At 47.6% G+C, this 564,620-nt stretch overlaps 18 protein-coding genes, 3 long non-coding RNA genes and 2 other non-coding genes across 72 annotated transcripts in view; 14 read left to right on the top strand and 9 right to left on the bottom strand.

Moving 5' to 3' along the window:
- Positions 1-22,122, bottom strand: part of RBM28 (RNA binding motif protein 28) — a 31,183-nt gene extending 9,061 nt beyond the window's left edge. Inside the window, exons 1-14 of one of the 2 annotated variants that reach the window (XM_058724382.1) lie at positions 21,885-22,122; positions 17,471-17,629; positions 17,064-17,158; positions 16,566-16,641; positions 15,985-16,077; positions 14,809-14,880; positions 13,829-13,979; positions 13,524-13,687; positions 11,499-11,571; positions 8,250-8,359; positions 5,582-5,655; positions 4,524-4,659; positions 3,431-3,495; positions 1,232-1,390 (exon numbers count right to left, since the gene is read on the bottom strand). In XM_058724382.1, the coding sequence (XP_058580365.1) occupies positions 1,232-1,390; positions 3,431-3,495; positions 4,524-4,659; positions 5,582-5,655; positions 8,250-8,359; positions 11,499-11,571; positions 13,524-13,687; positions 13,829-13,979; positions 14,809-14,880; positions 15,985-16,077; positions 16,566-16,641; positions 17,064-17,158; positions 17,471-17,629; positions 21,885-22,002 (1,545 nt within the window). In that variant the 5' untranslated portion in view covers positions 22,003-22,122. The remainder of the gene's footprint in view (positions 1-1,231; positions 1,391-3,430; positions 3,496-4,523; positions 4,660-5,581; positions 5,656-8,249; positions 8,360-11,498; positions 11,572-13,523; positions 13,688-13,828; positions 13,980-14,808; positions 14,881-15,984; positions 16,078-16,565; positions 16,642-17,063; positions 17,159-17,470; positions 17,630-21,884) is intronic. The other variant, XM_058724383.1, reaches the window with a different exon arrangement.
- Positions 22,123-27,768: 5,646 nt separating this feature from the next.
- PRRT4 (proline rich transmembrane protein 4) lies at positions 27,769-37,961 on the bottom strand. Of its 3 annotated transcripts, XM_058724379.1 has the most exons (5): positions 37,641-37,956; positions 35,651-36,372; positions 35,461-35,565; positions 34,994-35,113; positions 27,769-30,139 (listed from the first exon to the last, which is right to left on the bottom strand). In XM_058724379.1, the coding sequence occupies exons 2-5, from the start codon at positions 36,294-36,296 to the stop codon at positions 28,314-28,316; spliced, it is 2,697 nt and encodes an 898-aa protein (XP_058580362.1). In that variant the 5' UTR covers positions 36,297-36,372; positions 37,641-37,956; the 3' UTR covers positions 27,769-28,313. The 3 variants fall into 3 exon arrangements, with proteins under 3 accessions (XP_058580362.1, XP_058580363.1, XP_058580364.1); XM_058724380.1 differs by lacking the exon at positions 37,641-37,956 and having other exon boundaries at positions 35,651-37,608; XM_058724381.1 differs by lacking the exons at positions 34,994-35,113; positions 35,461-35,565 and having other exon boundaries at positions 37,641-37,961.
- Positions 37,962-54,098: 16,137 nt separating this feature from the next.
- On the bottom strand, positions 54,099-70,388 carry IMPDH1 (inosine monophosphate dehydrogenase 1). 4 transcript variants are annotated; one of them, XM_058724384.1, is made up of 16 exons: positions 70,134-70,388; positions 65,854-65,955; positions 63,713-63,761; positions 61,392-61,493; positions 61,189-61,263; positions 60,707-60,913; positions 60,472-60,559; positions 59,475-59,674; positions 58,743-58,833; positions 58,399-58,494; positions 57,000-57,143; positions 56,749-56,893; positions 56,263-56,406; positions 56,049-56,132; positions 55,464-55,480; positions 54,099-54,848 (listed from the first exon to the last, which is right to left on the bottom strand). In XM_058724384.1, exons 1-16 carry the CDS (start codon positions 70,301-70,303, stop codon positions 54,748-54,750), a joined length of 1,815 nt encoding a protein of 604 aa, XP_058580367.1. In that variant the 5' UTR covers positions 70,304-70,388; the 3' UTR covers positions 54,099-54,747. The 4 variants fall into 4 exon arrangements, with proteins under 4 accessions (XP_058580367.1, XP_058580368.1, XP_058580369.1 ...); XM_058724385.1 differs by having other exon boundaries at positions 65,854-65,952; XM_058724386.1 differs by lacking the exon at positions 55,464-55,480 and having other exon boundaries at positions 70,134-70,387.
- Positions 70,389-100,320: 29,932 nt separating this feature from the next.
- Positions 100,321-106,795, bottom strand: LOC131509021 (uncharacterized). Of its 3 annotated transcripts, none has more exons than XR_009260262.1 (4): positions 105,719-106,795; positions 102,693-102,789; positions 102,484-102,589; positions 100,321-101,175 (listed from the first exon to the last, which is right to left on the bottom strand). It is a non-coding gene; the product is annotated as an uncharacterized LOC131509021 (long non-coding RNA). The 3 variants fall into 3 exon arrangements; XR_009260264.1 differs by having other exon boundaries at positions 100,321-100,966; XR_009260263.1 differs by lacking the exon at positions 102,693-102,789.
- Positions 106,796-106,860: 65 nt separating this feature from the next.
- HILPDA (hypoxia inducible lipid droplet associated) lies at positions 106,861-108,511 on the top strand. The gene is given in 3 exon segments (XM_058724377.1): positions 106,861-107,140; positions 108,251-108,477; positions 108,480-108,511. Coding segments are annotated over 3 exon segments (459 nt in total). The 5' UTR covers positions 106,861-106,940.
- On the top strand, positions 107,029-134,463 carry GARIN1A (golgi associated RAB2 interactor 1A). Of its 4 annotated transcripts, XM_058724375.1 has the most exons (6): positions 121,031-121,121; positions 122,089-122,391; positions 123,999-124,183; positions 125,008-125,257; positions 128,708-128,826; positions 134,099-134,463. In XM_058724375.1, exons 3-6 carry the CDS (start codon positions 124,020-124,022, stop codon positions 134,292-134,294), a joined length of 729 nt encoding a protein of 242 aa, XP_058580358.1. In that variant the 5' UTR covers positions 121,031-121,121; positions 122,089-122,391; positions 123,999-124,019; the 3' UTR covers positions 134,295-134,463. The 4 variants fall into 4 exon arrangements, with proteins under 4 accessions (XP_058580359.1, XP_058580356.1, XP_058580357.1 ...); XM_058724376.1 differs by lacking the exons at positions 121,031-121,121; positions 122,089-122,391 and adding an exon at positions 107,029-107,140; XM_058724373.1 differs by lacking the exons at positions 121,031-121,121; positions 122,089-122,391 and adding an exon at positions 108,338-108,874.
- Positions 134,464-143,870: 9,407 nt separating this feature from the next.
- GARIN1B (golgi associated RAB2 interactor 1B) lies at positions 143,871-164,281 on the top strand. 5 transcript variants are annotated; one of them, XM_058724371.1, is made up of 9 exons: positions 143,871-143,991; positions 148,196-148,413; positions 148,858-148,977; positions 150,353-150,537; positions 151,641-151,893; positions 156,192-156,313; positions 159,371-159,414; positions 162,751-162,918; positions 163,675-164,281. In XM_058724371.1, exons 3-9 carry the CDS (start codon positions 148,876-148,878, stop codon positions 163,686-163,688), a joined length of 888 nt encoding a protein of 295 aa, XP_058580354.1. In that variant the 5' UTR covers positions 143,871-143,991; positions 148,196-148,413; positions 148,858-148,875; the 3' UTR covers positions 163,689-164,281. The 5 variants fall into 5 exon arrangements, with proteins under 5 accessions (XP_058580354.1, XP_058580352.1, XP_058580351.1 ...); XM_058724369.1 differs by having other exon boundaries at positions 143,979-144,067; XM_058724368.1 differs by lacking the exons at positions 143,871-143,991; positions 148,196-148,413 and having other exon boundaries at positions 148,865-149,250; positions 159,377-159,414.
- A 6,125-nt stretch (positions 164,282-170,406) lies between these two features.
- Positions 170,407-201,431, top strand: CALU (calumenin). Of its 2 annotated transcripts, none has more exons than XM_058724366.1 (7): positions 170,407-170,522; positions 180,894-181,125; positions 186,798-186,991; positions 190,421-190,587; positions 191,916-191,976; positions 197,338-197,537; positions 199,028-201,431. In XM_058724366.1, the coding sequence occupies exons 2-7, from the start codon at positions 180,905-180,907 to the stop codon at positions 199,130-199,132; spliced, it is 948 nt and encodes a 315-aa protein (XP_058580349.1). In that variant the 5' UTR covers positions 170,407-170,522; positions 180,894-180,904; the 3' UTR covers positions 199,133-201,431. The 2 variants fall into 2 exon arrangements, with proteins under 2 accessions (XP_058580349.1, XP_058580348.1); XM_058724365.1 differs by lacking the exon at positions 186,798-186,991 and adding an exon at positions 186,531-186,724.
- Positions 186,087-186,191, top strand: LOC131511226 (U6 spliceosomal RNA). The gene has a single exon (XR_009261426.1). It is a non-coding gene; the product is annotated as a U6 spliceosomal RNA (small nuclear RNA).
- Positions 199,468-205,731, bottom strand: OPN1SW (opsin 1, short wave sensitive). Its single transcript, XM_058724364.1, has 5 exons — positions 205,345-205,731; positions 204,858-205,026; positions 204,347-204,512; positions 203,570-203,809; positions 199,468-202,631 (listed from the first exon to the last, which is right to left on the bottom strand). Exons 1-5 carry the CDS (start codon positions 205,697-205,699, stop codon positions 202,512-202,514), a joined length of 1,050 nt encoding a protein of 349 aa, XP_058580347.1. The 5' UTR covers positions 205,700-205,731; the 3' UTR covers positions 199,468-202,511.
- A 6,354-nt stretch (positions 205,732-212,085) lies between these two features.
- On the top strand, positions 212,086-212,157 carry TRNAP-AGG (transfer RNA proline (anticodon AGG)). Its single transcript has one exon. It is a non-coding gene; the product is annotated as a tRNA-Pro (tRNA).
- A 6,427-nt stretch (positions 212,158-218,584) lies between these two features.
- On the top strand, positions 218,585-246,401 carry CCDC136 (coiled-coil domain containing 136). Of its 8 annotated transcripts, XM_058724356.1 has the most exons (19): positions 218,585-218,724; positions 219,514-219,621; positions 221,463-221,717; positions 221,795-221,869; positions 226,221-226,544; positions 229,389-229,500; positions 230,057-230,225; positions 230,468-230,608; positions 230,955-231,113; positions 231,377-231,547; positions 232,167-232,352; positions 234,001-234,195; positions 234,686-234,913; positions 236,362-236,874; positions 237,212-237,433; positions 238,503-238,781; positions 239,484-239,783; positions 241,629-241,735; positions 246,081-246,194. In XM_058724356.1, exons 1-18 carry the CDS (start codon positions 218,649-218,651, stop codon positions 241,728-241,730), a joined length of 3,615 nt encoding a protein of 1,204 aa, XP_058580339.1. In that variant the 5' UTR covers positions 218,585-218,648; the 3' UTR covers positions 241,731-241,735; positions 246,081-246,194. The 8 variants fall into 8 exon arrangements, with proteins under 8 accessions (XP_058580339.1, XP_058580341.1, XP_058580338.1 ...); XM_058724355.1 differs by lacking the exon at positions 241,629-241,735 and having other exon boundaries at positions 218,586-218,724; positions 246,081-246,401; XM_058724358.1 differs by lacking the exons at positions 236,362-236,874; positions 237,212-237,433; positions 238,503-238,781; positions 239,484-239,783.
- Positions 246,402-252,039: 5,638 nt separating this feature from the next.
- On the top strand, positions 252,040-279,358 carry FLNC (filamin C). 6 transcript variants are annotated; one of them, XM_058724336.1, is made up of 49 exons: positions 252,040-252,729; positions 257,082-257,330; positions 258,883-258,980; positions 259,129-259,279; positions 259,373-259,491; positions 259,700-259,777; positions 259,974-260,136; positions 260,313-260,513; positions 260,873-260,935; positions 261,721-261,858; positions 262,239-262,365; positions 262,509-262,645; positions 262,855-263,048; positions 263,142-263,255; positions 263,862-264,005; positions 264,225-264,348; positions 264,484-264,644; positions 264,851-264,941; positions 265,031-265,200; positions 265,421-265,538; positions 265,628-265,890; positions 266,275-266,872; positions 267,561-267,734; positions 267,842-268,004; positions 268,285-268,445; positions 269,099-269,266; positions 269,346-269,469; positions 269,937-270,093; positions 270,169-270,358; positions 270,543-270,566; positions 270,689-270,936; positions 271,383-271,463; positions 271,765-271,864; positions 272,114-272,254; positions 272,523-272,651; positions 272,744-272,917; positions 273,529-273,690; positions 273,804-274,007; positions 274,426-274,578; positions 274,663-274,785; positions 274,899-275,141; positions 275,333-275,602; positions 275,703-275,840; positions 276,068-276,183; positions 276,748-276,880; positions 276,975-277,151; positions 277,302-277,520; positions 278,134-278,343; positions 278,468-279,358. In XM_058724336.1, the coding sequence occupies exons 1-49, from the start codon at positions 252,375-252,377 to the stop codon at positions 278,653-278,655; spliced, it is 8,226 nt and encodes a 2,741-aa protein (XP_058580319.1). In that variant the 5' UTR covers positions 252,040-252,374; the 3' UTR covers positions 278,656-279,358. The 6 variants fall into 6 exon arrangements, with proteins under 6 accessions (XP_058580319.1, XP_058580323.1, XP_058580321.1 ...); XM_058724338.1 differs by lacking the exon at positions 260,873-260,935 and having other exon boundaries at positions 252,041-252,729; XM_058724339.1 differs by lacking the exon at positions 271,383-271,463 and having other exon boundaries at positions 252,041-252,729.
- Positions 257,325-283,378, bottom strand: LOC131509013 (uncharacterized). Of its 9 annotated transcripts, none has more exons than XR_009260253.1 (7): positions 283,239-283,377; positions 276,957-277,809; positions 273,488-276,490; positions 270,508-273,074; positions 268,248-269,137; positions 260,991-261,265; positions 257,325-257,688 (listed from the first exon to the last, which is right to left on the bottom strand). It is a non-coding gene; the product is annotated as an uncharacterized LOC131509013 (long non-coding RNA). The 9 variants fall into 9 exon arrangements; XR_009260260.1 differs by lacking the exon at positions 257,325-257,688 and having other exon boundaries at positions 260,585-261,265; positions 273,488-276,272; positions 276,422-276,490; positions 277,641-277,809; positions 283,239-283,378; XR_009260257.1 differs by lacking the exon at positions 257,325-257,688 and having other exon boundaries at positions 260,585-261,265; positions 273,488-274,356; positions 274,876-276,490.
- Positions 283,379-283,500: 122 nt separating this feature from the next.
- ATP6V1F (ATPase H+ transporting V1 subunit F) lies at positions 283,501-286,688 on the top strand. Its single transcript, XM_058724353.1, has 2 exons — positions 283,501-283,758; positions 286,216-286,688. Exons 1-2 carry the CDS (start codon positions 283,601-283,603, stop codon positions 286,415-286,417), a joined length of 360 nt encoding a protein of 119 aa, XP_058580336.1. The 5' UTR covers positions 283,501-283,600; the 3' UTR covers positions 286,418-286,688.
- On the top strand, positions 283,765-284,537 carry LOC131509014 (uncharacterized). The gene is made up of 2 exons (XR_009260261.1): positions 283,765-284,193; positions 284,444-284,537. It is a non-coding gene; the product is annotated as an uncharacterized LOC131509014 (long non-coding RNA).
- Positions 286,689-286,815: 127 nt separating the features above from the next.
- SPMIP1 (sperm microtubule inner protein 1) lies at positions 286,816-289,429 on the top strand. The gene is made up of 2 exons (XM_058724352.1): positions 286,816-287,668; positions 289,257-289,429. Exons 1-2 carry the CDS (start codon positions 287,101-287,103, stop codon positions 289,364-289,366), a joined length of 678 nt encoding a protein of 225 aa, XP_058580335.1. The 5' UTR covers positions 286,816-287,100; the 3' UTR covers positions 289,367-289,429.
- Positions 289,430-290,065: 636 nt separating this feature from the next.
- Positions 290,066-296,816, bottom strand: LOC131508529 (nuclear receptor coactivator 6-like; the record flags this gene model as incomplete). Its single annotated transcript, XM_058723546.1, has 8 exons — positions 295,964-296,816; positions 295,309-295,395; positions 295,071-295,232; positions 293,839-293,906; positions 293,421-293,524; positions 291,783-291,844; positions 290,324-291,472; positions 290,066-290,209 (listed from the first exon to the last, which is right to left on the bottom strand). Coding segments are annotated over exons 1-8 (1,878 nt in total), but the record flags the coding sequence as incomplete, so codon positions are not given.
- Positions 296,817-297,277: 461 nt separating this feature from the next.
- Positions 297,278-336,708, bottom strand: KCP (kielin cysteine rich BMP regulator). 8 transcript variants are annotated; one of them, XM_058724346.1, is made up of 44 exons: positions 336,585-336,708; positions 328,134-328,250; positions 323,382-325,958; positions 320,654-320,820; positions 319,598-319,787; positions 319,432-319,508; positions 318,662-318,746; positions 316,975-317,042; positions 316,681-316,777; positions 316,456-316,538; positions 316,134-316,227; positions 315,188-315,270; positions 312,339-312,432; positions 312,166-312,245; positions 311,995-312,088; positions 311,574-311,659; positions 311,418-311,499; positions 311,030-311,182; positions 310,834-310,940; positions 310,663-310,756; positions 309,823-309,996; positions 309,597-309,679; positions 309,351-309,444; positions 309,063-309,251; positions 308,591-308,761; positions 306,405-306,581; positions 305,701-305,786; positions 305,350-305,440; positions 305,135-305,217; positions 304,939-305,032; positions 303,797-303,970; positions 303,525-303,607; positions 302,819-302,939; positions 301,797-301,876; positions 301,487-301,586; positions 300,901-300,989; positions 300,455-300,557; positions 300,224-300,366; positions 299,902-300,074; positions 299,709-299,820; positions 299,521-299,622; positions 298,580-298,744; positions 297,845-298,151; positions 297,278-297,692 (listed from the first exon to the last, which is right to left on the bottom strand). In XM_058724346.1, exons 3-44 carry the CDS (start codon positions 323,458-323,460, stop codon positions 297,442-297,444), a joined length of 5,058 nt encoding a protein of 1,685 aa, XP_058580329.1. In that variant the 5' UTR covers positions 323,461-325,958; positions 328,134-328,250; positions 336,585-336,708; the 3' UTR covers positions 297,278-297,441. The 8 variants fall into 8 exon arrangements, with proteins under 8 accessions (XP_058580329.1, XP_058580326.1, XP_058580328.1 ...); XM_058724343.1 differs by lacking the exons at positions 323,382-325,958; positions 328,134-328,250; positions 336,585-336,708 and adding exons at positions 301,130-301,174; positions 320,956-321,521; XM_058724345.1 differs by lacking the exons at positions 298,580-298,744; positions 323,382-325,958; positions 328,134-328,250; positions 336,585-336,708 and adding exons at positions 301,130-301,174; positions 320,956-321,523.
- A 4,569-nt stretch (positions 336,709-341,277) lies between these two features.
- Positions 341,278-351,476, top strand: IRF5 (interferon regulatory factor 5). 3 transcript variants are annotated; one of them, XM_058724333.1, is made up of 9 exons: positions 341,278-341,566; positions 345,614-345,819; positions 347,852-348,041; positions 348,459-348,523; positions 349,022-349,055; positions 349,223-349,492; positions 349,773-350,165; positions 350,251-350,369; positions 350,642-351,476. In XM_058724333.1, exons 2-9 carry the CDS (start codon positions 345,625-345,627, stop codon positions 350,888-350,890), a joined length of 1,515 nt encoding a protein of 504 aa, XP_058580316.1. In that variant the 5' UTR covers positions 341,278-341,566; positions 345,614-345,624; the 3' UTR covers positions 350,891-351,476. The 3 variants fall into 3 exon arrangements, with proteins under 3 accessions (XP_058580316.1, XP_058580317.1, XP_058580318.1); XM_058724334.1 differs by lacking the exon at positions 341,278-341,566 and adding an exon at positions 342,355-344,306; XM_058724335.1 differs by lacking the exons at positions 341,278-341,566; positions 345,614-345,819; positions 348,459-348,523.
- Positions 351,477-352,377: 901 nt separating this feature from the next.
- TNPO3 (transportin 3) lies at positions 352,378-432,257 on the bottom strand. Of its 3 annotated transcripts, XM_058724331.1 has the most exons (24): positions 431,779-431,903; positions 420,002-420,162; positions 402,665-402,865; positions 401,624-401,697; positions 399,984-400,140; positions 394,686-394,829; positions 392,089-392,264; positions 391,489-391,627; positions 389,417-389,563; positions 386,902-387,009; positions 385,079-385,170; positions 383,006-383,145; positions 379,357-379,548; positions 376,829-376,920; positions 376,036-376,112; positions 374,231-374,291; positions 373,279-373,419; positions 370,015-370,131; positions 368,572-368,666; positions 366,614-366,770; positions 365,448-365,615; positions 361,671-361,783; positions 355,192-355,283; positions 352,378-353,558 (listed from the first exon to the last, which is right to left on the bottom strand). In XM_058724331.1, exons 3-23 carry the CDS (start codon positions 402,785-402,787, stop codon positions 355,223-355,225), a joined length of 2,574 nt encoding a protein of 857 aa, XP_058580314.1. In that variant the 5' UTR covers positions 402,788-402,865; positions 420,002-420,162; positions 431,779-431,903; the 3' UTR covers positions 352,378-353,558; positions 355,192-355,222. The 3 variants fall into 3 exon arrangements, with proteins under 3 accessions (XP_058580314.1, XP_058580313.1, XP_058580315.1); XM_058724330.1 differs by lacking the exon at positions 420,002-420,162 and having other exon boundaries at positions 431,779-432,257; XM_058724332.1 differs by lacking the exons at positions 402,665-402,865; positions 420,002-420,162; positions 431,779-431,903 and adding an exon at positions 402,080-402,169.
- Positions 432,258-505,869: 73,612 nt separating this feature from the next.
- TSPAN33 (tetraspanin 33) lies at positions 505,870-525,960 on the top strand. Of its 3 annotated transcripts, none has more exons than XM_058724327.1 (8): positions 505,877-506,159; positions 520,003-520,060; positions 520,709-520,833; positions 521,168-521,242; positions 522,289-522,384; positions 523,944-524,072; positions 524,475-524,636; positions 524,847-525,960. In XM_058724327.1, exons 1-8 carry the CDS (start codon positions 506,058-506,060, stop codon positions 524,946-524,948), a joined length of 849 nt encoding a protein of 282 aa, XP_058580310.1. In that variant the 5' UTR covers positions 505,877-506,057; the 3' UTR covers positions 524,949-525,960. The 3 variants fall into 3 exon arrangements, with proteins under 3 accessions (XP_058580312.1, XP_058580310.1, XP_058580309.1); XM_058724326.1 differs by having other exon boundaries at positions 505,880-506,159; positions 520,706-520,833; XM_058724329.1 differs by lacking the exon at positions 522,289-522,384 and having other exon boundaries at positions 505,870-506,159; positions 520,706-520,833.
- Positions 525,961-540,313: 14,353 nt separating this feature from the next.
- Positions 540,314-563,242, top strand: SMO (smoothened, frizzled class receptor). The gene is made up of 12 exons (XM_058724325.1): positions 540,314-541,187; positions 555,049-555,254; positions 556,001-556,210; positions 556,460-556,632; positions 556,965-557,184; positions 557,296-557,419; positions 558,570-558,662; positions 559,138-559,246; positions 560,068-560,253; positions 560,713-560,861; positions 561,326-561,460; positions 561,699-563,242. The coding sequence occupies exons 1-12, from the start codon at positions 540,851-540,853 to the stop codon at positions 562,145-562,147; spliced, it is 2,391 nt and encodes a 796-aa protein (XP_058580308.1). The 5' UTR covers positions 540,314-540,850; the 3' UTR covers positions 562,148-563,242.
- The last annotated feature ends 1,378 nt before the right edge of the window (positions 563,243-564,620 follow it).

The following is a 564,620-nucleotide window of genomic DNA, read 5'->3' as shown; positions in this document are numbered from 1 at the left end:
TAAACTCCTAAATTTTCCTAACTGATGATATACAGGCACTTACTAAGTATTGTGGATGCTGATATGAGACATTTCACAAGTGACCCCTACACCAGTAACACTTTGAACAGTTTTACTAAGAGCAGTGTCAGATATGTGCTGATATGTCCACATTCTCTCATGTAATTCCCCAAATACCAATGCCATACGTTTTAAGAGATTTTCCAGGATTAGGAAAACAGCTTATAGTCACCAATCAGAGCAAAGCAGATTTATAATACTGGCTACGTTACTTATTCAATAGGTACTGATGAGAGATGACTATGTTCCAGGTACTCTGCCAAGGACTAGGAACAGTGGGATACCTACTCTCCAAGAGCTCAGGGTGGTCGGGAGAAATGACTGGCAGACAATTACAGGACAGTGTAATAGTAAGTGCTATGACAAAGGTTTACAGAGGGTGCTGTGGGGGCAGGGGAACAGTGTCTGCACTCACTGTGTAATCAAGTCTTGGTCTGAATCCAGTGTTTGTCTAATACAACTGTTGAAGACCCGTGTGGCTCTCTGTGCTTACCACATACCACTGAGGACTCTTTTTATACAGTACTGGCCTAAATGGCAGTAAAATGTTCTTCTAAAGACCAAACTACACAGATTATTTTCTCTGCAAAAAAATTAACATTACAGCACCTGCTATGATGCTAAGCACATAGCAAGCATGCAAATTAATTCATGAGGCAGACACTTCCTCGCATTCTGCTGCAACTTGGACAGTGTGTGTGAAAGGCCGTTCTTTTTTTTTTAAGACTGTCATTTAAAGTTTTTCTTTATTTTGAGAGAGAGAGAGAGAGAGAGAGAGAGAGAGAAGGGGCATGAGGGAGGGGCAGACAGAGAGAGAGAGAGGGAGAGAGAGAGGGAGAAGGCACATGGGGGTGGGGTGGGGGGCGAGAATCCCAACCAGGCTCTGCGCTGTCAGCACAGAACCTGACTCAGGGCTCAATCCCATGAACTGTGAGATCATGACCTGAGCCAAAATCAAGAGTCAGATGCTTAACCAACAGAGCCACCCAGGTGCCTCTGAAAGGCAGTTCTAAGAAGAGAAAATAAACAAGCAAACGTGAAAACTACCTTAACTGTTGACAACGTGTCCAAAAAAAATGCTGTCAATCTGCTAGCACCACAGTCTGAAATAAATGCTCAAAACGACCCATGATGAGTACTGAAGTTGTGGGTGGGCAGGGCCAACTCTCACCTCCTTGAGGCGCACCCCTTTTTCCCCTCGTGTGGCATTCAGCAGCAGCTTTCTGAGCTCTTTGTCATCCACAGCCTTTGGGAGGTTGTGCAGGCAGAGTCTGGTCTGGGAGACAAAGATATTCTGGTCCTTGAGTTTCTGATGTTTCAGCAGCTCAAACTGAAAGAACAATAAACTGTTAACAATACAATCTACCTTTTAAAAATGCAGGTTCCTAATTCTCCAAAAGGAACAAACTGTGACCACCCCCCCCCCCCAAATCCAATAACCACGCATATAGAAAAAAGAAATTGCCCACCCGCAGCCTTATGATGTGTAGCCTAGGGAAAGACAGGTTCAAAGAGGCCAGATGGTGGGTATGTGGTAAGATCATGGGCTCTGGATTCAGACTAAATTAGAAATCCATCCTAACTGGAGAAGTTACATGAAATTTTTTAAGCCTCAGTTTTTCCCCCTACAAAGTGGAACTTTAGATCCAAATACCAATCTCTCAGCACTGATGTAAGGCTGAAATGAAGTAATACACAAAAAATCCCAAACTCAAAAGCTGGCCTAAAGCAAACAATACATAATCCTGCGGTTAACGTCTATGCCCAGTCCTTATCTGTCCACCAACTCAAACTAATTTTCTAGTTTTTCCAAAAGGATGTGGAATTTATTTACAGAATACTTGCTAGAACGTTGTCTCGACTCTGCCACCTTGAGGCAGAAGACTGTCTATGATCACAGAGATGAATTCTGCTTCTAGAGCACTGGCCTCAAGGATGTTGCACCAGTCCCAGGGGTCCACTCTCCAAAGTGAGAGGATAACATTCTTTTCCTGCTTTGGTTTTAAAATTAGGTTAGTAGATGGAGGCGCCTGGTTGACTCAGTCGGTTAAGCGTCCAACTTGGGCTCAGGTCATAATCTCACTGTTTGTAGGTTTGAGCCCCGTATCAGGCTCTGTGCTGACAGCTCAGAGCCTGGAGCCTGCTTCAGATTCTGTGTCTCCCTCTCTCTCTGCCCCTCCCTAGCTCCTGATCTCTTTCTTTTTCTCTCTGTCAAAAATAAATAACATTAAAATTTTGTTTTTAATTAGATTAGTAGAAAAAAAGTTTTAAATTAAATTTTTTCTTTAATCAAGTCTCATTTCTGCTGTTCCTTATTTGGTAAAGGTCCTAACAAATTACAAAATGATCAGATTCTCTGAAAATGAATATTAAAGGGTTATTCGAAGTGGCTCTCATGCCTACATTTGACAGTCTTAAAAGAAACAACTGTGAATTATGATGCATATAATACAGTGAGTTTTTTGCTAGAAAAATTCATTCTAAGGGAAAATTAAATGTGTCACTATCACATTGTGATAGGCAATGTGATAAAGGGCATATAATGCCCCCCAAACACCATGGTTTCCAGATGTTCACTACTAAAAAAGTTGTAAACGTGAGTCTAGAAACTGTACACCGAAAAAACACACTGCCTCTTGGTGTCATTATATTCTCATCTCTGTTCTCCATCTCTGTACCTTCAGGCTCCAAAGCTAATTGTCTTTTTTTTTTTTTTAACATTTATTTATTTTTGAGACAGCAGATACAATGTGATTGGGGGAGGGGCAGAGAGAGGGACACACAGAATCCGAAGCCGGCTCCAGGCTCTGAGCTGTCAGCACAGAGCCCGACACAGGGCTCGAACTCACAGACAGGGAGATCATGACCTGAGCTGAAGCCAAGAGTTGGCCACCTAACCAATGAGGCACCAGACACCCCCTAATATGATTTTTCTAATCTGAACATAACCTCCTATCAAAAAAGGACATCTTAACTCTTCCAAGAACCCCATCTACCTCTTTCCCTACTAACTCCAGCCTATTCTCATCTTCCTTTCTTACGTCATTCTGTATTTACACTGACACCTAATTGTACACAGCCTTGGCCTCCATGCTGTAGAAAGCATACTATATGGCCAACACTTACTGCTGGGCATCGGGAAATTACACAATAAGACCCAGTCCTTATAATGGCATACAATGCTCATGTATTGTGTTCAGTGTTGGCTTCTTTGCTGTTTCACCTGTATGTTTTCCTCTAACAAGAGCATAAGCAGGGTCTGTGACTGATGCTTAGCTCTCTGATCAGCACCTCCAGCATTCAACAGTTATTATTTACTGATTTGTACAAAGTCATGCAGACCCCGTAGGCTGGCGCCTAATCTACCCACCCGTTCTCTTTTGGCCATATCAGCGGCACTCACACCCTCAGCAGCCTTAGTCCCAGCACGAATCACTGCAGAAAGAGGGAAAAAGGCCAAGACATCAGCAAGGGAATTTTCACTGAGCAACAAGAGGAATGTGATTTGAATGATGCAAGCTCTTTCTACAGGCCCAGAGGACTATGCTGGCCAGGACACAGTGGCATTTGGGTAGGTCCAGAAATAGGCTACAGGGCTAAGTTCTCAGCTCTGAGTTGCTCTCAAGGACTAAAAACTGAACATTTTGTGAATTTGTTCCTTTTCTCCTTCCCTCCCCTCAAAAACTTCATGTGCATGCCCGAAGTCTAACGGAAAGGCCTAGAGGAAGGCCTGAAAGGAAGTACATTTTAGATATTTGGAATACAAAACCGCTCTACTTGTAACCTGCCCTTGGAATTTTACTGTCCCTCATGTACTAAGTACTGTACTTAGTACTGCCAGTAGAAAGCAGTGAGTTAAGCCAACCCGAAAACAGCAATATGGCCATAAGAGGCCTAGAACTGAAGGCTAACAGCCTTACATCACCAGTCCAGGCTGTGCAGCTGTGCAGCAGGTGGGCTGACAAATACTGCATGACCTAGAGGAAGGGATTTTTTTTTTTAATTGAAGCTAATTTCTGATTATCTTTCTGACATTAAAGGAAAGGTACTGAACACACAATTTATATTCATAATCCAAAAAAGCAATAATTTTAGTGATAATTTTCAACTCCTTCAGGAAAATTATCAGAACTCATGACAAGAAGCAAAGGCAATTTGATTTTTTCCTCCCTCTTTGCCCTGCTAATCCTCTGATCTAAAGGTCTAAAAGCTAGCAGGCAGACAAGAGATGGGTGAAGTCTTCCTAACAGAAAGCTACATCTGCTAAAGTGGAATAATATAATGCTGTTATATTATAAGCTATAGTGTTATATTATAAGCTAAAGTGGAATAATATAATGCTGGTAAGGAGGACATGTGGGTTTTCAATTTGAAACATGCCCCCAAACATCCTACTGCTGCTCACTGCCACTGCACAGGGCCAGCTACTCAAGCCTGGTTCACAGCTCCCTCCCACTACTCACAGCCTTCTCTGGCCAGGTAAAGGTTCCGGGTTCCAGTTGGCTTCTTCACCTTCTTTGTCTGGAGCTTTGCAGCCTCGTCACGCGTCACGGCCAAGTCGATTCTGAGCAGTCGGCCATCCAGTTTAAGCCCACCACCCTGTAACAGACCGCAACTCTCTCTCTTAAAATTCATAATGGGTAGAAATTAAGCACCTAACAAGGAATGCCAAGGAAAGGGAAAACAGCAAACCCCAATTATGCTGTGGAACCCAACCCCTAGGATGTTTTAGCCCAGGCAGGGGCAGGTGGACCACTGAGTCTAATACTTAGTATAGCTGTGCAAAAGGCCACGTGTAGGGGTGCCTGGCTGGCATGGTCGGTAGAACATGCGACTCTTGATTGCAGGGCTGTGAGTTCAAGCCCCATGGTGGGTGTGGAGCCTACTTAATTAAAAAAAAAAAAAAAAAAAGCCACGTGTACACTTAGGGCAGTTAGCAGTAATTTATTTTATAGGAGTTGATTAGTACCAAAGTAGGCCCGAATTAAAGAAAATGATCTTTAAATTCTAAAGAAAGCTAACAAAATGGTAGTGTTAACTCTACTTAAGAGAATTTAAGAGATAATGGCAATACAGGATAATTTATCTCAGAACAATTTATACTTGGCTATAGAACACACAGAAAAATTCTCCATCACCCATACATTTTCTCTCATTTACTCCACTTCATAGATGACCTTAATCCCTTCTTGTCCCAACCTTTCATGTCATCAGCCTAGGATAGAGGCTGACGTACAGACAGTAATCAATAAACATTAGATACATTTTTAACCTGTTTCCTTACTTATAAAATAGGTATAATAATTTTACTTACGTTACATACGCCTGTAGAAGGGATATAAGGATTAAATAAGGTAATACATATAAAGCTCAGTGTCTAACACACACTAAGTTCTCAGTAAGTGTTGGCCTCATCTTATTACATATTGACAGTAATCATCAAGCTGTATGTGAACAGCAGACTCTGGCCTTTGGAGCCATTATCCCCTAAATTATGGAGTAAAAGAAATGTCCTCCTTACCTCAGTCTCTGGAGAAGCAGCTTCAAGGCATTTCTGCGCTGCTTCTTGAGTCATGAACTGGGCAAAGGCACAACCTGCACAGAGACAAAATTAAGTGACATGCCAAACTCCCCTGGCCCACCAGGGTGCCAAAGATAACACTACACATGGCGGCAGCCTGAGACAAAATGGGCAAGACTCCCATCTTGTTAGGGTGCTACGAGACAGGCACCGTGTCGGGCACTGAAGGTTCAAAGGCAGACAAAATAGGACAGGTGCTTATCATGAAATTTTACTATTACTTCATCATCTTTTCCAATGCTTCTTAGAACTTCGGTCTCACCATCGCTCTCCTTGGTAAGAAAAAGCCACAAGATATGGTAGAGAAATTCCACTCGATTCAGCATCACTTACTGCTTGCCTTTTAGAGGAGTAAAAAATGAGGCAGGAACCACTTAACCTGAAATTAATTACATATCTCACTGTCATCAAAGCTACGTGGGAGACATCAGATATGGGCAGACTGACCTCTTGGAGTCAAAGTCCCTGGCCTCTATCGCATGAATACAGCAGTGAACCAGAAAGCCATAAGCTCAATTCCTGACTCATACTCTAGAATTTGCAAAGGCACACCTCTGACTGGTTAGATGCAGGGCCAATCAACCCATCCTAATTTCTGCTACTGATAAAAAGCAGTTTTTATAAGCAAAGAAAAAAAGTTCACCTTATAGTAGACTCCAAAAAAGAAATACAAGTCTCATAATATTTTGCTAGTATTCCTTTATACAAATTTAAATATTCCCTCGTATATGAAAAAAATGTCAAACTTCCTAGAGCTACTGGGGCACTGATTGATCTTTTGTCCCCTACAAGAATGAATGGCAGCAGACTGACACAACACATGTGGCAGGCTGACCCAAAAGTCACCATCTAGGTGAGGTCTTCCCTGCCTCTTCCAGGCAGAGCCAAGTACCCCCCGCCCTCGTCCCCCTCAGTCCTCCAATCACATCTCTCTATTACAGCACTGGTCAGGTGGCATTATCCCAAACAGAACGAGTGTCTCAGGAGTAAGGCCCATGTTTCTTGGCTGTTTCTATATTGCTAGCACCTATCATAGTGTCTGGCATTAACAGACACTCAATAGAAGAAATGAACGATACAGAAAGAAAGAAAGAAAGAAAGGAAGATGGAGGAAAATGTTTCTAATAGGCAGAATAGCTTATTCATCCAATTTGAAGAAAATGTGTACTTCTCTCTGAATGGGTAAGAATTTTATTACTGGAATTCCCAGGGTCAGTATTGGGTTTAGACTTAACACTTTCCTAAAGTCTAAATTTTTAGCTCTCCTAGACAGCAAAATGGCATGCTGACAGAGATAAATGGTAGGAGGAGGCCAAGGCTGTGTGAGTAGGCAAAAAAATTTAGTATGAGCTAGAAAAAGACAACACGTTAAAAAAATAATGAAAACTATGCTTACTAAGATTATTAACTCTGAGCTAATATTAATAGACCAAGAAAGAGACTGAGCAAGTTAAGTATTGACTACATTCTGAAAATACCCACCCAATACACTACTGCGCTCAAAAAGAAACAAAAGATATCATCAAAGTAAAGCAATATCCTACAGTACTTGGAACATTCTATGCAATTCTAGTCATCTGTTTTTAGAAAAACATACTGGAAATGGAGAAGGTCCAAGAAGTATAGTTGAATATTAAGAGTTGAAAGCACCTTAAGTGATTACTCTAGTTGAACCCATTCATTTTACAGATAAGAAAATGAAGCCCGCAGTGGTTAAACAATTTGCCAAAAATCACCCAGCTGGTCTATGGCTCAGCTACAATTAGATCCCTAATCTCCAGGAAGCAGTTCAGTTTTCTTTCCATCATACTGCCCTATTTATATCTTTTTGGCTAAGCAAAAACCAAAAACAATCAGGTTTCATCAATTTGGAAAGTAAGGTTTAGAAAAGAGGTTCCGTGAATCCTTGAGCAGATTCCAGAGAGCCCACAAACCCTCAGAAGCGGCATTTTTCTGGAGAGAGGGTTCATAGCTTTTGCTAGATCTCAAAGGAATCAAGAATCAGAATAAATTAAGAACCACTGCTTTAGGAGAATGATTGCAGTTGATGAAATCAAAGATCATGAACAGGCTGTAAAGATGCTGCTTACCTAACAACAGTATACTAAAAGGAATTGTGGCCAATCCTTAAAGTTCAAAAGAAATAGCTTTAGGAAAAAAATCTAAGGCAGCAGTCCTGCTATACACAGTTTTCCTTCTGACTATTGCTGCTGCAACAAAATTTCTGTTAGCTTCCATCTCTAACAAAAGCAACTGAAAAAGATCCCAGTAATTTCAAGCAATGTGGAATGATTAATACCCATGAGATGCTATCACATTTGAAATTCAAAGGAGAACAACAAATGGAATTCATTACCCTAAAGTAAATAAGCAAGGGCTTAAAAAGCTTAGACAAAATTGTGGCTGGCAGCACCATTAAAGATGCTGAGTGTGATATCTTAGAAGACAACCTCAGAATGTCCTTGGTGCTTCTATGGGCCACAGAAACCCGGGCTGGGTGGACCGTAGACCCCTCAGAATGGCACACGTTGTGCTCTCATGTAACCTAGTCAGTGCCCATGGCAGCAGTCTCAACCTTTTTAGGACCTGCCAAGCTGACAGCAAATACCTTTAGAATGCTCTGTGTCTGGATGTAAGACGACACGGACGTATTTGAGATCTCCAAATTGCTGGAGGAGCTCCCCGAGTTCTTCTTCCTCTGAGTCAAAAGACAGGTTTCTATGGAAGACAGGTCACAAGAAAAGCCAATTACAAAAGTGAGATCCTGTGTTCTAGTACAAGGTAAGACACCAACTGAAGTGGAAGGAACTCTTGCTCACGGCCACCCTCTCTTGTTCGGGAATAGCACCGATGCACAGGGGCGGCCTCCACCAGCTTAGCCTCTGCTGTGTGACTCTGTCCCTCAGCCATTATTGGCTGGCCTTTCTGCGTCTATCAGATTCTCTCCCCCAGGAATTTAAAACTTGAACAGGCATATAAAAAGACCAGAAGCGAAGATGTAGATTCATTTCAAAATAGCAGTACTCAACCCAAAGGAAACTCCTGGGAAGCTGAAATCTGAAAATATTCTATAGATTGATCTGGGTGGTGGTTACATGGACATATATGTATGAAAAATGTCACTGCACTGTACGCCTAGATTAATGCACTTTACAGAATATATGTTATACCTTAAGAAGGAATAAAAAAAAAAGGCAGTGTCCCCAGAGAAAAAACCCCCAGCCTCCTACAACTAGGGCCCCAAACATCCCAGATTTTCATCTCCTTAAGGTTTGTTTTTTTGACACCTTTGATTCTGTGAGCCACCCATGTTCATCCAACGAACAGACTTTTTCACTTAAATTGACCAAAATTAGTTTCTCTTACTACAACCAAAAGAGCAGGCTAATAAGAAAAGTCAAGATACACGTGTGTGTATCTAGCTCTCTCAATTATTCACTTCCCCCCCTGCATTGCTGTGAAAACTAGGTTTCAGTTAAAACTATATAAAAGTCAGAAAATCCTAAAAACAAAAAACAACAAACAAAATCCTTCAAATAATAACTCAAAAGCAAAACAAGGAAAAGTTTACTAGCTACATGCAAAACAAGAAAAGAATAAGTATTTCTCTCGACGTAATTAAAAAATGTTGGAAGATTTTGTTCTACTAAATTTCAATACATTCTAAAGATCCTTCATTTTCCCAGCTATGAACATCCATCCAGGGTAAAAACAAACAAACAGTCCCAAATAAATATCTATAATTTTACTTCTCTTAGACTCAGTTAACAACCCCATAAACAATTCCATCTTGGGGCGCCTGGGTGGCGCAGTCGGTTAAGCGTCCGACTTCAGCCAGGTCACGATCTCGCGGTCCGTGAGTTCGAGCCCCGCGTCAGGCTCTGGGCTGATGGCTCGGAGCCTGGAGCCTATTTCCGATTCTGTGTGTCTCCCTCTCTCTCTGCCCCTCCCCCGTTCATGCTCTGTCTCTCTCTGTCCCAAAAAAAAAATAAAAAAATAAATAAATAAATAAAAAAATAAAATAAAAAAATAAAATAAAAAACGTTGAAACAAACAAACAAACAAACAATTCCATCTTATGAAGTAATCGAGACAAAAAAATGATGTTCTGCAATAAGACATATCCTAGCCACGTAATTTTTTCTAATTTGCATTATGGGGAGTTTTCTCTCTCCCACCTCTTAACTTTCCTCAGTTTTGTGTTTTTTTAAAAAAAAAATTTTTTTTTAACGTGTTATTTATTTTTGAGACAGGGAGAGACAGAGCATGAACAGGGGAGGATCAGAGAGAGGGAGACACAGAATCTGAAACAGGCTCCAGGCTCTGAGCTGTCAGCACAGAGCCCGACGCGGGGCTCGAACTCACGGACCGCGAGATCATGACCTGAGCCGAAGCTGGCCGCTTAACCGACTGAGCCACCCAGGCGCCCCCCTCAGTTTTTTATTAATTAAAAGATGTAGGAATGTTAAGAAATGGTATCCTTGGGATTGAGGTCACAGGCTCTTAAGTGTGACAGTTTGTCCTTCCTATCAGACAGAATCCTCTACAAACACAAAATTATTTATATGGCCAATTTCAAACAGTAAAAACAACTATGGAGAGACACTGTGTTAAGGCAGAAAATGGGCTACAGCACGGCTTGTATAGGTTAAACCCACCTTTATAATAGCTATGATGTGGGCATGTGTGTGGGTGTTCTCTGAGTAATAATTAAGGTTAATATTTTTGTGTGTGTTTTTGCTCACTTATTTCCTCAATTTCCCACAATAAGCACAAATTACTTGTGTATAAAAACAATCTTAAAAGACTACAGGAAGGGGCTCCTGGGTGGCTCAGTTGGGTATGCGTCCAACTTCGGCTCAGGTCACGATCTCATGAGCCCCACATCGGGCTCTGTGCTGACAGTGAGGAGCCTGCTTGGGATTCTCACTCTCTCTCCCTCTCTTTGCCCCTCCCCCGCACACAACACACTCTATCTCAAAATAAATAAAACTTAAAAAAAAAAAAAAAAAAAAAAAAGACTTTACAGGCAGAAAGAATACACATCTTTAAAACAAGACCCAAACAGCCCTAGTACATTGGCACTTAAGAAAAGACAAGAAGGCATGCCTGAGGTATACTGAAGACAGCCTGACTCTGTGAAAAGGCCAATCTACCACAGACTAAAACGGCAATGACAACATAAAATAAAACCTATTTCCACCTGACTCCCTCCTTAAGTTTCCCTGGAAACAGACGAGATGCCTTATTCTATTCTGGATAAAGGTGAGTTGGCAAGAAGACAGAAATTACTGGAGACAAGTGATGTCACCTCTCCCCAGTACTTCCCCTAAAACAAAGGCCAGAAGCAAAATGTTTCTAACAGTTGAAGAATTGATTTGTTCCAAATGATGCTACCCAAATTACAAAGAATGAAATGTAAATGAGGATAAAATATGAAGATCCCTGCTATTTATCTATTTATCTTCTGTATATAGTTCTGGTTCTCATAAATTCTCACTGTTGGCTATATTCCTAGGGCCCGATATATTAACGGTCTTAGAGGCATCTGATTTTCTGGCTTACCTAGAAGAACTAGTACAAAAAAAAAAAAGAAAAAAGAAAAAAAGAGTGGGGCACCTGGCTGGCTCAGTTGGTAGACCATGCAACCCTTGATCTCAGGGTTGTGCGTTCAAGCCCCACGGTGCGTGTAGAGATTACTCAAAAATAAAATCTTTAAAAAAAATGGAGAGAGAGAGAGAGAGAGAGAGAGAGAGAAAGAAAGAAAGAAAGAAAGAAAGAAAGAAAGAAAGAAAGAAAGAAAGAAAGAATCTGTGCAGACAACATAAACAGCAGTTCTCAAGGTACAAAAGCATACCTGATAAAGACAGTCTTCCCTTCATTCACATCAGAGGGTAACTTCCTCTTCTTTTTCTTTGAGACTTGTACATCTAAAGTTAAAAAAAAAAAAAAACACAACAAACTGAAAAAGACTTAGTGCCACCCACATGACAAGGGGTTACTCCACAGATATATAAAAATCTTGCATAAACGAATAAGAAAAAATCTAGTTAAAAGTGAACAAAGAATATACAACAAAACACTTGAAAAGATGCTCAAACTTACTCTCATAGCACAAGAAATAAGATGCTATTTTTCATTCCAACAGATTAGCAGAAACCAAAAAAACTAATGAAATCCAATGTGGTAAGGGTGTGGGGAAAAAGACATTCATACATACTATCGTGACTGTATAAACATTTAGAATATTTGAAGAGAAAAAAATACACATTCACATACACAAGGATACACTATATTGGATGTGCGTGCTCACACACATTTTTCCTTACAAAGGTATTAAATAGATACACAAGAAACATTTAATATTGGGTGTCTCCAGAGAGGGGCCCTAAGTGGCTGGGTACCAGGGAGACTCACTGATTTTGAAAATAGACATATATGCTTACATATACATAGAAAACTTCTGAAACAGTGTGAAAGAGACAACAGCGGTTACTCTGAGGGACTCTTGGGGGATTGGTGAGAAACTTTTTTTTCAATTTGAGAGAGAGAGCATATGCATGAGTGGAGGAGGGACAGAGGGAGGAAGAGAGGGACAAGGGGACAGGGAGAGGGAGAGAGGGGGAGACGGGTTGAGGGAGAAGGAGAGGAGAGAGGGGGAGAGGGAGAGAGAAAAAGAGGGAAAGGGAGGAGAGGAGGAGAGGGAGAGAGGGGGAGAGAGGGGGAGAGAGGGGGGGGAGAGAGGGGGGGAGAGAGGGAGAGAGGGGGACAGGGAGAGAGAGAACTTCAAGCAGGCTGCACACTCAACATAGAGCCCAATGTGGGGCTCAATCCCACGACCCTGGGATGATGACTCGAGCTGAAATCAAGAGTCGGATGCTCACCCAACTGAGCCACCCAGGTGTCCCAAGAACATTTTACTTTCTATATTACACTCTTCTGCACTTTCTTTTTTAATTTTCTGCATTATGTACTGGCCCAGTTAGTTTTTCAAGGTAAAGAATGGTACGAGATAGATGAACGTGGCTGTTGAATGCGAGGTCTCATAGTCCCCTCAGTATACAAGCTTCTTTGATTCTAAGGTGTCTACCATTCTCTCCTCATGGAAAAAGCTTATTTCCTCAATTTTTTACATGGCCAAACCAACATGCCAGACTTAACCTAAGGAGCCAGTTATTGGCCATTCCTCATTCCGTAATGACCTGTCCTCCTTCAATAAACAAGTTGAGTTTCACCCAACATTCTTTATAAAGGTAGCCACAGGGTTTGACAGCAGTTTTACGAAATGCCTCAAGGGGCCCTTTATCCCCATCTTAACTCCTGAAAGTTGTCTACAATCCACCACGGTGTTAGGACACAATATCCTGCTGATTCAGTTATTCACTCACCTTGGATAAGCAAGAGAGGTAGTACCTCAGCATTAAGCCAGCTTTTAAGTTCCCCGGGAATCTCCACCCTCAAACATCGTGCCAAACGTATTTAAAAATCAAAACAAGAACCTCTAGAAGGATTATCAGGTATCGTTTTTAGCACATCTGACAGAACATAAATCAGGATCCTATTTAAAAAGAGGCCTGCGCTGAACTGCTGCACATTTCTCGGTGACCGATTCCACTTTATTAAAAAAAAATTTTGTGTAATGTTTATTTTTGAGAGAGAGTGAGAGACAAAGCGTGAGGCAGGGGCAGAGAGAGGAGGACAGAATCCAAAGCAGGCTCCAGGCCCCTGAGCTGTCGGCACGGAGCCTGACGCGGGGCTTGAACTCAAGGACCATGGGATCGTGACCCGAGCCCAAGTCGGACACTCAACCAATTGAGCCACCCAGGCGCCCCTCGGTAACTGATTTTCAGTGCAAAGTTGTCTACAAAGATCCCAGGCAAACCTTCATCCCCTTGCTGTTCACTGTCGGTGTCACTCTCAGCCAGTTCGTCTCCATCATCAACGCTACCGCTTTCCTCCAGGTCGCTGTCCTCGTCAGAATGATCCTCCTCGCTGCTCTCTACAGTTGGGGCCTTCCTGATGGCTCTGCAATGGCACAGTTCAGAACTGACAGGGTTAGGATCTAATCCCATCCAACTGCATGACCCGCGTCACCCCTGCGGTGACGGGGGCAGGGAAGACATCATGCTCCTCCCAGAGACAATCCTAAATCTTCCTCCATTATCTCCAATGAGCCGAGCTGCTTACTTCTTTGGAATTTGTGCAGGCTTGGTCACCCTTGCTTCTTTATTGTCCTCCCCCTCCTCCTCCTCATCTTCTTCCTCTTCTGTACCATCCTCTTCCTCCCTGCCATTCTCTTTACTTAAGTCCTGATGTTTAGGTCCAAGCCTCTTCTCACCTACACACGGAAGTAAAGAAAGTTAGGAATTCACTTAGTATCCAAAACAAGGTTATCTGGACAAGAGTAACTAACACCCCAAGTTCCTAGTTCCTCGGGACTAGGGCTAGGACCTTAAGTGCCGTTTTCCCCCAGTATTTTTCTTACTGTATATGAGAGAAAGCACGAGGGAAAAAAGCTAAAACAACAACAAGAACCCCTCACCACAAAGACTGCCGGGAAGCCTGTCCCATTCATCAGAAGCTTGAGGGAAAATCAGACTCAGAAGGAGAAAAGCAGCCACCGAGACTCCACAAACAGCCCGCCATCGTGCACCACAGCCGGCAGGGTGCTCACCGTGGAGCCCAGGCATCAACCTTAATCTCGGTGAGTTCTGTTCTCTGAGCTCCTGGTGGCTTAAAAGCCAACTGTTTTCTAAGTAAAACTTAAGTTGTAAATCTCCCTATTCATCATATTCCATCACCCTCTATTATGAGAAGTTGGTAAAAGAGAGCCAGCAGAGGGGAAAATGAACTCAGGCCCCACTCCTCACTCACGTTCACACCCAGGGGTGGGCTTAGATTCAAATGATCCTATGTTTTGAGACTAGATCACCAGATGGCACAACACGAATCAATAAACAGCTCTACGCTCATTTCTGAGCCTGCAGAATTCAGAGTTTTTCTTAATCCTCAGTCTCATTCTTTCCGTTAATCTTGTGCTTTTGGTATCTTTCACCCAAAATTCTGACAGACTAGCAGGTTCCCTTATAATTTTACTGTAGGTAGAGTTGTTTCCATACTCACCTCAGGACATACAATCCCTCCTGCCCACCACCACTCCATCTTACCTGGTGCAGAGGCAGACTGTGTATTTTTATATTTATCCTTTGCCACGGCCCAATCCACAGCCACTGTCCGCCCTGTCAGACAGAAAAGTAGCGTCAGAAAGGTCTTCCTCTTTTTAACATCTCTTATAAATGACTTCCTATTCATCAAAGACATCACCAAAGATGGCCCAAGTCCTGCCAACCAGTCAGAAAGATGGAACCAAAACAAAGAAACTGCCGATTCAGAGAATGTTCGTACTAAAATAAAGCTCAGAGTAGCCTATCCTTTTTAAACCTTAAGCTTTTATTTTCTGTGTGTGATGTTTGTTTATTTTTGAGAAAAAGAAACATAGAGTACAAGCAGGGGAGGACCAGAGAGAGAGGGAGACACAGAATCCGAAGCAGGCTGCAGGCTCTGAGCTGTCAGCACAGAGCCCAATGCGGGGCTCAAACTCAAGAACTATGCGATGATGACCTGAGCTGAAGTCAGACATTTAACTGACTGAGCCACCCAGGTGCCCCTAAACTTTAAGCTTTTTATCAATAAGCAGTTATTTCACCTTTCTATACAACCACCGCACCTGGGATGAGAGACTAAAAAAGTAAAGAAAGAAAGAATGGGAACAGTGTTTACAGTTAGACAAGTTTCCAGTTAGACGAAGCAAGAGGCAAAACAAATATCTGGAATAATCTGTAATCTACACAGAAGTTACCAAGTCTGTCAGAATTTTGGGTGAAAGATACCCAAAGCACAAGCTTAACAGAAAGTTACCAAGTCTCTAAGCCAAGCACTTCTTTAGTACCTGGTAAATGAACACCCCGAGTGGCCTCACAGTCCGTTTAACAGCCCACAGGTGCTGAATAGTGATCATGACACAGAGGGAGAAATCTGCAAATCCCACATCCCCTAGACAGCAACCAGCATCTATCAGTGATTATTTCAGGGACATTTTTTCCATTAAGGATTTAAATGCACACTCATAACCAAATAAAGACAAGTGAATAATGTCATGGGTTCTTTCAAGTTGAACCCTAAGATCAAGCACTAGGAATATTTCACCAAAACAGCTTCTATATTAGCAGTAAGACTCTCAACAAATCAAACACCTTTTGACAATGTAGAAAGTGGGTTACTGTGCTAATTCCACCCAAACACCAGAAATATCTGGGTGAACGGTATGGGTATAAAAAACTTACCTTTTATCTCTTTCATGTTCATGCTTTTGAGAGCTTTTCCTGCTTCTAGGAGGTTTTTGAACTGGACAAAAGCAAAACCACGCATCTTTCCATCTGTGTGCAGATGTACAAAGAAGTTAGAGGCAGCAGGTGAGGAGCCAACAAACACCAGGAAGGACACTACAGCAACCAGGGCTGGAAAGATGGCCCAAGTCCTGCCAACCAGTCAGCCCCGAAGCAATAGCTAATGTCCTCCTGCTGAGTATACCCTGGCTCAAGCTTGGGGAGAGCCATGCATTTCCCTAAACTATAACCTGTCTTCTAAAGCCAGTTCTAATCTAACTAAAAATGCCATCCAGGAAACAAGCACTATTTTTGAGTTTTTGCTGTGTCAAGCACGGTGCCTGATACTATATATATATATATATATATATATATATATATGTATATATATATCTCCTATCATCTGGGGCCCACAGAGAGTATGACGTGAACCTTGTATTTGTATTTCAAATAGTGGTTAGTTCAAAGGTGAAATGGAAAAAGACCATTACGTTACATCATCTTAATCTAACTCACAACAAATGATGGCGTGCTAGTACCTGGCTTCCTGGGGATGCTTACTTCCAGGACAGCTCCATATTGAGCAAACACCGTTCTCAGGTCATCTTCTGAACACTGACACCAAAAGTGAAGAAAAAGAGATATTATCACAGAAAATAAACATGAAACCTCAACCATTAAATTAGTCCATGACAAAGAGCTTGAATATTTTTACTCTTTTACTTTTGAGACTAGGACATAAAACATCTCTGAACAGAAACCATCTTGCTTTGTACCTAATAGACAAAGAGGGCAGATATCAAAGAGCTCTTCCTCCCTCCTCCCTATCTCAGCAGTAGTGTCCCAAAAGGAAGGCATCTTCACACTTACTATCCTTAATTAGTCCTTATTTATACAGGCCCATTTTCTGTATTCAACAAGGCTACGATTCATTCCCAGAAGGAATTATGTCCAATTAGACCATCCTGGTGAAGAGTTCAACCAATGAGCACCAACAGCCTTCAGAACAGGAAGTGTTAGTTTTCTCTGTCACTCACCTTAAAGCTTAGGTTCCGAATAATTAACCTGGCTTTCTTATCAGCTACTTTGGGGTTTTTTGGCTTCAGCTCCTTCTTTGGGGACTCTGAATTTTCTAAAAAATAAGAGGCAACAGAATAAGTCTGTGATCCCAAACCACTCATCTCGAGGCCCAGAACATCACAAGAAAGAAGCTATTAGCAAAAGATGACATTTCCCACAGGACTAAGTATGGCAACACCCAGGACCACCAGATTTCCAAAGTTAGAGTTAAATAAAAGACAAAAATGAGCAATAAAATATATGAGATGATTTTGGACATCAAAGGGAAATTTAGGAAGCTTTCAAAGCAGAAGCTATCCCCCCAACCACCCACCTCTTCTTCCTCACCCTAAGGGAAAATTCCTTTAAGTTACTAGAAACTCACCATTTTCCCCCTTTTCCTTGGACTTCTTCCTCAGTTTCTTCTTGGCAACAGTCACATTGATCTTACAGCCTTCAAAGGTGGTAATCTCCTTGAGGGCCCTCTGAACATCTTCCAGCATAGAAAAAGTGACATAGCCAAAGCCTCGACATGCCTTACTTCCTGAACAGTAGGGGAAAGGGATAGAACTGTAAGCCAAGAGCCCTAAACCATTAAATTGGCAATGCCCTAAACTAGCAGATACTGTCAGGCCATCCCATTTATTAGTTTGCCAAAATTCTCAGGAGGGACAAAAATGAGATTGGCATCCGTGGCCCCTTCCCCACTTTGCTCAGAAATTGTCAGGCTTCCTCTTCTAATTTGGTGCCTTCACTGTTAGCTTCTCTTCTTCTTCCTTTTCTGATCATCTTGAGAATATGGAGGGCCCATGATATCTATTACATCCCCAGTGAAGAACTCAACCTCAAATAGAATGGAACATCACCAGAGAAGGTGGGAAAGGGAAGTATGGCAGCTTTGAAAACTACAATATAATTATGCAGATCAGAAATTAATGCCTGAGGCCCTGACAAAAGAACCTCAATAAACAATAAGCATTGCTTTGGGAGCCTGAAGATACTATTACCATTATTACCAAGCCTTAGCAATCAATATCAGATCTAACCTTTTTCAAACTAGCTGTAAATCTCTTAACTCATTTTTATCTTCAGAACCACACTAAGGTAGGTAAAGTGAATACTATCATCCCTTCTTTCCAAATAAATAACTTAAGATGGAGGAAAAGTAAGTGAACTGGCTAACGCACCAGGGTGTTAGTAGCTGAATGAATTCCTCATGACTAGCCCCATGTTCTTTCCATGGGACTCCACCAATATCAAGGCCACAGAGAAGAATATTAGGACCAACCAGATGAATAGTTGCAAATAAAAACTGTAACCCACCTTTGCCCTTTCTGGTTTGCTTTTTCTTGATAACATTTTTATGTATTAAAATGTTAAGTCATTTACTGCATCAAAAAGGAAAAAGACAGACCAAGTAGTCCGCCTATGACCCAAAGAAGAAATACATGCTCTGCTTCTTTTTGAACTACACTCGAACCTACTTCAAGGTAGAAGCCCTCAAACACAGGATGTTGATCCACATATACTGGTTAAAGCTGACACTTTGCATTAGGAAAGCATACTGTGATTTGGAGATTGGTGTCTTTTTTGTTGGGACTCCTTCTCACAAAAGCCTGCCCACTCAAAGTCAGAAAATTAGAACAAGAAAAATCAGGGCTCTTCCTGATCAAAGACAAAGCGCTGAAATGTAAAGCAGTTCAGTACCAAAATAAAAGTATGTGCTCACAACATATTTGCACAAAGCATCATATTTTACAACCATCCTGTAAAATTATTCCCATCTTAAAGAGGTGAAGTCACCTCTACTAAGACCTCATCCCACCCACCCCCAACCCCCACTCCTTGTTCCCATCCCATTAAGTACAACACTCTTTCCAACACATCTTGCCTATCTGGACAGAAAAATACATACTATTTTAAACAGGGAATAAAGCTTTGTATTTCTTTTTTTTTTTTTTTTAATTTTTTTTTTCAACGTTTTTTATTTTATTTTTGGGACAGAGAGAGACAGAGCATGAACGGGGGAGGGGCAGAGAGAGAGGGAGACACAGAATCGGAAACAGGCTCCAGGCTCCGAGCCGTCAGCCCAGAGCCTGACGCGGGGCTCGAACTCACGGACCGCGAGATCGTGACCTGGCTGAAGTCGGACGCTTAACCGACTGCGCCACCCAGGCGCCCCTTTTTTTTTAATTTTTTTTTTTTAATTTTTTTTTTCAACGTTTTTTATTTTATTTTTGGGACAGAGAGAGACAGAGCATGAACGGGGGAGGGGCAGAGAGAGAGGGAGAAAGCTTTGTATTTCTTAAGATTTAGACCACATACACAGAATACAAGGTAAGGTTATACTCTGTCTAAATTCTGAGGACACAAAAGAGAATTCCCATTCAATGGCCTGTTCTTCCCTGGGACAGAACCACCAAGCACTGGACAGTTTCACAACCACAGTAATGAATGTAACTTATAGTAGAACCCAGTACACATATGCCTTTTTTATATAAAACCAAAGGGATGCCTGGCTAGGTCAGCTGGTGGAGCATGTGACTCTTGATCTTGGGGTTGTTAAGTTGGAGCCCCACACTGGGTGTAGAGATTACTTAAAAATAAAATCCTAAAAACAAAAACAAAAAAGTTTTATGAATACTAACCCTTTACCACGTATAGATAGATACACTCTATTTAAAAAAATTATTGACCCACTCAAGCCCCACTAATGAGGAATGATCTGCAGTTGAAGAAACACTGCTGTTGAGCCCTCTCATCTCTCACTCACCCATATCTATGCTTAAAATGACAAAGAACCAGGCAGGTGTCATTGCTTGTAGAGCAATCAGAGCCATGTCGACAATCCTAACTCTTACCTCTGTTACTAACAAAACAGAAGTTAATGATGGAGGGTTATTAGCACACAAGTTAGCCTGTCTACTCACATACTCAGATACCACGGGGGGGAAACAGGGATCCTCAAGACGCCAGTTTCCACCAGTTGTTCTGCTGCAAGGCAAAGAAGCAGCCACTTACAGAGACTGACTGATGACTTAGAAGGGAGTGAAATTTAACGTCAGGTGCCTATCAAGTGTCCCCTGAAGTCTAGGTTAAGAAGAAGGAATGCTTCTACAATTAAAACCCTTACAATTCTTCCTCCTTCCAATACATGCCAACCCTTTCTCCTAGTGATGCGATGAGCAGCACACAGAGTATAAGCCATGTAGCAGTATTCCACAAATAAGCAAATATCCCCAGTGGCTCAAGCCAAAAATCTTGGGAGTCAGACTTAACTCCTCTTTTTCTCATACCCCACATCTCATCCATCGGCAAATCCTCTCGGTTCTACCTTTGAAAATATCCATGTTCCAATCACTTTTTGCCACTTCCACTGCTACCATCCTGGTCCAACACACCGTATTTCTTACCTGGACTGCAAGAGGCTAATGTTTGGTCTCCCTGCTTTTGTCCTTTTCTCCAATGGCGGCCTCAGAGGATCTTTCAAAATGTAAGCCAGATCATACTTACCGCTCCCTATCCAAAACTAGTAGTTTCTGGTATCAGAGTAAAAGCCAAAGTCCTCCAAAATCTTTGCAATAGGTCCTACATGATCTGGTACCCTAGAATCTCATCTCCTAATTCTCTTACCTTCACTCACTTATTCTGTCATCCTGCTCTTGCTGCTATTTCTTCAATATACCAGGAGTAGTCCTCTTTAGTATCCTTGAGCTTAGTGTTTCCTCTGCCTAGACTCCTCCTCCCGGACAGACACATGTTCACTCCTTCATCTCAGGCAGGCCTTCCCTGGCTACTCTATCTATAGATAACTGTCATTTCTCACCCCCCAACCCTCCCCCCCCCCACACACACACGCTCACCAACACAGAGACTCCTTATCGTTATTTTTCTCCTTCGTATTTACCACCATTATCACTATATATATATATATATATATTTTTTTTTATGTTTATTTATTTTTGAGAGAGACAGCACAAGCAGACGCAGAGAGAGAGGGAGACAGAATCCAAAGCAGGCTCCAAGCTGCCAAGCACAGAGCCCAACTCGGGGCTCGAACACTCAAACAGTGAGATCATGACCTGAACCAAAGTCAAACGCTTAACCGACTGAGCCACCCAGGCGCCTGTATCACTATACGTTTTGCCTATTTGTTTATACCTGTCTTCTCCATCTTGAAGACTTAAGAGCAAGTTTTTTGGCTTGGTTTGGGGCACTGCTGTATCCTAATGACCTACAACAGTGCCTAGTACACAGCAGACATTCGAAAAATATTTACTGAATAAATGAGTAAATGAATAACATACTAGTTAGGAGCTTCGGGTCTCGTGATCAAATTCTGGATCCGTTACTTACAAGCTGTATGACCTTAAACTAAAGTTACCAAATTTCCCCAAGCCCCAGACTCCTGTCTGTAAAATGAGGTTAAGACTGTCCACCCAAGATTGTTGAGAAAATTAAACGAGATTAACACGAGTGGAATTCAGCACCGTGCCTGGCACTCAGCTGACTCTCAACAAGGTTCATTAAAAGTTAACTATTACATTGTTACCAAATGAGACAGCATGTGTGAGCGCGCATAATAAACGGAAAGCGCTTTGTAAACCTAAGGCAATGCCTTGACTTTCAGAATCGGGCCTCCATGGACTCTTCCAGAGCCGAGTCAGTTTAAAAAAGCAGCTCAATCCCCCTTCCCTTCTCATTGGGGCGGGTCAAGAATTCTACGGCTCGCTGATGTCCTCGCCGGGATCCCGCTCCCAGGAACCCCAGCCCTAGCCTCAGCAGCCCCGCCCCCTTACCTTTCTCAGTCACCACGAAGCACTGCTTCACCGGCCCCACTTGACTGAACAGCTCCTCCAGCTGCTCACTGCGGGCCGAGGGCGGCAGGCGGCCTACAAATAGGGTCAGCCCCGCCATGAGGCTGGGAAACGAAGGCGCGCGAGACCACAAGCAAACCAGGCCCGCGCACGCGAGTCAAGGAGCCGGCTTTACCAGGCCGACCACGCCAACCTGCCCGGAGATCCGGAAGTGCTCGTCATTCAAAAGAGTCCGGAGGAAAACATGGTGGGAAGGGAGAAAAAACGTTCCGGAATGAAGAAAAAAAAAAAAAAAAAAAAAAAAGGTGCCGCCCAGGAGCGGAGCTTCTTGAGCGGGTCTCCACCCCCAGTCCCAGTACTTTCGCCCCGTCCCCTACACCCTGGGCTACTGTAGGGAACAGGAATCGCTAGCTCCTACCCAGTTTATTTATTTTGTTGTTGTTGTTGTTGTTGTTGTTGTTGTTGTTGTTGTTGTTGTTGTTTTTTAAGAGAGAGACAGAGTGTGAGCATGGGAGGGCAGAGAGAGAGGAGACACAGAATAGGAAGCAGGCTCCAGGCTCTGAGCTGTCAGCACAGAGCCCTACACGGGGCTCGAACTCACAAACCATGAGATCATGACCTGAGCTGAAGTCTGACTCTCAACCGACTGAGCGACCCAGGCGTCCCTCTCCTACCCAGTTTAAAATCTCACTTCCAGGATTATGGATCCCAAAGTACCACGGCAGGCAGAGGAAGTCGTTTTTTTGCTCGAGGCCTTACATATATTGGCTATTTAATAAATACTTTCTTTAGGGGCACCTGGGTGGCTCAGTCGGTTGAGCATCCGACTTCAGCTCAGGTCATGATCTCTCATGTTTGTGAGTTTGAGCCCCGCTTCGGGCTCTGTGCTGACAGCTCAGAGCCTGGAGCCTGCTTTGGATTCTGTGTCCCGCCCCTCACCTGCTTGTGCTCTCTCTCTCCCTCAAAAATAAATAAACATTAAAAATTTAAAAATAAATAAATGCTGGGGCGCCTGGGTGGCGCAGTCGGTTGAGCGTCCGACTTCAGCCAGGTCACGATCTCGCGGTCCGTGAGTTCGAGCCCCGCGTCAGGCTCTGGGCTGACGGCTCGGAGCCTGGAGCCTGTTTCCGATTCTGTGTCTCCCTCTCTCTCTGCCCCTCCCCCGTTCATGCTCTGTCTCTCTCTGTCCCAAAAATAAATTAAAAACGTTGAAAAATAAATAAATAAATAAATAAATGCTTTCTTTCGTGCCACCACAGACTCCCAGATTATGTGTAAAACATGCAACCAGAATGCACATAGATGCACACATCAAACACATTATTTGAACAATTCTCATTCTCAGAGAATATGAGACATCTGTCACACTATAACAGATAACTATACCTGTGCCAATGATAAACAAAATATAGCTGCCAAAGCGCACACACACACAGATCACACACAATCATTCTTTCAATAAATATTTACTGAGCTCCTACTATGTGCCAGGCACTAAGGATAAAATTGGTGAGCTAAAAAAAAAAAAAAGAGAGAGAGAGAGTCCCTGCTCTCATGGAGAATCGAGCCTAGTAGGGGTAGACAGACATTCATTTAAAAACTTTACAAATAAATCATAGCATGCACTCTACAAGATAACATGGGAACATACCCAAAGCAAACATAACACATACACATAGACCCAGAAGGCAGGTCCTCCCAGAGATAGGAGAAGACCTTCCCTCAGGTCAGCTTATGGGTCAGACCCAAGGCTGAGGGATCTTACTGACCAGTGGGAGATCTGGGTGCCCCTAGAACCTGGAAGGCAGAGACTATTTGCCATTTCACTGGGTTCAGGAACCAACCTGTGTGCAAGACTGCAGTACCCTGCAGGACATCCAGCTGAGAAAATGCACTTTTTCAATAATGATTTTTATTTTATTTTATTTTTTTAATGTTTATTTATTTTTGAGAGGGGGGGGAGGGGCAGACAGAGAGGGGAGACAGAGGATCCAAAGTGGGCTCCGCGCTGACAGCAGAAAGCCTGATGCGGGGCTGGAACCCATGAACTGGGAGATCATGACCTGAGCCAAATTCGAACGCTTAGCTTAACCCGCAGAGCCACCCAGGCACCCCTCGGCAATTACTTTTAAGTGGTATAATCTGAACATACGGTAGGTAGAAAATTCAAAAAGTACAGTGAAAAGTAAGTTTCCCTTTCTCTTCAAACCCCATTTGCTTTCAATACATTTTGGATAGATGGGATGACTGATTGATGGTAATGGCAGGGTGGGGGGAGGGGAGAACACTTAACTTTAGATTTATGAAGCTATGGGGCGCCTGGCTGGCTCAGTCGGTTGGGCGTCCGACTTCAGCTCAGGTCATGATTTCACAGTTCCTGAGTCCAAGCCCCACACTGGGCTCTGTGCTGACAGCTCAGAGCCTGGAGCCCGCTTCGGATTCTGTGTCTCCCTCTGTCTCTCTACCCCTCTCCCGCTCATGCTCTGTCTCTGTGTCAAAAATAAATAAACATTAAAAAAAATTAAAAAAAAAAGATTTATGGAGCCCCAGCTCCAAGTAAATAGTGTATGCTCAAAAGAAAACACCAGTTATTTTTAAACACGTAACTCAAGAGACGAAGTACTCAAATACAAAACAGATTTTTAAGGCTGTGGGGTTCATCCTATCCAGGATGAACAGAAACAAACAGACAAAAGAAATAAGGTGGGTCATTGAAATAAAGTTGGTTTGGGATTCCACATTCCTCCCTCTTCTTTTCTCCTCCTCTTCTGCCCACTCACCACTTTAGAAATCAAAATTCTATCCCCAAAAACTAAACTGCAAGCTTCAGGGCTCTAGCTATAGGAAAGCCTTCCCAGTGCTGGCTGCAGTATACACAGGGTAAAGAACCCTTAGAGGGCTGTTCCATCATCCCTTTGGGCTACCCCTACAGTGCTGTTTTATTATTTTATTTTTATTTTTTTTAAGTTTATTTATTTTTGAGAGACAGAGAAGAGAGAAACACAGAATCCAAAGCAGGCTCCAAGCTGTCAGCACAGAGCTCAACGCGGGGCTCGAACCCACAAACCACCGCAGGATCATGACTCAAGCCGAAGCGGGCACCCAACCGACTGAGCCACCCAGGGCACCCAACCAACTGAGCCACCCAGGCGCCCCCCCCTACAGTGCTGTTTTAAATGAGTGTTGTCTCACTCAGACCATCCTTAGAGAACAAAACAAAACTGTGTGCCTGTGCCCAACAGGGGGCAGCAGCCACTCACAATGCGGAGGACTTCTCTGTCCCCAAAGGAGGACATCGATTTCAGATACCCAGTTTCCGACCTGCCCCCCCACCCCCATCTCGGGCTTCCAGCCTCAACCTCAGCCCCTCCCCTCCTACCCATTCACATCTGGGAGGCCACGTGGTGCTTCAGTCAGGAATATTTGCTCATCCATCTACCCAGGACACACGCAGGGTTCTTTATTAAATAGCAGGAATTGTGGTGCCCTGCACCACATCAGCAATGTGGCTTCCAGGGGAAATAAATTGTTGGCTTCTCTCTCATCCATCACTGTGCAGGAGCCCGGAAAGGAAGGAAGAAAGGACTGGGCTGTGCTCTCTCCCAGTCAGCCTCTCCCAGGCCCCATCCCTCTGGTTCCCTTCCCCCTTGCAAGCCAAACCTTCATATAATACCACTTACTTCTTGTTCTTAGCACCTCTCACAGCTGTAGTTAGTGCTATTGTAATTATTTATATGGTTGCCTCTTTTATTTAATACTTTATTTTTAAGTAATCTCTACACCCAACGTGGGGCTTGAACTTAAAATCTCAAGATCAAGAGTCACATGCCCTACCGACTGAGCCACCCAGGTGCCCTTACGATTAGTTCTTCAATGTCTGCCTTCCCCCAAAGGCCTCCAGGTTCGTAAGTTCAGGGCTGGTGTCCACCTCGTTCACCTCTGTCTCTTCAGCCCTAGCACGTTGTAAGCATTCAATAAAATGTTTTAAAGACATTGAGTAAACAAGGGTGAGTCTGTCTCTCAGTCCCCTGCACTGCTGAGAACTGAAGCTGAGGGGTGTACGCATTAGGATCTACCTGGGCTCCTCTGGGAAACCTGCTTTGGGTAAGGGCTGAGGCATGGGACAAAAGGGAAGGGTTGTCTCACCAAAGTATTGGCCTCTATACAAAGTCGAAGGGCTGAGGTCATTCTTGCTGAGGAAAAGCAAAGAAGTTGGAGCTCGTGAACACTGAGCTATATCCCTCCTCCTTGTCTCACCAGCCCCATTCAGAGCCTCCAGACAGAAAAGGAGTGGGTGTATGGAGGGGGGAGAGACAGACAGACAGGCCAACAGACTGACTGGGGGTATGTGGGCTAGGACTGCTCTATCAGAGCGCGTGTGCATGAACTCCGGGGTCCCCCGGTGGGTAAGAGTGAATGAGCAGGCTGGCAAGCGTTAGGGCGAGGAAGAGGTGGCCGAGAGTTGAGTGTGAGCAGAGGCAGATGGGAGCATAAGTGGGGAAGAAAGGCAGCAATTTATCCGAGCAGCAAGCACTCCTTGCATGAGACAAAGCAGCTCCGATGCTGGGTCCGCTACGGCGGCTACGACAGCAGTGAGAAATGCCTGTAATTAGGAGGCTGGCAGTTCTCTGGGCCTCAGCCCAGAGTGACTATGCAGCAAGAATTTCTGAGCCAAGTTGAGCCAGGTGATGGAGGAGACACGGTCAACACCACTCTAGGTGTTCCATCCCCCACGGTGCCTGCCCCACCCTCTTCTCATTGTCTTCCCTACTATGACCCTCACTCTCCCCAAACATCACTGACTCTTCCTTCCTCTGAGGTTCCAGACCCTGGACACGCCCCTCAGGCAAGACAGATCTTCATGCGCAAGGAGAGCAGTGCATTAATTCTTCCACTAGTGCGTGGACCTGGTCTGGTGAGGGCTCACCCCTCCGGACCTCCCTGTTTTCCTTCTGGGTTCCCCCCCCCCCCCGCCTTCCTTCTCGGATTCCCAAGAGTTGATGGGCAGACTTGGAAGAAAAAACACTCCCATTCCTGTTTTTCCACTTCAAGCCTGATATGTCATGCCCCTCTAGGTTTCCGTGTGATGTGCGAGACGTCTGGCAGAGCACTGGCAGATTTTCACTTTCAAACCTAATCTTACGACCCTGTTTTGGCGCCACTCCGAACTTCCTGCATTTTAGCCAAATGACAAATGCACTCTGCAGAGCGCAGAGCCAAATGCTCTGAACAAGGGAGGGGTTACAGAGTGCCTGGTGGCCAGGGTCTCTGCACGGTGAGTTCTGCTTTGGTGAGTAAGACGGGGCAGGGGTTTGGGAAAGGCAGGCTTTCTTCAGGGAGGATCTGCACCTGTGGGAGATGAGTGCCAGGGAAGAGGGTTTGTGAGTCCGGCCTTGAGGAGGCCCTATTGGTAGGTGGAGCAGGTAGTTTCCTCTGTGAATCCAGAAATCGTCTGTAACATGGCAGGGAGATGGCTGGGGATCCCAGATCAAAGTGATCCAGCCCTTGACATATCATTTCCGTGAAGGACTTTACCACCAACTGGTCCCTAGCCAGCTGTCCACCACAACCTGCAGCCAGGCTCCTAGGAATGCAGACATTTCCACCAATGACCGTGGAGTTCCCGCCTCACCTCTCAAGGCCGGTTTCATCTCTGACAAGCCACTTCCCAGAGAGTCAGACGGCCTTCCAGGGGTCACTCCCAGGACCCTCACTCATTCCAGCTACAGGACAATACTTGCAGTCAGGAAGGAGGGTCACTGGGGTCTGAGATGAACTCACCCCACCCCAACACCGCTTCTCTTCCCGAACTGATGGAACCGCTGCTGCTGTTGCCTCATCTAAGCTTTTCCAAGAAGATCAGACCTTTCTCTGAAAATATTTTATTGATAAATTAACTCTGAAAGCGTTCACCTCCCACCCAACTGCTGTAGAGTCTCCTAGATGAGCTATGGACCCTTCTATGGGGAAGGATCACATGGAGGACAGGGAGGCTCGCTCATACAGGAATGGGATTCCTGGGTATGGCAGAGGTGGGTTTGGGGACTGAAGCCGGTCTCGAGGTCCTCTGAGGACAGCCCCTCTCACTCAGCACCAGAGTGGGGAGTGGTGGTCAGGAGTGGAGCACCTTGGGGCTTTATTGCTGGTGAATGCCAAGGAAAGTGGGACCCCTGCCAGCCTAGAATTGCAGCAGAGGGCATCAGAGCCCAGGGCTCCAGAGGAGGTGGCACTAATTCCCAATCAACAGAGCCTGGCTGCTGACCCACCCACCCAGGGACCCCTGGATGGAGAAGGAAGCGGGGAGAGGTATCTGAGCCAGGCAGGATTGAGGAAGGGTTACAGTGTGCAGGTCTCGGGCAGAGCAGGCACCAGGAGGGGGCGAAGGCTGGTGCACCTAGGGGGGGCGCCTCTTCACAGGTCTATGGTGTCGCTGCCCATGCTCAGCTCGTCGATCTGTCGGCAGGCGTCCAGGAATTGCTCCTGCAGCAAAGCTTCTGCGGCCTGCAGCTCAAGAGTAGGCTCTGGGGAGTCGCGGGAGGGTGGGGACAGGGCCTGGTAAGAGCCTGAGCCCGGGAGGCTAGGGCTGCTTCCCGAGGGCCGCGGGGGACTGAGGACGCAGACCAGCGGACAGCGTGGAGGCCTGTCGGGGCTGGAGCATAGCAGCATGGACGAGCTGTCCCTCGAAAGTCCGCACAGTGAGCCGGAAGAGGCGCTGCTGCCCGCGGGCCAGGCCCCGGGAGAGGGGAGCTCCTGCGGTGCGGGAGAGCCAAGGGCCTCCTCAGACCTCTCATTGGGTCCGGCCCCGGTCTTCGCCCCCAACGAGGCGGTGCGGTAGAGGCCCAGCCCAGGCAAGGCTTCCCCGTAGGCAGGGCCCTGGAAAAGGCCGGGAGTGAGCAGGGCCTCGCTGCAGAGGGCCTCCTCAATGCTGCGCCGCAGGTTGATTGGGGAGGGCGGGCGGAAATCCACGGTGTAATCGCTGCAGGGGGAGGAGGCCGGAGAAGGGGCCGGGTTGGCCGCCGCGCCTTCGAAGCCCCGGCAGCCGCCTCCCTGGAGTAGGAGGTCGGGGCCCGGCCCGGCCAGGGCGCACAGCTGCAGCAGCTCCGCGTCGCCACGCGCGATGGCGCCACCCAGGGGCTCCTTGTCGGGGGGCCCGGTGACCCAGCCCCCGGGCAGCAGCGGGGCCGCGTGGCCCGGGGACAGGCGGAAGAGCTTGGCCCAGCAGCGCGGCGGCACACGGGGGCTGCAGAGCGCCGGGTAGAGGCCCAGCAGCGCCAACGGGAGCGCGACGCCCACCTCGCCCAAGCGCAGGCCTAGCTGGAAGGCCCACCAGGGCCAGGGTCCCTCCAGGCCAGGTTGGCCGCCATAGCCCAGGGCGTGCAGCACTTCGTAGCCCTGCAGGGCTCCGCTCAGCAGCCCGAAGGTGCCCGCCACCGGGGCTGTGCGGGCCGCGCGCCGCCAGGACTCGCGCGGGGCGAAGGGGCTGCGCGCCTGCGGCAGAGGGGTGGCGCCCTTGAAACCAGACCCTCCCAGGGGCGCTCCGGCCCGCCGCCGCCTTCCCCCCCAGCAGGAGAGCGCCAGCAGGAGCCCAGAAAGGAGGGCGGCGAGGAAGGCGTGCAGTCCGCGGGAGGCGAGCCGCAGGGGCCGCAGCGGGCGGTGGGCCGCGCTCCCGAGGGCGGCGGCGGCCGCCAGCCCCAGCCCCAGGAGCAGGAGCGCGGCCAGCCCGGCGGGACACCGCGGCGGGCGCGGCCGGGCCAGCAGCAGGCAGGCCAGGCCCAGGCCGGCGGCCAGGCAGGGCAGCGGAAGGTCCTGCAGCAGCAGCCAGGCGAGCGGGGGCAGCCGGTCGCGGTGCCCATAGGCGTCGTAGAAGAGCGGGAAGGCCCGCGTGGTCCCGGCCGACAGCAGGAGCAGGTCCAGCAGCGCCAGGCAGGGGGCGCCTGGCGGGCAGCGCCAGGGCAAAAGGGCTAGGGCCAGCAGCGCCAGCAGGGCCACTAGGCCGAAGAGCGTGCCTACCCCGTACACGTGGGCCTCCCAGGCCAGCCCCCAGCGAGCTCTGGCCTCTGCCCAGTCGGCCTCCAGGGTCAGGAAGAAGAGGGCCCTCGGGGCCACAGGAGGCTGCCCCTCGCGTTCAGGCAATTCTCCCACGATGCAGGACCCTGGCCCACACTCTGGCTGCGCGGAAGGCTTCCCAAGGCTGGCAGGAGAGGGGTCATCGGGGCCAGAGGTGGGCCTGGTGGGGTCTGTGGGCAAACAACGTTTGTCTGAAACAATTATGCAGCCCTCCTCCTCCCCTCCCCACAGCCGGTGACCTGTATACCAGTCAGAGTCTCACAGCATCTAGGACACCCTTGTCTGAAATACAAGGCTCACCCTCTCAGCTGCTCGCCTTCCCCTCCCCATCAAACTCCTCACACAACACTTTCAGCTCTCATCCCTTCCCCCCATCCCTAACCCACCCCCCCCACCCCGCCCCCTGCTTTGTTCGTTTCCCTTCATCACTCTGTGATTCTACTGAAAAGAGTTTTTAAGAAGCCACAGAACTTTACTACTGGAAGGACCTGGAGAAGCCCCCTCTAGTTCAATCCTCTGATGAGAAAGAAAGCTTGATGAGAACAAAGATTTTTGTTTGCTTTGCTCACATCTGAATCTCCATGCCTAAAATGGTACCTGGCCCAGAGTTGGCACTGAGCAGATATTCCCTGAATAAATGAATCCTCTTTTTGCCCCATGAAAACACCGAGGCTCTACAGAGAAGCAAAGTGACTTGTCCAAGGTCACAAATCGGCAGAGCTACCACTAGAATCCAGATTGAAGCACCAGTCTGAGCCTCTTCTCGTGATTCCAGAGCTTTTTCATGACACTGATTTGCTTATCTCTTATTCTGTGCCCCTGACTCCCAACTCCCACCTTGGTGCTAAGAGAAGCTTCCCTTGCCCCTTTTCAACTGCCTCCCCCTTTCTGTCTCTTCAGGAATAGCCCCTACACACATATGCATGCAGGCAGCAGGGGGAGAGGTAAGACATTCCCGTCCCCAGCACCTGAGGAAAACACAATCTTTCCCATCCACTGGCCTTCCTGTCTGCCACACCCCCAACCCTTGGCTTACTCATGGCCATCGTCCCCATCCTGACTCAATCACAAAGCCATTGGTCTAAGACTCTTAATATATAAGCCACTTCAGTTCTCCATTTTATAGGTGACATTGAGATGGACTCCCCGGGGGGTCTCAAGGCTACCCTTGAACTCCCAGGAAGGAACCACTGGGAAGATCATAGTGGGATAAGGTGCCATCTTCGTGAGTGAGTCCCTCAGGTGCCCTAGGGTTTGCTAACTTAGGCCCCTAGCCCCACTCTGTGCACCAACACCTTCCCTACCCTCCCTGGGGAAAGGGAAGTCAAGAAAAAGAGGGTGAGGAGCAAGATCCCTAATTTACTTTCCTGGAGCAAGAGAAGAGTTGGAAAGAGATCCAAGGATTCTTCCCACGGCCAAGCAGCAAAAGAAGATGCTTCGGGCTGAACCTCTCCCTACTCCACCTAGCAAGCTCAGCAGAACGGCAGCTGCAAACACTATGGAGGGAGAAACATGGTGGTGAAGGATGGAGACACCCTGGTGAGGAGGGGAAGGTGCACAGGAGGCAGATGCAGAATGAGGGAGGGCGGGTCTTCTGACAGCCGGACCCCTGCCCCAGCAGCCTGGCCGTGCTCCAGCCTTGCCCCAGCTGTACAATATAGGAAGACCCCAGGTGCACTTCCACTCCCAGGCACTGCCAGCTCAGGCTGGGAACATGCAAAACACAGCAATCCTGAGGACAAGGAAAAGGAGTGAGGGGGGCAGAAAGCAGCTCTGGAGAGAGAGGAGGGGAAGATAGAATCAGACAACTGGGGAGGGCAGAGAGGGAGCAGCCAAAAATTAAATACACACAGCTTGCTGCCTACTGCAAATGGCGGTATGTGCCCTGGTTCCTGTTCCATCACATTCCTCAAGTCTGAATTGGGGAAGAGCACCTATTGCATAAGGCTGTTAGGAGGATAAATGGACGACGTGTCCAAAGCTCCTCCGAGTGCCTGGTGCATAATAAGCATTCGAGATGTGATCGTTGTTGGTATCACCGTTATCAGCTAATGTTTATCACCGATCAGTCATCGGTTTGTGTCCACGGGAGTATGACTATTTGTGGCCTCAAACTAGTTCTTGATTTAACTAACGAAAGGCTGCTGTCTCTCAGCACGTCCTAAACTTGCTTAGGAAGACCACCGTTAGTCAAATGAGCAAACATCAACACATCGTTTCACTGTGCGAACCCTATCTAAAGAACACCATTTGGATGGACTGACCACCCCTGAGTGCCTAATGCAGACACAGACAGGAATTAAAAGGGGAACCATTCAGCTGGGATGGCTTGCTCATCAGGGGTAGGCATCAGTCCCACATGAACAGGATCAAATACTTGCACCTCCTCCTTCAACCCCCTTCCTTCGTCCTCTCGGATGCTCTTGCCCAACCACTTCTGGAAAGTGGATGAGTTCGCTTGGCGTTTCCTTGGCTTTAGCAGGCTCTGCAGAAAGGCAGTGAGACTGTGCCCGGGAGCCCCACAGCCTGAGCCAGCCTGGCACCCCTCACGGCCTCCTCTTTGCTCACTGTGCAGACAAGTACAGCTCTCAGAGGTCTGTCCTACCTCACCTTTCTCTAGGCTCCACTTCTTACCCAGGGGCCAAAAGAAACCCCATCTCTCACCTCTGTCCCCAAGCACTGTGGCAAGGAGAGCAAGTATTGAACATTACTGAGAAGCCAGGAAAAAATCAAAAGCAGAAAACAGGCAAAGTGTAGGCGTAGCTCAGGTGTCAGAGGAGGGAGTTCTGAACTAGGAGCATTGCTTCCTTGGGAGACTGGGCATACCCTGTGTACCCGGGGTTGGGCCATGTTGTAGGCAGGGACAGGCAGAGAATACCCAGCTTCTGTCTTTGGAGAGTCCATTTGAGCTCATCCCCTGTTTTCCCACTTGAGGCTTGCCCAGAAAGAGCCCTCAGTCTCCCCCAGAGGAGTCCAGAAGATAGTGACTTCCTAGATCCCTCTCTGGAGGAGCCCTCTCTTACAAGGTAGTCCCACTCTGGCCCTGTGGCCCCTCTTGACCTCAGGGGCAAGAAAGGAGATAGGATGTCAATGTGAGTAATTGGTAAGGTCACAGCTGGCTGGGATGGAGTCAGGGAGAGGGGCCTGCTCGATTTATGGAAAAGTCAGGCCTGATTATCTACCAGCTGCCCAGATCAAAGGGCTGGGGAATCTCTCTCTCCCAATAGAAGCTGTGGTCCATTCAGCGGCCTGGCCCCATCCCTCTCCCCACCCCCACCTCTCGGATCATAGAAGATTGATCCTCTTTGTAAGGGTCACTGGCATTTGAAATACTGGACAACTGTAAAGGGTACAGATGGCAGCCAATCAGAATAGATGTCGGCCAGGGTGTCCGGGGAGTGGAGGGGAGCGAGTGCTCAGGGGGCTAAGGCCAGTGTGTACTTATCAACTGGTAGGAAAGTCTTGCGATATGTTAATGACCTGCACAACTTCTTCCAGCTGCCTGCTGGTTCTGTCCAAGGTGAAGGGGACCCAATTCAAAACAGAGGTCCTAGAGTCAAAGGTTAACCACACCTAGGTTAGAAAGATCCCAGAGGAGACAGACACTCCCCTTGTCCCCTAATACACTGTTGGCAGGAGCAAGGCCCCTTAGCCTTCTCTTCAAGAGGCCTGTCGCCCTCCTGGGTTTATCTGAGAGAACTAGCCAGGAAGAGGCTGAGTTCCTGCAGCCGTCAGTAAGGAGGGGGGAGGGGGTGGGGCAGCGAGCTGCGCTTCCTCTGATACTGTCCAGACTCATTAAACCTGCCTGGCCAGCACTGTCACCGAGGCTGACAGACCGCCAGCCAGCATCCTTCCCCCGGGGCCACAGAGCCTGCCCCCCACCCCACAGCAGATCTCTGGATGGGGAGGGGACAGCAGCCTCCTCGCCCACATGCAGTGACTGCTCCGGAGTGAGCTACAGTCAGGTGCTGTGTTAAGTCCGGAACTGGAAGAAGCTGGGGGACCAGTGCTTTCCACTGCGGAGCTGGTTCCTACTGTGAAGGGCTGAGCGGATTCACAGCTACAGTAAATGCTTTGCAGAACAAGGCTGGGCCTAGGGGTCCCTCTTCATGGCTCCCTTGGCCTCACCTACCGGAGCCTGAGAGTGCTCTCTGCCCTGTGGGTCATGGTGGCCATCACATCTTGGCGCCAAGGTTGCGGGGTCAGAGAGGTAGGCTCTGGAAGTGCATCTGGGATGCAGTAAAGGCAGAACCAAGGTTAACAGCTACTATTTAAGAAACTTCAACTTCATGCCCAGCCTCATGCCAGGAGCTTACATGCTCTGGAAGCTTCACAATAAGAAGATAGGTACTATTATTAAGCCCTAGATACTCGAGCAAATTTAGGCTCAGGAAGAGTAAATAACTTTCCCGAGGTCACCCAGCCAGTTGGTCAGTGAACTGGGATTCTGAGCCAAGTCTCAAGATTCCAGAGCCCCTAGTCTTTCCTCTGCACCACCAGCTTGTCTGGGTGCATGTTCTGAAAGACTCCTTTAAATAAGGGTGCCGTCCGTCTGCTTAAGGTCTTCTCTTCACTGTCTTCCCAATGAGGGGCCCAGTTCTGCCCATATCTGACAACATGTCATGTCAGATCAGACGGCAAAGGAGAGAGCCCCAAGGTTGGGGAGGTGGGGGGGGGGGTGGAGAGGCAGGCCAGGCAGACTGGAGTGAAGGGTGGAGTTGGTATTGAGGCTGTGGGAAATCATGAAGGAGTCCCTGTGTCTGTCTGCCTCTGATACATTTGTCTACATCCTGCGCTGCCTGTGGTTGCAAAACTCCCGGAGGACCATTACTTAACTCTGTGTGGGACCGTCCCCAGCAACACTTGTTCTCAGACCATTAATATGTATCGCCATGGTGACGATGAAGAGAATGCTGATTATGATTATGATGACAACGAAATAAAAGAGCCCCAGAACGCCAACGAGTGGCTAGCATGTAGTAACTGCTAAATAAATGTCACGTGCAAGTGAACTGGACACTTACCTAGTGATGCTGTTGCAACCGTGACAGACCTTAGGGAAGCAGCTGGGTCCAAAGGGCCTGAGCTTGGGAGCTTTCTCTCCAGGGGGGTTGGGGGTGGGGACACAGTGGTGCCAAAGAACCCTGCAAAAGGAGCACGTGGGGTTCAAGCACTATCCTGCCAGCCAGTCTTGGCAGTTGGGGCTTTGGAGAAAATCCTGTCCTTCCCCAGATCTTGCCCTAAGGGAGCCAATGTATACCGAACAGGAATTGTAGCCACATGTACGCTGGGAGCTAAGCTACAAGGACCAAATCAGACTCAGTATGGCAAAGAGGGCATTTCCCCATAGGAGCAGTGGCCCGTGTACCAGGCCCGGGGGAAAAGCAACACAGAGTCAAAGAAGACAGGGAGGTCTGATTAGGCCCCTAGCACAGTGGCTGGCACGTAGAGGTGTGCCCTAAGTGTTTGTTGCAACAAAATAAACACTCACCTGGAGAATCTGAAACTCTAGAGGCAGAGCTTGGGGATCGAGTGGGGCCTAGAGGGCTTGGGCTTGAGAAGTTCCGCAGTGGGGACAGAGTAGTGCCGAAGAACCCTGCAAAAGGAGCCCGGGCTGAAGCTTCCTCCTACCTGCCAGGCTGCCCAGCAGGGGCTCTTCTTCAGATGGGGTAGGTACTCACCAAAGGGTCCCAGGCGCCCAGCAATCTCTGCCAGGCTGGCCCGCAGGCTGGGCAGCAGGGGCAGCGTTCGATGCCCGAGCGTGGGGGCTGCGCCTGCTCTCAGTGCCATGTCAAACTTCAGCTCCAGCTCGCTCTGGCGGAGCCTGGGAGGACTGGATGGAGGTGCCATAGCTGTCAGAGCCGTGTCCCAGGTGACAGTGCCCATCCCGGGCTGATAGGGAGCAGTGGGCCGGTCAGTGGGCCCAGAGAGGGGGAATGTGGACTCTGGAGACTGGGAGGAGGCCCAGGGCGTAGAGCTGCCTTCAGCAGAGCCCCACTCCGGGGGGGAGTTCCCAAGGGAGCCCACCAGCAGTTCCCAAATGGGGTCGGTCCTCAGCCCCCTGGCCACCTCTTCCTCCGGCTCCCGGCTGGGCCCAGGAGAGAGCGGCTGGGTCTCTGTGACAGAGAGCCCCCAGGCAGCAGCAGGTCCCCGAAGGTGGAATTTGAAGTTAAGTCCCAGGTTGAGAGACAGCATAGAGGCCTCACTCTGAGGTGGTGGGGTCAAAGTGGTGAGAGGGACACCCGAGACGGAGGAGACAGGCTGGGGCCCCACAGGAACAGCAAGCAGGACCCAGCAGAACAGCCCCAGACAGCCATGCCCTGCCATGGCCCCACCTGGCCTTGGGTGGTGGCCTCAGTGGGCAGGGGGCTCAGTTCTTCAGCACCTTTTGAGCTTGAAGATCCTGGAGAGAGGAGAGGCGCTATGAGCGCTCGCTGCCTGGGATCAGATGCCCCAGAGAGAGGTTGCTGATCACAGAGAAGCAGGTGGTGGGGACAGGACGCAAAGGGCTCTGCCCAAGGAGAGTTGCCAGCTCCTCCCTCCATTCAGGCCCAGAGCAGATCTCTTCCCTGCGGTTCCCCTTCTCTTCTAGCTAAAGCCCCTCTCCCAAAACCCCTGCTCCCCAACCTGCTCAATCTGGGGGCTGGGGCCTAAAGGCAATCAGCTGCCCTCATCCTCCCTGATAGCTGAGGGGGGGCACTCAGACTTCCCGACTCAGATCCTTTCCCTCCCTCTCTTCTGTCTCGCCTCCTGTCCTCCCTCAGATATTTATTGAGGCCTACTACGTGCCAAGCACCCTTCTGCTAGTACAACTGTGAACAAGCAACACTCATGGAGAAGCCTCACGCTGCTCCCACCCCCCACCCTGGGCTCCAACCTGAGATGTTGGCACTCTCTCTCACTCAGACCCCAAGGAACACAGGGCCCTGGGAGGGGCAAAGCGCAGAGCCCAGCGATCAGGCTGAGGTGGAGAAGGCAGCCGGGCTCCCGCCAGAGAGGCAGGGTGCCCTGGTCTGGCAGAAGCTGTCCCTTCGGCCTTTCTCCTCTTTCTTGGGGCTTGGCCTGCTCCCTTCCCCTTAACCCTAGAAGTATTTGGGGGGAGGGGCAGCTTGGCCAGCTCCGGCTTCCCGGGGAAGATGGCCAGGCAGGCAAGCCCCGCAAGGGGCTGCTGCAGCCGTGTCCTACCTCCTCCCTGAATACCCCCTCCATGAACACACATCTGGTGGGGGAGGGGGAGGGTGAGCCAGGGATACACGTGCACCCGGCCCCCTTACATCACACACAGCCACACCTAGCACCCGTGACACACTCACCCTTCACACACCCCTGCACACACACGTGTGCACACACCCACATCCGATTCTGCCAAGCCCCCTCCCTCTTACACGGGTTCAGACCCAAGCTCTGTGAGCTCCCAGCCTCCTCTCTCTCTCTCTCCCTCTCTCTCTCACACACACACACACGCGCGCACACACACGCCTCTCACAGACACGCACAGTGTATACAGTCACACAGAGAGGCACACACACCCCTACACACACATTCACACACTCCGTGCAGACACATCGCACACCTTCGTCCCCCTACACACCCACCACCCCTCGAAGGCTCGCTCGCTCTCTCGCTTACGCTGCTCTCGCCCTCTCTCTCCCCCTGCCCGGACCCGCCGACCTGTTCCTCTCGCTCCCTCCCGCAGGCGGGTCTCCTCTGCCAAGTCCCCCGAGAACCGGAGGTCGCGGCGGCCCAGGCGCCCAGCTGGACAACGCTCCGCCGAGTCTCGCCCCTTCTCTCGGTCGCGCCCGACGCCCCCTCGGCGAGTCCCGGCGACCGCGGCTACGCCGCCACACTGCCCCCGGGCCGGCTTTGCCCTGCCGGCGACCCGCAGCGCGGTCCCCCGCGGCCGGCCCGGTCCGGCCCTGCGCCCCGCGCTCCCTCCCCGCGGCGCCGCCTCCTGGCTGCGAGCCCCCCGCTCCCCGGCAGAGCCGCCCGCGCCGGGCTCCGCGGCAGCCGCGCTCTGACCGCCCTCCCTCCCTCCGCCAGCTTCCCTCGGTCCCGCCCCTCCCTCCCTCTCCCCTTCCCCTCCCCCTCCCCCTCCCACCCGCGGCCCGCCCCCTACCCCGGCCGGCAGGCGGGCGCGCACCGCAGCGCCCAGCGCCGCCGCCTCTGTGCCCGACGCCCCGACGCGCGCTCATTCACCCGGCGCCGCCAATCGGCCGCGGCGAGCGCGGGAGCCTCGCTCTCGGCCCGGCGCCGGCCGCCGCACACTCCCTGGGCGGCCCAGCACACACATCCGCACGCCCTCCTTCCCCGGGAAACACAGCCTTGGGCCGAAGCCCCGCGCGCGCACACGCGTGCACACACACACACACACACACACACACACAGACACGTACGCGCGCGCGCGCGCGTACGCGGCAGCCTGCCCCAGGACGGCACCCCGGGCCGGAAGAACCACGGCGTTTGTTAAGCCGTGAGTAGAAGTGTAATATCTCATTAGTCCTCACCACAATCCTCTGGGTGTCCCCATTTCACAGATCGGTAAATTAAGGCTCAGAAAAGTACCGAATTTGCCCAAGATTACACAGCTTGTCAGGGACCCAGTCTCTCTGCCGCCCTCTCTACAACCTGGTGGCTTTCGACAGTTGTACCGCTACACGGGAGTGCCGGCAACACTTCACAGGTGAACTGCAGGATGTCAATCAGTGTGTACCCTTTTTTTTTTTAAACTCCTCTCCCCCCAATACTCAAGAGTTTCAGAAATGTATGCCAGCAAGAATGCTGAGCCTAAACTGCATGTGAGCCGTGGATTATAACTTTTTTCCAGTAAGAGATGAAAGGAGAACAGTGAAGTCAGAGTGTGCAGCTTCAGGAATGTGAAAGCCCAGGCCAAGGCTAACCCAGTGTTGAAGATGACAAATGAGCAGAGTGGTCACTGTGGATACTTTATGGACCCTATTATACTGTCCCAGCGACTGATTTAAGTAGTTCCAGCTCTTCTGTTTGTATTATCTTGGGTCTCTAAATCCCTCCAAGTGTTCCTCCAAAAATGCTAGTATTTAGGGGCGCCCGCTGGCTCTGCCGGTAGAGCATGCGGCTCTTGCTCTCGGGGTTGTGAGTTTGAGCCCCACGTTGGGTGTAGAGATGACTTAAAAATAAAATATTTTAAAAATGCTGAAACAAAATAAAAATAAATACTAGTATTTAAAAGTATCAAGAGAACATGAAACAGGAGGCTCCTTGCAACCCATAAAGCTGTCCTTCAAAATCCAGACACCCCGTTGTGTTCCAAGCATTTGTGCTGGATGTTTTTAAATTTTTTTTCAACGTTTTTTATTTATTTTTGGGACAGAGAGAGACAGAGCATGAACGGGGGAGGGGCAGAGAGAGAGGGAGACACAGAATCGGAAACAGCCTCCAGGCTCCGAGCCATCAGCCCAGAGCCTGACGCGGGGCTCGAACTCACGGACCGCGAGATCGTGACCTGGCTGAAGTCGGACGCTTAACTGACTGCGCCACCCAGGCGCCCCTGTGCTGGATGTTTTAAGAATATCCTCACTTAGGGGCACCTGGGTGGCTCAGTCGGTTAAGTGTCCGACTTCAGCTCAGGTCATGCATGATCTCACAGTTCGTGAGTTCGAGCCCCGCGTCGGGCTCTGTGCTGACAGCTCAGAGCCTGGAGCCTGCTTCGGATTCTGTGTCTCCCTCTCTCTCTGCCCCTCCCCTGCTCATCCTCTGTCTCTCTCTGTCTCAAAAATAAATAAAAACATTTAAAAAATTAAAAAAAAAGAATATCCTCACTTATTCCTTATCACAAGCCAGAGAGAGAGAAATTATTGTCACTGTGCTATGGCCTTGGATGTGACCCTGACCCCTTTTCCATCTCCCCCTCCCCTGCTGCACTGTAAGGTTGGGGAGGGGCTGCTGAAAGAGTTACCTAGGGCAGGTTCTGTCTCAGTCGCAGAGATCTCACATAGAGAGCTCACATAGTCATAAAGAGCTCACATAGAGAGATGCCCGGGTTAGGTGCTCAATGAATGTTAGATGAGTAAATAACAAACAAATGAATAATTCTGGGGTCCTTTGGACCATGGGTTGTGTTTCAGAAAGGCATCTAGGGCTCCCCTTCTCATCACAGAATCCCTTCAATTGGTGTAAGAGAAAATCAGACAACCCACTGATCCCTTTTCCAGGGGATGCCTACGATGAAGGCTGGTATTTCTTCTGGGTCGCTAAACATAACATTGCGAAGGGCATTCCCTGGATGCATCCTCTGGGATCGCTATGGGATCCCTGTTTTAGTAGGGATCCTCCCCCCAAGCCCTTTAGGGGCTGCCTGAAGGCTGCATACTGGGATCCAGCCTCCAGTTTTCTCTCATATACTTAATAAAAGTTATCCTGCTAGAGACACTTCCCTTGAATCCTCCTCATAGAAGGGCTCATTTCCTGCTAATCGTGTTCACTTAAAGACTTCTAAATGGAAAGACGGAAATAAACACACCCCAGAACATTAAAACAGCAATCTTCCATGACCAAGTAGGGTTATTCCCAGGAATTATATTTTAAAAAATAAATTGAAAAGGGAAGTTAGGGTTTTGGGTTAAGATGGTGATTAAATGCATATATCTAATTTCACTCCCTCCCAAAACCCCACTAAAATTTCAATAAAGAAATTTTTAACTCAGGAGATAAACCCTGAAGGATGGAGAGAACAGGAAAACAGACAACAGCCACAGAATTTTTGAAGCAGAATGGCAGACAGCCATGCGGTTACTGACTTATCAGCCCTGAGGAAAAAGACATCTCAACTGGCAGTGGGGAAAATGGAGCCAACTTGATTTACATTGCAAGGTTCTCAGAAGGCACGCAAACTGCCAACCAAGGTCCCTCTGGAACTGTGGAAGAGGTTGCTAAAATAAAGGCCATGATGAAAAGCAGTTAAATCCCTAGATTTCTTCCCTAACTCCAAGCCAGGGGACTACAAGTCCCTCCCCATCCCAGCCATGGTCTGGAAGATTTTCCTCTGAGGATGGTAAGATAGAGAGGGTAATTGGGGGCGCCTAAGTGGCTCAGTCAGTTAAGCGTCCGCCTTCAGTTCATGTCACGATCTCACAGTTCATGAGTTCGAGCCCCGCATTGGGCTCTCTGCTGTCAGCACAGAGCCTGCTTCAGATCCTCTGTCTCCCTCTCACTCTGCCCCTCTGCCGCTCTCTCTCTCTCTCTCCCAAAAATAAACATTAAAAAAAAAATCTGGATTGGAGAAGCTTCAAATGCAGTTGTGAACAGAGATACCATACTGAAAATACTAAAAACAAGGGGATTAAGTGACCATGTCATATGGCACAGAACCATAGCCTTCTACTGTTGGGGTCCCAAAGTGCTCAGAGTAGGACCTTTGCTGCTTAGGCAGGAAACTGGAAGATTCTACTCTGGGGTATTTCACCAGCCCTAGAGGGAAGACCTAAAGATACTAACATAGAGGTTTCCCCCAAAACAACCCAGCTGTGTCACCCTACAGTGGCAAATCCAGCCTGTGAGTTGGCTCAGAGTTTTTGACTAGCCCTCTAGCCCTCCACAACCTTAATCATGGCCAAACATTCCCAGACATGCAGGAAATTTTCTAATGCAAAGAGAGAGACAAAACAAACAATAAGAGAAGTAACTTGCAGGAAACAGGTTATACAGAGAGAAGAAAGGGTCCAAAAAGCCCATTTTTAATATTCCTAGAGAGATAAGACAAGGTAGTACATCTATGAAACAAGAACAATATGCTATACAAAGGAGCACCCAGAATATAGCAAGAGCAACAATTGTGTCTCAAAAAATAAAATCATGACAGCAGAAACAAAACATCAGTAGAAAGATAGGAACATAAAGTTGACTAAATCTCCCTAGAAACCAAGCAAGCATACTAAGAAAATAAAGAAGACAAGGGGCGCCTGGGTGGCTCAGTCGGTTGAGCGTCCGACTTCGGCTCAGGTCACAATCTCACGGTCCGTGAGTTCAAGCCCCGCGTCAGGCTCTGGGCTGATGGCTCAGAGCCTGGAGCCTGCTTCCGATTCTGTGTCTCCCTCTCTCTCTGACCCTCCCCCGTTCATGCTCTGTCTCTGTCTCAAAAATAAATAAACGTTAAAAAAAAATAAAATAAAATAAAGAAGACAAAAGAGTAAAACATTACAGGACAATTGCAGGAGTTCAACATCAAAATAACAGAAGCTCCAATAAGAAAAAAGAAAGGTGAGGGGGTGGTGCCTGGATGGCTCAGTCATTTAAACATCTGACTCTTGATTTTGGCTGGGGTCATGATCTCGCAGTTCTTGAGTTCAAGCCCTGCGGAGGGCTCTGCTCTGTGAAGCCTGCTTGGGATTCTCTCTCCCTCTCTCTGCCCCTCCCCCCACTTGCACTGTCTCTGTCTCTGTCAAAAATAAATAAACCTTTTTTTAAAAAAGGGAAAAACAAGGGGCGCCTGGGTGGCTTGGTCGGTTAAGCGTCCGACTTTGGCCCAGGTCATGATCTCACGGTCCGTGAGTTTGAGCCCCGTGTCAGGCTCTGTGCTGACAGCTCAGAGCCTGGAGCCCGTTTCAGATTCTGTGTCTCCCTCTCTCTCTGCCCCTCCCCTGTTCATGCTCTGTCTCTCTCTGTCTCAAAAATAAATAAAGGTTAAAAAAATTAAAAAAAAAAAAAGGAAAAAACAACCCAGGAAAATGGAAGAGAAGATATTCCTCAATGAACTAATTTGAGGAAATTTTCCAGAACAGAAGGGCGTGAGTTGCCAGGTCATTAAAGATGTGTCCACTAAGACCCAACACTTTAGATGGAAATAAACTCCCACCAAGGCAAATTAAAGAGAAGCATCTAGAAACTTCCAAAACAAAGTAACATACAAAGGATTAGATACCGGAAAGGCTTTGGATTTCTCAACGGCAATGCTAGAACTTAGGGTGACCTTGCCCACTGACATTTCCAGAAAAGGTTCTGGTAAACTCTCAGAGAAGCCAAAGCCACACCAAGAACCAGAGGCTCTGCTCGACATCCCTCTTCCTGGAAGTCTCCACTTAGTACAAAACCATCCTTTCCTTTACCAGTTAGATCATTCTTGCTTCTCGGCATTTTTTTTAGGAATACGCACAAATGTGGTGAAGGCATAAACGAAAGCTGTGTGGGGCAGCCCTCCCCTAGGAGGTCGGAGCTTCTTCCCGGGCTTCCAGAAGGCCAGTGCCTGCAGGTGACTGCCGGCTCTCTCCAGGAGACACGAAGAATGTAGAAGTGAATGGAAGGAGCAGCGGTGAAGGGAAGGAGGCCTGAGGAACAGAGATGGGGACCAAGGAGTCCTACCCTGCTCTGGTCCCCATCCTTCTTTCCTCCTGCCGCCAGCTCCTAGGCTAGGGGAGCTGAGGCAGGCTGGCAGAGGGTCCCTCCAGTGAGTTCCTGCATTTCATCTCTTTGTGTCTTTAGCTCTTGGGGATTAGGGTGGATAGGGCAGGGGTCAGGGAGGTCTGCTGCACACATTATGTTGTAATTTAAAAAAAGAAAAAAAAAAAAGAAAGAAAGAGAGGACCGGTGCTTTAATCTTTTGACAAGGACAGCTGCTCCCAGGAGTCTGCTTGGTGGGTCTCTATCTCCTTGTTTCTGCAGCCCTTAGACTTAACTCAACCTTACTGTGCTCCAGTGTATCCGATTCTTCATTTGTAAAATGGGGATAATAGTAGTCCTTCCCTCACAGGGTCACTGAGACCACTAAGTGAGTTAGTATCTATGAAGTGCTTTGAACACAGATGTACCGTAGAAGCGTTTGCTACCGTGTTACTATGGTGTTAGGGTTCCAGGAGTGACAAATAAAGCCCGTGGGCAAGGGCCGGGGGGTGGGGGGGAGGGGATGGAGGCAGAGAAGTTTGGGGGCAGGGGACCGAAGAGATCGCGGGGTGATGGGGAAACAGGGGCAGTGGGGACAAGGGGGAGATGAAGGTGTCTGGGGGAGGAGGATTCCTACCAGGGGATGGGCCACAAGGGCCGCACTAGCCAGCAGGTAGAGGTAAAGAGGCTGAAGCTTGATCTGTTTAAGTTTTATAGGGCAGAGTAGGCCCCAGGGAAAAGTGTCCTGATTCTCACATCCCTGTGAAAAAGCACACGCCCTGCTTAGAGCAGAGGTCCCCTACTCTGGACCACCCAGGCGCAGGATGGGGGGTGGTGCTGAGCGGACAGGTCCATGGCCGAGCTGGGGGCTCAGCGGCAAGCCCTTCCTCCCACACAAATGTAGGGGGGGGGGGGGCAGACTCAGCCGGGCTTTGGTGTTGGACAGCCTGAAGGCTTCCCACAACTGCCAGGGGGACTCAGCTGTTTCCCCGCAGCAGGGGGAGCGGCCACCCTGAGCCCCTGCTGCCCGTGACCCTCCCCCTTCCCTGGTTGTGTCCCCATCCTTCACGGGCTCGGAGGACAGAGAGGAACAGCCGAGGGGCCTGTGGGGTGGGGGTGGAGGGCGCTGGAGGCCACACCAGAGCCGCTACGTTGGCACCCACGTGAGGCCTGGTGAGGGTGCCGCGGGAGGGGGGCACCCCCTTCCAGCAGAAGAGAAGCCAGCAGCCCCAGCACAGGCCCCATGCGCTAGCTCTCCTCAGCGGGCTTCCCTCACCCCTGCCGCCGAGGGCTGGGAAGGAACCTTAAAGCAATCTCTCTGTTCCTCATCTCAGCCCTCCTCCCTGCTTCCTGAGACGTGATGCCTTGGTTACGTAAATGGCAGGATGACCAAATGGCAAAGTTGATGCTGGGGACACTCAAAAATCTACCTCGCCTCCCAGAGGGCCTGGGCTGGGCAGGGAATGAGGGAGGGGACGTTCTCTGTGTCTGGGCTGCTGGGAGGGAAGAAAGGAACCCTTCTGGACACCTTCCGGTCCTTTCACTCCCTCACCCGCCCCTCCTATCCTCTCTCCTGGGCAGGGAGTGGGGAGTTCGCTACCAGGGTGCAGGCTGTGGGTACAGAGGCTTGTGTTCTACCTGTGTTTGCCCTCTGCGCCCTGCCCCCCCCCCCCCACGGGCATAGCCCCCGATCAGCTGCCTGCGGGAACTCCTTGGTAGAACCTTTCCAGGAAGAAGGGCACAGGTGAAGGGGACAAAACGGAAACACTATTGCTTCGGGCTATTGGAGCAGATTGCTTAAAACACACTTCTCATTTTACAAGGTGAAAGCAGCCATTCCTCGAACTCTATCCTCAATTCTGACACCCTAACGATGTGTCTGAATCAGTCTCACTCGGCAACCAGAAGACCCGTGTTCCAGTCCTGTCTTGGGCAGAGCTGTGAAGAATGTTCCATGGCTTCTCTCAGGACTGGGCCACTGCTGATAGGAGGGTGAGGTCATGTGTGCAAAGGGCGATGACAGGAAGAGCTTGGAGGTCGGGGCCACTGGGAGGCCTGGAAGGTGATAAGGGGACCCAGAGGTGAGGAGGGCCTGCTTCATTCATCCTGGTCCCCCTGAGGAAGGTTGCACTCCTCCCCGAAGGACCAGACTGCTAAGAGTAAGGAAGCGTCCTCACAGCCATTGTGTGCGTAGGAGGCAGGGTGGGGGGTGACATGGGAGGGACAATGATATATTCTAAGAACTCAGAAGCATTGAATCATTGAAAGGATGCAGGGGAGAAGGGGATAAAGATGGCTCCTCTAGAGCCATGCTATTCAGGGTGCTCCATTGACCAGCCCCTCTTCCCAGCACGTCCTCACAGCCTCCCCCCACCACTCCCCTGCCGCCGTGGCCCCTGGTGCGAGTGAACTCTGGTAACAGTCTGGTTCAGAGAAGGAAGCCCAGGAAAGGGGGCTGGGGGCAGACCTTAGAGCAGGATTTCTTGATCCTTAGAAATTGAGCCCCTTCTGAGAATCTAGTGGAAATTCTGCTCCCTCTGCCCAGAAAAATGAACAGACAGACACACAATCTTGGCACACACAGCAGGGGGGTCATAGGTCGTCCGGAGGCCATCCCTGAACCCCAGTCCACAAATCCGATCTTTCCTTCTGTCTCAGCATTGCCCAGGTACTTATTCCTCTGCGCCCCACGCCAGGGCCCCAAGGGCAGAGACAACCCCTGCCTCAGGGAGCTTGCAGGCCAGATCAGGATGCAAACCCCAGGGACTTGGAGCCCAAGCAGAGGGCTTCCTGGAGGAGGCGCTTGTTTCCAGGCTGAGGAGACAGCCTTGGGATCACAGCAAACCCACAGGCTCTGGAGTTAGTCAGGCCCTTCATCTATAGAGTGGGGACCTACGCCCACCTCACAGGGATGGTGAGAGATAATATTGATGGTGTTTAGCATGGGGTAGAACGAGGCTCATCATAAACGTGCTGTAAATACTCCCTCAGCTGTGGAGGAAGTGAGCATCCTGGCTAGGTTTGGAAAGTTGAATAACAGCCCTCCAAAGATGTCCACGTCCTAATCTCTAGGATCTGTGAATATGTCACCTTACATGGCAAAAGGGACTTTGCAGGCGTGACTATGTTAAGGGTTGGAGGTGGGAGATTATCCTGGATTATCCTAGTGGGCCCAATGTAATCATAAGAATCCTTATAAGAGGGAAACAGGAGGGTCAGAGTCAGTGCAGATGTGAAAATGGAAGCAAAGTTCAGACAATGAGCTGCTGCTTTGAAGCTGGAGGAAGTTGCCACGAGCCAAAGAATTCAGGCAGCCTCTAGAAGCCAGAGAAGACAAGATAAAGGGTTGTCCTCTCAAGCCCCTAGAAGGAGCACTGCCTGGAGGATCTATTTTCGATTTCCAACCTCCACAAATATAAGATAATAAATCTGTGTTGTTTTGAGCTAAGTTTGTGGTAATTTGTTACAGCAGCAACAGTAAACTAATACGCTAAGCCTCGCCAGAAGAGGCCAGAGCCCGCTGGGGGGAAGTTACGGGACAAAGGGAGTTCGGAGGGGAGTTTCTGTAGCTGGGCAGGGCGAGGAGTAAGCCTGTGATGGGAGGGGAGGGCCGGGCATGGAGTGCTCAGCCTGTGATCTCACCCTTGGCCAGCCACAGCTGCCCTGGCATCCGGACGCCTGTCAGCCTGGGGTTACATGCCTCACTGGGCCAGAAAGGGATCCCTGTGTAGCCAGGCCCCAGGCAAGGGTGGGGGTGTGGCAGAGAAGGCTGGTGCCAGGGGAGGGAGCCCAATCAGCCCTGGGGCTGCAGAGGCCACACGAGTGGAGGGAGGAGGCCAGCAGGGGCTGGCGAGGTGCCCTGTCACCCAGGGCCCCACCAGCTCGGTCCTGCTCTGCTTCTCTCCTGAGGGGCATGAGCGTTCCCTTCCTCTCTTCTTTGTCCTCCTTCATCCCTGGGGTCTCCTGGGCTCCCCCCGGGGAGAGAGGGAGGGGTAGGGAATTTGGGGCTAGGCAGCAAATGGTTGGGTCACAACTGGCTCAGTGGCGGACTAGCTGGGCGACCTTGGGCAAATCACTTGGCCTCTCTGAGCCTCCTTTCTCCTCCAGAAATGAGGATGAAAATAATACATTAATTATTTTTGTATTAAATGACCCCATGCATGAAAACACAGTCCCCAGCATAGAGCAAACCCTATCTTTGCCTCCTCTGCTTGCTGGCCTCAGTGACGTATGTTAGGTGAGGAATGTTTTACAGTTTCATTCATTCTATTCAACAAGTATTGATGAGCAACACCGTTTTTGATGAGGAAGACATACAAGGGAAAACAGACTATCTGCACATAAGCGGAGAGCGTCTGATGTGTTATGGAAAACAACGAAGCAGGAAAAGGAAGTGCCAGGGATTGAGGTAGGGGAGTGGTTTGCAATTTTGTGCAGGGGCCAGGGAAGGTCTGTCTAACCAGGGGCTGCTGGAGCAGAGACCTGAGGGCAGTGGAGGAGTGAGCCGCGTGGGCATCTGGGGGAAGCAGAGGGAACAGGCCTGGTGGGAGCACTGGAGGACAGCAAGGAGGCCAGTGTGGTTAGGACAGAGCTGGCGAAGGGAAACAGATAGACAACAAGGTCTGACGTAGTGGGGCTAGGTGGTGAAGGGCCTTGTAGGCCACAGTAAAGACTGGATTTTACCCCAGGGAAGCCACTGGAGGGTTTGGAGCAGAAAATGACATGCTTCGGCTTACGTTTTAGTTATTTTTTAAAAAGAGTTTTGTTATTTATTTGTTTATATTTGGAGAAAGTGAGAGCAGGGGAGAGGCAGAGAGAGAGAGGGAAAGAGAGAATCCCAAGCAGGCTCTGCACCAGCAGCCTGGAGCCTGACGTGGGGCCCAACCCCCCGAAACCGTCAGATAGTGACTTGAGACGAAACCAAGAGGGGGACCCTCAACCGAGCCCCCCCAGGCGCCCCTGCTCCGGCTAACATGTTACACCCTGGTTGTGCTGTGAGAAGGTTCTAGTAGGGAAGCAACCCGGGGGCGGAGGGGTAAGAAAGCCCGAGCTCCTTGCAGTAACCGATGCAAGAGATGATCGTGGCCCAGACCAACCGTTGCTGGGGGACAGACTGGAAGAAGCAACCAGACTGACGACATATTGATGGAGTCTCGCCGACGGGATTTGCTGATGGATTTAACACAAAATGTGAGAGAAAGGGGAGTCGAGGGTGGGTCCGGGATTTTTTTGTTTTCGTTTTATCTGAGCAACGAGAAGGACGGAACTGATATTTTTTGACACGGGGTAGCTTTAAGGGGGACCAGGTCTGGGACGATGGTGGGGAAGTGTGATGGTTAATTTTACGGGCCAACCTCACTGGGCCACAGGGTGCCCAGAGAGTTGGCCACACACTATTCCGGGTGTGTCTGTGAGGGTGTTTCTGGGTGAGATTGACTTTTGAATCGGTAGACTGAGTAAAGCACATTTTCCTCCCCAGTGTGAGTGGGCCTCATCCAATCTATTGAAGGTCTGAATAGAACAAAAAGGCTGAGTAAGAGAGAATTTGCTCTCTCTGCCTGCCTGACTGTCTTCGAGCTGGGACACTGGTCTTCTCCGGCTTTGGGATGTAGACTCGGGCTGGGTTGCTCTCCTGGCTGTCAGGTAGAAGTAAATGTTTATGGTTATGTTCCGCGTGAGATCCTACTTAATATCTCGTGGAGACGTGGAGCAAGCGGGTAAGTGAGATCGTGAGGGAGTGAGAGTAGATTAGATCTTTGGACTGGATTTGAATCCTCCAAATCTGTCCCTTGACCCAGTTCAAGCCGGCCTTCTCTACACAACTGCTGAAACGGAATCCTTTCCTGCACTGTCCGGGGCCCCAGCCGCATCCTTGGAGAGCACTCCTGCCCTTGGTTTCTCTAGAAAGTTCGCATAAGCTCCAGAATTCCTAACCCCCCTCCCCTCCAACTCTGTGGTCCTCCAACAGAGGGGAGCCTCACTGCAAGGTCAGGGGTGAGCGGAGGGGGTGCCCCACCCAGGCCGGGCAAAGCGGGGTCGCACTGCAAGGGGCAGATCCATCTTTCGTTCTCTTCATCCACGCCTAGTGCTCCTGGTCCCCCAGCAGGCCTCACCCCCAAGCCCCTCACCCCAGCTTCCCTTAGGGGCTTGGACACCACACCCACCAGGAGGGGGGGCGGTGGAATGGATGGCAGGATGCCCAGGCAGGCCCAGCTTCCTAACTGAGCTCACCTCTTATTATTTGGTGACTTGGGAAGTCACTGTCTCTCGGAGCCTCATTTTCCCCGTCCACAATAAAGGACTATGTGCTGCTCCTGCCTTATGGGATTGCTGAGAATAAGATGCACCTACCACAGTGACTGGTGCTTGGTAATAAAGCGCCATGGAAAGCAGGTCTTTTAGACTCTGTTACCCACTCCCAGCCGGCTTCTCTCCTTTCGGAGAGATTATTTTACTCCTGTGTTCCTCCTGTCCTTCAGAAGCCAAATTTTACCGTGGACATGGGCAACCAGGGAATGGTTGCCAAGGGCAGGGCTTTGGGAAAGGCTGCCTGTTGCCTGGGAAACTGCCCCACTCCAGGGTCCCTGGGGTTCCCCAGGTCGATGGGTACTGGCGCCACCTGCTGGATTCAGTGCCACACTGCTCTTAAAGCACCCGACCGAGGGATTCCCTTCTCCCGCAAGCAGGGAAGCCGCTCTGCCCCTGCTCTCCTCCCCCCAGTATCTCCACCATGAAAAGTCCGTCCCTCCTTTGCGTCCCTGGATATTCCCAGAGACCAGAGGCGCAGAAAGGAGTTAGAAGCACCGTGGACCACGGGAGGGGTGGAAGCAGCATCCTTCCCCACAGAGAAGGACCGAGGGCTGATTCCCGGTAGTGTTGGATCCAAATGAAGTTCCTCCCCTTAATTGATTTCCTGGAGCCTGGAACATATTTCGCTCCCCACTAGCCTTTCCACAGGGAAAGAGCAGCAGGGAGGGAGAGGTTAAAGTTGGGGGTGGGAAAGTGACGTGCAGGGTCATGGCAAGGTCTCTACACAACAGCTTCTGGCTCCCTCTTCCTTCCCAGCCGCTCTACGCCTGGTGACCTTCATCCTGATTTCCCTTTTCTTCCCTTTTCTGGAGAACCTTCCCACCCACCATGCCACCTTGTCAGAGGAGACCCCTGTGGCTTCAGACCGAGCCCAGGGGGCAGAAGAGAAGCAGAAACCTGCTCTGAGAGACCAAGTCTGCTGAGTTGGATGCAGGCAGCCCCTGATGCACATTTGCCCTGATGTGCGGGGTCAAAACACAGGAGGCTGTTGGCTGGGGTGGGGGTGGGGGGGAGTCTTCCATCACGAGTAGAGAAACTAAGGCACCCAGAGAGGGAAAGGCTGATCTCTACCTGTGCCAGGCTAGTACTGGGCCCTGTTACCATACCATTCCTCCTCCCCGACACTAGCTGGGATGCGGGGTACAGCTCACTTGGGAGCCAGACACCCTGGCTCTCAGCCCAGAGACTACTGTTGCCAATGGGCTTAAGAGGGGGTGGGGCAGGAGGTTGGGACCAAGGGTCTTGGGTCCCCAACCCCATCTTCCCTGCATATCTGAGCTGGAAGTAAGGGAAAGGAGGCTCGTGAAGGGGACCCCGACACCCTGCAGGTGAGGGGCCCTGTCCTGAGGACAACAGGTACAGGAAGCGGGGTTTTGGGGCTGGGACCTGGTAGGTGTTGTCCGGGGTTGCATGCTTTGACCCTGGCCCTGCCTCTGACCAGACACCCTGCCCAGCTGGAGGTGGAGGGTCGCTGGGGGAAGGGCATGAGGTGGAAAGAACTGGCCCCCTGGCCCCAATAAGGGAGGGGTCTATGTGAAAAGTGGGAGGGGACACAGATCTGGAGAGGTTGGGGTCAGAGTCTGGCTCTTACAAGCTAGGAGGAGTCCTGACGGAACAAAAAGCTTTAGTGTGAGGGTGGAAGGAGGAGCTGCCTCTCCCCCCATGGCTCATCCCTCTTCCTCTCTAGACCCCACTCCTGATGTGAGGAGATGGGACGGAGGGGGAATTGAGGGTAGCTGGGTCGTGCACAGCTGGGGTGCTGACCCCTCTCCAGATTGGCTGCCTACCCACTTCCTGATTGGCACTAGAACCACAGAAGCTCAAAGAACCCTCAGAGGGCTAGCCTGGCCCCTCCCGAGCTGCCAGGTCAAGCCATCTTAGCGCCCTTGCTCTCAGCCTGCAGATGTGGGGCGGAGGGGGAGGGGGGTGGTGGAGGGGAAGGTGGGGCCAGAGTCGAGGGCCACTGGCCACCTCTCCATCTGTCCTCCAGGGTGGGCCAACCATGGCTGCACTGCTACCCACCAACTCTCTGACTCCATTCCCCTCTAGTGCAAGCCGTGCCTCCCAGGGTCCCCCGGGCTTCTGCCAACTGTGTCTGCTCCTGCCCTGGCTAGACCAAGTACCTGCAGCTCTCCCTGGCCCGTGGCTTTGATGTGCTGGCCACGGAGAGTGTGCCGAGCCACCTCCTGTGGGTAGTGGGGCAGGCTGCCTGGGAGCTGGCGTTGTTGGGGGGGACTGGGACGCTGGCCGGCTGCCTGCCGGTGGTGCACGCCCTCTCCCTGCGTGGCTAAACCCCCGTGCAGATGCTGCGACCCGCAAGCCAGGACCTGGGGTGCCGGAGCAGCGTGGCCTGGTGCCTGCGTGACCACATCTTCCATAGCCTGGTGGCAGCCAGCCTGGACTGCATGGATAGGCGAGTGTGCCTGGGTGAGGGTGAGGGGGTGCCTGGGCCACCCGCACCAGGCGGGACCAAGTGGACACGTTCTGCTGACCCTGGGGTCTATGACCTGCATCTGTCCCAAATGTGGCTCTGGACTGCCTCTGAATGTCCATCTGATGTGGCCTTCCTACCCAGAGCGACTGTCCTCTTGTCCCAGCCGGGGGGCCTCCCCTACTGTGGCCGAATTATACAACCCAGAGCGAGCGTGTTGTCTGGGGCCAGCCCAGCGCGCGTTCGTCTCCAGCCTCCATTCCTTTGGGGAGCGTGAGGGCAAGTAGGACGCGGGAAGCCGGATTTACTGAGCACCGCAACCTTCCATGCACTTCTCGCATCATCCCTGCAGCGCGGGCATGAGGTAGACGCTCTGCTGTGTCATCTGAAACTCTTCTTACGGCACATGCTTTGGCAAGTCTCAGAAATCGCGTAATTGGATTCCCAGATTTCCTCAACAGTGATTCGCTGACTTGGGTCTTGTCAGAATCACCGGGGCCCAGAGGCCCAGAACGCATCCTGCTTCAGTGAGCCTGGGCTCGTTTTATTTTTAGTTCCCCGGGGGATTCTGACACACACCGAATTTAAGGACCATTGTGCTTGAACTTCCTCTAGAAGAGCCAAATTAGGGCTAACACACCTCAAGTAATGCGAAGGTCATTATTACAAGGTAACCCATTGTATTGGTCAGCTCTAATGGACCCCTTAGGTCTGGCTCAAAAGGAAAATTCTCCCTTTGAACCACTCACACCCTTGATGCTGAGCGGCTCTGTATTTCTCTAAAAACCCTTAGATCTTATCCATCTCCGTTGCCGGTCAAGCTGATTCTTGTACGGTTTTTGTAAAGCAATGTGCGAGACGAGCTATGAAACATGGCCTCGTTGTGGTCCATCCCTTCTCGGTTTTTACCGTCCCCTGGTATCCGTGCATCCTTCTCCCACCGAGCTGTGTCACCTCGGACTCTGAGGTGCTCACTGAGGCCACAGACGCCAGGGTGCAAGGCCTCCAGGGACGCTGAATGACCCAGTCACTTTGCAACAGACTCTGGAGCAGTCACTGAACTAGCTCTGAGCCTACCCAATGGTCCTGCCCTCCAGGTCTTTCCTTCTCATCCCTGAAGATGCCACAAAACTGGAAAGTGCCACAGTGGAAGGCTGGCCCCAGCCCAAGGGGCTCTTTCAGGAAGGGCCTGGGAGAGGGTAGGTACTGGCATGGCATGCCAAGAGTAGCCTGAGGCAAGCCCCCCACCCCCCAGCAGTCACAGGGATGTTTCTGGCTGTTCTCCACCCACAAACTAGCGCCTCCTACAGCCTCTGCTCATTCCTGCCACTGGAGCATTCAGGCCATCTTCTTTGCTCCTGCTCCTGAGTGATGTCTGCACCTTGGTGGCACAGCTGTGTGCCCAATGACCAGCCATAACAACAGAGGCAGAGGAAGGCAATGTGACTGTCCCAGGACCCCCAACCCTAGGGATATTCAGCAGCCCGTGTGTCCCTGCTGTCCCCATCAGGAGGGGTTGGAGGCTGGGACACGGGTCCTGAGCAGCAGACGAACAGTGGGAGCTAACCCCCTCTACCTGGTACCCACATGTGTGTCTCAGCTGGTGACACCGCAGGCCCTGGGCTCAGCGGTCAGGGCCACGGCCGTGCTCTACTTCTGCCCGTGTCCAGGCTGCGCCGTCCGGCATCACCAGGCTGTAGCGGGTACTTTCGGGCAGCCCCAGCGAGGCTCCTGATGCCCGTCTTCTACAACCACGACCACCCCTCTGCCACGCTGCCTGCGTGAGCTGCTGTCCACGGGTAGCAGTGAGCGTGCCGGTGTAGGCACAGGCCGGGGAGACCTCCCGTCACGCGGCCCACCTGCGCCAGTACCCCCTGGAGCCCCGCAACGCCCTCCTCGCCTTCCTGGGGACGCTGGGCCTGGTGCCCCTGCACCCCCCCCCCCCGGCCCAGCTCTGATGGGGGCTCTGGGCTGCAGCTCACCACCAGGATAGGGGCCAACTGCCCAGTGGACGAGGGGCAGAAACAGGATGGCAGAGGTATCGAGACCTCTTGATTTATTCAGGTTATTTAATATACAATGACGCAACCGTGACCCCAAAGTGTGCAAAGTTAAAGCCTCCGACTGCAGCTGAGAGGAGAGGGCAGGAACGGTACACCTGGGGATGGCGGGGAGCCAGGAATGACGGGCAGCCTCCTCCCCAGGGCCAGGAACAGGGGGAGTGGCCTGAGGAGCAGGGCCTGGGGAGCCTAGGGCCAGGGGAAGGGGGCAGAGACCTCCCTCTGGCCTAGGTCAGGAGCCCAGAAGTGCCACATGGCTGAGCGGGCAGCAGCCCAGGAAGGGGCCAGAGGCAGGGCCAGGAGAGCACCATTTCTGGGGTGGGGATTGGGGAGGGAGGTGCCCTACAGAAGCCAGGAGGGGCCACCTGCCCCAGGGGTGGGAGCCAGGCCGGAGCAGGCTGCAGCGAGAAAGACCTGAGGCAGGCACAGGGCCTGAGAGCCCAGGCTGGCTAGGCTCAGGGGGACTGGAGGAGGGGGGGCCCGGGGGGGGGCTCCCAGGGCATCCGAGCCCCAGGAACAGTCCTGACTCTGCAGGGGAGGGCCAGGAGGGGCCGCAGACCCTCAGGGGCTCCCCTCCTCTCTCCCTGGAAAGGAGCTGGGGAATCCGTAGTGCAAATCTATGGACCACTCAGTTATGGAGGGAGGCTGTGCTCAAAGGGGCACCCTGGGGTGCACCCCCTCCACTGCCCCGGCTTCCACCACCGTCCTCAGTACAGCCGCTTCTCGTAACTGTGGGGACAAGGCAAGAGGGGAGCCAAGAGTGGGTGTCTGGACCCTGCCCTCTTCCCAGATTCCCTTGCCATTAGGCCTTGGGCTGCCAGGGTGGCCCCACATGGGGGGCCGGAGGGGGAAAGAGCAGGCCCTGTGCCTCTGTCTTCCCCAGGCCAAGGCTCCTCAAAGAACCATGCCAGGTCCAGAGACAGTCATGCTCCTTCTGGCCACAGCTACAGCTGAGTAGACTGTCCTCAATGCTGGGGGTGGAGACAGAGCTCAAGAAGGCACAGCCCAGTCTCCTGGAGCAAGCTCAGAGCAAGCCGAACCTCTGCTGCCCGTGTCTCTGCCCCACCCCTGCACACACCGTGGCCTAGGCCCCTTGCGGCCATTGGGTCCAATCCAAGATGGGGAAGCCTCAGGCCTGCGGTCAGGGACATCTCTCTGCACCTCCGCCGGAGGAGGGGCTACTGTCGGCTGCCCCCAGCACGGTGCTAGCCCTAGGGTCCCTGCCCCACGATTACACCCCAGTGCCCCCCTCAACCCAGTGCCCCCCACCCCCCACTGCCCAGGTCCCACCCACACTGCCCCTGCTCTACTCTACACTTGGCCCCGGGCAGCGCGGTTACTTACACGGCAGAAAGGTATAGCTACGGGAGGATGGGGCAGAAAGAGACACAGGTTAGATGCCCGCCTATGCCTGGGGGGCCAGGCCCTCTCGACCAGGGCAGGGATGCATGCCTGCAACTAATGCTGCCAACTAGCACTGCTCCCGCCCACGGTGGCCCCGGCACCGGCCCTGGCATCTGTCTCTCTGCCCTTCCCGCCAGAGGGCTCGTGCCCCCAGCCTCCACCAGCCTGCTCGATGCTGCCACCAGCAAGAGCCCAGCACCACCAGCCCCTGCCACCAGCCACCAAGCTTCTGAGCAAGCAAGGGACTGGGAGCCCGGGAGGGGCTAGCAGCCGCGTCTCCCATGCCCTGCTCGGGGAGATGCCCGAGGGGAGGGGAGGGGCCTTGTCTGCATAGGGGCTAAAGGACAGGGTTCAAGGGTGGGCTAGGCCCTGCAGGACAGGGTGATGGGGTCATCCTGCAGCAGCATCCATCCCTGGAGCAGATGGCCCACGGGATCCCTGAAACCTCAGCTTGGCCTCTGAACCACGGCCCCACCTGCCCGACCCAGTGCCAGCCAGATGGGGCAAGGAGGCCACCACACTTACGAGTGCAGGCCATGGACACCACCCTCGATCTGAGCCGACATGGTCCGCTTCTCAAACTTGAGCTCCCCTGAATACATCATGGACCTGAGGGCGGGTAGGTGGAGCAGGTCAGGGACACCACAGGAAGAAAGAGAGAGGAAGCGGGGAGGAGCCAGGAGCCTCCCAGGTATCCCCCCACCAGTGCCCCGTCCCGCCCACTCCAAGTCCCACTCACCGCAGGACTGACAGGCTACGGGCACCGATATCCTGGCAGCCGTGCTGGATACCTGCTATGAGGTAGGGCACGAACTTCTGAATGGAGCCTTTGTCCTGGATGGAGCCTGAGACCCCCTGTGCGATCTTCACCTTGTCCCCCTCGCTGCATGGAGGGCAAAGAGACTGAGCCAAGCCGCCCATGATTCAGGGGAGCCCACCCCCCCTCTCGAGGGTACCAACAGAGGGGATGCCACCCAGCAGAAGCCCCCCCCCCCCCCCCCACCGACCCCGAAAGTAGCCACTCCCCGGCTGCTGTGGAAAAAAGCCTGCGTTCTGAGTCAGATGGCCCAGGGGCAACCCCACGTCCGCTGCCTGTACCCTGTGCCTCGGTTTCCAGAACTATAATAGGGGGGACTGGGCACCATCTTGGGAAGTCAAAGACGGTGGTGGAGGCTGAAGGGTTACGGGCCAATCTGCCTGGGGGCAGGGTTCAGAAGCAGGGCACCTGAAGTATCGTTTCTGGCTGCTGCTGCTCTTCTCCATGGCATCCAACGAGCCCATGCCCCGGTATTTCTTGAGCCTCACCCCATCCGAGAAGAAGTACTCGCCAGGGGCCTCCGTGGTGGCGGCGAGCAGGGAGCCCATCATCACTGTGGTGGTCGAGGGTTAGTGCCTCTGGCCCCATAGATCTCCTACTGCCCTCGCCCGGCTCCCAGCCCCCCACCAGCCCGCCCAATCCCCAGCAGACCCCCTCACCTGTGGAGGCTCCAAGGGCCAGGGCTTTGACCACATGACCCACGGTCTGGATGCCACCATCAGCGATGACCGGCACCCCAAAGCGCCGGGCATACTCGGCCACCTTGTACACAGCAGTGCCCTGGGGCCGACCGCAGGCCATCACTGCGGGAGGGTACACAAGTCAGAGGTGCCAGCGGCAACACAGGAGCCAGGGGTGGGCCCCTTTTTCCTTGTGCCTGACCTCTGGGAAAAGGGACAGGGCTGGATGGTATGTCTGAGGCACAAGACGGGTGGCAGCAAATAACACAGGGTGACTGTCACTCCAGGGACCCCTCCACCCATCACAGCACTGTGCGGGATTCTGAGGGGGGTGTGCCAGTACTGGCCTTCCGAGTATAGCGCCCCCACCCCAGACTGGTGCGTCCCCAGCATCAACCTCTCTCATTTGCAAAGCCTGATACCGGGGTTGGGTGCTCACAGCCTCCTTGGGGATACTGGGTTGCATTTCTTTGAGTTTAGTTGTCCAAAGCCTTCAAGTACAAGGTTTTGCGTGGGAATTCTAAGGAACTAGGATTTATTGAGGGCTGGAGATAGAAAAGAGGCCTTCTCTCCAAGTACCCGTTGTTTGTCTTGACCCTGTTGCATCCCAAGATTTAGAACAGTGCCTGACACATAGTAGGTGCTCAATTAATACTTAAGTTACTGAGGAATGGCTCATGTTTTACCACGGCGGTCAGCTAAGGTGAAGGGTAGAAGCTTAAAAGCAGAGGCCCTAAAGACCAAATGGGTCACTCAGTGTTCTAGAGAAATGACTCTCACTACAGGGGCCGGATACATCCCCTCAGGTCAAGCCAGGACCCACAAGTCAGACACCAGGCTCCAGGGAGCACCCCTCAACCACACAGGGACACGCGTCAGGGTCTCACCTGCCCCACTTCATGTTCAGGAACGCACCCCGCAAAAGGGCTTTGTGACTGAATGGATCCCCCTCTTCCACTGTTGCCACGTGGCCATAAGGGCGTGTATGTCTTTTCACAGGCAGGGACGTGCTGTCTCCATGCCTTAAGCATCTGCCCGTCACAAAGCTGGTCCAAACTCTGAGCTGGCTTCCAACAAGCACCTCAGAGAAGTATTCACACCAGCCTCGGACCTCCAGACTGGGCCTTCCTGACCAGAATCTGAGAAGCAGGCCGGCACACACCCGAAACTCGTGGCAACCTTATCTTCCACCAGCCTCCCCCGAGTCAGTGGGCCAGACGGGCAGAGTCCGAGCCCAGGTCAGTCCCAAACCCACCATCCTGGGAAGGGGCCTGGCACAGCAGGCATTTACCACGCATCTGTGCAACGAGAGGGGGGCCCCAGCGCCCGTGGAGGGCCAGTGGGGTGTTCTGATTGGCATCACTCTCCTGACACCTACCTTCTTGGGTGATGCAGATGGAGCCACAGCCCATCCCCACACGCAGCCCGTCCACACCAGCATCGATCAAGTTCTTGGCCTGAGCTGCTGTCACCACTGGGGGTGGAGGGGACGGTTTGGAGGAGCGGGGAAAAGAGGAACAGTGTGAGGATGGGATGCCCCTGGCTTGCCCTGGGGCTGCCTGGGACCCCAGTCTAGCCCCCCAACCCAGAGTGACCAAGCCCATTCATTCAGCCCCCTGTGCCCGTGCAGGAGCGATGCTGTCACCTAGGGATGCTGAAGGACAGAGAAGTTACACAGCGAGGGGGCAAGGGCTGGGGGCTGACAGGGGACCCTGCACTCACCATTCCCCCCAATCACCTGGAGCTGGGGGTACTTCTGCTTGATGTAGTGTACCATGGCGATCTGATACACAGAGTTCCCTTGGGAGGAGTCCTGTGAGAAGGGGGACGGGAAAGCTTAGGCTTCGATGGCTAATAGTCCTCACGGGGGGAGGCGGGGATCACGAATGAAAAACTCCTGAAATTGTATGAAAAATGTCATGAGAAAGCTCTTCCCCTGCCCCCACCGGGGAAAACACTTGACGACTCTCAGCAGACTGAGTCTCAAAGAGGCCTGCCTTCCCCAAAAGGTTGAGCACCACTGGTTCATAGTCTCAGAGCAAGGCCCCATCGTACCCACTGTGTGGACTGGTCCTCACAGCAAGGAGATGTTGCCTGGGGCTACATCCCGTTCCCACCACTCACTACCAGGCGAAATTACTGAATTTCTTCAACCCTGGCTTCTTCGTCTGACAACGAGACCTGGTATGGTACCTCAGGGAGCAGTTGTAAGGTTAAATGAGTTCATCTACATAAAGGTCTTGCAGGATCTGGCAAGCGGGAGGCTCTCGAAGAACGTGAGCTAGAAGTATTAGCTTACGAGTGCAGGGGGCCCTCAGAGGGGACTAACAGTTTGTTCTGAGCCGTCGGAGTACCAGTGACCCTCCTAATTCCGATTCCAAGCTGAGAGGCAAACCTGAGTCTTCATAAGCTTCTACTCTACGAAACCACCCTGCTCCAGGGCAGTGCCCGTACCAGCACAATGACATCGGCGCCTGCCTGGGTGAGCAGGTCCAAGCGGTACTTGTCATCCTCACGGGTGCCCACGGCCGCCCCGCACAGCAGCTGCTTGTGGGAATCCTTGGAAGCCAGAGGGTAATCCCTGTTCTTCTTCAGGTCAGTGCGGGCAATGATGGCCACGAGCTCATCACGATCATTGACAATGGGCAGCTTCCCTGGTGAGGAATGCAGAGGTTAGGTGAAGGAGCAGGCCTCTCAGGGCGGGGGTGGGAGTAGGGGACAGTGAGGTCAAAACAGACCAGGCTAGAGATCCCACTGAAGTATCCAAACCAGCCACTAGGGGACAGCACCCGCCCAGGAAATGCTCCTAGGGACCTGGACCTCTTCCCAAGGAACAGGAAGCAAAGAAACCTCGCAGCCAAGTAGGTGCCAGAGCTCTTCCTGCCCTGTGGCCTAACCAGGCTGGGTGGGTGGCCCCTGAGCACTGGCAGCCTTTCACCTGCTAGGCCACAGGCCACAGTGGTCGAAAACTCCTAACCAGGGCACAAATGTGAGGCTGTCCTGCAAGGAGGAACATGTGCCCTCCCCAATACCGCCCCTAAGAAACAATCCAGTATGAGCCACAGAAGCATTTCCCAGTGTCTCCCACGGGGACCTGATGAATATTATGTCAGCAGCCCCAATGTCAAATAAATTTAATTACAGGACTTCTCAGGGCCCTCAATAAGCTGACACACAATTTCTTATGGAATAAGGGGGTTAGAAAGCAGCATGTTTCAGACTTTTTTTGTGTGCGTGATGAGCATTTCACAGGACTGGCTATTTGGGGAGACATACTGTGGAGATGCTGAATAAGGACCTCAGGATTCATGCTCCAGGCTGGGATTGTCTGAACCTTCCCAAGGCCCAGCCTGGTTGCCGGGACAACCTGCAAAGCTCTAAGGAGACAGGGGGCCTGGAGTACAGGGAGCAAGTCTGGGGGTTCTTGAGCTTTCCGCTTACTCCCAGGTACCTTTCTTGCTGCGTTGCAGGATCTCATTTGCCTCTTTCAATGTCACACCCGCCGGAGCCACCACCAGCTCATTCCGCGTAGTCATCACCTGTGGAGCCAGGAACATTTGCCTGCAGGTTGGCAGGTGAGAGAGAAGGGAGCCAGGCCTCCCTCTGGTCCCTGGTCACAGGAACCAGCATGAGGCCCCAAGATGTCAGCCATGCCCCAGCCACACTCCTCCCTGCCCTGGAGGTACCTCGCTAAGGAGGGTGGTGTGGTCCTTCTCGGCAAGAAAGTCAATGTCTCGGGAGGTTACGATGCCCACCAGCTTGCTGCCCATGGTGCCTGTCTCAGTGATAGGGATGCCCGAAAAGCCATGCCGGATCTTGGCCTCCAACACGTCGCCCACAGTGTGTGAGGGGCTTAGCACTACAGGGTCTGTGATGAATCCCTGTTCAAATTTCTGTGGGTAAAGACAGGGGAAGGAAAAGGCTAGAAGTCGTCGAGGTGGTATACAGCCACACCACCGAGAAGCCAGGGCCCTTAATGGGGAGACAGGGTGGTGGGAAGATGAGGGCTGGGCCCCGTGTCCCCACCGTGGAGACGAGCAGACAAGACCCCACGGCCGTCGGCCAGGGGATGCACCAGCCTGCAGGGCTGGCGTGGGAGGGTAAGAGGATCTCTACGGAGGCGGCGGCCGGGTCGCATCTTCTTTCTGGGAACAGGCCTGGTACTTGCCTTGACCTTCCGCACTTCATTGGCCTGGAACTCCGGGGTGCAGTTGTGGTGAATGAAACCAATACCGCCCATCAGCTGGGGGTGGAAGGGAAGCAAGATCAGAGCCAGGGGCCCACACTCTCACGCTGCAAACCTCCTTTCTGAATCCAGCCCACCCTGTTCGGTTCCCCAACTCTGGGTCCCCACCCAGGTGTCTGACTCACAGCCATCGCAATGGCCATGTCAGCTTCTGTCACAGTGTCCATTGGGGAGGAGATCAGCGGTGTCTTCAGGGTGATCTTCCGAGTCAGGGCTGAAGTCAGGTCCTGAGAATAGAGGCAGGGTCTAGGTGAAGAGTTTTACCACTCACTCAACAAACATTTATTGAGCCCCTATGGGTACCCAGCACCAGGACAGGCCTGCAGCTACAGAACGGAACAAGGCAGGTGAGGTCCCTGCTCTCCCTCCTGGAGGTTACATTCTACTTGGAAAGAAAGGTGACAAACACGAAAAACACATAGGAGATTATTTCAGTCAGGATAAAGGCTCCAAAGAAAGACAACAAAGAAAAGTGGCCACCGGAAGAAGGATGTGGTGGTCAAAGCCTCTTTCTTGGGATGTGAAAGTGAGAACCAATCAAGCCAAAGTCTGAGGGGCTGTCGTTGCAGGCAGAGGGAGCTGTGTGTGACACCTGCCTCTGGTTCCAAGTCTTTCTGAGGCGTATTTAAGAAAGAAAAAGGCTAGTGCGGTAGGGAGAAAAGGGAGGGGCGGGAGCTAAGGGGTGAGGATGTGTCGCCTTGAAGGCCACAGAGTGGAGCTTAGATTTGACTCTGAGATGGGAAGCCACTGGGGGGGCGGTTAGGGTCTCAGGCAGAAGAGAGACATGATCTGATTTATGTTTTAAAGAGGTCACTTAAGGCTCCAACGTGGAGAATGGACTCTACGTGATGAGGCCTGAGGCAGGGAGGCCACTGAGAAGGCCGCTGGACAGGGCCAGGTGGGGCCAGGACAGGGCCAGGAGGAGAAGGCACGGGAAGTCTATCAGGCATCCAGGAAAGTAAGTGACTAAGGGTTTGCCACTCGGAGAGAGGTCAGGGCTGCAAATACACATTTGGGAAGAATCTGCCTCTGAGATTCAGGCCAACAGCTTGTGGATCCTAGCCCCCAATGCACTCACAGACTTTGGCATATAATTTTTGGAGACCCATAGGCCCTTGAAGCCCATCTACAGATCCTGGTTCAGAACCATGGCCCTGCAGTCTAGAAAACTCCCCCATCCCCTCCTTCCCCCACTGTACCACAGGGCAAGAGCCACAGCCTTCCTGACACAGGCTGTAGGATGGGGACATCCTGAATGGCCAGTGGGGGGACTTTTCCATCCCTTTCTTCCTCGCACCCCACTCAGGTCTGGCACAAAGCCAGAGAGCTTGGTAAACTTTGTTAAACTGAACAGCTGAACCAAGACTTCCTGGATGCTGTCAAAAAAGACATATCCTCGGGGTGCCTGGGTGGCTCGGTCGGTTAAGCGTCCGACTTCGGCTCAGGTCACGATCTCACGGTCCGTGAGTTCGAGCCCCGCGTCGGGCTCTGTGCTGACAGCTCAGAGCCTGGAGCCTGTTTCAGATTCTGTGTCTCCCTCTCTCTCTGCCCCTCCCCTGTTCATGCTCTGTCTCTCTCTGTCTCAAAAATAAATAAACGTTTAAAAAAAAAAAAAAAGACATATCCAGAATAGCCCGAATTTCCCCCTAAAAATCTGTCTGCTTCAGCCCTGGCAAGCAGGCTGGACATGAGTTTCCCCAACATAAAAGTGATCCAGGTACACTCAGGCCCTTTGGTCTTTCATGAGAATCAGACCTAAATAAATATCGATAACAGCAACAAAGGAAACTATTTTCTCAATGTGCACAAGTTCGTCATAGAATAAGCTAACTTTTCCATGAAATGACTTCTACTCATCAGCACTTAACCCTTGGCTTCTGTGATTTTGTCACATATTAACTGTGTAAAGGACATTGTTCATTCACTTGGCTCATCACTCATCACTTGGCCCCTCCAATAAAGCGAGGCACTGTGTTTTCTTGTATTTGTCCAAAATCTAATTCTTTCTAATCCTCTCGCCAATTCCTGTGCATTATGGATCCACAAACAAGTCTGTCCGCCTCATCCAAAGTCGCCATAATTTTACTGGCTTCTGTCATGTCCTTGCTCAGCATTTCAGACAAAATCCAATCCTTTCTGTCTAAGGTAATAAGGCCGCCACACCCACGCCCATCTTCTTTTGGGCCTTTTGGAACCTCACCGCGGGCGCTGTCAGGGACAGCCCTCCTGCTCTGTGCCTGGCCCACCACTCAGCGTACCCCTGAATCCCCACAGCTGCCTCTGCCCCATTAGACATAACCCACTGCACTGTGCCAGTTTCTCTGGCAGAAATAAAGGCTACATTCCCAAGAAAAGTCTCCCCCACACCCCGCCCCTGAGCATGAAATCAGCCTCTTCTGCCACACACATAGTCCCTCTCCCCCAGGTCAGCAGAAGAGACACTCACCACCTCATCAGCTATAAAGTCTATGAATCCTGGGAGAATCAGGAAGTCGCTGTGAAGACAGAAGAGTGAGTGTTATTGGGTGGGGAGGGGTACCCGAAAGGGCCAGGGCCTGCCATGCCAGGGGAGGCAGCATGGAGGTGGGAAGAGGGGCAGAGACTGGAGCCCTCCGATCCCTGCTGTTCCCTGGTCAGGGCTGAAGCACCTCATGCCCGCCCCCCCCCCCCCCACTAGCATCTTGCTGACTCCGGCCCAGAGACCCAGAGCCAAAGCCAGCAGAACGTCTGTGGACCTGGGGTGCCACCAAGGCAGTTGGCCCCAAATGTCTATTGCCCTCAGGGCTAAGAGTTCATCGAGGGGCACAGAAGTTCCTGTAACGACACACGTAGCAGATACAGGGCCTGCCCTTGAAAACTTCTCAATCTTCATAGGGGGAGACAGTAAGTAAACATAGAATGAACCCAAAAACAATTTACTGGTGCAGCATGGCATGGACACCACAGAGCACGGGACACGCTGCACAGCCCGGTGCCAGGGCTGCTGAGTCACACAGGGTTCAGAACAGTGTGGAGGGACCCCAAGGGGCTGAGCGTGAGGCAGGTTCTGACAGAGCAGGCACTCCACGCCAGTTGAACTGGAGCGACCTACACACACGGCCAGGGATGCGGAAGGGAAGGAGGGGGCTTACAGTTGTTAGGACCAGGATGCTGGGGCCCTTGCCAAAGTATGACAGCTGCCAACCCTAGGGTGGGCCACAGTCACAGCAAACCCCAGAAGGGGAACGCAGGCCTGCACGGGTATGGTAAGGTGCCGTGCCATAGGCCCTATGGGCTCAGTCGGCCTGAAATCACAAGGGCCTTCACGGACTCACCCAAAAGCAAATGCTCCACACTTTAGGAACGCTCCTAACTGGACTAAGCAAAGAAACGGCACCCCAAATGCAGGAACGAAAAGCTAGAGGGTGGACGGGAGGGGTGGGGTCTTTAACCTGCCCCAGACAATTTCTCTAGGGAGTCTTCCTAGAAGACTCCAGTGAATGATATAGCAAAGAGATACTTTCTCCTCCTTCATCAAAGACCACCAAACGAATAAAAACCCCTAACTGCCCCTGCCCTTGGCAGCCTTTCTGTCGAGTGAAGAGGCCTCTGTGGCTCATTGAGAGGCAGGACAAGAAACGCGGGAGTCAAGGCCCCTTGACATTTTCTAAGTATTATACCCATCCCTCACCTGGCCCATGCCTTAGCCCAGGCAAGAGGAGCCACTGAGGAGTGACTGGGAATCCTGGTGTCTAGGGAAACGGCCTGTCAAGCAGGAACACTTATAGGCAAAGGCAGGGACTGGCAGGAGACAGGGCAGAGATGCTTTCGGGTCGCCAGCATCCCTCCTCCTCCTGGTCCCAGGTTCTGATGCTCTTTCCTGGCATGGACACAGTCCTGCAGCCAGGAGGAGAGCTAGTGCCAGGCCCGCAGCCCGCAGGACAACTGGCCCAGAGCCCACGGAAAAGCAAACTAAGCCAGGGGCAAACAGATAGGTCGCACCCTCCTCCAAAATCCCATATGGGGTGGGCTTGGGGTGGTAGTCACATAATACTAATGTCCCCGGGGGCACTAGTGCTAACCTGTGGGCAAGCAGGGGCACAAGTGGAAGGCTGGATGGGTCCCTGGGAACAAGGAGCCATCCCAACTGCCCAGCTGGGCCTCTCCTGGAGGCAACACCCAAGCAGCTGCCTTAACTGCACTCCAGGGTCCCTTCTGCTCTCATGTGACGCTGGGAGCCAGAGGGTGTCCTGGACCAAGGTCTGGAAAAAGTCTCTCTGTAACTCCCACATCTCCAGTTCCTGCACACCCCAAGTCCCCTCCACGGGGCCAAGATGCCCAAGAGAGGAGGAAGGGGGCAAGCCGGACCCGGATCTGGCCATAAACGGGGCAAAGCACCGAGGGCCCGTGATGTCGCTGTGCCACGTCCGTCTGCTCTCAGCGCGGGCCTCCTTCCTTCCCTTGCCCAGCCCCCTCACCCCCCCCCCCCTCCAGTCACTCGAATCGGGCGTCACCGAGGGGGGAACCGTGCACGTGTGGCGCCAGGGCCGGGGGATCGCGGCGCGTTGGTGAGTGCACCGATGTGGGGCCGAGGCCCCCGGGGCTTACTTGTAGGTGAGGCCGTCGGCGTTGGCGAAGAGCTGCTGCGCGGTGAGTCCATCCTCGGGCACGTAGCCGGTGCCGCCGCTGATCAGGTAGTCCGCCATGCTGCTGGGAGACACCGCGACCCGACATAAACACCCGCGCGGGCCGCCCCGCTGCTGTGGCTGCTTTCGCTGCTGTCGCCGCCGCCGCCGCCGCCGCCGCCGCCGCCGCCGCCGCCGCCGCCGCCGCCGCCGCCGCCGCCGCTGCTGACGCCGCGCCGCGGCCACGCTGCCGCCGCGGGCCAGGCGGGCCGGGGGCGGGGGCTGCGGCAGCGGCAAGGCGGGCCCGGGGCGCCGCCCTCTCCTCCCGCCCCTCCCCCCGGGAGACCGCCGCCTCCGCCCCGCACCGCACAAAGGCCCGGCGGAGCCCGGCCCAGACGCCGCCGCCGCCCGCAGTGGCACAGCGGCCCCGCGTACCGGGCGGGGGAGGGAGTGTGGATCCAGCGGGGGAGGGGACTGAACCAGGCCGGGACACGCCCCCTCCACCAGTTTTCGTCCCGCCTCCTAGGCCCCCCGCAGCGCCCCCTTTGCCCCCCCCCCCCATTCGCTCCCTACCTGGGTGGCCGATACCTGGCGCCCTCCCCCCCACCCCCACCCCGAGCCTTCTGGCCCCCGCAGACCTGAGTCTCTCCTGGTCCTACTCCCCACCCCCAGGGTACCTCTAACACGGTTTGCCTTTACCTAATACTAAGGGCCAGACTCTGATCAGGGCTTGGACCCCTGAGAAACTGGTTTGGGCTCACAGCTCCCCAACACACAGGAGTTTGTGGTTGTGCCCTCCCAGCAGTGTGGGTTCCCATCTCCCCCAGCATCATTCCTAGGGGGCGGGTATTCTTAACAATGACACTCCCTGACCTTTAGGAGGCCTTGAAGCCCTCTGCCGTTTATAAGGCATTTTTCATAAATGATCACATTTACTCTACAATCCATTAACTGACAATTATTAGGTATTCCCACTTTACAGATGCAAAACCTTCAGTTCAGAAAGCAAGGAAGGATGAGTACTGCCTCTGATTCCTGATCCAATGTCTCCGTCTGCCATCCCTATCCCCAGCTCAGAAAGTGGTGTGTATATCAGGGTTTTAAGCCCATAGAAGAAAGTTTGTTTTTATTTGGGAGCGTAGTGTGATGGGATGGCGAGGGAGGATCATAGGCCTGGCTTAGGCAAGTATGCACACAAATTAGGACAGAGGCTATGGAGGTTTTGAGGATTTCCCAAAGCAGAAGTTTGGTGGCCCTGTGGGCCCAGCAAGACCCAGATTTCTACATGGGGGCACTAAGATTTGGTAGCAAATTGATTCACATGGGGAGAGGTGGGGTGGCAGGGGGGCAGACCCTTCCCTCTGTGTGACCGGAACTGCTCACACTACTCCCTGACTAAAAGCTAGAGAGCAGACCCCCAACCCAAATTCCAGGGTACCCTCCCTCCTCCTCCTGTGGTCCCCACAGCTTACTTCTAGGTAAGGGAAGAGAAAGGCAGGGCAGGGACACAGTCCTCCCCCTGGCAAGGTGGCTGTCTGTGGTGCTCCCTCCCTCTCTCCCCAGCCCTGGGAGGCTGGATTTGTTTACCTCTCCGCAGTTTGGTGGCAGCCGGGCCCAGGGGAGGCTCCCTAGGACGCCCAGCCTCCCCCAGTGACACCCCGGGACCCTGCCAGGAAAATACAGACTGTTCCATCTGTATGCAGAGGGGAGGGGGACCTTCCCACAGAGCTAGGGCGATGAGGCCCATGAGGCTAGTGCTGGAGGAGACACACAGATTCCAGTGTCCTCTTTCCTCTTACTGTGAGGGATGAAAACATCACAGACCCCCCTCCCCCAAGCTTCCCTGCCCACCAGTGGAGCCCTGAGGAGGGCTCCTGATGGGGATTTCTGAAGGCGCTCCGGCACTGGAAGGGAGGGAGTGGGCCTGTCAGAGTTCTCTGCTGAGTAGGGGTTGGGGCCAGCTTGCCTCTTCTGGCTTCTCAGCACTCATGGACTCAGCCTGAGGGCCCATGCCCTATGGGGGCACCTGAGGGGCACAGCACTAGGACCTCTCATTGGCCATCTGGAGGCAGAGCAGTGAGACAAGCCAGAGAAAGGACCCTAGCCATTCAAAGCTCCTCTGGGGCATTTTTCTAGCTGCAGAAAGGCCATTGCAAGCACAGAACACAGCTTCTCCTGTGGTCTCTCTAGATCTCTAAGGGACCTGCTCTGGGGCACTATGCTCTACAGCAAGGATCAGGAATGGATACGGTACTATTCAGGATTCCACCAGAGCTGGGGCCCAGGACAGCAGGTGGATTCTGCCATCTCAGATGACCTTAATGTGACATCGGCCCCAGCCCAGAACTTGGACCCAGGGGAGGAGGCTGCCAGGCTGAGTTATGGGGAGGGTCATTTTCCCAGTGATGACAGACCTTATGGTTCTACTCCCCTTCTGCTGCCTCACACCCCCTCCTGCTTTGACCTGTGTCAGGGCTCCTCATTACTCTAAGCTGCTGGGCTCAGCCCTGGGTTAGGCTGTCCTTTTCCAGAGACTGTTAATCCATCCCCGTGGCTTTCCTCCTCCCTCTTCCTGATCTTCCCCAGCTGCTTCCTCCATGGGGAGGAGACACCGAGGCAACCAGTGGGCCTTGTCAGCCTGAGGAAGGGCTTTTGGTCCCCGGAGGCTCCCCACCTAGCAGCTGTGAGGCCAGGAGGGCAGAGGAGCAGGCCTAAGCCCCTTCTTCGGGGCAGTGGGGAAACAGTGCCCAGGCTGGGAGCCTGGAGATCTCTGTCTAGGGCTGTTTGAAGGGACAAGAATTCAAAACAATTTTGAGGGAAGGGTGGAGATGAGGAGAAGAGGTAACAACAACAATGTTACAGCACTGTTGAGCTGGGACAGGGGACATGGCTTGGCCAAGTTCAAGCCAGGGAACAGTACCACTGGCCTCAAACTCAGGACCCAGGATTTCTTATCCAACCCTGTCCTCTTCCCACAGCTCTAAGCTAGTGATAGCAGATGGAGGTCTAGGCAGCAGGTTTGGAATCTCATTACACCACCTGGCTGGGGCTCAGGTTTTACACAGGTTCTTCGGAGACTGGTGGGGGTGGGGGGTGGGGGATGGCCTCTTTGTGCACAAGTACAATCTGGAGAAGGAATGCTACTTCGTGGCCCCAGTCTGAGCTCTGAAATGATACTTTTGCAATACCTGTTCTAACCAAGGCACTGCCTCCATCAAGTGCCCAAGTGCCCCAGCCTGTTCCCTCAACCTTGTCTGGCCTCTCCCTATCTATCACCCTGGACCCTGCACCCTAGAAGCTGGATTTCCTGGATGCGAGGAAGGATAAGGCTGCCTGAACCTGAGTCAACTCTAGAGAGGCAGCCTGTGAGGGCAGGAGGGGCCAGGCTTCACCCAGCAGCCCCTTAAGCCTTTAAAAGTTCTTACATAAGCTGCTAGCCCCTGTGCGGAGCTGCAGGGCTAATTCCCCCAGACCACCCCCCCCCCCTCCCAAACCGAGCTTCCAGGTCACCTCCCCAAGCTGCTGAGCACCAACAGATGGGGCAGAGAAAGAAGTCCAAATCCTCTGGACCGGAAGGACAGTGGGATTGCCTTTCAAGCTGTGATACAATCCAGAGATTAACCACTGTCTCCTTTTCTGCCCGTCTCCCCGGGGCCCAGCTCAACACCCCCACTCTTCCTCCAGTGACTCTTACAGACCCCAGCAGGCTAAGGGCAGGAGGGGGTCCTGAATCTTAGAAGAAACCCTGAGGTGAGCTGCACTGGCAGCCTCGTCAGACCTCAGCGAATGGTGAGGAGGGGACAGTGTCCTCACCCGGCTCTGAGGATGCATCCATCTGGACACCTACACCTGCCAGTAAGACTCGAGATAGCTCTGGGAGGAAACCAAAGGAGGAGTAAACAGTTTTGGACAGGGACTCCAACAAGCACTGTTTGAACCCCAGGAGTTGGAGCCACTTGGACCAGGTATCGTCGGGTGGTGTAGTGGAGGTCCGATACAGAGCTGAGATTTTTTACGGAGCGCTTTCCTGACCTGCTCCCATATGCAGCGCGGCACCGAACCCTTTGCCCTGCGCCTGCCCTCATCCCCCAACCAAAGCCAGGTGCGTGGCGTAGGAACCCGGTTTCAGGAAGTTAGGGGTTGAGGAGGTTAGAGGGCAAGGGTGCTGGGGCCTGCCCTTCCCCTCCCCGGCAGCGTCGCCCGGTTCCCGGAGCCGCCGCGCCCGCCCCGGACGCGCCCCGCGCGCTCTGCCCTGGGCGTCACCTCTCGGGCTCGTAGCCGGCCTCCAGCAGACGGGCGCTGTACCGCTGCGCCGCCGTCTCATGTCCGGGGTGTTGCCGGGCTCCGGGCTCCGGAACAGCGGCGGCTCCCCCTCCCTGCAGCGGCAGCGGGAGTAGCCCCGACCCCGCTAGAGGAGCCAGCGGCCCCTCCATGCGGAGGCCGCTGCTCCGGGCGGGCGGGAGCCTCTCCGCCTGGAGGCTCCCCGGGCCCCCGCTGGGGAGTGAGCGCCGCCCAGGCGGGTGCCGGGGAGGGGACTGGGCCTCAGGGGGTGGGGCCTGAGAGTCGGGGGCGGTGCTTGAGTGCCGGGGGTGGGGCATCTAGGGAGAGGGAGGTGCGGCCCTGGCAAGGTGTTCGGACTCAGCCTGTCTCTCCCGTCCTGGGATCAGTGAGGGGATACCGGGAGATGACCGTGGAACTGCAAAGGAACCCGCCCCCACTATCACTTTTCCCGCCGTCTGGACCGTCAAGGTTCTCCCGGCTCCTTCTAAGAGAAACCAGAAGAGGAAAGGAGCCGAGCGTCTCCAAGGACCAATGGAATGATCCTTTGGGGCGCCTCCTACCGGCCATCCGCAGACCTACCTCAGCTAGGACAAGATAAATGGGGGAGATTATCCAGCTCCGTTTGCCTACTGCCCCCTTTACCTATTCAACAGACTCCCTAACACTGGAAGAAAATAGGTTTTCCTCAACTCTTAACTGCCACTGCCGGAGGAAGGAACAGATGAGGCTTCAATCTCCTTAAGGAAAAGGGCCTTGTCTGCCCTCGTTTGGGGTATCCCATAACCAGGGAGTGGGGCTGACCACACAGGTGTTCAAATTTGTTCATTTCCTGACTAGAAAACATAACTTTTCCTCTTTCACCATTGTTATTATTCTTGTCGACAGTGATCAAGCATCTAGCAAAGACGGCAAAGAGCCCTTGCCCTCAGGCAATTTCTTTGAGGAGACAGAGTAGATAGAAAATAAACACTTGACAATTCTTATACCATATACTTTAAAAAAAATCTGACAATCCGAGGGAGCAAATGGTAAATACTGAATGACTGGGGGTGTTTAAAATGTATTTCAAAAAGGCAGAGTTATGGATCAGGCTTTTCAGCAACTATTTCACAAAGGAAATTGAATTTACGCTGTGGTAGGATATTTCATTTTATCCTGCCTGGTATCTTTTCCTATACATGTACACAGATCGACTCCCCAGATTTAGGATTAAAACACAGTTTCTCTGATGCTTGGCCACACACGAAATCCTGTTACCATAAATGCCATTACAGACAATATTTTTGCTATTGACTGTTTGTGTCCCCTCACAAGTCCTATCTTGAAACCTAATCCCCATTGTGATGGTATTTGGAGCTGGTACCTTTGGGAGGTGATTAGATCACAGGATTAATGCCTTTGTAAAAGAGACCCCCAGGGGTGCCTGGGTGGCTCAGTCCCTTAAGCGCCCAACTTCAGCCAGGTCATGATCTCCCGGTTCATGGGTTTGAGCCCCACGTAGGACTCTGTGCTGGCAGCTCAGAGCCTGGAGCCTGCTTCAGATTCCGTGTCTCCCTCGCTCTCTGCCCCTCCCCCCCTCTCTCTCATAAAATGAATAAAGGTTAAAAAAAATTTTTTTAAATAACATAAAATAAAATAAAAGAGACCCCAGAAAGCTCCCCCACCCCTTCTGCCCTGAGAGGACACAGCATCTATGAACCAAGAAACAAGCTCTCACCAGACATCAAATCTACCATTGCCTTGATCTTGGACTTCCCAGCTTCCAGACTGTGAGAAATAAGCATTTGTTGTTTAATAATATGCAGGAACAATGGTTAGTGTAAACTAAGCTGTGGCTAAGTTCTGAACTCTTGACTCACAGCTCAATGCAATATATTATAATTTGTATTGCATATTCATTCAACAAATGTTTACTGGGCACTTCCCCTGTACCAAATCACATGGTCATTGTCTCCGCTCTTGTGAGCCTTAGAGGCCGCTGGGACAGACAGACAAACGGGCAAGGAGACTAATGTTGTGAGAGGGGCTCTGACAGGGAGGAGACCCTTCTACACAGCCAGACTTCTGGCAGCACACAGAACATAGCCAGTTGTTCTGAGAAGGAAATGAGTCAGGCTTCACTTCAAAGGCCACTGGAAGTAGGCAGTATGATAAATAAATGACACGCATATACAGAATAAGTAGCCCGGAGCAGTGATCGAGATCTGGCCTCTCACTACAGGGTAGTTCTGTCTTTTCTCCAGAGCTGCTGGCTACAATGAGATTTTCTAGCAAACTATTCATTAAAACAATCACTTTTGATAGGATAACCCGAGGGCATCAGCATTTCATATGAAGGGGTTTTACCTGCAGTAATGTCTAGACCAGTGGTTCTCACTGAGATGTTTGGCAATGTGTAGGGACATTTTGGATTGTTATGACTAAGGGAGAAAAGGGTGTATTGCTGGCATCTAGAGGGTAGAGGCCAGAGATGCCGTGAAACATCCTGCAGTGCACAGGACAGAGTTATCAAGTCCCAAGGTCAATAGTGCCGTTATTGAGAGAAACACTGGTCTAGAGGAACTGTTTGAAGAAGCCGGAACTAAAGCAAAACTACTTAATCTTCCTAAGCCAGCAGGACAATGGATGTTTCAGTCATTTGTCTATGAAAGATCTATGTATCCTCATTGGGCCTGTTTCCTCATCTGAGAAATGAGAGTGTTGTCGGATTAGATCTTGTAGAAAGCCCTCTCCAGCTTGCAACAAAGTATATGAGCCAAATACTTAAAGGATTAAGAGGCAACTAACATGGGGCTGTAAGATTAAGGGGTGATGGTCAGTCCAGGTGCTAGTCTGTCTGTCTGTACTCCCTCATCTTCCAGACTTCCTGAAGTTAGGTGCACCATCTATTCGTCAAAAATGTATGGGGCGCCTGGGTGGCTCAGTCGGTTAAGCGGCTGACTTCGGCTCAGGTCATGATCTCGCGGTCCGTGAGTTCAAGCCCCGCGTCGGGCTCTGTGCTGACAGCTCAGAGCCTGGAGCCTGTTTTGGATTCTGTGTCTCCCTCTCTCTCTGACCCTCCCCCGTTCATGCTCTGTCTCTCTCTGTCTCCAAAATAAGTAAACGTTAAAAAAAAATTTTTTTTAAAATGTATGGAGTACTCCTATGGGCAAGGTGCTGTGTGCTTAGGTGTTAGAAGGGTACACAGAAGAATTAGATACATCTCTTGTCCTTGAGTTACCCACACTGTAGGAAGGTGGAAAAGGCAAGGATAACTGCAATATGAGAGGGAAACTAATGGCGAGTTTATACTTAGTTTACACTAAGTATATACGCATCAGACACCAGGCTGGGCAATTTGCTTATCCTTTTCTCAGCAAACCTGCTTCTCATGACTTATGTCTATTTCTCAGGCGAGGAAACTGAGGCTCAGGAAGGTTAAGCAGTTTGTCCACCGTCAGAAAGTAGTGATTGGTGGAGCCCCACGGCTTGTTTACTCCAACACCTGAGCCCTCAAATGTCGTCCTAGTAACTCTCATCTGCTCTATCCTGTACAGAACTGGACACCTTCGGCAGAGAATCTAATACGAGGTACGGCCTCTCGCAATGAACTTCAAAGGATGGTTCAGATTCTTTTGTGATTCAGATTTTGATCTGAACAAGTTTTTCTTGAAAGAAGTGGAGTTTAGCTCGGAAATATTTTCGTTATGGGACAGCTGGGTGGTTCAGCCAGTGAAGTGTCCAACTCTTGATTTCAGCTCAGGTCATGATCTCATGGGTTCAGGTTCGTGTGATCAGGGCCTGCATGAGGCTCCGGCGCTGATAGCTGATAGCACGGAGCCTGCTTGGGATTTTCTCTCTGCCCTTCCCACCCCACCCCCGCCAAGTCCCCACTTGCCCGCCTTTCTCAAAGTAAATAAACTTAAAAAAAAAAAAAAAAAAAAAGAGGGGCGCCTGGGTGGCTCAATTAAACCTCTCACTTCACCTCAGGTCATAATCTCGAACTGTGAGTTTCAGCCCCGCCTAGGGCTCTGTGCTGACAGCTCAGAGCCTGGAGCCTGCTTCAGATTCTGGGTCTCCCTCTCTCTCTGCCCCTGCCCCACTTGCGCTCTGTCTGTCTCTCTCTCTCAAAAATAAACATTTAAAATTTTTCTGTAAGGAAGTATTTTCTTTATGGGTCCCACTTATTGTAAAATTTCGTAGCAGACAAAGTTCCTTGTTAACAATTGTTCCCCCGATTGTGGGAAGAAAGTGGACTGGCTTTTTAGGGACAAACGTGAACATCTCTACCCCACAAAAGTGTACTTAGGCCTAAAGGAAGTTGTAATGATCACTTCCACCTGCACTTCTTACAATTGAAAAAGCGTGTTTGATTTGTTCAACAGATAATTATGGAACACATGACGGGTATAACAGTGTGCGAGGCACGTTAGGATATATAAAGGAATCTAGCTGGGAAAATGAAATATCAAAAGCTAAATAACAATATAAGGTAATGGCTCTCAGCTGGGGGCGATTTTGCCTCCCAGGGTGCATTTGGCAATGACTGGAGGCATATTTGGTGGTCACATCTGGAGGGGCGCTGCTGGCCTACACTGGGTGGGGGCCAGGGATGCTGCTGAACGTCTTAAAATGCACAGGATAATCCCTCACAACAAACGATTATCCAATTCAAAATGTCAATAGACCTGAAGTGGGGAATCCCTGATATGGAGCACGCGCGTGCTCATTGGTAGTGCAAACTAAGCGTGTAGAAATTGTAAGAGGAGACCCAATGCTATCAGCTGGAGTAATAAGAAAAGATTTCACTGAAGGAAAAGGACGAATCTGGGTTTTGGAAGAAGTTACTTTTTTTCCTTTTTTTTAATGTGTATTTTAAAAAAAAATTTTTTTTTAAACATTTATTTATTTTTGAGACAGAGAGAGACAGAGCATGAACAGGGGAGGGTCAGAGAGAGGGAGACACAGAATCTGAAACAGGCTCCAGGCTCTGAGCTGTCAGCACAGAGCCTGACGCGGGGCTCGAACTCACAGCCCTCACGGACCGCGAGATCATGACCTGAGCTGAAGTCGGCCGCTTAACCGACTGAGCCACCCAGGCGCCCCTTAATGTGTGTTTTTGAGAGAAAGAGAGAGAGAGAGAGAGAGAGAACGAGCAGGTGAGGGGCAGAGAGAGAGAGAGAGACAGCAGATCTGAAGTGGGCTCCGTGCTGATAGCAATGAGCAAGATCGGACTCTCGACTGACTAAGCCACCCAGGCCCCGCCCGAAGAAGTTATGATTTAGGAAAAGAGGGGAACTGGGGGGGGACATTCCAAGGCAGGGAATATAGCACGGGCAGAACTGCTGAGGTAGAGTGAGGTAGGGGGTTTCTGGGACAGTGAGCAGGCTATCCTGGAGGGAGCACTCTCTCCACTCCACAGACTGAGGGTAGCATCAGGCAGGTGTTGACCTGTGAGGAAGCCAAAGCACAGAAAGCTTAAGTAGAGGACCCTGTGATGGTCTCTGAGCTGGGGTGAGAAGCCAGTCCTCCTGTCCCCTGGGCCCTGGGCTTTCCCCACTCTAGTCCAGCTCACCCGAGCCACCGCCCCACCTTGTACTGATGTCTTTTACCAGGAGCCAAAAGGAATTTGGTGGGGGGGGGGGGCGGGCATCACCCAAACCAAAGCTTCCCTCTGTCCTGAATCCAGCTCGTCTACTCTGGAACATTAGCATCTCTCTACCTGAAATGACATCCTATAGAAACCCCAACACACACACGCTCATACGCTTATCAAATGAGAAAAGGAGGCTGGTGGAAAGAGCACCAAACACACAATTAATAGTCAACAGACTAACTGAGGGAAGAGAAGCCAGCAGATCAATAGAAACAGAATAGCTTCTGGCTGGCTGTGGCGCGAACGAAGAAGCCAGTAGGCACGGGACGGGGTGGCGGGGGGAGAAGGAGGAGTCCTGGATGGGCAGGTCCTCAGGGTTGTCAGAGCTGGTGAAATGGGGGGGAAATCTCACCTGGTGGAGGGGAAGGGAGAGCGGGAGTTTCCCACTTAGACAATCAGAGGAGGCACCGGGCAAAGGTGCCAGACGGGGCAGAGGCTGTCCTGACTGGTTAGTGACTCTCTCCTCTCCAGTTTACATGTAGGGGACAGTGGAGGCGAGGCATCCAGGAGCAGGGTCAGAACAGGGTGGAAAGGAGAACAAAGGGCAGGTGCTTTAGGTCAGAGGAGAGGATGCGGAGCCTGGGATTTGGGGGGAAGCACCGAGTGGATGGCCAGGCGCTGTCCGCAGGCTCCTCAAAGAGTCATCCACCTGTGCCCCCAGACACTGAGGACATGGATGAGGTTAGGTGAGAAGGAGCCGCCCAGGGAGAATAGCAATTGGGGGTGCTACAGGAGGTGGAGCCCCACCCCTGCCAGCCAGCCAGCCCTAGCCAAGTGATGGGGGTAGATGGGAGGAAGCAGGCCCCAGGTGCTGGCCTCAGGACTCTTCTCCCATACCCTTCCTTGTCCTAGTCCTGGCCTCCCGGGCGTAAACAGCCTGACAACTTGGCCCCATATCACTCAGGCCCCAAAAACATGATGAAAATCATGTTTTTCATCTCCAGTGGGGATGAGGTTGGAGTCCGGCAGGGTTGGTACAGGGATGAGAGTGGAGAGGGGTGGTGGGTGGAGGTCACCAGTCCAGGAAAAGAGCTATGCCAAGACCACAGCAACTCCTTGTGCCCATTCCCACAGCACCCTCCACCTTGGGTCCCCACCGAGACGCCCTTCCCTTCACTCCCAAGGGTGCAGGTGGCACACGAGCCTGTCTTTGAAGGCAGTCTGCCCACCCTCTCTTGCTTCTGTTTCCAATCATTTCTCAGCCTTGCCTCATGAGAAGAATGTAAGCAATGTGCAAAGCACACTTTTCTCTTGCCTGGGAGGCCCTGACATTATCACAGCCACAACAAACCGCGGCCTTCACCCCAACCCACTCCTGCTTCTTGCCCAAGGCTGGAAAGCAGAGGGATGTAGGGTGATGGTGGGGCCAGTGTGGGCCCAAGGCACCAGGGCGGGCCCCCACCCTGGTCGCTGCATCCGCTGGCCTGGGGAGGGGCTACTGTGGGTGCTTTGGGTTCCCAGGGTGCCGTGAGGACAGGAAGGTCAAGATGTTCCCATCCAGGTCGGGAGGGCAATTAGGCCCTAAGTTCCGGAAGAGCCACACCCTCTTTCCTTGTCTGCCTAAGCCTCGTGCCAGGTCACAGTGGACAAGCAGGACAGAGGGCAGAGGGGAGAGTGGTGAATGGGGGCCTCTGCCTTGGGGTGAAGGCCGGGCTGTTAGGGGGAAAGAGGGCAGCCTCAGGACCACCTCATCCCCCCAAGTCTCCCTCCACCCCCAGCCATTTCCTCCCACTCCCCTAATCCGGCCAAGGGTACATCTGGGAGTGTTACCTCTCCACCCTGCTCCCTGGGGGCTCGCACACTCTGTTCTCTCTCCTGCCCCATCTGCTCACTCCCCTGCCACGCTCAGAGGAATTACCTGTTTTCCTGTTTCCACCCCCTCCCCCAAGTACTCCAGCTCAGCCCCCAGCTCAGCCCTCAGGATGGGTGTGAGGGCTGCCCCCGGGGGTTTCCTGCTGGAGACTTGGGCCTCTTGGCGGATCCCCAGGGCCCCAAGCAGGCCTCCAGCCGCACCTGGTTACCTACAGGCAGGTCCTGTATCCACAGCACCGCCTTCCCCTCCCTTAGGTGTATCTGCGCCTCGGCCCAGAGCCGCTGGGGAAGGCTAGGGCACCAAATTATCAGAAAGGGCAATCTTGGGGGCAAGACTGAGGAGGCAATACCTCTACCCCCTCAAAGGTACAGAGGTGGGCCTGATGACCCCAGGTCAGAGGGAGATCTCGTTGGGATACTGCGTACCCTTCTTTCTCCTTGTCACCCTCATTATAGTCCTATACTGTCTCACTATCCCCTACCAGAGCTGTGGAACCCTTGACACAATCCTACCCACTTTCCAGGCAGGCCTGCCAGTGAGTGTGAGTGTGTGTGTGGTGGTGGTGGGGGGGGGGGGGTTGGAGAGAGAGAGAGAGAGAGAGAAGAGCATGACCTGGGGCTCCTTCTCTCTACATACACTGCAGAAAGGAAAAAGGGCATCTTATCTGCCTGTAGTCCCCAAACGCTGCGAGATGCTGTCCTGTTTCTAGCCAATGAAACCAAGAACTCTCTCGAGACTGAGAACAGATTTAGGAAGCGGTTTGGAAAGTTTACATCAACGCCAGCGACCCGTCCCAGCGTGGGTTTCTGTGGTCCCTGGAAACCCGAGCCTCCGGGGGTAGGGTTCTGGTGTGGGGCATTCCTGACAAGCCCCCTTGAGTGCTCTGGCCCCAGGATGGGGGGCGGCAGCAGGAGGTGGGCAGGGGAAGAGGCGTGAGACCCTGGCACTCGGCACCCTTCCCCCCCCCCACCCCCCCCCCACCCCCCGGCCTGTGCTCATAACAGCGTGAGTAGGTAGGGGCTTCCGCAGCCACTTTGAAGCAGGTGGCCCAAGTACGCGTCCACTCCTGGCCAGCACGAAGTCTCTGCTTCCTGCGGTCCACCCTTGGTTCTTCTGAGGCCTGATTGTCATTGCGAGGGAGTACGTTACATGCTAGGGGAGGTGACAAATGCGGTAAGTTCCGTGAAAGTGCCTTGAGACGTGTTGAGCACTGTACGGACACAAATTCTTGTTCTCAGTGGTTTCATCAAACAAGGAGCCCGGTAGAGGGTCCTCGCCCCACAGGGGCAGGGGTGGAGTGGGGGTTGGAGGTGAGGTTCACCTAATCCAGCTCTTTTCATTTTGCAAATGGGAAATGTGAGACTTGGTGAAGCGAACTGGGTCTCCCAGGGCAGGACGGAGTGGTTAAGCCAGAACTGGAGTCCTGGAAAGCAGCTGTCATGGAGCATCCAAGGTGGGACACTGCTGTGTGACCCCCAAAATGGGGCCCTTTGCGTACATCAAACCCATGCCACACACCAGCCTGTCAAGTAGGAATATTAATTTTATAGATGAGGAAACTGGTTGCGAAAATTTTTTTTTTTTAAAGTTTATTTATTTTTGAGACAGAAAGAGACAGAGCATGAACAGGGGAGGGGCAGAGAGAGAGGGAGACACAGAATCGGAAACAGGCTCCAGGCTCCGAGCCGTCAGCCCAGAGCCCGACGCGGGGCTCGAACTCACGGACCGCGAGATCGTGACCTGAGCAGAAGTCGGACGCTTAACCGACCGAGCCACCCAGGCGCCCCAGAAAAAGTTCTTTTTTAAAAAATTTTTTTAAACGTTTATTTAGTTTCGAGAGACAGAGTGCAAGCGGGGGAGGGGCAGAGAGAGAGGGAGACCCAGAATCTGAAGCAGGCTCCAGGCTCTGAGCTGTCAGCACAGAGCCTGAGGCCGGACTCAAACCCATCAACCGTGAGATCGCGTGACCTGAGCCGTTGTCCAACTGAGCCATCCAGGCACTCTAGCGAGAAAGGTTCTTTTTTTTTTTTTTAAATTTTTTTTTTTTTCAACATTTATTTATTTTTGGGACAGAGAGAGACAGAGCATGAACGGGGGAGGGGCAGAGAGAGAGGGAGACACAGAATCGGAAACAGGCTCCAGGCTCTGAGCCATCAGCCCAGAGCCTGACGCGGGGCTCGAACTCACGGACTGCGAGATCGTGACCTGGCTGAAGTCGGACGCCCAACCGACTGCGCCACCCAGGCGCCCCGAGAAAGGTTCTTTTTAGTTCACTCTTCCAAACTGAGATATAATTCACATAGCGTAAAACTCATTTAAAAATGTACAGTTCCGTGTTTTTAGTGTATTCGCAAGATTCTGCAACTCTTACCACACTGTCTAATTTCAGACCAGTTTTGTCACCCCAAAGAGGACACACCCCCCACCTTTTTGCGGTCACTCCCCATTCTCCCCCCATCCCTCCCCAGCCCCTGGCAACCACAAAATTACTTTCTGTCTCTATAAATGTGCCTATTCTAAACTTTTCATATAAACAGAATTAGACAATAATATGTGGCCTTTTATATCTGGCTTTTCACTCACTTGAAAATTTCATTTACCTACGGTAAAATTCACTCTTTTTGATTTGCAGTTCTGAGTTTTGACAATGTATGGGGTCATGGAACCACCAACGGGATCCAGATGCGAAACAGTTCCCATCACTTCATGCGCACCTTTGGAGCCAGCTGTCCCCCTCCCCACCGCCACGCCTAGTCCCTTGCATCCCCAAATCTGTCGTCTGTCCCTATCCTTTTGCCTTTCCTGGAGTGCCCTGTAAGTAGAATCCTAGCTCTCCAAGTCTGACTTCTTTCACTTAGCACGATGCATTTGAGAGTCACCCACATTGTTGCCTATGTCGGTGGTCTCCTCTTTTTTATTGCTCAGTGGCATTCCATTGTGTGGCTGTGCCACGGGTAGTCACCCACCCACAACTGAACACCATTTGGCAATTATGAACGAAGCCTCTGTAAACATTCACACACAGGCTTTTGTGTGAACATTGGTTTCATTTCTCTTGGGTACCACGGGACTGGGAGTGGCAGGACATAGAGTAAATGTGTAGGTAACCTCATAAGAAACTGCTAAATCAACTTCCAAATGGCTGTTCCATTTTGCGTCCTCAGTTCTTGCCGGCATTTGGTAGGGTCAGGGTTTTGTTTGTCTTTTTTGCCATTCTAATGAGTATGTATGAAAAAGGTTTTTAAAAAAAAATTTTTTTTAACGTTTATTTATTTTTGAGACAGAGAGAGACAGAGCATGAACGGGGGAGGGTCAGAGAGAGAGAGGGAGACACAGAATCTGAAACAGGCTCCAGGCTCTGAGCTGTCAGCACAGAGCCCAACGCGGGGCTTGAACTCACGAACCGCAAGATCATGACCTGAGCCAAAGTCGGACGCTTAACCGACTGAGCCACCGAGGCGCCCCGAAAAAGTTTTTAAATTTGCCTCAAATTATACATACAGTGAGTGGCAGAGCTGATATTTAACTGTAATCTATGCGTCTCCTAAATCCATTCCCTTTCTTCTACGCATACACATCCTTGAACACTTCATTTACCCCACCTTGACTCAGCGTGCAGTGATGGGGGGCCGGCGAATACCCTCTACCAGCCAGAATAACCTAGGTTATGTTGCAGTAAGAACAGCAACAACGAGGGGTGGCTAGGTGGCTCAGTTGGTTAAGCGTCCGACTCTTGGTTTCAGCTCAGGTCATGGTCTCGCCATGGGTGAGTCTGAGCCCCACGTCGGGCTCCTAGCCAACAGTGCAGAGCCTGCTTTGGATTCTCTCTCTCGCTCCCTCTCTCTTCCCCACCCCCACTCACTTTCTCTGTCTCTCTCTCAAAGCAAATAAACCTAAAAATTAAAAGAAAAAAAAAAAAAAGAACAGCAACAACTCCTCATTCCAAACTCAGGCTGATGGAGTATTATCCTCTTGCTGTGGCAGAGAAGAGAGCTCTGAAGGGCTTAAAAAGGCATTTAAGGACTAGAGCCTGAAAGCAATACCATTATTTCCACTTATATCTTATTGGCCATAACCGGTCTGTGGCCACACCCGTCAGCAGGGACCAGGGACCCAGCAGTGCAATCCTACCGTGGGCCAGAAAGCCGAGAGGAGGAAACATTGGGTGAGTGGCTTTAATATATACCATATATTTTATAGATAATTGTTGATTACTTAGAAGGTGCAGGTAACACTAAATGAAAGGGGTTCTTGTAAAACATTGCATTATTTTAAAGATCAGTCCCATCCAGGATTTTCAACACCCTCTTCACAGTTGTCACAGAAAGCCTAGACAACAGACAGGCAGCCCTTTTTTCCTGGATTCAGGAAGAGCCCGCATGGCTTACAAACATATGTTCCATTAAGGTTTGGCAATGGACTGAAAATCCAACCCTCCTGTCCCTTATTCCATTCCCCAGGTTCATATTGCTGTTCTAGCCATGCCCTAATTCCCTTTGATTTGTGATTGCAGGCAAGGCTCTTTCTTCAGGGGGCGAGGTACCAGGCACCCTCTGAGCCTCAGGGTCTTAAAGCTATAGGGCAGCTCATGCTAGATAGACCAGGGAGATGTAGGCAAAGACACCTTCTCTACACAGTCCTGCCTGAGACCTTGGACTAGATGTGGGAAAGTCTCCAGGCCAAAGCTACATCGACTAGAACAGCTGGGTTCTAGTGAGTTCATGAGCTTGGCCAATAGAGGGCCTCCCTCAGTTGTCCTCATATCAGCTGTGTGACTGTGGCCAGAAATTCTCAGTGTTGTTTCTTCATCTGGAAAATGAGGATGATCATGACCTCTGTTAAGCTATGAGAAGTAGCAGTTTATAAAGGAAGCACCTGGCACATAGCGGTTGCTTAATAAACAATAGCTATTATTATCATGACACCTGGAGCTAAATGGAAGCCCTGTGCATTTTCTTTTTCTTTTTTTTAATGTTTATTTATTTTGAGAGAGAGAGAGAAAGAGAGAGAGGGAAAGTACACACATGTGGGCGGTGGGGGGTAGAGAGACGGAGAGAGAGAATCCCAAGCAGGCTCCACACTGCCAGCACAGAGACCCACGCGGGGTTCGATCTCACGAACCGTGAGATCATGACCTGAGCCAAAATCAAGAGTCTGACCCTTAACTGACTGAGCCACCCGGGCGCCCAGCCAGCCCTGTGTATTTTCATACACAGAGAGAAAAAAATCTGCAGAGGGTGAGTTCTGAGGTGTGATTTTTCCCTTGACCTTGGGAATGAAGGCGTTGTTGTTAATTGGTTAAAACTAGTCCTTTGTCTCCTGACTATTGAAATAACTCTTCCATTGTTATTGTTTTCATTAGATTGGCACACCTATTTTGCGTGGCTGACATATATGCCCAGTGTGAATAAGATGTAATTATTAAAACTCCAAATGGCGTTTAAAAAGAAATCTAGAGAAACTTCTTGCGAAGGTCTACTGCCAGAGAGCCTTAAGCAAGGAAAAAATAGCTTTCTTTTCTTTTACAGTTTTTACATTTTGTTCTTGTTTTAATTCTTGAGTTTGTAATTACTTTATGTATTATTGTACAATGGCTAATAAAGAGAAATAAACTCTAGAAGTTTAAACTTTTAAACTTTTATTCACTTAAACTTTTTCAAAACAAATTGGTTTGGATGGCCATACTCAAACCCAAGTCTCGGTCCGAGACAAGGGTGCCCCCTTCTGGTACTTTTCACTACCGCAGTGACTCCATAAACTGGTTAGGCTGTTGGCCTCACGCAGCTGAGAAGGGGTCCTGGTGAACCTCACCTTCTGTTTCATTCTTCTCAGCTGTGGGTCTGCGGGTCTCTGCATGGTGCACAGACCGGCAGAGGGCAGTGGCCCTCAAGTGTTGTGGGGTTTTACTCTTTGGGATCATATCTTCTAGTTCCCAATAATGCCCCTCCATCAGTATAGCACCAGCCACACAGTCTAAAGAGCAGCTCATGAAAACCCTATGATTTAAGCTCATGAAAACCCTATGATTTAAGACTGAACACAGTTATTATTCTCACTTTAACGGAAGAATAGAGGTTAAAGAAACAGCAAGTGATTGCCCAAGACCACACAGCCCCTGAATGGGAAGAAAGTTCTCGAACCCAGGCCTTCACATACCTAGCTATGTATTTTCTCTGCCTGACAACATTACTTTTATTTTTAAAATAGCCTACTCACTGTGTACTAGGTCAATGAATCTCAGCCCTGGCCACACATGAAAATCTCTTGGGGTACCTTAAAAAAGTATTTCCTATGCCTGTGCCTCACCCCAGCCAATTACATCAGAATCTGTGGGTAGGGTTCCTAGCATCCATGAGTTTTATTAACCTTTCCAGGTGATTCTAACGTAAAGCATCAAGGGCCATTGTATAGGTGCTTTACAAACACTTCGGTTCAACCTTATCACAAACCCCTCAGCTACGTATTATTATCCACATGTTACAGGTGAGGAAAACAAAGCACAGAAAAAAAAAAAGCAAACTGCCCAACTGATCCTGGATAGTCCCTAATGCCCTAAGGTTCTCCACATTGCCGTAGGGGGGTTTTCAGGAGGGGGTAACACCTATGTCTGTCAACACCCATGTGAACTAATTAGCTCAATGCAGTTCACCATTTCTACAATAGGCGGCGCTAAATTCCTTTCAATGACCTATTTTGGCAAAACTGAAAATTTCTCCCGGTAGTCAGCGGGTGGTGTTCAATCTGATTCTAAGGTTTGGGAAGTAACACAACACCCAACAGTCACAATATCCCATTAGTAACTGTGGTCATTTAAGAATTAATCAAAATATTTTTTCTTTGAATTTATGTGTACTATGTTTTCAAATGGTTATGTTGTTAGGATATATATATTTGCTAAGTGGTTTGGTCTTGACTAGTTAATAAAGGGAAATTTATGGCATTAAAAAAAAAAAGGCACTGATGCACTAAGGTCTCCACCCTAATGCCAAGGCCACCCAGTAAACATGCAGAGGGAGGATTTCAATGCATTCAATCTGACCCCAGAGCCTGAAAACCTACCCTTCCTTCTTAATTGGCCTCAAGAAGTACTTCACTTCTCTGTCCTGTCCTACATGCCAAACCATTGGGTTAGGAGTCAACCCGGAAAAGATGGAGCAGACATAAATTGAACATTACTATTAAGGCCACAAATCATTTCGATGTCCTCTGGCAAGCTACCTAACGTCCATGAGTCTCAGGTTCCTCATCTGCAAAATGGGGATGGTGAAATCTACGCTAGAGAGTTACAGGCTGAAACAATGTTAAAATCATGAGGTGCCTGGGTGGCTCAGTAGGCTGAGCGTTCAGCTCAGGTCATGATCTCACCGTGTGTGGGTTTAAGTGGGCTCACTACTGTCAGTGCAAAGCCCACTTCAGATCCCCTGCCCCTCCCCTGCTCGTGCACACTCTCAAAAATAAACATTAAAAAAAATTTTAAAGGTAAAAATCGTAAAGTATCCGGTATAGGACAGGTACTCAATGTACTCAATAAATGGGGTTTTTTGTTGTTGTTGTTGTTTTTACCTCTCTTCCCTCCTCACTTCCATGACTGAACTGAAGGCATAGGGATACACCATGTCCACAGAGGTATGAAGCACACACACGCACACACACACACACACACACACACACACTCTAAACCATCTGTTTATGCCCAATCCTCAACCTCAAGCACATTATTTATACATACATACATACATGTAATCACAGCATCTCAGCTGATGAAATCAACACACAAAAAAAAAAAACCCTGAGAGAATGAGGAAGCAGAGAAGTTTTTGAACTAACTCTCCTTTTCCCACATAACCTTCATGGATGGCCCCTGCTATATAGAGACCCTCTGCCAGCCCCGCAGTATTGTGCAGACTCTAGAGATCCAAACCCTCTCCCTTTCCGGTTGCCCACCACATCACTGTACATAACCCCACTGGCCCAAGGGGATGCTCAGGACCCAAAAGTGTCCTCCACTTCGTCTCCACACACAAAAACACTCCCACCATTGGTTCTTAGCAGCATCTGTCGCAGATTGGATGACCACCTCTCCCAGGTGTTATTTGCAGGAGGAACCCTCTACACAAGAGGGTACCTGAGCTTTCAACTTTAGATATCGTTTCTCTGGGCTTAAAGTCTTTTATAGGTAGACCTCTGTGAGAGGCAAATCTTATGTCTCACCTGGCAGGTGGTTCAACTTCGGGTCAGCTTCTAGGGAGGAAGTGGATGAAGAAACAGTGTGCTTAATACATTCATCTCATAAATATCTAGTGAGTATTTACTATGTGCTAGGCACAGGGGCATGGACATGAATAAGATGTAATCACCGACCTCAAGGCTTATGGTCTAATAAAGGGCACAGGCTGGGAAACAGGCGATTACAAATCGCATGTGACATATGCTAACACAGGAAGGAGGCATAGGCATATGGAGCACAGAAGAAGGGCACAGAATCCACACTCAGAGGGTCAGCAAAGACGTCCTGGAAGAAGGGACATGTAGACTGACACTTAAAGGTTGAGAAGGAGGTGGGGCGCCTGGGTGGCGCAGTCGGTTAAGCGTCCGACTTCAGCCAGGTCACGATCTCGCGGTCCGTGAGTTCGAGCCCCGCGTCAGGCTCTGGGCTGATGGCTCGGAGCCTGGAGCCTGTTTCCGATTCTGTGTCTCCCTCTCTCTCTGCCCCTCCCCCGTTCATGCTCTGTCTCTCTCTGTCCCAAAAATAAATAAAAAACGTTGGGAAAAAAAATTTTTTAAAGGTTGAGAAGGAGGCGTGCCTGGGTGGCTCAGTCAGTTGGGCGGCCACAGCTCAGGTTATGATCTCATGGCCTGTGAGTTCGAGCCCCGCATCGGGCTCTGCGCTGACAGCTCAGAACCTGGAGCCTGCTTCAGATTCTGTGTCTCCCTCTCTCTCTGCCCCTTCCCTGCCTGTTCTCTTTCTCTCTCTGTCTCTCAAAAATAATAAACATTAAAAGAAAAAAATTTTTTTTTAATGTTGAGAAGGAGTGAGGCACGCGGAGAAGGTCAGGAGCATTCCGGGAGAGAAAACAGAGCAGCACGGGTAAGGTCCAGGGATGGAAAAACAGAGTGGATGAGAACTAGGTGCGCCTCACAATTGTGCAAAGGATTGGGACATGGTTACGACCACTTTTGAGTCTTTTTTGAGTCTAAAGCTTTGCCCAAAGTTTTCATTTAACAACTATTTACTGAGCTCCTACCACGAGTAAGGACTGTTTGCTGCGTGGGGTCCGTGTGTGTGAGGAAACCCACACACCACACCAGTGTGAGCCCCACATTAACCTTTCCTCTCTTGCTGTGCCCAGACACTCACTACCTTCTTTAAGACTCATGATCACAGGCCAGTGTCCTACCTGGATGGCAGGCCTCATTTGAGTCTTGGTTCTCATATGTCCTCCCTAAGGTCTTGCTTTGGATTCCAGCAGCCCTAATGAGAACTGTTCCAGAGTTAGGCAGGGCTTGTATTAACCCTTCAGCCTCCAGGAGCAGAGGCTCAGAAGTGAGGTGACAGCAAGGGGACACTGCATCCATTCTGAGTTTGAGGGGCCTGGAGCCACCCCGTTGCTGCGTCAGAAACTTAAGCATAGGGAAAGGTGGCAAAGATGATATTTACTTTTTAGCTGAGGGTTACGCACCAGAATTCTGGAGATAACTAAGGGAGAGGATTTGGCCTATTCCATTTAAACCATTGGAGCTCCCGGGGTTGTGCAAGACAGGGGGTTGGGATGGGTGGGTGCCAGGACAGCCAGTTCAACATGCTTGCTATCTAATGTCCACGGAGTGGCTTCTGTGCATGATGTCCCCAGGGCCAGTCCTGAGGCCCATCCCCCATCCCCACCCTGGGACCCTCACCATCTTTGAAAATCAATAAATTAAATTAAAAGGTTGTAAGTGAAATCAGTCAGGACAGAAGTCGCCCCTAAGGAGACACTGCTGCTGAGAAGCCATCAGCTACCAGAGGGCTGCTCAGCTCTTGACCTACCTGCTTGTGACTGGGGCAGGACCTGCCCACTTCCGGGGAAAGACTCAGTCACTCTGGCCCTGCCCGCCTAGCCCAGGTGTGCTGACTTTCGTGAGTGCTGATGGAGGCTTAGCTCAACTGGCACCTTTCACCTCCTTCCTGCCCACTCACTTCCCTGCCACAGCGACCTCCCTACAGAGTGCAGGCGGACACCTGTCACACTGATTCCTCTGGTTGGGGGAAGGGGACTAGACTCTGCCACGCTGCGGGGCGCGGCGGGGGGGGGGGGGGGGAAGCGTTTACATCTGGCCCAGGCTTTGGGGGCTCCCCAGGGCTTCTCCTCCGGGTCGCTGTGTGGCCATCCTCAGGAAGGTAGAGCGGCTGCCTCACTGAGTTCGGGGACCACCGCCTTCTGGAGGCCCCTCCACACAGGACAGTCTAGGACAGGCACTGGCAGCCCCACCCCAAGAAGAGGTGGCTCCCGAGGTGAAGGTGACCGGGAGTCCTTGGTATCTCAAAGCACCTCCAAGCCCGCCTGCTCAGCCTACCCCCGGGGAGCAGGGATTCTGGCCCCCCGGGTCTGCTGCCTCTCCCTGCCTGGATGTCAGTCTGTTCCAGGGGAGAGGTGAGCAGGGACTCCTTCCCGTTAAGAGTGGCCCAGGGCAGTTTCCGATTGAGTCAGCCTCCCGGGGAGAGCACCGCTCGGCCAGCTCAGAGCTGGGTGGCCGCAGGGACTTGCCCGCTCCCTTCCTCCCAGCACGCGGGGCAGCTGGGCAGCCCCCGCGGCAGCGCAGACCGGCAGACGAGCAGACAGACCGACGGAGGGGCGGCCGTGAGTGAGTTAGAGCGAGCTCCAGCAGGGAGCAGAGCCGGGAGCAGAGGGCGGCGCGGGGGGGTCCTGGGCCCCTCGGGTCGTTAGACGCCAGTGCTGTCCAGCCAGAGAAAGCACTTGACCGCAGCAAGTCGGGGGCGGGGGGTGGGGCTTGCTTAGATTTCCCTTCCCTCCTGGGACAAACTTAGTACCATCCAGGACCTTGCATCAGAGACTGGTACTTTCCGCACCCAGGACTTCCCCGGGGAAGTAACTTCTGCCGCTGGGAGGAAGGAAGGGTCTCCCCACCGCCCCTTCCACTCTCAGGAAACACACATGAGGCGTACAAGAGAGGCGATGTGGAGAATTAGTTAAGAGCATGGATTCCAACTTGGGTGAATCCTGATCTTGTCATTAAAAAAAAATTTTTTTTTAATGTTTATTTTTGAGAGACAGAGTGCAAGCAGGGGAGGGGCAGAGAGAGGGGGAGACAACAGAATCTGAAGCAGGCTCCAGGCTCTGAGCTGTCAGCACAGAGCCCAATGCAGGGCTCGAACCCACAACTGTGGGATCATGACCTGAGTTGAACACTGATGCTTAACCAACCCAGGCACCGCTAAAAAATTTTTTTTCGTGTTTATTTATTTTTGAGGGAGGGGGAAGGAGCAGAGAGAGAGGGAGATTCAGAATCCGAAGCAGGCTCCAGGCTCTGAGCTGTCAGCACAGAGCCCCAAGTGGGGCACCGTGAGATCATGACCTGAGCTGAAGCCCAACGCTTAACAGACTGAGCCCCCTGGGTGCCCAGTGATCTTGTCATTTTTGAGCTGTGTTACCCTAGGTGAGTTCCTGTGGTTCCTCAGACACCAGCTTCCTCACATGTAAAGTGTGTAATAATTACTATTGCACCTGTTTCTGAGGATTGCTGAGAAGATTAAATGAGACAGAATTCAGATCGCTTAGTTCCCTGCCTGGCACAAAGTTTGAACTCAGCACATGGTTTTCAAGTGTGCCTTTCACAGGAAAACACCGTACCCCAAAAGGTGGTGATTTCACACAAAAAGGAAAATACAAAGTTTGGGCAGACGGGTTTTGGATCACCACCCAAATCGTATGGAACAGATGACAGCTTGTTTCTCACCAAGCACTTCAGTTTCCTTCTGGATAAAGCAGTCCTAAAGAAAGGCGAGCTGGATGCAAAAAGTGCTTCCTAAAACCCTTCAAACATGACTTCATCAATTCTCCCATCTGTACCCACCTCCCCCCCACACCCACACCCACAAGATTTCAGCCCAGCTCCCCAGAGCCGCAGGCCAGGAGGCAAACAAGGATGTCTCCCTGTTGGCCTCACATAATCAATATCTATTGATTTTTATTTTTTTAAATTATATAGATTCTTCCCTTTCCCTTTGTCCTTGTTGCCCTTGTCCGAAGTAGAGTCAGTTTCTGGAGGCACCAGAAATCTCAGCTGAGTCTGAAACGGTGAATACAAGTTCCCCAGAGAAAGACAGAACAGGTCAAGTATTGAGAAGAGCAGAGGCAAGGCTCAGCGGCTTCGCCAGACGTGTTCTATGGAACAGCACGAAGCTCTGTGCAGAGGAAGCGAGGTCCCAGCTGAGGCACCGTGGCCTAATGGCTTCGCACACCAACTCGTGGGCTGCCCTGTCTGGGTTGGAATTCCAGCTCCCACCTTCATCAGCAAATTACTTAATTTCTCTGTGCCTCAGTTCCTCATCCATAAAATAGGATTTGCTATAACAATACCCAGCTCCGAAGGCTGTTGGGAGGGTTAAACAAATTGATACGTGGAAGAGAACTGAGAACAATGATTACATATAACAAGCGTTCCCTGCATGTTAGATATTACCCTTTGCAATTCACATGTAAGCTTTGGAGTGGCCCATTTTTGTTTTTTTTTTCTTCATTCAAAACCCCAATACACCCTGTATTTTTATTTATTTATTTTTGATGTTTATTTATTTTTGAGAGAGAGAGTGAAGCAGAAAGTGAGTGGGGAAGGGGCAAAGAGAGAGGGAGACAGAATCCAAAGCAGGCTCCAGGCTCTGAGCTGTCGGCACAGAGCCCAACGATGGGGGGGGCCTCAAACACACGAACCTCAAGATCACGACCTGAGCTGAAGTCAGACGCTTGAGTTTAACTGGCTGAGCCACCCAGGCGCCCCCACCCTGTATTTTGATTAATCCGAAATGCAAACCACCCAAATGCACTTTATTTCTCTGTATTAATGTCTTCACCAACGTATTCTTCAACGCTGGCCTGGGGGTTGGGCAGATGAGTAGAGGAATTTACAGGAGCCCCTGGGTGGCTCATTTGGTTAAGTGTCCAACTCCAGCTCAGGCCAGGATCTCACCGTGTGTGAGTTCGAGCCCTGCATTGGGCTCTCTGCTGTCAACACAGAGCCCACTTTGGATCCTCTGTCTCCCTCTCTCTCTGTGTTCCTTCCACCACTCCCATGCCTGCACACTCATTCTCTCTCTCTCTCTCTCTCTCTCTCTCTCTCTCTCTCAAAAATAAACATTAAAAAAAATCGAGGAGTTTGTTGCAGAAAATCAAGGAGCTGTCTTGTGACACAATGAGCCAGTTATACAATCAACATTAGTCGGCAAGGATTTATTGAGCACTCACTAGGTGCCAGGTACTATGTTTCACACACCTTCCTCTAGAGCCCCAAATAGGAGAGTTAGGTGGAGAGGGATTGATTTAAGGGTCTCAGAAAGACCAGCCTTTGTCTCTAATATCTCTCTTCGTGACTAATTGAAATATTCAGGACTGATTTCACTTTTTCAAACCCCTCTTAAGGGTGCTGCATTCTGGTTGGGTCACTGTTCTATGGTACTCAGTGAGGTCACACATCTAATACCTAGCACCGGTAGGAACTCCATTGTCTGATTAACTCATCTTCTGGAGCATGCGGATCCCTAAAGGCTTCAGTGGGGCTGCGAAGACTAGAAATCAGGTGTTTATTTGTGCATTTTCCCCCCTGGGGAGTCCTATTACAGGCAATATAGGAACTAGATAATAGGACAGCCTTCCAAATACAAAACACCAAAAACGTGACAAACGTTCTTTTAAATGCATAGCAGAGCTTGAAGAAAAAAAAGAAAGGGAAATCTACAGAGTCAGAAGACGAATACACGAAGCAAAGCAAGCGGACCTGAAGCCAGCCAGGGCTGTCCTGTGGGTGTTGGCTCATCTCAATAACCAGAACCTGGCAAAGAGCTGGAGCCCTCAGGGCTGTGCTCTCAAGGAAGGGTGGGCCAGGAGAAATCTAACCATCAGCAAAGGGAGGGGTCAGAAATATGTGCCTGTCTCTGTGTGCATTCCAGACCTGAAAAAAAAATTTCCCATGAGAATTTGCTATCATGCCCTTCAGGTGCATTTGAGACTACAATGTATACTATACCTGGTCTGGTAAAACACTAGAGGAAACATTAACAAAAATTCACAATGACTGGTGGCTCTTTAAAGAACTTTGCACCTGGGGCACCTGGGTGGCTCAGTCAGTTAAGCGTCTAAATCTTGATTTTAGCTCAGGTCATGATCTCACAGCTTGTGGGTTTGAGCCCCACATCGGGCTCCATGCTGACAGGGCAGAGCTTGCTTGGAATTCTCTTTCTCTCTCTCTCTGCCCCTCCTCTGCTCACTCTCAGATCTCCCTTTCTCTCTCTCAAAATAAATGAATAAACATAAAAAAAAAAAAGAATTTGCACAAAGCTTCTCTGGAGGAGCTACCCCTCCCCCAGATTCCATAGGATTCCCTCAAAAACAAGTTTGGACAAGTAACGCTCAAATACAAAACAAAACAGAGGAAAAAAGCCTCCGTGAGCAAATATCAGCATACCTAGCAAACTGCTGTGTAAGACCCCTTCCATCTCCTGCTAATGGAATTATTAGGTACAGCATTAAAAAAAAAATAAGACTTTTTAAAAATGTTGAAGGAAAACAAGAAGAAACTGAAAACATGAGAAAAGCACTACATGCTATCAAAAAAGGCAAAAGAGTTTTGATAAACAAGTCAAATTAGTCATGGAGAAATGAAAGCCATATTGATCCAAATTTAGAACTATTTAGGCAAGTTAAACAGCAGATTAGATAGAATGGAAGACAAAATTAGTAAACTAACAATAAATCTAAGAAATTACACAGCATGCAGCAGAGATGGACAGAAAGGAGGATATGAAGGAAAAACTAAGAGACACAATGACCAGAATGACTAACATCAGGACTGATATTCATGGAACTGGCATTCTGTAAGGGAAAATAGAATAAAGAGAGGAACTATTCTAAGAAATAGTGGCTGATAATTGTCCGGAAGCAACGAATGACAAGAGTGCTCCCCTTCCATCATTAATGGAAGCTAGATGACAAAGGAATAATATTTTAAATGTCTAAGAGCAAATAACTAGCAAACTACAATTTATACTTAGCCAAACTAGCACTTAAAAGTGACACCACCAGGGTGCCTGGGCAGCTCAGTCAGTTAAGCGTCCGACTCTTGGTTTGGGCTCAGGTCATGATCTCAGGGTTCATGAGATCATGGGGCTCTGCACAGACAGCACGGAGCCTACTTGGGATCTCTCTCTCTCTGCCCTTTCCCATCCCACACATGCATAGGCACTCTCTTTCAAAATAAATAAACTTAAAAAAATAAAAGTGACAGGGTCACCTGGGGCTCGGTCGGTTGAGCATCAGACCGATTCGGTTCAGTTCATGATCTCACAGTCCGTCAGTTCGAGCCCCTGTGGAGCCCCATGCTCTGTGCTGACAGCTGGAGCCTGGAGCTTCCTTCGGATTCTGTGACTCCCTTTCTCTCTGCCCCTCCCTCACTCGCGCTCTGTCTCTCTCACTCAAAAAATAAACAAACATTAAAAATAAATCAATAAAAATAAAAGTGAGAGCACCCGTGGAATGGGAGAAAATATTTGCAAATCATGTATCTGATAAGGGACTTGTATCCAAAACATGTAAGAGCTCTTGCAACTTAACAACAAAAAGATAGTCCAATTAAAAGATGGGTAAAGGAGTGGAAGGACTTTTCTCCAAAGAAGATAAACAAATAACCAGTATACATGAGAAAAGATGCTCAACATCATTAGTCATTAGAGCTTAGACTTTTTTTTTTTATGGAGGTACAGTTCATACACAGTGAAATCCACCCGTTCAAAGTATACAGTTGCCGAGACATATAGTAACTCCATGTGTAACTTCCTGAGGAATTAGCGCATGTTTTTCCAAAACAGCAACGTCATTATATCCCCTGCTGCAGTTCCTGAAGGTTCCAGTTTCTCCACATCCTTTTCAACACTTGTTACCCTCTGTTTTATTGTTTTATTTTGTTTTGTTATTGCCTCTGCAGCTGAAGGTCTGTGGGAGTGGCATTCAATCTTGCTTTCATTGTATTTGTATTGTAGGCTCTGTGATCTTTATGTAGGGTTTATAGAGTTGGAAAACAAAAGACTCTACTCTCTATACACCCTTCAGAATTAGGAAATCAGCCTTATCCACGCTAAAGAGCGTCCCAGGATTATTTCCAATATTGCAAAAATCCTGATATAACCCACGATAGGGTTCTCAGGCTAACTGAAATGTCAAGTGATTTAATTTTGACTAGAATTATTTTAGCTGAGGAAGAAAAGAGAATGCACTTCCTTCAGGCTGTTTCACCGCCAAAAAGCACAAACCTGGCATATAGTAAATGTTGAAGTGAATGAATAAATCATTATTAGTTCTCACTTGTTAATCAGAATCTCTGATTGGCAAATCGTTGGGGGAGACAGAATCGAAATGTGGATTAATGGATGAGGCTAAAGAGTCCTTAGTGTCAGAAGAATGGGAACTTTGCCTCTGGAAAATCCAGAAGTGTGACCTGTCCCCAGAGTTACTCCTTGGTTAAGACTGATGGGACCGCTCTCCTTCTAAGGCCTTTGCCTTCCCCTGGACCTCTGCTCCCAGCTCACTCCTGATCTGGCCCCAGATATGCCCATCCCCTAGATGCCTAGTGTCCCACACCACAATCCATCTCCCTCTGCCCCCACTGCCTTGCTCCTTTCCCCACCCCCACTGGTGTCCTAAAATGAGTTAATCTGACATTCCTGCAGATGTGTAAATGATGTCAGTTTGTGTCAGAAATCTGTATGATTTCCCTAGGGCAGCCATAACAAAGCACACTAAAACAACAGTGTGTATTCTCTCACAGCTCTTGAGACCAGAAGTCCAAAGGTGGTGGCAGGGCCATGCTCCCTCTGAAGGTTCTGGGGTAGAATCCTTCCTTGCTGCTTCCAGCTTCTGGTAACCCAAGCACTCCTTGACTTGTGGCAGCATATCTTCAATCTGCCCCTGTCTTCACACGGCCATCTTCCCTCTGTCTGTGTCCAAATTTTCCACTTCGTTAGAAGGACACCAGTCATTTTCCAAACATGTATCATGCTATTTGGTAGAACAAGAAATAAGTTAATTTTTTGCCCTCAGAGGACTTCCAGTCTGAGATTTTCCTTGATTTAAAGTGACTTTCTCCGGGCACCTCAGTCAGTTGAGTTTTGGACTCTTGATTTTTGGCTCAGGTCATGATCCCAGCGTCATGGGATCGAACACTGCGTTGGGCTCCACACTCAGCATGGAGCCTGCTTAAGACTCTCTTAATAGTGAATTATTATATTAACCATATATTGTGCATTTTAAGTTAAAGTTTACTTTTTTATTACTTATGTAAGTGAGTTATATATAAATTTAAGTGATAAGGCCCAGAGCCTTATCAACCAAAGGTATGAATATACTATTAAGCTTCTAGACCTGTAAGTTGAATAACCAGAGGATAAGAGGGAGGAAGTGTCCTAAAGGCAAGTAGTGTAGGCTCTAAAACGCCCTGCCCAGTGCTTATTCATTGTGACGCTTAGTAAATCATTGTTGAATAAATGAGTGCAAAAGAGAGGAAAACAATCATAAACAAAATTAAAAGCAAGTAGGGAAATATTTTTTCATAAATGCAACAGGAAAGGGCTCAGCTTCTTAATATGTCCAGAACTTGGAAAGTTGATAAGAAAAACAAGAAAGTTTTAATACAAAAATGGCAATGCCAGATAAACGCCTCTCCTGGAACTTAGCCTATTCATTTTGTACGAGAATATAGGGGACCACATGAGGATAAGTGGACCTCGGGTAGGTAAGAAGGGGGACTCAATCAGAAAATGCAAGGAGGCTAGCAGCAGATCTGGGTTGGACCTTTTTCAGATGAGCAAGAGGGCAGGAGGGGAATTCTCTGTGTTCTGACAGGATGATCTGATGTCCCAGGTTGGGGATAGCAGCCAGAAAAAGTAGAGGGATACACTGATGAGCTTCCTGCTTTGGGAGCAGGAATGTGACTTTCCTGGGAAGGACTTAGAGGGTGAACCCATCCTTTGGGGAGGAAATCCAGCTCTGGCAGTGGACATCACCCCCGGGGGAGAAGGGTAACATCCTCCCTGGAGCTTGAGCCAGCTCTGTCTTGCCCTGACAGGTCAGGAGAGCCCAGGCTTGGGAATAGGGTTTGTTGAAATCTGGCTCTGCTGAGAGCAGCAGCTTCTTATTTTTGTCTGGCATGGGAAAATGTCCTTTCCTTGGTCAACCAGGTAATGAGACTTGGGAAGTTAGTAATGCAAGATTGGTTACTGAGCTTGTTTCCAAGCCATTGTCTGGCCTCCAGACTGTGGAATAACTTTGACTTTATGCCCTTCCCACTAGGGGCCTTATGAATGATGTCTCATCCTCAGGAGATAGTTTCACAATGCATCCCCTCTGTGGGAAGGGGCTGTTCAGGTGTGCTGGCCTCTGGGAGCATGGAGGGGAAGGATTCCCCTCCTTTCCTGGCTTGGAAGAAGGGAGCTGTAGGCAGCCCGTGTCCACTATTTACTGGGTGACTCACTAATCCAACCAGAGAGCTTGAACTTCCTGCAGTGACTGAGCCCAGCACACAGTTTCAGGTACACAAAAACAGCAACAGTCACATGCCCGTTGACCAAGTGACCTGTATCAGGAGGCTTTGAAAGTCACCTGCCCAGGCACTCTGGGGCAGTAGGAATCACATCGACAATGAGAACATCAACAGGCTGAGAGCCACTCACAGTGTCAAGGTTCCTAAGTGTGCACACACCTGCCCCGATGTACACACTCAGAGCCCCCTGGGCTCTACATGTCCCATTATATACCTGCTCCTTCTTCTGGGTGGCTCTCATTTTGCATGAGTCCCTAAGCTGGTGGTTTTCTTCACTGTGGAAGGAGATTTTCCACATCTACCTCTTTTTCTTTTCCCTTGATTCCTCCCTCTCCTGCAGAGACAGAAGAGGCAGGGGACAACTATGAGTTTATTCCAGAAGCCGGAGGACAAGAAGCTGCCAGGATGCCATAAAAGCACTGAATTATAGAATCTAATCCACTAGAAGGAGCTTTAGAACATTATGTAGCTCAGTCCCTGTGTTTTAACAGAGGACCCTGAGGCTGCACCGAGGAAGGGATGTGCCCATTGCTTCAGGCTGGGCAGTGGCCAAGCCTGAGTTTGGTGATGTGGGTGACATGGGCAGGGAGGGTACAAGTTCAGTCTAGCTAAAGGGTTTAGTGACCTCAGCGGGCTCACTGATATTTACTGCTTGTGTGTGATAAGAGATTGATCAACAGATCACCACTGAGCATCTAGTCTGTACAAGGCACAGATTAAAAAGACGCTATATTTTTGGGGCACCTGGGTGGCTCAGTCGGTTGAGCGTCCGACTTCGGCTCAGGTCATGATCTCGCGGTCTGTGAGTTCGAGCCCCGCATCGGGCTCTGTGCTGGCAGCTCAGAGCCTGGAGCCTGCTTTCGATTCTGTGTCTCCCTCTCTCTCTGCCCCTCCCCTGCTCATCCTCTGTCTCTCTCTCTGTCAAAAATAAATAAACATTAAAAAAAAAGACGCTATATTTTTAATTTTTAAAGTAATCCTTCCTCTCAAAGTGATGACAACCTAACAGTAGAAATAAATAAATAAGTAAAATATTTGTTCTAGGGGAACAGGAGGTTTTCTAGACAGAACACCTTTATCGATTGAAAGACAAAACATTGAATGCTATGATATCAGGAAGTGATACTTGAGTATGCAAAAGAACCAGAGGTGAGGGACTGGAGAGGTTCCCAAGGCCAAGTGAGAGAGCTGGGAGCCTGGCATACTGAGTGAATTTAGCTGCCTTTCAGGATCCATCGGGGTGTTGGGGGAAGCATGGGGGGGGGGGAAGCATTGGGAGGTTGGGGTTGGGGGCTGTGTAGGGCTCAGGTGGGCCCAGACCATCACTATCACCATTGAAGGGAAGGGAGGGGGAGAATTCTGGCTGGACAGTCTTTGCCGGCAGCAGCTTCTGCCCTTCTTGGCTGGGATAAGAGGCAGCAGGGCGGCCCCCTGTCCTCCACTAGCCAACTTGGAACAGAGCCACGCAGTCAGTCAGCTGGCAGCAGAAATGTCTGGGCATCTGTGTCTGGGGGAAAGGTGCCAGCCTGACAAGAAGAGAGAATGTGCCCATGTGGGCACATATGTGTAAACACAGGGCATGTGTGTGTGTAGCCACACGCAGAAGAGACGGAGGTAGGTGTTGTAATTATGAATGAAAACAGCACAGACATCGGGACGACCCCATGCCTCCCGAGCCCCCCACCCCGATGTCCGTCCCCCTAGTGCAACAGCAAAACACCTGCCTCCTTCTGAAACTCCTGCAGCCACTGGCCAAGCAGCACAAAGCCCACTCTGCTCCGTGCCTGGCTCGGTCACAGCTGACCTGGGCTCCCTGCTCTCCGCCCACTGTGGTCGCCAAGACAAGGACCAGGAGGAAGGAAGACTTCCTCTAGGTCTTAACATTTAATAATGTCATGATTCCATGAAGGAAAGAGGGAGCAAAATATCAATACACAGATTTACTCTAATTGTTGGGTGGACATAACTTAGTTGACAGCCCAGAAACAGAAAGCTGTTTAAAATACATGTTTTGAGCGAGTTTCCCTTCTGATTATTATTACCTACAGAAATCAAAGGACTAGGTAGTCCTCGGCCTTTGTGGAGATGAGGAAATAGTGCTTCTTCACCCTATATTTTCCTCGGCTTTTTCACGCACATGCTTTCCCAAAGTTCATCGAAGTTTTCTTCTTTTTATTTATTTTTTTTAACTTCAAAAAAATATGTATTTATTTTGAGGGTGGGGGTGGGGAAAGGCAGAGAGATAGGGAGAGAGAGAATTCCATGCAGGCTCCTCACTGTCAGCACCAAGCCCCATGTGGGGCTCGAACTCATGAACCGTGAGATCACGACCTGGGTCAAAATTAAGAGTCAGAGGCTTATCCGACTGAGCCACCCAGGCATCCCTCTTTTTCTTCTTACCATATATGCTTAGAATAGAAAGTTGGAAACTACAGGAAACTATAAAACTAATTCATAATCTACCACTTACTCATTTTAAGAAACTTGCACAATTCCTACACATGCCTACGTAAGCTGGATGCCTCCAGCACATTAAAATACACCCATATCCCACATTTAAAGTTATCAGGTTGAACTGAAATTGTCCAGTTGACATGATGTCATATTTGGAGAACCTTTGATTGTTTATTCATTTTAATTTTGCCTTTTAAAAAATCTTGAAGGGGCGCCTGGGTGGCTCAGTCGGTTGGGCATCCGACTTCGGCTCAGGTCACGATCTCCCAGTTGGTGGGTTCGAGCCCCGCGTCAGGCTCTGTGCTGACAGCTCAGAGCCTGAAGCCTCGTTCACATTCTGTGTCTTCTCCTCTTTCTGCCCCTCCCATGCTCATGCTCTGTCTCGCTCTCTCAATAATAAAAAATAAACGTAAAAAAAATATATATATATATATTAAAAATAAATAAATAAAATAAAAAATCTTGAAGCAACTTCTTCTCTTTTCCATATCTCAAATATTTTTAAGAGTCCTTGAAAAGTCTATAGGTCCCTGGCACTGAGCTTATTGTGATTAATGAATTAAAGGGCCCACCTAATGAAAAATAATGTCAATGTTAATCTTTCAGAATGCACCCTGTCAGTCTCTCCCATATATATATACATATATATGTGTATATACATATATATGTGTATATATACATATATAATATATATATGTATACATGTATAATATATATACATATATAATATATATATGTATACATGTATAATATATATACATATATAATGTGCATGTATAATATATATACATATATGTGTACATATATATGTGTATATATGTATGTATATACATATATATGTGTATATATACATATATAATATGTACATATTTATGTGTGTGTATATATGTATAGTTAAAGTATATGGTCCATATAGTTTTGAAAACTATTCTTTTCTACTCTGCATTGTTCATCGAGCAATTCCCAAATGGGGCTTGTGGACAGAGGTCTCCAGTGTCTTCCAGACCCACTCCCACCCATGCCGCAGCTTCTGGAACCACACACCCCTGAGGCAGAAACGCTTAGAAGACAGTTCATTTGTCTCCTCCCTGCATTTCACAGGGAAAGTAACTTGTCCCAGGTCAGTGAGTAGTTAGCATCAGAACCACACTCAGAATTGAGGTCCTTGGCCCAGGTAGGGGGCGAAGAAGCCTCTGTTTGCCTTGGGTGCTCTTGGCCCATCTTTGGGGACCGGCTCTACCTTCCATGGCTCCACCTTCCTCTGGTGCCCTGCACTGCCCCAGCCCGCCCAAACACCCCACCTCCACAGTTGCCACTGCTCTTGACCCAATTTCCCCATCCAAACTCCCTTGGCTGTCGTTGCATATCTGCTGTTGTCACAATGTTGCACAAGCAATTAATTTTACAAAATGTGTTTTTTCTCCAATTGTAAAAGTAACTCATGTGCACCCGAGAATAGTCTGGGGGGGGGGGGATATCTCGTAGCTGTATCACCCGGTAATGCTCATTATTAAAATGTTGCACAACAGATACAAATAAATGAAACCAATCAGTGAGCAGCTGTTCCTTATTCACTCAACAAATATTTCCGGAGCACCTACTACATGCCAGGCAGCGCTCTGGGTTTAGCATAGTAGTTGACAAAACAGCCCAAATCCTTGTCCTCAGGGAGCTACCTGCTAGTGAGGACAGATAGTTGATCCGTACATAAATATAAAACACGTTTGATGGTATTGAGTACTATGAAGAAAAAAATAAGCAGAACGTTCCCAGCTTAAATGTTTACCATTTAAAAAAAAGTGGTATTATCGAAAACGGTTTTGTTCTTGTTTTTCTTAACCTTTAAAACTTTTTTTTTTTTTTAATTGACTTTGGACTTAAAAGTTGCAAAGCAGTAGAAACACTTTCCATGCACTTCCCCAGCCTTCGAATCTTGGCTGTTCCCGTTGTGATGGTCCAGCCAGCGGGTTCACACAGATGCAGCTGTATCCACTAACCCTGACGGGTTTCTTCACGGTTTCGTCCGTGGTTCTGCTGCCGTCTGTCCTGGGCAAGGACCTCTCCGATCTCACATGCTGCACTCTGTGGCCGTGTGTCCTACCTTCTTCTGGTCTGGAAAGGTAGTTTTGAGTAGTCATAATTTGTTCGGTTTTATTTCATTTTCCCAGTGTTTACTCACTCTTTCTTCTTGAATCTCACAATTTTTTCCCCTAGGTTCAGTTTTCTTTTCAGGTACATGCTTGCAAGTTTCCTTAATAAGGGTCTAGGGTGGTTCATTCTGTTTTTTGTTTGTCATTTGAAGATGTCTTCAATTTGCCTTCCTTTTTAAAGAGTAACAGCTGTATTAAGATCCAATTCACATGCCCAAATTCACCCCGTTAAAGTGTGAAATTCAGTGGTGTAGAGTGTATTTACAGAGTTGTGCAACCAGCTCCACTGTCTAATTTTAGAACAGTTTCATCATCCCAAGAAGAAACCCTGTACCCATTAGCTGTCATTCTTTATCCCCTTCTCCCTCCAGCCCCTGGCAACCACTAACCTACTTTCTGTCTTTAGAGATTTCCCTATTCTGGACATTTTATGTCAATGGAATCATACAATACGTGTCCTTTTGTGTCCGGCTTCTTTCACTCAGCATAATGTTTTCAAGGCTCACCCATAGTGTAAGCATGTATTAGAACTTCCTTTTTTTACGGCCAAATAGTATTCTATTGTATCACATTTTGCTGACCTGTTCATCAGCTGATGTATAGTTGGGTTGTTTCCACCTATTTGGCTATTAGGTATAATGCTGCTATGAACATTTGCATATAAGTTAATGGTAACTCTATGTTTAACTTTTTCAGGAACTGCCGAACTGTTTTCCACAACAGCTGACCACTTTACATTCCCGACAGCAATGCATAAGGGTTCCATATCCTCACCCACGCTTATTTTATTTTCTTTAAAAATGGATATATAGGGGGGCGCCTGGCTGGCTCAGTCGGTTAAGCGTCCGACTTCGGCTCAGGTCATGATCTCACGGCTCGTGAGTTCGAGCCCCGCGTCGGGCTCTGTGCTGACAGCTCAGAGCCTGGAGCCTGTTTCCGATTCTGTGTCTCCCTCTCTCTGACCCTCCCCTGTTCATGCTCTGTCTCTCTCTGTCTCAAAAGTAAATAAACGTTAAAAAAATAATAATAATAATTTTTTTAAAATGGATATATAGGGGCACCTGGCTGGCTCAGTTGCTTAAGCGCCCAACTTCGGCTCAGGTCATGACCTCACGGTTTGTGAGTTCAAGCCCCACATCGGGCTCTCTGCTGTCAGTACGGACCCTGCTTTGGATCCTCTGTCTCCCTCTCCCTCTGCCCCTCCCTTGTGTGCTCTCTCTCAAAACTAAATAAACGTTTTATATATATATATATATATGGCCATCCTAGTGGGTAGGAGGTGGTATCTCATTTTGTACATCCTGTCTTGCGGGTCTGTTTTAACATAAACTGTAGCATACTACACACACACTATATACTTGGCTTCTTCCACTTAATGTATTGTGGAGATCACGTCTGTATGTACAAAACTGCTTATTCTTTTTGCTGACTTTACGGTGACCCACTGTATGAAAGTGCAATCCTGGTCATTTACTTAACCAGTTTCTCCTGATAGGCTGCTGTGCTTCTTCCCAATCTTCTGTATCGTAAACAGTGCTGCAACGATTGCCTCTGAATACGCCATTCTCCACGTGCAGGAGTTTGCCTGCAATGACAAGTGAAGTTCTAGGTTAAGGGGCGTACACATTCTTTCGTTTTTACAGCCATTACCGAAATGATTTCCATACAGGGTACCCATTTGTACTCACCAGCAATGCAAGACATGTTCTTTAACCGGACCCAGGATCATAAGATCAAATTTGTGAAGATAGTGTATTTGTCACACAGTACTCCCACGTGGGCTGACTATGACTCCATAGGGGGTGTGAGATAAAGATAGGGTTCATAAGGAGCTTTTCTTTTCTTTTTTTTTTTAAATATAATTTATTGTCAAATTGGCTTCCATACAACACCCAGTGCTCACCCCAACAAGTGCCCCCTCAATGCCCATGACCCACTTTCCCCTCTCCCCCACTCCCCATCAACCCTCAGTTTGTTCTCTGTATTTAAGAGCCTCTTATGCTTTGCCTCCCTCCCTCTCTGTAACTTTTTCCCCCTTCCCCTCCCCCATGGTCTTCTGTTAGGTTTCTCAAGATCCACATATAAGTGAAAACATATGGTATCGTTCTCTGACTGACTAATTTCACTTAGCGTAATACCCTCCAGTTCCATCCATGTTGCTGCAAATGGCAAGATTTCATTCTTTCTCATTGCCAAGTAGTATTATTCCATTGTATATATAAACCACATCTTCTTTATCCATTCACCAGTTGATGGACATTTAGGCTCTTTCCATAATTTGGCTATTGTTGAGAGTGCTGCTATAAACATTGGGGTACATGTGCCCTATGCATCAGCACTCATGTATCCTTTGGGTAAATTCCTAACAGTGCTATTGCTGGGTCATAGGGCAGCTCTGTTTTTAATTTTCTGAGGAACCTCCACATAAGGAGCTTTTCCTGATCAGCAGTCCCCAATGGGGAGGTAGAACGCAAAGAGAGTTTGTCTTGGGACCCTATCTACCCTCCTTTGGTGGAACAGTGGGGCCAAAGATGCTGGGTAAGATAGTCACCTTTTCCTGTATTTCTCCAATAAAAAATGCTTACTTCGTTTCCAGTCTTCCATTTACTCATGGTGAATGTTACAATTCCAGATCCCCAGGCAAGGCATCTCCACCCTAGTTATGCTCTTACTTCATATTTGCCTACCGCCCAGTTCTCTCTCCCTCTATTTCTGGGCTCCCAAGAACCGCAGTACATTCATGATAGTGTGCTTTGGGAGCTAATTAGATTAATAACCACCATTTATTTTGCCCTTAGTCTATGCTAAGTATTTTACGCCCATTCTTTAGTTTAATCTTCGTAACAGTCTTATTAGGTTAGAACTATTGTTGCTTCCATTATATAAATGAAGAAACTGAGGCCAGCAGAGCCCGAGGGCAACAACTAACAAATTGTGGAGCAGGATTCACGCTCCAGTGTGACTGATTTCTAACCAATACTCCTACAGGACCTGGGGCTGGTAGTTAGATATTTTACGTCTTATCTATCCAACCAGATGACAGCCTGCTTAGGATAAGAATTTGCCTCTAGGGGCTGGCTCAGTCAGTGGAGCAAGTGACTCTTGGCCTCAGGGTTGTAAATTTAAGCCCCAGGTTGGGCACAGAGATAACTGTTAAAAAAAAGAATTTGCTGCAGGATCCCTGGGTGGCTCCGACCGTTAAGCATCTGATGCCTGATTTGGGCTCAGGTCCTGATCCCACTGTTCATGGAATCCAGCCTCAAGTCCGGCTCATGCTGAGCATGGAGACTGCTTGAGATCCTCTCTCCCTCTCTCTCTGCCCCTCCCCTGCTCATTCTCTCTCTCTCTGTCCCTACCCCCCTCTCAAAATAAATAAACACTTAAAATAAACATGTTTCTTTAAAAAGAAAAAAGAACCTGCTTCTAAATGGCTTAATAAAACAATAGTCACTACTTACTGAGCATCTCCTATTTATTTATTTATATGTGATTTTTCCCTAATTTACAGATTAGGAAACCAAGGCTCAAATAGATTGATTAATTTGGCCAGTGTCGGAAACAGGACAAGAATCCTGACTTAGACATCCCAGTACCTACCCAAAGATGACAGCCAATAATATTTGTAGCTGATAGTTGGGAAGCAAAGGGCTATCTACATTCACTCAAACCCTGGTTATCTTCAGCTGGCATGACATTCAAGCAATGATAGTGAATATGGGGGAGAGGGAATTGTTCGAGAGGTGCCCATCTCTTCCTTCCAGCTGTGTGAAAATAAAAATTTAAGGCTCACAGTATGCAGACCCCAAAGGGTTATTGTGGAACTTCGGGGTTCGAGCACCAAACGTAGGCTACTGTGAACAAAGTCCCTCTTTGGGACTTTTGTGGTCAATGATACAGATGATGTTAACACTCATGGAATGTTTTCTAATTTTTTTTTTAAGTTTATTTATTTATTTATTTTGAGAGAAAGAGAGAGAGTGTGAGCAGGGGAGGGGCAGCGAGAGCGAGGGAGACATAGAATCCCAAGCAGGTTCTACACTGTCAGCATGGAACCCCCATGTGGGGCTCCAACTCACAAACTCCGAGGTCATGAGGTGAGCTGAAACCAAGAGTCCAGCACTTAAGGGACTGAGCCACCCAGGTGCCCGCCATGGAATGCTTTCTATGTGCCGGGTACCGTTCTTTGTGCTATACAAGGATGAATTCATTGACTTTCCAGGTAAGGGCTATTATCATTCCACATAACATGTGAGGAAACTGAAGCACAACAAGATTAAAGGATTTGCCCAAAGCCCCCAACTAGCAAGTGATGGCTTTTGGGACATCTGGCAGTGTGATTTTGGCGCTCCAGCGTCTCCTAACAACAGAGCAAGAGTCACTGGGTCCAGCACAAAAGCAGACAAAACTCTAAGGAAAAACCAAAAATTCTTGCCGGCTAAACAGAAAATTTAGTTTCTAAGTGCCTGCCTGCCTGCCAGCACGTCTTCATCCCCAACTTTCTCCTTTCTCCACCCACTCCTCCTGGAAAAAGAAGACTGTGAACCCAGAAAGTAGGGGAAAGGTCGCAGCTGGGATTTGGCTCCTCCCTTCCTGCTTTTTCACTAAAAGGCAGAGCACAGCAGAGCTCCCGGGTTCTCCCCCATCCAGCCTCGGCACATGATCCTGGCACGTGGAACCACCAGTCCTACAGCTCCGTGGACCAGCCTAGACTCACCTGCCCCGGCGCTTTGGCCCACTGCCCTCCTCCTCCTCCCCAGGAGGAAAGCAAGGAAACCCCTGGCAGCCTTCTTGCCTGAAGGTTCCTTCCCAGGGGCCCGCTGACTCCTGGTGTCTTCCCAGGACTCTCTATTTTCCGATATCCGCCTTTGGGTGCTCTCACAGTAGAACGGTTACATTTCTCTGGTTTTGCGGGGGTGGCGGGGTGGGGGTAGGGGTGGGATTAGCAAAGCTTCCCAGCCCCCAAATCTGAGTATGAGACTGAACTGTCACCTCCCAGTTCTTTGGTTCAATCTGAAAGTATCTTTAAAAATCATCTTGTAGGGGCGCCCGGGTGGCTCAGTCGGTTAAGCGTCCTACTTGGGGTCAGGTCATGATCTCACAGTTCATGAGTTCCTGGGTTCAAGCCCCGCTTGGGGCTCTGTGCTGACAGCTCCGAGCCTGGAGCCTGCTTCGGATTGTGTGGCTCCCCCTCTCTCTGCCCCTCCCATGTTCATGCTCTCTCAATAATAAGTAAACGTTAAAAAAATAATAAAATAAAATCATCTTGTGTCCACATTTTAGGTGAGAAAACTGAGGCCCAGTGAGTACAAAGTGACGTCTTTGTGACGTCAGAACAGGCACCAGGGCCAGCTGAGTGTTTCACATTTTCTGACACATGACAAACTTTCGTAGAAAGCAGAACTTAATACGATGCGAAAACGCCTCACCATTCCAATGATATCAGTGGTAAATTAAACCTCAGGCCTTGGACTGGAGAGTGGGGGTGGTGCCCGGAATGCTGACACTTCTAGAAAGTGAAAGTCAGCTCTTCAGTCCCTGGAATTTAAACACTGGGGGCAGGGGGTGGGGGTCTGATGCCTTCTGACAATCTGTTCTTTGTTGGAATGTCTGGTGAAGAAGCCCTCCTCCGCAGACCGGTCTTCATCGGACCTGAGGGTCCCTTGGATTGGGGCACCTCAGGTGTGTCTTCCAATCCACTTAGTACGGGGGTAAATGTGCCGATTCCTTCCAAAGTTTCCTGCAGCAGGAAAAAGCAGTCCGAGTTAACACACACGCTGGCCTTACTGCCGATCTCAGTGACTCAGAACCCCAAGTTGCGTTCTTTCCAAAACAGGTCGGACTGAGAGCCCTGCTCCGAGACCCCGACCTCGGACCGCCCCGCTTGGGGGCGGGGCCGCGGACGTGCGTCCGGGCGAGTGCGTGCGGCCCCAGTGCGCATGCGCGGGCTCCGGGGCTGGGACGTGGCTATAAGTGGGCGGTGTGGGCGGCCTCCCGGCGTTGCCTGCGGAGGGCTGCGCTTTTGTGCTCCGAGAATCTTCTTGGTTGCGATTCAGCTCTGTCCCGGGGCTGACTTTCTCGACTCCTGCACGACCCGCCGTTACCGCGAGTGGACGGCTCCTGGCCCTTCCTCCTGGAGGTGAGCGACCCTGTGGGCTTCCCCGCCTTCCCGCCCCTATTCCCCGGGCTGCGTGCCCCTCGGGCCGCCTCGGGTTCCTGGCCTGGGGCCGCGCTGCCTGGAGCGGGTGCTCCTTGCTCCGCCTCCACTCGGGTCCGGGAGTCAGCCGCTCCAGCTGTGTTTTCAGGGATGACCCTGTGTTACATGACGCCCTCCCCATGCTCGCTACTGCTGGATTAGGTGTCCCAGTCCTGCCCTCCCGAAGAACCCTTCTTGTCACAGCACTTGGCGCGGTGGGTGGGTGGTAACTGCCTGTCTTCTTGCTTAGATTGTCCGCCCGATGAGGACAGGGTTCGTGTCTGCCGGACCCCGTGTGGCCGTAGTACCTTGCAGAGCGCCTAACACACTATACTATTCAGGGCGTAGTTGTTAAGTGAACTAGATAGATTCGACTGTCTTAGAATTATTTTTACTTATCAAAAAATTTATGATTAACAGGAACCTGACTGAGATGTGAGGGAGACCTCTAGACAGGTTGCTTTCTCAAGGGCATGTTCTTACAACTCCTCCCTCAGAAACAGACTCGGTTCTGGAAGATTTTTGGTCCCTCTGTGCCCTGAGCTGTGGCACAGGGATTGTGCATTGCACCAGGCGGGAGGAGTAAAAAGGTTTTGCTTTAGAAGAAGTGAAAGTTGTTTGGTTTTTTTTTTTTAAGTTTATTTAAACTTTAAAGAGAGAGGGCACCCATACATGTGGGGGAGGGGCAGAGAGACAAGGAGAGAATCCCAAGCAGGGTCTGTGCTGTCGGAGTCCGATGCTGGGCTGGAACCCACAAACCGTGGGATCATGACCTGAGCCTAAATCAAGGGTGGGGGGGAAGCTTACCCCTGAGCCACCCAGGTGCCCTAGAAGATGTAAAAGTTTTGAGGAGTGCTTTTGAGTTAGCCCAAGAATTAAGTCTAGCTCTGGGGCCATGGAGTTTATAGTGTGAATATGCTGGGAGATTCTGTTGCGGAAGAACATGCGCTGGTCTCTATCTCCCTGTCTTAGCTCCCTAGGAAGACAGAAGTCAGGGCCAGATGCATGCATATCCCAGAAGGCTATAGGTTAACCGCACCTCTCTTTCCTCAGCATCCAGAGGCCTTCCAGAAGTGGAAGAAAGCTTTACTGCTCTACAGAGGAGTGTGGGGTCCTTTCAGCCATGAAGCCTCTGTTGAACCTCTATCTCTTAGGTGTGGTGTTGACCCTGCTCTCCATTTTCGTTAGACTGATGGAGTCCCTGGGAGGCTTACTGGAGAGCCCGTTACCTGGGAGCTCCTGGACCACCAGAAGTCAACCAGCCAGCACAGAGCCCCCTAGAGCCTTCCAGACCATCCATCCAGAGGGGTGTGATAAGACCTCACTCCACCGGCTATAACCTTGGAACACCAGGCAGGGTCCGGGCAGGAACTGCGCAGGCAGGCTCCGAACATCAGTATTATCAGAACTGTTACCAGGCCCTTGAAGGGCCTCTCCGTCTGGATGCTCCTGTCCTGGAAAAAGAGCCTGTCCCATGTGAACGGGTTGCCTATGACTGATGGAATGATGTCACTCTTCCCGGGGTCTGCTGTACCCTCTGGTGTCCTTGACAACAGTTCTCTGACATCTCTTAGCTACGGGCTTGTGCTTCATGTTCAGCCGTTGGGAGATGGTGTCGTTTTCGTCCCTGCTTCCTCAACATCTGCCAAGAGTTCCTTCGGACTTGCGCGTCTTATAGTCAGTCAGTTTGATGTTCAGCCTCTCTTCGGTGAGAGCTTGTCTGTGTGGGAGTGATGTATGGGTTGGTGTATGGGAGGGGGAATGATGAAATAGTGTCCAATTCTCATTGTTTCACATGTTAAATGCCCTTTCTCCAACATACAGCGAACTTGTGAAGATCAGTCTGAAGGGGACACTGGGATGACAAAGCCTGCTCAGGACATGGCATTATGGCCACCATGTGGCTTAAATGGATTTCTAAAGAAATAAAAGTTGAGTATATATTTCTACTTTGTGTCATGTTGACCTCTGCCCTTGAAATTAGTGGTAGGGAAGGGTCTTAATTCCTAGATCTGGGGTTTGACATCTTAAAAACTTAGAAGCAGAAAAGTACTTAAAACACTTTGTTTAAAACATAAGGTAAATACACCTGGATTTGGAGGCCAGGGCAGTTGTGTCTGCCTCATATCAACAAGTCTTCTGATCCTGGGCCAAGAATATTCCAGTATTCTCTTGACTCTCCATTTCTAAAGAAAAATGATTATTCTAGCACCCTCGCCTTCTGTCTCTGGGAGAAGGAGACTGTCAGTCCAGTAGGCCTTGGTTTTTTCCTTCTGCACTGCTGAAGTAAGGAGGGCTCAACTCTGTTCTCCAAGTCATTTGGTAAAATGCCCACATCTCACAACAGTTGTTTCGGTTCACTCCCAGATCTCTGCAGCGTGGCTTTTACACAGAAATGGAGGGCTATTTTTTTTCTACTTGTATCCACCACTCCTCCACGTTCAGGTGCATTCACTCCTCTGTCCCTCGTAATATAGATCCATTCACAGTCTCTTGGTTTGTGTTATTTTATGTAAGGTGAGTTTGATTTACTTTTGCCCAAGGGTAAGACTGGAATATGGTCTTCTCTGCTGAACTAATTTTGCCTCCTGGGTTGTTCTGAAGCCTAAGTGCCACACGCTAGAAGCTAGTGGTTTGGGCATCACTTCTTTTTTTATTATTATTTTTCAAATTATTTTTTAAATGTTTTACTTCTTTTTAAGACAGAGAGAGACAGAGCATGAGTGGGGATGGGGCAGAGAGAGAGAGAGAGAGAGAGACAGAATCTGAAGCAGGCTCCGGGCTCTGAGCTGTCAGCACAGAGCCCACGGTGGGGCTCGAACTCACGAACTGTGAGATCGTGACCTGAGCCGAAGCCGGACACTCAACCGACTGAGCCACCTGGGTGCCCCTGGACATCACTTCTATTTTTTGCACGGTGGTGGTCACTGGTGCTATTTACCAAGTATTTCCAGCTTCCCACCTTCTGGGCACATAGTACGATTGGGCTCCCTGATCCTTTGTGGATGGCTGGGGTTATGTGAACTTGTGTTTCAGCAGCATAGTACAATCAAAACTATAGTTGGTTTTTTATCTCTGATTTCAGGCACTTTCATGTGCCAGTAGTTTTCCTAGACATATTTCTTAAATTTGATATATTTTCTTATTCTCACATCTCTCCGACTCATTTGGTATGTTTCAAATTTTAAGTGGGAGAGTTGCATTTTAAGTCTCTTTCCCAAGCAGTTTAACTGCAGTGGTTTACAGGGTGCCACAACCTTTGAGGTCTTTGCTCTAAGACAGTTGGATCTACTTGGAGGTTTTAGGTTTTAACAACAGATATGATGGTCATACCGCTGTTACAGTCTTTCCTACGAGTAGGGTCACCTGCTGTCCCCACTTGCTTGGCAGAGGGGTTTTCTGGGGTGTAGTACTTACCAGAGCTAAAACTGGGACAGGTATAGGTAAACCTGGTCAAGGCAATTAGATGGGTAAGATGGCCAATCGGTTATTCTACCTGAAAAACATGAGTTCAAAATGGCGTCTGTCATTCCAAACATTTCTCAGCTTTATCTGTTAACCCGTTAGGGATGAGAAACGGTTGCTTCTGTGAACCCTGCAAGCCGGTTGATTTCTGTAGTCTCTCTACGTCCCTTGTGCTGCTTGCAAACTGGCCAGTTCAGGTCTTGTCTGAGCTAATTCTGTACTTTGTTGATGGTGACCAACAGTATCCAATTCAGGCTGCTAAAATTCTGTTCTCTGACTTTCTCTTACTAGATAGATTAAATAATGTGTGTCTTCTAAGTTACTGTAGACAACAGTTTTACCAGATACTCTTCTTCTGTATAACATGAGTTGTCCTCTTTCTTTCAATAAGATCTCTTTGCTGCCCTCCAAGTAAGTTAATGTCACACATACTAAGGCTTTTCCTTTTTTTAACATGCAACATTCCCCCCCCCACTGCCCCCCCCCCCCCCCCCCCCCCCCCCCGCAACACACACATTCCTGTCTCCTTATCAGTCAAGGACACATTAGATTAGGTTATGCGGCAGCAACAACCCTAAATTCTCAGTAGCTTAAAAGAGAGTACATTTGCCCAAGGCAGTACTCCTAGGAAGCAGAATTGGGGCCTAATCAAGGAATATTCCCTTCCTCGGGGTAAGGAGACTTCACTGCATCTGCTCAGTGGCATGTCATAATCATGAGGCTGCTGTGTTTCCCATTCTCCCCCTTTCCCCTCAGTGCATTCATCTTATCCCCATTCCACCAATATTTACTAAATTTTTTTTGACATTTATTTTTGAGAGAGAGAGAGACAGAGCATGAGCGGGGGAGGGGCAGAGAGAGAGAAGGAGACACAGAATCTGAAGCAGGCTGCAGGCTCTGAGCAAGCTGTCAGCACAGAGCCTGATGCAGGGCTCGAACCCACAAACTGTGAGATCATGACCTGAGCCGAAGTCGGATGCTCAACCGACTGAGCCACCCAGGCGCCCCTCCACCAATATTTATTAGATGTGTGGAAGCACATGGCTCGTCTTTTTAGTTTATAGATCTCCATCTCAAGCCACATCCAAAACTGGTATAGAAACCATTGTGCATCACTTGGAGATTCTTCAGTTTGGCCTTGATGTTGTGGCTGAAGGGAATTATTGGATTGTCTCCTTCGGGGAGGTATGGTGAATGGATTCCACCTGCAGGAGGGATAGTGAGCCGAATGATTATTCACTAGAAGGTTCAGTAGTGGTACTCATTAATGTTCTCCAAGTATTTCTGCCCTTGCCTTTCAAGCACATGATAGAAGTGTACTCCCTGGGGCGCCTGGGTGGCTTGTCGGTTAAGCATCCGACTTCAGCTCAGGTCATGATCTCACGGTCCGTGAGTTCGAGCCCCGCGTCGGGCTCTGTGCTGACGGCTCAGAGCCTGAAGCCTGTTTCAGATTCTGTGTCTCCCTCTCTCTCTGACCCTCCCCTGTTCATGCTCTGTCTCTCTCTGTCTCAAAAATAAATAAACATTAAAAAAAATATTAAAAAAAAAAAGTGTACTCCCTAACACCTTTGTGGTTGGACAGGGCCATGAATTAGTTCTTGCCAATGAGTTGTGAGTAGAAGTGATGTGTGTTAATTCTAAACTGGAACACTTAAGCACTGGTTCAAAAACCTCCAAAACCTTTAACCTTCTTTTTCCCTCCACTACAGTGACTATCAATGCTCCAAATGCAGCTGTTCCATTAATGTAGGTCCTGGAGTGAGGAAGTCATGGAGCAGAGCCCTTTATCTCTGGTTCATCTCTGGTGAACATGTAGTATAAATGAGAAAGAAACCTCTGTTGTGTTAAGCTACTGCAGCATAACTTGGCCCATCCTGACTGATACATTGCCTTTGGCACCTACTGGGTACCATGCATTGACTAAGATTTCATTACTACCTACTTCAGATAACATGCATAAGACCGCCGGGGCGGGGGGGAACATGTAAACAAACCCATAACCTCTCAAGATTCTGTGATAGAAATACGCGTACAGGATTTGAGTACATAAAGTTATTTACTGGCAGGAGGCAGTTATTAAGGGAAAGCTTCTTAGAGGATCTGAATTTTTAAAAATGAATAGGTACCCAAGTTCAGAGTTTCCCACGAGAGGGAACCATGAGCAAAGGACATGGAGATGAGCTTAAGCACACAGAGCATGTTTAGAAAACTGGTAAGCACAGATTTTAAATCCCAGTTATTAGGTTGAAGTCTTAGCACTAGTGCCATCTAGTGGAGTCTAAGGAAGAAGGAAACACTAAATCCATGCTGTGGAATGCTTTCTGGATGTGAAGGGCTGTGCCTCTACAGCTTATGATAGATATCAGAATATTAAGAGGTGGAAGATACGATCTAGTCTAATATTGTCCAATAAAAATGCAATGCAAGCCACATAGGTAATTAAAGTTTGTTTAGTGGTTACATTAAAAAGAAACAGGAAAAGATATATATATATATATATATATATATATATATATATATATATATATACATACATAATTTGTTACAATATTTTTTTATTTTAGAGAGAATCTTAATCAGGCTCCATGCTCAGCGCAGAGCCCAACACGGGGCTCGATCCCACAGGATCCGATCTGAGCTGAAATCAAGAGTTGGACGCTCAACCAATTGAGCCATCCAGGCGCCCCAGGAAAAGATATTGTAAACACATTTAACCCAATATATTAACATTATTTCAACATGTAATCAACTTAAAAAGTGATCTATGAGATACATATTTTGCATTTTATTTTGGTACTAAGTGTGTATTTATATTGGTATTTTACACTTAGAACATATTTCATTTGGATTAGCCACATTTCAGGTGCTCAGTCGTCACACATGGCTAGTGGCCACTACATTGGACAGCATAGATCTTTTCATTTGACTGCAGAGGAAATGGAAGCTAAGTAAGTTAGACAATAGCATTGAATTAATGGGTGGTAATTTCCTAGTATGCAGCTCTTTTTTCTACAACATGATTTTTTTTTTTTTTTTAAGAACTCTCCAAAATGCAGTGTAGCAAAATATGTCAACAATGTGCTTTTTCACCCCCAAGGTAATTCTTGTGTGGGCACATGTGAGATTTTTTTTTTCTCTAAGAAAACCTATTGTTACAAATCAAAATTATGAAATGACTGTAACTTGCAGTGTTTACATGCTGCTTTGCCCATAGACTGTCAGTAATGCCTCAGACTTGACTTGCTTTGTATGGCAAACCTATATCAACTTAATAACTCATAATTCATCACTTAAACATTAACTTTTTATTATTGTGTTTCCTTCTAGACCTTGTTCATACACATTGGACATTTCTATATTGTAATAGTATGAATGCAATTTGGACTCTTTTTCTCCCTGTTGCTTAACATTATGAAATGGAGAAACAAATAATTGATAAAAGTAGGTAGTTTTATTTAATCTGAGGAATTCTAAATTGGAAAATATGTTCATAAGACTTATTAGAATAGTGTACTCATATTTATGTAAGAAGGGATAGAAAAAGTTAAATGTATTATACTGGTATAACTCTAAAAGAATAGAAAAAATAACAACAGTGGCTTCATTTGGGGGCAAGTGTGATGGGAACTAAGCCAATGATGAGGGTGGGAAGGAGCTCTTCACTCTCCCATTTGAAAGTTTATGATGTTTGTACCTCATGAATGTGTTATTTGTTCACAATTTTAATTTTTAAATGCCTACAATCTTTTACAGTTTCTATTGTAACAGCCTTCTGGAATTTTAATTGGGATTTTATTGAGCCTACAGATCTTTTCTTTCTTTCTTTTTTTTTTTTAAGTTTTTATTTATTTTGAGAGAGGGGCGGAGAGGGAGAGAGAGAATCCCAAGCAGGCTCTGTGCTATCAGCATGGAGCTTGATACTGGGCTCAATCCCATAAACTGTGAGATCATGACTTGAGCTGGAAATCAAGAGCTGGATGCTCAACTGAGCCACCTAGGTGCCCCCAGCCTATAGATCAATTTGGGATAAATTGACATCTTAATATTGAATCTTCCAGTCCATGAACATAGTATATCTTTCCTTCTGTTGTTGATAAAGAATTTTGTATCTCTCTTCATGAGTAATGCTGGTTTGTGGTCTGTTACTTTCTTTTCTTGCATTGTCTTTATCTGATTTTGGTAATGCTGGGTTCATAAAATGAGTTGGGAACTGTTTCCTACTCCATTTCCTGAGTTTATATAAGATTAATATTCTTTCTTCCTTAAAAGTTTGATAGACTTGTCCAGTGAAGACATAGGAGCTTAGAGTTTTATTTGTGGCAAGATAATTACAAATTCAGTTTCTTTTATGAATGTATATTTATTTGATTTTTCCTAAATCTCTTTTTAAGTCATTTTTTCCCTAAGTTTTAGTAATATCTGTGTGATGACATTAGTATAGAACATTTAAGTTGCCAAATTTACTGGCATTAAGTTGTTAAAACTATTTCCATATTATACTTTTAAAGTGCACAAGATCTATAGTGATGTTCCCTCCTTTTTTCAGATTGGCAATTTACATATTTTCTTTTTTTTTCTAGATCTCACGAACTATACGTTTTTCAATTTTTAGAAATTTAACTGCTCTTTTATTTTTTAAATTATTTTTTAATGTTTGTTTGTATTTTAGACATAGTGTGAGTGGAGGATGGGGCAGAGAGAGAGGGAGACACAGAATCCGAAGCAGGTTCCAGGCTCTGAGCAGTCAGCACAGAGTCCAATGTGGGACTCAAACCCACAAACTCTGAGATTATGACCTGAGCCGAAGTCGGACGCTTAACCGACTGAGCCACCCAGGCACCCCAACTGCTCTTTTTAAAAAATGTAACTTTAAAAATTAAAAAAAAAAAGGGGGGGGGGGACCTGGGTGGCTCAGTTGGTTAAGCGTCTGACTTCGGCTCAGGTCATGATCTCACAGTTCGTGAGTTTGAGCCCCGCGTTGGCCTCTGTGCTGACAGCTCATAGCCTGGAGCCCATTTGGAATTCTGTGTCTCCCTCTCTCCCTGCCTCTCCCCTACTCATGCTTTGTCTCTCCTTCAAAAATAAATAAACATTAAAATATTTTTTTTAATTTAGCTTTAGAAGTAGGTTGTTTAATTTCCAAATACCTTGACATTTTCCAAATATTTTTTTCTTTCATTGATTTCATTGATTCCAATTTCATTGATTATGTTAACAGAACATACCTTTATAATTTTAATTAGTCAAAATTTATTTTGACTTATTTTATTTAGACTTATTTTATGGCTCAATATATGATGTATCTTGGTGAATGTTCAATGTGCACTTGAAAAGAATGTCGATTCTGCTATTGAGTGAGCTGTGTTTTACAGAAAGTGTACAAAATATTTTTTATCAAAAGTATTAAAAAATACAAAACAATTTTTTTACAAAATTACATAAAGTTCGTTGCTAGTGGGGCGCCTGGGTGGCTCAGTTGGTTAAGTGTCCGACTTTGGCTCAGGTCTCACAGTTTGTGGGTCTGAGCCCTGCATCAGTCTCTGTGCTGACAGCTCAGAGCCTGGAGCCTGCTTTGGATTCTGTGTCCCTTTCTCTCTGCCCCTCCCCCACTCATGCTCTCTGTCTCTCTCTGTCTCTCTGTCTCTCAAAAATAAACATTAAAACAATTTTTTTAAGTTGGTTGATGGTTATTTAAGTCTTCTGTATCCTTATTGATTTCCTATTTGTTTTAGTTTCATGTTTTTTTAAACTCTGCTATTGGATACATATACTTTTAGGATTGTTATGTCTTACTAAATTGACCCCCTTATCTTCTTTAAATGTCCCTCTTTATCAAGGTGTATTATTCCTTGTCATGAAGTCTTCCTTATATGATATTAATCTAGCCACCTTAGCTAACATACGATTAGTGGCTGCAAAGTTTTATCTTACTCTATCCTTATAACTTATGTGTCTTTATATAGTGTGGATTTCTTGCAGATAGCATTTAGTTGTGCCCTCCTTTTTATACAGACTGGTAATATCTGATTTTCAATTGGAATGTTTAGGCCATTTAAATTTAGTGTAATTATCCATAAGGTTGGGTTTAAATCTTCTATCTTGTTATTTTCTATTTCCCATCTGTTCTTTGTTCCATTTTTCCTTACTTTTTTTTGGATTGTGAATTATTTAGTGTTCTATTTTATTTTCACTATTGATTTATTAGCTATAGATCTCTGTTTAATTTTTTTTAATGGTTCCTCTATTCTAGGATTTACAACAAACATCTTTAACTTATTATAGTCTGACTTCAAATAGTATTTTATCGGGGCATCTGGGTGGCTCAGGCAGTTAAGTGTCCAACTCCGGCTCAGGTCACGATCTCACAGTTTGTGGGTTCGAGCCCCGCATCAGGCTCTGTGCTGACCTCTTGCTCAGAGCCCAGAGCCTGATTCTGATTCTGTGTCTCCTTAACTCTCTGCCCCTCCCCCGCTCACGCTTTGCCTCACTCTGTCTCTCAAAAATAGATAAATGTAAGAAAATAAAAATTCAAATAGTATTTTATCACTTCAGGTATAATACCAAAGCCCTGCAATACTACACCTTTATTTCCCCCTCTCATCCTCTGTTCCTTTTTGTCTTATATTTTAGTTCTATGTATGTTCTAAACCTAATGTTTCATACTACATTGTTATCACTTAAACATTTTTAAATGTTTACTTATTTTGAAAGAGCAAGTGAGAGAGTGGGGCGTGGGCAGAGAGAGAGAGAGGGAATCCTAAGCAGGCCCCACACTCAGCATGGAGCCGGACATGGGTCTCCAGCTCATGATTGTGAGATCATGACCTGAGTCAAAATCAAGAGTTGGATGCTGGGTGCAGGGGCACCCAGATGCCCCTGCATTGTTACCATTTTTAAATATTCAATTTTTGCTTAAAGAACTTCAAAAATTATATGTGTATATATATTAAAATGTTGACTCATGTATTTCGAATTTCTAGTGGTTGCTTACTCTTTGTGTAGATGTAGGTTTATAGGTTTTTATATATTTGAAGTCTTCCAGCCTGTATTTATTCAAATATATGTCTTTATCTCAGGAAGTAAACAGTTATGTTCAATACAGACCTGACCACATGTCCACAACTCTGGTCAGACTACTTTTAGAGCTAATAATGATTCTTCCCGTATGTAGCATACTATGTACATAGTTGCTTCTCAGCAAATATTTGTAGAGCCATGTACAAGAAATTTCTTTACCACTTTTTAAAATTTACTTAATAAGGAAACACTTGCTTATGGTAAATAGTTCAAACGGTACAAAAAATAAAGTGTGAAAAATAAGTCCTTTTTTCACCACCATTACCAATGCCCTACATTTTTATCCTCCCAGAAATGATCTGGGCATGTTCAAGCATATCCTTTTTTTAAATCCTTTTACCCAAGTGATAGCATTTTATATATACTGTTTTTCATCTTTTTCTAACTGTATAGGTCTCAGTAATCATTCCATATCAGTATATGTAAAGTTGCCTTATCTTAATGGCTGCAAAACATTAATATAGAAGTATCATAATTTAACTGGTGCTCTATTGATGGACATTTACCTTTTATAAGGAAAGGAGAAAAAATGTCAAGAACAGAGAGTAAAATAATGCAAAAAAAGCCAAAATAATGACCTTGAAGGTTGTTTGAATATTTGAATTTCTACTGTTATAATCTTTACATCAATAAAAAATTGTAAGAGTTAGTTTTCGCTTCCAATGAGCAAGTCTTTTTTTTTTTTTTTTATCTTTATTTATTTTGGAGAGAGAGAGACAGCGTGTGAGCAGGGGAGGAGCAGAGAGAGAGGGAGACACAGAATCCGAAGCAGGCTCCAGGCTCTGAGCTGTCAGCACAGAGCCCGACGCGGGGCTCGAACTCACGAGCTGTGAGGTCATGACCTGAGCCGAAGTCAGACACTCAACCGACTGAGCCACCCAGGCACCCCACGATGAGCAAGTCTTAAGAAGAAATAAGCCACTACGATACAAACTTCCGCCTCTGATGTAACAGGTTTGGAAAAATACCAATGAGAAGCAGGCCTCCCACCCTATGTTAAGAGAAGCACCAGGAAATTTAACTCTAGTCACAGGAGGATTGTGCCCGTGTGTCTTGAGGGTTTAAAAGACATGAGAGAACCGACTTACCTCCTTGGCTCGCTCCTGTACAAACACCAAAGTGAGAATGCCTGATAGCTATCCAGTCCTAGTCTGAGAGGATAACTAATAACTCACTCCTCCTCAACTTCATGCATCCTGAAGAAGTCTTTAAGTGGAAGTTTCTTCTCCTGGTACCAAAGATAGGAGATTGCGAGGGGAGGGGAGGAGTTGGTACCACTAAATGGTACACTAGTAAATGTTTCACACCAGGTCTGATTGGGGATATATATAATATGTAAAATAATAAGCATACATGCATACACATGTTATTATTACATATATATACATATACGATATGTACAGTGTTATATGCATTATAACTACAATTTAATATACATTATAATTATTCATATTATATATTATAATCATATCATTATAATTATATAATATGTATGTATGTATATATCTATATGTACATATATGCATACATATAAGTATGTATGTTTTCTCTACAGTTTTACTGACGTAAAGTGCGTATAGCACCCAATTTACAACTAACAATAAAATACACAGTGCTCTTGTACGTTTCATATAGCCAATTGATTCTCACAGAAATCTTTCACTGATTTTTGTCAAACTCTTGTATTCCTAGCCAACCAACGCAACTGACAAGTACAGTTCCGACCTGAATGTTGGCTGATTTTTCCACTTCTATTAACGAGTAAGATGAAAGTGAATTAACCTAGTTGTATGTTGGAACTTTACACGTTCATCAGTGACTTCAGCAACTTCTTTGCTAAATCAGATAATAGCTTTCAAATACTGAAAGCTACTGAGACTCCTCAGATTTTTTGTGTGCCTACAATATGACAGCAACAGCCACACGCAATTTACATCAACATTTTTTCTATCCCTTTATTTTTTTTTTAATGTGTATTTTTGAGAGAGAGAGAGAGACAGAAGACAGAATGTGAGCAGGGGAGGGGCAGAGAGAGAGGGAGACACAGGATCCGAAGCAGGCTCCAGGCTCTGAGCTGTCAGCGTAGAGCCCGACGCGGGGCTTGAACTCGCGAGCCGTGAGATCATGACCTGAGCCAAAGTCAGACGCTTAGCCCACTGAGGATTCCAGGCACCCCTTTATCCCTTTAGACAGCCAACAAAACAATAAATCGAGGCTTAATTGATTTCCACGGTGTAAATAACTCCCAACATGGCTGGTTTCAAGATAGTGACCAACATGAAGTGACCAACACACCCCGAGAAGATAGGACGAGGTAGTGCAGCATCACACAGTGTTTCTACCCTGTAGATACAATCCATGTAAATAACCTCAAGGGTATAGAGAGTAGTAAAATATAGTAAAACAATTAAGAAGTGGTGAGTTTGGGTCATTACCTTTGCTTTTGTATAATTTGTTGAAGTGTAAGTTTCCGTAGTTAAATTTTTACTATTGGCTATGTTTAACAATGGCTCGTAAAATGCCTGAAAATCGAATCGTTTTCACGGGTCTCTTTTGTGCTGGCTCCAGCACGCCACTGTGCTGCACTTCCTCATCTGCCCACTGTTCCCAAAGAAATAAGCCTCTTTGCCTTGTTAACAGCCCGGTGTTTCCAAAAAGTTCTCATTTTCTCCCATGAAACGAGGTAGGGAAGATTGGCGTGAATTACTCGTCTTCACCCCGAGCTCCTCTGGCCCGGTGAGAGCCTGACTTCAGGGAATTCACACAGATAAAGTTTTTGTGAGGGGCTTCGCCATCTGGGGAGAGGATTGAAGGCTGTGGGTTTCTGGAGAAACTGCCTTGCTGTTCCGGCCAGCTCACCACTGTCTTGCCATAACCGTAGTGCATTTTCCTCATGTATGCAGAGAAACTGAGTGAAAAATGGAATAGACTACTATTACTGCTAATTTGTAGTGCGTAGGAAAGGGGAGAAAAAAGCTCTGCTTATCCCCAATCCTCCCTTGCCTCTTCTTTTTTTCCTTTCCTGTTGTTACCCATCACATTCCTTGATGTCATGCCTGCCATTGTGAGCCGACAGGCCCTCCCTGGCCTGGTGGACAGCTTGTAAGTCAGGAGGGGAGGGGGAGCAGTGGAGGTTGGGGGGAGCAGTGGTCACACCAACACCTTGGAATTGGGCTGGGTCTGAGTGGAGCCCCAGAGATGTTCTCCAGCCCATTCTTCCCAAGAACCAATGAGTAAAATTAGGGGCCTCCCACCTGAGGTCAGGGAACCAGGCCCTGGAGTGGATCTGGGGGTGGAAGATGGCCTTCTTTGTCAACTGATTCATTCTCCAGAATTCAACTTGTTCTCTGACTCGGTGGTATTTGAAAGCAACTTTATCCAGGTACCTGTGTGCAGCTCAGAACCCACTTTCTTTCGCTTTCCAGAACTTGTTCCTAAGGGTTGGTCCAAAAGTGCTGGTCCAAAAAGGCCTCCGAAAGCCCTGGGGAGGAGAAGGAGGCTGCTATGGCTAGGGACAACCAGAGGGTGTGGTCTGGATCCCAAGCTCAGCTCAGTTTGTGCCTACAGCATGATGGGGCTCCTTGAAGGTCATATGCTTTCAGGAAATAGAACTACAAACTGCAAAAGGGGACCTCAGGGCTCACCCTCCAGGCAGGGTCCATGGGCCACTAGGGAAGGAATGGTTGGTTAGAGGGAATGAAGGTTGTTTTTAGAATCCCTGCTCTGAAATCCAACCTCCTCTCCATGGGATGGTTTAGAAATAGCCTTGTTTGGGGCGCCTGGGTGGCGCAGTCGGTTAAGCGTCCGACTTCAGCCAGGTCACGATCTCGCGGTCCGTGAGTTCGAGCCCCGCGTCAGGCTCTGGGCTGATGGCTCGGAGCCTGGAGCCTGTTTCCGATTCTGTGTCTCCCTCTCTCTCTGCCCCTCCCCCGTTCATGCTCTGTCTCTCTCTGTCCCAAAAATAAATAAAAAACGTTGAAAAAAAATTAAAAAAAAAAAAAAAAAAGAAATAGCCTTGTTTGAGAGCCAAGCCCCTAGAATCGGCCTTGCCCAGATTCTACATCCCCTAAAAGGCGGTGCTATGGCCATTGGAAGTTAGCATTTTTGGTCTGGGAAGCATGAGGCCACTGGGAGTATGGGATAGTCATATGACATCTTGGGGCACCTGACTGGCTCAGTGGGTAGAGCATATGACCCTTTGTCTTGGGGTCATGAGTTCAAGCCTCATGTTGGGGATAGAGTTTACCTTAAAAAAAAAAAAAAGTGTGTGTGACATCTTACTGAGGGCCTGCCCACCTACCTCCCTCTAGAGGTCTAGCTGGGATCTGCATACCTGTGCTCCTTTGCAGGTGCCGCATGACCAGCTTCTCATGGTCTGTGTGCTGTGTGCAGGGCAGGAGATGCAAAGAGAGATCAGATGATATCCCTGGCCAAGGAGCTCATGAATTTGTCAATTTAAAGGGCATGTTATAACATGGTCACTGCTCAGAAAGCTCTGGCAGGTGGTTTGGACCAGCTCATCCCTAAAGCATGAGCAGAGAGAAGGGTGCTAGTATCCGGGGAGTTCAGAGCACTTTTTGGAGTTTGGCAGTTGAAGAAGGCTCCCCAGAGGAGGAGGTGAAGCCCTTCTTGGAGGTATCCTTAAGACTCTGGTAAGTGGAGGAGCAGAGGGAGGACACTGCAGGCCAAGGGACTTCAGTTACCTGGGTGAAAGTGGGAGGCTAGAACCCATAGGGAGGGTCTGTGCTCAGGAATCCATGTGATGGGGCCACAAAGCAGTGAGGACTCACAGGAGAGAGTGGAGACAATCTGAGCTTAATTAGAAGACGCGTTCACAGAGCAGCAAGCTACTCCCTGACGGAGCCCCCCAGATGTCAAAGAGCCGGTTCACCGCTCCGGGTGCTCCCCGGTTCCTGCACTGCTCCCAGGGGGCTGCAGAGTGGGGCAATCAGCTGGCAGCCCGCGGGCGTGCTCCTTCCTAACACAGTCTCGGCGGAGGAAGAGCAGGGACGTGGCAGATCCAGACTCGGGATAGCGAATTCCAGTCATTTCTATTTGGGTGTGAGGTTTGGGCAGGAGGTTTATTCTCCTACTCTGTTCTCTTTGACCTGCTATGAAAACTGTGTAGATTCTCTGGGTGGACACTTAGTGATTCATGCAGCAGGAAACTCGGACTGTTCCGGGGAGGGCAAAGCCTGCCTGCTGGAGCTGCCCCGTGGCAGAGTGAAAAGTTGACCTGAAAGGAATCACCCCACACAATTAGGTGGCTCCCTTTCTCCCCCCCTCCTCAGTATCACCTCTCTGCCATCACCTGTAAGAAACATCACTCACAAACCTTTACTTAGCACTTACTCTCAATGTGTGCCGCCCCTGTGTTTCGTAGTACACGTGGATGTCATTCCGCAATGTGGGCTCCAAGCAATGTTTGTTTTTGTTTTTTCCTTCAAAACGAAAATGGACTTTTCTTAGGAGCACCATCTAGTCAGGCATATGGGAACTGAAATTTCAGTTATTCCTGGGGCTTTCCCCTTGTCCCCAGCTCCACCATGGCTGTGAAATGGTGTCGATGGTCCTACAAAGTCTAGAACATTGGGAGAAGGCTCTCTGGTCGGTCACTCCTCAAATGTTCCTTACCTTACCTTGGTCCTTGTGGTTCCTTGGAGGCTTCTCTGCCTGCCCTGGACAGTGAGGCGGGCGTGTCTTAGCTGAAATACTGTGCCCAGTGCAAACCATCCAGTCTCCCTGGGCTGCCTCTGATGCTGCAAGAGAACAGGTTCTCACGAGATCTAGCAACAAGCCGGGCCCTCCCTCATCTTGCGGGAAGCTCCCCCAGTCATCCCTCAAGCTGGGCTGCCTGGGTCTGCCCCATTCACTAGCTCTTTCCTCACTCTCCTCCCCTTCTGGAACCTTCTTTACACAATCTCCCTTCCAGATCATTGGAAACCTGTGCTGGCTGCTTCTACCCGAGGATGGGGGAATAAAATGTCAATGCCTCTCAGCTTTTTCTTACTAATGCATCCCTTTAACGTTGGATAATGCAAAGGATGCAAAGGAGGGCAACACAGTTTCCTGTCGCCAATGAGCTGGTCTATTTGGAGAGACCCACAAAAAGGATGGATGCTGGTCATTGCCCAGGCCAGTGTGCCGCACACTTGCTCTGAGCATGTCCCCAAGTTAAAGTGCTGTTTTCCAGCACCTGTATTCTCCCACCCTTGCCTTCCTCTTTCTCCCTGACCCATGTACCTGGGCTGATTTCCAGGTCACTAAGCCCGGGAGCTGGATGGATGTCTATGAAGGTTCTACCACTGTGATCCTCGGGGTGACCTCCTCAGTGCCCTCCTTGCCACTCCCCAACATCCTCCTGATGGCCAACGTCACCTGGCCCCAGGGTCAGTTTTCCACCTGGAGCTCACCTGATTGTGCTCCAGTGGTCACCCTCAGCAGGTAAAGAAAGGCTGCAGAGGGGGTGGGATGACCGTACTGTTTTGCAGCTGGATTTTAGATAAAAAGAAAGGACAGTATATAAGCTATGTGTATACACGATGTATAGTGTATAAACTATGTAGAATTCATTCATTAAAAAACATGTCTTTCGTATCTGGATATACCAGACACTGTGCTTGGTGCAGTGATAGAGCCCTGGTCTCTGTCTCAGCCTGGTCGTTGAGGATCTTGGCTTCCTTTTATTTACTTTTATATTGTCACTATAGACTTAGGGGGTTTCCCCCACAAAAAGGCGAGGGGTATGAAAGTCAGATGGGATTATGGAGTGTTACAATTGAAAAAAAAAATACTGGATGTACAGGACACATCCACCCTTCTTACTGTCTCAGCAAGGTTAACTAGGATACAGGGAGGAGATCTGGATGGAAATAGGGTCAGAACACCTGAGTTCCAGTTCCTACTTAACGTGGTCTAAACTTGGGCACATCAGTTAGCTGTTCTGAGCCTCAGTTTCACCATCTGTACAATGGAATGAAAAATACCTTTCTTTCATCAAAGGGTGTGAGGATTGAATGAGAGGTTAGACATCATCTATCAGCCATTGTTATTGATGTGGGCAGGTTCTTTAGTGATGAAGGCCCTGAAAGTCAGAGAAGAGTTAGTTTTAGTAATCATTCCCACTCCCAGACCATGAGCTTTCTCCCGTGGGCATCCCCCAAGCAGAGGCGGGAGCCTAGTGAGATGGGGCCAGGCTCTAGGTAGGCACGCATGATTGATCGAATGCATGGGCCCCTCTGCTGTGGGGATTTCCCGATTGTGTCCAGGATTCTCCCCCTGAAGTTTGTGGAACTACAAATCTGTGACCGGCTCCAACGCATCCTGAGGGTTAGGACAGTGACTGAAAAAATCTACTACCTAAGGCTCCACGAACACCACCCAGAGGCCGTATTTCAATTCTGGATCCGCTTGGTGAAAATTCTGCAGAAAGGTCTGTCCATCACCACCAAAGACCCAAGAATCCAATTCACGCACTGCCTGGTGCCCAAAATGTCCAACAGCTCCACCGAAATAACAGTAAGTGGGGCCTCCCACCAAGACCTGCAGCGAGACGGGGGATGGGAAGCCCGGCTCCTTAGAGGATTGGTGGGCATTAAAGTCTGGTGTTGCAGGGGCAGACTTCGTTTTCAAGGGCCAAGGATACACACACATCAAACTGGGGTCTACAAACATAAAAAGCAAATGAATTTCTTTTTCTGAAAAAAAGAGCTATAAAGTGGTTATCTCACTTAAAAATTGTTTTCTGTTGGGTTTTTTGTTTTTAAGTTTTAAAAAAGGAATAATGCTCACTGAAGAAAATTACAAAATCACAGAAAAATCACCCCTACTTCTCTCCAACCCCAAGCAATCACTTGGAACATTCTGGCATACTTCCTTCCAGTCTTCCATTTTTTGTATTTTTTTTTCCTTTTTTTGTTTGATCTTTATTAGGTTTTGGCATTAGAGTTATGCTGTCTTCTTAATATCAACTGAAGAATTTTGCATATGCTTTCACATTGTTGAATATATTGAAACTTTGAAAACATTTATTCTTTAACGTTAGAGGCTAGATTGAATTTGCCAGGTTCTTCTTCTTCTTTTTTTTTTTTTAATGTTTACTTGTTTATATATTTATTCTTTCTCTAATTTTTTATTTAAATTCCAGTTAGTTAACATACAGTGTAGTATTAGTTTCAGGAGTAGAATTTAGTGATTCATCACTTACCTACAATACCCAGTGCTCATCACAAGTGCCCTCCTTAATGCCCATCACCCATTTAACCCTCCCCCTGCCCACCTCCCTCCATCAACCCTCTGTTTGTTCTCTATAGTTAAGAGTCTGTTTCCTGGTTTGCCTATTCCTACCACCACCCCCTGATTTTTATTTGTTTTGTTTCTTAACAGTTTTCCATCTTTTTTTCCCCTAGATCACTTTTTTAAAAAATTTACATCCAAGTTAGTTAGGATATAGTACAACAATAATTTATCCATTTAGCCCATCCCCCCTCCCACATCCCCTCCAGTAACCCTCTGTTTGTTCTCCATATTTAAGAGTCTCTTATGTTTTGTCCCCCTCCCTGTTTTTATATTATTTTTGCTTCCCTTCCCTTATGTTCATCTGTTTTGTATCTTAAAGTCCTCATATGAGTGAGGTCATATGATTTTTGTCTTTCTCTGACTGACTAGCTTCGCTTAGCATAATACCCTCTAGTTCCATTCACGTAGTTGCAAATGGCAAGATTTCATTCTTTTTGATTGCCGAGTAATACTCCATTGTATATATATACCACCTCTTCTTTATCCATTCATCCATCAGTGGACATTTGGGCTGTTTCCGTACTTTGGCTACTGTTGATAGTGCTGCTATAAACATGGGGGTGCATGTGCCCCTTCGAAACAGCACACCTGTATCCCTTGGATAAATACCTAGGAGTGCAATTGCTGGGTCATAGGGTGGTTCTATTTTTAATTTTTTGAGGAACCTCCATACTGTTTTCCAGAGTGGCTGCACCAGCTTGCATTCCCACCAACAGTGCAAAAGAGATCCTCTTTCTCCACATCCTTGCCAACATCTGTCGTTGCCTGACTTGTTAATGTTAGCCATTCTGACAGGTGTGAGGTGGTATCTCATTGTGGTTTTGATTTGTATTTTCCTGATGATGAGTGATGTTGAGCATTTTTTCATGTGCCGGTTGGCCATCCAGATGTCTTCTTTGGAGAAGTGTCTATTCATGTCTTTTGCCCATTTCTTCACTGGATTATTTGTTTTTTGGGTGTTGAGTTTGATAAGTTCTTTATAGATTTTGGATACCAACCCTTCACTGATGTGTTGTTTGCAAATATCTTCTCCCATTCTGTCCGTTGCCTTTTAGTTTTGCTGATTGTTTCCTTCGCTGTGAAGAAGCTTTTTATTTTGATGAGGTCCCAATCGTTCATTTTCGCTTTTGTTTCCCTTGCCTCTGGAGACGTGTTGAGTAAGAAGTTGCTGTGGCTGAGATCAAAGAGGTTTTTGCCTGCTTTCTCCTCCAGGATTTTGATGGCTTCCTGTCTTACGCTTAGGTCTTTCATCCATTTTGAGTTTATTTTTGTGTATGGTGTGAGAAAGTGGTCCAGGTTCATTTTTCTGCACGTCGCTGTCCAGTTTTCCCAGCACCACTTGCTGAAAGACTATCTTTATTCCATTGGATATTCTTTCCTGCTTTGTCAAAGATTAGTTGGCCCTACATTCGTGGTCCATTTCTGGGTTCTCTATTCTGTTCCATTGATCTGAGTGTCTGTTTTTGTGCCAGTTCCGTACTGTCCTGGTGATTACGGTTTTGTCATACAGCTTGGGGTCCGGACAGTCTTCCATCTTAAATTAATTTTTAACTTATATATTTGAGGATATTCAATACATAATAAATGTCTGAATGTTGCTTTTTTTCAGTTGAGATTATATCAGAAGCATTTTCCCGTTTCTTTTTAAAGCTCTTCGTACACATCATTTTGATAATTTCACGCCATTCCAGTAGTTGTGTGAATGAATTAAAATTTACTTTGCCATTCTCCTGTTATCAGACATTTAGAGTTGTTTCTAACTTTTCATTATGGTAAATGATGCTAGAACAAGCATTTGTGTGAATTGACCCCATTTCTGCTTGTTTTCTCAGAATAGATTATTAGAAGCACAATTCAAAGGGTATGAGCATTTTTAAGGCTCTTGATACATATTGCCAGATTATTTCCAGAAAGCTCATGCCAAAGTATACTCTCTCCAGTAATATGAGTGTCTATGTCACTGTGTCCTTATCACAATAGAGAAGAATAAATTTTAATAAATTTTCTAGTATGATAGGTGAAAAAGTAACAGCCCTCTGATTTTCAATGAGTTTGAACATCATTATACAGTCTTTTTGTGCTCTTTGGCTATTTCTCTATTGGCATTTTGTGTTTTTTTCTAAACTGGTTTGTAAAGTAAAGCTTTTTATATATCAAGAAGTTTAACCCGTGAATCACAAGTGTCTGTAAACCTTTCCCCCAAGGATTCGCTTTTTCCTCTCAGTTTATTTGAGGCTCCCCACCCCCCACCCCTTTTGACACAGAGAAGGCTTTTCCAGGACCTGCTTAGGGTAGAAGCACAGAAAGAAAGAGGTCGGTAGGCTGGATTGCCTAACACCTTCAGATTTCAGAACCTAAACCCTTTCTTCCTCTTGTCTCAGTTGAAGGCCTTTCCGTATTACTATCACTGCCTTCCAAAGTCAGCTTCCCAGCCCTGCTGCTCTCATTCTTAATGTTCAGGCACAGTAGCCATTGGCAGCCCAGCAGAGAGAGGACGTTATCCTGCCAGGGCCCAGTTGGGCTCTGATGATTCTGGGGCTTGATGCTTGAGGAACAGGTTTCCGGGTCGAGCCTGGAAGACTCAAGGCTGAGTCCCTTCAAGGTTCTGGCCCCAGGAGGCCGAGAACTCCAGGCAGACCTGGTCATCTGACTGTAACTTTCTCCACCCAGCCTGAAAGCAGCCTCCTTCCATCCGCCCAGCCCAGCGAAAGCTTCATGCTGTTGACAGCCGAGCAGACCAGTGACAGTTTCTCGAATATCACAGGGAGGCCCCAGCTCACAGCGGACAGGTGGGTCCCCCGTGCAGGCAGCTCCGGCATCCCTTCCCGCAGCACTGAGCCGTGGGTGGGGACGGTGGCACCCTCGGCCAAACTACCTCAGTTCCTTCTTTTTATTCTAGGCCATTATGCATATGATTTCTCCCCTCAGTTTTATTATAAGCCTGTCAAAAACAGGGTCTGTGGCTGTTGGGTCTGAATATTCCCTAGGCAAACTGCAGTGCTTTCATAGACGGTGCTCAATAAAAGGAACGAGGGATGAGTAAGTTATCAGAGGAGGGTGAGCTGATCAGGCAGGCTCATGGAGCTCCGTATCGACTATCTCCAAACCCGGTTCACCAGGGTCCCCCGGGTAAGACAGTTCTGAGTTCTCTTCACCTCACTTATCTGTTCTGTAAAATGGACAGAATAGACAGTAACCCAAAGCAGACATGACTCCAAAGCCATTTACTAATTCACTAATTATATGAGACTCTTTGTGCAACAAGTGATGGAAAACAAAAGCAAGATCACACAATCAATACATTGAACAAGTACAACTTGCAGGATACCATCAAAATGTAAATTTATTTTGGGGGCACCTGGGTAGCTCAGCCGGTTAAGCATTTGACTTTGGCTCGGGTCATGATCTCACGGTTCGTGGGTTCAAGCCCCGCGTCGGGCTCTGTGCTGACAGCTCGGAGCCTGGAGCCTGCTTTGGATTCTATGTCTCCCTCTCTCTCTGCCTTTCTCCCGCTTGTGCTCTGTCTCTGTCTCTCTCTCTCTCTCAAAAATAAACACTAAGAAAGTTTTTTTAATGTAAATTTATTTTTGTCTTCCCTTTATAATTTTTTCAGTGGGAGTTTTCTTCTTGCCCTTAGATAAAAGCTGATTCTCTGACAGGCCCCCTAAGCATATGGGCTCCCTCTTAGAATATAAAAGGTCCTCTGGTCCCTTTAAATTGCCAAAGAAGCATCAATTCTGAAATTAAAATGTGGCTGATAATTACCAAAACTCTGAACTGTTCACACCTTCCCTCAGTCTGGCCTCATGTTAAGATGGCCCTTCACGGTGGGCACTGGGTTTTCACTCCTCTTCTCCTTCTGTTTCCTAACTTAAAAAAAATTTTTTTTAATGTTTATTTATATTTTGAGAGAGAGAGAAAGAGAGCGGGGGAGGTGCAGAGAGAGACAGAGACCGAATCCGAAGCAGGCTCCAGGCTCTGAGCTGTCAGCACAGAGCCAACACGGGGCTCGAACTCATGAACTGTGAGATCATGACCTGAGCAGAAACTGTATGCCCAGCTGACTGAGCCACCCAGGCACCCCCTGTTTCCTAACTTTAAAGCTAATTTTTTCTCTTAGAAGCTTCCTTGGGTTCTTTAAAGTCCCACACCTGACACCCCCCTCACCCCTAACTGCAACTCTGACACTTTCCTTTCCTCCAGCCACCACCCCCCTCAGGCTCTGGCTGTAAGGGCGTTCTCTTGGCTTACAATGGCTCCAGGCTGGCTCTCTCTGTCTCAGGTATAGTCCACGTCTGGCCCTCAGGAAATGTCCTCTCAGACTTTGATGAGCCCCTGGACACAAGAATGACTCCTCTTCACTCTTCCACCCAAGAGACCTATTCTTCCATCTTTCCCGCCCTTCAGATTTCCTGCTCAGGACTTGTGTCCCTACCTACGGGGTCTCCGAGGACCCCTGCCTCCAGGGGGCCCCAGTTCAAAATCTCTGGATGATCCTAGGAAGCCCCTCTCTTTCAGCTTCAGGGGGAAAAGGCAGCAGCTTTAGACAAGGGACTCTCCACACCCCTTCTCTCTCTCAGTGCTGTTTTAGCCTCCCTCTGGGGCAGGGTCCCCTTGGTGGTCATGCTGGGCTGCTCTCCCAGGTCATTGCGTGCCTTTATATGTGCTTTCCAGTCTTGTGGTTCTTGGGTTTTGTTTTGTTTTGTTTTACTTTCAAGATAGTTGTATTGAATTATAATGCAAAATTTTCTCTTTTGGATACTCTTGTTATTTGAATATTGGCTCATCTTTGCCTATCTAATAGAGCTGTCATTTTCTCTTTTTCTTTCTTTAAGCTCTCCTTCTATTCTTTTCTTCCTCTTAAGGCACTGTCTGCTTTGTTTGCTCTCGTATTCTTTCTGGCTTAGGCTTCATTTTGGAAATAATTGTTTCTTTAAAAATGTTTGATTCTTACCTCAGTTTCATCACCCCATTTACAAATCTTTTAAGTTCTGACTTGGGTGGCACCCTCATATAGTCTATCACTTTCTTAATTTCTTTTAACTCATTTTGAAAAAAAGATTTTTTTTAAGTTTATTTATTTTTGAGACAGAGAGAGACAGAGCAGGAACGGGGGAGGGTCAGAGAGAGAGGGAGACACAGAATCGGAAGCAGGCTCCAGGCTCTGAGCCATCAGCTCATAGCCCCACGTGGGGCTCGAACTCACGGACCGCGAGATCGTGACCTGAGCCGAAGTCGGACGCTCAACCGACTGAGCCACCCAGGCACCCCTCGTTTTGGAAGGCTAGGTTGTACTTTTCATTTGTTTTGCAGGCATATCTTTTTAGTGTGCTTTCATTGTAAGCATTTAGTATGCTTCATATACTTTGTTTTTCTCATATAATTTTGTGTGGCGTTTGATTACTATCCTTTTCCGACAGTTATTTTTAATGTGAAAATGATTTTCCTGAACCTTTGGGAATGACGGTCAGTCAAGGTTGCTTTCTGGTTTGGTCTCTAGAGCTCCCTCTTGTGTGGCTTTTGGGTAGTGTTTATGGCCTTGTACGTCTAGGGCTGTGATCCTCTCTCCTGTCTTTAGCTGATCTTTCTCTTTTCTTTGCTTTTATTCTTCCCGTCCTACTCAATTTGGATCCCATTTCCAGTGGCTTTTCCTTAGTGTGAGGCTGTGTCTTGCAAGAGAGAGTGTTCCAATGGCTTCAAGAGACCATAAGGCATGTAGGGCTCCAGCCTCTTCTGACTTTACTGCAGCCAGGGCCCTCGCACTTACTTCCAGTTTCCTCCTCCTCGAACTGTCCCGGGCACTTTCCACTGAGAACCTGTGGGGGGAATAGGAGCTCCCCTGTTTTCAGATACATCAGATGCTCTGTTGCTGCTCTGTGCGTCCTTGTACACAGATATGGACAGATACGCAAGATAACCGTCTGAGTCTTGGAGCAGTCTGTAGCTGGAATTTTTTTTATCCTGAGCTTTCTCAAATAGGTCTTTACCTTTGGGACTCATGTTGGCCTAAACTGAAGTGGGTAAAACCTAAGTCCGGGGCCACCAAGACTGGCAAGTCCCTCGGGCACCCCCAGCTTCAGCCCACACTTTGCCAGTCTTTAATTTTTGACCCCTGGGACTTTTCTTTGCTTTTTGTGGGCTTAACAATACACTTTAAATTATGTGATTATATTTTATCTAGCATCTCTAGGTGTTTTATGGCAAAGATTTTTTAGACTATTTGGCCATTTTGCCAGGCTCTGGCTACATAACTCTAAACTTATTTTCACTTAAAAAAAAAAAAATCATCGCATCTTATCTTTGAATAGTTACAGTGTGAGTGATTTTTATTTTCCATTTGGTGCTTTTTTGTGGTTTCCCTTGTTTTCATTTTTTTTTTTTAATTTTTAGAGAGAGAGAGCAGGGAAATGAGGCAGAGGGAGAGAAAGAGAGAGAGAGAGAGAGAGAGAGAGACTCTCAAGAAGGCTCCACACTCAGTGAGGAGCCTGGTGCGGGACTCAATTCCACGACCCTGGGATCACGACCTGAGCCAAAATCAAGAGTCAGATGCTCAACTGACTCAGCCACCCAGGTGCCCCAATATGGTTATTTTAAATTTTTTTTTCAACGTTTTTTATTTATTTTTGGGACAGAGAGAGACAGAGCATGAACGGGGGAGGGGCAGAGAGAGAGGGAGACACAGAATCGGAAACAGGCTCCAGGCTCCGAGCCATCAGCCCGGAGCCTGACGCGGGGCTCGAACTCACGGACTGCGAGATTGTGACCTGGCTGAAGTCGGACGCTTAACCGACTGCGCCACCCAGGCGCCCCCAATATGGTTATTTTATTTTATTTTTTTTTTTTAATTTTTTTTTTCAACGTTTTTTATTTATTTTTGGGACAGAGAGAGACATAGCATGAACGGGGGAGGGGCAGAGAGAGAGGGAGACACAGAATCGGAAACAGGCTCCAGGCTCTGAGCCATCAGCCCAGAGCCTGACGCGGGGCTCGAACTCACGGACCGCGAGATCGTGACCTGGCTGAAGTCGGATGCTTAACCGACTGCGCCACCCAGGCGCCCCCCAATATGGTTATTTTAAATGAAACAACAAACAAAAAACAAACCGGGGGTTCCTGGGTGGCTCAGTTGGTTAAGAGTCTGACTTGGGCTCAGGTCATGAGTTCAGGCCACGCACCGGGCTCTCTGCTGTCAGCACAGAGCCCACTTTGGATCCTCTGTCTCCCTCTCTCTCTGCTCCTCCCCCCCCAAAAAAAAAATAAACGTTGAAAAATAAAATAAAATTTTTTAAATAAAATAAAATAACCATGTATTTCACTTAGAATCAAAATTTTTAAAAATGTTAGCCACACCCTGTGTTTTTCTAGGCACATTCAGTGGCTGTAACTTTTTTCAAAGCTGTTCCTGTTTTTGGAGAACTGTCGTGAGGTTTTCTTTTCCTTATGCTGGTAACTGTCAGGTTATAGTGGGCATCAGGCAGATCCCACGGGGCTCAGATCTTGCCTTTGAGTCTTAGTTAACAAATTAGGTTCTCACCACATAAAGGTGGTGCTTAAGATTTGGAGGGGTATCTGTTCCACTCCAGCAGAGCAGACCTTAGCCGGAGCCTCCCTCCTGCTTGGTTTTCTTTGTTCAAGTCGCTCTCTCTCTCTCTTTATGTTTACTTATTTATTTTGAGAGAGAGAGAGAGAGTGAGAGAGCGTGTGCATGTGAATGGGGGAGGGGCAGAGAGAGGGAGAGAGAGAGAATCCCAAGCAGGCTCCGCACTGTCTGCACACAGATCTCACGGGTTCAAACCCATGAACCCGTGAGATCATGACCTGAGCTGAAGTCGGACGCTTAACCAACTGAGCCATCCGGGCGTCCCCAAGTCTCTCTTGATACATCATACCATTTATACGTGTCTTCCCTGGCCATCATTCCCACATCCGCATCTACACTCAAGGCACTTGTACTGGAAAATATACAATTTAGAAACAGGTTTTTTTTAAATTAAACTTTTAACAATGCTTTCTCTTTCTTTTATTGCTTTCAATGACTCCAAAATTCCTGGGCTCCAACAGTAACACCAATGTCGCCATCAAAATAGACAATTTGGACAGCTCTAAGACCCCCTTGCGGGTGGCATCTCCAGTCAATTTGAAAATACCCATGAGAGCTGCCTTGAGCCACAGCCTCTGGGAACAAGGGAATCCAGATGAGCACTTCCTGCAGGCTCCGGTCGCCAGTTCCCTAGGAGAGAACTTTTTTGGACCCTGACACCTATCCAGAACGGGGCGATCTTCCCTAGCTTCATTCAGTGCACTTGCCACAATCTCCTATCAATGCTGTTTTCCCACTGTGGGCCAAAAGACCGTGGGAGAGGTATGAGGGTGCTTATAACACAGTGCTTTGTACTTCCACCAATAAACCTCCAAGTGAGTTCCTAGTTGTTACGGGCTGTGCTCTGCAGGGCTTCAGGCTGGGGATGGACCGATTAGGAACGGGAGCTCACCCCTTAGGAAAATAAATGGGAAAAATGTTCTGTCTGCTCAGCTGGAACCCCAAAGCAGCCAAGCAGAGCCAAGAAGTCCAGTCCAGAGGAACGGGCCTGAGGAAAAAGCCAACTTCCTCATTCAGGGGGGTAGAGGGAAACAGAGGCAGGGCTGCTGCAAAGCCAAAGTGAGAGAAATCTTGACAATGATGCCGACCAACTATGACGATGACCACCAGTGACCAGGAGTCCTAACGGATTTGGCTTTTCCTAGCCCGGGCCTAATGAAAGCAAACTGGAAGCCACAGTATCTGTGTGTATGAGGGGTGGGGCAGGAGCTCTGGCCAGCCTCTGGACAAATGGCAAATACTTACGTGGACAACACTACCACAATATTCAGTAACTATTTATCAAGCCCCCTCTAGGTGCCAGGCACTGTGCTTGATGCTGGGCATATTAGAGAGGCCCAAACAGACAAGTTACCTGCCTCGAGGGACGGTGTGGGAGAGATACTGAGCCCTATTCCGGAGACACAGGAAGCCCACTGAGGCTGGCATGGTGTTTGAGCCACGGGTCTGCAAATCAAGGCTAGAGGACCCACCTTTCTAGAGTCCACACGATAGGAAATAGAGTGACAGAGTGAGAAAGAACGTGCCCCTCTTCCCCTTGTGCACACTCAGGTGGGTTCAGCTATAAATCCTGGCTCAAGAGGATCATAAAAGACACGAGCTGGGAGTATGCCCAGTGTCTGTGGGTTTCTTTTAATCTCCAATAAAAATAAAAACCAAACAAATTTCCTTCCAGCCTGCTGTAATCAAGCTGAGCAGTGTTGGTGCTGGTGAGGGACGTCTCGCAGCACAACTTAGAACAAGCTAATGTGAAGGGTGACCATGCTCCCCAATGTATGCTTGTGGTCCTATATCATTATTGATATGTACCCATGCCACTCTCAAAGTGTCCCTGTATGAATGGCCAGTCACTCAACTGATACAGTGTATTTACAAACATTTAGGGGCTCTCCGCCCTCATTTCCATTGCCTTGGTTTAAAACTCCATCAACTCTCACCTAAACTATTGCGATGACCCCAGCGGGTCTCCCAAGCTGTCATCATTATGCCAATAATAGCTAACTTCGTTTAGCAACCTACCATGTGCCCGACCCTATGGTGAAACTTTACAGAGATCACTTAATCCACGCAACTCATTGGGAGGTAGGTACTCTTGTTACCACATTTTACAGATGATGAATATGAGCCTCAGAGAGGTTCAAGAACTTGCTGAAGGTCACAGAGGGAGTCAGTAGCAGGGCCAGGACCTGAACCCAGTCTAACTCCAAAGTCCAATGAGTTTCCGATCTCTCCCAACCCACTTCCCTTCTGTACTTCGAAAGAGCCATCTTTCTGAAACACCGTTCTGACCACAGCTTCACCCTTGATAAAAACTAAACTCGCTGTTATGAAATGGCCAGGCTTGGATCGATCTCCAGCCCCTCCGCTTCTCCAGAGGCTGCTTCCATTGAACCTCATGTTCCCACATGCTAAATTTCTTGTGGTCTCCAAAACGCACGGGGTGTTTAGACACTACGAGGGTGTTGTATGTCCTTCACTCTACGCAAGGAACTTTCCTTGCGTTTCTACCTATTGCTGTCGTGATCCTTGTCCCTGCTGATGGGAGTTCCTCTACGCTAACATCGTACTCTGTGCCTGTTTACTGCCCTTCTCACACCTTTATCCTTGTTTACATGTTCATTTCCTTGGTGGGGCTAGGAACCCTTTGAGAATAGATGCCACTGTATGTTAGAGTTCTTTGCCAATAAAAGAAGCTGACTCAAATTTAAACCAAAGGGAATTTATTGGAAGGATCTGGGTTGGCTCACAGACTCAAAGGGACCGTTAAAGAGTCAGTCTTGGAGGGCACTGACATCAGAACAGCTCGGGGCATTCAGGTAAGGGTGGCTAATTGAACATCTCCTCAAACGCTGCAGCAGGCCGGGTGGTTTCCCCAAGGGAAATTGAGGGGTGTCACAAGAGAACGGCTAGGGGAACGGATGTCTGGTGGCTGACAATAACAGATGTCCACCAAAATGTGACTCTTTGCTGTCTGTTCAGGGAGGCACCCCGCCACGGGCCTCAGGCATCTCTGTACATCCTTGCTAAGTTAGCCAGGGTTCACTGGCTTGTTTTGCTCACTTGCATGTTTCCGGATAGGGATGAAGAGTTTAGACAGATTGTGTTACACTTTGCGTGTTCCCTTGAGACGGTTTTTCTACTCAACACTGGGTCTGAAGGATTCCAGTCTGATCGGCGTAGCATTTTGGGCCCCCCTGCTGCCCCCCCGTTGGTGTTAACTCAGAGTCAGTAGCCCGAGGTTCCCAAAAGTTTCTGTGTTTTCCTTTTATGAGGGCACATTATCACTGTAAATGGCCTAAGGTCTCTTTGGAGATTCCTAGAAGGAACATTCGTGGCAGGTGGTTTTCGGTGTTTGTAATAGGATCCCCGGTTAAGGATCCCGGCCTTCCCCTCATTCACAGATCCCGGGTGTGAGCACGGACTGAGGACTGAGGAGTGATAAGCAGGCATGATTCTCTAACCGTATTCATCAGAGCCAGCTTTCATTTGATGATACAAATGACCTGAGCCATTGCCTATCAATTTGATTCCTAGAGACCCCAAACCAGTCCGGATATTTTAGTTGTCAACAACCAACTCTAGTTCAAGCATGAAATGAATGTCTCAAAGGATATCCAGTGGCTGACAGAGTTTCTGAAAGGGCAAGAGAGAAATGGCTTGAGGGCTTACGTAGCCGGGACAAGGAACAGTAGCCCAACCACGGCTGCGGGACTGCTCCAAGGAGGACTCCGTGCCCCCACTGTGGCACGTATCCTTCAGCTCCCACCAGTGGCCCTGGCCTGAATGCACTTGGGCTGAAAAGGAGGCTGCGAAAGTCAGGCCTGGCTTCCGCCTCGAGGAAGTGAAACTCACGATGTGTAAATCCCCGGAAAGGAGGACAGGCAGCCAGATGGCATGAAAAATGTCCCGAAAGCATCCTTGATTAACGAACCACAGACACAGAATCTCGAAAGGTCACACCATTCTCGGCTCTGATTATCATGCAGAACTACGCTTCTGGTCCCCGAGTGCTCCCTAGAACTCTCTTCTCGTCACTGAGATTACAGAGCCCATTTACGCGTTTAAAGAGAGCCTCTTAAACATTCCAGCGCTTTCTCAAAACCTTGAGGATGTGCAAGCGTTCAGGGCCTTCTCAAAGGATGGAGTCAGGCAAGGGCGGCAGTAGGTACATGATAGGTCCAAGTCAACTTTCTTGTCTCCCAAAGGCTTTGAATTCCTTTCTCTACATCGCATCAAGGAATTTCTGGCCTCTCACCATTCTTTAATGTGAACCAGGCCGAATTGAGTTTCGCTTCAGCCAACACGGCAAACTATAATATACGGCGCTGTGAGAAATAGCACAATTATGATGTCATCTCTGGTAAGAGCATCCACTTCAGTGAAATAATCCTCTCTAAAAGTTATGTTCTCCCTCCCTGATGGAGCGCCTTAAAATTGATACTCATCAATATTTACAGACTTTACAGATAGAAATTGCCCAGTTCCTTCGATATGTTTTCCTAGGTAAATGCTTTCTTAATTTGACAATAAATTTCATATATTGAAAAAAAAATGCTTTCTCTCCCCTACACTGATTCCCATACATACCTACCCACACCTGCTGAGGCATCATAGAGTCGAATTCTGGTTACTGGCCTCATAACACGGAAGGGAATCTTCAGCACCCTTCTCACAAGGAAGGAACGGCTTCCTCTCACACGGGATGGGCAGTGGGGAGTTTTCAGAAGGACCCGAGGGTTTGGGTCTTTCAGGCCTTTTCCAATTGGAGTCTCACTCTTACACTGTGCCTCTGTCACACAAGAGACTGGTTTGAAGCTGTGACCTCGACAGCCTTCGTAATTCAATAACCGAGAGAACCAAATGTGAGTTTTTCCCTTTAACTTCTGTTCTCTTTGAGTTATTCGGTGTCATCAGAAGCACCCATTCTACTCCAGTGTTCTGGAATTCTTCATACCCTTTATCTTGTCCTAAGGCAGCAACCGCCTGCCTCCAGCAGACACGTCTGTTATCAGGTGGTCCTTGTTAACAACTACTGGTTATTTAATTAGCTGTGGACCACTGACGGCTAAGTTTTCACCCCAGAATGTTCATGGAATCTTGCTGCATTCATTCTATTCTATCTCGTTGGGGACCTATATGGCCTGCAGCCCATGCTGTAGTACCAATCCATACCAAACTAGTACCAACCAGAATTCTCCAGGTGCAGTCAACAGGGACAACTCTGAGGCAGGAGGAGCCTGGGTTTTGTGTCCCTGTGTCCATTTGAGAATGGCTCACAGAATCAAAGAGATCGCTGAAGAAACTGAAAAGACTGGAAGGAGCTGATCCAGGGCACCACCAAGGATGTGGGACTTGGATTTAATCTCCAGTCTGTTTGGGACATTCAGTGGCATGAATAAGTCCCCACCATGTGCTCTTTGTGTTTATCCCCTTAACGTTCAGTGTCCCAGGAATCCTGACTCGGGCCTTATGCCTCTGTGTGCTAGATACTTCCCTTCTCCTTCCAAATCCAATCATTTTTCCACCTTCTCCATGCCCCAGAACTCTGATTCCTGCCTGCTTTCCAAGCTGGTCTGTATGGGCTACATCGAAGGGCCCATTGCCTCTGGTGTCCAGGTGGGTTTGCCCAGTAGGAAGTCCAGGTAGGAGGTCAAGACAATCACTCCGTCTCTTGTAGTCACATAAGTGGGCTGTGTCCCTGAACAGAAAGAAGCTGCTCTTCTAATGGTGGCCTCTTCTCCTCAACGCTTTCCTAGTTTCAGGAACCATCCCTTCTGCTAACCCATCAGGTCCATTGTAAGGACTTAGCTGAATTTTATATACTGAGCAGGGGTATCATCCCCTTTACTTCTGACGTTTCCTCCTGGTAAATTGCCATCCATAGACCCTCACCCGGCTCCAGAGCCATGGCCAGGCAGCCCTTGCTGGACTTGCATCCAGGCTATTGCTTCTCTTTTGGTTTCTGCCTATCCCCCAAGCCTGGTTACTTTAACGTTCATTTGTGGTAGAGACCCGCCAATAGTCTTCCAAGAAATTCCCTTTGGCTAAGGTTGACCTGTCAATTTCTGTGATTACAACCGTAAAGTCTAACTAATGTGGTGCTGTTCCCAGAAAAGTGGATGCTGTGTTGGCAAATACACCAACCATAGATACCTTATTTGCTTGTGTACCCTCCAGTGCCTGGTTCCTGCTGGATACCCAATTAAAGGTTGTTAAATAAACCCATTTCTGCCATAGCCAGCCCTGGCTGCCCCACGTTGTTCTCCCCTACCCTCCCAACCCGGACCCCAACAAGGGAAGAAATGACAGCCTTTGTTTAGTGGACTTATCATTGACATCGATTTCCCAGATGAAAATGAAAATAACACCACATAAGGGATAGTAAAGTTTTTAATAACCAATAAACACGTAAGTTAAAAGAGAAAAACAAAGCATTGTGATCCAGAGTCAATTAGAGCCCATCAGGATACGACATGTGCAAAAAACAATCCCCAAAACAATGTAAGGACGCATCCTAAAGTTTCTGAAATGGAATTCAGAGAAAAAAGAAAATGTCCTCAAGGAGCAATACCAAGAACAGACCCGCTTAAAGTGTGCAATGGAATGAGATTATAAAGCCTCGCAAATGCCCTTATAAATCTTAAGAAAAATAACAAATGGCTGGCCAACTAAGCCTCTAGTGTTGTGGATGAGATAGGAGGTAGAGGAAGCAGAGATTCTGGGGACACTGAACATGCAGAAATGACTGGTCCTGACTTGCATCCTGAGCGGCCCGAGGGAACGACTGATGAACTCTCAGAACCACAGGCCTTTGCTTTAGAAAACAAGACAAAACACAGGGGTCTTGTCTTCAGCAAGAATCCTATTAGGTCATGTTCACCGGAATCCCCCTTACTACTGATATTTCCTCAATAATTTTCCATCCACCGGCTCTCACCCTGCCCTTTGGCTACACATTCCCACTTGCCCACGTAGCAGAGCCTCTCCCGCACTGCAAAATTCCTTTACAACCATCCCTCTGCCTATTGTAATAGCCTGGCCCTGCCCCACCCCCACAATGAAGTCTCCCTTACTATGCTGGAAAAACAAACAAAACAACAAAAACAAGAACCCATAAAAGCCCACAAGGGGTCAATCTTGAGAAATCCAAGACTTTGGTTTCAAAATAGGGAAACAACAACTCAAAGTGGTAAAGCTTCAGAAAACAAGCACTTAAAAATGAACATTTAGAATGATTAAAGCTAAAGTCACTTACAGAAGCTATACCATGAATGAAAACAGCCAGAAATACAATAATCTAGAGATATTTTGAAAGGGGGGCCATTCTGATTTTTGCTCTGTCTCTGATTCCTGCCTGACTAGGATAAATAAATTTCCCCATTGGGGATGTGAATAATGTGTTTTGTTTTTTTTTTTTTAATTAAAATATCACTGGGGCGCCTGGGTGGCTCAGTCGGTTAAGCGGCCGACTTCGGCTCAGGTCATGATTTCGCAGTCTGTGACTTTGAGCCCCGAGTCGGGCTCTGTGCTGACAGCTCAGAGCCTGGAGCCTGTTTCGGATTCTGTCTCTCCCTCTCTCTCTGACCCTCCCCCGTTCATGCTCTGTCTCTCTCTGTCTCAAAAATAAATAAACGTTAAAATATCACTAAAAATTTTAATTATGCCCAAACAAAACTCTGTTTTTGAATGTTAATAGTCGCAACAGAAAACATCCCATGTGTCCATGACATATAAAGAAATAGTCACAGATGGTTTATTCTAAAGTGGTTTTATGGGCCCCTAAAGTCTCCAGTCAGGCACACTGCCTTGCACAAAGAAGGAAAGGAATTTCTGTCACATCCACTCCCTCCCCCATTCAAGGGACAGATCTAGATGCAAGAAGAATGTGACCAGCAGTATGAGGTTACCACGCATGCACACTCAGGACATTCTATTTGTAAATGCTTTGCATTTTTAAAAGTGTCTCCGCATCTACAACCTTTTTTTTTTTTTTAATGTTTATTCATTTGGGGAGGAGAGAGTGGGGGGAGGGGCGGAGAGAGAGGGAAACAGAGGATCTAAAGGAGGCTCGTGCTGTCAGCAGAGCCATGAACACCAGAACCATGAGATCATGACCTGAGCTGAAGGCCGAGGCGCCACCGACAGAGCCGTCCCTCCACATCTGCAATCTAATGTGATTCTCGTAATTGTATGAGGCTTTTTATTCCGAACCGTACTTCATAGATGAGAAAAGTAAGGCCCGGAATAGCTTGGCATGATCTTTGGGCAGCCCATGACTCTCCAAGTCCAGAGGGCAGTAGGGCAATGGCCTCTGGGCCTCTGCTCACAGACGTCAGTCTCCATCGTGCCCAATCCGGTCACCCGTCATCGCTGAGACCTTTGGTTGCAGGCTCAGCTAAGCCAAGGTGCCCGGCCAGCCCCAAGATGGGCATGCCTTCACAAGCACGTGTAAGCAGAGAGGATAACTGCCACCAGGTGGCGCCCCACCGCAGCTGGGACCCCGGTGGTTTGGATGAGCGTCTGCAGCCCCTTGGCTGAGCAGGCGAATCCCAGGCCTGTTGTTAACTCCGCTATAACACCATTCCATCTCGACTATTTGGGACCCCACTCATAGTGGAGCTTTACTGTCCTCGAGTAACCAGTTCAAGACGCCCTTACAGGTCTAACTTTTGTAACTACTACATCCTGGGTATTTCTGATTATATTTCATTCCAACCTCTAATAGAGTCAGGCACAAGCCTTTACCTATGGGAGCACGTATTATTTTATTACAGATTTTTTCTTTTACGTTAAGGCTAGGCTAGCATATCGGCTTTTTAAAGTGATATATACAGGTAGGTTAATATCACTGGATTTTGTTTCACAATGGCAAAGGGGATGTTACGAAGTATTTGGCATGAAAAGGGGGCTTGGGTGTGACTAGGTCGAGAAGCACCGTATTGGAGTATTTACCTTCTCCTTGATATTGCCCCGTTGATGTTGATGATACTTTGACAGCAACATTTATCCTACTATACTCTCTCCGCTCCTTCTAGTCCCACCTCACACTGCGGCAGCTCCTCCAAGCCCCTTTGCTCTGCGGGTCCCACACCTTCTTCGCTCTCAGGGAGGCAAGTGCCGTCACAGCATCACGTGCGCCCCAGTACCATCCCAGCCCTGCCACCACCGCCTCTTCAGCCTCTCTCCTGCCCGTCCCGGGCCCCACAGTGACATCCTGCCTATTTGACCTTCACCCCAGCTCACTTCTGGTCTCCAATCTCTTCTGAGCTGTCCGTCCAGTGAGGCTATGCTCTCTCCTTTTTTTTTTTTTTAATTTTTTTTAATGTTTACTTATCTTTGAGAGACAGAGCAAGAGCAGGGGGCGAGGGGCAGGAAGAGAGGGACACACAGAAGCTGAAGCAGGCTCCCGGCTCCCAGCCTTCAGCACAGAGCCCGACGCGGGGTTCGAACTCACAAACCGTGAGAACATGACCCGAGCGAAGTCAGACACTTAACTGACTGAGCCACCCAGGCGCCCCGTCTCCTGACAGTTTTTAAAATGTGATCTTTTCTAGTTGGGGGTATATCCTGTTCTCGTGGGGTAAGCTTTGTCAATTCAGCCTGAAGACCTGAGAAACAGAGAGCCCAGAAGAACTTTCCTGCCTCGGTGGTGAGACAGTGCTGTAATCAATAGGGGCTTCTGCTCTTGGAGGTTTTTCTATTGTTTTCCCTGAGCTGATTACTCCCTCCCTCAGGCTGTCTCCCTCCAATTTGGGGGGAGTGGGGGGGGGTGGGAGTGGGCGTGGGTCATTTGCAAGAACACACATAATTATATTAAATAGCTTACTTTCTCTCTTATCAGGCCACATCCAGATTTCCCGCTCTATTTTTTGGCCACCACTTAACCTCTTGTTCGGTTGTCGCTAGTTAAATTTTTGCTATTAAAAAAATGATTGCGTGTTTACTGTGGATGTCAGAGGGAGTAATTCGGTGACATGGCTCCTTTGCAGAGCCTGCCGATTATACACCGATATCCTTAACCCTTAAATAATAAATAACAGAACCCACCAGTTCTAGGCGGGCGCATGGCCATCCAGCTAAAAGCTACATGACCCAGCTTCCCTTGTACCTGGGTGTGGCCGTGTGACTGAATTCCGACCAATGGGGTGTGAGCAAAAGTGATTATGCCCTTTCCAGGTCATGCCCTTAAAAGGAATGAGTGTGCCCTCCCCTTTCCCTTTCCCCTTCTCACTGGCCAGTATGCAAACATGATGGCAGGAGCTGGAGCGGGCACTTTGAAACCCAGAGACAGAGATATATTGCGAATGGCAGAGATACTCTACGAGCTCAGGACAGCCTGTCTGTGGGCTACTGTGTAAGAGGAAATCAAATTCTATTTTAAGTCGCTATATTTTGAGGTCTTTTGAGTGCCTGGACTATAAGTAATACAGGTTCGTATCATTACCTTTATCCAGGAGCCTGTGTACTTCCTAGTTATTTGTACTTATTTGTGTTTTCTTATTCAAATTGTATGTTTTATGCCTTCCTTTTCTAAAAAAAGTAAACCGTTAGCTAGTGGTCTAATTTTTTTTTTTTCTCAAAGAACCAGCTTATGGATTTATTTATTCAGGTGTGCGTAGTAGTTTAATATTATTTTGACTTCCTTTACACTTGAACGAATGTCATGCGATTTAAATTTGTGGAATTCTTGGGTCACATCCTTTCTCCTCAACATCCTTTTACTTCATTCCGTTGTCTTATGGCATCTAAGGAGGCTGAAGTCTAAAGCCAGTCTCATTTTATTCCCCTTGGTAGAACGTCTGCTTCTTCTATGCAGATATTTGTAGCAGGATGCTTTTGTTTTGCCTAAATTTAGGAACTTCACAAGGGCTATGTTGGTCTCAATGGTTTCTTTATTCAGTTTACCTGGAATATAGTAAATCCTGTCTGTTTGCCAAATTGCTTTTTGTTTGTTTGTTTGTTTGTTTGTTTTAGAAATGGCTTTTTCTTTTATGGTTTTGACTACTTTTTCAGTTCCATTCGTTCCCTCTTCATCAGGGAATCTAGCTGTATGTTGGATCGACATAAATGTCTTACATAACTATCGTTTTCTTTCCATTTCCTTGTTGCTTGCCCTTCTTTATTGTGCTCTGTGTGAAAGTCTCAGGCCTGTTATGCACGTCACTGACTTGGTTTGCTGTCATGTCCCCTCCATTTCTTGTGGCTTCTAATGTGACTGTCAGACACTGAGTGGGTTTTTCTTCTGTTTTCCCCTTAACTCATCGAATCCTGTCTTCATCTCATTTTGGCATCTGATTTTGTTTTTGTTTGTTTGTTTGTTTCATAGGGACTATACAGTCCCTTGAGAGTACAGAAAAGATTCTCGTCAAAAGCTTTATTCTGTTTCCTGGAATCGTTTTTCTCCTGATACCTATTCTTTCAATGTATTTTCCTGTGGACATTCTTTGGGAAAGAAGAGTAATATCGTACATAGGTCCCATGGTAGCTTGTCATTAAGAAATAGTGACTATTTTAATTAAAAAAAAAAAAACACTTTTACCTGAATCCATCAGCACTTTAGATGTAAACTCTATTTCACAGAAAAGATAGTAACTAGAAAAGCAAACTAAACACAAGGAAGTAACCAGACAAATCTAGAAGGTGGGATTTTCTGTAGGACAACTGCCTCGATTGTTTAGGAGGAGTCCTAAAAAAGAGACTGTCTAGATTACACTAAACTTAAGGGGGATGTGTGGTCCTGGATTCAATGCTGATTTCGATAAATCAGTCATAAGAATAATTGGAGTTAAATGGAGGAGTTTTAATATGGCCTAGAAATTAGAGGAGATGAGATAAAAGGATACTGAAACACAAAGGCAGAAAGTGTTGGCTAAATGATACAGGTTATAAAAAAGTCATAAAACCATTTTCAGAGTACAATCTCTCTCTCTCTCTCTCTCTCTCTCTCACACACACACACACACACACACACACGCACACACAGACACCCAAGGTTGTTGCAGTGATGTTCTCTGGGAAGTAAGAAAATGCTGTTTGTTTTTTAAACTTGTCTCTGTTTTCTGATGTTCTACAAGCACGTGTGCTGCTTATATAATAGTTTTCTTTTTAAAATAGTGACACAAATTTAAATGGGACAGATTTACCATGAAGATAATAAAGCTTACGCTTCAGGACCCTTTGTTCACATGGAAACTTCTGAGGCCCTAGGAGGGCTCTGAGCAGTTTGTGTCATACTTTTGTGGGGACTTTTTATTTTGTCTTTTATGTTTTAGAAATGTTTTACTGTGGGAAATATACATGAAACTTACCATTTTAGGTGTAGGGTTCAGTGGCATTACGTACATCCCCACTGTTTGTACAGCCATCACCACCATCCGTCTCCAGAACTTTGTCATCTTCCCAAACTAAAATTCTGTACCCATTAAACAGTAACTCCCTATTGTCCTGTCTCTCCAGTATTTTTATTTTTAAGTGTCTCCAAAATTATATAATCTTTAAGCTCCACAGAACCCAGGTCCAGCCCCAAATGACCACCAGATATCCTGGTCACTCCTGAGCAAGCTTTGAAATGATACATGACATGACCAAGTGATTTTAGCCTCAAGCCAAAGGACTATCAACATTGGCAAGAAGACTCTCACCAGAGTGCTCATTACCAAAGGTGCCCAAAGCAGCAATTGTGGCGGCATCGACGCCCCTGCATACACAGGAAGACAAGAGCCATGAGTTTCTCATGTTCTTGGGATATATATTTATACAACCTTCCTCCCTAGAAGTGACAAGTTTGTCATTCCTAAGATCCTAACTTCCTGCGAATTAACCCCGTCGTCTTCATTGCTTAGAATTAGTGGTAAAGAGTACCATTATGTCCTGTAAAATTGGTCCAGAAGAGTAGATAGTTTTATATAGTTGTATCAGCAAGTTTTAAGCCCAGCTCAATGTGACAGAACACCCAAATTTATTTCTCTCATCCATAAGGAAGTCTGGAGGTACGCAGTCCAGGACTAGTATGGCAGTTTTATGATCATCAAGGAATTGGAGCCCTTTTATATTGCTGTGCTACCGTCCTTACAATGCCACTTCATGGCCCAATGGGGCTGCCAAGCTCTAACCATCAAGTCTGTATTCCAGCCAGGAGGAACAACATAAGGAGTGAAGAGAGCACTCCCCTTCCGACAAGGTTTCCTCATAGCAGTTGAACCTTGAGCTCACATCTCTGTCACTAGAACATAATCACATGGCCTTACCTAGCTGTAAAGGAGACCAGGAAATGTAATTTTTATTCCAGGTATGTGCCCAACTAAAAATCAAGCATTCCATTAATAAAGAAATGGAGATAATGGATACTGGGAAAGGCAAGTAAGCATGTTCCAAATGGATTTTAAAAAGTTTCAGTGTGCTACTTTGGAGGGTTCGATAGGGGCAAATAGGAAAAGTAGACATCTTTTTTTTTTTTTTTAACGTTTCTCTATTTTGAGAGAGAGAGTGCATGTGGAAGGGGCAGGGGGTGGGGGGAGAGAGAATCCCAAGCAGGCTCCACACCGCTAGCATGGAGCCTGATGTGGGGCTCGAACTCACGAACCGTGAGATCACCACCTGAGCTAAAACCAAGAGTCAGACGCTCAATCGACTGAGCCACCCTGGCGCCCCTGGAACGGTAGACATCTTAAAGACATTTTATCATGGCTTGGCACTTTGTTTAGAGCCGAAAGCTCACTTTCTCACAATTAGCTTTCTAGCCTGGGTCCTAAAGTCTCTTCCACATACCACGGAAGTGGACTCAACAGGCTTGTACAGAAAAGAGAAAAAGTCACCTTCCCAGCTGAAGGGGACTTTTGGATGTCTCAATGGCCAAATATATCCAAGCCATGTATCTAGGCCAATAAGTTTTACTGTTGTGGGTAAGCTTTAACTTATATCGGTGTGTTAATTGCCATCCCATTTGTACTGTGTGTTGTTCCTAGGGAAATGTAAACCACAGGATGGGGTCTCTTGGCCCCGTCCTTACAGAATGTTCCATGGAGGACATTTTCCCCACATGATAAGCAAAAGAAAATGAGGAACGTGAATAGGGAAGTTGCTTTACCAACCTAGGAGCTGTTTCAGGTGCATGAACAGGTGCATAATAGAAGTGACCAGGTGAGGGGCTGATGGAATCAGATCAGGAAAGCCTCATGACCTTTCAGCCATCTCTCAGACTTGACAATGAATACAAAAATAAATCGCTCTGCTTGTACGTCACATATATTGGTTGTCAAATTGTTTTTCTTTTTTAAAAACACTTTTTTTAAGTTTATTTTTGAGAGAGAGCAAGCATGAGCAGGGAGAGAGGGAGCACAGAATATGAGGCAGGCTCCATCGAGGCTCCGAGCTGTCAGCACAGAGCCCAACGTGGGGCTCAAACTCACAAACTGTGAGATCATGACCTGAGCCGAAGTTGGACGCTTAACCGACCGAGCCACCCAGGTGCCCCATCAAATTGCTTTTCTAAATTGATCATATTTGATTTTGATGGATAATACGTCATTTAGTAAATTCTGGAACTTTGTCCAAATTAGAATACAATTTCTCCCTGAAGTGGACTTGAACGATGGTCAACCTGCTGGGTTCTTTGCCCTTGACCTAGCCACCGCAGGATATGGGCTCTCGCACCTTCTGGCTCCAGGATGAGGAACGCTGTCGCTCTCCGAGAAGGGGAATGGCTTGTTGATTCAGCAGAAACGCCCATCCCAGCTCTATTCTTCTCAGCTGGCACCCTCACAAAGCCAGCCTCTGGGTAAGAAACTGATTACTTCTTCAGTTTTACCTCCTAAGGAAAATAAGGCCTGTAGAAGTAACCACCCAGCCGTAGCAGAGCACGGAGCCCAGCGATTCCTTCTAAAATGGAACAGACTCCTGCAGATAAACCAGGGCATGTGTGCTCCCGCATCGTGCAATGCTCTGAAGAGCTGGGTTTTAAATAGACACCGGCCCTTAAAACTGATCGCGGGCAGGTTGCATTAGGAGTAAGAGAGGGTTGACAGGCAGGGAGGAAAATGCCCTCCCAACAGCCTTCCTTCCTTCCTTCCTTGCTTTCTACCTGGCTCACCACTTGCTCAGCAAGTTCTGGGGGCACTATGTCCCCGGTTCCGACAGGGGCTGGGGAGCGTGAGGGCATAAACAAGCCGTGAAAGCCCTCTGGAGGAAAAGGGAGGCTCCTCTGCGTTTCCCTTTCCTGCAGGCCTGCCCTGGTTTTTTCATGATGTCATCCATTCATCATTGTGAGCTGATTGGCGGTCCCAGGCCTTGGCCAGCTGCCCAAGGCCAGGAGGGAAGAGAGAGGTACCAGGACAAACTTGCGGTAGGCCCCTGAGCATGTGCGGAAATGTTGTCATCAGTTCCACAGAGAAAGACTCAGTGGAAATCAAAGAAGACAGTACAAGTCACGAGATCCTATCCAATCTTCCCCTCCCTGAATGTCTGGGAAGAAGTCAGGGGCCTCTTGCCTGTGGATGGGGAGCCAAACCCTGGAGTGGGCCTGGGTGTGGAGGAGGGATTGCTCTGCCAGATGGCTCATTCTCCAGAATTCAACCTATTTCCTGACTCAGTGGTGTTTGAAAGCAACTTTGTCCAGGTACTCTTGGGTCGTGCAGAATGGCACTCCTTGATTCTTCTAGACCTGATCCCAAGGTGTGACTGGGAGAGTCTGTCCCTGGGACTGGCGTGGAGTGAGAACTGAGGTAAGGAGAAGTCAGTGGGCCTGGAATGCATCTGACCCTGACGTTGCAGAGCCCCAGACAAGGCTTCTTCTGCAGATGCTTGTCATCGTGGGGAAAGAGGTCAGGTGTTCTCTGCTCTGAGTAGGGGATCTGGTATCTGAATCCCTCAATTTGCTCCCTCCTCCAGGCTGTCAGCCCAAAGACATGAACAAAGAGGCAGTGAAATGAGCTGCCCTTTGAGGGTTTGTGACAGAAATGCTGACTGGTGAAAGAACAGCAGCTGGGCACCCGGAGAGACCAGGGCTCAGAATCTGCTCTCTCATCAGGAGGTGTCATTGTGCAAGTGACCGGCGCACCCTGAATCCCAGTTTTCTGTCTTGTAAAAGGGGTTGGACCAACCTGGTTATTACACGCAAACACAGGAAGCAAAGGCCTAAGTACGAGGGCACTGGGTGCATTTTTGTTTCCTTGCCTGGGTTCTCCTCAGGCCAGCTAGAACCCAGAATAAACAGACCTTGGGATTGCACGGGACCTTATGGTTCAGGGAAAGGAGATTATAGGGCCCCTCAGAAAAGGGCCTATAGACAAACCTGTCTAAGAAAATCCAGGAAACTTTGGGGAGGGGTCACAGAAATGCAACACATGTCCAGGAACTCCGGGATTATGGTTCTTATAGGCATTTAACCAATATAGGTTAAAACAGTGGTTCTCAGCAAGCATTGATTTCGCACCCACCCACCCCCCCCCCCCCACACACACACACCAGGGGGCATTTGGTAACATCTGGAGATATTTTTGATGGTCACAACTCGGGTGGGGAAGGGATCGCTGCTGGCCTCTAGTAGGTAGAGGCCGAGGATGCTGCTAAACATCCCCAGAGCACAGGAGACCCCTCTCCCCCAAACAAAGAATTATCCAGCCCGAAGTGCATAGTGCCAGGGTTGGGAAACCCTCAGCTAAAATACACTGCTCCTTCTGCCAAACGCTCAGGGCTGTGCCCACGGGACTGCTTTGCAGGTCAAAAAGGGCAGGAACTGGATAGACATCTACAAAGCCTCCAACACCATGGCCATTGGGGTGACCTCCTCCGTGCCCTGCCTGCCCCTTCCCAATATCCTCCTCATGGCTAGTGTCAAATGGCACCAGGGACAGAGCCAGACATGGAACAGACCATCTAAAGCCCCAAACATCATCCTGAAGAGGTAAGCAACACAGAGGGGAACAGAAGAGGAGTAGGGCGAGGGGCAGACCCAGAGCGGGAGGCTGCTTTGGGACTCAACTCAAGATGGGGAGAAGCAGAGAAGTCATTGGCAGTGATGTTAATTTTTTAGGCGACAGTAGCCCAAGCCCGGGTGCACTGGGAGCATCAAGGCTAAGGGGTGGGGGGCAAAGGGAAGTGTTCTGTGGCCAGTAATGAGAAGCGAGTCAACAGCCCACTTCCCTTCTTGCTGCACTCACCGCGCTGAATTCATAGGAAATCTCTCCGCCTTGGGCCGAGCGGCAAGGAAGCACTGAGGTCCAGCAAATGGAGCACCGTTTGGGAGAACACGGGTTCTAGTCTTTGGTATCCAACTGACTCCAATAATTTTTGAGTCACAAGTTATTTGCTGCCTCTCAATGTTCCTGCTAGTAAAATGAGCGGAACTAAGTCTCACTTAGAACCTTAACATACAGGGACATCACACCCCTCTGGGATGAAACAGGTCTATGTGATGTTTGGACCTCTCCAAGTAATCTGTAGGATATCTCAAGAATCCCTAGATCTTCCCAGAAATCCAGGTAAATGCTTGATGTCTCCCTGTTGACTCAGGGACAAACCTCGCCTTTATGTCCTGCGTGGGGCGATAGCCAGCCCCCTGAACTTTAGCCCCATTGCGAAGAGTAGCTGAAGCATTAGGGTCGATGAATGTGCCAACGCTGTGGCAGAGGAGGGAAGTCCCCTGCATGCTGTCAAGGAGGAAACTAAAAACCCCAGCCACCTTACTCCAGGGCTGTCTCTCTCAAGCAGGACCCCAGGGAACACCGGCGTGAGAATCACGGCAGATTTCAGGGCCACACCCCAGACCTGCTGAATCTGAGTTTCGGGGGGCTATCTTCGGGCGTCTTCATTTTAATCAAGCTCCCCAGCTTGATCTCTCCAAAGTGCAGCTGATCTCTCCAAAGTGGGAGCACCACTGTGCCAAGCCCTCTCTCTCCTACCCCCCAAAGCCTCAGTCCTGTGGGAGACGCTCCTCATTTTAACGAAGAGAGGGTTGGCTCAGAAGCAATAGGGGTCGCCCATGTGTGTCTTCCCTTGTGGCCTCAGGATACTCCCCCTGAAGTTTGTGGAGCTCCAGGTCTGTGACCGGCTTCAACGCATCCTGCGGTTGAGGACAGTCACTGAGAAGATCTACTACCTAAGGCTCCACCCTGACCATCCAGAGACTGTCTTCCACTTCTGGATCCGACTGGTTCGGATTCTGCAGAAGGGCCTGTCCATCACCACCAAAGACCCTCGGATTCTTGTCACTCACTGTCTGGTCCCCAAGAACAGCTGCAGCCCCTCGGGAGACTCGAACGTAAGTGGGCACCAGAGCTGGCCTGTGGAGTTTAGGTGAGCTGGTATGTGAGGGTGATCCCTGCCTTAGGCCTTTGCTAATCAGCTTTATTGAGGTAGAGTCTACAGCCTATACTACAGGGATACTTTATCACCCTAAAAATGTCCTTGCTCCCATTTTCAGTCATTCACATGTTCCCATTTCCTGCCCTAGGCAGCCATTGACCGGTATTCAGTCTCTATAAATCCATAGTTCTTGGACATTTCATATATATGGAACCCTACACTCTATAGTCTTTTGTGTCTGGCTTCTTTCACTTAGCGTGATGTTTTTCAGGCCCATCTGCGTTGTAGCATGAGGCCAACTCTGGCAGAGTCAGACTATCAGTATTTTCACTGCTGAATCGCATCCCATGGTACAGATACACCACATTTTGTATGTCCGTTCATCAGTGGGTAGACATGAGGATTTTGTCCAGATTTTGACTATTATGAATGATGCCGATATGAACATTTGTGTCGAAGCGTTTGCGTAGACGTGTGTTTGATGTGTCTGGGATACATTCCGAGGAATACAATAGCTGGGTCATATATTTATGTGACTTAAAAGTAAGTTTCTATTTAACTTTTCAAAAAACTGACGAACTGTTTTTCAAAATGGCTGCACCATTTTACATTCCCATCAGCGATGCATGAAAGTCTCAATTTCTCCGCATCCTCACCGACATTGGTGTTATCTAAGTTTTTTAGTAAGGCCATTCTAGTGGATGTATGGTGGTTTTCATTTGGGTTTCCTGAATAGCTAATGATCTTGAGAGAGTTTCTCATGGGCTTATTAGTCATTTATGTATCTTCTTTGGTGAAATGTCTATTCAAGTCTTTTGCCCATTTTTAAATTGTGTTTTGTCTTCTTGTTGAGTCGTTAGAGTTCTTTGTGTATTCTAGATATAAATCCTTTATCAGACATATGTCTTGTAAATATTTTCTCCCAGTCTGTAAATATCTTTTTCGTTTTCTTAATGGCGTCCTTTGTGTAGCAGAAGTGTTTAACTTTGATGAACTTCAATTTATCAATTTTTGCTTTTATGGATCAGGCTTTTGATGTTGTAGCTAAGACTTTTTTGTTCAGCCCAAAGTCACAAAGATTTAATCTATGGTAAGAAATATTTACTAAAGGTACTACAGTAATAGCTCAGTCACTTGCAATCATACATTGCTGTTTTAACGTGTATCCATTTTTGAGAGACAGAGCACGAGCTGAGGAGGGGCAAAGAGAGAGGGGAATAGAGGATCTGAAGCAGGCTCCACACTGAAAGCAGAGAGCCTGACACAGGCTCAAACTCATGAACCAAGAGATCATAACCTGAGCCAAAGTCGGACACTTAACTGAGCCACCCAGGTGCCCCTAATCTATCTTTACTTATAGAATTTTTATAGATTTAGCTCTTCCATTTAGGTCTATAACCTATTCTGAATTACTATTTGTGTATGGTGTGAGGTAAGAATCTAAGTACTTTTTTTTTTTTTTTTTTACATGTGGATACACAATTGTCCCAGCACCATTTGTTGAAAAGACTATCCTTTCTCCATTGAATTGTCCCGGCAGCTTTCTTGAAAATAAATTGACCATAAATTTAAGGATTTACCTCTGGGTCCTTAATTGAGAGTTCTACTGATCTGTTTGCTTATTCTTAGGCCAATACCACATTGTCTTGATTAATATAACTTTATACTACATTTTGAAATTGGGTGATGTACATTTTCCAAATTTTGTTCTCTTCCAAATTATTTTGGCTATTCTAGATCTTTTGCATTTCCATATAAATTTTAGGATCAGCTTGTCAATTTCTGCAAAACAACCTGCAGAATTTTTTACAAGAGCATGTTGAATTTACATATTAACTTGGAGCCAATTACCATCTTATCGATATTGAGCCTTCCGGTACATGAATATGAAATGTCTTTCCATTTATTTTGATCTTCTTTAATTTCTCTTAATGTTTTTGTACCTTTCAGTAACATGTTTGCATCCTTCATTGATAGTATACAGATAGACAATTGATTTTTGTGTATTAATCTTGTTCATTAGATATAGCAGGTTTTATGGATTCCTTGGGATTTTCTACACACACATATACACACACATACACACACACATGTCATTTGCAGGCAAAGACAGTTTTACCTCATTTCTAGTCAGGATCCATTGGTTCATTGCCTTACCCGGAATCTTCAGTGCAATGTTTGTTAGAAGTGGCAAAAGTAGGGACACCTGGGTACCTCAGTCAGTTAAGCATCTGACTCTTGATCTCAACTCGGTCCTTGATCTCAGGGTTGTGAGTGCCAGGCCTGCACTGGGCTTCACACTGGGCTTGAAACCTACTTGGCTTGTTCCTGATCTTAGGAAAAAACATTCAGCCTTCCGTTAAGTATGATGCTCATTATGAGATTTTGGTTGCTGCCCTTTATCAGGTTGAGGAAGTTCCCTTCTATTCCCCGTTTATGGAGAGTTTTTACCATGAATGGGTATTGGATTATGTCAAATGCTTTTTCTGCAGCTTCTGAGATGACCACATGGTTTGTCCTTTATTCTATTAATACAGTGTCTTGCATTACTTGAGTCTTAGATGTTAGACCAACCTCATGTTCCTGCAATAAATTCCACTTGGTCATGGTGTGTATAATCCTTTCTCAATGTTATTGGATTTGGTTTGTTAGCATCTTTTTAAAATGTTGATTTTTATTTATTTTGCGAGAGAGAGAGAGAGAGAGAGAGAGCGAGTGAGCATGAGCAGGGGAGGGGCAGAGAGAGAGAATCCCAAGCTGGCTCCCCGTTGTCAACGCAGAGCCCAACATGGGGCTCGATTGCTCAAGATTATGACCTGAGCCTAAATCAAGAGTCGGACGCTTAACCAACTGAGTCACCCAGGCACCCCGGTTTTTGTTAAGGATTTTTGCATCTATGTTCGTTAGCGATATTGGTCTATAGTTTTCTTGGGACACCTTTGTGATACTCTGGCTTTGGTCTTAGGGTACTATCAGCCTCATTGAATGCTTTCAGAAGTGTTCTCTCTCCCATCTATTTTCTGAGTTTGTGAATAATTGGTATTACCACTTCTTTAAATATTTGATAGAATTCACCAGTGAAGCCACCTGGGCATTGCCCCAGGCCTTAAGATGTGACATAAGACCAATTTGAGCTGGAACATAAACTCTTTGAAGGCAGGGGTTTTCCTCTGTCTTCTTAGTTCGATCCCTAGTGTGTGGCACACAGCTGACATCTAATACATACTGAAGGAACGAATGAACAAATGAACGTGAGGAGTACGAACAGCTAGAGTGCCTTTGGGGACATCCCGGGCAGCAAGAAAGAGGGCAATTTGACCCTCGTGTAAAAAGCAGCTCAAAATGGGATTTTTCTTAGAGAAATTAATTTTTAAACCATTCATCAAATTCTTACAACAGGTATTTGATTCCCCCTACATTTAAATATAAAAACAAGTAGCAAGGGACACCTGGGTGGCTCAGTCGGTTAAGTGTCCAACTTCGACTCAGGTCATGATCTCACAGTTCATGAGTTCGAGCCCCACATCGGGCTCTGTGCTGACAGCTCAGAGCCTGGAGCCTGTTTCAGATTCTGTGTCTCCCTCTCTCTCTGCCCCTCCCCTGTTCATGCTCTGTCTCTCTCTGTCTCAAAAATAAATAAACGTTAAAAAAATTAAAAAAAAAAAAAGAATAGATTATTGGGGAGCCTGGGTGGCTCAGTTGGCTAAGCGTCCCACTTCAGCTCAGGTCACACAGGATCTCACAGTTCATGAGTTCAGGCCCCGCATCCCGCTCTGCACTGACAGTGCGGAGCTTGCTTGAGATTCTCTATTCCTCTCTCTTTCTCTGCCCCTCCCCTACTCTCTCTCGCAAAATAAATAAATAAACTAAAAAAAAAAAAAATAGATTATATACCAAGCACTAGGTTAAGTGATGAATCACTAAATTCTACTCCTGAAAACAATATTACACTGTGTGTGAACTAACTCGAACTTAAATAAAAATTTGAAGGAGAAAAAGATGAAAAAGATTATCTACTAAATGACGTCTGAAGTTTTCAATGACTATAGTATCCTTAAGGCACAAAGGATATTTACAAGAATACAGGGAGTATAAACAAACAGATACGGCCTCAGAATTGCCTCTCTGAGCAGCTGACACGGCAGCCCAGTCGAACAGTTTAAGCCCCAACACTCTCAGGTCTGGACCACGATTAGGAACATGCAGACACCCTGAGGCGTTAACCACCTGGCTTTGCTTTTTTTCTCCATCTAGTTAGTACAGAAGAAACCCCAAGCCTCCCAGCCCAGCGAGAGCCTCATGCAGCTGATGGCTAAGGGGGAAAGTGAAGCACTCTCTCAGATTTTTGCCGACTTGCACCAGCCCCGCCAGTTAAGGTACGTGACTTAAACTGGGCCAGTCTGACACCCCTTCTGTGGCCCAGATGGCCTGGGCCATGAGATCCAGAAACCAAATAACTTGGGAAAGGAGCAGAGGGAGGAGCGTGGAACGCTGCACTCAGTACCCAGGCTTTACCCTTGACTAGGGCCAACCTTTTGCCAGTTCTCTTTGCCTCATTCTCCTCCACACAGTAAGCACTGTAGGCTTGACTCCAGAGGAGGAATGTTATAAAAAAAAATAAAAAGTAACTCTTCAATGATAAGAATACATTAGTAGCGCAGGTGGGAAAGCAAAACCTTGTTTTGAATCCAGTTCCTAGTTCTACAGAGAAATAACTAAAACATTGTTTCAAACGTTATCTACTCATTGAGTTCGCCTGGCCTCTGCTGGGATTCAGGGAGCCTCTGTGGTTGTTTTCTTTTTTATTTTTTTTTATTTATTTTTTATTTTTTAATATATGAAATTTACTGTCAAATTGGTTTCCATACAACACCCAGTGCTCATCCCAAAAGGTGCCCTCCTCAATACCCATCACCCACCCTGCCCTCCCTCCCACCCCCCTCTGTGGTTGTTTTCTAAATGTATAATCTGTTCTGGAAAACTCCATGGTCCAGGCCCACCTTATCCATGCCTGAGGAAATGTCCCTGTGTTGTGCAGGTGACTTAGGATGTAGTCTTAAGATTGGTTGACGTGAGACAGGCGTTGAGGGCACTTAGATCACAGGGTACCACGAGCAGAGCACAAAGATAACGTGGGAACCGGTGTCCTAGAGAACCGAAATCAGTTGCTAAATGTCACCAGAAGAGAAAAATGACGTTTTAGAAGATTTTTGTCACAACAGGGACCAGCAGCTCAGAGACACAACAGAAAAAAAAAAGAGAGGCTTTTTTCCCCGAGTGCTGGGAGTAAACCAGTAGAGTTGGAGGGAACAATCTCTTACAGTGCTTAAGAGCTCATACGGCCCTGGGCACAAGTCACTGCTCTGACCTGAGCCCTTGGGCACATTGTTTCATTTTTCTGGTCCTAAGTTTTCAGATCTGCAAAATGGAAACTATGATGGTGCCAACTTCATCCAGATGTTGTAAGATTAAATGAGCTCATACGCATCAGTACTTGGCAGGGTCCTCAGCAGATTTAGAGGCAGACATAAGGAGATTCTCAATATTAACTTGTATCATTAACTTGGGCTGGAAGCTGTAAAGTATTAACACAAGAAAAAAACTTGTTAGTTGCCCACTGCTAAAGAATTTATACTGGAGGTTGTCACGCTGTGTATCATACAGAGATCTGTAGTTAAGAAATTTCTAGGAGGGGCGCCTGGGTGGCGCAGTCGGTTAAGCGTCCGACTTCAGCCAGGTCACGATCTCGCGGTCCGTGAGTTCGAGCCCCGCGTCGGGCTCTGGGCTGACGGCTCGGAGCCTGGAGCCTGTTTCCGATTCTGTGTCTCCCTCTCTCTCTCTCTGCCCCTCCCCCGTTCATGCTCTGTCTCTCTCTGTCCCAAAAAAAATAAATAAATAAAACGTTGAAAAAAAAAAAAAAAGAAATTTCTAGGTAAAATGTAGCATTGCTGAGCTGGTGACCCCTGGACTCTAATAGAGCAAGATAGATTGAAACAACTTTATGACTGTCTCAAAATGTTAAATCATGGATTTTTTTTTTTTTTCCGCTGAAGGATAGCTTTTGTTTATATTCATGGCCGCAATTCAGTCGCATGGCCATACCCAACTACAGGGGAGCTGGGAAACGCACTCATCATTGTGCATAGAGTACATAATCATGTGCCTAAAACAAAATTAGATGCTCTGTCCCCGAGGGAGAAGGGAAGAAGGGATACTAGGGGTCTATTGGCCAATTCTGGCACAGGCAGCTTTTAATATTTCCAGAAGGTCAGAGCAGTGTAGGAGCATTAGGCACTAACCAGATAAAGGGTGGAGAATGCTGTGCAGGTTAAGGGGACAAACGAGGTTTCGTCCTGAGGAAGAGACTTGGTGAGTTCGGAGAAGGAGAAGGAAGGGCCAGTGGGGAAGCAGCGGTGGCGGAAGGACTAAGTACAAGTGGGCAGGTTCTGGGGCACCTGGGTGGCTCAGTCGGTTAAACGTCCGACTTCGGCTCAGGTCATGATCTCACGGTTCGTGGGTTTGAGTCCCGCGTCGGGCTCTGGGCTGACAGCTCAGAGCCTGGAGCCTGCTTCTGATTCTGTGTCTCCCTCTCTCTCCACCCCTCCCCTGCTCACGCTCTGTCTCTCTCTGTCTGTCAAAAATAAATAAATGTAAAACAAAACAAAGCAAAACAAAAAACAAGTGGGCAGGGGCCGAGCGGTGGCTGGGAAGCCATGTGAATGAATTTAGACTTCAGTGTAATGGGAGCCTTAGCCTCATTTTAAACTGGGAAGTGATGTGATCCAATTTACATTTTGGAAAGGTCATGCTGGCTGTTCAGCGACAGTTGGTTTGAAGAGAGGGAGAGTAAGTGTGGAGAGACCAGCCAGGAAGCCGGGGCAACCTAGTCTGGCTTGTCATGTCCCAAATGGATCAGAGAGATGTGAGAAATAGGGGGAAATGACTTCTGGCTGCACTGTTATCTCAACCATTTCTTTGTGCAGGCATTTGGTTTCTTCTCTTTAATTTCCCAGGACGAGGCCCCGAGTGATGATTTTTCTCCTCATTCAGGCAGGTTCTAGTCTGGTTGCAATTTTATCAGTTTTTGCACATTGGCAACAACAAGCAACTCACAGCAAATAAAAATAAATGGCTGAGACGAAGGACCAAACAGATGGAGTCACACCCATTCCTCCTCAGCAGAATCAGCGGCATGGATTCTGCTCCCCGTCCCAGCTCCCCTCCCTCCTCTCCCTTCCCTATTTTTTCTTCTGGTACTTTAACATGCGTCACACCCACCCAGTGTAGCCACAGCTGGCCTTTTTCATATTTATATCTGCCTCTCAAGCTTTTGCATCAAGCAAAATAAACTAGAGACAAGATTTGAAATGAGAGTTTCATGCTCTGTTCTTTTCCTTGTGACCTTCATTTCCTTGATCCTGAAATGGCTGGAGTTCCAGGAGCAGCAAAAAGACACAGACCAAAAGGGACAGCCCAGGTAACGGAGGGCACGGGGCGCCCATTTCTTGGAGAACTTTCTGCTCCACAGGTGTAGGAATAAGTTCCCCCTGCAGCTCCCCACCCCAGCTTTCCTGGATCTCTGTCTTCCTTCCGTATCTTAGTGTGAGTTCCTCTAGGCTCTTTGGCCACCAGAGTCAAGTTGGCAGCAAATCTTGCCAATTTCTTCCTTTGAAGTGTTTCTCCATATTCTTCAGTTCTACTCCCGCGGGTTCTCCCCTAGTCCACCTGGTCAGCTCATGCCTGGCCTGCCGTCATTTTCCACTAGTGCGTTCATTTCCTCATTCAGAAACACGCAGTGGGCACTTGGTAAGCGCCAAACACTGTCGAAGGCTTCCGATCACAATGAAGAAAGAGACACGGTACCCCCCTGGAAAGCGTTTATAATTTGGTAGAGTCAGATGGGTAAATCCTGAAGTCACAAAAACTCTATTTCTAGGCAACATTCAAAACTCACCCCTGGGGTCCCTCACTCCTCCCAGGAAGCTGCTCAGGAAGGCGGGGGTCTGAGCTGAGTCAGGGAGAATGAGTACCAGCAGGGCTGGCCGGAGCGGAAGAGGCAGGGCATGCTAGGAGGAGACAGAGTCTGTGTGAGAGAGCATGACACATTCTGGAAACAGCAGCCGGTTCCCCATGAATTTCCAGGTTCTAGTTTACCCCAGATCCACTCATTTTGGCATGCACGACCCTGCATAAACTTCCCCTCTTACCCATCTCACCCGATCACTTTCTCCCCCTCAAATAGAAGCCCCGTCCGTGCCTCGTCTTCTCCAGCCCAAATCTGCTCCAGTCAAGCCTTGGCTATGCTTCTCTAAGCCTTATTCATCCCGTCTGCTCCACCCTAAATCCTACCTGTCCTTCCAGATAAATCTTTCCTTAGTCATAACCTCTCTTACATTATTCCTTAATTGCTACATAGGCTTAAGTCTTTTTTTTTTTTTTTTAACATTTAATTATTATTGAGAGACAGAGTGTGAGCATGGGAGGGGCAGAGAGGAGGAGACACAGAATCTGAAGCAGGTTCCAGGCTCTGAGCTGTCAGCACAGAGCCTGATGCAGGGATTGAATTCACAAACTGAGATCATGACCCGAGCCGAAGTCAGACGGTTAACCGACTGGAGCCACCCAGGCACCCCAACATAGGCTTAAGTCTTATCTCTTCAACCAACATTCATTCTTTTCATGCCTCTGAATTATTTAGCTGCCGTGGCAAGCACAGGGCTAAGAACACAATAGGGCTTCCATAAGTATCCGTGTACCATACCACTAATAAATTATGCCTCCACATTGGCTCAGAAGGCAACCGGAATATCATAGTTAGGAATTTAGAGGAGCGTGTAGATCCCAGAGAAGCTCTAACAACTTTCGTCCAAACCAGGGATTACAACTCAAACGTCTGGAGAGTCTAGGTGTCATATAAGAAATGGTTGACTTACGGGGCGCCTGGGTGGCTCAGTCGGTTAAGCGTCCGACTTCGGCTCAGGTCCTGATCCTCACAGCTCGTGAGTTCGAGCCCCGCGTCGGGCTCTGCGCTGACAACTCAGAGCCTGGAGCCTGCTTCCGATTCTGTGGGTTTCTCCCTCTGCCCCTCCCCTGCTCACATCCTCTCTCTCTCTTTCTCTCTCAAAAATAAACAGTAAAAAAAAATTTTTTTGAGAAATGGTTGACTTATCTCTCAACTCCACTGTAAGTTAAACCACAGCTGGGCTGACACCTGGAGGTCAGCACTGAGGAGGCAATAGGACATAGCAGGGACAGTGACAATGACAAAGTGAAGGTTTCAGTGGAGCCTTTAATTGTCACCATGCCGGAACACAGATCTGGTGTTGCCAGATACCCTGAGTTTTCAAGAAAAGCCCCAAATCTGGATTTTTATGTGACCCTGCCCCATAAAAATGCTAAAGCACAGCATGGGATGACAGTGGGTAAACTAAAGGTATCTGCAGACCAGATTCAGCCTGGAGGCTGCCAGTTCACAGCCCCTATTCTAAATGGTGAGTAGAGCTGGCCCACGGTTTCCCCAAGGCTAAGAATGCTGTCTCCTGTCACGTGACAGATAATACAACGGTGATGCATTGTATTGAATGTTTTCACACTTACATTCAATCACACACCCACGCTCAAAACATACCCCATGGGATTATGGTTGAGGAAGACAGAATATTTCAGTTTCAGAGTCAGAGGATATGTGTGCCATGGGAACTACCACTCCCGAGCCGTCCCAAGGCTGTTTTCGATGAATTATCCTAGGATGTCCTCAGGACCCTTCTCTTTCCTTGAAACTGACGAAGCGTCTTTCCTCCGTGGGCCAGGTACCATACCCTTTGAGTTTGGAAGGATAGCCACACTTCAGCCTCCTGGAACTTCTGGATGAAAAGAAGGAGAGAGCTACATTGGGAAAAACCAGCGTCCCAAAGCTTACCTGTGTGGCTGAACCTTTCAACTCCCCATCGGTGTGGGTGGTGGGGCGTATTGCGGGGCTTCCCAAGCTATCACGTGCGAATAGTCCCCGGGGAATCTTGTTAAAAATGCAGATTCCGAGTCAGTAGATCCGGGTGGGCCCGAGACTGTGCATGCTCCCGGGTGATGGCAAAGCTGCTGGGCTGCAAGCCACCCTTTGAGTGGCTGAAGCCAAGTGGACCAACAGGCTCTGGCCTAAAGCCATCTGGGTTCCAGGCCATTGCCAGTTCAGCTAGCTGAATCTCCTGGGGAAATTCACTCAGTGATCCTCTCCAAGCCACATGGGTTCTCTCCTTTTACTGGCACTGCCTTGTCCAAATGGTAGGATGGTTAAAACATGGGCTCTGTTGCCTAGCTTTGAATTCTGGCTTTGAATTCTGGATCTGACTCCTCATTACATGACCATAGGTAAGCAAGTTAACCTCGCGGGGCCTCAGATTCCTAGGAAAATGGAGACTAGAGCAGCACTGACCTCTCGGGGTTGTTGTGAAGATTAAAAGAGCATTGGGGCGCCTGGGTGGCGCAGTCGGTTAAGCGTCCGACTTCAGCCAGGTCACGATCTCGCGGTCTGTGAGTTCGAGCCCCGCGTCAGGCTCTGGGCTGATGGCTCGGAGCCTGGAGCCTGTTTCCGATTCTGTGTCTCCCTCTCTCTCTGCCCCTCCCCCGTTCATGCTCTGTCTCTCTCTGTCCCAAAAATAAAAAAAAAAAAAAATAAAAAAAATAAAAGAGCATTAATACATGGGTTTGTTTGGAACCATATCTGGCCCATAATAAGCACCCTACACGTGTTGGCCATAACCCGTGAGACTGCTCTGTGAATTAAAGTACAAACAAATGCATTCCCTTTTTGACCTAGAGAAAGATACTCCCAGTGAAGACAGCATCCCTTGTACCCAAGACCTCAGCTGGAGGGACTCGTTCACTTATGGAGAGTGGGAAAGAGAGAACCCCTCGGGTCCACAGCCCCTTTCACTCCTCAGCACCCTGGCAGCCTCCACGGGGCCACAGCTGTCCCCACTCATAGGTAAGGTGATGGGACTAATCTGACCGCCTTCGTGCGACAGGCCTGGGGTTCCACCTCAGGCCCGGGGTCAGGTCCTAGGATCCTGGGGGTGATTCCAGGAGGCCGTGAGTGGGAGTGGGGGTGCCAGCCAAAGGCAAGTCCACAATCTTTGTTTCTGCCCTGTTCTCTACCTCCAACTGGACTGAGCGGAAACCCTAAATGTGGCAGTTGCAAAGCCCGCAGAGGCCCCTGGGAATTCCTGCAAGTGGCCCTGAAGGGACAGAGACCAGGACATCACAGTTGTGGCTAGCCCTGCTTTCTCCCCCCGCTGTGCGGGGGGAGTGCCTCTGGGGCTCTTCCCCTGAGGGAGTGGGAAGCTGGCTCTCCCTTTGCCTTTCCAGAGCTCTCGGGGAGCCCCAACCTTCTGCAGAGAGTGAGAAGGAGCAAGGCCAAAACGGGTGGGGTGGAGGTGATACTTCCCTGGAGCCCAGCTCTTATCTTTCCATGTTCCAAGGCTCGTCCATCCATCCATATATCCATTTGGCAAATATTCATGAAGTACTTCCCATGTGTCTCTGCTTGACCAGAGATGATCCCCAAAGAAGGGAGGAGTGGTTTGTGTTTTCTCAAGTCAAATATTATTAATAAAGCACTAACTCTTACAAGTACTTGTTATTAATAGTTGACAATTTAAAAAATAGCATATCTACATGCCCATAGAAGAGCTTTTTAGGCAAGCTATTGCTCATTGGACATCTTTCTCTCCTACACTAACAGGAAATTGTATTTGAACCACCCTTTCATTCTGGGGAGAATCTATGCAGTCCTCACCAATGCCACTCTGCAGCCTTCAGCTTTCTGAGGGACTCTATCTGGATGTGGAGGAGGAGAAAGCTGCAACTAAGGAAACACTAGAATCATCTCACGCTGATAGCACAGCCTTTCCTTGGAGAACCACTTGCGAGCACGGCTCCGGGTGAGAAGCATTATTCCTGCATCGTTCTAGTATGTAACTCCACGTACTCGGGGTCCGCACCGCCACCTGTCACCACACCTAGCCTCCATCCCACCACCAGAGCGAGCACAAGAAGACATGCTCTCAGAAGGGCCAGGGCCAAGAGGTGGAGAGAAGGAAGGAAAGGGAAGCAGGACCCTAGGAGACGTGGAAGAGACCAAAGTGGAGGCGAAGAGAGGAGGTGGAGGGAGGAAGTCCGAGAAGAGGGGAGATCTCGCGGCGAGGCGGTAACAGAAGGAAACAGAGGGACCTGAAAAAGAAGCTGGAGAGGATAAGAGAAGAAACACACCACTGAGAGATGCCTCACCAAGCTTCTATTTATCTAATTTAAAACTTGAAAGTAAGGCCATAAACCAAAAGAGAAATGTCTTTTCTCCTCTGTCCAGATTACTCGGGGTAAATAGGAGGGGCCAGAAACTCATTCCAGCCAAGAGCCTCTCCTTAAGTTTCCTTTTTTTTGCCAGTTTTTGTTGGTGGTGGTGGTGGTGGTGGTCATCATCGTCGTCGTTGTCCCTCTTTTCTGATGCAAGCTTTGCACCTCCTTCCTTAGGACTTGCTAGCCTAGCCTTGGCGATTCAAGTGAAGGTTTGGGGTTGAGACTGCAGTTTCCTGCAGGAGGCAGTGTAAGTGTGTGAGGTGGGAGGAATTTCTCTCTTTGTGGGGTCAAGCTTTCTAAGTTTGCTGTTGTGCCTCAGTCCTATTAGCACCGGCTCAATTTCTTTTGCATATGACACCCCCACGAAACGTCGACATACCTCGTTCGTGCTTATTAAACTAGCGATTCCGCGGAGAGGAGGTACAGCCTCAAAGCATGGGGAAGTCAGAGGTTCCAGGGTCAAAGCAAAGGTAAAGTCAGAGGTTCACAAATCATAGGTCAAGGGAGACACAAAGGAGTGTCTGTCAGCTGGCCGATGGACTGGCCTCTTTGTTTAAAAGGTACAATATTTCATATTCAGTAAAAAACAGGCTATGAGCGTTTCCAAAAAGCTGCCCAGACTTCCAAGTGGAAAACTTTTTTCAGGTGTCTTGCTTTGTTTTAAGATATTCTAGGAAGGTCTTTTCCTTCACTGGAGTAATTTTCAGATTGAAATGGTCGGAGGGCTAAAAAGTCAGTTCCTGGATCACCACTGCTCTTTCCAATTGTTTTGTCCTAATTCTTGGTGATTTCAATATCCACCTAGATGATTCCCCCCACGCCCTGGTCACTGTTCCTTGAGCTGCCGCCCAGTAATCCTGCCCACTACCCTCATCAGCCACTGACTCCCATGATTCTCTCCTGGAGTCTGTCATTAATAACTGCACCCCTCCCCCATTACTCCCACTCTCCACCTCCACTGCCTCCCCTCTTTCCCTGAGTCCAATAATCCTTCCACCCACCACAATCTTCTGCTCCTTCTGGGTTTCCACGGTTCCTCACCCTCCTCGTGTCCTCATTTCCCTCCCCTCCAGCCTAGATTCCATATTCCATATTCAGCGTGCACCCTCCACACCTTGTGTCTCTTCCACTTTATTTTATTCACTTGGCTAAGTCCAGTTCTGCCAACTCCATGCTCCCATCATGCTGCAAAACTTGCTTGGAGAAAACGTGGGACATACCCACCAGTCTTACCTCCAAGTCGTCATCTCAAGTCTCAGGAGGGTCCTTAATGTCGCCCAGAGATCATACTACGCGTCCCTGATCTGTTGTGACTGCTGAATGGCTACTTCATACCTCTTGCCTCACACACACACCCCCAGTGCCTTCGGATGACCCAGCTTCCTTTTTATTTATTGTTTTATTAAAAAAAATGTTTTATGTTCATTTATTTTTGAGAGGGAGAGAGACAGAGCACAAGCAGGGGAGGGGCAGAGAGAGAGGGAGATGCAGAATCTCAGCTCCAGGCTCTGAGCTGTCAGTGCAGAGCCCTGAGTGGGGGCTTGAACCCACAGACTATGAGATTATGACCTGAGCTGAAGTCAGACGCCTAACGACTGAGCCACCCAGGTGCCCCTCCTTTTTTTTTTTTTTTTTAAGCTTATTTATTTATTTTGAGAGAGAGCGAAAACCAGAGGGGGTGGGGGGCAGAGAGAAAGGCAGACAGAGGACCCATGTGCTCACAGCAGAGAGCCCGATGTGGGGCTCAAACTCATGAACCGTGAGATCATGATCTGAGCCCAAGTCGGACGCTTAACCGATTCAGGTACCCAGGCACCCCTCAGCTTCCTTTTTCACCGAGAACATAGTAGCTAGCAACTGAAAGAGAACTCCAAGCTCTCATTACCATGTCCACCACTTACCAGGCACCAGACCCATAGATCTAGTTTCTTTCCTTGTTACTATGGAAGAACTGTCTGAGTTCTAAGCAAAGTTCAACTCTTCCCCTTCAGTACTAGATCCTATCCCATCTCTTCTACCCAAGGACACTCCTCCAGCAATTCTCCCTTTTTCTTACATCAGTTTTATCCTTGCTCCTAGATCCTTCCCAACAGCAATAAACTGGTATTGCTTGTAGAAGAAAATAAAACAAAAGCTCTCTCGGTCCCTCTCCCCCTTTGCTCCAATTTTCTCTACCCCTCTAAAGCAAACTCCTTGAAAGGGTCTCCAATTTCTTGCTTCCTATTCTGTCCTGAATCCCTCTAGTAGGTTTTTGAACCCACTTCCCCACCAAACCTGCCCCCCTATTGCTCAAGTCAGTGGCTAATCTGTCCTCATGTTACTGTTACCAGCATGTGACATATGTAACTACTCCTTTCTCTTTGAAATGCTTTCTTCACTTGGCTTCTAGAACACTGTATTCTCTTGGCTTTCTTCCTTCACTGACTTTACTTCTCAGTTTCCTTTGCTGATTCGTTCTCATCAACACCCTTATACCATCTCCAAAGCAAAATCTGTGGTTGCATATCACACATAAACCAATGACTCCCAAGTTTGTATCTCTAGTCCAGATCACGGTGGCTTGTTTCTAATCTCACCCTCTTCAGCCAAATGTAGCCTCGTGAAACTCTTAGATCACGTCATTTTTCTGCAAAACCTTCCAATGTCTTCCCATCTGCATCAGTTAAGGAAACGCTAGCTCTGTAAGAGATAAATTCTAATATGTCAGTGGCATAAAATAGCCAATAGAAGTTTATTTCTCAGAAAAAGCCCCCAAATGGTGTCCCTGTTCAGTAAGCAGGGTTTTTTTTTAAGTTTATTTTGAGATAGAGAACACGCGAGCAAGCATGAGTGGGGGAGGGGCAGAGAAAGAGGGAGAGAGAGAATCCCAGTGCTATGCACTGTCAGCGCAGAGCCCAATGCGGGGCCCGAACCCATGACCGGTGAGATCATGACCGGAGCCAAAACCATGAGTCAGATGCTTAACCAACCGAGCCACCCAGGCGCCCTCCGTGAGCGATTGTTTAACAAGAACCTGGGCTCCTTCCATCTTGCGACAGCCCATCTGCAATACACGGCTTCTAGGGTTGCCACAGAAAGAGAAAGAACTTGGAGAATGGCATGCGGCAGGTTTGTACGGCAAGGACTAAAAAGTAGACATCATACCTGCTACTTTGCCTTTGGCCAGACCTGAGTGACCTGTGCACACTGCAGCCTAGCTGTGTCCACAGAAGGAAGAGGAAAGAGTCTGGTAAATAGCCAGTTCAGCCACAGGAAAAGGGAAAGTCCTTCCAATAGCCTAAAGGCTCTACATGGTGTCCCTCTCCTCCTCACCGCCGTCTCTCCTGTTACCTCCTCTCCGACCTCATTTTCTCCACTCTCCTTAATTACCACAGTCCAGCCAAACTGGCTCCTGGCTGCTTCTCAAACACTCCAAGCATGCTTCAGGTCAGGGCCTTTTACTCTTGTTCCCTTTTCCTGGAATGTTCCTCCACCACCTTCGGATGTTCACTTACATGTCCCTCTCTTTATGAGCCTTCCCTGGCCACTGTTTCTAAGATTACAACACCACTCTGGATAGTCCCAGCACTCTCTTCTCTCCTTTCCTGCCTTATTTTCTTCCTTGGTACCTATCACTACCTCCCACTCTATATATTTTGCTTTTTTACCTGGATTATTAGCTACATACCGGAACACAAGCACCGTAAGAGAGTTTGGTCTATTTTGTCTGTTGCTGTCTCCCAGTGCCTAGAACAGCGTCTGGCACACAGGAAACAATACATTTATTTGTGGAGTAAATGCTTAGTGGCACCATGTGGGCAGAACGGGGAATGCCTCAAGAACATCAGCCTTTTGAGGTTGACATCACACCTGCCGTAAACATTCCCTCAGTGCTTCTCTCAGAGACAGAATCCAGGGCTAATGGGCTTTGGGTGCAGGTAAGGTGACATGTCTTGTGTGCGTCACCCCTTGCGTCCTCTTCCTCCTCCACCTACTTTCTAACTCTGGGGCTCCCTCGAAGCTCGATGTGCGTTCTTCTCCTCGGAAAGCTCACTTGTTCTCATGGCTCCCTCAGCTGCCTCCTGGCCAATGACCCTTCTAAGGATCTCCTCCAGCCTATCGGCTCTCTCTTTTTAGGCGTTCTGCCATCGTCTTAGATTTCCCATGTCTTGAGCTCAACTCATTTCTCTTCCACCTACCTAGCTCCTTCTCCCTGTTTCCTATGACTGAAACTTTACATTTCTGGGTGCTTCTTCATTTCTGTCATCTCAGCAGTCACTGGGTCCAGGACTTGTTATTTCCACTTTAAGAACTTTTCTCGTATGTAAGAGTTCTTTTCTACTTTCCTTGCTCTGCCTACGCAAAGCCCTTACCCACGGGGATCTCAGGGTTGCAGGGCCCCATCCCCGGCAGAGTCCCATTACCTTACCCACCTTCCTCTAGAACACTTCCGAGATGGGCTCTCCCACTGGTCTGCAGTTCCGTGAGGGCAGGGGCCATGTCCTATCCATTGTGGGTTTACCAGCACCTGACTCCAAGGAGTCACTTTTTAAAGTTTTTAAATTACTTCCTGATGCAGTCCGTTCTGTAGTTAATCCCAATTAGGAGATATTCCTCCTAGAAAGAACCACTTTCAATCGCCTACCTCCCACACAGGTGCAAGCTTAGAAACCTTCAGAAGACCGACAATTCCTACTGCCTTCAGCTCAGGCTCCTCAGATTAAGACTTTGCATTACTTTGAGAAACTTATATCTGTGCTCTCTCCTCGTCTTCATGCCCTTCCCCCACCTTTTTTACACCTCTCATCCCCAACCTGGCATGAAAATTTACCTGCTCCTCGGTTCCCCACTTGCCCTTGTTCCTGTTACTGCTGTTGCTGAGTATTTGCATTCAAGAATTCCTTAGTCCAAAAAAATAACAAATAAAAAATTCCTTAGTCCAGCCTGAGTCACACCTTCTTAGGAAGACCTCTCGGGCTACCACCAAGGGTCACTGCCACTCCTGTGTCTGAATTCCCATTCAGTCAGCCTCTCACCTCGGCACTGAAAAGTATATTAACTTGTTTTGTATTTAACTCTCTTATCAGCATACTATGCGTTTCCATTGGCTTTTAAATTATAGAGGGTTTGCTAAGAACATACGTTTATGTTCCATTTGTTTTGCAAACGTAGTGGCCCTCATTTAATGCTTCTTTGAATTTCATGACATGAAAGTGAGTAAGTGAACATTTTCCTATATTCCTCTTAAATCAGGGAAATACTATGGGTTCCGCCCATTCAGTTTACTTAACATTATTCACCATTTACTCTGAACTGGGCAGCAAGGTCAGAGCTGTAGATAAAAAGATGAGGAAGTCCTGTCTCTGCCCTGGAGCTTAGCCTAGAGGAGGACATAGGGATAAGCACCTTTTTATAGCAAAATTTGGCAAAGTGTATTGAAGATACAAAGTGTTAGGAAGGCAAATAAAGGATTATTATGTCTGGTGGGGTCAGGAAAGACTTCTAAAAAGCTAACCGGGACTTCTACTGACATTCATAACGCACAGAATCAGGAAAACGCACTTCGTCCAGGCGGAGAAGGTCACTTGAAGGCAGAACACCAAAAAGATGTGAAAGGGCCAGCCAGCTGTTAGGTAACACCGAGATAATGGTGGACAGAGCACAAAATCTGTGAGAGGGAGTAGTGAGATAAAGCAGAAAGATACACTGGAGCCAACGACTGAAGACCCTCTCGTAGGCCACCCGATCAGAGCAGTAGGAAAGAAATTGGTATTGTTCAATACATCTGGGGACTGATGGCAGGCGAATTAATTCGGTCCTACGTGCTAGTGGGCAAGGAGATAACTAGCAGAGTAATCCAAGAAGCCCTATGGAAGCCGAGTCATGCGCTGTGAACTGGGACGTGGCTGCCAGACAGCCGCGCCCACAAGCCGCCCGGATTCGGGGGCTGGGGCTCATCACCCCACACCGCCGGGGACCAGCGTCGGGCGGGAATCCGGTCCACGCACTCGGCGCGCTCGCGGGGACGTGGCGCTTTCCAGCCAATCCCGGCTACGAGACTGTAGGACCAATGGGTGTCCGGGGAAGCTGTGCGACAGCGGCGGGCTCGTTGATGATTGGTCAGGAGGCCGCCGGCGAGGCGGATGGGGGCGGGGCGCGGAATCGCTTCCGGTTGGGCGGTGCTTGCGCGCGTGAGCTGAGCCCGTGGGTGAGAGGCGGCCGTGGCAGCCTGGGCTGGGGGCGCTACGAGGAAAGGTAGGTGTCGTGGTCCTCGGTCCTTTCGCACCATCGTGCTATTTCGGTTTCTATCGGTCCTCGCTCTCGACGCGGCATGGGTCCCCTTCGTTCGGGGCCCCTGTTTCTGCTAGCGCGGGGTTACGGGCCTTGAGCCTGCTCACGACCCCCGAGCCCTCAGCGCGCAGTCTGAATCGAAGGCCGCCGCTCGCCCTCCCGCGCGCTCTGGGAAGGGGCCTGGGTCTCGGCGAACTCCGGCTCCCGGCTTTGCGTTGTGTGGGGTACTGTTTTGTGCCTGGCTTGCCACGTCCGCCGTCCTTGGGTCCCGTCTCTCAACGAGTCCCTCGGACTAGAGGGTCACTCTTGTTTGCCAACTGAAGGTCGGAGGGCAGTGGAGTAGTATTATTGTAACAGTTCTCTGCCACCTCCCACTAACCGGCCTACCTACCTGTGTCCTCCAGCTCAGCCCCAAGGCCACATCCCGAGTGCGTCTGCCAAGAAAGTCGTGTTCACCGACTTTGAGGGTGTAGAAACGGGGCGGGGGGAGCGGGGAGAGAGCGGGAAGACATTTTGTGATTTAAAATAAAACTTTGTGTAATTTTAAAGAAAAGCTGACTATTTCTAGCCTTCATGTTTGGCTGCATCGTTCTGTCAGCGACAGAAAAGAGTTTTTAAACCTTTATTAGGGAATTGTAGCCTTTACCTTGTTTTGTTGCTTCTAGGTGCAGACCCTAGTTCTGTTTTTTGGCATATTATGTTCAGAAGTAAACTTAATGCCCTGTAGCTGCCCTGATTAAGAGCATAGTTGGTGGTCGATAGTTTTGAGAGCAGCTTTTGCATCAAGGCAAAAGTTTCCTGGGTCTCTTGCTAAAATTTTAGGGCCCTTGATCTCAATTACTGAGCGTATAAATTCCCAAAATAATGTCTCTGGGAGTTGAATTGCATTCACTTCCTGGCGGCAGGGACCATAAAGTCAACGTTAATGAATTGGCAATAAGGTTGCTTCTAATACGGTTTTATAACTGGGAAGTAGAGAACGTATAATCTCTGATAAAATTTTTTTGCCCTGGAGTGGAAGACACAACACAAATGCATGTCTGACCTCATTCAGTAAATTTAGTTAACCAAGTAACAAACGATGGCCATCACTGAAGAATTTAAGTAGTATAGTACACATTTACAGTACAAACCTGTAAGTTGTAATTGTGTGTAGAGGATAGGTTGCCTAGGCCTTATCTGAGTTTTACAGTGATTTAGGGATGTCCAATAGGATTTTTTTTTTGAGGATTATAGCCAGGAGGCCCATGAACCCATAAAGATGAATTGGGTATGCCTGAGTGGATGGTACTGGGTTTCAGCTGTGAAATCAGTTCGTCACTCTCAATATAATTGTTTGCTTCCATTCACCTGGTGATGTGTCAAGATACTTACTGGTGGCATTTTATTTACATTGCACCGGTATCAGTAATTGATCAGTATGTTGATATTAACATCAAATTTCTAAAACATGGGTGTGGCAGGGGTGTTGGAAAGACTGAGGTGTAGCCAGGCCTAGACACTGGAGATGCTAGGCCATAACATCCTAGATCCTCTGTGAATTCTTAAATATGGGTGTTGTTGATGGTGTAATTTATTAGAGTTAAAACAGCTGAAAGGCGCTTTTCTGATGGCCAGATCCGGTAAGGGGAATTGGGGGTTGGGAGCAGGCAGGAACTGCTTTTCTGCCAAGTACTGTCCAGCTAATCCAGTAAAATGTATTGGTATATAAAAAGTGCAAGACACTGTATTAGGGACATAGAAAGATATCAGTTTCGGGGCGCGTGGGTGGCTCAGTTGGTTAAGCGTCCGACTTCGGCTCAGGTCATGATCTCGCGGTTCCTGAGTTCAAGCCCCGCGTCAGGCTCTGTGCTGATGGCTCGGAGCCTGGAGCCTGTTTCGGATTCTGTGTCTCCCTCTCTCTCTGACCTTCCCCTGTTCATGCTCTGTCTCTCTCTGTCTCAAAAATAAATAAACGTTAAAAAAAATTAAAAAAAAAAGATATCAGTTTCTATTAGCTGAGAGTCCTGCCTTTTAAACATGTAATATTTAGGAGCGCCTGGGTAGCTTAATCAGTTAAGCGTCTGACTTCGGCTCAGGTCATGATCTCATGGTTCGTGGGTTTGAGCCCCGCGTCGGGCTCTGTGCTGACAGCTCAGAGCCTGGAGCCTGCTTCAGATTCTGTGTCTCCCTCCCTCTCTGCTCCTCCTCCACCTACACTCTGTCTCTCTCTTAAAAATACATAAAACATCAAAAAAATAAAATTAAAATATAGTATCTACAGGGGAGCTAAGGAGACAGCTTAGAGTAGCCTATGATCTGTTGAGGAGTGGTACAAACAAATTTTATACAAGTTGGGAGTAATTGGTATAGATTACTTCCAGCGGGAGTAATCATAGTAGGTAGATCTTTTCATCTAGGACTTTAAGATTATATATAGACATTTGGCACAGAAGGGAGGTTGAGCTAAAATAACTACCAAATTCTCAAGGATTTTATGCATGTTAAACATGCATGGCAAAATTACAAGTAGAAAACAAAACTCCCGTGGCCACTTTGCAAAGCTTTCCTGCGGCAATTAATTATGTTTTAAAGTTTCATCAGCCCCAAAGGAAACTTTTTTCTCTCAGAATTTTCTGGAATTTTTTCTTAAATTTTTTCTCCATAGCCAGAACAATGTTAAATTTGTACTCTGTCGCCCTGGGTGTAGAACTCATGAAGCCTGAGTAATGGTTTGTCATTCTTAAAGCTGTTCTATTGCCAAATTTTGCAGTTTTCTGTTCTCAGCTCTTATAAATGTGTGCTCTCAGTACCATAAATAGTGTAATCAAAAGGTGTTTGGCTTGGGTCATGACCTCACTGCTTGTGAGTTCAAGCCCCAAGTCAGGCTCTGTGCTGACAGCTCAGAGACTGGAGCCTGCTTCAGATTCTGTCTCCATCTCTCTGCCTCTTTCCTGCTCGTTCTGTCTCTCTCTCTCTCTCTCAAATATAAAATAAAAAATATATATTTAAAAAAGGTGTTAATGAACTGTTGTAAATTTGTTTCATCACTAGAAAAACATTGAATAAATGGCTGTCATAACTGTTATCAGATCACGAAGGATGACATTATTCCTTTAATGTGATAATGCATTGGTGGTACTTGTAGTAAAGTCATAAGTAAAGAATGTCAGATAACCAGATAGCTTTAATTTCTAGATTTCATAACCTGGGCCTTATTATAGGCCCAGGCTGTTTCCCTAATTCAAAATTGAAGTCGTCACGTAGGATTGCCTTTTTTTGCTGAATATCCAGCTCAGAGAACGGGAATTTTACTGCCACACCCATTTCTCTCACTTGTTAACTTTGAGCAGTGGGTCTTTGATCAACCAGAATATCTGTGGGATCACTCAGTGGTAATGTTCTTGAGAAGTTGTATTTAATCCAGGCATCTAAATTTCCCTGAAACAATTTAAGTATTCTATGACCAATGACTGGGAAGGAAGGGAGGGAAATAGCAAGAATTAGAGCTTTCAAGGAAATTTTTGGATGACTAAAATAAACTGATTCTTCAGGCTAATCTTTGTTATTGAAAGAAATTCAAGCTTATGATATTAATCTTTTCTCCTTCTAAATTAACTGGAGCAATTCATGAAAATAACTTTGCAGAAGACCCTTATTGGTGACATACTTCAAAACGATGATAGTTACTTGATATTTTTTTCTGTTCTATTTAGTTTGTGACTAACATGCCACTATCCAATAAAAATACAGTACAAGTCACATGAATACATTTCACCTGAAATTTTAAAGCAGGTTAAATTAATTTAATAATTTATTAAATCCAGTACATACAAAATATCCTTCTTTCTATGTAAAGTATAACACATATCACATCTTAATTCACACTAGCCACAGTTGAAGTGCTTAGCAGCCGCATGTGACTGTTATTGTCCTGAACAGTACCAGTCCAATTTTTTTTTTTTTTTAATGGGAAAATACTAGATGTTACCCTTGGTGAGGGAGGGGCAGAATTTTAGAAAAAACTTATAGGTCATTTAAGAAATAGATGGGGAGATGCTTTTTGCACAATCATTGATTTACCTTCTAGATCACATGGTAAAAATTCATACAACGAAGTCCTTCATTTATGTTTTCCTGATATCTTGTTATCCATTGATGTGTAGCTGTGATGAACAGGGAAGGAGAAAAAGAAGGGCCATTTCGTTTTCTATCATTTGGTTTCATTTTGGTTGAAAAGAGAAAGATGCTTCAGAAATTAACGGCACTAATGTAGTTCTTCAATACCTCGTGTAAGAAGTTGTACTGTTCTCACATCTTCCCACATAAAATATCCTTTGTCTTGGGGGATAGTCTTTATTTCTACTTGAACATTTTTTATATGCTCTATGGATTTAGATAAATCTAGTACAGTCTTTTTTTAGTATCCATATTCATGGGACAAGAGGCCTTTGTAAAGTTTCTAATAACCAGGAGTTGATATATGTGAGCACAAAGAGTGTATATTAAAAAAAAAAAAAAGTTATTTATTTTTTTTTTTTTTAATTTTTTTTTTTCAACGTTTTTTATTTATTTTTGGGACAGAGAGAGGCAGAGCATGAACGGGGGAGGGGCAGAGAGAGAGGGAGACACAGAATTGGAAACAGGCTCCAGGCTCCGAGCCGTCAGCCCAGAGCCCGACGCGGGGCTCGAACTCACGGACCGCGAGATCGTGACCTGGCTGAAGTCGGACGCTTAACCGACTGCGCCACCCAGGCGCCCCCAAAAAAAAGTTATTTTAAGTGCAGGGCTTTTCATTGCCCACTGCAGAGAGATGAAGGTAGGACCATAGGCTTTGTCCATCGAGTGGTCTTTGATGACTTGTTAAAGCAGTTGCATCAGTGGTAGATAGCTAGATTTCAGGGTGGCAGTAGGTAGTGAGGAAGCAGAGATAGCAGCAGAGACACTCCTACCGGTGAAGGAAAGGGAAGGGCAAGCTTGAGTGAATAGCAAGGTCTGAGCAAGACTGATTTTAGATTTTGGAGACCTGAGAAGTATTGATTGACAGAATGGTGGAAGGAGACTTTACAGGGGTGGGATTGGAAGATTAATTGAGAGAGGGAAAGGAAAAAGTTGGATAGATGATAAAGCAGGAGCTCTTGACTTTTACTCTGGAATTCTTGTTGTCAAGATGTTAAGCCTGATGGGGTGCCTGGGTGGTGTCCGACTCTTGGTTTCAGCTCTGGTCATGATCTCATGGGTTTGTGGGTTCAAGCTCTGTGCTGACAGCTAGGAGCCTGCTTGGGATTCTCTCCTCCTCCCCCCTCCCTCCCCCTCCCTCCCCCCTGCCTCCCCCCTCCCTCCCCCTCCCCTCCCCCCTTCCCCCTCCCTCCCCCCTTCCCCCTCCCTCTCTCCCTCCCTCCCCCTCCTCCCCCTCCCCCTCCCCCTCCCCCTCCCCCTCCCTTCCCTCTCCCCTCTCCCCTACTTCTGTGCCTGCACGGGTGCTCTCCCTCTCAAAATAAATAAATAAACTTTAAAAAAGAAAAGAGATGTTAAGCCTGAAACTTAAATGTTTTCCCTCTAAATCACAGTGAATCAGTTACATTTCTCTATGTTACATGTATCAAAACTTTGCAGGTATCTTTTCCAGGCCCTGGTAATGAGCTTAATGCATTTATTCATATTGTAACATTTAGTGTTTGCAAGAGTTGTTAAGGTATTATGCCAGAATTGTTAGGGTATTTTACTCTGGGGATGTAATCAGTCATTTATAAAACTTTTCTAAATGTGAGGTTCCCGTACTAATAGGCATAAGGAAAATCTGTTGCAGTGACTTGATTTTACTTCATTTTGTAAACCTCTAGATACTGTTTGGATATGTAACAAAATAACAGAAATTTGTGTCTCTGGAGAGTTTTGTCTCAAGAATTGTTTCTAGTTTGAGATGGAAGTTTTATTTTGCCCTAAAATAAAGGCATATTCACTTTGGCATTTAAGAGAGCCACTAAATCTCTAGTTTTCTCTTTACTGTTCCACAGATTTGATTGATCAGTTGAATTATTGAAGGGTAGCCTGAAGTTTTATTCTAGAACAGCATGTTTTACTTTAAAAAGTTTGTCTTAAGAGTAGTTGTTTTTGCTTCAGTTTCCTCTTTCAATCTAGAGAAATGGCTTGAAAATGTTTGTTTTGCAATACTGAAAAGAGTTTTTATAATATTGTTTAAAAACACAAAGGGGTGCCTGGGTGGTTAAGTCGGTTAAGTGTCCAACTCTTGATTGCGGCTTGGGTCATGATCTCACGGTTCTTGAGTTTGAGCCCCAGCCTGCTTGGGATTCTCCCTCTCTTTATGCCCCTCATCCCCCCACTCAATAAATAAACCTAAAAAAATATAATACACATAATACACATGAATGTGTATTCATTTACAAAATATAGACAACAGAGTACGGTATTAAAGTTCACTCCAAGCCAGCCTCACTACCCCACCCCATCTCTTCTCCCCTGAGCCTGGGGTTACCACCATTTACAGACAGATGTTTATCCTTCCATGCCATTTTTGTGCATATGTGTTATATTGTATACAAATGTAAACAATCTGGGAGGCTGTTTGGTTTTTTTTCTTTTTACGTAAATGAGATCTTGACATTGATTTGCAACTTGCTTTTTTGTTGTTCAACTTAACATGTCGGTAGATTTTCCATTTCAGTGCAGACTGATCCACCTCATTCTTTTTAACCTTTGCGTACTGTTCCATAATACAGATTTAATGTGTATTTACTAGTTCTCTGGTTTCGTTTTCCATTTTTTTATCATTATAAACTGTCATTGTTGAATATCTTTGTGCAAGTGCCTTTGTATACAAATTTGGGTGTTTCGATGGAATAGCATGGAACAGAATCCTTATAAGCTTTCAGAAGCATATCTGAGTTCTAACATTGGTGGGAACAGCTTAAGTACCACCTTCTTCCCGTTTCTCTGAGTCTCTTGTTCTTTCATGTTGCTTGTTCTCATGGGTTTTCATCAGTCTTTTTTATTTTTATTTTTTAATGTTTATTTTTGAGTGAGAGAGAGTGTGAGTGAGGGGAGCGCAGAGAAAGAGGGAGACACAGAATCCAAAGCAGGCTCCAGGCTCTGAGCTGTCAGCACAGAGCCCGAGGTGATGCGGGACTTGAACTCACAAACCGGGGGGATCATGACCTGAGCTAAAGTTACATGCTTAACTGACTGAGCCACTCAAGCACCACGGGGTTTCATCAGTCTTAACAACCATCAAGTGAAAGTACTTTTGGGGGGGGAATTGGCATTCAGGGGAGTGACTGCCTTCCATTATCTCCTTAGCTGAGTTTCTGTTTGACTTATTGGCAGTGTCCTGTTTACTTTCTACTCTATTGACAAATCCTCCTCTGCCATTTCAGGACCTTCTCACCCTTCTCCACTGCACTGCTTTCCCAGGTGTTGGAAATCCTTGTATGCATTTATAGGCTGAAAGTTATTCATGGAGGCCGCAGGTTTTGCTTTTGTATAATCAGCTCTCTAGGTTGTATTGGGATTAAACATATTTCTCCTATTCGCTTTCCTTCTGCTTTATATAACATGCTCACCAACGGCTGTGGTAAACATTTTTTAGTTTATTGAATACAAAGGACTCTAGAGGTGCTGACTCGGTTAAGTGTCCCGACTCTATTTTGGTTCAGTGTGATCTCAGGGTTTTAAGATCAAGCTCCGCATTGGGCTTGTTGGGCTCCATACTGAATGTGGAAGCCTGCTTGGGATCCTCTCTCGGCCTCTCTCCCTCTCTCTCTCTTTAAAAAAAAAAAAAAAAAAAAATCTCTCCCTCTCTAGAAGTAATTTTTATTTTTTTTAAATTTTTTTAAATTTTTTTTTTTTTTTTTTTTTTGAGACAGAGAGAGACTGAGCATGAGCAGAGGAAGGGCAGAGAGAGAGGGAGACACAGAATCCGAAGCAGGCTCCAGGCTCTGAGCCGTCAGCACAGAGCCCGATGCGGGGCTCGAACCCACGGACCATGAGATCATGACCTGAGCTGAAGTCAGACACTTAACCGACTGAGCCACCTAGGCACCCCAATTTTTAAAAATTAAAAAAAAATTTTTTTAATCAAGGAACTCTGTAAATCCAAGGTAATGCAATGTAACTTCCTTTAACTGCTCTTTGGAGGTTACAAGAAAGATAATTAAAATACATCTAATCTGCTGGCATATTTAATTTCTTTATCCCCTGGAGCAATTCATTCTGGTTCCCAAAGTTTTGAGGCAGAATCAGATATATGCAGTTTGTTTATTTTAAGTATACTTTCAGGTCAAACTTCTGAAGATATCACTATGGCTGTTTGAGAGGTTAATTAAAATAGTGGTTCACAACCTGACTGCCTTTTAAAAATGTTAATAGGAGTGGGACCTAGTGGTCATATTTTCTTGAGTTTTTGGGTAATACTAGGGTGCAGTCAGAGTTAAGTTATGCTGAAAGAATTTTCATGTTTTTAAAAATATTTACATAAAAATTATGAGCCCTTGGACCAAATGGTTCCACTAGTGACATCCTGTGGAAAGCGAAGTCGGGCTAGTTTAATCTGCAAATTAGGATAAGGTAATGTGTTTAACTTTCATGTGATGCACTGACCTTCCGCATACTGAGCCTTTTGTTACTTTCCTCGGACTGCTGTAACAAATTACCACAAACTGGGTGACTTAAAAGTTCATATAGTCTCTCCTAGTTCTAGAGGCTAGAAATTGAAAATCAAAGAGTTGGCAGAGCCATGCTGTCTTTAGGCTTCGGGGGGAGGATCCTTCCCTCCCTCTTCGTAGCCTCGGGTTGCCAGGAATCCTTGACTTGCAGATGCATCATTCCAATCTCTGCCTCTTTTCATAACTTGGCATTCTCTTCTCTGAGTGTCTGTCCAAACTTCCCTCCTTTTATAAGCATATCAGTCATTGGATTAGAGCCCACCCTAATCCAAATGACCTCATTTTAACTTAATTACCTCTGCAAAGATCCTGTTTCCAAATAAGGTCACATTTGCGGGTACCAGGGTCAGGACTTCACATCTTTTTAGGGAGACACAGTTCAACCCACAACAAGCTTCATTCCTAATAACCACCTGTCTACCCAGTAAGGGAGCCATTAATCGCAAACGGAAATGAATAAGAGATTACATGAATTTACAAAAACTTAACTGCAGGGGGAAAAGCATTCAGAATCCATATTCTACTGGTGAAAGGTTAGTTAAAATACAAAAGTTGGGAAAATCTTTCCTTTTGATTTTTAATTTTATAGTTTTTTCTCTAAGACCATAACCTCTCTAGACAATACTGAGAGGTATCTGTAGAGTCTGATAAACAAGTTGCCATCCTGCAGCTTCTCTGCAAGTTTTTTTTTTTTTCTTTTTGGTATTTTTATTTAATTTTTTAAAATTTACATCCAAGTTACTTAGCATATAGTGCAACAATGAATTCAGGAGTAGATTCCTTAATGCCTCTTACCCATTTAGCCCATCCCTTCTCCCACGATCCCTCCAGTAGCACTCTGTTCTCCATATTCTTTGCAATTTTTAATCATTTTTCAGTAAAGTGTTCCAGCCTTGTGCTTGTTCATTAGAATCACCTGTGACTGCCGAGATTCTGACGGTTGGACTAGGACCTGGGAACCTGTACTTTGAACAGCACTCTAGGCTGTCTTTATGCCCGGGCAAGTTTGGGAAACACAGTATAAGGAATGCTGAAGCAGTTGTTAATCCATCACTGTACCATCTGAATGGTTTGATCTTTGAAGATGATTTGAGATTGAGCATAAATAATGAGAGACAACTTGGTGCTATATATAGGAGAAGGACTCTGCTCAAATATTTCATGGTTTCTAATCTAATGATCATCAGAATCACCTGAGAGGCATTTAAAACTACAGATGCATTCATTCAACTTCAAAGATTCTAATTCAATAGGGGGAATTTTATTAAAGCTTCTTAGGTGATCCTAATAACCAGTCAGGTTTAAAGACCAGACCTCTGATGTAGTACAAAAAGTAAAGTTGTTGGGAGTCAGTAAGTTAGTTTGAATTTAAATGTTGATTCTTTGACTTTTTAAAAGGATTAATATTCTACTTTGGTGTTTTTTAAAGGGGGCCTACTTACAAGGTGGATATTTTAACTGATTCCTTGTCAACTTCCAATCAGATGAAGGAAACTTGGTGAAAAATTCTTACCATAAAAATGGAAAGTCTCATATTCTACCATTCTTATTTTATGGATTAAGTAGTAATATTTGGGGTGAAATCAAATTAGTAACTGGATGTAAGCTTTTAATTTCTTGTTTAATTACAAAGCACACTGCTTCTGGAATTAACTAATCTTTGTTTTTCTTTAAGATCTGATTATCATGGACCTGCGACAGTTTCTTATGTGCCTGTCCTTGTGCACAGCCTTTGCTTTGAGCAAGCCCACAGAAAAGAAGGACCGTGTACACCATGAGCCTCAGCTCAGCGACAAAGTTCACAATGATGCTCAGAGTTTTGATTATGACCATGATGCCTTCTTGGGTGCTGAAGAAGCAAAGACCTTTGATCAGCTGACACCAGAAGAAAGCAAGGAAAGACTTGGGTAAGGTGCCAGCTCTCAGGGGGCTAAAAGTAATGACATTTCTTTATAAGCCAGCTCATTCTTTTTTTCTCTTTTGGCTTGGCAACCCAGTAAAGTTGTTTGGAACTACATCTTCTGAAAGCTAGCCACAGGATTGCTACCACTAAAATTTAATTAATTGCTTGCTTTCATACATTTCTCCACTGAATAATGGTTTTTACCTCATTCTACAAAGCAAAGTCATTTTTGCACAAAAGCACCAAATGCTACAGGACCCAGATTGAATTGCGTCTTGTTCCCCGAGGAACATTACAGGGGAGGCTTCTCATCCCTGATACTTTTAATTTTTAAAAATGATCTGTGACCAAGTATTTGTTGTGCCCCAAGCCAAGCCATTGAGTGGATAATAAACTGCAAATGAGACCCCTGGGCTAATTTCTATAAAGTTGATGATTTCTGAGAATATCCTTTATCCTCTTTGTTTTCATTCTCAGACATTTGCTTAATTAAAAACAAGCAAACGAATCATGCCTTTTAGAAGAAATGGTCTTAATGTCCAAGTATTAATTGCCGTTTCAGTAACAGCTGGGTCATAGTTGGGTTCTGTGATCTTAGCAGGCATCTTTGTGCCTGGAAAATTGATGGTATACCAGTTGATAATTTCTGCGCATCTGAGAATGTTTTTGTTTTGGGTTGTTTTGTTTTTTGTTTGTTTGTTTTTGGCTCTCCTAAAGCCTTGTTTTTAAGGAAATGCAGGTTATTTGTTTTTGAGAGGGGTAGGGGGACAGAGGATCTTAAGCGGGCTCTGCTACTGACAGCAGAGAGCCCGATGTGGGACTCAAACTCACAGATCGTGAGATCAGGACCTGAACCAAAGTGGGATGCCCCCAATGAAATGCAGGTTAATTTAGTGAACATTTTCTCCTTAATGAGCACCATTGGTGTAACTTTCTGAACTATATTCAAGAGGTTTGTTTGGAAAGTTGTACCACAGAGGAATTTCCAAAAGTATTTTGCCATCATGGATAGTGCTTTGATTAGAAGACATTACGGGGTTTGTTTGGGGGTGATACTTCAGAATAAATTTTATCCTTTCATTGGATTATCTGCTAACTGATCGGTACTATATTTTATTCTTTTAAGAGTTTAAAAAAAAATTTTTTTTTCAACGTTTTATTTATTTTTGAGACAGGGAGAGACAGATCATGAACAGGGGAGGGTCAGAGAGAGGGAGACACAGAATCTGAAACAGGCTCCAAGCTCTGAGCTGTCAGCACAGAGCCGACGCGGGGCTCGAACTCAAGGACCTCGAGATCCTGACCTGAGCCGAAGTCGGCCGCTTAACCGGCTGAGCCACCCAGGTGCCCCTTAAAATTTTGTTTTATGTTTATTCCTTTTTGAGAGACACAGAGATAGAGTGTGCATGGGGGAAGGGCACGAGAGAGAGAGGGAGACACAGAATCCCAAGCAGGATTCAGGCTCTGAGCTGTCAGCACAGAGCCCGACATGGGGCTCAAACTCACAAACCGTGAGATCATGACTTGAGCTGAAGTCGGACACTTAACCTATTGAGCCACCCAGGCACCCCGAAGAGATTTTTTTTTAACATTTATTTTTTTTGAAAGACAGTGTGAGTGGGGGAGGGGCAGAGAGAGAAGGAGACACAGAATCTGAAGTAGGCTTCAGGCTTCGAGCAAGCTGTCTGCACAGAGCCCAATGCAGGTCTTGAACCCACGAGCTGTGAGACCATGACCTGAGCTGAAGTTGGATGCTCAACTTACTGAGCCACCCAGGTGCCCCCAATATTTTATTCTTAAACACTGACAGAAATACTCAAAAGATTTTGCTATGTAGAATGAGAAACTATCTCCAAACATTTGAAAATAGGAAAAACAAATACATTAAAGACTCAGTCTTCTGTTAGGTTGCTTTTCTAATTTTAAGAGACCATGCTCACTTTTAATCTTATAACTATGCTAACATTTGGGCTAAAAATAGGGGTGCATGAGAGTATTCTCGGTCTTCATGTCTCACCTATTAATAATGTGCATGTCTGACCCATATTTGGGTCTGTACATGGCTCTTCACAGACTTACTCTTAAATAATGAAGGGCCTTTAGACTTGGTGTTAATCAGTGTGTTCTGGCTCTGTATAGGTGGTGGAGTAGCTCTGCTGGCAGTTTTCAGTAGAGACAACGTTCCTTTTTGTCATCAGTAAATAACAAAAGTTCAACACACATGAGCAGACTCCACATTTGATTAGAATAAGATGGGTAAAATCATGTTTTTCGTAGAATGTATGAACAAGTACTATATGCTTCTCCTAAATTTTGGAGATAATGACAAATGAGGTAATATACTATTGTAAGCAAGGATTCCAGATGAACTTTTTTTTTTTAAGCTTCCTGTGGCATTTTAAACATTGTTTTGGTAGGTGACTATATACCAGAGGTTGGGAACAACAGATTCTCCTCCTCTTTTCCATCCATATAGAAAGCAAGTGATGGACAGAAGATCATTGTTCATACCTGTAGTTGCAAAAATTCACTACTATTTTTAAATCTTTAGTAATATCTAAAAACATTTTAAAACAGTTTTAGTTTTCCCTTTTTCTTTTTAATTTTTTTTTAATGTTTATTTCAGAGAGAGAGCACAATCTGGGGAGGGGCAGAGAGAGGGAGACACAGAATCTGAAGCAGTCTCCAGGCTCTGAGCTGTCAGCACAGAGCCTGACACGGGGCTCGAACTCACGAACCATGAGATCATGACCTGAGCCGAAGTCAGACGTTTAACTGAGCCACCGAGGCGCCCCTAGTTTTCCCTTTTTCTTAAGAATTTTGACAAATAGAACATACTTTCTTATGTGTGTATTCTCCCCCAGTCACTCACAGTGGTCTTAAGTCTACTTAATTTTCATTTATGTGTCCTTCAAATGAGGGTTTGTTTGTTTTGAGGTGGTGATCCTAAATATTAAAAAGTTCTCACACTTGGTGTAGTTGCTTTAGAAATGAACTAGAGCAGTTCATCATCCTTTTTTTTTAGGTCACAGGTCAACCCCTTTGAGAGTCTAAGGAAAGCAAAAGACCCTTCCTCAGAACAGTGCACGTAGGAATATATATAAGATTTTGTATGCTGAATATTTCAGGAATATTATGAACCCTCCTGGAGCCTACTTACTGATTTGCTTTTTGACTCTTGAAAAAAGTAGAGTAGAGGCATATGTTACCTCTTAGGAGAAATAACATAAGGTCCACTAAGTGCATTGTGTCTACCCTGGAATAAATGCTTACTTGATGGCATCATAACTACATCTGTAGGTCACAGGAAAACAACACCATTAGCTTCATAAATTTGCACCGGCCTTTAGAGCTAGTGCCTAAAATGGGACATACCCACTTCCAGTGTATTTTCACAGCTGCCTGCAGGCTGGATGGCCAGCAAGATAAGAATGGCTTTTATATTTTTAGATGGTTACTAAAGTATAGACATATGTGACAAACCATATGTGGCCCACAAAATCAAAGCTATTTACTATCAGTCCCTTTTCGGAAAAAGTTTGCCAACATCTGGGCTAAACCATTTGAGATATTTCTGTTGGAATAAATAGAATGGCATTCAGCCAACTTAATTAACAAAAGCCCCTCTTGAGCAGTTATGTGCTCTTTATCTGAGAGATCCTTATCTGAGTGACCCTCTTTAGGCTGTTTAAAATTTTCATTTGAGAACGGGAGGCATTCTGATACCTTACCTTTTTTTTCTTAATGGTACAGTAGCACTATTGCACTATTGGTAGTTAGTACCATTTGGACGTAAACTAGGTCCCATTATAGATAATGCAAAAGTTTTTAATACTGGTATAACTTAATGTGTTAATATTTTTTAAAATTCCAGGGTTAAAGTTACAAAAAAACTTATGTCCGTGTAGATAGAGGAAGGTATTTAAGAGATAGCTTCTTGCTGCTTTACCTTTTCTATTAATAGTTTAGAGCAAAAGCTGAAAGATTACATATTTCGTGAAGGAGTATGCTTGTTAAATTAGAGAGTTTAAGTACTAGCCAGTTAAGGCTAACAACATACCAATATCAAGATGATATCATACGATATCTTTTCATCGTATCACTAGTAGTCTGTGATTTTAATCACTTTCCGATGTTGTATTCATGAAATGAATGCAGACTGGGAAAAGACATTATTTGCTACCAAGTGACAGTCTTTGTCCATCCTGCAAATAATAGAGCATAGGAGTATGCCAAGATTTCACTTGGACATCTTGATTTGAAGTTCCTATTCCATACTGGGCCACTTGGTTGACTTTTCATAGGTTGTCTTAGCCTTTATAAGTGAGCGGTTGCATCTTTAGGGATTTTCATATCATGCACTTATTTTGAAATTCTTAAGTTAAACTGAGATGCCAAGCCTGGAAGAAAAGCTCATGAAGGGTGAAGTATATTGATTCTTTAGCTTTGTAGTTTTGCTTTATCATCTGTATTCTCACCCTCTCAACTTATTAACATTCTCATAATCTCATGTATGTCAGGGGTGGACATTCTTACCACATCATTTCCTCAAAGTTCTCTGTTTTTGTGGTTCTATGTGAAAATCCAAGTCAACATAGTATATAATTAGCTGTTAGCTATTTTTTATAACAAGCATGCATCTGTCCTTTTGTCTTTGTGTACCTGTGTTGTTGTTGTTTTTCTTTTTTGGTTTTGGGGTGTTTTTTGTGTATGTGTGTGGGTTTTGGTTTTTTGGCTTTTGTTTTTTAATAATCTTGACTTGAGGTATAAGTGATCCCAGAACTATCTTTGTTATCTTTATATTTTTAACAAAAGTTTGTTTGTTTTTTTTAAGCAGCTAAACTTTTTAAAGTCTGGTTTACATTTTTGAATTTTTAGAAAACCCTATCAGTGATTTGTGATTATTTACCAAAAATTGAGATTCTCCTAAAGCAATAAAGAAAAACATAAGGATTTGCTTGTCATGCTCGCTTCGGCAGCACACATATTGGAACGATACAAAGAAGATTAACGCGGCCCCTGCACAAAGGGCAACATGCAAATAAAAAAAAAAAAGATTTGCATGTTGTTTGATACAAAGAATGGAGAACCCAGATAGGAATGGATATTCACTCCTGGATTCTGACCATTGGCTGTAACTGACCCCTAAAAGGATGAGACTGGGATTGCTTTCGCGTGTAAGTGCACCAGCCATGGACTGCACTTGCCTTGTCTAGATGGCTCGTTACCAGTAACAGGCCACTTAAGAGAAATATTTTCAGTTGCTTATCTGGAAGGTTTTTTTTGGAGACAATTTTTATGTCCATGCTTTAGCCCTGGGCAACACCTGTGGTCACAACACACACCTGGCTAAGTCTGGAGCCTTGTGTCTTTTTAACCTCTTGCTGGATTTCTCTGCATTTTCTACAGAAAGATTGTAAGTAAAATAGATGGCGACAAGGACGGGTTTGTCACTGTGGATGAGCTCAAAGACTGGATTAAATTTGCACAAAAGCGCTGGATTTACGAGGATGTAGAGCGACAGTGGAAGGGGCATGACCTCAATGAGGACGGCCTCGTTTCCTGGGAGGAGTATAAAAATGCCACCTACGGCTACGTTTTAGGTAGGTCCCTACTATCTGGGGGAAAAAGCCTTGTGGAGCTGGCACCTTGAAACGTAACTGTTTTGTCTTGTAGAATGATTGTAGATAAAATAGACGTGGATAAAGATGGGTTTGTGACGGAGGGGGAGCTGAAATCCTGGATTAAGCACGCCCAGAAGAAATACATATATGACAATGTTGAAAACCAATGGCACGAGTTTGATATGAATCAAGACGGCTTAATCTCCTGGGATGAGTACAGAAACGTGACTTATGGCACTTACTTGGGTAAGGGGCAAGATGTCAGCCTGATAGAGACCATGGTCTTGAGTCAAAGAAACAAATGGGTCACACAGTGAAGGAAAGGAAGAAATTGTGCACTTTAAAAATAGTCCAAATGCTGTGAACTGATTTCCCTTTATTAACTTTAAATGTGTATATTAAGTATTTTAGTTTTGTAAGGTCCGGCATCTTCTACATCTTTAGCATTTCAGATATTATTTTAGCAATTTTTCTTTCTGTGATCCCTCAGATCATTTTTGGAGCAAATCTGCTCTAAAAGGCATTGTTTCAATAATGCAAAGCAAGAGACTTTGAAATATCTCTTGACATGGTCACGTTAAAGTGGTGACCCTGAAATTCAAGCTAGATTCCTGTATAACTGGTGAGAATAGGAAAATTACTGACCTTCCATAATAAAATAAAGATCAAATAGCTTTCCTTGATAAAATTTAACAATTTTAGTATGTCTGCTTACTGAAGTTTAGAAAAGAAAATTTCCCATTTGTTTTCTCTGGCACATGAGTTTATCAGCCTGCTATGCAAATGCTTCAAGGCAAATGTGATTGCTTTCTGTTGATTTGGTAGCTTGTATGCTTGGGCCACCTGTTAGTAATCTTCTTTTACTTATTACACTTGCCTGTTGTTGAATGCTAGGTGGCAGTCTTACTGAGTTGATGATAAGGGTGTTTTTGTTATGCGATTCCTCTTCGTAGTTACAATTTGAGATAAGAATGTATAAATGTCACTTCTTGCATTTTTATCGTGGAAATGAGGCAAATTTCTGGGTTAAAGCAGGCATTCTCCACCACTGATTAACAAGCAGTGAGTGTATAATGGTCTGTTTCCCCCACTGGATGGCCAGCTGTCTGTGTTAATTACAGGACTGCCTGCATTTCTAGTGAAGAGACTTTTATTTCTGTATTGAGCTTGTTCTCATTCCTAAGACAAAAGTGGCAATCTTTCTTCATGCTTGACACTTAGCCAAGAACCAAACATATCCTTCACCCAATTAAGAACATGTGTATTAAGAAGTCAGTGCAGATGGAGAGGCACCCGTGTTTCTTGCTTTCTGGCTGAGACTCAGCACCCTCCTGATTTATTTGGACTTATAAATATAGAGCAAAGGCTAGGTTATTGGTGATCTAAACAGAATGGTGTGTTAATAAATCTCAGTTCAGACCTAGGCACTTACTTGCTACCCAAAATGAATTTTAAGCTCTTTGTATGATTATGTGCATAAAAATCTGTTGAGAGCTCCATTGCGCTCTCAGGTCAAATGATTCAATGTAATGGGTATTTCTGCTGAGACTGAATAAGCTGAAGCACTGGCTAGAGAAGCAATATCTTTATAAGGCATCTTTCCCTGGAGGCATGTGGGTGGATAGCACTCGGGGTAATGAGGTGACTTACAGAAGTGCTGAGGGTTTTTTTTTTTTTTTTTTTTTTTTTTTTTTGGTGAGAGTATGTTCTTGATTTAATCTTGAGTTCAGGTATAAGTCATCTTAGCTTTTAATTAAAATCTGTCTTAATCTGCTTTCCACAAAAGGAAGGTTAACACTGTTTCTGCTACAAGCAAAATATGGAATACTAAGATCCATCCTGGCTATCCCAAAACTAGATCAAGAGCCTGCTTGAAACTGCAGGCTGCCTAGCACAATAAGCTGGTACTTAGGATAGATATGGCACCCCAAACAATGACAGCAAACACATGAATTTAATTATTTAAAATAAAATATTTTATCTTTTGTGTGCATGTTATCAGGCTACTTGATTCCAGTCACCACATTTTACCCTGAGGTGGAGAGAAGGGCTCTTAGTTAAGAATCTAGTCTTGTTGTGTCAGTTGTCTTCTGTTACCTTTATTTTGTTATGGAGTCGGTACTGAAACTTTGTTTAGAAGAGACGACTTAGTATCTTTAAAAAGTGTATTTTCCTTAAATTCTCCATCTTCAACCTATTATGGTTTTGAGTATCCTGTATAGTCACGATTCAATAAGCTGTCTTACTGAATTTTGACGCTCAACAAAGAGTGAAGTTTCAAACTGCCCAAAACTCTCAAAACAGAGTGGTAGTTTGTTTTTGTTTTCCAAACCGTGCTTGAAATTTGGAAGGACTGAACTTTGGTATCAAAAGTCAGCAGTGTGATGTTATTGTTAAAGGGGCCTTGTGGGTTTTTTTATAACACTAGTGCCATATCTTTATTTAAGCAATATGTTCTAGGAACAATTGTTTCTTAGCTTGATTGTGGTGTCTTTCACATTTCATGATATCTTCACATGCTTTCTTCTGGTCCACACAGCAGATTGAAAAGGTTTTTTTGTCCATTTATTTTGGGCTTTTTCCTACAGATAACTCCTCCAACTTAAACTGAATTTCATTCTTCTAGAGACTAAATAGCTACTGCTTATATAGTTCAACATCATAACAGATGGATAGGTCCAGAAACAGTTTGGTTGTAATCTAATGTTTACTTTTTGTAACAGCTGTATTGAGGTATAATTGGCATATATAGGACACTGCACATATTTAAAATGCACAATTGATGAGTTTTGACATAGGTATATACCAATGAACCCATTCTTACAATCAAGATGAATGAACTTATCCATCACCCGAAAAAATTTCCTCATGTCCCTTCATAATCCGGCTTACCGTCCCTATCCCCTATCCCTAGGCAACCTCTGACCTGTTTTGCGTAACTCTAGTTTTACATCCTAGAATCTTACAGAAATGAGGGAGAGGGGTGGCAAACGGTACCTGTAATTCGTGGTAGATAATCTGAGTTGGCTGAAAAAACTGAAGTGTGACTTTTCAAAGGGTAATAATTCTGTTGCTTGAATCAAAGTGACCTTAATATGAGATAGAAAACCTTTGATATCTAGCTTCTCGGTGGGAGTCGAATCTTTAATAAAAATAGCAATAGCTAACATTTATTGAAAGCCAGCTATATGCCAGGCACTATTCTCAGCACTTAGATTTATTTCCTCATTTACCCTCATAGCAGTCCTATGAGACAGGCACCATTATTACCTCCACTTAGATTGAAGCACAGTTACTTGTCCACAGTCACACAGCTAGGAGTGGTAGAGTTAGGATTCAAACCCAGATAATATGATTTTAAAACTACCACTGCCTCTCAGATATAACTAGAAAGCTGGAACCCTCTAGTAGCCTTAACACCAAAAATAGTGAAGCAGTACCTAGGTTAGCCAAGGAGCCAGGGTTCCATGTTGGATGGCAAACATTTACATTCAACTTGGACCTGACTTTGATGACCAAAACTAATGTTTTCACACTGTTAACAATTTTACCTGTGTAATCACGTTGTTTCTTCGTTGCTTGGTTTATCCTTCTTGGAAATTGATTCCTCAGCCCATACATTTTCATGTTTTGTGGAAGTCTGTTAAAACTTAACCTAAATGTTTTGTTTTCTAGATGATCCAGACCCTGATGATGGTTTTAACTATAAACAAATGATGGTTAGAGATGAGCGGAGATTTAAGATGGCAGACAAGGATGGAGACCTTATTGCCACAAAGGAAGAATTCACAGCTTTCCTGCACCCTGAGGAATATGATTACATGAAAGACATAGTAGTACAGGTTGGTGGAGAACAGTGATTCTCAGCAGAAACTCAGTTTCTCTTTTTGGGAGAATGGCTATATTTGGGAGAATGACTTATTTAAGTAAGCTCTAAGCTCCAGGGTAGGGCTTGAACTCAGTGACCCCGAGATCAAGAATCCCATGCTGTAATGACTGAGCCAGCCAGGTGCCCCAGGAAAATCCTTTTTTTTTTTTTTTTTTAATGTTTATTTATTATTTTGAAGAGACCGAGAGTGAGCAGGAGAGGGACAGAGAGAGGAGACACAGAATCTGAAGCAAGCTCTGAGCTGTCAGCACAGAGTCCAGTGTGGGGCACGAACCCACAATCCTCAAGATCATGACCTGAGCTGAAGTTGGACGCTTAACGGACTGAGCCACTGAGGCGCCCTAGGAATATCCTATTTTTAAAAATATCTCATAACCAGGACACCTAGGTGGCTTAGTCAGTTAAGCATCCAGTTTCGGCTCAGGTTACGATCTCACAGTTGGTGAGTTTGAGCCCTGTAGGGGGTTCTCTGCTGTCAGTGCGAAGCCCACTTTGGATCTTCTGTTCCCCTTTCTCTTTGCCCCTTCACCACTCAACGTCTCTCCCTCCCTCCCTCCCTCCCTCCCTCCCTCCCTCTGTCTCTCTCTCTCTCTCAAAAGTAAACATTAAAACAAAATCCCATAACCAGTGATCAGACACTACTGAAGAATTGTCACAGAAGGCAGTTACCAATAAAACATAAACTGTAGACTTTATAGTTTTGTAAACATAAAACATAGACTACATAGTTACAGACCTACGGGTCATATCTGTTAGAATGACTTCATGACTAGGGCTACTCCACATCATTATCGGCTTGGTGGGATAGGTCATTATTAAATAATGCCAGTGTTCCTCCAAGAAGATTCATAATTATTTAGGGTTGAAGCATAAAAAATAGTTAATATTTTACCATTTTTTCGGCTAGAAAAACAGCAACTTCCTATGCTTTAACCATACCCACACGTGTACATGTTTGTTTTTAAATTTTTTTTTAATGTTTATTATTTTTGAGAGAGAGACAGAGTGTGAGCAGGTGAGCACAGAGAGGGAGGGAGAGACCTAGAATCCGAAGCAGGTTCCACGCTCCAAGCTGTCAGCACAGAGCCTGATGTGGGGCTCGAACTCATGAACTGTGAAGTCATGATCTGAGCCAAAGTCAGATGCTTTAACCGACTAAGCCACTCCCACGCCCCTAACCATACCCACATGTTCGTGTGTGTTTTTAATGAATGATAAATGCCTAAACTAATTCATCCAGATACTAACTTTAATAGTCTCTTCTTACTCTCTTTTGTCCAGGAAACAATGGAGGATATAGATAAGAATGCTGATGGTTTCATTGACCTGGAAGAGTATATTGGTAAGTCTGTTTCTCCTGTTTTGCCTAGAGGAAGCTGAGAAGTTGTGGAAGTGTGTTTGCCCATAGAAATAATTTACCCCTGGGTAGCTTCGCTGGTTCAGATTCTGACTTTTGATTTTGGCTCAGGTCATGATCTTACCATAGTGAGATTGAGCCCTGCATCGGGCTCTGTGCTGGGTATGGAACCTGCTTGAGATTCTCTCTCCCTCTCCCTCTGCCCCTCCCTGTGCACACCCACAAGTCTGAGCTCTCTATTTCTCTCTGAAAATAAACAGGGGCGCCTGGGTGGCTCAGTCAGTTAAGTGTCTGGCTTAGGCTCAGGTCATGATCTTACAACTCGTGAGTTTGAGCCCAACATCAGGCTCTGTGCTGACAGCTCAGAGCCTGGAGCCTGCTTCAGATTCTCTGTCCCTCTCTCTGTCTGCCCCTCCCCGCTCATTATGTCTCTGTCTCTCTCAAGAATAAACATTTTTTATGTTTTTTATATTTGAGAGAGAGAGACAGAGTGTGAGCAGGGGAGGGGCAGAGAGATGGAGACAGAATCTGAAGCAGGCTTCAGGCTCCAAGCTGTCAGCACAGAGCCCAACATAGGGCTCAAACTCACAACCATGCCGAAGTCGGTGGCCCAACAGAATGAGCCACCCAGGCACCCCTCAAGAATACACATTTTTTAAAAATTAAAAAAAAATTGTTTTAAATGAAAGAAATTTTTTTAATGCAAATTTAAAAATAATTTGGGGTGCCCGGGTGGCTCAGTCAGTTGAGTGTCCCACTTCAGCTCAGGTCATGATCTCACAGTTGGGGGTTCGAGTCCTCCATCAGGCTGTCTGCATTCAGTGTGGAGTCTCCCCTTCAGATCCTCTGTCCCCCAACTTTACTCCTCCCCTGCTCGCTTACTTGCTCTATCTCTCTCTCTCTCAAAAATAAACATTAAAAAAAAATAATAATTTACCCCATGGGTCAACTCTTAGCACATCATTAAGCCAGGCCAGCATGAGGAATAGTGGGTCATGATAAAGTGTCTGTAGCAGCACTGTCCAATCAAAATGTAAATGTGAGCCACATGATATATTTTTACTTTTTAAAAAAAATTTTTTTAATGTTTATTTTTGAGAGACAGAGCACAAGTAGGGGAGGGGCAGAGAGAGGGAGATACAAATCTGAAGCAGGTTCCAGGCTCTGAGCTGTCAGCACAGAGCCTGAAGTGGGCTCGAACCCATGAACCGCGAGATCGTGACCTGAGCCAAAGTCGGCACTTAACCGACTGAGCCACCCAGGTGCCCCATGTTATTACTTTTCTAATAGCTACATCAAAAGTTTTTTTTTAGGGATTCCTGGGTGGCTCATTCGGTTAAGCATCCAGCTCTTGGTTTGGGCTCAATCAGGTCATGATCTCATAGCTCCTGAGTTGGACCCCTGGGTCAGGCTCTGCGCTGACGGTGTGAAGCCTGCTTGGGATTCTCTCTCCCTCTTTCTCCGCCCCTCCTCGGCTGGTGTGCGCGTTCTCTCTCAAAATAAATAAACTTAAAAAAATTTTTTTAGCATGATTAAATATATTTTATTTAACCTAGTAATCTAAATTACTTTCATCATGTTATCAATATAAATTATTAAGAATTTTTTTCATACTGTTTGCAGAAGCATCTTTTATACTTACAGTACATCTCTGATCAGACCAGCCATAGTTGAAGTCCTTGATAGCTCCATGTGGCCAGTGGCTGCCATATTGGATAGCACTGATACAGTGCATTCCAGATGCCCATGGAATTGACGGTAAAGAGTTGTAGGGAGCCTAAACTGGTGTTAGGAAACCCAAGAGAAGAATATAGGGAATAGGATAAGAGATCAGTGGGTGACTAAGGGACCCCAAGTTGCCAATTTCTCTTAGAGTATTTCCTCCTTTCTACGATATTCTGTTTGTATTTTCTGTCTAGGCCCTCTGTTCCCTTTTTTTTTTTTTTTCCACCTGTCCCTTGAATTGAGCAAGTTACTTTTCTCAGATTTTATCTTTTTTTTTTTTTTTTTTTTTTCAACGTTCTTTATTTATTTTTGGGACAGAGAGAGACAGAGCATGAACGGGGGAGGGGCAGAGAGAGAGGGAGACACAGAATCGGAAACAGGCTCCAGGCTCCGAGCCATCAGCCCAGAGCCTGACGCGGGGCTCGAACTCACGGACCGCGAGATCGTGACCTGGCTGAAGTCGGACGCTTAACCGACTGCGCCACCCAGGCGCCCCCTTCTCAGATTTTATCTAATTATACTTGCTCTTTATATTTAGGGTTATTCCCATTGAATTACTCCCTGAATATTTACCATTCTTCAAAGACTCAGTGATGTGTTCTGAGTTTTTTTAGAGAAAAAGGAATGAGCAGTGGAAGATCTTCCTTCCTTCCTTCCTTCCTTCCTTCCTTCCTTCCTTCCTTCCTTCCTTCCTTCCTTCCTTCCTTCCTTCTTCTTTCTTTTTCTTTCTTTCCAAAATGATTCTTTTTAGTGGAGTTCATCAGCACAGAGGAAGTAAATGTCTGGCTGCATTTACTAAGACTGCTTCAAAGTTGACCGTTTCTACTTTTAAATATTTTATCTTTTCATTCCTGGCTTTTGCCATTTTATCACTATTGCTAAAACTGAGGAACTCATTTGAACCTCCAGAGGAGAGGAATTAAGTTTTATAACTGGTAAGTACCATCATTTATCAAGCATCGAGGTCAAATAAGGAGATATTTCTTTCTACCTCTCCATCATACATATCCAAGGGCAGAGGAATTGTATTTTGAAACTGTTAAACCAAGTGTGTGTGTGTGTGTGTGTGTGTGTGTGTGTGTGTGTGTGTTTATTTCTTTTGCAAACCATCAACTAACGTAAACACTTACACCAGGGATGCTGGACTTTGTAAACCTAAAAGTCCCCAAACAATATCTTCCAGTTTCTAGGGATATGCTAGTTTCTGCCCTATTGAGGAGAGAGATCATAAACAAATGGTCAGTGCCTCTTACATTTAGCATGAGTTATGCTGTTGAATTTTTTATTTAAACTTGTTGTAGAACATTGCAAACATGTACAAAATTAGAATTTCATGTACCTGTGCCCAGCCCTAACAGCCGTCTACTCATGGCCGATCCCTTCACATCTGTAACCAATCCATTTCCTTACTTTTTTTTATTATTTTGAAGTAAATTCCAATCATCATCTCATTTCATCTCTAAGCATTGCATTATGTATCCTAAGAACATTTTAACATAATCTCAAAAAAATTAATTTTAGTGTCATTATACAGATTAAATCCTTTTTAAATAGAAATTTAAATAGTATTATTTTTATCCTTACTCATCTATCTTTGAAATGCACTTACATTACATTGTATATTCTAGTTTCTATTAAAAGGATGTCTTTTGGGGGGCTTGCGTGGATCAGTTGGTTAAGCGTCCGATTTCGGCTCAGGTCATGATCTCATGGTTCGTGAGTTTGAGCCCCACATTGGGCTCGGTGCTGAAAGGACCTTGCTTTGGATTCTGTCTTCCTCTGTCTCTGACCCACCCCTGCTCATACTATCTCTCTCAAAAATAAACAAACATTAAAAAAAATACTTAAAAAAAAGTATGTCTTTTAAGCACCCATTTATTTCCTCTGTAATTCAGAATTTCCCCATATGTGTACTATGAAAGGTCTCGACCCACAGGACAGCTAAGGCAGGGCACTGGCCCGGTGGATCATACAAATATTACATTTTCTGAATGTGCTGTAGCATAGAAAAAAACAGGCAAGTCCTGTCCTGAGGTACTCCTCCTTTGTTTAAAACAGAAGTAGTTCGGGGCGCCTGGGTGGCTCAGTCAATTAAGCGTCCGACTTCGGCTCAGGTCACGATCTCACTGTCCGTGGGTTCAAGCCCCGCGTCGGGCTCTGTGCTGACTGCTCAGAGCCTGGAGCCTGTTTCAGATTCTGTGTCTCCCTCTCTCTCTGACCCTCCCCCGTTCATGCTCTGTCTCTGTCTCAAAAATAAATAAACGTTAAAAAATTAAAAAAAAAAAAAAAACAGAAGTAGTTCTACTCTTAGCCCTCAAGTTCAGGAAAATGACAGTACCAACTGTCAGGTGACAATAATACATTTTAGTAATGAGTTCATCCTTTATTCAAGGGAAAACAGCCCATAGACTGGGGATCATTGTGCCCAACAAGCAGTGGCGTGCTCTCTTCCCAAGGGATTTTGGGCAAGAGCCGAGTTTTATAGAGCATTAGAAGCAGCAGCGTAGAAACAGCATGACTGGCTGGCTAGCAGGTCCTATTTTCTAGGGTCAGGTAAACTAGCTGAATCTGAGTTGGAGGATTGTGATTGGTGTACATTAAATTTCCTTGGCAGTATGGTGTTTCCTCTAAGTGCAGGCTAACTTGTGTTCAGATTTGTGACTTGGGCCGTCTCCATTTTGTGGGTTCCTACATATAAAACCTTTACCACAACTAAATACCTTTGCTTAGAACTGCTGGAAACCATTTAGACGTATATAAGGTATGCTCCCGTACCTTGCATACAATGCACATACACTGATGTATACCTCAGGAATCTTCAGACTTTTTCATTCACATAATTCTAAAAAAATTTTGACAAAACAGTATTTTATTGCACATTTTAAAATTGGTATCTTTAAATAGCTGTAAAGAAGAATCTCTGTTGGTTGTAAATACTGAATTTCAAAGTACCTTAACTTTTAAATCTAGTAAAATTCAGGTATACAATACCAACTTCTTAGCCACCAGCATTCATAGAAGTAATTTGAACAAACTAGCTTTAGAAGATAATAGTAAATTCAGGTTTGGACTGAGTATTCAGTAATACCAAAAAATTGATTTTGTGAAACATGATGACATTATGGCTATATAAGAAAATACCCATTATTTTTAGAAGTAGGTTCTTAAAAAACTGTTCTGAAATATACTTAGTAATTGGTAGACTGTTTGGGCTTCTAGTCTACACTTCTCAAGTTTTCTTGAGAATTTAAAATAGCACCTTTCTAATACCAATAGGTTTAACTAGTTACCTTGGATTGAAAAGGAATGTAGGAAACAACTATCTTTTGAAAGTTAGCCTTTATCTTTCTGGATGTTAGTCATCTCCCTTTATTTTTTCAATTTTTAAGGGCTAAGGATTCTTTTTGGGCTCACTAACTCAAAATCAACAGCTGGAAATATTCTTAAAGGTCATTAATTAAACCTCAGGAAAATGCCTTGCTTTCTCAGGCCTCTCTGACCTATAAAATAGCCTTGTAACTGCTACTACGTTCCAGATGGGGGAAAAGTTAAGCCAGATTAGCATGTGGCAGTCTTGGGAAAAATACTCACCTTTTGTATTATGTATGTCTATGTACGTAGGTGACATGTACAGCCATGATGGAAATGCTGATGAGCCAGAATGGGTAAAGACAGAAAGAGAACAATTTGTTGAGTTTCGAGATAAGAACCGTGATGGGAAGATGGACAAGGAAGAGACCAAAGACTGGATCCTCCCCTCAGACTATGATCATGCAGAGGCAGAAGCCAGGCACCTAGTGTATGAATCAGACCAGAACAAGGTAAGTCTGGCCAGGCCCAAACAACCTAGCAGTGATCAAAGTCTGTTTCTAGGGGATTACCTAAAACATTCCTGTTGAGGTACACAGAGCATGTAAGGTCTTAATTAGTCTAAGTCTGCTGCAAATCTTAAGTTGGCGATTGAAAACTTACAGGGCAGTGCTAGCTATCTGATCTCATTTTAGAAATCCCTTTGCCCAGTGTTCACACCATTGGAGGCATTTGGCTTCAGCAAAGAGCCTCTGTACGTAGCCTGTGCCCAGCATGCTTCATCTGTTATCTTTGGATCCCCAGGAAATTTTCCCTAATTTTTTTTCCCCATTATTTCCTTTGTTCTTTTACCTATCATAGGCTCATTTTCCCTACTCAAAGTTGGTCATCTCCCTCTTTTTTTTTATTTTTATTTTTTTGTATTTAAAAAAAATTTTTTTTTATTAATGTTTATTTATTTTTGAGAGAGACAGAGCTCAAGAGGGGAGGGGCCAGAGACAGAGGGAGACACAGAATCTGAAGCAGGCTCCAGGCTCCGAGCTGTCAGCACAGAGCCCAATGCAGGGCTCAAAGTCACGAACCGTGAGATCATGACCTGAGCCGAAGTCGGACGCTCAACCGACTGAACCACTTGGGCACCCTGATCATTTCCTTCTTAAATATGCTTTTTAAAACTAAATTCTTAGTAGTTAGGTTGTAAATCATCTTTTCTCTGGAGCCTGTTAAAATTGTCCTCAATCAATTATCTGAGGCATTTGGTTCATTAAAAGAGTGGTATTATCACTAAGCCCTATCACCTTTTCAGCAATATGAATGCTTTGCTTAGAGTGAGCTGAAAGTCAATCTAAAGACAGGGGCGGGGTTTGTATTCTGAATATTTCTCCTGTCTAAGCCAGTCTTCTGTTTCAAATGCAGTGTTTTATCATCAAGCCTTTTTAAGGGTCGGTCTGTTTTGAGTTCTTGCTTCAGTCACTTACAGTAGCCAAGTGCTGTGTCCTGACTGAGCTATGTGAGAAAAAGAAACTCATAAGGTCAAATCTTGGGAATCTGGCTTACGTAATGTTTGAGATGAGTGTCTCAGCCTTCATTTGGGGTTATGTCTGGAATCTGATTGGTGGCTAGAGTGTAGTGGGGGTGAGGACTATGTAAGGATGTTAGCAGATTTCATTGTTCCTGTGAGGCAGTGACTTGATTCACTTTATTTTACCCAGTTCTTCCTATCTCTTACCTATACCTAGAAGATGTCCCACATCTTGCTTGACATATCTCTAGTATTGTTATTGAGCTATATTTCCATTCTTCCAGTTTTAATAAGAAAAATGTATTAATTGTTGCTTTCTTCCCTCTGTATGTGGAAGGGGTCAGGGATGAAGATTGAGTTCCCATTTAATTTAGTGGAATTAGAATCTCAAATCCTAACCCCTTTTGTTCTATAGCAGTGTTTCTAAATTTGAAATGGGAAATCTGTTTTGCCGCAATTCACTCTTCTCTCTGGTTTCAGGATGGCAAGCTTACCAAGGAGGAGATTGTTGACAAGTATGATTTATTTGTGGGCAGCCAGGCCACAGATTTTGGTGAGGCCTTAGTACGACACGATGAGTTCTGAGCTGCAGACAGAAGAACCTGCATTTCTTCAAAAGTAATTTATTTTTACAGCTTCTGGTTTCACATGAAATTGTTTGCGCTACTGAGACTGTTATTACAAACTTTTTTTAAGACCTGAAAAGGCGTAATGAAAACCATCCCGTCCCCATTCCTCCTCCTCTTTGAGGGACTGGAGGGAACCGTGCTTCTGAGGAACAACTCTAATTAGTACACTTGTGTTTGTAGATTTACACTTTGTATTATGTATAACATGGTGTGTTTATTTTTGTATTTGTTCTCTGGTTGGGAGTATGATATGAAGGATCAACATCCTCAACTCACGCTTGTAGGCAAATATTAGCCCTTCACTCTTTCTCAACCCTTGCCATATAATTTTTATAATTCTGACTTAACTAATTTTTTAAAGCCTGAGATCAATAAGAAATGTTTAGGAGAGAGAAAAGGGAAAAAAAAAAAAATGCCCCACAATTAATATTTAGAGAGAACACTTAACCTTGCCTGTTGAAAGTATGTTTTATAAGTAGTAGGGGCCACATAGTCCATTCAGTTGCTATAGGTCCAGCAATTGATCGTGGCATTATCTGGGCAAGGACAGATCCCTGTGCTATCAGGAAGCTTGGCTCGACTTGATTTTGTTCATTTTTTTTCTTCCCAGTAGGACTAGCTGTTTGCTAATTTTGCTGGGCACAGCTGTGGTGGGAAGAGTTAGGGCCAGTGTCTTGAAAATCAAGTAGTGAGTGTGATCTCTTTACAGAGTTATACATAGAAACAGCTGGAAAATTAAGGGAAAAATACAAGTGTTTTCAGGGCACACTTTTTTCTGGGTGTGCATCTGTTGAAGTGCTCAAGACTGTCTTGCCTATTGAATCACTGTAAGTGCCCCATTCAGCTCCTATCTCCCCAGGTGTTCTAGGAATTAATCTTGCTTTCACTGCAGTCAAATTGTATTCCTTTCCAATTATGTCATTGAAAAGTGCCTTTAACAAGAGAAATGATCACTTAAGAGGGTTCTGTTAAGAAACCCTAAAATAGATTATTTGGACCCCCTTACATGAAATGAAGCTTACAACCTCCCAATGTATTGGGGACTTTTTTTTTTTTTCTTTCATTTCTCTTTCAGACAGTGGTTAAATAGCAGTATTAGTTAGGAGCTTGGTTGCAGTGTTCTTATCTTGTGGGCTGGTTTCCAAAAACCACATGCTGCTGAATTTACCAGGGATCCTCATACCTCAGAATGCTAACCACTTACTACCAGGCCTATTTCTGTGTCAGCTGAAGAGCTTGAACTCAGACTCAAAGATGAGAGGGCCTACATAGAGGACTCTTTGGTTTGAGGACCATTGCTCAACCTTCTTGCCTTTGACCCAACACTCCCTTTGCCCCCATTTCCCCTTCTCCCCACTGCCCCCAAAAAGTTTATCATGGATCAGCAGATTGCCAATCCTTGTCAAAGAGGGACATTGTAGAAAGAGCTGAAGAAGCCACCTTCTGTTCCCAACACACTTTGCCCATATTTTATGTAACACGAACTCTGTCTTTTTTGGTCCCTTTCTTACAGATGGACCTCTTTTGAGAAGAAGAATTGTATTCCAAACTTTTTTAGCCCTCAGGTTATTAAGATAAATATATGTATATCTAACCTTTATTATTTCATGTATCTTTATGGATAATACATTCAGGTGGTGCTGGGTGATTATTATAATCTGAACCTAGGTGTATCCTTTGGTCTTCCATGATCATGTTGAGGTGGACTACTTGGCCTGGTAAAATGCCGGATTATCATGTAACTTCATCCTGGCCTTTGCATTGAGCTCTTGAGAGTAGATAAACTCTTTTAAAGTTTAACCCCAGCATAGGGGAGTGGAAATCTCTGCTCTCCAGATTCCCCATTTTTATTGTTAAGATCAGAGAATAATGTCAACTGGGATTAAAGAGAGCACATGAGTTGTGTGGCAAGACAGCCTCACAGCTCACTAGGTACAGAGAACCCAGGCCTTATGTTAAAGTTACTCACTTAGAAAGCAAACCTTCAATACGCTAAAATGGCAACTTCTGGATGCTGGGTGCTCAGCAGCAAGTGTTATACTCTAATCTCTAATGATCCCCCTGGATTATCTTTTTGGTTTAAGTCAAGCCTGAGGCTGGTGAACAGTGGCTACACACCCACATTGTGTGTTCTGTGAATGCTAGCTCTCTTGAATTTGGATACTGGTTATTTTTTATAGAGTGTAAACCAAGTTTTATATTCTATAATGCAAACAGGTACCTATCTGTTTCTAAATAAAACTGTTTACATTCGTTGTGGGGTACATATGTCCTTTATTCTTTTAAGAAATGGAGCTCTTGCTTAGAATTACAGGTGCTATAAAATGTCAAAGAAAAGGAGGTCTCCCAGAGGTTTACTGTACTCCCTCCCATCCCAGATAAGTTCTGCCTTCTCCCAGATTAATTACCCCTTTCTTATTTCTGAAATCTTCTGTCATCCTTCTCACTACAGCTGTACCCCTTCTCTGCTTTCCTTAGGCTGTATAACTGGAGAAGAGCCCAGCTGCTCATTACATAATTATCTGATACCAAACACAAGGCATTCCTGAATGTACACACGACATTTATCTTGATTTTTATTTCAAAAAGGCTTTTACAGGGGGAGCATAAAGTACAAGGTAAAACAGTTTTTTCAACACTTTTTGAACATTATAAACTGTATAAAGGTGTGTAAATTCATTCTGAGAACGTGAAGAGAATTAACTATTAATACACAGCTTAAGACAGATATATAGGTTTAGCCAAATTGGGTGGGGAGCACCTGGAATAATTCATGCTGGCTCAGGAGCTTCTGGACACAGCTGTCCCTGCCAGAGCTATAGTGATGATTGGCGGTAATGGCATAAAGAAGTTCTTTCAAACCCCTATTTGGGGCCTACTTGAGGTTTAGTTTGTTCTTTCTATCTATCTCTCCCATTTCTAAGATGTTTATGTTTGTTCTAATTCAGATTGTATCATCTTAGAAGAGAGCCCCAGTAAGGGCGGGGGAAAAAGCTATTGAAAAGGAAGATAATTGTTACCCATACACTGAAAAATCAGCCATACTCCTTTATAGTTGCCCCATATGTAGAAATCAGCTCTCAGGTGCTGTCAATGGTGCCACTTAGAATTGGAGGATTGTTGACATGGCCTTTGGAGTGGTCTGTAGTAGACCCAGCTGGAACAGCAGCTTTGTAGGCAGGAAAGGAATGGTAGGAAAATGGGAAGTTGATGCCCCAAATTTGCCATATTCCCCTTCCCATCTTCTGCATTTGTTAGTAGCTTGGTTTTTGAGAGAAAGAAGGAATTCCCTAAATGTGAAATCCTAGTTGCTGCAAATAAGCCAATATGGCTCCTTAGTTTGGGCCAACCTGGCTGGAAGAGAGAGCAGAAACTTCAGTTTTCTGGGAGCTGGACATTTCAGAATCATCTGTCATGGACTTCCCACACACCATCTCCATGATGCAAGCTCGGAACTGGAAGGAAAGGGCAGAATTGGAGTTAGTCCCATGCAGACCAGTACAGAAGAGATGACATCGGGAAATGGCAAGAGATCTCATTCTCCGTATCTCCAAAGCCTCGCACAGTGCCATATACCCAGCATCTCCTCGTGGTTTGGAATACATCTTCCCAATCCTGAGAGCTACTGCAGGGCCTACAACAGTAATCCCTCCACATTTTGGCTCAGAGGTTCCACTGTTGGGAAACTTCACAAAGCAACCTGCCTCAATAAGACACTCAAAAGTGGTGCCAGAGTAGGCCTACCCACCCACCCCTCCATTACTAGAAGGTGCTCCCAATTGAAAAGGATTGCCAATTTTGTTTCCATCCAGGAGTTTTGAGTCCCATCTCTGAAGACGAAGGAAACAAAACAGCTATTAAGAATTCTCAAAGCAGGGGGTTTGCCCCACAAGATAGGAACTCTCCTAGATTCATCTGAGCTTGGGTTTTTTTATTAGCTCAGTTTCAGGATTTGGGATAGGAGGCCACCTGGTACCTTCAGATGATAAACTGTTTTAGAGACTTACGCATATGTTGTTATTTCTGTGCTTTGCATATGCTCCTGCAGGCTGGAAGTTGGGAAGGATTAAGAACTTGTGAAATGGAAGCACTGGGAATTTCGGGTGATGGTTAAATCTGTTTGTTTCTCAAGAAAACAAAACCCTTCCACTTCTCATCCTTCCCTTTGGAGCAACCTGACTTTTATGGCTCAAATTCTGTTTTCTCTGGGTTCTATTACATGGTTTCAATGCCCAAGCCTTTCTCCCTGTGCTTATTACCGAGAGCTTCCCTTGTTCACCCCTAGAAACCTTTTGACTAGAGTCCAAGGTGCTCTGAATTAAAAGTCATTGGTGAGAAAAGAACCAGGTCTCATGAACTAGAGTCTCATAGGAATGTAAATAGAGAGCTTTACCTGCTTATTCATGAAGCAGTAGATGATGGGGTTGTATACACAAGCACTCTTGGAGAAGAAGGCAGGAATGGTGACAAGCCGTAAGTCCAGCCCATGGTTACGGTTGTTGACCATGTACATGGCCATCGCAGCGTAGGGTGTGTAACAGACACAAAAGGATCCCACCATCACCACCACCATGCGGCTCACCTCCCGCTCTGCCTTCTGGGTTGAGGCTGACTCCTGTTGCTGGGCTGCGACCTGGGCGGAGCACAGAGAAACATCCTCTTCCCGGCCCTCAACTCCCAGATCTCAACCCTTTTCCACCAGGGCGGCATCCGCTCCAATTGCCTCTCTCTGTCCCAGCTTCTGGCCTAGCGCCTCTTGTTCTCCTTCCTTGAGGAAGACCAGATGGAGATGGCTGTCTGGTCTTTGACATTGGAAGGGATCACAAGAATCTCTTGACACACATTTGAGCAGAGAAGGTCCCACCCTACTCTTCACACCATTTCGTCATTCTCCCTGCCCCCACTTCCTTCACTGCTTTCAGGTATCTCCTCTACCTGGCTGTGAACATTTCCAGATGTCAAACGTTCTTTCTTTTTTTAAGTTTGTTAAGTAATCTACACCCGACGTGGGCCTCGAACTCACGACCCCAAGATCAGGAATTGTGTGCTCTTCCGACTGAGCCAGCCAGATGCCCCCAGAGGTCTTATGTTCTGAAGCACTCACCCATTCTTCTCTCCCATCTTGGAGCCCCCGACCCCCTCCTCCCTGAGCCTCACACAAATCACTCACGACTCTGAGGGCTCCCAGCAGCTGCGTGTAGGAGAAGCAGATGAGGGAGAGAGGCACGATGAAGCAGAAGATGAACAGGAACCAGGTATAGTACTCGCTGCGGTATTTGGTGCCCACGGTGTACCAGTCAGGGCCACAGGAACACTGCAGGCCCTCGGGGATGAACCTGCATGGGACCAAGCACTCACCCACTGGACAGGCACTTGCTCACCGCGGGGTTCACCACAGAAATGAGTGGAGTGGAGCTGAGATCCTGGATTATGCTCTCCACTTAGAACCCAGAGGATGCCCACGGACCTTCAGGCAGGGGCAGTTTCTGTCTTTACCAGCTGAGGCTATAGCAATTCCAACTGCAGGATAAACGTTAGCAGTTGCCTCCCACAGCCCTTGCCCTCACCTACTCCACCCGCTCGTTAAAAGTGGAGGTCAGAGACGAAGGTCATCCCCAATTCTTTCCACCCACGCCAACCTGAGCTCCTAGCTAAATTAGCACCACTGCCTACACTCTCACCGGCTCCAGCCAAAGAAGGGTGGGATGGAGACGCCAATACCAATGGTCCAGGTAGCCAGGACCACCATCAGTGCGTGCTTGGAGCTGAAGCGGAAGTTGCCGAAGGGCTTACAGATGACCAGGTAGCGCTCAAAAGCCAGGAAGGCCAGTGACCAGCCTGTCACCAGACCTGTAGTGAAATGTGAGGGTAATTGGGGGTAGATGGGCCCACCCGGCCTGGCAGACAGAATGGAATACTAACAGGGTGGAACAAGCATAGGGAGACAGAGGGTTGGACTGATGGTTGGTGTGGAGTTTGGGACTCAGTTGGTCAGACTTCTAGTCTGTGCTGCTTTATACCCCGGTGAGAAAAAGCACCAAACTCCTTTTCCCCAGACTCCTCTTTAGGGGCCCACTCTAACCCAACAGTCTGGTTCCTGGTTCCTGGTTCCAATCCTAGAGCAGTCCTTTGTCTTCCCCCCCGCCCCAGTCTCCTTGCCCTGCGTACCTGCCGTACAGCCCATGAAGGCCTCCCAAGCACAAACATGGCGGCCAAAGATGAAGTATGCGTGACAGCTGGTGATGAAGACGATGGAGACAGAGGAGACGCAGTAGAGGAAGCCCCCCAGGGACACATTGACCAGAATATAGTTGAGTGGCTGTCGCAACTTTCTGTAGCGGAGGGTGGCCACCAGCACCGTGGCATTGAGTGGTGTTCCTACGAAGAAGACAAAGCCCATGAAGACCGCCTGGAGGTGGAAGGCCCAGACAGGGGCAATGTGGTACTGAGGCCCATCCCATGGCCCCACCAAGGAAATGTTCTTGAACAGAAAAAACTCCTCCTCCCCTGTCATCTTACTCATGGGACGCCCCCCACCCTCTGATTCCTCTTATAGAGTACCGTCCCGCCACTTCTCCCCCACCTTGCAAAGAACCCTCTCGCCAAAGCCACTTTTGGTCTCCTTGAACGATCAGTACTGATCCTAAGCCTCCTAAGGACAAATTCTGAGATTAGAGATGTCCAAGCCCCCACCTAAACCTCCTTTTGTGGGCCCAAAGCCGATTGCGTGTTGAGAGGATAAAAATATTGGGCTCAAAGAATCGACATGCAGTGCTGGGTGCCGGAATGAATAGGCGGAGTCAGCTCACTGCAACTGGGAGATGCTGACCCATATTTAATAGAGATGCTTCATCACTTTTTTGTGTGTGCGTTCTCTGAATGGCGCTATTGAGGGCGTGACTTTGCATTTGGCTTCTGGCACCACCACGTCCCTACAGGCTTCCGCACCCATCTGCTCTTTTGTGGAAGGTGGCCCCGCCCCTAAGTCTCCCTTTCCAGAGGTCTTGGGCTCACGGCCAGCCTGGGAACCGGCCTCAGGCTGCAGGAAGGGGCAGGGAACGGGGAGCACCCAGGGAGCACCTTAGTCAACAGCCTTCACAGATGGGTACGGGGCATCTTGAAAATGCTTGAAGTCTAAGGCCTCCCTGGCTGCTTCTGTTTCTTCGTGTTGAATCTACCCAGAGGATGTATGTTTTCTACTCAGACCCCAGCCCGTCTGAGGTTGCTTTGCTCACGGGCCCCCCGCCTTTAGCTCAGCAGTACTCAAGTTACCACGGTCTTGCCCTATCTGCCCTGGAGTCCTGCCGGGCTCTCGCGGCCTAAGTCAAGACCTCTTCCGTGCAGCCCCCCCACCCAGTGAGGCCAGCTGTGCTCTAAGCTCCACCTGTGCTTACACTCAACACTATACCTCAGCTCTGAATGTACCGTCTTCCCCACCTCCGCAGACCCAGAATGCAGAGATAAAGGTGACACACTTTAAATACTGATACGTGAAAGGATGGCCCCCTGATGGCATAGCAGTTTGTATCAGATGAATCCCTCCCGTGGGTAAAAATCATCAACTCCGGACAAAACGCGAAAAACCACTACTGGAAAGTGCTATCAAGTACCCCAAAGCAGGCAGAGATGTCAACGACCCAATCCTTGAATGACCAGAACCATCTCCATTAAAGTGGATCCTTTCCTGAGGGCACTCCCCAGTCTAGATGGCAAGGGACAGCCGGAATTCAAGCAGCAAGTCCCAGCCGTTACGGCTTGCAGAGTCAGAGGACGGAGTCTGGGGGACCCCAGAGTAGCTGAAGACTGAAGGTGGGTTTTCTAAAAGGAAGGAAGCCACAGGAGAGGAAGCTTTCAACTCTGCATGCAAACTCCCCTCAAATGCTAGGCTGCCTGCTGAGCTACGCACCGAGGACTAACCGAGGAGCCCGGCAAAAAGCAAGAGGTGCTTCAGGTGTGAAGCCTGAGCAGATTGTTTCGGCTGCCATCCAGGGCAGCAGAGAAAGAGTTTTGAGTTTGATTCCCAGCAGGTTAGAGGAGCTGGGCAAACACTTCTGGCTTTCCATTTGGAACTCCAAAAGGCCACTTGGAACTCCAAAAGGCCACCCCTTAGGACTAAAGTCTATGTCCTTTGAATCCTGAGCTAGAAAGGCTAGAAGGAGTCTTGTCAGCCATTTGTGGAGACGACGTCCCCACGTACATGCGTGCATACAGACACACACACACTCCACAGACGCTCGCCCGCAGGTAGGATCCTGGCAGAGACCCGGTCAAGCATCCAGGAATTTCAAGGCCACTGGGTTTCCCCTGGGTTGCCTGGGTCAGCTGGTCCTCTGTCCTGGGCAGGCCCTTATGACCGGGACCAGAGGCCATCCCTAAGGCTCTGTCTACCTCTGGGCAGGGCAGGTGGCCCGTGAGCCTGTGCTGAGTGGAGCGAATCAGCCTCTGCTGTCTTCAGGGCTCAGCTGAGGTGCCCACCTCTGTACACGGTTCTGACAGGAACCCTTGGGCTCGGCCTGCCAAGGCAGCTGATGTAGGCCAAAGACACCCAGGCCCTCTCACTCGCACTACCCAGGCCAAGTGGCTGCACCCTTGGCCTCTCCTAGGTCTGTCCTGAAACCTTTCCACACAGTCCCTTCCCACCTTATTCCACACACCCTCAGAGGGAGGGGCAGTGGGCCCAAGCTGGGAGCAACCCAGCCCTCGGTGAGATGGGGCAGCCGCTCTGGGAGCCGGTAGGGGAGGGGCGGCAGCTCAGGCCAAAAAGCGCCTTAGCCAAGTACAGGGTCTTACTGGTACCTTCTACGCAGGGGACAACACGTTTTTGGAGTCCGGAAGCCATGGAGTAGGGAGCAGGAAGATTTTGAGGATGATGCCTGTGGTAAAGGTGGAGGGTAATGATATAAAAACTGAAGGCATGTTAAGTACATTTAACGTAGACAGTGCTCTTTTCAAGTTTAAAGTCACTTTATTAGTTTAGGAACATGATAATATATACTAAGGCTTTACACAAGATTATGTTAGATATGGTTTTTTTTTAAATTTTTTTTTAACGTTTATTTATTTTTGAGACAGAGAGAGACAGAGCATGAACTGGGGAAGGTCAGAGAGAGAGGGAGACACAGAATCTGAAACAGGCTCCAGACTCTGAGCTGTCAGCACAGAGCCCGACGCAGGGCTCGAACTCACGGACCATGAGATCATGACCTGAGCCGAAGTCGGCCGCTTAACGACAGAGCCACCCAGGCGCCCCGGTTAGGTATGTTTAGACCAGGGTTTCTTTACCTCCATATTATTGATATATTGGGTCAGATAATTCTTTGTCGTCAGGGGGGCTGTCTACTGGATTGTAGGATGTTTAGCATCCTATTGCCGCTGCCCGCTGGATGCCAACAGACCTCAGTCGTGATAGCGAAAAATGTCTCCAGACACAAATATCCCCTGAGAGGCCAAACCACCCCCTGCCCCCTCCCCTCCAGTTAAAAACCGCTGATCTAGATTTGGATGTATAAATGTCCAGAACCAAATGGAAAAGAGTCAAGAGGAAATTTGTTTTTCTAGTTGTTCTGATTGTCCAGAAAAAAAGGAAAGTCCTAGAAAAGGAGGATATTTTTTGAATAGTTTTAGCATATGGGTTTTGTTTTTTTTTTTTTTCCTATTCTTTTTAGGAGTTTATTCATTTATACGCCCACCTTTTCCGGAAATAGTTTCAGGGAGGTTTGCGGGAATATATGGGACACAACAAGAAGTCCTGAATCAAATGTAGAAGCAAAAGGAGAAAGAGAACAGCAGTGGGAAGTTCAAGAGTCAGAAATTGAATTGAAAAATGACCGCACATTCGTGCTTTCCAGCAGCTACACATTTGCAGAATTCAGTGTCCGGAAAATAAATGCAAACCAACTCTTCTTGGTTTTGTGTTCTTGGGATTATGACAGACAAGAATGACTCCCTCGGGACCTCACAAAGGAGACATCAGTGTCTTATGATAAACACTGTCCTCAACAACATTCCCGAGTAGACACAACAACCAGTTTCACAGGATTGGGTATTGAGTATGACCTCTCAATATGGACTCAACACAAAGCATAAATCAGAACTGGACATAAACCAGAACCCATTAGGCTGAGCACCGAATACCCACTCTGCTGGGTTGCCCTGATCCCAAGGACCTTTTGGGTCCCTGGGGGCTCGAAATACATTTCTCCTTGCCCTCTCTAATCATTGCTTCTCAATGCTTAGATGTCCATAATTTAATTTCTGTTTTTGAGTGGATTATAGGTATGTCCAAGACTGAAAATTCAAAAAGTACTAAGGAATATACAGTGAAAAATAAGCTTATTTCGCACCCAGGCTCCCAGACACCCAGTTCCCCTCTCCAGATGTGGCTTTTGCTGTGTCGCTGGCACGCAGGAGGTGACAATGAGCTTGAGATGATGTGTTGTGACAGTGCTGTCTATTAAATACTGACCTGTAAGGCCTCTCCAGACAGATGCTGAGATCAGAGTAAGGTCTACCCACTGTTGTAGAAATGAGGAATCGTCAAAGGATCTGCCTGACCGAAAGCCATCCCCTCTTGGGAGGAAAAGGAGGAAGCCCCTAGAAGTAGCGTCACGATTCTCCCCAGAGAACTCCATCTGTGGCTTGTTAAACGCAGAGTCAAACAAGTCACCGAGGGCCTAATGTCCCAGTGCCCACAGCAAGGCCGCAGTGATTTTAGCCCGGAAAAGAAATGTATGGTAGGTGCCAGTGGGTCCCCACCTGCCAGTGGGTCCTCTCCCCAGACCCCTGCCATCCTGGAGGCATTTGGAAGCGTGCGGGGCGGCGGGGGGGGGGGGGGGGGGGGGGGCGGGGGGCAGTGTTTTCCGACTGTCTCCACAGTGAAGAAACGATTGCTGGTATTTAGTGGGCAGGGCACTCTTCCAGACAGGCCCCACCAAGAAGAATGATCCTGCCACAAATTCGAACAGCACCCCCAGAGAGAAGCACTGGCTGGAGTCCAACCCCTGTCTCATCCCTGAAACATTCTCACCCCCTAGGAGCCTCTTCTTGGAGCGACATCACTTCCGGGCACATCCACCAACAGGAGCAATTTAGGGAATGTGTGCTGAGGTCACGGAATGACGCGTTGAGTGTGCTATTATTTATCAGCCAGTTTATAGCTGGGGAACAGCTACCCCCAAAAAAGTCTCTTCGGTTTTACAAGAGATGAGCTGTTGCCTTTCTCTCTGGCCACGATTAGTTGGAACCAGTTGCCCGGCCCGGCACTCCTGGATGGAATGGAGACCATGAAACTCCACCCCACCCCCCCCCCACCCCCACCCCCATACAGACGCAGGCGCGCCGATCCTGTCCCTAAAGCCAGGGGCCATCCTTGCTGCCTATCCCAGAGAGGAGTTAGTTCATTAGGAAGCCTGCTTAAAAGGTCGGAAAGCAGGAGGGGTTCTTCAGCCTTGTGGTTTCTACTTGGAGCCAAGAGATGCGGACTGACCTGAATATCTGTTGCCCCTAGTGATTTTTTGGTGTGCTCTCCCGAGACTTTTCTTTCACCTACGCACTCACTCCTTCATTCATTCCACAGACGTTTGCTAAGCGATGTCTACAACAACAGTTGTGCTGCGAAGACGAGATGAGATCAATCTGGTTGAGTGATCACACAGAGCCCAGCACGCAGACGTGCTTGGGCGTCGCTTGTCAGCAGGACTGACAAGTGCCAGACGCGAGGCTGGACCCGGAGACCAAGAAGACAAGAAGACAGGGCTCTGCCTCCCGCGAGCAAGAAGGTGGTGGTGGGGGGGGGGGGGACGGAAAGAAAGAGAGCCTGGCAGCGCCCACTGGGATCTTCCACAAGGCTCCAGGCTCCGAGCCTCCCCCTCACTCTCATTTGGGAAACTCCCAACCAGAAGGAAACCACCCAGGCCACACTTAGCCCGTTAGCGGGTTTTTCCTGCCGCGCATCCCCAGGCAGGGGGAGCAGGGTAGGCTGGGGCGTGGGAGGGAGTGTGAGTATTTACAGGATGTTTTCCCACCGCCGCTTTGCTAGAAAGGCTGGGTAGCAGCGTGCACTGCTTTAAAACAGCCTTCGCATTTAGATAAATGTGTCTCTTGTAAGCCGAATGTGGAGAAGTTTCTTTTTCTTATGGTGGGGATGACACCTATCTCACAAGGTTGTTACAAGATCTGTAAAGCACAGAACACACTGCCTGGCCCATACTGAGCATTAAACGGCAACTTTCCTATGATTTCCCGCCCCCGCCCCTTCACGTTGCCATCATAATAACCCCTCTGCCTCGCACAGCACCTTACAGTTTGCAGACTGCTTGCACAGACGTTGCCCCACCTGATCCTCAGGTGAGAATCACCCTGGAAGGCACACAGGGCAGGTGTCACTTCCCCAGCTGACAGATGAAGACACTGAGTGACTTAGCAAGCGTCATCTAGTCAAGGTGACCCGCGTCAGTCTTCCGCTTCCTCGTCAAGGAGGTTGATGGATTTGGAGGATTTTTTTTTTTTTTCCTGGTGATCTGATCAGGAGGTAAGAAAGAAGTGTTGTTCTTAATGGGGTGCCAGGGCTGCTAGACAGGCTCCCTCAGACCTGGGGCTCCCCTGGAAAGTGGAGGTCGCTGGACCCCGGCTTCTTCTCTGCCCTCTCCCACAAAGTCCACATGGTGGCCCTGGGGGAGAGGCGGCTGGTCGTGGGGAAGAAGGGGAATGCCTGGAGCATGGGGCATGTGTGTGGCCCTGCCGTGGGCCAGGGAGGTGCGGAGAGAGCCACGGGAGAGGCAAGGCCCGCTGGAGCGCAGCCGGCCTGGGCTGGCTGCCAGCCTGGGAGAAGAGTCCGCCTCTAGGAACCACACACTGTGCCTGCTGCTGATGTGGCAGGGAAGGCACATCTGGCCAAGCACAACCATCAGTGGCTCGTTGGTCTAGGGGTATGATTCTCGCTTAGGGTGCGAGAGGTCCCGGGTTCAAATCCCGGACGAGCCCTGGCTTTTCTGATTTTTTTTTTTCCTGTACCCCAACATACACATATTCAGTATTTGCCCTTTTTAGTGTAGAGGCATAAAAATGGCCTAGTGGTGAGTGAATAAAGGACCGTAAGGACAAGCTGCTGGTCTGTCTCTCCATTGGCCGTGCGTGGCCTGTATATACCCCATAATTTCCACTGAGGCCAAATGGGGCCGGAGGGGACTGGCATAGCATGGGGAGCTGAGCTAGAGAAGGTTAGAGCCAAAGGGCTGTGCTGTGTCAGGCAGGAGGAGCCTCTCCGAGGGCCTTACATGAAGAGCAAGTGATCAGGACAATTTGGGGGCGGGTCCGAGCTGGCGGTCAAGAAAAGGCAAGCTCCTTTTATAAACCCAAGCTATGAAACGCACTGGATTCGAAGTCCAAAAGGTAGGATTAAAGTTACACTTTTGAGTCTCAGTTTTCCTCTTGGTAAAATGGGAACAGTAATACTTATTTCTTAAAGTTGTTGGAAGGATTAAAGCAGAGATTGTATGTGAAAGCCCTTTGCAAACTATAATGTACCTCACAGACATAGGGATTGTTTGGAATAATGCTAAAATAAAGGAAATCTAGAGGCACCTGGCTGGCAGAGTCGGTTAAGTGTCTGACTCTTGATCTCAGCTCAGGTCTTGATCTCAGAGTTGTGAGTTCAAGCCCCATATCGGGCTCTGCACTGGGCATGAAGCCTACTTTAAAACAAAACCAGAAAAAAAAAAAATCTAGAGAGGAACTTCTGGCAACATGACAGACTGAACTAATGCAGCTATTTCCTCACCCAGTGCCCTCCTAAAACACACACAGAAAGATTGCATAGAATAGACTTAAAATTTTTTTTAATGTTTATTTTTTGAGAGAGAGAGAGAGACAGAGAGACAGAGAGAGAGAGAGCCCACGGGGGAGGGGCAGACGCAGAATCCGAAGCAGGCTCCAGGCTCTGAGCTGTCAGCACAGAGCCTGATGCGGGGCTCAAACTCACGAACTGCGAGATCATAACCTGAGCTGAAGTCGAACGCTTAACCGACTGAGCCACCCAGGCATCCCTGCATAAAATAGAATTAAAAAATTAATATCTAGGTTGGGCGTCTGGGTGGCTTAGTCAGTTAAGCGTCCAACTCTTGATTTCAGCTCAGGTCATGATCTCACAGTTTGTGAGTTTGAGCCCCATGTTGGGCTCCAGCCCCGTGTCAGGCTCCGCGATGACACATAGAGCTTGCTTGGTATTCTCTCTCTCCCTCTCTCTCTCTCTGCCCCTACCCGGCTCACGTGCTCACTCTCTCTCTAAAAAAGTAAATAAGTAAACTTAAAAAAAATTAATATCAAGGTGCCTGGCTGGCTCAGTGGTAGAGCATATGACTTTTGATTTCAGGGTCATGAGTTCAAACCCCACACTGGGTGTAGAAATTATTTTAAAAAATTAAAAAAAAATTAAAACAAAATTAATGTCTGAATAATGCAAAAATTTATTTTTTAAAATGAAATTCCCAGGATTAAAGAAGGAATACAAAGCCAAAGAAAAGAGAAGAGGAGGCTGTCACAGTGCCCCGTGGTGGGTTTCAGACACAGATATATGCCCAGGGACATGGGGCTGTGTTTTAGTGCTTCTGGTTATAGGATATATTGCTTCAGTCCACCAGAGACAAAAAGCTGGGACTGAACACCCTGTTCAAGATCAGAACACCAAAGATCAGAACACCAAATATCAGACCGCCTGGATGGCTCAGTTGGTTAAGCATCTGACTTCAGCTCAGGTCATAATCTCGCGGTTCATGAGTTCAAGCCCCACGTCGGGCTCTGTGCTGACAACTCAGAGCCTGGAGCCTCCTTGGGATTCTGTGTCTCCCTCTCTCTCTGCCCCGCCCTTGCTTGTGCTCTGTCTCTCGAAAATGAATAAGTCTTAAAAAGAAGAAGAAGAAGAACACCAAAGATCTACCTTGTCCATGAAAAGAAGATGAAAATGACACACAGCAATCCAAGGAAGCAATGAAAAGGAATAGAAACACAAGTCAACTCGGAGAAACTGAAGTCCCAAGCCTGAGCAAATGCTTAAGTTGCTTCTGGATTTATGTTATCTACATGATGCTGGATCCTCAAGCAGTGAAATTAATTCTAAACCTGGTTTAGGATCCTTGGAATACCATATAGCCCCACAGAAAGCAAGAAAGAGCTCTGTCACAATGTTTTCATAACCCAGGGCAAATGGGACTCTCACTAAACAAACAAACACCTACTGCAGAAGAGCTCACGATAAAATATCATAAACTAGACAAGGAAGCAATCCACCATAAGGAAGAGTCAGCAGACACAACAAATAGGAGAATTAACATTCCAAGAACTGTGCATGATAGAAAAACATGAAAACCACTCTACAATAAGCATACTTAAAACTACCAAAGATTAAAGACAAGAAAATAAACCATAATGAAAACATTGCACTATTAACAAAAGCACTTTACTGAGGGAAAAAATAAAACCTAGGGAAAGACACACCATTGAAATTAGACAATTAGGCTCAATGACCCATTAAACAGTAGACTGGATCCAGCTGATAAGAGAATTAGTGAATTGGAAGATAGAGCTGATGAAATCATTCAAACTATGGAGAGGGAGAAGTGAGGAGATTGAAGGTATGAAAGAATAGTTAAATGACACTAGGGGAAGCTTAAGACAGCATTAGCAACAAAAGAGTATAGAAAAAAAAAAAAAAAACCCAGAATATCTTCCAAAGGCCAAGAGAAAACTGTCAAACTAAAATTTTATGTCCATTAAATTTCCATGTAAATTATAATGATATAGGGGCACCTGGGTGGCTCGGTTGAGCATCTGGCTCTTGATTTCTGCTCAGGTCATGAGCTCACAGTTTGTGGGATTGAGCCCCAAGTTGGGTTCTGTGCTGGCTGCACGGAGCCTACATGGGATTCTATCTCTCCTGTCTCTCTGCCCCTTCCTCATGCTCTCTCTCTCAGAATACATAAATAAACATTTAAAAGTATAAATTATATGAAGTTAATTTTAAGACATTTTAAGGCAAAGATTGAGAATGTTCGACAAAGACTTTCACACAAATACCACCAAAAGAGATATATATTTCAGGGGTGCCTGGGTGGCTCAGTTGGTTAAGCATCCAACTCTTGATTTCGACTCAGGTCATGATCTCACCGTTTGGTTCATGAGTTCTAGTCCATCGATGGGTTCTCAGCATGGAGCCCACTTAGGATCCCCTATTCCCCTCTCTCTCTGCCCTTCCTCTCTTGTGCTTTTGCTCTCTCTCAAAAAATAAACATAAAAAAAAAAGATATACTTCATAAGAAGGGAGCAAATAAGAAGGAAGGAGTGAAATGCAAGAAGGAATGGTGAGCAGAGAAATTTATAAATATGTTAGTGAATCGTGAATCTAAACAAGCACTTGAAAGCCACTGTTAGTGGAATGTAAATTGATCCAACTACTTTATAGAGCAGTCTGGCAATAATCAATTTGCACATATTCTGTGACTCCGAGATTCTATTTCTTGGTACCTACATTAGAGAAGTGCTTACCTATGTGCCTAGGAAGCACGCACAGCACTAACCACTAAGGTATTGTTTTCTAACACAGAAAACTCAAAACAACCTAAATGCCCATTACCAGAATAATGGATAAGTAGATTGTGGATATTCAAACACTGAAATTGTATTCAGCCGTTAAAATTCATGAATTGGGGCTAAATAAAACTTGGAGAAATGTTTAAAAAATTTTTTGAGAAAAAAGAAAGTTTGCAGAATTTTTATTTTATTTATTTTTTAAGTAACCTCTGTGCGCAAAGTGCGGCTCAAACTCACAACCCGGAGATCAGGAGCTGCATGTTCTACCAGCTGAGCAAGTCAGTATTTTGTTGCTTGTGGATACATACATATAAAGAAAAACTGTAAAATAATAAATAGGAGGGCTATCTGTGAATCAAATGTGGCAAGAATGGACAGTTGGATTTCAGCAGTGTGTACGTAGATATTTGTGGTTATACTCCGTACTGTACCTTTCTGGTTTGTTGTTGTTGTTTTAAGTGAAGGGATCTTGGCATTTTAGAAATAAGGGTAAAGGGGGATAAATGGCTGCATCGATCCTCAAAGAGGATGATCTGATGGGATGGGATTAGGGGAGAGGCTGAGTCCAGAGTCCAGGGATTACAAGGATTAATTCAGATCATCCCCCTAAGCTGATTACCTGGCTGGCGCCCCCACCACTCCTGGCCCTTCAGATATGCATCCCTGGACCACAGTCAACTCCCCCTGCCCCCACTGCCTGCCAAGCCCTTACCTCCTGACTCCTAACTTCACCCCTACCTTCAACCCAGTACTGATGCGTCCAGGATTTGCCCAAATTTGGGTCCTGAAAATAGACTGGTTCAGGTCTCTCCTGAAAGCTCCCCAAATCAAAGGTGAATAGTGACCCATACCCCAGGAGCTAGGGAGAGATCAGTCCTAATACTCAGGATCAGAACTCCCTGAGGAGAGCCTGGATCACTGGATGTCACAGTTGACAACTTCCTCTCCTGCCCCTCCCTCCATGAACCAAGAAGTCAACGGTCAAGGTCAAATGCTAACTGAACTTGCTGGCTGAGCCAGGACTAGAAGGAGCTGTGTTTGGGCAAAACAGCTATTGGGGTTCCAACGTTCCAGTCTCTGTCAGTCTCCTGAACTCTACACCCCCATCCTGACACCTCACCACCCCCGTGCCAGTCATGTCCGGACAGGCCTGATACCTATGGCAGGCTCTCTGAAAAGGGTCTTCGTAGGCTTGTTCAACAGCCTTGCCCCACAAATGGATTACCTTGACCACAGGATCTGGGGTATAATCCTGTCCTCCGGGGGAGCAAATGAAATCTCCTTGATCTGTGCTCATCATCTCTCAGAGCACCAGGCTGGGGGTTTGAGAGGGAGAAAAAAAGGAGGGAGCGGGAAGAAAGAGACTTACAGGGCAACATTACAGTTAATAGGCAACATTTAACTCCCTAAGTGTGAAATCATCTATTACGTGATAAGACAACGTATTAACTGTGTAGTTAGAGATTTACCTCTCTCATTTATTGTGTCAGGTGTCAATGGAGATGCTGGAGATACAAAAATGACTAAGATACCTCCCAATCTTCCAGAAGCTGGGCAGACACAAGAGTCAATTGAGACCTCAAATTGACAGGCGCTGCCCTAGAGGGAAGGAGGACAGTGTAGAGCCCAGCAAGGGCCTCTCCTGGTCCAGGGGTGGGCATCAGGGAAGGCCGCCTAGATGTGACTCCCGACTGAGGGTTGAAGAATAAGTGGGGGGTGTCCAAGCAAAGAAGGGCTTCTTTCCTGAGGAATGTGGAGGGCTTGTGAAACTGGAAGCCTGTGGGGGTGAACACAGACAACGTATGCCCATAACCTGCCGAGTGCACATGCAGGAAAAGGGATTGGTGTGTGTCCCTGGCTCAGAAATCTAACACTTTTCTGGGTGTGCTGGGACTGCCTGGTTCCCAAGTGTACCCACTTCTTTCCTGGCTGAGACCTGCAGAGACATGAGAACAACTCAAGATCCGGCGCCCGGTAGGAGTTCCTTGAATGAATGATTGAATAAGCGAAATAGGCTGGGTTTCCACATCTCCCATGTACGAGAGCGAAAATCAGCAGTGCTCACTCTGAACAGGCTACAGGGGCAGGGTAGGTAGTGGTTCAGGCTCACAGCGCACAGGGTGTGGGGCCAGGTGGGAAGGCGCAGTGGTGGAGAGAAGAGGTCTTCAGGCAGCGAGGGCTGCGTGGGGTCAGGAGCCGCCCTCCTGAAAGGGTCGCCGGTTCTAGGCTTGTTGCGGGCGCGGGGGAAGCAAAGAAGGAGATCAGGGCCCCTCAGTCCGTATATCTCCGCCTTGGCTTCCCTCCTCCAGCCCTCACGCAGCCCTGGGACGCAGGAGGCCACCGCGCGGGAACCGGGACGGCGGCCGGGGGTCCGCGCTGACTGCGGAAGTGGGGGACGCCGGGTCCGTTTGGTGGGCGTGTGAGTTTCCGCGCGTTTGGAGGAAACAGGACCGGAGGATCCGTCCCGCTTTGTCCCTTTCCTCCCCCATCACTGCGCGGGACGGGGCTCTGACACCTGGCCCCGAGGGGTCCCCGCGCGCAGCCGACTCCCGGGAGGACCCTTCGCCAGAACCAGGGGATCTCGTGGCCACTCCTAGGGCAACCTCCAGCTCCGAATAGCTCCCGTCCGCTCCCCCTCTCCTCCACGCGGGCCCTGAGGTTTGTCTGGGGACGCGCTCCCTTGCCCTCGCCGCGCCCGCTCGCTCGCCTCCACCAGGTCTGGGAGCGGGGTGGGGGCAGGGCTTCCGGGCGGGGGCGGTGTCAGGTGGCCGGGCCAGGCCCCGCCCCCTCGGCCCTCCCTCCCCCTGCGCACCGGCTCCGGGCGCCCGGCCTCACGGCTGCGGCGTCTGCTCCGGGCGGCGGCGGCGCGAGCGGCGGCGGCGCGAGCGGCCATGGAGGCGGGCGCCGGGGCCGGTGCGGGCGCCGCGGGCGCCGCGGGCGCCGCGGGCTGGAGCTGCCCCGGCCCAGGTCAGAGCCGCCCCTCCCTCACCTCTCCACCGCCACTCCTTCCTCTTCTCCATCTCTCCTCCCTCCAGACCCCCTCGTCCTCCCCCCCCCCTCCCTCCGCTGCTCCCACCTTTCCCTCCTGTCTTCCTCCCTCCATCCTGCCCCCCACCCGGGCCCGATCTCCATCTTTCCGGGCGGGTCTTCCCCACACCGGCCTCATCTTCCCTGGTCGTCCCTCGCCCTGAACCTTCTCCACCCCAACTGCCCAGCCCTGGGGGCCCCAGACCCTGCACCCACTCCGCCCCAAAGGCGTCTGAGCGCAGGGCGAGGGTGGGGTGGACGAGGTCCAGTGAGAGAATGGAGGGGAGGGGAGCGGCTCCGGCCCAGATCCCCTTGCCACACGCCCCCACCCCCCACCCCGCAGCCCCTCCCTCCCCTTTCCCGCACCACCTCACCATTTCAGCCTCTTTTTCCTAGGTTCCTGCCCTCTCTTCCATCCTTGCCGGTCTCCTCCCTGTCCCCTCTTGGCTAAAGAGGCACACACCCTTTCTGTCTGTGCAGGGAGAGGAGCCCGGAAAGGGGGTGCTGAGGGGGTTGGGCAGCGCAGGGCGGGGTCCCCGTAGGCCCAGCTCGAGGGGTGGCTGAGGGAGGGGAGTCGCAGCCTAGGCCAAGTGAGCCAAACACTTCCACCGGGATTAAGAACTCCAGGGCTCCAGAGGGCTGGAAGGCACGTCCCCATCTCTCTGCCCTGCACCCCAGTCCCAGCCCCCCCTAACATTCCCACAGTACCTCCTCTCTCCCTGCTTACAGGACCCACAGTGACCACTTTAGGCTCCTATGAGGTGTCTGAGGGTTGTGAGAGGAAGAAAGGCCAACGCTGGGGGTCCCTGGAGCGGCGGGGGATGCAAGCTATGGAGGGTGAGTTTTCCCAAAAAGCGTTCTTTCTCTCGCCTCAGCCAATTTCCCTTCCCTCCTCCTTCCCCCATCTGGCCCCCAGAACTCTGAGCCAGGACAGAGTCCTTCCTCCTGCTCACCTGAGCCCCCTCTACCCTTCAGGGCTGAGTTTGACCCCTCCTGGGGTCAGGCTTTGAGGGAGGCTCTGGGTGCATTCCCTTTGGGGCCCTAATCACCGGCTAACCAGGTTGTTTCCTCCCGGGGGTGGGGGATGGGGGAGCTGCCAGACAGAGAAAGAGGCCTCGTAGGGCAGCTTTGAAGTAGCCTTTCAGCAGGGGGTTTGTTCTCACTGCCACCCGACCCAGATCCCAAGCTGTCTCCTATTTTTGAAAAGCAAGGAAGTGAGCCTGTGAAGTCAGCATTGTCTTTCTGGTGCCATCACCACTCACTTTGAATGTCAGCCTGTGGCTTTGGTTCTCTAGCATCCCTTACGGCCTGAAAGAATTGCCTGGAAGGGGGCAGGTGAGAAGGCCAACCTCCCAACACTCACATATCACCACTGCACCCATGTGACTTGGCAGTTCCAGGCCCCTGGAAGGATGCTGTTCCATTTTCCAGGACTTCCTGTGAAGTGTCCCCAGGCCCCTACGCACACTGTGTGGGCAACCCTGCTCCCCTAAAGGTGACAGATGATGCAAGGGGTTCCAGACGAACCTTAGGCTGCTGTTGTAAGTAAGGCCAGGGATTCAGAATTTTAAAACAAAGCAAATAATCAGAATCCAGACAAAATTTTGCTATTTCAAGGAACTGCATTGCAGCAAAAGAGGGGGTACTCGCCAACCAGAGGCTGTGGACCAGTACACCCCAGTTTCTTGGCTCATTAAAATGGCAGGCTTTCTTTTCCACACAAGTCCAACCTCAGACTTCCCCTGAAAACTGCCCTATGGTCAGCAGGGGAGGAGGGCACTTACAGCACCTGGGGAGGGGGGAGGCCTCCTGACACTCAGCAGAGATAAGGAAGGTGGACCTTGCGGAAAATTTCAAAAAGGCTTTATTGATAGAATACGTTTGAAAGGGGCCCGGGGTTTGTCCAGGAAAACATTTAGAACCATTTCATCCAGATGTTTTCTTTCTCTGCCTACGGAGAGCAACACTTTCTTACTATGGAAAGGCTAATTTCTCCCAAGCCACCTGGATACTTTTTTAACCGGACAAACCCCCCAAACTGTAACTCTTGCCCCATGTGGCCTAAAGACACACCCAGTGTCTGAATCTTTTCTTCTTCTTTTTTAAAATGTTTATTTATTTATTTTTGAGAGGCGGCAGGGGTGGGGGGTGGGTGGGGAGGAGGGGCAGAGAGAGAGGGAGGCAGAGAATCCTAAGCAGGTTCCGTGCTGTCAGCACAGAGCCCAGTGCGGAGCTCAAACTCATGAGTTGTGAGATCATGACCTGAGCCAAAACCAAGGGCTGGATGCTTAACCCCCTGAGCCACCCAGGCGCCCTGAATCCTTTCTTGAGTACTTGTCCCACAGAGACCACCAGGTCTGGAAGAAGCGGGTGTCCTTGTACAAGCTCACATGGCTGCCAGCACCCAGCTGCTCAGTTTGCCCAAAGACAGTAATAGGAGGCCACCTGGTACCATATTGGTCCCGAAAGGGCCTGGGAGGGAGATGAGCTACCTCCAAATTTGACCCTTGCACCTGAGGACTCATCACGAGTGCAGGTCGAGCCCAGGAGCTCCTTGGGGGACAGCAGGTGGCACTATGATACCATCGCTGCCCTGGGACAATGAGCTTGAGAGCCTTCAAAAGACTCTGGAAAGGAAGCTGACTCTGACCCCCTGGTGGGATGGGTTTCTCTCCTAGGGGAAGTGTTGCTCCCAGCTCTCTATGAGGAGGAAGAGGAAGAGGAAGAGGAGGAAGAAGGGGTGGAAGAAGAGGAAGAGCAGGCGCAGAAAGGTGGCAGTGTGGGCTCCTTGTCTGCCAGCAAGCACCGGGGACTGAGCCTCACAGAGACAGAGCTGGAGGAGCTGAGGGCTCAGGTGCTCCAGCTGGTGGCAGAACTGGAGGAGACCCGGGAACTGGCAGGGCAGCACGAGGATGACTCCTTGGAGCTGCAGGGTGAGTGTCCGGGATGGGGCCAGAGGGCCTGGGCTCGCTGGATCCCAGGATCACGTCTGCTCCCCCTCTCCCTGCAGGGCTCCTGGAGGATGAACGGCTGGCCAGTGCCCAGCAGGCAGAGGTGTTCACCAAGCAGATCCAGCAGCTCCAAGGTAATTCCCAGCACTTGGACTGGAGGGGAGGCGGCCATCCACCTGAGCGGTTGGCTGAAGCATAGCAGACAAATATAAACTAATTCAGTATTTCTTCCTCATTTCCCCTTACTATGCTCACCTTTTCCTCCTTCTCTCTCTCCATTCTTTTCTTTATCTAATTGATGTTCTTTGCATCTCTGCCCTGCTCTTCTGCCCTTCTCTGCCCTTTCTTGCCCTCCCACTTCACATCTTCTCTCTCTGGCTAACACTCTCCCTTTTCTCTCCTCCAGACTCCTCCCATCACACCTGTATCCCTTTTTCTTTGCTCTCCGGGTCTGGGGGTAGGTAATCAGGGCTGAATTCCAAACCAGACTGCTTTTCCCTGTCCCTCCAGGGACACCATGGGAAGCGCAGTGAGCCAATGAGAAGTGACTGGAAGGGACGCTGCATCTTTTTTTTTTTTTTTTTTTTTATTTATTTTTGGGACAGAGAGAGACAGAGCATGAACAGGGGAGGGGCAGAGAGAGAGGGAGACACAGAATCGGAAACAGGCTCCAGGCTCCGAGCCATCAGCCCAGAGCCTGATGCGGGGCTCGAACTCACGGACCGCGAGATCGTGACCTGGCTGAAGTCGGACGCTTAACCGACTACGCCACCCAGGCGCCCCAAGGGACGCTGCATCTTTTAAGGGAAGCAGATGAGAAGGTTTCTCTTGCTTCCCAGGACCAGAGCTTGGGGCCCTAAATCCCTTTCTTCTAACGCCCACATCGCTTTGTCTCTGGGAAGCAGCAAGGCAGGTGTCCCACATTCCACTGCACCACCAAATAAAGAAGGAGCTTTTGTTACTTCTGTGGGCTTCCAGAAGGTTTAGGGGAGCTGCCCTAGAAAACAGCAGGGACTCTCCAGGGAGAACTGAAATCAAACCAAAAGAAAAATATAAATGGAGAAAAAAGGAAGGCCTGAAGAGCAGCAAGCAAAGGTGGAAGAAGGGGAGGAAAAGAGAAGGGAAAGGTACAAGCCAAGGTAGATGCAGGGAAGTGGACAATGAATGGGGAGAAGGTAAAGGAGAGAAATGGCAGGAGATGTGTTGCACGGGGAAAAGCATGTGAACATTGGTCTCAGAAAACCTAGATTCTTGGGTCCAGTTCTGCCATGTAACAAGCTTTGGGGTCTTTGGCAAATCACATTTATCTTTCTGAGACTCAGTTCCTTATCAGTAAAATGAGGCTATTTTATCTGTTTATCATTCATTTATTGAGTGCCTATATACTTGGAGGGCAAGCTATGGACAAGACAGACCAGATCCCTGCCCTAATGAAGAGTGCATTCTAATGGGGGAGAAGCAGAAAATAAATAAGTTCAGGTAGCAATAAATGCTAGGAAGATAATATAACACTATGATATAGAGGGGCAGCTGGGTGGCTCAGTCCGTTGTGTCCAACTCTCTTGATTTCTGCTCAGGTCATGGTCTCATGGTTTGCCTCGGTTCGAGCCCCCCATCGGGCTCCATGCTGGTGGCACAGAGCCTACTTGGGATTCTCTCTCTCCATCTCTCTGCCCTTCCTCCAGTTGCGCTCTTTCTCTCTCTCAAAATAAATAAAAACAAACAAAAAAAACACGTTAAAAACAATATGATATAGAGAGATGGGGTGAGTTGGGAATTTATTCTATTTTACTTTATTATTTTTTATTTGAGAGAGAAAGAAAGAGAGAATGCAAGCAGGCGAGAGGGGCAGAGGGAGAGAGAGAGAGAATCTTAAGCTCCCTGATCAATGTGGAGCCCGACGAGGGGCTCAGTCACACGACCCTGGGATCATGACCTGAGTCAAAATCAAGAGTAGGCCACTCAACCGACTGAGCTACCCAGGCACCCTGGGGGATTGATCTTTGATAGGCCAGTTAGAAAAGGCCTCTTTGAGAAGATGACATTTGAGCTATGACCCAAATAATGAGAAAGATCTGAGGGAAGAGCATACCAGGCAGAAGGAATAGCAACTGCAAAAGCTCAGGGTAGGAATGAGCTTCACGTGTTTGAAGGACAGAACAAAAGTCACTATGGCTGAAGCAGACTGCATGTGGAGGACCCTGGTAAGAGACAGTTCTGACAGGCAGGCTGAGGCCAGATTACAAAGGTCCTTGGAGTCCATCTGAGAGGTTTGCCTTTCATTCTAAGTACTATATAGTAAAAAGACATGGAAGAGTCTTATATTGAAGGTGGAGCCCTCAGGACTTCTGATGAATTGAATGGGGTAGGGCATGGGGATGGGGTTGGGAATCGGAGAGACACAAAAGATGACTTTGCCTTAAGAAACTGGTTGGACAGTGCTATCGTTTATTGGGGTGGGGAAGACTTGGCAAAGAACAAGTTTGAGGGCTAGGGGAAACATTTAAGACACGTTTTTGTGTGTTGAGTTTGAAATGGCTATTGATATCTAAATAAATATGTTAAGAAGGCACTTGGATATATGAACCTAGAACCAGGAGGGAAATCAAGGCTGGAGATATAAATTTGGGAGTCATTAGCGTATATATGGCATTTGAGTCCCTGAGACATCACTAAGACATTATATGGAGAAATATAGAAAGAAGAGGAAAAGGCCCAGTCCCAGGGATAGTCCAGTATTTAAAGGTCCAGTAGAGGAGATATGAACAAAAATGACTGACGTAGGAGGAACTACAGAAGCGTTTCATGTCCTGGACACCAAGAGCAGAAAGTGCTTCAAAGAGATAATAATTAACTGTGTCACAAGTTGCTAAATCAAATAAGATGGCCATTGGATTTGGCAAGATGGAGGGCTCTGAGATATTTCAGTGAGGACTGAGCCTGATTGGATTGGGATTAAAGAGGAAAGGGGAGGTGAAGTAGAGACGGAGAGTGTGGATAGTTACAGTGGTCATGCTCTGAAGAGAAGCAGAGAAATAAGGGAAGAGGAAATGAAGTCAAGGGAGAGTTTGATTTGTTTGTTTGAGATAGGACCCACTACACTAGATTATGTTTGCATAAGGAAGGAAACGATCCAGTAGAGCAGAAAAAGGCCTTTGCTTGGAGAAGGGACCTACTTCCTTGCAAACAGGGAAGTCAGTAGAGATGCAGGTAGGCAACTACTTGGGGAAACGAGTTCTAGAGCGACTCCTCACTCATTAGGGTGTTGCCAACTGGGCAATGGATCATGCGCCAGCAAGCTAGGGGCTACGGGTCTGAAGAAGACGCTCAACTCCCCGCCCCCGCCCCGCGGCAGGAAATAAAGACCGTCCTTGCGCACGCGCGCTGCCCGTTTCCGCCAAGAGGGGGCGCGCGCGGCCTCAGAGGTAGCTGGTATTGAGAGGCCGTTCCGGCCTCCACAGCCCCGCGGGGGCCGGGACCGGCCGGCGGCGGGAGGCCCCCCCAGAGAGACCTCTTGCGGGGGAGCCGACAAGATGGAGGCCATAACCAGTGAGTAGGAACCCACTTTTTTGCCCCGCAGCCCAGTTCCCAGGCTCTCGGCTTCGCCCCGAAGGTCCCACGCCCCCTGGCAACGGGCGCTGCCTCTCCGGAAACCGGGTGTGGCCCTTCCAACTCCCAGCCAGGGTCCGCCCCGCCCAGCTTTTGGATAAGCTCCTCCCCCTCGGGCCTGCAAACCCTGGCCCTCACTGTGGGCAGGCCCTGCCCCTTTATGCTCCAAATTGCGAGCGCTTTCGTGGCTGAGGGAGACCTTTCTCCATTCTCCAGTGGATCTGAGAAAGCGTTTTTTGTTTGTTTGTTTGTTTGTTTGTTTGTTTGTTTGTTTGTTTGTTTTAGGGCCAGACCCCAGAGGGGAACCTAAGGGAAATTTGAACCCTAACATCAAGGATGTAGTGGGAAGTGTAGGTCATAGCCATATTTGGTTACCATGTGATGAGCCTGCATTTTAATTTCAGCTGTGAACTCTGTACATTATTTGGGGGCCAGTACTTCCCACAGGCAGTTCATGCGAGCTCGGAGGCTCTGTAATGTCTAAGGTTCCAGACTGAATAGATGAGAATAGTCTGTGTAAATTTTTTTAGACAGGGAATTTTTGGAAAGACGAGGTGCATCAGTAAAATACTGTCAATTAGTTTTGGTCTTCAATGTAGACGCACCTAATACTTTTTGTTTGCAGTAGCCTAAGGTGTTGCTTTGGTGCCAGGCCTCAAAATCCCCCTTTCTACTGCACCTTACTTACCACATTCACTCTTCTGAGGTATTCCCTCTATTCCATATCAGATGAAGCTATACTTCTCTAATGTGCTAGAGAGTAGGTTGAAAGTAGTTTCCAGATAATAAATAAGTCTGCCTTTAACTTTCTGCCTCTAGAACACGATAGATGAGTTTACTTATCCTCTTGACCGTCCCAACCTTTGGACTTTGCAGGTGAGCTGCGGTCTCTACGAGAGGAGATTTCCCTGTTAGAGCGTGAGAAAGAAAGTGAACTTAAGGAAATAGAACAGGAGTTGCACATAGCCCAGGCTGAGATCCGGAATCTGCGGCAAGCAGCAGAGGATTCCGCGACTGAACACGAGAGTGACATAGCATCCCTGCAGGAGGATCTCTGCCGGATGCAGAATGAACTCGATGACATGGAGCGCATTCGCGGAGAGTATGAAATGGAGATCACCTCCCTCCGTGCAGAAATGGAAATGAAGAGCTCTGAACCATCCAATAGTTTAAGTGTCTCAGATTTCTCTGAGATGCAAGGTATGAGAGGCCAAACCCTCTTCCTGGTCTGTCAGTAAAGTCAAGCAGAGAGAGTTATATGCAAGAAGATGGTGGAAGGTAGTCTTAGACCATGAATTGGGAACCTCTAGAAAAAACCTCCAGGTTGAATTTAAGGGAGAAAGGGAGAACTATAAGGGAGAAAAACTTACCCAGATGTCACACAACCAGTCAGTGGTGGTATAAGAAATAGCACTATGGAGATGTACCCTGAGAATTCTTCTTCAGAGAGACATTGAACGTTTGTTGATTTGACTGTGGGAAGGCCCTTTCTGAGAAAGTTTCCAGTTCCAGGATGGGAGGATGAGGGGCCTGTCATCTTGGGAAACTTCTTGCTGCTCTGGCATCATGACGATTGCCTGGACTGCTTTATGGGGGGCCTTCAGTCCTGCTCCCAGGTCCTAGGTTGCTAATTTTAAGCTCCTTTAGCCCTGTCCAATGTAGAAGCTTTAGGGGACAACAAATCAGAGCACAAGACAGCTGGAGAGGAAAAGAGGTTATTTCCAGTAATACATGAGGTACTAAAAAGCTTAGAGCTCTGCTTTCAGACAATGAGTCTCCCAGCTAGTTGCTAGGATTCATGACATCAGAGAGTTTGCCTTTATTCTGAGGCTAGATTTATGATCTGGGTATAATGGGAGGCCCTGTATTAGGCCAGGTCAAGCAGAGGCAATCAGCAAGGAATCAAAGAACTGCAAGTTTTCCCAGCTATAACAAGCTTCTCAGAAGAGCCTTTGGACTGGTGGTGCCAGGAGAGGGCGGCCAGCACAGTGGGAAAGCTTGGGTCAAAGTTAAACAGAGCTGAATTCAGAATTTCAGTTCTGCTCATTAGCGAGATGAACTTGGCTTGGTTATTACCTCTCTGAACCCTAGTTTCTGTGTCTATAAAAATGTTGGGTAATAAAACTTTAAAGCCATAGGGGATCCTGGCACAGGGAAAGGACCTTAGAACAAATGGAGAGAAATCTGTTGATGCCTTAGTTGTGACACATGTACTGTGGTAAGATGTTAACGTTAGGGGAAATGAGGTGAGAACTCTCCCAGGGAATTTCGCACTATCTTTGCAATTTTTCTGTAAATCTAAAGCTATTGTAAAGTTAAAAGTTTATTTAGGGGTGCCTGGGCGGCTCAGTTGGTTAGGCGTCCAACTTCGGCTGAGGTCGTGATCTCATAGTTTGTGAGTTCAAGCCCCGCATTGGGCTCTGCACAGTGTAGAGCCTGCCTGGGATTCTCTCTCTCCCTCTTGCTGCCCCTACCCCACGTGTGTGTGTGTGTGTGTGTGTGTGTGTGTGTGTGTGTGTGTGTTCATGCGCACGTGCACACTCTCAAAAAAAAACTTTAAAAAAAGAGAAAGAAAACCTTATAGTGCTATTTTTGGGATTAAATGAAATGCCATGTATGTTGAAGTACTCATACAGTAACTGAATCTGAGGCTGAAACCATCAAGTCTAATGCTTAGCATGTGGTTGCCTTGTATTAAAGATTAGTTTCCTTCCTTCTGTGGTAATCTGCAGTATTCTAAGGAGTTTTGATTGAAACAAAGAGGGGACATTAGAAGTGAATTTCAAGGTGTTGAATCTTACATAGGTAAGATAGGCCTGTGTTCTAATAGAGCAAGTTAATATTCTTTAAATATCGGGGGAGTTGGTATTCTAAGAGAAGTAATTCTTTTTTTTTTTTTTTAATTTTTTGAATTAAAAAAAATTTAACTTTTTTTAAATGTCTTTTTTTGAGAGAGAGAGAGAAAGAGAGAGAGAGTCCGAGTGTGAGTGGGGGAGGGGCAGAGAAAGAGGGAGACACAAAATCCAAAGCAGGCTCCAAGCGTTGAGCTGTCAGCACAGAGCCCAATGCGGGACTTGAACTCACAAACCATGAGATCATGACCTGAGCCGAAGTCAGACGCTAACCGACTGAGGCACCCAGGCGTACCCCCGAAAGAAATTTTTTTTAAGTTTATTTTGAGAGAAAGAGAGAGCGAGCATGGGAAGGTCAGAGAGAGAATCCCAAGCAGGCTTCACACTGTCGGTGCAGAGCCTGATGCAGGGCTCGAACTCACGAACCATGAGATCATAACCTGGGCCAAAACCAAAAGCTGGATACTCAACCAACTAAGCCACCCAGGTGCCCCATAAGAGAAATAATTCTTAAATCAGGAAAAAACAAAACAGAGGTGTTTGTATAATTGTAACTTTAAAAAGTATTGGTTCCTGGTACTTAGGGACATGTTCTGCAACATTTCAACCAGATCTCTGCTGATGATTGAGGAAGATATGTGGGTCTGGTTGGGATGGGCTCTTCTGTCAGCAGATAAAAGATCATTAGAAAGAATTCTTGATTGCATGCGGTCCAGTGTATTTAGTGTGGTGGTGAAGTAAGTAAAAGAATGTTCAAGATGCCTGGGCTGTCTCTGAAAGGCCAGGACTGGCAGTGTGACATCTGGTAGTTCACATCCCTCAGCTTTTGTACTAAAAGAGTAGTAGGAAGGTAATCATAAACAGTTTGATGGAAACTTGAAATACAGTGATCCAGAAACTCAATTAAAACCTTCATGAGCTCCTGAAATGTCAAGACTACCTTGGTTGGGGTTTTGAAGATGGGCACACAGGGCAGATCTGGGAAGGTGCAAAGAAGGGCAGCTACCTGCAAGAGGACAAAGACACAAAGCAATGTGGAATTTTCAGGGCCCTGTCTTCTAAGCCGCTGCATGTGGTGTCTCTTCTGTCTTTAGAAAAAGAGAAGCTGTCAGATTTCGAGGCAGGAAAATTGGGGGCTGATCATCTGCGCTTTCCCCCTAGGATCTCACATCTCTCCATTTGTCTTCTGCAGAAGAGTTGCAGCAACTGCGGGAACGCTACCGCTTCCTGAACGAGGAGTACCAGGCCCTGCAGGAGAGCAACAGCAGCCTCACGGGGCAGCTCGCTGATCTGGAGAGTGAGAGGTACAGCCAGCAGGCTGCTGGGCCTCCGTAGGACCCTGCTTTGGGCTTTTGCCTGCATAGAGTCGGTGAAGGCAGATGCCAGGCTAATGAATGTCCCTAGAGAGCTGGTCCTTTCCCTGGTATCCAAAGGGTATGGATGCTGCCTAGAAGCAGGCATGGGGATCCAACTGTCTCAGCATTCAAGTCCTAAAATTGAGTTTTCTTTCATTCTGGGAATTGGGGTCTGGTTTGCTCTCCCTGGAGTAGATCAGAAATGATTCCTTTGTGGTCTGTGTCTAATGGTGTAGGGCCTCCAGATTGGAGCTGGCCTGACACAAGGCCCGGCCTTGAGCCCAACTAGACTAGAACTCTTAGGTCTCCCAGAGCCAAACATGCCTTGATTGAGGTGCTAGGACTTTTACTTCACCTGCTCAGCATGTTCATTTGGGAGATAAATCACAAGAGAAGGCTCTTACCATCTTTTGCCTAAAATAAAGACATCAGGACCGAGCACATCCGGCAGGTGATGCCAGACAGAACACTTTCCCAAACATGGCTCTGGGGTTCTGGATTACAGGACACGAAGAGCAACAGAAAAGTGGCTGGAGTCCCAAATGGTAAAGAATATGATGTCAGCAGAGTCTCAGACTTCAGAAATGGATTTTCTAGAACCTGACCCTGAAACCCAGTTGTTGCGACAACAGCTTCTGGGAGCTGAAGAGCAGATGCATGACATGCAGAACAAGGTAGGGGGACAGGCGCCTTCCTGCCTCTTTTACCCTCTCCTGGCCTGTGGCAGAGACTTCTCCTTAGGCACAGGGCTGACAAAGGAGGCATGTGCTATGGCAGGCGGTGGCGCTCTGGCGTCTCGCTGGCCTGCCTGATGTAAATATTTCAGTGAAAAGAATGCCATATTCTTCTAAGCCTCTTCTTAAAGTGCCTGTGGAACCTATACTCAATCAGCCCTTCCGTTCCATGTCCTGCACAGTGTAAGGAATTGTGTTGTGAGTTGCAAGAACTACAGCATCATCGCCAGACCAGTGAGGAGGAGCAGAAGCGGCTGCAGAGGGAGCTCAAGTGTGCACAGAATGAGGTGCTTCGGTTTCAGACTTCCCACAATGCCGCCCAGGTAAACACGGCTGGGGGAAGGGCATTTGGGGAGGGCAGGAGGGCCTACGTGGAGTTGCTGCATCAGGGAAGGATGAACGCAGAGCACGGCTGTGCTCTGCTGCCTCTTGCCCTGCGATCAAGGGTACTGCCGGTCTGCTGGAGACCGGTTGGAGAAGTCACGTAGCATTGGCATCGCATTCTAGAAATGGCAGTCATCGCTGAGTGTCTGCCTCAGAGAAGAAACCAAACGATAGACCCGTGGGAGCTCGTCAAGGTGTCTGCATCTGGAAGGGAACCAAACTGGTCCGTAGAGGGGTCTGCTGTTTCTTGAGAGTAACTGTGCTACCCACATCCTGCCACCACAGAACGAGGAGCTGAAGACCAGACTCTGTGCCCTTCAGCAAAAGTATGATGCGAGCCAGGACGAGCAGAACGAGCTCTTGAAGGCACAGCTACAGCTTCAGACTGAGCTCCGGCAGCTCAAAGTCATGAAATCCACAGCCGTAGAAAGCCCGAGTGAGAAGGTAACAACAAAAGGAGGTGAGGGGCGACTTAGGTGCTAAGAGGTTTCGGGGCAGGTGGACCAGAGCAGAGAGTCACGGTAAGTGCCGCTGCCACCTGTGCGGCGCCAGTGACCCTGCGGCCGCCCTCGAGTACTGCGCTAGATGAGAGGACAGCAGGGGGCGGGGACAAGTCGGGGCTTAGACTGTCCTCACTGAGAGGGACTCTGGCAGAAGGAGCGGGAGGAGGATCCCAGAGGTACTGCCCAAAGCCCCCTCCCCCGCAGGAGTTAATGTGCCGGCTACAGAAGCTGCAGCTCCAGTACCAGCACATCACGTGCGAGAAGGATAAGCTGCTGGACGTGCAGCGACAACTGTGTGGGGACCTGCGGTACCATGAGGCGGAGGTGCAGCGCCTCAAGGACGTCGTGGCCTCCTTCCAGGAGAGCAGTGAGAAGGTAAAAGAAACTCCAGGTGAGGGAGAATGTAGCCAGGTGGAGTCTTCTGTGAGAGCGATACTACCGAGGAGGAGGGGGCATGGTAGGAGTTCTGTGGTACAGCCATTGGCGGGGTTGGGGAGGGGGGTAAAGAGGTGCTTAGTAGAAAGGTGATCTCAGAAGGTCATGGTGCTTTCAGCTTCCTTTTTTTTTTTTCCTTTTAAAGTTTATTTATTTTGAGAGAGAGAGAGAGAGAGAGAGAGAGAGAGAGTGCGACTGGGGGAGGGGCAGAGAGCGAGGGAGAGATGAGAGACCTGTGAGATCATGACCTGAGCCTAAATCAAGGGTCGGACGTTTAGCCGACTAAGCCAGCCAGGTGCCCCAGCTTCCTTTGTTTTTAAATCAGAAAATCAGCCTATAAAAAGGAAGCCCTCTTTCTTTCCCCACCTCCCCCAAAAGGAAGCCCTAGAAGGTCTCTGTGTGGAGCCCATTAGGGTCTGGTCCATCTTGGGTAGCACCCATTGGGATGAAATTGGGACTGGAAGGGACCGGGTAGGATCCCTTCGTCCCTGTCTGAGAGGAGAGAGTGCAGCTGCAGGGGCTTCTGGGATGATGGCGGGGCCTGCCTCCCCTACCCCAGAACGCAGAGATGCACACCCAGCTTCAGGAGATGAAGCGGCTGTACCAGTCCAGCAAGGAGGAGCTGGAGCGGCAGAAGCACATGTATGATCAGCTCGAGCAGGACCTCCTGCTCTGCCAGCAGGAGCTGAAGGAGCTCAAGACCACCAAGCCCATCCCAGAGGACAAGGGGAAATGTGCTAATAAGGTAATTGTGATCAAGAGAGGTGAGCTCTCCTGGGTACTTCCTCTGGAGAAAGGAGGTGTAAGAGCAAAGGTGAAGTCATCCAACCAAGGGGCTTGCTGAGCTCCCGGTCCAGTCACAGCTGAGCATGCAAGGCAGGAAACAGAGGCAGAGTCTCATGCTGGTAACTTTTAAACAGTTTGCCTTGATCTTGACTTTGAGTCCAAGCCACAGCTTAGTAGGAGCAGTATAGCTGGATCCGGTCTGAACACCTGAAGGTTTTGCACTTGATTCCATGTGTGTGGACATTTATACCTTGTTCTTCAAACTGTAGTGGTATATTATCTTATCGTTTGTGGGGAAGAACATACGCAAAAGCCCCTACACACGACTTTTGTCACCGGACCTAGGAAGGGAAGGTCCAGTTTTCTCAGGCAGATGGCAGATGTTCTTGTCAGATGACACGGTCTTGTGCCCCGAGTGCTGATTGGGTATTAGAAGGACCTAGGTTCTCCCAGGGTTTATGCTGTGACTTCAGAATAGTGAAGTTCTCTAAGCTTGAGTTTTACTCTCTTTAAATTGAACAGAATACTGCTCTTTTCTCACCTCCGTTAGTAATAAATCATGGTAGTGATAAATAAGGCCTTCTTTACTCATTTTTTCTTTTTCCATAGTGTGTAAAATGCGGGTCATTCTCAGTTACCCTGTGTTGAGCACTTTCAGCTCCTGATCACTGCTAGGAAATGGAAGGTGTTAAAACGTGGCGGAGAAAAGGCACAAGATTCTCCAGAGATGGTGGAGCAGGTCACCCTGTGCCAGATGACTCGGTGGCTCTTTCCTCTGCCAGCAGCAGGCTGTGTCCCCGGAGAAAGGCCTCAGAAGACACAGAATGGGGAGGCTGTGTGGGCCACTCCAACAGCCTGCCTGCCTTTCTGCACCCAGGCCCGCATTTCCTTCTTCCATTCCTACTCAGTCTAGAGGCCCAGCTTGGCCACGACTTGCTCATCCCCTCCTCTCCTGGTAGAAGAGACTGTGGGGAGGGAGGAGCACGCTGACACAGAGGCAGCTTTTCCCCTTGTCCTGAAACAGCAATGAGATGAGTGTGGTAGTAGAAGGTTCGGGTTTTGGGAATCTTGGGATAATTTAGCCTTCTCAACCCAAATTCAGCAGTCGCTCGTATTTTTCTAAAGATTTAAAAAGCCGATTATGAAAACAGAATGGGGACAGATAGGGTGAAGTTTTTATTGGTAAGAAGTATGATTAGGTGTAGAACCAACCGGGGATAGTGACAGTGACGGGAACTAGAACTCCCAGCCGGGCGGGAGAACAGTGTGCACCGACGGGAAGGGCCAAAGGAAAGGAAGGTGGGGAAATGGGAAGGGAGGGGTGGCGATGACCCTCCCCTCACAAGGCTCTCGGGGGCCGGGAGACAGAATTTACAGCACAGCCAAACGCTTCTGAGCGGCCCGCTGGGGCTTCCCGTTCGGTGTCTAAAGCCGTATGGGTGCCACGTGGCTTGGGACGGTCGGTCCGAGGGGACCGCATGGGGAGGGAGCCCCTGGCGAGCCACAAGAGGCAGGAGAGCACGGAAGGGCTCTGCTAGGCACAGCGGCGAGAAATACATCCGAGTAACCGCCCGAGTAACCGCCGTCCGCACCCGCCCCGCCCACAGTGTGACACAGTGCTGTCCAGACTGACCGAATTGCAGGAACAGTACAAGGCCAGCCAGAAGGAGTTGGGGCAGCTGCAGATGGAGCAGTGCGAGCTCCTGGAGGATCAGAGGAGGATGCAGGAGGAGCAGGGCCGGCTGCAAGAAGAGCTGCACAGGCTCCCGCTCCCGTTCCCCAGAGCTGGTCTCTTCCGTAAGGTAACCCCAGCCAGGGGACGGCTGCTGACTCTGGAGAGGCTGCTTTGAGAAGCTTCCCAGGTGCGACTGTACTTGGGAAAAAGAACAGGGTGGGGACTGAACCTTTTCTGAATCAGCCACTCCTTACTTGGTCACCGATCTCTTCGAGCCAGAAAGTTCACTCTAGCCGATTAGGGTTTTAAAGCTTAAAATACGCGTTGTACCCTGAAACCTGTCCAGCCTTCTATTTAGAGTTTTAGTCCATCTGGAGAAAACTTACTCCGGGTGCGCTCTGTAAGCTGCAGAATACCCGCAGACTTGTGAGATCGTGACTAGTCAGCCAGCAGGTCTCCATAGAAAAACCATTCCCCCACCCTGACCCCGTCCCAGACGGCCGTTAAGAGACCACTCAGAGACTCCCAAGGGAGGGGTCCCCGGCAGGAAGGAGGCAAGGGTCTTCCCATGTGGCCCCCACAGTTCCTGCCCGCTTCCTTCCCACTCCACCTCCCAGAGTCAGGAGCTGCTTACAAAGTTACAAGACCTGTGTGAACTACAGCTGCTCTACCAAGGCATGCAGGAAGAGCAGAAAAAACTGGTACAGAATCAAGAATGTGTGCTCAGAGAACAGTCAGACCTGCACGAAGAGCTACATCTTTTCAAAGAGGCTCGTTTCCAGGAAGTCTTCAAGAATCCCGATGATTCCAAATTGTCTAAGTCCTCCAAGTGTGGTCCTAACAAGGTAACCAGAACAAGAGGCAGGGGGACAGTTCTGGGGACGATAGCATGGTAGGGAAGAGGGTTCCGTGGAAGGGTCAGAGTTAGGAAGGCCTGTCTGGCCAGAAGTAAGAATGAGACTGAGGCCCTGTCCTTCTTCAGCCATGACCACCCACGGGCTCATTAAGATGTGGCTTTAGCTACGGCCTGAGGACCTCAATCAGATACGTGCCTAATCGAAGCGCTGTCAACACTGAGAACCAGGTGACCTGGGAATCTAAGCGTCTGATAATTTGATGTGGCCCCTCCAACATACCATTTTCCAGATTTATAATATCAGCTTAGTATTTGTCTGGATTCTTTGAGACTGACTCTAAGCATGTCATCCTTTTTTTATAAGCCGGCTGATAATTGACCAGTGCACTTTTCAGTGGCCAAAACCTATGTTGGTGTTCTGCATGAGACAGATCTGGGGCCATTCGTTCCCGAGGGAAGAATTCCTAGCATGTGGCATTCTTGCTACTGACCACACTGTCTTCATGAAAACTTTGGTAGCAATAAGAGCCACGTCAAGGGGGTTGGACCAAAGAATCCATGCATCTCAAGTACCAGGAAGGGGTCACGCCTCTGAGGTCATGCTGGTGGAGAGTTCCACATAAGTCTGTTCAGGATTATGGGATGCATTTGGTCTGAGGTCTCAGGGTGGGCAAGGAAGAGCAGGGGGACAGTTTCAATCTAGGCTAGATCTGTTCATTCAAATATTAGCTTGGATAGGGAGAACAAGGGAATTGCAGAAGTCCAAGCTGAGATTTGGTCAGATTCAAGAGGCATCAGATTTCAGCCTGGGTAACACAGACACCAGGAACCAGGTATAAAATATTTCCTTAACTGATCAGATCTCATCCTGGGCATCAGCAGCCAAGAAGCCAGGCCCAGAGGGCCTGGGAAACATGCCCAGAGGCCAGATTCAGAATTGGGGCAGGAGGTACAGGGCCTTGTAGTGAGACCTTAATTCCAGGTCCCCATCTGCTGAGGGAGGAATTCTTTGTAGGCTCAATTCAAGGCCAGGGCTGATTTTAGACTTGGGGGCGGGGAGGGGACTGAGCCCCAAGATCAGCCAGACTGCCCCGACTGAGAAGAGGGTAGGGTAGGGTAGGGTAGGGAGCCAGAGTGTTCCTGCTACCCACTCAGCCCTGCTGCCAGGAGAGTTTCTAAACCAGAGTTTAGAAACCAGCAGAAACAGGAGCCCAGAAATCACAGAGTAGCCGCCCTGGGGGGATGTCCCCCCAGTGAGCAAGAAACCGACACATGCCAGTAGCTGGGGGCTGTTGAAGACCTAGGCTGTGGTGACTGGAGCGTGGGTGTGCAGGCCTCTGAAGCGTGCTGTCAGATGTCTGCCCCAGGAGGGGCGCAGCTAGAAGCGTGGCAGTGCCTAGAGTAATGATCATGTCTCCCCCCGCCCACTCCTGGCAGTCCAAGATGATCATCGCCCAGATACAGGCTCTGCAGGGGCTGTACGAGAGCACTCAGACCGAGCAGGAGCTACTGCAGCAGGAGCAGGGCAGGCTCCTCGAGGAGCGGAAGAGGCTACAGGCCGACTTGCAGCTCTGCCTGGAAGAGATGCAGCTGCTCCAAGTCCAGTCCCCTTCCGTAAACAGGAGCCTTGAGTCCTACCAGAAGACCTACGGCGGCATGGCCGCCAGCACCGAGTACGATCGTAAGAGCTACGGCGGCAGCGTCGATGACAGCGAGAGCTATCACAAGAGTTACGGTAGCACCCAGGCCAGTGATGAGAGCTTTCTCAAGAGCTACGACAGCAGCACCAGTACCCACAAGACCTGTGATAGGAATTACGGCAGCAGCAGCAGCAGCAGCAGCAGCGTCACCTATAAGAAGAGTTACGGTAGCAGCAGTAGCTCTGACACCTGTTACAAGAGTTACGTCAGCAGCATTGAGGATGAACCTGCTGAGCCTGAAGATGTAGAGGTAAAAGTAGCCAGATGAGAGGTCTGACAGGGACAGGAGGCTCTTGTCCTATTCAGAGAGAAGTCCATCAGGGAAAGGTGCAAGAAGTGAGGTGGGCAGCGGGGTCGGAGGTGAGCTGGGTAACTCACCGGAAATGAATGAGGCGCTCCATGTGTCTGATATGGAGATGCTGCCATCACAGTGCTGCTGCTTCGTGGGAAGAAGTACAGAATTCGCCCCAGGGCAGCTTCAGATCCTTGTGGCCATTATTCTGTACCCACGAAAAGGCCTAGCAAAGAGAGCGGGCGGAGGGCAGGTGCTTCTCAGGGTGCAGACGTCACTCCCCCACCCTCCGCAGCGCTGTGAGGACATGGTGGCCAAGGTGTTGATCAAGCTGCAGGGAGTGCAGGCCATGTACCAGCTCAGCCAGGAGGAACACGACCGGCTGCAAGAGCGAATGAAAAAGCTGCTGGAACGGCAGAAGGAGCTGAAGGAAGAGCTGGATGCCTGTGAAAAGGAATTCAAGGAGTGCCTGGAAAGCCGCGAGAAGCCTGTTGCCTCCTCAAATGACAGGAACGAGGTAACGGCTGTCTGGGAGGCAAGGTTTCTTCTAGGAGCCCCTAGAGCCAGAGGAGGTCCTAGGTCCTGGCCATTTTGGAGAGGCTGAGGAAAGAGGGCCAGGCGCTCACTGCTTGCTCTTGCTCCCAGGAACGGAGCAGGGACTGAATCCCAGGAGGCTGGGCAGTCTGCTGCGTCACTGGCGGACATTCCTCAGGTGCTCACTGTCCTGAGACTTACTCACCAGGACTCTCAGAATAACTTTTCTCTTTTTCCTTTTCCCACTCTTCTCCTTTGCCGTGTCCCAGAGCACTTCTATAGAGTTGTATTTTTTTTCGCCTTGAGTTATTTTTGGGTGTATTGGTCTTGTGTCTTCAACTAGACTGTGAGCACCTCAAGGGCAGAGCCTTGCCTCCTCTTGGATCTCTTATAATGCCAAGAAAGGTGCCCTGCATCCACGAGGAATGGGACAGAAGGCATCATTTCTGCCCTAGAGCAGTCCACAGTCCAGCAGGGCTCACTGTATATGCGTGGGAGAGTCTAGAGAGCAATCAGCATGTGGGCCTAGGTTGCTTAGTATCGCTACCTACCAAGGAGCCTGTGATGCCAGAAGTCGGGCAAGACGAAACCAGAGGTGAGGGAGCAGGATTAGAATGTGCCTCTGTTTCCAGGGCGAGGCACTGGAGCCCAGGTACACTCTCTGGAGTGGACAAGAACACGGTGTCTTAGGCAGTTGTACCGATTCGAGAACTTGCTTGGGTGAAGCAGGTGTCTGTAATAAAGTCGTGGGGTTCAGAAGGGGTAGCCCTCTAGCCATTCCCCAGAGAGGTCACAGTAAAAGCAGAATTTAAATCCTCCTTTTTTGAAGATGTCAGAGGTAAGTCAGCAGGGGCCTCAGGTCAGAGAGAAACTATTTACGGAGCCGCTTTAGAGGCTTGCCTTCCGCAGGTTGATATTCCCTCTCTCGCCTACTTCCCCGAGGGCCTCAGCGGGGGAATGTCGGGGCAGGATGGGGGCCGAGGTTACCTGCGAAGATAACAGGCTGGCCGAGGGGGTGGCGCTGGGGGTGACTGGCGCTCCACCACCAACAGATCAAAGAGCTGCAGGCCAAGCTGCGGGAGCTGCAGCTGCAGTATCAGGCCAGCATGGACGAGCAGGGGCGGCTTCTGGCCGTGCAGGAGCAGCTGGAGGGACAGCTGCAGTGCTGCCAGGAGGAGCTGCGCCAGCTCAAGGAGAGGTCCGCCGTCACCACAGAAACCAAGGGGAGAAACGGCAATAAGAATATGAACAAAAATGCCAACGGGGTTAAAAATAAACAGGTGACCAAACCAAGCCTGGACGGCTCTGAGGACACCTGTGAGGACGAGAAGGTGAGTGATAACCCTAGTGCCCAGATAAGCAGAAAGGCAGGGGAGACCTTGGGAGGAAAAATCATCTGCACCACCGTTTCGACCAGGTGAGGTATTTGGAGAGAAGCTGCTGGTCTCTCTGACGTGTTAAGAGTAGTTCCCTCTTGGCAGCAGTTGAGTCTTTCACCCTGTTCCGGTGCAATTTTTTAAGGGGAGTGGAATACAGACCACTTCGACCTGGAGGCACAGCCCCCGAGGCCCATCGCCCCTGGGTTGGACGACTGCTCCAACGAGCTCAGCCCAATCTTCTGGGGCCCCTTTTCTTCCTGGGTTATGTGCCCAAGAGAGGGACCAGATGGATGAAGAGAGAGGAATTTATTCAGAGCAGTTGGAAATACGTGAGAGAGGATTGGGTAAAATAGTCACAGTTGCCCTGCGGGGGTAGGAAGTAGCAGTTGAGGGACAGAGCTCAAGAATGTAGCTGTGGTAGCTGTCTGAGATGGCCGATGGCCAGTGGCCAGACGGCTGAGTGGGGCCCGAGGCTGGGCGTGACTGCCCTCCACACCATGCACAGGGAGAGACCTGGTACCAGAACGTGGGGCTGCTCACGCACCGTGACATGCTGGGAAGCAGGGTGCTCTTGAGATAGTCCAGCTTTGTCGTGAAGGGGGTCATCTTCACAGGTAACCGCAGCCCCCGTCCTGCCCTGCCTCCACCCTGCAGAGTCTGGAGGTGGTGCTCTACTACAAGGCCAAGCACATGGATTTATATGATCTAACAAAAGAGGAAGTGGAGGAGGGAAAGAAGGAAACCAGAGAGGAAACGAAGCAGGAGTCCTGGGAGGAAGTAGCTTCTCAGGCATCAGACCCTGCAGAGGTGAAGTCCACGGAAGATAAAGAGGGGGCTTATGAAGAGTCCCAAGAGCAGGGGGGCAAGGAAGAAGACAACAAAGACGAGAGTGACGACGCTTGCCCTGAAGCTTCAGAGGAAAACAGCCCCCTCAAGCTTTCTGAAAACAAAAAGGTAACCGCAGTCCAAGACTGGATCAGGTGGGAAGTGGGCTGTCGGGCTCAGGTGCCCGAGGATGGACTCCCGCAGGAGGAGAAGCCAGCAAGCCCCGAGGCGTGGCGCTCAGGGACAGTGGAGATGAGCCGGGAGTGGCGGGGACGGTCTCTCCGTGGGAGATGACAGGCTTAGACTGATCTGCTGTGGACCTGGGTCTCAGAGATCCCTTTTTTGGAAACCAGGGTGGGCTCATTGCAGTCTGACCTTTCATCTATGTGGTAGTGCTTGTTCCTTACATCAGGAGGGTTCTTCACCCTTCATCTAGCGCTGCGCTGAGAACGCGGATGGTGTGAGATCTAAAGGCTGTTTGTCAGCCTGGGCAAGTCGCTCTGTCCTGCTTCCCCAGGGTGCCCTATGAGGTTGACCTCTGTTGTTGCTGTTAGGGATGTGGGGAGGCTGGTGTTGCTTGCGGGCTCCGTATATCACAGGGGCGTGAGGTGGGGAGCTGGGGGTGGTCAGAAGTAGAATATTTCGGTCCGTACGGCAGGGGCGTTGACCAGTCTGAGGAAGGGCAGCCAGAGCCCTCACCAAATTAGTTGCTAGATCTTGGGAGGTTGGGATGGGAGTTTCCTGGGTGATTTACCAACTGTACAAAAGTGTTTCTGTGTTGTAACTACTGGTGCATCTGTACAGGAATGTACCAGCTGAATTCCTGCCCTGGTTGAGGTTAACTGGGGGCTCTGATTCCTTGAAGAGTGAGTACTTCCTGAATAAGTCCTTGGTTTGCACTACAGGCTCTTTCCATCTCTCTAAACACAGGGGAAGAAGATAAGTCTCTTGTGGTGGGACATCCCAGTCAGCTCTAAGGCTACCTGGAATTTTCTGGTAGCTCAGCAGTTGTCAGCACTGGCTCACAACCCAGCGTGCAGCTCTCTGTTAACCTTGTGTCAGAGAACCGTTACTTAGGATGTAAAAAGTAGGAGCAGCCGCATCCTCTTCCCCAGTGTTCTGTTTCTTTGAATTCATCGTATTCCACCACACGATGGGTCAGAACCTCCTAGATTTCCTTGTCTTGGGTGCCACGTCTCTAAACGTCAAAACGGATCCTTGTACTTTGAAGTCGAGCACATTCCTCGTTGGCTACATACGGAGGTGTCCCTTTGCCTCATAGGTCCTGCATCTTTTGCAGGCAGATCTGATGGCATGCGTGATACTACCTGCAAATTCACTTTCTCTCTGGAAGATTGTTGCAGTCAAAGAACTAGCACTTCTCCACTGTTAGCCTGGTTTAGTGCATTTTGTGTCACAACAACAACGGCATTAGACTCCTAGGGGGTCGCAGGGATCAGAGCCCAGAACGCCGAGACTCGAGACTCGGTGGAGAGCAGCCAGAACATGTGGCCTCACAAAGGGACAGGTGGCCTGGCAGGAGACTGGCTCTTCCCTGAGTGACCTAGAAGTGTGCATCCTCCTCATCTGGAGAGCCCAGCTTTACCCTCGGAGCTTCACTTTTCCAGAGTTACTGACCTGCAAGAAAGGTCTAGTGCAGATAACCCCTGCTTGACAAGATGTGAGAGGGGTATGACAAGCCAGGAAACGACCCACCACCTGATTCAGACCTAAGCAGCTGCTTAACCCGTTCAGGTTTGCATCTTCCGCAGGCCGCCAGTGGGAAGAACCAGGCCCGGGCGCAGAGAGGAGATGCGGCTGCCCTCGCTACCTGTTTAACCTCTTGATCTCTTTCTCTTTTCCCTTTGTTTTCTCATCCTCATTATCCATTGGATTCATATGTTTATGTCTTTTTATACCACCCCTCATCTCCTGGCCTCTCCTCGTGCTTCCTTCTCATTTGATATGTCGCAGCCATCCCCTGCCCCCGAGCCCCCCATCTTCTCCTTGCCTCTTGTAGGCCTGGTGGTCATATCGGCTTTGCTCTGGTGCTGGTGGGCCGAGACGTCGTCCTAACGCAGGTACTGGTATCGAGTCCTCTCCTTCTGAGGGGTAGAGGGGGGGTGCAGGTTGCCCTGGCCTCTCCTCTTTCCTTTTGCTCTCGCTTGCTCGCTTCTTGCTTTAGTCCTCTGACAACAGATTACTCAGGGCTGAGTTTTCGCCCTGGCTTCTCCTTGGGCTGCTGCAAAGCCCGTAGCATCCCTGAGCACGTCTTCCTAACACACGGCGAGTGGGAATGCATATCGCTGACATGGCTTGAGTTTCTGTCTTCTGGCTGGGAAAACTCTGGATGATCCCAGCACTGTTGCCACTTTGAGAAATGCCTGACCACTTCTGATGAGCTGATGTCTGTCTGCAAGGCTGGCCTGGGTGCTCTTTGTCTTTGTTTAGCCCCAGAGCCAAGCGCTCGACTGCTGTCGCCACCCAGGACGGCAAAATAAGGAATCGCTCCCCCCCCCCCCCCGTTGAGTGAGAGAGGAGTTCTGGAGAGCTGTGACCGACCCCACCCCTAATCCTAAGCCCCCTCTCAGGGGCGTTTGGAGGAGGGCAGCCTCGATTTGTCCTTCAAACGTGGTGGAAGTAGAACAGAACCCCCGCCATATTATGTGCTTTCTACTGAGAAGTTCTCTGCTCTGGGACTTCTGGTCTTCCGAAAAATCAGAACAAGAATGCCAGGAAATGCGTTCTAGTTCTCTCTTTATCCATTTTGGGGGCCAGATTCTGTTGTCATTGGCTTCCCAAGCCAGGCTTTTTGGAGAGAAGGTGGTACTGGCGAAAAGAATGAGGTGCAAGGATTCTCAGGGCACCAAGGCTGACATATCCTGGGCACCTTCCGCTTGGCTGTGGTCCGTGTAATCCGGTCTGTCAACAGGATACCAAATTTAGGAGGCAGACTGCGGCCTTGGGGCCCAAGGCAGAGCCCTAGGGTTCCACCTGTCTTCAGAACCCATCAGTTGTTCTCTCCTGCTCCGTTCTGGCTCCTTTCTCCTGCTCCCCCCACCTCCACCACACCTCCCCTTCCCTTCTCACCCCTGCAAATGGAGTGGAGCTGGCTTAATGCACAGGTTAGGGTGGCAGCTGAAGCTTATGTTGGTAGCACTTTCCTCCTTCCTTTTCCCCTCAGATTTTTCCCTCTTTTTCCTTTCTCCTTCCTCGTCTTTAAGGCACTCCAGTTATTAACTCCTTCAGTGACAGGGTCTCTCCCTATACCTGTTCTCCCTCTGTCCACATCCAGATTTCTCAGTCCCTAGGGGAGGAGACCCAAAGCACTCAGCCGTAACCTTTCTCCACCTCAGCCAGGCCCAAGCAGAGTGAGAGGAAGGAAGTCCAGGGTCAGGGTCCTCTGGGGAGCCTGGCTGTGCCTCACTCTGCAGCTCCCCGTCCAGGAGCTGAGTGTAGTACTGTAGGAACGTGGCCGACAGGTGGTCAGAGAACCTGGCCAAGTCTGTCCTTGCCTCGTACCGCTCAGTCCCAGTAGGCAAAATGCATAATCAGAATGTTAATTTCTTCAAATAAAAGCAAAGGACAGTAAAATCTCTGCCTTCCTAATGTGAAAATCACCTGAGTTCATGTTTATGAAAGTGTTTCATAAATGATAAAACACCACAGAGATAATTGAGAAAGAACATACACTTAACATAATACACGCTCTGTGCCAGGCACTGTTCTAATTACCTTATGTATATTAACTCATTTAATCTTTGCAACAACCCAGTGAGGCAGCTTTTACTGTTTTATATGTAATAAAACTAAGGCATAGAGAGGCCAAGTAACATAGCCACCGAGCTGTGAGGTGGATTCTAAAGACTGATATTAGCAACAGATAGAATTCCAGTCCTGCTTCCCCCTTAACCATCTCTCCTCATTCTGAGCAGTTTTCCTTGGTTGCTTCCATGTAATTAGGAAGACCCCACACTTGTCTTCACACAGCTTCCAACCGCATTAGCCCTCTTGACAACTAGAATCAAACCTTGTTAACTTCATGCACGTATTGTTTACAGAGCTCCTTTGCATGTTGCATGTGCTAAGCATCCTCCCCCCATCCTCTACCTGCATTTGGTTTTTTGGATCTGAGGCAGAACTTTTTATTCATCCCTATTAGGTATAGTCCATTGATGTAATCTGTGAAGTTTTTTGTTTGGTTGGTTGGTTTTGAGAGAGAGAGAGAACATGTGAGCACATGCACGAGCAGGAAAGAGGCAGAGGGAGAGGGAGAGGGAGAGGGAGAGAGAGAATCTTAAGCAGGCTCTATGCCCAGCTCAGACCTCGATCTCACGACGTTGAGATCATGACCTGAGCCAAAATCAAGAGTCGGATGTTTAACCAACTCAGCCACCCAGGTGCCCCTGTTTTTCCTTTTTTAAATCTTGACCCTGTGGTTTCAAATGACCCATTTCCCTGCCAGCTCTACACCCTCCTCAGGGGTGACCAGCCCACCTCCATATGTTCGCACACATTAAAGTGAGGGCCGAGCCTCCGGAGTGTTGTCTTCTCCAGGCTCTCTTTTATCTAGCTCCTTGGTCACTTAACAAATGGTCACACAGCAAACTGTGCAAGCACCCTACTTTTATTTCCTCCTATTCTCCCCAAGATCATGGAAAATCTGTCAGATGTCTCAATAAAGTCCAAAACCATTTCTTTGATCTGTCAACTTAGTAACCCAGGCTGAAAGGAAAGCCTGACGTGACTTACCAGCCCTCCACTCAGCCAGTCTGGAACTTGCCTCTGACTGGTATAAAGGGTACCAGTTCACATTTATGGGTCCAGCTCCATAAATGTCCTCCTTCAAGAACATCAGACTGACATATGTATGTATGTATGTATTTAAAGTTTTTATTTATTTTTGAGAGAAAGAGCATGCAAGTGGGGCAGGGGCAGAGAGAAAGAGGGAAAGAGCATCTGAATCAGGCTCTGTGCTGACAGCAGAGAGCCCGATGTGGGGCTGTGAGATCATGACCTGAGCTGAAGTCAGACACTTAACTGACTGAGCCACCCGGGCACCCCTCGACTGACGTTTTTAGCAGTGTATATTCGTATATAAGCATCTGAGCATGTACATATTTTTCCTAGCTTCCTTTCCAGTTCTTTTTTTTGTTTTAATTTTTTTTTAATGTTTATTTGTTTTTGAGAGAGAGAGAGAGAGAGAGAGAGAGAGCAAGCAAGGGAGGGCAGAGAGAGAAGGAGACACAGAATCTGAAGCAGGCTCTAGGCTCTGACCTATCAGCACAGAACCCAGTGCGGGGCTCGAACCCACGAGCCGTGAGATCATGACCTGAGCTGAAGTTGGATGCTTAACCAACTGAGCCACCCAGGCGCCCCTCCAGTTATTTTCTTACATAAATTACTCTCTGTATCTGCTTCCAGCATTGTTTCGCTTTCCATTTCATTTGTTCTGTTCTTTTTGGTAACTATTTCTACAAACATGAGAGATCTTGCTCTTTATAGTTGACTTAAAATCCTCTTCTTAGATCCATTATTCTCTAAGCAAATGCTTTCTTAGGATCAATGGGCTATACTCTGTTCTTACCTAAAATCATCCTTCTGTTATTACACCATAGCTATGACTCAAAACCCAAATTCTGTCTTTCAAGTAATGCAGTAAGAAAAAGTAACAAAAATAGAAACTATTTCCCTAAGTATGTATTTTCTTGTCCAGGATTTCATGTTCCCTAAATGGTGCTTCTTTGTTGTCCCACGAACCAGCAGGATTTGCTATGGTCAGTGGAGTCTGGAAGCCTCAGTGCACTGGCACATGCTCAGGAAGTCAGTCAACACACTGGTGACCGGGGATGTTTTCAGGACCCTGGCATTTGCCGCCCAGGGCCAGTGACTGGCTTCCTTGAGTTTTCTCAAACCGGCAGCATTCTCCACAAAAGGTCTGGGCTGCCTCTGAACCTCATATTTGCCTGCACTCCACGGTGCACCCTTTATTTCCCCTCAGTCTTACCATTTTGACCGAGTTCATTTCTCCTGTATAAAGCCAGTGAGGCACTTCCGCTTTCCCCAGAGGGCCCAATTTACCCTCTTTTTCTTGCCACGGCACTTGATCCTTTCTCATTGCAACCATCTGGATACTCTTTGAAGTCTGGCTCCTGAGCTTGCTTCTACACACACGAACGGGTATTCTCTTCATCCCGTGGGGCCTGAATACACAGAGTCACCTCAGGTGATACACATAGCGTTGTTCCAGATACCTAGTGCTGCCGGGACTAGGACTGCATTGTCTTCAGCAGTCACCCAGGAAGTGAGGGAGACCCGGACCAGGAGGTTCCTGATGTCTCTCCAGCGCCAGTAGGCAGGGAAACCTCTGGCTTAGGGAAGGGTTCAGAAGGCTGGGCACTCACCATTTGTCTTTGGTCCCCACAGAACATGTTTGGGATGTGGAAGCCTATCGTGTTCTTGGCTATCGCGGCTGTGGCTCTGTATGTGTTACCCAACATGCGACCGCAGGAGTCAGAGTTCTGCCTCACGGAGTGATGGCAGACCCGGGCCAGCCTCGGGGGCAGATCCCCAGCGGCCGCTGCCCTCACACTGTGCCAGAGTCCCCACCCCACCCGTGTGTCCCGTGTGTCCCCATCTCCTCAGCCTCAGTCACCCAGGCTGGAAAGGTCATGGGGAGCTGCTGGCTGCCATCTCCTGCCTTGTATAAGAACCTGGGTTCCGTGTAATTAAATATCAGCCGAATTACATGAGACTCTGTGGCCTCTTATTTGCGAAACACCTCACAACGCAACCAGAACAGAGCGGTTCCCCTTTAACGGGGTATCTCACATACGGATCGGGCTCCTCAATATGATTTTTCACCCTACAGGTGACCTCAGAGATGAGGGTGGCTCCCGCGTTGCCAGCCAAATCGCAGATGCATTGGTCTGCACATACAAACCCTATCTCCAGCAGCTCATCCGAACACAGAGAAATGGAATGAGCTGGACACTGTGTGAGGGGGGGCAAGGGACTTGCCCTTAGGTCCACGCCCACACCCATCTGCTGTGAGAAGAGTGCCCTGAGAAGATCTGCATCTGAGCCTTCGTGGCTCTGCCCTTGTGATGCCTCATGGGATTCGCTCTCAGGACTTACTGTCATGCAGAGTCTGACGGTGGACAGGTGGCACACTCAAGAGCCTTAACTTGAAGAGTGTTTAAATGAAGGGACTCTGTACACAGGCAGAGTTAGAGAACCAGCAAGGAATAGTGAAATCCCCAGATACCAGCAACAGTGTCTCCCATCACGGACCTGAAGGAGAGGGGAGGAGGGCAGGGCTAGCGGACTGGAAAGGGGCCCCGGACCCACAGAAGGGTACGGCCCTTGTCAGAGCCTGACACCCTCTCCCCCCCACCTGTCAGTTTCCTAATGGCACTTCTCATTGGCTGATCCCAGCTGCGAGCCAGAGAGCAGGGATGCCCAGGTGACACAGGAGTTCAGTCTCCTGGAGTTCAGAGCAGGGCAAAGGATGGAGAGAGGATCAAAGTGGAGATAGAATGAGAAGGATAATTTATGAGTGTCCTTGTTTGCCGTCGTTGCTGTGGAACCCTCTGTGATTGGTTGTTCCATATGAATGTTTCCATAGGAGAGCCCTCAAGTGCATTCATAAGCCACAGTGGACAAAATGGCGCCATGGCCGCTGGTTTCCCGGAACGCCTCTCTGCCTCTTTTCTACTTGATGCCAAAGGAGTTTGTTCCATTCACCCAAGTGTCCGCAGTAACGTACCTATAGAGCATGTACTGTAGTGGGCACTGCTAAGCATTAAATGAATTCACTTCTTCCCCGGCCTTTTCCTAGGGGGCCTGGGGCCAGTTCTAAAATCGTGATCAGTCACTGTAAACAGGGCTGCACCTAGGCAGATTGAGGGCATTGCCACGCATTCCTTTCTCTCCCTTTAAATGACTCCTCTTTGAAGGCAGTGCTGATTTGGGGTGGCCTAGCTCCTTGCAATTCCAAGTGTGGTCCACAGACCAGCAGCATCAGCGTCGTTAGCTGATCAGTGAGGTCAGTATCTCGGGCCTCACATCAAACCTACCAACACAGAATCTGCATTTTAACGAGGTCCCCAGTTGATTAGTATGCGCACTAGAATTAGAAAACTGCCCTCAGTGACATTAGGTTGTATGTGCTCAGTTGTAACCTAAATTGAAGAAATTCCTTCACAACCCATCCGGTACCACTGGCCCCTTGCTTGTTGAGTGTAGGTAGGGGGACCCTGTGTTTAATCCACTTTAGTCCGGCCACCAGTCGGCTGGAGAACACATGTGGTGGAAAGGACTGGAAGATGACTTACCAGTGAGGATCACTGATTTAACTTGGAATTAGAAGCCAAGATGGAGGTCATGGTCTGGGAGGCAGTCAGCCTCCAGTTAGGACTGCATCCCATCCTTCCCAGGCCTGAGCCTAGAGCCTGAGCAATGCGCAGGAAAGTGGTCCTGCTTTTCTTCCCCCAGCCCTTTTGCTCATTTTAGAAAGCCATCCTCTTCATCATTTGGGTCTTTGTGCCTCCTGGTCTTGTTGATATGCCGTTGCCAGAATAAAGAGGACTCTCTGTGTGGAGTGTGGAACAGCCACTTGAGCTAGCTTTAAGTCCACAAGGGTGTCTCTTAGAAGCCACCACCAGGCATGCATCCAGGCTGAGGTACAGCTAGAACCAAACACCTGGGGGCCTCCATCCGCCCACTGCTGTGCTCTGCACGACTGTTCCCTTTCTGCACAACAGCCCCTCTGCTCGCTCTCCCCGGGCCACCACCTGCCACTCCTGGGTAGTTCTAAAGATCAGAAGTAGTCTGGCTCCAATTCTGGCAGATGCAGTGTTAAGATGAAGGGAAGGGGAGGGGAGGGGAGGGGAGGGGAGGGAAGAACAGTGTAGTGATCCCGGCAACGGACTCTACAGGGGATAGGGATGGCTGTGAGGAAGCGCCTGCTCACTAGAACCTTCGTGGCCCAGGGGCACCTGGGTGGCTCAGTCGGTTGAGCATCTGACTTCGGCTCAGGTCATGATCTCACGGTTTGTGGGTTGGAGCCCCGCTTCGGGTTCTGGGCTGACAGCTTGGAGCCTGGAGCCTGCTTCCGATTCTGTGTCTCCCTCTCTCTCTGCCCCTCCCCCACTCATGCTCTATCTCTCTCTACCTCTCAAAAATAAAGAAATGTAATAAAAAAAAAAAAAAAAAAGAACCTTCGTGGTCCATAAGGCACCAGCACAGGAAACAAACTTACTTTTTTCTGGTCACCTATTAGCTGCTAAGCACCGAGCTAATCACCTCGCATGCTCTCTCTTCTCATCTTCACACATAAAAAATCTCCTAATCTCCTACAAGGGTACTATTAATTCCATTTTACAGATTCGAAACTGAAGCCCCAAATCATTATATTACCTGCCGGAGGTGGCAGAGCCAGAATTGAAGAGGGCTATGGATCTTTCTATCCTACCAGAGTGTCCCCGGCACATAAGTCAGGGCCACAGTCAGTATCACTGACTGATCAAAGTGCCAACTATGAACTTGGCCAACCTGGTATCCTCATAGGTGACTCTGGAAATGTCCCCAACTCCAGAAAAACAAGATTTTCAAACACAGCCCGTTGGACCTGGTCACTTAGATTCTGCTCACCCCAAACCATGGCCAAAGTCAGTGGCTGACAAGCAGTGCCCCTTGGTGGGAAAGTCAGGGCCAGGTGAATAGCCAGGCAACCTGGTCTCTTGAGACAGGTCAGTGGGTGGTGAGTCAGGGGGTTATAAAAGGCGTATGGCCCCAGCCAGCTCTGCCCCAAATACTCAGCTGATGAAACCCCCTGCAAACCCCTCTCTGCGCCCCTGCCTGACTCAGGGAGGAGGAGCACATCAGCCCTCCTCGGGGGGGTGGGGGGGCCCACTTGGCAGGCCCCAGGACTAGCATTGTGCACGGTTTGTTCCAGCACTGATGGCTGTGCCTGGGCTCATGGGCTATATTCAGGGCTGAGTCACCAGCCTGCTCCTGGGTCAGGCTGACTATGACTGGCTGGCTGGGGCCTGAGTCAGGCCCCGATTTATCCTGGAGAGCAACAGGTTCGGGTTTCTGTGGGAGGGGGTGAGAAGGATGCCGGGAACCATCCCTGGCACTGGGCACCCTTGTCTGCCAACCATTCACTTACTCCTCTGGGGCTGCACACAAACCTCTCTTGCAGGGAGGGTAGGAGAAGAGGGAGAGAGGGGACAAAGAGAGGGTAGGCTACACTTGGGAGTTCTTTCTTCACTCACCGGCTTCCCTCTGAAATCCCCCCTCCTTAACAGATGCCCTCAACTTACTGGGGGACCTCAGGTAATGCCCACAAAAACAGGACTGTGAGCCATTAGAGTTTGTAAAGAGGCTGTCAGCTCCAAGCAAACCCACCCTACTCCTCTCTCTCCTCCCCAGGAGAGATGTCTCAGATCTGTACCTCAGTTTCCTCATCCGGGCTTCAATGACAACCTCGCTGAACCCTGAGCTGGCACCTCAGGCTGGGTGTCAAATGTCTACGTTTTTACACACACACACACACACACACACACACGCACACCCCTCCCTCCCTGTGAGACCGAGCTATGTGTCATGTGTCCCCAGCTGGGCATCTCTCCACAGGAGAGCTCAGCCTCTCAAGTAGATGGTCAGTACTGATGCCTGATGGTTGGTTTTGGACATGGGACAAAGGTGGCATGGGGGGGAATGAGAGTTCTGGAGATGGGGGCGTGCCAATAGGAGAGTGGGATTCCTGAGCACCTCGTCACAGGCAGCCGACAGAACATGAGCCGCAGGGCCCAAGCTATTTATACCTCGCCTGTCATTATCAGGGCCCCCAGAGCTCCCCCCTCCCAAGCCACGCACAGCAGGTCCCTCTTCTGTTTCTGGTCCCTTCTCTACTCCCCCCCCCCCTCCCTACCTAATGAGAAGGGAAAGAAATCATTCATGGACTCCTTTTGCCATAAGCACTGCCCCCCCCCCAAAACCCCCCTTTTTCTGAACTCCATAACAGGGACTGCCTTCATTCTGCCCTTGAAGAGACAGCCCTCAAAGATGCCCACTGTCTTCTTCCTTTCCACACTGCCTGGGGGTAGAAGAGGAATAAGATAGAATGATTCACCTAGAAGGTCCCAGAACCTTCTCAAATGTCAATCATCAAACAGCTTGAGTTGGGGAATGTCTGGCCCTACCTTACTGTGTCAAGAGGGATGGGGCAGCTGAGGAAGTCTGGCCTAAAAGGGGTACCAGGAGATATGGAATACATGTACGCTACACAGAATTGCAGGCTATATATTCTCTATATAAGTACATTTGATAGCTCTTTCCCCTCACTCCAAGCAGCTCCTCTGAGTGCCTCAGTTTCCTTGCTGTCACCATACCCTAGGCCTCCAGCTGCCCTTGGCTTACCCTGAGCCCAGTCCCGCCTAGGCTTTCTGGCTGGCTCCTTTGGGCTCTCCCTGCCCACCAGCCCCGTCACGTTTCCCCTTGGCTGTTCTGGGCAAGGCTCTCCCTGTTTCTGTCTGGCTAACCCGCCCTTTTGCTGGAAGGATCTGCCTTGCGGCCCAAATGGGCACATTGCCCAGGGGGCTCCCTGGCACAACGGGCAGTCTCTCCTTGCCCTCTCATCACCTTGGTTGAGTCAGACATGGAGGGGGGACACGGTGTGACTCATTGGGTACTATCTTCCTGAGCTCAGCTTCATTCTGAGGGGATGAGGCCAAGCAGGCTGGTGACAGGGACACTGAGTCAGGGGCAGCCTCAGTCTTTCCCCTGGGACCCTGGGTTTGGGCTTCAAATGAGGCTTTTCTACCTGTAAAGTGGAGCACCCCCAAGCCTTCTTCCTAATCGGCCTAGGCAGTGTCCCTGCTTCCTCTCAGCCCATCTGTACACAAGCACACACACTTCCTTTCCCCTGCAGGTGGACAATACCCTGGGCCAGGAGCCAGGACTCCCAGGCCCTGTCAACGGCCCTGCCACCAATTCATCCAGGAAATTCTGTCAGCACGACTTCAGTGTGTTTTGCCCCAACCACTAGCCTCAGTTTCCCCATTATGTCTTTAGTCCCACAGCGTATGAAGGGGGTGTATTTCATCTCCGTCTGGCGACGCTCAGTTTGGGGGTATAGGGTGCGCTCACCCCTCGCCTTTCAGCTCTGCGATCCACCTCCCCAGAGCGGCTGCGCAGGACCGAGCCCGCCTGGGCCGCAGACCCAGGCCGAGGCTGGGGGGCGTGTGTTGGGGGGGGGGGGGGGGAAGCCCTCCCGCCACCCGGGCCCTGTGGGGGGAGGGGAGGAGGGAGGCGGGGCCGCCCGCTCGGCTCAGCCCCCACCCGCGGGCCGGGCGGCATTCCTGGGAGGCCGGCGCTCTGACGTGGACTCGGGGGCCGCAAGCGCGGCGTGGGGGGGGGGGGGGGCGCGGCCCCAGGGGCTTCTTAAACCCCCCGCCCCGGCCCGGCCCGCACTTCCCGAGCACTGCTCCGCCCCCGGAGGGAGAGAGAGAGACAGAGAGAGAGAGAGAGAGAGCGCGGCCGAGGAGCCGAGGAGGCCAGCCGAGTCCCACCAGCCAGGGCGCGAGACAAGTTGAGAGCAGCGCAGCGCAGAGCTGCGAGTCCCGCGGTCGCGCCCCGACAGCGCCCCGACAGCGCCCCAGCCCCAGCCCCAGCCCAGCAGGCAGAGCAGCCCCCGCCCCAGCCCGCGCCAGCATGATGAACAACAGCAGCTACTCAGAGGCCGCCGGCCTCGGCCTGGGCGACGAGGTGGACGACATGCCGTCCACGGAGAAGGACCTGGCGGAGGACGCGCCGTGGAAGAAGATCCAGCAGAACACGTTCACGCGCTGGTGCAACGAGCACCTGAAGTGTGTGGGCAAGCGCCTGACCGACCTGCAGCGAGACCTCAGCGACGGGCTGCGCCTCATCGCGCTGCTCGAGGTGCTCAGCCAGAAGCGCATGTATCGCAAGTTCCACCCGCGCCCCAACTTCCGCCAGATGAAGCTGGAGAACGTGTCCGTGGCCCTCGAGTTCCTGGAGCGCGAGCACATCAAGCTCGTGTCCATCGGTCAGTGCGGGCGAGCAGTGCATGGACACAGCGGGGAGGGGGAAGTGCCCCAAGAAAGGGCTGGCCCCTGGGGGCGGCGGACACAGGTGCTGGGTGGGTGCCGGGAGCTGAGATAGGACAGAGGGTGGCCCCCTGGCCCAGGGAGAGGGCCCTGGCCCCTGCTCTCCTGCCATCGATGCAGGCCATATGGGCAGTGCCTTCACACCCCTCTGTCCCTTCAGCGGAATATTGGGGTTCCCCAGGGGAGTCCACACCTTACCGTTTCTAAGTCGTCCAGCTCAGCCTCCCGGCACACACTCCCATCAACCCGCCTCTACTCATTGTCCCCTTTCTTGCCATGGGGCCATCCCAGCCCATGCTTGAGAAGACAGGGTGCCCATTACTGATTCCTGGGTGGCATTTACTCCCTAAACAAAGCAAAGAGCTTCTTTGCCTCCCAGCACGTCCATGGGGGAGAAGCAGGCTGAAGGCAGGTCAGGGAAGCTGGTGGCTAGGCAGGCATGGGGGGGGGGGGGGGGACAGGCGGACTCCACAGGCCTGTGCTTAGCAGCTGGGTTCAGGCCCCTGGGCCAGGGCAGGCAGGGCCCAGCCTCAGAAACCTAAAAAGGCACTAAGAGAGGGCAGAAAACCTTAACCCCTGCCTATCCACCTCCTGCTTTAGCCTGCGCAGGAGGGTGCTCCCCTAAGTCCATGCCAGGCCCCAGCCCACTCCCTAGGACTGGATTGGCTGCAGCTAACTGTCTGGGTTGAGAGGAGGGAGGGGAAGGCCTGTAGAAGGGAGGAAGTCATTGAGTGTAACCAGATTTGGAAGGTGTATCAGTGCTGGTGGGGGTGGGGAAGCGCTCCAGGCTTGGGAGCTTGGGGAGCTGAGGGTGGGCTCTGAGTGGTCAGAGGCTGCTCCTCCCCTCACAGCCCTGCAGTCCTCCCTGCTGGCTGGGGGCCTAGAGAAGACCCCCCTACCCCAGTGGTGAGCTCTTAAGAGTCTTGCTGTGATTTACAGGAAAGGGCCCCTTGGGGTGCACCCCAAAGCCCCAGGAGAAGAGTTTCACATGGGGTCCGATGCCTTCCCCCACCAGGCTACCCCAAAGATAATTGAATATCTGTCCACCCCCACTCTCCCTCAGGGCATCTCTAGGCCTCCTGAATTAGCAGCTGAAGTCAGTCTGGGGCCCTTTGCCCTGTCCAGTCCCCTCTCTAGGCCTTACCCCTCCTGCCCCAATACTGCCCCCCCACCCCACCCGCTCTGGCCTGGAAATAGCCCTGCCTCCGTGACACAGCAGATGTCTCTGAGCTTTCCAGAAGGACAAGCCTGAGGACAGGGGTGGGGGAGGGGACCCTGGTGTGTGTAGTGGGGTGAGGGCTACAGAGTGTGTGTGTTGGTGGGGGGTTGGTCGGAGGATTTGTGTGGGGGAATCAGAGACAAGTCAGTCCTGGGGCTGTCATCCCCCTGCATGCTGAGGTTTGACCGACAGACTGACGGACCCAGGTGGGGTCTCAAGAGGAGGGCCCGCGGCCTCACCAGGACTTTATAGGAAACTGCTCAGCCTTCCTCTCCCCTCCCCGCTGCGGGGGCCGCAGGCCCCTCTCCAGGCCTCATCCTTCCTGAGCGCACCTCTCCCCTCCCCCATGGCGGTGCCTGGCTCCGGCCCCTTGGCTCAACAGCGGAGGGGCCGGCTCAGAGTAGAGGGGGAAGAAGGAAAAGATGGTTTGGGGGCGGGAGGGACGCTCCTGGGTTCCCGCTGAGAGGAAGGGGAACTGTTCCCCATTTGGGCCAAGTGGCTCACTCGTGCTGATGAGATAAGCTGTCAGCAATTTGGGGCCGGGCCTGAGGCTGAGGGTGGAGGGAGGGGGCACAGGGGGCGGGGCTGCTCGACCCTGAGGAGATGTCAAGGGATTCCCCACCAGGGGCGGCTTTCTGCTTCCTCTGGTTCCCTCTGGCCCGATCAGTGGTGGGAAGGGGCTGTGGTTGGGGGTGGGGGGGGGGGGCCTCCTCTGGGCCTTATCTCAGGACTTCGATGGAGCATCTGGGCACCTGGGAGGGGGTCAGAAAGACTCCCCACTTCCCTTTCCAGGAGTGGGGTGGGGGCTGGGGGCTGGGAAGCCCAGCTAAAGAACGGGGTGCTCAGCCCGGGTTGAAGGAGCTGTGTGCCCTTACCCCAGCACCCCAACCCGGCCCCCACCAGCCCCTCAGCCCCTCCAAACAAAGAGGCCTAATGAGGCAGCTCTGTGCCGCAGCTGTTCCCCAGTTGCTACTCCTTCTAGAGCCAACAGCTGAGGGAGGGGCCAGAGGGGGGCAGCAGCTGTGCCGGCACCTCCCTCGCCAGGGCCCTCTCTCCTTCCCCACCCTTGAGGCCTGGGGTGGCCTCAGGGTCTGGCTGTAGGGCTCTTCCCACCCCTTTGGGGGGTGTCCCCAGGCTGGAGAAGAAGTGGTGGCTCAGGGTGGGAGGGAGGAAGCCTGAGCTCCCCTTTTCTGCCTGGCCTGGGGCAGGAATGGGTCTGGAGAGGAAGGTCATTGCTCCGGAGCAGGACTCTAGGTCCCTCTCCTGCCCCAAGCCGCAGTGGACCACTTGCTGTCTGGCCCAGGGCCAGTCACTGGGGAGAGACTTCTCCTTGCGGCAAATATGAATGACACCCCCTCCAACCCCAGCAGCCTCAAGGCCTCCCTCCCACGAATCTGGCCCCCCCCCTCCCACCCCCCCGGTTTGCAAGAAGCTCTTCTGGGTGTGTGAGCACTGGCTTTGGAGACTGTCGGGGTGGTGAGAGGCCTTGGGGCACTGGGTGTCAAGACTGTGTGAGAGTATGGCGGCCTGTGTGTTTGAGAGGGCGCCCTGAAGCACCGGGAGGCCGGGAGTGAGTTGTGTCATGGAATCTGAAAGCTGCCAAACCTTTGTGCTGCAGCAGAGCCAGGGGGAGAGGGGGCGGGCTGGGGAGCTGCCGGGGAAGGAAGGATGAATCAGTGAAAGGGTGGGGGAGCCAAGGGGGCCAGAGCTGGAGGCCAGAGGGATAGAGAGGCTGTGATTCCTCCTCCTGGGGGCTGGTGGGGATGGGGTGGGGGATGCTGGGGTTCCCCAGGCCTTTGGTCTCCGGACTGTTTTCTCCCAAGATCTAGGGGAGGAGGAAAAGTTGTGTAAGGGGTGGGGTGGGGGGGAGGGGGGTGCGCCTCCAGCCCCACCCTCTCCCATCTCTCAGGCAACGCCAGTAAACAAGGCTGAATCTTCTGTCCCCCCCTCCCAACCTCCTAAAAGTAGTGTTCAGGGAAGCTGATGGATTTCAGGCCTGCATTGCCCTTTACAAATAAGCTGGCTTCCAAAGACTCATACTGTAGGCCATCCAGGCTCCTGGATATTTCACTCTGGCTGTTGAAGGAGAACGAGGTCTCCCGAATCTTGAGGAAGCGATTCTGGTCCCTAGTATTCCTCCAAGGTGGGGATGGGTGAAGAGTCTCAGCTCCTGACACTTGAGTCCACACGGGTGACATTCCCCCTGGCTCATGTGAAATCCCACTGGCCCCAGCATTTGAAAACATGATTTTCAAGCCTTACCCAAGCATGCACTGTACCCCCCTCTCCCTCCCCCCTCCCCGAACTTTGTTCCAAAAGCCTTTTATGGTGTTCAAGAGGAGAATTCGGCTGGAACCAGGTTCTAATTCCTCTCTAATTTCAGTTTTTTAAATATTCATTCAACTAGTATTTACTGAGATCCTACTAAGTCCTAGGCTCTGAGTGTAGAGAAATAGTGTCTACTGTGAAAGAAACCAAAGAGTACTTACTATATGATTCCATTTGTATAAATCTCTAGAAAATGCAAACTAATCCATAGTAACCAAGGGCAAACCAGTTGTTGCCTGGAAAGGGGGACAAGGAAGGGCAGGCGGGGAGGGACCACAAAGGGGTGCGTGCAAGGAAATCTGGGGAGAGGTGGATAGGTTTATGACTTGTGGTGATGGCGTTATAGGCACATACATGTTGTCAGAGCTTGTCCAGTTTAATACGTGCAGCTTGTGTGTCAGGCACACCTCAAGAAAACTTAAAAAATGAAAACAGCGCAGCCCCCCCGCAGAGGCTTATAATCCCGGACGATCGCCAGGGGGCCTGTAGCCGGATGGAGGCCCACGCACGCGCTGTTCCACAGGTGAAAGTACCTGCTGTGGGGCACGCTGTAGGCAGACCCCAAACGTTAGGCCTCTGGGCGCGGCCTTGGCCTTGCTGGAGGGTGAGAATTCGGTAGGCAGAGAAGGGGGCGGGTTCCGAAAGCGGGAGGCCTGACCCCCTCTGCTCTAGCAGCTGTCCCGTGAGCTGAGCTGTGGAGGGCAGCCCCCTCGCTGAGCCCAGCGTGTCCCCTCCACTCTGCAGACAGCAAGGCCATTGTGGATGGGAACCTGAAGCTGATCCTGGGTCTGATCTGGACGCTGATCCTACACTACTCTATCTCCATGCCCATGTGGGAGGATGAGGAGGACGAGGACGCCCGCAAGCAGACGCCCAAGCAGCGTCTGCTCGGCTGGATCCAGAACAAGGTGCCCCAGCTGCCCATCACTAACTTCAACCGTGACTGGCAGGATGGCAAAGCTCTGGGCGCCCTGGTGGACAACTGTGCCCCTGGTAAGTGGACCAGTGGGCCCATCATGGAGCCCTTCGCTGGTGGTGCTGAGGGCTGTGGCTGTCAGAATGCATATCTCCGGGCTGGGGGATCAGGACGGCCTGTGGGGCTTGCCCTCTGCTCCAACTGACAGTCATTGCTGGTGACAGGCCCTTCCTGCGGGTGTGACAGATACTGCAGCTTGCAGCAAAAGGTTCAGAATTCCTCATTTTACAGTCAGGGCAATGAGGTCCAGAGAGGGCCAGTGATTTGTCCAAGATCACACAGTTTATCTGTGGCAGAACTGAACTTGAGCCCAAGGTCTCAACTTCCTGCTCCACGAGTGTCCTACTTTGCCATACGGGTACCATTTCTGCTGAGCTGAGAGAAAGGAAATGTGGTAGGACTTGTAGCAAGAAGCCCAGAAGTCAGACCCTGAGAAGGTTCTTCTTTGTGAGGCTCTGGGAGAGGTTTGAGGAGGGACTGAGGCTGGTGTGCTGCTGCCCAGTGACAGGTGGCCCAACACTGTCCTCTCAAACGTAGGCCCTGGCCCGGTCAGGTGGGGGGGCAGTCAGGGCCCATGAGAAGACTGAGGCCATGACTGGCTAGAGCCCTGCCCTATAGGCATCTCCCTTGCTGACCATCACCTCCCAAGAAGATAGATCGCCTTCTAATCTGAGTCGGTCAGCTCTGCTTCTGGGGAGCCATGGCCCCTTGGGAGAATCCTCCCCAGTCTGGGGTCAGCTGGGGAGCAGGGGGTGGGAGGCGGGGGCACCAGCCGCCTGGGAAGCATTCCCAGCTGCTGAGCCATTGCCCACAGCTGGTGAGGCCGCCAGAAGTGAGCTCAGCTGTTCCGGCCGGTCATGGATTCCAGCCTTTGAGCCGGCCCCCTCCCAGCCAGTGAGCATCACCCCTCCTCCAGCTCTGGCCTGGACCAGGCACCCCCTGACCTTTGCACCCCTTGACAGGAGTGATCTGGAGCTGCCTCAGCATTCTTCCCATTAGGAGGGCTGTGTTTTGGGTGGCCACAGAGGAGAACCTATCCTCTCATAACATGCCCTTATGTGCCTCAGTTTCCCCAAGTGGCTAATGAGGGTGTCTTCGGCTCTAAGGCTGACGTGGGAAGTGTTTGGAGCTCTAGGACTTGAGGGAGGCTGTGAGGAGACCTTGTAGAGGATGGCGTCAGAGGCATGTGCGGGATGGAACCTGCTGTCCCGAGGCAGCAGGAGTGAGGCGGGAAGGATTGGGGGGGGGGGGGCTGTCCTGACAGGGTCTGCGCTGGGGCCTGGGCCGGCAGAAGGCTGACTGGCAGGGCTGGTGCCAGGCTGCGTCAGCCAGGGCAGAAAGGCCTCATTGTTGGTGCTAGGGAGGGCTGCCGCGCCTCCCAATGGCGATGGGCATCCCAGCGATGGTCCGTAACATAGGAGGGCAGCAAGAACCTGGCTGGTCAGGGGCCCAGAGCTGCGTGGCAGCGGGCGTGACCCCGCAGCCTGTGAGGGTGTCGGGTGAGCAGATGCTCTGCATTCTGACTGGCTGCCTTCCCCTACTCATCGTCTCCCTCTACCATCCCTCTAGGCCTGTGCCCTGACTGGGAAGCCTGGGACCCCAACCAGCCTGTGGAGAACGCCCGGGAGGCCATGCAGCAGGCGGACGACTGGCTCGGGGTGCCCCAGGTACACGAACAAAGAGGGTGGGGGAGAGTAGGGGGCCAGGAGGGCCAGGACGGAGGTTGGGTCTAGGAGGATGCCCGGTCAAGAGCGGGGAGAGCACCGAGGTCACTGGGTAGAGGGCACCCTGTAACTCCCTTCTTCCCTGTGGCAGGTGATTGCCCCCGAGGAGATTGTGGACCCCAACGTGGATGAGCATTCTGTCATGACCTACCTGTCCCAGTTCCCCAAGGCCAAACTCAAACCTGGTGCCCCTGTTCGCTCTAAACAGCTGAACCCCAAGAAGGCCATCGCCTACGGGCCTGGTACGTGTCGAGTCCCTGCGTCTTCCCTGGGCAGTCGGGTCCATCCTAGGATGGGTCTTCCTAAGTAACCTGGCTCTGCCGTCTGTCCCTCAGGCATCGAGCCCCACGGCAACACTGTGCTACAGCCTGCCCACTTCACCGTGCAGACGGTGGATGCCGGCGTGGGCGAGGTGCTGGTCTACATTGAGGACCCTGAGGGCCACACCGAGGAGGTATGGAGAGCTGCTGAGGACGAGAGGGAATGGCATGGGCTTCGAACCAGAGACCACGGGCTGCTAGCGGGACTGGCCTGGAGATGGCTGCCAGAATTAACTACTAGGCCAGGTTCTGGGGGAAGCATCACCGTGGGTGCTGCCAGGCACTGTGGGGTCAGGAGGGGCTGCAGCCTCTGTGACTTCCGGTCTTTTCCCTTCCCGATAGGCCAAAGTGGTTCCCAACAATGACAAGAACCGCACCTATGCTGTCTCCTATGTGCCCAAGGTTGCTGGGTTGCACAAGGTATCTCCCTGCCGACCCTCCCCATCCCGCTCACGTCCTTGGCTCTGTCGTCGTGGAGCCCTCTCTCAGCTCGCAGCCCACCCCAGCATGCCCAGCAGCCCACCTCTCCCCAGCCTCGGTTGCGCCCTGCCCATCCACCCCCCTCTCAAAAGAACTGCTTTCCCCGAGAGGCTAACATTTGGCCCCTGACCTGCAGGTGACTGTGCTCTTTGCTGGCCAGAATATCGAACGCAGTCCCTTTGAGGTGAACGTGGGCATGGCTCTGGGAGATGCCAACAAGGTGTCAGCCCGTGGCCCTGGCCTAGAGCCTGTGGGCAATGTGGCCAACAAACCCACGTACTTTGACATCTATACTGCGGGTAAGGATGGGCCCTAGGGGGATGTCAGGCGGGCAGCGCATGACTACATGGGGTGATGTGGATGGGGGACAGGGGCAGGGTCTCAGCCAGAGGGTGGGTGGTCCCAGAGTGAGGGAGCCCCGAGCAGCTGTTTGTGTCCAGAGAGGGGGTTGCTGACGACTTTTTGTGCACGGCAGGGGCCGGCACTGGTGATGTTGCCGTGGTGATCGTGGACCCGCAGGGCCGGCGGGACACAGTGGAGGTGGCCCTGGAGGACAAGGGCGACAGCACGTTCCGATGCACGTACAGGCCTGTGATGGAGGGGCCCCACACGGTGCATGTGGCCTTCGCTGGTGCCCCCATCACCCGCAGTCCTTTCCCCGTCCATGTAGCTGAAGGTAAAAGGCCCTTCACCCAGCCCCACAGCCACCCTCCCTGAGGCCAGGACACAGAGAGAATTGCCACCAAATTCCGGGGCTGAGGGTTTATGGGAAACGAACCACTAAATCCAGGGGTGGGAGGGGAGCCGGCGTTAAAATAGGTAGAATATCCATGGGGCGGGGGCAGGGGGTAGCTCTGGAGAGATCTCATCCTGGTCATCTCTCCACCTACTATCCCAGGGAGGGTCCGGAGACCACAGCAAAGTATACAGACAGGTGCCACCTTGCAAGGGTTGTGGGGGCATATGTGATGGGCACCCATACCCCCGGCCCTCGGGTGGTGACTCCCGCCACTTGGTTCTCTCCCTGCCGCTCAGAGCCCTTGCCGTCACACGTCCCCTCCGTGCCCATCTTCCACCAGGCCAAGAAAGTGGTGCCACGTTAGTACTGTCCAGGGGAGGTGGGGCCAGCATGGCCACAGCTGACTGGCCTCACCTGTGCTGTGTGGAATGGCCCAGGCAGTGTGGAATTGCCCCCCTTCTGTGGCATTCTGTGACGGGCCCCAGGTTCTGTGCCATTGCCTGTGTCCTGTGGTAGGCCTGGATTATACGTCCTTGCCTGTTTTGTGGCATCCCATTGGGTCCTATGCCATTTTATGTGTTCCGTGGCAGTCTGAGATCACTCTTCTTTGGCCTGCAAGTAGCAAGGTCTGGGTTCATTGCCACTGGTAGTGTTCTGTGGCAGGCTGATTTCCATGCATTGCCTGTGACCTGCAGAAGGCTTCATGTTATGTTGAATATCTCGTTCTGTGGCCTCGCTTAGTGTTTTATGGCATGACCTAGTCCTAAAGCTGCTATGGTGGCTCTGCCTGAGAAGGCTCAGATGGCTCTGGGTGGGTAGCTTTGGGTGGTTTGGGGCCTTCCCCTCTCTCTCTTTGCCCCACTCTCTGCCCAGGCTCTGCCATGTCTGTGTCCCAAGTGACACTGACTCTGAGAAGCCCAGCAGGGAGGGTTTCTTGTAGCCGGCTCCTCGTCCAGCATGGCTCCCAAGGGCCCCAGTTGTGTCGGGGGCCCTGGGGAGCACGGGGGAGGACTGCATGAGGCCATAGCCTGTGCCTGTGAGGGTCAGGAAGACTATGTCCAGTGAGGTGGGAAATGAGTGGTGAGGGGCTGAGGCTCTGTCTCCAGCCCCTCAGCACCCCTAATCTTTTCCTTCCAACCCCCAGCCTGTAACCCTAACGCCTGCCGTGCCTCTGGGCGGGGCCTGCAGCCCAAGGGTGTGCGTGTGAAAGAGGTGGCTGATTTCAAGGTGTTCACTAAGGGTGCCGGCAGCGGAGAGCTCAAGGTCACAGTCAAAGGGCCAAGTGAGTGCTGGGGCCCAGGACTGGGGGGGTGGGAGGGCAGGGAGGAAACATGGCCCGTGGTTCTGGCTTCCTGAGGGCAGTGACAACGAGCACCATGCCCCGCCCCGGAGAGACTCCAAGAAGAGACTCTGCCCAGAGGTACCATGGGACCTTAGGCATGTTGTCTCTTCTCTTGCCTCAGTTTCTCACCTGCAAACTGGAAATGATCCTTTTCACCCTACACGCTACTCTGGGTGTCATGCACAGGGATGGCATGTGGTCTCTGCCCACTAGTCGCACTGCCCTCAGGCTGGGCCCGGGTGCCGGGGTCCCCGAGGGGATTGAGGACCTGTGGCTCTCAGACTGGTGATCACCTCCCTGTGTGCTCCCTGTCTCCTCAGAGGGCACAGAAGAGCCAGTGAAAGTGCGAGAGGCTGGAGATGGCGTGTTCGAGTGTGAGTACCACCCTGTGGTGCCTGGGAAGTATGTGGTGACCATCACGTGGGGCGGCTATGCCATCCCCCGCAGGTAAGCACCACGCACCCGCCAGGCCTGCCTGTCTGGGGCCTCACAGGCTGGGGAGGGGAGGACAGGCTGCCTGAGGGAAGAGAGGACTGGTACCTCTGGCAGAGGTGCTTCCCGGCATTGACCCCAGATCCCTCTTCGCCCAGTCCTTTTGAGGTACAGGTGAGCCCAGAGGCAGGAGCGCAGAAGGTACGGGCCTGGGGTCCCGGCCTGAAAACTGGCCAGGTGGGGAAGTCGGCCGACTTTGTGGTGGAGGCCATTGGCACGGAGGTGGGGACACTGGGTAAGTGGCTGGGTGGCAGCAAGCGGGAACGCTGGGGAGTGGTGCGATGGAGGGACACGGGGGGTGACTGGGGACGGGAGGCGGGAACGCTGGATAGTATCAGGATGAGACGGAGTGGGATGGAGGGGTGACTGAGGGAGCGATAGGAGACCTGCCCGAGTGTCCAAGCTGCCTCTTGGACCCCCTGATCTTCCCTCCGTCGCGCCCAGGATTCTCCATCGAGGGGCCCTCACAGGCCAAGATCGAGTGTGATGACAAGGGGGATGGCTCCTGCGATGTGCGGTACTGGCCCACGGAGCCTGGGGAGTACGCCGTGCACGTCATCTGCGATGACGAGGACATCCGAGACTCACCCTTCATTGCCCACATCCAGCCAGCCGCACCTGACTGCTTCCCGGATAAGGTGGGGTCCTTGGGCCTGCATACTAGCCCAGGATGGGGTGAGCAGGCCCTCCTCCAGTCCCCAACCTAGCCCTCCGCTCCTCCCCCTGCACAGGTGAAGGCCTTTGGGCCTGGCCTGGAGCCCACTGGCTGCATCGTGGACAAGCCTGCAGAGTTCACTATCGATGCCCGTGCTGCTGGCAAGGGAGACCTGAACCTGTATGCCCAGGTAAGTCACTGCCCGGTCCTGCTACCCCCATTGCCCTGGGCAGGAACCCTGGGAGGGCAGAGGCAGGTGAGAGGCAGAGGAAATTGTAGCGTCACTGGCCCGGCTTGACTCTCACGGATCCAAAAGAACTATGGGAAACTTAAAAATGTGTTTTCTGATGATAACCTTATGAACATATTTTACCAAAAGTGTATTTTTTTGTACTAATAATTTTGCAGTTGAAAGACGATTTGAATATGACATTGACTTCCCAAGTCCATTTCTCATGCTGCTGTCTGCTAATCCCTAGAAGTTAACGAATGTACTCTTGGGTTCAAGAGGATGATTTTCCTTTAACATGTTCACTATTCAATTTTAGAAACATTGATTTAAACCAGCCTTTTCCCAGCTAACACATTGCAGATGCCTGGGCTGGGAGGCTGGGCCACACAAATGGCTCCCAGGGCGTGCTCCCCGCCACCATAGCACGTGGCGCTGGGCTCTTCTGGCCTGAGGTCTGAGGCAGTAGGTGAGGAGGGCTGCCTGAGGCCAGTAGAGGGCGTCAGTGCTCTGAGGAGGCCGGAGTGTTCTTAAGACTCTCGTTTGGTTACCACCCCCCCCCCCCAGGATGCTGATGGCTGCCCTGTCAACATCATGGTCATCCCCAATGGCGACGGCACCTTCCGCTGCTCCTACGTGCCCACCAAGCCCATTAAACACACCATCATCATCTCCTGGGGAGGCGTCAATGTGCCCAAGAGCCCCTTCCGGGTGTGTCCTCCTGTCCTGCCCCCCTGCCGCCTGGGGTCCCAGAGGGAGGGTGGAGCCCCATACAGGAGATGTTGGTCGTCCCTGGGCCCTTGTCTCCACTCCCCACCTCAAAACCCACAAAGAGGCTGAGGCTGGTCCCGCTGAGGCCGGGGTGGGTAGTGATGGGGTATGGGGCCTGTGGGAGGGGCCCTGGGCTGAGCATCAACCTCCTCCCGACAGGTGAACGTGGGAGAAGGCAGTCACCCCGAGCGGGTGAAGGTGTATGGCCCAGGCGTGGAGAAGACGGGCCTCAAGGCCAACGAGCCTACCTATTTCACCGTGGACTGCAGCGAGGCTGGGCAAGGTGTGCCTGGCTGTGGTCAGGGGAGTGGGCGGGGCCTGGGTAGGTGGGGCTTGCACTCTGGCTAGATCCTGCTTCTAGCTAAGTGGGGGCAGCCGTTGAGAACCCACTCATGGCCCTGTGCCTGCCTCCCCTCAGGTGACGTGAGTATCGGCATCAAGTGCGCTCCCGGAGTGGTGGGCCCTGCAGAAGCTGACATCGACTTTGACATCATCAAGAACGACAATGACACCTTCACAGTCAAGTACACCCCCCCAGGGGCCGGCCGCTACACCATTATGGTGCTGTTTGCCAACCAGGTACCCTACCCTTGGCTTCTGGCCGTCACTGGTGGCCTGCAGCCTCCAAGCCTAAGCCGCAGCTTCATATCCTGTCCTTTGGGGACAGTTGCGCGGCCATCGACAGAGCACTTTCTGTGTGCGGGCGGCGGGCCTCAGAAGGAACAAAGGGGCTGTTTCAGAAGCTACCGTTGCCTACCCTGACCAGATCTTTTTTTTCCACCCAGGAGATCCCTGCCAGCCCCTTCCACATTAAGGTGGACCCATCCCACGATGCTAGCAAAGTCAAGGCTGAGGGCCCTGGGCTGAACCGCACGGGTAGGCGTTTGGGCGGGGGCTGGGCTGGGCCGGGATCGATGCTAGGTGTCCACCAGGCCCTCACCGCTGTCTTGGGGTGGGCTCCCCAGGTGTGGAAGTTGGGAAGCCCACTCACTTCACGGTGCTGACCAAGGGAGCCGGCAAGGCCAAGCTGGACGTGCACTTTGCCGGGGCTGCCAAGGGTGAGGCCGTGCGGGACTTTGAAATCATCGACAACCATGACTACTCCTACACCGTCAAATACACGGCCGTCCAGCAGGTGTGTCCCGCTTCCTCCCCACCCCACCCATCCTGGTTGACGAGGGTCCTGCATCTCTTTCCGCCGGTCTCCTAGGACCACTTCTGGGTCGTCTTGGCCCTTTCCTGGCACCTATCCTCTCTGGCTGTGCCACTCTGAGCCCGAGGTCCACATCGGCCAAGGGCATGTTGCCAGGCCGTGTCTAAGCCACCCAGTTCTAACCTCTTCTTGTACCTGATAGGGCAACATGGCAGTGACGGTGACCTACGGTGGGGACCCTGTCCCCAAGAGCCCCTTTGTGGTGAATGTGGCACCCCCATTGGACCTCAGCAAAGTCAAAGTTCAAGGCCTGAACAGCAGTAAGTGGGGCAGGAGCCACCCTGGAAGGGAGAAGTGCTGTGGGGTGGGCCGGAGTCTCTGCTCACTGTGCCCCTTGACCTCTCTGCAGAGGTGGCTGTGGGGCAAGAACAGGCCTTCTCTGTGAACACACGTGGGGCTGGCGGTCAAGGGCAGCTGGATGTGCGGATGACTTCACCCTCCCGTCGCCCCATCCCTTGCAAGCTGGAGCCTGGGGGCGGAGCTGAAACCCAGGCCGTGCGCTACATGCCCCCTGAGGAGGGACCCTACAAGGTGGACATCACCTACGACGGTCACCCAGTGCCCGGTAGCCCCTTTGCTGTGGAGGGTGTCCTGCCCCCCGATCCCTCCAAGGTAAGGAGATAGGAGTTGAAGGGAGCTGGGATTTGAGGGTTTATAGGGAAAATGGATGAGTCACGGAGGCAAGAGGGCCCGTGTACCTGGAATGACTACAGCCCTGGGTCCAAGGCCACGGTGATCCCTCCATCTCAGGACCTGCCTTTGAAACAGCCTAGTTATGAAGAATGTGGCCTTTGATCACACCCGGGCTTGGGCTCCAGCTTCACTAACCGAGACAAACTAATCTGTCAGCCTCCGTTCCCTCATCTAGAATTGTTGTAAGGACTCAGCCTGTCATAGGTGCTACAGTTAAAGGTGCCTAGCTGGGTGGGGAGCCACGAAGACCAGGCACGGGAGAGGCCGGATGTAAGGAAACTATATGCCTGCTCCTCTCCCTAGGTTTGTGCTTATGGGCCTGGTCTCAAGGGCGGCCTGGTTGGCACCCCGGCACCGTTCTCCATTGACACCAAGGGGGCTGGCACGGGCGGCCTGGGGCTGACTGTGGAGGGCCCCTGTGAGGCCAAGATTGAGTGCCAGGACAACGGTGATGGCTCATGTGCTGTCAGCTACCTGCCCACGGAGCCTGGCGAGTACACCATCAACATCTTGTTTGCCGAAGCCCACATCCCTGGCTCACCCTTCAAGGCCACCATCCGGCCCGTGTTCGACCCGAGCAAGGTGCGGGCCAGTGGGCCGGGCCTGGAGCGTGGCAAGGCTGGCGAGGCGGCCACCTTCACAGTGGACTGCTCGGAGGCTGGCGAGGCTGAGCTGACCATCGAGATCCTGTCGGACGCCGGTGTCAAGGCCGAGGTGCTGATCCACAACAATGCCGACGGCACCTACCACATCACCTACAGCCCCGCCTTTCCTGGCACCTACACAATTACCATCAAGTATGGCGGGCACCCTGTCCCCAAATTCCCTACCCGCGTCCACGTGCAGCCTGCTGTCGACACCAGTGGAGTCAAGGTCTCAGGGCCTGGGGTGGAGCCTCACGGTGAGTGAGAGAGGTGGAGCTGGTCAGGGAGCCCTGGACATCAGCAGGAGGGAGGGAGCAGGGCTGAGGGCTCAGGGAGGGCCAAGGCAGAGGTAAAAGGAGGGTTTGGGCACGCTTGGAGTCCTTAGGGCTCAGGTACCCCAGAGAAGGAGCCAAGGGCCAGAGGCTGGGCATGGAGCTTTGCCTCTGCTCACGTGGCAAAACTGTGTCTGCCTATGTGCGTCTTTCCGGGGAGATCCCAGCTTTCAGATCAGGTGCCTGATCTGAGAAAGCTAAGGACCCCAGTGTAGAGAATAGAGTAGGAAAGCTTTGGGTAGAAGGTCAAGAGATAGTTCATCCCAGTTCAGTGAGTGTGAGTGGCCACCTGTTGGAGGCCAGCCCCTGGCGAGGCATGAGAGTGGAAGGTCAAGAGAGACAGAAGACCCAGACCCACCCTTGAAGGGCCCACAGCCTGGTGGGGTGCCTGACATGAACAGAATATCACACGGTGGTGACGGGAGCAAAGCAGGGGCCTGGAGCACACGGGGGGGGGGGGGGGGGAGGTGGGGGGGTGGGCAGAGGGTGGCTGGGCTCAGGCTGGGAAGTAGCGGATAAGAGCAAGAGCCTGAAAGCTGGGGAGGGTAGAGGCATGAGCGACTATGTGAGGCTGCCCTTGACTCACACGGAGTACTCTTTTCCTGGGACCCAGGTGTCCTGCGTGAGGTGACCACTGAGTTCACTGTGGACGCAAGATCCCTAACAGCGACAGGTGGGAACCACGTGACAGCTCGTGTGCTCAACCCCTCGGGTGCTAAGACGGACACCTATGTGACAGACAACGGGGACGGCACCTACCGAGTGCAGTACACAGCCTATGAAGAGGGTGAGGACCTGGGCCGAGCAGGGACGGTGGGGAACCGATGACTCTCAGTACGGATGGGGTGCTAGGGGCTGCGCACGCCCTGATCGCCCTGTGTGGCTGGCTTCCAGGCGTGCATCTGGTGGAGGTCCTGTATGATGACGTAGCTGTGCCCAAGAGCCCCTTCCGAGTGGGCGTGACCGAGGGCTGTGACCCCACCCGCGTGAGGGCCTTTGGGCCTGGCCTGGAGAGCGGCTTGGTCAACAAGGCCAACCACTTCACTGTGGAGACCAGGTATCCTCCCCCTTTCCTAATCTGGACACCGATGCTGTAGCCACCCTGATCCCAGCTACTCACCCTTCTCCCTTGTCCTTCCTGTGTGCGCCTCATCCCACCCCCTCTCCAGGGTGACCCAGGAGCCTACCTCCCCTGGTGTTTCAAGATCAGCTCCTTTGTCCCTCCTCAGCTGGGCACCTAGCAGCCTGCCCTCTGTCCTCCACCCACCCCCTTCAGTGGCTCTTCCCTCTCCCTACTCACCGTTCCTAGCAGAGCTGAGAAGGGTGTTGCCTTGCAGGGGAGCTGGCACCGGAGGCCTTGGCCTAGCCATCGAGGGCCCCTCAGAAGCCAAGATGTCCTGCAAGGACAACAAAGATGGCAGCTGTACCGTGGAGTACATCCCTTTCACCGCTGGAGACTACGACGTTAACATCACCTTTGGGGGGCGGCCCATCCCAGGTGTGCAGAGAGAGTGGGTGGCGGGGGAGGGTTGTGCAGGGAAGGCATCAGTGACAACGTGTGGCTGCTGAGGCTGTGGCCAAGAGGCAGGGCAGTGATTGTTGCTGATGGGACAACCCTTCAGTTCATTCCCACAGGCCCAGGGCTGGCGTCCCGGCCCTTTGCCTAGAGCGCCAGACCTTACGGGTTGTCACTCAGACACAGTCCAGGCCACTCTCGCCGTTAGAGGAGAGCCTCTCTCTCATGCCTTCTCGCGCAAAGAACAGGGCTGAGCTGTTTGGGCAGGTCATGTCTTCTGTTATTGCAGGGCTTAGGCATGCTGAAATTGGACATTTTTTTTTTTCCACCTTAACTTTTCTAACTTCATGGTCAAAAGTGCATTTTATTTTTAAAATAATCCATTTTTAGCATTTTATTAATTTAAGAAGGTCTTCCAGGCCTGTGGCCTAGCACATAAGGTTTGCCCCACCTTAGTCTGCAGCCAAGTTTATTTGTCCCCGTTTATGAGCAAGTTCCTAAGCATTTATACATGTTGGTCTGGCCTCTCTGATATTTCAGAGGCAGGGAAGGCAGGGAGAACCTCTCCCCTGCCTCCTCGGCGTCAGAGACCTTTCTGGGCAGGTGGGTAGGGGCTGATGTCCTTCTCCTTGCAGGGAGCCCGTTCCGGGTGCCGGTGAAGGATGTGGTGGACCCTGGGAAGGTGAAGTGCTCAGGGCCGGGGCTAGGGGCCGGTGTCAGGGCCCGGGTACCCCAGACCTTCACGGTGGATTGCAGCCAAGCCGGCCGGGCCCCACTGCAAGTGGCCGTGCTGGGCCCCACAGGTACCGAATGTCTGGGGCAGGGTGGAAGGAGGCGGGGCAGGGCACCAGGAGGCTTTGCTGACCCTCCCCCCTTGCTCAGGTGTAGCCGAGCCTGTAGAGGTGCGTGACAAGGGAGATGGCACCCACACCGTCCACTACACCCCAGCCACCGATGGGCCCTACACGGTAGCCGTCAAGTATGCCGACCAGGAGGTACCACGGAGGTGAGAAGCACTCTTGGGCTCCCATGCTGTGGCTGAGCACTGGGGTGCTCCCACCGGGGCCACACCTGCCGGCCACTGGCAGGGCCCTGGGTGTGCCCTCCCCCCACCACTCTGGCCCCATCCGGTCTCCGGCTCAGCCACCCCTCTGCCTTGGGGGGCTCCCTGCCTCCTTGGGGCTCCCTGCCTGTCACCACACAGGCAGCACAGCCCCAGGGGCTCTCCTTGGGTCGGGCTTTCCCACCACGTAGCTACAAAATGAGTGTCTTGGGAGAAGGCAGCCTCCTGCACCCTCTTCTTTAAACCGACCACAGTATCTTCCCTGGGAATGCAGAAATTCTTAGGGTCTGTCACGGGTACCCTCGAGTAATCCTCCCACAAAACTCAGGATGTGGTCTGCCCCCTCCTCCCTGCCCCAGAGTCCTCCCCCCAGACCCCCAGCCAACTGTCCATCCTTTCTGCCCCTCAAGCCCTTTCAAGATCAAGGTGCTTCCTGCCCATGATGCCAGCAAGGTGCGGGCCAGCGGCCCCGGCCTCAACGCCTCTGGCATCCCTGCCAGCCTGCCCGTGGAGTTCACCATCGATGCCCGGGATGCCGGTGAGGGTTTGCTCACCGTCCAGATCCTGGTGAGTCCATGTGTAGTACACTTCCCCGGTCAGGGTTTAGGTACAGGCAGGCCCTGACCTCTGCTTCTCCCCCAGGACCCGGAGGGAAAGCCCAAGAAAGCCAACATCCGAGACAACGGGGATGGCACGTACACCGTGTCCTACCTGCCAGACATGAGTGGCCGGTACACCATCACCATCAAGTATGGCGGCGACGAGATCCCCTACTCGCCCTTCCGCATCCACGCCCTGCCCACTGGGGATGCCAGCAAGTGTCTTGTCACAGGTAGGCACCCACCCCATGTCCTCTGCCCCTGCTCACCATCGAGCACCCCTCATTGCTCTTCCAGGTCCCTAGCCCAGTCCCCAGGGGACTGCTGGTCAGAGAGCCCACCTCTCCCACCTCCCCTGCCCCCACCCCCCACCCCCTCTCACCAGCTACGTGGCCTCACACTCTTCTCTGTTTCCAGTGTCCATTGGAGGCCATGGCCTGGGTGAGTGCCCTTTTTCTTCTCTTCTCACTGTGGGCTGAGGTGGCAGGGGCAGCTGGGAATGGAGAGGGACTGAGCACAGCCCCCACAGACCTTCAACCTGGCTTGGCTCTTCTGGGTGGCAGGTGCCTGCTTGGGACCCCGCATCCAGATCGGGGAGGAGACAGTGATCACGGTGGACGCCAAGGCGGCAGGCAAGGGGAAGGTGACGTGCACGGTATCCACTCCGGATGGGGCGGAGCTCGACGTGGATGTGGTTGAGAACCACGATGGTACCTTTGACATCTACTATACAGCGCCCGAGCCGGGCAAGTATGTCATCACCATCCGCTTCGGAGGCGAGCACATCCCCAACAGCCCCTTCCACGTGCTGGTAAGTTCCAAGGCCCTGGACACTGGCTGGGGAGATGGGCCCTCTTAGCAGCAGCAAAGAATCACGAACCTGTCCGCACACCTGATAGATTCTGGGCCCAGAGTGTTCCAGAGTCAAACCATTGATTTCCCACAGCCTCCCAACTTGGGAGTTGAGCACAGCCCGTTTTCTGGCCCTTCCAGTTGTTGGTCGGCTCTCTCTGGAGGAACTTGCCATGTTCTTCTCTGATCCTCAGGCCCACTGTCCCTATACATACCCCCAAGGTGGCCCTGCAGGACGATGAAGCCCTCTAGAGGGTAGAGCACTCAAATTATCCATACTGCCTCATGGGCAGCCTGAGATTTCAGATCTCTGGGCCATTCTCTGAGTCCGCTCTCACTCACTCGAGCTGGCGTGAACTGGCTTCCCGGGTAACAAGCCATGCTCTCCCGTGCCTTGTCTCCCAGGCGTGTGACCCCATGCCCCACGTGGAGGAGCCTCCTGATGTGCTGCAGCCGCACCGGCCCGGCCCCTACCCCACACACTGGGTACTGCCGCCTCCCACACGTCACCCTCCTCCTGCTCCTTCATTTCTTCCTTCTGATCCTCAGTGGCCAGGGTTGGGGCATGGTCTGGGGGCCATCTTGGGGAGCAGGCGGGAATCAGGCTGGGCAGACACATCCCTGAGCTGAGCACGGCACCTCTTCTCTTGCAGCTGACACACCTCTCCTGCCGCTCCGGTTTCACCATTAACCATCTTGTTCTTTCCTATCTCTGACTTCAATTGTGACTCAGACCAAGCTCCCCAGGCCTTCCCCAGCCAATGACTGTTCCTCTCCCCTGCCCCAGGCCACAGAGGAGCCAGTGGTGCCTGTAGAGCCAATGGAGTCCATGCTTAGGCCCTTCAACCTGGTCATCCCCTTCACCGTGCAGAAAGGGGAACTCACAGGTACTGTCCAGGGGCCCCAAGGCAGGAGAGCTCAGAGTGGGGACTTCTTCCAGGCCAGAGGGGGGAAGTGAGCTACCCAGGGTCACACAGCAAGTTGGGCAGGGCTGCAATTCAGACTTGAGCCTTCTGTGTCCCAGTTCGGGCTTCATCTCACAGCTCCAGGCTACCTCATGGTGCCTGGGACAGCAGGGAAAGGGTGGGCTGTGGTAGGATAAACAGGGTCCCCTACATAATTGTGTTCCCTGGCAGGGGAGGTACGGATGCCCTCTGGGAAAACAGCCCGGCCCAACATCACCGACAATAAGGATGGAACCATCACGGTGAGGTATGCACCCACCGAGAAAGGCCTGCACCAGATGGGGATCAAGTATGACGGCAACCACATCCCTGGTAAGTTGGGGCCAGGCTGAGAGGAACCCACAGTGACTTCATTCTTGCCTGCCTTCTTTCGACAAATATTCACTGTGCACCTGCTGTGTGCAGACACAGCACACACCCCCAGGCCCTGGGGAGGCTGGTGTCTCGGTGGGAGGCAGGCTTCCATCAGACAGACCCCCACAGCAGACAGGGAAGCCACAGGAAGGCACTTGGGACCGTGCTGGGCTCAAGCAGCCCCCGTCCTCACTAGTGACCCAGTCCCTTTCTCTGTTTCCTTCAGGAAGCCCCCTGCAGTTTTACGTGGATGCCATCAATAGCCGCCATGTGAGTGCTTATGGGCCAGGCCTGAGCCATGGTATGGTCAACAAGCCGGCCACCTTCACCATTGTCACCAAGGATGCTGGGGAAGGTGAGGGGAGCTGTAGGCAGAGGGCTGGAGCAGGAGGCCAGATGCAGGGATGAGGGCAGGACCTCTGATCTCAGCCCCACCTCCCCCTACAGGGGGCCTGTCCCTGGCTGTGGAGGGCCCATCCAAGGCAGAGATCACCTGCAAGGACAACAAGGATGGCACCTGCACCGTATCCTACTTACCCACAGCGCCTGGAGACTACAGCATCATCGTGCGCTTTGATGACAAGCACATCCCAGGAAGCCCTTTCACGGCCAAGATCACAGGTGAGGCGAAAGTAGGCACACAGGCCTCCAGTACACGCCCCCAGCACACGATGGATGTGCAAGACCAGTGTGTTCAAATAATCAAAGGTTGCTAGCGTAGGGGCCCCTTTGGGTGGAAGAGGGCATTTTTGTACAAATATCAGGAACATTCCATTCCCTGTAGCAGGTGAGAAATATCCAACCACCCCTCAGGCTTTGAAATACATCATCTCAGTGTTTGGAGTAACTCTTATGAAGTTAGAATACTGATAAACCTCTTTGATAGATTGGTAGGCCCAGAGAGGCTAAGCAACTTGACCAGAGCCACATAGCAAGTAAGGGATCCGTGCCGACTGGTCTAGTGTTTTGGTTCCATGAAACTGTGTGACTTGCGATTAAAACACACAGATTAGGGATTTATCCCATTTGGGCCGGAGGCATCCACAAGGCAGCTGGGGTAGGGGCCCTGTCTGGAAGCTTTGGCAGCTAACACGTGAATGAAGACCAGGCTCTCTTGGGCCTTCGGCCTCTCTGCCCCTTGGGTGGGCAGGTCTGTCAGGAGGTCTCCTGAGCCCCATGAGAACATGCTACCTGGAGTCCTAACCGCCTGACATGTCAAACTCCCCCACTAGGCGATGACTCGATGAGGACATCACAGCTCAATGTGGGCACCTCCACGGATGTGTCACTGAAGATCACGGAGAGTGACCTGAGCCTGCTGACTGCCAGCATCCGCGCCCCCTCAGGCAACGAGGAGCCCTGCCTATTGAAGCGCCTGCCCAACAGGCACATTGGTGAGTGTGGGGCCGTGGGGAGGGGCCTCAGGAAGAGGAAGACCTGAAAGGAGCTGGGAAGGGGTGCTCTGCCAGGCCTTGGGCACCATGCCTGACTACCCCCCTTTCCACAGGCATCTCCTTCACCCCGAAGGAGGTTGGGGAGCACGTGGTAAGCGTGCGCAAAAGTGGCAAGCATGTCACCAACAGCCCCTTCAAGATCCTGGTGGGGCCATCTGAGATCGGAGATGCCAGCAAGGTGCGGGTCTGGGGCAAGGGCCTGTCCGAGGGACACACCTTCCAGGTGGCGGAGTTCATCGTGGACACTCGCAACGCAGGTGCTTCTCGCCCCAGAAACCCCTTGTTTTGGCTGGTGCTTCCAACAAGGACTTGAACTTTCCTGCCCAGCAGCCCTTAGTCATCGCCTCCTCCCTGGACTTCCCGTTCTGGGGTCCAGTTGAGGGAAAGTACATGTTCCGGGTCATTCCTCTTAAATGTTAAGAGAAAGTTCAGCTCTCTTAAGTTTCTGACTGTCCCTCACTCACTGGAACCCAAGAGGCCCACCTGGGGGAATTTTCCATACTGCCCATCCCAGACTGTCTGGTTCAGTGTCTGGCTTACCCCTCCTCCCACAGAGCCAGCTTTCATTGGTGGTTATACATGCTGGGTGCCTGGTCCAGACAGAGCCTGTAGTGGGGGGGTGGGAAGAGCAGGGTGGCAGGGCCTGAGGGACATGTGTCTTTTGCTTCCTGCCAGGTTACGGGGGCCTGGGGTTGAGTATTGAAGGCCCTAGCAAGGTGGACATCAACTGTGAAGACATGGAAGATGGCACATGCAAAGTCACCTACTGCCCCACTGAGCCTGGCACCTACATCATAAACATCAAATTTGCTGACAAGCACGTGCCTGGTAAGCTTTGGGCCACAGCTGGGCAGGGAGAGGCCAGGAGGCCGGTGTCTGAGCCATCCGCTCCCCCCGCCTCTCCCCCTCCAGGAAGCCCGTTCACTGTGAAGGTTACCGGTGAGGGTCGCATGAAGGAAAGCATCACGCGGCGGAGACAGGCACCTTCCATTGCCACCATTGGCAGCACCTGTGACCTCAATCTCAAGATCCCAGGTAGGAGCCAGGAAAAGCCTGGCAGGGCCCTGGGGAGGGCAGCGGGCCCAGAGCCTACCCCACGGGGCCCCGTCCTTCCGGCACACTCACCTCCACTGCTCCGTGCCCCACAGGGAACTGGTTCCAGATGGTGTCTGCCCAGGAGCGCCTGACGCGCACCTTCACACGCAGCAGCCACACATACACCCGCACAGAGCGCACGGAGATCAGCAAGACGCGCGGCGGAGAGACCAAGCGTGAGGTGCGGGTAGAGGAGTCCACCCAGGTTGGTGGAGACCCCTTCCCCGCGGTCTTCGGGGACTTCTTGGGCCGGGAGCGCCTGGGCTCCTTTGGCAGCATCACCCGGCAGCAGGAGGGTAAGCAGGGCCGTGCTGGGCCAGGGTCCTCACAGGGAGGCTGGGCCTTCTGTCCCCTGGGACAGGATGGGGAGGGCACAGGCAACTGGCCAGGGTGTTCTGGGAAGGGGAGGGGTCTTACTGAGGGAGGGAAGGAAGGTCCAAGGCTGGGGGCAGGCCCAGTGTCAGCCTAACCATCCCACCTCCTGCAGGGGAGGCCAGTTCCCAGGACATGACTGCACAGGTGACCAGCCCATCGGGCAAGATGGAAGCCGCAGAGATTGTCGAGGGAGAAGACAGCGCGTACAGTGTGCGTTTTGTGCCCCAGGAAATGGGGCCCCATACAGTCACCGTCAAGTACCGCGGCCAGCACGTACCTGGCAGTCCCTTTCAGTTCACTGTGGGGCCGCTGGGTGAAGGTGGTGCCCACAAAGTGCGGGCTGGAGGCACAGGACTGGAGCGAGGTGTGGCCGGTGTGCCAGGTGAGGGGCAGGTGTCCAGGAGAGGGGGTGGGGGCAGGGCAGCTGGCAGGATGGGCAATCGTGCTAAAGAACTGCCTCTGCCCTGCTTCCCTGTCCCCAGCTGAATTCAGCATTTGGACCCGAGAAGCTGGTGCTGGAGGCCTGTCTATTGCTGTGGAGGGTCCCAGCAAGGCAGAGATTTCATTTGAGGACCGAAAAGATGGCTCCTGTGGGGTCTCCTATGTTGTCCAGGAACCAGGTGGGTGTCCATGATGGAGGTGGGAGCTGGGCCTGCCTGACCTTCCAGACTGGGTTTCTGCTTGCTGACCAGAGCAGAGAGATGGGCTACAGAACTCCCGCTTCACCTGGGTCCCTGCTCTTTCTCTGCCCCATCTCCCTCCACCCCACACCCCTGGGAGTGTGAGTCTGTCTCCAGACCTGAGCCCTGGCCCAAGGAGCCTGTCCTGACCAGCCTTCTCTCCCCAGGTGACTATGAGGTCTCCATCAAGTTCAATGATGAACACATACCAGACAGCCCTTTTGTGGTACCTGTGGCCTCCCTCTCAGATGATGCTCGCCGCCTCACTGTCACCAGCCTCCAGGTATGTGCCATGGGGTGGGGCCCCTCTGCCATCCTGAGAGATAGGCAGGAGGTGAAGGCAGGTCCATGTGTCCAGGGCTTAGCAGTGACCTTGGAAGAGACAGTCAGGCAGATGTCTCTCCCTCTTTCCCAGTATCCGTATAGCAGGGGGCGCCATGCCTCACCCCAGGATCATCTTCTCACACTCCCACCCCCAATTGGCCTCCTTGTGCTTCTTCAAGTCCTCCCCAGTGACTCACCTCCTCCAGGGAGCCTCCCCAGGGCAGTCTAGGCCACACCCTTCCTCCTCTGGGCCTCTGGGCACTGACCTGCTTTATAGTGTTTGAATCTTATCTCTTTAGTCAGGACAGGATACGTCATGTCATCCTCCACTGTGCCCAACACAGCCAAGTGGGCCCACCTCCTAGCAGATGCCAAGGCCATAGGCCCAGCCCCTGCCTCCCCCTCCCCTCCCAAGGGAGCCTCCCTGAGCCGGGCCAGGCTGGGGTTGGGATCAGTGTCAGGCTGCAGACAGCAGTGCTCCAGACCCTCCCAGGATTCTGAGCACTGGCTGTGGCCTCTGCAGGAAACAGGGCTCAAGGTGAACCAGCCGGCGTCCTTTGCGGTGCAGCTGAATGGTGCTCGGGGTGTGATTGATGCGAGGGTGCACACGCCCTCGGGTGCGGTGGAGGAGTGCTACGTCTCTGAGCTGGACAGCGGTGAGCTGACCCTGGCCTTGCCCACCCATGCCAGGCCCTTCTGGGACGGGGAGGGGAAGAACAAAGGCTCACTCACCAACCCTCCGCCCCACAGACAAGCACACCATCCGCTTCATCCCCCACGAGAACGGCGTCCACTCTATTGATGTCAAGTTCAACGGTGCCCACATCCCTGGCAGTCCCTTCAAGATCCGCGTTGGGGAACAGAGCCAGGCTGGGGACCCAGGCTTGGTGTCAGCTTATGGTCCTGGACTTGAGGGAGGCACTACTGGTGAGTGCCTGGGGCTAGGGAGGAGGGTCCGATATTGGGGCACTCAGCTTCTGGTCCTGTACTGCCCTGTCCCAGAGGGCTGAGTCCTTGCAGAGATCTGTTCTCGGAGCCTAGGGCCCAACCTACCGCCTTGCTACCTCTGGTCCCTAGGCGTGTCATCAGAGTTCATTGTCAACACCCTGAATGCGGGCTCAGGGGCCCTGTCTGTCACCATCGATGGCCCCTCCAAGGTGCAGCTGGACTGTCGGGAGTGTCCTGAGGGCCATGTTGTCACTTACACTCCCATGGCTCCTGGCAACTACCTCATTGCCATCAAGTACGGTGGCCCCCAGCACATCGTGGGCAGCCCCTTCAAGGCCAAAGTCACAGGTGAGTGCCCGGGGTGGGGGACATCCCTCCAGCCCAGCCTGCAGCCCAACCCAGCTTGGATGACTCCAGCAGCCATTCATATTCAGTCATAGTCTGACCTAAAATCCACGGACAACTTACCAGGAATAAAGTGGGCCTGACCTTGCACGGCACACCATTCTGTGGAACCACGGAGAATCATTTTTGAAAATCAAGTCCTTCTTCTTTACTGTTGTCTGTCACTTGATTAATTTTTCCCTGCAGTGGCTCCCAAGCTTTAGCTTAACTTTCTTCATATGTTTCTGGTTTCCTAAAACACAAAGCTCAGTAAACATTTAGCAAGCTTTCCTTTTGGAAGCAGTGTGAAGGATCAGTTGGATATATGTTCCTTTTTAAAGCAAGACTCTTAACCCTGGGACTTGAGTTCCCAGACCGTGCCAGGGCTGGAGCCATCAGAGGCCCAGGGTCTCAGGATGAGCCTTAGCTGTGCGCACAGCCGGGCTCACTAGGAATTCTGGGTGCCACAGCGGGGAAGGGATGTGGCCCACGGGGCTGTTGGTGCTGGCTGAGGGCCTGCTGCCTCAGGAAGGCAGGCCTCTGACCCAGCTTGTGTTTACCCCACGCTGTCCCTCAGGTCCCCGGCTGTCTGGAGGCCACAGCCTTCATGAAACATCCACAGTTCTGGTGGAGACCGTGACCAAATCCTCCTCAAGCCGTGGCTCCAGCTACAGCTCCATCCCCAAGTTCTCCTCGGATGCCAGCAAGGTGGTGACACGGGGCCCTGGGCTGTCCCAGGCCTTTGTGGGCCAGAAGAACTCCTTCACCGTGGACTGCAGCAAAGCAGGCATGCCAAGGGAGGAGAGGGTGGTTTCCTAGAGTGGGCAAGTGCACAAGAACATGGCAGGTGGGGGGCACCATGGGGCTGTGGGCCCCTGGTGTAAGCCAGCCCCTTCCGTCTCCCCCTCCAGGCACCAACATGATGATGGTGGGCGTGCATGGGCCCAAGACCCCCTGTGAGGAGGTGTACGTGAAGCACATGGGGAACCGGGTCTACAATGTCACCTACACCGTCAAGGAGAAAGGGGACTACATCCTCATTGTCAAGTGGGGCGACGAAAGTGTTCCCGGAAGCCCCTTCAAAGTCAACGTGCCCTGAATCCCTGAAGTGCCTCCCCCAGCCTCAGCCCCCACCTCCGGCCAATGCACTCACACACACACACACACACACACACACAAACACACGTACCACACCTAGATGCACACGCACAGAAACAGATACCACAAATACCTGCCCTGGGGTGTGAAGTGAACGGCCTAGCCTCCCCACCCTGCCATGCCCCCAGGGGTTGGAGGGCTTTGTCTGTCTCAGGGCAGTGTTCCTCCCGTGAATGTGACACGAAGGTGGGGTGGGGGAGGGCTGAGGCCAGTGGGGAAGCATGTGTTTGGGGGTGTCTGCGTGTGTGAGAGAGGGCACCCTCAAACCGCACTGCCGGCCAGACCACCTTGCTGCTAAGGACTGTGTCTGGCCCCTCTGGTGGCCACGACCCCAGAGTGTTAAGGACTTGGAAAAGAAAGCACAATCGGAGGAGAAAACAGACCCAGAACCAGCAGCAGTGCTGGCACGTGGCCTGGCCCACAGCGATTTATATCTGCCCCAGCCAGGCTTCCTGGAGGACTGCTTTCTTTCTCCCTCTCTCTTTTTTTTTTTTTTTTTACGGTTGCACAGCTCTGCCCCATGGGGGGCCTTTTTTACACACTGCGAGGCCCAGCTTTCTGGGGAGACTTTTGCACATGTCATGCGGCTCTGCTGGGAGTCGTGTAAGTGGAAAACTCCAAATAAAGTTTGGCCTGTCGCAGAGGCTTGGCTGTTCTTGTGCATGTGCTTTCTATGGGTGGCCACCATGTATTTGGTAAGGCCTGGGATCTTGGTGAAATACTTGAAAGAACCAAGGACTGGTTCTCAGACTCCTAGAGAGCTGGGGGGTGGGAGAGGGAGGTGAACACTGTGTTCTGGAAGACTGCCCTGTGACTACTGGCAGGCTTCCCTTTAGCCTGACCTCAAAGACTCTCAACAAATTAGGTCCTTAAAACAGCACAGACTCCAACAGGAATGTTCCTCACCCAGCAGGCAGGCAGAATCCCATGCAAACCCTGGAACGTTTAATCCAGCTAAGTCCAGGGTCAGATCTGGACCTGCTCTGGCCCTACCAGCAGTTCGGACCTTGCTCAGGACTCCAACCTAAACCAGCCCCTAACTAGTCACCCTAGCCTGATCTCTTTCCTTACCTTCCTGGCCCACAAACCTCTGAACTCATCTCCTAGGCCCACCACCTCTCCAGTTAGCTCCCCTGGCCTCTTAACTAGTCTCTCTGGTCCACCAGCTTATCTGTTCTCCCCCACCTGCAAACCTCTGAACTAGTCTCCCTGGCCCTCGGGCCACTGACAAGTCTTGAGGGCCCCTGCCTCTTCCCTTAGCCTCCTCTCTGACCCACCAGCCTCTTCTCATAGCCTCCCCGGCCACCAGCTTCTTACCTGGTCTCCCAGGCCCACAGCCTCCTCCCTTAGCCTCCCTAGTTCGCAAGCCTCCTCCCTTAGCCTCCCCGGCCCACCAGCCTCTTAGTCTCCCTAACTGCCAGCCCCCTCACAAGTGCCTTATTTGTAACTAGCCTTCTTGGCCCATCAGCATAGTCACTATTCTCCCTGGCCTACCAGCACCTTCACTAGCCTCCCTGGCCTGCAAACCTCTGAACTAGTCTCCCTGACCCATCAGCCTCTTAACCAGTCTCCATGGCCCACTGGCCTCTTCACTAGTATCTGTCCTACCAGCTCTTAGACTAGACTTTTTGGCCCATCAGCATCTAAACTAGTCTCTCTATCCCACCAGCCTCTTCACTTACCCACCAGGCTCTTCTCTCGGCCTCCCTGGCTACCACCTCTGAACTAGCTTCTGGGCTCGACAGCCTCTTCCCTTAGACTCTCTGCTCTGCCAGCCTCTAAACTTAACTTCCCTGATTCACTGGCCTCTTAACTGGCCCCCCAGGTCCACCAGATTCTTCACTTGTCTCCATGGCCAAGCAATCTGTTCATTTACCCTCCCTGGCCCACCAGTCCCTTAACTAGTCTCCCTGTTCCACCAGTGCCTAACTAGTTTCCCTGGCCCATCAGCCTTTTACTAGCTTCCCTGGCCTAAAAGTCACTTCACTTGGCCTCTCTGGTCACCAACCTCTGAACTAGTCTTCCTGGCCCTACAGCCTTGTCACTTAGCCTTCCTGGCCCACGAATCTCCCTGGCCCACTAGCCTCTTAACTAGTCTCACTGGCCTGCCAGCCCCTCCCCTTAGCCATCCCGGCCCACCCTGCACACTGCAGCCTGAGAGGCTCACTTATAGGAATCTGCCCCTCTCTGGCTTGAGGCCAGTCCACAGCTCCCTCCTGTTCCAGGGTAACATCTACTCTTCTACCAAGGCCTTTAAGGCCTCCAGATTCACACACCAGCTTCCCCAACCTGTTCATGCAAGAAGTCCTGAGTCAGTGTGCCCTCTCTCCACCACACCCTCCGCTCCAAACTCTCACAGCTTCTAGCTTCCTGGGTACCCATGAGGCAGTCTGGGCCAGTGCCTGGCAACACCCTTGCCTCTCCACTCTCCTCATCTTCCTGGCCCCCTCCCTGCCCCTCCTGGAGCTGCCCCCCCAGCTCCCAAACCACCCCAGGGGGACATCTGTGCCTGTGTTACCACACTGATCTGTGACCTTGTGTCTACAGACCCTCCTCCCCACGAGCCTGGGCTCCCTGACCCTGGAAGGTCTAATACAGACAGGTGTGACAAATGAGCAACTCAGTAGCTAGAGCAGGGCAAAGAAGTATTTCACTCAATTGACCCCTCACCTCTAGACCTGTCCTGGACATTTCAGCACACAGTGGTGGCCCAGCTCTGAACTACCCTCCTCGCCACTTTACTCGGTAGCCTATGCGCCTCCTTGCTCCTTTTCAAGTTTCTTCTTTCCTTTCCTCCTCCTTGCTCTGAATCCTGCCCCCTTAAGGCCCCTCCAGGGCTTAGTTAGCTCCCCTGGCTAACTATTTTTAAAATTTTTTAAAATTTTTTAAAAATTTCTTTCTTTCGAGAGAGCAAGTGAACGAGCATGCAGGAGGGGCAGAGAGAAAGGGGGAGAGAGAGAGAGAGAGAGAGAGAGAGAGAGAGAGAATCCTAAGCAGGCTCCGCCCCACCAGTGCAGAGCCTGACATGGGGCTGTAACCCACGAACCGCTAGACCATGACTTGAGTGAGACACTTAACTGGCTGAGCCACCCAGGTGCCCCACCAGGGCCTCTCTTTATTGTATGTCTGACCTCCTCCCCGTGATATTTTTTTCACCCTCCCCTCCATCCTGCAGGGAGCTCCTTGAGAACAGAAATCATACTTTATCTTGTGTCCTCAGCCTCTTCAGGGCCACATGTGATAAAGGCTGATTGAATGATAAATGTACCCAGCTCCTCACTTCACCTGTTATAACCACTAAAGGCAGGATCCATTCTCTTAAGTATCCTGCCATCTGTGACCATTGTGGGCCAGTTCTGTGCCAGGCACTAAATCGGGTGGTTCTACACCAACCCTTCCTCATTCTCTGCCCTCCCTCCCCACTAACTCCAGATGTGAGCACTTTCCCAGATGGCCTGCTGGCCTCCTGAGCATCAGCTGCCTTCCACCTGTGTGTCTACAGACATCCAGCTGCTCTTCCCCAACCACAATATGGCCCTGGGTGCTGAACATTTAAGGGCTCTATCTCACTTAATCCCAACAGCCCTATCAGGTGGGCATACTATTATCTGAAGAAATCAAGGCCTTGAAAATTTTGCTGATAAACCCAAAAATCATGCCTCTAAATAGTGGGGCCAAGATTCAAACCAGGTGTGCCCAAATCCCAAGCCAATCATACAAATAACCACTAGATGAGACCATCTGGAGGTTTCAAGCACTGTAAACTCACAAACCACATGCTGAACACCAGGATGCCTGTTTGTTAAAATGGAGGAGGAAAGCTGGACCTTTCTCTTTCAGTCTGTATTTCACAGAGCTCACTCTCTCAGGAATGTTACTGCCATCCACCCGGTTGCAATGGCCAGAAAGCCAGGGGTCACCTGGGTCTCTCACTCCCCAAACACATCCAATCTGAAAACCAGTTTTGCCCATTCTGTCTCTAAATAAATATCTCTTGACTCCATCTCCACATTCCCATTATCACAGCCTGAGTTCTGGCCACCATTATCTCTAACCACAGTGGTATCCTCCTGCAGTCTTGCCTCTGCACACAGCACCGGGACAGCACTAGCTCTAGAACACCTGCCTCAGGACACCATTTTCCAGTGGCTTCAGGATAATTTGTCCTCAGGATAACTTCCAGATTCTTTAACTCTTCTTGAGGGCACTCGTGCTCTCTAGTCACTAAGCCTTTGCATATGCTGTTCCTCTTACCTAGAACACTCTCTTGTCCTTATTTCTATCCCCTGCATCCTTCTGGCGACCTTCTTTGAGCACCCTTCCCCCACCCCTGTGGGTTAGTTACGCCTTCAGTGGATGCTTCCATGTACTTCTCATATTTTAGCATTAACAAACCGCTTTGTAACTGCCTGTTCACTTGAAACCCCACCTCCCTAGTCAGTGTCACCATTAACTTGTTCAATCTTTTATCTACTAAACAAATATGTACTGGTCGTTAACTGTGTGCCACAGTTAAAGACTTACGTACACGGTTCAGGCTCGGACCTTACCCTCGAGAACAGAAACTACGTCTTTTCTTCTGAGGTCTCAGGGTCTAACAGCGCTAGGTTCAACAGGTTTACTGAACGAGCGATGGAACGCGCCTGCGTGAGTCCGTGGTGCCGCACGTCCTTCTGGGACTCGTAGTCCCCAGGTTCGGGCCTCTCTTTACGGCGCAGGCGTATTCAGATTGAGGCCGCGTTTCTATTAATACGCATGTCCCGGAGGCGGAGTGGTGAACTGCGCAGGTCTAAAGGGTGGAGGTGCGATTGAAAAGGCGGCGCACTGCGGGGGTGGGGCTTCGGGGACTTCAGGCCGTCTCTACTGAGCTCTATCTGTCTGCGAGAATGGCGGGTAGGGGGAAGCTAATTGCGGTGATCGGAGACGAGGACACAGTTACTGGCTTCCTCTTGGGCGGCATAGGGGAGCTTAACAAGAACCGCCACCCTAATTTCCTGGTGGTGGAGAAGGATACAACCATCAATGAGATCGAAGACACTTTCCGGTACGGTAGCCCGTGAGGCCTGAATGGGTCCCTCTGCTTCGGGTCGGAGCGAGGGGAATAGGTGGGGGCAGCTCGGAGCCCCGGCAGTAGGGGCCTGAGAGGCGCTTCCAGACCCTGCCCTCGAGGGTCAAGGAAGTCGGTCCGGCCGCCCTTCCGGGGGAGGCCTCTGTGCCCCAAGTTCTCTTTCTGCTCTCCGGGGGACCCGGGTTATGTCAGGTCCACGAGCTCATCCCTCATATGACTGTGTGTCAGGAAAGAAGGGGAACAGAGCTCGTGACAGGCGCCGCCCCTCGGCCCAACCGGCCCCTGGGACCTGCCTCAGCTCTTTTGGGAGTTGACCCCTAAAGGAACCACACACTGAGCGAACACCTAGGCAGTGGGGTCGGGCTTTCTTGTATTTTCATGCCCTTCAGAGGCTCACAATCATCCTGTAAGGTAGGGGTTATTATTCCCACGTACAAGTGGGAAAACTAAAGCTCAGAGAGGTTAAGGGACATTCCAAAGTCACACCATTTGGAAGAGAGGGAGTGGAGATTTGAACCCTAGGCCAAACTCTCTTAAGCCAGGTCCACAGTCTTCAGTCTTGGAATTTCCCATTGTCCTGAGCATAGCCTGCAGAATATTAGGACTGTATCCTACTTTGTGCTAAGACCTTGCCTTTTTTTTTTTTTTTTTTAATCAAAAGAAGAAAAACTTCATGTGCGTATGGCATGATCAGTACAGAGAATATAAGAATCTTTTCCCCTCCCCGACTTGCACTCTGTCTGTCTGTCTGTCTCTCTCTCTCTCTCAAAAACAAATGAAATTTTTTTAAAAAGGGGGGGTTTGTGCCTGGGTGGCTTAGTCAATTGAGCGTCCGACTTCGGCTCAGGTCATGATCTCCCGGTTCGTGTGTTCGAGCCCCACATGGAGCTCTGTGCTGACAGTTCAGAGTCTGGAGCCTGCTTCAGATTTTGTGTTTCCCTCGCTCTCTGCCCTTCCCCGACTTGTTCGTTCTCTCTCTCTCTCTCTCTCTCTCTCCCTCCCTCCCTCTCAAAAATAACATTTAAAAAAACTTTTTTTAAAGAATCTTTTTAAAAAGCCACCAGAATAAGTGAATTTAGCAAAAAGACCTTGCATTTGAAGTCCTCATTTCCTGCTCTGGGTCAAGAGTGATAGCTTCATAGTGTGGATGTGGGCATGTCCCTTAACTCAGGAGGTGTCCTGGTGACTTGAAACGAGGATGCCAGCCCCCTGTGCTTTCTCACCCCTTCTCTAAGGCCCCTGTTGCCAAGTCTTAGGAACAAGCCACTCTCCCCTGTTTTCCCCTAAACAGTCCAGCCTTGAGCTGCTGGCTGAGACTGGATCCTGCTGCCTGGGGATGATAGGCCCTGAACTGGCCTGATCTCTAAGCATTCTGGTAAAGTGACCCAAGTTGTCATAGGAGAAGGACAGATTTTACTCCAAGACCATTCCATGTTTCCATCCAAAGGGACCCAGAGATCAGTCATCAAGTCTAACTGGCCCTCGTGCCTGGCACAGAGCAAGTGCTCAGCAAAAATAGTTTATTTATAGATATATATATTTTTAATGTTTATTTATTTTGAGAGAGAGGGAGCTCATGCCAGTGTGTGAGCAGGGGAGGGAGGGAGGGAGACAGAGAGAGAGAGAGAGAGAGAGAGAGAGAGAGAGAGAATCCCAAGCAGGCCCTGCAGTGTCAGCACAGAGCACAACACAGGGCTCCATCCCACAGACTGTGAGATCATGACCTGAACTGAAACCGAGAATCGGTTGCTTAACTGACTAAGCTATCCAGGCGCCCCAGTAGTTTTTAATATATTAATGCCTGGGTGATTACAAGAAAGGAAGATCCCAGTGCTAGGTCCTCTCTGTGGGGAAAGGATGATTTTCCTCTTCCTATGTTGTATTCTTAGCTCATGCCAAACTTCAGCATAGACCTTAAGGCCTTTAGTGGTCTCATCAGCCCCTTTAAAGAAATTGTTTTCCTTTGAAAAGTTAAGGTATTCGTGTGGTTTGCAAATTAATATGTCAAAGGTATACATATTGAGAAGTCTCACTCCTACCCCCATCTATTTCCACTTCCTTACCTCCCTTCTCTGCCCCTGGAAGCGCTTCATTCCTTATCTTCCTGCTTTTTTAAATGTACATACTAGGGACAGACATACATATTCTTATCCTCTCTCTTTTTCACACAAACGCAGCGTACAGGTCACATCAGCCTGTGCCCTAATCTTCAGCACCAGCTCACTTGGGAGCCTTCCAAGCAGGGGAGGTGGAAGTTACCCCTGACAGCCAGGGCCCCTAGATTTTGAGTGAAGTTGGTTCTGGTTAGAATGGAGAGAGTTCGGTCTAGCAACCTTTGCCCTTGGCCTCTGCACTCGCTGGGTCAAGCACATTTGCCTCCGCCGCCCGGCCTCACCACCTCGGAGTGGGCTCCCTTCTCATTTCTCCCAACAGGCAGTTTCTAAACCGGGATGACATCGGCATTATCCTCATCAACCAGTACATCGCAGAGATGGTGCGGCACGCGCTCGACGCCCACCAGCGCTCCATCCCAGCCGTCCTGGAGATCCCGTCCAAGGAGCACCCCTATGATGCCGCCAAGGACTCCATCCTGCGCCGGGCCCGGGGCATGTTCACAGCCGAAGACCTGCGCTAGGGCCCTCCCTACAGCCAGGCAGCTCCTCCCCAGGCTTGCCCTCAGTCCTTCTGTGAGTTTTGAGCCTCTGATTTCCAATTCCCGTGCCCCTGCCCACTCCATTAAGAGGCTAGGTGAGGTGCTTCCAGGTTGCTGGGGCTCTGCCATTGAGGTCAAGGCTGGTTAGGGAACAGGAAGCCTGAGTGTCTTCTCTCCACCACCTCTTCCCTGTGCTGTTACACGGTGTCATTGTTGATGTTAAATTAAAGTAACGTTATTGTTTCTCTCCAAACTGAGGCTGGGTGCTAGAAAGGACACGCGTGGGATGAGGCTCTTGGGGAGATTCGACTGGCAGGGCTGGAAAAGCTTCTGCCAAAGATATAGGCATAGAACAGTTGCACCAGGAAGATTGTCCCAGGAGGTCATAACTCAGGGATGGGTCCTCTGAATCAAGTGACCAGTTCTGGTGGGGAGGAGCGGGAGGAGGCTTATGTCCAGGCCTCTGGCTCCCCCACTTCAGTCTCTTGGGCTGGGAGGGGACCTGACCCCAAGGGGCTGGAAGCAGAAACACAGGAAACCTAAAGGCCTGTGATACGAGACTGAGCCCGGATCCCGCAAGAGGTTTGGAGATCGAGGCCTTTCTCTGGCGGGCCCTGGCCTGAGGCTGCCTGTGGATCGAGGTCTGCTTGTGGTCTGCTAAGGGCATGGCAAATAGAACCCTGGCCCTATGTGAGGTGAGGCCTGGTTGCCGGGTGACTGTCCGTGGCAGCCACCTGCTGTCCGAAGGACTCTGCCTCCTGTGTTCACCCCTCAGCTGCAGCCACCCTGCTACCTCTCCTGCCCTTGCTACCATGTCGCGGCAACTCAACATGGATACGCTGCGGCAGAACTTCTGGAAGGAGGAATATCTGAGGGAGAAGATGTTTCGCTGTGAATGGCACCGCAAGTACGGGTCGACGGTGAAGGCCAAGCAGAAGGCTAAGGCTGCAGCCCGCCTACCCCTCGCGCTGCCCACCCTGCACCCCAAAGCCCCACTCTCACCCCCACCTGCCCCCAAAGCGGTGCCTTCCACGACCCCCGGCCCTCCCCTGGAGACGCCCATTCAGTCTGAAATGTATCCGGTACTGCCTGCCACCCGGGCCCTGCTGTATGAAGGCATCTCCCACGACTTCCAGGGGCGCTGCCGCTACCTCAACACCCGAAAACTGGACGTGCCAGAGATGCGCTACCTCTTCCCCATCACCACCAACTTCATATACGGCTGGCAGCTGGGTGAGCCCCAACCTCCCAGAGATTATTCACTTCACAAACACGGAGCTCCTGCCATGAGCCAGGCCATGCTGTCGGCCCTAGGCACACAAGACACGCGGATGGGGGTGTCCATTCTCGCGGGGGGTCCAGGCCGTAAACATAAGACAAAGGAAACATCTGAGAAGGACAGGTTCCATGACGACACTAGGGAGTGATGGGGGAGAGGGGCAGGCGGCATGAGACGTTTTAGATGGGATGTCAGGAAAGGCCTCTCGGAGGACCGACCTAAGGGCTGGAAGCTAAGTGACACAATGGAGGAACCCAAGTGGGAGAGGAAGCCGTGGAGAGTTTTAAGCAGGTGAATGGTACTGATAGGATACTAACTGTTCTGTAAGTAATGGCTTTTTCAGAGAAAGAATCCGCTCTGGCAGATGAGGTCTGCATCTATTTTGAGTTATCCTGGCAGGGAGGATAATGGCTTGGGCTAGGGTGATTAGCAGTAGAGCTGAGGTAGATTCAGGCTATGTTTTGGAGGAAGAATCCCTGAAGCCTACTGATGGATTGAATGACAGAAGGAGACAGAAAGCCATGGCGAAGCGCGGGTGTTTGGCTCAAGCAGCTGGACAGGGAAGACAGAGGAGCAGGGCTGGAGGGGGTGTGAAGACAGATCAGCCCCGGCCAGGCTGGAGGTGCCAGTGCAGTGGCTGTGTACGGAAGTCCCCCCTCCGGAGTGAGGTCGGAGCTGAAGGTGCACATTGGGGGGCAGCAGAATATAGGTGCTATTTAAAGCCTGAGGTGGGACAAGCTCATCCAGGGATCTCCAGGTGCTGGAATCTGACAGGAGAGGCCAGGGGCACAGAGAAGGGTAGGGGAGACGGTTTTGGTGGGAAGGCTATCCATCTGGACTGAGTCTGCTTTTTCTGGGAGGCTGGGTCAGTGGTCCTTATCAGGGAAGAGAGTGGGGAGACAGCGGTGTAGTGGGAGATGAAGTTATGGCATGGGAAAGGGACTACACCAGGGAGTGTTGCGGGATTGCTGGGTGACGCCGCGTCCGTCCCTTTGCTATTTGTGGTCATGAATTTCAAGTGAGACTACGCAGTCATGGGTTTTTCTCCACAGGCTTGAATGCCACCCACAGGTAGATGGTTGGGATAAACACAGTTGACATTTTGCCTAAAAAATTCCCCCCACTTTCCCCAGGGTGCTAAAGGGAGAGGAAAGAGTTTTCCAACAAAAGCAGGAAGCAAGTCCCAGGGGAACAGGAGGTAGAAGGAAGCCCTGTCTCTCCCAGAGACGTTTAGCTCTGTCCCTACGATAAGCAGTGCTGGGTGTCCCACCACCCACTCTGCAGAGGACCCTGAGGTGGGGGAAATAATGGCACATGGCTGACTGGCTGGTTCTGCCCTCACTGCTGATCTGGGCACCCAGCCAGCTCCTTAGTTTGCCCACAGCTCCCATTCCTCAGAAGCACTTTTTATTCCTTCACAAAGGATACAAAGTGGATACAATACAGGCAGATTCCTAGGGCTAGGAAGGCAGGGCTCCCATGCTCTGGCCAAGTTCCCTTTCCCAGGACCCATCATTCCTGGCCTCTGACATTTTTTCCCAGGCCCCCCGGTGAAGCAAGAACTGGTCTCCTGTAAGATGTGCCGCATCGAATCATTCTTCCGAAAGAATGGGGCCTTCGCACTGCTTGACCCCCGGGACCTGGCTCTCTGACCTTGGCCGGGCAGTGGAGTTAGGGGAGAGAAGACGAAATAACACGCCTTCTAGTGGGACTGAGCTGCTGTGTGTGTTTCTGGCCCTCCCAGGCCCCGAGGCAGCGTTCGGGGCCTTTCTTGGAACTCCCTCTAATCTGCACTTGCTTTTTCTTTAATCCCCATCTCTTTAATCATCCCTTTGAGGATTCAGCAATGACTAGATGGGGCTGCGGAGGGCGAGGGCTCCTCTCCTGGCAAAGGGTCCTCAGTGCGAGGCCACAGTAGCTGCTGGAAGTTCCGGGTGTTCCTGAAAGAGAGTGGCCGGTTATTCCAGATGTCCAAGAAAGAGAACCATCTCGCTCGCTCTCCCTCTCGCTCTCCCTCTCTCTTCCTCTCGAGGAAGATCGCCCCAGAAGCCTCCCCATCCTCCCCCTCACCTGGTCCCGAGGGCCCGCAGCCGCCGGGTCCTCTCCCGATGCACTTGTTGCAGCTGCTGCCGCAGGGCTCGCCGCTGCCCCGCCGCGTCCTCCTGGGGCGGTGCAGAGCGCTGAGCGCCCCGGCCTTGGACCCCGCGGGCTTGATGGAGCCAGCAGGGGGCAGCACCCGGACTGACGCCCCCCTCCCGCCCTCTGTCGGGGTCAGTGCAAGTGTGCACTCCAAAGGCATCCAGGAGGCGCGCCCAGCTCGGACCCAGCCCTCCCCTCCCCCATCCCCGCGTTCCCCCCGCCCTGGCCCTGATAGTGGTGACGCCACCGCCTTCTGGGAGCCTTGCCTGTGGCGGGAGCTGAGCTGGGCTGGGTGGGGGCCCCAGAGGGTGCACCCGGCAGTGGCGGTTCCTGGCGATGCGGAGGCATTCCAAGACCTGGGGGGGGGGGGGGGGGGGGCGGCGGGGAGACGGCTGTCAGCGGCCGGCCGACCGGCCGGTCCTCGGCGGGCCCCGCCTGCCTCAAGGCGGCCGGCAGGTGCGGATACGCACCCGGAGCCGCTGCTGCTCGCGATCCTGCCGCCGCCGGCGCCTGGCCGCGCGGTGTAGCTCCAGCAGCCGCTGCAGAGCGGTCTCCTGCTGCACCGCGCTCACGCCCGCCGACGCCTTCTCCCTGCCCGGGGGCCAGGGCCACGCGGCCTTCGAGGCCTTGGGGGCCTCCGCGTCGCCCCTCGGCTCCCCGCCGGCGCCCGGCACCTGCTCCGCCGGGCCTGGGCTTTCTTCCCAATCCTGAAGCCCGTGCGGGTCGGGCATCAGCCCTGGGTGCCCCCGGGGAGCTGGGGGGCGCTCCTGCTGCCCCGAGCTCCCAGTGCTTGGGGCCTCTAGCGTCTCGGCCCCTGCCCTTGGGAGCAGCGGCCGGGTCGGGGGCCTCGGGGGTGGAAGGGGAGTCGGTACCCGCTCCCCGGCGGCCCTCTGCTCTCCCGCGCCCGGTGCTGACTCTCGCCGCTGGGCGGCCCTTTCCCCGGAGCCAGGGCTCTCCCTACCCCTTTGCTGTGGCATCTGTTCTCCCAGGGACCTACAGAGATCCCTAGAAATTCCCAGGGAGCCGCCTTCCTCCGGGGGTTGTGTAGGCACCTCTCCCTCAGCCACCTCCCAGTTAGGGCCTGGGGAAGTCTGAAGGGTCTTCATTTCCGGGTCTTGTGGCTCCTGGAGAACCTCCGTTCTCTGGCACTTAGGGCTATTTCCTCTTTGACCTTCAGGAGACTCTCTCCTCTCACTCTGGGGAGCCTCACACCTGGGATACTCCGAGACCTCCTCCCTCAGAGGCTGAGTGGCCTCCGCACTCTGACCCTGGTGTGTCTTCTCTCTGTGTCTGGAAGGAACTTCTTTGCTCTTCCCCTGGGGGGCTTCCCCTCTCTGACCCTGGGGGCTCTCTTCTTTCTGCTCCTGAGGGTCCCCCTCTCTCTGCCTCTGAGGAATCTCAATCCTCAGCAGTTTCTGAAGTTCCGCTCTCTCCCGGCCCAGGCTCCAGCCCAGCACCTCCAGGGGAACCTGGGGTTCTGGCAGGCCCCGGGAGGGCAGGCCCGAGAGCCTTGGGGCTCCCTGAGTGAGCTTTCGACCGCCTACATTCACGGATGGCTGTTGACAGGGCCTCCGGGTTGTGGGTCCTGCTTGTCTCCTCTCTGCCCTCTGGGCCAGGTTCTGGGAAGCAAGAGCATTTGGGCCCAGGCTTGTGAGGGAATCCCCGTGCCAGGCCCACTTCCCCCAAGGGACCCTGGAGACCTCAGTGGCTGTCCTAGTGGGCCTCACTTCCATTACAGCCCTCGCCTGATTCCTGAATTCATTAAACTTATTTTATGTTGTGTAACAGGTACTTCAGTGGCGGTCCCTTCTTCCCCCTGGCTATAGGAGGTAGGACCACCTCCCCCCAGTAGGCTCCTCCCAGGCAGACCCCACCCCTGCTCTTCCCAATCCGAGAGGGCCCTTGCCCAGGGCACTTTGACTCTTTCACCTTGAACTCAGAACTTCCTGGGTCCCCAAAGCTGGTGGTGGGGTTCAGCTCTTGTAGGCAGCCTGAGGGAGAAAGACCAATGTCGGGAACCCTCTGCTCATGCCCCAGCCCCTCACAGACATTCCACCTGAGCTGGAACCACGAAGCCTAGGGAGTCGCCAGCACATGAGAGAAGGGGATGCCCTGAGGACTGATGTTTGAACTCCAAGGCTATGACATTTCATGGGTCCACTAGTCTTCACGTTGCCTGTCATGTGCCTGCTTGTCGGATTTGCCTGCCAGCAGCCGACCACATCTTCCTCATCCTCCCAGCTGAGGCAGGACACCTTAGAAGAATCTGCACACCCCTGTCCTCAAAACCACCAGAGGATGCTTCGGGGCAGGAAGGGTCTGTTGGCCAGCTTGTCAGGCCCTCATAAGAACACCCCCCTTCATCCTGGTGGGCCCGCGTAGGCCCATAAAGAAACCTACTGTATACGCCTTATTTGACTGTTATTAAGAAAAACCCTCTGTAGCTCTTTCTTGGTTGCTGACAGTGAAATCAAATGAAACTCAAGAAATGAAATTTTCGGCTGGAGCCTGGCCTAAAAACTGCAAGTTTCATAATTAACAAAAGACATCTAAAAAAAGAAATGAAATGTCACTGCTCCCTTGCAGCTGTGGAGGAAGGAGAGTCATCCTGCCTCCATAAAAGTAGTTAAAAGAACTTGATTTCGTAAGGTCCTAAATGGAGAACTTTCACAAGTCTATTCCATCTTTATGAATATTCACACATCCACATTGCATAACAGTAACCAAATGGGCATGTTCTCTGTGAAAAGAAATGTCTTTTGAAGAATTTTTGAGCAAAGGAGTCTGTGACCAGGCTCCCAAGCCTGTAGAAATCATTGCCATGAACAGGGAACATAACCCCCAAAACCTGTCCCCTCACAGTTTGATTTGTTGTCTTACTTGATAGTTTATTTCTCTGGTTATAATGTTGTCATTGGTATCTCTGTTTCCCCAAGAGATCCTCTATCTGTAAAACTTTCCGTCAGTCAGAAAAACGAGCACTGGTGCTTCGCTCTTCTCTCACGCGCACGACGGAACAATTAAAGGCTTATGGCTACACTAGGCTGATTTAACAAATAACTGGAGAGTCTGTTCCCTTTAAATTAATAGGCCCAGGGTTCACAGCGTCCATCCCACAGAATTCGAACTGCCTGTTTACGGTCACGCTCTCGCTAGGCTGTGATCTCCTCAGTGACAGGGACCAAGCAATGGGGCCGAGTCTCTCTTGTGCTCTGTATGTTCTGGGTGTCTGATGCGAGGGTAGGATGCAGGGGCAGGAGCTGCTGTTCCGTTCCCCCCTCCCTAGGCTGCCGTGAACAGTCCTTCCCAGTGCACTCTGCCCACCCCCCCCCCCTCAGTTTAGCTTCAGAATCCTCCTGGACCCTGTGCCTGGGACAGCTGCTACCAACCAGGTGGAACTAGGACATAAAATAAAACCTGCTTGTTGTCCCTGGGTGCTCCTGGCACCCAATATAAAGTATGAGACAAAGAATGAGTGAGGAGGGGACTGGAATCCTGGCACTTGGGATGAGGACTTCCCACCTCCTCCAGCTCTAGTCTGGCCACCCGGCCAAGGTGTCCACGTACCAGGCGTGGACTCTGCAGGCAGAGCAGGGCTCGCCCACCTTGGGTCTCTGTGACTCGCAGCTTCACCCAGATCCAGGGCTGATGATGGGACTACCGCCAGCCCCCTGCGGGAGTACAGAGGCTGTTTCAGATACACCTCTCACAGCCCACGGGCTCTGGAAGGGGAGGCAGCCCGTCTGCCAGTCTCCCCACCCCAGTGCAGGGCAGCCTCTCCCAGCCCCTGCACCCACCACTGGATCCCAGCAGCTGGAACTCGGGGTCACCCTTTCCAGGGGCTGTGGGGGCCCCAGGATGAGCCTTGGGCACAAGAAAGAGATGCTAGGCAGGGCCGTGGAAGGAGATAGGAAAAAGGGTCCAGTGCTTGGCCCTTTTGTGTGGCAACATGAAACAAACAGGATTTCCCAAGAGAAAGACTCACCCCTCAGGAAGCTGATGGTTCTGGCTCAGGGAGTCCCCAGCCTGAGGCAATGGGCATGGCCTGGAACTCTGGAAAGTTTGGAGGGTGCCCTAGTCCGCAGGGCATCATTCCCCAGTGTGGTAGGCAGCCTTTAAGGTGGCCCCCAATGATCCCTCCTCCTGGTATCCAAGCCCATGTATGACCCTGTCCTCTTCCCCTCCTTGTGAGGAAATGGAGCTCTCCTGCCCACTCGAGCCTTCAGATGAGACCGCAGTCGTGACCAACAATGTCAGCTGAACACTTCCTTAGCAGTCACCATGAACACCCCCTCTTGCTACAGCTGAGGATGCCTTGGCTCTCAGAGATGGCCGTCAACTTGCCCAGAGTGCCTTGGACAACTGGTGACTGGGAATCAGACTAGGAGGCACGGTCCTAGTTCCCAGTCACCATAGCACCCTCCCTCCTAGACGGGTCAGCCCAGCCACCAGCCCTGAAGGGAAAGGTCCGGGCACCCCGGGCTAGGCATCAGTGCCTCTGCCCTCAGGAGCCATGCCAGGCTCGCGTTCCTCCCATGCTGCAGCCGTGTCTAAAGGCTTCTAGGGGTGCCTGGGTGGCTCAGTCAGTTAAGTGTCCAACTTCGACTCAGGTCATGATCTCACAGTTTGTGAGTTCAAGTCCCATGTCAGGCTCTGTGCTGACAGCTCGGAGCCTGGAGCCTGCTTCAGAATCTGTGTCTCTCTGTCTCTCTGTCTCTCTCTCTCTCTCTCTCTCTCTCTCTCTCTCTCTGCCTCTCCCCTACTCACACTCTGTCTCTCTCTCTCTCTCTCTCTCTCTCTCTCTCTCTCTGCCTCTCCCCTACTCACACTCTGTCTCTCTCTCTCTCTCTCTCAAAAATAAATAGACATTAAAAAAAATTTTTTTAAAAAGGCTTCTAGATGTCACCATGCAGTTGATTTGACGCAGATAGTTGTTAATTGCAACATGGTAATAGCCTGTATGTAGTTAACAGGTCCTGGGTGCCACTAGACCCTTTCCATGGATGAGTTCACTGGTGCTCCCTCTGAGTAAGATCTACTATCGTCCCCATTTTGCAGCTAAGAAAACAGAGGCTTACAGTCCACGGGGAGCATCAAAACAGAGACCCAACCCAGGTCCATATGTGCCCAAAGCCCACACCCCATTCACCTTCCTCCCCACCACAATCACCCTGATGTCACACTGACCCCCTTGCCTTCAGCCATGCCCCTGCTCACCCAGCTGTTCGGCTGCTCGGGGCCCCTACCCATCCTACCACGGGGCTTGCTGAGCTGGCTCCATGCACACTGGGCCCAGTCCCTCAGACCGCAGAGCTGGGCCCGGGGGGGCCAGAAGAGGCCCAGCCCCGCCCCGGTCAGCAGCTCCAAGTCCCACAGGAGCTACAAAAAGATGCATTGCCAGAGCATGAAGGGGTGCCCGCACTGCCCTCTGCCATGCCCCTCGGCCAGCCCCTACCTGTTCCTGGGCCCGCCGGCTCCGCTCCATCTCCAGCAGCACAGTGGGCAGCTCCAGTCCCGAGGGACAGGCCCGACTCTCTTGCACCTGGGGGGACAGGATGGCATCAGGCCTCCACCGTGCCCTTTGGAGACAATGCCCCACCTCCCTCACCTGCTGCAGCGCAGCCTGGAGTGGGCCCAGGCCCGCAGGGCATCTAAAGAGGTACTGGTACAGAGCTAAGGCCTGCTTTTGGCTACAAGGGAGCCCTCGGCTGCCGGGGGCGGCTGCCTGTTCCATGGGGTTGGGGAGCCAGGGCAGACGTCCCCTCCCTCCTCTCCTCTGCTGCTGGAGCCCGGAGAAGGGAGGACCAGGAATGAGGAGGAGACAAAGGCTCCTGAGCTCAATAATGCAGGGACCTGACATCTGAGCCAGGGCCCGGACCCAGCCAAGTCTCACAGAGACTCTGGCCCGCCTCCGATATGGGTTTCCTGGCTGTGGGGGATGGCAGTGTGAGGGAGAGGTGTCTGCATATGCTTGTTGGCAATCCTGACCGGGTACGTGTTTTACGTATACATGTGAAGCTTGCAACTGCATTATATCCACACGTAATATGCCCAATACGAACAGCAGCTACCAACAGCTTACTATCTGCAGGAAACAAAAGGCTACATACAAGTAATCCGTCCTTGAAGCAACTCCGAGAAGTAGGTGCTATCATTATCCCAATTTTACAGATTAGAAAACAGCCTAGACAGTAAACTGCCCTAGCTAACATGTGGCAACGTCCCCCTCATCTGGAGGCAAATGGCCGTGATAAACAGGCTTGGGGGAAACACGGTCCCAGGCGCAAGCAGCCACAGGCCGGACGACGGTGAGCACTTCCCAAGGGCTTGTTCCAAGCTGTCCACGTGCAAAGTGCTGGCCACAGGTCACTCTGTTTACTCCTCACAACATGCGAGATGCATCAGGCGAGGGCACGGTTTGTACAGGTCACAGCGAGGGGAGGTGCAAACACACGAGCTGGCCTGTGACGTTCACACGCTGTGCTGTCATGAGCAGCCTTGCGTGCCTGCTGCTTTGAAACGGCTCCGCGAGAGAAAGAGGCCACCTCTCTCCCGTGGGCCTCAGCAGAAGCGGGCTAAGCTCGCAGGGCAGGCCATCTCAGTTTAGCCCAACACTCTCTCTTCACTCCTGTTGAAAGATTAGGGACCTGGCAATGAGAATGGAGGACCCCCCCACCCCGGTCTTTTAGCCAAAGTTCCTAAAACACCAAGGTCACAGCCAAAAAAAACCAGAGTTCTTTTTGAAGACAGACTTTTCAAGGAAATAGACTTTTTGTCTATTTCAAAACCCATGCTCCTTCCCCTACAAGGATGTCTCCTGCTCACATGTCCGTCCAGGGTGGGTGTGGCTGTGAATGCACACATGGGCCCATGCATGTGCCGCACATGTTTATCTGGGTTTCTGAGGTATGTGTGTGTGTGTGTGTGTGTGTGTGTGTATGTGTGTGCATGCGTGCACGACGTGTGTCCATATTTCATCACAGTCTGTTGTGTCTTCTGTTCCCCACCCCAGGCATAGGGTCCCTATGTCACCAGCTGTTAGAATAGCCCAGGAGGTGCCTAGCCTTTGGTATTCCCCAAATCAAGAGGAAAGGGAATGCCATGTGGGGAAACTGAGCCCCTTCTCCGTGCCCCTCAGCCTCCTGACAGGATTCCACATGGATCCACAGAGGTACCAATGTGGGGACCATGGGCTACGCTTGTGACATAGTGTGAGCACGGAGCTGGGACCAGGATACCTAGGTCCTCCTTCCATTGCAGGGTTTCCCAGGCAACACCAGGGTACGGTAGGTGCAAGAAGTGAAGGCTCAGCTCCCACAGCTGCCACCTCTCTGATCCTGGGGACACTAACCGCTGCTGTACCCCATATTCCAAGCCCCCACCATCCCAGCACCAGGAGAAAAGACACATACACACAAGTAAGCTGTAGGAGAGGCCCCAATTTTACTGCTTCTGATTGAACACGGTGAGGTCTTTGTGGGACACAGGACCCCAGTGCCTGGGTGGGGCACTCTTTCCATGGCTCTGGCCAGGGTGGAAGCTCTTCTCGAAGGAGAGGCTTCTGACCTGATGAGTCCTGGTGTCCTGGCTACTGGCCAGGGCTGGGCGGAGGTCTGGGTGGCTGGTCCCCAGTGAGCTGGACTGGGGGGCAGGCCTCGGGTGAGATACAGTGGGCCTCGTGCTCCACCAGGCCTGCGGGGCACTGGCAGCCAGGAACGCAGGGCCTCACACAGTGGGCGGCCAGTTCCCCCAGGGGGATGTGCTGGTTGAAGCAGGTGCGGGGACAGGGCGGGCCACACTCATCGAACACGAAGCCGCGGTCCAGGGGACAGCCCACCACTGCAGGTGGAGCGGAAGGCAGGGTCACAGGGGCACCCCGGCAGCGCTCCAGGTGCCCTGCTCACCCCTGCGGTCCACCTGTTCCTACCACATCCACACCTGAGCCCTGTGCCACCCTCTTCCCCAACTCGCGCTGGGCATTTCCCCCTCACCGCAGAGTGTGGGGCCCCGCCAGGCAGGTGTCACCCCTGCCTGGCGACAGTGACTGGCATAGGCTTCCAGGGCATCACAGAGGCAGGCGTCAGCCAAAGAGCCGGGGCCACAAGCACATAGGTCATACACGCAGGCGGCAAAGAAGGGCTCTGGTGGCACCACAGAGTGGCAGCGACTGAACGGGGAGGACTTAAGCACACCACACCGGGCGTTGGCCTCACGCCTGGCACGGTAACCTGCTGCCCTGCACGGATCCACCTCGCGGCCCTTGGAACATGTCCGACTGGGTCCCGGCCCTTCTGGGACCTAGGTGGCAAGAGTGACCCTGATGTGACAGCATCCACTGGCGGCTGATCTCTGTGTGCTACGTGCTTCAAAAACACTTTCCACTAAATATTTTGGTTTAGCTCCAAAAATCTCCCTACAAGAATAGCAAAGGAAGCACCAGCTACTTTCTCCTTGTCCCCATTTTACAGCTGGACAAGCTAAGGCCCAGAGCAGGTGAAGTGACTCACCCAAGGTCACACAGCCAGTGAGTGGCAAGGCAGGGCCTGCGGATTCGGATGATGAGGCCTCATTTAACAGGCCACGCTGCCTCCCCCAGCACCACGACAGAAGCAAGAAGCCCCCAAATCACCCTGAAGCTGCAAAGCCCATCTCGTGCCCACCCCCCTTTCCATATAAGAGGGCTGCTCTATGATCACGCTCAGCCACCCGGCTCCTGTGCCACTCACCTGCCAGCTATTTCCAAATGCAGCCTCTGTGGGCAGGAGCAACCCCTCAGGGCCCTGCAGATCATCCTGGGCAAAGCCATTGAAGTTCCCACAGAGCCCACACATCTGGCCCCGGTAGGAGCTGGGCACGCTCACCTCCACCTGAGACTGCCCATCCCACAGCACCTGGGCAGAGAGGTTGGAATCGGGGAATGGAGAAAGGTAAGGACCCCCAGAAGCCCAGGGTCCACCCTGGCCCCATGCACTGTCAGCACACTCCATGCTGTGGGGGAGGAGAATGGGCGGGTAGAGGTTCCCCGTGGAAAGGAGGCTGCCCTGGCCAAAGCCAAGTTGGCACGTGCTCTGTGAGTCCTGGGCACACACAGAAGACATGAAGAGCTGCCCACAGCTCCGGCAGGAGGGCACCTTCTCCCATCGGCACCCCTGAACTGGGCCCCCTGGTGAAATGCTTCAGAGATTCACTTTCTCATGGGCATTAGGGCCTCAGAGAGGATGAAGCACAATTAGAGTCCGGATCAGAAGTATCGACGAGACTTGTTTTAGGAATTTACAAATTGTACTTCTTGCCGAAGGCAGGGAGAAATTTACTCTTCGACACGGGATTTGGAAGGAATTTCAGAAACCACGTAGACCTTAGTTGGCCTCCCCTGAATTGTTCCCCCTTTTTACCAATAAGAAAACAGGCCCAGAGAGTTGGTACTGGCCTAAGAGTCCCACTGCGTTGGTGACTGAATCAAGATTAGAAACCAGGCTCAGACCTCCCTTCCCTGCACCCAAGGTCTCCGACCATGATTCCTTTCCTCCCCTCAGAATCCATCAGAACTTTCTGACCTCACTGGCCTGATTTGGCACGGGACCCAGCTGGTATTCGCACTCCCTCTACAGATAGAGGCCTGAACAGGTCCAAGGCTCCCACACCCCCACTGGCCCTTGCGCCGCACCTGGAGCCCGGGCTGGGCATGCAGGATCACGGTGCGTCTCCGTAGCTCCACGTACAGCAGCGGCTCCTGCAGAAAGGGCAAGGCCACAGGGCGCCCGTCCACCTGGAGGAGGGAGGCAGGAGGAGGGCCGACGTCGGGACAGCGGAAAGCACGGGACTGACCATCCCTGGGTCCTCAGCTTTGCTCACCGTGACCTCTTTGCCTTGCAGCAGCCGCACGGCCACGTCTCCGAGCAGCACCGCCACTTCCTGGGTCCAGGCCACACCCCTCCGGCCCCGGTTATCGTTGGTCACGTGCACGCTGTGGCGTGAGAGGCCCAGGTGCAGTAGTCAGCAGGGACAGGTGTGGGGAGTTAGGGAGAAGGCAGAGGGGGTTGCGCACCTGAAGTCCCCTCCGCGGCAGTCCTTGGCCAGCACATAGCTGCAGCTGCCCTGGAAGTGCAGCAGGCGGCCGTCGAATGTTCGGTAATGAGGGTCTCCGAAGGCCATGCAGGAGGCGGGTCGGGGCAGGCAGCGGGGGCAGCAGCTGCCGGGACTCAGGGCGGGGGCCTCGTCCTGGCCTCAGCCCCGGATCCCGTCAGACACTTCGCCCTCCCTGCGGTGCCCTTCGCTACCCGAGCGCTGCCTCCTTCCTCCCGCCGGGTCTTACCAGGAAGGCGTTGCCACATGCCCACTCACCCCACCGCCCTAGACGCGGCACTCACGGGGCCACAGGAGAGCGGCGGGCAGCGCTGGCTCTGGCAGCGCACGGTGCCTGCCACGCAGGAGCAAGTGGTGCAAACGTCCACGGCCCAGCGCTCCCCGGAGGCCACCGCCCGGCCCTCGTGCGCGCACGACTGGGCGGGGGCTGAGGGGACAGGAGCGGGGTAGGGTCAGCTGCCCGTCCCTCACACTGGGTCTCGCTCGTCCCCAACTCCCATCGTTCTGGCTGGCACCTTGGCATCGCTCACAGCAGCTGCCAGCCTCTCGCACCTTCGCCCAGCCCTGGGGGCAGGAGAGGGCGGGGCACTCCTCCAGGTGGCACTCCACGCGGCCCCGCTGAGGACAGATGTCATTGCTCTAGGGACTTCCTGCAGGGCCTGGGGTGCCTGGCCTCACACTTCTGGGAGCCTCTGGGTCACAGTCTGAGGCAGCAGCCCCTTCTCTCTGCCCCCGCCCTACAAGAACACCCATTTCCTGTTCCAGGGGGGGATGAAATCCAGCCCTTAGTTCCTTGCCCCGGGCACAGGGATGCCACTGCCCGCTCTCACCCAGAGGGGGCGCCTTTTACTAATTACCTCAAAGACCCCATATTCACTGGTCCAGTGTCCTGAGACTCCTCCCTTTATCCATCTGTAAGGGAGGCGCCCCACCCTATACCTGCCCACCACCCCCAGCTCACATGGCAGGAGCAAGTAATGCAAGCGTTGCTAGGGTCCCGCCAGCTCTCTCCATCCGCCGCTCTCCGGCCCTCGGCCTCCACCACGCATTCTGAGGACGAAGAAGTGAGGAGGGGGGAGCATGGTCCTCCCAACTGCGTCCTCCTCCCTGGAGCGCACCCTGAAGGCCCGCGCCATTCCGCTAGCACCCCGATGGTGCTGATTTCCGCAACCGGTATCCAGCCGACCTACCAGATGGCAGGCCCTGCAACCAGTGCGAGGGAAGTGGAAAGGGTCCTGGAAGCCCAAAGAGTCACAGGCTGGAAGCTTCCCATGAGCCAGCTGCCAGCTCAGTGCAATGCCTGTCCAATGGGCCTGGGGCCTCTGAGCCCAGTGACAAGCCTCAGGCCAGGCCTTGAGTATCCAGACTTCATCCTCTGCTTTCCTCTACCTCCTGCACCCCACTGAATGACCCTTCATTTCGACAAGAGAACGAAGCCCACATTTGAAGTACAGACCTCAGGTTGCCCCCTTGGCCTTTGGATGCCACCCTTCCTGTCTCCCCCCTGGGCTCGTGTTCACAGGATAGAGGTCAAGGCCGGCACTTACCTCGGCACTCGGGGCAGCAGCTCCCAGGGGGGGTGTGGCGCTCCGATGGGGGACAGCTGAGCTCAGGGCAGGCCTGGTGAATGCAGAGCCATGTCAGGTCCTGTGGAAGGGCATGTGAACGCCATCAGTAGAGAAGAACAGGGAGGGAGCAGGGTGGAGGCCGGATATGATATTCAAGGTGTGCGGATACGTGTCGGAGTGGGCGGGGAGCCTGGAGCGGCAGGAGAGGAGTTGTTGCCACAGTGCACAGAGGAGGAAGAAGAGAGAGCTCTGGGAATCCCCAGGGCGGGGGGGGGGGGGGGGGGCTCACCTGGCACTGGCAGGTGTAGCAAGGGTCCGGCGGGGCCACCTCAGACCCCAGCAGGCCCTCTGTGCAGTTGCTCAGCGCCTCTGTGAAGACAAGAGTTCAGCGTCGGGGACGGAGAGGGGAAGCAGGGGGCAAAAGCCCACTTACCCGCTGTGTCCCCAGACTTCTTGGGCCTGGGACATACCCATATCCCCAGCACCTTGATTCCAAGAGGATGAGTCCTCCTTCCTCTTGGGTCCGCAAAGAAAAGTTGGGGCTTTTTAAAAAGAACTTTGCAGACTACTAGGGTGGAGGGCCTGGGAGTGGACAAGGTGTGGCTTCCTTAGCCTAAGGTCACTAAGGACACTCGGACTGCCGGCCTCGCCTGCTCCCTCTCCTATTTCCTTTTATATTACCTGGCTAAAACAGCACAAGGAAGCACAGAGAGCCAGGTAGGTACTCCAGGTTCTAATCCTGGCTCCAGCATTCAGTGCCTGGGCCATTTTGGGCAGACTAATCAATCTCTCTGAACCTCAGTTTTTTCATCTGTAAAAAGGAATAATAACACCGCTCACTGGGTAAATGAGAATTAAATGAGATAGTGTTTATTAAAAACACCAAGTACAGGGTACGGCATACAGTAGGTGCTTACTAAATGTTAGTCCTTTTCTCTTTCCCTGAGGCACATGCTAACAAGTGTTGGTAAGAATACCTCCCCAGCTCTGTAGCCCCTCTGGCCTCACATTACGGCCCTCAAGAAGCCCGCAACCTGCAAAACCCCATCCCACAGCGCCACCTGCTGGGCAAGATGCTCCCCACACTGCGCCTGGCTTCAGAGTCCAGGGATCCCTCCCTGCCAGCTTCCCCAGTCCCCCTCTGGGGGTGGGGGAGAGGTGCAGGCCGCACCAGCCAGGGCTTCCTGAATAGTCCACTGGACTCAAAAAACCGGTGAGAGCCAGGACTGTAGAGGAGAGCGACTGACTTCCAGTGTCACTCTGGGGATGGCAGTCCTACCCTCTTGTCTACCCCCACATCCAGGGACTCACGGGCACAGGTGGGGCAGCAGTGCTGTGGCCCAGGGGGCAGGAGCTGGCTGGCGGGACAGCCCACCAGGCTGGGACACTGCCGCCGATGACACTGAAGGCTCGGGGGCCCCTCAGGCTGCAGCTACAAAAATGAGTGAGCAAAGGGGGTGGGTCCCGGGCCCTGAAAGCCGAGAGCCACCCTCTTTCCCTGGACCCCAAGCCCTTCCATCGGCCTGCTGCACCTCCTGCTGGGTGCGCCCTGGGCAGGTTAAACTCCAGTCTGCAGAGACTCAACGTCTCCCCAGATCGCTCCTCACCCCATGCCCTAGTCCCAGGAGATGACGTCCCCTTCTCTTTCCAGTTACCCGGGCCTGAACCTTCTTATGAGTGTTGAGCCCCTGCACTCTCATGCCATTTCCTCCCCTCCCCTGCCAAATCCCTGGGCATAGGATGTCATTCATCGGCTCACCATTACTTTCAAATGTTATTCCCTAACAGGCCCCCCAACCACTTCCGAAGGGCTCCCCCTACCTCCCATACACACCCACCCTAAACTCCAGCCAGGAGGGCTGCCCACTGCCCCCACCCCGCTCAGCGCCTGTCCTGCCCCACGCTTCCTGGCCCCAGGGGGCACATTCCTATCTCTGACCCGCATACTGCTTGCTCCCCATGGTGTCCAGGCTGCCCCCTTTGTGGTGCCCAGCCCCTCGGCGTTGCCCTCACCCACCTCACAGATGCACACTTCACACGGGTCTGCCCCAGGCTGGAAGCTTTCCCCTGGCTCGTACTTCCGACCTTCATGTTCACAGTCTGGGGCAGAACAGGACCAGGGAGGCTTCAGGCTGGCAAGAATGCTAGGGGATGCCCCCGGCTCCAGATTTTGGGGTGTGTGCAACAGTGGGGGGGGTCACTTCTCCCGGAGCAGCCTGTCTCTGCGGCCCAGCCCGGAGAGAAGTGCTGCCTCCCCGCCCTCCCTCACCCGCCCCAGGCTCCCAGTACCAGAGCATCGAGGGCAGCAGTCGCTGAGCCCTCGGTGGGGCTGGGCACAGGAGCTGACACACTGGACGCGGGCACAGGTGACGACGCCCTCATGACACATGCAGGAGGAGCAGGGGCTTTGGGGGTGCACCCAGCTAGTGCCTTCCGGGTGCTCCTCCCCGTGAGCCAGGCAGCCTGTGTCCCAGGTGGGCAGGGACGAGCTCTGAGTCTTGGTTCTGCACGTGTGCCCCTGTCCCCCCACCCTGGGTGGCCAGCAGGGCATGCGGGTGCCAGGAGGGGGATCTATAGGGATATGGTGGAAAGATGGCCTGGGGCAGTGCTCCTGCCTGTGGCGGACGGGAAAGACCCTGGGCTAGGGTCGGAACACCCGGTTCTTATCCCCTTCCGTGCCTGCTTGCTTGCTAGACCTTGTGCCAGGCAGCAGCCACTGTTGGTGGTAGCCCAGCACCTGGCATGCAACAGGCATGTAATAAATGCATGTGACATGAATGAAAGGCTCCATCACTAACCATGTGCCCCAGGTAACAATCTCTCCGAGCCTCAGTCTCCTCACCTGTTAAATGGGGATTTCATCTGTCCTGCCTACCTCAAGGGCGCGTGAGACGCTGTGACAGTTCTGTGGAAGCTACACCCTGCTGAGCAGCGTATGAGGGTGAGGGCCAGGAGGCAGCCTAAAACAGGCTCATATTCTAGAACCAGATGGCTTAGATGCACATCCTGACTGCCACCTACCAGCTGCGTGCCCATAGGCAAGCGATGTTATCTCTTTGTGCCTCAGTTTTCTCATCTGCAAAATGGGAGTGATAATAGTACCTATTTGACCGTGTGCGGATTAAGTGAGCTGTGTGTCAAGTGCTGAGCTCAGAATGTGGCACACGGTACGATTCTGATGATGACTAGTGTGGTCAGGAAGGTGTCAGTCTTGAGGGGGTGTGGTCTGGGCAGGCCAGGGGCACGGAGGGGTAGGAGGAACCAAAGGCCTGCAGGGATGAGAGCTTCAGGGCCAAGGTGTGGGAGGGCCAGGTGGGTGGCCAGGGAGGGGGGAAGGCCGGAGGAGAGCTAAGGAGAGGGAGGGGGGGCCGGTACGGGGCATCGGGCCCGGGGGCAGAGGCCAGGGGGCAGCCACGTGGGGCTGGGCATACCTCTGCAGCGAGGGCAGCAGCCCCCCTGCTCCGTGACCTGGAGTGGGCAGGACAGAGGGGGGCACTGCAGCCGGACACAGCTGACCTGGCCGGCCTGCAGGAGATGCAGGTTCAGGGACTTGCCCTCTAGGCCAGGCGCCCCAGAGGCATGGGGACCTAGCCCCCACGTCAACGCCCTCCCCCCCCCCCACCATACCTGACAACGACACCACTCGCAGCTGCCTGGGGGCCCCTCAAACTCTGCCCCATCCTGGTGCTCCTGGCCCTGGGTGAGGCAGCCTGTGGGAAAGACCTTTCTTGGGTGGGGGGCTGTGCCACCTCGCCCTGTCCGACCTCGCTCAGGCCTGACAGAAAGAGGGGGGAGGGGTGGGGACGAGCATGGGGGGCTGGGGCACGCGGAAGGCAGCTCACTGTGGCAAACAGGGCAGAAGCAGGGTCCTGGAGAGGGGTGGGGGCAGAGAGCTGGAGGACATGGCTTCTTCTGGCAGCGCACGGAACCTTCCTGGGGGGAGAGAGGTCAATTGCTACTTCCCGACTCCGTGTCATCACAACCTGAAACCAGGCTACACACTGCCCCCTGGCAGGATGCCCCCACTGAGCCTGCCGGGCTCCCACCTCCCTCCCTCGGCCCAGGAGACCAGAATCCAATCCTCTTCCGCTAGATGGTCCCCCGTGAGACCTGGGTGAGGAGACGAGCTCTTCCGGGCCAGAGAGGAGGATCGAGGGATGAAGGGTCACCACGTTCCCCAAAGGCCACCTCACCTGGCAGGTGCAGAGGGAGCAGCTGGGGTCGAGTGGGTCAGGAAGGGTCTCTCCATGGGCTGCGGTGACCCCATGATAGAGGCATCCTGGCAGAGCAGGAAATGCATTGAAAGAGCAGCCATCAGGGCAGCCCCCCCATGGCCACACACGCAGCTGGTCCTGACGACCCCTACCAACGCTTAGGGAGTCAGAGAGGGAGAGATAAGTGTGGCCCACGGTGGCCGGGAAGGTGAGGCTTTGGCCAGGCTGTGAGCGGCGAGACCTGAGTGCGCGAAGGGAGTCAGGTCTGGAGGTGGGGTCAAAGGCCGCTGGGAAGTTTCTGTCTGTGGGGCCCACGTGACGAGTGGGCACACACACCCGGAATTGAAGGCAAGAGATGGGCTGGGCTCAGGAGCGTGGGCAAAGGGAAGCCAGGCGGGAGGGACGCTCCCCCTTGTGACTGGTCACTCAGGGGGCATGGGAGCCATCGAATGGGTTTGAATCTGGCGATGTGACATCTCAGGAAGGCGACGAGGCAATTTAAGAGCAGGGAGTTCTGGAAGTGCAAGGCAGTTTGAGGAGACAGCAGGGACAGCCAGGAGGGTGTGGATCCTCAGGGGTCTGAGGAGAGCACAGGGCGTGGGTTTGCTGTGTGGTGATGGTGGTAAGACCAGCTGGGCCCCTGGGGGCTCCAGGAGGGGCAGGAAGGGCAGGTGCTGTCCTACCCTGGCAGGTTGGGCAGCAGTGTCCAGCCGGGGTGAGCGGGTGGCTGCAGCCCAGAGGCTCACAGGGCTGGCGGCCACAGGTCACAAAGCCTCCAAGGCAGGTACACAGATTGCAGGGCTCTCGAGGATCCGGGAACTCCTGGCCGCTCAGGTAGGACTCCCCTAGATACTCGCAACCTTCAAGAGAGGACAGGGAGGGGCAGGGCAGGGGGCAGAAATGGTGAGAGGTGAGCAGTCATCCAGTTCTGACCTTGGGCCCCAGTTGAGGCCTCAAAGACCCAGCAACTGGGGGCAAGGAGAAGGCTCAATCCTGGCAGGAGACGGGGGTGGGGGGGGAGTGGGGTGGGGGGAGCAAAGGAGTCTGGGATGGGGCACCAGCCAAAGGGCACACTTTCCCCTTTCAGCCTGTAATCTCTCTGGAAAGACCCACAAGGAATCTGTCCCTAGAGTTGGATGTTCAACAGGCCACACCCAGCCAGAAGGTACCAATTTCTCTAACCTGGGGACAGCTGGAGATAGCCTAAGATGGCTTAGGAGACACTGATCAAGGTATCGTCTTTCCAATATTCTTCCGAGCCCCCTGATTAATCAGGGACCGGGACGGGATCCCAGGGTTGTGGCAAGCAGCTCTCTGACACTTGCTGACCTTCTTTTTTTTTTTTAATTTTTTTTTTAACGTTTATTTATTTTTGAGACAGAGAGAGACAGAGCGTGAACAGGGGAGGGGCAGAGAGAGAGGGAGACACAGAATCTGAAACAGGCTCCAGGCTCTGAGCTGTCAGCACAGAGCCTGACGCGGGGCTCGAACTCACAGACCATGAGATCATGACCTGAGCCGAAGTCGGACGCTTAACCGACTGAGCCACCCAGGCGCCCCTGACCTTCTTTTTTTAAAAAGAGAAGGCGCTTTGGGTGATAATGAAGTGTCAGTAGTAACCACAAATCCCTGGTGGGGGATATTGATAAGGAGGGAAGCTGTGCATGTGTTGGGGGCAGGGGGCACTTGGGAAATCTCTGTACCTTCCTCTCGCTTTTGCTGTGAACCTAAAACTGCTGTAAAGAAACAAAGTCTTAACAGAAAAAAAGAGAGAGAGAGAGAGAGAGAGAGAGAGAGAGAGGCAAGTCTCCGTCTCAAAGCCTTGGCAGGCAAAAGTTTCTGACTCAAATTTAATGTTCTATTTTTAACTGTATTAATAATTATGGTAATCTTCATTCCTGGAAAATCTAACTCATTTACAGTATGATATAAAGACCCCTTTCTAAATAGGTTTAAAAACAAAAGGATGGGGCGCCCGGGTGGCTCAACCAGTTGAGTGTCCCGCTACGGCTCAGGCAGTGATCTCGCTGGTCACGAGTTCGAGCCCTGCGTCAGGCTCCGTGCTGACAGCTCGGAGCCTGGAGCCTGCTTGGGATTCTGTGTCTCCCTCTCTCTGCGTGCCCCTCCCTGGCACACACTCTGTCTCTCTCTCTCTCAAAAAAACCTAAATAAACATTAAAAAAAATTTTTTTTAAGAGAATAAAAGGTTAATTTGAAGAAAAATAGTTAACTAAATAAACTTACAGATGCGAGAGGCTATGTAGCAAATGTTGCTAAGAGAGTACAAGAGTGACCGAAGCCTGGGGAACTGAGTGGGCCTTGTTCAACCCTCTCTTTTTTTCAGGAGCTAAAATTAGAGTTACACTTAAAACTGGTTAAAGTAGGGGGCGCCTGGGTGGCTCAGTCGGTTGAGTGTCCGACTTCAGCTCAGGTCATGATCTCACGGTCCGTGGGTTCGAGCCCAACGTCGACTCTGTGCTGACAGCTCAAAGCCTGGAGCCTGCTTCAGATTCTGTGTCTCCCTCGCTCTCTGCCCCTCCCCCGTTCGTGCTCTGTCTCTCAAGGGTGAATAAACGTTAAAAAAAATTTTTTTTTAATGGTTAAAGCAGTAAATTTTATGTTATATGTGTTTTACAAAAATACACAGTTTAAAATGTATTTTTTCAATTAAGAAAAATTAGGCCCAGAGAGGTTATGTAACTTGCCCAGGGTCACAGAGCCAAATAGCATCAGCAGCAGGAGAAACTCCAGGTTTTAGTCCAGTGTTTTCTGTTACGGTGACAGATGTTGGGGACTCACTCTAGGGCAGTAAAGATGACGCTGACCCGGCCTTCCCAGCCCCTCATCCCCACGGTCCCCTGCCCCTCACCATCACAGGCAGGGCAGCAGTCACCCCGGGTGGGGAAGGGGCACTGAGCAGGTGCGCAGGCCCTGGGCTCGCAGCTGACGTTGCCCTCCCAGCAGAGGCAGACGTGGCACGAGGCAGTGGGCGAAGGGAAACGCTCCCCGCTGGCAAAGTCCTTCCCCTGGTACAGGCAGCCTAGGCGGGCAGGCAAGCAAGGCGGGAGCAGTGGCGGTCGTGGTGGCCGTCTGCCAGGACCACGGCTCCCCTGGCCCTGCCAACCGGGCGGTGTCCCCCACATTCTTAGTGAGAACCCCGATGTGGGAGTGGTGGGCCCGGAGGAGTGGCGGGGGGGGGGTACTAGGGTCGCACAGTGTTAGGGGCTGGAGGAAGGGGGACATGTCATAAGAGGGGACGGAGTAGGGTGAGGCTGGGGGCAGAGCTGGAGGGAGCGGGTGGGGGTGGGGTGCTGCCTAGGCCGGGAGGGGGCGCCAGTTACCGTCGCAGGACGGGCAGCAGGGCCCTTGGCGCGGGTGGGAGCAGGGCGCAGGCGGGCAGGGCAGCCGCTGGCAGGACACAGAGCCATCGAGGCAGAGGCAGCGGCGGCAGGGGTCGTCGGGCTGGGAGAAATGCTCTAGGTGGCGGGCCGGGACCCCGCCCCCTGGCCGCGGGCAGCCGGAGGAGGTGGCTGCAGAGAGCGCGCGCCGCGTCAGGGCTCCAAGGAGAGGCTGCGGAGGCTCCCCCCTCCCTCCCGTGCGGATCTGCCCGAGGGGTGTGCGCATCCTACCGGGGCACTGCGGGCAGCACTCTCCGGGCAGCAGGACCGGCTCTGGACAGGGCAGCGGCGGGCAGCGGCGGGAGAGGCACTGCACGCTTCCGCTCTGCAACAGAGGGCCCACGCCAGGCCGGTTAGTGGTGGGAGGCTGAGGAGACCCCCACCCCTCTGACTGCCACCTTGGGGGCCCTCTCCTGGTCTCCCAAGTCCCACCCCTACTCCCCTAGCCTCCTCCTCTCACCCAGGTGGCAGACTCACCAGACAGCGACACTGACGGCAGGGATCAGACGGGTGGGGGAAGTCTGCTCCGTTAGGGTACTCTTTCCCGCCAAAGGCACAGCCTGGGGGAGGGGGCAGCTATAGGCCTGGGAGGGGCCCATTCCTCCCCGGGTAGGCTGCCCTTCCGACCCTAAAAGCCCGCAGATGGGGCCAAGCCATCCCAGGAGACCGCCCCCCCCCCCCTTCCCCATGGCATCCACCTCACCGTTGCAGTCGTTCTGGCAGCAGGTGCCAGGCAGTGGATGGGCACAAGGGGCCCTGGGGCAGGCCCGAGGCTGGCAATGGGCATGGCCTTCCTGACACCGGCACTCCTGGCAGGGGTCTCGGGGGTGGGAGAAGCTCTCGCCATCCACAAATACTTGTTCCTCCAGAATGCAGTCTGAGCATTGGGGCAGGGAGAGGGGCAGGAGTGGGGGCGAGGACTGACAGTTCTAGGCATGGGCTGGCAGCCCATCTATCCTTGGAGTCCAGGGCCACTGAGGAAATGCCAGCAGGAAGCACCACGGAGAGAGTGGAAGAAGGGTCTGTGTATGCTGGCATGGGTATCTCTCCGAGCACACGGTCGCATGTGGAGGCATATTTGAGCCCATTTACCTGATGCATGTGTGTATGCCTCTGAGGGTGAACAGCCAAGGAGCTCGTGCATGAACGTGCCTGTGTTTGTGATACACGCTCTGGTACAGACCCTCCGGGAGGGCGGAGCAGGGACCAGGTTACACTGCATCCTAGCACCCAGTCTCCCGCGCATCAGACCCAAACGTTTGTGGCATGGAGCTGCTTTATATAGACACAGGGATATATCTGACCGGTGAGGGTACTGGAGGAGGAAATACAGAACAGGAGGGAAGGGACATACAGGAACACGAAGGGATAAACATCTCTCTACTCTCCCTCCTACCCATACCCTGTGAGTTGCAGAAAGTCCAAGCTGTGTCTGAAAACAACTCAGAAGGCTGTTGCTTGCTAGGGTATCTGTTGAGCCCGTGGGGCCATGGGAGAGCTGGCTCCGGGGCCCCCAAGCCAGACAGGTGTAATAAGCACATACCTGGGCACCTGGGGCAGCACTGGTCGGGTCCACTCTGGGGCCTGGCACAAGTTGTGGGAGGGCAGTCAACCAAGGAGCACCTCACAGTCCCAGCCTGGGAGCAGGGGAGAGGGCAATGGGGGTGGGCTCCAGGAGGGGCTCAGCAGGGCAGTAGCAAGCCTGGGGTGGTACCTCGCAGCGACAGGCGCGGCAAGGGCTATCCGCGTCCGTGAAGTTCCGCCCATTGGCATACACTTGGCCATGGTAGGTGCAGCTCTCACAGCTGGGGCAGCAGGCACCTGGGGGAGGCAGACTGATCAGAGCCCAGCTGATCCGGGTGGGCTGGACAAAGCAGGGGGGAAAGGCCAGATCAGGGTGGGGCACTCACCGGGGAGCTGGGTAGGGTGCTGGCAGGGGGGTGGGGAGCAGAGCACAGCCCCACACATGGGCACGCCATCATGACAGGAGCAGGCCGTGCAGGGCTGACCATCAGGCTCCCACTGGACCCCCTCAGCAAACTCCTCTCCATCCAGCACGCAGGCTGCCGCAAGGGGGGCTGTCACCATGGCAACCGAGACACCTGCTGCCACCCCTGACCTTCCCAGACCACAGGGCCCTGGCTCTGCCAGGCCTACGGTGGCCTCTAACCCCACGCTGGGAGTGGCTGGTGGACCGGACAGTGCCCCCCCTTATTGTGAAGGAAGCCCTCCGTCTTCAGCGCCTGCGAGCAGCACTCCTTTGAAGCTGTTCCTCTTTCTCTCCCTCCCCACACATACCTGGGCAGAGCTGGGGGCCAGAGTCAGGCAGGGCGCAGGGAGCAACCGGGCACGCCTGCTCCTCACAGGACACCTCGCCAGCCTAGGAGGGATGCCGGGTGAGAGGTCCTCAAGGGGTGAGACAGATCTGGGGTGTGAGAGGGCGCGACTGGCTACCTGGCAGGAGCAGCGGATGCAGCGCCCCCTCTCTTGGAGTCGGAAGGTCTCCTCACTCTGGTACTGGTGTCCCCGGTACTCACAGCCTGGTCAGGAGGACAGGGGGACCGGGGGCAGGGCTGGAGGCTGATGGGGAAGCCTCACGTCACCTCAAAGCATCCACCCCCCTCCCCAACCCTGATGAGCCAGCCTCCCCTACCTCCAGGATCAAGGGCCCTGCCATGGTGCCCAGTGTGCCATGAGAAGGTGAGAACGTGACCCTCACCCGTGGTGACGGGAGCCTAGGCCGATCAAGGATTTGTCCTGTACTTTTAGTTCAAGGGAGCTTCCTGTAGGTCTAAACGCCCGCCCCCGCCCCCGTCCCAAGCCTCTCTTGGGCCAGTGCTTGCCCCTCTCCCGGTGACTCGAGTCCCCAGCTCACCATCACAGACTGGGCAGCACTGGCCAGGCATCCTGCCTGGGTGTCTGCAGGGCACGGGCGGGCAGGGCAGAGGCTCACACTGGACACTCCCGTTCTGCCAACAGGGCCTGATCAGCATTCAAGAGGCAGGCCCAGAAGCCAGGCCCTCCCTGCCAGGCCAGCCACACTCACGGCACAGTGGCAGCGCAAGCAGGGGTCCCCAGAGCCCACGGGCTCTCCGCTGCGGTACTCCCGCCCATTTAGGAAACAGCCTGTTGGGGAATAGGGTGCCTTAAAGTCCTGGCCTTCATGGGAGACTGAGCTGGGCCACAGGTGAGCTTTCTGGACCCCCACTCCAGACTCACCATCGCACAGCGGGCAGCAGGTGCCTGGACGAGGCCGGGCAGGGTACGGGCACAGGCTGGAGCATTCTCGCTGGCGGCACTGAATGTGGCCCTCCTGGGAGGGGGCACAGCGGGCAGGGGAAGGGGCCATTAGAGCTCCGTCAAGTGGCAGAAATGGCAGTCGAGTTCCCATGATGCGCTTACTAGATGTTGTTATGAGTTGAGCTGTGCCCCCCTCCAAATTCATATGTTGAAGTCCTAACCCCTCGCACCCCAGAACACGACGTATTTGGAAATAGGGTCACTGCATATATAATTAGTTAAGCTGAGGTCATACTGGAGTGGGGTGGCCCCTCCAAAAACTGCGTCCTTAAAAAAGGGGACATTTGAACACAGACACACACACAGGAAGATCAAGGCAGAAGCCAAGGGATACCAAGGACTGCCAGCAAACCACCAAAAGCCAGGAGAGAGGCCTGGAACAGATTCCCTCTTACAGCCCTCGGAAGGACACCTTGACCTTGGACTCTGATCTCCTGAACCACGAGATGATGCATTTCTGTTGTTTAAGCCAAACCCCTTTGCGGTACTTTGTTATGGTGGCCCTAGGAAAGTAATACAGATGTATAACCCAGCACGTTAATGAAGCTCTCTGTGACTCAGTTTACCCATCGGCAAAGACAGTAAATAGTCCTGTCCTCACAGCCTTGTTATGGGAATGAAATGAGATATGGCGTCCGGTGTGACAGCCACCTCTGGAAGCTGGCGAGTCAACAGTAGCTGCTGCTACTCGCCACGGCTGTTCCCAGACAGACCCCTGCCCTTAGAGTTCCCACCTACATCAGGGCTCACTATGTCCAGTCCCGTAAGTGGGCAGCCAGTGACTCTTCTCACAGGTGTCGGGAGGGTGGTCCATGTGAACAGAGAAGGGAGGCACGTGGTTGCAAAGGGGATGGATGCCCCATGGCCTTGGCAGTGGAGTCTTCAGACCTTGGTAGGCTGTCAGGAAGCTGTATGGCTCTGGCTTGAAACACAACCCTTCTCAGGATGCTCCCTGCCTGGACATGAGGTTTCCACGTCCCCACCTTCTTCCCCCAGTCTTCGCCCTGACTGTTCCCTACACCTGGTGTCTTAGTCCACTTGTGTTGCTGTAATGAAATCCCATAGGCTGGGGGGCTTATAGACAACAGAAATTTACTTCTCCCAGTTCTGGAAGTTGGGAAGTCCAAGATCAAGGTGCCAGGAGATTCAGTGTCTGAAAAGGACCGGCTTCCAGGTTCCTAGACACCTGCTTTTTCACTGTTTTCACGTGGCTGATGAGAGGAGCTAGCTCTTTGGGGTCCCTTCTACAAAGACACTAATCCCATTCATGAGGGCTCCACCCTCATGACCTAAGCACCTCCCAAAGGCCCTACCTCTAAATACGATCACCTTGGGGTTAGGATTTCAACATATGAACTTGGGGGAGACACAAACATTCAGTTCATAGCACCTGGAATGTCTTCCCCCATTTCTTCCTGCTTAAATGCTACTCACCCTTTAAGACCTAGGTAAACACCATCCCTTCCATGAAGATTTTCTAGATCTGTGTTGCCCAGTAGAAACATAACACAAGTCGTAAGTCATTTTAAATTCTCTAGTAGGGGTGCTTGGGTGGCTCAGCGGGTTAAGCGTCCAACTCTTGATTTTGGGTCAGGTCATGATCTCATGGTTGTGAGATCGAGCCCTGTGTCAGGCTCTGTGCTGGGTACGGAGCCTGCTTGGGATTCTCTCTCTCCCTCTCTCTGCTTCTCCCCTGCTTGCATACACATGCTCTCTCACTCAAAAAAATAAAATAAATTAAATTACTCTAGCAGTCAAATTTCAAAAAGGAACAGATGAAACTAAATATTAATATATATTCCATTCAACTGACTATATCTAAAAGTTATTTCTTTTTTAAAAAACTTCAAAAAATGTCTATTTATTAAAAAAAAAATTTTAATGTTTATTCTTGAGAGAGAGAGAGGGAGAGACAGAGACAGAGCATGATTTGGGGAGGGGCAGGGAGAGAGGGAAACACAGAATCCGAAGCAGGCTCCAGCCTCTAAGCTGTCAGGACAGAGCCCGATGCGGGGCTCGAGCTCACGGACCACGAGATCATGACCAGACCCAAAGTCAGATGCTTAACCGACTGAGCCACCCAGGTGCCCCTATTTATTTTTGAAAGAGAGAGTACCAGCAGGGGAGGGACAGAGAGAAAGGGAGACAGAGAATCCAAAGTAGGCTCCACATTGTCAATGCAGAGCCCAACTCAGGGCTCGAACTCACGAACCTCCAACCATGGAATCATGACCTGAGCTGACGTCGGTTGCTTACCCGACGGAGTCACTCAGGCACGTCCCAAAAGTGATTTCAACATAAACTAGCAATGAGATGTTTTATATTCCTTTCTTTTGTCCTAAGTCTTTAAAATCCCACATTTTGCACTTCAGCCCATCTCCAACTGGACAGCTACTTTCAAGGGCTCAGTGGCCACATGCGGTGGTGGCCACAGACGGGACAGCGCAGTTCTAGATGTCTCCACGTAATCTGCATTTCTCTCTCCCCCGAGCTGTTGCTGCCTGTCACATCCTGACCTGCCTCACTTCCGGAGCTTGCAAGCTCTTTGAGTTCATTCGAAAACCCACGCTGCACATCTACGATGCTCAGAACTGGGCATACAGGTGGGCACAACCCCATCCTCACCCTCATAGCGCCCGGGATCAGGTCTTCTCCACCTCTGTCCCCTCCCAGTGCATAGGGGATGTGCTCAGTGAAATGAAGGGATGAATACGGTTGGCCTGGGGATGGGGAGGGGTGAGGGGTGTGGGAGCAGCGGAGGGACTCACCAGGCACCGGCAGATCCGGCAGGGGTCCCGAGGGGCAGTCCACTCTTGGCCATGATCCCAGCGAGAGCCACCTTCCGTGCAGCCTGGGGTTGAGGTAAAGATGGGCACAGAGGAAGCCTGGTAGGAGCCGGCCTGGATAGCAGCTTCAGCCGGCCCCTACCCTCTTTCACATGCCCTGAGCCCAGACCAGACCAGGCCATGCCTCTGCCTAGACTCCTGAGGGCTTCCAGTGCAAGGCCTCCCGGGACCCATTGTGGCCATGCCCACCTCCCCCCAGCTCTTGGCCCCTCCTCACCTCTCGCTGTAAGCGTTGGCCATTCGCGTACATTTGCACCTTCCCGCCTACCGCACACCCACCTCACATGACTGTCAGTCCCGAGCCTTTGTGCAAGCTCTCCTCTCTTCCTGGAATGCCCTCTGCCTTATTCCACCCTTCCCCTGGCTAACTGCTCTTTATCCTGAAGGTTCACTCAGGACGCGCTGCCTCCAGGACGCTTTCCTTCCTGTGTCCAGGCTGGATTAGGTCTCCTTCCTCTGAGTGTCCACAGTGCCCGGCACCTGCTTCTAATACTGCCTTTGCGATAGTACTGGTGTGTGATTCAGTGTCACCCTCTACTGGTCTTCTTGGAGGGGGGGCCCCCTTGTGTCTTCCGTGCACATAGCAAATGAAAATGCTCAGCATTTATCAAGGTATAGAATGGCATTATCCACACCTCACAAATGGGGAATCGAGACTCAGAGTAACTCCCTCAGAGGTACCCGGCCACGAAATGGCAAGGGCGGGATTTGAGCCCAGGCACCTCAGCTCCAGAGCAGCGTTGGCCGGGCATCGCTTCCCCCCTGACCAAACCCCCCAGGTCAGGGCCAGCAGAATGGGCTCTGGAGTTGAAGAAATGCTGTGACATCCCCACCTGGAGCTCTACCAGGGAAGGGTCAGGGCTCTCACCTTGGCAGGTCGGGCAGCAGTGGCCAGGCCTCAGGACTGGCTCAGGGCAGGGGCTGGGTGGACACTTGATGGGCGCACAGCGAACCAGGCTCCTCTGTAATACACCAGTCGCCGTAAAGCCACCCTGTCTGGCTCCCAGACAGGGCAGGGTGGACAAGCGTCAGACATCCTTGGAGGGGTGGGGCACAGGACCGCGATGGAGGGTGAGCCTCACCGGCAGGAGGTCTTGGAAGGTATATGAAAGAGCAGCAGGTGTGACCCAAGGGGGAGCAGGGAGAGTATATGGAGGAGCAAGGCCTGAACGAGGCGGGTGGGGACTCACCAGGCAGGAGCATTGGAGACAAGGGTCGGCGCTGGACAGGAAGTTGGCCCCCTCTTCATAAGGCCGCCCCTCATACTCACAGCCTGGGGAGGGTTGTCAGGATGACAGGCCGGTCAGCAGAGAGCAGGGTGAGTGGACATCACCCAAGGGAAGGCATGACCCCAAGTAGGTACCGGACCCTCCGGGGCTGAGGGGATGGAGGGGCAGGGTGGGGCGAGAGGTCACCTGGCCGGCAGACAGGGCAGCACTCCCCAGGTGGGGTGTAGCTCTCCAGGCAGTTGAGCTCTGCACATGAGGGCCCCTGGCACCGCACGGTCCCTGCCTGCAGGGCAGACACTGAGCCCTCCCTCCCTCTCCACTGCCCAAGCTGAGTTACTCCGCAGGCCTGGTGGGCCTAGCAGGCTGCAGGCCTCGAGGCCTGGGTGGCAGCAGCAGCTCTGCCTGGCCCCCAGATTGGGCTTGGCATGCCGAGCATCAGGGATGTGCGTGGTGGCCGGGACTAGGCTCTGATTCCCTTACCTGGCAGGTGCAGATGACACAGGGCTCTGGTTGCCATGTTTCCCCATCCCTGTGGCCTCCAGGGCAGCCTGAAAAACCAGGGCCAGGCCCCCGAGTAAGAGACCCAGGGTACTGGAACCAAAGCACCCACAAGGGAACCACATCAAAGGGCACCGTTCAGGGGGCGCCTGGGTGGCTCAGTCGGTGAAGCGTCCGACTTCAGCTCAGGTCGTGATCTCGCGGTCCGTGAGCTCGAGCCCCGCGTCGGGCTCTGGGCTGATGGCTCAGAGCCTGGAGCCTGCTTCCGATTCTGTGTCTCCCTCTCTCTCTGCCTCTCCCCCATTCATGCTCTGTCTCTCTCTGTCTCAGAAATAAATTAAAAAAAAAAAAAAAAAGGGGGGGGCGCCATTCAGGAGACAGATTTTTGTATTTACTACAACTTTCCAGCAGATGGCAGTAAAGCGTCTGACTCAAGCATAATCAGATTTCCACTATTTTACAATAGATGCAAGTGTTGAGGAAAGGGTGCTTTTTAAAAAATTTCACGGAAGATATCATATGAGCTAGCAGTGGCCTTGAGGCACCACGTGTCCTGAAATCTGTGTGTGCGTGTGTGTGTGTGTGTGTGAGAGAGAGAGAAAGAGAGAGAGAGAGAGAGAGAGAGAGAGAGAGAGAGAGAGAGAGAGAGAATGTGTGTGTCCCTTTTCTTTGGGATCCATCAACTCCCAAGACTCCATTCCTCATCTCTGGCCAAGACTCCCAGTCTACATTTCCAGACCTCGCTGGTCTCCTGAGCCTCTGACCCACCCTGTGCCCCATCAGCTGATATTCTGCCACGTAAAGTACAGGATGCCGGGTCGAATTTGAATTCCATGTAGACGACCCATATTTTTTTTAGTATAAGTATGTCCCAAATATTGCATGAGACCGACTTACACCAAAAAAGTATGTGTTGTTTATGTGAAACTCAAATCTAACAAGGCATCCTGTATTTTTTGGGGTAAATCAGGCAATCCCATCTCCCGGAGCTAGTAACATCCCCCAGCAGAGCCACTGCCTCCTGCCTCCACTTCCTCCCAGTTCCCTTCATGTCACTGGCACCACTGCCTTCCTAGTTCCCCACTATTGCATGCGGTCTAACCCACCAGCTCCTGCCCATTGTTTTAGAAACACCCCGCCCTCTGCAGACACTGCCATCCCTGGCTCCATGCCTAGACAACCACTGTACTAGCCCGCTAACGGGTTCTGTCTGCATCCAGTCCATACCAGATGGTTAGTCCTAAAACACTCCTTTGAACAAGCCACACTCGGGCTCTGCAGCCTTCAATGGCTCCCCATTGCCCACAGAAGAAAGTCCAAAATGCAAGGCTTACAGCAGTCTGTTACCACTGAGCCTCTGGCAGCTAACCACATACTGCCCTTCTTTACGTTCTCTTACTCTATTCATTGGATCTTAAATCTTGTGTTATGTTGGCTGTTTATTTTCTCAACTAGATTAGAAGCTCCCTGGGGGCAGGAAAAAGATCATACAGAGCTTTTGGATCGGTCCCAGGCCGGAGTGAGTATTTGCTGGCTGTGCTTCCGTTCTGAATTCCCTAACTACTGCCAGAGTGGGTGGGCAGGCACTCTGTGGCAGGGGGCAGGGGGCAGACGATGGCTCTGGGGGCCCCAGAATGAGTGCAGGAGGCGAGGCTGGCAGGAGGCTGACCTGGCTCACAGTGAGGACAGCATGTTCCTGGCTCCGGGCAGGGTCCTCTTGGGCATGGCTTCTGGGTACACGTTATGGTTCCTTCCTGTGGGGAAGCAGACTAGTGGCTGCCTAGCCATCAGAACCTGGCCTCCAGAACTGAAACCTCACCCCTGGCTGTGACACACCAGAGGAGCACGAAGTTGAGGCAGCTCAGGGTACATGGGCTACCTTCGGTCTGAGGGCAGGAAAGAGACACCCTACCCCCACTCCCATCATCTCCTACTGCTCTTGGCCCCCAGAAAGCATCTCTTCCAGGTGCCAGCAAGTTCCCAGAGTGGAGAGATCCTAGGAAGGGAACTGAGAACTTCCTCAACGGAGGAGCGAGGAAGGAAAGGCTGGAAGAATGTGGATGTGGAGCCGAGTGAAGGGGAATAGGCAGGTAGATGACAGGGACAGGTGGATGGGCAGGGACAGTGAGGGTCCACAGGAGAGGGGGCATGTAGGAAGACAAGCAACTCCATCCTCTCTGCCCTCCATGCCACTGTCTGCCAGGCCCAAATCAGAGAGGTTTGGGGGCCCCCACCATGTGCGTGGGGGGGGGGGGTTAAGCCCCAGAAAATATAGCCACTTGGAATCAGCCGGAGCCACTGGCGGCCAAAACTTTGGGGGAGGGGCAGGCAGACCCCATTACATGACATTGAGCACACCGGGTCGCAGTGGCTGGTAGCTTAAGTGAAGCAGGTGAGGGGGCCAAGTATGGGATATCCAGGTGGGTCGCGGGAACTCACCAAGCAGTGACAGGTGGTGCAAGCACCCGGGGAGAAGGTCTCCCCGTTGCCATAGGTCTGACCATTGTGGCTGCAGCCTGGGGAGGAGATAGTGCTGTCACTCAGGCACTCGCGGCCATCTCTAGGTGCCGAGGTGGTCCTGGCAGGCAGACAGGGTGGCACTCACCGTGGCAGTGGGGCAGGTCGGGCTTGGGATCACAGTGCACGGCCCCATCCTGGCAGACACAGGCGGTGCAGGTGTCAGGCTCCCAACGAGCACCCTCGGGCCAGGCCCGCCCCAGCCCCCAGCACTGGGGAGACGCTGGGCGGCATTCACAGGACTCCAGCTGCCTTACCCTCGCCTGCAGCTCTTTGTTCTGGGGAAAGAGGGAGAGGGGAAAGTGGGGGGCACTGGCTCAGCTCCCCGCTACCCAACACATCCCGCAGATTTGTAGGGTGTGAAGACCGAGCAGGACGAGAAGGAAATCTGACAGTTCCAGGGGAGAGGTGGGTGCCCTCCACACAGCGTCCAGTTTAGACACAGTTCTCAGGACCTAGAGTCTGGACAGGCTCCCAGAGGGACATGGCGCGCCCAGACCTCTCCTTTGGGCAGAAGGGGACCCGATCCCCTCTCTCTAACAGTTTAAGTCCTTTACCCATCCAAAATCTTTCCTGATGATGCCTTATGTATCGTAGGTCCTCCATAATATTTGTCAAACACATGAAAGAATACGAAAGTCTAGATGGAAAAAACAAATACTCTGGAGGCTCTTCATTTATATGAAAGAATCGATGTGAAGAGCTGTTCATATAGGAATTTCTCCATGTACGTTTAAAATAAAACTCGGGGTGCCTGGATGGCTCAGTCGGTTAAGCGTTAGACTCTTGATTTTGGCTTAGGTCAGGATCCCAGGGTCGTGGGATCAAGCCTCGAGTCAGACTCCACACCGAGCATGGAGTCTGCTTAAGATTCTCTCTCACTCCCTCTGCCCCTGTCCCCCGCTTGTGCTCTTCCTCTAAAATTTAAAAAAAAAAAAAAAGAAAGAAAGAAAGAAAGAAAGAAAGAAAGAAAGAAATTAAATAAATAAATAATAAAAGCAAAAAACTGGCATTAAAAAACTAATAAAATAAAACTCTGTTTTAGAGTTCCCGGGCCCCCTCCCCCAAGTCCAATCCTTCTTTCCTCTCACTACACAAGACCTGCCCTTCCCCCCCACACAAGCCCTCCGGCCTCCAGAACCACCTGCTCTCTGAGTTCCATCATCTGGGCCTCCAGCCTTTCCAGTCGCTCCTCCAGGGGGCGCCACTGCTCCTGTGGGGCCCCAGCATGGGATGAGGAGCGGGCTGGTGCCTGCTGCTGGTAGTCCTGGATGTCAGCAAGCCCAGGGGGCTCCGGGAGGATGACCCCACCTGAAGAGCACAAGAATCCAAGGTGGGCCTGTGGGTGAAAGGTTTCCTAGCAAGGTTTCCTGGGTCCTGTCTTACAAACCATGCAGGGAAGGAGGGGTTGCCCCATGGCCCACCCCTGTCCATCTGCCCACCTACCTTCCAGAGAAGGAGATATGGTCTCTGAGGGTGCTGGCATGGAAGCGTGGAAGGAGAAGGGAGAAGGTGAACAAAAGTGACCCAGACCAGCTTTCCCAAGTAGCAAGAACCTCGGTGAGGTATCAGCCCCAGGGCCCCTGACCTGCTGGGGATACGAGGGGGAGTGTCTAGACCGGGGCCTCCCTGTAGCCTCCCTGATGCTGCAGGGGTCCCCAGCCACGGGGAGCGTGTCAGGGTCATCCATCTTGACATGGGTCAGGGTCTTGGCCAGGGTTAGCCCCGGAAGCTGACAAGTCAGGCTGGGAGGGCCCAGAAGCCAGTGCAGGCTGCAGGGCAGGAGAGTGAGATGGACATGTGAAAGGCGGGGCTGCTTTATGGGGCCCGGGGTCTGGTGTGGGCAGCCCTGGCCCCCCCAACTGCCTGTCCTCACCTGTCAGCAAGGGCACTGCTTCCAGAGAATGTGCACAGGGAGGGGCAACTGCTCCCTCTGCTCCACCCCCACCCCGCGCCCAGCCTTGCCACTATCTCCAGGCCTGTGGTGGAGGGGCCTGGGGACCCCCACATTGGGACCCTGTATTCTGTACCCGACAGAGGTTCTTGCTACTCGGGAAAGCTGGTCTGGGTCACTTTGGTCCACCCAGGGCTGCCTTCTCCTCCTTCCACGCTTTCAGGCCAGCACCCTCACAGACCATTTCTCCTTCCCTGGCAGGTGAGTGGGCAGGTAGACAGGGGTGGGGCACAGGGTGACCCTCTTCCCCTGCATGGTTTGGAAGAGAGGACCCCACACTGGGCAGCGTGGGCTGCATTTCTTGAAGGGTTGGGGGAAGGAGTTGGCAGGGCCCCCACTAGCTCCCAAGGCACCAGGCTGAATAAAGACAGCCTGTCCCTGGTTTTTTGATGACACTGCGTCAGAGAAGGGGTTTTCTCTGAGTTCAGGCCTGAGGTTGGACAGCCATTTCCACCTCACTTTAACCCCTCCCCTTCAGTCAGGAAAGTAAAAACCGTGGGGCGGGGATAGACTGACTCCACTGACATCCCACAGACCAGATCGCTCTTCCGGGTGGGGGGTGGGCAGTGGAGGGGCTGGAGGAGGAAGAGGAGAACGGAGAGAGGAGGGTCTTTCCCTCAGAGGCAGCTCATTAATGAGGCCGGGCCTGGGTTTCTCGAAGACACTAGTCCTGTGAGGTAAGGGACTGTGTCACCCACTCCCTTGTCCCCACACCCCCACGCGGGGGTTGGAGAGTCTAATCTGAAACCCAAGTTGTCTTCTTTCTTCCAAACCTGCTTTGGCCTGAGTTTCTTGGCTTGAGAAATGCTATCCCCGCCTACTAAGAGATCTGGGCTCAGATTCCCCGTTTTGTACCCCCCAACCCACCAGCCTCTGGTCTCACCCAGGTGTCCCCAACCCACTCCTCCCTCTTCTCCTCTCCCCTCTTTCCACTCAGGAGGCTGAAGCCAAAGCCCACCTCCTGCCTCCGCCTGCTCCTCCTCTCTGGCACTCACCTCTCTAAGTCACAGATCTGAAGGTTCCCAGCAGCAAGTCCAAAGGTGACCTTTTGCAAATGCCCCCGTGCCCTGCTCTTCCCCACCTCCAGGGTCTAACGCCCCAACAAACGCCGGCACCCAAACCTCTTGTGCACATTCCCACTCCCCTCCCTTGCTGGGTATCCTGTCACCTGGAACTATGCTCCCTTGGTATGGCTCCAGTATCTAGCATTCTTCTTGGCGCCCTGAAGGGCAGTTGCAGATGATCAGTATCATCAACCGCCCCGCTTCCCGTCCCGGCTTGACACCCCCACCCCATGACCCCTCCTCCAGACCTATTTAAGCAGTCACACTAAGGGAGGCAGGGAGAGGCTGGGGGGTCTCCGGCAGGGAAGACAGGCCCAGTCCCTTGCCTGGAGAGACCAGCAGAAAGAGCTCCTGATTGCTTCACGGAGCCTGATTGCTCCCCATGGAATTGTCCTCGGCTCCCCTCTCCCCAGCCCCTCTCCCCAGCCGGCTGCCAAGTGCTTGCACTGACCCCTCTTTTCCTGCCTGCCCTCCTAGGAGAAGGCCAGACACAGCCTCAAAGTCGGCTCCCATAGCGGGCCTCCTTTTTTCCCCCTTTCTCAAGACAAATAATTAACTTCAGACTCCCAGATTCCAGGGCAGCCTCTCCCCCACTGCTGCCTGCAGGAATTCCTCTCCAGCCATTGCAGGGAGCCCCCTCTCTCTCCTCTGGGCCCGGGGCCTCAACCTCAGGGCCGCGCCCCCTTGCTGGCTCCTCCACCGACGGGGAGGACCGAGGCCGCCCGAGAGGCGCCCGCACCCCGAGGCTGGGGGTCGGGAGAGGCAGCCTGGCGCCAGCTCCTTCCCTCAGGCTGGGCTGAGTAAGAAATGGGGCCCTTCCCGGCCGCCCCCAGGCCCTCAGCGCCCCGACTTACCTCCGTCCGTCGCGGAGGCCACGGCCACGCTCGTGAGCTGGAGGACGAGGGGCAGCAGAGCAGCCGGGGGCCCCGCCATGCTCGCTCCGCCTCGCTGTCTGTGGTCGCGGCTCAGCAGGCGCTGGGGGAGGCGGGGTGGGGACACACCAGGCCGCCTCCCACCCAGTCTTTGTTCAGGGAGGGCTTCTGGAGTCTGTCATCCCGCCCGGTGGCGCCTGCCTCCCTGATGGGCACCTCGCGCCCTGGACCCCAGCTCCATCCTGACCCCAGCCCTGTCTCAGAGGTAAGGCGGCGGGAGAGCAGCCCCAGCCCTGCGGGAAGCTGGGACCGTCTCCTGCACGTGATCCCTGGAGGAGACCGGACAATAAACACGGATTTGTCACTCTGAGGCCCTGGGACAGCTGGTTTTCCTGCCCCCTTAGGGTTATTCCATTTGCCCTTGGGTTCCCAGTTCAGCTTTTTTCTTGCTTGCAGGAGAAGAGGATTGGGCTGGGTTCAAAACCCTATTTAGCCAAATCCGTGTGCCCTTGAACAGACCCCTAACTGTATCTCACTTTCCCTGTTTGTAAACTGAAGATTATACTATCTACTTTATAGACTGGTAGTGAGAATATAAAACTAATTTAGGGTAGTGGTTGGCACACGCTAAGTGCTCAGTAAATAACAAATAACAGCCATAGGTGCTGCTCCAGACCTCTGGAATCAAGGGCTCCCGCTTGCGTCCTCCTTTGTCCACCTATACATTTCCTTCCTGGGCTCTACTCCCCACCCCTAGCCACCTCCAGTAAGCCCAGGCTTGGCCCCAAATGCCAAGCCCTCCCTTCCCTTTGCTGGCTGGTCCCTGCCCATTTTCCAGTTCCTAAAGTCAGTCCTAGGGGCGGGGGTGAGCCTGGACTGGGGGCAGGGCTGGGCCCTGGGCTCAGCAGGCAGAGGGGGCCAAAGGGAGGAAGTGAAGAAAGCTGGCCACAAACTCCTCAGTGCAGCTGGGAAGCAGGGGGAGGTGGGGATGGGCCCCTAGCTCACAGGCAAAGGGACACTGAGGGTGGAGCCATGAATCCTGCCAAAGCAGTCTCCCTCCCTGCTGTAAAGGCCAGCAAGTCAGAAGCCACCCTTCCCCCTAGCCCAGGCCGGGACTAAAGGTCCCCCCAGCCCACTCCCCATGCGCCTTAAGAGAGGACAGCATCTCTCCCCAGGAATGTGGACCCCTAAAGAGGCCTAAGACATTGGCAGTAGGGGGAGGGGCGGCCGTGAGCCAATGCTGAGAGCTGGCCTCAGCGGGCCTGGAGCTAGGCTCACAGGAGCAGAGGAAAGCTAGGGCCAGCAGTCCAGAAAAGAAACAAGGAAGTAGCAGCTCTGGTCCCATCAAGGTTAAAGAAAGCGGTGCAGGTCCCCTGGGAGACTGGGTGGAGCAGGGGCTAAGCGCAGACTGTGGTGAGAGCTGCTAGACCAAACCCTGGGTCTGATGGGACTTTCTACCGGTGACTCCAGGCAAGTCATTTAACTTTCAGTGGTGAATTTTTCTTAGCTGTGACCAGTAGCTCTAACAACACCCCTCCCCCAATTGACTGTTTTGTGAAGGTTATGTAAATTAATGGCTGGAAAGAGGGCTCGGTACATTCTTTATCTGCAACAGAAGGTAAAGAAGCTTCTGGAAAACCCAATCCATGACATAAAAGCCCAGGGCCCCGAGGAAAGGGCATCCGGAGAGTCGTTTGAGTTCCACCACGAGTGATTACTGTGAGCCTCTTTTGTGCCGGGCATCAAGCCAGATACAGGGATGTGGCAGTAAACAAAACATGGTCCTTGGTGGAATGCCCCATGCAGGTCAAGAGAAGGGGAAATGGGGTTCCTGGCAGAGGAGGAGTGTGAGCACGCGATCATAGGTGTCGGGCTTGGAATACAGGACTCACGTTTCTCTGCCAGACGCAGCTGTCCCGACCCCAAACCCAGCCCTTCCCTTAGAAGAGGACATTCTGGCCAGAGAAAGAAGGAAAGACTCGGGCTTGAGCCTTTACTTGGCAAGATGGCCCCACAGACAGAGTGGTGTGTGGGAGCCGGGGGGACGTGCGGGCACAGGAGCACATGTTGCTACGTAGGGCAGCTGAAGTTCTGAGGTCAACTCCTGCTCCGCACTCGCTGTCTGTGCTGGTGGTTCTCCATTTCTCCCTCCTCCCATTCATTCTCCTCCCTCTCTGCCCCTACAGACGCATCCCCCTGGCCGCCTCTGGGGGCAGCCAATGAGAGGCACAGGCGAGGCCTGGAAGGCAGGAGAGGAGAGTGGCTAGGGGTATTTCTTCCCTCCTTCTGCTCACCTGGCTCCCGTGATGACGCTATTCCTTCCCCTTGTCCTCTCAGCCCAGGAGTGGTGATGGCTTCCCACCCTTGCTAGTCCCTGGTCTTCAACATCCCTTGTTGATTCTCTTACCGCTGAGTCTGCAGGTCGATGTGTGTGTGCGCCTGACGTATGCACGGTGCCCGGCCCACAGAAGACCCCAACATAAGTTGCCTCCCGCTCCTTACCTGCTTCAGGTTGCACTGCCAATAGCAACAGGTTGGTTTTCTCTCTGGATTTGCTGGCTGGGAGCAAAAGGCAGTTGTGAGGAGGGAGAGACAGAAAGGATTAGTAAATGATTAATTTCTTGTACTTCACTTGTTATCTTTCAGACCGTACCGGTTGTGACAAACGAAATGAGATACTACAAAGGTATAAAAACAAAGCTTATCGTTTACATCTGCCCCAGGCCCTTCCCTTGCCCATGTACTGCCACCCCCAGGTGACCAAGGGTGACACGGGTATGCTCTCCCACACCCTTCACCTGGCTCACACGACCATATGCAAGCATGTGTGGACCATGCGGTTTCGTTTAGAGATGGCATTTTGCAACAGACTGTGCAGGATCCCAGCCCCCATCCCCCCACCCCCACAACGCTTGTCAACTTGCCCCTGAGTCCGCAATCTCAGCAGCTCCTCTCTCAGCCTCCCGATTCCCCCAGGACCCTCCCTCCCCACTCACAGCATCATGTCCACTCCAGGCGAAGGCTACCCCTGGCTGACCAGCTGAGCTGCTACAGCAGGTGGGGGCTGTGTTGTTGATCAGAGATCTGAGATTTGAATTTCACAACTGTATCCCACAGCCTGGCTACCCCTCCCCCAAATTCAGAGTAGGTGGCCCACCGGTCCCCCTCCGGGAAGGTCATCCTTTGCCTGTCCTTAAAATGCCCGCCAAGGTCCACCTCACGATGTTCCAGGCTCTGTGCCAAGCTGCGGCACAACTGCTCAGTACGGAATACCAGTCCCCACACTTGACCGACACTGCACAGATTAATATTCACAGCTGGAACCGAATACTTCCTTGTTGGATTGAACCTGCTGGGATTTTAGGAGCGTGTGTACATTTTTTGTTTTGATTTTGGCATAGAGAGACTGATGCAATCAGATTGCGTATCTGAATCCTGCAGCAGAGCAAGGACCTGGGGGGGAGCGGGGGCGGGGAGGTTTCCAGGAGCCCATACAGGGACCTCCAAGCCTGGAGGTTCTCCAGCCTGGAGGGGAGCTTGCCAGTCATTCTTGTGCTTATTCCAACCTAGGGTGTCTTCAATCTCTTTTGTGACTTTCATTTCTCAAGCTAAGAAGTTGGGGGAAGAGGAGACAAGATACATACATGTAGCTTCCTGCTGGCAGTTCCCTCTTCTTCCCACCCATTTCTCTTCTTGCTATCCTTAATGGCTCCAACAGGCAAGGAAACGGGGGCTTGGAGAGTTTAAGCAGCCTAGGCAAGCTCACTCAGCTGGAGAGCAGGGGACTGGCGCTCCACCAGAGCTCTGACGCCTAACCGCTATGGAGATGTTGTTGATCTTCACCCACCACCCATGACTCCTGCACACGGGGAACTTCCGCTTCTCCTCGGTTCTCCCACAGCACTGGGAATGCATGCAGTTACAAGATTTATGCGTGCAAAATTTACAAGATTTATGCTCCCTTGCACAATGGGCTGGGAGCGCCCCTCCAGCAGGTCCACTTTGCCAGCTCCGCCCCTTTCTGCTTTAATCCCAGGGTATGGCCATGGGGGTTGCTTGGCAGGTACCGGTGGATGGGCACACACAGGGGTCTCTCTTCCCACTGCCTCAACCCCATTATAAAATCCAAAGATTGGGTTGGGGTTACTGAGTCTCAGAAGTTCCTTTGGCCCCTATTCCTGCGATCCTGGGTCAGGGCCCCAGACTTCAGATCCCAAACAGAGGCAAAGCCTATCATTGACAGCCTGCGTCAGAACTGACCCAACTCAATTTGTGGCTCTGAGGAGCCAGATGGAGGCTGGTCAGTAAGGGACATTGCCTACACTTGCCCAAGGCCCTCTGCTTTGGATTAGCTCAGCACCCCTCTCTGGACTCCCTTGGCAGTCAGGGTCCACACTTGCCTTCCCACATAGGCTGGCCACTGGAGTTTGGACCAAGACTGGTCAAGGGGGTTCTTCTGGTCAAGCAACTGGTCTCACCCAGCACCATAGCCCCACTCCACAGTTTTAGAGAAAAACAAGGGCTAGAATGGGGACTGAGGGAAAGGAATAGCAGCTCTTCCTTCCAGGTAATATGAAGAGAGGGATCAGATGACAAGGAGGAGAGGCCAGCAGATCAAAACCACAGCTGGACTACCATGAGGCACCAGATGTCCTAATACCCACAAATAACCTCAGGTTCCCTTTTTATGGTTTTTGTTTTGGTAACAGCTTTATTGAAATATAATTCACATACCATAAATCCACCTGTTGAAAGAGCACAATTCAGAGCCCACAAGATGGCGGCAGCGTGACCTTCTGGGGCTGCTGGGCATGAGCTGTGTGGAGGCTCCAGGTGTTTCGGGGTGCTATCCTGGCCCACCAGGGAGAAGGTTACACACATCCGTCATGTTTATGATAATAAAGACTAGGAAAATTCGATTTGTAGGTCACCAGAAAGAGGCGAATGAAAACTTTGCCATTGATTTGATAGCTGAGCAGCCCATGAGTGAAGTTGAAAGTCATGTGATTGCATGTGACAGCAGCAGCGGGGGCGGGGAAGGGGGCACCCGAAAGTGTATATAAAGCTGAACAAAGAAACTAAAAACTGGGACGTGTGGCTGTGGTGGACTGCAGCTGCGACAGCACCGTCACTAAAGCCAGCCCTGCACCTCGTCCAGTCTGCGCACGCGGGCTTCCCAGGGCACTGCTGGTGCCCAATAAAGGATGTTGTTATGGGGGGGGGGGGGCGGGGAGAAGTATACAGTTCAGTAATTGGGTATAGTCACACGGCTGTGAATATACTAAACTATCACCACAATCAACTGTTAGAACATTTCGTCACCCCCAAGGAATCCCTGTACCCTTTGCAGTCACCCCCTATTTCCTACCACAACCCATTCCCCAGCCCCAGGCAACCAACCACTCATTTTCACTTCTGTACGGATTCATGTGCCTATTCTGGACATTTCATCTGAGTAAATTTTACAACATGTGCTTCTTTGTGTCCCACTTCTTTCACTTAGCGTATTTTCAAGGATCTTCCGTGTTGTGGCATGTATCAGTACCTTGTTCCTTTCTACTGCCGAATAACATTCCAGTTTTTATTTTTTTTATTCCATATTTTATTTATTCACTCATCAGTTGATAAGCATTTGGATTGTTTCCACTTTGGGGCTATTATGAATATTCATGTGCAAGTTTTTTTGTGGATTTATGCATCAACGTCTCTTGGATGTCTGCCAGGTGGGATCGCTGCATCGTGTGGTAACTCTATCTTTAACCTTTTCAGGAAGTGCCAAATTGGTTTCCTAAGTGGCCGTACCACTTTACATTCCCACCAGCAGTATATGAGGGTTCCGATTTCTCCACATTCTCTACAACACTCATTATTGTCTGACTTTTTTTTTTTTTTTAATATCCATCCTCATGGGTGTAAAGTGGTATCCCAGTGTGGTTTCGATTTGCATTTCCCTAATGACTCATGATGTTGACATCTTTACATGTGCTGATTAGTCATTTATATAACTTCTCTGGAGGAATGTCTATTCAAATCCTTTCCCCAAGTTTAACTGAGTTGCCTTTTTGTTTATTCAGTGTAAGAGTTCTTTGTATATTACAAAGAACAAAGATTTGTAAGTTACAAATCACTTACCAGGTATATGGCTAACCCCTGTTTTCTTCCATTCTTTACTTTTTTTACTCTGTCCTTTGCAGCACAAAAGCTTTTAATTTTGATGAAGTTGAAGTTCAATTTATCTGTTTTTTTTTTCTTTTGTTGCTTTACTTCAAGTGTCATATGTAGAGAACCATCACCTAATCCAAAGTTAGGAAAATTTATTCCTATATTTTCTTATGGTATTAGCTCTTACATATAGGTCTTTGATCCATTTTGAGTTAATTTTTGTATGTGCTGTGAACTATAGCTCTTTTGTTAGGTGCATATCTGTTTCTAATTGTCACCACTTAGATAATTAAACTTCTATCACGATAAAATGTCCCTCTTTATCTTTAGTAACTTCCTTTGTTTTAAAATCTATTGGGTCTGGGGGTGCCTGTGTAGCTCAGCAGGTTAAGCATCCAACTCTTGAGTTCAGCTCAGGTCATGATCTCACAGTTCATGAGTTCATGCCCTGCATCCAGCTCTGTGCTGGAAGCATGGACCCTGCAAGGGATTCTTTCTCTCCCTCTCTCCCTGCCTCTCCCCGGCTTGCTCTCTCTCTCTCTCTCTCTCTCTCCCTCCCTCTCTCTCAAAATAAATAAATAAACATTAAAAATTAAAAAAAAAAAAACGGGGCACCTGGGTGGCTCAGTCGGTTAAGCAACCAATCTTGGCTCAGGTCATGATCTCACGGTTCGTGAGTTCAAGCCCCGCATCGGGCTCTGTGCTGACAGTTTGGAGCCTGGAGCCTGCTTTGGATTCTGTGTCTCCCCTCTCTCTCTGCCCCTCTTCTGCTCATGCTCTCTCTCTGTCTCTCAAAAACTGAATAAATGTTAAAAAAAATTTAAAATAAAATTAAAAAAATTTTAAAAACCCCAAAGATACAAATAGATGTAAAGTAAAAGGACATAAAAAGCTATATCATGCAAATAGCAACCATGAGAAAACTTAAGAGGCTATACTAATATCAGACCCAGTCGATTTTTTTAAGGTTTAAAAAAAATTTTTTTTTTAACATTTATTTATTTTTGAGACAGAGAGAGACAGAGCATGAACGGGAGAGGGGCAGAGAGAGAGGGAGACACAGAATTGGAAGCAGTCTCCAGGCTCTGAGCCATCAGCCCAGAGCCCGACGCGGGGCTCGAACTCACGGACCGCGAGATCGTGACCCGGGCTGAAGTCGGACGCTTAACCGACTGAGCCACCCAGGCGCCCCTTTTAAGGTTTAAAGCAGAAAGTTTATGTTTAATATATACAGTAAATGTGAATTTAAATTAACCATTAGATTTCTAACATATACCATCATCATAATACTTTTTTAATTGAAACACAATATTGTATTAGTTTCAGGTGCCCAACATAGTGATTCCATATTTATACACATTACAGGATGGTCACCACCAAGTCTAGCTGCCATCTATCACATACAAAGTTGTGGGGTGCCTGGGTGGCTCAGTCGGTTAAGCATGCGACTTCAACTCAGGTCACTATCTTGCGGTCTGTGAATTCGAGCCCCGCGTCGGGCTCTGGGCTGATGGCTCAGAGCCTGGAGCCTGCTTTGCATTCTGTGTCTCCCCTCTCTCTCTGCCCCTCCCCCGTTCACGCTCTGTCTCTCTCTCTCTCTCTCTCTCTCAAAAATAAATAAACGTTAAAAAAAAATTCAAAGTTGTTACAACATTATTGACTATATTCCCCTGTGCTATACTAGACCCGATAGATTTTCTTTTTAATTTTTAAAAATGTTTATGCATTTTGAGAGAGAGAGAAAAAGAGGGAGAGAGAGAGGGCACTCTTATATCTTTAAATCTAAAATCTGTCTCTTATAGATAGCATATTGTCGGATATTGGTGTCGGATCTGATGATCTCTGCCTTTTAATTGGATTCTTTAATCCGTTCACATTATTGATAGTTGTATTTGCCATCTTGCTAGTTTTCTAAATATCTCATGTCTTTTTTGTTCCTCTATTTCTCCCAGACTGCCTTCTTTTACAATGTGAGTATTTTCTAATATAAGATTTAAATTATTCCTAAATGATTTTTTTTATACCTATTTATTTAGTATTTTTCTTAGTGGTTGCTCTAGGCTAACTGTGGACTGCTTACTATACTGTCTTCCTGTCCCATCCAGGTAAGATGTCCCCAGGAAAGGTCCTGGGCCGAGTGTGTGGGCAGGAAAGCTGCCTGAGCAAGAATGGCCTTGGAAAAGGGATGCCACCGAGAAGGACTGAGGCACTGAGATGGCCACATGGTGGCCCCAGTGAGCGATACGGAGGATGCAGCTTTGATGGAGCATTTGGGGGTCTGCATGGCCCTAGGCATCACCTTGGATTTCCTGAGTCAGATGTTCAGGCCCAGGAAAGCAAGTGTCCTAAGGTCTGGGAGCAGCTCATTGGTAGCCCTGGGGTCAGGCTCCCCTGGCAACTGCCCCTGCTGCTCCTTCCTACACCTTAAGTACTTCTCGGTATAACCCCTGAGCTCGTCCACATTCCCTTCTGCCCCCAGAGACAAACAGACTGTGGGGGCAGGGCTCAGTGGCAATGGTAGCTACCCTCTGCCCTTTCCCTAGAGTATCCTAAAATTCGAAGCCTGAGCTAAGCTGGGCTGGAGGGTAGGCAAAGCATGGAGTGGGGGGATTTGAACATGAGGAAGCTTGGCGGGGGACAGTCGCAGAAGGCTTCCGCCTATCTCATTCAACCAGCGGCCCTGCTAAGAAAGCAAACGGTCTCTATTGGAACCCCACAGTGGGTCTGGAATCTGGATCAGTGCATCAGTGCATCTGGATCAGTGGGTCAGTGCATCTGGGAATCTTTGGGAACAGACCTGGGAGCAGGGAACGGGTGGAGCACAGGACAAGGTGAAGACCGGGGTCACTCAAACACCAGGGATCAGTTCACTCACTGGGGATAGGGCTCCGTACTACTCACTCAGACTTCTATGAAGGCCGCGACTGAAGAGTGGGTCGGGGCAAGGCTGAAGCATAATGAGGGGTACTCTGCCCTTGAACCCTCACCCCAGGCCCCTGACCCTCATCCCAAGTGATGCTCAGTCCCATGATTTGCTGCCTTCCAAGCTCCAGTCCAAAGTAGAAGTGGGGGATATGATGTCTGAGGACCCCCAAAAGAGACCTCTCAGAAGAGGTCTCTGCCTTACGCCTCCCACCCTCCCATCCTGACCCGCACCCCAACCCCAGTGCTGGTTCTTGGACTCCAGAAACTGAGCCTTCATGAGGTTTTCCCCATGAGATTTGGGGCTCCGCACCTCTCTGCCTCTGCACCCTCGGACTCACAATAGCCTTCGCTAAACACCCAGCCTAATTGAAAGAGGTACAGGGTGCGGGAGGGGTGGTTTGCAACCTGACAAAGTATCTAGGTCAGACAATGCACATGTGCAAGTGTTCACACGCCCAGCACAATGCCAGGCCCCTCCTGGCACCGCCAGCCGCAGAAGGGAAAGGCTCCCCCTCCCCATCAGTCGCCACCGTCCCTACCTCCCAGGGCACTCTGAGAACATTCGAGGTCCCGAGGCCAAGCTCTGCTCCTCCCACCAGGAGGCTTGCGCTGGGGAGCTGGTGCTACTCTGCAGATGTGCACACTATACTAATCGGGGTGACAGGTCCCTCGGTCTCCAGTCTCCACCCTGCTGTCCCTCACCTCCTCTGCCCTGCAGCATCAACACCCAACTGAACCCAGCCCTGAGTGGCCCAGATGGAGAAGGTGGGGCCTTGGTGAAGGGTGGGGGTGGAGCTAGGGGGTGGGCAGCCCCTGAGTGTGTTTCCAGTGAGAGGGAAGAGAAGCAATGCCTCCTGGGCAGGGCAGGGCAGGGCCACACAAGCTCCCCAGTGCCTGATGGCACCCCCACCCCTGCCTTGGCCTCTGCTTCTCCAGCTCAGGGTCCTTTGCAGGGCCTCGAAGTGGGTACTTAGGAAACAGTCCTTAAAGGCCTAGAAGGGTGGAAATCCTGGGGAAAATAATCCACCTTGTTCTTAGTGCCAGCACGAGCCAGCCTCTTCCCATTATATCCGTCACTCATCCATCCTCAAATTCGTCATTCATTCATTCATTCGTTCATTCAGGAACTCCCAGCCTGGAAGAGCAGCTGGGAGGCTTGGTTGTCCCCGGGGGAGAAGCCTGAGGTAACCTTGGGCCCTAGGGCATATCCCCCAACCCCCCCCCCCCCATCAGATTCCTCCCTTTCTCTCTGCTTGCCATCCCTCTCCCCCCATCAATCCTCTGCTTTCTTCTGCCTCACTCCACGCCCCAAGGAGGCTGGCCTCCTCAGTCCGCATGCCCCTGGCTCTCTTGGTCTCTAGATTCCGGCCGGCTTTGGCTAGGGGGAGGCATTGGCAAGAGATAGGGGGACAGGGATACGGAACAGACAGTGCCGTTGCCTTGCTGTGGCAGGTCCTGGAGGTTGTCCCTCAGAGGGTAGTAATGGTTCCCGATGATGCGAAGCCCTGGGTGCCTGGACATTCCCCACTGGCTTTCGTAACCCTGTTTAACACTTCTGCGAACTTGCCTCCATTTAACGCCACCTGTGTCCTGCCAGGGCCCCAACTTGTCCGCCTGTCACCTGCAGCCACCCATACTGAGGGTGGGCCCTTTGTCTGAGCCCCTGGGACAGTCAGGGAGCTTGACAGAAGTCAGCCTCCCGAGAGCTGGGAGGAAGTCAGGGAGGCACAGCAGGGCCCTGACAAGCCAGGCTGGAGGGAGGGAGACACAAAGGGTAGGGACAAGGTGCCACTCCTGCCTTTCTGTGAAGGATGTATTCCTTTTCTTTGCTTCTCTTTGTTTAATTACTTAGAAATTTTATTTTAGGTTTATTTAAAGAGTTCTCTAAGACATATTTATCATATTTGGGTCTTTTGCTTGCATAAAAAGGAAACTACAAACTAAATTTGTTAAGCTATTCCTAAAACTTCTTGACATTCAGAATTTGGCTCTTCTTTTTTTTAATTACTTACTTAATTCATGTAATCTGCCCCCACAGCCAACGTGGGGCTCGAACTCACAACTCCAAGATCAAGTTTCACACGCTTCTCCTGAGCCAGCCAGGCGCCCATAGAAGTTGGCCCTTCTGAATCACTTTTTAAAGTTTTGTCATTTCCATACAATAAAACTCATTCTTTTTAGTGTACCCACTAATTTTAGTCTTCCCACCGCTTCGTGCTGCTCCTTTGTGGTCAGCCCCATCCCTGCACCCCCAACCCCTGGTCTGTTCTCTGATCCTACAATTTCTCATGGGCTTGCCCCTGAGGAAGAGAGGGTGAGGCAGCTGGGCAGTAGGCAGCCTCCCTCAGGGGCTGTGGTCATTCTCTGAACACCTGGGTCACCTTTCTACACAGACAACACCCTGGGGCCTGGGCACGGGAAGGAGGCCCCCAGCTGCCAACACCCTCCACCCCCACCCCCCACTTGTGTCGGGCCCGGTAGAGGGGAAGAGTTGGAGTCATGTCTAGGGGGTGCAGCTCCCCAGGGAGCTCTGGGTGGCCAGGGTGGACTGATCTGCATGCCTCCCTGGCTCTGACTGCCCTGGGGACTCAGCAAGGACAGGTGGTCGTAGGGAGGCAGCCACCCAGAACCAATAGAACATAGGACATGCCCTACCCAGCAGCTACTGCTACATTTATATCATTATCATTTCTTCTAGTCTGTGTCAGTCACCGGGCTAGACCTCATCCTCACCCTTGAACAGCAGCACTTTGTTGTTGACGGGACAATATTGACCCTATTTTTCAAATGAGGACACTGAAGGCTAGAGAGGGTGAATACCTCTCCAGGCCATCCAGTTAGGACCTGAACCCCGGTGTGTCTGACTCCGGCATGATCAGACGTCACTTATGGTTTAGTGTGGTTCAAATCCCAGACTAGTTGCTGTGTGCCTTTGGGTGAACCACCTAACCTTGCTGAACTTCAGGGTCTTCGTCTGTAAAATGAATGCGATACATTCTCCTGCCTTCTACAGTTGCCATGAAAATCAAATGTGACCCCAGTGTTTGGTACAACGTAGGTTACATGTTAAATATTGGTAGGGGGTGCATTATTTCCCCTCAAATCCGTACGTTAAAGTCCTAACTCAGATCCTCAGAATGTGGCCTTATTTGTACATAGGATCGTGGCAGATGTAATTATTTAGGTTAAGATGAAGTCATTAGGGTGGGCCCTAATCCATTATGACTAACATCCTCATGAAAAGGGAAATTTGGACACAGGACACAGAGATACGACATGGGGAAAGGCACCATGTGAAGATTGAGGCAGAGATCGGGCCGGTGCTTCTATCAGCCGAGGATGATACTAAGACTACAAAGAAGTACACAGATTAACTTGTCCAAGTTCACGGGGTTAGCAAGTTTCTCAGCTTGCCTCTTTGTAAAGGGAGATACTAATAATGCCCACTTCATGTTGGCTGCTCATGGCAATTAAATGCAGTAATAACATGAAACGTGCTTAGTAGCGTGTGGCATGTATTAAGGACTCATTAGGATCGTCTGGTTGTAGCTGCTCCTCAGGTCAGCCCAGCATGGGGCCTGCCCCCTCCACACCACATGCATTTCCAACACCGCCTTGACCCAGCATTCCCCCCTCCCTGGTGCTGCAGTGGGGCGGGCGGTGACCACTCCTGGCTCTTCTCCAAGGCCTGGGATAGGCTGTTCCTCTGCAAGGGGCCTGCGCCCTACCGTCTCTCCCCTGAACCCCGGGCCCCGAACCGCAGTGAGGATGCAGGATTGAGCGCTTGCTCTCTGGATGGCCAAGTCCCAGGTGGGACCCAGGAGCCCTGGGATCACTGTCCCCCTGCCCAGTTCTTTTGGATGCTCTGTGACCTGCTACTTGCAAAGCCAAGCCTTTGCAGTGTGTTGGGGGGTGGGGGGTGGGCATGATGAAGAAGCCCCTGGGAGCTCTTTCCTGCTTGAGCAGGTAGCTCGTTCTTCCTGTCTCTGTGATGGGCCCCGGATAACTGTCAAGTCATGTCAGTCCCCCTGCAGATCTGGAAGAATGCGCTGCCCCAGCAAAGAAGAAGAAGGATAGGCTGAGAGAAACAGGACATACGTGGCCTTCCAGACTGGCACAGATCAGTGGAGACTCCTGAATCCCACATGCCCACCAGCATCCATGTGGCTGCAGTCGGCCTGGCATGGGGACTTGGGCGGGCATCAGAGTTCCAGTTGGCTCCTGGCTTGGAGACCTGTGAAACAATGAGGTTCCAGAACACTGGCCTGGTAAGAACCACCGTCGGACTCCCCTTCAGAGAGGCCTGACAGCCCCCTCTTCTCTGGGACCCAAGAGAGCAGGGTAGGCCTGTCCTAGGAGCCTCTCAGGGTCCTTTAGCCCCTAGAACTTTGTGCTTTCTTGACTTTTCACTGCTGGCATCCGAAGCTACCAGAGCAGTAATCTGGGGACACCCCAACCCAGCACCACCACCCCCCCCCAGACGCCTGACCCCCAGGAAATAGTCCAGAAGTGTCTGCGTGGCAGGAATCAAGCACCTGTTCCCACAGTTCTGTTTGGCTCCCACCAGCCCCCAAGAGCTCCCACTCCTCCCCCCACCTCTAGTGGGAGATGCTCAACCCACACCCCCCCACCCAGCCTGCCTTGTAGAAGGCCAAAAGGGGGCAGCGGGCATCTCCCTTCCGCGATGAAGTGTTGAGAGCCCCATCCCATGACCTGCTTCAGCTGCTCCAGGCCAGAGAGCACCTCTTCCGGAGTCCCAGAGCCAACCCTAGTCCTCTGTCATCTGCCTACCACCCTGAGGGCTAGATGTGAGTTGGGAGCACCCCTATGCCTTTGGGCTGACCCTGACATCCTAGACAGAATTGACTCCCTCCCTCACTTCTCACCTCAGACGGACACCAGTCCTGCCCCAGGCAGGGGGCAGGCAGTCCCATGCACTGACTGGTTCTAAGCTGCAGGGACTCGAGATGGGTCTGGCTGATAAGCCCACTGCAGCCTGTGACCACAGAGTCCCCTACCTGCCAACCAATGATGGGTGGACCTCATGGACCTGGATGGGACCCCTCTCCCTGGTGGGGACATATAAAGAGTCTAGGCTTCAGTCAGGTCTTTTGGGGGACAAGAGAGAACACCAAGGTCCACAGCTGGATCCTATGAGGCCAAGTGGCCTCTGTCCCCATAAAGCAACTATTTGCACTGCAGAAGCCTAGAAGGTTTCCTCCTCTTTCTTTTCCTTCTTGTCCAGGTGCCTCATGCTCTACCAACAGGCAGGAAGGACGGGAGCCCTGATCTCTTCTGTGACAGAGCCCAGCAGTGGGGACGGAAGTGGTTTGAGTGAAATGCTGAGCTCAGCAGATTTTAAGAGTGCTAGAATCAGCACCCGTGCAGCAGTGGGGGCGGGGGTGGGGGTATCAGGATGTCTGGGTGGGGCATTCTGGCGTCTAGAAGGATACGAGTGGGGGAGGGGTCAGCAGAGGAACCAGTGACAAATGCACTGAGACGCAGGGCAGTACCAAGGAGGGGGGATGACAGGAAGGCTCTGAGCTGAGCTAGGAGAGTCTCCACCATCTTTCTTTAAAGAGCTGATGAGACCTCCTGGCACTAATGAAATCCCAGGCAGGATCTGAGAGTCTAAGTGAGAGAGATGCTGAGACTGGAGTTTCTGAGGCGTTCCCGGGAGTACCAGGGCCTGCTTGAGCTGTGGAACCAAGGTCCAGAGCAGAATCCATGGGAAAGGCGTGGAAGCCAGGCTGCAGGGGGTCAGGGTGAGGAAAGGTGCTGACCACGAAGGAAAAGGGAAGTAACATTTGTTCTTAAAAGGGCCAAGGGAGCAGAGAGCTGGGGCCTGGGATGATGGATGCAGGAGACAGCACGGGCGTCTTAGGCCTCAGGCCATGTGAAGAGGTAAAGAGAGCTGCAAATTGGGAGACGAGGGGACATGAGGTCTAGAGACGTGCATGTGACTGTGCTGGCCAAGTGGGGGACTTCCAGGTCATGCCCCAGAAAGCTCTGAGGAGGTGGCAGTTGGTAAGAAATGGAGAAGAAGCCCCGATATGGCCTCCTGGGCGTCACTAATAATAAAGCTACCACTTGTGTGTTTACAAAGTCAAGAGTGGCCAAGTTAAAACTTAAGTCGGGTCATGTCGTGCCTCTGTTATCCTGCACAGTGACCCACGAGGACCCCCGATTTTGTTACTTAAGCATTTACTATCTCTCACCATAGATAGGGCAGGGCATTAGACAGAATCGACTTTTGTTCTCCGTTTTATCCTGGCCTGAAGAAGGTGCTCACTGAGCATTTGTTGAATTTAGGCCCCACAGCCAACCTGCTACAGTGCTGTTATTCTCGCTTTACAGGTGGGAAATGGGGGTTCCAAGAGAGTTGGTGGTTTGCTCGAGGTCACACAATGCCTCAGTGGTAGACTGGGGAGTGACTCGGGCCTGTTAGACTCCAGAGCCCGGTGTTTAGCCAACAAGTTTCCAAAAACAGGGGATATCCGAGGAGAAGGCCAGCCTGGGGAATCCCAAGGGCTGCGCCTGAGGGGGTGGGTCTCCTGGAGGGGAGGGGAGGGCAGCTGTAATTTGCACAGAACTGCATTGACGGGGGCGGGTCCAGAGTTGGGTGGGAGGTCTTGTCCCACTTACCCCTTACACCTCTATCTTCTCTCCCTACCGCTCACACTAGGCTTCTTTCAGTTCCCTTTGGTGACACAGCTCCCCCCACCCACATACTCATGCACCCTGGCTTCTACCGGAATCAAGCCTCTCACCACACCCTCAGTCTGCCACCCCAGTCAGGGGAAGTGGGGGCAAGGGCTGGCTTACTGCTGGGAGTAAGGCTCCTGGGGCTGTGGAGGCCAAGTCTCTCTGCTCCCGTGTGGCCGGGCCCCGGTGGGGGGGGGGGTGCGGAGGTGGGGTGGGGGATGGGGAGTGATTGCATGGCAGGTGGTCAGGTGCACCCTCACTTCCGCTTTGCTTTTTCTTCACCACAGACAGCGTTGGGAGGCAAGGGGACCCTTCTGTTTTGGAAGAGCCTGAATGATGCTCTCTGCCCCTGCCCCTTCCTCGCCATGCCATGTCTCTGTCCCAGAGTGGTTCTTCGCTCAGGTTCCCTCGGTCTGGACAAGGCAGGACCCTAGTGGAGCTCCCCTATTGCTGGAACCTCGCGCCAATGCTATGAGCTTGGTAATATCATCTCCCCTTTACAGACAGGGAATGAGATTCACAGGACCTGCCCAAGGTCACTTAGCAACAGAGATAGATGCCAGCTCAAGCGTGGTGAACTTCATGTACACATAGCCCCCGCATGGTTCCTAACAAAGTCAGAGTCTCTAAAAGTCGGGTCCTCACCTGAGCAAGAGGGACAGTGTATAGGGGGCAATGTGCAGAAGCCTAGAGTCTCATGGTCCCTCAGACTCTGTGTGGGGCATCTGACAATAAAAGAATTCTCTTGATGGCTATTGTTCCAGATAATTTTTTCTGGACCAAATAGAATATTGTTTATCAAGCATAACTGGTCTCTGGTAAAAAAAAAAAAAAAAAAAAGTTCCCATTTTGTGATGGCCACTTTCAATTAAATGGCAGTTTCATTTTTACAGAAAAAAAATATAAAACAATCTACCTACCCACATTTTCCCCATCCACACTTTAAATTTTAAAAACTATGAAATAGTGAAATATGCAGCAGACACTATTAATAAAACCCTTGTACATAATTAGATTTCCATTTTACATTAGGGCTGGGGGTTGGGGGAGAGGGAGAGAGATGCAGAAAAGAAGAAAAAAGACAACACATAGTAAGTAATGACACAGATTAGTAGTAAAGACGAACCCAGGTATTCCTAGAGGGAAAAGGGGAGGGGAGGGGAAGGCCAAAGTTCTGATTCATCAACTAATACTGGACTTGTGAAAAACACAGGAGGAGCCTCTAAACTATAAAGGGCAAACAATACTATCTAGAACTTACATATTTTAGTTGCTGTCTAAAATTCGGTCCGTTAACTTGGAAATCTTCATTTATAAATTTTTTTTTAAATTACTATAGAAAACAATGAAAAAACAAGAGTAATCCCTGAGTAAGCTGATTCCAGTGGGAATCAGACTTTAAAATAAGAATTTCATAAGGGAAACCAGTGAGGATGAACTCTAGAGCTCAGAAACCCGACGAAGGAGACGAAGTCAAGGTAGGCTTTCCAGAGGAGGCCATGCTGCAACAAAATTCGGAGAACAGTCATTATCAAGCAAAGAATGCTCCAGGAGAAGGAACAGGACGTATGAAGTTTGGGGCCAGTGAGTGAGACCCACTTGTGAAATCAAAGAACTTTCAGAAGACAGATGGATGGTCAAGGTAGCAGTTAAGTGTGGGACAAGAGACCACGCACTGATCCTGAGAGGTCCCAAAGGCAACCAGGGAGGGAGAGCTGGGGCAGGCAGGTTGAGACTCAGAAAAAGGGACAGAATGGCTTGAGGATCCTTGTCTGCCAGCACGTCGAGGAGGGGGGTGTCCGGATCCAGGTGCCAGCAGCTTGGCCCTGGAGCGACCCTCCAAGGAGCGCGGGCGGGCAGGGAGAGGACCGAGAAGCTACCTATCAGTCGGCCCTACCGCGCCCTCGTTTGTACTTTGTTGACGGCCTGTGTCTGACCCGAACTTGAACTCCCGGAGGGCGCGGGCTGGGGAAGTTCCCGGGCCCCGCCGAGCACTTTGGCTTCGTGGGGAGGGGGTCCGGGGCTGTCAAATGACTATTTTGCGGTTCCAGATTGCCGAAGGAGCCCAGTAGTCGGTCCAGGCCACCGCTCGGCCTGCCGTTTCCCCCAGAGGCCTTGGGCAGCCCTGGGGGGCCCGGCCTGGCCCGCTCTGCACCCTCAGTCGCCGGGTCAGAGCCGGGGGCGCCCAGGGTGGTCCCGAGGGGCGGGGCGGGGCGCCGCCGGCGCGCAGAGGCTCGGCGGCCGCGATCCAGGGGCGGGGGCGGGTGATGCGGAAGTGCCAGGCGAGCGGGAGGCGCAGCTCCGGGAGAGCGCCTCTCGGCCCTGCCGCCCGGCCCGTGCTCCCGGGCGCAGCCACGCGGGTGCATCGGAGACAGGTAGGTCTCGGCCGCCCGCGCTCCTCTCCGCGCCCTGCGGGCACCGGCCGGCGGCGGGCGGGGAACGGAGGTACGGCGGGCGCGCGGGAGGGGTCCGCGTCCGGCTCCTCCGGGCGCTCTAGCTCCCGCGGTGGCGGGGGGCAGAGGGGGCGCCCACGGCAGGGCGTGCCCCTCCGGTCTGGCGGCCTCCAAGGTGCTTCCTACGTCCGGATCAGCCTGGGGTGCCTCACACCCGCAGCCTTCGTCCCTCAGGCACCCGGGGAGCCCGGGGACCGGCGGAGGGGTCACCGCTGCCAGGAGCCCCAGGTCTACTCTGCTGTTCCTCCGTCTCGCCGCCGCAAGGATGGGGAGCGCCCGGGCGCCCGACAGCGGTCTGGCTTGGGTCGTAGAGGGGTGAGCCCCTATTCCCCGCTTTTGCACGCTTCGCATCTCTTCCCCGGGCACCTGCCAATGACAGGAATTCGGGCAGAGTGTGTGGGAAGATGGTGTCGGGTGGAGGCGCCGTCTTTTGACTAGTGGCCGAGAACAAGAGGCACTGACCCTCCTAGCAGAGAAGAATCACGGGGCGCACTTCTTGGACTAGTTTCCTTACATACTTCCCTCGAACTTAAAAACAAAACGAGTCTAAAAGTAGAGGGAAAGTGAGATGACTGTGGCCGACGCGGGTAGAAGGTGCCCGCCACCGCGCGCAGTACTCTCTGGGCAGTCTCTGAGCAGGGGCAGGGGATGGGCGGCGGGCACGGCAGGGTGGGGGAAGAGACAGGGGGCGCCATCAGCCCGCGGAGCGTTCCAAGAGGCAGAAGCTGAGCCCGCGCCCCGGGGGTGGATCCGCGGGATTGGCCTGGGCTCCCCGCGCGCCCCAAACGGGGATAAGTGACCAGGACCTGCCAGGACGCAGGCGGGGCCGATGGAGGAGAATAGAGGGGCAGCAAGGCCACAAGCATCGTCCCGCCCTCCCTGGAACTAGCCGGTGGGGGCGCTAAGGCTCCGTCAAGTGCAGGGAGGCACTGGGAAACCACCCTTTTTTGCCTAAAGGCCTTACTTTGGGGTTTCCCCCTGCACCCTGGCCTTCCCCTGAAGGAAGCCTAGAGAGGCATCTGGGCCTCAGCTTGTCTCGGGATGTGGTCAACTCACCTGGAGGCGGTGGGATTTAGGGTCACGCCAGGCGCAGGGAACCCTTTGCCTTATCCCTGAACTTAGTGTGGGATTTACCGGGAGGCTGTGTGAATCAGACAGGTAGCAAGGGGCTTGCTGCTCCTCCCACTACCGGGCTGCAGAGCTCCTCCCCTAGGGGGTCCCTGGTCTCCGCAGGGTTCCGGGCTCCTCAGGTGGTTGGCTCCGGGGATTCCAGGGCCTTGGCGTGAATTGTGGGGCTTTCCTACCCCAGCAGAGGTTCCTGGGCTGCCCTTCTCGATGCTTCACTGTTACAGAATTCACCCGTAAGGGCTTTCTCAGGTCCTCAGCAGCCCACACCTTTTCCTTATTTCCATGGAAACTGATGCAGGTTCTTCTGGCTTTCCCCACTCTCCGGGGCTCAAATCCTAGGTGTGGGGGCCGCAGAAATGTCACCCCAAGTCTCCAGAAGGCACACGTGTTCAGCTGTCAATGAGTCAGGGCAGACCCCCTGGTCAAGCCCCCCCTCTACTGAAAAATCAAGTCCTCCCACCGGCAGAGCACAGTGTGGATGGACTTTCTGAGAGCTGTGCTATAGCTCCTGAGGTGCCCGGGAAGTCTGGGCCACTATTTCTACCTGGAGGGAAAGTGGGACGGGGCCCAAACGCATTGAAATTCAGAACTCTTGGCATTAGGATAGTCTGAATCAGATCTAAGCCCACCTCTAGGCAGGAGGAAGCCTCGTTGGGAAACACACTGAGCCTGGGCCTGGTGCACCTGAGGCAGAAGATCTTTCTTTGGCCTGCTTGCCGGATACCCTCCCTTGGCCCTGGCTGCTTGTTATGGGAGCCCTTTCTCCATACTCCCCTCCTTAGAATACCCGAAGCGATTGTGCATTACTGACGTGAATAATTTCAACATCTTTCTACTGAACAGCACTGCTGGGCCAGGCTAGGCGGCCGGAGAGGGAGTCACCCTAACTTCCTCCTTGCCCTGGGCAGAGAGAGGAGTAGGCCTGTCTGGTGTCCCAGCTCCATCACCCCTGGCGCAGCTGCAGGCCTGACCGTGTCGGGGGCTGGTCGTCAGGGAAGCTTGCCTTCCCCTCTGGGTCACCAGAGCTTTCCTCTGTCCACTTCACATAGCCAGAATGGCAGCTCTTGGTGGCTATCACCGGTCATTCTAGGACCACGGCCTCTCGTCTGAGGATGCGGGTGGGAGCTACAAATACAAACGTGGGGATGGGTGAGGCCGTCCCCAAAGCTGTGAACCACACCAAATGTACAGTGACCGTCAGCAGGGGACTGGGGAATGGGCTACGGGGTGAGGGATTGAGAATTTGGTCTTGGGGACCCAAACGTGAATTTTTCCATGTAGCTTTCCCCCAGTTCACAGTGAGTCAGATTTCCGAGTTATCTGTTCTGGCCACTTTCATTTCCCCTGGGGCTGGGTGGAGGCTGGTGTAGAAAGGGGAACTGAACCCTCAATCTTTTAAGGCCTGGGGGCAGGGCTGGGGGCTCTCCTAAACTCCCTGTCCTAGGCCAGAGCTGGGCACTGCCCTGAGGAGAGGCCCGCAGATGGAGACTTCTTAGCAGCGTGGAGGTGGCGCTTAGCAACCACAGCCAAAAAGGTACTGGGCAGGGAAACCGAGGTCAGGGCTCCCAGCAGGCCTGGAATGATAGGGTCCAGGCCTGAGAGATCATCTTGGTCAATCTGCCACCTAAGGCAGGCCACCTGGAAGCCCACCTGGGCGTAGGTACCCCCCAGAAACCAGTGGCTCCCAGGCCGAGCCTATTGATTGCATAGCTTTAGCTGTTAACATTTTTTTCAACCTGGGTCTAGTCTGCCTCAGTGGAGGCTGTCCAGGTATTGACTCAAACCCTAGTCCTTTTGTCACATGGTGGTGCCACAAAGGATAGCTCTTGTCCCTACCCACTAATCCAGACGCCCTAGTTCCTTCAGCCATTCCTTCCCTGACAGGCCTGCCCCCCCTTGGACCCTCGCCTGTGTCACAGCCCCAGCGGCCTTCCTCTTATGTCTGGTCTTAACCCCCCTCAGAGGAGAGAGCAGGGCTGGTCGGGGAGAAGTAGCTGGAGGACAGAAGCTTCCAACATCTGAGGTATATCAGTTGGCTGGTATTTCTCAAGTCCCACTTAAGGCTGCTGCCCTGGTGAGGCAGGAGGTAGACTGAGTGGGCTGATGGGATTTCTCTCAAGATGTCCAGGTGTGGGGAAGCTTCATCCTTGGAGGGAAACTGAGGAAGAAAGGAAGCTCTGAAGAGTGGGTGTGAAAACCCTTCCTCCATTCACATGCTGGGACTTGGTCTTTGGCCAAGTTTCCTAGAAGGGGGCATAGTGAGGGAGTTCTCCGGATAAGGAGAAGGAGGGCAGAAGGGGTGGGGAGAGGAGGGGAGCAGGGTGGGGCAGGAAGAAAGCTAAGCAAGGAAGTGGCATCGGCTGCAGATGGCCTTCGGTTTGACCCCACACCGAGCTCTGGAGCGCCTGTTGCACCGGTTTGCCCCATCTGAAGCAAGGGGACTGGCTTTTTGTCCCCGTGTATCAGTCACTCACCGGCTGTGGGCTGCCTAGCCGTGGAGTGAGGCAGCAATGGGCCGCCCTGTGCCTTTGGGCCGCTGCAGCCTCACGGCAGCTGGGGAATTGATGCCCAACCTGGTAAAGCATGCCTGGCCGGGGCACGCATGCATCCCCTCTATCTGAACCCCACCCCCCCTCCCACCTCCCAAACACAAAGCAGATGCAGTGACCCTGTGACCAGAAAGCTGACAGCTGGAAAAGAGAATTGGCCGTGAGCATCTGGGCAGACCAGAGAGGAAGAGGAAGCCAGCAAATCCCTGGCTTGGCCCCCTGCACATCTTCCTGCTGCAGGGAGCGGCCAGCTGCAGAGCTTCTGATGTCCCCCTCTGGCTTTCTCCTGCAGATCCCTTTGCCATGAACCAGCCGACCCCCAGGCCTCCCCCTCCACCCCGCCGTGTGCGACTCAAACCCTGGCTGGTGGCCCAGGTGAACAGCTGCCAGTACCCAGGGCTTCAGTGGGTCAATGGGGAGAGGAAATTCTTCTACATCCCCTGGCGCCATGCCACACGGCACGGCCCCAGCCAGGACGGAGATAATACCATCTTCAAGGTAAGCCCAGGATGGGGGTACTCCTGGACTTCTGATGCACCCCCTCCCTAGAAGAGGACCTCCCCATACATCTTAAACTGACCGCTGTCCCAGCTGCCTTGCTGCAGGCGACCCCAGGCTTGGACTAAGGGGATGCAGGCATAACCACCGTGTGCCTTTTTTTTTTTTTCTAACGGAGCCAAGAGGTGCCCCTAAAGTGTGCTTTAAAAAAAAATTTTTTTTAATGTTTATTTGTTTATGAGAGAGAGAGAGTGTGTGTGTGTGAGAGAGAGAGCAAGGGAGGAAGAGAGAGAGAGAGGGAGACAGAGTATCTGAAGCGGGTTCTATGCTGACAGCAGAGAGCCCGATACCGGGCTCAAACCCATGAACTGTGCAATCGTGACCTGAGCCTAAGTCGGACGCTTAACTGACTGAGCCACCCAGGCACCCCTGCAGTGTGCCTTTTTTTAATCTTGTGCCCAGAGCAAGGTGGGGACTGAAAGGCCCCCAGGAGACCTTCCTGTAACTCCTCCTCCTCCTCCCTTTTCTTGTCACTTTCTCATCACACGAGTTATGTGTGCAGTGTGCGTGTTTGGAGTGCACATAACAACTATGGATATTTTTTGCTTGTATGTTGTTTTCTGCATGTGTGTCTATAAAATTCAAAAATGGAATCAACCTGGAATATCCTGCACTTTTCACCATCCAACATCGGAACCAGCTTTCCTCTGCCCTAAATGCCACGTCACTTTCCATGACCAGTGCAGGGCTTAGCAGTTTAGATATCCAAACCCAGTTTTTGGACACTTCACTTGCTTAGTGTTTCAGTGTCGAAGACCCGTTGCCACGGATACCCTCTAAACTCTTACCCTTTGTACATCTTAAATGATTTTCTTTGGGATTAGTTCCTAGACTTCAACATTGCTGCGTCGAAGAGAATCCTTATTTTTAAACATTTGGATAGGGTCTCCTTAGTCTTTGCAGGTTGATATTTACCCTTTGAAGGTTCTTTTCAAATCCGTTTCTTATTTTTGACGAGGTAACACAATTCAAAATTTAAAAAGTGTAAAATGGTTTGCAGCAAAGTCTCCCTCCCACCCCTGTCTTCAGCCACCCATTCCCTCCCTGGAGGCAGTTAGTATTGTCAGTGTCTTGTTTATCCTTCCTGAGAGATTTTTGTGCATGTGTGCAGATATGTACCTATCTTTTCTCCTGCTTTTCACAAAATCATAGGTGTATACATACCCTCCTGTACCTCGTATTTCTTGAAGATTATGACGTTAGGATATCAAAAGCCCCCCCCCCCCCATTTTTTTCTTGCTGCCCACTATTCCGTTCTAAGGATTGGCCATAATTTAACTAGTTCCCATTGAGGGACATTTATTTGGGGTCTTCCGCTTTTACAAAGAGTGCTGCAATGAATAAACCTTGTTTATGTGCAGAATTTTGTGCGGATGCTTCTGTACCCCTAGGATAAATTCCTGGAAGTCGAATTGCTACGTTAAAGGGAAGAAACCTTTGTAATCCTGGTATTAGCCAACTGACCCTCAAAAATAATACCAACGGCTAAAGTGTATGGAGCCCATCCAAAGTGCAGGCACAGTTCTGAGTGCTTTATGGGCCTTGGAGTCTCAGCTACCACCCTGTGAGGTGGGCACTCTGATGAGGACATCACAGCAAAAAGAGGCAAAGTGACATGCCCCTGGCACAAAGCAAAGCTGGTGGGTGGCAGTTTCCAGATTCAAACCCGGTCCCACTCCAGATCCTATGTTCTCATCCACCATTCTCCTTAGAGATTTTACCTTATTTGCCCTTGCAGAAGCAGTGGATAAGATGCCTTTCAAAGCACTTAGGTTTCCTTTAGTTTCTTGGAGCCCTAAGGGCTGGGAAGGCCTAGAGTCGTATCCCTACCTTGCAGAGGGACACTCAGGTCAGGCTGTGTGTCCCTGAAGGTCTCACTGGCTCAGCAGTGACTCCCAGAGGCCAGGAGGAGCTGGGGCTTTGGTGAGGGTCGAGGTTCTCTGTGGTTGCCTTATCTTTTCTTCCTGCCCAGGCCTGGGCCAAGGAGACAGGAAAGTACACCGAAGGGGTGGATGAGGCAGACCCGGCCAAGTGGAAGGCCAACCTGCGCTGTGCCCTTAACAAGAGCCGTGACTTCCGCCTCATCTATGATGGACCCCGGGACATGCCACCTCAGCCCTACAAGATCTACGAGGTCTGCTCTAATGGCCACGCTCCTGCAGGTATCACCCCTGACCCCATGGGCCACCTAAGGAAACTGTGCGGGAAGGCCCAGGGCCCTGGGCCTGCGAGGTCATTACACCCCGGGCTTCCAGGAGTGGCCTGCAACGGACCATTTGTGAGGCCCGGGATGGCTTGGCACAGACCAGGCTTTGTGTCTATCTTGCTCACCTTGCCCTTGTTCTTGGCTCCAGTGAGTGTAGGTCTAGTGGCCTAAGGAGCTTAGTGCCATGGGGTCGGAGAGGTCCTTAGTGATTCCTGGTGGCTGTGTGGCCTTCCACCTTCCTGTTTGGGCAGCTCTCGGCAGGGAAGAAGCCACAGCAGGAGCTGCCCCATGGAGCCCTGATGGCCTTCTCCCATCTCCTCCTCCTCCTCCACTGACTGCGTTTCTGTTTTTGTTTTCTCTCCCTGCTCTGCAGAGTCACAGCCCAGTGAGGATTACGCTTTTGGTGCAGGAGAGGAGGAGGAGGAGGAAGAGGAAGAGGTGAGCTCCGGGCCACTCTTGGCAGTGTCTGCCTGCACTGACATGCTGGGCCTTGTTACGGCCTTTCTGCTGTCCTGCTCTGCTTTAGGATTAAGCAGCCCCTTTCCTCCAGGGCCCTACTGCCCTTTCTGTAGCTCTTCTCTGGAGCTTCTTCTTGGGAGTTCTGATAGGAACACAGCACCCTGAATCTCCTTAGGGCTTTGTTGGTACAAAACATGACCAGATGTCATCTGACACACCCTCAGGAGTTGGGGCTGAGTAGGTATTACTACCTGTAGAAGGCAGATGAGGAAACGGAGGCCCTGAGAGCTCACTGACCTGCCTGGGAGGGCAGAGCTGGGACTGGAGGCAGGGTCTGGCCTTGCTAAGCTGAACACTGGGGAATTGCCTTTTGTGGTGCTCATGTGTTATTTCTTTAGCATCGGATCAATTCATTAACCTGGCCTCCCTTCTCTCTCTCTGGCCTCTTCCCTTCTCCTTTGCCTGTCTTCTCTTCAGCTCCAGAGGATGTTACCAAGCCTGAGCCTCACAGGTGGGGCTGGGAGGTGGTGTGGTTGGGGGCCTAGAGTAAGGAGAAGCTGCAGGTACCACAGGCACCTGGGAGGGGGCTGAAGGGAGGCCCAGGGCCAAGAGTAGGTGGGCCTAGGGGGCAGTTACCAGAAGTGGCATTAAAGCTCTGTTTGCCCCCACCCTCTGTAGAAGCAGTGCAACCTGGCCCCCCCATGGCACCCTATTCCTTACCCAAAGAGGATGTCAAGTGGCCACCCACTCTCCAGCCACCTGTGGTGCTGGGCCCTCCTGCACCAGACCCCAGCCTCCTGGGCCCCACCCCTGGCAACCCTGCTGGCTTTGGGGAGCTTCTCCCTGCGGTCCTGCCGAGCCTGCAGCCCGGGTCCCTGGCTGCCAGCCTGCCCCCCACAGGCGAACAACTCCTGCCCGACCTGCTGATCAGCCCCCACATGCTGCCTTGTAAGGACCCACAGGAGAGCTGGGGGTGGGGTGGGGTGGGGGGTGGTTGCTGTGTCCAAAAACAGTGCTGGGCGGGGGGGGGGGGGGCGGGGTTGGTTTGCAAGAAGGGTGGAGGATGAAGAGCAAAGATGCTCAAGCCAGTCCCTCCTTGGGTGGGGGGAGATCTAAGTGGGAGAGCTGACGAGATGGCCTGGCTGCTGGGCAGAGAGCAAGTCAGTGGGCTGCAGAATGAGGCGGCACAGGGCTCACAGACTGGGTGGGCCTGCCCTCTGCCCCACAGTGACTGACCTGGAGATCAAGTTCCAGTACCGGGGGCGGCCACCCCGTGCCCTCACCATCAGCAACCCACAGGGCTGCCGGCTCTTCTACAGCCAGCTGGAGGCCACCCAAGAGCAGGTAGAGCTCTTTGGCCCCGTGAGCCTGGAGCAAGTGCGCTTCCCCAGCCCTGAGGACATCCCCAGCGACAAGCAACGCTTCTACACAAACCAGTTGCTGGATGTCCTGGACCGCGGGCTTATACTCCAGCTGCAAGGCCAAGATCTGTATGCCATCCGCCTGTGCCAGTGCAAGGTGTTCTGGAGCGGGCCCTGTGCCTCAGCCCACGGCTCACAGCCCAACCCCATCCAGCGGGAGGTCAAAACCAAGCTCTTCAGCCTGGAGCATTTTCTCAATGGTGAGGGACCCACATTATGTTCCTCCTGGCTTCCTGTCGCCCGGGAGCATGGGTCTAGCCTCTAAGGGTCTTGATCTTGCTGCAGAGCTCATCCTGTTCCAGAAGGGCCAGACCAACACCCCGCCACCATTTGAGATCTTCTTCTGCTTTGGGGAGGAGTGGCCTGACCTCAAACCCCGAGAGAAGAAGCTCATCACTGTACAGGTATGCCACCATCTCCTCTCTCAAGCCCCCACTCTGCTTTGGCTTGAATATCGGGAAATCCTGGGGCTCAGCTCTTGCCCCAGGGTGGAGGCTCAGGGCTCTCTGAGCAGTGTGAACTTGGCGGCCAAAGATAATCAAGGCCCAGGGCTGTCCACACGTAACTAGCCTTTGTATGAAGGAGAAATTGGTAGCCCTTCTTCCTGATGGATGCCCCAGGCACAACTAGATTGGACAGTCCCGCCAAGGTTCTCCTGTCCCTCTTTGCCTCCCAGGTGGTGCCTGTAGCAGCTCGGCTGTTGCTGGAGATGTTCTCAGGGGAGCTTTCTTGGTCAGCTGATAGTATCCGGCTACAGATCTCAAACCCAGACCTCAAAGACCACATGGTGGAACAGTTCAAGGAGCTCCATCACATCTGGCAGTCCCAGCAGCGGTTGCAGCCTGTGGCCCAGGCCCCTCCTGTGGCAGGTCTTGGTGCTGGCCAGGGGGCCTGGCCCATGCACCCAGTCGGCATGCAACAATGAGACTGCGGATAGTGACTGGCATGGGCTTCCCAGGTGTCTGTGTGGATTCACGTGGAGGTGCAATGGCCCCAGTTGGCACCTGATTGGCTTGCAGGTCCTTTCTGGGTCTTCTGGAAGTGGATTTGTGCTAAGGAGAGGGAAGAGAGCTCTGTGTTCCAGGCTCTCCTCGCAGCATCTGAGGGAAGCTAGAAGCCACTTTTGCTTTCAGGGCTCAGTCTTCCTGGATGTGCCTCGCCTCTGCTCACTCTGGAGGAACTCCGCCATCAGCCCCGGTGAGCAGAGAACTCCCCCAATCCTAGGGGCCTAGCTGAGAGGGATCTGTCCCAGAGTGGCCCACCCTTGTGGTTGCCCCCCAATTCCTCAGGCAAAAACAGTCAAGTGCTGTGGGCCATGCTCTCTCAACAGGGCATGGGCCTGATCTGATTTGGGGGTTCCCTGGTTTGAGCCTCACACCCTCATATCTGAGACAGATATGCACATAGGTATTATACCAGATGCTTAAGGCTGGCAGCTACCTCCTTGAAAGAACATGGAATAGAAGTGGAATTTTATGTATTTTTCAATTAATAAATATTGAAAAGATCCAGTCGCTTCCATGCTGTTCTACCAGACCCGATTTCTGATATCAGCTGGCTCTATTTCCCCTAGCACCTGCCCTCCATCTCTGGGGCCATGACAGAGGGCGGGTCTGCCTTCTAGGTTGATGAGTCGGTAGGGCGCCAGGAGCACTGAACTGGCTGGCTTTGCTTTCCAGGAGGAAGCTAGCTGAAGTAAGGGTGTGGATTTTTAAATGTATGCAGCCTAAGATCCTGTCCAAGTCAAACTCTGAGTACAACCAATGTTATGCAGGAAGATTTGTTTCGTTGGTTTCAATATTAGATAGAGCTCTGCAGTCAAGCTTATTAGCTTAAAACCCAATTACTTTAACATACTGAATGATCCTATTGATATAAAACTAAAGAAAATGCAAACTAATCTACAGTGACAGAAAGCAGATCAGTGCCTACTTGAGCTTGGGGTGGATGGTAAGAGGCATGAGGAAACTTTTGGGAGTAAAGGTATGTTCACTATCTTGTGTTAATGGTTTCATGGGTGTATCCTATGTCAAAGCTTATCAGCTGTATAACCTCAATATGTGCAGCTTATTCTATGTCAAGCATACTGCAATACAGGTTTCTTTTTTTCAAAGACCAAATATTGTACTCAGTAGGTTAGGAATTAATCCATCTACTTGGGTGGCCACAGGAGAAAGAATATACGTACCACAAATGTAGCATGAGCTTTAGGGTGAACTAGAAGAATAAAAGATGCAGAATGAGCCACTCCCCTGAAATATGAAGGGTCCGTGGCACCAAGAGCAGGGGCCTGCTGTTTAAACTCCATAGGCAGCCGTCTACCAGGTAGTGGCTAAGACTGCTCACTCGTGTCGTCTAGCTGTGTCATTTCAGAGCTCTGAGGCAGTAAAAGGAAGGAAAAACAAACACTGATTAAATTTTAAAAATTTATTTCTTTTCTTTCTTTTTTTTTTTTTTTGTTTGTTTTGTTGCTGTTGATTTGTTCTTGAGATGGCTGTAACACCAGACAGAACAGTGCCCTCAAATCTAACACCTGTGCAGGGCTACAACTCCTTTAAAACATTAAGATCAGCTTTGGGCTTCCCTCTCCCGCCTCACCCCCCAACAAAGTCAAATAATTTCCACATTTTTTAGTAAAATACAGTTAGCCCTGTAAACACTTTCCCTCATATTCCCACCCACCCTCCTTTTTCCCTCTCTCCTGTCTGTGGGTGAAAAATTAAAAAAAAAAAAAAAAAAAAAAAATTCTTAAAAAAACCTAAAACTCAGAATATACATTTATATCCCACTCACCCTAATTTTGGCTGATGACAACCCACTGTGGACTGGAAGTGGATTTAGAGATTGGATAGAGTCAGGGTTGGGATATACATGAATTTTGGCCCTCACAGGTCCTGGTATCACTGATGTGACCATGATATAAAACAAACAGGCTCCTCGTCTGAGCAACTCTAGAGGTGGGAAGAAACGCTGGGAGAGTGCGATAAATTTCTACTCGTTTTCGTTAAAAGAGAAGGGGGAAAGGGCAAGAAGGGAGGGTGGGAGAGAAAGAGAGGAAAAAAACAATAGAAAACCGTCAGAGAGGATCCTGACCCTTTTCTTCCAATTGCAGCGATTTCATCTGAATTCCCATTTTCCCTAAGTAAATGGTGTCTGCTTCATAAAAATTTGTACTTTTATTGTATGTGCACATGCATGTTAGCATGTGTGTGTAGGTACGTGTGTGCATGTGTGCATGTCACTGCTGCCAAGTGAACGTTTCAGTTCTGGTTTCAGTTTAGTTTTCCTTTTTTTTGTTTCCTTTTTTATTTCTTTAAAATTACTTTTCCTTTTGAAACAAGTTCACCAGGAAACCAGCTCCCCTCCCACCACACCGGACAGGCCACAGCCATCTTTTTTTTAAACCGCGCTGATTTTCCCTCACACCCCCAAACAGGAACTCCTCAGGATGGCCTCTGAAGGCTGGAGTCTCTCCCTGTCTGGCGGGACGCCCTGGTGGCGGTGAAGGCCCCTCTGCCACAATGGAGGTTTCTGATTGTGGGACACAGTCTGGTTTTTGTTTTCTTCCTGTCTTCTAATTAAAAAAGACATTCCTGACAAAAGAGAGGAAACAGTCAATAATTGTGTTCCAGGACATAGTAAGCTTCTTACAAAGTCAAGGCAGACGTTTCTCTACTTGCTCAGGTACCTCATTCTACCCTCTGCAACAAGGACTCAGTTTAAAAAAAAAAAAAAAAGAAGAAGTTGGATGTTTTACTTGTGATTTCAAGACAGCTTCTGCTTTAACGATACAGTCTGTAGCCCTTTTCTGATTCTGAGTGTGCTGTGGAAACTAGGGAATGTATGTTGGGGGTAGAGCGAACCAACAGGTCCAGGCTGCCCACCCCAAACCAACCACAAAATATCGATTTCAGTCTGTTTATATACTGGGGTTTCATGCAAGAGTTTAGCCTGAAGGAAGACTCTGCCTGCTCACAAAATTTTAAAAACCACTGATTTAGTCTGTATGAAAAGGTACTGTGTAAAAGTATGAAGTACCATGGTTAAAAGTGAGGACTCTGGCACCACAATGTCCACACCTGAATCGTAGCTCTATAAATTACTGACTGTGACAATCACGCAAATCGTTTAACATTTGGAACCTCTATTCCCCTGTAAAATGGGAATAAAAACGGTCACTAACTCACAGAACCGCCTGAGCATTATCTTATAAAGCACTGGAAACAGTATCTGACCCACAGTAAAGGCACCATAAACGTTAGCTATCAACATTCATAGCTGTCCACTGAGAAGCCTGAGTGTATCAATGTTAGCTATTCCTGACACTGCAAAACTTGAAGATCCCAAATGATATCACTACTTATTAAAGAACCAAAGTTTAGAAATAATTTCTGGTGTGGTTAGGCACTGCTGAAGAGTCCCTTAATCTACTGGTGCATTTAATAACAGAAACCGCCAGGGAGGTGCTGCACATTCATTGAGAATTGCCTCCTGGGAGAATAAATTCTGCCTAAGACATCAAAGGTGGGGCTTAAGAGGAGAGCTGCCTTTCTTCTCTCAGTGAAGAAATTGGCACCCAAATCCCACTACCAGTCCTTTCTGTCCTCAGTTAAGCTTCTTGCTTTACCTCAGAACGAGTGTTAGGAAGCACATGGGAGAAAAACTGATGATCAAGAGCTAGACAAAGAGGCTTTCCTACACCTTTCCTATACCTCTGGCCTTGGTCATTTCAGCATTCAGACGATAAAAGTGATAAAAACCTGGCATTTCAGCATCTAGACTATAAAAGTGGTAAGAATAAGTATCTTTGCTCATTGATCTAGAAGGTCAATTTTAGGAAAATGGTGTCAGGTAATCACAGTCGACTTTAGGTCAGCACTGTTTTCACCAAGGTAGCCAGGTTAAAAAATACTTATTCATTTAATATACACATTTACCACCCTAAAATGTCTGTAAGAAGATTACAGGAAGATTTTTATTTATTTATTTTTTTTAGCTCTTCTATAATAACTTTCCTGTGGGGGTGAAGACGGCATGCAAAAGCAGCTGACAATACTGGCTGCCTTAGCCCAAGAAAATCAGGGCCCTGCATTTCCTAGCTGTTCAGCAGTGTTAAACTGTTAAGTCCTTCCCTGACCAGCTATAGTATAAGTCCCATGATGGGCATTAAAACCTACGTCATCCCCAAGCATTCCTGACAGCCAGGGAAAAAGGTGAGACACTCACCTGGGTGACAGGCACAGTGCAGGAGTGTGAGCTATCGAAACAACCTGGTGAAGTCTCGCAAGGCCCAGCAAACTTGTTTACATTCCTCAGCACTGGAAAAGAAAAGGCAGGATGGTTCCCTGACTCAGGAGAAAGATACAATATGCTGAAAAACAACCGCAACACTGAAGTACACAGAGAAGGATCTCAGCTCTGCTTGGAGCTCTCTCTACTGTCTCTTGACTGCTTCTGATCTTTCTGTAACTCAAAGGCAAATACTAACTACTGCATATGAGAATAATTATATGCTGTATGCTTTCCAAAGAGTGTATGGAGAAAAACTGCCAAGGTTTGAATCTTGGGTCCACCACTCGGGCGAGTTACCAAGCTGCTTCAGTTGCCGCATCTATTACTGACCTCATAATGTCTGGAGGATTATATCAGTTCAACACTTGGTTGAAGTCCCTGACATAAACACAAGAAAGCCAGAACTCCCAAGTAAAAAAACAAGCATATCCACCTAAGGCTGATAATTTTAACTCTACAAGCTGAACTAAGAGACCCTGGTTTCCTCGTTCTCTTCCAAAGGCAGATTTTGTTTACAAAGCCCAGTCCAGCAACTAAGCCTCTATCAGTCATTGATTTTCTAGTTGAACAGGCTGCTCAGGGTTTCCTCCTGTGGGAGGAGAAGGGAGAGGAGATAGGAAAGGCTTAAGACGTGTAGAAAGGGAGAAGGAGGAAGCAGGACTTGGTCCTTAGGCAAGCAGTGAGATGGGGTTTGAATAGCCCAATATTCATCTGACCCTGTTTTTTCAAAAGGCCTCTTTTGTCCAAAACAGTCACTAAGAAATCAGTTGATGCTCGCTTCATTCTTTTGTTGTCAGTCTGCATAACCAGTGTTGGTAACTAAACACAAAGCTAAGCTAAAAACAGTGGAAAAGGAAGTACTTCCTAATACGCTCATCCTTCTGCAACCCTCTCTTTGGCTCAGAAAAACTTAGGAACCACAGACTCCCACCTAGGGTTCATCTTCAGAAGAAAAGTGCTCTCTCCTTCTCTTAACAGTTAAACACCTGGGAAGGAACTGCTAACAATGACTCCACAGAGAAGAAGGTGGAATGAGAACTATCCCCTTAGTGCCTACATCTGGATTTCCCCACCTATTATAAGGTCTGAAATATCATTATGAACCTTGATTTAGACTCCAGGATTCAATTCGACAGAATATTCTAGAAACTTTCTTCCAGTCTCTCTTCATCTTAACAATGTAATGAAAATGACGAAGTCTTCTGGGTTTATAGAATGCTTCTGTGAGGCATTCTATTGTAACGAACTACGATAACAGGAAACAGTTAAACCGTGGGACAGCAATGGGGACTGAAGATTCTTTTGCTATCCTAAAGCCTTATGTGTTTTAAATTCGACCCTTCTCAAACAGACAGCTTGGTTTAATCTGGAAGAGCACGATAACTCCACTCCTTGCCTCTCTTGTGACACAGGAGGAAAAGTGCCGAAACCAAAATGCAAGCACAGAGATCTGTGGTGAGCCAGGGTGAAGGAGGGGTAAGGCCAGCATCTCGAACCAGCTCAGCTCCACTCCTAGTCCTGTGGGCAAGTGCTCTGGTGTCCGGAGCTGTAGCCAAATGTTTAATGTGTCCTTCCTTGGTGATTAAGCCCAAAGAAATGAATTTTTTTTAAAAAAGAAAAACATAAAAGCTACAAGTATTTTGTTTTCTGCCTCAAACCTTCTGGCAATTATTTTCCATTTCATTCATTTAAAATGGCCACTATTTTTCTAGGTTCTATTTTCTGGCTTCCAGTCCCACAATTCCAATCCTTTCACCATACTTCTGAATACTTTTATGGTGACCATTCCTCAAACCCCATAATCCTAGTAGCGGTTTGCTGAGAAATGCAACCCTTTTCACCCAATGTTCTGGTGCATAATGGAGAGTAACCAGGCTCTAACTAACAACTTGAGCAAGAAGACAGCCCCATACTGGCCTCTAACTCTAGTGCCCATGCTTCCTTTATTCAACATCTTCTGACCTTGAGATCATCATGCAAGTGATAAGAGTCAGAGAATAAACACCAACATAGAGAAATGGGAAATGATGGCAGGATTTCTTCTAGTCATAATTAGTGGTGCTTGGAGACCAAGAATGATTATTGCAGAATGAAAAGCCCCAGCAGAAGCTGACCAACTAAAGATGTTAGGGAATTAATTAATTACCAGTACTATGTGAAAAACAGGCTTGGACTTGCTGAAATGAAACTGAACCAGTTTACCTTCCCTGCTAGAATGGCAAACAAAGCAACATGTTGAGGCAGGAATTACAGGACCTCAACTTCAAAAGGGAGACTGAGTCATGCATGGAACAGAAGGTTCAAGGGCAACGTGCATACTAGAGAAAGAGAATTACTATGAGGAGGTGAGCAATCTCAAACCTTTTCTCTAGCACCTTAACATTACAACTTCTGTTCATTTCCCACCACTGTCACAGCCTACTAGAGGAGGAGCTGCAAAACTTGTTCAGCGGTGAGGGATCAAGTAGGCCAAGTTGGTAGTGCATCTTCATTTCCCCCTATCACAGGGCAAAGATCACAGATGTTTTTGTTTGTAACATTGCATTGTTTGGGTTCCTTTTCCGTGCCCCTCAGTTCTCCTTAAGTTAGGGAATTCCATGACTTTTCTGACTTTCTCTATCATTCTATTTGTCACAGATTAGCCCAGATAAGGGAATACAGGTTTGGTGGAGACTTATTTTAGAATGTGTGGGTGGTTGCCTTAGAGCTGTCAGGAGACATGCTCCGGCTAGCTTTGTAAGTGCATAATGACATTCCAGCAGGTTCTTTTCCATGGAGAAAGTTAACATTCACTGATCACCTACTACGTGACAAATCTTCAGATTTCCATGTGGTATCTCATAATAACCCTTGTGAATAAGATAGGTATTACTAACCCTATTTTGCAGATGAATAAGCTGAAGTTCAGTGACAACATTCAAGCCAATAGCCTTGACTGTAAGCCTAGTCCTTTGAGGGTTCTCTCCCCAGACTCCCATTTGCTTTATGGAAATTAGAGCCAGTCTGATCCTGCTCTTCTACTGACCAACACTAGATGGAATACAGCAAAAAATAGCAGAAAGAAGCCACACTCTTTCTCCTGAGACAGCTTGTAGGTGGAATTCTACTTCTACTGTGAAGACTCATAGTGAAAAGAACATAATTTTGTGAAGTTATCCCAGTCAATACACACCTATCTAGAAAAGGGGAAATTCCCTTCTTCTGCCAAAATGTGGCATGAAGGTAGTCACATGCTATGTTTCAGTCATGCATGTCACTTGATCTGTGGCTAAAAGTCAGTTACTTTGGGGACATGATGTTAAGACACTTAGTAAGCTGCAAAATAACATCACTCATAGGTTTGGGATTTTAACAAATTAACACAATTACTGGAGAAACTCCGGGAGATGAGAAAGTAAACCATTTTGCAAAGTAAGATTAAGAAATCAAGTCTCAGAAAAGAAAAGTAACCCTTGTACCATCGCCTAACCTTTATTTTCTTCCCCCTTTAAAAACTAGGTCTGGGTTATTTATAAAAGTATACCACATGCTCCTGAAAAAAAGTAGAGAAAGTTATGAAATAAAAAGTGAAAAGTCTTCCCTCCTCTCCGATCCTGGTCCTAGCTGTGTATCTTTCCAGAAATTTACTATGTATGTGTATAATATATACAATAAAACAGCTTTTGAAAGTGCAAGTTGGGGGGTGCCTGGGTGGCTCAGTCGGTTAAGCATCCGGCTTCAGCTCAGGACACGATCTCGCGGTCCGTGAGTTCGAGCCCCGCGTCGGGCTCTGGGCTGATGGCTCAGAGCCTGGAGCCTGCTTCCGATTCTGTGTCTCCCTCTCTCTCTGCCCCTCCCCCGTTCATGCTCTGTCTCTCTCTGTCTCAAAAATAAACATTAAAAAAATAAATAAATAACAAATAAAAGTGCAAGTTGAGGGGCACCTGGGTGGCTCAGTCGGTTAAGCATCCAACTTTGGCTCAGGACATGATCTCACGGTTCCTGGGTTTGTGCTAACAGCTCAGAGCCTGGAGTCTGCTTCAGATTCTGTGTTCCCCCCCATCCCCTGCCTCGACCCCTTCCTGACTCGAAAATAAATAAACATTAAAACAATAACAACAACAACAACAACAACAAATAAAAGTCTTTAGGGGCACCTGGCTGGCTCAGTTGGTGGAGCATGTGACTCTTGATCTTGGGGTTGTGAGTTTGAGCCCTACACTGAGTGTAGAGATTACTTGAAAATACATACATACCATACATGAAAATTATATTAAAAAAAAATAAAGTACAAGTTTGTTCATTTATAGATGCATCAAAAAGACTATAATACTTAAACTATAAAATGTTACTGAAAGAAATTAAAAACACCAATAAATGTAAAGACATCTCATGTTCATGGACTGGAAGACTTAAATTATTAAGATGTCAATACTACTCCAAGCAATCTATAGATCTGATGCAATCCCTATCAAAACTTCTAATGACTTTTTTTGTGAAAATAAAATAATCTACCCTAAAATTCACATGGAATCTCAAAAGACCCCGAATAGCCAAGATAATCTTGGACAAAGAACAAAGTTGGAGGTCTTACACTTCCCAATTTCAAAATTATTAGAAAGCCATAGTAATCAAAACAGTATGGTACTGACATAAAGAGATCAATGGAATAGAGGAGAGGGCCCAAAATAAATCCCTTGCATATATGCTCAAATGATTTTCTTTTTTTTTTTTTTTAATTTTTTTAATGTTTATTTTTGAGAGAGAGAAGAGAGCGAGCGAGCACAGGCGGGGGAGGGGCAGAAAAGAGAGGGAGACCTAGAAAGAATCTAAAGCAGGCTCCAGCCTCTGAGCTGTGAGATCATGACCTGAGCTGAAGTCAGACGCTTAACCGACTGAGCCACCAGGCGCCCCTCAAATGATTTTCAATAAGGGTACCAAAGACCATCCAGTGGGGGAAAAGGACAGTGTTGAGAATTCTTCTCAATCCAAAAGAACTGAAAGCAGGATCTTGAAGAGATATTTGTATACTTATGTTCATAGCAGCATTACTTACAATAGCCAAGAGGTAGAAGCAGTCTGAATGTCCATCAACAGATGAGTGAATAAATAAAATGTAGTATATACATAAAATGGAATGTTTTTCAGCCTTAAAAAGGAAGGAAATTCTGACAAATGCTACAACATGGATGAACCTTGAGAACATTATGCTAAGTGAGTCACAAAAGGACAAATACCATATGATTTCACTTGTATGAAATATCTAGAGTAGTCAAATCATAGAAACATAAAGTAGAATAATGGTTGATGGGGACTAGGGGACAGGAAGAGAGGGAGCTGTTTAATGGTTATAGTTTCAGCCTTACAAGATGAAAAAAAATTCTGGAATTGCGCAACAATGTGAATGTATGTAACACTACGAACAGCACACTTAAGAATGGTTGAATGGTTGAAACGGTAAATTCTATGGTATTTTATGACAAAATGTTTTTAAATTGTCAGTACAAGTTGGGTTATATGATACTGTTATTTTTTCCCCTGTATCATACGCTTTCTATATCATCACATGCATATTCTTGCATCTTTTTTTAGTGCCTGTTTAGTTACATTCTATTAATTATTCTCTCTTGATGGGCAATTAGAATATTTCCAGTGTTTTCACTATCACCAAACCTTACTGTAACACACATTATCAGACCTATAAATCGTTCCACCACTGTATGAATATAAGTCAATACCTAAAGGAGTGTCTGGGTGGCTCAGTTTGTTAAGCAATCTCACTCTTGATTTTAGCTCAGGTCATGAGCTCATGGTTCGTGAGATGGAGCCCCACGTCAGGCTCTGTGCTTACAGTGCAGAGCCTGCTTGGGATTCTCTCTCTGCCCCTCCCCGGCTCACGTACATGTGCACGCTCCCTATCTCAAAATATTAGGATTTCAGTATCTTTAGGCGTGGCGAAAATTTTCCAACTCACTGCAGCTTACATCATCTACGTTTCACAACTAATGCTTCACCTATTCACATCTGCATTCCTGACACCTGAATATGGATGAGAACAGAGAAGGACTTCAGAAAGATAAAGACAGATCTTATGAAGGGCAGTGGGCTGCTCAATGCACTTTTCTTTTGGAAGAAATAATGCTTCCACTTACCCATTAAGATCTGATACCAGTTAATACATTTGTACAGTAAAACTGATGCACACCTATACAGCATGATGATATTTCCCCCCCAGACTGGTTTCTTTCTAATGCCAATTTGTGCAATTCAATGTAAACAGACAGTAAATTGTGAGTTTACAAAGGCACATAAGAAATATACTCTTAGGTAAATTTGGTATGAGAAACAAAGATGTATTTTTTCCTGCACACCTCAGCTTCTGTTTATATTCCTTAAAAAGACAAAAAAAACCCCCAAAACCCCACATCACTCACCTAGTGACTTGTTTGTGGAAATCTGTAAGTTGTTTGTGCGTCACTGTGACGGCTCCCACGGTTGTCTCCTTTGGCAAACCTTTCAAGGAATTCTCTAACCATCGACAAAAAGTCTGTGCAGAGAAGAGGGTTAAGAGTTATAAGAGGAGACAGGACTTACTCAACAGGACCCTACAAGTAATAACAAAGACTTACAGGTTTTTCTTTGCAGCATTAGTTCTTCCAGACTTGGAAGCAAGTAAAGGAATTAACAAAGCAGTACTATCTTTAGGCCTTTCAAACCTCTGGGGTTTGGAACAGTTTGCAAAGGAAGGCAAACCTAGACTTCCATTCAAAGAAGTAGTAGCAGGCATCATTTCAGAAAGAGCCCTTCTACTTTGGAAGTGAAGTCTTTTCTGGATGATGCTACTGTTCTATTCCTATCATTAAACTTCTGCCAGAAGTTTAATGATAAACTTTTTAATTTCAAAAAAATTAAACAGCTGCCAGAAAACTCTTTGGTGAAAAGGTCAAAGGCAAAAGTTCAGTGCCACAAAAAGCAAGGGCAAAAAGTACAGTAAATAAACATGTCAAAATTATATATACATAATATAATATAAATCCAGAGCCCTAAGGATTTTAAGGTCATCTCTCTTAGGAGAACAGTCATTTCCAGTCACTTCTTTATGATACCTACCTGTACTCTGAGTCAGAAAATTTTGTTGCTCACTCTGGTTGCTATTTAAAAGAATATTATTTACTATCTGAGCATAACCTGATAGTAACCTCTCTGCCCCTATTCCCCTTACTTCCTTCCTCTTCAAACTAATAATCAAAATTCTAGAGACTTCCTCTGGGTTCTTATTTTCAATGAACTGTTTTTCTTTGAGTCCGCTCTAATTTTTCATGCCTTTCTTAAATAGGATGTATACTTTGGTCAGTTTTCAGCAGTAAGATAACCTTTTTTATAACTAAACTTTTACATTATATATTCCCCCGATATGTTGACTTATGATAACAAACCAGAGCAAAAGTAAATATTCCATTATAAATGCTTAAGAAGTATCGCTCTCCAAATGCTGCCCCCAAGAAAGACAACACTCTACTAAAGATAAAAACACACAGGGAAAAGAGATACAGGAAGAACGCTTAATTGATAGTTTTGGCATCCAAAAATAGCCTGTGAGTTAACTACAGTACACCCCCAAACAAGAACAATAAGAAACAGAGCACCTGGGTCCATTAAGCGTCTGATTTCGGCTCAGGTCATGATCTCGAAGTTCGTGAGTTCGAGCTCCACGTCAGGCTCTGTGCTGACAGCTCAGAGCCTGGAGCCTGTTTCAAATTCTGTCTCCCCTCCGCCCCACTCTGCCCCTCCCCAGCTTGCACTCTCTCTCTCACTCAAAAATAAATAAACATTAAAAAAAAAAAAGAACAGTAAGAAACTAAACTAAAAAGCAAAAACTAGCTAGCACACAATGGGTTTCAGCATCATCTGAAAAATTTGGTTGGAAACAATGAATAAATTTGCCAGATGGGTATCCAACAAAGAAAAGGAAGAACAGAGGTAAGAGTTTAAATAGTTTATTCAAGTCACAAGCAAAGATGATATGCCATCTTCTACTGAAGAATTTGTGTGAATTTTGGAAATGGTATGACTATGAAAGTGCTCAAGAATGCAAATTTTCGGGTGCTTAGGTGGCTCAGTCAGTTGAGCGTCTGACTTGATATTGGTTCAGGTGGTAATCTTGCAGCTGTGAGATGGAACTCCATGCTGGGCTCTGCTGAGTGTGCGGCCTGCTTGAAACTCTTTCCCCTCCCCACCACTCGTTTTCTCTCTCTCTCTCTCTCAAAAATAAATAAACTTAAAAAGAAAAAGAATGTAAATTTTCTTTGGGTTTACATCATTAGAATTTTAATCAGTTGTTGGGGTACAGACAACCCAAATTTATGTAAGAGTTCCTTTACAAAAACTCCGTTTCAGGTTGATATTTATATAAAACAATCACTTTAAATTTCTTGACACACATTCTGTGGGTATCTATACAGTAAACTCTTAAGAGCCTATGGCTATCCGGTTTTTGTTCCTGCTTAACCTTGCTGTTCTAATTTTCTTCTTCTGTTAGCACTTAACCACATGTTTAGAAATCAAGAATGTTTTTATAAAGTTAAATTTACAAAACAAGTTTTGTTAGTTGGGAACCAAGTATATTTGTAAAAAAGTGAAAAGAGCATGCAAATTTTTTTTCTCATGTCAATGACTTCTGGAATTAAACTTGTTGGTCTTGAGGGGCCCACTGAGTACTTTCTTCAGAAAAATACAAAAATATTGCTGTATAAGATTGAAACAGAACATACTGAACAACCAGCAACAGGAACTGTAGACACTATTTTATTCCTGAAGCAAGTTCCCATGGAAGAACTGCAGAGGTATCTGATGGAACCAAAGTCACATAGAAGTCTCAGAGTTTGATATATAGGAATTAAAGTTCAAGTGGCTATTTCTGAAGTATAAATATAAAGAAAATGTTAAAAATTTATTAAGCATCTGCCCTATATATGACTGTCTTTTGTTTGATTGAGCCAAAGATCAAGTAAAGCAAATGCTAAGGCAATATACATTAATCGCTGAACTTTGGAGATGAACACATAAATTGAAGGCAGAACTTTCAGCTCAGTGATAGAGATTTTTTTAAGTTAAAATAATGTTTTTAGTGTTTACTTTTGAAAGAGAGAATGCGAGTGGGGGAGGGGCAGAGAGAGGGAGGGAGACACAGAATCTGAAGCAGGTTCCAGGCTCTGAGCTGTCAGCACAGAGCCCGATGTGGGGGCTCAAACTCATGAATTGCAACATCATGACCTGAGCCGAAGTTGGACCATTAACCAACTGAGCCACCCAGGCGCCCTTCAGTGACATGAGATTCTAACAATAAAAGTATACTTTGTTTTGTGAAATTGCTGAAACTGAGGCTAACAACTGCCATCAATGATACAAAGTAGGAGACAACATTGAGATGTACACAGACTTAAAGGTTACAATAAACTTGTATATCTGGAATTTTCTGTGGTTCTGGAAGACAGCTAGCTCACTTTAACTAGAACCAACTATGCACTTTTCTGAACTGCTTTTATATTAATATTAAAGATTACATATCCTAGTGTACAGGGTATATATATACTTTACCACTATGCTCAAAACTTTCATGCAGTACACATAACCCCGATTTATGATCATGTGGCCCATACCGAAATTACTTGGACATTACTGGATAGCCTAAAAAAACGTTCTGTGCTCAAGTGATAAATGAGCTGATGCAAGAACTGAAACAAGATGCAAATTAATCCAAAGAAGAAACAAATCCAAGTGTACATTGTGAGCTAATTTTATATTTCTATATCCCCAAAAGCTTTGGCTAGATTTACCAAGGAAACTCATACAGTGCTATCTAAGGAGCTTGAAGTGAATTAACACTTCTCGAATAACCTGTAACACTGTATAACTGATATATGGGCATCTCACAAGTGAACAAATTTCTCAGTCGTCAGCCACATAGCTGAATTCAAAGCTTAGTATTCACTTCAGGGAATATAAACCCTATGACAGTGACACAAACATACTTTCAAAAACCTAATAATGAACTATTGGCCTTCCATAGGCCCCTTCATCTAATAAACTTAGTAATATGCCTAGGTTAAGCCCCATGGATATACAACAGGGCTGGTTTCAAAGTTATAGTCAGCCTCCCGAAACCAAAGTTTAGAACTGTGAGAATGGGTTCTTCATGAAAACAAGCTTACCGGCCTGTCAACCTGCATGATCTCCCAGAGCACTTCAGCCACATCCGGTAGGGTATAGGGAGGGAGACAAAAGCAGCATGTGTGGAGCAGCTGGCTAACAAGTTGCTGTCCAAGCTGGTTCATCACCTGTCCAATCAGTTCTTTCCGTAATTCAAAGTCTTCTTCGTGCTATAAGGAAGTAAGAGCAAAAGATATGTTCTAATTTCAACTTTCCACCTAGTAACTCCTCTTTCCTGGAGAAGAAAGTGTATACTTAATAGCTGGATTCAAAAACTTATTTTCTTCCTTCCTATAGTCTTTGAATATATATGTGTATATATATATATACACACACACACATATATATTTACACGTATATATATATATATACACATATATATACACACATATATATATATATACACACATACATATACATGTATATATACACACACACATATATACACGTGTATATATATATATATGTATATATATTTCTAGTATCTCAGAAAAAAATAACTTTTTATAAACTGCTTTTCATTTCTAGTTTCTTAAATAAGTAGCCCATTCAAATAGTGGCTATTTCTCCACTGCTGTTACTTTCAATTCTATTCCACATTTACCCAAATCTAACTTTGAAAATTTTGTGAACCATTTTACTACTCCAGCCAAACAGGTCTCTTAATTGCCTAACATACTTAGAACTATCCTGACTTTCTCTGATTATGATTTATGCCCCAGTTAAGACTATCTTCCCCTCTCCAATCCATCCAAATTCTACCTATATCTAATGGCCCCACTGAGGTCCCTCTTTGTCCAGAAATTAACACACTTCCCAACCTACTTCTGACCAAAAAGCTTTCCCTCCTCTGATCTCATAGCAATCATGACTTTTATCACTCATTTGGCAATCAAATACTACCTTCCTATTGTTATTTAAATGTTTATATCTATTTATCTTTTCAACTAAACACTGAATGACATGGGAGGAGAAATATTTTTATACTGCTTTATACAGCTTACAGCACTTAGTAGAGGCTATAAATAGTTGATGTTTTGGTTAGTGAATGGTATGTACAAGTCAAATACAGATCAAAAAGGAGAATCTGGAAATTCTCTAAGGAATAAGGAAGAGCTATGAAAAGATGATGAGCTGCAAAGTAGAAAGGTACAATGTTTCTACTTACATCATTGGCAACCCCTGTATGGATGAGGTCTCGTAGGAACCTCATGACACTACAGTTGGCATCCCGGTGGTCCAGGGTAGTAGAGGCAATGGCCCACTGCAAGATAGGGATGACCACTTGGCTCCTCAGCAAGGTAACAGGACTACGCTGAATAAACCTGGGTTGGAAAGACAGGCCAGGTATAAGTGACAGGATTAGACTCTAAAAGCAGCCAGACTAAATGGCAAAATTATAGATAGAGACAGTAAAAAAGGTCAGTGGTTACTAGGGGTACAGGGTGAGGGAGGGCTGAACAGGTGGAGCACCGGGAATGAGGGTATTAAACTATTCCATGTGATATTATAATGGTGGATACATGCCATTATACATTTGTCCAAACCCATACAAGGTACACCATCAAGAATGAATCCTAAAGTAAATTATGGACTTTGGGTGATAATGATGTGCCAATACAGGATTCATCAATTCCAACAAACAGACCACACTAGTGGGGATGCTGACAGTGAGGAAGACTGTGGAGGTTGGGGGCGTGGCAGAGAGGTGCAGTGGGTACATGGGAACTCCCTAAACTTTCCACTCAATTTCCCGTAAGACTTTTCAGATCCTTTAACATACATGGAGAATCTCCATGAAAAAGATACTATATATTCTAAATTTATTTCACCAGGTAAGCATTTGTGTAAAGAGCATCTCCGGGGATTAGTTTTTCAAGGAAGACACGCTGGGAAAACAGACACTGGAGAGCTCACCCAACAGTTCTCTCATATCAACAACAAAGGTGTTTCTAACTTGTCCAAAAACTTACCAAAGAAAGTGTTTGATATTTAATCCTGAGATGAAAGAGTCGATACTACTTTGCATTTATAAATGATAAAACATACACTACTTGTATAATTATATATAACAATTTAGTTTGAATAATTTTTAAATGATTTTATGTTCAGGGTGCCTGGGTGGCTCAGTTGGTTCAGCATCTGACTCTTGATTTCAGCTCAGGTCATGATCTCACAGTTTTGTGAGTTCAAGTCCCAAGTCAGGCTCTGTGCTGACTCTGTGGAGCCTGCTTGGGATTCTCCCTCAGTCTCTCTCAAAGTAAATAAACAAACTCAAAAAAATTAATTAAAAAATGCTTTTATGTTCACTAACTGATTTGTTTTCAATTCTTTTGTCCAGGGACTAAATAAGTAATAATATTCCTTCAGTGTTGGGAATAATATCATCAGTGTTATTGGTAAAAGGAATTTAAGCAATAATGGGGGTGGAAGGCTGGGGGCAGAACTGCAAAGTGAACTTCTAAGGCACCTTAAAATCCTAAAAATGTTTTCACTCTGAGATATGATATCTAAAGGATGCCAAGCTTCCTCAAGGAAAATGTGAAGTGAAGCATGATATCACAGCATCATAAAAAGTTAAAACCACAGGGGATTCTGGAGATTTTCTATTCAAATGTTTTTACAAAGCTGGTTTTATTGTCTTGTGCATGTTCCCTCCTTTGTGACAGAAACCCAGCTGCTTTCTCCTGCTCCCATCCAGCTCCTCTTCCTCACTTACAGGGATATTCCAGCTCACAACTTAACTTTGGGCTATGAATCACTAACCTACCTCTACTCCACTGACCTCATTTTAATTTTTTTTTTTTTTTTCAACGTTTTTTATTTATTTTTGGGACAGAGAGAGACAGAGCATGAACGGGGAAGGGGCAGAGAGAGAGGGAGACACAGAATCGGAAACAGGCTCCAGGCTCCGAGCCATCAACCCAGAGCCTGACGCGGGGCTCGAACTCACGGACCGCGAGATCGTGACCTGGTTGAAGTCGGACGCTTAACCGACTGCGCCACCCAGGCGCCCCTCACTGACCTCATTTTATAGAGAAGCAAACAGTCAAGCGTTATGTGACAAGACAAAGCAGTGATGGGGATGAGCAATAAAAGAAAGGGTTGCTCTTCAGAAGGACTGACCTGGTGGCCAGCCTGAACAGGTCATCCACGGTGTCAGGGTGATTCTGGAGCCCATTCTGCTGTTCTAGCAGCTGAAAGGTGGGGATGCACAGTGCCTAAAAGAGAACAGTGATTTTAGAATAAACATGTGTATATAAATGCAACAGCATCCAGACTTGTTAAATATCACAATATACACAAAAGGAACAAAGGGAGGAAGAACGGATAGGAAAAGAAAAAGACGGATGAAAATCAGTTCAAGAAAAGGAAGACAGAAATCTTTCTCAGTTGATACAGTTTTTATATATGAAGTCCACATTTCAGAAAGGGTTAAGGGTATAGATTTTAGTTGATGAAACTGGATAGATGTCCTCTCAAAATTTTAGAATTTTCTCAAAGTAAAGACTGCTTATGTATTAGACGTGGTCTAGTCCACTAAGGAGATTTTTATAAATTTTAATAATAATAATAATAATAATAACAATGAAATGTCAGTTTAAAGGAAAGACATCTTGGGAAAGAGCATCATAATTTAACTCCCTTATATATTTTTTTCCCTATGACGAGAAGGGGGAAAAAACCAATGTATCAGGAGCCTTTTCCAATGCTTGCTATTTACTCTAAAACCATCCCTAGGGGCGCCTGGGTGGCGCAGTCGGTTAAGCGTCCGACTTCAGCCAGGTCACGATCTCGCGGTCCGTGAGTTCGAGCCCCGCGTCAGGCTCTGGGCCGATGGCTCGGAGCCTGGAGCCTGCTTCCGATTCTGTGTCTCCCTCTCTCTCTGCCCCTCCCCCGTTCATGCTCTGTCTCTCTCTGTCCCAAAAATAAATAAAAAAAAAAAAAAAAAAAAAAAAAAAAAAGTTGAAAAAAAATAAAACCATCCCTGCTAAGTGAGCTAGTTCATTGATTTTTCCAGGCAAGAAATTAAAAACAGAATTATGCTTGAGCTTAGAGATCCTTTGTTTTACATCCATTTGTTCCTTTCTTTACCTCTCAAAAGACCGTATCTCTAGAGAGTATAAATAAGTTAGGCCGTAATAGCTGTAATGATCTTTACGTTCATACGGTCAATCTCTTCTCTCATTCTCCTAAGCCATGTCTGTCCAGAGAACAACTAGAAAGTTTCTACCTCCCAGGGCACCTGGGTGGCTCAACTGGTTAAGCGTCTGACTTCGGCTCAGGTCATGATCTCACAGCTATGGAGTTCAAGCCCCAAGAAGGGCTCTGTGCTGACAGCTCAGAGCCTGAAACCTTCTTTGGATTCTGTGTCTCCCTCCCTCTCTCTCTGCCCCTCCCTCTCTCAAAAATAAACATTAAAAAAAAAAAAAAGTTTCTACCTTCCTGTTATTAGGAAATCAACATGACTGGAGGAGAGACATAGAGAAGGAAGAGAATTCAAGAGATGGTGAAGAACACACTGCTAAGCCTATAGACGCTCCAAGATACTGCCCAGGGAAAACAGACCTGGAGCATGTCTAGTAGTCCCTGCCGACAGCCCTCTTCCATGCCGTATTCATCCACAAGGATACTGCCAAGGTACAGGAAACAAGAATGCTGATGTACGTGGTACACATTCACCATCTGCCAAGGGAGAAACCAGTTAATTCAATTCTTGTACCCCAAAAAAAGTATCAACTTAGGAAAGTGTCTGGAGGAAGACATTCAGACACAGAGTGGTTTCTTCTCTTTAAGACAATATAGTAAAGCTTGTTGGCAACATTTCCTAAAACACAAGGCTCAATTCTTCAATAATTTTCAAGTACTCTCTTTAGAGTCCTATCAAGCCTTTTACCTTTTATCTTCCCAAAACAATGTTGTAAGAGGGTTGTATAATACATCAAGCTGGAAGCCATTAGGATGCTATCATCCAAGCTATTTGCAAACCCGTAGCATAAATCCCAACACCTAAAGGTTGTTCCTTTTGCCTTAAAGATGAACTCTTAAGGAAAAAAAAAAAAAAAGCACATATAGCCATAGGAGGGCTAAAAATACCAAACATCCTGAAGGAGACTCTGAAGGCACTGTTTAAATTTTGAGTTTCTCCTAAACCCCTCTATTTAAAGTAAAACAGTATTCCCAACCAAGATACCTGGATCTCAAGAAAATAAAAATGTTAATACAATATACATATTTAAATTAAATGATTTGTTTAGGATTTGTACCCTACTCTCCTCCAAAAATTAAGAGGCATCTGTACATTCATATGTTTAAAATGCCATCACAACACACGTATTGATTTTATTATATAAATTCAACTCAATGAATGGGGTGGGGGCTGAAAGACAAAGTAACTGACTCTTACTAGCATGTACCATGGAATGGAATGGGCAGGTGATGGGAGCTATGAATCTGTTTGGTACTGGGTACTCAACTGTATGCTCTACTGCTTAATGAATGATTTACGTCAGTTGCTGACAAACTTTTTCTTCAAGGGCCAGATAGTAAAAATTTTAGACTTTGCTGGCTTTACAAGTCTGTCTACGCAACTGCGCGACAGTAGCACAAAACTGGCCAATAGAGAATACTTAAATGAATAAGCATGGTTACCTCTTCTTTGTAAAACTGTATTTATAAAAATACGTGGCAGGCCCACTGGTTCTAGTTTGCTACCCTGTGAATTTTGGATTTAAAAAAATACTTTTTTTCCCCCACATGTACTGACTTTAGAACATACTTCCTATACAAGGTGCTCCTCTATTAGGCTGGTCACATAATTAGCGGGAATTAAAAAAAAAAAAAAATCCAAGTCACGTATCCTCTAACAGCAAAGGGCCATTAAATCAAGTTATCTTTGACCCAGAATGTATTACACTAAAGGGAACACTTAACCAAAGGTGGAAACATATGCAGTGCAAGCATATGGCATCATCAGGATATAGTAAATGTAAACTTTACTCAAATCTGCAACATAAAGGAGGCAGGGTTATGCCTATGTCAACTGATAGGCACTTACTGCAAATGCAAGGTTGACACTCTGCCTTGCCTCTTTTAATTTTGTACCCATGGCACCTCACTTGCCTCAATCCAGTCCTGGCTCTGCTGTAAGGTTAACATCAACACAAATTACTTAGTGATCTAAGTCACTAGCTATAGGCATCTCATACAGAGTAGTTCTTGATGTGAATATGATCTTGGAGAACCTCATACAGTGAGTCACACCATTGCAATTACCTATCAATCTTGGTGATTAAAAGAGTCAAACTTGGGGGGCGCCTGGGTGGCGCAGTCGGTTAAGCGTCCGACTTCAGCCAGGTCACGATCTCGCGGTCCGTGAGTTCGAGCCCCGCGTCGGGCTCTGGGCTGATGGCTCGGAGCCTGGAGCCTGTTTCCGATTCTGTGTCTCCCTCTCTCTCTGCCCCTCCCCCGTTCATGCTCTGTCTCTCTCTGTCCCAAAAATAAATAAAAAACGTTGAAAAAAAAAAAATTTTTTTTAAAAAAAAAGAGTCAAACTTGGGGCATATGGGTGGCTCAGTCGGTTAAGTATGTGACTCCGGATTTTGACTCAAATCATGATCTCGCGGTTTGTGGGATCAAACCCTGTGTTGGGCTCTATGCTGAAGTGTGGAGTCTGCTTGGGATTCTCGCTCTCCCTCTATCTCTCTGCCCCCCCCCCCCCCCCCCCCCCCCGCTCAAAACAAACGAATGAACAAACATTAAAAAAATAAGAGCCAAACTTATTTTTTGACAAATAACAGACTTATGTGACTAACTGTGGTTGAGATTAAAAAAAAATCTCTTTGGGCCAAGAGACAGCAAATTTTGACAGGACACATATTTTGCTTTGAGAGCGCGCGCGCATGAGAGCACGAGTTGGGGAGAGGGGCAGAGGGAGAGAGAGAATCTTAAGCAGACTCCATGCTCAGTGCAGAGCCCAAAGTGGGGCTTGACCCCTGGGATCATGATCTGAGACAAAACCAAGAGTCAGATGCACAACCAACTGAGCCACCCAGATGCCCCAACAGGACCCATTTTTAAAAAGAAAACTAGTGGGGTGCCTGGGCGGCTCAGTCAGTTAAGCGCCTGACTTCAGCTCAGGTCATGATCTTGTGGTTTGTGAGTTCGAGCCCTGCATTGGGCTCTGTGCTGACAACTCAGAGCCTGGAGCCTGCTTTGGATTCTGTGTCTCCCTCTCTCTCTGCCCCTCCCCAGCCTGTGCTCTGTCTCTATCTTAGAAAAAAAAAAAAAAAAAAATTAGTATAAAAATGCCTAGCACTGCTACAGAAGAGCTGAGCATTAAAGTCATTCTCTTTTCCTGGGGCGCCTGGGTGGCTCAGTCCATTAAGCATCCGACTTTAGCTCAGATCATGACCTCGCAGTTAGTGGACTCGAGTCCCGCATCGGGCTCTGTGCTGTCAGCTCAGAGTCTGGAGCCTGCTTCAGATCCTGTGTGTGTGTGTCTCTCTCTGCCCCTCCTCCACTCATGCGCGCGCTCTCTCTCTTCTCTCTCAAAAATAAACATTAAACAATTTTTTTAAAAAGTCATTCTCTTTTCCTAATTTCACACGGAAACGTGTTACTATTTAAACTATCACTACACAGAATAGATTACAGGCTGCTTCCCTCAGAGGCACCATACTTACCATGGGCACTACTTATTGCTTTCAAATACTTCTGAGTTTGTATTTAATACGTACAAAAGTGTTTCATTTCATCAGCAGAGTTTTTGTACTAAAGACTTCTATGTCAAATCCTGTACACGTTACACTTTCCCGCTTCGGGAGAATTTACCTGTGTAACTAGCGGCTGCAGTAGGGCTGCAGATCCTTTGCCTACACAGCGAACAGCAAAGCGGAGGCACCTGCAACAACGCTCTACAATCCGATTGTCAGCCCGGTGTTTATTTAGAGTCTCAGATAAAACTGGCCATATCTGAGTCAAAGAGCACAAGAAAGAAAACAATGAACTAAGAGCTGAAAAAAATGCTCCCAAGTTGATAACATCTGATTTGGTTTTCAAATAATTTGGAAAAAGCTTTCTTTACAGAAAAAGTTCAATACAGTATCCATCACCAAAACACAACCACTTCTTGAGAGAAGCACAGCGACTCTTTAGAACAGGAAGAGGAGCGTGTCTAACTTCACTAAAAGATAAATTTTCCTGAACTTTGGACTTTCTGATTTAGGATGAAAAGGATTAGTACGAGCTATAGAGAAAGAGATGGTTAAAGATTATAGTTCCAACTTAGAATATTCTGAACAGAAGGGCTGGAGCTAATGAAATAGCATTATGTGATACTGGTGAATATTTAAGGATACTTGGTGTTTCCCCCCCGAAGTCTGAATAGCACTTCTCAAAACATGCCTTTTGATCCTCATATCACCCTCAGTGAAAAAAGAAGTGCGTTTATATTGGGGAAACAGAAGCCATGAGGAAGAAATGGCTTTGTCAAAAAAATTTCTGCTAGTATTAATCAGGCCTCCTAGCAACTCTAAGATTCACGTAATCTCTCTCTACTTCTTTGGGTTTTCGGTTCATTACCCCACAGTCTGTTTTCTTATCAAATCTAAAGTAAAAAATATTTGAATAGTTCTATTCTTCTGTTGATTGAAATTTAAACTGTATCAACAAATTGGATCTTCCTATGAACCCAGAAGACAGGACCGTCTCACTTTAGTTACCCACAGCCTTGTAAAGAAAAAGGAAGAAAGCCTTGTTGCACAGGCATCTGTTAAGCACTTACTTCCTGTATGACTTTTTGGCACGGATGAGTTTGTCCATTTTCCACAATAGGATTGGTGTGTCTGGGGAAAGGTAACAAACCAAAATAGTTAAAGAGCAATGTAACTGAAATTCCACAGCCCCAAAGCCTGCTAGCTTACTTAGTCACATTGTCACCATAAAAAGAATGCCAAATAATTAAGTTATGTATGACTCGATACCTTTCCTTTCTACTCCATTCAAACATGAGCACAGAGTTCAAACCAACCTCCTCCCCTTCCTTTGCCACGTTTAAGCTACTTCCATTAGAATATGCAAACTCAATCCAACTCTAGCTTAAACGGGTTGTGGGGCACTACAATTAGCTTTTCCATTTTTTCCCTTTAAAAATCAGAATGTATAGGCTCTTCCAAATTAATTGAAAGTATTAATTAAAAACCAGACTGTCTACAGGGGCCTGGGTGGGTCAGTGGGTTAAGCGTCTGTCTGACTCTTGGTTTCGGCTCAGGTCATGATCTCACGGTTTCATAGGTTCGAGCCCCACAGTGGGCTTGCACTGGCAGCGTGGAGCCTGCTTGGGATTCTCTCTCTCTCTCTCTCTCTCTCTCTCTCTCTCTCTCTCTCTCTCTCTCTCCCTCCCTCCCTCCCTCCCTCCCTCCCTCCCTCCCCACTTCCCCACTCATACTGTCTCTGTCTCTCTCAAAATAATAAACTTAAAAAACAAAAAACAAAACAAAAAACCCACAGACTATCTAAATCCACTATGAGAAACCAAGTGCTGCTCCATTCCCAGCATTAAAAGGCAAAAGCTTTAGGAATCCTAATTTACCAAAGATGTTTCTCATGGTTCTAGTCTGAACCCAATGACATAGCATATGAGCCCACCCACAATATGTCAAATCCAATTATTTGCCTAGTTCTAGAATCCACTAATTTGAAAGAAAGCAGGAAAAAACAAAAACAAAAAACCCTGTATGATTACCAACCTCTTCAAAGGAAATTCTTTAATTTAAATGAGCTCAACAGCAACTTAACAAAAATCTCATTTTCTTTAAATTGGGGGATTTCCATCTATTGCAGATTTTCTTCCACTTATTATGAAATAAGGACTATTGTTAACAGGCTTTCAGAATGTCATGTTAACAGGGCTATCATAATTATACAAGAAAAGCACTGTACCAAATTAAAAACACCAGCTGACAAGAAAAAGCTAAAACACCTCAGTTTTAACTTACTCCACATAGGCTTTTTACACAAGTACTCTTATATTCCAATTGTATTTGTGGGTCTCACAAATTATGTAACTCAATAAGGATCACTCTTTGAACATTGTTACTCAAATGCCTTTTTAATCATTAGGCTCCTCTTGACTTCAAAGAAGGATTAATTTCACCTGATCAATATTTTTTTGCACCCCTACAATCTATAGCAATAGTTCTGAAAGCGTGATCCTACAAATAGCAAGCAGCAGCAACAGCTGTCAATTCTTGGGTCCTACCCCAAATCCAATTGAACCAGACACTCTGGAGATGGGACCCAGCAATCTGTTTTGATAAGCTGAGCCCTGAAGGTGACTGTGATGCATGTTAAAGTTGGATAATGACTGATCTAATTACATTTTACAGGTCTTTTGACAGAGGTCTACCAAAAACTAATTCTTAGAATTTATCTTTGCACCAAAGTTTCAGGTAATGGGCTTATCGGTCCTCTAACAGAAGATTGTCAGATGTACCTGGAAGTTTAGGAAAAAAACACTTGCTTTCTTTAGTACATAATCATCTTATTTGAGCTTTTAACCTAAGGCAGGCATCCAGTCTCCCTTCTTACCTAAATATTACTGCAAGGCGATCTAAGAACACAGTGGGATCTGAGGATATGCCATTGCTGGGCTCCTGAGACAACAGCTGAAGAGACAGAAAGACATTAACACTCTGTTCTAACACATACAAACCTACAGCAAACACTGCGACATACACCTTTAGACATAAACCTCCTTCTCAATCTCTGCTTATTTCCCTAGAAGAGATTCCTGATAGTTACTCAAATGGTGCAAACTTTTATAACCATTAAGATATTATATATACTATAGTTTATATATGACATTATTTAATCTATTTTAATTTCACTTTCTATTATAACTTTTAAATTATTATGGCTTCATAACATATATTAAGAGATAAGGCAAGTTGTTTCTTATTCTTCTTTCCCAAAATTTCTTAAATACTTCTACCAGCATATTATTAGAGATAAACTTTAGAATCACTATGTCAAGTTCTCCCATTATTTTGCTGTAAATATAAATGTAACTCGGTAAGAGCAGACATCTTTATGATATTCTTTAACGGAACATTGTAGGTTATGGTTTTGGGTGCCAACTTGGTGTTTTCCCTGTTGTATCTTCTAAATGGTACTACTGATAGTGGAAATCTGACTTTAGAATACTTATCCCACTTATGCAGCTCCTTTGATAGATTTACTAATTTTAAGAACGTTTTAGTTCATTGCTCTTGACTTATCTAGGTAGACAGAAGAATACCTGTAAATATATAATTTTGTCTTTTCCTTTCTAACCTGTAATCATGATATATAGGTATAAAACCCCTCATTTAATTGGGCTCACCTTTTTCAATGCCATAACCTGAACAGAACAAAGTTCACTAAGGCATTCAGTAATCTTATCCAAAGGTAATCTGGCTAGAACAAGTGCTGTCCCTGCAAGACAAAGAAAAATACAAATAAAATAAAAGCTGAAACTGAGGTAACTCACTGGCCTACATCATTGGCTAACAGAAGAGGCTGGCTGGTTTCATTCTTTTAAAAAGATCATCACTTTTTTTCAGGTACAGTATTCTGTTATTTAGGGCTGGTTTTTCTTTATTTAGCTTAGACGACTAAGTGACTTTCACACTAACATTTACAACTGAAGTTAATATTATTTCTCCTCAGTAGCCTATGGACTTAAAGACGTTTAAATACATCTCCCCTTCCAATTCTTCATATACTTTAAAAACCTCCTTTACAAAACCAATGCCAGGGACACCTGGGTGGCTCAGTCGGTTGAACGTCTGACTTCGGCTCAGGTCATGATCTCGAAGCTCGTGAGTTCGAGCCCTGCATCCGGTCTGTGCTGAAGCTCAGAGCCTGGAGCCTACTTCTGATTCTGTATCTCCCTCTCTCTCTGCCCCTCCCCCACTCATGCTCTGTCTCTCTCTCAGAAATAAACATTAAAAAAAATTAAAAAAAAAAGGAAACAAAACGATGCCAAAGCTATTTTTATACGGCATGGTACAATGGTTCTCAAACTTCCCAGAGATTCTGATTTAGGAGGTAAAGGAGAGCCTTTATTTATTTTTTTACAAGTACAGACAAGACATAATTTTTTTTTTTTTTTTTTTTTGGAAAAAGGGCTGAAATTAGAGATCTGATTCTAGTTATACCTAACAGAATCTATGAGCTAGGTGAGGTATTATCTCTGGGCCTAGTTTCTTTATCTGTAAAATCAGTGCTTTGAACCGAAGAGTAAGTTAAGTGTGCCTTTCTTTCATTTTTCAAATCATTGAAAAATCACTTTTTTTATTAAATAAAATCTTAACTTGAAATTCCAATAAAATAGGTTAAAAAAAAAAAAAAAGTAGCTAGGTTAAATTAGAAGGCCCAGACCCTTCTCACTCAGCCTTCCTCTTGTCATACTCCCCACCAAATGCTTAAGCATATCCCCCAAAACCAAATGATTACATATTAGCCTAGGTTCTCTCAAGGTATAAAAAAAAGAAAAGAAAAGAAAATCCCTTGACTATGATTTTTCTCATCTCCCAAAATTGCATTCAACAGAACAGTCACAAAACAGAACAAACAAACAAACAACAACAAAAAAGAACAGTAATCAATCCATATGTCTTCAAATGTGAATTAAAAAACTAAATGATTTCTTCCGGTAGTCTATAAGCCATAGATGAGTTAGAATTATTTAAAACTGAAAGGGGGAGAAATCTAACTTAAATATGACTTTTCCTTTTAATTCATTCCTATAGAAAAGAATGTTACTACAAAGCTTTCTTTATCTAGAAGATAAAGATAACTGAGATGCCACATCCTACTACAGTTAGACATCACTTCGGCATCAAGGTTCAATTTCACTAGAAAATTACAAGATGGCAACAATAACCACTAGCAGTAGGTCATAAGAAATAAGGATATTTGACTCCGATTTAATGCCTTATTATCTATGCTATGAAGGGAAACGACAAAAACCCATGCTACAAAAAGAAAATGTCTTGGAAAATGCAAATACATCAGAAGGAACTTCGTCAGATATAAGAACGAACAGTTAGTTCACACACAGGTCATCCAATCTAGCCAAGAATAACTTGTTTGCTACTCACAGAAGCTTAAATGATGCTGCACAGGTTATGTTACCCAATCCTTTATTTGATATATCCTCAATCCCCTCTAACTACCAGCTGTAAGGATTTTATTACCTCACAGGGCACCCCAATCTGCTTTTAGAGTTTAGTTAGAAAGCATTTTCTAAGAGCCAGTAAATATCAACAACTGACTACTACTCATAAAATAAATCTGTCCCCTCTTTTATAAGGTAATCTTTCAAATATTTAAAAATAGCCATCATGCGTAAAGTCTCTTCTGTGTTCCTAGCCTTTAATATCTCCGGTTCTTCTTACTCAACTTTATCACCACTTCGGCTGCTTGCCTCTGGATAGGCTATCACTGAGTGTAAAGCTGATCCATACTGGGTCATACTGCTAAAAGACCAAGTTTCTACCACAGGACTGATCCACACACATTACCTTTAAATTTCCACCTACCTCTTTGGTATGGCAATGCTATGTGGTCTCCCTTTTTATTCTCCCCCCAACTCAAAAATGAACTATGTTTAGTTGGAATGTGTCGTCTCTGCCCAAAATCTAGGTCTGTGCTCTACACACTGTAAGCAGTTTTAATTAGTTATATAGCCTTAAAACATTCTAAGAGATGAACGCATGTGTATACAATCAACACCCTCCCCTGAGTGGAAAGGTCACCTTCTCCATCAGTAAGTATGTTGCAACTGAAAAACTGGGATGTGATTAATGTAAGATAACCCCCAGAAGTGGCTTAGAGATGTTACTGGTTAACATCTGAAGTAAATACCTTTTAGCAAGCCCACAGCAGCTTCCGGAGACAACATGAAGGAATCAAGGGAACGGGCAATCTCCAGGAGTCCATTAAAGTGCTGAGCCATGTGGTCTCGGCAGACAGAGCAAATGTTATGAATGGCTTTGGCTGCAGCAGAAGCCAGAGGCTTTTCACACAAGCCCTTCATCAAATAGCCCAAAACAGGGTCTAAGGAGAGAAGCCACAAAGTAAAGATTAGGTATGTGAAACTCAACGAAAACTTCTCGTTTCTTAGAACAGAGGTTTATATCCCCCCTCCGTTTTTTTAAAAAGCAAAAGAACCATTAAAAAAACTTTAATGTTTGTTTTTGAGGGAGAGGGACAAGGAGGGGAAGAGGGACAGACACAGTGTGAGCGAGGGAGCAGCAAAGAGAGGGAGACAGAGAATCTGAAGAAGAATCCAGGCTCCTTGAGCTATCAGTGCAGAACCCCATGTGGGGCTTAACCTCACGAATGCGAGATCACGAGCCGAGTCAAAGGAGGATGCCTAACCAACTGAGCCACTCAGATGCCCCACAAAAGAACCATTTTAAAAAATGAAATGTGGGGATGCCTGGGTGGCTCAGTCAGTTAAAGCCTCTGACTCTTGATTCACGCTTGGGTCATGATCTCATGGTTCATGGGTTCAAGCCCTGCATCAGGCTCTGGGCTGACAGTGCAGGTCCTGCTTGGGATTCTCTTGCTCTCTTCCCCACCACTCTGGCCCTCTCCCTCTTGTGTGCTCTCGCTCTCTCAAAATAGATAAATAAACATTAAAACACACACACACGAATGGAGCTTGATTTTGCTGACTTAGTGTCAGGAAGCCCTGGGTCCTCTCTATTCACCTTCTATTTCTTTCTTCATGGCTAAGCCTTCACACAAAACAGTCTGAAAACCACTAGTGGATATCATCATCCAAGTATCAAGAATAAGGTAATGTAAGAAAGAATATAAAGTTCAGAGAGTTACCATTATTTATACTCAGAGACAAGTCATTATGTAAAAACGGCCTACATTAATTAGGACAATGGCAGTTATCTAAAGTGGACACTTTTATACTTGCTTCTTTATAGTTACAAAAGGCCTTAACAACATGCAAATGGTGCTTTAGTGCTTCTGGAAAATTATGTTTTATCTTTTAAACAATGGAAGTATACCAAAGAAACGGATTATGAAAATGAATTTCTACAAAACAAATTTTATTTATTTTTTACCTTACTTTATAAAAATCAGAGTGATTTTCTACGGAAAAATCGCATATGATTAAAGAGTACTTCATGAGTACTTTAGAATAACCTCACACCAAACCATAAAAGGAGTAAATAATGTCTTCAAGCGCACTAAAAAGTTATTTCCATTTCCAGTCTAATAACCAATATAATGTACCAACCAGGATGAAACCCTGGCCCTCTCCACAGAAGAAGCCTTTTTGGGGCACCTGGGTGGCTCAGTTGGTTAAGCATCCAACTTTGGCTCAGGTCATGATCTCACAGTTCGGGAGTTCTAGCCCCACATCAGGCTCTGTGTTGACAGCTCAGAGCCTGGAGCCTGCTTCGGATTCTGTGTCTCCCTCTTTCTCTGCCCCTCCCCTGCTCATGCTGTCTCTGTCTTTGTCTCTCTCTCTCTCAAAAATAAACACTAAAAAAATTTTTTTTTTAAAGAAGGCTTTTTAAGCCTAAAAATGAGAAGAAGTAAAATGTAGAACCTAGTATAGGCAAACCATAATATTATAGACTTCTGTGATTCTCAAATGGAATATTTATTGTTTTGACTATTGCAAAGTAAGTACGAACATCTGTCTTATTGTCAAACTGCTTCAGGATTTGTCTTACTGCTGAAGCACACATCTGAATCCAACACTGCAAAGTGGTACTGAATGATAAAGCTTTTTTTTTTTTTTAATTTTAATGTTTATTTTTGAGAGAGAGTGTGTGAATAGGGGAGAGGCAGAGAAAGGAGACAGAACCCAAAGCAGGCTCAAGGCCCCAATGTCAGCACAGCGACCTACGAGGGGCTTAAACCCACGAACTGCGAGATCATGACCTGAGCCAAATGAAGGTGGCTGCTTAACCAACTGAGCCACTCAGGAACCCCTGAATGATAACTCTTAAACAAAAAAAAAAAAACAAACCAAACCTACTCTGTTTCCTGTGGAAAAATCATTCAGAAAAGAAAGCCAAATAATGGAAGTGAAGAAATCTAGGAAACAGGTATTTTGAAAAGATTTTTAAATGGTATGTTGAAAGTATCTCAGCTATAATGTGAGGATATCTAGGCTCTGTATACAGAAACAAGAAAAAAAGAAATATACATCACTTTTTTTTTTTTAATGTTTGTTTATTTTTGAGAGTGAGCACAAGCAGGGGAGGGGCAGAGAGCAGGTGAGACAGAGGATCCAAAGTGGGCTCTGTGCTGACAGCAGAGATGCGGGGCCTGAACTCACAAGCTGTGAGATATGACCTGAGCGGAAGTCAGCTGCTTAACCAAATGACCCACCCAGGCGCCCCAAACATACATCATTTTTTAAGCAAGAGTTTCAAACAAAAAAAAGATATGTAAAACAAAATCAAGCTGAAAAGTGGTAATAAACATATAATCCACTAATTCCACTACTGAGTATTTACTCAAAGAATACGAAAACACTAATTCAAAAAGATATATGCACCCTCCTATGTTTAATGCAGCATTATTTACAAGAGCCAAATTATAGAGATATCCCAAGTGTCCATCGGTAGATGAATGGATAAAGTAGATGTATGTGTGTGTGGCGGGGGAGGGGGGGGGTGTATACATATATATACAATGGAATATTACTCAGCCAAAAAAAAAAAAAATGAAATAAAATCTTGCCATTTACAGCAACATGGATAGATCCAGGGAGTATAATGCTAAGTGAAATAAGCCAGAGAAGGAGAAATACTGCATGATTTCACTCATGTACAATTTAAGAAACAAAACAAAGGAATAAACAGACAAACCAAAAAACAGACTCTAAACTATAAAGAACAAACTGATGGTTACCAGAAGTGGGGTGGGTGGAGGAGATGGGTGAAATTGCTGATGGGGATTAAGAGTATACTTATCTTGATAAGCACTAAGTAATGCATAGAATTATTGAATCACTGTATTGTACACTTGAAACTAATGTTAACACTACTACTATGTTAACTATACTGGAATTTTAAAAACCCAAAAAGGTGATGATTAAGGTAAGTATAGGAAATATATCAAACTTAATGATATAATTAATGATATTCACAAGTTTGGTTGGGGGTTCTTAAAATTCTCAGAATATATCACTCTTGAACATCAAGGGGGCTTAATATATACTACTCTGGATAGTCTCTTTGGATTGTTATCTAGAAAATGAGAGGGATAAAAGAAATGATTTCTACTTTTACTTTCAATTCTAGAAGCAAACTGTTTCCCTATATAGAGATCTTATCTTTCAAAGATGATTTTTCCAAGGTCTGATCAGAGTATAAATGTTGTGTCAAACTAAACAATAACTCATATCATTACTCTCAATGTCTAGAAACATTCTGCCTACCCATAAAAACAGAAAAAGAACGAGAGCAAAAGAGGAAGAACAAAATCAGAAAAATCAGACACAGCAGCTACAGAGGGGTGAGTTCACACATACCAAGAAACTGAGGATTTCGATCAACCACTTCGCTCATCTCTCCAACCAATTCAATGCTGGTGTATCGCACAGCTGTATGTACAGTCTCTGGAAGACGGACAACTCCTTCTAGGACCTCAACAAGTGTTGGATTGTTCTCCCTGAGTACAAAAGGCAAGTATTCACAGTTACTGATTTCAGAGGTTAGGTTCTGGCCTGTTAACAGGCTGCAATGAGACGAATCATTGCTAAAGGGCTTTTTTCTAAAACAACCATTTGGATAAAAGTGCTTAACAGCTGGTATGAAAGTTTATTTGAGTCCTCGAAAAAAGCGAAAAGACAGAAATGGAAGATATCATTGTTTAAAGAGAAGCATTCTGCTCCTTAATCTTCTAAATGACAGTAAAGTGTCTAAAGACACATCCTGCTATCAAATAAGGCTCTTTAAATTGGAGAAGCAGGCATTTACTGTGGATGAATGTCTTCTTTTAAAGAATCCATTTTACTTATTCCTCTATCTGCAGTTCCTAGAACAGTGCCTGGCACATAGTGGGCACTCAATAAATATTGCTGAATGGCTAAATTAATGAATGAATAATTCTCACAGACCACTTGCTATTGGTTATTCTCCAAAAGATTTCTTATAACTGGATACTGAAGACTTTAAGAACAGAGAAGTATGGATGAGCCAGCTCACTATCTAAAGGAACAAGAATACAAGCTGCAGGAAGAGGTAAAGGTGCCCTGACGTGGAACATGAGGGAAATTAACCAAATACTCTCCACAGCTCCATGAATTTATTTTTTCCCTTTCCTTTTCTTTTTTCCACTCCCCAAGAATACTGGCTGAAATTCTTTACAGAGTGGAGGATGCCCTCAAAATGGTAGGATACGATCCAGAAATGAAAGATGTTTAAAATCCAAATAATGTCCTGGATTAGAGCAAAAGCACTCCCTGCTGATAAACTAAGTCTATTGAATCCTTTATATACACTAAAAAACTGTAACCAGGCAGTTCACTTGAAAGGTGGTAAAATAAAAAACAATGTAAAATCTTCTCTCGTTTATGCCTTATTGTTTCCTGGGGGCACTAAGCTAATTTTTGAGACTCTCTACCCATCCTTTTTCACATCAACACATATCAGTTAGAATATTAGTGATTTTAATATCAGACTATCACTGAAGGTTCCCAAAGATACCAAAACGAGTTTAAGAGCAAATAGCGGTATACAATTCAGGACCAGAACTTCTTGATAGAGAAAAACAAACCTACTCTATCTCCTTGAATATTTACTGGGTTAGAAACAATGTAAGATTTCATTGACTAAGCCCTGAAAAGCAGCTAATAAAGAAGCACTATACTTTTCATAAACACATGCCAACCAAGGCTTTGGATAGAGAGCTCAACTGCAGGTATCTGATTACAATACAAGAAAACTTGATAGATATCAGCCTCAATTTATAAACTCAGAGCACAAAGTAAATTCTGCTTTTAGGAATTCATGTTAAAATCATAAATAGAATTTCTATGCTTATCAATTAGGAATCAAATTCTAATTAACTTAAACATTTCCAGTGGCAATAGCAAAATAACTGCCCCTTAGATTTTGCTCCTCTTTTAAGGTGAAACAGTGTCTATGTCTTGCCTCTCTGAAACTCGCAAATGATTCTCTAAGGCAGACAAAAAGGAGAATATAATGAAATATTTGTAAGAATAACTTACTGAAGGTCGCAAAATCAGATGAGAGCCAATTAGTGCCTATTCAACTGCTTTTAATCAAGTACCAACAATTTAACAGCCTAACAAATTTTTGATTGTACCAACTTTCACAAGGGAGCCTCGGTTGGAAAGATAAATCAACATTCTCTTCCTAGCATCAAAAACAAAACAATTTTAACTCTAGGAAATGTGGTTAAAACATGGATATCAGCAATGCATGCTACTCTAGAATAGACTCTGGAAGTCAGAAGACTAGGCAGCATTATAGAAGAAGTTCTAAGAGAATTTCCAAATATATACCATATAAGAAAAAAATGGTAATTTTCCTTCCTTTGATATTTAGAGTTCCCAGCAAAAGACTTATTAGACACTCACGGATCAACACTCTTTGCTATAGCAGCCATGATAAAGAGAACCGCTTCTGTCACCTCCCAGGGTGGGTTGCCTTCTTTCAGAGTAGAATATAACTAGAGAAGAAGAGGTGGATTATGGATCCATTAAAAGGAAAACAGAATAGAATTCCAAAACAAACAAAACAAAAAAATCCTGTTAGTTAAAATAAATCTAGCCCCTTGTTTCTAAATCTAATTATCTCTCAGAGCCAGGGGAGAATATTATTTTCTTTTTTCACATCTTCACTATAAGTAAATGTTATTTTAATATCTAAAATAAACCCAGTTAGATCCCCAAGAGTATATCAAGGTTATCATCTGCGCCCACAGAATGAATATTATGGAAAAGCAAAACATAATACTTAAGTGTCTTTTCCTGATCATAGCTGATAAATACATATATACACTTATAAAACTGAAATACAATGTGAATTTTTTATGTATGTATTGATTTTTACATTTCTATCGTTTTAAATACTTGTCTGCATCAAAACTGGCAGTACAGATTAAATTCCAAAAAAGCAGCTATTTAGAAGTATCTATCACAATCCTATATCCAAGCAAGGGGAAGAAAAAGGAGACCAAGCAGAACACTCAGAGATGTTCTAGTCCAGACATTTCCCAGGGCATATCCATCTGTGGAATGTGACTGGGTGTTATTCTAAATAGGATTCCTGTAGTCAAATAACAAACACTGCTAAGTAAGAAAATTAAAGAATTCTCTTGTTGTAGGATTTCACAAAGCCTTTCATAGACTGCTTCAGTCATTTCCTAAATTTAATTGAAGATAGTTTGGTGTTTTGTTTGTGGGGTGTTTTTGTTTTTACCAAAAAACATCATTTACGACTGGTGCTCCACAGAAAATATCTTGGATAACACTGTTAACTTATGTAAATTTGTAAACTGAGGTCTGAAGAACAAGTAACTTGCTCAAAGCCACATTGCCAATGAGAATAGAGTTGAAATCTGAACACAGGTCATCTGCCTGTGATCTGGTGATCTCATCGAATCTGCTTTCTAAGAATCTCCAACCCTTTGTAATTAGATCAATAAACACACTTTGCTTAATATAAAGAAAATAATTTTAATTTTATTAACACTTTCTAAATCAGATTATGCCCCAAATACACAAAATGGCTGGGTTACCAAAAATAATAAAATAAAATAAGGGTTAGTTCAGTATTGCTGACAAAGCATCAAAACTTGTATTTTAGAGCTTAGAGCATGATCCAGTAATATGAAAACCACCTGAAATTATGCTAATGTTAAGTGATGTGGAATGGTGATGACTGCAACCTCATGAGGGAAAATGTTACTGATTGTCAGGAAAAATCACAGGACTATGAATCTTCTACTCTAGTATAGTCACCTCTGGGATGAAACTGCACAGGAATCCAACCGTCAGTGTGGACAAAGGAAAAGCCAAATAACTAAAAGAGTTGCCAGGAGTTGGTACATAATTATTAAAGCAGAAAAACTTGCCTACTTTTCCTGGCTAGGTCCAAGTTCCCTATAAATACTTGGGGCTTTAAGGTTCATCTATGATTTTCCATTCCAACTGGACAAGTGGAACAGCTTTCATTACCAAGAATAAAACCCGTAACTGAAACATCCATAGTCTCCAATTTGCTTGTAAGATACTAAATAAAGCTACTATATGCCAGGCAGTGTGCTAGGCACCTGCATATCTACTGTCCCATTCAGCCATTAAAACCGAAGAAAAAGGTGGAACATTTACAGAAGACACAGAAGTGAACACACCTAAAGTGATCAGTAAAATTGCTAAGCATCTCCAAATGGACTTACCTGAGCAAAACACTCCATAGACCCAATCAAGAAAATCAAGTCTTTCACCAGGTCTGACACCCTCATACGAAACTCTCCAAAATCATCAGTTTCCTCAGGAACTCCCTCCTGAAATTTCAAGTCAGATAACATTTGTTTTAAATTCACTAAGGCTTTAGGGGCGCCTGGGTGGCGCAGTCGGTTAAGCGTCCGACTTCAGCCAGGTCACGATCTCGCGGTCCGTGAGTTCGAGCCCCGCGTCAGGCTCTGGGCTGATGGCTCGGAGCCTGGAGCCTGTTTCCGATTCTGTGTCTCCCTCTCTCTCTGCCCCTCCCCCGTTCATGCTCTGTCTCTCTCTATCCAAAAATAAATAAAAAAAAACGTTGAAAAAAAAAAAATTTTAAAAAAAAAAATTCACTAAGGCTTTCACTGACCTCTAGAAAATCGAGAATAAAGAAAAAGCCATTCAGCAGTTCAGTACCAATGAACAAGAGATAAGTTGCCTAAATCAGAGGGTATTTTACTATACAGGGTGTCCTAAACTTTTAGGTATGTCAAGTCAATACAACCTATCTTTTACCTTTACTATGAGAAACTGTTCTCCCTTTTTTGCTCCCCATTTCCAAGTCATACCTTGCTCTGTTGTTGGAAAAATTTGGAGTGGTCAGAGTGGGAAGTGATCTACTTTAAGAGCTTTTAAGTTTATCTAGAAGTTTAGTACTGAAGAAGCCTCTGAAACTTCATGGTTCAAAATTTACCAAAATCAGGGTGCCTGGGTGGCTCAGTCAGTTAAGTGTCTCACTTGATTTTGGCTCAGGTCATAATCCCAGGGTCATTGGATCAAGCCCCACAATGGGCTCCAGGCTGAGCATGGACTCTGCTCAAGATTCTTTCTTTCACCCTCTGCCCTTCTCCCCAGCTCGCGTGTACTGTCTCTTTCAAATAATAATAATTAAAAAAAAAAAGATTCACAAAAATCATTATCGCAACTAGATGCAAAACTGAATTAGACTTTAAGAAGAAGTTTATGTAGGTAGACAGATACTATACTGTAGATAGATACAGTATAGTAAAATATTAATGGTAGAATTTAGATAATAGGTACAGATATTCACTGTAAAATTTTCATCTTTGCCAAACATTTGAAATTTTTCATGAAAAAATAGATCATTTTTATTTCATGCTTCCAGTTGTGAGATGGTTAAGGGCATGTATAAGAATCTTTATCCATGACTATCTGGAAAAAAAAACCTTAGTACTATTGAGAATTGCTGATCGAGTCCAACCTCCTTGCTTTAAGATAATGTAGTTGAAGATAAGATTCCTCAATTAAAAAACTACAGAATGGTGCCTGGGTGGCTCAGTAAGTTGGGCGTCCAACTGTGGCTCAGGTCATGATCTTGCAGTTCGTGAGTTCGAGTCCCTCGTCAGGTTCTGTGCTGACAGCTCAGAGCCTGGAGCCTGGTTTGGATTGTGTCTCCCTCTCTCTCTGCCCCACCCCGCTCGCATTCTGTCTCTTTTTCTCTGTCTCAGAAATAAACATTAAAAAAAAAAAACAAAAAAACAAAAGAACACTAAAGAAAGAAAGATTGAAAACCACCACACTACATCATCATGAAGATTCTTGGAGATGGAAAATACCATGACTCAAACAACAATGTTAACACTAAAATAAAGAGAACAAAGACAGTTACGGTTTTCATGTCAGATTTAATTGTAAGCAATGGAAAAAAACCTCTCCAAGTCCTAGGTTAAGGGACAGGAATTAAACCAACTAACCAACCAACCAAAAGGATGAAATAAATGCTGTAAGATTTGAATAAACTAAGCAAGAAGGGGGTTAAAGAGTTTTCCAATGGACTATTTTATAGTATTTCTAGTATATATTCTTCTAGGCAAGTAGATTATTCCTATATTTTAAGTTATAAAATCAGTATAAAGAAAAATGTGTATTTTGTGTGGGGGGAGGGAAATCATATATAACTCTCCACCTCCTCCAATACTTTACTTTTGTGTTAGTTTTAAACCAACCATTATACTATTTAATTATACTATTACACTATTAAACATTATACACTATACTATTATACTATTAAAAATACAGCATATAAAGTTTTACATTCTGATTTTTTTCATTTAGCAAACCAACTCCTACTACTTCAGAAGTCACTACATTTAACTGTTGCATAATTGTCCATCAAGTGGCTGCATCATAATTTATGTAACTCTTTTTATATTGTTGTACATGAGTTCACCGTTTTTTTATTTTACAGATAATGCTTTGTACATAAAATAGCCATTTTTTTTTTTTCTTTAAAATTATTTAAGGTAAATTCCCAGGAGAAGGATTCCTGGCTCAGCAGAATTGATTTCTTTCTATATAAGCCTTCTACTCTTCATTATACTGGTATTGATTCCTTCAGTGTAAGCTACAGAGTGATAGAAAACCTGTGGATTCCTTTTTTCAGTTCATTTTCAAATTAGCATTGAAAAGTGTAGGAAATTAAGATTTGAAGAAGTGGAGAAGGAAACTTACATGGTCTGGTTCTAGCTGGCAGTGTCGAGCCAAGGCATGGAGCAGCCTCTGAATGTAAGCTTTGAAGATTCCATGAATAACTTCATCATTAGTTTTGTACAAATGTTCCCCAAGTCGGTACCAAAAGTTAAAGGAAATTTCTACTACCTGTCAAATTAGAGAAAAAGAAAAGATTTATTTGTTGTTGTTTTTTTAAAAGCATCTCCTTTTATTTTTTTTTTCAACTTTTTTTTTTTTTTTTTTTTTTTAATTTATTTTTGGGACAGAGAGAGACAGAGCATGAACGGGGGAGGGGCAGAGAGAGAGGGAGACACAGAATCGGAAACAGGCTCCAGGCTCCGAGCTATCAGCCCAGAGCCTGACGCGGGGCTCGAACTCACGGACCGCGAGATCGTGACCTGGCTGAAGTCGGATGCTTAACCGACTGCGTCACCCAGGCGCCCCAAGAAAAGATTTATTTGAATCAGAAAAGGAATGGAATATGGAGACAATTTTATTACCAGAGCCTTACAGGAAAGAATATATACTTTAAAATATTATGAGTAAAGTTAAGAAGGCACCTGTTTTCTCTAGCAGATTTATTATTATCCTCCCAAACTATCTTCCCATGTTAGGACCCAAACTCTATTTAGGATGACTGGCTATGCAGTCCCTATATTTAGCTGATAACTTCTCAACAGTAGATTCTGAATTTAGAGAAACAGATACAGAAATGGAAGTCTCTTTTAAAGTTTTTTTTTTCTCAAATCTATAACCCTTTCATTTATTTATTTTTTTAAATAGGATTCACGCCTAGAGCAGAGCCCAATGTGGGGCTTGAACTCATGACCCTGAGATCAAGACCTGAGCTAAGATCAAGATTCGGACACTTAACTGACTGAGCCACCCAGGCGCCCCTAAAATCCTTTCGTTTTGAGATTAACACACCTTTTGCCAGACAAACCATCTGCAAATCCCTGAAAATACCAACCTTATGTCATTTTTACTCCCCTACTTTTTTGAGTGGGACAGAAAGGGAAGAGTCTGGGACCTTATCCACAGTTCATCTTACTCATGAACTATTTAAAGGAGTGATAACTATTACATAGTGCTGTACTTCCTCCCCAAAATGTTTTGCGTTTCATCCAAATCTAGATATCCTCATGAGATCAAGCCAAACAAATAAACATTATTTTTTATGCAATAAGAGAAAAAGGGATGAGAATCACAGCACTCCTGTGCTTCTCCCTAAGAGGGGCCTTACCACCCTTTTCCCATCAAGGATCCAAAACAGATCTATTTAAAACAATATCCAATTTGGGAGTTCCTTCTCACTTCTTATACTATTAAGAGGAGGCAAAATTTCTTGAATAGACAAGATTTTTAAAAATCTAGCCAACTCTTTTAAGAGGCAGGGTATTGTAGAGATTTTGGAATGCAGACTTTTAAATCTTTTCAATCCCTCCCCCCACCTTTTTAAAGTTTATTTATTTTGAGAGAGAGAGAGAGCGCGCTCATGTGCACAAGTGGGAGGGGGCAGAGAGAGGGAGGGAGTGAGAGGATTCCAAGTAGGCTCCATGCTGTCAGCGCAGAGGGGGCTTGATCTTATGAACTGTGAGATCATGACCTGAGATAAAACCAAGAGTTAACACTTAACCAGCTGAGCCACCCAGGCACTCCTCAATCTCTTTCTCATTCCCACCCACAATTTGGAGAAAAACTTTGGATGTTAAAACTTATAGATGCAGAGTGAAGATTTTATATGAGCTGTAAAGCTCTAAAAAGAATAACTGGATGTAGAGAAGGGACTCAGTAAAAAAGTACTACACTTTCTTTCTAATGGGTTCCCTAAGGTGCCCAGGGCGGTCAGCCCAGCTAACCAGGTAAGAAAACAGAAAAGAATTCAAAGCAGAAACCCAAATATAATTTAAAAAGAAAAAACTCCAATACAGAGGAAATTCCTATATCACGTTTATCAAAAATGAGACTACAGTTACGCACAAATAAAAAGCGGGACGAGTGGCAATGGAATATAGGTAATATGCAACATACAGCTTGGGAGAATAGTGGCTTTAGCATAATATAGACACTACCTCATACTGAGGATGTCCTGCACAAATGAGCAGCAGTTCCAGAGTTCGTAGGTCCCCGAGACCTTGTCCTGGAGTACAAACTATTTTTTCAAGAAAAGTTTCACACAGTTCAGTGAAAATACGGCAGTAATTCAGAACTCTGTAGATGAAAGAGTAATGAGAACACGTCAGAAATCTGTATATTATATGTACAGACTCAGTTAATTAAATCAACAAAAGGATCCTTACCCTAAGGGACATGTGGTGATTATTTGCTATGTTGTATCAAAATCTCCCTAACAGCTACCTTTTTTTAATATTTTATACAGATAAGCAAATGACTCTTAAGTCAGTTCAAATTCTTAATTACTAAAACATCTGAACCAAATTCTTATCAAATCATACTTGATACTCCAAAGTTCACCCCTAATTCTTGGAGCCTTATCCTTTGTGAGGATCCCTTCCATGATTACAATCTCTCTTTCTGCATCCAATTTACCACTCTAGGTTCAGTTGAGAATAGTAGACCATCTTTAGGATGTGGTGTCTTTATTTACAAATAGAGTCATAAAGAATCACGAAGGATGGAACCCAGGGCTACTGCCTGAAATAATTACTCACTTGTCTAAATCTTCACGTGCCACAGCCATATGATATGCAGTCTCCAATGTCAGGACTCCTTGAAAAAGTTGCATGGCTAACGGCAAGTTAGTCTCCACATTCTCAATGGCATAGAGAGCTGAGCACACACAATCTGAAGCAGCTTCATGTAGGTTGGATGAGGTCTTATCTTGTTGCTGGGAGATAGCAGGAATGGGGAACTATGAAGTATGATCACTGGGCCATAATCCAAGTACTAGCAAAACAATTACAGCCTGTTTCTGAACATGTACTTTAAATGTATAGCCTAACAGTCATGGCCTTCAATCAGACAATATTCATCAATCTTCCCTGTCCTATTTCTATTTCCCTATATGCCAAGCAAATCAGCCTTTTTGTACCTTAATCACAGTCACATGACTTCTAAAATTCCATGTGTTTTCTCCCCCCATACCAGTTCCTTCAAACAGAATGCCATGTGTTCCCCGCCCCCTGTTTTAGTCTGTGGAAATCTTTTCCATCTTTTTTTTTCTTCTGATATTCAAGTACTACCTAAAATAAAAGCGTCCAACAAGTCTCAAACACCCATACCTAACACATTATCATGCTATTTCAGAATATCAAGGTTCAACGGAGGTTCTTGTAACTTCTGGGGATGAGAGGAGAAGGTAACTTTGAAAGGAGCAAAGATCAGTTATTCAGCTTCTCATTAGCAATGATGCCTGCGAGTATACAAGAGAGAAAGGCCTGGGAAATCTTGAAGGGAAAAAATATTGAACCTAGAACTCTATATCTAGTTAAACCACCAACCAAGAACGAAAGCAAAATAAAAATGTTTCCCAGGAATGCAAAAATCCAAAGTTTATTTCCCACATGTCCTTCTGAGGAAGGTATTTAAGGAGGTTCAAGAAACAATCCAATCCAGAAGCATAGTAGAGAGAAGTTCCAAGATGACAGCTGGAGAGCAGATCTAAAGAGCAACTGATACAAATTAGAGCAGATCAGAAGAAGGTTCAAAGAGCGAGACCTCTAGGGTTTCTATTCAGGAGAATACAGTTGAGAGGATGGATAAATTTAGTAAAGGCATATCAGTCTTCTGTGAATAATAAAATACAAGGACATTTAGAATCTCCAGAGCTGTACTAGCAAGGTCAGGAGAACACACAGATATATGTAAATCATTCATTAGATTATTCTTAGGTTAAGCGGTAGATTCATAAATATTTCTGATTATTACTACCTTGTAAAAATTAAATGTTCAAATTTATTCTTTTGTAACGTTATATGAAGTATCATATTTGTAAAAGCTTTTTAAAAAAGAACTATGGGAGAAAAGGCTGTATTTATAATAAAGTTGTGGTCAAACTATAAAGCAAACTGGAATATGCCATGATTTTGAACCACAATGAATCTAAGAAGAAGGAGAATATATTTGACCCTGACCCTAAAATCGCTCTTCTTTTAAGTGGCAGAGAAGTCCTGACACTGGATCAGTAGAGAAGATGGTATCGTGCTGGCACACTACTGAGCTCATTCCTTACCCCAGTCTTACTTCCCAGAAGTAACACTGTCTTGAGTTTGAAGTGTATCCTAGACTGTGCTCCTTTCCTATGTAATCAATCATAATCATGAATTTTTCAGCCAACAGTGGGATTTTAATTTTATACTGACTACTCTTCACACAACTTGGTGACACGAGAACACAAATTACCATTACTAAGGTAGGGCATCAATAGACATGATAGCACAATAATTATTAGCATCCTAACTTTCCTGAGTCTTAGCTCCTGATGCAAAGATGCAGCATAAATACACTGATGACAGTGAAACACAAAAATGTCTCCCTGAATATGCCTTCCTTTTTCTTTTCTTTTCACAGCAGTATCAATCGAGTATCATGCTACCATCTTCTAAATAGTAGTGCACCAGCACACAACCAGTATCCACAGAGCTTCCACACTAATGACTTCATGGAAGGTAACTATCCAGGAAAACGGGACAAAGTCACTCCCATCTCCAAAGACCTGTTCAATATGTCCTTGAGATATTGCTGTTCCGTGTGTTAAAAAGTAGTCTTATTCCACATGCTTGCTTAGTCCTATCTACCAAGACAAAGGAATGTATTAGGAGGCATTATCACTTTCAAAGTTTATGGAAGACATGCATAAATATATAAAAAGATACTACTGTTTATTCCATTAATCTCAAAAGCCCTAAATCTACCCTATGCTTAAGTGAACCCTGATGCTTAAGTGAACTATCTCAATTGCGAAGATAATATTCTCACCTATAACTGTCTGAGACCCAATGACCATTATTATATTTTTAAAACAGGTAAAAAGAGACCAATGGTTTTTTGTTACTTAGAGTTTAATATGTAAATCACGGATCTATGTATAAGACTGCTTTCCTATTAAATCTAACTACATTCTATTCTGAGTATTAATACTAATACCTTAATTTGGTACTTGGTAACAAGGAAGGGACACTGCTGCTTTCTTACTATACACCTTCCAATCACCGTGCAGAAATCTGAAAACACGATGTCCCAGAAGGTTAGTTATTACCGAAAGTGACTATGTGGTAGAAATACTTTCATAAACAAAGCCATTCCTTACCAAAACCTCAAAAAGGAGTGCTAGTAACTTATTGTTAGCCATGAAGTTACTGTCCAAAACTCCTAAGTTAAACCAACTTCCCAAACAGCGGAAGACCTTCATAAGCATCTTCTCATCTGTTCCTGCTTTTTCTACACAGGTCATCTGAAAAAAAGGAAAAAAAAAAGTTAAATAATGCCCAACTTTATATTTAAACCACTAGGTCCAATCACCTTATACGTGTAATAATGAGAAGGATAATAATAACAGCTAACAGGCAAAAGTGCTTTGTAAGTGTCGGATGCTGCTCTCAACACTCTTCATTAATCCCCACTAAAGCTACAGGCAGGCACTATTATCTCCACTTTGTCAACTGGGAAGCTGAGATAGATTACAGACTTCCCTCAGGATAGTTGTATTTCAGAAATAACTGTTTCTTAGATCCCACTTCTTCATTAATGTAATTTCATCAAAAAATTGTCTATAAGGGCAACTAGGTGGCTCAGTCGGTTAAGCGTCCGACTCCTGATTTCAGCTCAGGTCATGATCTCACAGTTCATGGGATCAAGTGCCCTGTCAGCCTATGCACTGACAGCGGGGAGCCTGCTTGGGATTCTCTCTCCCTTTTTCTCTGCCCCTTTCCCCGCTCATGCACGCTCTCTTTTTCTCAAAATAAACATTTTTTTTAAAGTGTCTTTAAAATAGTACTCGTCTATGCAGTTGATTTTACAGAATAAAAATAAGCTAGCCCGACTAATGTACATCCCCACATGAAAAGCTGATGTTTCAGCTTCAGCACTTGAACATTCTAGCAAATACGCCATTCCACATAAAGTGACTCTACTATAAATATGGTGGGTTGATAAAGAGATAAAATGAAAACTCAGACTAAAACTCACCACTGTTTCTCTCTGCAAACTGTTTTTGTGATGTATATTTTTTCCAAAATCAAGTGTAATGTAACTTTTTCTGGATGAAAATAATGTTTCAAAATAACTTTTACAAGTAATGGATTAGAAATATAATTGCCATGGGGTTTGGGGGGCATGTGTTGGGGTTCAGAATCCCACAGTGGTCTAAATGTTGACCCTTGTACTTCTAGGTAGCCACAGTCCCCTTATGTTTGCAGTATCATCAGGCCAATTATAATTACATACTTACCAATTAGTATGAATTGTACTGAACTGAATTGAAATCAAAGAAGAAAAACAGAAATGATTCAAGTTAAGTTCACTGCAACCACACATAAACTTGAATTGACGAAGCTCTTGATGTAAAGTCATTACAGAACCATTTGGCTTTTACACTTCCTGAATGACATTTCAATTTACTAAGACAGGATGTTTACAAATGGAATGTATAGAATGACTATACATTCTAACTTCTGACTCAAAAACAGAATTTTGAAAAAACCCTACATCTAAATCTAGTTGCTTTGAAGGGAAAAAAAATCTGCTAATTAAATCAAACACACACCATAAAGCTTCAGAACTAAGTTACCCTGGGTTCCTCTTTAAGAACTATATTATTGGGGCGCCTGGGTGGCTCAGTCAGTTAAGCGTCTGACTTCGGCTCCAGTCATGATCTCACAATTTGTGAGCTCGAGCCCCGCACTGGGTGCTGTGCTGACAGCTCAGAGCCTGGAGCCTGCTTCGAATTCTGTCTCCCTCTCTCTCTGCTCCTCCCCCGCTCATGCTCTGTCTCTGTCTCTCTCTCTCTCTCTCTGTCTCTCCTCCAAAAATAAATAAAAACATAAAAAAAATTTTTTTTGAAGAACTATATTATTAAGAACTCTGTCTCTGAATAAAAAACAAAACAAAACAGAACTTTCTCTTAAAGCAAAGCCTCAAAACCTGAAAGATAAATGCCAGAAGAGTTTACCAGTAAAAATATAGCAGAGGTAAGAATTGATCTTGGATTAACAAAATGAAGCATAAATGAAGGGAAAAAAATATATTAGAGGACAGGCTCGGTTCAACTGTAAGAAAAAAAGAATAATATTTGAAATTTTTAAAAGTTCAACACAATGTTTAGGAATGGCTCCCCCTGAATAGAAGACAAAACTATAATACTGACAAAATGAGATGGAATAGAACGAATAAGGGAATGTGGGGGAAACCACGAAAAAGGTTTTAAGAGGTCTTTGGTACCTTGGATTACAGCCAGCCTATTTTTCCTGGCAATTATGGACTAATTTCATTTTCTAGATTCTGTAACATGACAAGCGACATGACACAATTATAGACCTTATTAAGTTTATTAAGTACCACAGGGAAAAATTTTTCAGATGTCATCACAACAAATCAAGCTATTGTCTGTTGTCAATTATGAGGAAGTGTTAGCCAAGCATATGACTGGAGAGTCCAAGCGATTGCTGCACCTGACCACTGTCCCAGTAATGATGACTGTAAGGACTGTAGTGTCAACTGGATTCTTCTGACTTCACTTAAGTGCTTACAAAAAGAAAATGACAGGGGTGCCTGGGTGGCTCAGTCAGTTAAGCATCCAACTCCAGCTCAGGTCATGATCTCACAGTTCATGAGTTTGAGCCCTGAGTCAGGTTCTCTGCTGTCAGTGTAGAGCCTGCTTCGGATGCTCAGTCCCTCTCTTTCTCTGCCCCTCCCTGGCTAGTTCTCTTCTCTTGTTCTCTCTCTCTCTCTCTCTCTCTCTCTCTCTCTCTCTCAAAAATAAATAAACTTTAAGAAAGAAAAAAAATGAAACAAAGAAAATGACAAGCTCAGGTCCCTTAACTCAATTTAAGCCACAGTCTGAGAACCAAAGCTTCCACAACCACTGTAAATGAGGCCCTTATTTTGTGTAGCTACAGGGCTAATATTTATACACAAAATTGTGTGGCTTGCTGAATTACAAACAACAGCTGAAATCACAATCTCATAAGATTTCTCATGTGGAAAGTAGGAAATTGTAAAGCATGGGATTCTGAAACTTGGAATGGAGACATCTGGTTGGACCCTAATGAAACAATCTTGAACTCCCAGATTACCACATCTCCCTTACTAGAAGTAGTCTGCCTTCCAGTGTCTGAGAAGATGCCTTCTTCAGCTGGAAAGCCCTGCAATAACCTTATCTAAGATAGGTGCTTTCAAAGGGATGCCTATTCTCTTCAAGACCTACCACAACCATTTCCTGTGCCACCCATAATTATGGCCAAATCTTAGCACGTTCCAGGAGACAGGTACCCACAGAGGAAATAACTTACTAAGAGAACTCTGTAACTTTGCCACCATGTATGTGAAGAAACCTAGAGAACATATGCGGAAGTGATTCTAAGGGTGTTAGACCAAGAGACACTGGAATATACCACTCAACTGAGGTAAACTCATTGATATGAATGTACTTCCTAGAGAGTCTGGATTTAATGAGTATATGGCACCCCTGAGAAGTACCAATAGGAAGGAAAATCACAGTACAAATATCTAGGATTTGGGAGTAAACCTATACCTTCTCTTTTGAGAAACAAGCTTCTGGCTTGCTACTGATTCTTGGCAGAGATTAAACATATGCCTGAGGTTCCCATCATGAACTGAGTATTGGGTGAGTTACCTAAACATAAGGTTGGGTATGCATAACAGCAACCTGTCATTGAACAGATATGGAATATAAGAGACTGAGTTCAAAAGGGTGTAAGTAAGAAAGTTGCACAAGCAGGTAGATCAGATTCCTCTGACACCAACTCTTCTTGCATTGATTCATCTCCCTCAATCCATGCCTGTTGCTTCCTGCCTCTAGTGATGCTCCTTAAAACTAGATAACTAAAGAAGAAAACTCAAGCTTGGATTACAGATGATCTGTCCAACATCATGCTGGTATCAACTAAAGGTGGACAGCTGCAGAATTACAGGCCCACATAGGGGCTGTAGTGAAGGACAGTGAGTGGTTGAAGAAAAATTCTTATGGGCAGAACTTCAAGCAATAGAATTCATTGTTGACCACATGTGGAGTAAGAGATGACTGAAAATATGGATCTACAGTATGGGGCACCTGGGTGGCTCAGTCGATTAAGTGTCCAACTTCAGCTCAGGTCATGATCTCACAGTTCGTGGGTTTGAGCCCCTCGTCGGGCTCTGTGCTGACAGCTCGGAGCCTGGAGCCTACTTCAGATGCTGTCTCCCTCTTTCTCTGCCCCTCCCTGTTTGCACTCTGTCTCTCTCTCTCAAAAATAAATATTAAGAAAAAAAAAGAAAATATGGATCTACATGTATTTATGGACAATTTTCAGTGCTATGGATGATCAGAGATTTGGAAGAAGCATGGTCAGAAGATTGGTGACAAGAAGTCTGAGGCAGAAGTACATATGAATGGTATACAAATAGGCCCAGACTGTGGAGTGATTTCTGTCCTGTGTGAATACAGAGGAATCTTTCAATGACAGAGGGACAAAATGACAAACTCTATAATATCAGTCTCTTTCCCCAGCCACCCAGTGCTTACTCAATGGCCTCATAAACAAAGTGGCCACAGTAGCAGGGATGGAGGCTACACTAGAATTAACATGGACTTCCACTAAGTTAAAACTACTGATGAGTATCAAACCTGCCAACAGCAGAGACCAACACTGAGGCCCTAAAATGGCACCATCAGCCATAGGAACCAGATTGACTGATTATGTTGCACTTCCATCACAAAGGAAGCAGAGATTTGAAGGACAAGACTCATAGGAAGAAAGGAAGGAAGAGACTCATATTCTGGATATGGATATGCCTTCCCTGCTTGCAATGCTTCTGTCAGCAATGTATCATTTATGGATTCACCGAATGCCATATCCAACCATCATGGAATCCTGTCTAATCAAGGAACTCATATCAGGGTAAAGGATGTATAGTAAACAGCGAATCTGAGCTCTGTTGGTTTTGAGATCTTGGCCCCCAAGGAAGGAATGCTTCCACCAGGAAAACACAAACATGATTCCAGTAAATTGGAATATAAGTCCACCACCTGGACAATTTGGGCTTCTTATGCCACTGAACCAATAGGGAAAAAAAGGGCAGGGGGTTAATCTGTAGGTTGGAGTGACTGATCCCAAAAACCAAGGGAAAACTGAGTTCCTTCTATACAATGGAAGCAAGAAGTTCTTGGTCTGGAACCCAGAGAATTTTCTAGAGAGCTTCTTAGTAATTCATACTCAATAGTAAAGACTAATGTAAAACTACAGAAGCAACAACAAAAAACAGCAGGATTGCTGATGGCTCAGATTCTTTGGGAATGAAGGTGTGGGTCACAATACTGATATTGAATTAGAAAATAACAACCATGGCTTTTTGCCTCTAGGGAGCAACTTAGTATTTTAAGCTTCCTCACCAATAGAGATACCACTGTACTAGAGTAGAAAGCCAAATCTTCTATAATTTCTGTGCGCCGGTTAGCTCCAATTCGTAAGGAACGGCTATGTACTTCTTCAGGTAACACTGTAAGGATCTCCAGCAAAAAAGGCAGAGAAGTTACATCATTGCTATATCTGGAAAAGAAAAGGGGAGAGACAGAAGTTATTTAAAGTCAGAAAATAATCACATAAGATAACAACAGGCCTCAGAATAACCTACAAAAGCAGCATTTTTACTACTGCTAAAGTAGAAAAGATATATATGTAATTTTTTGGAGAGGTATCTGGAGATCAAAATTTCAACTTGTATAATCTTTGACCTAGCAATTCCACTTCCAGAAATTTCTCTCTCAGAAAAATCTCACATACACATGCAAAGTATACAAAAATATGCACTGTGGTATTTTTATAATAACAAAAAACTGGGAAAATATAAAGGTCCTCCATAATCAGGATAAAAAAGGTTACAGACAGTCATACAATGGAACATACACAGCCATTATACTGAATGAAATATCTACGTCCTAACATGAAAAGATGTCCACAATGTATTAAGTAAAAAAAGTATATGGAATATATTACATATGAACAAATGAATACATAGTACATTAAAATGCATATGCACTTATTTTAAAATGCTTAAGAGAAAAGTCTGGAAGGCTATACGGCCAATCATTAATAGTGATTACTCATGAAATATAGGAATAGGGAGACAGAAAGGCTTTTACCCTGAAAGCTTCCATACTATTAGAATTTTTTCAAGAAGCATGTGTTAATTTTCTTAGTAAACATTTTCTTAAAACAAAAAAAATAAATTATCCATATAAAGGCCTTAATGATGCACTGTAGTGGGAGGTAAAAAGGACATCCACTTTGTTCAAAAATAATTTTCTTAACCAAAATGCAAGCAAATACCAAGATTATCTTGCCAAGACCATGAGGAAATGCTTTTATTCAAAGTAGCAGGCTCTGTGTATCTAAAAATGATACTGTCCTTTTGAACAGATAAGAAACAAACCCCAATTAATAAGAACTTTTATGCATAATGACTTTTAAACAAATTTTTAATGTTCATTTTTATTTCTGAGAGAGAGAGAGACAGAGAGATAGATGAAAGCACGCATGGGGGAGGGGCAGAGAGAGGGAGACAGAGGATCCCAAGTGGGCTCCACACTGACAGCAGAGAGCCCAATGGGGTGCTCGAACTCACAAACTGTGAGATCATGACCTGAGCCAAAGTCGGACGCTTAACTAACTGAGCCACCCAGGGCCTCATATGACTTTCAATTTAATAATCTTAAAACATTCTGACAATGTTTTTATAGAACTGCTGGCATGTCAGTTAGTGGGAGTGACCCACAAGACCGCGAAAGACTTTGTTGCAGTTAACTCAAGGAACATGTGTGTGTGATTTTAAGGGCCTTTTATGTCCCACGCAACATACTTCTGTAATACTTAAATTTTAAATGATTTTCTTTTAATCCAACAAAAGTTAGTAATAAATAATTCTACGTTAAGGGTTTGGGAAAATACTCCAAATGTCTAGCTAATGCTAACAAATTTCTCTTTGTAGCTTAATAGTTATTCCAAATGCTAGTATACAGTCAGTACAACTTACTTTTCCACCAATGTTTGCACACATCCCTTCCAGGAAGGCATCTGTAGTGCAAGATCTGCTATTGCTAAAGCCAGCTGAATAAGAGAGAATAAATAAATGAATCGATGAACAGATACAGGGTTACCATCAACACTAGTTGGCAAGCAAAGAAACTAAACTTTTTCCAAACAATATGACAACGAAGACTGACACCCCCCTACCTCTCCTCACCTCCACAACTACATATCCATGTAAACTCTTCTGGGCTGGCTACCAATTGCTAGGATTTAAAAAGTTAACCTCTAAAAATGAAAAAACCAAAACAACAAAAAGAAGCCAGAAAGAACACACTATAGATTTTCCTCAGAATACATTAATACTTACTTTTATTTGGCAATACCATAGAACTTCACGGACAGATAAATTATACTTTGCCAAAAGGCCAAAGCTACTGACAAAGTCAGCCCTTTGACTCACTTCTCAAGTAATGGAATGCCATTTCCCTTCTCTTTCCATTTCTCATCTTGAAGCCTTAGGCAAAAGCCTCCTTCCTCTTCAAGGGCACTTCTACGCCAGGCAGAGAACACATGTGAGTATGTATTCACTAAAGCTTCCAGTTTTCCTTTCCAATGTATTTCCCAGTCTAAGGGGGAAAGGCCAGATGGTTCACTATTTCATTCATGAGAATTTTACCAGCCAGTTGATCCAGAAAGGATTTTTTTTTTTAAAAGCAACTATGTAGACTTCTGACCCAGAACAGTAAACAGTACTTTTATCATCTGCAATTTTAACAGTGGGGTGGGGGGAAGGGCACATTCCTGCCTGTGAAAACTTCTACTCACCTCCCCCACTTCTGGTATTCAAATTGGTTTTAAATCAAATGAACTCTAAGATTAATATGGAAGATTTACATTTTCACTTTCTATCCACTTAAGAATATAGCAAGGAGTCTGTAATAAAGTTGTTAACATTACTTAACATGGCCTAGCAATGTCAATCAAAATTAATTTGATGAATCCAAATGACCTGACAAATTTCCCTAATGAGAAGCACAGGATTTACCTGCGTTACAATGACAGGTGACAAGTCTTTCAAGTTCTGGATATGGGTTAGTAATGAGTCCCGTAAAGAGGCATGAGAGTCTGTGGGGAGCTCATAAAATGAGGTCTGAATCTTCATTTTCATGGTCTGTGCAGCAAAATAGCATGATTCCACATCCTGTCGGATCTGTAACAATTGGTCTGAAATCTCCCATGCATGAACCTGAAAGCAGACCAAACAAAAATGTCTTAAAGATTATTTTACTAAATAATTTTAATGTATCTCAATACACATAAAAACACATATAGACCAAAGTATAACAAAAATCTGACAAGCTAAATCACCCACTAATTCAGCCAATACCTCAAACTATGTATTTATAGGCCCTGTTCAACAAAAGTATTACTTAAATTCTTCTCACTCATTCTGGGAAGGCATGAGAGTTATCAATCAGGTCAATAGATCTAATCTTGCTGATCAGAATCATTAATTGTGTAGGGGGAGTATGAAGAAAAAAAGTCCCAAAAGCTCCTACTAAAACTGGCACTGTGTAACTTCCAAACCTATCTATACGTTGGATGTTTCTTTTCCACCTGAATAAACTTTTGTTCACTCTGAGAATGGAGTCTAGAAACCATTTTAATATATCTATAAATAGGAGAATAGATTTCATATTGGTCTCAATAAGCCTACCTTTCAGTCTTTAGTTCCTGAATAAGACAGCAAACAAATTATCTCACCCCAAGTGAATATTTCTCATACTTCTATTATTTTCTGATGTATTTATGTTTGGCATAGTACTACACATAATGCTAAAATTATTTTCACAGGAGAAAATAAATATATCTATTAAAATAATAATGGAACAAAAGCACAGGAATTGGTCTCTAACAGCCAGTCACAGTTATAAAAGAGAGTTCTATTTTGAAAGATAACTTTGAGAACAAAGTCCAGTACTACACAGAAGACAACTAATTAACAACTGATAAAATTCTAATCTAATTCTACTAAACTGCCTCTTCTTGGGAGAAGGCTAAAATGTCTGGCAATAAGGAACTGAAGAATAAGTTTCAATCTTAGTTCAGGAGTAAAGGCAATTGTGAAAAGAGATCACATAGATCTGCCTAGTCAATTTCTTATGATGATAGAGTACTTCACAAGTAATATATAATGATTCTTCAAGATCTTTCCAAAGATAAACAGAAGTTAAGGAAGAGAAACAGGTAGAATAAATGGTCTGCACAAATTCCCAAAGTAAACTGAAAACAGAGAGACCCTGAAATTCATGACAGGTTTATTAACATAAAACTGAGCTTTCGGGGCACCTGGGGTAGCTCAGTCGGTTAAGCGTCCAACTCTTGGTTTCGGCTCATGTCATGATCTCATGGGGTTTGTGAGTTTGAGCCCTGCATCGGGCTCTGCACTAACAGTGCTCACTGAGACTGCTTAGGATTCTCTCTCCCTCTCCGCCCACCACCCCCCCCCCATGTTCTCTCTCTCTCCCTCTCTCTCTCAAAATAAATAAACTTAAAAAATTTTCTTAAAAAAAACCCAAACCTTTAGCATTCAAATAAGATGGTGGAAAATAAGCATGAAACATTGTATCACAAAAAATCTTCCAGTCACCTAAGTTTTTAGCTATTCAGTATCTAACCAGTAACTCAAGCACACCTGTAGTTTAATGACATCAAAATATATTTTGCTCAAACTGATATTTTATAATCGAGTCTTTTTTTCTTTTTTTATTATTTAAAAAAAAATTTTTTTTAAGTTTATTTATTTTTGACAGAGACAGAGCAGGGGAGGTGCAGAGAGAGAGAGGGAGACACAGAATCTGAAGTAGGCTCCAGGCTCCCTCCAAGCTGTCAACACAGAGCCTGACACGGGGCTCGAACTCAGGAACTGTGAGATCATGACCTAGGCCGAAGTTGGACGCTTAACTGACTGAGCCACCCAGGCGTCCTTTCTTTTTTTTTTTTTTTTTTTAATGATTATTTTTGAGAAAGAGAGTACAAGCAGGGGAGGAGCAGAGAGAGAGAGGGAGACACAGAATCCAAAGCAGGCTCCAGGTTCCGCTTAACTGAGCCACCCAGGGGCCCCTAATCTTTTCTTTTTCTTTTTTTTTAAAGTAAGCTCTATGGCCAACATGGGGCTTGAAATGATGACCCTGAGATCAAGAGCTGCATGCTCTACTGACTGAGCCAGCCAGGCACCCCTCAAACTGACATTAAAAAAAACAATTGCAGAAAGATTCTATGAAGCCTTGTAATCTCCATAAATGCCCTCATAAAAACACACCAATTAATGAACAAAATTAAAGCACTATGGACATTTAAAACAAAACCGGATATTATTTAGTTATCTCTAAGAACCCCAAAATATAAGTTGCTGGAGACAAACCAGTAACATCTATAAGACCCGTGTAGTTTCAGCTTCAGTAAAAGCAGAAGCAGAGGAAAACAACAGGATATCTAATGGATCTAAGAGCAGAGGAAAACCTATAGAGCCAAAAGATATTCAATGGAAAGAAAGAACAGAGAGACAATTTGAGAACTGAAAGTGGAAGAGTTTTGTCTAATCCAAAAGCAGGTGAGTAGAAGAGGCCTACATAAAATCTAAGGTGATGGTGCAGTCTAGCTTCTATAAACTCTTATAATTGGAAGGACAGGATAGGACTCCAAACTGAGGACAAGTGCTGTGAACTGAATCAAAATAATGCAGGACAAGTAAAATGAGATAAAGGAAGAAAAGGAGAAGGTAGCAAAGCTAAGAAATCTTAGGAATCAAACTACCATATTTGTAAATACTATAAGAAAACAACAGAAAACGAAGTTCTTTGAAGATGAAAATACTACCCTTAACCACACCTCCTAAAGTTCAGAAAGACTAATTTCACACACAAAAAAACAACTGAGGTCAAATGCTATATAGCTATAGGAGGAAAAAGAAAATAATGAACAGAATAACATCTTTACAAGGAAAGTAGGCCAGAAAAACATTAAAATTTTTTTTAACGTTTATTTTTGAGACAGAGACAAACAGAGTATGAGCGGGGTACAGGCAGAGTGAGAGGGAGACACAGAATCCGAAGCAGGCTCCAGGCTCTGAGCTGTCAGCACAGAGCCCAACGTGGGGCTCGAACCCATGAGCTGTGAGATCATGACCTGAGCCGAAGTCAGATGCTCACCCGACTGAGCCACCCAGGCACCCCTAGAAAAACATTTTTAAAACTAGCCTAAAGTCGGGGCGCCTGGGTGGCGCAGTCGGTTAAGCGTCCGACTTCAGCCAGGTCACGATCTCGCGGCCCGTGAGTTCGAGCCCCGCGTCAGGCTCTGGGCTGACGGCTCGGAGCCTGGAGCCTGTTTCCGACTCTGTGTCTCCCTCTCTCTCTGCCCCTCCCCCGTTCATGCTCTGTCTCTCTCTGTCCCAAAAATAAATAAAAAACGTTGGAAAAAAAAAAAAAAAAACTAGCCTAAAGTCCAAAGGACATAGAAGCCAACATGAAAGGGCTCAATGGCCAAAGATAAAAAACCTAGTGTAAGAAAGTAGATTATTTCGATAGTGTTGGGTTATAACTCAAAAACGAAGCAAATACCCATGAGTCCACAATGATGTGAATAATGATCGAATAAATAACTGCAGAGAAGTTATCTGTAAGATGTAAGACATCTTTTTTTTTACAGAAGAATGCTTAGTTAATAAATGTAAGAAGGAATGAGAAAAATAGACAATCACTATTTCAATACCACAGTAATAATTGCTACAGCAAGATTCATGGATGGGGGATAAAATGAGTGCTCTTTAAAAGAAACAGGGTATATCAAAGCATCTCCCCAAAATATTTATTGGTCTTAATACATGTCCACAAATTCTTGGACAATTACTATGTAAGAACTCGGACTACTCTGCTGGAGAGACAATGTAAAGACACCTAAAACTACATGTGAACAAGAGGAGACCAGCTAAGTCCAGCCTTCCAGCCATTTCTACCAGAGTGTCAGGCATGTAAACAAAGCCATCTTAGAACCTCCAGACCAGCCCATCCACCAAACTTCATGGATCAGAATTATCATCTACAGAGCCCTGCTAGAATTTGTGACCTACAAAATTAAGAGATACAATAAAAGGATTTTTGTTTTAAGTCAATAAGTTTTAGGGTAATTTGCTTCACAGTAGATCACAAGAACAAACCACCAAATATTATGTGCATCTTGATAAAAGAGGATACCAGAATGACAAGAGGATCAAATCTGTGTGTCACCAAGTCTCTGGATCCCCTGGCAATTTGCAGGAAATACAGAGGAGACTAGAACTGACTCATAAGTATACAACTGGCAAAATCCACACTTAGGAAATTCAACAGGTCAAATGGCCCAGATTCTTCAACAGTTAAATAATCTATATATAAAGAGAACCTACAGATTAAAAGACACTCAAAACACATATTCTTAAAAACAGCAGCAAGGGGCTCCTGGGTGGCTAAGTTGATTAACCATTTGACTTCGGCTCCGGTCATGATCTCACAGTTCTTGAGTTCAAGCCCAGCATAGAGTTCTGTGCTAACAGCACAGAGCCTGCTTTGGATCCTCTGTCTCCCTCTCTGTGCTCCTCCCCAGCTCATGCATGCACACACACACTCTCTCAAAAATAAATATTAAGGGGCAGCTGGGTGGCTCAGTAGGTTAAGTGTCTGAGTTCAGCTCGGGTCACGATCTCATGGTCCGTGAGTTCGAGCCCCACGTCGGGCTCTGTGCTGACAGCTCAGATCCTGGAGCCTGCTTCAGATTCTGTCTCCCTCTCTTTCTGCTCCTTCCCAACTCATGCTCTATCTCTCTGTCTCTCAAAAATAAATAAACGTTAAAAAATTAAAAAAATATATCAAAACAACAACAGGGGTGCATGGGCAGCTCAGTCAGTTGATTGTTGGACTCTTGATTTCAGCTCAGGTCACCATCTCACACTTCATGGGTTCGAGCCCCCCCCCATCAGGCTCCATGCTGACAATACAGAGCCTGCTTGTGATTCCCCGCACACTCGCTCATAAAAATAAATAAAAAATAAACTTAAAAAACAACAACAACACAGCAAGACTAAAAACTATAAAGAAATACAAAGATAGAATTACTATGAAAGGACAGTGGTTACCTTTAGGGAGAAGGAAGCAGTTATGTCAAACAAAGCACAAGGAAAACTTCTGGAATGGCCAGTAGAGTTCTATTTCTTGACTTGGGTGGTAACTATATGGATACCCACATTCAGTAATTTACCAGGTTATACATTCCTCCCATGCTGTTTTCTGTATCTGTGTTTAAAAACCAAACTGGAGCAACAAAACAAACTAAAAACTTCAATGTAAAAGTTCATTACTGGGGTAAGCATCCGACTTCAGCTCAGCTCATGATCTCGAGGTTCATGAGTTCGAGCTCCACATTAGGTTCGGTGCTGACAGCTCAGAGCCTGGAACCTGCTTCAGATCCTGTGTCTCTCCCTCTCTCTGCCCCTCCCCCACTCATGCTCTGTCTCTCTCAAAAATAAACATTAAAAAAAAAATTACAAAAAAAGGAAAAGTTCATTAATTGTACAATGAATGCCATACTGTGCTTTAATCTGAATGGCAGAAACCAGTAAAACTTCCAATTGTATCATTCTGGGTTATCTATATTTCTAACTTACATCTTTCTACCTCTTTAAAAGTAGAGATCTTGGGGAGCCTGGGTGGCACAGTTGGTTAGGCATCTGACTCTTGGTTTCAGCTCACGTCATGATCTCACAGTTCATGGTTTTGAGCCCCACATCAGGCTCCGTGGTGTTGGCGCAGAGCCTGCTAGAGATTCTCTCACTCCCTCTCTCTCTGCCCCTCTTCTACTCGTTCTCTCTCTCAAAATAAATGTTTCAAAATAAATAAAACAAACAGAGAGATCTCAAAAGGAAGGGCAGAATCAAAAGTCAAAACAAAACAAAACACTACTTCCTTGTGGACTGTTAAAACTTGGGGGTAGAGGTGCAAAGATTTATTTTTCAAGCATCTTTTTTAGACTTTTTAAAAAAGTAACCTCTACACCCAATATCTCACGAACCCAAGATCAAGAATAGCATGCTCTTCTGACTGAGCCAGCCACATGGCCCAAAAGTAACACATACTAAAAACAACCAATGGGACAAGAAGGGAAATTGAAAATATCTTAAAAGAAACTGGAAACACAACATACCAAAATTTTTTATTAAATTTTTTTTTTTAACGTTTATTTATTTTTGAGACAGAGAGAGACAGAGCATTGAACAGGGGAGGGTCAGAGAGAGGGAGACACAGAATCTGAAACAGGCTCCAGGCTCCTAGCTATCAGCACAGAGCCCGACGCGGAGCTTGAACTCACGGACCGCGAGATCATGACCTGAGCGGAAGTCGGCCGCTCAACCGACTGAGCCACCCAGGCGCCCCTCAAAATTTTTGAGATGCAGCAACAACAGCCCCAAGAGGGAAATTTATAGTTACGCACATTTATGTTAGAAAAGAAAAAATATCTCAGATCAACAACCTAACCTTATACCTTAAGGAACTAGAAAAAGAACTACTTAGCCCAAAGCTAGCAAAAAATAAATATTGGAAGAATAAAAGTTGGAGCAAAGATAAACAAAATAGAGAATAGAAAAACAAAGATCTGATTCTCTGAAAAGATCCAAAAAATGGACAAACCTTTATCTATGTTAACTAAGAAAAAAGAAATAAAATTAAAATGGGGACATTACCACCAATTTTACAGAAATTAAAAAAAAGATTTTAAGAGGGGTGCCTGGGTGGCTCAGTAGCTTAACCATCTGACTCCGGCTCAGGTCAAGATCTCAAGGTTCATGGGTTCAAGTCCCGCATCGGGTTCTGTGATGACAGCTCGGAGCCTGGAGCCCGTTTCAGATTCTGTCTCTGTTTCCCCCATGCTCGCGTGCTCTCTCTCTCTCTCAAAAATAAACATTAAAAAAAATTTTTTTTAAAGATTTTAAGGGTTACTATGAACAACTATATACCAACAAACTGGATAGTCTAGATGAAATGGATAAACTGCCAGAAACATACAATGTACCAAGACTGAATCCAGAAGGAATAGAAAATCTAAATAGACTATATTACTATAACTAATAAAAAGATTGAATCCAAGTCATCAAAAATCTTCCAATAAAAAAAAAACAAAAAACTTCCAATAAAGAAAAGCCCAGGGCCAGATGGCTTTACTGGTATATTCTACCAAACATTTAAGGAAAATCAACTTTTCTCAAACTCTTCCAAAATATTGAAGAGAAGAGGGAATACTTCCTAATTTATTCTATGAAGAGAGCACTACTCTGATACTAAAGCCAAAGATATTACAAGAAAACTAGACTGGGCACCTGGGCGGCTCAATCGTTTAAATATCCAACTCTGGCTCATGACATGATCTCTATGGTTTGTGAGTTCGAGTCTCACGCTGGGCTGTCTGCTGTCAGCACAGAGCCCACTTCAGAAGCTCTATTCCTTTCTCTCTCTGTCCCTCTCCCACTTGCACAATCTCTGTTTCTCAAAAATAAACATTAAAAAAAAAACAAAAAAACTACAGACCAATATCCCTTACAAATATTCATGCAAAAAACCTCAGCAATATGCTAACAAACCAAATTCAACAGTACATTAAAGGATTATCCACCACGACCAAGTGGGATTTATTCAAGGAATGCAAGGTGGTTCAACATACAAAAATCAAAGAATGAAGAATGGAGGAGAAAAAGACATAAACATCTCAATTGATGCAGAAAAAGCATCTATCAAAACTTAACACTCAACAAAAAGGAAACTATCTCAACATAGAAAAGAACCATATGTGAAAAACCCACAATGAACATCTTACTCAATGGTCACTGACAGCTTTTCAAAACTCTTAGACCAGAAACAAGACAAGGATCCCCACGTTTGCCACGTAAATTCAACACACCATTGTGTTGGAAGTTCCAGCCAAAGCAATTAAGCAAGAAAAAGAAATAAAAGGTATTCAAATTAGACAGGATGGGGTAAAATGATGGTTACTCACATATGGCATGATCTTCTATGTAGAAAACCCTGAAGCTTCCTCAAAAACCTGTTAGAACTAATAAATGAAGTCAGCAAAGTTGGAAACTACAAAATCAACACCCCAAAATCAGTTTTTATACATTAACAATGAACAAGTTGAAAAGGAAATTAAGAAAATTGCATTTACAATAGCACTGAAAAGAACTGAATACTCAGGAATGAAGAAAGAAGGCAAAGAGACTTGTTTTGTACATTGAAAACTACAAAACACTGCTGAAAGAAATTAAAGACAACATCAATAAATGGAAAGACATCCTGTGTGCAAGGACTGGAAGACTTACTATTATTGTCAATACTATCCAAAGCCATCTACAGATTCAATGTAATCCCTATCAAAATCCCAATTATGTTTTTTAGCAGAAATGAAAAATCCATCAGAAAATCTACATGGAATCTCGAAGGACCTCCAGAGGGCCCAAACAGTCTTGAGAAAGAACAAAGTTGGAGGTCTCACATTTCCCAATTTCAAAAGTTATTATAAAACCAGAATAATCAAAACAGTATGGTCCTGGCATAAAGACACAGATAAACCAATGGAATAAACAAAGAGCCTAGAAATAACCCCCCACAAATATAGTCAAATTATCTTCGACAAGGGTGCCAAAACTGCACAGTGGGGAAAGGAGAATCTCTTCAACAAGCAGAGTTGGGAAAAGTAGACATCCATATGCAAAAGGAAGAAGGTGGACCCATGTACAAAATTAACTCAAAATACATTAAATTAAGACCTAAATATAAGACCTGAAAACTATAACTCCCCAAAGAAAACATAAGGGGGAAAACTTCACGACAATTATTTTGATGAGGATTTCACGGATATAACACTAAAAGCAAAGGAAACAAAAGTAAAAATAGACAAAAGAGACTATATCACACTTTGAAGCTTGTGCATAGCAAAAGAAATAATCAACAAAGTGAAAAAGCAACCTATGGAATGGGAGAGACTATTTGCAAACCATGTGTCTGATAAAGGGTTAATGTCAGGAATATATAAAAAACTTCTATAACTCCAAACAAATAAACCAAATAACCCAATTTTAAAATGGACTTGAAAAGGCATTTCTTTAAAGACAATATAATAATGACCAGCAAACACATGAAAAGATGCTCGACATCACTAGTAATCAGGGAAATGTAAATCCAAACTACAATTAGATATCACTTCACACCTGCTAAATGGCCACTATCAAAAGAAAAAAAAAAAACCAGAAAATAAGTGTTGGTGAAGATGTGGAGATACTAGAACTCTTTGTGCACTGTTATAAAACAGTAAATGTAAATAAGACAGTACAGATGCTATGGAAAACAATATGGAGGTTACTCAAAAATTAAAAATAGAATTACTATATGATCCAACACTCCACTTCTGGATATGTATCTTAGAAAGATATTTACACACCCATGTACACTGCAGCATTGTTCACAATAGCCAAAAGTTGAAAACAACTCAAATGTTAATTGACAGATGAATGGATAAATAAAATGTGGTATATACTTAGCAATGACATATTATTCAGTCTTAAAAAAATAAGGAAGTACCATTACATGCTATAACATGAATAAACCTTGAGGACATTATGTTAAACAAGTAAGTCACAAAAAGGCAAATGCTGCATTATTCCACTTATATGAGGTATCTAAAGCAGTCAAAATTAGGGCCAGAAGGAGGGTGAGGTGGGGTATTTTTCAGTATGTCTAGAATTTCAGTCAGGCAGAATGGGAGTGGGGCTCAAGGGATCTATTATACAACAATGTATATGTGGTTGACAATATTATACCACATACCTGGAAACTGCTGGGAGGGTAAATTCATGTTATGTGTTTTTGGCCACAATTAAAAAAAGTATGGTATTGGGGGCACCTAGGTGGCTCAGGTGGTTGAGCATCTGACTCTTGGAGGTTGAGCATCTGACTCTTGGTTTCAGCTCAGGCGTGATCTCACGGTTTGTGGGTCTGAGCCCTGCACTGGGCTCTGCACTGACATTGTGGAGGCTGCTTGGGACACTCTCTCCCTCTCTCTGCCCCTCCCCTGCTCGCATGCTCTCTCAAAATAAACAAACGTTAAAAAAAAAAAAAAAGAGTAGTATTGGTATATGACAGACACAAGACCAACAGAATAGAATAGAGAACCCAGAAATAAATCCTTGCATATCTGGTCAAATGATTTTCAACAAGGACAACAGGACCCTTATTTTACATCATATACAAAAACTAACCCCAAAAGGATCACAAACTAAATATTTTTATAAAACTATAAGACTCTTACCAGAAAACATAGGGGAAAAGCTTCATGAATATTGGATTCGGCAATGATTCTCAGATCAAAAGCACATGCAGCAAAAGTAAAAGATAAACTGGACTATATCAAAATTTAAAATTTCTACTTATTATCAAAAGACAGGATAAATATGAAAAGGCCACCCACAAGTGGGAGAAAATATATGCAAATGATAAATTTCATAAGACGTTCATATCCAGAATATATAAAGAATCCCTACAACGAAAACCCTCAAACCCAATTAAAAAATGGGCAAAGGCCTGAATAGACACTTCTCCAAAAAGACACACAAATGACCAATAACCACATAAAAAAATGTTCAACATCACTATTCATTAGGGAAATGTAAATCAAAACCACAATGAGATACTTCATTCTCATTAGGATAGCTACTATCAAGAAAACAAAATGGTATTGGATGTGGAGAAACTGGCAAACTGTGCGTTGCTGGTGAGAATTTAAAATAGTACAGCCACTATGGAAAACAGCATGGCGGTTCCTCAAAAACTTAAAATTACCATATGATCCAGCAATTCTGCTTCTGAGTATATGCCCCAAACAATGGGAAGTAGGGACTCAGATATTAACACACCAATGTTCGTAGTAGCATATTTCAATTTATTTTTTGAGACAGAAAGTGAGGGAGGAGCAGAGAGAGAGAGGGACAAATGATCCAAAGCAGGCTCTGCACTGACAGGCTGACTGCAGCAAGCCCGACGTGGGGCTCAAACTCACAAACCACGAGATCATGACCTGAGCCAAAGTCGGAGGGTCAACAGACTGAGCCACCCAGGCATCCCATAGCAGCATATTTCAAAATAGCCAACATTGAAAACTCAAATGCCGACTGACAGATGAACAGATGAACAAAATGTGGCATATATACACAATGGATTATTATTCAGCCTTAAAAAGGAAGTACCATTAAAAGCTACAGACACAAAAGGACCAATATCGTAAGATTCCACTTATATGAAGTACCTAGAGTAGTCAAATTCATAGACAAAGTTAGAATTTTGATTGCCAGGCATTGAAAGGAGAAGATAATGAGAGTTACTGTTTTTTTCAGTACAGTTTCAGTTGAAGAAGATGAAAAGTTCTGGAGATGGATTGTGGTGATGGTAATACATTGATGTGAATGTATTTAATGCCACTGAATGTGTACTTTAAAAGTTAAAATGGTGCTAAGTGAAATTAGAGAAAGACAAATATCATATGACTTCACTCATATGAGGACTTTAACATACAAAATAGATGAACATAAGGGAAGGGAAGTAAAAATAATATAAAAACAGGGGAGGGGGACAAAACAGAAGAGACTCATAAATATGGAGAACAAACTGAGGGTTACGGAAGGCATTGTGGGAGGGGGGATGGGCTAAATGGGTAAGGGGCACTAAGGAATCTACTCCTGAAATCATTGTTGCCCTATATGCTAACTTGGATGTAAATTTAAAAAATAAATTAAATTTAAAAAAACCTGTATGCACCATTAAAAAAAATGAGATGAGAACTCACTCAACTTGTGGAAATTATATAGAAATATAGAATGCAGTTTGTGTACAAAGGAAAAAATAAATAGTTAAAATGGTAAATTTTGTTACCCACTGAAAGAAAGAAACAAACAAACAAACACAGTTTAGAATCTGCTCAATCTCTTCTTAAAGGGATTTGGCCCTACTATAAAGATCCACCAGAAGCAAAAGAACTCATGTCAAGTGGAAAACATCATTTATTATCTGTTAAACTTTTCATAAACAATATATCCACTATCAAATAAAAGCAAAACTAGTAATAACAACAAAAGAAAAAGAAACAGGCAATAGAAAATAACATATCTAGATGGACTAAAACAACTAGGATGCCTTAAACGAAGTGACAAAATTTAATATCACCAATAATGGAACAAACAGATTTTATGCTACTCCTGATGTGATTCACTGAAAACAATAAACTATCATCCATGTAGTATTCCTCCAAAAATTGTTTCACCTGAATGCAACCATGAGAAAATGATGACACAAATCCAAATAGCAGGGCACATTAAAACCAAAGACAAAATGAGCCTGGATTGGTTTTTTAATGCCATTATCATAAGACAAACAAAAATACCCCAAAGAACTAAAAAGACCAACTACAAGCAATGCATTTTCCTTGAATGAATCCTAGATTAGAAAAATAAACACTTGAGAACTACCCTACGACCCAGCAATTGCACTACTAGGCATTTATCCAAGGGATACAGGTGTGCTGTTTCAAAGGGACACATGTACCCCCATGTTTACAGCAGCACTATCAACAGTAGCCAAAGTATGGAAAGAGCCCAAACGTCCATCGATGGGTGAATGGATAAAAATGTGGTGTATATGTACAGTGGAGTATTACTCGGCAATCAAAAAGAATGAAATCTTGCCATTTGCAACTAGGTGGACGGAATTGGAGGGTATTATGCTAAGTGAAATTAGTCAGAGAAAGACAAAAATCATATGACTTGACTCATATGAGGACTTTAAGAGACAAAACAGATGAACATATGGGAAGGGAAACAAAAATAATATAAAAACAGGGAGAGGGACAAAACAGAAGAGATTCATAAATATGGAGAACTGAGGGTTACTGGAGGAGTTGTGGGAGGGGGGATGGACTAAATGGGTAAGGGGAACTAAGGAATCTAATCCTAAAATCATTGTTGCACGATATGTTAACTAATCTGCATATAAACTTTAAAAAATAAAAAAATTAAATTAAAAAAAAGAAAGAAAAAGAAACACTTTAAAAGCAACTGGGAAATTTTAATATAGACTATGTATTAGATAATACCATTATACCAAAGTTAAATTTCTAGAGCGTAACAATGGTTTTAGTTTAGTTTAGAAAAATGTCCTTGTTCTGACAAGATAAATGTCACTGTTTAGGGGAACGGCATTATAAGGTCTTCAATTTACTTAGGAAAGATTAAAAAGATACATACACAGAAGGACAGAGAGAAGCAAATGGAGCACTGTCAAATTGAGGAAAAGGGTTTATCCGTGTTCACTGTTCAATTCTTTCAAGTTATGAACTTGTCAAAATAAATAGTTTGGGGGGATGCCTGGGTGGCTCAGTCAGTTAAGTGTTTGAGTTCAACTCAGGTTATAATCTCATAGTTCACAAGTTTGAGTCCCACCCCGGGCTCTGTGCTCTCAGCTGACAGCTCAGAGCCTGGAGCCTGCTTCTGTGTCTTGCTCTCTCTCTACCCCTCCCCAGATCTCACTCTCTCGCTCTCTCTCAAAATTAAAAAACCACTTAAAAAATTAAAAATAAATCGTTTGAAAAAAATTAAGTAGCTAATTAATATACTCAAGGAATTAGAAGCCAAATTGGAAAATTTCCATTAAGAAATGAAATCTATAGGGGCGCCTGGGTGGCGCAGTCGGTTAAGCGTCCGGCTTCAGCCAGGTCACGATCTCGCGGTCCGTGAGTTCGAGCCCCGCGTCAGGCTCTGGGCCGATGGCTCGGAGCCTGGAGCCTGTTTCCGATTCTGTGTCTCCCTCTCTCTCTGCCCCTCCCCCGTTCATGCTCTGTCTCTCTCTGTCCCAAAAATAAATAAAAAATGTTGAAAAAAAAAAATTAAAAAAAAAAGAAATGAAATCTATAAAAAATAATCAAATAGGGGAACCTAGGTGGCTCAGTCAGTTAAGCTTCCAACTTCGGCTCAGGTCATGATCTCACGGTTTATGAGTTTGAGCCCCAGGTAGGGCTCTGTGCTGATGGCTGAGAGCCTGGAGCTGCTTTGGATTCTGTGTCTCCCTCTCTCTCTACCCCTCCCCTGCTCGCGCGCTCTCTCTCTCTCTCTCTCTCTCAAAAATAAATAAACATAAAAAAAAAAAAAGAAATTCTAAAACTGAAAAATACAGTAACCAAAATTAAAAACCAAATGGAAGGGTTAAAATAGCAATCAGAGAACTGAAGAAAAGATTACTATGCTAGAAATAGATCAAGAGAAAATAACGAGACGGAAGCACAAAGTCAAAAAAGATGAACAGTAAAAAATGGGAAGAATCCGAGTGACAGTGAAAAAGTTTAACATACATATAATTGAAATCCTAGAAGGAAAAGAAAAAATGGGGCAGAAGTACTAAAGATAATGGCTAAGAAATTTCCAAAGTGACAGAGACACCAACCCACAGACTTAAGAAGCTCTATAAACCCTAATGACAGAAAAACCAGACCTATGCACGTCTTAACACTCCTAAAAAGCCAAAGAGGAAAATCTAAAGGGCAGAAAAAAAGATGTATTACCTTTAAAAGAACAATTAGACTGATAACTGACTTATCAACATAAACAATGGGAATCAAGTATCTTCAAAGTACTGAAAGAAAATAACCGCCCATCAGTTATTCTGTACCCAGCAAAAAACTCCAAAATGCAACAAAATTAAGATAAAAGGGGAGCCTGACTGACTCAGTTGGTAAAGCATGTGATTCTTGATCTCCAGGTTGTGAATTTAAGCCTGATGTTGGGCCTATTGCTTAATCGCTTATTTGCTTGCTTCCTTTCTTACTTACTAAATAACTAAAATAAATTAATTTTTTTAAAAAAATAAAGACAGTTTATAACCAAAAGACCCAAAAAGAAGAAAATACTAAAGGGTGTTCTTCATTGAATAGGAAAATAATTCTGGATGTAAACATGGAAATAGAAGAAATGAAAAGTAAGGGGAAAGGTTAAGTATGAGAGTAAATCTTTATGGACACTGACTATATAAAGCATATCATCTTGTGAGGCTTAAAACATATGAATACAAATACCGGAGAGGAGTTCTATACCCATGTAAGAAGTAGAAAGTCAGAAAGAACACTGCTTTTGCGTTAACAGTAAACGAAAGCAAATAAACTACAAAATAACTTTTCTTAAAATGCATCAGAAAGCTGAGATCCCAAGGCAACCAAGTAGACTGAAATCTAAAGACAGACCTCTCCAAGGAGACAGGAGGCAAGCACTGAATCATCTGTGGCAGAACATATGAGGAAAACACTCAGGGCACCAGATAACCAAGTAATAAAAATTCTGCTAAAATTATGAACAAATTGATGAATGCTGAGTGTGGGCTAATGTGAACATACAAAATCCCTAGGGCTCACAGGCACAAGGGTCACAACCACCTACAGGCTCCTCTGCACAGACCTCTCCCAGAAACTCAGAACAGACTGGGCAGTAGGGCAAAAGACCGGTGAGAACTCCTTTGGCAGGATAATCCTGGACAGGAACAGCCTTAGCCGCAGAAAAGGCACAAAAAGCTGACTAGATAGACCCTCCCCCTCCCCTACTGAACAAACGCCTCAGACTCCGTGGGGACAGCAAATCCTGTCACCCTCAGGGCACAGGCTAAGACCTATACCTGATGCAGAACCGTGGAGGTCTCCTACGACTGAGGGAGGGGCAAAAAAATGTATCCTGCACAAGACCTGCCAGATGCAAGGCAGAGACAGACTTCCACAGGTGAGGCCAGGATCACTGAGACAACCCACCACTGAAAACGGCAGCACTGCAACTAAGACTATGGTACACTGGGGCAACAGAGAACATTCCCGTCCCCTGTTCCCCCACACAAATAAACACTGAACACATCACATTCAAACTCCTGAAACACAGAGATAAGGAAAAAACACTGGAGGCAGAAATCCATTTACATTGGCTCTGTAACAGCTCAACTGTAGAACTTTGTACTGTAATTACTTAGGCCACCGTTCATCTTTTCTAATAGGCTGTAAGCTCTTCAAAGGTAAAGAAAGACCTTAACTGTATCTACATCTCTCAGAATCCTCTGGCCCTAAGAGGTACTTTAAATAAAGTATGTATTAAATTTTTAAATATAAAGTGAAACGACACAACACCATCATCTCCTAAGTCCTTAACACCTCTTTGTTTTCCCAAATGAAAAAGCCCATCCTTTTACTAGGTAGCTAGATACTTACTGGATGGGCAGTCAGCTCTAAGAACAGAATCCAAAATGTTTAGAAAGAGAGCAACAGAGAACAAGCAAATCAGTTCTTTACAGATAAAGAAAACAAAGACCCTGAGAGGATGAGATGTTTTTCATTCAGAATCTTCACTTGTAAAACTTCACTTGCCTTGCCCAGATGGAGCCTTGGTTTTGTTTTGTTTTAAACATATATTTTGTTTTAGCAATGAAAAGAAGCTCAATAATTTCCTAGCTAAAATCTGAAGATTTAGAATTTTCAGAAAAACGTCAGTGAAGAGAACCTTAAAATCTCCCTAAAATGGGAGTCTTCTGGAATGAGTGTACTTTAAAATATTACCAGTATTTCTGAAATAGGAAAAAAGAGAACAGTACTGAAGCAACTAAATCAAATATAAAACTTATATCTTTTCATGTTCATTATGTAATTATCTTGGGGTTTTTTTTGTTTTTTAACTAAAATATAGATGGCAACTATATGAATTTCCTAGGACACTTCTATGAGAAACTGGTCTTCAAAAAATTCCCAAATTGCTCTTTGTGCAAATACATCTGGTAGAACCAAAGCAAAAGAGTTGTCTTCTCATTTCAACCACTCTTATCGTCAAGTTGCTTCACCCACTGGTCAAATGTGCCTCTCTTTTCAACTATTTGTCTTTTGGAATAAGAATAAAATACAAGAGTAACCTCTAAAGAAACCTGGCAAACTTAAATATCATGGCTACTAAGTAAACTATCAATGAAAAATTACCTGGGATGATACTGTCAGTACTATAGATTAAGGGGTCATAATTTATCACTTTCTTTTGAATTCTAGGAGTTTCAGCATTGTCGGCATCCCCAAACAAGTAATCTTGTTTTGGTCACTGAATCATAAAGAAAATGCATCTAAATCCTGATATCCTAGACACTATAGTGCACTGCTCATTGTACTTCCCCTCTGCTAAGGCTGAAGAAGGAAGAGAAGGAAGGAAGGAAGGAAGGAAAAGGGATTCTTGACAAGGAGAGAATAAAGCACTTACACTTCATGGGACTTTCTAGCCACAGATGCCAGGTGCTACCCACTGAAATCCAGGCTTGGACTAAGCTCCACATTTCTGAAAGGACCATCTCAACCGAAGCCTGGGGCTCAGAGTCAGCAGGAGGAAGCTGCAGCTCCCACCAGCAGCACATTTCAAAGAGGCTGCAACAAGAGAACATTTTCCATTTAAGCATCTAATTCCAATCTTCCATTTCACATAGCAGTAGCAGAACAGGCCTGTGTATCAGTCTTTTCAAAGATATTTCCATGACTATGTGATGAATATGAATGAAGCAGGCCATGGCCCAGCAATCCTTTCACTAACATACTCTAAGTCTTTCATTACGCTTCACAGCAGATCCTAATAGTACTTGCCCTTTCCTTTCTTTAATGATGCTCTGTTGCTCCAAGACTCACTTCTATACCAACAGTTCTAAAACTGCCGAGAATCCACCTAAACCACTGAGCTGGCGGGCGGTCAACAATGCAAGCACACACCCAGATGGAAGCCTAAGGATTCCTTAGCTGCCAAGAATTAGAAGTGGATTAGAGCTGCTAGTTAATCCTACAAAAAACTCCTCAAATTAAGCAGAATTACTTAAAATACTTCACTGAGGACAGAAGAGCCCTGGCAAATGGAAAATGAAATTCTGTAAATACAAATATTTCAGTGAAATTTGAAAAGTAACATAAGTGTCAGGTTGCTGTACTTTTTTAAGCATTTCAATTAGTGAATAATATATTTATTAAATAAAGACTTTTAAAGATTTACAGTATATTGAGGGAGGGGGAGACTAAGAGTAGAGTGAAAAGAACAAAACAAAAACAAAAAAACCTATCAAAGAACACATTTTAGGCACATGTCCTATAGCAATGTGGCATAGAGCTAGAAAACCAGAATTTCCCAGATCAAGAAAAAAAAAATCATTCTCGTGAGACAGGTAAAAAAAAGAATAAGTCTAATTTACCTGAAACAGAGAAAATAACTTTTTAATTCGGTCAACTATCTTAAGTTTTTGTACCTAATCTTTTATGAGAATTTTACAAATTTAGGACAAACTGCTGGGTCTGTCACAAGATACCTTCTGATGGTTTTCTAAGACAGCAGGGAAAGAAAATGGTTTGAAGGGGGTATTATGAAAAACTCAAACTATGGGCTAAAAAGATTACTACCTAAAAATTATATTTTTCAAAATAACTTGTTTTGTAAGACGGCCTGAAATGCAAAACCCATGATGAAATGAACTTAGCTAATACCTTCATCACAGCAGTGATGAGTACACAACCCCCAGCTCCAAAAGGAGTGTAAATGAAAAATAGTCATATAAAGCCCCTAGCAAGCTCCCAGACCCACAGAATACTCTTGTGTGCATAAATAACTTTTCTAGAAGCAAAAAGGCTCATTTAGAGACAAATTCAGCCAACTTACATTTTGACAGCCATCTCTATAATGACTGAGTAAATAATTAAAAGGGAGATATTATTTCTCTTATGGGAGGGAAGAGATTCCAAGCTAAAAATAATTCTTTAAAAAATCATAAGCAAAAAACAACAAAAACAAACAAACAAAAACATAAGCTATTCAAATTCCATAAGAAATACCCACTTTTAAGTCAGCTTTTAGACTAGCACCCATATGCACTGTTCCATCTTGATTTCAATGAAAGGAATCCGTAAGATCAAATGACAAGACTGCACCCTGTGGTCTCCTCCATTTCGGATGATATCCCCGTGTTTCTGGGACAAGCATTTTCAAACAATCCTCAGTCGTAATAAACTCTGCCAAATGAAACTTGGCTCAAATTTGTGCTACTGTGGCTGTCAGTCATGTATAATATTGTACTGAGAAATCTTGCCGAGATGTTTTCATGACAAGAGTAAAAAATCCCTATCCAACTTTAAAATCCTTAATAACCTATGTATGTGAAATTTAACTTCAAGAATGGCCCTGAAAAAAGATAAATCTGGATCCATAAAATCACCTTGGGTTGGGAGTGACCGAAGTATGCATTGGTAATCACCTTGCTGTGGGCCTTACTAATTATACCAGGCAGCCCTACATTAAAAGTAGAAAATGCCAAGCTTGAAACCATTTGAAGCAAAGCCGCTGTCAGTACTTCCTGAAAGCCAAAAATAGAAAAAGTGTATTTCCTTTTATCGCTGGTCCCTATTGCTGCCCATCTGAACAAGTTTTATAACAACTCATCTAAACCAGAAGAATGAGAATATCATCAGACATATTAAGCAATATATGTTAACAACGTGCTTAAGATTCAACTTTTTCAAACTTATAGGAATATGAAATGTCTAGCTTAAAGTACTGTTTAAAAAAAATGCACTGGAGTGTTAAAAAACTCTGAATCCTTATATAAAAAACATGTATATTTTCAGGTCTCATTCCAAGTATATTCTTCTGTTTGGGGGCTACTTAAATAGGATTATACTATGGCTGAGACAAAATACAAGGAAACGATGAACACAGAGGAAAAACTGAAAAGAAATGGGCTATGGGCTTGAGGAAAAAAAATAGGTAAAAAAACAATGTAAACTCCATTAACAGAAAATTTCTCACCAAAGGAAAATAATATATGTTTCATAATATTGTCATTTTAGAAGCTCTACAAGAAAGGAAAATTAAGTCAGTATTTTTAAGTGACTTTTCTCTTTTTTTATGTTTATTTATTATTTTTGAGAGAGAGAGAGCACGAGTGAGGGAGGGGCAGAAAGAGAGGGGAGACACAGAATCTGAAGCAGGCTCCAGGCTCTGACTTGTCAGCACAGAGCCTGACGAGGCGCGGGGCTCAAACCCACAAACCTCAAGATCATGACCTGAGCCAAAGTCCGACGCTTGACTGAGCCACCCAGGTGCCCCTAAGTCAGTACTTTTAAGGAGTTCTGCACGTCAAACACTACAAAATTATCCCCTTTAGCCACACTATGAATTTCCAATTAAAGACAAATAAAGCTTCTGAGACTTCACTTGTACAGCAGTAAAACACTCTGGTAGTATTTCAGTACCTGAGTGCAAGCTAGAAAAATACAGGAGTGATAATCTGAGCAATCTCAACTTCCTACGAATTAAATGCTTATAAATTCAACAGAGCTTAAAATTCTATAATATCTGGAAAACAGTATGGCGGTTCCTCAAAAACAAACAAACAAACAAACAAACAAACAAACAAACCCACTCGCAATAGCCAAAAGGTGGAAGCAACCCAGTTTTCATGGATAGATAAGTGGATAAACAAAATGTGGTACATACGTTATTATACAGTCTTAAAAGAGGATGATACATTATTATACAAACTTAAAAGAGGATGAAATTCTGACACATGATACACCATGGATGAACCCTGAGGACACTATGCTAAGTGAGTAAGTCAGTCACAAAAGTTCAAATACTGTATGATTCCATTCATATGAAGTACCTACAGTAGTGAAATTCAGAGACAGAAAGCAGGTTGCTAGAAGCTAGGGGTGGAGGGAGGGGAAAATTGGCAGTTAACTTTAATAACCAGAGTTTCAGTTTTACAAGAGGAAAGTCTAGAGATGGATGTTGGTGATGGATGCACAACATTAATATACTTAAACCCACTGAACTGTACACTTTAAAATGGTTAAACGGTAGGGGCGCCTGGGTGGGTCAGTCGGTTGGGCATCCGACTTCGGTTTAGGTCATGATCTCACAGCTTATGAGCTCAAGCCGCGCATCGGGCTCTGTGTTGACAGCTCAGAGCCTGGAGCCTGCTTTGGATTCTGTGTCTCCCTCTCTCTCTCTCTGCTCCTCCCCCATTCATGCCCTGTCTCTCTCAAAAATAAAATGTCAAAAAAAATTTTTTTTAATAAATAAATAAAATGGTTAAACAGTGGATCTTATGTTACGTATATTTCACTGCAATCTGAAAAAAGGAATGAAACTGACACAACCTACAACCAGAACATTAAAGATATTATGTGAAGTGAAATAAACAAAACAAAAAGTACAACAGTGTAAGATTCTACTTATATAAGGTACCTGAAATAGTCGAATTCATGGAGACAAAAAGAATGGTGTTGCCAGGGGCTGGAGTTAAGAGGGAAAGGAGAATTACAGTTTATAGATAGAGTTTTAGTCTAGGAAGATGAAAAGTTCTAGAGATGGGTGGTGGTAACAGCTGCACAACAGGAAAGTACTTAATGCCACCAAACTTTATACTTAAAAATGGTTATTTATGCTATGAATATTTTACAATAAAAAAAATCTATGCTATCTATTTTCCATTTCCCTTATAAACATCAGTGCAAACAACGTGAAAAAAAAAAAAATGCTGAAGGAATATCTGGAAAGCTTTGGAAGAAACCTGTGTTATAATTAGAATATACAGCACTGCCCTGATAATTTTACATCCTGAATCACACCACCAACTCTAGTGCAAGGCCTGGGAAGACAAAAATTAAACTAATGCAAACACGGACGAATGCCACCAGATAACAGACTACCATGCCAACATAAATACCATCACAAATGCTCATTCACAGGCTCCAGTACACCAAAGACATGAAATGTCTATATCTGCAAGGTCCAAGACTTGGAATGTGGCAAATAAGGAACTGATTTTAACTTTTATTTAATTTTAATTTAAGTAGCCACAATAGCCATCTGGCTAATGGCTACCATATTAGATGACACAGCCAGATTGGTCAACTCTGGAATAAAGGTCTCTAGTTTTTATCATTTATGTTTTTCTAGTTTCCAGCAAGGCAAGGCAGAGAGTAGTCCTATGTTCATTGAATTTACTGATCCACAGAATTTGTAGATGAACATTTTCTCTTTTCTAGAAGGTTTTTCTTTCAAAAGCATGTTACAAGAGTCACTTAATTGGAGGATGAGAACAAAAGCATTAAAAAAAAAAAAACCCAGATTTTTAGATGTCAGCTCAATAACTGCAACTGCTAAAAGGAAAACCAAAACACTGGTTTTTTGAACTAGGCTAAACAATCAACAAATTCCAAAAACGAAAACTAAGAAATTTGAAACTGAAATTCCATGATCCCTGACTTTCCTGATATGATATGTAGAAGAAAATTCCCAAGGATATGTGATAAACCAAACATGACAATGTCAACATAGTCCATCAGAGCATGATTTGACTTATCCTTTTTATGATTTCGTCATTCCTTTTCAGTTTCCAGACTAAAATTTTTGAGGTAACCTCTGACCCACAGATTGTATTTGTAAAAGTAGTCTATAATCTAAATTACAAACTTAAAACAAATGCATAGCATCATTCATTAGCCATATAAAGAGATGGTCTTTCCTTCCATTGCTTTCTACACTGTCTACTGATTTGGGTTACCAGAGGTAAACAAAGTGTTCAGAACAGTTCACTGATAAGATAGGCTTCCTTTAAAATCTGTCTCAAAATAACCTTTTTAAAAATACACTGGAGCTGGGGCGCCTGGGTGGCACAGTTGGTTAAGCGTCCGACTTCAGCCAGGTCACGATCTCGCGGTCTGTGAGTTCGAGCCCCGCGTCAGGCTCTGGGCTGATGGCTCGGAGCCTGGAGCCTGTTTCCGATTCTGTGTCTCCCTCTCTCTCTGCCCCTCCCCTGTTCATGCTCTGTCTCTCTCTGTCCCAAAAATAAATAAAAAACGTTGAAAAAAAAATTAAAAAAAAAAAATACACTGGAGGGGCACCTGGGTGGCTCAGTTGGTTGAGCGTCCCACTCTTGATTTTGGCTCAGGTCATGACCTCTCAGTTCATGAGATGGAGCCCCACAACAGGCTCTGCACTGACAGCCTGGAGCCTGCTCTGGATTCCCTCTCTGCCACTCCTGTCCCAACCACACTCTCTCTCCAAATAAATATTTAAGAAATAAATAAATAACAATTAATAAATGAGGGTGATACAAATTTATCTCACAAAGATAAATTTGTTTTTTAAATAAAGGAATTTAAAGACTGAAAGCAGAGCATCATAGGACACTGAATAATAATGTTTATTTTCAATTACCCATAGGTATGGTAGAGAGGCAGCAAAAATAAATGAAATTCATAAAGACAAATTTCAGATATCCAACTATCCCTTTGGAGATGCCTACAAGCAGCTATTCATTCAACACACATTTTTAAGAATCTGTCTGTCAGTCATCTTGATCACTGCTTACTTAATAACCATTAAGTTATTCCCTCAACTGGGGAGCCTGAGTGGCTCAGTCGGTTAAGCTTCCGACTTCGGCTCAGGTCATGATCTCACACTCCATGAGTTCAAGCCCCACATCTGGTTCTGTGCTGACAGCTCAGAGCCTGGGGCCTGCTTCAGATTCTGTGTTTCCTTCTCTCTCTGCCCCTCCCCTGCTCACACTCTCTCTCTGTCTCTCAAAAATGAGTAAACATTTGGGGCACCTGGATGGCTCAGTCGGTTAAGCATCTGACCTCAGCTCAGATCTCACGGTTCTTAAGTTCGAGCCCCATGTCAGGCTCTGTGCTGACAGCTCAGAGCCTGGAGCCTGCTTCATTCAGATTCTGTGTCTCCCTCTCAGTCTGACCCTCCCCAACTAATGCTCTTTCTCTCTCTCAAATAAATAAATAAAATAAAATAAACATTAAAAAAAATTTTTTTTAATGAATAAATGTTAAAAAAAAAGTTATTTCCTCAACTGTATCATATAAACAATTCTACAGTCTAGCAGGGAGAAGAAAACAGATTTCCAAAAGGTAAAGAAAATTATACAGATTATAAATGTAATTAGATAAAGTGCTCTAGGTGCTCAGTGGAGGCAGAAATGATTTCCAGTTGAAGAGAATCAACTAAGACTTCAAGGAAAATCGGGCACCTGGGTGGCTCAGTCAGGTAAGTGTCTGACTGTTGATTTTGGTTGAGGTCATGATCTCAGGGTCATGAGATCAAGCTCTGTGTTGGGCTCCACACTGAGCAAAGAGGCTTGCTTAAAATTCTCTCTCCCCCTGGCCCTCCCCTATGCATGTGGGTGCATGTTCTCTGTCCCTCAAAAAAATAAAAGGTGGGGAGACACCTGGGTGACTCAGTCGGTTAAGTGTCCAATGCTTGGTTTCGGCTCAGGTCCTGATCTCATGATTCCTGAGTTCAAGCCCCCACATCGGGCTCTGTGCGGACAGTGTGCCTCCCCACACACTCCACCCTCTCTCAAAATAAACTTAAAAAAAAAAAAAAAACACTTAAAAAAAAAAAAAAGACTTCAAGGAGAAAGAATTTAGGCTGGGGTTTGAAAAGATAGGTTAGTTTCTTCATTTGAAGACAAGATTGCGAGGGTGCCTGGCTGGCTCGGTTGGTAGAGCATGTGACTCTTGATTTTGGAGTTGTAAATTCAAGCCCCATCATGGGTGTGGACATTACTTAAAAAATAAAATAAAATAAAATCTTAAAAAAATAAGTAAAATAAAATAAGACAAGATTGGGAAAGAGTAACAGCATAGACGTAGTAAAAGAATCAAAGAAATCACAAAATTGGACAAAGGTAGCATTCTCTACCACCACCCCCTCAAAACCATTTGCTTACTATTGGAAATATTACAGCTGTATGAATGCTGATGGGAAGGGCCCAGTAAAGAGGGAGTCTGAACGAAGATGCAAGTGAGAGGGTAACCAAAAGATCAAGGTTCCTAAGAATTCAGAAAATGAGATGCAGAGCACCTAGAGCTGACAGGAAAAGGGAGAAGCAGTTGATTACAACTATGCTAAAGTTTTACCAAAAATGAGAAGTGAAGAATTGATATTATAGTATATTTAAGAAAATGACTAGAATGATAGACCCTGTAATCCAAATTAGAAAGAAGTAAAGACAAGACCTAATAAAGAAAAAGTAGGAGCCAGTCAACTGAATACGGTTTTGATGAAATTCAAGAACTAATGCAGGGATTTGTTTAACATTATTAAGTTGACTGAACACATCTGTTTGCCCATAGGTCCCTTCCAAAAATCCATTAAAATCAGTGTAAACAGATTATTTTAAAGAGGGTGGGGGTAATGCTACAAGGACAAAAATGGATTTGTCCATTGATTGTTAATCAATCATTTGATTGATAAACAAAACAAAACTAGAAAGCTAATGGAGGAGTTAATTGTCTTAGCAGGTCTGAAAAAGTTGAAACTTTTTCAGAGGAAGGACAGGATGAAAATGGGGAAGCCAAGGAGCAAAATGATTCATGTTGCAAAATCCTAATCAGGCTCAGGAATTACAAGTACCAGGCACATCTGAAGGCAGACGCACAGGTGGAACAAAAAACAAAGTGGGTTCAAAATCTGCATAAGCAGTTAGACCAAGATTTTCTCCCTAACACAGTGGCAAGGCTACTATCCTCCCACCATCACAGAAGACTCAAGAGTTACTTTGCAAAGACTGATGCAGAGGGACTGTGGACTCTTAGTAGACTCACCTAAGGACAGGAATATCATACTGAAAACCAGTTAAATTAAAGCCAACATACTTAGTGGTAAGATCCATCCCTGGCTCATTCTTTCACCTGCCACCAACAGCCTCATTTATATCCAGAGGCTTGATCTCAGGATAAAAGTGGTCCAAGAAAAAAGACCAACAGAAATACAACAAGAAAGAAGGAGTGAAGGTTCTCAATTACCCATCAAATGAGGGAGTATTCCAAGAAAAGATCATGGGATCCAGGATTCAGTGCATCCATCCAACACAAGAAAGAGAAGGGAATTCCCTAAGAGTGTTAAAGAGATCCCAGGACAATAATTATGCAACAGACTTGGAGAACAACAAGGCCAGATTGGAGGAGAGAGAGAGCTCTCAGAAGAGGTTTCCTTCCACTAAAAAAGGAAACAGATTACCAATTTGAACATACTAAGAGGATATTTACATACTAACATAGAATTTCGGACAAATTATTGCAGATACACAGAAAATGAAGCAAATGTGAAAGAAAGAAAAGGTAAGGACTATCACCAGGAGGAAAAAAAAAAAAAGTTGCACAAAAAGGGAAACATTACCACAGTACACATGCTACATGGTGCACAATGTGTATTTATTTAACCAAAACTATGTTAGATACAATGGAAGAGAAAGTAGAGGGAGCCCAAATCCTCATCTTTCATAGAGGAAAGTCTACACATAACTTCTCTTTTACATCCTAGGCCTTTTTCTTGTAAAGTTTCCATTTTATAACTTTTTAAAGTTTTAAAAATTTTTAAATTTTAAGTTTTAAAAATATAGATTTCAAAAAATAAAATTATATGAGATTACTTAAATCCTTAAGCCAACAAACTGGAAGAGTGGGTTGTGATCAGAGCAAATGTCTGAGTTAGTGATGTGGGGGGGACTGGTGACTTTTTTTTTCTTTTACATGTTAAGTTCTACATACAACATAGGTCTTGAACTCACCATCCCAAGATCAAGAGCCACATGCTCTACCAACGGAATCGGCCAGGGACTCAGGGTGGTAACTTTTTAATAATGACAAGATCCAGGGTTTGACTGCGTGACCATGTGGCTGAGTTAGTGACTTGAGAGGTTGGTGACTTCTTAGTAATGACAAGATCCAAGATGTGACAATATGACCACATGGTTGAGAAAAAGAGGTAAAGGAATTAAGGAGCTAAAATGTTAGCTGTGTTGTGAATCCAGATGCCTAAAAATGATAATGTGGGACTGTGCTAGACGTTTCCCAGTTCTATTCTTCTACCCTCGCCTACCATGCTTTTTGCCTCAGTATGCTGATCTCTATGGACTGTATCAACAGGTTCTTGCATCCCCTAACTTCTGGTTGGGTTTGCCCAAAGAAGAATCCCAGGAGGTTAGGAGAATAAGGTCAAGACATTTATTCCTCCAGCCCCCTCCCTGAAAAAATCACCTCATGATGATTGTGTCCCTTCAACTGCCATTCCTCTCAAGGCAGCCAACTCCATAGTTTCCTTAATAGTTCAAGTAACCACTCTTCTCCTACTCTTTCTGGCCTAGAGATGTTAACAATTTGGCAACAGGTTACTACACTATTGCCACATTATACCAACATCTTTGGAAACAATACTTTTATAAAATAAACCCTTTTTGAATTACTCCATTTCAAGCTTGCCATCTTTTCCAGTTGGGGCCCTTACTGCAAATAGCAATAATGATGATAACGTAAGGTTGTAACAGAGCATAGCGGAAAGTAAGAATAGTGACTACCATTTAAATAATATTTACTAACTTAAAAAAATTTTTTTTAAATATTTTATTTATTTTTGGGAGACAGAGTGCAAGCAGGGGAGGGACAGAGACAGAGGGAGACACATAATCTAAAGCAGGCTCCAGGCTCCAAGCTGTCAACACAGAGCCCGATGCGGGATCATAACCTGGGCGGAAGTCAGGATGCTTAACAGACTGAGCCACCCAGACGCCCCTAATTACTAACATACTTTAAGCTCTAGGTTCCAAGAGTTTTTCTAAGCTCTTTGTACATATTAACTCAATCACCACAAATCTATGTGGCAGACATTTTTGTCTGGATCATTTCCATATACCATCCCCTAGCACAATTTCTAATATAGGGTAAGCACTCATTATTTAAAATACACACAACAATAAGCAGGTTTAGTAGGGAAGAGATGACTTTTGGTATGGTGTATGAGACTTGTGACTCCCCAAAAACTAAACACTAAATAAGACCATATATGAGTGATTTTCTTGTGTAGTCTACAGTGAGTCTAATTCCTTTATCTTCCCATGAGGTTATCCAGAACTTGAGGTCCCAAATTTTTTAATGTAACATTTAAAGCCAAAGTTGAGAAATTTTAAATACTATGCACCTGAAACCCAGAGGCTCACTTAAGAGGGCAGAGCACCTCTAAGTACCAGTTACAAGTTTTTTAAACAAAGGGAAGAATTTTAAAAATATGCTTGGGAATATAAAATGCAAAAATAAGAAAGGTAGAGTCAGCAAAATCATTAAGTATACACACACACTCTCTCTCTAACACAACACACACACAGAAATAAAGCATAAAGCACAGAAAATGTGAATATAAAAATTAGAGGAAGGATAAGACATGTGAATCAAAGAATGCAGAAATACAGTAAGTATAATAGGTTGAAATTAAACCCCTCACTGCATGTTCACACAATCATATGGAATAATCAAGGCAGCTGTGATAAAGAATCTAAAGTCAGAGAAAAAACAAGGTTAGAGACCAAATAGGCAGCAAAATGTGAACTGGAAAGATCTTCTGAAACCAGAATTGATATTTTTTCCCTTCACATCACATTGCACTCGAAAACACGGCGGAAATTCACGTGTATAAGAATCTAGAAACCTGAGAAGTTTCGAGAATAATAGACTCAAACTAGAGTGAAAAATCAGCAAGGAACAGTGAGGTGAAAGCTACGACTGAAAGCTACGAAGGAACTGCCAGGTGCTACACTGGTACACCGAGAAGAGACGGATAAAAAAAGCATCCCTAAGTGGAAGATGGAGAAAGACTGGTATTGGATTCAGTTGAAAGACTAAACGGAAAAGCAGAACTGAAGAAGCATGTAGCGAGCTTAAAACTTAAACAGGACCAAATCGATGCCAAGAGCGAGTACAGGACCTACAAATCAGATTCTACGGGGTGGGGAAAGGGCCAGTCCGCGACCGACCAGCTGCGACTAGTTTCCGAAAAGCGGCGTAAATGTAGCTTCGCAGCCCCACCCCGCGGCAGAGCTGCTCCTCCCTAAGGAGCATCACACGAGGCCAACCGCCCGGCTCAGGCTCCAGTTCGAGCCTAGGTCCCACCCCGCCCTTGCCCCGCGGCGCAGAACGGCCTCTCTCTGGGCCCCTCACCGAACGCTGCAGCTCCCCAAGCCAAAACGAGGCGCGCTCCTTTCCGCTAGGATCTGGGTCGTGGTAAAGCGCCTGCACTGCCTGGTACACGAGCTGCAAAGTCGGCTTTGCCCCTTCCATGGTGGTGGCAGTGGTAGCGGCAGCGACGGCTCTGGCGGTTCTCCCGAGGGTTCTCCGGTTGCTCCGCCTTCAGGCTTCCTCACTGTGTCGGCCACGGCCGCTCCCTGACTGGCGCCATCTCCTCTTTGGCCGTTACCAGGGCAGAGGAGTTCCCGTGGAAGTTGCCCCCTCGGAAACAGAGGTTAGATTGTATTCGGGTTCCTGGCCTTTTTTCTTATCTTCCCCCTAGACGCCAGACTTCTAATTTCAGCCGCCGTGCTCGCCTCTTTACCCACCGACTTGTCCTCAAAAGTCTGTCCCGGCGCGACACAAACCACGCAGCGTACCTAAGCCGCGTTAACCCGGACCGGAAGCCGCAGCACCGATACCTTTGGTACACTTCCGCCTGATGCGGCGCAAACGGCCTCCTTCCCGGCACGCCTCCTCCTGTCTCCCCGCCCCCTCCCGGAAGTGGCCCTGCCAGGCCAGGAGCCGGGAAGCGGCAGTCGGTAGCGGGTGTCTCGATTACTCGCGCACGACTGGAGCAATAGGACCGATGTGTGTTCCACACCTGAGCCGCGCATCCCTGCTTGGCAGCGGATCCGAGGTCTTTCCAACCTCTTTCGGATTTCTCTATGCCCGTGGACAAGGCGCCTCAATTCAACTATCCCAGCAATGTCCACCGGACTGGAAGTGCAAAGATGACTAAAGACGGGGTTTCTGTACTGATTCTAGTGGATGAGACAGACACGTAATCAAATAATGTACAAAACTGAAATATGTGCCACATTGAGATGAATCCAAAATGCCTTCAATCCCTGTTCAGCCCCCCTTTCCACCAAGTTCTCACCAAAAAGGATATTTCATTCAATTGCCAGGATGCTGAACTCCAGAGTATTTATTTGCATACATCTTTAGGGTCATTTCCATATTGAATTGAATTTTTGTGTATGCCTTGCTTTCCGAATCAAAAATCAGCGGTGTAACAATTCTCAATTCACAAAAGAAAATAGGATTCTTGGAATCTGTTCTCTGAAGAAATTTTGGACATAAGGTAGTATGTAAAAGGATTACCCAACATTGCTGCTAGTCCTTTGCAATAATAAATGCCACTATCTGATGAATGCTTACAGTGTGTTAAGCACTGTAGTTAAAAGGTCTGATTTGATGCTTTTAACAACTATATCAACTAAATCCCCATTTTGTAGACTAGGTAGGTAATGTACTTTGCCCAAGGTTACACAGTTCCTAAATGAAAGTCAGGATTTGAATCCAAATCAGTTTCACTACCTCAAAGCCTGTTAAATAATACAATTCCTATTATCTTGTGAATTAATTTCTGAATTGTTATTGTCAACAGATTAGAACAGAAAACATCATAATGAAAACTGTGTTAATGCACAGAATTGATATAATTTCACACAAAAGAAAAGAAACGATATTAAGGCTACCTAACTCACCCATTCATTAAGAAAAAATTTAAGGACATCTGGATGGCCCTGTGGGTTGAGTGCCCCACTCTTGATTTTGGCTCAAATTATGATCCCAGCCCCGTGTCAGGTTCCACACTGAGCATGGAGCCTACTTGAGATCCTCTTCCTCTCCCTTTGCACCTCTCCCCTGCTCATGCTCTCTCTAAAAAAATTTAAAAAAGAAAAAGAAAAAATTGAATAAGGCCATTTTGGTGTCTGCCCTCATGGAGTTTACAGTCTAATTGCAAAGAAAGACAAGCAATTCAATACAATTGAGAACAATAAAAGTTCTGGGGGCACCTGGGTGGCTCAGTCGGTTAAGCACCAGACTTCAGCTCAGGTCATGATCTCATAGTTCGTGGGTTTGAGCCCCGCGTTGGGCTGTGTGCTGACAGCTCAGAGCCTGGAGCCTGGAGCCTGCTTCAGATTCTGTGTCTCCCTCTCTCTCTGCCCCTCCCCAACATACACTCTCTCTCTCTCTAAAATAAATAAACATTAAAAGAACAAATTTTTTTGAGTTCTGTAAACATTCACAAGCTAAAAAAATGACATTGGACCTACCTTGCACATATACAATAATTAATTAATTAATTAATTAAAACTATAAAACTCTTGGAAGAAAATAGGACTATATCTTCATGATCTTGGATTAGGCAACAGTTTCTTAGATACAATAACAAAAGTACAACAACAAAAATAAAGATAAATTGGACTTAATCAACACTAAAAACCTGTGTGTCAAAGGACATCATTAAGAAAGTGAAATGACAATCCACAAAATGAAAGAAAAGGGGTATACCTCAGGGGTAGAACATCTGACTGCACAAAATGAAAGAAAAATTTTGCAAACATCTAAAGGATTAGCATCCAGTTCAGCACTCAGAGTTCAACAATGAAAAGACAATTCAGTTTTTCAAATAGGCAAAGGATTGGAACAGATATTTCCTCAAAGAAGATATGCAAATTAACATGCAACTATGCTCCACAGCCTTAATCATCAGGGAAATGCAAATTAAAACCGTAATGAGATACCACTGCACACTCAGCAGAATGGCTAAAATTAAAAAAAAAGACATTGAGTGTTGGTAGGGTGTGGAAAGACTGAAACCCGTACACCATTGTAGGATTGTAGATTGTAAATTGTAAATGTATAGGGTTGTAGGACTGTAAAATGGTGCAGCTGCTTTGGAAAACAATCGCTATTCTTCAAAAGGTTAAACAGAGTTACCATATGAGCCCGCAGCCTTGGATGAATGTTCATAGCAGCATTTTTTGTTAATAGCCAAAATGTGAAAAAAACATAAAACAGAAACGGATAAACAAAATGTGATGTATCTGGATGATGGAATATTAAATATTAAAGGAAGGAAGTACCGACTGCAGGTCAAAGAGAATGACCTCAGGAGAACTTAATCCACCAACATGTTGATCTCGGACTTTCAGTCTTCAGAACTGCGAGAAAATCAACTCGCGTCAATTAGTTACAAAAATAAAGGAATGAAGTGCTGATACATGCTACAAGTTGATAAACCTCAACAACATACTAAAGAAAGCAGCCAGACCCACCCCCTCCCCCCCCCCAGAAAAGGCCACATGTTATAAGGTTTCATTAATTTGAAATATAAGAACAGGCAAATCTCTGGAGACAGAAAATAGATTAGTGGTTGCCAGGGAGAGAGAAAGTGGAGAGAGATGGAATATTCTGGAATTAGACAGTGATGATGGTTGCACAACTTTGTGAATATACTAAAAACCATTTAATACATCTTTAAGATGAATGTTATGGTATGTGAATTCTATTTCAATAAAATCATTATTTTAAAAAGCTTTGTGAGGGGCGCCTGGGTGGCGTAGTCGGTTAAGCGTCCGACTTCAGCCAGGTCACGATCTCGCGGTCCGTGAGTTCGAGCCCCGCGTCAGGCTCTGGGCTGATGGCTCGGAGCCTGGAGCCTGTTTCCGATTCTGTGTCTCCCTCTCTCTGCCCCTCCCCCGTTCATGCTCTGTCTCTCTCTGTCCCAAAAATAAATAAAAAACGTTGAAAAAAAAAATTTTAAAAATAAATAAATAAATAAAAAGCTTTGTGAGGGGCGCCTGGGTGGTTCTGTTGGTGAAGCATCCAACTTCAGCTCAGGTCGTGATCTTGTGCTTCATGAGTTTGAGCCCAGTATCCGGCTCTCTGCTGTCAGCGCAGAGCCTGCTTCAGATCCTCTGACTCTCTTTCTCTCTCTCTCTCTCTCTCTGTCCCTTCCCTGTGCTCTCTGTCTCAAAAATAAACATTTTTTAAAAGTTTTGTGACTAAAATTTTTTAAATGCCATGTAGATGTTTGGCCAACATTTGCAAAAACCAACCAACCATCCCCCACCCCCCCAAACACACACACACATAGTGTCCTACTCTGTGTCCTCAAACCATTGTCTAACATATAGTGGGTATATACTAAAGGTTTTAAGCCTGTCTCTTAGCACTTTACTCAGAAAAATCAATCTAGTTGCAACACTAAATGGCCTTAGGGAGGGGCGGGGGAGGTTGTGGGAAGGACAGAAATAAAGGAATTTTTAATACCCCTGGTGAGATGTGGTGGGGCCCTAGAGTGACACAGCAGTGCTGATGGAGATATGGATATTCAAGATGAAGTCAGGAAGAAGAATTTTGATATGGTGATTGAGCTGTAGGGCATGATGATAAGGAAGAGAAACAAGGCTTCTGAGTATGGAACCCAGAAGAAACAGCTTTGGTGGCAGTGGGGAGGGGTGCAAGGGTGAAGACGGTGAGTTTAGTCTTAGCTATGTTGAGCATGGAGGTGTTTGTGAAAGGGCCAAGGCCGGAAGACCATAGCAGGTGTGAGGCTGAAGCCAGGGACTGGTTGAAGATCCAGAGTTGAGAGTCATCAGTATATACTGGTGGGGGGTGAAGACAAGGAAATGGTTGAGATGAGCTAGAGAGAAGAGGGATGGAGGCAGGGCCTTGCAGATAAACACTAAGGGATTAGCAAGGAAGCGGAAGCTAGGAAGGAGTAGCCAGAGGGGAAGATGGGGAATCAGGAGCATGTACTGCAAAGGGATCATCTCTGAAGCAGCCATCAAATGCTCCAGAAGGGTCAAATACTGTGAGAATAATAAATCTGAAAGAAAATTTTAGAAACGTTTTAAATACCTGGGGTGCCTGGCTGGCTCAGTTGGTAGAGCATGTGGCTCTTGATCTCGGGGTTGTAAGTTCCAGCCCCATGTTGAGTGTAGAGATTACTTAAAATCTTTAAAAAAAGAAAGAAAGAAAGAAAGAAAGAAAGAAAGAAAGAAAGAAAGAAAGAAAGAAAGAAAGAAAGAAAGAAAGATATTTGAAATACCAAAAGCTCTATGATGACTTTTGTCCTAAGGCACAATGGCCACGCTAGGAACATTGAATTCTGGTGCAAAGTTTAATGTGCCCGACCCCACTCCCAACAAAAAGGTCCCCACTTCTTCCTTCTGTAAAACAAGAAATATATTCTATTTAAGAAAGAATGTTTTTCTGTAGGAAAGAAGAAAGAGAGGGTGTTTCTTTTACTCACTAGTGGTGAGCTTACCCAAAGGTTGAATATCATACTTCAATAAATAAGTTCCTCTCCAGCTCCAGGCAGGTGCTGCCGTGGGGAACTTCCATAAAAGCTTAGGTCTGCCATGGTGTGGTACTTCTGACTTGTGGTGAACTTCAGGTTACATTAAGCATAGCTCATGGCCCCACACAGTTCTCCGTAATTCCTTCTCTCATCCCCCGACCCCTACTCCAAGCCCCAGGGTGAAATGAGCCACGGCACTTTGGGGATAAGTTGCAAAAGCAGTGATAGGGGAAAACCTGTTATAAGATGGCCGACAGGACTGATAGGGGAATACCAGTTCCTGCCTGAAGACTCCCCTTCCGGGTTTTTCTTCCCACACCACTTACTGCACCCAAACAGACTATATATTGTCCCCTCTGCTTATGCTTGGGACTCAGACCTCTGGAGAGTTATTTCCTCTGAGCCCTCCGGTGGAAAATAAACCTCCTGCCTTCCAAGACCTTGGAGTGCTGCTTGATTCGTCTGCTGTGTGATCCAGACCAGTTTCCATAACAGCAGCATGGCAGAGTCAATAGCTTACCCCCAATACGGATACCTATTCTTTTTTTAATTTTTTAAAAATTTTTATTATTTTTTTAAATTTACATCTAAGTTAGCATATAGTGCAACAATGACTTCAGGAGTAGATTCCTTAATGCCCCTTACCATTTAGCCCATCCGCCCTCCCACAACCCCTCCAGTGACCGTCTGTTTGTTCTCCATATTTATGAGTCTGTTTATGTTTTTGTCCCCCTCCCTGTTTTTATATTATTTTTTGCTTCCCTTCCCTTATGTTCATCTGGTTTTGTATCTTAAAGTCCTCATATGAGTGAAGTCATATGATTTTTGTCTTTTTCTGACTAATTTCGCTTAGCATAATACCCTCTAGTTCCATCCATGTACTTGCAAATGGCAAGATTTCATTCTTTTTGATTGCAGAGTAATACTCCATTGTGTATATATACCATATCTTCTTTATCCGTTCATCCATCATTGGACATTTGGGTTCTTTCCTTACCTTGGCTACTGTTGATAGTGCTGCTATAAACATTCAGGTGCATATGCCCCTTCAAAACAGCATACCTGTATCCCTTGGATAAATACCTAGTAGTGCAATTGCTAGGTCATAGGGTAGTTCTATTTTTTATTTTTTGAGGAACCTCCATACTGTTTTCTAGAGTAGCTGCACCAGTTTGCATTCCCACCAGCCGTGCAAAAGAGATCCTTCTTCTCTACATCCTCGGCAACATCTGTTGTTGCCTGAGTTGTTAACGTTAGCCATTCTGACAGGTGTGAGGTGATATCTCATTGTGGTTTTGATGATGAGTGATGTTGAGCATTTTTTCATTGTCAGTTGGCCATCTGAATGTCTTCTTTGGAGAAGTGTCTATTCATGTCTTTTGCCCATTTCTTCACCGGATTATTTGTTTTTTGGGTGTTGAGTTTGATAAGTTCTTTATAGATTTTGGATACTAACCCTTTATCTGATGTGTCATTTGCGAATATCTTCTCCCGTTCCGTTGGTTGCCTTTTAGTTTTGCTGATTGTTTCCTTTGTCGTGCAGAAGCTTTATATTTTGATGAGGTCCCAATAGTTCATTTTTGCTTTTGTTTCCCTTGCCTCTGGAGACGTGTTGAGTAAGAAGTTGCTGCAGCCAAGGTCAAAGAGGTTTTTGCCTGCTTTCTCCTCTAGGATTTTGATGACTTCCTGTCTTACATTTTTGTCTTTCATCCATTTTGTGTATGGTGTAAGAAAGTGGTCCAGGTTCGTTTCTCTGCATGTTGCTGTCCAGTTTTCCCAACACCACTTGCTGAAGATACTGTCTTTACTCCATTGGATATTCTTTCCTGCTTTGTCAAAGATTGGTTGGCCATATGTTTGTGGGTCCATTTCTGGGTTCTCTATTCTGTTCCATTGATCTGAGTGTCTGTTCTTGTGCCAGTACCGTACTGTCTTAATGATCAGAGCTTTGTAATACAGCTTGAAGTCTGACCAATACCTATTCTTGTTTGGGTTGTTCAACCCTTCCTAGAGTTCCCTCTAGGAAGAATACAATACTTCGTTTCCTAATTCAAATTGAGTTTCTGTTACCTGTCATCAAAAGAGTTTTGATTAAATACTCTGCTGTCTTACTTTAGGCTGCCATAACAAAGTACCTTGGACTGGGTGGCTTAAATGACAGAAGTTTATGTTCTTATGGTTCTGGAGGCTGGAACTTCAAGATCAGGGTGCCACCATGGCTGGGTTCTGGTGAGAGCTCTCTTCCTGGCTTACAGATGGCCAATTCTCACTGTGTGCTTACATGGCAGAGGAAAAGACAGTGATCTCTCTCTCTCTTCCTCTTCTTATAAGGCCACAGTCCTATCTGAATAGGGCATCACCCTTATAACCTCATTTAATCTAAATGACCTCCTAAAGATCTTATCTGCAGTGCAGTCATCACATCAGGATTAGGGCTCCAACTTTTGAATTTGGCAGGAAAGCAATTCAGTCCCTAGCATTTTCTATTACCTCCACTTGGCCTTGGATAGCTAGGACAAGGCCCTTATATTCACCCAAAGGAACCAAACAACATCAGATTTCTTCGGCACACGGATGATACTAAAAACTCAAGCACAGCTGTGCTGACTCTCAAGGACAGAGATACACTAGGTTTAGCTAGAAGACAAATCCTTGGATTTCACTGCTTCCTGCTAGGAACAAACAGCCACAGTTTTCTCAAGTAGTGAAAGGATACTTGTAGGGTTGAAAGGTGCACACATAGGAAGGTTCACCCCAGTGTGGTTTGCCTGGTGAAAAATGAAAATATCCTGCATTTCCGTCAATAAGGAACTGAACATTAGGGTGCATGCCTACATTAGATACTAGGCAGCCATTGAAAATCGAGTCAGAAGTATTGTTACTCTGTTACATAGGGATGAGGGATAGAAGCAGGAAAGTATTCACCTTTAGCCCAAAAGGCTGACCTATAGCCTACATAGTTCTGATAAAGATCAAATACATGCTGGTTGCTACATTCTCAAAGGGCCTCATGACTGCCTGTACATGTCACTGATAATTAATATCAAGCTGAATGAGAAGCACCAGAGAAATCTTGTGAAAGTACTTTTAAAAGTAGAAATTCAAAGAAGACATTATGATCTAATACTCCCTGCGGGTCCCCTCCCCCTTGAGCACTAAGCATATAGCCACCAGCTTCATACAGCAAAAGTGCAGCTCTTTTTGCCCACAGGTCCTGTCCCCATGCTATAATAAAAGCACCTTTTTGCACTAAGACCATCTCAAGAATTCTTTCTGGACTGTTCTTTCTTGACCTCACATCGCATATGATAGTGGTATTTTGGTTATATAGAAAAATGTTATATGTCTATTTTTTTTTAATGGTTTATTTATTTCTGAGAGAGAGAGAGAGAGGAATGAGCAGGAAGGGGCAGAGAGAGAGGGAGATACAGAATCCAAAGCAGGCTTCAGGTCCTGAGCAGTCAGCACAGAGCCTGACGCGGGGCTCGAACCCATGAACTGTGAGATCATGAGCTGAGCTGAAGTCCGGTGCTTAACCGACTGAGCCACCCAGGCTCCCCTATATGTCTATTTTTTTTAAGCGTTCTTAAAAAAAAAAATTTAAAAGCTTATTTATCTTGAGAGAGAGAGGAGGAGAGGAGGAGGGGGAAGGGCAGAGAGAGAGAGAGAGAGAGAGAGAGAGAGAGAGGGAGGGAGGGAGAGGGAGAGACAGAATCCCAAGCAGGCTCAGGGCTGTCAACACAGAGACAACTTGCCTTGGGGCTCCTATCTCACTGACCATGAGATCATGGCCTGCAGTAGGAAGCCCAGCCAACTGAGCCACCCAGGCACCCCTGTCCTTATATACATGTACTGAAGTATTTACAAGTGATATGGTATAAAAAAAGAATATATCAGGTCTTTGTCCCCAGTTCCTAACAAAGTGCTTCAAAAACTCTTGGAATTTCCTGAGTGATAAGAACGTCTTTGTTATTGTAATGAAGTGACTTGTGGTGGGTCCCTAGACGGTCCAGGATGCAGGTGGGTCACTGGAAAGACCAATTCAGGAGTTGTAACTTTGGATCTGACTGATCTCTTAGGAGGGAAAAGGAGCTGGAGATTGGTTTCAATCACATGATCACAGATTTAATCAAGCATGCTTAGGGGGCGCCTGGGTGGCGCAGTCGGTTGAGCGTCCGACTTCAGCTCAGGTCACGATCTCGCGTTCCGTGAGTTCGAGCCCCGCGTCGGGCTCTGTGCTGATGGCTCGGAGCCTGGAGCCTGCTTCCGATTCTGTGTCTCCCTCTCTCTCTGCCCCTCCCCCGTTCATGCTCTGTCTCTCTCTGTCTCAAAAATAAATAAACGTTAAAAAAAAAAAAATTAAAAAAAAAAAAAAAAAAAGCATGCTTAGTAATGAAACCCTGATCAAAACCCTGGACATTGTGCCTCAGTGGAGCTTCCTGGTTGATGAAGAAATTGATGTGCCAGGAGGGTATCACACCCTGAGTCCATCAAGAGAGGGCATGGGAGCTCTGCCTTCCTCTCAGACCTCACCCTAGATATAGCCTTTTAAAATAGGACTTTAATCATAAGTGTAGCACTTCCTTGAGTTCTGTCAGTTGTTCTAGCAAATTACTGACCCTGTGGGGGCTGTGGGAACCCCTGAATTTGTAGCCAGTTGGTCAGGAGTGCAGGTGGCCTGGGGATCCCTGAAGTAAAGCTGACATCTGAAATGAACGTGGTCTTGTGGGAGACTGAGCTTAAGACTACGGAGTCTGATACTAACTCCAGGTAGTTATGTCAGAATCGAATTATAATCCATCCAGTTGGGGTGGAAACAGAAGAGGTGTTCATGGGGCGCCTGGGTGGCTCAGTCGGTTAAGCGTCCGGCTTCAGCTCAGGTCATGATCTCACGGTCCGTGAGTTCGAGCCCCGCATCGGGCTCTGTGCTGACAGCTCAGAGCCTGGAACCTGCTTCGGATTCTGTGCCTCCCTCTCTCTCTTGCCCCTCCCCTGCTTGTGTTCTCGCTCTCTCTCAAAAAATAAATAAACGTGAAAAAAAATTAAAAAAAAAAAGAAGAGGTGTTCATGAAGTCTATAATTTAGTCTAACAGACATAAGCCACTCCCCACCCCCCATAGATGAAGCAAATATGATAAAATGTTAATAATTGTTAAATGGGGATTAGTAAAGTGTCATATCATTCTACTTTTCCTTTTTTTTTTTTTTTTAAGTTTATTTATCTATTTTGAGGGAGAGAGAGAGTGGGCAGAAGGAGCAGAGAGAGAGGGAGAGAGAGAGAGAATCTCAAGCAGGCTCTGCACCTATAGTGAGTTTTACTTTCCTTTACTATAGTGCAGAGCCTGATGTAGGGCTTGAACTTATGAACTGTGAGATCATGACCTGAGCTGAAACCAAGAGTCAGACGCTCAACTGACTGAGCCACCCAGGTGTCCCTTTTCTCTCTACTTTTCTACATGTTAGAAATTTTCCAAATTAGACACAGGGCCAATATGGCGGAGAAGTAGGGGGATCCAAAGTTCCCTCATCTCACAAACAAAGCAGGGCTGAATCTAAAGTACTTTGAACTCTGAGAGTCCGGGAGGAAAAGAAACAGTCGCTTCCAGGGACCCACCGGGACAACCTGAAGGGCCATAGGGCTACTTCAACAAACAAATCAAAGCACACCTAGTGGAGTGTTCAAAACATCACTACGAGTAGGGAGATAAAGTAACCAGATTCACGAAAACAGAGAGCAAGTAACACTCTCCAAAAAACACCTGCTGAAGGGCCAGGCCGTGGACAGTGTATGACCCCTCTTTAATATGGTAGTGCTCGCAGGTATGGGACACATCACAAGCTTTTAAAACACATAAGGGACAGAAAACTAGCCAAAATGATGAAACGGAAGAAGTCTCCTCAAATGAAATTTTCCAAATTAAAAAAAAAAAAAAAAAAAAAGTCAAAACCAGAGGGAGAATCATGTCAATTTTTATTTATTCACATGACAAGATGTCAGAAAATATTATTAGAAACATAAACAGGTTGTGCCCAGCCTATGAAAATACCCGTTGATATAAAATTATATCTATATTTGTACATAAGCAAGGAGAGGTGTCTGTGAGGCTATTCACCAAAATGTTAACAATGGTTATTTCTAGTGATGGGATTTTGAGCGGCTTATACTTTCTTATCACTACTTGACATATTCCATATTTCTTTATTTTTTGGCTACTCCTCCATTAACACGTAGGCTGTATGTAGACAGGGGCTCTATTTTGGTCACTATTCTATCCCCAGTGCTTTGAAAGGTGCCTGGCAAATGGCAGGTACAAAATAATTATTTGTTGTATGCATTAATGTTCTATAAATAATAATGATTATATAACTTGAATTTTCTTTATAATGATGATTTACATTTTTGACAAACATATTTGATCAAAACCAATACAGCTGGGATGCCTGGCTGGCTCAGTCAGTAGAGCGTGGGACCCTTTTTTTTTTTTTTTTAAGTTTATTTATTTATTAAAAAAAATTTTTTTTTTAACGTTTTATTTATTTTTGAGACAGAGAGAGACAGAGCATGAACGGGGGAGGGGCAGAGAGAGAGGGAGACACAGAATCGGAAACAGGCTCCAGGCTCCGAGCCATCAGCCCAGGGCCTGACGCGGGGCTCGAACTCACGGACCGCGAGATCGTGACCTGAGCTGCAGTCGGCTGCTTAACCGACTGAGCCACCCAGGCGCCCCTTAAGTTTATTTTAAGAGTGAGAGTGCAAGCACATATGCATGGGAGAGGGGCAGAGAGAGAGAGGGAGAGATTCCAAAGTAGGCTCTATGCTGCCTGGATGCAGGGCTTGATCTCACGACCCTGAGATCATGACCTGAGCCAAAATCAAGAGTCGGAGTTAAGTCACTTAACTGACAGGTGCCTCTCGACTCTTCATCTCAGGTCCATGAGTTCAAGCCCCACTTTGGGCATGGAGCCTACTTAAAAAATAAATAAAAAGATAAAAAAACCAACAGCTGTTTTTTTTCCCAAATGATACTATAAACGCAAAAAGTCATAACCATCAGGGAACCAGTGTTTACTAAATCTTGGTGGCTAGTTGCCAAAAAAGGCTGCACAGCCCAAGTCTCTCCTGGCCCTTCTCCTGACTACTCAGCCCTTGGGACACATGTTCTAGACCAAATGCTTTCCAGCTTCACAATGCGAGACAGCTATAAACCCAGCATCGAACAAATCTCTTTTCCCTCAATTAAATCCACATGCAGGGCTCATGCGCTGAGGACAGCGTCTGCTTTTGTCCAGCTCTCCCCTCAGAAGTGCCCTCAGTCCTGGCCAACCTTTCACCCGATTTTGCTTGCAAAGCAAATTCAAACTGGTGGAAGAGGCTGGGGGAGGGGGGTGGTGGTGAATAGAGATCATGCATTTCTTTTTAATGTTTTTAAGATCACGAATGTCTGTGGAATAATGAAAGCACAAATTAACTGCTTGCAGTCCAAAGAAGCCTTGTTTAAAGATGTTCTGAGGGACAATTCTGATACATTGGGTGGGAAAGCACTGAGTCAGTTTGAATTGTTCTCCACATTAACAAAGTGGGAGGTTTATTTTATTTTATTTTAATTTTATTTTTATCATTATCTTGTGCCTGGTATCCTGCAGTTCAGAGACCAAAAAAGGGAGATATGTTTTAGCCAAGGAAATACATTCCTGCACAGAGAACCCAGGGGCAATGGAGAAAAAACACACAGTTCAGCAAGGGTCCACCAAGCTGCCCCTGAATCCTCCTCTTTTGTTTCCTACAAAGTCTTCCTCTGTTGAGCTCTTCTCTTTGGAAGCCAGACATTGGGGTAGAGGGAGTAGCTTTCTCTCAACAAGATTACTTTTTGTAAGACATGTTATATCTACATTTCTTGACATTTAGCCCAGTTTTCTTTCAGGTTTTTAAGCAATGCATTGGGACTGGTGTGATTCAAAATGTTGCCCAGTCAGGCACTTCCAGAAGAACGCACTTCCTCGCAAATGCAGAAGGCCTCACTCTCTCTCTCTCTCTCTCTCTCTCTCTCTCTGTGTCTCTCTCACACGGCTTGGTAGAAAGAGGGCTGTCCTAAAATCAGACCCCCTGGTGCCCATCCCAACGCCATTTTTTTCTAGCCATGTGACTCTAGCTGAGTAACTATTTTCCTTAGCTGGCCTCTCCGGCCTAAAGGGGTCATGATAGTTACCTACCACACATAAAGAGGACCAAATAAGATAATGTGAAAGTGCCTTGGAATTGGCCTAGTGGAAACGACTGTTAAAGTAGTTAAATACCAGTTTACACATATGTGAAGTCCAACAGTCACTTCTGGTCTTGTTGAGAGACTTAGAAATCCACAAGTTTTTACCCTCATCAAAAGGCTTTTCAAATACTGGAGGAACGGTGTATTTACTGAACTTCCCAGGCAGTAAACAAACCAAAGGCTTGGTTCATCCACGAGCCAAGCACCTGTCACACCTGTCACACTGCCTGCATCTCCCCACTTCTCTGAGCTTATCGGCCAGTTCTTGCTTCCTGAAGAATTTAGGTATTTAGACCCACTTCTGACTCTCACCTTCCCTCCATTCTGCTTAGTGACCACCGAGCACATACCTGCTTTCGTTCCAAGCTGCTGGATCTCAACTGCAGGACTTCTTTCCACGAACAAACCCCAAGCCCTCATCATCCCCCAGCCTTCTAGATCTCTCTACAACCTCAGACATTCCAACTTCCCTCTTCCCCCAACGTCCAAATAATTCATCTTTCAGGACTCCACCTTCCATGGTCGATCCCTCTCTACTTGTTACTTTGATTCGCCCTGGTCCTATCAACCCAGCTGCACGCTAAAATCACCTGGGAGAACTTTAATTTTGGCCTTGAGCACCTCCTTAGACCAGTTAAATCAGAAACCCTGGGGCTAGGGCTGGAGGTCCAATCTGGGTACTGTAGAGCTTTCGGGTGATTCTAATATGCAACTAGGTTAAAGGTCATGCCTTCGTTTTTGTTACAAAAGTTTCTCAGCAGGAGAGCTACTGACATTTGGGGCATAATTCTTCCTTGTGTAGTTTTCACTCAAGTATCACAGAATGGTGCTAGCACACTCCAGACATGGTGACAACCAAAAACGCACCAAACATCTCCAAATACCCCCATTTGGGAGTCTCACCACCTCCTCTTTCTTTTTGGCACCCTCCCTTCTCCCCCATGAAGGCCCTTCCCTTCCTGCCTCGGCCTTCAGTTCTCAGGTGACCAACTGTAGCTTGCTCAGGACGAAGGGGTTTCCCAGGACGTGAGACTTTTTCAGCACAAAAGTAGGAAAGTCCCAGCTAAATCATGATGGTTAGTCACCCTAGATTTTCTTCTATCACCTCCCATAAGGGATATTCATTGTTTTTTCTCCCCTTCTGAACCCCAGCCTTCCTCCTTTCAAAGGTCATATTGAGAGCAACCTCGAGGAGGTTGCTAACACAAACCAGGCCACCTGAGTTTCTCCCTCAGACTCTGCAATTGAAACTGGATGCTAGTCTCAATTTGGCTAGTGCTAAAAAAAAAAAAAAAAAAAATTAAATTTGGGAATCGTTGGTGGCCATTTTCTACCATGAAAACTACAGTGGTCTGTGGGGAGAATGGGGAGTGTGGAGAGTCTGTCTGTAGCAACAGAGAGACATATGACTGGAAAGAACAGAGGTGAGGTAGAATCTTCCTGGCTTCCCCACAGTGCTCAAGCGATTTTCAAACTTGAGACTGTACCAGTATCCATCACCAGAGGGTTCCTTAGAACACAGATTGTTGGGCCCCATGCCCAGAGTTTTCAATTCAGTAGGTCTGGGTGTGGCCCAGAGATCTGATTTTCTAAGAAATTCTCTGGTGGTGTTGATGCTGGAAGTTAGAGACTCCTGCTCTGGGCCAGAGTCCTCAAAGAGTCTTTTGAGAGCCCAAAAGACACAGCCCTGCCCTAGAGTTACATGAGTCTTGATCTTTCCAATAAATTTTTCCCCCCTAAATAGCTTTACGGAGATATAATTCACATACCATGCAATTCACCCCTTTAAAGTATATAATTCAGAGATGCCTGGGTGGCTCAGTTGGTTAAGCGTCCGACTCTTGATTTTGGCTCAGGTCATGATCTCACAGTTGTGAGACTGAACCCAATGTGGGGCTCGGTGCTGGACTGAGCCTTGGAATCTGCTTGGGATTCTCTCTCTCCTCTGCTCCTCCCTGGTTCACGGGGGCGCGTGCGCATGCTCGCATGCTCTTTCTCTAAAAAAAAAAAAAAGATAAATTGTACAATTCAATGATTTTCAGTAGCTTCACAGAATATGCACAACCATCACTAGTCAATCTTAAAACACTTCATCACCTCAGAAGAAATCCCATCCCTTTTATTCCTCTTCTTACCTGCTTCCCTCCCCATCCCAGCTGTAAGCAAACACTTATCTATTTTCTCTACGGAGTTGACCCTTGAACAGCATGGGTGTTCGAGGCACTGACTCCCTGAACAGTTGAAAATCTGCAATTTCACTTTTGATTCCCCGAATACTTAACTCTTAATAGCCTATTGTTGACTGGAAGGCTTACCAATAACATAAACAGTTGATTAACACTTACTTCGCATGTTATGTATATTTCATATGCTCTATTTTTATAATAAAGCTAGAAGAAATGTTAAAATCATAAGGAAGAGTGCGTGGGATGATGCTCTTACAAAAGAGACCACAGAGCTCCCTAGCGTTTTCTGCCACGTGAGGACACAATGAGAAGAAGGGAGCCCTCACCTGACCGTGTTGGGACCCTGATCTCAGACTTCCAGCTTCCACCACTGTGAGAAATAAAATTCTGTTGTCTGTAAGCTGCCCAGTCTGTGGTATTTTCTTACAGCAGCTCCAACGGACAAAGACAGGGTCCTCTGAAGCATTTTTTTTTTTAATTTTTTTTAACATTTATTTATTTTTGAGACAGAGAGAGACAGAGCATGAACGGGGGAGGGTCAGAGAGAGGGAGACACAGAATCTGAAACAGGCTCCAGGCTCTGAGCAGTCAGCACAGAGCCCAACGCGGGGCTCGAACTCACGGGCTGTGAGATCGTGGACCTGAGCCGAAGTCGGACGCTCAACCGACTGAGCCACCCAGGCGCCCCTGAAGCATTTTTAACCTTGTTGAAGTCCGATTTATCTACTTCTTGTTGTCGCTCATGCTTTTGGTGAGGAATCCTTTGCCACATCCAAGATCATGAAGATTTACCCTTACATTTTCTTTTCGGAGTTTTATAGCTTCATATTTTATATCCATTTTGAGGTCATCTTTGGATACTGTGTGAGAACTTCGTTCATTTGCTTGTGTGTCATCAGTTTTTCCAGCAGCATTTGTTGAAAAGATTATTCTTTCCCCATTAAGTGATCTTGCACCCTTGTTGAAAATCAGTTGACCATAGATGGGTGGGTTTACTTCTGGACTCGCACATCTATTCTATGGGTCTATAACTATTTTTATGCCGATATCACACTGTGTTGATTGCCATTGCTTTCTTGTAAGTTTTGAAACTGAGAAGTGTGATCCTTCTGCTACTTCTTTTTTCAAGATTGTTTTGGCTTCTCTGTGTCCCTTACTATTCAATATAAATTTTACAATTAGCTTGTTAATTTCTACAAAGAAGTCAGCTCGGACACTGATAGAGATTACACTGAATCAGACCAGTTTGGGAATATCCCCACCTTAAAAAACTTATGTAAATAACGGCCACCTGGGTGGCTCAGTCAGTTAGGTGTCCGACTTCAGCTCAGGTCATGATCTAGCAGTTTGTGAGTTTGAGCCTCACATCGGGCTCTGTGTTGACAGCTCAGAGCCTAGAGCCTGCTTCAGAATCTGTGTCTCCCTCTGTCTCTGACCCTCCCCTGTTCACACTCTGTCTCTATCTCTCTCAAAAGTAAATAAACATTAGGGGCACCTGGGTGGCTCGGTCGGTTAAGCATCAACTTTGGCTCAGGTCGTGATCTCACGGTTCGTGAGTTCGAGCCCCGCGTCAGGCTCTGTGCCGTCAGCTCGGAGCCTGGAGCCTGCTTCAGATTCTGTGTCTCCCTCTCTCTTTGCCCTTCCCCTGCTCACACTGTCTCTCTCGCTCTCAAAAATAAATAAAAAACATTAATTAAAAATTTTTTTAAAATAAACATTAAAAAAATTCATGTAAATAACATCTTCTATGCCACAAGAGAGTCCTGTTCATTTTAAGATGAAAATAATGATTTTTTTCAAGATAAGCCTTTACTATATGATCCAGCAATTTTGTTTCTGGGTATATATCCAAAAGAACTGAAAGTAGGAAGCTGAAAAGTTACCTGTGTTGAACATGAACCCATGTTCATGGCAGCGTTATTCATAATAGTCAAGAGGTTAAAGCAATTCAAATGTCCACCAGCAGATGAATGGATTAATAAAATGCAGTGTATCCATACAATGGAATATTACTCTGCCTTAAGAAGGAAATTCTGACGTGTGCTACAACATGGATAAACCTTGAAGACATTAAACTAAGTGAATTAATCTGGTCACAAAAGATAAATACTGTGTGATCCACTTATATATCTAGGGTACTCAAATTCATAAAAACAAAAAGTAGAATGATGGTTGCCTAGAGCTTGGCAGAATGGGAAGTTGTTGTTTTCTAATTTTTTTTAATGTTTATTTATTTATTTATTTATTTATTTATTTTTTAATTTTTTTTTCAACATTTTTTATTTTATTTTTGGGACAGAGAGAGACAGAGCATGAACGGGGGAGGGGCAGAGAGAGAGGGAGACACAGAATCGGAAACAGGCTCCAGGCTCCGAGCCATCAGCCCAGAGCCTGACGCGGGGCTCGAACTCACGGACCGCGAGATCGTGACCTGGCTGAAGTCGGACGCTTAACCGACTGCGCCACCCAGGCGCCCCAATGTTTATTTATTTTTGAGAGCTAGAGAGAGACAGGACACAAGCAGGGGAGGGGCAGAGAGGGACACACAGAATGTGAAGCAGGCTCCAGGCTCTGAGCTGTCGGCACAGAGCCCGACGTGGGGCTTGAACTCACAAACCGTGAGATCGTGACCTGAGCCGAAGTCGGGCCGCTCAACCGACTGAGCCACCCAGGCACCCACGGGGCATTGTTGTTTAATGGACATAGACTTTCAGCTTTGCAAGATTAAAAGATGTGGGAGATTGGTTGCACCACATTGTAGATATACTTAACTGCACAGTTCAATACACTTAAAAACGGTTTAGGGGCGCCTGGGTGGCGCAGTCGGTTAAGCGTCCGACTTCAGCCAGGTCACGATCTCGCGATCCGTGAGTTCGAGCCCCGCGTCAGGCTCTGGGCTGATGGCTCGGAGCCTGGAGCCTGTTTCCGATTCTGTGTCTCCCTCTCTCTCTGCCCCTCCCCGTTCATGCTCTGTCTCTCTCTGTCCCAAAAATAAATTAAAAAATGTTGAAAAAAAAAAAAAAACAAAAAACAAAAAAAAAAACAAAAAAAAAAAAAAACGGTTTAGATGGTAAATTTTATGTAATGTATTATTTACTTATTTTTTATTTTATTTTTTTAATGTTTGTTTATTTTTGAGAAAAAGAGAGAGAGAGAGAGACAGGGTGTGAGCGGCAGAGGGGCAGAGAGAGAGGGAGACACAAAATCCGAAGTAGGCTCCAGGCTCTGAGCTGTCAGCACGGAGCCCGACGCGGGGCTTGAACTCACGGATCGTGTAATCATGACCTGAGCTGAAGTCGGAGGCTTAACCGACTGAGCCACCCAGATGCCCCTATGTAATGCATTTTTTAACACAAAGAAAAGATCATTTAGAAATTTAAAAAATTAAAAGAAGGCCTTATGATTTTATTTAAAGAAGCAATTAGTGTCTAGATTCAGCTAGAGCCAAATACACTTCTTTGGTTTAATTTGTGGAAATGTTTATACAGTCGAATTTTAATTATTCTGTAGGGACTTCTCTGCCCCGAGAATCATCCTAGTCCCCAAGCCAACAATAAACAGAAACTGAGACGGAAGGATAGAGCTATATGACTCTCAGTGTGTTTCTGTCATGCCAGGTGGGCCTTTCTGGGTCACCGCCTATTGTGTCTCAGGATTTTTTTTAAGTTTATTTATTTATTTTTTGAGAGAGAGAGAGAGAGAGAGAGCAGAGGAAGGGCAGAGAGAGGGGGAGATAGAGAATCCCAAGGAGGCTCCACACCATCCATGCAGAGCCCAATGTGGGGCTTGATTCCACAAACCCATGAGATCATGACCTGAGCCGAAATCAAGATCCAAAGGCTCGACCAACAGAGCCACCCCAGGCACCCCTGTGTCCCAGGATTTAAGATGCATTCTACTATGTCACTCAGCATACGTTAAGGATTAGGCTTTATTAGGTAAGAGGAATTCTTACAAGGCTGGATCAACAAGCAAAGAGAAAGCAGGGGTCCCGCATCTATCTATGACCCGATAGAGTGGTATGCTGGGGTCAGGGTCCTCTGCTGGATCCACAGAACACGTCTATGTTCTGCCGAAGGGACATTGCCTCTCTGTTTTACCTTGTTCTCTCAGTACTAATGAATCAGGAAAGAACGACTTGACAAATGTCTGACCAAACAAATGGCTGGAAATACCAGCCTCTGGAGCATCCAGTATACCATTCCCTTCCCCGAGTTCACATAACAAATGTTCAAAGGCTCAGCGCAATAACGTTGCCCCTGTGCTACGTTTGTATTTCTCCTTAATAACAGGATCACCGTGTCCCCCGTGTCTGTATATGCCATGGGGAAAAGCAGCAACAAAGGAAAATCAATCAGAATTTTTAACAAAAGAAGGGCCAGCAGCAATGGACCCTCCCACCAAGAAGAAACCACGGTGAAGTTATTTCCTAGACAGCTCTAAAGTTCTCTCTCCCCTAGAAACAGCTACCCAGCCAATTTTCGGCACGTCTCCACCCTTGTCCCAAATATAAATGAAAGCAAACACTTACCTATGCTTACTGCGTGCCAGGAACTGATCCAAGCTTCTTACATATATATATATTTTTTTTAATTTTTTTTCAACGTTTTTTATTTATTTTTGGGACAGAGAGAGACAGAGCATGAACGGGGGAGGGGCAGAGAGAGAGGGAGACACAGAATCAGAAGCAGGTTCCAGGCTCTGAGCCATCAGCCCAGAGCCCGACGCGGGGCTCGAACTCACGGACCGCGAGATCGTGACCTGAGCTGAAGTCGGACGCTTAACCGACTGAGCCACCCAGGCGCCCCATAAAGCACAGATGAATCTTGATAACATTATGCTAAGTGAAAGAAGCCAGACACACTAACGCACAAAAAACCATACTGCATGATTCCGTTTTAATGTTAAATGTTGAGAACTGGCAAATGTGTAGAGACAGGAAGTAGATTAGTGGTTGCCGAGGCCTGGGGGTGAGAAATTGAAGGCGATTGCTAAAGAGCCCAGGGTTTCTTTGTGCAGTGATGAAAGTGTTCTCAAATTGTGGTAACGGTTGCACAACTCTGAATACATGAGAAACCATCAACTTGTACCCTTAAAATGGGTGGATTTCATTACATGTGAATTATATCTCGCGAAGGCTGTTATAAAAAATCGTTTATTTCTTTTTTTTCAACTTTTTTTTTTTTTTTTTTTTTTTTAAATTTTTGGGACAGAGAGAGACAGAGCATGAACGGGGGAGGGGCAGAGAGAGGGAGACACAGAATCGGAAACGGGCTCCAGGCTCCGAGCCATCAGCCCAGAGCCTGACGCGGGGCTCGAACTCACGGACCGCGAGATCGTGACCTGGCTGAAGTCGGACGCTTAACCGACTGCGCCACCCAGGCGCCCCATCGTTTATTTCTTTTTATTGATGAGTAGCATTTCATTGTTTGAATATACTTCAGTTTGCTTACCCACTTATCTGTTGATGGCGATTTGCTTTGTTTCCAGTTTGGGGCAGTTCAAAATAAAGCTGCAGGGTGTGCCTGATGGCTCAGTCAGTTGAGTGTTAGACTCTTGATTTCGGCTCAGGTCATGACCTCCCGGGTCATGAGATTGAGCCCTGCGTCCAGCTCTTTCTCACAGCGCAGTCTGCCTGGGATTCTCTCTCCGTCCTTCCCATGCTTGCGTGCTCTCTCTCTCTCTCTCTCTCTCTCAAAATAAATAAATAAACTTAAAAAGAAATTAAGCTGCTATGAACATTCATATACAAGTCTTTGTATAGAATATGCTTTCTCTGCTCCTAGGTAAATGCACAGGCGCAGAACGGCCAAATCATATGGTAGGTGTATGGAACTTTTTAAGAAACTATCAAATGGTTTTCTTTTTTTTTTTTTTTAATTTTTTTTCAACGTTTTTTATTTATTTTTGGGACAGAGAGAGACAGAGCATGAACGGGGGAGGGGCAGAGAGAGAGGGAGACACAGAATCGGAAACAGGCTCCAGGCTCTGAGCCGTCAGCCCAGAGCCTGACGCGGGGCTCGAACTCACGGACCGCGAGATCGTGACCTGGCTGAAGTCGGATGCTTAACCGACTGTGCCACCCAGGCGCCCCTCAAATGGTTTTCTAAAGTGGTCGTACTGTTTTACATTCCCACCAGCAGTTTATGAGAGTTCCAGTTCTTCCATATCCTTGCCAACTCTTGGTATAATTGGTCTTTTTAATCAGACATCCTAATAGGTATGTAGCAATATCTCATTGTGACTTTTTTTTTCAAAATAAGCTCCAGGCCCAGTGTGGAACCCAACGCAGGGCTTGAACTCACAACCCTGAGATAAAGACCTGAGTTGAGATCAGGAGTCAAACGGTTAACTGACTGAGCCACCCAGGTGCCCCTCTTGTTGTGACTTTAATTTGCATTTCCTGGGGCACCTGGGTGGCTCAGTAGGTAAAGCATCCCACTCCAGCTCAGGTCATGATCTCACAGATTGTGAGTTCGAGCTCCACATGGGGCTCTGTGCTGACAGCTCAGAGCCTGGAGCCTGCTTCAGATTCTGCCTCTCCCTCTCTCTCTGTCCCTCCCCCACTCACACTCCGTCTCTCTGTCTTTCAACAATAAATAAACAATGAAAAAATCTTTTTAAATTTGCATTTCCTTAATGACTAATGATGTTTAACATGTTCTCATACGCTTATTGGTCATCCATGTATTTTCTTTGGTGAAATGTCTGTTTATCTCTTTTGTCCACTTAAAAAAATTAAGTGATCTGTACCATTATTGAGTTTTCAAAGTCCTTTATATAGTCTAGACACAAGTTCTTTTTTAATTTTTTTTTTAACATTTATTCACTTTTTGAGAGACAGAAACAGAGTGTGAGCAGGGCAGGGGGCAGAGAGAGAGGGAGACACAGAATCGGAAGCAGGCTCCAGGCTCCGAGCTGTCAGCACAGAGCCCAACACGGGGCTCGAACTCACAAACCATGAGATCATGACCTGAGATGAAGTCGGACGCTCAACCGACTGAGCCACCCAGGTGCCCCTAGACACAAGTTCTTTGTCAGATAAGTGTTTTGCAAATATTTTTTTTCCCAGTCTGTGATTTGTTTTTTCATTCTTCTCACAGAACAGAAGGTTCCTGGTTTTTTTTTTTTTAATGTATTTTTAGAACAGGAGTTTTAATTTTGATAAAGTCCACTTTATCGCATTTTTCTTTTATAGATTGTGCCATATCTACAAAATCTTTGTTTAATTACAGGTCACAAAGATTTTCTCCTCTGTTTTCTTCCAGTAGTTTTATAGTTTTAGATTTTACATTTCGGTCTATGATCTCTCTTGACTTAATTTTTGCGTGTGGTATAAAGTATGGATTGAAGTTCATTTTTTGCATATAAAGATCCAATTCTTCCAGCCTCATTCATTGAAACAACTATCCTTTCTCTGTTGAATTGCCCTTTTAAAAATCAATTCTTGTCACTATATACATATACATATTTTTTCTCTGTTCACTACCATGGTCTACCTTGAGGTCAGTAGCACACGATCTTAATTACTATTGTTTTATAGGAAGTCTTGAAATCCAATAATGTTAGTTCTCCAACTTTGTTATTCTCTTTTTGTTTCTGTTTGTTTATTTTGAGAGAGAGAGAGACCAAGTGCATGGTGGGGAGAGGGGTAGAGAGGGAGGGAGAGAGGGAAAATCCCAAACCGGCTGGGCTCAGTGCTCAGGGAGGAGCGCAGGGTGGGTCTCCGCTGGACCCCACGACCCTGAGATCAACCTGAGCTGATGTCAAGAGTCGGATGCTTAGCTGACTGAGCCACCCAGGAGCTCGGGTTCGTCTCTTTCAAAGTTGTTTTGGCTATGCTAAATCTTTTTCATTTTCAAATGAATTTTAGACAGTTTGTCAATTTCTACATTTGTTGTTGTTGTTGTTGTTGTTTGGAGAAGACACAGGAATACAGCTTGTTAATGAAGAAAGCAGGGGTCTGAGGTCAGTGTGCTTAGGTTCAAGACCCAGCTTTATCTCTTCATAGCTGTTTGGCTTTGAGCAAGTTACCTAACTTCTCTGCAACTCTGCTTCTCATTCATAAAGCTGAGATAACAGCATTAACAATCTCATGGGGCTGTGATGGGGCTTAAGTGAAACAATGCATATAATGCTGAGGGACTGAAAATACAGACAATGGACAGACCATATATGACAACGGGACTCTGACCCACAGCCTCTGCAGCAACTAGTCTAGGAAGCCAGATCACAACCTCTGCACCAATTGGCCGAGAACAGTCAGGACTTGACCAAGTCAGTGAGTGCCAACTTCCCTAATTTTTGCCCGGGCTTCCAGCTCAGAGAAATCTGAGAAAGCAAAATATGCTCCCCAAACCAATCACGTAGGATGCCTCATTTCTAGTCAGCCCACCTCCAACTTTCCCAATGCCCAGAACCTTCCATCGGGGCACACCCGAAGTCTTCCCCACTTTCACTGTAAAGCTTTTCCACTCCCCTGCCTTTGAATCTCTGCCAAATGCAAACGACGGTGGCTACCTCTCCAGCTACAGCAAAGCTTGGAATAAACAGCTTCGGTATCTTCTCATTTGGGGGAGCTTCATTTATTTCCACAGTGCTTAATACTGTGTTCTTGGAGTTTAATGGGTGCCCTATAAATTTTATAGAGAGTGGCAGAATTGTTTTTTTTTAATGTTTATTTATTTTCGAGAGAGAGAGAGACAGAGTGCAAGCAGGGAAGGGGCAGAGAGAGGGAGACAGGGCATCCAAAGCAGGCTCCAGGCTCTGAGCTGTCACAGAGCCCCATGCAGGGCTCGAACCCACGAACTGTGAGATCATGACCTGAGCCAAAGTCGGATGCTTAAAGAACTGAGCCACCCAGGTGCCCCAGAATTGTTTTGTCAAGTGAAATTTTAGACAGAATCCCAATGTATAAAACAGATAAAAGTGGCTTTCAATAATTTATCTAAGCCAGCCAGTGCTAACACTGGTGGTGTTCTCAGTAATATTAAAAGGGGATAATGAGTGAAAGCTGTCGACACGGTATTTTTTAAAATCCTGATTCACACCATAAAAGTGGTAAACACTAACCGTTTTTTTTCCCTTTCCTTTAAGCAGATCCCCTTACAATCAATTATTTGCAGAACCCCCAAACATGTCTTCAAAACTCTAGGGCTCTCAGGAATATGGAGTAAAAACTGTAGATGTGAGATCAGGGTGCAGGGTCACGTTGGGCAAGTCACTGACTTCTTCTGTCTCAGTTTTGTTTCTTCCCCTGCAGATTGAGGAGGCTGAAGTAAGTCGGAACCCAAAATTCAGTGCGCATCGACCAGTGTGTAGTGAAGGGGGATGCAGTAGGGTGCTGTGTGCCTATTTAAAAATGCAAGTTTTCTGGTCCACGTCGTGGGTCTAACTCAGTAAGTCTGGGGTGGCGCCCCGGAATCTACATTGTAAACAGGCACCCAGCTGATTTGGATGCTGGTGATCCACGTGCACAACCCAAGAAACCCAGGAGTATTTGGTCTTTTAGGCCCCCTCTGGCTCTGGCATATGTTGCTCAGGCGGAGTTGGTGAAGTCTCAGGAACGGAACAAGGGGAGAGGAAAAGTGGAGGGGAAAATCTCTCAACAGGGAAAATGTTGATAGGGAGTGTTTTAAAAAGCCTACTGTATCAATATACCCTTTTTGAAAGCCCCCACGACTGTGGTCCAGAGACAGTTGGATTCCCGGCGTTGGTCTCCAAAGAGACCTTGAGAAGACAATGCACATTTTATTCTCCACTAGCCCCCGGAACAAACCACTCCCAAACTTTCCAACCCCACGCCCCAGATTTGAATACACCAGAGATAAACTGCAATGTGCAAAACGCCTCCCCGCCCTCCTGCTCCCCGATTCCCCCATGGATCCCCTGGGGTAGGAGAAGACAAAGGAGGATTTGCACAGTCTGGGGTCGGGTTCTCAAAACTAGATTAAACCCTAGGCCATTGGGCGCTCAGGCCGAATCCACTCAATCCAGCCGTTGACACCCTCGGCGTGGCCATACCGCCCTCTTGTGGCGGAAATCGGGATTCGGCCCGGCGAGGAGAACAAGCGCCAGGGGCAGAAACAGCCCACAAGGATCCAAAGTCCTTCCATTCCAAGGTTGGGTAAGAGAAGGAGAAAAATAAGATACCACCAGAGAGACACTCTCCATTGTCTCTTTCTCCTTTACCTTTCCTTTCTGCCTCCCCAAACCAGTCCTTCCACTTAGCTTTACCCTCGATGAATATCTTTTTTGTAATGCCTTGCAGTTTACGGGGTTCTTCACCAATACCCTCTCATGTGATCCATTCTGACTCCCTTTTCACGTCACCTCTCTTCCCCTTAGAGAATGAGAAGGCAAAACTGAAAAATAACAACCTGTGTAAATGCCTTTCTTGTATTTTGCATAAGGGTAGACGCGCGGACACCCTTATTCTTGGGTTGCAGGATCTTTGAGCTCTCTGTGTTCATGACCTTAACACCTGTAGGAGCCCATTAACTTTGTTCTGCCTTGTGGTCACAAACAGAACTTGAAACTTGCCAGGGCTTGGTCACTAGGGAAAAAGAAAGCAACTCATAGGACTAAAGCAGTACAAGCCCAGATAAACAATTATGTTTTTTGTTTAAATTTTTAAAGATTAATCAAGTTATAATAAGAATAGAAACATGCTCAAGCCCTAAACGTACAGTTCAATTCATTTTGACAAATTGAGTGCATGTGTAACCTGCATCCGTACCAAGAAACAGAACATTACCAGCAGTCCCCTAATGCCCCCCTCATAACTCCATCCAATCCCAACTCACCTCTAAGGTAACTGCTATTCTGACTTTTTTTTTTAAGTTTATTTATTTTGAGAGAGAGAGAGAGAGAGAGAGAGAGAGAGCAGGCGAGCGACAGAGAGAAAGAGAATCCCAAGCAGGCTCCTAGCTGTCAGAACAGAGTCCAATTTAGGGCTTGATCTCACTACGGTGAAATCATGACCTGAGCCGAAATCAGGAGTCAGATGCTTACCTGACTGAGCCACCCAGGTGCCCCCCGCTCTTCTGACTTTTAACACTAGAGATTAGTTTTGTCCGCTTTTGGATTTCATATAGACGGAATCAAACAGTAAGTACTCATGCATATGACCTTCACTGAGCATTGTGAAATTAATCTATGTGGTTGCCCACGACTCATCCTCATTGCTGTGGTATACCACTGTGGAAATATACCACAATTTATCCCTTTTATTGATAGCAGACATGTCGGGTATTTCCAGTTTGGGGCTACTATAAGAATGCTTCTGTTGGGGCGCCTGGGTGGCTCAGTCCGTGAGTTCAAGCCCCGCATGGGGCTCTGTGCTGACAGCTCAGAGCCTGGAGCCTGCTTCCGATTCTGTGTCTCCTTCTCTCTCTGCCCCTCCCTGGCTCGTGCTCTCTCTCTCTCTCTCTCAAAAATAAATAAACATTAAAAAATTTAAAAAAAAAAGAATGCTTCTGTGAACATTCTTGTATGTAGGTTTTAGGAAATATATGTACACATTTCTTCGACTGGCTGTATAAATGGGAGTGGAATCTCTGAGTCATAACATTGCTTTAATTGATATTGCCAGATTTCCAGAGTGTTGTATTAATTTACACTCCCATCAGCGATGTGTGAGAGTTTCCATTGTTTCATATTCTTGACGACGCTGGGATATTGTTTTTCTTTTTAGTCATCCTGGTGGGTGGGTAGTGGTATTATTACCTTGTAGTTTTCATTTACATTTCCCTGATGACTAATGAAGTTAAGCACCTTTTCATGAGCTTATCAGCGGTTTGGTGTGGATATCTTCTTTTGTCTTGTGCCTAGTTAAGGCTTTAAGGCAAACAACTTAAACCTGCATTACCCCACCATGAACGATAACAGCATTGTTAAGTGTTCAAGTTAATCCCAAATAAGCTTGTTCTATTATTGGGCTACACTGAGAAATATTCCTTACACTTGTATATACATGATGTCATACATCATGTATTTGGTTAATACAACAAGTACTTTGAAAAGTAGAAGGTGGAGGTTTTGCTTATTTTACAAGGGGGAGCCATCTCCGGGAAATTGAAACATGCTCAAAATAAGTGGCAGAACCAAGATCCTCCAGCAAGATTTTGCTGTTTCCTGGCTAAGTGTTCATTCCACTGCAGGGTTTCTCAAACCTATTTAATCATCCTATCTTTTGTAACAAATATTTTGTATCACCCCCCTTTACTACAGTGAAATTAAATTTTGGGATGCCTAGGTGGCTCAGTCAGTTAAGCATCTGACTTCGGCTCAGGTCACAGTCTCACCGTTCATGAGTTCGAGCCCTGGGTCAAGCTCTGTGCTGACAGCTCAGAGCCTGGAGCCTGCTTCGGATTCTGCGTCTCCCTCTCTCTGCCCCTCCCCTGCTCATGCTCTGTCTCTGTCTCTCTCTCAAAAATAAATAAACATTAAAAAAATTTTTTAAATTAAATTTATAGATAATTTCAAAACATAATCAATATGTCGCCCCTAAGTATAAAGGAGAAATAAAAGAACAGTGATTTATAACCAATAATTACTACAATTACAAATAAAATAATAAATTCTCAGGACAAGTATACTCGAACATATAATCAAATAATTGATGCTTACCCCTAAAAGCAGACTCACTATAAATTCAAACAGTCACAAGTAAGACAAATACAATTCATTATACTGACAACCCTAAGCCCACACATCGCTGTTGCGGACATGATTTTCCAAATTGGAAATTTAACTTGAGGTTAAATTCTGAATGAAACAAAGTACAGTCATCCTTAACTTATACCGTAGTTTATTCCTGAGAAGGTCACTGTATTTTTTTTTAATTTTTTTAATGTTTTATTTATTTTTGAGAGAAAGAGAGAGAGAGAGAGAGAGAGAGAGCATGAGCAGGGGAGGGGCAGAGAGAGAGAGGGAGACACAGAATCCAAAGCAGGCTCCAAGCTCTGAGCTGTCAGCACAGAGCCCGACGCCGGGCTCAAACTCACAAACTGTGAGATCATGACCTGAACTAAAGTCGGACACTCAACCGACTGAGCCACCCAGGTGCCCCCTGTATTTTTAAACCATGTCAAAAGTATTCTGTGTTTATATATAAAAAGGAGTTAGGTTTTAGCCCCAGATAATTCTGGACAGTTTTTCACCTTCATGAATATCTGAGAATACGTTTAAAAATTGGACAGGATGCAGGACAATTTTTCATTTTGGAGATTGTCATGCTTGTTGCAGGACAACTTAGCAGTCCTGGCTCATGTCCTCTACATGGCAATAGTGTCCCCCAATCATCAGGACAACCCAAAACTCTTTGGGGGAGTTCTCCTGTGAAAACACTGCTCTGCATGCTCTGTTTAACAAAGTCCCTGCCTCAAATATGGAAGGCGACCAAAAAGCTGGGCTGCGGACTAGAAAAGACCTGGGTTCAGCACTCAGCCCAACTTGCTCTGCGAGACCTTGAGCAAGTCACTTAGCCTCTCTAAGTGTCTCCAGTTATGAGGCTGGCTTCTGTCTCCCAGAGCAGCAGCAACACTCTTGTTATGTTTCCCTGCACCTGAGGCAGGCTGTGTGGACAGAGCCTCTAGCTCTCACCACCCTGCCCTGCTCCATGTTGGCAGACCTTTGGGAGGTTGACCAGTTACACCCGCACATAGTGCTTTTGCTATCCCCAGTCCCTGTTAAAAAAACATGTTCGGCAAAAGAGCACGTGGAAGATATTAGCACGAACTCTCAGAATACAAGTAGCAATGGGGCGCCTGGGTGGCGCAGTCGGTTAAGCGTCCGACTTCAGCCAGGTCACGATCTCGCGGTCCGTGAGTTCGAGCCCCGCATCAGGCTCTGGGCTGATGGCTCGGAGCCTGGAGCCTGTTTCCGATTCTGTGTCTCCCTCTCTCTCTGCCCCTCCCCCGTTCATGCTCTGTCTCTCTCTGTCCCAAAAATAAATAAAAAACGTTGAAAAAAAAAATTTAAAAAAAATAAATAAAAAAAAAAAAGAATACAAGTAGCAAAATACAAATCTAGTGCCTTGGTAGAAAATATTCCTTAAGTCCTTAGCCATTGAAAAAATACACTCTTTGATATGGGCCCAAGTCTGAATGAATTACCACATCATAGCCCAAATCTCAATAAACGTATCACCTTCCCATCAGAATCCCAACTGCAAGCCTTGCTCACACATGCCTTTTTGAACTTGGTGATAATTGATTGCCTGAAAAAATAGAAATCCAATTAGGGAGTATGTGAATTTGAATTAGTGGATTCAGAAGTATTAAGAGAGTCTGAATTCAAAGGCACGGGGGTGCACAATATGAACATAACATGATCAAATATAAACTATACTATAGTTTTTAAGTTCATAACATGAACTTATACAAATATAAAATTAACATGGGTCAAAGACTTTATTCAACTCATTAATTAATGAGGGAACCAAGAAGATGTTACCAGCAGTTCAAATGAGAATTTGATGCATTGGACAATATATTTTTACACTTCTAACAACAGAAGCCATTTGCATTACTAGGGACAAGAAGCATTCGTACTGCTATCAATTTTCTCCAATTTAATTTCTACCCCTACAGGTTGTAAAACAACCTGGCATCAGTTTCCTACTGCTGCTGTAACAAATTAGCACAAACTTAGTAGCTTAAAATAACACATTAATTATCTCACAGTTAGCTGGAGTCTTTTACAGTTGGAGGTCAGAAGTCTAAAATGGGTGCCACTTGGCTAAACTCAAGGTGTCCTCACAGCTGTGTGCCTCGTGAAGGCTCAGGGCAAAAATAATTTCTTTGCTTTTTCCACCTTCTAGAGGCCATCGCCATGTCTTGGCACAGGATCACCTCTTTTCATCTTCAAAGTCAGCCCTAATTAATGGTCAACTGGGACTTTTTTCACTCCGCAACACCCCAGATTCTTTATTCATTGTCACATCTCCTTCTCTGACTCTCTCCTCCTGCCTGCCTCTTTCACTTATATGGATCCTAGTGATTATATTAGTCCCACCTAGATAATCCAGGATACTCTCCCGTCTCTAGATCTACCAGTGGTGGAAACTTCTATAGAATCAGATAATCCCTGCAAAGTCTGAGAGACTACATACTCTGTAGTCCCCTGAAAGGACACCCAATCATCTCTTTCGCCCTTTTTCCAGATGATGCCAAGGCTTATAACAGACCATTTTTCCTGATGATGCCAAGGCTTATAACAAGAGTGACTATGCAAAACACAAGGTCAGGAGCAGCTTTGGGACCACAGTCCCTGAGCAGGGAGGCAGCTGCCCCTTTAATTGGGCCATGGTCACTGTCCCTGCCCCACTGACTTGGCTTGTTTCCCTTGGCCTCTGCTAGCATTTGAATTTTCCAAACCCAGTTACTGATTGACCAAATTCCCTTTCCTCCACCCTGGAGAGATGAAAACAGAGCAGAAACACTTAGTCCATAAACTGGGGAGAAGGAGACAACGAAGGGAAAATAGGGATATAGTAGATCCCAGACAAAGCCGAGCCTTATGATTTCATGTCGACCTGGCATTGTCCCAGAGTCTGGGGCTGGGATTGGGGGCAAAAGAGAGTGGAGGAGATGTCCCTCCACACTGCCCTCTTCCTCCTGTCTGTTTGGCTCTCATGGAATAAGGGGGAGCCAAGAGTTCTCCTGTCACAAGTCCAAGTCGGCTTCAGGCTATTAACTAAATGGCCACAGGCATACGGGAAGCAGCTGGCCACTCTTGATCAATACAACAATTTTCAAACTGTTCTTGCTCAAAGTCCTCTTTGACACTGAATTTTCACATGGCTTAGTTACTCATCTCATCTCTCCTAAGCAAATCCTCTTAAATAAATGGCAATTAACCAAGACATAATGAGGAGCTGCCTGACGGAGCCCGGATGGTCACTTCAGTCAAAGCCAACGTAACTCATTCCTTCCCTGAGCAAACCCTGATTTAGCCTCTGCGGAATGCAAGGCACCAGGGCAGTCTCTGATGGAGACATAAATCCTGCCTTCAAGGAGTTCCAGTCCAGGGGTAGAGAGGCAAGGGTGGAGTCGCATGTTCAAAAGCAAAGAAGGGGAAGAAAATTCCAGACGAATGGGATAGCAGTAGAGAAGACAGAGAGATGTGGATACAGAGGGTGTGTTCTTGGCTGAGAACTTCAGAGAGAAAGAAGTTCAAGGTATGAGCCCAAGCTCAGGACAAATGGCACAATGCCACGCAGATGAGACTGGAGAAGGGGAGAAGGACCAGATTAATACATGTGTGCCTTCGATCTTTGGTGGAGTCCTTTGTCCAATAAGTATTTACTTGGTACTTTTTATGCACCCAAATACTGAGTCAAGCACTGCTAACACAAATAAAAATGAGTAAGAAACACGTCTATCTTCAATAAGCCACAGTCTAGGGATGTACAAATAAATAAATACTTTCAGTAGAGTGCAGAAAATGTGTTTCAGTGCTGAGCCAGAGACCCATAGAGTTTGCTCACAGGAACAGGGGAGAGGAAGGAGGGCCACTCGGAAAGTTTTGCGACAACCCCTACAATTAGTAATTCTGCCTGGGTAGCAAGTAGAAGACAGGAGAAATTATAGAATGACCACTCATAGTCTACACTGAGGGTCTATGACGATAGACACTCCAAAGGCACAAAACTCATCACATCTGGTGTGACGGGGTCCTTGATGGCCTGGTTCCCATTGCATCAAAACAATCTGAGGCTAAATTTAAACCCTGCACAAATTCACTTCTCTTCTGCTCCACTCACTTGCCTCCCACATTACGTGCCTTGGACTGGTTGCTCTTTGCCCGCAGCTCTGCAATTTAGCCCAGGATTTGGTTTCTCCCAGCTTTTGACCTTGGACTCACTGTCTGGTTGCAGCCCTTTAAATTGCTGATTCTATGAAAGGCCTTAGGGTCACATCAACCGTCTCTACCAGTTACTCAGTAACTAACTCCCAAACTCTGAGATTCCCAGTCAGGCGACAAGGAAGAGCTTCCAGGCTCTCCGTATTCGCTCTGCTTGGCTAACTTGGCATTGCAAAGACAGTTTCTCCTTCCGGAGGCGAGTTCCAACTTGTACAGCCAGCAGATCCAACAGTTCTGAGCCTGTGTCATTACCATCCTCCCTCAGTCCTGGCCAAATCCACGGTGTCTCCCCCCGACCCTCCCAACTATGCCAAAGACCCTGCAGTTCCATGGCATCCTCCTGTTGGCTGCATAATCTTTTGACTCTTTAGGTCCCACGTTTTTTGGACAATGAATACCATAAAATGATTTCTGTGTTCCTGCCCCGCTGGGAATCTTTAAAGGGTTTGTGCCCCTCATGTAGCCAGAAAGATCCTGCACAGAATCCACTCTGCTAGATTCCTCATAGGACCATTTAAAATGAAAAGGACCCTGGCAGGCATTGGCCAATGGCCACTTTGGCTAAGGAAGGGGTTAGTGAGGCTCTCTTTCATGGAATTCTGCTTCCTGGCTCTCGATTTGACCTGTGTGCAAATTCCCAGGAAGTACTGAACATAATGATGCCGTCAACCAGCTTGGATGCTCAAGGAGGTGGCTTTACTGAAACGGTGGCCCCGACGTTGTCACAGAAAAGTAGGCTGGCTGTCTACACCTCTCCACTAGTCTGGCCGTACCCAGAAATTGTCTGGGGCTTGTACACAGTGTGGAAACCCATGGGGACGACTATAAGCTGTGTGTGTATGACCATAGAGGTAAGTATCATTGATGGTGTAGGTGGGGCTTGTTGTTAGCAGTTCCAATCCTATTAATACCTTCCTCTTTTTCTTCATGCCTCACTATGTATCTGTAGGAATTTATCCATGGTTCCAGCCACAAAAGTTTCTAGGAATTTTTTTTTTAATTTATTTATTTATTTATTTATTTTTTAATATATGAAATTTACTGTCAAATTGGTTTCCATACAACACCCAGTGCTCATCCCAAAAGGTGCCCTCCTCAATACCCATCACCCACCCTGCCCTCCCTCCCACCCCCCATCAACCCTCAGTTTGTTCTCAGTTTTTAACAGTCTCTTATGCTTTGGCTCTCTCCCACTCTAACCTCTTTTTTTTTTTTTTCCCTTCCCCTCCCCCATGGGTTTCTGTTACGTTTCTCAGGATCCACATAAGAGTGAAACCATATGGTATCTGTCTTTCTCTGTATGGCTTATTTCACTTAGCATCACACTCTCCAGTTCCATCCACGTTGCTACAAAAGGCCATATTTCATTTTTTCTCATTGCCACGTAGTATTCCATTGTGTATATAAACCACAATTTCTTTATCCATTCATCAGTTGATGGACATTTAGGCTCTTTCCATAATTTGGCTATTGTTGAGAGTGCTGCTATAAACATTGGGGTACAAGTGCCCCTATGCATCAGTACTCCTGTATCCCTTGGATAAATTCCTAGCAGTGCTATTGCTGGGTCATAGGGTAGGTCTATTTTTAATTTTCTGAGGAACCTCCACACTGCTTTCCAGAGCGGCTGCACCAATTTGCATTCCCACCAACAGTGCAAGAGGGTTCCCGTCTCTCCACATCCTCTCCAGCATCTATAGTCTCCTGATTTCTTCATTTTGGCCACTCTGACTGGCGTGAGGTGGTATCTGAGTGTGGTTTTGATTTGTATTTCCCTGATGAGGAGCGACGTTGAACATCTTTTCATGTGCCTGTTGGCCATCCGGATGTCTTCTTTAGAGAAGTGTCTATTCATGTTTTCTGCCCATTTCTTCACTGGGTTATTTGTTTTTCGGGTGTGGAGTTTGATGAGCTCTTTATAGATTTTGGATACTAGCCCTTTGTCCGATGTGTCATTTGCAAATATCTTTTCCCATTCCGTTGGTTGCCTTTTAGTTTTGTTGGTTGTTTCCTTTGCTGTGCAGAAGCTTTTTATCTTCATAAGGTCCCAGTAATTCACTTTTGCTTTTAATTCCCTTGCCTTTGGGGATGTGCCGAGTAAGAGATTGCTACGGCTGAGGTCAGAGAGGTCTTTTCCTGCTTTCTCCTCTAAGGTTTTGATGGTTTCCTGTCTCACATTCAGGTCCTTTATCCATTTTGAGTTTATTTTTGTGAATGGTGTGAGAAAGTGGTCTAGTTTCAACCTTCTGCATGTTGCTGTCCAGTTCTCCCAGCACCAAAAGTTTCTAGGAATTGAGCCACCGTAACGAACAGGGTCAGTCCACTGGGCCCAGATACCAATTCACTCCAAGACTTCTGGTCTTGGTGAATGTCAATACCAGATGTGCTCTGCTGGGGGTGAGAGGTGAGATGTCATGTGGGGATGTCATGTGAGACCCCATGACAGCTGGTCACGGAACTTATGAAGCCACTGACATTTTTATCACCTGCTTGTCGCAGTGATGCTGGCACTTACCTGTTTCAAGATGCCAAGGTAGTGCCTGAGACCTCAAGTGGGAGCCCCTCCTCGGCCCCCTGCTGCTTTCCAAGTCTCATAGTCAAGTGCACGACCACCTCCACCCCCCGCCCCCAGTGTCACCCCACATCCTGAAACATGCTTTCATCTGACTCATCTCACCACTGGCCAAATACGTGAGGAATAAATAACTCATGGGGCAGGGACTATGTCATTACCCTTATGCCTACTGGGCTCGTATTTATATAAAATGTTCAGCACAAGGGAGAGCAGTGAGCAGGCCCTTTCTAAACAGTATTTATTTCCATTATCATTATGCTGTATGATGATCCCTAAATATAGTTTTAAAATTCCAGAAACATCTGTCTTTTTTTAAATGTTTTTATTTCTTTTTGAGACAGAGAGAGACAGTGCATGAGCAGGGGAGAGGCAGAGAGAGAGACACACACAGAATCCGAAGCAGGCTCCAGGCTCTGAGCTGTCAGCACAGAGCCTGACACGGGGCTTGAACTCACGGACTGTGAGATCATGGCCTGAGCTGAAGTCTGATGCTTAAGCGACTGAACCACCCAGGCGCCCCCAGAAACATCTGTCTTCTAATTGTCAGTTGGATATTCTTCCTTTTATGGCCTGCCATGCCTTCAAATTCAACATGACTGCACCTGAACATATTCCCTCCAAATCCAGGTTTTCCTTCCTATTTCTCTATTTCTCTTACCATTCTCTCAGTCTTTGGGATTAAAAACCTGAGAGTCCTCCCTCCAAATCCACACTAACAATGGTCTCTGCTATTTTATCAGTTACCTGATATTTCAGATTCTTTTCAAATGCCTCCCTAACCCGTCAGTTCTCAACCCTGGTTGTACGTTAGAATTATTAGAGGAACAGTCTTAAAATATAGACATGGGTCATGTCTGGGGCTACCTCCCCCATACAGTTGTGCAGATCGTTCAATGCACAAGGGTAAGAGGGTGGTCAATCCAGTTCATGTGCTGCTTGTTAAGCCCCTGGCCCTGGCATGGAGCTACATCTGATGGCAGAAAGGAAGCCTTTTGAACTCATACAAAGGCACTAGATGGACCAAGAAAGCCCTTTGAACTCACACAAAGGCACTGTGCAGACCAAGAAAGCCCTGGCCATCCCTCTGAAATTCTGATTCAGCCAGACTCAGGATCTATGTTTAAAATAATTCTCATGAAATAGAAAAACTTTACCCCTAAATAGTTACATTCCTTTCTGTCTCTTTTTCACATTCTTATTGTTAGACATATTACTTCTATGTGTGTTATAAACCCAACCGTACATTGTTATAATTATTACTTTTTAAAGAAGCTGAAGGAGAACAAGTATGTATTTATAGGGTTTGTTGTATTAACCCCGATTTACCCTTTTCATCCTATGGATTTGAATTACCATCTGGTATCATTTCCTTTTCTTCAGCACAGATCTGCTCCCACCTGCCTCCTTTGTGCTATTATTGTCAAATAGATTACACTTTTTCATGTTATGGGCCCAACAATGTACTTTTATATTTCTTATTTTATGCCATTGCCTTTTAGAGAAAAGAAATATAACTCAATATCATAAAATTAACCCTCTGATGACTTTTGATGACTAGTACTTATTGGTTATTTGCATATCTTCTGTCTATTCAGAGCCTTTGCCTATTTTTAAAAATATGTTTATTTATTTATTTCTGAGGAGGGGGGAGAGCAGAGAGAGAGAATCCCAAGCAGGCTCAGAACCATCAGCACAGAGCCCAACGTGGGGCTTGAACCCATGAATTGCCAGATTGTGACCTGAGCCAAAACCAAGAGTCAGCTTAACTGGCTGAGCCACCCAGGGCCCCTGAGCCTTTACCAATTTTTAAATTGGGTTGTTAGTCTTTTGATTGTTGGGTTGTAGGAGTTCTCTAAATATTTTATGTACAAGTCCTCTATCAGGTATGTGATTTGCAAATACTGTCTTTCATTCTGTGGATTATCTTTTCACTTTCTGGATGGTGTCCTTTAAAGCACAAAAGGTTTTAATTTTATCTATCCTTTTTTAAATGTTTATTAATTTTCTGAGAGAGAGAGAGAGAGTGCACGCAAGAGGAGAAGGAGGAGAGAGACAGAGGGAGACATAGAATCCAAAGCAGGCTCCAGGCTCTGGGCTGTCAGCACAGAGCCTGACACAGGGCTCGAACCCATGAACTATGAGATCATGACTTGAGCCAAAGTCGGACGCTTAATTGACAAGGCCAACCAGACGCCCCTCTATTCTTTTTTTTTTTTTTAATTTTTTTTAATGTCTATTTTTGAGAGAGACAGAGACAAAATGCAAGTGGGTTAGGGGCAGAGAGAGAGGGAGACACAGAATCTGAAGCAGGCTCCAGGCTCTGAGCTGTCAGCACAGAGCCCGACGCGGGCCTCGAACTCACGAACTGTGAGATCGTGACCTGAGCCAAAGTCAGACGCTCAACTGACTGAGCCACTCAGGCACCCCAACGCCCCTCTATTCTTAATATAAGTAAGTTAATCTAGTTTTAATAATCTTATCTATTGTTCTTTCTTGTTGCTTGTGTTTCTGGTGTCATATTTAAGAAATCATTGGATTGCCCGAGCTTATGAAAATTTACCCATGTTTTCTTATAAAAGTTTCCTAATTTCAGCCCTTATGTTTGATCCATTTTGAGTTAATTTTTTTAAGTTTATTTATTTGTTTTGAGACACAGGGTGTGAGTGAGACTCGGCTGTCAGTGCAGATCCCGGTGTGGGGCTCAAACTAATGAACCGTGAGATCATGATCTGAGCCAAAGTCGGCTGCTCGACCAACTGAGCCACCCAGGCGCCCCTATATTAATTTTCTTTTGAAAAATGTGTCCTGTTGGGGCATCTGGGTGGCTCAGTTGGTTGAGTATCTGACTCTTGGTTTCAGCTCAGGTCATGATCCCAGGGATCGAGCCCTGTTTGGTGCCCCATGCTGAGCAGGGAGCTTGCTTAAGATTCTCTCTCTCTCTCTCTCTCTCTCTCTCTCTCTCTGCCCCTCTCCCCAGTTCACACACTCTTTCTAAAATGAACATTTTTTGAAGTAAAAAAAATTCTTTTTAAAAGATATCGGCAGGGTTTATTCCTTCTAGGAGTTTTGAGGGGAAAACTGTCCCATGCCTCTCTCCCAGCTTCTTCTGCCTGCTGGCAGTCCTTGGTGTTCCTTGGCTTATAGAGATTCCAGTCTCTGCCCCCATAGTCACATGGCATTCTCCCTCTGTATCTGGGTCTTCATGGGTCCTTTATTCTTCTTATAAGGACACTAGTCATTGCATTTAGGACCCATCCCAATCCAGTTTGATATCCTAACTAATTGCATCTTCAAAGGCCCTATTTCCAAATAAAACCACATTCTGAGGTTCTGGGTGGACATGAATTTTCGGGGGGAGCACTATTCAATCCAGTAAAGTCTACCCTCTGGTCCCCCAAATTCACATCCATCACCTGTGCAAAATACATTCACTTTATCCCAAGATCTCCAAAAATCTTAACCCATCCAGCATCAATTCTAAGTCCCAAATGTCATCCTAATATCTACTCAAGGGGCGCCTGGGTGGCTCAGTTGGTTGTGTGTCTGACTTTGGCTCAGGTCCTGATCTCACGGTTCATGAGTTCCAGCCCCATGTCAGGCTCTGTGCTGACAGCCTGCTTCAGATTCTGTGTCTCCCTCTCTCTCTCTGCCCCTCCCCCACTTGCACTCTGTCTCTCTCAAAAATGAATAAACATTAAGAAAAATTAAATATCAACTCAAGAAGTCCCACTTGGGGGTGCCTGGGTGACTCAGTCAGTTAAGCATTCGACTCTTGTTCAGCTCAGGTTGTAGTCTCGTGGTTCGTGGGATTGAGCCCCAAGTCAGTTCTGTTCTGACAGTGCAGAGCCTGCTTGGGATTCTCTCTCTCCTTCTCTCTCCACCTCTCCCCCATCCCTCACACGTGCATGTGCTTCCTCTCTCTGTCTCAAAATAAATAAGCAAACTTAAAAAAAAAAAAAAAGTCCCACTCATCATCTAAATTATCTAAACAAGTATGGGTGAGACTCTGAATATGGTCCACTCCAGGGCACAATTCTTCTTGGTACCCAAACCTGTCAAACCTAGAAAATGTGCTATCTGCTTCCAAACTACAATGGTACAATAGGCATGGAACAGACATTTTCTTTCTGAAAGGGAGAAAAATGGAAAGAACAAGAGGGATTATTGATCTAAAGCAAGTTTGCAACCCAAAAGGGCAAATTCCATTAAGTTTCAAAACCGAATCCTCTGTGATGTTCCCCAGGGTGAGCCCGGCCTCTCTGGCCTCTGCCTCCATCGCTTTGCCCGCAGATTCATTCTTCCCCCATCTCTTCTCATCTCTGTCCCTTTCAGTCCAGACTGGCAGTGTTTCTGCTGGCATGAAATTTTCAAAAACCTCGTCGCTCTTCTGTGATGTTGAGAAGATCCACGCCATGAGACCCCATTGCTCACCGTGGAGTCTTCTTGGAAAACCCACTTCTATTCCTTGTGTTTGCCTGAAATGGTGAATGGACTCTAATTCACATGACTACCCTCTTTAGCAAATGGTTGTCTAGGCACTGTTGGTGTTCTCTCCAGAGCATGTCTTCTTGGGGCGCCTGGGTGGCGCAGTCGGTTAAGCGTCCGACTTCAGCCAGGTCACGATCTCACGGTCCGTGAGTTCGAGCCCCGCGTCGGGCTCTGGGCTGATGGCTCAGAGCCTGGAGCCTGTTTCCGATTCTGTGTCTCCCTCTCTCTCTGCCCCTCCCCCGCTCATGCTCTGTCTCTCTCTGTCCCAAAAATAAATAAATAAAAAAAATTAAAAAAGGAAAAAAAAAAGAAAAAAAAATTAAAAAAAAACAGAGCATGTCTTCTTGCCCTGTGCAATATGGATGGACCGAATCATCAAGCTCTGGTTCCTTTTTGCTTAACGGTTCCTTTTTTAATTTATCTCTTTCCTTTTGTATATTATTAAAAGCAACAAGAAGAAACTAGGCCACACCTTGGATGTGTAGATTAGCGCTTTTCATCAAATTTGAAAAGTTTCAATCATTATTTCCTTGGCTATTTTTTCTGTCTTTCTCCTCTCCTGGTACTACCTACCATTATATATGTGTGTGTGTGTGTGTGTGTGTTTGTGTGTGTGTGTGTGTGTGTGTGTGTGTTAGTGCACTTAATGACATCCTACGTTTCTCTGAGGCTCTGCTCATTTTTATTCACTCTTTTTTTTCCTCTTTCTTCTTAAAATTGCATAATCCTTACTGATCTATCTTCAAGTTCACGGATTCTTGCTTCTGCCAGATCAACTCTACCGTTGAGTCCCTCTTGTGAATTTTTCATCTTGATTATTTTTCAACTCCAGAATTTCCACTGATTCTTGTAATTTCTACCTCTTTATTAGCATTCTATTTCATGAGACATTATCATATCTTCCTTTAAATCTAAGCATGGTTTTCGCTAGCTTTTTGAACACATTTATAATAAATGCTTTGGAGTTTTTGTTGGCTAAATGCATCACCTGGGCCCCTCAAGGCAGTTTCTATTACCTGCTTTTTCCCGTTTTTTGTTCCATGTCTCGTAATTTTTTGTTGAGAAGTAGACAGTTTAGATAATATATTGTAGAAACTGTAGATGCTGATTCCGCACCCAGAATTGGGCTATTGTTATTTGCTTTGTCATTTGCCTGTTCAATGACTTAGCAGAAGTAATTTTATAGTCTGTTTCCCTTGTGATGTGCAGTCTTTGTTGTCTCTTCTCAGATATTTACCCCTTGTTTCTATCTTTTAGCCTGGCCACCTACAGGTCACCCTGGGTTGGCATAATCTATTTATTGGTCACAGGTTGTACTTAAGGCTTTTTAGCCCGTTTTATTTTTACAGCTTATTGTTGGATGTGTGTGTGGCTTGGAGGCTGCAGTCATAGTTCAGGGAGGTTTTGCTTTTTGTTTTGGGGGTTTGTTTTTTTTTGTGTTTTGGGGGGATTTTGGAGGGTTTTTTCCCCCGATGTTTGTTCAGGACCTAGTGGCTTGCATGTGCCCTCTCTGATTACTCCTGAGAAGCTGCAGCCTTGGGTATGTCCACATGTTGGGCATGTCCCAACTTCCAGGAATGAGTGATTTTACTTTGAAGTCTGATTTCCTAGGAATTGCCCTGTGAGAAGTAAGCGAGATGATTCATTTTCAGAAATACCAACTAAAGGCTGTGCTGTCTAGTTAACAGTAGGTTTACAATCTATTGGAAATATGTACGAAACCCTCCCCCCCCGCCGCCCCCAACATTGGAGTCCCAAACTCTTAGACACTTCACTTCCTGGTGCTTCCCCTCTCCACTTCATGGGCTTGTTTTTTTTTTGCAGGCTTTGTAATAAGCATGAACCAAAGAACTGAGGTCTCTGCATCACTTCAAGGAATGTACTTTTTGCCTTACATGAGCATAGGAGGCGACTTCCAGGTAAGGCAGTAACCTCTGTAGTATTCAGCCTGTGAGGAATCAGGGAAGGGACTTGCACGCTAGGAGATAAATTGCCTTCTGTAACCACCGTGAGTGTGCTTGTCCATCAGACACCCGCTTTTGCAAGAACATTGATTAAAGCTTCACTTCACTGTGCTCCATGTCTCCTTGTCTGTCTGCCTTGATTGGGTCAGTGGGTTTATTTCTCACACCCCTGGTCAGAATAGCTTACGGCTCAGTCATTGTTTGGTCAGAGGTTGTGTTTAAGCCCTTTGTGCCATGAGGGGTCCTGTGTTAACAGGCCTGTGCGTGCCTTGAGGGGCATTTTCAAGTCTACCCCATGCCCTGCTCTGATTGCCCGTGAGCGAGTGCAGCCAGGCACCTGTGCCATAGCCTTCCTGATCCCGAGAGTCAAGTGTGCTTTCAAGAGCTTTCTTCTTGGCTGTCTCTTTCCCTGGTTCCCTATTAAATTTCTAACTGCTCTGCCATTTTGGTATTATCATGGAGCTATCAACCTCTCCTTCACACTCTGTTCCAGTAAAGTCAGGGTCTCAAGCAAAGCTCTAAAGCTCTTCCCCCCCCCCCCCGAGAGGGAGGGAGAGAGACAGAGAGATAGAGAGAGAGAACACACACGTGAGCGGGGGAGGGGCAGAGAGAAAAGGAGAGCGAGAATCCCAAGTGGGCTCCCTGCAATCAGGGCAGAGCCTGACATAGGGCTCCAATCCCACCAGCCTGAGACCACGACCTGAGCCGAAATCAAGAGTCAGACCTTTAGCCGATTGAGCCGCCCAGGCACCCCGAGCTCTAAAGCTCTTTACCCTTATGGGTTGCCTTATGGCCAGAACGCCTGTGCCCCTGCATCAGAGCTGGAGGTGGGGCCCACTCTTCCTAGAGTGCCACCCTGCTCTGTGAGGGGGTGGGGGGTGGAAACCACTGATCTTCTCTACTTCGTCCTCCCAGCCCAGAACCCTCACTCTACAGCCTGGCTTTAGAGAGGGGTGGCGTGATGGAACCCCGGGATTCTCAGCCTGCCGTCCCTATAATCGGGTTTCTACAGCAGAGGACTAGGGGCAGCGGAAACCTCAGCAGTCTGCCTCTGCCAAGATGAGACTGTAGCCACGGACTGGGAGCTGGGAGGACTCTTCTTGTCGAGAATAGAGCTCTTGGGTAGAGCTTCCATAACAAGGAGCTGGGGGAGAAAGGCCAAGGGAATAATGGGTCATGGTTCAAATGCCTAAGATTTAGGCATTCCTTCCTACGATTTAGGTTTTGGTTTTTTGTTCGTTTTTATATTATGTCTCCATTTGCTCTATGACCTCAGAACAATTTCCAGGGATTTTAAATTATTGTGTTGTGTTCTTTATAATTTTTATCAGTTAAATTGTTGTTTTGTTGGCGAGAGGGTCCACCTAACTCCTGACTCTGCCATTCTGGAAGTTCCACCCTCTCTGTACTGTATTTAGAACAGTGGCCATCATGGTAAGTACTCAACAAATGATAACTGTGTTGTACTTTTGTTGTTCCCCTTTTATCCTTCAAGATTCAGTATTTTCCAACTCTTCATGGAAGCTTTCCTCAAGTGCATAGCTCATGACAGCCAGGCTGGCTCTGAAACCAATAACTTTTATTATGTGCTTCTTTGCCCATTCACTCACCTTCTGTCCACGGGTGCTGCCTCCTTGGCTGGGCCATGAGATGCTCTGCTGCTTTTTTTTTTTTTTTTTTTTTTTTTTTTTTTTTTATATTCCCAACACATCTGATGCTCAGTAAATAGTTGTTAAATGATATGTAACACAGAGCTGTATTCACGAGAGAGGAATAGTTTGGACTGGACAACTATATAAATAATCTATATTTATAACTATATAAATAAACTATATCTATATATAAATAATTAACACATCCACTCAACAGGCTATTTTTTTACATAATTAACATATGATACAATTCACCCATTTAAAGTGTCCAAGTTGAGGCACCTGGCTGACTCAGTCCGTGGAGCACGCAACTCTTGGGAGTCGTGAGTTAGAGCCCCACATTGAGTATAGAGATTACTTGAAAGAAAGAAAGAAAGAAAGAAGAAAGAAAGAAAGAAAGAAAGCAAGCAAGCAAGCAAGCGAGCCCAGGTCAGTGGTCTTTAGTATAATCACGGAGCTTCACAGCCATCATCACAATTTTAGAACATTTCCATCACCCTCGTTAGCAGTCATTCCCCATTTCCCCCCACGCTCCCAACCCTGGGCAAATGTGTTGCATCCACACGATTGCTGAAACAGAATGCTACGGGCACCAGTGACAGTCACAACAAAGTTTATTGCAATGAGAGGCAAGGCCAACCGATCGGGACCGACACTCTTGACCAGAGTGTGGTCTCGAAAAGCCGGAGTACAGAGTTTTTATAGCCGACCACATCGTCTTATCATCACCTGGGGACAGAACAAAGAAATAGTTCCCAGATGGGGGTGGAAACAGTTCAGACATGCCTTTGCCCCAATCCAATCAAACACTAAACCAGTTGATTTTCCTTAAACTTTTGTTCCCTTGATTGATAGGACAAGGCTGTTATCTCTTAATCTACAGTGTTAAAACAAAGCTGTTATTTCTTAAGGCTACAGGTTAGCCCTACACTACAATTTAACCCTTACAAATGTACTTTTTATCTCCATGAATTTGCCTAGTCCAGACATTTCATACAAATGGAATCATTTGTATACAAGAATCATTTCATACAACCCGGAATCATACGCTATGTGATCCTTTGTGATTGGCTTCTTTCACTTAACATAATGTATTCAATGAATCCAAATTGTAGCACATTTCAGTACTTCATTTTTTATCGCTGAATAGTATTTCACTGTATGGATATACCACATTGTGCTCATCTGTTCATCAGTGGATGGACCCTTGAGTTGTTTCTACTTTTTGGCCATTATGAATGATGCTGCCAAGAACATGCATGTGTAAGTGTTTATGTGGGCACATTTTCATTTCTCTTGGTGATGAGGGAGCGTGAGGCAGGCTGAGGGGCAAAGCACAGGCTAGCACCCCACCCCCACCCCTGGTGAGATCTGGGTGATATTCCCTGAACACTCCCAGCTTCCCAAGAACAAAAGAAAGGGGTTTAGGTGCTTGCCGCGGTTAATGTGGGAAACTAAGGCAAATAAACTAAATTCCTTACTGCTTACAACCCATTGACAAGTCCTTGACCTTCCTTTAGGAGCTCAGCTGCCTCCAAAGGACACTTTGCTAGGGGCAAAAGAGAACCTTGGTTTAACATTGTCACAACCTTGAGGATCCTGTAAATCTTTATCTCAATTGCCCCAGGATGTATGCTGACAATCAGGCTCCAAGCTGGTGGCCAGCTGATATTGTATCTGAAGGGTCTCCTGACTGAGTTTTTTTTTTTTTTTTTTCCCCAACGTTTTTTATTTATTTTTGGGACAGAGAGAGACAGAGCATGAACGGGGGAGGGGCAGAGAGAGAGAGGGAGACACAGACTCGGAAACAGGCTCCAGGCTCCGAGCCGTCAGCCCAGAGCCTGACGCGGGGCCCGAACTCGCGGACGGTGAGATCGTGACCTGAGCTGAAGTCGGACGCTTAACCGACGGCGCCACCCAGGCGCCCCATTGACTGAGTTTTTTTTTTTTTTTAATTTTTTTGTTTTTTTCAACGTTTTTTATTTATTTTTGGGACAGAGAGAGACAGAGCATGAACGGGGGAGGGGCAGAGAGAGAGGGAGGCACAGAAGCGGAAACAGGCTCCAGGCTCTGAGCCATCAGCCCAGAGCCTGACGCTGGGCTCGAACTCACGGACCGCGAGATCGTGACCTGGCTGAAGTCGGACACTTAACCGACTGCGCCACCCAGGCGCCCCTGACTGAGTTTTTATTGAATGGTAAGAAATGGCATTTTCCTAGCAACAGCTAGCCCCTCAAGGTCCTGGAAACCCTGCTTCCAAAATTCCTTAGAGATTTACTATATCCCTGACCCCTTCCCAACCTGAGGGCAAATAATGAGTTACCCGTCCTGTCCCCATACAGCTTCCTGCCCATGGGTCCTGTCCCCACACTTTAATAAAGTCACCTTTTTGCACCAAAGACATCTTCAAGAATTCTTTGTCGGTCATCTGCTCTGAACCACCCCACCATCACCCCAAAGCTTTATCATTGGGAATATACCTAGGAGTGAAATTGCTGGGTCAGAGGGTAACTCTATGTTCAAACTTTGGAGAAATTGCCAAATGGTTTTCCAAAGCAACTGCACCATTTTACATTCCCACCAGCAGTGTGTGAAGGTTCCAATTTCTCTACATCTTCACCAACACTTGTTATGATTTGCCTTTTTGGTACAGTCACCTGAGTGAAAGTGAAGTGGGATCTCGTGGTTTTGATCTGTAGTTCCTTGATGGCAATTAATGTGTATTTGTTCATGCGCCTATTGGCCATTTTTATGTCTTTTTTGAAGAGATGTCTATTCAAATCCTTTCCCCATATTTATTATTTTTTTTAACGTTTATTTATTTTTGTGACAGAGACAGAGCATGAACGGGGGAGGGTCAGAGAGAGGGAGACACAGAATCCGAAACAGGCTCCAGGCTCCGAGCTGTCAGCACAGAGCCCGACGCGGGGCTCGAACTCACGGACCGCGAGATCGTGACCTGAGCCGAAGAAGTCGGGCCGCTCAACCGACTGAGCCACCCAGGCGCCCCTCCTTTCCCCATATTTAAATTGAGTTATTTGTCTTTTCATTACCTACAAGTACTTTATATATTCTAGATACAAGTCTCTTATCACAGATATGATTTACAAAAAATTTCTCTCCTATTACTGGGTTATCTTTTCACTTTTTTTTTTTTTGGATGTTTACTTACTTATTTTTGAGAGACAGAGAGAGAGAATGGGTGAGAGAGGGACAAAAAGAGGGGGACAGAGAATCCAAAGTGGGCTCTGTGCTGACAGCAGAGAACCCTTTGCAAGGCCCGAACTCACGAACTGTGATATCATGACCTGGGTTGCAGGCGGCTTAACCAACTGAGCCACCCAGGCGCCCCATATCTTTTCACTTTCTTGATGATATCTTGTGAAACACAAAACTTTTTTATTTTGATGATCTCCAATTTATCGACTTTTTTTCTTCTTGCTGCTTGTTGCTACTGTTCATCCTTAAAAATAATGAACATCAATGGGGCGCCTGGGTGGCGCAGTCGGTTAAGCGTCCGACTTCAGCCAGGTCACGATCTCGCGGTCCGTGAGTTCGAGCCCCGCGTCAGGCTCTGGGCTGATGGCTCGGAGCCTGGAGCCTGTTTCCAATTCTGTGTCTCCCTCTCTCTCTGCCCCTCCCCCGTTCATGCTCTGTCTCTCTCTGTCCCAAAAATAAATAAAAAACGTTGAAAAAAAAAAAAAAAAAAATAATGAACATCAAGATTGTACAGAGAAAGAAAAATGCTTCTGATGAATGTGCTAATTTGTTGAGATATAACATCTACTCAATTCAAATAAATTTTAGCAGAAAGCGACTTTATTGGTCATAAACAAACTCTGGCAAAGGTTGAGCAACTAAACCATAGGATGGCCAAGGTCATGGATCAACCTTAGAAAGAACTAGATTGAGAATCTCTAATAACACTAGGGCTCTCTCTCCAGCTCTCCTGTCTTGTTTTAGTTACATGGCCAGAAACACTATCCCCGGCAGCTCCCAAGTTTTACATTTTACAATTCTGACCCCAGGGAAGAGCTGCTCACATGGTCTGTGTGTCCCTACTCCTATCACATGGTCCCTGTGTCTGCACTCCTAACAGGAGCAAATCTACTGCTTGCCTCTACCCCCTCACTGCACATGCCAACTCCTGTCCCCAACTACATACCTTATATGAAAAACTAGTTTCTGGAAAGATATATAAGACTTCTATCACTGAGGATAAAGGCGGAGGGAAAGGCTGTTACTTTTTATTGTATACTTTTTATCAAGTGAGATTACTTTTCTTTTTTCTTTTTCTTTTTTTTTTTTTTTAATTTAAAACACAACAGGGGCGCCTGGGTGGCTCAGTCGGTTAAGTGTCCAACTTCAGCTCAGGTCATGATCTCACGACTCGTGAGTTCGAGCCCCGTGTCGGGCTCTGTGCTGACAGCTCAGAGCCTGGAGCCTGTTTGGGATTCTGTGTCTCCCTCTCTCTCTGCCCCTCCCCCGCTCACCTTGTCTCTCTTTCTCAAAAACGAAATAGAAACATACAAAAAATTTTAAAACAGGATAAACCTTTAATGTTTAGAAGGAAAAAATGTGTGTAGGAGAAAGATGGGAAAGAATCTTCCAAATGCTAGCAGGAGACAGATGCATTAAGAAGATAGTCATATATGATTGTTTTCTCTTTTTTTTTTCAATTTTTTCCCCACTTTTTGCTAAAGTGATTATATAATTTTATACCAAAGATAATCTTTAAAAAAAAAAAAGCCAGAGAAAAGCTGAAGAAACCCTTCAGGGATGCTTTTAAAAAGCAAAAATTAAATAAATAAATCCATAGTCACCTCCCAGATTAATCATTTTGGGTAAAATCTGGATTTCCATATCTCTGTTTTGCATAAAACAGAGCTGACCCAGAGTCACTCTGCCCTTTTGGTGCTGTGGTTGTGACCTTGCTGGTAAGTGTGTGGGTCAAAGAACTGAGGAAAGAACGTTCTCTGTTGCCCACATAAGCCCCACTCTGGTTCTGGGGTAAGAAGCTGGGAGAGGGTGGTGAGGTTTTAGAAGCCTAGAGATGATGATAAAACTCCTTTATGATAAGAGAAGTGAACCACGTCGGTTTGGCTGCTCCCAGTTTTGTCGCTGGACAAGGTCCTCCTGGGTTCACTCAGCTACACGAATTTCCTCAGCCACAGCCACGGCTGCAGGGGTGACCTTGGAATGTGCTTCACTGGCTAGCAGATTTCCTTCAGGCTCGGCACTAGCCTTCCTCTCTCTCCTTCCTCCTTTACAGTGGTGTCTCCTTCTATGTGGTCTCCACGAGTCTCCCAGCCTTTGTGATGGGACCTGACACAGGTTTGAGGCGCTTCCCCCCTCCCATGGGTTTGCCACGGCTTTTACCGGGTCGTCCACCAAATCAACATCAGGGAGCAGAAAGGACAAGATGACTGAACAGAAGGTGACTAAGGGGACCACATTTCTAACCAGCAAGTTTAGGGGCAGACCTGGCAGAGCCAGGCGGGGTAAATGAGGGCCTGGGAGACCTGGTTCTTTCCCTTCTCTCTGGCTCCATGACTCAGCAAACAACCTCCCCCCCCCGCCCCCCCCCCCCCCCTTGGCCTGTGGGAATGGGGGAGGGACAGTGCATGGGGTAGTTCTGGGTTTCCAATGTTATTTCAAAAAATTTTTTTTAATGTTTTATTTATTTTTGACAGAGAGAGAGAGAGAGAGAGAGAGACAGAGCATGAGTGGGGGAGGGGCAGAGAGAGAGGGAGACACAGAATCCGAAGCAGGCTCCAGGCTCTGAGCTGTCAGCACAGAGCCTGACAGAGGGGGGCTCGAACTCACGGACCGCGAGATCGTGACCTGAGCTCAAGTCGGGCGCTTCAACCACCTGAGCCACCCAGGCGCCCCTCCAATGTTATTTCAGAATTCCAAACTTCAGAGAGACTTAAACATTGCTTACGTTATTTGTTTATTCACACTATTACTTTAGCACGGCCGTCATGTTTTATACATCCGTGCAGATTCCTTCCTGGTTTTCCTATACTTGCGTATCCACACCAGCACAGGCCGCCAAAAACCAGAGCTAACGCTTCCCCTCAAAGAATTAAACTGACTTCCAAGTTTAGGGAACTGGGCTGGTTCCTATTCACAGGAATATTCTCAACCTTGCTGTGGGGAATAGGGTGGGAGGAGATGATTGGCAGAGTACTGGCCTGGGACCAAAAACCAGAGTCGACAAACTACTGGAATAGAAAGTTGCCCCCTCCCCGCCTCTTTTTTTATGTTTATTTTTGAGAGAGAGAGAGAGAGAGACAGAGCATGAGTGGGGGAGGGTCAGAGAGAGAGAGGGAGACACAGAATCCCAAACAGGCTCCAGGCTCTGAGCTGTCAGCACAGAGCCCGACACAAGGTTCAAACTCACCAACCACAAGATCATGACCTGAGCTGACGTCGGATGCTTAACCGACTGAGCCACCCAGGCGGCCCAAAAGTTGTCCCTTTTTAATGGAGATCTGGAAGCTCCTGGAACTCAGTTGGTCTTCTGGTATTATTTCAAGTTTGGTTTTACTTAATAAATTTTGGTCCCTTTCTCTGGTCCGGTTTTAAACTCAGGCCATGATGCCCTGGGGCTAGAGGTTGGATTGCAGGATACTCCATAAGGGGCACAGGAATGGTGTGTCGAGGGGCACAGGGCAGGCAAATCTGAATTCTCAGACGGTGCCAAGATTCCACATCCCAGCCTCAGACAGTACAACCACTATACAGAGCCAGGGGCATCTGAGGCTGGGCCAGGATTTTAAGGAGAAAAAGAGGAGATCCCAGAATCAACAAAATAATATTGTGAAATGCAGGGAGGTTGGCAAATGCAATGAGGCCGGTTTTGTTCTGGGTCTTAAAATTGCAGAGCCGATTATGAATAGCTATTGGCTCAGGGGAAGGCCTGATTGGCCAGGCTGCCCTGGTGAGCTCTGACCTCACCAGCACCCAGCCTCCTGTAGGTGATGGGCCAAAAAAAGGCCCTTCCTTAAGGACAAAAATATCTCCCATCATAGGTCTGATGCTGAAACAAGTTTGCTCCTTTAATGGGATTGGATCTGCCAAACTGGATCCAGCGTTCCTGCTAAAATGCAAATGTTAAAATGCAAAAATTTGGAGCAGGGGCGGGGGGGGGGGGGGGGGGGGGGGATGGGAAGGTAATAAGTCTTAGCAACTACCAGCACTTTAACATGCATTTGTTGGGCAGCAAAGAAAAATTTCCTAAGAAAAGATACGTCATGGGATGAGGAAGGGGTTTTGTTGTTATTAATGGTGGTGGTAGTTAGTTGTTTTGACTGGGAAGCGGGGAGCCACAGCGGAGGGCACAGGTTGAAGGAGGGCTCAGAGCCAAAGCTGTGCGGAGAAAGATAGGAGGCAGTCTGAGGCCTCATAGTCCATGCTCGCAAAAAGATACATAATCCAGGCACTGGTGAGACAAGATAAACCATCTTGTTTATTATTTTTTTCTTTTTTTAATGTTTATTTATTTTTCAGAGAGAGAGAGAGAGACAGAGCACGAGCAGGGGAGCGGCAGAGAGAGAGGGAGACACAGAATCCGAAGCAGGCTCCAGGCTCTGTCTGAGCTGTCAGCACAGAGCCCGACGCGGGGCTCGAACTCACAACCTGTGAGATCTCGATCTGAGCCGAACCCAGACGATTAACCGACTGAGCCACCCAGGTGCCCCATAGTTTCTCAAAGTAGTCGTTGGAAATGGAAGCCAGGATATATTAGAGTGTAGTCACACAGAAGGGGCTCATGGAGCTGGGGGATCCATTCGCCTCCCCACTGGGCAGAAAGTCCTTGCTGAAAGAAAGAGTTGTACAGGGAAGGTTGAAATCAGCAAGAAAAATGGGCTAGTCTCTGTATTGCTAAGTAGGACCTGTGACCCTGGCTGCCAAGCCCTACACAGGCCACGTCTCCAGGGAAATGCCAAGGTTCTACTTCCATTCCAAGAGCTAATCTGATATACACTTGTGCTTCATCCCATAGGCCACAAGGTTTCCCGATCTATCAAGCGGCCAGCACTTTGTGAATGTCAGGTACTCACCCTTCACTTACCCAATTAACAACTGCCGATTAGCTACAACTTTGGAAGAGGGCCTTGGGGTCTCTGGGGAGCCAGTCGTGCTCAGCTTTAGATCCCACTGTGCTATGGTTCCTGGCACCCCTGGGCAGGGGATCTCCCCTGCACACCCTAAAATAGCAGCCAGGCTCGTGAAAACGTGCCAACTTGCTTACAAATTCCCCTTTGCAATTTATAATTCCCCAAACCATAAAACCTCAGAGCTTTAAAGGCCTACAGAAACTAGCAAGGCCAATCCCCCCTGGAAGGCTCAATGCCACCATTTTACAAAGAAGAAACCGAAGCACAAAGAGATCAAGGAGCTTGTCCAAATCACACAGCTACTTGGTGGCAGATGTGGAATTAGAACCCAGGTTTCAGCTCCCACTCCGTGTTCTTTCCTCTATAATCTAGCCTCTGCCCCTGATTATTTTTGGCGTGAGAGAGAAAGATAATATCTGGGGCTCTAGGAAAGCTTTGCTCTTGGATTGCCTTCTGATTTTCTCCTCTCCAGGCTCACAGAAAGCCATATAAAAATTTTTCTCCGCTGGGGCGCCTGGGTGGCGCAGTCGGTTAAGCGTCCGACTTCAGCCAGGTCACGATCTCACGGTCCGTGAGTTCGAGCCCCGCGTCAGGCTCTGGGCCGATGGCTCGGAGCCTGGAGCCTGTTTCCAATTCTGTGTCTCCCTCTCTCTCTGCCCCTCCCCCGTTCATGCTCTGTCTCTCTCTGTCCCAAAAATAAATAAAAAACGTTGAAAAAAAAAATTTTTCTCCGCTGGATTTTAGTTTTTTTAAGAAAATACAAACCCGAAGGGAAAAATAGCAACTCTGGTATCCTAATGAGATAATGAATGCACAAGTACTTTGAAAGAGGTACAGCACTTCACTGCTTTTCGAATATAAGGTATCATTATGCTCTTGAAAGAAATGCATAGGCCTTACTGGCGTGGGGGTGGGGTGGGAGCCTGCTAGAGACAGACTGTGGGAAGTTTTCTCCAGAAAGCTGACTCATTTCTGGGTTGTCCTGAGCTTGAGGAGCCAAACTTCTAGAGGTTATTCCCTACCTCCTACCTCAGTCAGGAGTTGGTGATGATAAGTTCTTTCTGGGTTCTGGGTGGGTTCTTTCCAGCACCGCAGGAAGGGTGGCCTACAGGATGGGGGTGGGTCATTTGCTTAAGGACTGCCTAAGCCAACCTCGGTGACTGCAGTTAGCTGCGGTTAGCTGTCAGCATAACCAGTCTTTGGGATCCACTTTTATTATTTTTTTAAATGTCTTTTAATGTTTGTTTTTGAGAGAGAGAGAGAGAGCGCACGCGCGAGCACGAACCGGGGAGGAACAGAGAGAGGGAGACAAAGAATCTGAAGCAGCCTCCAGGCTCTGAGCTGTCAGCACAGAGCCTGATGTGGGGCTCAAACCCACGAACCGTGAGATCATGACCTGAGCTGAAGCCAAATGCTTAACTGACTGAGCCACCCAGGCACCCCTGGGATCCACTTTTAAAAGACCTCTACTGGGGGTGCCTGGGTAGTTCAGTTGGTTAAGTGTCCAACTTCTCATGATCTCACGGTTCATGGGTTTAAGCCCCGCATCAGGCTCTGTGCTGAACACTTGCTCAGAGCCTGGAGCCTGCTTCGGATTCTGTGTCTCCTTCTCTCTCTGCCCCTCCTCCACTCACGCTCTGTCTCACTCTGTCTTTCAAAAATAAATAAATGTTAAAAAAAAAATTAAGGAAAAAAAAGAGCCCTACTGTGCTTCTCTCTGCTGGAGCTGCAGAAAGGAGGTCATCAGGCAATTGCCAGAGGTAAAGAAGTCTAAAGAAAGCGAAGTATAGAAACAGGCATCATAGATCTGGCTACATCATGGTGATCTTGCATAAGGGATGAATTCCTAAGAAAAGGTGACCTTTGTTAATGATCACAGCACACAACAAGATGGAATGATATGCCAGTCAGTACTTGTCTGAATCCATTTGGCTGCTATAACAAAATACCACAGACTGGGTAGCTTATAAACAACAGATATTTATTTCTCACAAGGGATGTCCAAGATCAAGGCACCCAGCAGATTTGATGTCTGGTGAAAATCTGTTTCCTTGCTTCCTGGTTCCTAGATGGCTGTTTTTTGCTGTTATCATACGGCTAAAGAGTGGAGCTAGTTCTCTGGGATCTCTCTCTCTTTTTTTTAACGTTTATTTATTTTCGAGAGACAGAAAGATAGAGCGTGAGCAGGGGAGGGGAAGAGAGAGAGGGAGACACAGAATCTGAAGCAGGCTCCAGGCTCTGAGCTGTCAGCACAGAGCCCAACGCGGGGCTCAAACCCACAAACCATGAGATCATGACCTGAGCCGAAGTCAGACGCTTAAACCGACTGAACCACCGGGTACCTCTCTGGAGTCTCTTCTGTAAGATTCCACCCTCATGACCTAATCACCTCCTAAAGGCCCCACTTCCTAATACCATCACATTGGGCATTACATTTCCCCATATGAGTTTGGAGGGGGACACAAATATTCAGTCTGTAACAATACTTTTTTGACAAGGTGCAAGGTTGCAAGGTGATTAAAATCCATTTTAATCTGAATTAAGCAAAACAAATGAATTTATTGACTCCCATAACTGAAAAGTCTAAGGACAGGGCCGATTTCAGTCACTATTGGATCTTGGGGTTCAAACAATGTCATCAGGAATTAGTTTCACCTCATCAATCTGAGTGGTGGTTCTCAGTTGCAGTGGGTCACTTGCAATGCTAGGGGTCCCAGCCAAAGAGAGAGGGAATCTTTTCCCCCAACGTTCCTCTCCCCCACCAAATTCCAGAATTCATTCTTTTTTTTTTTTTTAATTAATTTGTTTAAATGTTTTATTTACTTTTGAGAGAGATAGAGAGCGAGAGGCAGAGTATGAGCAGGGAAGGGGCAGAGAGAGAGGGAGACACAGTATCCCAAGCAGGCTCCAGGTTCTGAGCTGTCAGCACAGAGCCCGCCGCGGGGCTTGAACCCAGGAGCTGTGAGATCATGACCTGAGCTGAAGTCTGACGCTTATCGGACTAAGTCACCCAGGTGCCCCCAGAATTCATTCTGATTGGACCAACTTGGAGCACATGTCTATCCCCGCGTTCTGATTGGCTAGAACAGACACAGCTGCTCCATCTCTGGCTCAAGAATAAACCTCTCCCTTGTATACTTAGCTTGAGAGGGAAGGTGGGGTTTCCCAAAGGAAATCTAGAATGCTGGTAGCAGTGGGGGTGCAGGGTGGGGAAGAGGAATGGATGCTGGGGTTGGAAAAATCACCGATGGGGATTCAGTTCTACTCATTTAAGTGTTTGAAACATTTTCTCCCCCAAAATCAGAGGGACTGAACTTCAAACTCCTAAGATTCTGTCTGAGCTCTATCCTCTTCGATTTCTGGGTAGCTTGAATGGAGGGCATACAAAATAAATGTTTTCATAAATGTATAATATCTGCAGCATGAGGTGTAGTTATCGAGCTGGGTATATCTCCCAAGAATATTTGCATTTTAATAAGCAGCTCAACACCTTAGTCTAAAATGAGATGAGGGGTACCTGGGTGGCTCAGTCGGCTAAGCGACCGACTTCAGCTCAGGTCATGATCTCATGGTTCGTGATTCCAGCCCCACGTTGGGCTCTGTGCTGACAGCTCAGAGCCTGGAGCCTCCTTCGGATTCTGTGTCTCCCTTTCTCCACCCCTCCCCCACTCATGCTTTGTGTCTCTCTGACTTTCCAAAGTAAATAGACTTAGAAAAATAAATAAATAAATAAATAAATAAATAAATAAATATAAATAAAAAACAAAATGAGATTAGATTAGGATTCATCTAGAGAAAGGATTCAGGCAAACTGGTAAGGGTGAGAAGTAGGGGAAGGGAAGCTTAATGGAGCCCTTGAAATGACCAAGGGGGGAAAAAAAAAAGACAGTGCTCTACCCCTATATGGGTGTCAGGCTGCCCCTGGTAGAAAGTGTTCCCAACCCTCTTGTTTGCAAGAGTCCCAATTCCACAGAATCATTATGCTTCTTCTGAGGTCACCACTGGGTCAATACGTTACCTCCCTGACCAGACCTAGGCTACGAAGGCCAATTTTCCTCTAGATGTGCTGCTCATACTCCCCCCATCTACGTCTCCTGCATCCACAGCTGCTGTTCCAGATGTCCTGCGGGCAGAACATCTCCAAGGAATCCAGGGCTCCAGATTCCAAGCCTTATTTGTTTCCCACTCACGCAACCCAAACTCTTCCGGTCTTCTGAAACCCTCTGCAACCAGCCACAAACTTATTTCTTGCTCCTCCTCAATACAATCTGTTCCAGTTTTCAAGGTCCCATGACTTCTTTGGCTCTTCCTCCCTCGAAAAGGCACACACAGTCCCACCTCTGCACCTTTGCCCATGACGCTCCTCCCTGCTGCCTCACTGAGTTCTACGTGTTGTATCTCCATCCGCTGTGGTCTAGAAGGATGATATTGTTAGTGAGAGTTGAGTACAATTGGAATTTTTCACTAGGTTCTGACAGATCTCAGTGCTTTTGACTTCTTCACCGAGTGCAAAAGAACTTGAAGCTGCTCTATTCATTTGCTGGATGGTAGTCTCCCTACGGAACACAGAACGCCAAAATCTTCTGGTGCCTTTTGCCAACTCACGTGTCCATCAGGATCATCTTTTTACCATTCCTATAACCTGTTAGGCTTTTTAGATTCCCCTATAATATGTTTCTGTCCTGTTATCCTTACCTCTCACTGGTCTTACCCCATTAATGATGTGCTCCTAATGATTTTGAGTCATTCATCACTGGCTGCTTATTGGCTATACGTATCACTCCAGCAGCACAAAATCTATCTCTCTCTCTCCCTGTGTCCTCTCTTCATAATGGGGTCTAGGTATAACACTGAGACTGTAATATTTCATGCTTACTAGGGTCAGGGAGGTAATACAATATTTGAAGCTGACTGAATATATAATGAAGAGTGGGGGAGACGGTGGCTAATTGAGAGGAGTCAGGCAAAGCTAAAGGCATTCAAATTCAAATTTTTCAACATGGTAGGACTAAGGGAATTCACCTGTTGTTCAAAGAGGCGAGTATGCAAACCACTGTTTGGGCTTGTTCTGAAGTTTTTCTGTTTTGCAGGACTCTTTCTGGGCAATACATTTCCTTCTCACTTGGTGGAGTTTGCTTAAAGCTCTAGCAGAGAATGGCAATAATTAGAAATGGAGACTGAGGAGGGGAGTTATGCAAGTATTAGAATATCATTTCTTTGCCATTTTCATTAGTGGTGTCTTCTGTAATCATAAGTGAGCTGGATGGAGACTTCAGTACAACCTAGAAATATTACACATTTAACATCAGCTTCCTTTTCCTTCTTCAGAATCTGACTTTTTAAAAATGTTTATTTATTTATTTTGAGAGAAACAGAGAGCACGAGTTGGGGAGGGGCAGAGAGAGAGGGGGAGAGAGAATGCCAAGCAGGTTCCCCACTGACTGTGTGGAGCCTGACACAGGGCTCAGATCCCAAGAACCTTGAGATAACTTGAGGCACCTGGGCGGTTAAATGGGTTGAGTGTCCAATTCCTGATTTCAGCTCAGGTTATGATCCCAGGATCATGGGATTGAGCTCTGTGTCAGGCTCTACGCTGAGCACAGAGCCTGCCTGAGACTCTCTCTCTCTCTCTCTCTCTCTCTCTCTCTCTCAGCACCTGGGTAGCTCAATCGGTTAAGTGTCCGACTCTTGGTTTCAGCTCAGGTCATGATCTCACAGTTCCTGAGTTCTAGCTCCAAGTCAGGCTCTGTGATGGTGCAGAGCCTACTTGGGATTCTCTCTCTCTCTTCTTCTCTCTCTGCCCCTCCCCTGCACTCCTCTCTCAAAATAAATAAATAAACTTTAATTTTTAAAAAGTACAATAAATACACTAAAGAGTATCTTTAATGAGTATCTTTAAAGAGTATAAGGAAAACTACATACATATAGTTATATATATTTATAATATGTATAATAAACTTTTTTCCTCATTAACAAATGTATCTATTGCTTCAGATTTAGAGGTATTTCACTGAAAATGTGTCTTGGGATTAAAGAAACCAATGTATTATTTGAAAAGCTAAATATGAAAAAAAATGATTCAAAAAATCATTTTATCCTGTTTCCTAACTGTTCAGACTCACTGGACTTAGAACAGTGAGTGGCACTTAGTAAATGCCATTACAAATATAATTTTCCTCTGACAGGCTAGGTCCCATTGTCTCTACAGGGAGGGTCCCCTCCTCAGCCTGAACCATTATCAGGTCCAACATCTCCTCTTTGGAAACTCTTTAATGTTTATTTTATTTTTAAGAGAGAGGCAAAGCACGAGCGGGGGAGGGGCAGAGAGAGAGGGAGACACAGAATCCAAAGCAGGTTCCAGGCTCTGAGCTGTCAGCACAGAGCCTGATGCGGGGCTGGAACTCATGAACGATGAGATCATGACCTGAGCCAAAGTCAGACGCTTAACCGACTGAGCCACCCAGGCGCCCCTCCACTTTGGAAACTCTTAAAGTAGCATGTCTCCAAAGAGCTGTCTGCCTACACTATTCCTTGCTGTTCCTGGACAGTGAAGTGATATGTGTAGAAATAATATTATAGACGTAGCCAAAAGGAGTTAGTGAGCAGGGAATACTGGAAAACACTGATTTTATAAGTAACCAGGAAGGGCTTCATTGTAGCAGATGCATAGAGACTTTAAATCAATGCTGACCACTTTTTTCCCCAATAACTTGCCATGTTTGTTTTTTGCATAGGTAATACATTCACATGGTTCACAGTCAAAGGAAGCAAAAGGATATATGGTGAAAACTTTCCCTTCTACACCTGGTCTCCAGCCACCTGTTTTCTTCCTGGGGTTGCTCCTGTCTCCTTCCAGAAATAGTCCATGTATATCCTTCATTCGAAATCCTTGGGGACAAGTGAGTTTCAGAATCCAGAACTTTTCAGATTTTAGGCTGTAATAGGATATGGATAGTATGCATTCTGTAGCACCCCAGGCTCTGTCTAGGATGACCAGTCATGCTGGTTTGCCCCAGACTGGCCCAGTTTTAGCACTGTAAAGTTCTGTGTTCTGGGAATCCCCTCAGTGCCAGGCAAACAAGGCCACCTGACTACTTTTGATTTTTTTTATTTAAAGTTTTTTTTTTTTTTTTTTTTTTTGGGGGGGGGAGAGAGAGTGCGAGTAGGGAAGAGGGGCAGAGGGAGAGCAGAGAATCTTAAGCAGACTCCACGCTCAGCAAGGAGCCCTACGTGGTGCTTGATCCCATGACCCTGGGATCATGAACTGAGCTGAAATCAAGAGTCAGACGGTTAACTGACTGGGCCACCCAGGCCAACACCCCCCACACCACCCACCTTTTAATTTAACCACGTTTTTATGAATGAAAGCTGCTTTTCCTTTGCTACCTCTTAACATCAATTCAAGATTGTCTTAATGTCACTTTAGTCTTCCTTTTCCTTTGGTTTTCAGACTCAACTTCTCTTTCAAACCACAAGGCAAAATAAAGTCTGATAAACATACCAAGTTGGAACAATTTTAACACTCACTAAGAACCTCAAAACAGCTATGTAAGTAAAATGAGCAGAATTATTAGGGGAAAGTTCAAAAGGCAATTACAGAATTTTTTCTTTTGTTCTTTAAAAAATTCCAGGGGCGCCTGGGTGGCTCAGACAGCCAAGCGGCCAACTCTTGATTTCTGCTCAGGTCAGGATCTCATGGGTTTGTGAATTTGAGCACCACCTCAGGCTCTGTGCTGACAGTGCGAAGCCAGCTTGAGAGATTCTCTTTCTCTCTGTCTCTCTTCCTCTCTCTGTCTCTCTCTCTCTCTGCCCCTCCTCACTTGACCTCTCTCTCAAAATAAATAAATAAACTTTTGCAAATTCCAGATATTCTCCATGATGCTCTTTAGGTCTCTGGAAAACATTAATCATCAGACTTATTTTTGTGAAAAACATGTTTTGTATATGTATGTGTGTGTGCCCAGAGAAAACTCTGGAAGCCAGAAGGCTTACAAATGATTTTCTTTTCTTTCTTTCTTTCTTTCTTTCTTTCTTTCTTTCTTTCTTTCTTTCTTTCTTTCTTCTTTTTATTGTTTGTATTTTTTATGAATGTGTCATGATTGTGTAGCAGTGTGAAGTACTTTTTTTTTTTAATTTTTAAATTAATTTTTATTTTTGTATTCTTTTTTTTAAAGAGGTGCTGGCACCTTGTTTCTAGAATTATCTTGATTCTTTTCAAATTTATTTTCTATCTACATTGACAAAGCAGAGTCTAATTTCTGTTTTGAATCTGAACAATTTAGCTAAGCTTGCAGCTAGATTGTGTGCTTTTCAGTTTATGCCCAAGGCTGGGTCTTATTTATACCCTAGTACTTAGCACAATGTCCGAAATATAATGGGTGCCCACAGCATGTTTGCTATGCCGGGTTTGACACTCCTATGAGCATACCTTCATTCTGGATGCAAGGATCCAAATTCTTTTCATGGATTAAATAGTTTAAACCTATTATCACAGGTTTTCATTCATGGTTAGTGCCCGCAAAAAGTACCACAGAAAGCGGTATCCTATTACAAACATATCACCTTGAAAAGGGGAGCCACAGCTCTCCTTTAATCAAGGGAACACAACACCCAAGACTAATAGTGGTCAAAATTGCCAGTGGTGATTTCTACCCTAGCAATTGCTGTCACAAATATGCGGGTTTCATAACAGAATGAATGTAGACTATGCAACCCGATTTATATCCAACCTTTCTTTCAAAAGAGAGACAAATCCCATCTGTTTTTATGCAATGAAATCACATCTTCAAAGAACTGATCATATTTAAATGCAAAATTCAATTGTACTTCAATACTTTTATTTATTGCTTCCATGTCATTCCATTAAGAATTGGCAACAGACTCCCCTTGCCTGATGAACTCATAATGGTTTTCCCCCTGCGAGAGAGTGCAGGACCTCTTAAGGACTCATTCCTACTACTTCTCATTGGTCCTAGATCCCTAAGATTTAAGTTACTGCATACCCCACAGGATGGGGTACAGAATATAACCTGTGAAAAGGTGGCATACATACTGGTGGATTGCATTATTTTATATCAACCAACCAATTCCCAGAATGGAGCAAGTTCACAGACCCCAGAGCTCCCTGCATGAAGGGGAATTGGGTCTTGAGGAAGGAATCCACTGCACGTAAACATGCTCACTGTAAACCTTCTTCCCAGCCTTCTCTGATAGGAACTGAAACCATTGCCCTGGAAACATTAGGAAAGGAGAAATAAACATTTTAGGGAGAATTAGACGCTGGCTCTGAACTGATACTGATTTCTGAACACCCAAAATGCCACTGTGGTCCACCATATCTGTCAGGTGATCAGTGGAACTCTGCATCAGGTTTATCTCACAGTGAACCCAGTGGGTTCCCATAGCCACCCTCTGGGTGATTTCTTAATTCTATAATGTATAATTGGCACATTATACATTCTATAGTGTATTCTGCTCAGCAACTGGCAGAATCCCCACACTGGCTTCTTAATACATGGAGTGAGGGCTATTATGGTAGGAAAGACCAAGTGGAAGCTTTTAGAGCTGCCTCTATCTATCAATAAAGTAAACTAAAAGCAACACAATATTGGTGAGATTAGTGCCACCATCAAAGACTTGAACAGCGTAGCGGTCCCGATTCCTGATAACATCCCAAATCAACCTGCTTATTTGGCCCATGAAGACAAGTGCATTTTGGAGAATGAAAGTAGTTCAATCATGTGGTGACTTTCATTGTAGCTGCTATTCCAGCTATGGTTTCTTTGCTGGCACAAATCAACCTATTCCTAGCACCTGGTAGACAGCTATTGACCTGGTGAATGTTTTTTTCTTTTATACTGGGAATATTTTGTTTTATATTGGGAAAGGCAATCAGAACAGTATGCTGCCAGCTGGCAGGACGAATATACACCTTCACTCTCCTACCTCAGGGCTCTATCAGTTATCCAGTGCTATGTCATGATCTAATCTACAAGGACCTCGATCACCTTTCCATTCCACAGAACATCATGCTGGTCCATTACACGGATGACATCACTTTGACTTGACCCAATAAAGAGAAAGTAGGAACTTTGGAGACACATTGGTAATACTCATGAGGGATGGAAATAAATCCCACAAAAATTCCGGAGGCTCCACCTCAGTAAAATTTCTAGAAGCACTTGAGATAACTCTTTCAAAAAAAAAAAAAAATGAGCAGATGGGGGCACCTGGGTGGTTCAGTCAGTTAAGTGCCCAACTACAGTTCAGGTCATGGTCATGGTTTATGAGTTTGAGCCCCTTATCAGGCTCACTGCTCTCAGCACAGAGCCCACTTCAGATCCTCTGTTCCCCTCTCTCTCTGCCCCTCTTCCACTTGTGTCACTCACTCTCTCTCTCAAAAAAAATAAAAATAAAAAATAAATAAACATTAAAAAAATTTTTTTTAAATGAACAGATTGTTCCACCCTGGTCCTTCCTATCTTTAAGAAGGAAACACAGTACCTTGTGGACCTCTTTAGATTTTGGAGGCAACATATGCCTCATTAGAGAATGCTACTTTTATTTATTGAATGACCTGAAAAGCTGCCATTTTTGAGTGCAGCTCAGGACAAAAGAAGGACCTGCAATGGGTCCAGCCTGCCATGCAAGCTTCTTTGCTGCTTTTCATAAGACCTAGTGAATTCAATGATGTTTGAAGAGTCTATGGCAGATAGAACAGCTGTCTGAAGACTTTGGCAGACCCTTGTAGGTGAATCAAAGCACAGACCCTTAGGACTTTGAGGCAAAGCTGTGCTATCCTCTGCAGATAACCACTCTCCTTTTGAGAAACAGCTCTGCTTTGCTTCTGGGCCTTAGTACATTCTGAATGCTTGCTTGCCCATGATCCACCTGATCTGTCCTGAGCTGTCCATCCACCAAGCCATAGAGTTGGGCGTGCATGGCAGTAGTCCATTAGCAAATGGAAGTGGTGTATACAAGATTGGGAGACTGAGATCAAGCAGGTCCTGAAGATACAAGAAATTTACACGAATAAGTAGCACAGACACTCATGCCCGTATTCTTGCACATTGCCCCCTCTTCCTCCTCCACCTGCATCTATGGCTTCATGGAGAGTTCCTTATGACCAGTTGACTATGGAATAAAGAATTTAGGGTTAGTTTACAAATGGTCTTGTGTGATAGGCTGGCTCTACTCAAAAGTGGGTGGCTATAGCTCTACAGCCCCACTGCAAGGTGGCCCTTAGGCTAGTGGAAAGGAAACTACCCCCTGTGGGCAGAACTCAAGCAAGGTACCTTGTGGTTCATTGTGCCTGAAAAGAGGGATGGCTACAGGTACTTATACAAACTGACTCATGATAGTGACTAATGATATTGCTGGACAGTCAGGGACACAGAAGTAACGTGATTGGAAAATTGATCTAGGGAAGATCTGGGGAAACAGTATGTGGTTAGAAGTATATGAATGGTCCCAGAATGTGAAAAGATATTTTTATTCCATGTGGAGGCTTACAAAGAGCAACCTCAGTAGAGAAGGATGTTAATAATCAGTTGGGCAAGAAGACCTGTCCCGTGGATACGTTGGCCTCTTTCTCCAGCCATCGCTGTTCTTGCCCAACGAGCTCATGAACAAAGTGGCCACAGTCAGTGACTCAGTAGACAAGGGAAAGGATTACTGTACTGGTTGGGGTGATTGATCCTGATTAATAAGGGGAAATTGAGAAGTTATTACACAATGGAGGTAAGGGGGAGTATGTCTGGAATGCAGGTGGTCTCCTGAGGTATCTCTGAGACACATAGAATCACATATTACTATGTGATTAAAGTTAGTAAAAAACTACCATACAGGCAGGACTGTTAAAGGACCAGACTATTCAGGAATGAAGGTTTGGTGGGTCCCCTACATGGCTCGGTCCGTTGAACATCTGACTCTCAGTTTCAGCTCAGGTCATGATCTCATGGTTTCATGAGTTCAAGCCCTTGATCAGACTCTGTACTGACAGTGTTTATAGTGCGGAGCCTGCTTGGGGTTCTTTCCCTCTTCCTCTGTCTCTGTCCCTCCCCCCACCCCGCCCCATGCTGTCTCTGTCTCTCTCAAAATAAATAAATTAACTTAAAAAAAAAATAGGAATGAATATTTGGTTCTCCCCACATGATCACAGACACTTTTTTCCTCTCAAGGAAGTAGCACATTTATATGTATTACTTTCCCAGAACTTTTGCAGCTAAGCTGGCAATGTAACCTAGTTCTGGCCAATGAGATATTAGCAGAAATTGCTGGTAGAGCATCTGTGACCACTTTGTGAAAGGGACAAATGTGTCTGGCTTGCACCTTTTCTTCTCGCTTCCCCTGCCTGGAGCGTGGACACGATACTTGGATATGCAGTGGCCATGTGACCATGAAAGTTAAAGTTGTACCCTAACAGGAAGGTACCAGAATAATAGAAGGAGATTGGTTCCTTGGGGGACATAATCGAATCACTGAGCACAAAGGACCAGCCCTGGACAGTCTACCGCTGACTTCCTGTTGCCCGAGATAAAAACCAAACCCGACCGACCAACCAACCCAAACTGACTTGTTTAAACCACTGTTAGTTGTGTTTTCAGTTACTTGCAGATCTAACGAACAGATCTAACAAAATTTTTTTGTTTTTAATTATTTTAAGGTGTGCTCGCTTCGGCGGCACATATACTAAAATTATTTTAAGGAGTGCCTGGGTGGCTCAGGTGGTTAAGCGTCTGACTTCAGCTCAGGTCGTGATCGTACCGTTCGTGAGTTTGAGCCCCACGTCAGGCTCTGTGCTGACAGCTCGGAGCCTGGAGCCTGCTTCGGATTCTGTGTCTCCCTCTCTCTCTCTGTCCCTCCCCCGCTCATGCTCTGTCTCTCTCAAAAATAAAATAATTTAAAAAATTTATTTAAAACTACAACTCATTTTTTAATTGTACAAGTTATGTTCTCACCTAAGAAAAGATACTGGGTCCTTTCGAAAAGTGTCTCAAAGTATGGTCCGTAGACAATCTGCCTCATAATTACATAGGCTGCTTGTTTAAGAAGATACATTTCCCATGTGTTTGGTTGCCTAACCTGCCCTCCCAACTATGAATCAGGATTGATGGGGCTAGATCCTGAGACTCTGCCTTTTTAACAAACTTCCCTGGTGATCCCTGTCTTTAGAAAGTGTAGAGACCCACCCCCAAATAACCCAAACAGGTTTGAGTCATTTTCTGGGCATCCAGGTAAATACAGTTTAGTGTTGTTGTTATTTGTTTATTTGTTTGTTTTTTCTAGTTCTACATCAATCCTCACACCTTGATAATTTGAATATAATCAAGGAGGGTCCATCCTCCTTCTGGAAAGGGAATAAACTGTCAAGCTTCAAGAAGAATACACAAATTGGGAATGCAAACTGGTGCAGCCACTCTGGAAAACAGTATGGAGGTTCCTCAAAAACTAAAAATAGAACTACCCCATGACCCAGCAATTGGGCTACAAGGCATTTATCCAAGGGATACAGGTGTGCTGTTTCAAAGGGATACATGCACCCCCATGTTTATAGCAGCACTATCAACAATAGCCAAAGTATGGAAACAGCCCAAATGTCCATCGATGGATGAATGGATAAAGAAGATGTGGTGTATATATATGTGTATATACACATACATATATATATGTGTGTGTGTATATACACATATATATACACACACACACACAATGGAGTATTACTCGGCAATCAAAAAGAATGAAATCTTGTCATTTGCAACTACATGGATGGAACTGGAGGGTATTATGCTAAGTGAAATGAGTCAGTCAGAGAAAGACAAAAATCCTATGACTTCACTCATATGAGGACTTTAAGAGACAAAACAGATGAGCATAAGAGAAGGGAAACAAAAATAATGCAAATCCAGGGAGGGGTACAAAACAGAAGAGACTCATAAATATGGAGAACAAACTGAGGGTTACTGGAGGGGTTGTGGGAGGGGAGATGGGCTAAATGGGTAAGGGGCACTAAGGAATCTACTCCTGAAATCATTGTTGCACTATGTGCTAATTTGGATGTAAATTTAAAAAAATAAAAAATTAAGTTAAAAAAGAATACACAATTTCCTTTGTGGTTTTGAGCAAATGTTCTGCTTCCTTTATTAACTACATTTGCTTCCATGTCATATATGCAGTTGTGCTCAGTATCACATTTCAATTGTCTAACAAATTTAAAATGAACACAATCCAATATAGTTCTTATTTAATATTCCCTTCATTTAGGCTTTATTGAGTTATTCATTCTTTTTAGGCTCAGAATAATATCATCCAATTTTGTCTTTCATATTGCACTCAAAGTTCTTCTTACGTGAAAAACATAGGGAGACACAATTAAAAAAAACCCAAATCTCGGGGGGTTCCTAGGTGGCTCAGTTGGCTGAACCTCCGACTCTTGATTTCAGCTCAGGTCATTATCCCATGTTTGTGGGATCGAGCCCCATGTCGGGCTCTGCACTGAGCATGGAGCCTGCTTAAGATTCTCTCTCTTTCCTTCTGCCCCTCTCCCCCACTCATGCGTGCTCTCTCTCTAAAAAAAACTTTTTTTGTTATATGTTTATTTATTTTTGAGAGAGAGACAGAGAGACAGAGCACAACGAGAAGAGGAGCAGAGAGAGAGGGAGACACAGAATCCGAAGCAGGATCCAGGCCCTGAGCTGTCAGCACAGAGCCCGACACGGGGCTCGAACTCACAAACGGTGAGATCATGACCTGAGCTGAAGCCAGATGCTCAACCAACTGAGCCACCCAGGCGCCCCTCTCTAAAAAATTTTTTTTATTTTTTATTTTTATTTTTATTAAATTTTTTTTTAATGTTTATTTATTTTTGACAGAGAAAGAGACAGAGCACGAGCAGGGGAGGGGCAGAGAGAGAGAGAGAGAGAGAGAGAGACATACACACACAGAATCCGAAGCAGGCTCCAGGCTCTGAGCTGTCAGCACAGAGCCTGACGCAGGGCTCACAAGCATGAGCTGTGAGATCACGACCTCATCCAAAGTCGGACGCTCAACCGACTGAGCCACCCAGGCGCCCCTCCCTAAAAAAATTTTTTTTTTAATCTTTAAATAAGAAAACCCCAAATCTCGAATTCAAGTATGATCAGAAGTCATTTATTAAGTGAGAACAGAGATGTTGACCAACATTAGACTCCCAAACCATTCCTGACCCTCTCTTTTGGAATCTCATTTCTCAGAGCATCCCAAAACACGTTCTCCTCAATGGTCATTATGCTATCCTCAACTCATTCCTGACTTCTCATCTTTGCTTACTGCTTCCCCATCTAGTTCACCCAGCCCCACCTCCTCTACAAAGTGTTCCTCAATTGTCTCAATCCACTCAGCTACTTTTCTTCTCTAAATTCTTATTCTACTCCCCATCATTACCAACCAATTTCCTAAACCTTCCCCCAAGGAGATTTTAGCATGTTAGTCTTCAATTTAAAATTCTTCAATAGCACTGTGTTTTCCACAATCAATACATTCTGAGCATCTTATAAGTATGCTCTGCTAGGTGCCAGGGATATATAGGTGATCAAAACATAGCCACTGTCTCACAGGGTTATTCACACGTGGGGTTCACTAGAATTCGCAAGCCGTCTGCATGGTGGACTAGAAACACTTCAAGGCCCTCCATGATCTGTCTCCAAATTTATTTTTACTAATTCTATCCCCCATTATTCCTTTTCCTTTGATCCAAATAAACTGGGTTACTTGCTGCTCCCCAAACACACCTGCTACCTTTCTCTCTTTCATCTTCTCGCTTTGATCTCAGTTCCTGAAATGACCTCCTCACGTCTCTCCCCATGTCAATTCTGACATATGCTTTCTTTTTTAAAATGTTTATTTATTTTGAAAGAGAGAGCCGGGGCGCCTGGGTGGCGCAGTCGGTTAAGCGTCCGACTTCAGCCAGGTCACGATCTCGCGGTCGAGTTCGAGCCCCGCGTCGGGCTCTGGGCTGATGGCTCGGAGCCTGGAGCCTGTTTCCGATTCTGTGTCTCCCTCTCTCTCTGCCCCGCCCCGTTCATGCTCTGTCTCTCTCTGTCCCAAAAATAAATAAAAAACGTTGAAAAAAAATTTAATTAAAAAAAAAAAATTAAGAGAGAGCCTGAGCGAGGGAGGGGCAGAGAGAGAGGGGGACAGAGGGGGACAGCACAGCAGGCTCTGTGCTGACAACAGCAAGCCAGATGTGAGGCTGGAACTCACCAACCAGTGAGACTATGACCTGAGTCGAAGTCAGATGTTCAACCCACTGAGCCACCCCAGTGCCCCAATTCTGACACATCATTAAGGTCCCAGATTGCCAATGCCACCTTCTTCACGAAACGTTGTGATTGCTTATGAAGTTCCAACTAAGGTTTCTTAGAAAGAGCCCCACGTAACACCAAATCGGCCAGCAATGGCTGGTTCTTGATTAAATCCCAATTTGAACAAACCAGCTCTCGGAGATATTTGGGAGTAAATTAGGGAAATTTGAGTATGATGAACTGGGCACAAAAGGATATTAGGGAATTGTTAAATTTCTTAGGAATTATAATGTTATTGTAGTTATGTTTAAGAAATCATTATTTTTAGATAAGAAAGCTGAATTAATTAGGATGGAATGTTATGATGGCAGTAGCTTAAAAAGGAAACATGGCAAAATGTGAAAATTTGGTATTAGGAATATAGATGTTTTGTGATTATTCTTTCCAAAGACCAATCTGTGTATTTGAAAATATTTTTCTACGTATTTGAAAACATTTCTAATCAAAAGTGAAAACAAGAACCCTAAACATCTTTTGCCTGTAAAACATGTTCACTAAAGAAAATTTGGAGAAAAAGGAAACTAACAGGTAAAAAGCAACCATTATCCTACCACACAGAGATAAACATTATTTATATTATGCATTTCCTTCTATTCAGTTACAAATAACTTCTTTTTCTTTTTCTTTTTAAACGTTTATTTATTTATTTATTTATTTATTTATTTATTTTTAAATTTTTTTAACGTTTATTTATTTTTGAGACAGAGAGAGACAGAGCATGAATAGGGGAGGAGCAGAGAGAGAGGGAGACACAGAATCCGAAACAGGCTCCAGGCTCTGAGCTGTCGGCACAGAGCCCGATGCAGGGCTCGAACTCACGGACTGTGAGATCATGACCTGAGCCGAAGTCGGACGCTTAACCGACCAATTGCCTCAATTGGTGGGGTGGGGTGGAGTGGGGTGGGGGACAGAGGATCCGAAGCAGGCTCTTTGCTGCTCTGGACAGCAGTGAGTCGGACATGGGGCTCAAATCCACGAACCAAGAGATCATGACCTGAGCTGCAGTTGGACACTCAACTGACTGAGTCACCCAGGTGCCCCTATACTTCTTTTTATTTTAGAAAACTGAGATTACTCTGGACATAAAGTTTCATATTGATCTCAGATTTTAAAAGAACATGTACAAAAGGTAGAAAGGAGGGCACATAAATAAGAGAACAATGCATTTTGTAGGTATGGTACATATCAATAAAAAACGAAAATAGAAGAAAAAAATTTAAAGCACTAAACAGAGGTTTGCAGACAAAACTTCCAATTTTCCTAGACTCACATACCAGCAGTGAATTCTTTTACAATCCCAGATCCCACAGATATGCTTTTCAATGGTACATTTCAAACCATCACAGAATCAGTTACTTGCCTGTTTGCAGTTCCCAGCATTTGCAGTTTTCACGGTGGGCTTTCTAGGCAAGCACGTATTTTTTAAGGAAATCACCGGCCTGGCTAACTGGGACAGCCACAAAGTCATCAGCCACCCCAGCAGGGCTTTCGCCACTGCTGAACTGCCTTCCCTCCAGTCTCCTGCCCTGCTCCATCTACTCCAGACTCCTCCTTCCCAAACCACAGGATCTGCATCTTCTCTCCTTGTCACTCTTTTTTCCTTCACACACCCTCTTGCCAACGTTAGCTCCAGCCACGTGACTGTTTTTTTTTTTTTTTTTTTGCCTTACAGAAATATTGTTCAAATATTTTAGTTCTGTTCATAATCACCTAAATAATAAACAATTTCAAGGTTAGAAATTGTTATACATCCTACCACATCAATGCAAATAATTTTACTTTTATGCTTTCTTTGATTTGTATCTGTTGATATTTACACATATTTCCCTTTGGGAATAGGCTGTTTAGAATTTCTCATTTACATTGTTAAAATGTTACATACTATTACATAATCTTTGTGATTTCAATTTAAGTGGACACATTATATATTCCAAGTGATTAAAATGCCTTCCAAGGACCTGAAATAAGTCAAAGCCATTTCCTGGTTATCAGATACTTTATATACTTTATTCTACAATCTGCTTTTCTGTGCTTCCTGTATCATGGATATTTTCCCAAGTCAGTATCTACATTTTCTATATTATTTTATGCAATTTTTTATTTTTTATTTTTTTATTTTAGAGAGAGAGAGAACAAGTGCAAGCAGGGGAGACGGGCAGAGGGAAAGAGAGAGAGAGAATCTTAAGCAGGTTCCACACTCAGTGCAGAGACTGATGTGGGGCTCTATCCCACAACCCTGGGATCATGACCTGAGCCAAAATCAAGAGTCAGACACTTAATCAACTGAGCCACCCAGGTGCCTTAACATTATTTTAAATGTCTGCATAGCGTGCCATAATAAGGATATACTTTTTAAAAATTTTTTTTTAATTTATTTTTTTGTTTATTTATTTTTGAGACATTTTTAATATAATTTATATAAAATTATAATAAATTTATATTTATATAAATTTTATATTTATTTATATTTGAGAAATTTATATTTGAGAAATTTATTATAAATTTTTTTGTGTATTTATTTTTGAGACAGAGAGAGACAGAGCATGAACAGGGGAGGGTCAGAGAGAGAGGGAGACACAGAATCGGAAGCAGGCTCCAGTCTCTGAGCTGTCAGCACAGAGTCCGACACGGGGCTCGAACTCACGGGCCATGAGATCATGACCTGAGCTGAAATCGGACGCTTAACCGACTGAGCCACCCAGGCACCCCAAGGATATACTTTTTTTTAATTTAATACTTTGTGGGTTTTTTAAATGTTTTTATTTTTATTTGTTTTTGAGACAGAGAGAGACAGAGCGTGAGAAGGGGAGGGACAGAGAGAGAGGGAGACACAGAATCTGAAACAGGCTCCAGGCTCTGAGCTGTCAGCACAGAGCCTGACGCGGGACTCAAACCCACGAGCTGTGAGATCATGACCCGAGCCAAAGTTGGATGCTCAACTGACTGAGCCACCCAGGCGCCCCTAAATTTAATACTTTGAATAGTTAATATACTCCATGCTTCAAAAGCCAGAGGGGGGAAAAAAATGACACACAGTGAAAAGTCTTTCTTTGCACCTTAGTTCTCACCTACTCCAGGATGTAACCTCTTTTCTTAGTATCTTTTGTATCTTTCCAGAGTTTATTTAGGTAGATGCAAGCAAATACAAAAGTCATTTCTTATTTGTTTGTTTGTTTGTTTGTTTGTTTATTGGCAGAATGTAACATACTATCCCCGTCATTCCTCGCTTTGCCTTTTTCACTTAATAATTTATCTTGGAGATTGTTCCAACTGAGTACATGTAGAATTTCTTTATTCTTTGTTCTACAGCTGCATGGCTTCCTACTGTACAGGCACTACCCTCACTTCCATCCTGTCCGTCCTTGGACACGGTGGTCATCCCATTGATTGCTGATCCCATCTCTACACGTTAACTCCCAAACCGCCCCATTCTTTACCACTTCAGTCTCTTTTTACTGGCTTGTTTTGACTATACATGTCAGGTCTCTTGAATGCTGAAAGAGAACTGGCCCTTCATTCTAAGGTTCCTCAAAGCTCCTATAATTTTTAAATTTCTAGATTGAGGTGTCTACAGTCTTTATCCACAGCTTCCACTTTACCCCCCTCCCCGCATTTCCTCCTTGACCCTTTGGGATCTGCCTTCATCTACCTGTCTGTACTAAAACTGATCTCTGAACCGACATCTACTAGAAACTTCCAGCAGCTTGGTCTTTCTTCTCAGTTCTCACCCCTGTAACGTCTGAAGAAAGGTACCCATCCTTGCTTACCCATTCAGTCCTAACTTCTTATAAAATGGCTTCTGAACCCCCCCCCCTTTATACTAAAATGACTCTCCAAGTAGTCATCTGTTAATGGCCCATGTCTCAGTAACCTGGCCTCTGTTCACTTTTTTTTTTTTTTTTATAAATTTTTCTTTAATGTTTATTTATTTTTTGAGAGAGAGATTGACAGAGTGTGAGCAGGGGACAGGCAGAGAGAGAAAGACACAGAATCCGAAGCAGGCTCCAGGCTCTGAGCTGTCAGCACAGAACCTGATGCGGGGCTCGAGCCCACTAACTGTGAGATCATGACCTGAGCGGAAGTCGGACGCTCAACCGACTGAGCCACCCAGGCGCCCCCGTTCACTTCTTTGAATCCCATCCCTAGAGCTCCTGTCAACCTTACCCCCCACCATAGAGATTCTGTCTTCCCAATGGCTTCACTACAACCCTTTTCTGTCAACTCTGACCATCGCCTTGAAATCAGATCCTAAGTTCTGATTACCTAGTCTATTAATTGTAGTCTTTTAACAAACCTTCCACACTGCAGCCTCTTTGCCACTCTACATTAAAAACAAAAACAAAAGCAAACAAACAAAAAGCAGATCTTACATCATTCCCTTCTTCAAAACTTTTATTTCCAGGGGTTCCTGGTTGGCTCAGTCAGTAGAACATGTGACTCTTGATCTCGGGGTTATAAGTCTGAGCCCCATCTTTGTAGAGGTTACTTAAAAATAAAATCTTTAGGGGCGCCTGGGTGGCGCAGTCGGTTGGGCGTCCGGCTTCAGCCAGGTCACGATCTCGCGGTCCGTGAGTTCGAGCCCCCCGTCAGGCTCTGGGCTGATGGCTCGAGCCTGGAGCCTGTTTCCGATTCTGTGTCTCCCTCTCTCTGCCCCTCCCCCGTTCATGCTCTGTCTCTCTCTGTCCCAAAAATAAATAAAAAACGTTGAAAAAAAATTTTTTTAAATAAAATCTTTAAAAAACCACAAATTTTATTTCCAAACCAATGAAGCGCTAACTCTCCAATCTAGCATTCAAACCCTTCCACGACTTTAACTCAACATGTATTGGCATCAGTCAGCATTTTCTTCCTCCACTATACTAGGCATACTATGCTCTAGCCAAACCAGTCTGCTTATTTTTCTCTAAACACACAGTGTGCTTTTGCGCCTCTGGGATGTGGTTCATCCTTTTGTCCACCTGGATTACCTTCCCCATTCATCTCTGCTATTCTAAGTCTCTTCCTCCCTTAATTTCTCTTGTCATGATATCTTCACTCACCCTCTACTAAATAAATGTGTTATAGTTATTTGTGCAGTTATCATATTTCCCTACCGGATTCTAAATTCTGCTCAAACAAAATACTGCCTTTAGTGAACTCTCCAATTTGCCATTCTGTGCCAAGTGATTTGCATGCACTGTCTCATTTAATCCTTACATCAACATTATAGGACAGGACTCTCCCCATTTAACATCGAAGAAACTGAGTCTCAGGGGCATTAACTAGCTTGCCCAGGTCACACAACTGATGAGGGTGGAATCCCTTTCTTAGTTTATTTAGGCTGCTGAAACGCAAATACCATAGCTTGGGGGGTTTATAAACAACAGAAACTTATTTCTCACAGTTCTGGAGGTCTAAGATCAAGACTCAGGCAGATTTAATGTCTGGTGAAAGCCACTTCCTGGTTCTTAGGTGGCTGGCTGTTTCCTGTGTCCTCACACGGTGGAAGGGGTGAGGGGGCTCTCTGGGGTCTCTTTTATAAGGACATTAATCCCTTTCATGAGGGCTCCACTCTCATGACCTAAGCACCTCCCAAAGGCCCCATCTCCTAATACCATCACCTTGAGGGGGAGGGTTAGGATTTCAACACATGAATGGGGGGGGGGTGGATACGAACATTCAATCTACATTCGTGTTTGCATTACTTACGGTAGTCAGCACAGTATCCACCACCTGCACTGTTCTCAACCTGTTTGTGTCAGATCGACATGTTAAAAACAGATCAACATGTTAAAAAAGATTCTAAGGAAACAGGGAGGAGGATTGAAACAGTAACGAGTTAGGATGGCAGAATTGTTGGTGATGTTTCCAAATTTCAGCCAGTGGGTCACAGAGCTTCTCAAGTAAGCATTTAAAATATGTAGTTACTCAACAGGGTTGCCGCTACTCTTAAATATTTTCTAATTGTGACATGTAGGTTAGTTTTGTCTCCCCGATTTTATTGTCACCCCCCGGGAATTATCTCTACTCTCTTGCATTCCCCCAGCTTTCGGCGCATTGCTCAACACGCGATGTACGTACTTGTTGATTTTAACGTAGGTGTCTTTCCATATGTGTACGGCAACCGGGTAGGGGACGTGGGTGTGTGATGCAGTAGGCATTCCTTCCCATCCCTTTTCCCTTGAGCAGCTGCTGCCTGGATGCTTCCCTTCTCGGGGGAGGAGGCAGAACCACTGACCCTTTAACAAGTTGTCCCTCACAGAACAGGTGTCTCCCCCGCCTTTCGGAGGAGAGGGATGGCTGGACACTTAGTGACATCAGCGACCGACCAATGAGAAGTCAGGCTTCGGCAGCCGCGCCAATGAGCAACCAGGGGCGGGCCCGGTTTCCTGGGAGCCGGGCGGACCGGGCTCGTCCACCCGCCGCCGCGGAGTCTCCGCCGCTCACGCTGCGCGCCGCGGCTCCAGCGACTCCCGGCGGCTCCGGTGGCGGCGCAGTTCCCCTGCCCGCGCTCCTACCAGACGCACGGCTCGGGCACTTCCCACCGCGGCGCAGCTCCCCCGCCTCTCGGGCTCCCGCGGAGGCGCGGCTCATGCCCCCGGGCGCAGGGCGCGCAGGTGGGCCGGCCGCCGCGGGGAGATAGGCCCCCGGGGGGACGGCGGCGGGACCATGGCCCGGAGACCCGGGGCGCCGGCCGCCTATGGGGAGGAGTTCACCTTCGTCAGCCCGCTGGTGAAATACCTGCTCTTCTTCTTCAACATGCTCTTCTGGGTGAGTCTTGGGGGTCTTGCGGGGGGGCACCTGGGCTTGCAGGGCACCCCTCGAGCGTGGAGTGGGTCGCCCACGTTCTGAGGAGGGGGCGTCCCGGGATGCCTGCTTAGTTTTCTGGGCGGATGACACTTTGGGGTAATTCATCCTGGGGAGGGACACCACGGTGGCGCCGCGTCTGGAGGCGGCGAGGGGGCGAGGGAACGTTGGGTGGGGAGGTGGGGGGAGGGAGGGTAATACAAGAGATTCAGTAAAGACTTAGGGGTATCCTCTGGGCATCTGTGGCAGGCCAGAAAATGGGTTTGCGAGCGAGACGCGGGTTTTCCTGTTGGCCCAAAGCAGACCCGCTGGTACATTCATGATTGGGGACTTCCAGGCCTGGGGGCTGGGAGGCCCAGCAGCAAAGAAAAAAGAGAAAGCCGGGGGAACCCGGACCGTTCCTCCCCCTAACCTCAGAGAGGATGGGTTACAGGGCTTCTTCACCTTTTCCTTTTGGAGGCCTCTGGTGCCCCCCTCCCCACAAAGGCTGAGAAGGGGCAGGAATGGCCTCCAGATGTGGATGTCTTTCCCAGCACTGTCCCAAACTTTGCCCCACCTTTCTCAGGATCAAACTCCATCCCCTGGAGCCCGACAGTCTTCATCTTCTCTACGTTGGACCGACCCTGTGTTGGGCTGGAAGGCCAGCAGTCCTTTCAGAATCTTCTGATGAGGGTGGAAAAGTGAAAAAACTCTTGGACGGGGGCTACCGAGATTCCCGTCTCCAGCCTGCAGTTGACTGTTGATTTAACCTGGGCAATATGTTCACCTCTGTAGGCCCTAGTTCCCTCCTCCCCAAAATTGAACCCAGTATAATCAGAGATAGCAGAAGTACTCTGCTGGAGCTAAGAATCTAGCTGGACCAGCTCATGAAATGCTAGCTCAATCCTGTTTCACATCTATGGAGTCCCTGAGCTCCTCTGGGTTTGGGAACATAGAGAGGTCCCTCCCCCAACCCCCATATCTGTTCCAGCTCCAGCCAAGCCAGAGCTGCTGCTCTAGGTGCCCATTATCCCTGCCCATTTCCACCTGAGACCTAAAGTTCAGACGTGCAGGCGGGAGAAAGCATGAGTTTAAAATATGTTTCCTAGGGGGCGCCTGGATGGCGCAGTCGGTTAAGCGTCCGACTTCAGCCAGGTCACGATCTCGCGGTCCGTGAGTTCGAGCCCCGCGTCGGGCTCTGGGCTGACGGCTCGGAGCCTGGAGCCTGTTTCCGATTCTGTGTCTCCCTCTCTCTCTGCCCCTCCCCCGTTCATGCTCTGTCTCTCTCTGTCCCAAAAATAAATAAAAAACGTTGAAAAAAAAAAATATGTTTCCTAGGAGCGGGAGCAGACCCAGCATCTAAGCCAGTCAGCATCTAAGCCAGTTGCCAGAAAGGTTCACAGGGGCCGTGGTTTGAAGAACAGACACAAAGTGCATAAGTGCTAGCCTGTTGGGACAAATGAGAGAAATCCCAGAGGGTGGTGATAAGAGCTCAGCCATTGTACCATTTCACTCAAAATGAAGTTTGAGTCCCTAACAAATTCTCAGTTTTAGCACTGGGGGGAAAAAAAAAAAAAAAGAAAAATCTGGAAGACATCTTGTCCAGCACCCACATTTTATATATGAGAAAACTAAAGCACAGAGATATTAATTATTTTTATCCAACAAGGTCCAACAGCTGGTTAGTAAGTTTGATCTTGTGGTTTTTCTATTGAACTACTGTGCCTCTAGGGGAAGTCCTTGGCCCAGATGGCTGCTACTGTAGTCAGCAGTTAGCCCAACTTCCCATGGTCTAGGTTCTCTGCCTCAGCTGGAGGTTAGGGAAGAACAGAAGAAAAAAAAATCACCACTACTCTGCCCGGGCTGGGGGATGTTCTAAGGGAAACTCCCTACTTAAGGGCAAGTCCCAGTGAACCCTCCTACCTGCTCGCAGAATGTTCCAGCCCAGTGACATGCCATCCTCAGAGCCAGCACTAGGATCCCAGGGACCTCAGATCCACCTTCTGACTTTCTTTATCAGCCAAGACTCTGCTTCTTTTTTGGAGCCTGTGGCACCTCACCCTTATCTGGGTTCCCCAGCGACAACAGCTGGGTGCATCTGTTACACTTGCATTCATGGTCATTTTCTTGGACTTCCCCACCCTGCCCCACCCCTCCTTTTACCAGACAAATGACTTTGAGAGGTTGCAGCCAGGGAGAGAGTTTGGCTCCATGGACCCATTTGCCTTGGTAAAAATGATTCATTCAAGGTCAGAGGACCTTGCTAACCAAGTTGGCACCACCCCAAATTAGAGAAGAGCCCCTTCTTGGCCCTACTTTAGACTCATAAAAAGTCAGAGGCTCTAGAAATAGCACAATGAAGGACAAGAGGCCCAGTTTCTGTCTGGCATCAACTTACTGTGTGACCCTAAGCCAATATATCTGTCTCTCTGTCCTTAATCTTTCTCCTCTAAAGGAGAAAATTTTTCTGCCTCTGTGAACTATTTAAAGATGAATACATCACTTTAGGGACTGTTTTCTTTCCTCAGGACCTGGGGCTGGATCTAAGGATGCATCTCTCTGTGTCCTGGTGTCCCTGGGACATTGACCTTCTCAGAGGACAGTACTTTTTGGGTGTCACTGAGTGTCACTTTCCCCCCAGGCCCAGAGCCTCAGAGCTACATTCCACACAAGTGCAGTTGGAGATGAAGGGCTGCTTCCCCAGCTCAGGGGTCATCTTTCTTCCCACCACTCCTCAGGCACTGGTTACAGTGCTTTCTTTTTTGTTGGCTTTCACCATCCTAATCAAATTCCCCTCTTCTGCCCAGGAGACACCCATGGATGGGACTGTGGGTGGGCCCTTCCCTTTTCCAGGCAGAGTGCCTGTTCTGGCCAGCTGCTGGGGGAGCCGCGTATGGGTGCTGTTTGTGTCTGTGCTGGAACACAATGGGAAGGTAGCCAGTGTCGTCTGGGCTCACACTCAGTGGTGGTGGCAGCACTGGCTATCTCTGCTGCTGCTCTGGAACCCTGACACTTGGGTCATTTAGTCTGACTCAGAAAGCTGCTGGCTTCTTTGGGAGCAGGACCAATTCCTCCTGTTCGTGTTTCAGATCTCACTTCCCCTTTTACCTAGGAGTTCTGGTTTTCTCCCCAGAATCATGCTGCTGGGTTACTGACTGTTGGGATCCCATGACCTGGAGTAGTTGCCCCACGATTCCAAAAGTTGTATTACAATCTTTCAGTTAAGAAGAGGCTGACTTTCCTCCCCTCCCTGTGTTGGACAGCTCTGTGCAGAGAGAAGACCAGTGCCATAGTACACGCTTTATCAGCCTTGGGCATACATTGGCAGGAACATTATCAGTGCTGCCCATAGCAGTCACCTCCTTCCTTACTGGTCCTTGTCCCACCCAGGGCAGCAGTTGGGGTGGCTTTTGAGTCAGGCAGAACTGACACTTCCAGTCCCTGTGTCTCAGCCCATGCTTCCTTGGTGGCTATGCCTCAGGGCTTATATACATACACCTTATATATACCTTGATTGCCACATCCCTTACCTGTGCTGCAATTAGGTGTTTATTTATGTCTCCTCTTCTAGACTTCGGGCCCCTGAGGGTAGACTGCCTTATTCACTTCTTGCTTCTCAGTGCCCAGCAGAGTTTGGCAGAGTGGGTACTTACTGAATGTTTATTGAATGGCAGCTGAGGGAGCAGCCCCTATAGGGTGAAGGCAAGATGCCCTTCCTTCCTCTCTTATGAACACTAGTCTTTCGAGATGCAGCACAACCTAAAGTCCTTGAGCATTCTTGGTTGGGAAGAGGGGATCCAGCTGTGTTCGTTCTCTTCTGCACTGGGTCGCATGGCCTAGCACCCTCCTTCAAGGCAGGTCAGCCATCTGCCCCCAGCATGTCCCTCAGGGCCATACGTAATTACTATCTACAGCACCCAGATTTTTCCACTTCCACTGCAGCACAGGTGGACCCCCATCCAGGTCATTCCTAGACCGATCCAGGCCTCTGGTGAGGTATCGTCTTAAAAAAAATTTTTTTTTTACATTTATTTATTTTTGAGAGACAGAGAGAGTCAGAGCACAAGTGGAGGAGGGGCAGAGAGAGAAGGAGACACAGGATCCGAAGCAAGCTCCTGGCTCTGAGCCGTCAGCACAGAGCCTGACCTGGGGCTCGAGCTCATGAACCATGAGATCATGACCTGAGCCAAAGTTGGACACTTAACCGACTGAGCCCCCCAGGCGCCCCAGGTGAGGTGTCTTCTTTAAGAAATTCACACCCCCCTCCAGGACCACTGGCTTGGAGTCCTCAGTGCACTCAGAATGTCCCATGTCACCTGCAGCACCATCTGTTGTAACCCGGCTCAGAAGCCTTGAGGAAATGACCAGGCATCAAACCTGGAAAAATCCCTCCTGAATGGCAGAGACCTTTTTACCACCCCCAACATAACCCCCAACACACACACACACACACACACACACACACACACACACACACTCACACACCCACATACTCACACCTGAATACCTTAGGAAGCGGAGCCCATCCCCCTCCCCCAACTCTCCTCCTTTCCCTGTAGACTAGGCAGGCTTAATAAATGAAATAGTCACATTACAAAAAAAAAAACAAAACCAAAAAAAAAAACCACTGAAAAGGAAGACAAGAAGGATATCCTATGCTGTCAAGTCACACACATGCCTTCTTATCTCAACAGCTCTGTTTGCCTTGTACCGAGTAGGAAATCATAAACTTCAAGCAGCCTTTAAAAGAATAAAAGAAAACATGTAGCACCTCTTAGAGTCTTGATAGCAGATTCTGTCAGGCTGGGAACTCCAGGGCGATAGTTCAAGTGTTTACATTACTGCAAGTCCTTGTGGACTTCTCTCCCTTGTTTATAACCTTGGGAAACCAAAACCAGCCACGGCCTAAGGAGAAGCTAAGGGGTTGGCTCCAGAGCCGCCCGGATGGCTCAGTAGGTTGAGCGTCCAACTCTCTAGATATCAGCTCAGGGCATGATCTCACAGTCATGGGATCAAGCCCCAAGTCAAGTCGGGCTCCATGCTGAGCATGGAGCCTGCTTAGGAGTCTCTCTCTCTCTCTCAATCTCTCTCTCTCTCTCTCTCTCTGTCTCCCCCTCTGCCCCTTCCCCACTTGCCCTCTCATTCTCTCTCTCAAAATAAATAAATAAACGTAAAAAAAATTAAAGGGTTGGCCCCAGACGTTGGAAAGAAAAGAGCTCTGTGGACTCCCCCACTCCAGGAGGACAATTCCATCCAATCCAGAGGGAGAAAGCCAAGAGCCAGTCTCACAGAGCTAGTCTACACCTCAGAAACCCAGGAACAAATGGTACTGGGATGGCCCCAGAAGTGTGTGCAGACCCTGGGCAGTGAGAGAGGGGGCCCTGCTTTAGGTCTAGCCAGCTTATCCGAAAATAAGGACAGAGAGGACTTTGAAACTGAAGGTGCAGACCCCTCTCTCCCAGTGTCCCTCTGGATAGGGGAAGGATTTTTGATTCCCATGCAAAGAATGTGTGTCCTCCCCCACCCCCCACCCCCCCCTTCAACAGAAGAGGAGAAGAGATTCCAAGGAAGAAGAGAGGACTTTGAGACAGATGCACCCACTTCGCACAGACTGGACTTTACATAATGTGGACACAAAGAAGGCCCAGGGCTTTGTCTCGGGGGCTGGTGGGCCCTGTGTGGTGATGCCGTCTTCTCCTTTCAGGGTGCTGTTCCAGGGACTTCCCTCTGGGCCCTGCTGGCATCATCACCTCCCAGTGCTATCTTACTTCCCCTTGAGCTCTGCCCAGTTTGGAGATTACCAGCTGCTCCCCCAAGAGAATTGCAGGCAGCTTCTTCCCACCTCTCGTGATGCCCCCAGGTGAATGCACATGCCCTGGTGTTGCTGTGAGCCTCTGAGGTGGAGAGAGGAAGGCAGCCAGGGGGCTGAGGTCACAAGGCTCAGGAGACAGAAAGACAGGTTCCTGTCCCACTTCAGCGGCTCACTTGTTGAGTGAGTCAGGGAGAGTTTCTTGAATTCTCCCAACATCAGTTCTGTAAAATAGAGATGCTAACACCCTCTTGGGACTGTGGTCAGAATTCAATGAAATAGCATGTATAAAGTGTTTATTTAGCCCAGTGCCTGACCCTTAGCGCTTGACAAAAGACAGCTATTACTGTTGCTAGAAATAGCTCCTGGAGGTCACCTGTTAGGGATGGCCTTGGAGAGCTGGGATGAGTGCTCCTTCTGGCAAAAGGCAGATAGATAAGGATTGAGTCTAGGTGAAGGCTAGCTAACCTTGGGCCTGACTTCCTTCTGCCTCACACCCCCTTTGCTCACATTTCTTTCTTTCTTTCTTTCTTTCTTTCTTCCTTTCTTTCTTTCTTTCTTTCTTTCTTTCTTTCTTTCTTTCTTTCTTTCTTTTAAAGAATTTATTTATTTTTTAATTTACATCCAAGTTAGTTAGCATATAGTGAAACAATGATTTCAGGAGTAGATTCCTTAGTGCCCCTTTACCCATTTAGCCCATCCCCCCTCCCACAACCCCTCCAGCAACCCTCTGTTTGTTCTCCATATTTAAGAGTCTCTTATGTTTTGTCCCTCTCCTTTTTATGTTATTTTTGCTTCCCTTCCCTTATGCTCATCTGTTTTGTCTCTAAAAGCCCTCATATAAGTGAAGTCATAGGATTTTTGTCTTTCTCTGACTGACTAATCTCACTTAGCATAATACCCTCCAGTTCCATCCACGTAGTTGCAAATGGCAAGATTTCATTCTTTTTGATTGCCGAGTAATACTCCATTGTATATATATACACCACATCTTCTTTATCCATTCATCTGTCGATGGACATTTGGGCTCTTTCTATACTTTGGCTATTGTTGATAGTGCTGCTATTAACATGGCGGGGGGGGGGAGTGTGCCCCTTCAAAACAGCATACCTGTATCCCTTGGATAAATACCTAGTAGTGTAATTGCTGGGTCGTAGGGTAGTTCTATTTTTAGTTTTTTGAGGAACCTCCATACTGTTTTCCAGAGTGGCTGCACCAGCTTGCATTCCCACCACCTTTGCTCACATTTCTATGTTAGCCAGAGAGAAGTGTTAATTAATGGTGTCTTTGTATTTTATATTTTATAGAGCTGTTTTATATCTGTCATGGGAACAGAGAGCCCACTGTTGTCTCCAAGGACCTTTCCTAGGTCCACTTATAAGGGCTCGTCCTACCGCCTTGGTGTTAAGGTACAATCCAGTGGAAGTCCATGCCTGTAATTGTTGGCATTTGGGCACTAGATCCAGAAGAACTCTTGTTTAGAGTTTCATCTTGGGGCCCTGTAACTTTTCCTCTCTTATCGCTGATGGTTCTGAAGTAGTATCCTGGGGCTAGAATAAGGGTTTTTGTTAAAACCCTCAAATCATGAATGTCTTTTTGCAATTTGCAAGAAAAGAAGTCAAACAAGGCAGAGAATTTTCTCCATTTTCTATTTTCTCCCATGAACATTAGCATCTGTGGCTGCTTATCTGCCAGCAAACGCTAGCAGAAGGCAAAGGGAAGAGGACAAGTAGCACCAAATATTATGGAAAACTAGGAAACTAGAGTAGTGCCTGTATTATTGTTTTATGAGATGCAGAGACACATGCCTAACAGCCTTGTCATCACTTAGTAAATTTTTCCTTAATTCTAGGATAGAAATTTATGTTGTGCTTCCTCACATGACACACTGAGAAGGACACAAAACTATCTGTGTGGTATTTCTGTCAAAAATGTGTCATCTGAGGGGTGCCTGGGTGGCTCAGTTTAAGCATCTGACTTCGGCTCGGGTTATGGTCTCTTGGTTCTTGAGTTCAAGCCCTGCATTGGGCTCTTTGCTGTCAGTGCAGAGCCTACTTTGGATCCTCTGTCTGTCTGTCTGTCTGTCTCTCTCTCTCTCTGCCCCACCCCCAATCTCTCTCTTTCTCTCAAAAATTAATAACCACTTTTTAAAATGTGTCATCTGAATCTAATTGTGAGGAAACAATCAGATAAATCCAAATTGAGGGGTGTTCTGCAAAACAACTGGCCTAGACTTCTAAAAAAATGCCAGTGTTGGGACACCTGGCTGGCTCTGTCAATAGAGCATGTGACTCTTGATCTCGGGGTCGTGAGTTCAAGCCCCACGTTGGGCATAGAAAAAAAAATGCCAGTGTCAAAAAAAAAAATGTCAGAACAAGTGTTGGCAAGGATGTGGAGAAACTGGAACCCTTGCACATTGTTGGGGGGGAATGTGAAATGTTGAAGCCACTATGGAAGAGTCTGGTAACTCCTCAAAACATTAAACATAGAATTACCGTGTGACCCAGCAATTCCATCCCTGCATATATATCCAAGAGAATTGAAAATAGGTATTCAAACAAAAAGTTGTCCACCAGCATTCACAGCAACGCTATTTACAGTAGCCAAAAGGTGGGAACAATTCAAATGTCCATCAAGGGATGAATGGATAAACACATTTTGCTATATCCATATAATGGAATGTTATTAGGCCATAAAAATAATGAAGCGCTCGCCAAAGCAGGGATGAACCTTGAAAACATTATGCTCGGTGAACGAGACCAAACACAAAGAGCCATATACTGTATGAATCCATTTACGGGAAATGTGCAGAATAGGCAAAACCTTAGAGATAGAAGGCAGATTTGTGGTTGCCAGGGGCTGGAGGAGTGGAGGGGATGATGTCCCTTTGCATACCCACATCAGTGTGAGGGAGGTTTTTTTGTTTGTTATTTAGCATTTCCTTACTTTCTGGCGGTACGTGTTTAATGGGTAAGAAATTTCTATCTGGGGTGATGAAAAAGTCCTGGACCATGATAGCCGTGATGGTTGCACGGCAATGTGAATGTACTCAAGACCACTGGACTGTAACACGGTTAATTTTGTGGTGTACGTATTTTACCACATTTTTTTTTTCAAAGTCAGTATCTTGAAAGACCAAAAACAAAGAAAAAAGAAGCCAAGCTGCAAAGGAGGCCAACGGAGACTTGATCTTAAATGCATGATCCTTGATGGGATCCTGGATCAGGAAAAAAGAAAAAAAAAGGTTATAAAGGACATTATTGGGAGAATTGGGGAAAGGGAAATATGAGCTGTAAATTAGAGAGCAGCGATAGCATATTAAAGTTGACGAGAAGAATTTAATATGTCCAAATTGTATAGGGTATGCCAACAGAGCATTGTAGCTTCCTGGGGCTCTGACATCTGAACAGTTTTAACATTGCCTTACACTTTGGTGTGAGGAGAAAATCCCCCTCATTATTTGGTTTCGGTTTTGTTGTGTTTTTTTTTTTAGAAATCCCCTTGATTAAAGTTTGTGACATTGCATGCATATGAATCCTAATTTAAGAAAGTCTGATATTTAAAAAAAAATGTGGGTTGGGGCGCCTGGGCGGCTCAGTCGGTTAAGCGTCCGACTTTGGCTCAGGTCATGATCTGACCCACGGTTTGTGGGTTCAGGCCCCACAGCAGACTCTGTGCTGACAGCTCAGAGCCTGGAGCCTGCTTCGGATTCAGTGTCTCCCTCTCTCTCTGCCCCTCCCCTGCTTGCACTCTGTCTCTCTTTCTCTCTCAAACATAAATAAACATCAAAAAAAAAATTTAAACAAAAAAAAAATTTTTTTTAATTTTAGAAAGGGGGAGGGAGGGGCAGAGGGAGAGAGAGAGAATCTTAAGCAGGCTCCATGCTCAGTGCAGAGCCCAACGAAGGGCTCCATCTCACGACCCTGGGATCGTGACCTGAGCCGAAATCGAGAGTAAGACGCTTCTCCGACTGAGCCACCCAGAAGCCCCGGAGTGTCATTTTCATCATATCACATCGTATACCTGTGATTTACCTCTATTGATGTTGATCTTACTCCCCTGGCTGAGGTAGTGTCTGTCAGATGTCTCCACCCTCTTTCCCCCCCTCTTCCGTACTGTGCTCTTTGCAAGGAAGTCACTATGAGCATCCACACTTAGGAGTGGGGAGTTGTGCTCTACCTCCTTGAGAGTACACTGTCGACACAAATCATTTGCAATTCTTCTGCATGGGAGATTTTCTTTTCTCCCTCGTTTATTTATTTCAGTCCTTTTTTTTTTTTTTTTAAATTTAAGTCCTTTCTATCAGTATGGACTCATAGATACTTATTTTATGTTTGGGGTAATCATTTCATTCTTCCTTATTTTGATGTCCCTTTGGCATACCCACCTCAGTGTGAGGGAGGCTCTTTTTGTTTGTGTCTTAGCATTTCCTTACTTTCTGGCACTGTGAGATACTCCAGGCATATCTTCTATATCTCCTGCTCCAATAGGAGATTCAGCCATTTTCCCAAGGAGCCCAGGGGTTGGTTATTTTCATTATAAGGTGATTTCTCACCTTATATAAGGATAAAGGTATTGGTGCGTGCAAGGTATTTTATATAATTTGATTGACAACTCTTCAGGAACATGCCTTTTGCTAGACTCAGCTATTTTAAAAACTGTGTCTAGCTTTTAAAAATTTCCAGTGAGGCTTCATTCTAGCCAGAATATGAAAAGCCATTCTAAGAAGTATCTTTATCTCTATCCTCATCGTGAAAGGAGGTCATTGGTGGTATTGTGGGGTGTTCTAAGGATTTTGTGGCAAAGCCTGATAGAGTGGAAAGAGTACCAGACTGGAATTGGAAACTGGGTTTAGTCCAGATGTTTCCTCTGCACCCATGTGCACTTGGCCAAGTATCACTTTGCTCTTTGGGCCTCGTCTATAAAAAGGTGAGTGGCTGAGCTCATTTCTAAGGTTCTATTCAGCTCTAAAATGCTATGCTATTAACGGCAGCAGCATTAACTTTGGGAGGGCAGTAGCTTTGAGGAATTCAGGGTGGGAGATGTGGGCAGGAATAGGAGTGTGAAAGGGCAAGCAAGCTGTGACTCGGGGATGAAGAGGGAGATCAGTGATAGAAATACCAATTCTTAGTTAGCTAGTGAGCCCCAGGAAAGCAGTATCATTAGTGATCATATTAAATATTAACGATAATATTAAAGTCTTCATCTTGATTTTAATGTAACCCGTACCTGCTGCTCTAGATCCCTGGCTGAGTGTGCTTTAGGCTTGTGGTTCTCAAACTTGGCTGCACATTGGAATCACCTGGAACGCATTCAGAACTACTTGCCTCAGGGCTCCTGGGTGACTCAGGCAGTTCAGCGTCTGGCTCCCGATGTTGGCACAGGTCATGATCTCATGGTTCATAGGATCGAGCCCTGCATCGGGCTCTGCACTGACAGCGAGAAGCCTGCTCGGGATTCTCTCTCTCCCTCTCTCTGTCCCTCCCCTGCTCGTGCACTCTCCTCCCCCACCCCCACTCAAAAGTAAATAAATAAACACTAAAAAAGAAAAAAAAAAAATACTGTTGCCTAGATTACAATATGTGGTTTGGGTGCAGCTAAGGCATCAGCAGTTTTCAGTTCTTCCCTCCCTGCTCTTCCTCCCATTCTAACGACACTCAAGTTGGGGAAGCATAGGCTGTAGATGCTCTTGCTCCTCTCCCATATAGCGTGCAGTCTCCTTAAGGGCAAGACTACATCTCACTCATTTTTGCAGTCCTCAGAGTACCTTGTACATAGCAGCTGATGACTTGAATTTGGATAGTGTGTTAGTTTCCTAATGCAGCTATAACTAATTACCACAAACTTCATAGCTTAATACAACACAATTTTCTTACATTCTAGAGGTCAGAATTCCAAAATGGGTCTCACTGGGTAAAATGAAGGTATCACCAGGGATGGTCCTTCTGGCGGCTCTAGAGGAGAATCTATTTCCTGCCTTCTTCAGCTTCTAAAAGCCGCCCATCTTCTTTGGCTCATGGCACCACACCCTTCCAATCTCTGCTTCCATTGTCATACCTATCTCCTTCTCGGACTCTGACCTTTCTGCCTCCCTCTTCTACGGCCCAATAGGATAATTACTCTCCATTTCCAGACACATTTACAGATTCTAGGAATTAGGATAGGACATCTTTTGGGGGAACACTATTCTGTGCTACCCACCACAGATAGAGACAGAACAACTGCTGTAATTACAGGCCCACACAGGGAATTAAGTTACCGTGATACGTGGCATCTCTTTACTTAGTTGTTTTAGCCGTGTTAGGATTTAATCAGAGGCCATCTTTGTGGCAAGTTATACATCCTAACAAAAGTTTAACATGTGTAAAACAGTGAGGAGTCCGGGAACAACAGAAATAAAGAGCAGGTTCATATCTTTAAATGATTCAGTAAAGGGATATTCAGAACTGTTAAGTGGCTATGGGGAGTTTTAAAGGGCAGGCCGGGCTGCTCAATCACTCTGGCAAAGGGCTGTGCCTACAGGCTGGATGACTGAGATCTCTGTTGTGTGGTTGCCTTGCCTCCCACCCATTCCCCCTTGCTCCCTCAGCCTGGTTGTCCTGGGGGACAGCAAGCCAGCTGGCACCTCCAGCCCCACTCACAGCTCTGCAAGCAGCTCCCTCTCTCCCGGACAAAGAGCATGAGGGCCAGTAGATAACACACCTAGTCCTGAGTCAGAAGCAGTGTCAAATGATTGGGGGCAAGGCTGTGTATATAGCCAGGGAAGAGTCCTGAAAGATCTGGTTTTAGATAAGGGTTTCCATTTACTGCTAAACGCACCAGAAAACAGAGGCCACTGAGGAAAAATATCTTTCTGCCGAGTAACTACTTTGACCCTATTACCTCTATAGGGGCCCTATTCCCTTCTCCCACTGAAGCCCCCAGATGGCTTTTTCCAGCTGGTCTCTGTCTTGTAGGACAGTGGAGTCTAGCCAGCCATCTCCTTCCCCACTGAGTTGGTCAAGTCCCTGCTGCTGAGAACTCCCTCTAGCCAGAGCGTGGCCCCAGCAATTGCCATGGTGACAGCCAGCTGCTGCTTAGCACCAGCCTGGGGACTGGGCACAAAGAAAGAGTGGCCGAGAGATGTGCACATTGGGCTGCCCGGCACTCCTGGAGGCCTGCGGTGGGGGTGGAGGGCAGAAAAGGCCCCTTTGGGGATTGTTGGTAGTCTCTGATGGGTTTGATCTCTCAGAGAGAAGCCAGGAAGTTTGAAGCATTTAAACTCTTATTGTGCTCCACACTGGAATCCAGGTTTATAAAGATAAAGGCTCCCTTGCCAAGCCAGTTTGCATTTTACACACCTGTGTTCATGGATGCATTCTTTCCATTGCTATGTGCTTGCATTCTTGCATTGGACACCATTTTGACCTCCAAGAGATTTAGACACTTGGGAGTGTTCGTCGACTCAGGCCTGCTCCAGCTTTAAAACCTGCCCTTTGAGGTAGTTGGATTCAAATTCAAAATTTCAGAGTTTCTGTGTCACCCTGGAAAAGTTAACTATTAGTAATGACAGATAATATTTATTGTCAGGCACTGTGTTAAATGCTTTCCATACATTAGCTTATCTAATTTCACAGTGGTTTTTATTTTTTTAGATGTAGTTGTTTAAATTCTCGTCTTCAGATACAGAAATTGAGGTTCAGAGATTTGTCTAGCATAGGCCCAGGTTTGACTGGTTCCAAAGCCCAATTCTTAGCTACGGTCCGTAACCTTGTATTGCCTTGATTTCCTCATCTGTAAAATGAGGAGAACAGCCGCCTCACAAGATAACTGTGTTGTGAGGATCAATTGAGATCATCTTGGTAAAAGCTTTTCTTGAAGGCAAAACAGATGCCATCAACTGTATCTCTTGGGAGGACAGAGATGGTCATCTCTGGGTCCTGGGAAAGTCATCTTCCTGCTTCTCTTAAGGTTACTTACAGCACTCAGGGCCCCCTGGTTTCCAAAATCTCAGAGTCTGCCTCATTCCTGTGTCCACAGGTGATTTCCATGGTGATGGTGGCTGTGGGAGTCTACGCTCGGCTGATGAAGCATGCAGGTGAGCTATAGGTCCCCCTCTATCTCCCTATGACTCTTGCCAAGCCCCTTCCTCTGCCTCCCTGGCCCTCTAACATGCTTTCCTCAGCCGCCCTCTAGCCTGATTTGAGCACCCTACCGCGAGGCATTAGGCCACCCAGGCCAGTTCACCTGGATTTCCCTGAACTCCCACGAATCTTCCAGGATATGCTTACATTTTAGGCTTAAGAAGTATCTAGGAAAGTAGGTAGGCCTCTGGGAGCAGAGAGTAATCAGAGGCCTTACCCCCTCCCTCACTCTGTCCTGGAGTAACTCAACCTCCATTCCAGTTCTACTGCACAAAGTCTCCAGGAAACGGAATCTGCAAAACTGGGAGCCTAATGCCATTCTACTTCATTTCTGGAGCGCAAGTGGTTCGTCCTCTCTTAAGCCTGGGAACAAGAGCTCTTACTTTATTTGTTAGTTCCTCAAATTAAATGCCACAAACCTTTCTCGGCCCTTTTTATTCTCCCCATCGGAGGAGAGTACTGCCTCCCCATACCTTCATCCAACCATACTAGAGATTCCCCCACCAGAGGGGAACAGTTTTGGAGGGCATCCCCCACCTCGTCCCGGGGTATCACTCTCAGACAGCACCAGGCTCAGACTGAGACAGCCTCTCCCCCAGAAGCAGCCTTGGCTTGCCTGGCAGTGGACCCTGCCATCCTGCTGATCGTGGTGGGCGTTCTCATGTTCCTACTCACCTTCTGTGGCTGCATTGGATCCCTCCGTGAGAACATCTGCCTCCTGCAGACGGTGAGTGGTCAGGGACCCCACCAGAAAGACCCTGGCCCCCTCCATATGCCTCCCAGCCTCCTGATGCCGTTCCTACCACCATTTCAGTTTCATCTGTCCCACCTACCCTCCAAGGCCTGTGCTGTCCACTCCCCGCTGTAGAGCTCAGCCCAGATGAGTCAGCACAGGGTGGCCACCCTCAAGACAGCATGTGAGAGGCAGCGGCGGCCTTATGTGCGGGACATCTGGGAGAAGTGCCTGTAGCCCCCAGTACCCAGTACTCCCCATGGCCCTGGGAGGGGCTACACCGAAGCATGGTAATTGACTGTCTTCTTTCCCTGCCCACTCCCTACAGTTCTCACTCTGCCTCACCATCGTGTTCCTGCTACAGCTGGCTGCAGGGATCCTGGGCTTCGTCTTCTCAGACAAGGTAGCACTGGGGCCCCAGGGGCTTCTTAGGTGTGAACCGGAGGGAGGAAGAGAAGGTTCCTGCCCATGCTTAGCCTGATTAATTAACCAGCACTCCTTCCCCTGAGAAGCATCAGCCTTGGAAAGATTCTCCTTAGGGATGAACAAATGGCCTTTAAAGTCACCATATTTAGAGAGGATTTCCAGATTGTAAGGTGTTTTCCCTCTGACAGTTACAGAGGCCAACAGGAAAATAAACTCTATGAACACAAAGTTAAAGCAATCTACAAACTTTAATGGCAAATTATTGGGTAAAATATAATTATCAAGTGGACCGTAGACAATACGAAGAAACTTTTATTTCTTCTGAAAGTTGCTTACTGGGATACACAGAACGAAAGAAGGGGGAAACTAAACAAGATTTTGAGCAGTGTTCACCATATCTGGAAGTGGTCTGTTTAGTGATCGTCCTTTTAATTAAGAACCAGAATTCATTTCTCAAAGGGCAAATGACTGCCAGGAGTCGTATTGAACTATAGAAACTTTGAGAAAAATAGTGGAGCAAGAAGGAAGAAGGAATGGTGTAAACTATGAAATGGGGAGTCACTGAGTTCATTCTGAAGAATGTCCTAGTCTTTCTGGCTTAGTAAAATCCTAAAGTGATACAGATCTGTTTGGAGTCTAAAGAGATGCAGTTTCCTTATGTCCACTAGAGGTCAATGTCTCAGCTTTGTAAGCCCTTTTCCACTAAAATCTATATATTGGATCTCTGCTTTGCATCAAGTATTTTGTGGTTAATAGTGTTCCCAGATAGATAAATCTTGGATTATCTTGAAATGTGGCCTTGAGAAGTGGCAACAGCAGGTCCTGCATTTCTCTTGCCTACTGGTACCTGAGGGCCCAGGGATGGATAGGCTTTTTGGAACTGGCCATCAACCTAGGACTTGGTTCCAATTTCAAGGTTGACTTCAATGAAGAAGGATGGCTACTGTCTATGGTTATTCCTGAAGGGAGGAGCAGGTTAGGGGTTAGTCCTGTGTTCTGATCCCCTACTCATGTCTCTGGCAGGCACGAGGGAAAGTGAGTGAGATCATCAATAATGCCATTGTGCACTACCGAGATGACTTGGACCTACAGAACCTCATTGATTTTGGCCAGAAGAAGGTATGGGCTAAGAGTGGGGGGAGGTCAGCTGTGGTCTGAGAGGCTGTAGGCAAAAATTAATGCCATCCCAAGAGGCACCTCACCCTTCAGGTCTGTGGGCTTCTTCATTACCTGTCAGGTAATGGATTCTGGAAGGAGGTTTGGCAAAAAACCATGCACAGTAGAGTACTTTAAAAGTACTTTTAAGAGAACAGAACAGTAGTGTATATAGTAATCTGCCATTTGTATAAAAAAGAGGGAGGAAAAAATATGTATTCATATTTACGAAAGGAATCTGGAAGGATATGTAGAAACAATTCTAAGTGGTTACTTTTAGGGGAATAAGAAAATGGGCAGATTTTTACATGTTACCTATTTAAAAGTTAAAATTTTAAAATCATGATAAAATATACACAACATAAAAATTTACCATTTTAACCTTTTTAAGTATATGAAACTGTGGCACTAAGTACATTTCACATTGTTTACAACCATCACCACCATCCATCTCCAGAACTTTTTCATCCTCCCCAGAGAAACACTCCCCGTTAAACACTAACTCCCCACTTCCCCTTCCCCCAGCTCCTAACAACAACTATCTACTTTCTATGATTTGGCTACTCTAGGGACCTCATATGAGTGGAATCATATAGTATTTGTCCTTCCGTGACTGGTTTAGTCACTTAGCAGTTCTTCAAGATTCATCCATGTTGTAGGATATGCCAAAATTTCCTTCTTTTTCAAGGCTGAATAATATTCCATTGTATGTACAGACCACATTTTGTTAATTCATTCATCTTGCAATGCACACTTGGGTCACTTCTAAATGGAAGTGATGCTGCTATGAATCAGAAGTTGAATTTTATTTTATTAAAAAAATGTTTAATGTTTACTTATTCTTGAGAGAGAGAGAGAGAACATGAGTGGGGGAGGAACAGGGAGAGAGGGAGACACAGAATCCAAAGGAGGCTCCAGGCTCTGAGCTGTCAGCACAGAGCCCAATGTGGGGCTCAAACCCACGAACTACAAGATCATGACCTGAGCTGAAGTCGGATGCTTAACCGACTGAGCCACCCGGGCACCCCTAAAGTTGAATTTTAAATAAAAGTGCTTTTGAGACCAGTACTGAGTTCCTCTTCCCTTGGTGCAACTTGACTTGGATCCTCCTTACTTTTATGGAGTAATTAGGGGCCCACAATATTGAAGATTCTCTTCTGTTTCCTCTGTATTAAGACAGATATTTTCAACACCAATCCTTTAAGTATTTCAGCCAGTGTTTTTGAACACCTCCTTTTGCCAGCCTCTATATTATGCAGGACCGCAAAACCAGAACCTGCCTTCAAGGAGCTCATAATTGAATGTATAAAAAACAAAATATATAACTTTGGTTGTTATAACAAGATATATAAAGGTGAAGGCCACTGAGAAATGTGAACTCAAGGTTTAAGGTTGTGTTTAAACACAACCTGAACTTACAACTGGAAGCTGGCCACAGACTTTTGGCTGCTGTGAGAATTCCCCCGGTCATCTCAATGTGAGGAGCGGGTGATTCTTAACCTCTGTGGTGGGCTTTGTTACAGTTCAGTTGCTGTGGAGGGAATTCCTATAAGGACTGGTCGCAGAACATGTACTTCAACTGTTCAGAAGACAACCCCAGCCGTGAGCGCTGCTCTGTGCCTTACTCCTGTTGCTTGCCTACCCCCAACCAGGTGAGCCTACATCCCACCTCATCTCCTCCTGGGCAGCAATCTCAGTTACTTTCCAGTTAGGGTAGCCGCTGTTGGGAATCCCCATTCAGTAGCTTGACCGGTCGGTTTTGTAGGACAGCTGTCAGATGTTTTTCTTCACCCCAATCTAATGGCTCTGTTAACTTTTCATTCCCACAGTCCACATGGGGATTCAGAAGGTGCAGGTCTCTAAAGCAAGGAGAACTGAACTCAGACCTCCCAGAGGAAAGGAAGCTTGCGTTTAGCAACTTCCAAGCTAGGATCCTCCACATGTATTCCCTAACAATTTAGGAGTTTAAGAAGGGTGGGAAGCCCATCAGCTAGGGCCCAAAAGAGAAAGTTTGAAAATAGGAGTCCCATTTAGCTTTTCAACTCTTTCCCCAGGCAGTGATCAACACCATGTGTGGCCAAGGTATGCAGGCCCTTGACTACTTGGAAGCTAGTAAAGTCATCTATACCAATGGCTGTATTGACAAATTGGTCAACTGGATACACAGCAACCTCTTCCTTCTTGGTGGTGTAGCACTGGGCCTGGCCATCCCCCAGGTAACTTACCCTGTAAGCCTTGTGGGTCGTATAATTCTGCAAAGACTCCTTTGTGTTGGGGAGGGCCCCTGGGGATCAGCTAGGGTGTCAGGCACAGCTATTGCTAAGGAGCAGGGGATCGGATGGTGCTGACCACACTGGGAAGACTGAGTCAGGGAAAACAAAGACATCACCCATTGCTGAGGGCCCAATCCATCTCGCCTCTCCCAGCTGGTAGGAATCCTGCTGTCTCAGATCCTTGTGAATCAGATCAAAGATCAGATCAAGCTACAGCTCTACAATCAGCAGCACCGGGCCGACCCATGGTACTGAGAATCCATCCTGCACCTCCTCACACTGGCAACAGGCGAGCCTCATCGACCGACAGCAGTGGGTATAGCTCTCATCACCAAATGGAGACTTGGACTCCAGTCCCCCAGCAGCAGTCCAGTGGGGAGAAGCCAACTCCAGCTGGGCAGAAGGCAGGGTGCATAGGTGGCTCAAGTCTAGGAAGGATGACCCTCCTCCTTTCCCCATCCTAGCCCTCACCATTGTTAGAGTTATTTTGTATTCTTTTTAACCTTACACATTTGGGTTTATGGGGTTTTTTTGAGTTTTGTCTGGGCGGAGATGTTTGGGAAACAGCAGTTGCACAGAGCCTCGGGGGTACTAGGTGCTGCTTTACACGGAGGCACTACAACCTACCGCTCTACTAGGGCTGCTACTGAGCCTGCTGGATGTTTTCTGATTCCATCTGTTGACAGCAAGACCTGGCTGGAGAGTGGGCACTAGCAGCCCTACCTGGAGTCCAGTTAGCATGATACCAGCTCCAGAAAGGAATGGAACAGGCAGTGAGCTTGGGGTCGGCTGGGGACAGTCGTATGTGTTGGGTAGGAGTGGAAGGCGATATGTTTACCAAATGCTGCCCTGCCATCCTCCCAGGTAGTGAGAGCGAGCTACGTCCTGCCCCTCCCTCATTTCCATGGAAACATGGCAGCAGGGGCAAGGGGGACAACAGCAGCCAAATTCATCCGTCTCCCCCACTCCACCCTTTTTAAAAGGTTTGGAACCATGGTCTTTATATTCTGCAGCCAGCAGAGGTGGGACTGAGCCATTCGTGCCCTTGAATTCCTCTCATCTGGCCCTCCCTCTCCAGCAAGTGGGGTTTCTGTAACTTTGGCAGTGCTGAGGGAGGCTAGATAATCCCTCCCCACCCCCCCACCCTTCCCCCGCCCCGCCATTCCCCTACACCATAGCTCAGTATTTCTACAGTGTGAAAAGCAGGGACCTTGCTGGGGCAGGGGGAGCCAGAAGTGGCAATAAAAGTTTGTTGACCTGGGCTAAACTTGACTCCATGAATTTTCCATTCTGGCAACTAGAAGGGGGCGGGGGGGGGGGAGGGGGGTAGAAGGGCCCAGTGGGTGGGCCCTCCTTCCAGGTGGGGACTGGAGACTCCCCTAAACACAGCACCTTGTGGGCCCCATCCTTCGCTCCATCTCTCCCGCAACCAGATGCACTAGTCCCCTCCCACAACCCCGCCCTCTCTAGTCTAAATTAGGTCGAAAGATTCCCAATACTGATCTGGGAACAGGGTAGTTTTATCTCAAAACCTGATGTTAATTTTTTCCCAAACTAAAGTGAATTCAGATTTGCTGCCCAAAACTTTTAGGATGGGGGTAGGTAAGAGTACAGCTGGAAATCAGAATCTAGTATTCTCTGTTACAGAGGGGAGGGGAACGAGGAGGAAGGGCATCTCTTCATCCCCAGTTTGGGCTCTCCAGCCGCCTACTCCATCTTTACCTGAAGGAGTCCGTACTGCGGCCCACCTTAGTTTTTAGGGAGGACTCAAAAAACATTTCGAAATTTCGAGCGGAGCGAGCTGCTGGCTTCCTCGCGCGGGGAGGAGCGTGCGAGGGCAGCAAGCTGGGAGGCCAGGCGGGCGCGCCGGGGGCGGGGCTGGGGCGGGGCCGCGCGGCGCTGTGGGTGGTCCCCGCCCCCGCGGCGGCCGAAGCAGGCGCCTCCGCCCCCTGCCCTGGAGGAGGTGGGAGCCGGGTAACTAGGGAGCTGTTGGGGGTTGCGTGGCCCAGCTATCCGGTTAGTGTTCCCCAAAAGGTCCTCGCCGCCCTCTGCTGTCGGGGGTCTCAGACTGGGAGCTTTGGCACAGCGGGGGCCGGGGAAAGACTCGAAAGAGTCCCTACAGCGCTGGAGAGAGTCTCGAGTTCTCTCCCCGCCCCCAGTTTCTTCTAAACGAGCCTTCTGCGCCTGGGAGGGCGTCTTTCCAGCAGCCGCCTGGGGCCCCAGCCAATGTTTAGCTCCAGCTAGTAACACAACGGAAAGAAAAAATCATCACAAATAAAAAATTAAAAGTAAGGGCCTTTTATTCTGAGAGAAGAGTTAAAAAGCGCGCTTTCTCTGTGTCGAAGGTAGATTTTATAAAGCATTTTATATTTCTTTTGGTGACGGGGACCTTTTGGGTTAGGAGTTGGGGTGACGCACTTTCCTGGTTCACTGGCTTTGAGGAACTCACCTGGCAAGGGGCTCGTTTGGGGAACTCTTGGAATAAGAGAACAGAACGGTGGTCCGCAGACCCAGGATTCCAACCCAGACTTCTTAAACTACAAGCTACACTTTTACTTGGGTCTCTGCTTTCTGCCCAAGTCCCAGGTCTTTTTTTTTTTTTTTTTTAATTTTTTAATATGTTTATTTATTTTTGAGAGAGAGGAGAGACCGAGCAGGAGCGAGGGAGGGGCAGAGAGAGATGGAGACAGAATCTGAAGCAAGCTCTAGACTCTGAGCTGTCAGCACAGAGCCCAAAGATGAAACTCACAGACTGCCAGATCATGACCTGAATGGAAGTCTGATGCTTAACGGACTGAGCCATCCAGGTGCCCCCAAGTCCTAGGTCTTAAAGGGCCGTTAGCAAAAGTTTAGAAGCTTATAGTAGCAGCTCAGTGTTCTTAGCTAGATTCATTTCTCAGTGTCTCTGGTTCTCAGTCTCTCTAGCTTTCTTTCTCTTTGGCCCGATGCTGGGAGGGAAAATGCCCCCGTTTTTAAAAAGTGTTCTCGTTGTTAGTTCATGTTTTAATTTAATTTGCTCCCTGAATTTCTGTTTCTAATAACTTTAGTCTCAAACAAGGGGTGGGGTTAACACCAGTATCTTAGAATAGCTATCAAATCTAGGCCTCAAAGGTGGGTGAATGGAAGAAAATTTTTACGGCAGCAAAATTCAGGCCAGATGGGCAGATGTGGAGGGAACCGCCTGAAGGATGGTGAAAATCTGGCTGGGGTCGACCTGGCAAGAAAGGTACTGCTAGGTTTTATGGGCCTCAAACCCTGAAATTTAAGCAAGGACTTGAGTCCAAGAGTGCAAATTTTGCAGAATGTTCAATGAAATTCTGATTCCCTCTGAATTTGTTTCCTATTGCTGCTGTAACAAATTGCTACAAATTTAAAACAACACAAATTTGTTATCTTACAGTTCTGGAAGTCAGGACTCTGAAATGGGTCTCACCGGGCTAAAATCAAGGTGTGATCAGAGCTGAGTTCCAACTGAGTGCTCTAGAGGATCCATTTTCTAACTTCTAGAGACTACTTGTTTGCTTGGCCCCTGTTTCCATCTTCAGAATACATCAATCTCTACTTCTGTGGTCACATCTACTTTTTCTCTGACTCTCCTATGTCCCTCGTATAGGACTCTTGTGATTATATTGAGCCCACCCACGTTATCTAGAATAATCTTCCAATTTTAAGAGTCTTAATTTAACCACATCTGGAAGGTCCCCTTTACCCTGTAAGATAATAAACACACAGGTTCCAGGAATTAAGACATGGATATTTTGGGGTGACCATTATTCAGCCTAGTATACCCTCTTCCCACTCTCATGTATGATTTAAGGTGGGGGAAAGGTAGGAATGAGCTATTGTTAGTTACTGGCAAAAGCTTGAGGTGGGTGTTGTCTGGCCTTCATTCGAGAAATTACCTAACACTTATTGAGTGCTTACGGTATGACAGACACATATTTATGACACAGCTTAATATGTAGGTCCTTTAATATGCTATTTTCTGACATGCCCTCATCCTAAAGAACAGATATGTTAATAGGGTCAGGGACCAGTTTCAAAAAGGGGACACAGAAAGCTTCTTCTACCAGAAGAGTTCCCCTGGGCCATTACTCTAAAGAGGTCAGGAACATTTTGTAAACTGCACCCTCTCCCCACAAAATATAAGAGTAATTAGATATTCCAGATTGCCGTGGATAAAATACTTAGAGGAGGGAATAAAGTGAGGAATAGCGATGCTCTAGAATTTAGATTGGAAGTTAGCCTCTAGAGTCTTCTCACTACCATGCCAGGAATTTAGTAAATCAATCAGGTGAATGCAATAGCATAGAGACTCCAGAAACATTTTCAACCATCAGTACTCACTGACTAATAAACACAGTGATGAAAGGAAGGGGTAATCACTAATAATGTTAGGACAAATGGATTACAGTATAAGAAGCAACTGAGATTCACCTGTCATATACACTGGATTGCATTCTAGGGGGTAAAATAATTATCTTCAAGAAAAACAAAAAAATTAAAATTGGAATATCCTATTGATCCTAGCTGTAGGGATCTGTAGTGGACAGCTTTTCAGTGTACCTGCCCAACTCACGATAATTCTTCCTTCTTTGGAAACAGACTCCCTACCCCTCAAGCCATAGGGGTGAATCTTTTTTTTTTTTTTTTTTTTAACATTTATTTATTTTGAGAGACAGTGCAAGCAGGTGAGGGGCAGAGAGAGACCTACAGAATCTGAAGCAGGCTCCAGACCCTGAACACAGAGCCTGACGTGGGGCTTGAACCCACCAACTGCGAGATCATGACCTGAGTCAAAGTCTGACATTTACCCGACAGAGCCACCCAGGAACCCCTAGGGGTGAGTCTTAAGGAGCCATATTTGTACTGTAAGACATGGTCTCCTAGATAGAGCTAACTGGATCAGTCTTGGGCACTGTATTATCTTCCTAGGCCTACTGTAACAAAGTACCACAAACTGGGTGGCTTAAAACAACAGATACTTATCGTCTCACAGTTCTGGAGGCCAGAAGTTCAAAATCAAGGTGTCGGTAGGGCCATGCTCCTGGTGCCTGTAGGGGAGGATCCTTTCTTGACTCTTCCAGCTTCTGGTTAAGCCTCCAGAGCTTACCCTTAGTTGGCATTCCTTGGTTTACGGCAGTTTAACTGCGACCTCTTCTTCTCTCTTCACGTGGCAATCTGTCTGTGTCCCAATTCCCTCTTATAAAGACACCAATCACATTGGAATAAGGGCCCATCCAATTCCAGTATGACCTCATCTTAACTAATTACATCTGCAATGACCTTATTCCCAAATAAAGTCACATTCTGAGGTACTGAGAGGGTTGGGGTTCAATATATATACATTTAGAGAGGAGCAATGAGAAACTGTATTCATCCAATAACAGGCACCTAGCCCAAACTGTGTCAGAGTTCCTTCCCTTCAAAACTGAGAATGAGATTCTAGTCTCAGCCTGGGCTGACTGGTCTGGTGAAGAAAGAGAAGCAAAGGGAAACTGAGGCTCAGGCTTCTTATACTTTATGGACTAAGTAGCAGAGAAAGTATTTACAGAAAGAGCAGAATGAAACAGATGGGGAGTGGGGAAGCAGAGAAAAAAGGGGCAGAGGAAGGATGCTCCCGGTGGCCGCTTTCACTATGATCCTATAACCTTTCTGCAGCTCCGCGGCTGTCCTGCTTTGGGTTCCCTGAGACACTGTAGGCTTCCCGAGAAGCCTGGTTGGTTCGCCCTAAGGAAGCTCAACTTGGTTTCTGTTGCTTACAAGCAAAGCTAATAGAAAAGCTATAATCAGATGAAGATACCCTATTGGTTTTCCTCGCTGCTAGAACAATGTACCACAATCTTAGTGCGTAAAACAACACAAACTTATTATCATCCAGCTCTGTAAATCAGAAATCTGACATACATGGGTCTCACTGGGCCAACACCCAAGTGTTGGCAGGACTGCATTCCTTTCTGGAGGTTCCAGGGGAGAATCTCTTTCCTTGACTTTTCCAGCTTCTTGAAGCCCCTTCTTCCACCTTTAAAGTCAGCAACACTATTTCTCTGGTTCTCTACAGTTGGAAAAATTTTCTTCCTTTTAAGGACTCAAGTGATTGGATTGGACCCACCTGCGTAACTCAAGCTAATCTCCCCACTTCAAAGTCCTTAACCTTAATCACATCCATCTGCAAAGTCCCTTTTGCCAGGCGAGGCGTCATATTCACAAGTTTAGGGATTAGAATGTTAAAATTTTTAGGTCCCATTATTTTGCCTTCCACAGATGCATACCAAAAGGTATCGTGACCATTTGTAATAAGATAGCCGGCTAACGGGCCGCTTGGGTGGTTCAGTGGGTTGAGCATCCCGCTCTTGGTTTCAGCTTAGGTCATGATCTCAAGATTTGTGGGGTCAGGCTCTGCACTCACAATCAGTGGGGAGCCTGCTTGGGATTCTCTCTCCTCTCTCTCTGCCCCTTCCCCCTGCACATGGGCTCCCTCTCTCTCTCCAAATAAATAAACCTTAAAAAAAAAAAAAAAAAAAAAAGAAGGCTGAGAGTTTAATGGCCTTTCTTTGTACTGTTTCTTTCTCTTGTAAAAAAATTTCATTTTATTTGAACAACTCATTCTGAAGCTTTGGCCTCCTAAAGCTCTTTTTGAGGAACACGGGGTCAACTCTGTCAGCTTCAAGGACCTTTATTTAGCTGCCTTCTCATAGCTGAAGGTTTAACTATACCGGAAAGACACTAAAGGAGGACATATTCCCAAAAGGCCTGATTGGAGCCAGGAAGGAATAAACAGAGTGGAGTCAAATTGCTTATTCCCCATTAGAGAATTTCATGTATTAAAATATTATTGCTTAAAAAAAAGGAAATTGAAATTTCTCTGAACAGAGAGTTTGGGGTGGATACTTTGATAAAGGTGATTCTGGCAGGAGGCTGTAAAGGCGAATTTATTTAGAGACACAATAAATGAAATGTACATCTATAGGAAGGCAGGTAAACTCACGCAGTCAACAAAGACAAACGTGCCAAGTACCATTCTAGGACAGGGTTACAGTGGAGAACACAAGGTCCTGCCTTCCTAATTCTACTGAAGGAGATTTATACAAAATGTTCTATCTTATATCTTACATATAGTATAATGCCGGCAAGAGATATAGGCTATGAAGAAATATAAAGCAGGACATAAGGGTAGAGAGGGACAGAAGAGTGCTCTTTTGGGTGAGGCAGTTTTAAAATGCCTTAAATTGAAAAAGTACATTTTATTTTGAAGTAATTAGAGAACCACAGGAGGTTGCAAAGAAAGGTACAGAGAGTCTCACGTGCTTTTCCCTAATCTCCCCCAATGTTACCATTTTCTGCAATATTAGTCTAATATCAAAACCAAGAAAGTGACATTAGTGCAATCCATAGAGTTTATTCAGATTTCACCTGTTATACATGTGCTTATTTGAGTATGTGTGTATAATTCTAGGTAATTTTAACATACGTGTAGTCTTGTGTCATCATCACTACGATCAAGGTACTGACCTACATATATGAATTATGCTCAATAAAACTATTACAAAGAAATAATTGTGCCATCATCACAAGACATATCAGTGTTACCTCTCTGTAGCCACACTGATCCCTCCCCACCATCACTCACCCCTCGCAACCACTAATCTGGTCTCCATCTCTATAATTATGTTATTTCATGAATGCTACATAAATGGAATCATGCACTAGGTATCCTTTTGAAACCATTTTTTTTTTCTTCACCCAGTACAACTCCCTTGAGATACATCCGAGTGACCTGTATCAATAGTTGTTTCCTTTTCATTGCTGAGTAGTATTCCACGGTATGGATGTACCACCGTTTGTTTAACCATTCACCCATTAAAAGATGTTTGGTTAGTTTCCAGTTTGGGGCTATTACAAATAAAACTGCTATGAACATTTGTGTACAAGTTTCTGTGTGAAAATAAGTCTTTGTTTCTCTCGGCTAAATGCCTAGGAGTGTATGGTGCCATTGTATGGTAAGTGTATGTATGGTCTTTCCAGAAACTGACAGAAGCTGTATCGTTTTACGTTCCCCTGCAATGCATGAGTGATCCAGTTTCTGCACAGCCTTGCCAACATTTGGTGCTAATCACTGTTTTTCATTTTAACCATTTTGATAAGTATGTTGTGATCACTCATTGTGACTTAATTTGCATTTCTCTAGCGACTAATGATGTTGAGTATCTTTTCATGTACTTATTTGCCACCATTATATTCTCTTTGGTGAAGTGACTGTGCACGTCTTGCCCATTTTCTAAATGGATTATTTGGTTTTTCAATGCTGAGTATGGAGAATTTTTTAAAATATATTCTAGACATTAGACCTTTGTCAGATATGTGATTTGCAGTTATTTTCTCCCGGTCTGTAATTTGTCTTTTCATTTTCTTAACAGTGTCTTCTGCAGCACAAAGTTTTAAATTCTGATGAGGTCCAACTTATCAATCTCTTCTCTTATTAGTTATTGGTCATTCTTTTGGTGTTAAGTCTAAGAACTCTACCCAGTCATGCGTCCTGAAAACGTGCTTCTATGTTATTTCCTAGAAGTTTTATAGTTTTATGCTTATATTTTAGTCCATGACTCCTTTTGAATTAATTTTTGTATAAGGTGTGAAGTGTACATTGACTTTCATATTCTTTCTTATGGATGTCTAATTGCTTGGGTACCATTTATTGAACATCCTCCATTGAATTTCTTTGCTACCTTAACAAAAATTAATTGAGCATATTTGTAGGCTTGTTTCTGAGATCTCTGTCTGTTCCATTGGCGTATGTGTCTATCTTTCCACCAATATCACACTGTTGTGATTACTGTAGTCCTATAGTAAACCATCAAGAAATGATTTCTCCCACTTCATTCTTTGTTTTCCAAAAATTGTTTTGCCTATCTAGAGTCTTTCACTTTCCACATAAATTTTAGAATAAGTTTGTCTATGTCTAATACAGAAACTCACTGAGATTTTGATTAAAATTATGTTAAACCTAGGGACGCCTGGGTGGCTCAGTCAGTTGAGCATCCGATTTCGGCTCAGGTTATGATCTCATGGTTCTTCGAGCCCCATGTCAGGCTCTGTGCTAACAGCTCAGAGCCTGGAGCCTGCTTCAGATTCTGTGTCTCCCTCTCTCTCTGCCCCTCCCCGACTTGTGCTCTCTCTCTCTCTCTCTCTCTCTCTCTCTCTCTCTCTCTCAAAAATAAACATTAAAAAAAAATTTTTTTAATTATGTTAAACCTAGAGGTTTAGGGCATCGGTGTAGGGGAAATTGACATCTTTACTACGTTGAAACTTCCCATCCCTAAAACATGTGTCTCTCCAAGAATTTAGGCTTTTATTTCTTTCATCAGCATTTTACAATTTTCATCATACAGATCATGTACCTACTTTTGTTAGATTTATACTTAAGTCTTTTATTTTCTTTGGAGCAACTTATAAGAATGCCTTCTTCAGGGGAATATTTGAAGAGAGACCTGAGTGAAGCAGGAACATGGAGTGAGCATGAGTGCAAAGATCCCGAGGCAGGTGTTTGCTTGGTGTGTGTTTGAGATGGGGTGAGCTAGAAAGAGAGTAGCAGCAAATGAGATCCAGGTTGTCACGATGTCGACAGGACCTTGGTGAAGTCATGATGAGACTGTGGAATTTTACTCTAAATGTGATGAGACGCCATCAGAGAGTTTTGAGCACAGAGATGATACGGCCTGATTTATATTTTAGAAGGACAGTCCTGGCACTTGACTGGAAAATAGGATGTAGGAAGGTAAGGGGAAGTAGAAAGCTGTATTAGGAAGCTCTTGGAGTGGCCCAGGTGACATTGGCTGATAGCTCAGGCCAGGTTGGCAGCTGTGGAGGTGATGAGGAATAGCTGGAGTCTAGACATATTTTTAAGGTGGAGACGAGAGGACTGGGGGTGAGATGTCAGAGAAAGGCTTCAGAATGACTCTCAAGCTCTTGGCCAGTGCAGCTGGGCAAATGGTGGTACCATGTACTGAGAAGAGGAAAACTTCATTCTTTAGCATAAAAACAAAATCATTTTCCAGAAAAGACCTAAAACCTGATATCACAGTGTAGAGTCCCAAACCAGCCACAGTTTTGCAATGTTGGCTACTAGTTGGACTTTTAGAAACTACTGACAAGGCCCCATAGGAAGGATGTTGGCAATGAAAGAAGGGAAATGAAACCAATAGCTATTAAGCATGTAAGGACCAAGATTTGCCATGTTACTTCATATTAATCCTTATTAATTCCTTTATAGCTAAGTAGTAATATGCTTTTTTCCTCTTTTCTTTTTCCTTTCTTTTCTTTGTTTTTTTTTCTTTTTTTCTTTTAGAGAGAGAGAGAGAGAACGAGTGGGGGAGAGGGGCGGAGGGAGAAGGAGAGAGAGAATCCCAAGCAGGCTCCATGCTGGACATGGCCTCAACCCGGGGCTCAATCCCATGACCCTGGGATCATGACCTGAGCTGAAATCAAGATTCGGAGGCCCAACCGACTGAACCACCCAGGCGCCCTTCTTTTCCTTTTTTTAGTTGCTGTAAAATAAGGACATATAGTTTTCATTTTCGGTGGCATTAAATATATTTACAATGTTGTGTTACCATCACCACTATCTACATCCTAAACTTTTGCATCAGCCCCAACAAAAATTCTGTACCCATTAAACAATAACTTCCCTTTCCTGCCTCTCCAGTCCCTAGTAAACCATATTCTATTTTCTGTCTCTATGAATTTGCCTATTCTGGCCAGGGGTTGGCGGGGTGGGGGGGGGAGGGGTTCATATAAGCGGAGTTATTCACTCTTTGTCTTTTTGTGTCTGGCTTATTTCACGCAGCATAATGTTTTCAAGTTTCATCCATGTTATACCACATCTCAAAATTTTATTCATTTTTATAGCAGACTAATATTCCGTTGTGTGTATATACCACATTTTGTTTATCCATTCACCTGTTACCGGACACTTGGGCTGTTTCCACCTTTTGGCTGTTGTGAATAGTGCTGCTGTGAATATTCACGTACAAGTATCTGTCTGCCTTCTGCTGTCGGTTCTTTTGGACATATACCTAGAAGTGGAATTGCTGGGTCATATGGCAATTCTATGTTTAGCCTTTGAGAAACCATGAAACTTTTCCACAGCAGCCAAACCATTTTCTGTTCCCACCAACAACGCACAAGGGTTCCCATGTCTCCCTGTTCTTGCCAACACTTGTTATCTTCTATGTGTGTATGTGTGTTCTAATAGCCATCCTAGTATAGTAGCTGTGAGGTAATATCTCATTGTGGTTTTGCATTTCTCTAATTACTCATGATGTTGAGCATCTTTCCATGTGCTTTTTGGCCATCTATAGATCTTCTCTGGAGAAATGTCTATTCAAGTCTTTGCCCTTTTAAACTTGGGTTGCTTTGTTGTTGTTGTTGTTGAGATTTAGAAGTGCTTTATATATCCTGGATATTAATTCCTTACTAGATACATTATTTGCAAATATTTTCTCCCATCCTATGGGTTGGATTTTGCTTTCCTGATAGTATCCCTTAATGCACAAAAGTTCTTCATTTTGATGAAGTCCAATTTATCTATGTTTTCTTTTATTGGCTGTGCTGTTGGTCATACCCATGAAATTGGCACCAAATCCAATGTCATGCAGATTTTCCCCAATACCTTTTTCCTGAGAATTTTATAGTTTTGGCTCTTAAATTTAGGCTTTGATCTATTTTGAGTTCATTTTTATAAATTGTGTATGGTAAGTATACAACTTCATTTTTTTTTTTTTGCATATAAATATCCAGTTTTCTCATTACTGTTTATTGATAAAACTGTCCTTTCCCCTTTGAATATTTTTGTCATCCTTGTAGAAAATCAATTGGTCATATATGTGAGGGTTTGTTTTTAGGCTCTCTATTCTATTCTGTTGGCTGTCTTTATGCCAGTACCATACTGTTTTAATTACTGCAGCTTTGTAGTAAGTTTCAAAGTTGGGAAGTGTAAGTCTTCCAATTTTATTAATCCTTTTCAAGATTGTTTTGAGGCCCTTGAAATCCTGTATGTGTTTGAAGGGCCTATTCAGAGGCCCTTGAAATCCTGTATGTGTTTGAAGATTGGCTTTTCTATTTCTGTGAAAAAGACTGTTAGAATTTTGATAGGAATTGCATTGAATCTGTAGGTTGCTTTGGGTACTATTGGCATTCTTAACATTAAGTCCTCCTGTCCATGAACACTGAATGTCTTTCCATTTATCTAGGTCTTCTTTAATTTCTTCAAGCAATGTTGTGTAGTTTTCAGTGTACAAGTCTCTTACCTCCTTGGTTAGATTTATTCTTATGTGTTCAATTCTTTTAGCTGCTCTATAAATGGAATTGCCATCTTAACTTCCTTTTCAGGCTGTTTACTGCTTATGTATAGAAACACAATTGATAATATATCATTTTTTGTGAAGGAGGAAATAGGGGCTTAGAATAAGTTGTTCAAACGTCCTTGGCTAGTAAGGTCCAACTCAGGTCTCTAACTCCATAATCTGTTGTGCTGCCTCTCTGAGGAGGTAGCTTACCTAGCCCCTTTCCCAGATTGTCCTTTCTCTCTGACTTGACCCCTAGTTACAAAATAAGAAACACTAGAAGGAGAAGAAAATGGAGCGCTGCAAAATTAGGCCCTAAATTCCGGCCGGTGTGACAATTGAACCATAAGAAGGCAACCAAGTTCTCAAAGATACCATCGATATTCCATAGACAGCTTCAGGTTCATTCTTTGTAGTGGAGGGCACAGAGGCAAATAACAAAGAGTCAACGTTGAACGTGTAACTTTAAAATGCCAAAATATTTGGTGAGCATAACTCAGAAATCAAGAAGCTACTTGTAGCAAATCAAATACCGTAATGCATTTTCAACACAGGGCAGTTTCTCATGGCCCTGACAGAAGGACTGTGTCACGGCATGTAGATGGGGTTCCTACTCTTGAGGAACTGAGGGTGGGGGAGACTCAGGCTCAGGAGAGATACACTCTGCAGCCCTGCCACCAGGTTGGAGACCAGAAGTGGGTCAAGTAACCCTGAAGAGCCTCTAACGGAGATGGCAGGACTTGGTATGCCTACAAGAGGGGATGGATGAGTTTGTCCAAGACCCTGGATGCCATTCAGGAACCACTAGGATCTCTTCCCCAGTCCCCACTGAGCACTTGTCTTCCTCTCCCAAACCCGCTGTCTGACTCCACTTTCTGCTGTTTCTGCACGACAGCACCGGCACTTTAAATGTGGAGCCGTGACTATTGTCGCAGCTGCCACTGATGGGAACCTGGCCCAGTAGCTGTGCGCAGTGCTGTGAGAATTGTCTCAGTCTGCTTTCCTGCTGCCCTTTGCCTAGGCCAGCAAGATATCCAGAAAGGAATGCGGAAGCCTGGTAAACAGAAGTATACTTCTATGTGGACTTCTGTTATGCATACATACACACATGTGTGCACACACACACACACACACACACACACACAGAGTTGAGGAATCAGAATATCTTCTCTCTCCTCCCGAAGGGAAGAACATTCTGGCCAGAAGAGAACACCTTAGGATCTTCTCAATTTACCTTCTTCTATCTCCAGTGTAAAAGTAACTATATTGCAGTGATGTATTCTTCCTCACACCTGCCAAGAAACACCAGACGAGGAATGGTAACGTCTTCGCACTTAATGAATTACTAACATTTTTAGATAGAGAGGTAAGGAGTTGCCCGAGCATGTCCATAGGCTCCTTCTAATACGTGGAATATCGCACAGAGCTTCAAAACGGCCGCAGTAACAGCCAGTTAAAAAATAAGTGGAGAAAGTTCACAAAGCAAAATGTCAACATGGTACCATGTGAATTTCTCTGTGGCTCAGACTTTGGACAGGTTATAGCAGCATTTCGTTTATATCACAGAAGAATTAATCAAGGAGGTAACAATGTTCAAGTGATTTTCCAGCGGGAATCTTATGCTCTAATGACACAGTCTATTCCCACTTCTTCCGTAAATCACTAGCGACTTCCCTTAGAATGGTCGCTTGCCTCCAGCATCTTGCCCTTCATACCATCATCACATTGCCTGATTAATGTTCTTAAGCATATCACTCCTCCGGTCAAAAACCTGCACTGTTTCCTTGTTGCCAATAGAATTAAACCTTAATGCCTCCATGTGGCATTTGAGTGTTCTTACCAATCATTTCCCCTCCTTATCCTCTGCTACGTCCTGATTGCCAGGCCAGTCGTGCTCTGGGGTATAGGTACAGTTTCTTCACTCCTCCTTTTCATGCTTCAGGGCTGGCTTCAAATCCCACTTCCTCCACTTCTACCCACATCCACCTCTCCCTGCTATAAATTCCTCTTGCACGCTCATTGGACGCCTCACTTTGGCAGTTTACTTGTTAAGTGATTAATATGCCTGTCTGGATGCCTTGTGACTGCAGAAAATAGAGTAAGGTCCCTGCCCTGGTGGAGAAGGCTTTGCTACTTTATCATGATATATTACTATCTCCTGAGGGCAAGACTCTCTCCACAGTGAAATGCAACTTTACCATGCTTATATCTATGTACATCTAGGATTTCAGAAAGATTTGCTAAATTGAATTAAATCCTCTTTCAGTATCTGTCTCTGGGGCTTGCCCACAAATAGAGGTTGTTGCTGAAGTGCACTAGCTGATTTGCTCTTAAACGGCCAAACCTAACAAAACTAGTCTACATCAGCTCTGCTGAAGGGGTTAGGGTAGGGGTGAGGAAGGAGAAACCATCCTAGTGTGTTGCAACGTGGGAAAGGTGCTCAGTGTGAGTCCACTCTCCTGGCTGGACCCCTGGCTATAGGTGTAAATTGTCGCACGGTGACTCAAAGCACCACAAGTAAAGGAGTGAGGAAAGGCAAAACGAGCAGAATAGGGAAAGGGAGCAGCAGAAACTTCCTCAGCCAGCATGTGAGCAACAAGGGCCATCAAAATGGGATGGCTTCCTTCGAACATAACCAAAGACATGCCAGGGTCAATCGTTGGAAACCACAGTTCACACTTCACACATTTGTAGCAATAAAGGCTGATGTTGGCACGTCTGGTTTCCAGACACCTGCTCTCACAGGTAACAGCAGCGGGGCAGCTGCCCTGAGTGACTCTGAGTTCCTCTCTCCCATAGGTCCCGAGTTGGAAGGATTGAGTAAGCGAGTCCCCCAAACCCTGGTTCTCATCCATGGGGCCCCGGGACAAGTTGAAAGATCTAACCAAAACCAGAAAAAACTGGCGGGGTTGGGGGACTGGGCAAGGATGTAGAAGAGTCTTCCGCTGACTTCAGACACCTCCCACCCCCACCCCCACCCCCCACCCCCTCCGTGTCTCCCACTGTAAACCAGAAGAGTCTATCTATTCCCTGCAGACGGCCAAGTCGAAAGAGCCTCAGGCCGATCAGGTGCCCGCTGAGTCTGGTTGCGGCTCCCAGCCACGATTTCCTCGCATCTCTTGCGCCAGGGCGGCGAACAGGGTCCCCAGAGCCCCCCGGGTCTGGGCCCCTCCGGGCGCCCGGGACACTGAAGCTAGCGCTCCTCCTCTCTCGCATCCCCTCCCCTCCTCTTCCCTCCCTCTGCCAGTCCCTCCCCAAGCCGTGGCGGAGGTGGGGCCGGGCTTGGCTCCGCGAGGCCCGTGCATTCCAGAGAGCCGAGCGAGCTAGAGCAACAAAGGAGCCGGGGAGTCGGTGGGGAGAAGTCGGGGGTCTGCGGCGCGCTCGGGCGAAGGTGGCGGCTGGGCCGCGGGGCTGGCGCAGAGGCGAAGCCGGGGAGCTATCCCCCACCGCCTGCCCGCGCCTGGCCTCCATCGCGGGGCTGGAAGATAGTTTTAAGAGGGAATGGGGCTGGAGATTGGGGGCCCAGGGGGCTCCCGGGGCTGAAGACAACTTGGATTGCCCGGAGAAAGAGTAGGGAGTTGTGCATCCCGGCCGGGGCCTCCGCCGCCCAACATGGGCCCCGGGTTCCAAAGTTTGCGAAGTTGGGCGCCGAGGGCCCGCGGCTCGCGGAGCGTGCGAGGGGGCCCGGCACCGGATTCGCCGGGCGCACAGGTCGCCTGAGCCACATCCGCGGCCCCAAGGGTTGCGTGTGTGGCCGGGGGGCTCCGGGGAGCGGGCGGGGGCGCCGGGGCTTCTGCTGAGTTGGCGGGTTTGGCCATGGCCGCTGCCCGCCTCGCACTGGGGCCAGGGATCCTGCTCCTGGGGCTGCTGCTGCTGCTGCTGCTGCTGCTGGGGGGCCCAGGCCGGGGGGCGGCCTTGAGCGGGAACGCGACTGGGCCTGGGCCGCGGAGCGCGGGCGGGAGCGCGAGAAGGAGCGCGGCCGTGACCGGCCCTCCGCCGCTGCTGAGCCACTGCGGCCGGGCAGCCCCCTGCGAGCCGCTACGCTACAACGTGTGCCTGGGCTCGGCGCTGCCCTACGGGGCCACCTCCACTCTGCTGGCCGGGGACTCGGACTCCCAGGAAGAAGCGCACGGCAAGCTCGTGCTCTGGTCGGGTAAGCGCGCGGAAGCCGGAGCCGGGGTGGCGGTGGTGGGATGCGGCACTCTGGGCAAGAACAGGCTCAGGCCTGAACGTTGGCGAGGGCAAGAGCTGCACCCGGGAGAGGTGGAGGAACACAGTCTGAAACTGTGGGTGCCGGCTGTAAGCAGGTTGGGACCCTCGGTGATGAGGCGAGACGGTTGAGGGAGCCGGTCACAAAAGGCCTGAGCAGGGTGGGTGCGCAAAGGATGCGGGGGGATGAGGGGCCCATGAGGCAGGGGCTCTGAGCCTCGGGAAAGGATGTTTCTTAAGAAGTGGAGCTGCTCCTCGTAAGCGCTGCTCTGAGAGCGGAGCCCCTGGGGATTCAAGGAGGTGTTTAGATCTGGGAAGAGAAAACCGGGAAGTGGAGTTGAAGAGGAAAGATGGGCTAGAAGGTTGAGGCATGGAGGGACAGGATGGGGGGAAAGAGTTGAGTGAAATTTGTGATGGATAAGAAACCCCCTGGTGTTGAGTAATTAAAAGTTAACCAGAAATCTTGTTTGGGGAGACAGGAAGTCCAGAAAACGGTGATCTTGTCTTGCTGTTACAGATTTCACCCTTTCCTCGTCTGAAAAATGGGGACTCTGATCCTTTTCTGAGGTCGTGAAGCAATGAGACTATTCTAAGGATTATTTGTGTATTCTTTGGAAATTTGGATCCTCAGGCTGGTCAGGGCTGCAGAAGGACACTTAAGCCCGGGATATTGAGAGCCTGTGGATACTTCCATAGTGGCCTGAAGTCCCAAAGCCCTCGCCTTAGGTTAGGATTATGGCCAGGCCTAAAAAACCCAAATAAATCCTTCCTTAGCAGTGTGGAGTGGATGATCTCCCCACTTGTCACTCTTCTGGGTTAGGGGCCTGAAGGGGGGTTGGGGAAGGGAACTGGTTTTGTCAGCCCTTGCTTCTAGTCAGTGTGATTTCAAAGCTGTCCTTGAAAAAGAAAATCAAAAGTCAGGAGCCAACTTGGCAAGCTCCTTCTTCTGGCAGGCCTTGGGTGCCCTACATCTCAGTTCCACCCTGGGGGCTGGTGTTGATCCTGAAGCGGGGAGCCGAGATATAGGCTGCCTGTCATTGTCAACTTGGCCACTAGAGTTCTGAGTCTTTGCTGAATGTTGGACAAAGCCCTATCATTCCTGGCCTGGTATCACTCTGGCAGATGCCAGAGGAACGTGGAAGATGGTACCCTTGGTGGACCTATATCCTTAGTGGGTATCAGGTTCTAAAGTCGGCGTGTAGGCAGAAACCATGTGTAATCAACAGCAGCTTTGAAAAGTTCATAAACTACCATAACATAAGGTGTAGGTAATTTTTGCATATATATTCTTTTTATGGTAATATGTTTGTATAAACGTGTAACATATAGTATAGTATATAAGAAGGGGCATACGTAGAAACTATAATTTTAGTCCTTAAAGTTACATAAATGCAAAAGAGCAGCAGACTGAAGGAATTAAAAAAAGGAACACAGGGGCGCCTGGGTGGCTCAGTCGGTTGAGCGCCGACTTCGGCTCAGGTCACGATCTCGCGGTCCGTGAGTTCGAGCCCCGCATCGGGCCCCTGTGCTGACAGCTCAGAGCCCGGAGCCTGTTTCAGATTCTGTGTCTCCCTCTCTCTGACCCTCCCCCATTCATGCTCTGTCTCTCTCTGTCTCAAAAATAAATAAACGTTAAAAAAAAAAAATTTTTTTTTAAAAAAGGAGCACAAAAGAAAGGTGTAAACAGATTTCTTTGAGAAGGTTTGTGTTTAGGAGCCAGTCGTGTGGAAAATACAAATCTCAGCACTAGAATCTCACCCAGTTCTAAGTTGCTCACACTGAGAGGATATCCCCCCGCCCCTCCTCTCTCTACTTAGTTATTTTGCAGGGGCCCATGGTTGAATTCTCCTAAGTTAAAAGCATGTGTGATGCTGCCCTTCTGTAGTTACCATCAAATCGAGGAGGAAGGGTCTGGACCTCTTTCCAGTCCGTATTCCTGATAGCAGCCGCTGAGCAAGGCAGAAGTGTTTTAGCAGGGAAGTTTAGGAGTTAGAACCATCTGCTGGCTGTGTGGTTTCGATCCTTACTAGCTGTGCCTCCGGTGGAGTAGGGTCCTGTAGAGGTGCCAGCCTGGGGCTCAGGTTTTTAGTTCATTCGGAATTTTTTCTCTGCTGCCATCATCCCTCAGCTCAGTTACATTCCCAAGTGTATTCTAGTTGTTCTTTCTGCTTTGGGTCTTTCTGCTAGATGTTCTGGGCGGTGGGGTCGGTGGCGGGTGGAATAGATCGGAGCCAAGTGTAAGAATCACAGACAGGCCTTTAGCCGGGAGCCTCTGGTGAGTGACTTTTCCTGTCCCGAGTTAGTGGTCTTGATTTGACCATGTCTAGGTGGTCAGTGTCACCTGGCTCTTGGAGGTATTTTGGTGGGTAAAGGATGAAAATGATCTAGGTTGTCTTCATCTGTGAATTCTTGAAGGTAGAGACTTGTTCTTTGCTTTTTTTTTTTTTTTTTTTTTTAAAGCCTCGGAGTTCTGAGTACACAGCCATCCACTCATTCATTAAATTAGGCATTGGGTGCTTGCTGCGTGTCAGCCTGGATCAGGTTCTGGGGCACGAAAAGACGAGGAATACAGACGTGACGTGATTCCTGCCGTCAAGGGGAAGACACACAAACAGCTTTAGCATTTCCTGGGAGAGGCATTGTGACAGGGTAGGGTGCTGAAGGAACACAGAGGGCTTTGGGGAGCAAGGGAAGACCCCCCCCCAGAGGAATTGACATTTAACCTATGATCTGAGAAACAAGTAGGAATTCTCTGGGCCAAGGAAAGGTTGGATAGGAAGGAATAGGAAGAGGAGACGGCATGCAAAGGTGAGGTGAGAGGGCTTACCACTTTTAGGAATATACGATTTTAGTAGAGCTGGATCAAAGTAGGTGAGGGATAGAATTATAAGAGATAAGACCTAGGCAGTTAGAAAATAAAGGGATTCATACCCCATATTAAGAAGTTTGGATGTTATCCAGAAGATAATAAGGAGCCACTAAAAGCTTTTGAGCAAGGGAGAGATGTAATCACCGTTGCATTTTAGAAAGATCTCTTTGAGTATTGTGTGAAGAAGCCACGGGAGGAGGGGAGGCATGGAGCCTGGTTGCTTGTTTAGGGGATGGTATTCCGGGTAAGAGAGGGTGATGGCCATGATGGAGGTGGAGATCCAGGTGAGAGAGGATGGGGCAGCAGGCTGGAGGAAGTGGACAGATCCCAGAATTTTAGAGCTAGAACCCATGGGATTGCTGATGAGTTAGATGGAAGGCAAGAGTGAGCAGGAGGATGTACGTTTTTCAGGCTCGCGGGGAAGGTGATATCATTCTCTTCCACTAAGCTGGGAATGCTGGAGGAGGAGTAGGCTTAGGAAGAAAGCCTGGGTTCAGTTCGGCCATGTGAATTAGAGGTGCTCAGTGGACGTGTATGTGGAGATTACCAGCAGATCTGGAATAGGAGTTGCTGAAGAGAGCGGCCACTGTGTTATTCCTCGGCCCAGACTGCTGAGCCTTTTGGAAGTATGCCATTGAGTGAGGAAGTTTATAGCCCAGGTTGGACTACTTTCTGGATCTGTAAAGAGCTCAGGTCCCTCCGGTATCTTTCAACCCTTTGGACTTGGGCTCATTCAGGCACTCAGCATCTTTCCCCATTACAGCTTGAAATGTCTCTTCTCAGGCATTCCAAGCTGACCAGACAAATATAATATCCAGGCCACAGTCCACCTTGGGCCAAATCTGGTTTGGTAAATGGGGCAAGAAAGCAGAGACCTGTGGCTGCGGAGGGAAATAGGCCCCTGACAGCCAGCACGTAGCCTCCTTGACCACCCCTGTGCTCTGTGTGTGCACAGGGGTGTGTGGCCTTGTCATTCAGCCGGGGGCAGCCAGGAGAAAAGAGCCAGAGAATTCCGGGAGGAATCTCTCTTTTCCTCTCAAGACAATCTGGTTGAGCAATGAGAGGAGGGATGCTGTTGGTGACGGTGGGTTGTTTGCAGGGGCAGACCGGAAAGAATTTCCTTAGAGCTTTTCCCAAACCTGGCTGGTGATCAGAATCAGTTAAGATATATACATTTGGAAAGGATGAAAATACGGGAATGCACCTACTGGCTCGAGTTTTAATTTTCCTTTAGATTTTTAATATTTATTTATTTATTTATTTATTTATTTATTTAGATTTTCTTTTTCTTTTTTTTGTTTAAAGTTTATTTTTGAGAGAGAGAGAGAGAGAGAGAGAGACAGAGAGAGACAGAGAGAGAGGAGACAGAGAATCTGGTGTCAGTGCAGAGCCCAATGTGGGGCTGGAACTTAGGATCCTCGAGATCATGACCCAAGCTGAAGTCAAGAGTCAGACACTCAACAGACTGAGCTGCCCAGGTGCCTCAATAAAGATTTTATTTGTAAGTAATCTCTACAACCAAGGTGGGACTTGAACCCATAACCTTGAGATCAAGAGTTGTACACTTCACCGACTGAGCCAGCCAAGGGCCACAAGATTTTTAACTTTTTAACTGTGAAATGCTGCATGTATGCAGAAGGTGCATAAAACACAGGGGCACTTAATGTTAAATAATTATAAAGTGACACCTGAGTCAAGAACTAGATCATGGTGGGGCCCCCCCAAAAGCTCCCCTTCGTCTTTTTCAATCACTTCCCCCTCTCTTTTCTTCTAGAAGTAACCACTACCCTAACGTTTCGGATTATCATTTCCTTTTCCCTCTATACTTTTGTCACCTAGTTTTGGAATCCTTAAACAGTATATTTTAGTTTTGAGTGTTTTTGAACTTTAGACAAATCGTGATATGTGTATTCTTCTATGTCTTTTGTCTTGCTTCTTTTGCTATACATTGTTTTGTAAGATTCATCCATGTTAGTGCAGCTCATTTTTTTTTTTCTTTGCCGAATAGTGTTCCATTGTAGAATACATCACAATTTATTAATCCATCTTATTATTGTTAAACATTTAAGTTGTCTCCGGTTTTTGGCCACTGTGAACAACATTGCTGCGAGTATTCTTCTAAGTATATCCTGGTTCACCCGCCTCAAGCTTCCCTAGGTACAGCCTCAGAGGAATGGAATAACTAGATACTTGCATACCTTCAACTTTACTAGGTAATATGGAACAGTTTTCCAAAGTGGTTCCACCAATGTGGTCCCCACTAATCGTGTAGAAGAGTCACCAGTGCCCACATGATTCCTGATGCTTGGTATTGTCACCATGTAAAATTCTTGCCAGTCTGGTGGCTATATTGTGGTATGTATTTGTGGTTTTAATTTGCATTTCCCTGATTACTAGGGAGGTTAAGCACCATTTCAAATGTTTACTGCCCACTTGGATTCTGCCTTTTATAAAATGTCTGTTCAAATCTCTGCCCTATTTTTCTTTTTTTTTTTTAATAGATTTTTATTTATTTATTTATTTTTGAAAGAGAGAGTGTGAGTGGGGGAGGGGCAGAAAGAGAGGGGGACAGAGGGTCCAAAGCGGGTTCCGCGTGGACAGCACGGAGCCCGATGTGGGGCTCGAACCCGTGAACCGTGAGATCATGACCTGAGCTGAAGGGAGACGTTTAACCAACTGAGCTCCCCATGTGCCCCCATTTTCCTTTGGGCGCTCATTTTCAGAAGATTTGTAGGACTTCTTTATTTATGCTAGAGTTGAGTCCTTTATTGATTTTATGCATCGAAACTGTTTTCTTTTCTTTGGCTTGCCTCTTTATTTTCTTTGTGCCTTCTGCTAAAAGAAGTTCTGTGCTTTAAGGTAGTCATTTATAAAACTTTTTATGATTAGTTCTTATTGTGTCTTCTTTTATCTTTTATTGTTTTTTACTGTTTATTTATTTTTGAGAGAGAGAGAATGAATGTGAGCAGGGGAGGTGCAGAGAGAGGGGGGCAGAGGATCTGAAGTGGACTCTGCACTGACAGCAGAGAGCACGATGCGGGGCTTGAACTCACGAGCTGTGAGATCATGACCCAAGCCGAAGTCAGACGCCCAACCAACTGAGGCACCCAGGAGTCCCTGTTGGGCCTTATTTTAAAAAGTCCTTTTATACCACAAAGTCATGAACTTACTCTCTTATGTTATCTTCTCCAAACGTTTTAAGGGTGGCTGGGTGGCTTTGAACAGCGTCTGACTCTTGACACCAGCTCGGGTCTCGATCTCAGTGTCGCTTGAGTTCAAGCCCAGCATTGGGCTCCATGCTGGGTGTAGAGCCTACTCAAAAACAAAACAACACTTTTTAGATTTTATTTTCAATTTATAGACATATAATTCACTAGTTTTCTACATATTGCCTCAGCATCATTTTTTTTTTTTTAAAGGACTATCCTTTCTCCACCGTTCTGCCATAAATCAAGTGTCCAGATATCTTTAGTTTCTGGGACCTTTTTTTTTTTTTTTTTTTTTAATGTTTATTTAGTTTTTGAGAGAGACAGAGAGAGAGAGAGAGACAGAGTGCAAGCAGGGGAGGGGCAGAGAGAGAGAGGGAGACACAGAATCCGAAGCAGGCTCCAGGCTCCGAGCTGTCAGCACAGAGCCTGACGCGGGGCTCGAACTCACAAACCGCGAGATCAAGACCTGAGCCAAAGTTGGATCTTTAACCGACTGAGCTACCCAGGCACCCCTAGTTTCTGGGATCTTTATTCTGTTCCATAGCTCTAGTTTGTCTATCCTTTGCCAGTATACACCATCTTAATTATAGCATGGTTCTTCATCATCTTTGTGCTATAAACCTCTTTGGCAGTCTGGTAAAACCTATGGACCCCTTCGCAGTATAATATTTTTAAGTTTATAAGGTAAAACACATAGGATTGAAAAGGAGCATATAAGATTTCAAAGGAAATGAACTATATTGAACTATAGTTATCAAATATATTAAAACAAATTTGTGATCTAATATATATGTGCTTCTTTATGAATACACTAAGTAAGATATAGTATGTGTTTGATAACCACCATAATGTCAAGGCTGTGATGAACAGTAACAGAGTTTTGAGATTATCTGTAACAAAATATCTGTGACAAAAACACAAGTATTGATAACGTCACTGTGGTATGTGGCTTACATTCATAATTGAAGGAAAGGCTAAATTTCTGTTAGATGTAATTTTTTTTTCCCGTGCAGGTTCATGGGCCCCTAAATTCTCTACAAGAATGTTTGTGAGTTCCAGGGGCACCTGGGTGGCTCAGTCGGTTAAGCGTCCAACTCTTGGTTTCAGCTCAGGTCATGATCTCACGACTTTGTGGGTTCGAACCCCACATCAGGCTCCGCGCTGGCGGTGTGGAGACTGCTTGGGATTCTCTCTCTCTCCCTCCCTCTCTCTCTCTGCCCCTCCCCGACTCGTGCCATATCTGTCACTCTCAAAATAAATAAATAAACTTAAAAAAAAAAAAGAATCGTTTGTGAGTTCCAAGCCAAGAACCTCCCCTGTTCTTATTAATACTTATAGTATAGTATAGTATTTATAATACAGCGGTATCTCATAGAGTCTGAGCTCTCCTTGACCTTTTGTATTTTATCGTTTATTTTTTATTTTTTTTTATTTTTGAGACAGAGAGAGACAGAGCATGAATGGGGGAGGGGCAGAGAGAGAGGGAGACACAGAATCAGAAGCAGGCTCCAGGCTCTGAGCCATCAGCCCAGAGCCCGACGCGGGGCTCGAACTCGCGGACCGCGAGATCGTGACCTGAGCTGAAGTCGAACGCTCAACCGACTGAGCCACCCAGGCGCCCCTGTATTTTAATATAAAAATAGGTGTTGGTGGTTTTGATCGAGATTACACTGAGGATACAGACTAATTTGAAGGAAAAAAAAAGACATCTTTATGGTATTGAGTCTTCCTATCATTTCACTATATATTTCCATCTATTTAGATATTCTTTCATTTTCTCAATTGTTTTACAGTTTTGTGCAGACTTTAAATGGCATTTGTCAGATTTAGTCCTAGGTACTTGATTTTTTTTTTTTTTTTAATTTTTTTTTTCAACGTTTTTTTTTTTAAATTTATTTTTGGGACAGAGAGAGACATAGCATGAACGGGGGAGGGGCAGAGAGAGAGGGAGACACAGAATCGGAAACAGGCTCCAGGCTCCGAGCCATCAGCCCAGAGCCTGACGCGGGGCTCGAACTCACGGACCGCGAGATCGTGACCTGGCTGAAGTCGGACGCTTAACCGACTGCGCCACCCAGGCGCCCCCTAGGTACTTGATTTTTAAAAATACTATTATGAATAGTCCCTGTAACATTTCATTTTCTGTTTGTTGCTGGTGTATAGAAATGAAATTGATTGTGAATCCAGTAAACTAGGTAAATTGATTATTTATTATATACGCAGTCATCTCATTTGTGAATAATGAGTGTGATGTCTCCCTTTTCAAGCCATGTATCTTTTCGAAGCCTTTATTTATGTACCTTTATCGCCTTATGCACTACTTAAGACATCCAGTACATTGTTAAATAGAAGTGGTAATTGTAGCAGCAACCCTCATCTTTGACTTTTTCTGTATTCTAAAGTTTTTCAACCCTTCACCATTACATATGCTGTTTGGTGTAGATTTCTTGTAGTTACGTTTTATCAGATTAAGAAACTGTTCTTTTGGGGCGCCTGGGTGGCTCAGTCGGTTGGGCGGCCGACTTCGGCTCAGGTCATGATCTCGCGGTCCGTGAGTTCGAGCCCTGCGTCGGGCTCTGGGCTGACAGCTCGGAGCCTGGAGCCTGTTTCAGATTCTGTGTCTCCCTCTCTCTCTGACCTTCCCCCATTCATGCTCTGTCTCTCTCTGTCTCAAAAATGAATAAACGTTAAAAAAATTAAAAAAAAAAGAAAGAAACTGTTCTTTTATTCTTAATTTGCCTATTGTTCTTTTTATCATGGTTGCATGTTAGATTCTATTAACTACTTCTGTATCTATTGATATGATCATATGATTTTATTCTTCTTTAATCTGTTAATGTGGTAAATTGCATTGATTGAATTTCCTGATGTTAAACCAATCTCAGAACAATGGTTTTCAACTTGACTGATCACCAGAAGCACATAAAGAGTCATTTTAGTGGCTCAGTTGGTTAAGCATCGGACTTCGGCTCAGGTCATGAACTCGCGGTATGTGAGTTCGAGCCCCGCGTCGGGTTCTGTGCTGACAGCTCAGAGCCTGGAGCCTGCTTTGGATTCTGTGTCTCCCTCTCTGCCCCTCCTCTGCTCATGGTCTGTCTTTCTCTCTCTCTCTTTCAAGAACAAGTAAACATTAAAAAAATAGAAAAATAAAAAATAAGTCATTTTCAGAGCTTAAATTGTAGCAAATATTGAAGAAGTCTATGAATATAGAAAAATGCAAAGACTAACATAACACCTGTGTCTTTTTTCCCCCCTCTGTTTCGTATTTTAATAAAACGAAAGGAATAAAATAATACAGATAAAGTTGATGTCCCTTTTCTTCTGGTCTACAATTTTGTTCCCTTCTCTTCTCTACGGAGCTTCCCCATCTCAGTAACTTGCATATTTATTTTTCTAAGCTTAATTACTTCTAAAAATAGGCAGTATGTGCACATAGTATAAAATTCAAAAGTAACAAAAGTTAAATCTTTTCACTTCTGCTTCCGGCTCCCCGTTTCCCCTGCCTAGAGGATCAGCACTGGTTTTTGTGTGTTCTTTCGGAGACATCCAACATGTGTACAAATGTAGATGTGTCCTTAGTTTTTTTCCCTCCCACAACCATTAGTGGCCTACTCTTCAGGCTGTTCCCACTCAACTGAATCCATTGAACAAGATGCATTGGAGATAGTTCCATTTCAGTGCAAATAGTTCAGCCTGGTGTAGTGTCCTATTATATTGATTTATGATATTTTATGCAGCCGGTCTCCTATTGATGGCTACGGATTCATGCAGTTCTACTCTTTTGCTGTTACAAACAATGCTGCAACGAATAGTCTTGTGTATTGGCTTTGTAAACATGTGAAGTAGGATCACTAGTATAAAATGTTGATAGATAATGCCAAATCGTCTCCACAAGTGTTTACTAATTTCTGTTTTACTCGAAATATACGAAAGTGCCAGTTTCACTTACATTCTTGTCAATAGACCATTTTCAAATGTGTTGATCTGTATCCATCTAAAAGTTAAAAAATTATGTCTCATTGTAGTTTTATTTCACATTCAGTTTATTTATTTATTTTTTAATGTTTTCATTTATTTTTGAGAGAGACAGAGACAGAATGCAAGTGGGTTAGGGGCAGAGAGAGAGGGAGACACAGAATCCGAAACAGGCTCCAGGCTCCGAGCTGTCAGCATAGAACCTGACTTGGGGCTCGAACTCACGAGCCGCGAGATCATGACGTGAGCCGAAGTCGGACGCTTAACCTACTGAGCCACCCAGGCACCCCCACATTTCAGTTTATTAACAGTGAGATTGGATGTTTCTTAATGTGTTTAAAAGCCATTTGGGGGGCGCCTGGGTGGCGCAGTCGGTTAAGCGTCGGACTTCAGCCAGGTCACGATCTCGCGGTCCGTGAGTTCAAGCCCCGCGTTGAAAAAAAACGTTGAAAAAAAAAATTTTTTTAAGCCATTTGGATTAGATCTGTCTTCTGCCCATTTTTTTATAGGATCATGAATTTCTTACTGATGTGGAGGAGCTTAAGGCATATATGGAGATTAGCTCTTTCTTTTTAAATTTTTTTTAATGTTTATTTATTTTTGAGAGAGAGAAAGACAGACCATGAGCAGGGAAGGGGCAAAGAGAGAGGGAGACACAGAATCCAAAGCAGTTCCAGGCTCTGAGCTGTCAGCACAAAGCCCGACGTGGAGCTCGAACTCACGGACCACAAGATCATGACCTGAGCGAAAGTCGGACGCTTAACCAACTGAGCCACCCAGGCGCCCCTTTTTTTAACATTTATTTTTGAGACAGAGACAGAGCATGAACGGGGGAGGGTCAGAGAGAGGGAGACACAGAATCCAAAACAGGCTCCAGGCTCTGAGCTGTCAGCACAGAGCCCAACGCGGGGCTCGAACTCAGGGACCGCGAGATCATGACCTGAGCCAAAGTCGACCGCTTAACCGACTGAGCCACCCAGGCGCCCCATTTAAAAAAAAAAATTTTTTTTTAATGTAAGGAGATTAACTCTTTACCTGTGATATGTATTGGAAATATATTTTCTCAGTATATTGTGTTTCTCATGGTTTTTGTTTTTACCCTATTTTTTTCTGAAGTCTTTTTAAAATCTTTTATTTCGTAGCTTCCGAGTATTATGTCATACTTCGAAAGGCCTTCTCTACTTAAGATTTAAAAACCACATCCCATCTTTTCTTCTGGTACTCTAATTTTTAAAACTCATGCGGTCATTTGAATTTATCTGGAACTTATTTTTATGTAAGAAATGGGGTAAGGATCCAAATCATTTTTTCCCTAGATGGTTCTTCAATTGTCTTTTAAGATTTATTTAATAGTCTTTCTTTTCCTCATTTTTAAGGTACAATATAATACTTAAAACGAGAAAAAGGAAAACAATGAAATTCCACATTTTAAAAAGTTGATCGGGGGCGCCTGGGTGGCGCAGTCGGTTAAGCGTCCGACTTCAGCCAGGTCACGATCTCGCGGTCCGTGAGTTCGAGCCCCGCGTCGGGCTCTGGGCTGATGGCTCGGAGCCTGGAGCCTGTTTCCGATTCTGTGTCTCCCTCTCTCCCTGCCCCTCCCCCGTTCATGCTCTGTCTCTCTCTGTCCCAAAAATAAATTAAAAAAAAAAAAAAAGTTAAAAAAAAAAAAGTTGATCGCTGCAAATATCACAAAACCCAGAAAAATAACATAATATTTTTGTTAATAAGCTGCTTGCTGCTCCTCTAGAATACATTTTACTCTGGTGAGCTCCCCCCTTTTTAAGTATAGTGTTCAGTAAACATCCAGTAAATTTAACTTTTTCTTTGTTGTACCTCGCTATGAATTTAGACAAATATATAGAGTTATGTAATCAGCCACTACATTCAAGATAGTGAAAAGCCCATCAGGCCCCAAAATTCCCTCTTACTGCCCCTTTGTAGACAAATTCTCCTCCTACCCAGCCCCTGGCAACCACTGGTGCATTCTCCGCCCCTGCCCACTCAGTCAGAATTTCTGAGAGTGGGTTTCTCCCTCTAGAATGATAAAGGTTCCCTAGGTGATTCTGATTTGAGTGGAGGCTCAGGAAAGTTGCCTGAGGACACTGCTTCTTCTTCTTTTTATTTTTTTTTACTTTTATTTTATTTTTAATGTTTATTTATTTCTGAGACAGAGAGAGACAGAGCACGAGTGGGGGAGGGGCAGAGAGAGAGGGAGACATGGAATCCGAAGCAGGCTCCAGGCTCTGAGCCGTCAGCCCGGAGCCCGACGCGGGGCTCGAACTCACAAACGGTGAGATCATGACCTGAGCCGAAGTCGGTCGCTCCACTGACTGAGCCGCCCAGGCACCCCAGGACACTGCTTCTTGACCGGAACTTGCTCTGTGCCCCTGGAATAGGCTTTGTGGTGGTGAGAGCTGTGAGCGGTCAGAGGTCTCAGATGAGTAATGACCGCTGATATTTCCCGAGTGCTTACTATCTGACGGGTACCATGCTAAACACATCAAGTGCGTTACCAAACTCTTCACAACATTCCCAGGAGGTAAATCCCCATTTTGCAGATGAGGAAACTGAAGCTAGAGATAGAGATAGAGTAATTTGCTGGAGATCACACAGCCAGGAAATGGGAGAGCCAAGGCTCAGACCCAGGGAGGCTAATTGTAGTGTCCATGCCCCTCATCCCTCTGCTGTATTGCCTCCCTCCTAAAAAGAGCAGCTATCTGCCCCTACCGCCCCCAGCCTGGCAGTGTGGCAGTCGCCAGTTTGTCTCTCACGTCCTTAGACGCTTCTCCTAACACAACTTCTTGTGTGGGACACCGGTATTCCTGAAGCAGGGATGATTCGGGAGGGGCAATGGGGGCGGGATGCTGAGTGAGCCCCGCCCCTGGGATAGCAGGGTAGGTGCCTGGGTTGGGGCAGGGGTGCTGTTTCTGTCTTGCTGACAACATGTTTCCTCCCTCTGCACTGGACAGAGCCTCCTCTGTTTCTCTCCATCTGATTTCCTGTTTCCTCCTCTGGCTTTGGAGTACCTGGGCTCCCCTGACTACCTCTTCTTAAGCTCCTACCTGTTCTCTATTTCACCTCAGCTTGGTAAGAGGAACAGGGATCCTGGGGTCTGGGCAAGGGGCAACATCTCGTTCTAGTGCATGGGCCCTGGAAGGGGTGGGTCCCACAACCTCCCTTTCCCCTGGAAGAGGCCTGTAGAAGGTTTTAAGGATGCCCCTGAAAAGGTACAAGGCAAGTCGAGCTGGGGTCCTCAGCCAGAGGCACTAACGCTCCCTAGCAGGGCTTTTGGAAATGAGGGCTGTTTTTTTAAAAACTTGAATTGAATTATAACATACACACAGATCAGCGCGTGAGTCATGGGCTCGATTCTTCACATGGTGAATACACACATTGAACCACTACCAGATCAAGAAATAGAACATGACCAGCATCCCAGAAACTCCCCTTCAGGCCCTCTTGCAGTCACCAGCCCTGGAGTAGGGGCAAGGGGAGTGTTTTTTAATTGTCATAATGACTTAACGGGTTCTGGGATTTAGTGGGCGGAGTCCAGGGCTGCTAAATGTCTTGCAATACATCGGACAGTCCTGCAGCACAAAGGATCCTCCTGCCCAAATGCTCTGTTGAGAAACCCTGTGCCTGACAGATCCAGCATTATGGCAAAGAGACCTGCCTCAGGCCTGGGAAACAGCTGTGGGTCAGAGTGAGGAAGGGTGTCACCACAATGTATCCACACTGTTGCCTCTCTCCAGGCCTCCGGAACGCCCCCCGCTGCTGGGCAGTGATCCAGCCCCTGCTGTGTGCTGTGTACATGCCCAAATGTGAGAATGACCGAGTGGAGCTGCCCAGCCGCACCCTGTGCCAGGCTACCCGAGGCCCCTGTGCCATTGTGGAGAGGGAGCGTGGCTGGCCCGACTTCCTGCGCTGTACCCCTGACCACTTCCCCGAGGGCTGCCCGGTGAGTGCTGTGACGGGCAAGCCGCAAGCCTAGGGCAGGGCCCAACAGGAAGCAGGGGCAGGGGAGCCCCGCAGCCTTCTCTCCCGGGAGACCCCAAATCTGCAGCCGTGGGGTCAATGAGCCACAAACCCAAACTGAAGCTCACTGGCGGGGCCAGTCTATCAGGGATTGTCTGTTGATTTGTAGAAGATAACTTGTGTTCAACAAATATTTTTTGAGCACCTACTCCGCTAGGTGTTGGGGAGTTTCGGGGGTCAATGACGACAGGAACTCACTCTCCAAGAAGTTTTTTGTGTATTTAGGGAGTCCAGGCGCGCACATGTAAAACAGCTATAGACCCCAAGACAGGGATGTGATCTCGTTCTGGTGGTAAAGGAGGGCTCATAAGTAATAATAATACTAATGGCAGTAATGTTGGTAATAAAACTAATTATTATTATTTACTCTCTGCCAAATACCATAGGAGCCTCTTACAGCCATTGATTCACTTAACCCTTAAACCACACCATGACGTAGGTACTGCTGTCTTATACGTGGGGAAACCGAGAGGTCCAATAATTTGTCCCAGCCTTTTGATATAGTTTGTCATCGAGTGGCAGGGCGGGGTTTCAAAAGCTGGAAAGCTATCTCCAGCCCGTGCTCGTAGGCACTCTACCAAGCTGCCCTTATGCCTCGTATTAAGCCAAAGGGTGCCCCTGGGCCTCCTGCTCCCTTTTGCACTGCCTTTTCCCCTTCCCTCGTGCCAGAATGAGGTGCAGAACATCAAGTTCAACAGTTCGGGCCAGTGTGAGGCTCCCTTGGTTCGGACCGACAACCCCAAGAGCTGGTATGAGGACGTGGAGGGATGTGGGATCCAGTGCCAGAACCCGCTGTTCACTGAGGCCGAGCACCAGGACATGCACAGCTACATCGCGGCCTTCGGCGCAGTCACAGGCCTCTGCACGCTCTTCACCTTGGTCAGCTGAGGGCAGGCCTGCGGGTGGAGGGGTTAGGGGAACGGGGCCCCAGAACACACAGCCTATAAAGTGGGAAGTGGATCGACAGTTGTCTGCGTTGTGAGAGCAGAGGGAGGTGGGGAGAGGATGCCTTGGGGGGTGTCCCTGGGGGAAGGGTCTGGATAAGAGGGTTCGGGGGCTCAGACAAAGGCGTCTGTGGCAGCAGAATCACCCTAACCTCATAGAGCGGATCCCACTTCTCTCTTCTAGGCCACATTTGTGGCTGATTGGCGGAATTCGAATCGCTACCCTGCTGTTATTCTCTTCTACGTCAATGCGTGTTTCTTTGTGGGGAGCATCGGCTGGTTGGCCCAGTTCATGGACGGCGCCCGCCGGGAGATCGTCTGCCGTGCAGATGGAACCATGAGGCTCGGGGAGCCCACGTAGGTGTTTTGAGGACCCAGGAGCCAGGGTGAGGGGCAGAAGGCTGAAATGAAAAGGGACAGGGTGGGCTTGAAACTGAAGATTTCAGTGTAGGGTTCAGCTCTGCCTTGTTGAGCCCACGGTATCCAGCGTCGGGGATGTGATTGGTCGCATCTGCTCAGAGGGGCATCTTCCATAACCTCTTCGAATCTGACCTGAGTCCCACCTCCAAGCTCTGACTCCTAGGGAACCTCCAGACCTTAGAAGCCAAGGCTCTGGGGACAGGGTGGAGAGAGCTGATAAAGGGAGTATGGAATGCCCTCCCCACATGCCCCTCCACACGTCTGCACAGCTCCAATGAGACCCTGTCCTGCGTCATCATCTTTGTCATCGTGTACTACGCCCTTATGGCTGGTGTCGTCTGGTTTGTGGTCCTCACCTATGCCTGGCACACCTCCTTCAAAGCCCTGGGCACCACCTATCAGCCTCTCTCCGGCAAGACCTCCTACTTCCACCTGCTCACGTGGTCACTCCCGTTTGTCCTCACTGTGGCAATCCTTGCCGTCGCCCAGGTATGGTGGCCGGCAGGAGGCTGGGGACCTGAGCGGAGTGGCCTTGGGTAGGGGTGCCCGTGACCCACTCTGTCCCTCCCACCCCACCCCACCCCCCCCTTTGTGCCGCAGGTGGACGGGGACTCTGTGAGCGGCATCTGTTTTGTGGGTTACAAGAACTACCGATACCGTGCAGGCTTCGTGCTGGCCCCGATTGGCCTGGTGCTCATTGTGGGAGGCTACTTCCTCATCCGAGGTGAGTAGGCACCAAGCGGGCACCAGTCGGGCAGCAAAAAGCGCTGAGCGCCCGCTCTGTGTAAGTAGGAGCTAGGAGCTGCCGGTTCTGCTACCTTTGCAGCAACCTCTGTGCTGGCCCGAGCAAGGCAGCCCCTTTCTCCAGAGCCTTGAGCCGGGGCTCACAGCTTGTTGAGTAGAGCCTGAGCTGGGTTCCAGCCCCCACTCAGCCCTTGGCCCGGTGCACTTGTATGGTGAATAACCCGCCCTGTCCACGTGGACCAACTCAGGGCCTTTGGTCGTGTGTGTGCACCCTGAATTTATACATGCTCTCCATCTTCTGGCTCCTCATCCGCCTCCTACCCCCAGAACATAGTCACACACAGTTTTCACAACATGCACAGATTCTCTGTTCCCTAATTTCCCCGTCTGGATCTGCCGCCTCCGTCTCTTCTGAGCTCATTTGTGTTGCATTTTCTTTGTAAACTTCAGTTTCCTCTCCCTGTGCTGTCAGCCTTCTGTTCAGCCCACCTCTTTCTGCCAGTGTCTGGGCCTTTGATTTAGGTTTCGGGCCCGTGCTCTCCTGTACTGGCCACCCGTGTTGAAACTGGTCCAGATTGCGACGCGTCATAAGTACAAAATCCACACTGCGTTGCAAAGACTCCGCACACACCAAAAGGTAAACTGTCTCATTAATAGTTTGTTGTGTGGATTACATATTGAAATGCTAATAAAACACAATGATGTATTGCTCGCGGAAAGTATGGAAATCAGCTTCGTTTGCATCTTTTTTACTTTTTTAATGAGGCTGCTAGAAAATGTGAGCTTATGGGTGTGGCTGACATATTTCTATCGCATAGCTCTGTTGTTACATCTCTTTTCTTGCCTTTTCCATCAGCACAGCTTTGACCTGGCTGCCTTACTTACGGGGAGCCCGGGCCAGGACGAAGGCACCTTCTCTCTCTTCTCGACTGTTTGTCTGGGCTCTGCCCCCGTCTTTCCAAGTACATAGCACATCTGCCACCAGCCGTGCCCCATTTCTCAAGTGTCTCCAGTTTCCCCAAGCTTTACATCAGCAGAGGAGTAATCAGACCTGGGACTGCCTGCCACCTCCATCCCTCCCGGGAGAGTGGCCTCACCCCACTAATGTCTGAGATCTCTCTTCTGTTCAGGAGTCATGACTCTGTTTTCCATCAAGAGCAACCATCCCGGGTTGCTGAGTGAGAAGGCTGCCAGCAAGATCAACGAGACCATGCTGCGCCTCGGTGAGTGGGCCCCAGGGCCTTTGGCCCGAGGTACTGGTCAATCCGACACTGCACTCTTCTGTGGCTGAGGGACCTGCAGGATGGGATCTTGGAGGATGCATTGTGAGTGGTGCAAGTTAGCAGCCATGGGAACAAGACAAGCCTGTGGGGCATGTGTGTGTACGGGGGGGGGGGGTGGGGGGGGGTGGGATGGGGTGAGAGGTCATGGTGGTAGCAACTCAAAAGAAGGGGACCTTCTTGGATGGAAGAATTCAGGCTCGTGCCAAGACTGCTTCCTCGTCCCCACTGGGGCCCTCCCACAGTTGGCTCAAGTGCCCTTCAAGTCTTATTCTGGAGAATACAGCAAACTGAGCCTAGCATGAATTTACCCCAGACTCAGCCATCTTTCAGGCCTGAATGGGGCAGACGCCTTGTCCCCATTGCTGCTCCCACACCGGGGATTGGTAATGCTCTGTCCCACCCTGGCCCTCCACAGGCATTTTTGGCTTCCTGGCCTTTGGCTTTGTGCTCATCACCTTCAGCTGTCACTTCTACGACTTCTTCAACCAGGCTGAGTGGGAGCGCAGCTTCCGGGACTATGTGCTGTGAGTGCAGTGCTGGGGGCTTGGGGGCGGCAGCCACAGGACTTCAGACAGCCCTAGCCCTCCTTGCTGTCCAGCAAGGGTCTGCTAGGCCCCTGCCTCTGACGGGCAGGTGAAACTGTCCATCCTGCTCTGGGCACCCAAGATGTCAATTGCTCTGTAATTTGCAAACACGGCAAAGCACCTCTCCTGTCCCGGCTCAACTCTGCTCTCCTCTCTGCACGAGCCACTGTCTGGCTGGTGTGTTTAACTGTTCAGCCCTCTCATGTTTGGGCTTCTCTGACGACTCTGTGTTGGCCACAGAAGTCACTCTAATTCTCACGTACTCTTTTACAGAGTTTATTATAGAGCCCTGCACGGAGTAGTTACCTCTCCACGATACGTGTAACAACCTATTAATACTTGCTAGCCTTGCCTGTGCTTTTTTGTGTCACCATGAGGATGAATCTGAGAGTAAAGCATCTCATCCACTGAAAGAAGGGCTGCACTAGCTGATATCAGGAATAGCAGTTACAATGCTCATTAAAATGGACACCAGTCCACATCCTGACTGCCTCAGGCTCTTCCTTAACGGCTCCAGCTTCCAGTCTGGGAAGCAAGCTTTAAACCTCACTAATACCTGGTCCTCCCCCAGAGATGTGATTTAATTGTCTGGGGTGCGACCCAGGCATTAGTAGTTATAAAAAGTAACTCTAATGTCCCAAGTGACTCTAGGGAGCACCCAGGGCTGTGAATCGTTGCCGTGGGGCTTAGCTCTTTCTAAAGTCTTTGGATTGATTGGGTACCCAGAGAGCCTCACCTGTCTACTAACCCCCCCACCACAGGTGCCAGGCCAACGTGACCATCGGGCTGCCCACCAAGAAGCCCATTCCTGACTGTGAAATCAAGAATCGCCCCAGCCTCCTGGTGGAGAAGATCAACTTGTTTGCCATGTTTGGAACCGGCATTGCCATGAGCACCTGGGTCTGGACCAAGGCCACGCTGCTCATCTGGAGGCGCACCTGGTGCAGGTGGGGCCAGCAGCCAGCCGGTTCTGACCTCGCCGCCTTACTCCCTCACTCTTGGTGTCCCCACCAGTAAGGGTCGCCTGCTCCGTGGTCTCTCAACAGTCACCGGCAGACCAGTTTTCCAAGGGTCTGCGTTGAGCTGCCTAAAGCTGCCTTCTGTGTGGCTCACCACTGCCCCCTGGTGACACCTCCTGTCCTCAGGAGGACGCTTCAAGTGCTGAGCCTGCCGCCAGCATCTTTCTTCTAAGAAGGGAATGATTTGAGCGATTTGAGTACTGGGCATCCAGGAGCCCTGCATCCTAGGCCCACTTCTTTGCAGCGGTCTCTCCTCAGAGTCCTCGAGGGACTTGGGGCCCTCTGGAGGCTCCTTCCCTGGAGGGAAAGGCTTCGCCCGTCTTCAACAGGATTTGATGGGAAGTGGCTGCTCCTCCACTTCCCCTCCCCCATCTCTTCTGCTCTCAGGTTGACTGGGCAGAGTGATGATGAGCCCAAACGCATCAAGAAGAGCAAGATGATCGCCAAGGCCTTCTCCAAGCGGCGTGAGCTGCTGCAGAACCCAGGCCAGGAACTCTCCTTCAGCATGCACACTGTCTCCCACGACGGGCCTGTGGGTGAGCCTCGGTCCCTTTCCTCCACTGGAGCCACTCGATCCCCGCAACGCCTGGGCCCCCTTCCCCACTAAGCTGCTACGGACACGTGGACTGGCAGGAAGGCAGGAAGGAAGAAAGCAGCCCCCCCTCTCCTCACACACTCCACCCTCTCTCATCCCCCTTCCGTCCCTCGCTACTCTGCCCTCTGTTTCTGCCCCTGGGTCTGCTTGCTGGTGCTTTGGTTTCAGAAGGAGTCATCTCCTTCTCACTTCTTCTGTCCTCTCCAGTGGTTCTCCCTGGGCTAGAGTAAGTCTGGGTTCTAGAAACTGGATTTCTGGCCTCTAGTGATGGTAGATCACTGGGACTGGGTAGATCACTATGATTCCCTGGGTGGGCTTTCTGGACTCCGTGGACTGGGAGGGAGCTACAGTCACCCAAGGAGTGGGGCAGTCATGATTCCTTAGCCTTTCCTTCCACCCCCACAGCGGGTTTGGCCTTTGACCTCAACGAGCCCTCTGCTGATGTGTCCTCTGCCTGGGCCCAGCATGTCACCAAGATGGTGGCTCGGAGAGGAGCCATACTGCCCCAGGATGTGTCTGTCACCCCTGTGGCAACTCCAGGTACGAGGAGTCAAGCTTCTGTAGGAAGTGGGGGGTGGGGGCATGGAGTCTGGGGGTTCTTGGGACTGGAGCACGAGCAGCTGCCAGAAGGGAGACCCTGGAGGATGTAGAGTGTGGGGCTGAGGCACTAGAGATCTAGAGTTGTGGGTCCCAGACCTCAAAAGTAGGGGTCCAAGGAGAGAACAGGTGATGTGGACAGACCAGCGTCCCAGGCTCACGTTCTCTCTCCTGCCATCAGTGCCCCCAGAGGAAAAAGCCAACCTGTGGCTGGTTGAGGCAGAGATCTCCCCAGAGCTGGAGAAGCGCCTGGGCCGGAAGAAGAAGCGGAGGAAGAGGAAGAAGGAGGTGTGCCCGCTGGTGCCACCTCCTGAGCTTCACCACCCTGCCCCTGCCCCTGCCCCTGCCCCTGCGGCCAGTGCTGTTCCTCGACTGCCTCAGCTGCCCCGGCAGAAGTGCCTGGTGGCCGCAGGTGCCTGGGGAGCTGGGGAATCCTGCCGACAGAGAGCCTGGACCCTGGTCTCCAACCCTTTCTGCCCAGAGCCCAGTCACCTGCAGGATCCATTTCTGCCCAGTGCCCCAGTTCCCACGGCGGCCTGGGCTCAGGGCTGCCGGCAGGGGCTGGGGCCCATTCACTCCCGCACCAACCTGATGGAGGCAGAGCTCATGGATGCAGATTCAGACTTCTGAGCCCGGAGAGTGGGACCCGGGATAGGAAAGAGCAGCAAATACCATTCTGAGGTTCTTCATCCTCCCTGAGAGTGCTTCCCCAGGGTCTTGTCTTCCAGAGCACCTGAGGGTGCCGTGCCCTCCCAGGAGGGCTCTATATGTCTGGCTCAGGGCAGCAGGACTGTGGGAAAGGGCCCTGACATCTCTACGGGCAGGCCTCATCCAGGGAAGGACCCTGGAGCTCAGGGTCCTTGTTTCTGCCCCACCAGCTGGAGTCTGGCTGGCAGTATCCATGTGCAGCAGGGTCATGAGATCTGCAGAGCTTGGGGGCTGGGGGGGCAGTGACAGTGGAGGCAGGGGTGACAGTACCCAGAGTGGCCTGTGGTAGCCAATGAGGCAGCCAGGCCCATACCTGGCAGATGAGGGCTGGCTGCCCTTTTCTGTGCCAGTGGATGCCCTTTTCTGGCACTCTCAGACCAAATGTGTTTATTGTGTCATTAGTCCTTTGTCTAGGTGGGGACGGGGCTCCCTTCTCCCTCTTCTAGGTGGTTGTGGAGCTGGAAGTGCCTATTCCCGTAGGGGCTATAGCCTCTCTTCACAGGTGCCCGGTTGGCCCGACCCCAGGCCAGTAGCCCGTCCTGTATGCTCCTGTACCCTCCTTCCCCTTTCCCATTTCAGTGCAACCAGGCCAACCTCTACCTGTTTCCCTGTTCGTTGATTAGGACCCAGAACTGCTGCATGCTCCATTCCTCCCCCATCCCCCACCCTTTTGATGCTGGCTTCATCTCCAGGTGAGAGACTGGTTCAGCTATAGAGCCTGGCGTGGTGTAGAAGCGTGTTCTCCCTTCCTCCCGTCCATCCAGTGGGGGGGGTGGATCCTCTGACTTGAGGGGCTAACCTGGGAGGCTGCTGGAGCTTCAGCCAGGCAGGAACGCTTCCTTCAACTTCCACAACTGGTGGGTGAGGAGATTCCCACCTCTCATAACCCCTGACTATGTCTCCAAGGCCCCAATTTCAAGAGCCAGACAGCAGGAAGCCTTAGGAGCTGGCTGGGTTCCAGATCGGGGATAGGGATGGGGAGAAATACAAACAGTAAATAAAAGGTTTTTGTATAAACTCTTGGTGTGGTTCTTTTCCATGGATCCTGACCTGGTCTTGTTTGGGGCGGGGGTGGGGGGGGTGGGGGGGGTGCCTGGCTGGCTGAGTCAGATTATGTGACTCTTGACCTCAGGGTAGTGAGTTTGAGCCCCACCTTGGGCATAGAGATGACTTAATAAAAATAAGGTAAAGTAAAATAAAATCCACAGGCCCTGGTCTTGACCCGTTTTCCTGGTCCTGACCACATTTGTTTTCCACTTCCTCCTCGGACTATTCCGAAAGGCCAATGGCTTGGCACTGTTGAGGTCATGACTGACAGTCAGATGTCAAGCTGTTATCAGCTTAACGTGCTGGCTGTCCTTCCCAGCTAGTCAGCTGCATATGGACAAAAACTCTTCTGTGGCCATAGCTGCCTCACTATGCACTGACCATAAGATGATTGAACTAGAACACGCAGCTGCCCCTGGAGTGACGACTGGGGGCAAGTAGCCCCCACTAGTGTAGATGAGCATGGATCCTTGTGGCATTCCGGGGCCCCACCTCTGGGGGCCTCTTCCTTCTTCTTCTTTATATCTATCTATCTATCTATATATATATATATAAAGATATAAAGATAAATAAACATATATATATATGTTTATTTATTTTAAGAAGTGGGAGGGGCAGAGAGAGAGGGAGAGAGAATCCCAAACAGGCTCTGTGCTGTTGGCCTGGAGCCCAATGCCGGGCTCCATCTCACGAACCATGAGATGCTGACCTGAGCAGAAGTCCAGAGTTGGACGCTTAACCGATTGAGCCACCCAGGCGCCCTTGGGGGGCGTCTCCTAAAAGGGACGTCAGTAGGGCCAGCTTCCTCCTGTGGGCAAAGGAATTCATACTTCCTCCTGTGAGCCCCACTTCCTCCAAAAAGATGTCAGTAGAAGACTGCAAAGTAGGTTGCAAGGACTCAGGATCAGGTGGAAAGGATCTGTGGAGGAAAGGCGGTGATACCCACAGACTCGGAAGGTACTGACTCTGGAGTACTGACCAGATTTGTTCACGTGATGGGGACACAAGCATTTTGCCCAGAGCCAGATTCCAGGGGAAGGGAACTAATATACGGATCTGATCATGTTCCAGGTACTTTATACGTGAATGATTATAAGAATAGTTGACTCGTACTGAATGCTTGCCGGGCTCTTTTCCAAGCACTTTACATGCATTCATTCACTGAATCTCATCACAGATCTGTGAGGCACAGAAAGGTTTCATAGTTCACCCAAGGCCACACAGTAAGCGGTAATGCTGGGATACTGTCAGGGGATCTGGCTACAGAGTGGGCTCTTGGCCACTGCGTTTGACAGTCTCTTGGTTAATTCAGAAGGATCAGAGGAGCTGGTTATTTGAAGAAATAAGC

Source organism: Neofelis nebulosa, chromosome 4 (genome assembly GCF_028018385.1).
Source record: "Neofelis nebulosa isolate mNeoNeb1 chromosome 4, mNeoNeb1.pri, whole genome shotgun sequence".
Lineage (NCBI taxonomy): Eukaryota > Metazoa > Chordata > Mammalia > Carnivora > Felidae > Neofelis > Neofelis nebulosa.
Note: the sequence above shows the minus strand (reverse complement) of the source record. Positions and strands in the feature narration are given on the sequence as shown.

Bases quoted from the DNA above. Each gene is read 5' to 3' on its own strand.
- PRRT4 (XM_058724379.1), bottom strand. From the start codon at position 36,296: ATGGCAGGGCATGGCTGTCTGGGGCTGTTCTGCTGGGTCCTGCTTGCT. The intron at 35,566-35,650 runs GTGAGTACCTAC...CTCCTTTTGCAG, and splicing joins TGGGCGCCTGGGACCCTTTG to GGTTCTTCGGCACTACTCTG. The intron at 30,140-34,993 runs GTAAGTGTCCAG...GTTTGCCCACAG, and splicing joins GGTTGCAACAGCATCACTAG to ACCCCACCAGGCCCACCTCT.
- IMPDH1 (XM_058724384.1), bottom strand. From the start codon at position 70,303: ATGGAGGGGCCGCTGGCTCCTCTAGCGGGGTCGGGGCTACTCCCGCTG. The intron at 58,834-59,474 runs GTACGGGCACTG...CCCTTCTCACAG, and splicing joins GCGCCGATGTCATTGTGCTG to GACTCCTCCCAAGGGAACTC. The intron at 56,894-56,999 runs GTGAGGGGGTCT...CGACCACCACAG, and splicing joins GGCCCTTGGAGCCTCCACAG to TGATGATGGGCTCCCTGCTC.
- TNPO3 (XM_058724330.1), bottom strand. From the start codon at position 431,898: ATGGAAGGGGCAAAGCCGACTTTGCAGCTCGTGTACCAGGCAGTGCAG. The intron at 400,141-401,623 runs GTAAGTTGTACT...TTTCTTTTCCAG, and splicing joins GTGCAAACATTGGTGGAAAA to ATATAGCAATGATGTAACTT. The intron at 383,146-385,078 runs GTGAGTGTCTAA...TTTTGTACTCAG, and splicing joins ATAGCAAAGAGTGTTGATCC to GGAGAACAATCCAACACTTG.
- SPMIP1 (XM_058724352.1), top strand. From the start codon at position 287,101: ATGGCAAATAGAACCCTGGCCCTATGTGAGGTGAGGCCTGGTTGCCGG. The intron at 287,669-289,256 runs GTGAGCCCCAAC...ATTTTTTCCCAG, and splicing joins CATATACGGCTGGCAGCTGG to GCCCCCCGGTGAAGCAAGAA.
- OPN1SW (XM_058724364.1), bottom strand. From the start codon at position 205,699: ATGAGTAAGATGACAGGGGAGGAGGAGTTTTTTCTGTTCAAGAACATT. The intron at 205,027-205,344 runs GTACGCAGGGCA...ATTTCACTACAG, and splicing joins CTTCATGGGCTGTACGGCAG to GTCTGGTGACAGGCTGGTCA. The intron at 203,810-204,346 runs GTGAGTGATTTG...TGCTCCGCCCAG, and splicing joins TGCTGGGAGCCCTCAGAGTC to GTCGCAGCCCAGCAACAGGA.
- CCDC136 (XM_058724355.1), top strand. From the start codon at position 218,649: ATGGAGGCGGGCGCCGGGGCCGGTGCGGGCGCCGCGGGCGCCGCGGGC. The intron at 230,226-230,467 runs GTAGGGGGACAG...TGTCCTGCACAG, and splicing joins TGCATGACATGCAGAACAAG to TGTAAGGAATTGTGTTGTGA. The intron at 231,114-231,376 runs GTAACAACAAAA...CCTCCCCCGCAG, and splicing joins TAGAAAGCCCGAGTGAGAAG to GAGTTAATGTGCCGGCTACA.
- IRF5 (XM_058724333.1), top strand. From the start codon at position 345,625: ATGAACCAGCCGACCCCCAGGCCTCCCCCTCCACCCCGCCGTGTGCGA. The intron at 349,493-349,772 runs GTAAGGACCCAC...TCTGCCCCACAG, and splicing joins CAGCCCCCACATGCTGCCTT to TGACTGACCTGGAGATCAAG. The intron at 350,166-350,250 runs GTGAGGGACCCA...ATCTTGCTGCAG, and splicing joins CCTGGAGCATTTTCTCAATG to AGCTCATCCTGTTCCAGAAG.
- KCP (XM_058724343.1), bottom strand. From the start codon at position 321,199: ATGGATGACCCTGACACGCTCCCCGTGGCTGGGGACCCCTGCAGCATC. The intron at 309,680-309,822 runs GTGAGGTGGATG...CCCCTCCCCCAG, and splicing joins CTGCCAGAACGACTGCAACG to GCTGTGCCTTTGGCGGGAAA. The intron at 303,608-303,796 runs GTACTGGGAGCC...GTTCTGCCCCAG, and splicing joins CTGCTGCCCTCGATGCTCTG to ACTGTGAACATGAAGGTCGG.
- CALU (XM_058724366.1), top strand. From the start codon at position 180,905: ATGGACCTGCGACAGTTTCTTATGTGCCTGTCCTTGTGCACAGCCTTT. The intron at 186,992-190,420 runs GTAAGGGGCAAG...TTTGTTTTCTAG, and splicing joins GACTTATGGCACTTACTTGG to ATGATCCAGACCCTGATGAT. The intron at 191,977-197,337 runs GTAAGTCTGTTT...CTATGTACGTAG, and splicing joins TGACCTGGAAGAGTATATTG to GTGACATGTACAGCCATGAT.
- TSPAN33 (XM_058724326.1), top strand. From the start codon at position 506,058: ATGGCCCGGAGACCCGGGGCGCCGGCCGCCTATGGGGAGGAGTTCACC. The intron at 521,243-522,288 runs GTAGCACTGGGG...TGTCTCTGGCAG, and splicing joins GCTTCGTCTTCTCAGACAAG to GCACGAGGGAAAGTGAGTGA. The intron at 524,637-524,846 runs GTAACTTACCCT...CGCCTCTCCCAG, and splicing joins TGGGCCTGGCCATCCCCCAG to CTGGTAGGAATCCTGCTGTC.
- GARIN1A (XM_058724373.1), top strand. From the start codon at position 108,641: ATGCTCCTGTCCTGGAAAAAGAGCCTGTCCCATGTGAACGGGTTGCCT. The intron at 108,875-123,998 runs GTCAGTCAGTTT...GCTGATTTCCAG, and splicing joins TCGGACTTGCGCGTCTTATA to GTCACTAAGCCCGGGAGCTG. The intron at 125,258-128,707 runs GTAAGTGGGGCC...TTCTCCACCCAG, and splicing joins ACAGCTCCACCGAAATAACA to CCTGAAAGCAGCCTCCTTCC.
- FLNC (XM_058724336.1), top strand. From the start codon at position 252,375: ATGATGAACAACAGCAGCTACTCAGAGGCCGCCGGCCTCGGCCTGGGC. The intron at 260,137-260,312 runs GTAAGGATGGGC...TGTGCACGGCAG, and splicing joins CTTTGACATCTATACTGCGG to GGGCCGGCACTGGTGATGTT. The intron at 267,735-267,841 runs GTGAGGACCTGG...GCTGGCTTCCAG, and splicing joins GTACACAGCCTATGAAGAGG to GCGTGCATCTGGTGGAGGTC.
- GARIN1B (XM_058724367.1), top strand. From the start codon at position 149,002: ATGTTGTCATCAGTTCCACAGAGAAAGACTCAGTGGAAATCAAAGAAG. The intron at 151,894-156,191 runs GTAAGTGGGCAC...TTCTCCATCTAG, and splicing joins GCCCCTCGGGAGACTCGAAC to TTAGTACAGAAGAAACCCCA. The intron at 159,415-162,750 runs GTAACGGAGGGC...TTTTTGACCTAG, and splicing joins GACCAAAAGGGACAGCCCAG to AGAAAGATACTCCCAGTGAA.
- SMO (XM_058724325.1), top strand. From the start codon at position 540,851: ATGGCCGCTGCCCGCCTCGCACTGGGGCCAGGGATCCTGCTCCTGGGG. The intron at 555,255-556,000 runs GTGAGTGCTGTG...CCCTCGTGCCAG, and splicing joins ACTTCCCCGAGGGCTGCCCG to AATGAGGTGCAGAACATCAA. The intron at 556,211-556,459 runs GTCAGCTGAGGG...TCTCTCTTCTAG, and splicing joins TCTGCACGCTCTTCACCTTG to GCCACATTTGTGGCTGATTG.
- ATP6V1F (XM_058724353.1), top strand. From the start codon at position 283,601: ATGGCGGGTAGGGGGAAGCTAATTGCGGTGATCGGAGACGAGGACACA. The intron at 283,759-286,215 runs GTACGGTAGCCC...TTCTCCCAACAG, and splicing joins GAGATCGAAGACACTTTCCG to GCAGTTTCTAAACCGGGATG.